Genomic DNA, 576,716 nt, shown 5'->3' on the forward strand with positions numbered 1-576,716 from the left:
TGTGAGTTGGATTCATACTACACAAAGCAGTTTCACAGAACTCTTCTGTTTAGTTTTTATGGGAAGATATTCCCGTTTCCAACGAAGGCCTGAAAGGGCTCCAAATATCCACTTGCAGATTCTGCAAAAATACAGTTTCAAAACTGCTCTATCAAAAGGAAGGCTTATCTCTCTGAGTTGAATGCACACATCATAAAGAGCTTTCTGAGAATGCTTCTGCCTTGTTTATATATGAAGATATTTCTTTTTCCACCATAGGCCTCAAATCGCTCCAAATGAACACTTGCAGATTCTACAAAAAGAGTGTTTCATAACTGCTCTAGCAAAGGAAAGGTTCACCTCTGTGAGTTGAACACACACATCTCAAAGCAGTTTGTGAGAATGCTTCTGTCCAGTTTTTATGGGAAGATATTCCCGCTTCTAGCAAAGGCCTGAAAGAGCTCCAAATATCCACTTGCAGATGCTGCAAAAAGACTCTTTCCAAACTGCTCCATGAAAAAGAAAGTTCAACTCTGTGAGTTGAATGCACACATCATAAAGAAGTTTCAAAGAATGCTTCTGTCTAGGTTTTATGTGCAGATATTTCTTTTTCCACCATAGGCCTCAAAGCGCTCCAAATGAACACTTGCAGATTCTACAAAAAGAGTGTTTCATAACTGCTCTAGCAAAGGAAAGGTTCACCTCTGTGAGTTGAACACACACATCACAAAGCAGTTTGTGAGAATGCTTCTGTCCAGTTTTAATGGGAAGATGTTCCCGCTTCTAACAAAGGCCTGAAAGAGCTCCAAATATCCACTTGCAGATGCTGCAAAAAGACTCTTTCCAAACTGCTCCATGAAAAGGAAAGTTCAACTCTGTGAGTTGAATGCACACATCATAAAGAAGTTTCAAAGAATGCTTCTGTCTAGGTATTATGTGACGATATTTCCTTTTCCACCATAGGCCTCAAAGCGCTCCAAATGAACACATGTAGATTCTACAAAAAGAGTGTTTCAAAGCTGCTCTTTCAAAGGAAGTCTTCAACTCTGTGAGTTGGATTCATACTTCACAAAGCAGTTTCACAGAACGTTTCTGTTTCGTTTTTATGGGAAGATATTCCCGTTTGCAACGAAGGCCTGAAAGGGCTCTAAGTATCCACTTGCAGATTCTGCCAAAACACACTTTCAAAACTGCTCTATCAAAAGGAAGGCTTATCTCTCCGAGTTGAATGCACACATCATAAAGAGGTTTCTGAGAATGCTTCTGCCTGGTTTATATGTGAAGATATTTCCTTTTCCACCATAGGCCTCAAAGCGCTCCAAACGAACACTTGCAGATTCTACAAAAAGAGTGTTTCAAAACTGCTCTTTCAAAGGAAGTGTTCAACTCTGTGAGTTGGATTCATACTACACAAAGCAGTTTCACAGAACTCTTCTGTTTAGTTTTTATGGGAAGATATTCCCGTTTCCAACGAAGGCCTGAAAGGGCTCCAAATATCCACTTGCAGATTCTGCAAAAACACAGGTTCAAAACTGCTCTATCAAAAGGAAGGCTTATCTCTCTGAGTTGAATGCACACATCATAAAGGGGTTTCTGAGAATGCTTCTGCCTTGTTTATATATGAAGATATTTCTTTTTCCACCATAGGCCTCAAAGCGCTCCAAATGAACACTTGCAGATTCTACAAAAAGAGTGTTTCATAACTGCTCTAGCAAAGGAAAGGTTCACCTCTGTGAGTTGAACACACACATCTCAAAGCAGTTTGTGAGAATGCTTCTGTCCAGTTTTTATGGGAAGATATTCCCGCTTCTAGCAAAGGCCTGAAAGAGCTCCAAATATCCACTTGCAGATGCTGCAAAAAGACTCTTTCCAAACTGCTCCATGAAAAAGAAGGTTCAACTCTGTGAGTTGAATGCACACATCATAAAGAAGTTTCAAAGAATGCTTCTGTCTAGGTTTTATGTGAAGATATTTCTTTTTCCACCATAGGCCTCAAAGCGCTCCAAATGAACACTTGCAGATTCTACAAAAAGAGTGTTTCATAACTGCTCTAGCAAAGGAAAGGTTCACCTCTGTGAGTTGAACACACACATCACAAAGCAGTTTGTGAGAATGCTTCTGTCCAGTTTTAATGGGAAGATATTCCCGTTTCCAACGAAGGCCGGAAAGGGCTCCAAATATCCACTTGCAGATTCTGCAAAAACACAGTTTCAAAACTGCTCTATCAAAAGGAAGGCTTATCTCTCTGAGTTGAATGCACACATCATAAAGAGCTTTCTGAGAATGCTTCTGCCTTGTTTATATATGAAGATATTTCTTTTTCCACCATAGGCCTCAAATCGCTCCAAATGAACACTTGCAGATTCTACAAAAAGAGTGTTTCATAACTGCTCTAGCAAAGGAAAGGTTCACCTCTGTGAGTTGAACACACACATCTCAAAGCAGTTTGTGAGAATGCTTCTGTCCAGTTTTTATGGGAAGATATTCCCGCTTCTAGCAAAGGCCTGAAAGAGCTCCAAATATCCACTTGCAGATGCTGCAAAAAGACTCTTTCCAAACTGCTCCATGAAAAAGAAGGTTCAACTCTGTGAGTTGAATGCACACATCATAAAGAAGTTTCAAAGAATGCTTCTGTCTAGGTTTTATGTGAAGATATTTCTTTTTCCACCATAGGCCTCAAAGCGCTCCAAATGAACACTTGCAGATTCTACAAAAAGAGTGTTTCATAACTGCTCTAGCAAAGGAAAGGTTCACCTCTGTGAGTTGAACACACACATCACAAAGCAGTTTGTGAGAATGCTTCTGTCCAGTTTTAATGGGAAGATATTCCCGTTTGCAACGAAGGCCTGAAAGGGCTCCAAATATCCACTTGCAGATTCTGCAAAAACACAGTTTCAAAACTGCTCTATCAAAAGGAAGGCTTATCTCTCTGAGTTGAATGCACACATCATAAAGAGCTTTCTGAGAATGCTTCTGCCTTGTTTATATATGAAGATATTTCTTTTTCCACCATAGGCCTCAAATCGCTCCAAATGAACACTTGCAGATTCTACAAAAAGAGTGTTTCATAACTGCTCTAGCAAAGGAAAGGTTCACCTCTGTGAGTTGAACACACACATCACAAAGCAGTTTGTGAGAATGCTTCTGTCCAGTTTTTATGGGAAGATATTCCCGCTTCTAACAAAGGCCTGAAAGAGCTCCAAATATCCACTTGCAGATGCTGCAAAAAGACTCTTTCCAAACTGCTCCATGAAAAGGAAGGTTCAACTCTGTGAGTTGAATGCACACATCATAAAGAAGTTTCAAAGAATGCTTCTGTCTAGGTATTATGTGACGATATTTCCTTTTCCACCATAGGCCTCAAAGCGCTCCAAATGAACACATGTAGATTCTACAAAAAGAGTGTTTCAAAGCTGCTCTTTCAAAAGAAGTGTTCAACTCTGTGAGTTGGATTCATACTTCACAAAGCAGTTTCACAGAACGTTTCTGTTTCGTTTTTATCAGAAGAAATTCCCGTTTGCAACGAAGGCCTGAAAGGGCTCCAAGTATCCACTTGCAGATTCTGCCAAAACACAGTTTCAAAACTGCTCTATCAAAAGGAAGGCTTATCTCTCCGAGTTGAATGCACACATCATAAAGAGGTTTCTGAGAATGCTTCTGCCTGGTTTATATGTGAAGATATTTCCTTTTCCACCATAGGCCTCAAAGCGCTCCAAACGAACACTTGCAGATTCTACAAAAAGAGTGTTTCAAAACTGCTCTTTCAAAAGAAGTGTTCAACTCTGTGAGTTGGATTCATACTACACAAAGCAGTTTCACAGAACTCTTCTGTTTAGTTTTTATGGGAAGATATTCCCATTTCCAACGAAGGCCTGAAAGGGCTCCAAATATCCACTTGCAGATTCTGCAAAAACACAGTTTCAAAACTGCTGTATTAAAAGGAAGGCTTATCTCTCTGAGTTGAATGCACACATCATAAAGAGCTTTCTGAGAATGCTTCTGCCTTGTTTATATATGAAGATATTTCTTTTTCCACCATAGGCCTCAAATCGCTCCAAATGAACACTTGCAGATTCTACAAAAAGAGTGTTTCATAACTGCTCTAGCAAAGGAAAGGTTCACCTCTGTGAGTTGAACACACACATCACAAAGCAGTTTGTGAGAATGCTTCTGTCCAGTTTTTATGGGAAGATATTCCCGCTTCTAACAAAGGCCAGAAAGAGCTCCAAATATCCACTTGCAGATGCTGCAAAAAGACTCTTTCCAAACTGCTCCATGAAAAGGAAGGTTCAACACTGTGAGTTGAATGCACACATCATAAAGAAGTTTCAAAGAATGCTTCTGTCTAGGTATTATGTGACGATATTTCCTTTTCCACCATAGGCCTCAAAGCGCTCCAAATGAACACATGTAGATTCTACAAAAAGAGTGTTTCAAAGCTGCTCTTTCAAAAGAAGTGTTCAACTCTGTGAGTTGGATTCATACTTCTCAAAGCAGTTTCACAGAACGTTTCTGTTTCGTTTTTATGGGAAGATATTCCCGTTTGCAACGAAGGCCTGAAAGGGCTCTAAGTATCCACTTGCAGATTCTGCCAAAACACAGTTTCAAAACTGCTCTATCAAAAGGAAGGCTTATCTCTCCGAGTTGAATGCACACATCATAAAGAGGTTTCTGAGAATGCTTCTGCCTGGTTTATATGTGAAGATATTTCCTTTTCCACCATAGGCCTCAAAGCGCTCCAAACGAACACTTGCAGATTCTACAAAAAGAGTGTTTCAAAACTGCTCTTTGAAAGGAAGTGTTCAACTCTGTGAGTTGGATTCATACTACACAAAGCAGTTTCACAGAACTCTTCTGTTTAGTTTTTATGGGAAGATATTCCCGTTTCCAACGAAGGCCTGAAAGGGCTCCAAATATCCACTTGCAGATTCTGCAAAAATACAGTTTCAAAACTGCTCTATCAAAAGGAAGGCTTATCTCTCTGAGTTGAATGCACACATCATAAAGAGCTTTCTGAGAATGCTTCTGCCTTGTTTATATATGAAGATATTTCTTTTTCCACCATAGGCCTCAAATCGCTCCAAATGAACACTTGCAGATTCTACAAAAAGAGTGTTTCATAACTGCTCTAGCAAAGGAAAGGTTCACCTCTGTGAGTTGAACACACACATCTCAAAGCAGTTTGTGAGAATGCTTCGGTTTAGTTTTTATGGGAAGATATTCCCGCTTCTAACAAAGGCCTGAAAGACCTCCAAATATCCACTTGCAGATGCTGCAAAAAGACTCTTTCCAAACTGCTCCATGAAAAAGAAGGTTCAACTCTGTGAGTTGAATGCACACATCATAAAGAAGTTTCAAAGAATGCTTTTGTCTAGGTTTTATGTGAAGATATTTCTTTTCCACCATAGGCCTCAAAGCGCTCCAAATGAACACTTGCAGATTCTACAAAAAGAGTGTTTCATAACTGCTCTAGCAAAGGAAAGGTTCACCTCTGTGAGTTGAACACACACATCACAAAGCAGTTTGTGAGAATGCTTCTGTCCAGTTTTAATGGGAAGATATTCCCGCTTCTAACAAAGGCCTGAAAGAGCTCCAAATATCCACTTGCAGATGCTGCAAAAAGACTCTTTCCAAACTGCTCCATGAAAAGCAATGTTCAACTCTGTGAGTTGAATGCACACATCATAAAGAAGTTTCAAAGAATGCTTCTGTCTAGGTTTTATGTGAAGATATTTCCTTTTCCACCATAGGCCTCAAAGCGCTCCAAATGAACACTTGCAGATTCTACAAAAAGAGTGTTTCAAAGCTGCTCTTTCAAAAGAAGTGTTCAACTCTGTGAGTTGGATTCATACTTCACAAAGGAGTTTCGCAGAACGCTTCTGTTTAGTTTTTATGGGAAGATATTCCCGTTTCCAACGAAGGCCTGAAAGGGCTCCAAATATACACTTGCAGATTCTGCAAAAACACAGTTGCAAAACTGCTCTATCAAAAGGAAGGCTTATCTCTCCGAGTTGAATGCACACATCATAAAGAGGTTTCTGAGAATGCTTCTGCCTGGATTATATGTGAAGATATTTCCTTTTCCACCGTAGGCCTCAAAGCGCTCCAAACGAACACTTGCAGATTCTACAAAAAGAGTGTTTCAAAACTGCTCTTTGAAAGGAAGTGTTCAACTCTGTGAGTTGGATTCATACTACACAAAGCAGTTTCACAGAACTCTTCTGTTTAGTTTTTAATGGAAGATATTCCCGTTTCCAACGAAGGCCTGAAAGGGCTCCAAATATCCACTTGCAGATTCTGCAAAAACACAGTTTCAAAACTGCTCTATCAAAAGGAAGGCTTATCTCTCTGAGTTGAATGCACACATCATAAAGAGCTTTCTGAGAATGCTTCTGCCTTGTTTATATATGAAGATATTTCTTTTTCCACCATAGGCCTCAAATCGCTCCAAATGAACACTTGCAGATTCTACAAAAAGAGTGTTTCATAACTGCTCTAGCAAAGGAAAGGTTCACCTCTGTGAGTTGAACACACACATCACAAAGCAGTTTGTGAGAATGCTTCTGTCCAGTTTTTATGGGAAGATATTCCCGCTTCTAACAAAGGCCTGAAAGAGCTCCAAATATCCACTTGCAGATGCTGCAAAAAGACTCTTTCCAAACTGCTCCATGAAAAGGAAGGTTCAACTCTGTGAGTTGAATGCACACATCATAAAGAAGTTTCAAAGAATGCTTCTGTCTAGGTATTATGTGACGATATTTCCTTTTCCACCATAGGCCTCAAATCGCTCCAAATGAACACATGTAGATTCTACAAAAAGAGTGTTTCAAAGCTGCTCTTTCAAAAGAAGTGTTCAACTCTGTGAGTTGGATTCATACTTCACAAAGCAGTTTCACAGAACGTTTCTGTTTCGTTTTTATCAGAAGATATTCCCGTTTGCAACGAAGGCCTGAAAGGGCTCCAAGTATCCACTTGCAGATTCTGCCAAAACACAGTTTCAAAATTGCTCTATCAAAAGGAAGGCTTATCTCTCCGAGTTGAATGCACACATCATAAAGAGGTTTCTGAGAATGCTTCTGCCTGGTTTATATGTGAAGATATTTCCTTTTCCACCATAGGCCTCAAAGCGCTCCAAACGAACACTTGCAGATTCTACAAAAAGAGTGTTTCAAAACTGCTCTTTCAAAAGAAGTGTTCAACTCTGTGAGTTGGATTCATACTACACAAAGCAGTTTCACAGAACTCTTCTGTTTAGTTTTTATGGGAAGATATTCCCGTTTCCAACGAAGGCCTGAAAGGGCTCCAAATATCCACTTGCAGATTCTGCAAAAACACAGGTTCAAAACTGCTCTATCAAAAGGAAGGCTTATCTCTCTGAGTTGAATGCACACATCATAAAGGGGATTCTGAGAATGCTTCTGCCTTGTTTATATATGAAGATATTTCTTTTTCCACCATAGGCCTCAAAGCGCTCCAAATGAACACTTGCAGATTCTACAAAAAGAGTGTTTCATAACTGCTCTAGCAAAGGAAAGGTTCACCTCTGTGAGTTGAACACACACATCACAAAGCAGTTTGTGAGAATGCTTCTGTCCAGTTTTTATGGGAAGATATTCCCGCTTCTAACAAAGGCCAGAAAGAGCTCCAAATATCCACTTGCAGATGCTGCAAAAAGACTCTTTCCAAACTGCTCCATGAAAAGGAAGGTTCAACACTGTGAGTTGAATGCACACATCATAAAGAAGTTTCAAAGAATGCTTCTGTCTAGGTATTATGTGACGATATTTCCTTTTCCACCATAGGCCTCAAAGCGCTCCAAATGAACACATGTAGATTCTACAAAAAGAGTGTTTCAAAGCTGCTCTTTCAAAAGAAGTGTTCAACTCTGTGAGTTGGATTCATACTTCACAAAGCAGTTTCACAGAACGTTTCTGTTTCGTTTTTATGGGAAGATATTCCCGTTTGCAACGAAGGCCTGAAAGGGCTCTAAGTATCCACTTGCAGATTCTGCCAAAACACAGTTTCAAAACTGCTCTATCAAAAGGAAGGCTTATCTCTCCGAGTTGAATGCACACATCATAAAGAGGTTTCTGAGAATGCTTCTGCCTGGTTTATATGTGAAGATATTTCCTTTTCCACCATAGGCCTCAAAGCGCTCCAAACGAACACTTGCAGATTCTACAAAAAGAGTGTTTCAAAACTGCTCTTTGAAAGGAAGTGTTCAACTCTGTGAGTTGGATTCATACTACACAAAGCAGGTTCACAGAACTCTTCTGTTTAGTTTTTATGGGAAGATATTCCCGTTTCCAACGAAGGCCTGAAAGGGCTCCAAATATCCACTTGCAGATTCTGCAAAAACACAGTTTCAAAACTGCTCTATCAAAAGGAAGGCTTATCTCTCTGAGTTGAATGCACACATCATAAAGAGCTTTCTGAGAATGCTTCTGCCTTGTTTATATATGAAGATATTTCTTTTTCCACCATAGGCCTCAAATCGCTCCAAATGAACACTTGCAGATTCTACAAAAAGAGTGTTTCATAACTGCTCTAGCAAAGGAAAGGTTCACCTCTGTGAGTTGAACACACACATCACAAAGCAGTTTGTGAGAATGCTTCTGTCCAGTTTTTATGGGAAGATATTCCCGCTTCTAACAAAGGCCTGAAAGAGCTCCAAATATCCACTTGCAGATGCTGCAAAAAGACTCTTTCCAAACTGCTCCATGAAAAGGAAGGTTCAACTCTGTGAGTTGAATGCACACATCATAAAGAAGTTTCAAAGAATGCTTCTGTCTAGGTATTATGTGACGATATTTCCTTTTCCACCATAGGCCTCAAATCGCTCCAAATGAACACATGTAGATTCTACAAAAAGAGTGTTTCAAAGCTGCTCTTTCAAAAGAAGTGTTCAACTCTGTGAGTTGGATTCATACTTCACAAAGCAGTTTCACAGAACGTTTCTGTTTCGTTTTTATCAGAAGATATTCCCGTTTGCAACGAAGGCCTGAAAGGGCTCCAAGTATCCACTTGCAGATTCTGCCAAAACACAGTTTCAAAACTGCTCTATCAAAAGGAAGGCTTATCTCTCCGAGTTGAATGCACACATCATAAAGAGGTTTCTGAGAATGCTTCTGCCTGGTTTATATGTGAAGATATTTCCTTTTCCACCATAGGCCTCAAAGCGCTCCAAACGAACACTTGCAGATTCTACAAAAACAGTGTTTCAAAACTGCTCTTTCAAAAGAAGTGTTCAACTCTGTGAGTTGGATTCATACTACACAAAGCAGTTTCACAGAACTCTTCTGTTTAGTTTTTATGGGAAGATATTCCCGTTTCCAACGAAGGCCTGAAAGGGCTCCAAATATCCACTTGCAGATTCTGCAAAAACACAGGTTCAAAACTGCTCTATCAAAAGGAAGGCTTATCTCTCTGAGTTGAATGCACACATCATAAAGGGGATTCTGAGAATGCTTCTGCCTTGTTTATATATGAAGATATTTCTTTTTCCACCATAGGCCTCAAAGCGCTCCAAATGAACACTTGCAGATTCTACAAAAAGAGTGTTTCATAACTGCTCTAGCAAAGGAAAGGTTCACCTCTGTGAGTTGAACACACACATCACAAAGCAGTTTGTGAGAATGCTTCTGTCCAGTTTTTATGGGAAGATATTCCCGCTTCTAACAAAGGCCAGAAAGAGCTCCAAATATCCACTTGCAGATGCTGCAAAAAGACTCTTTCCAAACTGCTCCATGAAAAGGAAGGTTCAACACTGTGAGTTGAATGCACACATCATAAAGAAGTTTCAAAGAATGCTTCTGTCTAGGTATTATGTGACGATATTTCCTTTTCCACCATAGGCCTCAAAGCGCTCCAAATGAACACATGTAGATTCTACAAAAAGAGTGTTTCAAAGCTGCTCTTTCAAAAGAAGTGTTCAACTCTGTGAGTTGGATTCATACTTCACAAAGCAGTTTCACAGAACGTTTCTGTTTCGTTTTTATGGGAAGATATTCCCGTTTGCAACGAAGGCCTGAAAGGGCTCTAAGTATCCACTTGCAGATTCTGCCAAAACACAGTTTCAAAACTGCTCTATCAAAAGGAAGGCTTATCTCTCCGAGTTGAATGCACACATCATAAAGAGGTTTCTGAGAATGCTTCTGCCTGGTTTATATGTGAAGATATTTCCTTTTCCACCATAGGCCTCAAAGCGCTCCAAACGAACACTTGCAGATTCTACAAAAAGAGTGTTTCAAAACTGCTCTTTGAAAGGAAGTGTTCAACTCTGTGAGTTGGATTCATACTACACAAAGCAGTTTCACAGAACTCTTCTGTTTAGTTTTTATGGGAAGATATTCCCGTTTCCAACGAAGGCCTGAAAGGGCTCCAAATATCCACTTGCAGATTCTGCAAAAATACAGTTTCAAAACTGCTCTATCAAAAGGAAGGCTTATCTCTCTGAGTTGAATGCACACATCATAAAGAGCTTTCTGAGAATGCTTCTGCCTTGTTTATATATGAAGATATTTCTTTTTCCACCATAGGCCTCAAATCGCTCCAAATGAACACTTGCAGATTCTACAAAAAGAGTGTTTCATAACTGCTCTAGCAAAGGAAAGGTTCACCTCTGTGAGTTGAACACACACATCTCAAAGCAGTTTGTGAGAATGCTTCTGTCCAGTTTTTATGGGAAGATATTCCCGCTTCTAGCAAAGTCCTGAAAGAGCTCCAAATATCCACTTGCAGATGCTGCAAAAAGACTCTTTCCAAACTGCTCCATGAAAAAGAAGGTTCAACTCTGTGAGTTGAATGCACACATCATAAAGAAGTTTCAAAGAATGCTTCTGTCTAGGTTTTATGTGAAGATATTTCTTTTTCCACCATAGGCCTCAAATCGCTCCAAATGAACACTTGCAGATTCTACAAAAAGAGTGTTTCATAACTGCTCTTGCAAAGGAAAGGTTCACCTCTGTGAGTTGAACACACACATCACAAAGCAGTTTGTGAGAATGCTTCTGTCCAGTTTTAATGGGAAGATATTCCCGCTTCTAACAAAGGCCTGAAAGAGCTCCAAATATCCACTTGCAGATGCTGCAAAAAGACTCTTTCCAAACTGCTCCATGAAAAGGAATGTTCAACTCTGTGAGTTGAATGCACACATCATAAAGAAGTTTCAAAGAATGCTTCTGTCTAGGTTTTATGTGAAGATATTTCCCTTTCCACCATAGGCCTCAAAGCGCTCCAAATGAACACTTGCAGATTCTACAAAAAGAGTGTTTCAAAGCTGCTCTTTCAAAAGAAGTGTTCAACTCTGTGAGTTGGATTCATACTTCACAAAGCAGTTTCACAGAACGTTTCTGTTTCGTTTTTATGGGAAGATATTCCCGTTTGCAACGAAAGCCTGAAAGGGCTCTAAGTATCCACTTGCAGATTCTGCCAAAACACACTTTCAAAACTGCTCTATCAAAAGGAAGGCTTATCTCTCCGAGTTGAATGCACACATCATAAAGAGGTTTCTGAGAATGCTTCTGCCTGGTTTATATGTGAAGATATTTCCTTTTCCACCGTAGGCCTCAAAGCGCTCCAAACGAACACTTGCAGATTCTACAAAAAGAGTGTTTCAAAACTGCTCTTTCAAAAGAAGTGTCCAACTCTGTGAGTTGGATTCATACTACACAAAGCAGTTTCACAGAACTCTTCTGTTTAGTTTTTATGGGAAGATATTCCCGTTTCCAACGAAGGCCTGAAAGGGCTCCAAATATCCACTTGCAGATTCTGCAAAAACACAGTTTCAAAACTGCTCTATCAAAAGGAAGGCTTATCTCTCTGAGTTGAATGCACACATCATAAAGAGCTTTCTGAGAATGCTTCTGCCTTGTTTATATATGAAGATATTTCTTTTTCCACCATAGGCCTCAAATCGCTCCAAATGAACACTTGCAGATTCTACAAAAAGAGTGTTTCATAACTGCTCTAGCAAAGGAAAGGTTCACCTCTGTGAGTTGAACACACACATCACAAAGCAGTTTGTGAGAATGCTTCTGTCCAGTTTTTATGGGAAGATATTCCCGCTTCTAACAAAGGCCTGAAAGAGCTCCAAATATCCACTTGCAGATGCTGCAAAAAGACTCTTTCCAAACTGCTCCATGAAAAGGAAGGTTCAACTCTGTGAGTTGAATGCACACATCATAAAGAAGTTTCAAAGAATGCTTCTGTCTAGGTATTATGTGACGATATTTCCTTTTCCACCATAGGCCTCAAAGCGCTCCAAATGAACACATGTAGATTCTACAAAAAGAGTGTTTCAAAGCTGCTCTTTCAAAGGAAGTGTTCAACTCTGTGAGTTGGATTCATACTTCACAAAGCAGTTTCACAGAACGTTTCTGTTTCGTTTTTATGGGAAGATATTCCCGTTTGCAACGAAGGCCTGAAAGGGCTCTAAGTATCCACTTGCAGATTCTGCCAAAACACAGTTTCAAAACTGCTCTATCAAAAGGAAGGCTTATCTCTCCGAGTTGAATGCACACATCATAAAGAGGTTTCTGAGAATGCTTCTGCCTTGTTTATATGTGAAGATATTTCCTTTTCCACCATAGGCCTCAAAGCGCTCCAAACGAACACTTGCAGATTCTACAAAAAGAGTGTTTCAAAACTGCTCTTTCAAAGGAAGTGTTCAACTCTGTGAGTTGGATTCATACTACACAAAGCAGTTTCACAGAACTCTTCTGTTTAGTTTTTATGGGAAGATATTCCCGTTTCCAACGAAGGCCTGAAAGGGCTCCAAATATCCACTTGCAGATTCTGCAAAAACACAGTTTCAAAACTGCTCTATCAAAAGGAAGGCTTATCTCTCTGAGTTGAATGCACACATCATAAAGAGCTTTCTGAGAATGCTTCTGCCTTGTTTATATATGAAGATATTTCTTTTTCCACCATAGGCCTCAAAGCGCTCCAAATGAACACTTGCAGATTCTACAAAAAGAGTGTTTCATAACTGCTCTAGCAAAGGAAAGGTTCACCTCTGTGAGTTGAACACACACATCACAAAGCAGTTTGTGAGAATGCTTCGGTTTAGTTTTTATGGGAAGATATTCCCGCTTCTAACAAAGGCCTGAAAGAGCTCCAAATATCCACTTGCAGATGCTGCAAAAAGACTCTTTCCAAACTGCTCCATGAAAAAGAAAGTTCAACTCTCTGAGTTGAATGCACACATCATAAAGAAGTTTCAAAGAATGCTTCTGTCTAGGTTTTATGTGAAGATATTTCTTTTTCCACCATAGGCCTCAAAGCGCTCCAAATGAACACTTGCAGATTCTACAAAAAGAGTGTTTCATAACTGCTCTTGCAAAGGAAAGGTTCACCTCTGTGAGTTGAACACACATCACAAAGCAGTTTGTGAGAATGCTTCTGTCCAGTTTTAATGGGAAGATATTCCCGCTTCTAACAAAGGCCTGAAAGAGCTCCAAATATCCACTTGCAGATGCTGCAAAAAGACTCTTTCCAAACTGCTCCATGAAAAGGAATGTTCAACTCTGTGAGTTGAATGCACACATCATAAAGAAGTTTCAAAGAATGCTTCTGTCTAGGTTTTATGTGAAGATATTTCCTTTTCCACCATAGGCCTCAAAGCGCTCCAAATGAACACTTGCAGATTCTACAAAAAGAGTGTTTCAAAGCTGCTCTTTCAAAAGAAGTGTTCAACTCTGTGAGTTGGATTCATACTTCACAAAGGAGTTTCACAGAACGCTTCTGTTTAGTTTTTATGGGAAGATATTCCCGTTTCCAACGAAGGCCTGAAAGGGCTCCAAATATACACTTGCAGATTCTGCAAAAACACAGTTGCAAAACTGCTCTATCAAAAGGAAGGCTTATCTCTCCGAGTTGAATGCACACATCATAAAGAGGTTTCTGGGAATGCTTCTGCCTGGATTATATGTGAAGATATTTCCTTTTCCACCATAGGCCTCAAAGCGCTCCAAACGAACACTTGCAGATTCTACAAAAAGAGTGTTTCAAAACTGCTCTTTGAAAGGAATGTTCAACTCTGTGAGTTGGATTCATACTACACAAAGCAGTTTCACAGAACTCTTCTGTTTAGTTTTTAATGGAAGATATTCCCGTTTCCAACGAAGGCCTGAAAGGGCTCCAAATATCCACTTGCAGATTCTGCAAAAACACAGTTTCAAAACTGCTCTATCAAAAGGAAGGCTTATCTCTCTGAGTTGAATGCACACATCATAAAGAGCTTTCTGAGAATGCTTCTGCCTTGTTTATATATGAAGATATTTCTTTTTCCACCATAGGCCTCAAATCGCTCCAAATGAACACTTGCAGATTCTACAAAAAGAGTGTTTCATAACTGCTCTAGCAAAGGAAAGGTTCACCTCTGTGAGTTGAACACACACATCACAAAGCAGTTTGTGAGAATGCTTCTGTCCAGTTTTTATGGGAAGATATTCCCGCTTCTAACAAAGGCCTGAAAGAGCTCCAAATATCCACTTGCAGATGCTGCAAAAAGACTCTTTCCAAACTGCTCCATGAAAAGGAAGGTTCAACTCTGTGAGTTGAATGCACACATCATAAAGAAGTTTCAAAGAATGCTTCTGTCTAGGTATTATGTGACGATATTTCCTTTTCCACCATAGGCCTCAAATCGCTCCAAATGAACACATGTAGATTCTACAAAAAGAGTGTTTCAAAGCTGCTCTTTCAAAAGAAGTGTTCAACTCTGTGAGTTGGATTCATACTTCACAAAGCAGTTTCACAGAACGTTTCTGTTTCGTTTTTATCAGAAGATATTCCCGTTTGCAACGAAGGCCTGAAAGGGCTCCAAGTATCCACTTGCAGATTCTGCCAAAACACAGTTTCAAAACTGCTCTATCAAAAGGAAGGCTTATCTCTCCGAGTTGAATGCACACATCATAAAGAGGTTTCTGAGAATGCTTCTGCCTGGTTTATATGTGAAGATATTTCCTTTTCCACCATAGGCCTCAAAGCGCTCCAAACGAACACTTGCAGATTCTACAAAAACAGTGTTTCAAAACTGCTCTTTCAAAAGAAGTGTTCAACTCTGTGAGTTGGATTCATACTACACAAAGCAGTTTCACAGAACTCTTCTGTTTAGTTTTTATGGGAAGATATTCCCGTTTCCAACGAAGGCCTGAAAGGGCTCCAAATATCCACTTGCAGATTCTGCAAAAACACAGGTTCAAAACTGCTCTATCAAAAGGAAGGCTTATCTCTCTGAGTTGAATGCACACATCATAAAGGGGATTCTGAGAATGCTTCTGCCTTGTTTATATATGAAGATATTTCTTTTTCCACCATAGGCCTCAAAGCGCTCCAAATGAACACTTGCAGATTCTACAAAAAGAGTGTTTCATAACTGCTCTAGCAAAGGAAAGGTTCACCTCTGTGAGTTGAACACACACATCACAAAGCAGTTTGTGAGAATGCTTCTGTCCAGTTTTTATGGGAAGATATTCCCGCTTCTAACAAAGGCCAGAAAGAGCTCCAAATATCCACTTGCAGATGCTGCAAAAAGACTCTTTCCAAACTGCTCCATGAAAAGGAAGGTTCAACACTGTGAGTTGAATGCACACATCATAAAGAAGTTTCAAAGAATGCTTCTGTCTAGGTATTATGTGACGATATTTCCTTTTCCACCATAGGCCTCAAAGCGCTCCAAATGAACACATGTAGATTCTACAAAAAGAGTGTTTCAAAGCTGCTCTTTCAAAAGAAGTGTTCAACTCTGTGAGTTGGATTCATACTTCACAAAGCAGTTTCACAGAACGTTTCTGTTTCGTTTTTATGGGAAGATATTCCCGTTTGCAACGAAGGCCTGAAAGGGCTCTAAGTATCCACTTGCAGATTCTGCCAAAACACAGTTTCAAAACTGCTCTATCAAAAGGAAGGCTTATCTCTCCGAGTTGAATGCACACATCATAAAGAGGTTTCTGAGAATGCTTCTGCCTGGTTTATATGTGAAGATATTTCCTTTTCCACCATAGGCCTCAAAGCGCTCCAAACGAACACTTGCAGATTCTACAAAAAGAGTGTTTCAAAACTGCTCTTTGAAAGGAAGTGTTCAACTCTGTGAGTTGGATTCATACTGCACAAAGCAGTTTCACAGAACTCTTCTGTTTAGTTTTTATGGGAAGATATTCCCGTTTCCAACGAAGGCCTGAAAGGGCTCCAAATATCCACTTGCAGATTCTGCAAAAATACAGTTTCAAAACTGCTCTATCAAAAGGAAGGCTTATCTCTCTGAGTTGAATGCACACATCATAAAGAGCTTTCTGAGAATGCTTCTGCCTTGTTTATATATGAAGATATTTCTTTTTCCACCATAGGCCTCAAATCGCTCCAAATGAACACTTGCAGATTCTACAAAAAGAGTGTTTCATAACTGCTCTAGCAAAGGAAAGGTTCACCTCTGTGAGTTGAACACACACATCTCAAAGCAGTTTGTGAGAATGCTTCTGTCCAGTTTTTATGGGAAGATATTCCCGCTTCTAGCAAAGTCCTGAAAGAGCTCCAAATATCCACTTGCAGATGCTGCAAAAAGACTCTTTCCAAACTGCTCCATGAAAAAGAAGGTTCAACTCTGTGAGTTGAATGCACACATCATAAAGAAGTTTCAAAGAATGCTTCTGTCTAGGTTTTATGTGAAGATATTTCTTTTTCCACCATAGGCCTCAAATCGCTCCAAATGAACACTTGCAGATTCTACAAAAAGAGTGTTTCATAACTGCTCTTGCAAAGGAAAGGTTCACCTCTGTGAGTTGAACACACACATCACAAAGCAGTTTGTGAGAATGCTTCTGTCCAGTTTTAATGGGAAGATATTCCCGCTTCTAACAAAGGCCTGAAAGAGCTCCAAATATCCACTTGCAGATGCTGCAAAAAGACTCTTTCCAAACTGCTCCATGAAAAGGAATGTTCAACTCTGTGAGTTGAATGCACACATCATAAAGAAGTTTCAAAGAATGCTTCTGTCTAGGTTTTATGTGAAGATATTTCCCTTTCCACCATAGGCCTCAAAGCGCTCCAAATGAACACTTGCAGATTCTACAAGAAGAGTGTTTCAAAGCTGCTCTTTCAAAAGAAGTGTTCAACTCTGTGAGTTGGATTCATACTTCACAAAGCAGTTTCACAGAACGTTTCTGTTTCGTTTTTATGGGAAGATATTCCCGTTTGCAACGAAAGCCTGAAAGGGCTCTAAGTATCCACTTGCAGATTCTGCCAAAACACACTTTCAAAACTGCTCTATCAAAAGGAAGGCTTATCTCTCCGAGTTGAATGCACACATCATAAAGAGGTTTCTGAGAATGCTTCTGCCTGGTTTATATGTGAAGATATTTCCTTTTCCACCATAGGCCTCAAAGCGCTCCAAACGAACACTTGCAGATTCTACAAAAAGAGTGTTTCAAAACTGCTCTTTGAAAGGAAGTGTTCAACTCTGTGAGTTGGATTCATACTACACAAAGCAGTTTCACAGAACTCTTCTGTTTAGTTTTTATGGGAAGATATTCCCGTTTCCAACGAAGGCCTGAAAGGGCTCCAAATATCCACTTGCAGATTCTGCAAAAACACAGTTTCAAAACTGCTCTATCAAAAGGAAGGCTTATCTCTCTGAGTTGAATGCACACATCATAAAGAGCTTTCTGAGAATGCTTCTGCCTTGTTTATATATGAAGATATTTCTTTTTCCACCATAGGCCTCAAATCGCTCCAAATGAACACTTGCAGATTCTACAAAAAGAGTGTTTCATAACTGCTCTAGCAAAGGAAAGGTTCACCTCTGTGAGTTGAACACACACATCACAAAGCAGTTTGTGAGAATGCTTCTGTCCAGTTTTTATGGGAAGATATTCCCGCTTCTAACAAAGGCCTGAAAGAGCTCCAAATATCCACTTGCAGATGCTGCAAAAAGACTCTTTCCAAACTGCTCCATGAAAAGGAAGGTTCAAATCTGTGAGTTGAATGCACACATCATAAAGAAGTTTCAAAGAATGCTTCTGTCTAGGTTTTATGTGAAGATATTTCCTTTTCCACCATAGGCCTCAAAGCGCTCCAAATGAACACTTCCAGATTCTACAAAAAGAGTGTTTCAAAGCTGCTCTTTCAAAAGAAGTGTTCAACTCTGTGAGTTGGATTCATACTTCACAAAGGAGTTTCACAGAACGCTTCTGTTTAGTTTTTATGGGAAGATATTCCCGTTTCCAACGAAGGCCTTAAAGGGCTCCAAATATACACTTGCAGATTCTGCAAAAACACAGTTGCACAACTGCTCTATCAAAAGGAAGGCTTATCTCTCCGAGTTGAATGCACACATCATAAAGAGGTTTCTGAGAATGCTTCTGCCTGGTTTATATGTGAAGATATTTCCTTTTCCACCGTAGGCCTCAAAGCGCTCCAAACGAACACTTGCAGATTCTACAAAAAGAGTGTTTCAAAACTGCTCTTTGAAAGGAAGTGTTCAACTCTGTGAGTTGGATTCATACTACACAAAGCAGTTTCACAGAACTCTTCTGTTTAGTTTCTAATGGAAGATATTCCCGTTTCCAACGAAGGCCTGAAAGGGCTCCAAATATCCACTTGCAGATTCTGAAAAAACACAGTTTCAAAACTGCTCTATCAAAAGGAAGGCTTATCTCTCCGAGTTGAATGCACACATCATAAAGAGGTTTCTGAGAATGCTTCTGCCTGGTTTATATGTGAAGATATTTCCTTTTCCACCGTAGGCCTCAAAGCGCTCCAAACGAACACTTGCAGATTCTACAAAAAGAGTGTTTCAAAACTGCTCTTTCAAAAGAAGTGTCCAACTCTGTGAGTTGGATTCATATTACACAAAGCAGTTTCACAGAACTCTTCTGTTTAGTTTTTATGGGAAGATATTCCCGTTTCCAACGAAGGCCTGAAAGGGCTCCAAATATCCACTTGCAGATTCTGCAAAAACACAGTTTCAAAACTGCTCTATCAAAAGGAAGGCTTATCTCTCTGAGTTGAATGCACACATCATAAAGAGCTTTCTGAGAATGCTTCTGCCTTGTTTATATATGAAGATATTTCTTTTTCCACCATAGGCCTCAAATCGCTCCAAATGAACACTTGCAGATTCTACAAAAAGAGTGTTTCATAACTGCTCTAGCAAAGGAAAGGTTCACCTCTGTGAGTTGAACACACACATCACAAAGCAGTTTGTGAGAATGCTTCTGTCCAGTTTTTATGGGAAGATATTCCCGCTTCTAACAAAGGCCTGAAAGAGCTCCAAATATCCACTTGCAGATGCTGCAAAAAGACTCTTTCCAAACTGCTCCATGAAAAGGAAGGCTCAACTCTGTGAGTTGAATGCACACATCATAAAGAAGTTTCAAAGAATGCTTCTGTCTAGGTATTATGTGACGATATTTCCTTTTCCACCATAGGCCTCAAAGCGCTCCAAATGAACACATGTAGATTCTACAAAAAGAGTGTTTCAAAGCTGCTCTTTCAAAAGAAGTGTTCAACTCTGTGAGTTGGATTCATACTTCACAAAGCAGTTTCACAGAACGTTTCTGTTTCGTTTTTATGGGAAGATATTCCCGTTTGCAACGAAGGCCTGAAAGGGCTCTAAGTATCCACTTGCAGATTCTGCCAAAACACAGTTTCAAAACTGCTCTATCAAAAGGAAGGCTTATCTCTCCGAGTTGAATGCACACATCATAAAGAGGTTTCTGAGAATGCTTCTGCCTGGTTTATATGTGAAGATATTTCCTTTTCCACCATAGGCCTCAAAGCGCTCCAAACGAACACTTGCAGATTCTACAAAAAGAGTGTTTCAAAACTGCTCTTTCAAAGGAAGTGTTCAACTCTGTGAGTTGGATTCATACTACACAAAGCAGTTTCACAGAACTCTTCTGTTTAGTTTTTATGGGAAGATATTCCCGTTTCCAACGAAGGCCTGAAAGGGCTCCAAATATCCACTTGCAGATTCTGCAAAAATACAGTTTCAAAACTGCTCTATCAAAAGGAAGGCTTATCTCTCTGAGTTGAATGCACACATCATAAAGAGCTTTCTGAGAATGCTTCTGCCTTGTTTATATATGAAGATATTTCTTTTTCCACCATAGGCCTCAAAGCGCTCCAAATGAACACTTGCAGATTCTACAAAAAGAGTGTTTCATAACTGCTCTAGCAAAGGAAAAGTTCACCTCTGTGAGTTGAACACACACATCTCAAAGCAGTTTGTGAGAATGCTTCTGTCCAGTTTTTATGGGAAGATATTCCCGCTTCTAGCAAAGGCCTGAAAGAGCTCCAAATATCCACTTGCAGATGCTGCAAAAAGACTCTTTCCAAACTGCTCCATGAAAAAGAAGGTTCAACTCTGTGAGTTGAATGCACACATCATAAAGAAGTTTCAAGGAATGCTTCTGTCTAGGTTTTATGTGAAGATATTTCTTTTTCCACCATAGGCCTCAAATCGCTCCAAATGAACACTTGCAGATTCTACAAAAAGAGTGTTTCATAACTGCTCTAGCAAAGGAAAGGTTCACCTCTGTGAGTTGAACACACACATCACAAAGCAGTTTGTGAGAATGCTTCTGTCCAGTTTTTATGGGAAGATATTCCCGCTTCTAACAAAGGCCTGAAAGAGCTCCAAATATCCACTTGCAGATGCTGCAAAAAGACTCTTTCCAAACTGCTCCATGAAAAGGAATGTTCAACTCTGTGAGTTGAATGCACACATCATAAAGAAGTTTCAAAGAATGCTTCTGTCTAGGTTTTATGTGAAGATATTTCCCTTTCCACCATAGGCCTCAAAGCGCTCCAAATGAACACTTGCAGATTCTACAAAAAGAGTGTTTCAAAGCTGCTCTTTCAAAAGAAGTGTTCAACTCTGTGAGTTGGATTCATACTTCACAAAGCAGTTTCACAGAACGTTTCTGTTTCGTTTTTATGGGAAGATATTCCCGTTTGCAACGAAAGCCTGAAAGGGCTCTAAGTATCCACTTGCAGATTCTGCCAAAACACACTTTCAAAACTGCTCTATCAAAAGGAAGGCTTATCTCTCCGAGTTGAATGCACACATCATAAAGAGGTTTCTGAGAATGCTTCTGCCTGGTTTATATGTGAAGATATTTCCTTTTCCACCATAGGCCTCAAAGCGCTCCAAACGAACACTTGCAGATTCTACAAAAAGAGTGTTTCAAAACTGCTCTTTCAAAGGAAGTGTTCAACTCTGTGAGTTGGATTCATACTACACAAAGCAGTTTCACAGAACTCTTCTGTTTAGTTTTTATGGGAAGATATTCCCGTTTCCAACGAAGGCCTGAAAGGGCTCCAAATATCCACTTGCAGATTCTGCAAAAACACCGGTTCAAAACTGCTCTATCAAAAGGAAGGCTTATCACTCTGAGTTGAATGCACACATCATAAAGGGGTTTCTGAGAATGCTTCTGCCTTGTTTATATATGAAGATATTTCTTTTTCCACCATAGGCCTCAAAGCGCTCCAAATGAACACTTGCAGATTCTACAAAAAGAGTGTTTCATAACTGCTCTAGCAAAGGAAAGGTTCACCTCTGTGAGTTGTACACACACATCACAAAGCAGTTTGTGAGAATGCTTCGGTTTAGTTTTTATGGGAAGATATTCCCGCTTCTAACAAAGGCCTGAAAGAGCTCCAAATATCCACTTGCAGATGCTGCAAAAAGACTCTTTCCAAACTGCTCCATGAAAAAGAAAGTTCAACTCTGTGAGTTGAATGCACACATCATAAAGAAGTTTCAAAGAATGCTTCTGTCTAGGTTTTATGTGAAGATATTTCTTTTTCCACCATAGGCCTCAAAGCGCTCCAAATGAACACTTGCAGATTCTACAAAAAGAGTGTTTCATAACTGCTCTAGCAAAGGAAAGGTTCACCTCTGTGAGTTGAACACACACATCACAAAGCAGTTTGTGAGAATGCTTCTGTCCAGTTTTAATGGGAAGATATTCCCGCTTCTAACAAAGGCCTGAAAGAGCTCCAAATATCCACTTGCAGATGCTGCAAAAAGACTCTTTCCAAACTGCTCCATGAAAAGGAATGTTCAACTCTGTGAGTTGAATGCACACATCATAAAGAAGTTTCAAAGAATGCTTCTGTCTAGGTTTTATGTGAAGATATTTCCTTTTCCACCATAGGCCTCAAAGCGCTCCAAATGAACACTTGCAGATTCTACAAAAAGAGTGTTTCAAAGCTGCTCTTTCAAAAGAAGTGTTCAACTCTGTGAGTTGGATTCATACTTCACAAAGGAGTTTCACAGAACGCTTCTGTTTAGTTTTTATGGGAAGATATTCCCGTTTCCAACGAAGGCCTGAAAGGGCTCCAAATATACACTTGCAGATTCTGCAAAAACACAGTTGCAAAACTGCTCTATCAAAAGGAAGGCTTATCTCTCCGAGTTGAATGCACACATCATAAAGAGGTTTCTGAGAATGCTTCTGCCTGGATTATATGTGAAGATATTTCCTTTTCCACCATAGGCCTCAAAGCGCTCCAAACGAACACTTGCAGATTCTACAAAAAGAGTGTTTCAAAACTGCTCTTTGAAAGGAAGTGTTCAACTCTGTGAGTTGGATTCATACTACACAAAGCAGTTTCACAGAACTCTTCTGTTTAGTTTTTAATGGAAGATATTCCCGTTTCCAACGAAGGCCTGAAAGGGCTCCAAATATCCACTTGCAGATTCTGCAAAAACACAGTTTCAAAACTGCTCTATCAAAAGGAAGGCTTATCTCTCTGAGTTGAATGCACACATCATAAAGAGCTTTCTGAGAATGCTTCTGCCTTGTTTATAAATGAAGATATTTCTTTTTCCACCATAGGCCTCAAATCGCTCCAAATGAACACTTGCAGATTCTACAAAAAGAGTGTTTCATAACTGCTCTAGCAAAGGAAAGGTTCACCTCGTTGAGTTGAACACACACATCACAAAGCAGTTTGTGAGAATGCTTCTGTCCAGTTTTTATGGGAAGATATTCCCGCTTCTAACAAAGGCCTGAAAGAGCTCCAAATATCCACTTGCAGATGCTGCAAAAAGACTCTTTCCAAACTGCTCCATGAAAAGGAAAGTTCAACTCTGTGAGTTGAATGCGCACATCATAAAGAAGTTTCAAAGAATGCTTCTGTCTAGGTATTATGTGACGATATTTCCTTTTCCACCATAGGCCTCAAAGCGCTCCAAATGAACACATGTAGATTCTACAAAAAGAGTGTTTAAAAGCTGCGCTTTCAAAAGAAGTGTTCAACTCTGTGAGTTGGATTCATACTTCACAAAGCAGTTTCACAGAACGTTTCTGTTTCGTTTTTATCGGAAGATATTCCCGTTTGCAACGAAGGCCTGAAAGGGCTCTAAGTATCCACTTTCAGATTCTGCCAAAACACAGTTTCAAAACTGCTCTATCAAAAGGAAGGCTTATCTCTCCGAGTTGAATGCACACATCATAAAGAGGTTTCTGAGAATGCTTCTGCCTGGTTTATATGTGAAGATATTTCCTTTTCCACCATAGGCCTCAAAGCGCTCCAAACGAACACTTGCAGATTCTACAAAAAGAGTGTTTCAAAACTGCTCTTTCAAAAGAAGTGTTCAACTCTGTGAGTTGGATTCATACTACACAAAGCAGTTTCACAGAACTCTTCTGTTTAGTTTTTATGGGAAAATATTCCCGTTTCCAACGAAGGCCTGAAAGGGCTCCAAATATCCACTTGCAGATTCTGCAAAAACACAGTTTCAAAACTGCTCTATCAAAAGGAAGGCTTATCTCTCTGAGTTGAATGCACACATCATAAAGAGCTTTCTGAGAATGCTTCTGCCTTGTTTATATATGAAGATATTTCTTTTTCCACCATAGGCCTCAAATCGCTCCAAATGAACACTTGCAGATTCTACAAAAAGAGTGTTTCATAACTGCTCTAGCAAAGGAAAGGTTCACCTCTGTGAGTTGAACACACACATCACAAAGCAGTTTGTGAGAATGCTTCTGTCCAGTTTTTATGGGAAGATATTCCCGCTTCTAACAAAGGCCTGAAAGAGCTCCAAATATCCACTTGCAGATGCTGCAAAAAGACTCTTTCCAAACTGCTCCATGAAAAGGAAGGTTCAACTCTGTGAGTTGAATGCACACATCATAAAGAAGTTTCAAAGAATGCTTCTGTCTAGGTATTATGTGACGATATTTCCTTTTCCACCATAGGCCTCAAAGCGCTCCAAATGAACACATGTAGATTCTACAAAAAGAGTGTTTCAAAGCTGCTCTTTCAAAAGAAGTGTTCAACTCTGTGAGTTGGATTCATACTTCACAAAGCAGTTTCACAGAACGTTTCTGTTTCGTTTTTATGGGAAGATATTCCCGTTTGCAACGAAGGCCTGAAAGGGCTCTAAGTATCCACTTGCAGATTCTGCCAAAACACAGTTTCAAAACTGCTCTATCAAAAGGAAGGATTATCTCTCCGAGTTGAATGCACACATCATAAAGTGGTTTCTGAGAATGCTTCTGCCTGGTTTATATGTGAAGATATTTCCTTTTCCACCATAGGCCTCAAAGCGCTCCAAACGAACACTTGCAGATTCTACAAAAAGAGTGTTTCAGAACTGCCCTTTCAAAGGAAGTGTTCAACTCTGTGAGTTGGATTCATACTACACAAAGCAGTTTCACAGAACTCTTCTGTTTAGTTTTTATGGGAAGATATTCCCGTTTCCAACGAAGGCCTGAAAGGGCTCCAAATATCCACTTGCAGATTCTGCAAAAACACAGTTTCAAAACTGCTCTATCAAAAGGAAGGCTTATCTCTCTGAGTTGAATGCACACATCATAAAGAGCTTTCTGAGAATGCTTCTGCCTTGTTTATATATGAAGATATTTCTTTTTCCACCATAGGCCTCAAATCGCTCCAAATGAACACTTGCAGATTCTACAAAAAGAGTGTTTCATAACTGCTCTAGCAAAGGAAAGGTTCACCTCTGTGAGTTGAACACACACATCTCAAAGCAGTTTGTGAGAAAGCTTCTGTCCAGTTTTTATGGGAAGATATTCCCGCTTGTAACAAAGGCCTGAAAGAGCTCCAAATATCCACTTGCAGATGCTGCAAAAAGACTCTTTCCAAACTGCTCCATGAAAAGGAATGTTCAACTCTGTGAGTTGAATGCACACATCATAAAGAATTTCAAAGAATGCTTCTGTCTAGGTTTTATGTGAAGATATTTCCCTTTCCACCATAGGCCTCAAAGCGCTCCAAATGAACACTTGCAGATTCTACAAAAAGAGTGTTTCAAAGCTGCTCTTTCAAAAGAAGTGTTCAACTCTGTGAGTTGGATTCATACTTCACAAAGCAGTTTCACAGAACGTTTCTGTTTCGTTTTTATGGGAAGATATTCCCGTTTGCAACGAAGGCCTGAAAGGGCTCTAAGTATCCACTTGCAGATTCTGCCAAAACACAGTTTCAAAACTGCTCTATCAAAAGGAAGGCTTATCTCTCCGAGTTGAATGCACACATCATAAAGAGGTTTCTGAGAATGCTTCTGCCTGGTTTATATGTGAAGATATTTCCTTTTCCACCATAGGCCTCAAAGCGCTCCAAACGAACACTTGCAGATTCTACAAAAAGAGTGTTTCAAAACTGCTCTTTCAAAGGAAGTGTTCAACTCTGTGAGTTGGATTCATACTACACAAAGCAGTTTCACAGAACTCTTCTGTTTAGTTTTTATGGGAAGATATTCCCGTTTCCAACGAAGGCCTGAAAGGCCTCCAAATATCCACTTGCAGATTCCGCAAAAATACAGTTTCAAAACTGCTCTATCAAAAGGAAGGCTTATCTCTCTGAGTTGAATGCACACATCATAAAGAGCTTTCTGAGAATGCTTCTGCCTTGTTTATATATGAAGATATTTCTTTTTCCACCATAGGCCTCAAATCGCTCCAAATGAACACTTGCAGATTCTACAAAAAGAGTGTTTCATAACTGCTCTAGCAAAGGAAAGGTTCACCTCTGTGAGTTGAACACAAACATCTCAAAGCAGTTTGTGAGAATGCTTCTGTCCAGTTTTTATGGGAAGATATTCCCGCTTCTAGCAAAGGCCTGAAAGAGCTCCAAATATCCACTTGCAGATGCTGCAAAAAGACTCTTTCCAAACTGCTCCATGAAAAAGAAGGTTCAACTCTGTGAGTTGAATGCACACATCATAAAGAAGTTTCAAAGAATGCTTCTGTCTAGGTTTTATGTGAACATAATTCTTTTTCCACCATAGGCCTCAAAGCGCTCCAAATGAACACTTGCAGATTCTACAAAAAGAGTGTTTCATAACTGCTCTAGCAAAGGAAAGGTTCACCTCTGTGAGTTGAACACACACATCACAAAGCAGTTTGTGAGAATGCTTCTGTCCAGTTTTAATGGTAAGATATTCCCGCTTCTAACAAAGGCCTGAAAGAGCTCCAAATATCCGCTTGCAGATGCTGCAAAAAGACTCTTTCCAAACTGCTCCATGAAAAGGAATGTTCAACTCTGTGAGTTGAATGCACACATCATAAAGAATTTCAAAGAATGCTTCTGTCTAGGTTTTATGTGAAGATATTTCCCTTTCCACCATAGGCCTCAAAGCGCTCCAAATGAACACTTGCAGATTCTACAAAAAGAGTGTTTCAAAGCTGCTCTTTCAAAAGAAGTGTTCAACTCTGTGAGTTGGATTCATACTTCACAAAGCAGTTTCACAGAACGTTTCTGTTTCGTTTTTATGGGAAGATATTCCCGTTTGCAACGAAAGCCTGAAAGGGCTCTAAGTATCCACTTGCAGATTCTGCCAAAACACACTTTCAAAACTGCTCTATCAAAAGGAAGGCTTATCTCTCCGAGTTGAATGCACACATCATAAAGAGGTTTCTGAGAATGCTTCTGCCTGGTTTATAAGTGAAGATATTTCCTTTTCCACCATAGGCCTCAAAGCGCTCCAAACGAACACTTGCAGATTCTACAAAAAGAGTGTTTCAAAACTGCTCTTTCAAAGGAAGTGTTCAACTCTGTGAGTTGGATTCATACTACACAAAGCAGTTTCACAGAACTCTTCTGTTTAATTTTTATGGGAACATATTCCCGTTTCCAACGAAGGCCTGAAAGGGCTCCAAATATCCACTTGCAGATTCTGCAAAAACACAGGTTCAAAACTGCTCTATCAAAAGGAAGGCTTATCTCTCTGAGTTGAATGCACACATCATAAAGGGGTTTCTGAGAATGCTTCTGCCTTGTTTATATATGAAGATATTTCTTTTTCCACCATAGGCCTCAAAGCGCTCCAAATGAACACTTACAGATTCTACAAAAAGAGTGTTTCATAACTGCTCTAGCAAAGGAAAGGTTCACCTCTGTGAGTTGAACACACACATCACAAAGCAGTTTGTGAGAATGCTTCGGTTTAGTTTTTATGGGAAGATATTCCCGCTTCTAACAAAGGCCTGAAAGAGCTCCAAATATCCACTTGCAGATGCTGCAAAAAGACTCTTTCCAAACTGCTCCATGAAAAAGAAGGTTCAACTCTGTGAGTTGAATGCACACATCATAAAGAAGTTTCAAAGAATGCTTCTGTCTAGGTTTTATGTGAAGATATTTCTTTTTCCACCATAGGCCTCAAAGCGCTCCAAATGAACACTTGCAGATTCTACAAAAAGAGTGTTTCATAACTGCTCTAGCAAAGGAAAGGTTCACCTCTGTGAGTTGAACACACACATCACAAAGCAGTTTGTGAGAATGCTTCTGTCCAGTTTTTATGGGAAGATATTCCCGCTTCTAACAAAGGCCTGAAAGAGCTCCAAATATCCACTTGCAGATGCTGCAAAAAGACTCTTTCCAAACTGCTCCATGAAAAGGAATGTTCAACTCTGTGAGTTGAATGCACACATCATAAAGAAGTTTCAAAGAATGCTTCTGTCTAGGTTTTATGTGAAGATATTTCCTTTTCCACCATAGGCCTCAAAGCGCTCCAAATGAACACTTGCAGATTCTACAAAAAGAGTGTTTCAAAGCTGCTCTTTCAAAAGAAGTGTTCAACTCTGTGAGTTGGATTCATACTTCACAAAGGAGTTTCACAGAACGCTTCTGTTTAGTTTTTATGGGAAGATATTCCCGTTTCCAACGAAGGCCTGAAAGGGCTCCAAATATACACTTGCAGATTCTGCAAAAACACAGTTGCAAAACTGCTCTATCAAAAGGAAGGCTTATCTCTCCGAGTTGAATGCACACATCATAAAGAGGTTTCTGAGAATGCTTCTGCCTGGATTATATGTGAAGATATTTCCTTTTCCACCATAGGCCTCAAAGCGCTCCAAACGAACACTTGCAGATTCTACAAGAAGAGTGTTTCAAAACTGCTCTTTGAAAGGAAGTGTTCAACTCTGTGAGTTGGATTCATACTACACAAAGCAGTTTCACAGAACTCTTCTGTTGAGTTTTTAAAGGAAGATATTCCCGTTTCCAACGAAGGCCTGAAAGGGCTCCAAATATCCACTTGCAGATTCTGCAAAAACACAGTTTCAAAACTGCTCTATCAAAAGGAAGGCTTATCTCTCTGAGTTGAATGCACACATCATAAAGAGCTTTCTGAGAATGCTTCTGCCTTGTTTATATATGAAGATATTTCTTTTTCCACCATAGGCCTCAAATCGCTCCAAATGAACACTTGCAGATTCTACAAAAAGAGTGTTTCATATCTGCTCTAGCAAAGGAAAGGTTCACCTCTGTGAGTTGAACACACACATCACAAAGCAGTTTGTGAGAATGCTTCTGTCCAGTTTTTATGGGAAGATATTCCCGCTTCTAACAAAGGCCTGAAAGAGCTCCAAATATCCACTTGCAGATGCTGCAAAAAGACTCTTTCCAAACTGCTCCATGAAAAGGAAGGTTCAACTCTGTGAGTTGAATGCACACATCATAAAGAAGTTTCAAAGAATGCTTCTGTCTAGGTATTATGTGACGATATTTCCTTTTCCACCATAGGCCTCAAAGCGCTCCAAATGAACACATGTAGATTCTACAAAAAGAGTGTTTAAAAGCTGCGCTTTCAAAAGAAGTGTTCAACTCTGTGAGTTGGATTCATACTTCACAAAGCAGTTTCACAGAACGTTTCTGTTTCGTTTTTATGGGAAGATATTCCCGTTTGCAACGAAGGCCTGAAAGGGCTCTAAGTATCCACTTGCAGATTCTGCCAAAACACAGTTTCAAAACTGCTCTATCAAAAGGAAGGCTTACCTCTCCGAGTTGAATGCACACATCATAAAGAGGTTTCTGAGAATGCTTCTGCCTGGTTTATATGTGAAGATATTTCCTTTTCCACCATAGGCCTCAAAGCGCTCCAAACGAACACTTGCAGATTCTACAAAAAGAGTGTTTCAAAACTGCTCTTTCAAAAGAAGTGTTTAACTCTGTGAGTTGGATTCATACTACACAAAGCAGTTTCACAGAACTCTTCTGTTTAGTTTTTATGGGAAGATATTCCCGTTTCCAACGAAGGCCTGAAAGGGCTCCAAATATCCACTTGCAGATTCTGCAAAAACACAGGTTCAAAACTGCTCTATCAAAAGGAAGGCTTATCTCTCTGAGTTGAATGCACACATCATAAAGGGGTTTCTGAGAATGCTTCTGCCTTGTTTATATATGAAGATATTTCTTTTTCCACCATAGGCCTCAAAGCGCTCCAAATGAACACTTACAGATTCTACAAAAAGAGTGTTTCATAACTGCTCTAGCAAAGGAAAGGTTCACCTCTGTGAGTTGAACACACACATCACAAAGCAGTTTGTGAGAATGCTTCGGTTTAGTTTTTATGGGAAGATATTCCCGCTTCTAACAAAGGCCTGAAAGAGCTCCAAATATCCACTTGCAGATGCTGCAAAAAGACTCTTTCCAAACTGCTCCATGAAAAAGAAGGTTCAACTCTGTGAGTTGAATGCACACATCATAAAGAAGTTTCAAAGAATGCTTCTGTCTAGGTTTTATGTGAAGATATTTCTTTTTCCACCATAGGCCTCAAAGCGCTCCAAATGAACACTTGCAGATTCTACAAAAAGAGTGTTTCATAACTGCTCTAGCAAAGGAAAGGTTCACCTCTGTGAGTTGAACACACACATCACAAAGCAGTTTGTGAGAATGCTTCTGTCCAGTTTTAATGGGAAGATATTCCCGCTTCTAACAAAGGCCTGAAAGAGCTCCAAATATCCACTTGCAGATGCTGCAAAAAGACTCTTTCCAAACTGCTCCATGAAAAGGAATGTTCAACTCTGTGAGTTGAATGCACACATCATAAAGAAGTTTCAAAGAATGCTTCTGTCTAGGTTTTATGTGAAGATATTTCCTTTTCCAACATAGGCCTGAAAGCGCTTCAAATGAACACTTGCAGATTCTACAAAAAGAGTGTTTCAAAGCTGCTCTTTCAAAAGAAGTGTTCAACTCTGTGAGTTGGATTCATACTTCACAAAGGAGTTTCACAGAACGCTTCTGTTTAGTTTTTATGGGAAGATATTCCCGTTTCCAACGAAGGCCTGAAAGGGCTCTAAGTATCCACTTGCAGATTCTGCCAAAACACAGTTTCAAAACTGCTCTATCAAAAGGAAGGCTTATCTCTCCGAGTTGAATGCACACATCATAAAGAGGTTTCTGAGAATGCTTCTGCCTGGTTTATATGTGAAGATATTTCCTTTTCCACCATAGGCCTCAAAGCGCTCCAAACGAACACTTGCAGATTCTACAAAAAGAGTGTTTCAAAACTGCTCTTTCAAAAGAAGTGTTCAACTCTGTGAGTTGGATTCATACTACACAAAGCAGTTTCACAGAACTCTTCTGTTTAGTTTTTATGGGAAGATATTCCCGTTTCCAACGAAGGCCTGAAAGGGCTCCAAATATCCACTTGCAGATTCTGCAAAAACACAGTTTCAAAACTGCTCTATCAAAAGGAAGGCTTATCTCTCTGAGTTGAATGCACACATCATAAAGAGCTTTCTGAGAATGCTTCTGCCTTGTTTATATATGAAGATATTTCTTTTTCCACCATAGGCCTCAAATCGCTCCAAATGAACACTTGCAGATTCTACAAAAAGAGTGTTTCATAACTGCTCTAGCAAAGGAAAGGTTCACCTCTGTGAGTTGAACACACACATCACAAAGCAGTTTGTGAGAATGCTTCTGTCCAGTTTTTATGGGAAGATATTCCCGCTTCTAACAAAGGCCTGAAAGAGCTCCAAATATCCACTTGCAGATGCTGCAAAAGACTCTTTCCAAACTGCTCCGTGAAAAGGAAGGTTCAACTCTGTGAGTTGAATGCACACATCATAAAGAAGTTTCAAAGAATGCTTCTGTCTAGGTATTATGTGACGATATTTCCTTTTCCACCATAGGCCTCAAAGCGCTCCAAATGAACACATGTAGATTCTACAAAAAGAGTGTTTCAAAGCTGCTCTTTCAAAAGAAGTGTTCAACTCTGTGAGTTGGATTCATACTTCACAAAGCAGTTTCACAGAACGTTTCTGTTTCGTTTTTATGGGAAGATATTCCCGTTTGCAACGAAGGCCTGAAAGGGCTCTAAGTATCCACTTGCAGATTCTGCCAAAACACAGTTTCAAAACTGCTCTATCAAAAGGAAGGCTTATCTCTCCGAGTTGAATGCACACATCATAAAGAGGTTTCTGAGAATGCTTCTGCCTGGTTTATATGTGAAGATATTTCCTTTTCCACCATAGGCCTCAAAGCGCTCCAAACGAACACTTGCAGATTCTACAAAAAGAGTGTTTCAAAACTGCTCTTTCAAAGGAAGTGTTCAACTCTGTGAGTTGGATTCATACTACACAAAGCAGTTTCTCAGAACTCTTCTGTTTAGTTTTTATGGGAAGATATTCCCGTTTCCAACGAAGGCCTGAAAGGCCTCCAAATATCCACTTGCAGATTCTGCAAAAATACAGTTTCAAAACTGCTCTATCAAAAGGAAGGCTTATCTCTCTGAGTTGAATGCACACATCATAAAGAGCTTTCTGAGAATGCTTCTGCCTTGTTTATATATGAAGATATTTCTTTTTCCACCATAGGCCTCAAATCGCTCCAAATGAACACTTGTAGATTCTACAAAAAGAGTGTTTCATAACTGCTCTAGCAAAGGAAAGGTTCACCTCTGTGAGTTGAACACAAACATCTCAAAGCAGTTTGTGAGAATGCTTCTGTCCAGTTTTTATGGGAAGATATTCCCGCTTCTAGCAAAGGCCTGAAAGAGCTCCAAATATCCACTTGCAGATGCTGCAAAAAGACTCTTTCCAAACTGCTCCATGAAAAAGAAGGTTCAACTCTGTGAGTTGAATGCACACATCATAAAGAAGTTTCAAAGAATGCTTCTGTCTAGGTTTTATGTGAACATAATTCTTTTTCCACCATAGGCCTCAAAGCGCTCCAAATGAACACTTGCAGATTCTACAAAAAGAGTGTTTCATAACTGCTCTAGCAAAGGAAAGGTTCACCTCTGTGAGTTGAACACACACATCACAAAGCAGTTTGTGAGAATGCTTCTGTCCAGTTTTAATGGTAAGATATTCCCGCTTCTAACAAAGGCCTGAAAGAGCTCCAAATATCCGCTTGCAGATGCTGCAAAAAGACTCTTTCCAAACTGCTCCATGAAAAGGAATGTTCAACTCTGTGAGTTGAATGCACACATCATAAAGAATTTCAAAGAATGCTTCTGTCTAGGTTTTATGTGAAGATATTTCCCTTTCCACCATATGCCTCAAAGCGCTCCAAATGAACACTTGCAGATTCTACAAAAAGAGTGTTTCAAAGCTGCTCTTTCAAAAGAAGTGTTCAACTCTGTGAGTTGGATTCATACTTCACAAAGCAGTTTCACAGAACGTTTCTGTTTCGTTTTTATGGGAAGATATTCCCGTTTGCAACGAAAGCCTGAAAGGGCTCTAAGTATCCACTTGCAGATTCTGCCAAAACACACTTTCAAAACTGCTCTATCAAAAGGAAGGCTTATCTCTCCGAGTTGAATGCACACATCATAAAGAGGTTTCTGAGAATGCTTCTGCCTGGTTTATATGTGAAGATATTTCCTTTTCCACCATAGGCCTCAAAGCGCTCCAAACGAACACTTGCAGATTCTACAAAAAGAGTGTTTCAAAACTGCTCTTTCAAAGGAAGTGTTCAACTCTGTGAGTTGGATTCATACTACACAAAGCAGTTTCACAGAACTCTTCTGTTTAGTTTTTATGGGAACATATTCCCGTTTCCAACGAAGGCCTGAAAGGGCTCCAAATATCCACTTGCAGATTCTGCAAAAACACAGGTTCAAAACTGCTCTATCAAAAGGAAGGCTTATCTCTCTGAGTTGAATGCACACATCATAAAGGGGTTTCTGAGAATGCTTCTGCCTTGTTTATATATGAAGATATTTCTTTTTCCACCATAGGCCTCAAAGCGCTCCAAATGAACACTTACAGATTCTACAAAAAGAGTGTTTCATAACTGCTCTAGCAAAGGAAAGGTTCACCTCTGTGAGTTGAACACACACATCACAAAGCAGTTTGTGAGAATGCTTCGGTTTAGTTTTTATGGGAAGATATTCCCGCTTCTAACAAAGGCCTGAAAGAGCTCCAAATATCCACTTGCAGATGCTGCAAAAAGACTCTTTCCAAACTGCTCCATGAAAAAGAAGGTTCAACTCTGTGAGTTGAATGCACACATCATAAAGAAGTTTCAAAGAATGCTTCTGTCTAGGTTTTATGTGAAGATATTTCTTTTTCCACCATAGGCCTCAAAGCGCTCCAAATGAACACTTGCAGATTCTACAAAAAGAGTGTTTCATAACTGCTCTAGCAAAGGAAAGGTTCACCTCTGTGAGTTGAACACACACATCACAAAGCAGTTTGTGAGAATGCTTCTGTCCAGTTTTTATGGGAAGATATTCCCGCTTCTAACAAAGGCCTGAAAGAGCTCCAAATATCCACTTGCAGATGCTGCAAAAAGACTCTTTCCAAACTGCTCCATGAAAAGGAATGTTCAACTCTGTGAGTTGAATGCACACATCATAAAGAAGTTTCAAAGAATGCTTCTGTCTAGGTTTTATGTGAAGATATTTCCTTTTCCACCATAGGCCTCAAAGCGCTCCAAATGAACACTTGCAGATTCTACAAAAAGAGTGTTTCAAAGCTGCTCTTTCAAAAGAAGTGTTCAACTCTGTGAGTTGGATTCATACTTCACAAAGGAGTTTCACAGAACGCTTCTGTTTAGTTTTTATGGGAAGATATTCCCGTTTCCAACGAAGGCCTGAAAGGGCTCCAAATATACACTTGCAGATTCTGCAAAAACACAGTTGCAAAACTGCTCTATCAAAAGGAAGGCTTATCTCTCCGAGTTGAATGCACACATCATAAAGAGGTTTCTGAGAATGCTTCTGCCTGGATTATATGTGAAGATATTTCCTTTTCCACCATAGGCCTCAAAGCGCTCCAAACGAACACTTGCAGATTCTACAAGAAGAGTGTTTCAAAACTGCTCTTTGAAAGGAAGTGTTCAACTCTGTGAGTTGGATTCATACTACACAAAGCAGTTTCACAGAACTCTTCTGTTGAGTTTTTAAAGGAAGATATTCCCGTTTCCAACGAAGGCCTGAAAGGGCTCCAAATATCCACTTGCAGATTCTGCAAAAACACAGTTTCAAAACTGCTCTATCAAAAGGAAGGCTTATCTCTCTGAGTTGAATGCACACATCATAAAGAGCTTTCTGAGAATGCTTCTGCCTTGTTTATATATGAAGATATTTCTTTTTCCACCATAGGCCTCAAATCGCTCCAAATGAACACTTGCAGATTCTACAAAAAGAGTGTTTCATAACTGCTCTAGCAAAGGAAAGGTTCACCTCTGTGAGTTGAACACACACATCACAAAGCAGTTTGTGAGAATGCTTCTGTCCAGTTTTTATGGGAAGATATTCCCGCTTCTAACAAAGGCCTGAAAGAGCTCCAAATATCCACTTGCAGATGCTGCAAAAAGACTCTTTCCAAACTGCTCCATGAAAAGGAAAGTTCAACTCTGTGAGTTGAATGCACACATCCTAAAGAAGTTTCAAAGAATGCTTCTGTCTAGGTATTATGTGACGATATTTCCTTTTCCACCATAGGCCTCAAAGCGCTCCAAATGAACACATGTAGATTCTACAAAAAGAGTGTTTAAAAGCTGCGCTTTCAAAAGAAGTGTTCAACTCTGTGAGTTGGATTCATACTTCACAAAGCAGTTTCACAGAACGTTTCTGTTTCGTTTTTATGGGAAGATATTCCCGTTTGCAACGAAGGCCTGAAAGGGCTCTAAGTATCCACTTGCAGATTCTGCCAAAACACAGTTTCAAAACTGCTCTATCAAAAGGAAGGCTTATCTCTCCGAGTTGAATGCACACATCATAAAGAGGTTTCTGAGAATGCTTCTGCCTGGTTTATATGTGAAGATATTTCCTTTTCCACCATAGGCCTCAAAGCGCTCCAAACGAACACTTGCAGATTCTACAAAAAGAGTGTTTCAAAACTGCTCTTTCAAAGGAAGTGTTCAACTCTGTGAGTTGGATTCACACTACACAAAGCAGTTTCACAGAACTCTTCTGTTTAGTTTTTATGGGAAGATATTCCCGTTTCCAACGAAGGCCTGAAAGGGCTCCAAATATCCACTTGCAGATTCTGCAAAAATACAGTTTCAAAACTGCTCTATCAAAAGGAAGGCTTATCTCTCTGAGTTGAATGCACACATCATAAAGAGCTTTCTGAGAATGCTTCTGCCTTGTTTATATATGAAGATATTTCTTTTTCCACCATAGGCCTCAAATCGCTCCAAATGAACACTTGCAGATTCTACAAAAAGAGTGTTTCATAACTGCTCTAGCAAAGGAAAGGTTCACCTCTGTGAGTTGAACACACACATCTCAAAGCAGTTTGTGAGAATGCTTCTGTCCAGTTTTTATGGGAAGATATTCCCGCTTCTAGCAAAGGCCTGAAAGAGCTCCAAATATCCACTTGCAGATGCTGCAAAAAGACTCTTTCCAAACTGCTCCATGAAAAAGAAGGTTCAACTCTGTGAGTTGAATGCACACATCATAAAGAAGTTTCAAAGAATGCTTCTGTCTAGGTTTTATGTGATGATATTTCTTTTTCCACCATAGGCCTCAAAGCGCTCCAAATGAACACTTGCAGATTCTACAAAAAGAGTGTTTCATAACTGCTCTAGCAAAGGAAAGGTTCACCTCTGTGAGTTGAACACACACATCACAAAGCAGTTTGTGAGAATGCTTCTGTCCAGTTTTAATGGGAAGATATTCCCGCTTCTAACAATGGCCTGAAAGAGCTCCAAATATCCACTTGCAGATGCTGCAAAAAGACTCTTTCCAAACTGCTCCATGAAAAGGAATGTTCAGCTCTGTGAGTTGAATGCACACATCATAAAGAAGTTTCAAAGAATGCTTCTGTCTAGGTTTTATGTGAAGATATTTCCTTTTCCACCATAGGCCTCAAAGCGCTCCAAATGAACACTTGCAGATTCTACAAAAAGAGTGTTTCAAAGCTGCTCTTTCAAAAGAAGTGTTCAACTCTGTGAGTTGGATTCATACTTCACAAAGGAGTTTCACAGAACGCTTCTGTTTAGTTTTTATGGGAAGATATTCCCGTTTCCAACGAAGGCCTGAAAGGGCTCCAAATATACACTTGCAGATTCTGCAAAAACACAGTTGCAAAACTGCTCTATCAAAAGGAAGGCTTATCTCTCCGAGTTGAATGCACACATCATAAAGAGGTTTCTGAGAATGCTTCTGCCTGGATTATATGTGAAGATATTTCCTTTTCCACCATAGGCCTCAAAGCGCTCCAAACGAACACTTGCAGATTCTACAAAAAGAGTGTTTCAAAACTGCTCTTTGAAAGGAAGTGTTCAACTCTGTGAGTTGGATTCATACTACACAAAGCAGTTTCACAGAACTCTTCTGTTTAGTTTTTAATGGAAGATATTCCCGTTTCCAACGAAGGCCTGAAAGGGCTCCAAATATCCACTTGCAGATTCTGCAAAAACACAGTTTCAAAACTGCTCTATCAAAAGGAAGGCTTATCTCTCTGAGTTGAATGCACACATCATAAAGAGCTTTCTGAGAATGCTTCTGCCTTGTTTATATATGAAGATATTTCTTTTTCCACCATAGGCCTCAAATCGCTCCAAATGAACACTTGCAGATTCTACAAAAAGAGTGTTTCATAACTGCTCTAGCAAAGGAAAGGTTCACCCCTGTGAGTTGAACACACACATCACAAAGCAGTTTGTGGGAATGCTTCTGTCCAGTTTTTATGGGAAGATATTCCCGCTTCTAACAAAGGCCTGAAAGAGCTCCAAATATCCACTTGCAGATGCTGCAAAAAGACTCTTTCCAAACTGCTCCATGAAAAGGAAGGTTCAACTCTGTGAGTTGAATGCACACATCATAAAGAAGTTTCAAAGAATGCTTCTGTCTAGGTATTATGTGACGATATTTCCTTTTCCACCGTAGGCCTCAAAGCGCTCCAAATGAACACATGTAGATTCTACAAAAAGAGTGTTTCAAAGCTGCTCTTTCAAAAGAAGTGTTCAACTCCGTGAGTTGGATTCATACTTCACAAAGCAGTTTCACAGAACGTTTCTGTTTCGTTTTTATCAGAAGATATTCCCGTTTGCAACGAAGGCCTGAAAGGGCTCCAAGTATGCACTTGCAGATTCTGCCAAAACACAGTTTCAAAACTGCTCTATCAAAAGGAAGGCTTATCTCTCCGAGTTGAATGCACACATCATAAAGAGGTTTCTGAGAATGCTTCTGCCTGGTTTTTATGTGAAGATATTTCCTTTTCCACCATAGGCCTCAAAGCGCTCCAAATGAACACTTGCAGATTCTACAAAAAGAGTGTTTCATAACTGCTCTAGCAAAGGAAAGGTTCACCTCTGTGAGTTGAACACACACATCACTAAGCAGTTTGTGAGAATGCTTCTGTCCAGTTTTAATGGGAAGATATTCCCGCTTCTAACAAAGGCCTGAAAGAGCTCCAAATATCCACTTGCAGATGCTGCAAAAAGACTCCTTCCAAACTGCTCCATGAAAAGGAATGTTCAACTCTGTGAGTTGAATGCACACATCATAAAAAGTTTCAAAGAATGCTTCTGTCTAGGTTTTATGTGAAGATATTTCCTTTTCCACCATAGGCCTCAAAGCGCTCCAAATGAACACTTGCAGATTCTACAAAAAGAGTGTTTCAAAGCTGCTCTTTCAAAAGAAGTGTTCAACTCTGTGAGTTGGATTCATACTTCACAAAGGAGTTTCACAGAACGCTTCTGTTTAGTTTTTATGGGAAGATATTCCCGTTTCCAACGAAGGCCTGAAAGGGCTCCAAATATACACTTGCAGATTCTGCAAAAACACAGTTGCACAACTGCTCTATCAAAACGAAGGCTTATCTCTCCCAGTTCAATGCACACATCATAAAGAGGTTTCTGAGATTGCTTCTGCCTGGTTTATATGTGAAGATATTTCCTTTTCCGCCGTAGGCCTCAAAGCGCTCCAAACGAACACTTGCAGATTCTACAAAAAGAGTGTTTCAAAACTGCTCTTTCAAAAGAAGTGTCCAACTCTGTGAGTTGGATTCATACTACACAAAGCAGTTTCACAGAACTCTTCTGTTTAGTTTTTATGGGAAGATATTCCCGTTTCCAACGAAGGCCTGAAAGGGCTCCAAATATCCACTTGCAGATTCTGCAAAAACACAGTTTCAAAACTGCTCTATCAAAAGGAAGGCTTATCTCTCTGAGTTGAATGCACACATCATAAAGAGCTTTCTGAGAATGCTTCAGCCTTGTTTATATATGAAGATATTTCTTTTTCCACAATAGGCCTCAAATCGCTCCAAATGAACACTTGCAGATTCTACAAAAAGAGTGTTTCATAACTGCTCTAGCAAAGGAAAGGTTCACCTCTGTGAGTTGAACACACACATCACAAAGCAGTTTGTGAGAATGCTTCTGTCCAGTTTTTATGGGAAGATATTCCCGCTTCTAACAAAGGCCTGAAAGAGCTCCAAATATCCACTTGCAGATGCTGCAAAAAGACTCTTTCCAAACTGCTCCATGAAAAGGAAGGTTCAACTCTGTGAGTTGAATGCACACATCATAAAGAAGTTTCAAAGAATGCTTCTGTCTAGGTATTATGTGACAATATTTCCTTTTCCACCATAGGCCTCAAAGCCCCCCAAATGAACACATGTAGATTCTACAAAAAGAGTGTTTCAAAGCTGCTCTTTCAAAAGAAGTGTTCAACTCTGTGAGTTGGATTCATACTTCACAAAGCAGTTTCACAGAACGTTTCTGTTTCGTTTTTATGGGAAGATATTCCCGTTTGCAACGAAGGCCTGAAAGGGCTCTAAGTATCCACTTGCAGATTCTGCCAAAACACAGTTTCAAAACTGCTCTATCAAAAGGAAGGCTTATCTCTCCGAGTTGAATGCACACATCATAAAGAGGTTTCTGAGAATGCTTCTGCCTGGTTTATATGTGAAGATATTTCCTTTTCCACCATAGGCCTCAAAGCGCTCCAAACGAACACTTGCAGATTCTACAAAAAGAGTGTTTCAAAACTGCTCTAGCAAAGGAAAGGTTCACCTCTGTGAGTTGAACACACACATCACAAAGCAGTTTGTGAGAATGCTTCGGTTTAGTTTTTATGGGAAGATATTCCCGCTTCTAACAAAGGCCTGAAAGAGCTCCAAATATCCACTTGCAGATGCTGCAAAAAGACTCTTTCCAAACTGCTCCATGAAAAAGAAGGTTCAACTCTGTGAGTTGAATGCACACATCATAAAGAAGTTTCAAAGAATGCTTCTGTCTAGGTTTTATGTGAAGATATTTCATTTTCCACCATAGGCCTCAAAGCGCTCCAAATGAACACTTGCAGATTCTACAAAAAGAGTGTTTCATAGCTGCTCTAGCAAAGGAAAGGTTCACCTCTGTGAGTTGAACACACACATCACTAAGCAGTTTGTGAGAATGCTTCTGTCCAGTTTTAATGGGAAGATATTCCCGCTTCTAACAAAGGCCTGAAAGAGCTCCTAATATCCACTTGCAGATGCTGCAAAAAGACTCTTTCCAAACTGCTCCATGAAAAGGAATGTTCAACTCTGTGAGTTGAATGCACACATCATAAAGAAGTTTCAAAGAATGCTTCTGTCTAGGTTTTATGTGAAGATATTTCCTTTTCCACCATAGGCCTCAAAGCGCTCCAAATGAACACTTGCAGATTCTACAAAAAGAGTGTTTCAAAGCTGCTCTTTCAAAAGAAGTGTTCAACTCTGTGAGTTGGATTCATACTTCACAAAGGAGTTTCACAGAACGCTTCTGTTTAGTTTTTATGGGAAGATATTCCCGTTTCAACGAAGGCCTGAAAGGGCTCCAAATATACACTTGCAGATTCTGCAAAAACACAGTTGCAAAACTGCTCTATCAAAAGGAAGGCTTATCTCTCCGAGTTGAATGCACACATCATAAAGAGGTTTCTGAGAATGCTTCTGCCTGGATTATATGTGAAGATATTTCCTTTTCCACCATAGGCCTCAAAGCGCTCCAAACGAACACTTGCAGATTCTACAAAAAGAGTGTTTCAAAACTGCTCTTTGAAAGGAAGTGTTCAACTCTGTGAGTTGGATTCATACTACACAAAGCAGTTTCACAGAACTCTTCTGTTTAGTTTTTAATGGAAGATATTCCCGTTTCCAACGAAGGCCTGAAAGGGCTCCAAATATCCACTTGCAGATTCTGCAAAAACACAGTTTCAAAACTGCTCTATCAAAAGGAAGGCTTATCTCTCTGAGTTGAATGCACACATCATAAAGAGCTTTCTGAGAATGCTTCTGCCTTGTTTATATATGAAGATATTTCTTTTTCCACCATAGGCCTCAAATCGCTCCAAATGAACACTTGCAGATTCTACAAAAAGAGTGTTTCATAACTGCTCTAGCAAAGGAAAGGTTCACCTCTGTGAGTTGAACACACACATCACAAAGCAGTTTGTGAGAATGCTTCTGTCCAGTTTTTATGGGAAGATATTCCCGCTTCTAACAAAGGCCTGAAAGAGCTCCAAATATCCACTTGCAGATGCTGCAAAAAGACTCTTTCCAAACTGCTCCATGAAAAGGAATGCTCAACTCTGTGAGTTGAATGCACACATCATAAAAATTTCAAAGAATGCTTCTGTCTAGGTTTTATGTGAAGATATTTCCTTTTCCACCATAGGCCTCAAAGCGCTCCAAATGAACACTTGCAGATTCTACAAAAAGAGTGTTTCAAAGCTGCTCTTTCAAAAGAAGTGTTCAACTCTGTGAGTTGGATTCATACTTCACAAAGGAGTTTCACAGAACGCTTCTGTTTAGTTTTTATGGGAAGATATTCCCGTTTCCAACGAAGGCCTGAAAGGGCTCCAAATATACACTTGCAGATTCTGCAAAAACACAGTTGCACAACTGCTCTATCAAAAGGAAGGCTTATCTCTCCGAGTTGAATGCACACATCATAAAGAGGTTTCTGAGAATGCTTCTGCCTGGTTTATATGTGAAGATATTTCCTTTTCCACCGTAGGCCTCAAAGCGCTCCAAACGAACACTTGCAGATTCTACAAAAAGAGTGTTTCAAAACTGCTCTTTCAAAAGAAGTGTCCAACTCTGTGAGTTGGATTCATACTACACAAAGCAGTTTCACAGAACTCTTCTGTTTAGTTTTTATGGGAAGATATTCCCGTTTCCAACGAAGGCCTGAAAGGGCTCCAAATATCCACTTGCAGATTCTGCAAAAACACAGTTTCAAAACTGCTCTATCAAAAGGAAGGCTTATCTCTCTGAGTTGAATGCACACATCATAAAGAGCTTTCTGAGAATGCTTCAGCCTTGTTTATATATGAAGATATTTCTTTTTCCACCATAGGCCTCAAATCGCTCCAAATGAACACTTGCAGATTCTACAAAAAGAGTGTTTCATAACTGCTCTAGCAAAGGAAAGGTTCACCTCTGTGAGTTGAACACACACATCACAAAGCAGTTTGTGAGAATGCTTCTGTCCAGTTTTTATGGGAAGATATTCCCGCTTCTAACAAAGGCCTGAAAGAGCTCCAAATATCCACTTGCAGATGCTGCAAAAAGACTCTTTCCAAACTGCTCCATGAAAAGGAAGGTTCAACTCTGTGAGTTGAATGCACACATCATAAAGAAGTTTCAAAGAATGCTTCTGTCTAGGTATTATGTGACGATATTTCCTTTTCCACCATAGGCCTCAAAGCGCTCCAAATGAACACATGTAGATTCTACAAAAAGAGTGTTTCAAAGCTGCTCTTTCAAAAGAAGTGTTCAACTCTGTGAGTTGGATTCATACTTCACAAAGCAGTTTCACAGAACGTTTCTGTTTCGTTTTTATGGGAAGATATTCCCGTTTGCAACGAAGGCCTGAAAGGGCTCTAAGTATCCACTTGCAGATTCTGCCAAAACACAGTTTCAAAACTGCTCTATCAAAAGGAAGGCTTATCTCTCCGAGTTGAATGCACACATCATAAAGAGGTTTCTGAGAATGCTTCTGCCTGGTTTATATGTGAAGATATTTCCTTTTCCACCATAGGCCTCAAAGCGCTCCAAACGAACACTTGCAGATTCTACAAAAAGAGTGTTTCAAAACTGCTCTAGCAAAGGAAAGGTTCACCTCTGTGAGTTGAACACACACATCACAAAGCAGTTTGTGAGAATGCTTCGGTTTAGTTTTTATGGGAAGATATTCCCGCTTCTAACAAAGGCCTGAAAGAGCTCCAAATATCCACTTGCAGATGCTGCAAAAAGACTCTTTCCAAACTGCTCCATGAAAAAGAAGGTTCAACTCTGTGAGTTGAATGCACACATCATAAAGAAGTTTCAAAGAATGCTTCTGTCTAGGTTTTATGTGAAGATATTTCTTTTTCCACCATAGGCCTCAAAGCGCTCCAAATGAACACTTGCAGATTCTACAAAAAGAGTGTTTCATAACTGCTCTAGCAAAGGAAAGGTTCACCTCTGTGAGTTGAACACACACATCACTAAGCAGTTTGTGAGAATGCTTCTGTCCAGTTTTAATGGGAAGATATTCCCGCTTCTAACAAAGGTCTGAAAGAGCTCCTAATATCCACTTGCAGATGCTGCAAAAAGACTCTTTCCAAACTGCTCCATGAAAAGGAATGTTCAACTCTGTGAGTTGAATGCACACATCATAAAGAAGTTTCAAAGAATGCTTCTGTCTAGGTTTTATGTGAAGATATTTCTTTTTCCACCATAGGCCTCAAAGCGCTCCAAATGAACACTTGCAGATTCTACAAAAAGAGTGTTTCAAAGCTGCTCTTTCAAAAGAAGTGTTCAACTCTGTGAGTTGGATTCATACTTCACAAAGGAGTTTCACAGAACGCTTCTGTTTAGTTTTTATGGGAAGATATTCCCGTTTCCAACGAAGGCCTGAAAGGGCTCCAAATATACACTTGCAGATTCTGCAAAAACACAGTTGCAAAACTGCTCTATCAAAAGGAAGGCTTATCTCTCCGAGTTGAATGCACACATCATAAAGAGGTTTCTGAGAATGCTTCTGCCTGGATTATATGTGAAGATATTTCCTTTTCCACCATAGGCCTCAAAGCGCTCCAAACGAACACTTGCAGATTCTACAAAAAGAGTGTTTCAAAACTGCTCTTTGAAAGGAAGTGTTCAACTCTGTGAGTTGGATTCATACTACACAAAGCAGTTTCACAGAACTCTTCTGTTTAGTTTTTAATGGAAGATATTCCCGTTTCCAACGAAGGCCTGAAAGGGCTCCAAATATCCACTTGCAGATTCTGCAAAAACACAGTTTCAAAACTGCTCTATCAAAAGGAAGGCTTATCTCTCTGAGTTGAATGCACACATCATAAAGAGCTTTCTGAGAATGCTTCTGCCTTGTTTATATATGAAGATATTTCTTTTTCCACCATAGGCCTCAAATCGCTCCAAATGAACACTTGCAGATTCTACAAAAAGAGTGTTTCATAACTGCTCTAGCAAAGGAAAGGTTCACCTCTGTGAGTTGAACACACACATCACAAAGCAGTTTGTGAGAATGCTTCTGTCCAGTTTTTATGGGAAGATATTCCCGCTTCTAACAAAGGCCTGAAAGAGCTCCAAATATCCACTTGCAGATGCTGCAAAAAGACTCTTTCCAAACTGCTCCATGAAAAGGAAAGTTCAACTCTGTGAGTTGAATGCACACATCATAAAGAAGTTTCAAAGAATGCTTCTGTCTAGGTATTATGTGACGATATTTCCTTTTCCACCATAGGCCTCAAAGCGCTCCAAATGAACACATGTAGATTCTACAAAAAGAGTGTTTAAAAGCTGCGCTTTCAAAAGAAGTGTTCAACTCTGTGAGTTGGATTCATACTTCACAAAGCAGTTTCACAGAACGTTTCTGTTTCCTTTTTATGGGAAGATATTCCCGTTTGCAACGAAGGCCTGAAAGGGCTCTAAGTATCCACTTGCAGATTCTGCCAAAACACAGTTTCAAAACTGCTCTATCAAAAGGAAGGCTTATCTCTCCGAGTTGAATGCACACATCATAAAGAGGTTTCTGAGAATGCTTCTGCCTGGTTTATATGTGAAGATATTTCCTTTTCCATCATAGGCCTCAAAGCGCTCCAAACGAACACTTGCAGATTCTACAAAAAGAGTGTTTCAAAACTGCTCTTTCAAAGGAAGTGTTCAACTCTGTGAGTTGGATTCACACTACACAAAGCAGTTTCACAGAACTCTTCTGTTTAGTTTTTATGGGAAGATATTCCCGTTTCCAACGAAGGCCTGAAAGGGCTCCAAATATCCACTTGCAGATTCTGCAAAAATACAGTTTCAAAACTGCTCTATCAAAAGGAAGGCTTATCTCTCTGAGTTGAATGCACACATCATAAAGAGCTTTCTGAGAATGCTTCTGCCTTGTTTATATATGAAGATATTTCTTTTTCCACCATAGGCCTCAAATCGCTCCAAATGAACACTTGCAGATTCTACAAAAAGAGTGTTTCATAACTGCTCTAGCAAAGGAAAGGTTCACCTCTGTGAGTTGAACACACACATCTCAAAGCAGTTTGTGAGAATGCTTCTGTCCAGTTTTTATGGGAAGATATTCCCGCTTCTAGCAAAGGCCTGAAAGAGCTCCAAATATCCACTTGCAGATGCTGCAAAAAGACTCTTTCGAAACTGCTCCATGAAAAAGAAGGTTCAACTCTGTGAGTTGAATGCACACATCATAAAGAAGTTTCAAAGAATGCTTCTGTCTAGGTTTTATGTGATGATATTTCTTTTTCCACCATAGGCCTCAAAGCGCTCCAAATGAACACTTGCAGATTCTACAAAAAGAGTGTTTCATAACTGCTCTAGCAAAGGAAAGGTTCACCTCTGTGAGTTGAACACACACATCACAAAGCAGTTTGTGAGAATGCTTCTGTCCAGTTTTAATGGGAAGATATTCCCGCTTCTAACAATGGCCTGAAAGAGCTCCAAATATCCACTTGCAGATGCTGCAAAAAGACTCTTTCCAAACTGCTCCATGAAAAGGAATGTTCAACTCTGTGAGTTGAATGCACACATCATAAAGAAGTTTCAAAGAATGCTTCTGTCTAGGTTTTATGTGAAGATATTTCCTTTTCCACCATAGGCCTCAAAGCGCTCCAAATGAACACTTGCAGATTCTACAAAAAGAGTGTTTCAAAGCTGCTCTTTCAAAAGAAGTGTTCAACTCTGTGAGTTGGATTCATACTTCACAAAGGAGTTTCACAGAACGCTTCTGTTTAGTTTTTATGGGAAGATATTCCCGTTTCCAACGAAGGCCTGAAAGGGCCCCAAATATACACTTGCAGATTCTGCAAAAACACAGTTGCAAAACTGCTCTATCAAAAGGAAGGCTTATCTCTCCGAGTTGAATGCACACATCATAAAGAGGTTTCTGAGAATGCTTCTGCCTGGATTATATGTGAAGATATTTCCTTTTCCACCATAGGCCTCAAAGCGCTCCAAACGAACACTTGCAGATTCTACAAAAAGAGTGTTTCAAAACTGCTCTTTGAAAGGAAGTGTTCAACTCTGTGAGTTGGATTCATACTACACAAAGCAGTTTCACAGAACTCTTCTGTTTAGTTTTTAATGGAAGATATTCCCGTTTCCAACGAAGGCCTGAAAGGGCTCCAAATATCCACTTGCAGATTCTGCAAAAACACAGTTTCAAAACTGCTCTATCAAAAGGAAGGCTTATCTCTCTGAGTTGAATGCACACATCATAAAGAGCATTCTGAGAATGCTTCTGCCTTGTTTATATATGAAGATATTTCTTTTTCCACCATAGGCCTCAAATCGCTCCAAATGAACACTTGCAGATTCTACAAAAAGAGTGTTTCATAACTGCTCTAGCAAAGGAAAGGTTCACCTCTGTGAGTTGAACACACACATCACAAAGCAGTTTGTGAGAATGCTTCTGTCCAGTTTTTATGGGAAGATATTCCCGCTTCTAACAAAGGCCTGAAAGAGCTCCAAATATCCACTTGCAGATGCTGCAAAAAGACTCTTTCCAAACTGCTCCATGAAAAGGAAGGTTCAACTCTGTGAGTTGAATGCACACATCATAAAGAAGTTTCAAAGAATGCTTCTGTCTAGGTATTATGTGACGATATTTCCTTTTCCACCGTAGGCCTCAAAGCGCTCCAAATGAACACATGTAGATTCTACAAAAAGAGTGTTTCAAAGCTGCTCTTTCAAAAGAAGTGTTCAACTCCGTGAGTTGGATTCATACTTCACAAAGCAGTTTCACAGAACGTTTCTGTTTCGTTTTTATCAGAAGATATTCCCGTTTGCAACGAAGGCCTGAAAGGGCTCCAAGTATCCACTTGCAGATTCTGCCAAAACACAGTTTCAAAACTGCTCTATCAAAAGGAAGGCTTATCTCTCCGAGTTGAATGCACACATCATAAAGAGGTTTCTGAGAATGCTTCTGCCTGGTTTTTATGTGAAGATATTTCCTTTTCCACCATAGGCCTCAAAGCGCTCCAAATGAACACTTGCAGATTCTACAAAAAGAGTGTTTCATAACTGCTCTAGCAAAGGAAAGGTTCACCTCTGTGAGTTGAACACACACATCACTAAGCAGTTTGTGAGAATGCTTCTGTCCAGTTTTAATGGGAAGATATTCCCGCTTCTAACAAAGGCCTGAAAGAGCTCCAAATATCCACTTGCAGATGCTGCAAAAAGACTCCTTCCAAACTGCTCCATGAAAAGGAATGTTCAACTCTGTGAGTTGAATGCACACATCATAAAAAGTTTCAAAGAATGCTTCTGTCTAGGTTTTATGTGAAGATATTTCCTTTTCCACCATAGGCCTCAAAGCGCTCCAAATGAACACTTGCAGATTCTACAAAAAGAGTGTTTCAAAGCTGCTCTTTCAAAAGAAGTGTTCAACTCTGTGAGTTGGATTCATACTTCACAAAGGAGTTTCACAGAACGCTTCTGTTTAGTTTTTATGGGAAGATATTCCCGTTTCCAACGAAGGCCTGAAAGGGCTCCAAATATACACTTGCAGATTCTGCAAAAACACAGTTGCACAACTGCTCTATCAAAACGAAGGCTTATCTCTCCCAGTTCAATGCACACATCATAAAGAGGTTTCTGAGATTGCTTCTGCCTGGTTTATATGTGAAGATATTTCCTTTTCCGCCGTAGGCCTCAAAGCGCTCCAAACGAACACTTGCAGATTCTACAAAAAGAGTGTTTCAAAACTGCTCTTTCAAAAGAAGTGTCCAACTCTGTGAGTTGGATTCATACTACACAAAGCAGTTTCACAGAACTCTTCTGTTTAGTTTTTATGGGAAGATATTCCCGTTTCCAACGAAGGCCTGAAAGGGCTCCAAATATCCACTTGCAGATTCTGCAAAAACACAGTTTCAAAACTGCTCTATCAAAAGGAAGGCTTATCTCTCTGAGTTGAATGCACACATCATAAAGAGCTTTCTGAGAATGCTTCAGCCTTGTTTATATATGAAGATATTTCTTTTTCCACAATAGGCCTCAAATCGCTCCAAATGAACACTTGCAGATTCTACAAAAAGAGTGTTTCATAACTGCTCTAGCAAAGGAAAGGTTCACCTCTGTGAGTTGAACACACACATCACAAAGCAGTTTGTGAGAATGCTTCTGTCCAGTTTTTATGGGAAGATATTCCCGCTTCTAACAAAGGCCTGAAAGAGCTCCAAATATCCACTTGCAGATGCTGCAAAAAGACTCTTTCCAAACTGCTCCATGAAAAGGAAGGTTCAACTCTGTGAGTTGAATGCACACATCATAAAGAAGTTTCAAAGAATGCTTCTGTCTAGGTATTATGTGACAATATTTCCTTTTCCACCATAGGCCTCAAAGCCCCCCAAATGAACACATGTAGATTCTACAAAAAGAGTGTTTCAAAGCTGCTCTTTCAAAAGAAGTGTTCAACTCTGTGAGTTGGATTCATACTTCACAAAGCAGTTTCACAGAACGTTTCTGTTTCGTTTTTATGGGAAGATATTCCCGTTTGCAACGAAGGCCTGAAAGGGCTCTAAGTATCCACTTGCAGATTCTGCCAAAACACAGTTTCAAAACTGCTCTATCAAAAGGAAGGCTTATCTCTCCGAGTTGAATGCACACATCATAAAGAGGTTTCTGAGAATGCTTCTGCCTGGTTTATATGTGAAGATATTTCCTTTTCCACCATAGGCCTCAAAGCGCTCCAAACGAACACTTGCAGATTCTACAAAAAGAGTGTTTCAAAACTGCTCTAGCAAAGGAAAGGTTCACCTCTGTGAGTTGAACACACACATCACAAAGCAGTTTGTGAGAATGCTTCGGTTTAGTTTTTATGGGAAGATATTCCCGCTTCTAACAAAGGCCTGAAAGAGCTCCAAATATCCACTTGCAGATGCTGCAAAAAGACTCTTTCCAAACTGCTCCATGAAAAAGAAGGTTCAACTCTGTGAGTTGAATGCACACATCATAAAGAAGTTTCAAAGAATGCTTCTGTCTAGGTTTTATGTGAAGATATTTCATTTTCCACCATAGGCCTCAAAGCGCTCCAAATGAACACTTGCAGATTCTACAAAAAGAGTGTTTCATAGCTGCTCTAGCAAAGGAAAGGTTCACCTCTGTGAGTTGAACACACACATCACTAAGCAGTTTGTGAGAATGCTTCTGTCCAGTTTTAATGGGAAGATATTCCCGCTTCTAACAAAGGCCTGAAAGAGCTCCTAATATCCACTTGCAGATGCTGCAAAAAGACTCTTTCCAAACTGCTCCATGAAAAGGAATGTTCAACTCTGTGAGTTGAATGCACACATCATAAAGAAGTTTCAAAGAATGCTTCTGTCTAGGTTTTATGTGAAGATATTTCCTTTTCCACCATAGGCCTCAAAGCGCTCCAAATGAACACTTGCAGATTCTACAAAAAGAGTGTTTCAAAGCTGCTCTTTCAAAAGAAGTGTTCAACTCTGTGAGTTGGATTCATACTTCACAAAGGAGTTTCACAGAACGCTTCTGTTTAGTTTTTATGGGAAGATATTCCCGTTTCAACGAAGGCCTGAAAGGGCTCCAAATATACACTTGCAGATTCTGCAAAAACACAGTTGCAAAACTGCTCCATCAAAAGGAAGGCTTATCTCTCCGAGTTGAATGCACACATCATAAAGAGGTTTCTGAGAATGCTTCTGCCTGGATTATATGTGAAGATATTTCCTTTTCCACCATAGGCCTCAAAGCGCTCCAAACGAACACTTGCAGATTCTACAAAAAGAGTGTTTCAAAACTGCTCTTTGAAAGGAAGTGTTCAACTCTGTGAGTTGGATTCATACTACACAAAGCAGTTTCACAGAACTCTTCTGTTTAGTTTTTAATGGAAGATATTCCCGTTTCCAACGAAGGCCTGAAAGGGCTCCAAATATCCACTTGCAGATTCTGCAAATACACAGTTTCAAAACTGCTCTATCAAAAGGAAGGCTTATCTCTCTGAGTTGAATGCACACATCATAAAGAGCTTTCTGAGAATGCTTCTGCCTTGTTTATATATGAAGATATTTCTTTTTCCACCATAGGCCTCAAATCGCTCCAAATGAACACTTGCAGATTCTACAAAAAGAGTGTTTCATAACTGCTCTAGCAAAGGAAAGGTTCACCTCTGTGAGTTGAACACACACATCACAAAGCAGTTTGTGAGAATGCTTCTGTCCAGTTTTTATGGGAAGATATTCCCGCTTCTAACAAAGGCCTGAAAGAGCTCCAAATATCCACTTGCAGATGCTGCAAAAAGACTCTTTCCAAACTGCTCCATGAAAAGGAATGCTCAACTCTGTGAGTTGAATGCACACATCATAAAAATTTCAAAGAATGCTTCTGTCTAGGTTTTATGTGAAGATATTTCCTTTTCCACCATAGGCCTCAAAGCGCTCCAAATGAACACTTGCAGATTCTACAAAAAGAGTGTTTCAAAGCTGCTCTTTCAAAAGAAGTGTTCAACTCTGTGAGTTGGATTCATACTTCACAAAGGAGTTTCACAGAACGCTTCTGTTTAGTTTTTATGGGAAGATATTCCCGTTTCCAACGAAGGCCTGAAAGGGCTCCAAATATACACTTGCAGATTCTGCAAAAACACAGTTGCACAACTGCTCTATCAAAAGGAAGGCTTATCTCTCCGAGTTGAATGCACACATCATAAAGAGGTTTCTGAGAATGCTTCTGCCTGGTTTATATGTGAAGATATTTCCTTTTCCACCGTAGGCCTCAAAGCGCTCCAAACGAACACTTGCAGATTCTACAAAAAGAGTGTTTCAAAACTGCTCTTTCAAAAGAAGTGTCCAACTCTGTGAGTTGGATTCATACTACACAAAGCAGTTTCACAGAACTCTTCTGTTTAGTTTTTATGGGAAGATATTCCCGTTTCCAACGAAGGCCTGAAAGGGCTCCAAATATCCACTTGCAGATTCTGCAAAAACACAGTTTCAAAACTGCTCTATCAAAAGGAAGGCTTATCTCTCTGAGTTGAATGCACACATCATAAAGAGCTTTCTGAGAATGCTTCAGCCTTGTTTATATATGAAGATATTTCTTTTTCCACCATAGGCCTCAAATCGCTCCAAATGAACACTTGCAGATTCTACAAAAAGAGTGTTTCATAACTGCTCTAGCAAAGGAAAGGTTCACCTCTGTGAGTTGAACACACACATCACAAAGCAGTTTGTGAGAATGCTTCTGTCCAGTTTTTATGGGAAGATATTCCCGCTTCTAACAAAGGCCTGAAAGAGCTCCAAATATCCACTTGCAGATGCTGCAAAAAGACTCTTTCCAAACTGCTCCATGAAAAGGAAGGTTCAACTCTGTGAGTTGAATGCACACATCATAAAGAAGTTTCAAAGAATGCTTCTGTCTAGGTATTATGTGACGATATTTCCTTTTCCACCATAGGCCTCAAAGCGCTCCAAATGAACACATGTAGATTCTACAAAAAGAGTGTTTCAAAGCTGCTCTTTCAAAAGAAGTGTTCAACTCTGTGAGTTGGATTCATACTTCACAAAGCAGTTTCACAGAACGTTTCTGTTTCGTTTTTATGGGAAGATATTCCCGTTTGCAACGAAGGCCTGAAAGGGCTCTAAGTATCCACTTGCAGATTCTGCCAAAACACAGTTTCAAAACTGCTCTATCAAAAGGAAGGCTTATCTCTCCGAGTTGAATGCACACATCATAAAGAGGTTTCTGAGAATGCTTCTGCCTGGTTTATATGTGAAGATATTTCCTTTTCCACCATAGGCCTCAAAGCGCTCCAAACGAACACTTGCAGATTCTACAAAAAGAGTGTTTCAAAACTGCTCTAGCAAAGGAAAGGTTCACCTCTGTGAGTTGAACACACACATCACAAAGCAGTTTGTGAGAATGCTTCGGTTTAGTTTTTATGGGAAGATATTCCCGCTTCTAACAAAGGCCTGAAAGAGCTCCAAATATCCACTTGCAGATGCTGCAAAAAGACTCTTTCCAAACTGCTCCATGAAAAAGAAGGTTCAACTCTGTGAGTTGAATGCACACATCATAAAGAAGTTTCAAAGAATGCTTCTGTCTAGGTTTTATGTGAAGATATTTCTTTTTCCACCATAGGCCTCAAAGCGCTCCAAATGAACACTTGCAGATTCTACAAAAAGAGTGTTTCATAACTGCTCTAGCAAAGGAAAGGTTCACCTCTGTGAGTTGAACACACACATCACTAAGCAGTTTGTGAGAATGCTTCTGTCCAGTTTTAATGGGAAGATATTCCCGCTTCTAACAAAGGTCTGAAAGAGCTCCTAATATCCACTTGCAGATGCTGCAAAAAGACTCTTTCCAAACTGCTCCATGAAAAGGAATGTTCAACTCTGTGAGTTGAATGCACACATCATAAAGAAGTTTCAAAGAATGCTTCTGTCTAGGTTTTATGTGAAGATATTTCTTTTTCCACCATAGGCCTCAAAGCGCTCCAAATGAACACTTGCAGATTCTACAAAAAGAGTGTTTCAAAGCTGCTCTTTCAAAAGAAGTGTTCAACTCTGTGAGTTGGATTCATACTTCACAAAGGAGTTTCACAGAACGCTTCTGTTTAGTTTTTATGGGAAGATATTCCCGTTTCCAACGAAGGCCTGAAAGGGCTCCAAATATACACTTGCAGATTCTGCAAAAACACAGTTGCAAAACTGCTCTATCAAAAGGAAGGCTTATCTCTCCGAGTTGAATGCACACATCATAAAGAGGTTTCTGAGAATGCTTCTGCCTGGATTATATGTGAAGATATTTCCTTTTCCACCATAGGCCTCAAAGCGCTCCAAACGAACACTTGCAGATTCTACAAAAAGAGTGTTTCAAAACTGCTCTTTGAAAGGAAGTGTTCAACTCTGTGAGTTGGATTCATACTACACAAAGCAGTTTCACAGAACTCTTCTGTTTAGTTTTTAATGGAAGATATTCCCGTTTCCAACGAAGGCCTGAAAGGGCTCCAAATATCCACTTGCAGATTCTGCAAAAACACAGTTTCAAAACTGCTCTATCAAAAGGAAGGCTTATCTCTCTGAGTTGAATGCACACATCATAAAGAGCTTTCTGAGAATGCTTCTGCCTTGTTTATATATGAAGATATTTCTTTTTCCACCATAGGCCTCAAATCGCTCCAAATGAACACTTGCAGATTCTACAAAAAGAGTGTTTCATAACTGCTCTAGCAAAGGAAAGGTTCACCTCTGTGAGTTGAACACACACATCACAAAGCAGTTTGTGAGAATGCTTCTGTCCAGTTTTTATGGGAAGATATTCCCGCTTCTAACAAAGGCCTGAAAGAGCTCCAAATATCCACTTGCAGATGCTGCAAAAAGACTCTTTCCAAACTGCTCCATGAAAAGGAAAGTTCAACTCTGTGAGTTGAATGCACACATCATAAAGAAGTTTCAAAGAATGCTTCTGTCTAGGTATTATGTGACGATATTTCCTTTTCCACCATAGGCCTCAAAGCGCTCCAAATGAACACATGTAGATTCTACAAAAAGAGTGTTTAAAAGCTGCGCTTTCAAAAGAAGTGTTCAACTCTGTGAGTTGGATTCATACTTCACAAAGCAGTTTCACAGAACGTTTCTGTTTCGTTTTTATGGGAAGATATTCCCGTTTGCAACGAAGGCCTGAAAGGGCTCTAAGTATCCACTTGCAGATTCTGCCAAAACACAGTTTCAAAACTGCTCTATCAAAAGGAAGGCTTATCTCTCCGAGTTGAATGCACACATCATAAAGAGGTTTCTGAGAATGCTTCTGCCTGGTTTATATGTGAAGATATTTCCTTTTCCATCATAGGCCTCAAAGCGCTCCAAACGAACACTTGCAGATTCTACAAAAAGAGTGTTTCAAAACTGCTCTTTCAAAGGAAGTGTTCAACTCTGTGAGTTGGATTCACACTACACAAAGCAGTTTCACAGAACTCTTCTGTTTAGTTTTTATGGGAAGATATTCCCGTTTCCAACGAAGGCCTGAAAGGGCTCCAAATATCCACTTGCAGATTCTGCAAAAATACAGTTTCAAAACTGCTCTATCAAAAGGAAGGCTTATCTCTCTGAGTTGAATGCACACATCATAAAGAGCTTTCTGAGAATGCTTCTGCCTTGTTTATATATGAAGATATTTCTTTTTCCACCATAGGCCTCAAATCGCTCCAAATGAACACTTGCAGATTCTACAAAAAGAGTGTTTCATAACTGCTCTAGCAAAGGAAAGGTTCACCTCTGTGAGTTGAACACACACATCTCAAAGCAGTTTGTGAGAATGCTTCTGTCCAGTTTTTATGGGAAGATATTCCCGCTTCTAGCAAAGGCCTGAAAGAGCTCCAAATATCCACTTGCAGATGCTGCAAAAAGACTCTTTCCAAACTGCTCCATGAAAAAGAAGGTTCAACTCTGTGAGTTGAATGCACACATCATAAAGAAGTTTCAAAGAATGCTTCTGTCTAGGTTTTATGTGATGATATTTCTTTTTCCACCATAGGCCTCAAAGCGCTCCAAATGAACACTTGCAGATTCTACAAAAAGAGTGTTTCATAACTGCTCTAGCAAAGGAAAGGTTCACCTCTGTGAGTTGAACACACACATCACAAAGCAGTTTGTGAGAATGCTTCTGTCCAGTTTTAATGGGAAGATATTCCCGCTTCTAACAATGGCCTGAAAGAGCTCCAAATATCCACTTGCAGATGCTGCAAAAAGACTCTTTCCAAACTGCTCCATGAAAAGGAATGTTCAACTCTGTGAGTTGAATGCACACATCATAAAGAAGTTTCAAAGAATGCTTCTGTCTAGGTTTTATGTGAAGATATTTCCTTTTCCACCATAGGCCTCAAAGCGCTCCAAATGAACACTTGCAGATTCTACAAAAAGAGTGTTTCAAAGCTGCTCTTTCAAAAGAAGTGTTCAACTCTGTGAGTTGGATTCATACTTCACAAAGGAGTTTCACAGAACGCTTCTGTTTAGTTTTTATGGGAAGATATTCCCGTTTCCAACGAAGGCCTGAAAGGGCCCCAAATATACACTTGCAGATTCTGCAAAAACACAGTTGCAAAACTGCTCTATCAAAAGGAAGGCTTATCTCTCCGAGTTGAATGCACACATCATAAAGAGGTTTCTGAGAATGCTTCTGCCTGGATTATATGTGAAGATATTTCCTTTTCCACCATAGGCCTCAAAGCGCTCCAAACGAACACTTGCAGATTCTACAAAAAGAGTGTTTCAAAACTGCTCTTTGAAAGGAAGTGTTCAACTCTGTGAGTTGGATTCATACTACACAAAGCAGTTTCACAGAACTCTTCTGTTTAGTTTTTAATGGAAGATATTCCCGTTTCCAACGAAGGCCTGAAAGGGCTCCAAATATCCACTTGCAGATTCTGCAAAAACACAGTTTCAAAACTGCTCTATCAAAAGGAAGGCTTATCTCTCTGAGTTGAATGCACACATCATAAAGAGCTTTCTGAGAATGCTTCTGCCTTGTTTATATATGAAGATATTTCTTTTTCCACCATAGGCCTCAAATCGCTCCAAATGAACACTTGCAGATTCTACAAAAAGAGTGTTTCATAACTGCTCTAGCAAAGGAAAGGTTCACCTCTGTGAGTTGAACACACACATCACAAAGCAGTTTGTGAGAATGCTTCTGTCCAGTTTTTATGGGAAGATATTCCCGCTTCTAACAAAGGCCTGAAAGAGCTCCAAATATCCACTTGCAGATGCTGCAAAAAGACTCTTTCCAAACTGCTCCATGAAAAGGAAAGTTCAACTCTGTGAGTTGAATGCACACATCATAAAGAAGTTTCAAAGAATGCTTCTGTCTAGGTATTATGTGACGATATTTCCTTTTCCACCATAGGCCTCAAAGCGCTCCAAATGAACACATGTAGATTCTACAAAAAGAGTGTTTAAAAGCTGCGCTTTCAAAAGAAGTGTTCAACTCTGTGAGTTGGATTCATACTTCACAAAGCAGTTTCACAGAACGTTTCTGTTTCGTTTTTATGGGAAGATATTCCCGTTTGCAACGAAGGCCTGAAAGGGCTCTAAGTATCCACTTGCAGATTCTGCCAAAACACAGTTTCAAAACTGCTCTATCAAAAGGAAGGCTTATCTCTCCGAGTTGAATGCACACATCATAAAGAGGTTTCTGAGAATGCTTCTGCCTGGTTTATATGTGAAGATATTTCCTTTTCCACCATAGGCCTCAAAGCGCTCCAAACGAACACTTGCAGATTCTACAAAAAGAGAGTTTCAAAACTGCTCTTTCAAAGGAAGTGTTCAACTCTGTGAGTTGGATTCACACTACACAAAGCAGTTTCACAGAACTCTTCTGTTTAGTTTTTATGGGAAGATATTCCCGTTTCCAACGAAGGCCTGAAAGGGCTCCAAATATCCACTTGCAGATTCTGCAAAAATACAGTTTCAAAACTGCTCTATCAAAAGGAAGGCTTATCTCTCTGAGTTGAATGCACACATCATAAAGAGCTTTCTGAGAATGCTTCTGCCTTGTTTATATATGAAGATATTTCTTTTTCCACCATAGGCCTCAAATCGCTCCAAATGAACACTTGCAGATTCTACAAAAAGAGTGTTTCATAACTGCTCTAGCAAAGGAAAGGTTCACCTCTGTGAGTTGAACACACACATCTCAAAGCAGTTTGTGAGAATGCTTCTGTCCAGTTTTTATGGGAAGATATTCCCGCTTCTAGCAAAGGCCTGAAAGAGCTCCAAATATCCACTTGCAGATGCTGCAAAAAGACTCTTTCGAAACTGCTCCATGAAAAAGAAGGTTCAACTCTGTGAGTTGAATGCACACATCATAAAGAAGTTTCAAAGAATGCTTCTGTCTAGGTTTTATGTGATGATATTTCTTTTTCCACCATAGGCCTCAAAGCGCTCCAAATGAACACTTGCAGATTCTACAAAAAGAGTGTTTCATAACTGCTCTAGCAAAGGAAAGGTTCACCTCTGTGAGTTGAACACACACATCACAAAGCAGTTTGTGAGAATGCTTCTGTCCAGTTTTAATGGGAAGATATTCCCGCTTCTAACAATGGCCTGAAAGAGCTCCAAATATCCACTTGCAGATGCTGCAAAAAGACTCTTTCCAAACTGCTCCATGAAAAGGAATGTTCAGCTCTGTGAGTTGAATGCACACATCATAAAGAAGTTTCAAAGAATGCTTCTGTCTAGGTTTTATGTGAAGATATTTCCTTTTCCACCATAGGCCTCAAAGCGCTCCAAATGAACACTTGCAGATTCTACAAAAAGAGTGTTTCAAAGCTGCTCTTTCAAAAGAAGTGTTCAACTCTGTGAGTTGGATTCATACTTCACAAAGGAGTTTCACAGAACGCTTCTGTTTAGTTTTTATGGGAAGATATTCCCGTTTCCAACGAAGGCCTGAAAGGGCTCCAAATATACACTTGCAGATTCTGCAAAAACACAGTTGCAAAACTGCTCTATCAAAAGGAAGGCTTATCTCTCCGAGTTGAATGCACACATCATAAAGAGGTTTCTGAGAATGCTTCTGCCTGGATTATATGTGAAGATATTTCCTTTTCCACCATAGGCCTCAAAGCGCTCCAAACGAACACTTGCAGATTCTACAAAAAGAGTGTTTCAAAACTGCTCTTTGAAAGGAAGTGTTCAACTCTGTGAGTTGGATTCATACTACACAAAGCAGTTTCACAGAACTCTTCTGTTTAGTTTTTAATGGAAGATATTCCCGTTTCCAACGAAGGCCTGAAAGGGCTCCAAATATCCACTTGCAGATTCTGCAAAAACACAGTTTCAAAACTGCTCTATCAAAAGGAAGGCTTATCTCTCTGAGTTGAATGCACACATCATAAAGAGCATTCTGAGAATGCTTCTGCCTTGTTTATATATGAAGATATTTCTTTTTCCACCATAGGCCTCAAATCGCTCCAAATGAACACTTGCAGATTCTACAAAAAGAGTGTTTCATAACTGCTCTAGCAAAGGAAAGGTTCACCTCTGTGAGTTGAACACACACATCACAAAGCAGTTTGTGAGAATGCTTCTGTCCAGTTTTTATGGGAAGATATTCCCGCTTCTAACAAAGGCCTGAAAGAGCTCCAAATATCCACTTGCAGATGCTGCAAAAAGACTCTTTCCAAACTGCTCCATGAAAAGGAAAGTTCAACTCTGTGAGTTGAATGCACACATCATAAAGAAGTTTCAAAGAATGCTTCTGTCTAGGTATTATGTGACGATATTTCCTTTTCCACCATAGGCCTCAAAGCGCTCCAAATGAACACATGTAGATTCTACAAAAAGAGTGTTTCAAAGCTGCTCTTTCAAAAGAAGTGTTCAACTCTGTGAGTTGGATTCATACTTCACAAAGCAGTTTCACAGAACGTTTCTGTTTCGTTTTTATGGGAAGATATTCCCGTTTGCAACGAAGGCCTGAAAGGGCTCTAAGTATCCACTTGCAGATTCTGCCAAAACACAGTTTCAAAACTGCTCTATCAAAAGGAAGGCTTATCTCTCCGAGTTGAATGCACACATCATAAAGAGGTTTCTGAGAATGCTTCTGCCTGGTTTATATGTGAAGATATTTCCTTTTCCACCATAGGCCTCAAAGGGCTCCAAACGAACACTTGCAGATTCTACAAAAAGAGTGTTTCAAAACTGCTCTTTCAAAGGAAGTGTTCAACTCTGTGAGTTGGATTCACACTACACAAAGCAGTTTCACAGAACTCTTCTGTTTAGTTTTTATGGGAAGATATTCCCGTTTCCAACGAAGGCCTGAAAGGGCTCCAAATATCCACTTGCAGATTCTGCAAAAATACAGTTTCAAAACTGCTCTATCAAAAGGAAGGCTTATCTCTCTGAGTTGAATGCACACATCATAAAGAGCTTTCTGAGAATGCTTCTGCCTTGTTTATATATGAAGATATTTCTTTTTCCACCATAGGCCTCAAATCGCTCCAAATGAACACTTGCAGATTCTACAAAAAGAGTGTTTCATAACTGCTCTAGCAAAGGAAAGGTTCACCTCTGTGAGTTGAACACACACATCTCAAAGCAGTTTGTGAGAATGCTTCTGTCCAGTTTTTATGGGAAGATATTCCCGCTTCTAGCAAAGGCCTGAAAGAGCTCCAAATATCCACTTGCAGATGCTGCAAAAAGACTCTTTCCAAACTGCTCCATGAAAAAGAAGGTTCAACTCTGTGAGTTGAATGCACACATCATAAAGAAGTTTCAAAGAATGCTTCTGTCTAGGTTTTATGTGATGATATTTCTTTTTCCACCATAGGCCTCAAAGCGCTCCAAATGAACACTTGCAGATTCTACAAAAAGAGTGTTTCATAACTGCTCTAGCAAAGTAAAGGTTCACCTCTGTGAGTTGAACACACACATCACAAAGCAGTTTGTGAGAATGCTTCTGTCCAGTTTTAATGGGAAGATATTCCCGCTTCTAACAATGGCCTGAAAGAGCTCCAAATATCCACTTGCAGATGCTGCAAAAAGACTCTTTCCAAACTGCTCCATGAAAAGGAATGTTCAGCTCTGTGAGTTGAATGCACACATCATAAAGAAGTTTCAAAGAATGCTTCTTTCTAGGTTTTATGTGAAGATATTTCCTTTTCCACCATAGGCCTCAAAGCGCTCCAAATGAACACTTGCAGATTCTACAAAAAGAGTGTTTCAAAGCTGCTCTTTCAAAAGAAGTGTTCAACTCTGTGAGTTGGATTCATACTTCACAAAGGAGTTTCACAGAACGCTTCTGTTTAGTTTTTATGGGAAGATATTCCCGTTTCCAACGAAGGCCTGAAAGGGCTCCAAATATACACTTGCAGATTCTGCAAAAACACAGTTGCAAAACTGCTCTATCAAAAGGAAGGCTTATCTCTCCGAGTTGAATGCACACATCATAAAGAGGTTTCTGAGAATGCTTCTGCCTGGATTATATGTGAAGATATTTCCTTTTCCACCATAGGCCTCAAAGCGCTCCAAACGAACACTTGCAGATTCTACAAAAAGAGTGTTTCAAAACTGCTCTTTGAAAGGAAGTGTTCAACTCTGTGAGTTGGATTCATACTACACAAAGCAGTTTCACAGAACTCTTCTGTTTAGTTTTTAATGGAAGATATTCCCGTTTCCAACGAAGGCCTGAAAGGGCTCCAAATATCCACTTGCAGATTCTGCAAAAACACAGTTTCAAAACTGCTCTATCAAAAGGAAGGCTTATCTCTCTGAGTTGAATGCACACATCATAAAGAGCTTTCTGAGAATGCTTCAGCCTTGTTTATATATGAAGATATTTCTTTTTCCACCATAGGCCTCAAATCGCTCCAAATGAACACTTGCAGATTCTACAAAAAGAGTGTTTCATAACTGCTCTAGCAAAGGAAAGGTTCACCTCTGTGAGTTGAACACACACATCACAAAGCAGTTTGTGAGAATGCTTCTGTCCAGTTTTTATGGGAAGATATTCCCGCTTCTAACAAAGGCCTGAAAGAGCTCCAAATATCCACTTGCAGATGCTGCAAAAAGACTCTTTCCAAACTGCTCCATGAAAAGGAAGGTTCAACTCTGTGAGTTGAATGCACACATCATAAAGAAGTTTCAAAGAATGCTTCTGTCTAGGTATTATGTGACGATATTTCCTTTTCCACCATAGGCCTCAAAGCGCTCCAAATGAACACATGTAGATTCTACAAAAAGAGTGTTTCAAAGCTGCTCTTTCAAAAGAAGTGTTCAACTCTGTGAGTTGGATTCATACTTCACAAAGCAGTTTCACAGAACGTTTCTGTTTCGTTTTTATGGGAAGATATTCCCGTTTGCAACGAAGGCCTGAAAGGGCTCTAAGTATCCACTTGCAGATTCTGCCAAAACACAGTTTCAAAACTGCTCTATCAAAAGGAAGGCTTATCTCTCCGAGTTGAATGCACACATCATAAAGAGGTTTCTGAGAATGCTTCTGCCTGGTTTATATGTGAAGATATTTCCTTTTCCACCATAGGCCTCAAAGCGCTCCAAACGAACACTTGCAGATTCTACAAAAAGAGTGTTTCAAAACTGCTCTAGCAAAGGAAAGGTTCACCTCTGTGAGTTGAACACACACATCACAAAGCAGTTTGTGAGAATGCTTCGGTTTAGTTTTTATGGGAAGATATTCCCGCTTCTAACAAAGGCCTGAAAGAGCTCCAAATATCCACTTGCAGATGCTGCAAAAAGACTCTTTCCAAACTGCTCCATGAAAAAGAAGGTTCAACTCTGTGAGTTGAATGCACACATCATAAAGAAGTTTCAAAGAATGCTTCTGTCTAGGTTTTATGTGAAGATATTTCTTTTTCCACCATAGGCCTCAAAGCGCTCCAAATGAACACTTTCAGATTCTACAAAAAGAGTGTTTCATAACTGCTCTAGCAAAGGAAAGGTTCACCTCTGTGAGTTGAACACACACATCACTAAGCAGTTTGTGAGAATGCTTCTGTCCAGTTTTAATGGGAAGATATTCCCGCTTCTAACAAAGGTCTGAAAGAGCTCCTAATATCCACTTGCAGATGCTGCAAAAAGACTCTTTCCAAACTGCTCCATGAAAAGGAATGTTCAACTCTGTGAGTTGAATGCACACATCATAAAGAAGTTTCAAAGAATGCTTCTGTCTAGGTTTTATGTGAAGATATTTCTTTTTCCACCATAGGCCTCAAAGCGCTCCAAATGAACACTTGCAGATTCTACAAAAAGAGTGTTTCAAAGCTGCTCTTTCAAAAGAAGTGTTCAACTCTGTGAGTTGGATTCATACTTCACAAAGGAGTTTCACAGAACGCTTCTGTTTAGTTTTTATGGGAAGATATTCCCGTTTCCAACGAAGGCCTGAAAGGGCTCCAAATATACACTTGCAGATTCTGCAAAAACACAGTTGCAAAACTGCTCTATCAAAAGGAAGGCTTATCTCTCCGAGTTGAATGCACACATCATAAAGAGGTTTCTGAGAATGCTTCTGCCTGGATTATATGTGAAGATATTTCCTTTTCCACCATAGGCCTCAAAGCGCTCCAAACGAACACTTGCAGATTCTACAAAAAGAGTGTTTCAAAACTGCTCTTTGAAAGGAAGTGTTCAACTCTGTGAGTTGGATTCATACTACACAAAGCAGTTTCACAGAACTCTTCTGTTTAGTTTTTAATGGAAGATATTCCCGTTTCCAACGAAGGCCTGAAAGGGCTCCAAATATCCACTTGCAGATTCTGCAAAAACACAGTTTCAAAACTGCTCTATCAAAAGGAAGGCTTATCTCTCTGAGTTGAATGCACACATCATAAAGAGCTTTCTGAGAATGCTTCTGCCTTGTTTATATATGAAGATATTTCTTTTTCCACCATAGGCCTCAAATCGCTCCAAATGAACACTTGCAGATTCTACAAAAAGAGTGTTTCATAACTGCTCTAGCAAAGGAAAGGTTCACCTCTGTGAGTTGAACACACACATCACAAAGCAGTTTGTGAGAATGCTTCTGTCCAGTTTTTATGGGAAGATATTCCCGCTTCTAACAAAGGCCTGAAAGAGCTCCAAATATCCACTTGCAGATGCTGCAAAAAGACTCTTTCCAAACTGCTCCATGAAAAGGAAAGTTCAACTCTGTGAGTTGAATGCACACATCATAAAGAAGTTTCAAAGAATGCTTCTGTCTAGGTATTATGTGACGATATTTCCTTTTCCACCATAGGCCTCAAAGCGCTCCAAATGAACACATGTAGATTCTACAAAAAGAGTGTTTAAAAGCTGCGCTTTCAAAAGAAGTGTTCAACTCTGTGAGTTGGATTCATACTTCACAAAGCAGTTTCACAGAACGTTTCTGTTTCGTTTTTATGGGAAGATATTCCCGTTTGCAACGAAGGCCTGAAAGGGCTCTAAGTATCCACTTGCAGATTCTGCCAAAACACAGTTTCAAAACTGCTCTATCAAAAGGAAGGCTTATCTCTCCGAGTTGAATGCACACATCATAAAGAGGTTTCTGAGAATGCTTCTGCCTGGTTTATATGTGAAGATATTTCCTTTTCCATCATAGGCCTCAAAGCGCTCCAAACGAACACTTGCAGATTCTACAAAAAGAGTGTTTCAAAACTGCTCTTTCAAAGGAAGTGTTCAACTCTGTGAGTTGGATTCACACTACACAAAGCAGTTTCACAGAACTCTTCTGTTTAGTTTTTATGGGAAGATATTCCCGTTTCCAACGAAGGCCTGAAAGGGCTCCAAATATCCACTTGCAGATTCTGCAAAAATACAGTTTCAAAACTGCTCTATCAAAAGGAAGGCTTATCTCTCTGAGTTGAATGCACACATCATAAAGAGCTTTCTGAGAATGCTTCTGCCTTGTTTATATATGAAGATATTTCTTTTTCCACCATAGGCCTCAAATCGCTCCAAATGAACACTTGCAGATTCTACAAAAAGAGTGTTTCATAACTGCTCTAGCAAAGGAAAGGTTCACCTCTGTGAGTTGAACACACACATCTCAAAGCAGTTTGTGAGAATGCTTCTGTCCAGTTTTTATGGGAAGATATTCCCGCTTCTAGCAAAGGCCTGAAAGAGCTCCAAATATCCACTTGCAGATGCTGCAAAAAGACTCTTTCCAAACTGCTCCATGAAAAAGAAGGTTCAACTCTGTGAGTTGAATGCACACATCATAAAGAAGTTTCAAAGAATGCTTCTGTCTAGGTTTTATGTGATGATATTTCTTTTTCCACCATAGGCCTCAAAGCGCTCCAAATGAACACTTGCAGATTCTACAAAAAGAGTGTTTCATAACTGCTCTAGCAAAGGAAAGGTTCACCTCTGTGAGTTGAACACACACATCACAAAGCAGTTTGTGAGAATGCTTCTGTCCAGTTTTAATGGGAAGATATTCCCGCTTCTAACAATGGCCTGAAAGAGCTCCAAATATCCACTTGCAGATGCTGCAAAAAGACTCTTTCCAAACTGCTCCATGAAAAGGAATGTTCAACTCTGTGAGTTGAATGCACACATCATAAAGAAGTTTCAAAGAATGCTTCTGTCTAGGTTTTATGTGAAGATATTTCCTTTTCCACCATAGGCCTCAAAGCGCTCCAAATGAACACTTGCAGATTCTACAAAAAGAGTGTTTCAAAGCTGCTCTTTCAAAAGAAGTGTTCAACTCTGTGAGTTGGATTCATACTTCACAAAGGAGTTTCACAGAACGCTTCTGTTTAGTTTTTATGGGAAGATATTCCCGTTTCCAACGAAGGCCTGAAAGGGCCCCAAATATACACTTGCAGATTCTGCAAAAACACAGTTGCAAAACTGCTCTATCAAAAGGAAGGCTTATCTCTCCGAGTTGAATGCACACATCATAAAGAGGTTTCTGAGAATGCTTCTGCCTGGATTATATGTGAAGATATTTCCTTTTCCACCATAGGCCTCAAAGCGCTCCAAACGAACACTTGCAGATTCTACAAAAAGAGTGTTTCAAAACTGCTCTTTGAAAGGAAGTGTTCAACTCTGTGAGTTGGATTCATACTACACAAAGCAGTTTCACAGAACTCTTCTGTTTAGTTTTTAATGGAAGATATTCCCGTTTCCAACGAAGGCCTGAAAGGGCTCCAAATATCCACTTGCAGATTCTGCAAAAACACAGTTTCAAAACTGCTCTATCAAAAGGAAGGCTTATCTCTCTGAGTTGAATGCACACATCATAAAGAGCTTTCTGAGAATGCTTCTGCCTTGTTTATATATGAAGATATTTCTTTTTCCACCATAGGCCTCAAATCGCTCCAAATGAACACTTGCAGATTCTACAAAAAGAGTGTTTCATAACTGCTCTAGCAAAGGAAAGGTTCACCTCTGTGAGTTGAACACACACATCACAAAGCAGTTTGTGAGAATGCTTCTGTCCAGTTTTTATGGGAAGATATTCCCGCTTCTAACAAAGGCCTGAAAGAGCTCCAAATATCCACTTGCAGATGCTGCAAAAAGACTCTTTCCAAACTGCTCCATGAAAAGGAAAGTTCAACTCTGTGAGTTGAATGCACACATCATAAAGAAGTTTCAAAGAATGCTTCTGTCTAGGTATTATGTGACGATATTTCCTTTTCCACCATAGGCCTCAAAGCGCTCCAAATGAACACATGTAGATTCTACAAAAAGAGTGTTTAAAAGCTGCGCTTTCAAAAGAAGTGTTCAACTCTGTGAGTTGGATTCATACTTCACAAAGCAGTTTCACAGAACGTTTCTGTTTCGTTTTTATGGGAAGATATTCCCGTTTGCAACGAAGGCCTGAAAGGGCTCTAAGTATCCACTTGCAGATTCTGCCAAAACACAGTTTCAAAACTGCTCTATCAAAAGGAAGGCTTATCTCTCCGAGTTGAATGCACACATCATAAAGAGGTTTCTGAGAATGCTTCTGCCTGGTTTATATGTGAAGATATTTCCTTTTCCACCATAGGCCTCAAAGCGCTCCAAACGAACACTTGCAGATTCTACAAAAAGAGAGTTTCAAAACTGCTCTTTCAAAGGAAGTGTTCAACTCTGTGAGTTGGATTCACACTACACAAAGCAGTTTCACAGAACTCTTCTGTTTAGTTTTTATGGGAAGATATTCCCGTTTCCAACGAAGGCCTGAAAGGGCTCCAAATATCCACTTGCAGATTCTGCAAAAATACAGTTTCAAAACTGCTCTATCAAAAGGAAGGCTTATCTCTCTGAGTTGAATGCACACATCATAAAGAGCTTTCTGAGAATGCTTCTGCCTTGTTTATATATGAAGATATTTCTTTTTCCACCATAGGCCTCAAATCGCTCCAAATGAACACTTGCAGATTCTACAAAAAGAGTGTTTCATAACTGCTCTAGCAAAGGAAAGGTTCACCTCTGTGAGTTGAACACACACATCTCAAAGCAGTTTGTGAGAATGCTTCTGTCCAGTTTTTATGGGAAGATATTCCCGCTTCTAGCAAAGGCCTGAAAGAGCTCCAAATATCCACTTGCAGATGCTGCAAAAAGACTCTTTCGAAACTGCTCCATGAAAAAGAAGGTTCAACTCTGTGAGTTGAATGCACACATCATAAAGAAGTTTCAAAGAATGCTTCTGTCTAGGTTTTATGTGATGATATTTCTTTTTCCACCATAGGCCTCAAAGCGCTCCAAATGAACACTTGCAGATTCTACAAAAAGAGTGTTTCATAACTGCTCTAGCAAAGGAAAGGTTCACCTCTGTGAGTTGAACACACACATCACAAAGCAGTTTGTGAGAATGCTTCTGTCCAGTTTTAATGGGAAGATATTCCCGCTTCTAACAATGGCCTGAAAGAGCTCCAAATATCCACTTGCAGATGCTGCAAAAAGACTCTTTCCAAACTGCTCCATGAAAAGGAATGTTCAGCTCTGTGAGTTGAATGCACACATCATAAAGAAGTTTCAAAGAATGCTTCTGTCTAGGTTTTATGTGAAGATATTTCCTTTTCCACCATAGGCCTCAAAGCGCTCCAAATGAACACTTGCAGATTCTACAAAAAGAGTGTTTCAAAGCTGCTCTTTCAAAAGAAGTGTTCAACTCTGTGAGTTGGATTCATACTTCACAAAGGAGTTTCACAGAACGCTTCTGTTTAGTTTTTATGGGAAGATATTCCCGTTTCCAACGAAGGCCTGAAAGGGCTCCAAATATACACTTGCAGATTCTGCAAAAACACAGTTGCAAAACTGCTCTATCAAAAGGAAGGCTTATCTCTCCGAGTTGAATGCACACATCATAAAGAGGTTTCTGAGAATGCTTCTGCCTGGATTATATGTGAAGATATTTCCTTTTCCACCATAGGCCTCAAAGCGCTCCAAACGAACACTTGCAGATTCTACAAAAAGAGTGTTTCAAAACTGCTCTTTGAAAGGAAGTGTTCAACTCTGTGAGTTGGATTCATACTACACAAAGCAGTTTCACAGAACTCTTCTGTTTAGTTTTTAATGGAAGATATTCCCGTTTCCAACGAAGGCCTGAAAGGGCTCCAAATATCCACTTGCAGATTCTGCAAAAACACAGTTTCAAAACTGCTCTATCAAAAGGAAGGCTTATCTCTCTGAGTTGAATGCACACATCATAAAGAGCATTCTGAGAATGCTTCTGCCTTGTTTATATATGAAGATATTTCTTTTTCCACCATAGGCCTCAAATCGCTCCAAATGAACACTTGCAGATTCTACAAAAAGAGTGTTTCATAACTGCTCTAGCAAAGGAAAGGTTCACCTCTGTGAGTTGAACACACACATCACAAAGCAGTTTGTGAGAATGCTTCTGTCCAGTTTTTATGGGAAGATATTCCCGCTTCTAACAAAGGCCTGAAAGAGCTCCAAATATCCACTTGCAGATGCTGCAAAAAGACTCTTTCCAAACTGCTCCATGAAAAGGAAAGTTCAACTCTGTGAGTTGAATGCACACATCATAAAGAAGTTTCAAAGAATGCTTCTGTCTAGGTATTATGTGACGATATTTCCTTTTCCACCATAGGCCTCAAAGCGCTCCAAATGAACACATGTAGATTCTACAAAAAGAGTGTTTCAAAGCTGCTCTTTCAAAAGAAGTGTTCAACTCTGTGAGTTGGATTCATACTTCACAAAGCAGTTTCACAGAACGTTTCTGTTTCGTTTTTATGGGAAGATATTCCCGTTTGCAACGAAGGCCTGAAAGGGCTCTAAGTATCCACTTGCAGATTCTGCCAAAACACAGTTTCAAAACTGCTCTATCAAAAGGAAGGCTTATCTCTCCGAGTTGAATGCACACATCATAAAGAGGTTTCTGAGAATGCTTCTGCCTGGTTTATATGTGAAGATATTTCCTTTTCCACCATAGGCCTCAAAGGGCTCCAAACGAACACTTGCAGATTCTACAAAAAGAGTGTTTCAAAACTGCTCTTTCAAAGGAAGTGTTCAACTCTGTGAGTTGGATTCACACTACACAAAGCAGTTTCACAGAACTCTTCTGTTTAGTTTTTATGGGAAGATATTCCCGTTTCCAACGAAGGCCTGAAAGGGCTCCAAATATCCACTTGCAGATTCTGCAAAAATACAGTTTCAAAACTGCTCTATCAAAAGGAAGGCTTATCTCTCTGAGTTGAATGCACACATCATAAAGAGCTTTCTGAGAATGCTTCTGCCTTGTTTATATATGAAGATATTTCTTTTTCCACCATAGGCCTCAAATCGCTCCAAATGAACACTTGCAGATTCTACAAAAAGAGTGTTTCATAACTGCTCTAGCAAAGGAAAGGTTCACCTCTGTGAGTTGAACACACACATCTCAAAGCAGTTTGTGAGAATGCTTCTGTCCAGTTTTTATGGGAAGATATTCCCGCTTCTAGCAAAGGCCTGAAAGAGCTCCAAATATCCACTTGCAGATGCTGCAAAAAGACTCTTTCCAAACTGCTCCATGAAAAAGAAGGTTCAACTCTGTGAGTTGAATGCACACATCATAAAGAAGTTTCAAAGAATGCTTCTGTCTAGGTTTTATGTGATGATATTTCTTTTTCCACCATAGGCCTCAAAGCGCTCCAAATGAACACTTGCAGATTCTACAAAAAGAGTGTTTCATAACTGCTCTAGCAAAGTAAAGGTTCACCTCTGTGAGTTGAACACACACATCACAAAGCAGTTTGTGAGAATGCTTCTGTCCAGTTTTAATGGGAAGATATTCCCGCTTCTAACAATGGCCTGAAAGAGCTCCAAATATCCACTTGCAGATGCTGCAAAAAGACTCTTTCCAAACTGCTCCATGAAAAGGAATGTTCAGCTCTGTGAGTTGAATGCACACATCATAAAGAAGTTTCAAAGAATGCTTCTTTCTAGGTTTTATGTGAAGATATTTCCTTTTCCACCATAGGCCTCAAAGCGCTCCAAATGAACACTTGCAGATTCTACAAAAAGAGTGTTTCAAAGCTGCTCTTTCAAAAGAAGTGTTCAACTCTGTGAGTTGGATTCATACTTCACAAAGGAGTTTCACAGAACGCTTCTGTTTAGTTTTTATGGGAAGATATTCCCGTTTCCAACGAAGGCCTGAAAGGGCTCCAAATATACACTTGCAGATTCTGCAAAAACACAGTTGCAAAACTGCTCTATCAAAAGGAAGGCTTATCTCTCCGAGTTGAATGCACACATCATAAAGAGGTTTCTGAGAATGCTTCTGCCTGGATTATATGTGAAGATATTTCCTTTTCCACCATAGGCCTCAAAGCGCTCCAAACGAACACTTGCAGATTCTACAAAAAGAGTGTTTCAAAACTGCTCTTTGAAAGGAAGTGTTCAACTCTGTGAGTTGGATTCATACTACACAAAGCAGTTTCACAGAACTCTTCTGTTTAGTTTTTAATGGAAGATATTCCCGTTTCCAACGAAGGCCTGAAAGGGCTCCAAATATCCACTTGCAGATTCTGCAAAAACACAGTTTCAAAACTGCTCTATCAAAAGGAAGGCTTATCTCTCTGAGTTGAATGCACACATCATAAAGAGCATTCTGAGAATGCTTCTGCCTTGTTTATATATGAAGATATTTCTTTTTCCACCATAGGCCTCAAATCGCTCCAAATGAACACTTGCAGATTCTACAAAAAGAGTGTTTCATAACTGCTCTAGCAAAGGAAAGGTTCACCTCTGTGAGTTGAACACACACATCACAAAGCAGTTTGTGAGAATGCTTCTGTCCAGTTTTTATGGGAAGATATTCCCGCTTCTAACAAAGGCCTGAAAGAGCTCCAAATATCCACTTGCAGATGCTGCAAAAAGACTCTTTCCAAACTGCTCCATGAAAAGGAAAGTTCAACTCTGTGAGTTGAATGCACACATCATAAAGAAGTTTCAAAGAATGCTTCTGTCTAGGTATTATGTGACGATATTTCCTTTTCCACCATAGGCCTCAAAGCGCTCCAAATGAACACATGTAGATTCTACAAAAAGAGTGTTTAAAAGCTGCGCTTTCAAAAGAAGTGTTCAACTCTGTGAGTTGGATTCATACTTCACAAAGCAGTTTCACAGAACGTTTCTGTTTCGTTTTTATGGGAAGATATTCCCGTTTGCAACGAAAGCCTGAAAGGGCTCTAAGTATCCACTTGCAGATTCTGCCAAAACACACTTTCAAAACTGCTCTATCAAAAGGAAGGCTTATCTCTCCGAGTTGAATGCACACATCATAAAGAGGTTTCTGAGAATGCTTCTGCCTGGTTTATATGTGAAGATATTTCCTTTTCCACCATAGGCCTCAAAGCGCTCCAAACGAACACTTGCAGATTCTACAAAAAGAGTGTTTCAAAACTGCTCTTTCAAAGGAAGTGTTCAACTCTGTGAGTTGGATTCATACTACACAAAGCAGTTTCACAGAACTCTTCTGTTTAGTTTTTATGGGAAGATATTCCCGTTTCCAACGAAGGCCTGAAAGGGCTCCAAATATCCACTTGCAGATTCTGCAAAAACACAGGTTCAAAACTGCTCTATCAAAAGGAAGGCTTATCTCTCTGAGTTGAATGCACACATCATAAAGGGGTTTCTGAGAATGCTTCTGCCTTGTTTATATATGAAGATATTTCTTTTTCCACCATAGGCCTCAAAGCGCTCCAAATGAACACTTGCAGATTCTACAAAAAGAGTGTTTCATAACTGCTCTAGCAAAGGAAAGGTTCACCTCTGTGAGTTGAACACACACATCACAAAGCAGTTTGTGAGAATGCTTCGGTTTAATTTTTATGGGAAGATATTCCCGCTTCTAACAAAGGCCTGAAAGAGCTCCAAATATCCACTTGCAGATGCTGCAAAAAGACTCTTTCCAAACTGCTCCATGAAAAAGAAGGTTCAACTCTGTGAGTTGAATGCACACATCATAAAGAAGTTTCAAAGAATGCTTCTGTCTAGGTTTTATGTGAAGATATTTCTTTTCCACCATAGGCCTCAAAGCGCTCCAAATGAACACTTGCAGATTCTACAAAAAGAGTGTTTCATAACTGCTCTAGCAAAGGAAAGGTTCACCTCTGTGAGTTGAACACACACATCACAAAGCAGTTTGTGAGAATGCTTCTGTCCAGTTTTAATGGGAAGATATTCCCGCTTCTAACAAAGGCCTGAAAGAGCTCCAAATATCCACTTGCAGATGCTGCAAAAAGACTCTTTCCAAACTGCTCCATGAAAAGCAATGTTCAACTCTGTGAGTTGAATGCACACATCATAAAGAAGTTTCAAAGAATGCTTCTGTCTAGGTTTTATGTGAAGATATTTCTTTTTCCACCATAGGCCTCAAAGCGCTCCAAATGAACACTTGCAGATTCTACAAAAAGAGTGTTTCAAAGCTGCTCTTTCAAAAGAAGTGTTCAACTCTGTGAGTTGGATTCATACTTCACAAAGGAGTTTCACAGAACGCTTCTGTTTAGTTTTTATGGGAAGATATTCCCGTTTCCAACGAAGGCCTGAAAGGGCTCCAAATATACACTTGCAGATTCTGCAAAAACACAGTTGCAAAACTGCTCTATCAAAAGGAAGGCTTATCTCTCCGAGTTGAATGCACACATCATAAAGAGGTTTCTGAGAATGCTTCTGCCTGGATTATATGTGAAGATATTTCCTTTTCCACCATAGGCCTCAAAGCGCTCCAAACGAACACTTGCAGATTCTACAAAAAGAGTGTTTCAAAACTGCTCTTTGAAAGGAAGTGTTCAACTCTGTGAGTTGGATTCATACTACACAAAGCAGTTTCACAGAACTCTTCTGTTTAGTTTTTAATGGAAGATATTCCCGTTTCCAACGAAGGCCTGAAAGGGCTCCAAATATCCACTTGCAGATTCTGCAAAAACACAGTTTCAAAACTGCTCTATCAAAAGGAAGGCTTATCTCTCTGAGTTGAATGCACACATCATAAAGAGCTTTCTGAGAATGCTTCTGCCTTGTTTATATATGAAGATATTTCTTTTTCCACCATAGGCCTCAAATCGCTCCAAATGAACACTTGCAGATTCTACAAAAAGAGTGTTTCATAACTGCTCTAGCAAAGGAAAGGTTCACCTCTGTGAGTTGAACACACACATCACAAAGCAGTTTGTGAGAATGCTTCTGTCCAGTTTTTATGGGAAGATATTCCCGCTTCTAACAAAGGCCTGAAAGAGCTCCAAATATCCACTTGCAGATGCTGCAAAAAGACTCTTTCCAAACTGCTCCATGAAAAGGAAAGTTCAACTCTGTGAGTTGAATGCACACATCATAAAGAAGTTTCAAAGAATGCTTCTGTCTAGGTATTATGTGACGATATTTCCTTTTCCACCATAGGCCTCAAAGCGCTCCAAATGAACACATGTAGATTCTACAAAAAGAGTGTTTAAAAGCTGCGCTTTCAAAAGAAGTGTTCAACTCTGTGAGTTGGATTCATACTTCACAAAGCAGTTTCACAGAACGTTTCTGTTTCGTTTTTATGGGAAGATATTCCCGTTTGCAACGAAGGCCTGAAAGGGCTCTAAGTATCCACTTGCAGATTCTGCCAAAACACAGTTTCAAAACTGCTCTATCAAAAGGAAGGCTTATCTCTCCGAGTTGAATGCACACATCATAAAGAGGTTTCTGAGAATGCTTCTGCCTGGTTTATATGTGAAGATATTTCCTTTTCCATCATAGGCCTCAAAGCGCTCCAAACGAACACTTGCAGATTCTACAAAAAGAGTGTTTCAAAACTGCTCTTTCAAAGGAAGTGTTCAACTCTGTGAGTTGGATTCACACTACACAAAGCAGTTTCACAGAACTCTTCTGTTTAGTTTTTATGGGAAGATATTCCCGTTTCCAACGAAGGCCTGAAAGGGCTCCAAATATCCACTTGCAGATTCTGCAAAAATACAGTTTCAAAACTGCTCTATCAAAAGGAAGGCTTATCTCTCTGAGTTGAATGCACACATCATAAAGAGCTTTCTGAGAATGCTTCTGCCTTGTTTATATATGAAGATATTTCTTTTTCCACCATAGGCCTCAAATCGCTCCAAATGAACACTTGCAGATTCTACAAAAAGAGTGTTTCATAACTGCTCTAGCAAAGGAAAGGTTCACCTCTGTGAGTTGAACACACACATCTCAAAGCAGTTTGTGAGAATGCTTCTGTCCAGTTTTTATGGGAAGATATTCCCGCTTCTAGCAAAGGCCTGAAAGAGCTCCAAATATCCACTTGCAGATGCTGCAAAAAGACTCTTTCCAAACTGCTCCATGAAAAAGAAGGTTCAACTCTGTGAGTTGAATGCACACATCATAAAGAAGTTTCAAAGAATGCTTCTGTCTAGGTTTTATGTGATGATATTTCTTTTTCCACCATAGGCCTCAAAGCGCTCCAAATGAACACTTGCAGATTCTACAAAAAGAGTGTTTCATAACTGCTCTAGCAAAGGAAAGGTTCACCTCTGTGAGTTGAACACACACATCACAAAGCAGTTTGTGAGAATGCTTCTGTCCAGTTTTAATGGGAAGATATTCCCGCTTCTAACAATGGCCTGAAAGAGCTCCAAATATCCACTTGCAGATGCTGCAAAAAGACTCTTTCCAAACTGCTCCATGAAAAGGAATGTTCAACTCTGTGAGTTGAATGCACACATCATAAAGAAGTTTCAAAGAATGCTTCTGTCTAGGTTTTATGTGAAGATATTTCCTTTTCCACCATAGGCCTCAAAGCGCTCCAAATGAACACTTGCAGATTCTACAAAAAGAGTGTTTCAAAGCTGCTCTTTCAAAAGAAGTGTTCAACTCTGTGAGTTGGATTCATACTTCACAAAGGAGTTTCACAGAACGCTTCTGTTTAGTTTTTATGGGAAGATATTCCCGTTTCCAACGAAGGCCTGAAAGGGCCCCAAATATACACTTGCAGATTCTGCAAAAACACAGTTGCAAAACTGCTCTATCAAAAGGAAGGCTTATCTCTCCGAGTTGAATGCACACATCATAAAGAGGTTTCTGAGAATGCTTCTGCCTGGATTATATGTGAAGATATTTCCTTTTCCACCATAGGCCTCAAAGCGCTCCAAACGAACACTTGCAGATTCTACAAAAAGAGTGTTTCAAAACTGCTCTTTGAAAGGAAGTGTTCAACTCTGTGAGTTGGATTCATACTACACAAAGCAGTTTCACAGAACTCTTCTGTTTAGTTTTTAATGGAAGATATTCCCGTTTCCAACGAAGGCCTGAAAGGGCTCCAAATATCCACTTGCAGATTCTGCAAAAACACAGTTTCAAAACTGCTCTATCAAAAGGAAGGCTTATCTCTCTGAGTTGAATGCACACATCATAAAGAGCTTTCTGAGAATGCTTCTGCCTTGTTTATATATGAAGATATTTCTTTTTCCACCATAGGCCTCAAATCGCTCCAAATGAACACTTGCAGATTCTACAAAAAGAGTGTTTCATAACTGCTCTAGCAAAGGAAAGGTTCACCTCTGTGAGTTGAACACACACATCACAAAGCAGTTTGTGAGAATGCTTCTGTCCAGTTTTTATGGGAAGATATTCCCGCTTCTAACAAAGGCCTGAAAGAGCTCCAAATATCCACTTGCAGATGCTGCAAAAAGACTCTTTCCAAACTGCTCCATGAAAAGGAAAGTTCAACTCTGTGAGTTGAATGCACACATCATAAAGAAGTTTCAAAGAATGCTTCTGTCTAGGTATTATGTGACGATATTTCCTTTTCCACCATAGGCCTCAAAGCGCTCCAAATGAACACATGTAGATTCTACAAAAAGAGTGTTTAAAAGCTGCGCTTTCAAAAGAAGTGTTCAACTCTGTGAGTTGGATTCATACTTCACAAAGCAGTTTCACAGAACGTTTCTGTTTCGTTTTTATGGGAAGATATTCCCGTTTGCAACGAAGGCCTGAAAGGGCTCTAAGTATCCACTTGCAGATTCTGCCAAAACACAGTTTCAAAACTGCTCTATCAAAAGGAAGGCTTATCTCTCCGAGTTGAATGCACACATCATAAAGAGGTTTCTGAGAATGCTTCTGCCTGGTTTATATGTGAAGATATTTCCTTTTCCACCATAGGCCTCAAAGCGCTCCAAACGAACACTTGCAGATTCTACAAAAAGAGAGTTTCAAAACTGCTCTTTCAAAGGAAGTGTTCAACTCTGTGAGTTGGATTCACACTACACAAAGCAGTTTCACAGAACTCTTCTGTTTAGTTTTTATGGGAAGATATTCCCGTTTCCAACGAAGGCCTGAAAGGGCTCCAAATATCCACTTGCAGATTCTGCAAAAATACAGTTTCAAAACTGCTCTATCAAAAGGAAGGCTTATCTCTCTGAGTTGAATGCACACATCATAAAGAGCTTTCTGAGAATGCTTCTGCCTTGTTTATATATGAAGATATTTCTTTTTCCACCATAGGCCTCAAATCGCTCCAAATGAACACTTGCAGATTCTACAAAAAGAGTGTTTCATAACTGCTCTAGCAAAGGAAAGGTTCACCTCTGTGAGTTGAACACACACATCTCAAAGCAGTTTGTGAGAATGCTTCTGTCCAGTTTTTATGGGAAGATATTCCCGCTTCTAGCAAAGGCCTGAAAGAGCTCCAAATATCCACTTGCAGATGCTGCAAAAAGACTCTTTCGAAACTGCTCCATGAAAAAGAAGGTTCAACTCTGTGAGTTGAATGCACACATCATAAAGAAGTTTCAAAGAATGCTTCTGTCTAGGTTTTATGTGATGATATTTCTTTTTCCACCATAGGCCTCAAAGCGCTCCAAATGAACACTTGCAGATTCTACAAAAAGAGTGTTTCATAACTGCTCTAGCAAAGGAAAGGTTCACCTCTGTGAGTTGAACACACACATCACAAAGCAGTTTGTGAGAATGCTTCTGTCCAGTTTTAATGGGAAGATATTCCCGCTTCTAACAATGGCCTGAAAGAGCTCCAAATATCCACTTGCAGATGCTGCAAAAAGACTCTTTCCAAACTGCTCCATGAAAAGGAATGTTCAGCTCTGTGAGTTGAATGCACACATCATAAAGAAGTTTCAAAGAATGCTTCTGTCTAGGTTTTATGTGAAGATATTTCCTTTTCCACCATAGGCCTCAAAGCGCTCCAAATGAACACTTGCAGATTCTACAAAAAGAGTGTTTCAAAGCTGCTCTTTCAAAAGAAGTGTTCAACTCTGTGAGTTGGATTCATACTTCACAAAGGAGTTTCACAGAACGCTTCTGTTTAGTTTTTATGGGAAGATATTCCCGTTTCCAACGAAGGCCTGAAAGGGCTCCAAATATACACTTGCAGATTCTGCAAAAACACAGTTGCAAAACTGCTCTATCAAAAGGAAGGCTTATCTCTCCGAGTTGAATGCACACATCATAAAGAGGTTTCTGAGAATGCTTCTGCCTGGATTATATGTGAAGATATTTCCTTTTCCACCATAGGCCTCAAAGCGCTCCAAACGAACACTTGCAGATTCTACAAAAAGAGTGTTTCAAAACTGCTCTTTGAAAGGAAGTGTTCAACTCTGTGAGTTGGATTCATACTACACAAAGCAGTTTCACAGAACTCTTCTGTTTAGTTTTTAATGGAAGATATTCCCGTTTCCAACGAAGGCCTGAAAGGGCTCCAAATATCCACTTGCAGATTCTGCAAAAACACAGTTTCAAAACTGCTCTATCAAAAGGAAGGCTTATCTCTCTGAGTTGAATGCACACATCATAAAGAGCATTCTGAGAATGCTTCTGCCTTGTTTATATATGAAGATATTTCTTTTTCCACCATAGGCCTCAAATCGCTCCAAATGAACACTTGCAGATTCTACAAAAAGAGTGTTTCATAACTGCTCTAGCAAAGGAAAGGTTCACCTCTGTGAGTTGAACACACACATCACAAAGCAGTTTGTGAGAATGCTTCTGTCCAGTTTTTATGGGAAGATATTCCCGCTTCTAACAAAGGCCTGAAAGAGCTCCAAATATCCACTTGCAGATGCTGCAAAAAGACTCTTTCCAAACTGCTCCATGAAAAGGAAAGTTCAACTCTGTGAGTTGAATGCACACATCATAAAGAAGTTTCAAAGAATGCTTCTGTCTAGGTATTATGTGACGATATTTCCTTTTCCACCATAGGCCTCAAAGCGCTCCAAATGAACACATGTAGATTCTACAAAAAGAGTGTTTAAAAGCTGCGCTTTCAAAAGAAGTGTTCAACTCTGTGAGTTGGATTCATACTTCACAAAGCAGTTTCACAGAACGTTTCTGTTTCGTTTTTATGGGAAGATATTCCCGTTTGCAACGAAAGCCTGAAAGGGCTCTAAGTATCCACTTGCAGATTCTGCCAAAACACACTTTCAAAACTGCTCTATCAAAAGGAAGGCTTATCTCTCCGAGTTGAATGCACACATCATAAAGAGGTTTCTGAGAATGCTTCTGCCTGGTTTATATGTGAAGATATTTCCTTTTCCACCATAGGCCTCAAAGCGCTCCAAACGAACACTTGCAGATTCTACAAAAAGAGTGTTTCAAAACTGCTCTTTCAAAGGAAGTGTTCAACTCTGTGAGTTGGATTCATACTACACAAAGCAGTTTCACAGAACTCTTCTGTTTAGTTTTTATGGGAAGATATTCCCGTTTCCAACGAAGGCCTGAAAGGGCTCCAAATATCCACTTGCAGATTCTGCAAAAACACAGGTTCAAAACTGCTCTATCAAAAGGAAGGCTTATCTCTCTGAGTTGAATGCACACATCATAAAGGGGTTTCTGAGAATGCTTCTGCCTTGTTTATATATGAAGATATTTCTTTTTCCACCATAGGCCTCAAAGCGCTCCAAATGAACACTTGCAGATTCTACAAAAAGAGTGTTTCATAACTGCTCTAGCAAAGGAAAGGTTCACCTCTGTGAGTTGAACACACACATCACAAAGCAGTTTGTGAGAATGCTTCGGTTTAATTTTTATGGGAAGATATTCCCGCTTCTAACAAAGGCCTGAAAGAGCTCCAAATATCCACTTGCAGATGCTGCAAAAAGACTCTTTCCAAACTGCTCCATGAAAAAGAAGGTTCAACTCTGTGAGTTGAATGCACACATCATAAAGAAGTTTCAAAGAATGCTTCTGTCTAGGTTTTATGTGAAGATATTTCTTTTCCACCATAGGCCTCAAAGCGCTCCAAATGAACACTTGCAGATTCTACAAAAAGAGTGTTTCATAACTGCTCTAGCAAAGGAAAGGTTCACCTCTGTGAGTTGAACACACACATCACAAAGCAGTTTGTGAGAATGCTTCTGTCCAGTTTTAATGGGAAGATATTCCCGCTTCTAACAAAGGCCTGAAAGAGCTCCAAATATCCACTTGCAGATGCTGCAAAAAGACTCTTTCCAAACTGCTCCATGAAAAGCAATGTTCAACTCTGTGAGTTGAATGCACACATCATAAAGAAGTTTCAAAGAATGCTTCTGTCTAGGTTTTATGTGAAGATATTTCCTTTTCCACCATAGGCCTCAAAGCGCTCAAAATGAACACTTGCAGATTCTACAAAAAGAGTGTTTCAAAGCTGCTCTTTCAAAAGAAGTGTTCAACTCTGTGAGTTGGATTCATACTTCACAAAGGAGTTTCGCAGAACGCTTCTGTTTAGTTTTTATGGGAAGATATTCCCGTTTCCAACGAAGGCATGAAAGGGCTCCAAATATACACTTGCAGATTCTGCAAAAACACAGTTGCAAAACTGCTCTATCAAAAGGAAGGCTTATCTCTCCGAGTTGAATGCACACATCATAAAGAGGTTTCTGAGAATGCTTCTGCCTGGATTATATGTGAAGATATTTCCTTTTCCACCGTAGGCCTCAAAGCGCCCCAAACGAACACTTGCAGATTCTACAAAAAGAGTGTTTCAAAACTGCTCTTTGAAAGGAAGTGTTCAACTCTGTGAGTTGGATTCATACTACACAAAGCAGTTTCACAGAACTCTTCTGTTTAGTTTTTAATGGAAGATATTCCCGTTTCCAACGAAGGCCTGAAAGGGCTCCAAATATCCACTTGCAGATTCTGCAAAAACACAGTTTCAAAACTGCTCTATCAAAAGGAAGGCTTATCTCTCTGAGTTGAATGCACACATCACAAAGAGCTTTCTGAGAATGCTTCTGCCTTGTTTATATATGAAGATATTTCTTTTTCCACCATAGGCCTCAAATCGCTCCAAATGAACACTTGCAGATTCTACAAAAAGAGTGTTTCATAACTGCTCTAGCAAAGGAAAGGTTCACCTCTGTGAGTTGAACACACACATCACAAAGCAGTTTGTGAGAATGCTTCTGTCCAGTTTTTATGGGAAGATATTCCCGCTTCTAACAAAGGCCTGAAAGAGCTCCAAATATCCACTTGCAGATGCTGCAAAAAGACTCTTTCCAAACTGCTCCATGAAAAGGAAGGTTCAACTCTGTGAGTTGAATGCACACATCATAAAGAAGTTTCAAAGAATGCTTCTGTCTAGGTATTGTGTGACGATATTTCCTTTTCCACCATAGGCCTCAAAGCGCTCCAAATGAACACATGTAGATTCTACAAAAAGAGTGTTTCAAAGCTGCTCTTTCAAAAGAAGTGTTCAACTCTGTGAGTTGGATTCATACTTCACAAAGCAGTTTCACAGAACGTTTCTGTTTCGTTTTTATCAGAAGATATTCCCGTTTGCAACGAAGGCCTGAAAGGGCTCCAAGTATCCACTTGCAGATTCTGCCAAAACACAGTTTCAAAACTGCTCTATCAAAAGGAAGGCTTATCTCTCCGAGTTGAATGCACACATCATAAAGAGGTTTCTGAGAATGCTTCTGCCTGGTTTATATGTGAAGATATTTCCTTTTCCACCATAGGCCTCAAAGCGCTCCAAACGAACACTTGCAGATTCTACAAAAAGAGTGTTTCAAAACTGCTCTAGCAAAGGAAAGGTTCACCTCTGTGAGTTGAACACACACATCACAAAGCAGTTTGTGAGAATGCTTCGGTTTAGTTTTTATGGGAAGATATTCCCGCTTCTAACAAAGGCCTGAAAGAGCTCCAAATATCCACTTGCAGATGCTGCAAAAAGACTCTTTCCAAACTGCTCCATGAAAAAGAAGGTTCAACTCTGTGAGTTGAATGCACACATCATAAAGAAGTTTCAAAGAATGCTTCTGTCTAGGTTTTATGTGAAGATATTTCTTTTTCCACCATAGGCCTCAAAGCGCTCCAAATGAACACTTGCAGATTCTACAAAAAGAGTGTTTCATAACTGCTCTAGCAAAGGAAAGGTTCACCTCTGTGAGTTGAACACACACATCACTAAGCAGTTTGTGAGAATGCTTCTGTCCAGTTTTAATGGGAAGATATTCCCGCTTCTAACAAAGGCCTGAAAGAGCTCCTAATATCCACTTGCAGATGCTGCAAAAAGACTCTTTCCAAACTGCTCCATGAAAAGGAATGTTCAACTCTGTGAGTTGAATGCACACATCATAAAGAAGTTTCAAAGAATGCTTCTGTCTAGGTTTTATGTGAAGATATTTCCTTTTCCACCATAGGCCTCAAAGCGCTCCAAATGAACACTTGCAGATTCTACAAAAAGAGTGTTTCAAAGCTGCTCTTTCAAAAGAAGTGTTCAACTCTGTGAGTTGGATTCATACTTCACAAAGGAGTTTCACAGAACGCTTCTGTTTAGTTTTTATGGGAAGATATTCCCGTTTCCAACGAAGGCCTGAAAGGGCTCCAAATATACACTTGCAGATTCTGCAAAAACACAGTTGCAAAACTGCTCTATCAAAAGGAAGGCTTATCTCTCCGAGTTGAATGCACACATCATAAAGAGGTTTCTGAGAATGCTTCTGCCTGGATTATATGTGAAGATATTTCCTTTTCCACCATAGGCCTCAAAGCGCTCCAAACGAACACTTGCAGATTCTACAAAAAGAGTGTTTCAAAACTGCTCTTTGAAAGGAAGTGTTCAACTCTGTGAGTTGGATTCATACTACACAAAGCAGTTTCACAGAACTCTTCTGTTTAGTTTTTAATGGAAGATATTCCCGTTTCCAACGAAGGCCTGAAAGGGCTCCAAATATCCACTTGCAGATTCTGCAAAAACACAGTTTCAAAACTGCTCTATCAAAAGGAAGGCTTATCTCTCTGAGTTGAATGCACACATCATAAAGAGCTTTCTGAGAATGCTTCTGCCTTGTTTATATATGAAGATATTTCTTTTTCCACCATAGGCCTCAAATCGCTCCAAATGAACACTTGCAGATTCTACAAAAAGAGTGTTTCATAACTGCTCTAGCAAAGGAAAGGTTCACCTCTGTGAGTTGAACACACACATCACAAAGCAGTTTGTGAGAATGCTTCTGTCCAGTTTTTATGGGAAGATATTCCCGCTTCTAACAAAGGCCTGAAAGAGCTCCAAATATCCACTTGCAGATGCTGCAAAAAGACTCTTTCCAAACTGCTCCATGAAAAGGAATGTTCAACTCTGTGAGTTGAATGCACACATCATAAAAAGTTTCAAAGAATGCTTCTGTCTAGGTTTTATGTGAAGATATTTCCTTTTCCACCATAGGCCTCAAAGCGCTCCAAATGAACACTTGCAGATTCTACAAAAAGAGTGTTTCAAAGCTGCTCTTTCAAAAGAAGTGTTCAACTCTGTGAGTTGGATTCATACTTCACAAAGGAGTTTCACAGAACGCTTCTGTTTAGTTTTTATGGGAAGATATTCCCGTTTCCAACGAAGGCCTGAAAGGGCTCCAAATATACACTTGCAGATTCTGCAAAAACACAGTGGCACAACTGCTCTATCAAAAGGAAGGCTTATCTCTCCGAGTTGAATGCACACATCATAAAGAGGTTTCTGAGAATGCTTCTGCCTGGTTTATATGTGAAGATATTTCCTTTTCCACCGTAGGCCTCAAAGCGCTCCAAACGAACACTTGCAGATTCTACAAAAAGAGTGTTTCAAAACTGCTCTTTCAAAAGAAGTGTCCAACTCTGTGAGTTGGATTCATACTACACAAAGCAGTTTCACAGAACTCTTCTGTTTAGTTTTTATGGGAAGATATTCCCGTTTCCAACGAAGGCCTGAAAGGGCTCCAAATATCCACTTGCAGATTCTGCAAAAACACAGTTTCAAAACTGCTCTATCAAAAGGAAGGCTTATCTCTCTGAGTTGAATGCACACATCATAAAGAGCTTTCTGAGAATGCTTCAGCCTTGTTTATATATGAAGATATTTCTTTTTCCACCATAGGCCTCAAATCGCTCCAAATGAACACTTGCAGATTCTACAAAAAGAGTGTTTCATAACTGCTCTAGCAAAGGAAAGGTTCACCTCTGTGAGTTGAACACACACATCACAAAGCAGTTTGTGAGAATGCTTCTGTCCAGTTTTTATGGGAAGATATTCCCGCTTCTAACAAAGGCCTGAAAGAGCTCCAAATATCCACTTGCAGATGCTGCAAAAAGACTCTTTCCAAACTGCTCCATGAAAAGGAAGGTTCAACTCTGTGAGTTGAATGCACACATCATAAAGAAGTTTCAAAGAATGCTTCTGTCTAGGTATTATGTGACGATATTTCCTTTTCCACCATAGGCCTCAAAGCGCTCCAAATGAACACATGTAGATTCTACAAAAAGAGTGTTTCAAAGCTGCTCTTTCAAAAGAAGTGTTCAACTCTGTGAGTTGGATTCATACTTCACAAAGCAGTTTCACAGAACGTTTCTGTTTCGTTTTTATGGGAAGATATTCCCGTTTGCAACGAAGGCCTGAAAGGGCTCTAAGTATCCACTTGCAGATTCTGCCAAAACACAGTTTCAAAACTGCTCTATCAAAAGGAAGGCTTATCTCTCCGAGTTGAATGCACACATCATAAAGAGGTTTCTGAGAATGCTTCTGCCTGGTTTATATGTGAAGATATTTCCTTTTCCACCATAGGCCTCAAAGCGCTCCAAACGAACACTTGCAGATTCTACAAAAAGAGTGTTTCAAAACTGCTCTAGCAAAGGAAAGGTTCACCTCTGTGAGTTGAACACACACATCACAAAGCAGTTTGTGAGAATGCTTCGGTTTAGTTTTTATGGGAAGATATTCCCGCTTCTAACAAAGGCCTGAAAGAGCTCCAAATATCCACTTGCAGATGCTGCAAAAAGACTCTTTCCAAACTGCTCCATGAAAAAGAAGGTTCAACTCTGTGAGTTGAATGCACACATCATAAAGAAGTTTCAAAGAATGCTTCTGTCTAGGTTTTATGTGAAGATATTTCTTTTTCCACCATAGGCCTCAAAGCGCTCCAAATGAACACTTGCAGATTCTACAAAAAGAGTGTTTCATAACTGCTCTAACAAAGGAAAGGTTCACCTCTGTGAGTTGAACACACACATCATTAAGCAGTTTGTGAGAATGCTTCTGTCCAGTTTTAATGGGAAGATATTCCCGCTTCTAACAAAGGTCTGAAAGAGCTCCTAATATCCACTTGCAGATGCTACAAAAAGACTCTTTCCAAACTGCTCCATGAAAAGGAATGTTCAACTCTGTGAGTTGAATGCACACATCATAAAGAAGTTTCAAAGAATGCTTCTGTCTAGGTTTTATGTGAAGATATTTCTTTTTCCACCATAGGCCTCAAAGCGCTCCAAATGAACACTTGCAGATTCTACAAAAAGAGTGTTTCAAAGCTGCTCTTTCAAAAGAAGTGCTCAACTCTGTGAGTTGGATTCATACTTCACAAAGGAGTTTCGCAGAACGCTTCTGTTTAGTTTTTATGGGAAGATATTCCCGTTTCCCATGAAGGCCTGAAAGGGCTCCAAATATACACTTGCAGATTCTGCAAAAACACAGTTGCAAAACTGCTCTATCAAAAGGAAGGCTTATCTCTCCGAGTTGAATGCACACATCATAAAGAGGTTTCTGAGAATCCTTCTGCCTGGATTATATGTGAAGATATTTCCTTTTCCACCGTAGGCCTCAAAGCGCTCCAAACGAACACTTGCAGATTCTACAAAAAGAGTGTTTCAAAACTGCTCTTTGAAAGGAAGTGTTCAACTCTGTGAGTTGGATTCATACTACAAAAAGCAGTTTCACAGAACTCTTCTGTTTAGTTTTTAATGGAAGATATTCCCGTTTCCAACGAAGGCCTGAAAGGGCTCCAAATATCCACTTGCAGATTCTGCAAAAACACAGTTTCAAAACTGCTCTATCAAAAGGAAGGCTTATCTCTCTGAGTTGAATGCACACATCATAAAGAGCTTTCTGAGAATGCTTCTGCCTTGTTTATATATGAAGATATTTCTTTTTCCACCATAGGCCTCAAATCGCTCCAAATGAACACTTGCAGATTCTACAAAAAGAGTGTTTCATAACTGCTCTAGCAAAGGAAAGGTTCACCTCTGTGAGTTGAACACACACATCACAAAGCAGTTTGTGAGAATGCTTCTGTCCAGTTTTTATGGGAAGATATTCCCGCTTCTAACAAAGGCCTGAAAGAGCTCCAAATATCCACTTGCAGATGCTGCAAAAAGACTCTTTCCAAACTGCTCCATGAAAAGGAAAGTTCAACTCTGTGAGTTGAATGCACACATCATAAAGAAGTTTCAAAGAATGCTTCTGTCTAGGTATTATGTGACGATATTTCCTTTTCCACCATAGGCCTCAAAGCGCTCCAAATGAACACATGTAGATTCTACAAAAAGAGTGTTTAAAAGCTGCGCTTTCAAAAGAAGTGTTCAACTCTGTGAGTTGGATTCATACTTCACAAAGCAGTTTCACAGAACTTTTCTGTTTCGTTTTTATCGGAAGATATTCCCGTTTGCAACGAAGGCCTGAAAGGGCTCTAAGTATCCACTTGCAGATTCTGCCAAAACACAGTTTCAAAACTGCTCTATCAAAAGGAAGGCTTATCTCTCCGAGTTGAATGCACACATCATAAAGAGGTTTCTGAGAATGCTTCTGCCTGGTTTATATGTGAAGATATTTCCTTTTCCACCATAGGCCTCAAAGCGCTCCAAACGAACACTTGCAGATTCTACAAAAAGAGTGTTTCAAAACTGCTCTTTCAAAAGAAGTGTTCAACTCTGTGAGTTGGATTCATACTACACAAAGCAGTTTCACAGAACTCTTCTGTTTAGTTTTTATGGGAAGATATTCCCGTTTCCAACGAAGGCCTGAAAGGGCTCCAAATATCCACTTGCAGATTCTGCAAAAACACAGTTTCAAAACTGCTCTATCAAAAGGAAGGCTTATCTCTCTGAGTTGAATGCACACATCATAAAGAGCTTTCTGAGAATGCTTCTGCCTTGTTTATATATGAAGATATTTCTTTTTCCACCATAGGCCTCAAATCGCTCCAAATGAACACTTGCAGATTCTACAAAAAGAGTGTTTCATAACTGCTCTAGCAAAGGAAAGGTTCACCTCTGTGAGTTGAACACACACATCACAAAGCAGTTTGTGAGAATGCTTCTGTCCAGTTTTTATGGGAAGATATTCCCGCTTCTAACAAAGGCCTGAAAGAGCTCCAAATATCCACTTGCAGATGCTGCAAAAAGACTCTTTCCAAACTGCTCCATGAAAAGGAAGGTTCAACTCTGTGAGTTGAATGCACACATCATAAAGAAGTTTCAAAGAATGCTTCTGTCTAGGTATTATATGACGATATTTCCTTTTCCACCATAGGCCTCAAAGCGCTCCAAATGAACACATGTAGATTCTACAAAAAGAGTGTTTCAAAGCTGCTCTTTCAAAAGAAGTGTTCAACTCTGTGAGTTGGATTCATACTTCACAAAGCAGTTTCACAGAACGTTTCTGTTTCGTTTTTATGGGAAGATATTCCCGTTTCCAACGAAGGCCTGAAAGGGCTCCAAATATCCACTTGCAGATTCTGCCAAAACACAGTTTCAAAACTGCTCTATCAAAAGGAAGGCTTATCTCTCTGAGTTGAATGCACACATCATAAAGAGCTTTCTGAGAATGCTTCTGCCTTGTTTATATATGAAGATATTTCTTTTTCCACCATAGGCCTCAAATCGCTCCAAATGAACACTTGCAGATTCTACAAAAAGAGTGTTTCATAACTGCTCTAGCAAAGGAAAAGTTCACCTCTGTGAGTTGAACACACACATCTCAAAGCAGTTTGTGAGAATGCTTCTGTCCAGTTTTTATGGGAAGATATTCCCGCTTCTAGCAAAGGCCTGAAAGAGCTCCAAATATCCACTTGCAGATGCTGCAAAAAGACTCTTTCCAAACTGCTCCATGAAAAGGAATGTTCAACTCTGTGAGTTGAATGCACACATCATAAAGAAGTTTCAAAGAATGCTTCTGTCTAGGTTTTATGTGAAGATATTTGCTTTTCCACCATAGGCCTCAAAGCGCTCCAAATGAACACTTGCAGATTCTACAAAAAGAGTGTTTCAAAGCTGCTCTTTCAAAAGAAGTGTTCAACTCTGTGAGTTGGATTCATACTTCACAAAGGAGTTTCACAGAACGCTTCTGTTTAGTTTTTATGGGAAGATATTCCCGTTTCCAACGAAGGCCTGAAAGGGCTCAAATATACACTTGCAGATTCTGCAAAAACACAGTTGCAAAACTGCTCTATCAAAAGGAAGGCTTATCTCTCCGAGTTGAATGCACACATCATAAAGAGGTTTCTGAGAATGCTTCTGCCTGGATTATATGTGAAGATATTTCCTTTTCCACCATAGGCCTCAAAGCGCTCCAAACGAACACTTGCAGATTCTACAAAAAGAGTGTTTCAAAACTGCTCTTTCAAAGGAAGTGTTCAACTCTGTGAGTTGGATTCATACTACACAAAGCAGTTTCACAGAACTCTTCTGTTTAGTTTTTAATGGAAGATATTCCCGTTTCCAACGAAGGCCTGAAAGGGCTCCAAATATCCACTTGCAGATTCTGCAAAAACACAGTTTCAAAACTGCTCTATCAAAAGGAAGGCTTATCTCTCTGAGTTGAATGCACACATCATAAAGAGCTTTCTGAGAATGCCTCTGCCTTGTTTATATATGAAGATATTTCTTTTTCCACCATAGGCCTCAAATCGCTCCAAATGAACACTTGCAGATTCTACAAAAAGAGTGTTTCATAACTGCTCTAGCAAAGGAAAGGTTCACCTCTGTGAGTTGAACACACACATCACAAAGCAGTTTGTGAGAATGCTTCTGTCCAGTTTTTATGGGAAGATATTCCCGCTTCTAACAAAGGCCTGAAAGAGCTCCAAATATCCACTTGCAGATGCTGCAAAAAGACTCTTTCCAAACTGCTCCATGAAAAGGAAAGTTCAACTCTGTGAGTTGAATGCACACATCATAAAGAAGTTTCAAAGAATGCTTCTGTCTAGGTATTATGTGACGATATTTCCTTTTCCACCATAGGCCTCAAAGCGCTCCAAATGAACACATGTAGATTCTACAAAAAGAGTGTTTAAAAGCTGCGCTTTCAAAAGAAGTGTTCAACTCTGTGAGTTGGATTCATACTTCACAAAGCAGTTTCACAGAACGTTTCTGTTTCGTTTTTATCGGAAGATATTCCCGTTTGCAACGAAGGCCTGAAAGGGCTCTAAGTATCCACTTGCAGATTCTGCCAAAACACAGTTTCAAAACTGCTCTATCAAAAGGAAGGCTTATCTCTCCGAGTTGAATGCACACATCATAAAGAGGTTTCTGAGAATGCTTCTGCCTGGTTTATATGTGAAGATATTTCCTTTTCCACCATAGGCCTCAAAGCGCTCCAAACGAACACTTGCAGATTCTACAAAAAGAGTGTTTCAAAACTGCTCTTTGAAAGGAAGTGTTCAACTCTGTGAGTTGGATTCATACTACACAAAGCAGTTTCGCAGAACTCTTCTGTTTAGTTTTTAATGGAAGATATTCCCGTTTCCAACGAAGGCCTGAAAGGGCTCCAAATATCCACTTGCAGATTCTGCAAAAACACAGTTTCAAAACTGCTCTATCAAAAGGAAGGCTTATCTCTCTGAGTTGAATGCACACATCATAAAGAGCTTTCTGAGAATGCTTCTGCCTTGTTTATATATGAAGATATTTCTTTTTCCACCATAGGCCTCAAATCGCTCCAAATGAACACTTGCAGATTCTACAAAAAGAGTGTTTCATAACTGCTCTAGCAAAGGAAAGGTTCACCTCTGTGAGTTGAACACACACATCACAAAGCAGTTTGTGAGAATGCTTCTGTCCAGTTTTTATGGGAAGATATTCCCGCTTCTAACAAAGGCCTGAAAGAGCTCCAAATATCCACTTGCAGATGCTGCAAAAAGACTCTTTCCAAACTGCTCCATGAAAAGGAATGTTCAACTCTGTGAGTTGAATGCACACATCATAAAGAAGTTTCAAAGAATGCTTCTGTCTAGGTTTTATGTGAAGATATTTCCCTTTCCACCATAGGCCTCAAAGCGCTCCAAATGAACACTTGCAGATTCTACAAAAAGAGTGTTTCAAAGCTGCTCTTTCAAAAGAAGTGTTCAACTCTGTGAGTTGGATTCATACTTCACAAAGCAGTTTCACAGAACGTTTCTGTTTCGTTTTTATGGGAAGATATTCCCGTTTGCAACGAAAGCCTGAAAGGGCTCTAAGTATCCACTTGCAGATTCTGCCAAAACACACTTTCAAAACTGCTCTATCAAAAGGAAGGCTTATCTCTCCGAGTTGAATGCACACATCATAAAGAGGTTTCTGAGAATGCTTCTGCCTGGTTTATATGTGAAGATATTTCCTTTTCCACCATAGGCCTCAAAGCGCTCCAAACGAACACTTGCAGATTCTACAAAAAGAGTGTTTCAAAACTGCTCTTTCAAAGGAAGTGTTCAACTCTGTGAGTTGGATTCATACTACACAAAGCAGTTTCACAGAACTCTTCTGTTTAGTTTTTATGGGAAGATATTCCCGTTTCCAACGAAGGCCTGAAAGGGCTCCAAATATCCACTTGCAGATTCTGCAAAAACACAGGATCAAAACTGCTCTATCAAAAGGAAGGCTTATCTCTCTGAGTTGAATGCACACATCATAAAGGGGTTTCTGAGAATGCTTCTGCCTTGTTTATATATGAAGATATTTCTTTTTCCACCATAGGCCTCAAAGCGCTCCAAATGAACACTTGCAGATTCTACAAAAAGAGTGTTTCATAACTGCTCTAGCAAAGGAAAGGTTCATCTCTGTGAGTTGAACACACACATCACAAAGCAGTTTGTGAGAATGCTTCGGTTTAGTTTTTATGGGAAGATATTCCCGCTTCTAACAAAGGCCTGAAAGAGCTCCAAATATCCACTTGCAGATGCTGCAAAAAGACTCTTTCCAAACTGCTCCATGAAAAAGAAGGTTCAACTCTGTGAGTTGAATGCACACATCATAAAGAAGTTTCAAAGAATGCTTCTGTCTAGGTTTTATGCGAAGATATTTCTTTTCCACCATAGGCCTCAAAGCGCTCCAAATGAACACTTGCAGATTCTACAAAAAGAGTGTTTCATAACTGCTCTAGCAAAGGAAAGGTTCACCTCTGTGAGTTGAACACACACATCACAAAGCAGTTTGTGAGAATGCTTCTGTCCAGTTTTAATGGGAAGATATTCCCGCTTCTAACAAAGGCCTGAAAGAGCTCCAAATATCCACTTGCAGATGCTGCAAAAAGACTCTTTCCAAACTGCTCCATGAAAAGCAATGTTCAACTCTGTGAGTTGAATGCACACATCATAAAGAAGTTTCAAAGAATGCTTCTGTCTAGGTTTTATGTGAAGATATTTCCTTTTCCACCATAGGCCTCAAAGCGGTCCAAATGAACACTTGCAGATTCTACAAAAAGAGTGTTTCAAAGCTGCTCTTTCAAAAGAAGTGCTCAACTCTGTGAGTTGGATTCATACTTCACAAAGGAGTTTCGCAGAACGCTTCTGTTTAGTTTTTATGGGAAGATATTCCCGTTTCCAACGAAGGCCTGAAAGGGCTCCAAATATACACTTGCAGATTCTGCAAAAACACAGTTGCAAAACTGCTCTATCAAAAGGAAGGCTTATCTCTCCGAGTTGAATGCACACATCATAAAGAGGTTTCTTAGAATCCTTCTGCCTGGATTATATGTGAAGATATTTCCTTTTCCACCGTAGGCCTCAAAGCGCTCCAAACGAACACTTGCAGATTCTACAAAAAGAGTGTTTCAAAACTGCTCTTTGAAAGGAAGTGTTCAACTCTGTGAGTTGGATTCATACTACACAAAGCAGTTTCACAGAACTCTTCTGTTTAGTTTTTAATGGAAGATATTCCCGTTTCCAACGAAGGCCTGAAAGGGCTCCAAATATCCACTTGCAGATTCTGCAAAAACACAGTTTCAAAACTGCTCTATCAAAAGGAAGGCATATCTCTCTGATTTGAATGCACACATCATAAAGAGCTTTCTGAGAATGCTTCTGCCTTGTTTATATATGAAGATATTTCTTTTTCCACCATAGGCCTCAAATCGCTCCAAATGAACACTTGCAGATTCTACAAAAAGAGTGTTTCATAACTGCTCTAGCAAAGGAAAGGTTCACCTCTGTGAGTTGAACACACACATCACAAAGCAGTTTGTGAGAATGCTTCTGTCCAGTTTTTATGGGAAGATATTCCCGCTTCTAACAAAGGCCTGAAAGAGCTCCAAATATCCACTTGCAGATGCTGCAAAAGACTCTTTCCAAACTGCTCCATGAAAAGGAAAGTTCAACTCTGTGAGTTGAATGCACACATCATAAAGAAGTTTCAAAGAATGCTTCTGTCTAGGTATTATGTGACGATATTTCCTTTTCCACCATAGGCCTCAAAGCGCTCCAAATGAACACATGTAGATTCTACAAAAAGAGTGTTTAAAAGCTGCGCTTTCAAAAGAAGTGTTCAACTCTGTGAGTTGGATTCATACTTCACAAAGCAGTTTCACAGAACGTTTCTGTTTCGTTTTTATCGGAAGATATTCCCGTTTGCAACGAAGGCCTGAAAGGGCTCTAAGTATCCACTTGCAGATTCTGCCAAAACACAGTTTCAAAACTGCTCTATCAAAAGGAAGGCTTATCTCTCCGAGTTGAATGCACACATCATAAAGAGGTTTCTGAGAATGCTTCTGCCTGGTTTATATGTGAAGATATTTCCTTTTCCACCATAGGCCTCAAAGCGCTCCAAACGAACACTTGCAGATTCTACAAAAAGAGTGTTTCAAAACTGCTCTTTCAAAAGAAGTGTTCAACTCTGTGAGTTGGATTCATACTACACAAAGCAGTTTCACAGAACTCTTCTGTTTAGTTTTTATGGGAAGATATTCCCGTTTCCAACGAAGGCCTGAAAGGGCTCCAAATATCCACTTGCAGATTCTGCCAAAACACAGTTTCAAAACTGCTCTATCAAAAGGAAGGCTTATCTCTCTGAGTTGAATGCACACATCATAAAGAGCTTTCTGAGAATGCTTCTGCCTTGTTTATATATGAAGATATTTCTTTTTCCACCATAGGCCTCAAATCGCTCCAAATGAACACTTGCAGATTCTACAAAAAGAGTGTTTCATAACTGCTCTAGCAAAGGAAAGGTTCACCTCTGTGAGTTGAACACACACATCTCAAAGCAGTTTGTGAGAATGCTTCTGTCCAGTTTTTATGGGAAGATATTCCCGCTTCTAGCAAAGGCCTGAAAGAGCTCCAAATATCCACTTGCAGATGCTGCAAAAAGACTCTTTCCAAACTGCTCCATGAAAAAGAAGGTTCAACTCTGTGAGTTGAATGCACACATCATAAAGAAGTTTCAAAGAATGCTTCTGTCTAGGTTTTATGTGAAGATATTTCTTTTTCCACCATAGGCCTCAAAGCGCTCCAAATCAACACTTGCAGATTCTACAAAAAGAGTGTTTCATAACTGCTCTAGCAAAGGAAAGGTTCACCTCTGTGAGTTGAACACACACATCACAAAGCAGTTTGTGAGAATGCTTCTGTCCAGTTTTAATGGGAAGATATTCCCGCTTCTAACAAAGGCCTGAAAGAGCTCCAAATATCCACTTGCAGATGCTGCAAAAAGACTCTTTCCAAACTGCTCCATGAAAAGGAATGTTCAACTCTGTGAGTTGAATGCACACATCATAAAGAAGTTTCAAAGAATGCTTCTGTCTAGGTTTTATGTGAAGATATTTCCCTTTCCACCATAGGCCTCAAAGCGCTCCAAATGAACACTTGCAGATTCTACAAAAAGAGTGTTTCAAAGCTGCTCTTTCAAAAGAAGTGTTCAACTCTGTGAGTTGGATTCATACTTCACAAAGCAGTTTCACAGAACGTTTCTGTTTCGTTTTTATCGGAAGATATTCCCGTTTGCAACGAAGGCCTGAAAGGGCTCTAAGTATCCACTTGCAGATTCTGCCAAAACACAGTTTCAAAACTGCTCTATCAAAAGGAAGGCTTATCTCTCCGAGTTGAATGCACACATCATAAAGAGGTTTCTGAGAATGCTTCAGCCTGGTTTATATGTGAAGATATTTCCTTTTCTACCATAGGCCTCAAAGCGCTCCAAACGAACACTTGCAGATTCTACAAAAAGAGTGTTTCAAAACTGCTCTTTCAAAAGAAGTGTTCAACTCTGTGAGTTGGATTCATACTACACAAAGCAGTTTCACAGAACTCTTCTGTTTAGTTTTTATGGGAAGATATTCCCGTTTCCAACGAAGGCCTGAAAGGGCTCCAAATATCCACTTGCAGATTCTGCAAAAACACAGGTTCAAAACTGCTCTATCAAAAGGAAGGCTTATCTCTCTGAGTTGAATGCACACATCATAAAGAGCTTTCTGAGAATGCTTCTGCCTTGTTTATATATGAAGATATTTCTTTTTCCACCATAGGCCTCAAATCGCTCCAAATGAACACTTGCAGATTCTACAAAAAGAGTGTTTCATAACTGCTCTAGCAAAGGAAAGGTTCACCTCTGTGAGTTGAACACACACATCACAAAGCAGTTTGTGAGAATGCTTCTGTCCAGTTTTTATGGGAAGATATTCCCGCTTCTAACAAAGGCCTGAAAGAGCTCCAAATATCCACTTGCAGATGCTGCAAAAAGACTCTTTCCAAACTGCTCCATGAAAAGGAAGGTTCAACTCTGTGAGTTGAATGCACACATCATAAAGAAGTTTCAAAGAATGCTTCTGTCTAGGTATTATGTGACGATATTTCCTTTTCCACCATAGGCCTCAAAGCGCTCCAAATGAACACATGTAGATTCTACAAAAAGAGTGTTTAAAAGCTGCTCTTTCAAAAGAAGTGTTCAACTCTGTGAGTTGGATTCATACTTCACAAAGCAGTTTCACAGAACGTTTCTGTTTCGTTTTTATGGGAAGATATTCCCGTTTGCAACGAAGGCCTGAAAGGGCTCTAAGTATCCACTTGCAGATTCTGCCAAAACACAGTTTCAAAACTGCTCTATCAAAAGGAAGGCTTATCTCTCCGAGTTGAATGCACACATCATAAAGAGGTTTCTGAGAATGCTTCTGCCTGGTTTATATGTGAAGATATTTCCTTTTCCACCATAGGCCTCAAAGCGCTCCAAACGAACACTTGCAGATTCTACAAAAAGAGTGTTTCAAAACTGCTCTTTCAAAGGAAGTGTTCAACTCTGTGAGTTGGATTCATACTACACAAAGCAGTTTCACAGAACTCTTCTGTTTAGTTTTTATGGGAAGATATTCCCGTTTCCAACGAAGGCCTGAAAGGGCTCCAAATATCCACTTGCAGATTCTGCAAAAATACAGTTTCAAAACTGCTCTATCAAAAGGAAGGCTTATCTCTCTGAGTTGAATGCACACATCATAAAGAGCTTTCTGAGAATGCTTCTGCCTTGTTTATATATGAAGATATTTCTTTTTCCACCATAGGCCTCAAATCGCTCCAAATGAACACTTGCAGATTCTACAAAAAGAGTGTTTCATAACTGCTCTAGCAAAGGAAAGGTTCACCTCCGTGAGTTGAACACACACATCTCAAAGCAGTTTGTGAAAATGCTTCTGTCCAGTTTTTATTGGAAGATATTCCCGCTTCTAGCAAAGGCCTGAAAGAGCTCCAAATATCCACTTGCAGATGCTGCAAAAAGACTCTTTCCAAACTGCTCCATGAAAAAGAAGGTTCAACTCTGTGAGTTGAATGCACACATCATAAAGAAGTTTCAAAGAATGCTTCTGTCTAGGTTTTATGTGAAGATATTTCTTTTTCCACCATAGGCCTCAAATCGCTCCAAATGAACACTTGCAGATTCTACAAAAAGAGTGTTTCATAACTGCTCTAGCAAAGGAAAGGTTCACCTCTGTGAGTTGAACACACACATCACAAAGCAGTTTGTGAGAATGCTTCTGTCCAGTTTTAATGGGAAGATATTCCCGCTTCTAACAAAGGCCTGAAAGAGCTCCAAATATCCACTTGCAGATGCTGCAAAAAGACTCTTTCCAAACTGCTCCATGAAAAGGAATGTTCAACTCTGTGAGTTGAATGCACACATCATAAAGAAGTTTCAAAGAATGCTTCTGTCTAGGTTTTATGTGAAGATATTTCCCTTTCCACCATAGGCCTCAAAGCGCTCCAAATGAACACTTGCAGATTCTACAAAAAGAGTGTTTCAAAGCTGCTCTTTCAAAAGAAGTGTTCAACTCTGTGAGTTGGATTCATACTTCACAAAGCAGTTTCACAGAACGTTTCTGTTTCGTTTTTATGGGAAGATATTCCCGTTTGCAACGAAAGCCTGAAAGGGCTCTAAGTATCCACTTGCAGATTCTGCCAAAACACACTTTCAAAACTGCTCTATCAAAAGGAAGGCTTATCTCTCCGAGTTGAATGCACACATCATAAAGAGGTTTCTGAGAATGCTTCTGCCTGGTTTATATGTGAAGATATTTCCTTTTCCACCATAGGCCTCAAAGCGCTCCAAACGAACACTTGCAGATTCTACAAAAAGAGTGTTTCAAAACTGCTCTTTCAAAAGAAGTGTTCAACTCTGTGAGTTGGATTCATACTACACAAAGCAGTTTCACAGAACTCTTCTGTTTAGTTTTTATGGGAAGATATTCCCGTTTCCAACGAAGGCCTGAAAGGGCTCCAAATATCCACTTGCAGATTCTGCCAAAACACAGTTTCAAAACTGCTCTATCAAAAGGAAGGCTTATCTCTCTGAGTTGAATGCACACATCATAAAGAGCTTTCTGAGAATGCTTCTGCCTTGTTTATATATGAAGATATTTCTTTTTCCACCATAGGCCTCAAATCGCTCCAAATGAACACTTGCAGATTCTACAAAAAGAGTGTTTCATAACTGCTCTAGCAAAGGAAAGGTTCACCTCTGTGAGTTGAACACACACATCTCAAAGCAGTTTGTGAGAATGCTTCTGTCCAGTTTTTATGGGAAGATATTCCCGCTTCTAGCAAAGGCCTGAAAGAGCTCCAAATATCCACTTGCAGATGCTGCAAAAAGACTCTTTCCAAACTGCTCCATGAAAAAGAAGGTTCAACTCTGTGAGTTGAATGCACACATCATAAAGAAGTTTCAAAGAATGCTTCTGTCTAGGTTTTATGTGAAGATATTTCTTTTTCCACCATAGGCCTCAAAGCGCTCCAAATCAACACTTGCAGATTCTACAAAAAGAGTGTTTCATAACTGCTCTAGCAAAGGAAAGGTTCACCTCTGTGAGTTGAACACACACATCACAAAGCAGTTTGTGAGAATGCTTCTGTCCAGTTTTAATGGGAAGATATTCCCGCTTCTAACAAAGGCCTGAAAGAGCTCCAAATATCCACTTGCAGATGCTGCAAAAAGACTCTTTCCAAACTGCTCCATGAAAAGGAATGTTCAACTCTGTGAGTTGAATGCACACATCATAAAGAAGTTTCAAAGAATGCTTCTGTCTAGGTTTTATGTGAAGATATTTCCCTTTCCACCATAGGCCTCAAAGCGCTCCAAATGAACACTTGCAGATTCTACAAAAAGAGTGTTTCAAAGCTGCTCTTTCAAAAGAAGTGTTCAACTCTGTGAGTTGGATTCATACTTCACAAAGCAGTTTCACAGAACGTTTCTGTTTCGTTTTTATCGGAAGATATTCCCGTTTGCAACGAAGGCCTGAAAGGGCTCTAAGTATCCACTTGCAGATTCTGCCAAAACACAGTTTCAAAACTGCTCTATCAAAAGGAAGGCTTATCTCTCCGAGTTGAATGCACACATCATAAAGAGGTTTCTGAGAATGCTTCAGCCTGGTTTATATGTGAAGATATTTCCTTTTCTACCATAGGCCTCAAAGCGCTCCAAACGAACACTTGCAGATTCTACAAAAAGAGTGTTTCAAAACTGCTCTTTCAAAAGAAGTGTTCAACTCTGTGAGTTGGATTCATACTACACAAAGCAGTTTCACAGAACTCTTCTGTTTAGTTTTTATGGGAAGATATTCCCGTTTCCAACGAAGGCCTGAAAGGGCTCCAAATATCCACTTGCAGATTCTGCAAAAACACAGGTTCAAAACTGCTCTATCAAAAGGAAGGCTTATCTCTCTGAGTTGAATGCACACATCATAAAGAGCTTTCTGAGAATGCTTCTGCCTTGTTTATATATGAAGATATTTCTTTTTCCACCATAGGCCTCAAATCGCTCCAAATGAACACTTGCAGATTCTACAAAAAGAGTGTTTCATAACTGCTCTAGCAAAGGAAAGGTTCACCTCTGTGAGTTGAACACACACATCACAAAGCAGTTTGTGAGAATGCTTCTGTCCAGTTTTTATGGGAAGATATTCCCGCTTCTAACAAAGGCCTGAAAGAGCTCCAAATATCCACTTGCAGATGCTGCAAAAAGACTCTTTCCAAACTGCTCCATGAAAAGGAAGGTTCAACTCTGTGAGTTGAATGCACACATCATAAAGAAGTTTCAAAGAATGCTTCTGTCTAGGTATTATGTGACGATATTTCCTTTTCCACCATAGGCCTCAAAGCGCTCCAAATGAACACATGTAGATTCTACAAAAAGAGTGTTTCAAAGCTGCTCTTTCAAAAGAAGTGTTCAACTCTGTGAGTTGGATTCATACTTCACAAAGCAGTTTCACAGAACGTTTCTGTTTCGTTTTTATGGGAAGATATTCCCGTTTGCAACGAAGGCCTGAAAGGGCTCTAAGTATCCACTTGCAGATTCTGCCAAAACACAGTTTCAAAACTGCTCTATCAAAAGGAAGGCTTATCTCTCCGAGTTGAATGCACACATCATAAAGAGGTTTCTGAGAATGCTTCTGCCTGGTTTATATGTGAAGATATTTCCTTTTCCACCATAGGCCTCAAAGCGCTCCAAACGAACACTTGCATATTCTACAAAAAGAGTGTTTCAAAACTGCTCTTTCAAAGGAAGTGTTCAACTCTGTGAGTTGGATTCATACTACACAAAGCAGTTTCACAGAACTCTTCTGTTTAGTTTTTATGGGAAGATATTCCCGTTTCCAACGAAGGCCTGAAAGGGCTCCAAATATCCACTTGCAGATTCTGCAAAAATACAGTTTCAAAACTGCTCTATCAAAAGGAAGGCTTATCTCTCTGAGTTGAATGCACACATCATAAAGAGCTTTCTGAGAATGCTTCTGCCTTGTTTATATATGAAGATATTTCTTTTTCCACCATAGGCCTCAAATCGCTCCAAATGAACACTTGCAGATTCTACAAAAAGAGTGTTTCATAACTGCTCTAGCAAAGGAAAGGTTCACCTCCGTGAGTTGAACACACACATCTCAAAGCAGTTTGTGAAAATGCTTCTGTCCAGTTTTTATGGGAAGATATTCCCGCTTCTAGCAAAGGCCTGAAAGAGCTCCAAATATCCACTTGCAGATGCTGCAAAAAGACTCTTTCCAAACTGCTCCATGAAAAAGAAGGTTCAACTCTGTGAGTTGAATGCACACATCATAAAGAAGTTTCAAAGAATGCTTCTGTCTAGGTTTTATGTGAAGATATTTCTTTTTCCACCATAGGCCTCAAATCGCTCCAAATGAACACTTGCAGATTCTACAAAAAGAGTGTTTCATAACTGCTCTAGCAAAGGAAAGGTTCACCTCTGTGAGTTGAACACACACATCACAAAGCAGTTTGTGAGAATGCTTCTGTCCAGTTTTAATGGGAAGATATTCCCGCTTCTAACAAAGGCCTGAAAGAGCTCCAAATATCCACTTGCAGATGCTGCAAAAAGACTCTTTCCAAACTGCTCCATGAAAAGGAATGTTCAACTCTGTGAGTTGAATGCACACATCATAAAGAAGTTTCAAAGAATGCTTCTGTCTAGGTTTTATGTGAAGATATTTCCCTTTCCACCATAGGCCTCAAAGCGCTCCAAATGAACACTTGCAGATTCTACAAAAAGAGTGTTTCAAAGCTGCTCTTTCAAAAGAAGTGTTCAACTCTGTGAGTTGGATTCATACTTCACAAAGCAGTTTCACAGAACGTTTCTGTTTCGTTTTTATGGGAAGATATTCCCGTTTGCAACGAAAGCCTGAAAGGGCTCTAAGTATCCACTTGCAGATTCTGCCAAAACACACTTTCAAAACTGCTCTATCAAAAGGAAGGCTTATCTCTCCGAGTTGAATGCACACATCATAAAGAGGTTTCTGAGAATGCTTCTGCCTGGTTTATATGTGAAGATATTTCCTTTTCCACCATAGGCCTCAAAGCGCTCCAAACGAACACTTGCAGATTCTACAAAAAGAGTGTTTCAAAACTGCTCTTTCAAAGGAAGTGTTCAACTCTGTGAGTTGGATTCATACTACACAAAGCAGTTTCACAGAACTCTTCTGTTTAGTTTTTATGGGAAGATATTCCCGTTTCCAACGAAGGCCTGAAAGGGCTCCAAATATCCACTTGCAGATTCTGCAAAAACACAGGTTCAAAACGGCTCTATCAAAAGGAAGGCTTATCTCTCTGAGTTGAATGCACACATCATAAAGGGGTTTCTGAGAATGCTTTTGCCTTGTTTATATATGAAGATATTTCTTTTTCCACCATAGGCCTCAAAGCGCTCCAAATGAACACTTGCAGATTCTACAAAAAGAGTGTTTCATAACTGCTCTAGCAAAGGAAAGGTTCACCTCTGCGAGTTGAACACACACATCACAAAGCAGTCTGTGAGAATGCTTCGGTTTAGTTTTTATGGGAAGATATTCCCGCTTCTAACAAAGGCCTGAAAGAGCTCCAAATATCCACTTGCAGATGCTGCAAAAAGACTCTTTCCAAACTGCTCCATGAAAAAGAAGGTTCAACTCTGTGAGTTGAATGCACACATCATAAAGAAGTTTCAAAGAATGCTTCTGTCTAGGTTTTATGTGAACATATTTCTTTTTCCACCATAGGCCTCAAAGCGCTCCAAATGAACACTTGCAGATTCTACAAAAAGAGTGTTTCATAACTGCTCTAGCAAAGGAAAGGTTCACCTCTGTGAGTTGAACACACACATCACAAAGCAGTTTGTGAGAATGCTTCTGTCCAGTTTTAATGGGAAGATATTCCCGCTTCTAACAAAGGCCTGAAAGAGCTCCAAATATCCACTTGCAGATGCTGCAAAAAGACTCTTTCCAAACTGCTCCATGAAAAGGAATGTTCAACTCTGTGAGTTGAATGCACACATCATAAAGAAGTTTCAAAGAATGCTTCTGTCTAGGTTTTATGTGAAGATATTTCCTTTTCCACCATAGGCCTCAAAGCGCTCCAAATGAACACTTGCAGATTCTACAAAAAGAGTGTTTCAAAGCTGCTCTTTCAAAAGAAGTGTTCAACTCTGTGAGTTGGATTCATACTTCACAAAGGAGTTTCACAGAACGCTTCTGTTTAGTTTTTATGGGAAGATATTCCCGTTTCCAACGAAGGCCTGAAAGGGCTCCAAATATACACTTGCAGATTCTGCAAAAACACAGTTGCACAACTGCTCTATCAAAACGAAGGCTTATCTCTCCCAGTTGAATGCACACATCATAAAGAGGTTTCTGAGAATGCTTCTGCCTGGTTTATATGTGAAGATATTTCCTTTTCCACCGTAGGCCTCAAAGCGCTCCAAACGAACACTTGCAGATTCTACAAAAAGAGTGTTTCAAAACTGCTCTTTGAAAGGAAGTGTTCAACTCTGTGAGTTGGATTCATACTACACAAAGCAGTTTCACAGAACTCTTCTGTTTAGTTTTTAATGGAAGATATTCCCGTTTCCAACGAAGGCCTGAAAGGGCTCCAAATATCCACTTGCAGATTCTGCAAAAACACGGTTTCAAAACTGCTCTATCAAAAGGAAGGCTTATCTCTCTGAGTTGAATGCACACATCATAAAGAGCTTTCTGAGAATGCTTCTGCCTTGTTTATATATGAAGATATTTCTTTTTCCACCATAGGCCTCAAATCGCTCCAAATGAACACTTGCAGATTCTACAAAAAGAGTGTTTCATAACTGCTCTAGCAAAGGAAAGGTTCACCTCTGTGAGTTGAACACACACATCACAAAGCAGTTTGTGGGAATGCTTCTGTCCAGTTTTTATGGGAAGATATTCCCGCTTCTAACAAAGGCCTGAAAGAGCTCCAAATATCCACTTGCAGATGCTGCAAAAAGACTCTTTCCAAACTGCTCCATGAAAAGGAAGGTTCAACTCTGTGAGTTGAATGCACACATCATAAAGAAGTTTCAAAGAATGCTTCTGTCTAGGTATTATGTGACGATATTTCCTTTTCCACCATAGGCCTCAAAGCGCTCCAAATGAACACATGTAGATTCTACAAAAAGAGTGTTTCAAAGCTGCTCTTTCAAAAGAAGTGTTCAACTCCGTGAGTTGGATTCATACTTCACAAAGCAGTTTCACAGAACGTTTCTGTTTCGTTTTTATCAGAAGATATTCCCGTTTGCAACGAAGGCCTGAAAGGGCTCCAAGTATCCCCTTGCAGATTCTGCCAAAACACAGTTTCAAAACTGCTCTATCAAAAGGAAGGCTTATCTCTCCGAGTTGAATGCACACATCATAAAGAGGTTTCTGAGAATGCTTCTGCCTGGTTTTTATGTGAAGATATTTCCTTTTCCACCATAGGCCTCAAAGCGCTCCAAATGAACACTTGCAGATTCTACAAAAAGAGTGTTTCATAACTGCTCTAGCAAAGGAAAGGTTCACCTCTGTGAGTTGAACACACACATCACAAAGCAGTTTGTGAGAATGCTTCTGTCCAGTTTTAATGGGAAGATATTCCCGCTTCTAACAAAGGCCTGAAAGAGCTCCAAATATCCACTTGCAGATGCTGCAAAAAGACTCCTTCCAAACTGCTCCATGAAAAGGAATGTTCAACTCTGTGAGTTGAATGCACACATCATAAAAAGTTTCAAAGAATGCTTCTGTCTAGGTTTTATGTGAAGATATTTCCTTTTCCACCATAGGCCTCAAAGCGCTCCAAATGAACACTTGCAGATTCTACAAAAAGAGTGTTTCAAAGCTGCTCTTTCAAAAGAAGTGTTCAACTCTGTGAGTTGGATTCATACTTCACAAAGGAGTTTCACAGAACGCTTCTGTTTAGTTTTTATGGGAAGATATTCCCGTTTCCAACGAAGGCCTGAAAGGGCTCCAAATATACACTTGCAGATTCTGCAAAAACACAGTTGCACAACTGCTCTATCAAAAGGAAGGCTTATCTCTCCGAGTTGAATGCACACATCATAAAGAGGTTTCTGAGATTGCTTCTGCCTGGTTTATATGTGAAGATATTTCCTTTTCCACCGTAGGCCTCAAAGCGCTCCAAACGAACACTTGCAGATTCTACAAAAAGAGTGTTTCAAAACTGCTCTTTCAAAAGAAGTGTCCAACTCTGTGAGTTGGATTCATACTACACAAAGCAGTTTCACAGAACTCTTCTGTTTAGTTTTTATGGGAAGATATTCCCGTTTCCAACGAAGGCCTGAAAGGGCTCCAAATATACACTTGCAGATTCTGCAAAAACACAGTTGCAAAACTGCTCTATCAAAAGGAAGGCTTATCTCTCCGAGTTGAATGCACACATCATAAAGAGGTTTCTGAGAATCCTTCTGCCTGGATTATATGTGAAGATATTTCCTTTTCCACCGTAGGCCTCAAAGCGCTCCAAACGAACACTTGCAGATTCTACAAAAAGAGTGTTTCAAAACTGCTCTTTGAAAGGAAGTGTTCAACTCTGTGAGTTGGATTCATACTACACAAAGCAGTTTCACAGAACTCTTCTGTTTAGTTTTTAATGGAAGATATTCCCGTTTCCAACGAAGGCCTGAAAGGGCTCCAAATATCCACTTGCAGATTCTGCAAAAACACAGTTTCAAAACTGCTCTCTCAAAAGGAAGGCATATCTCTCTGATTTGAATGCACACATCATAAAGAGCTTTCTGAGAATGCTTCTGCCTTGTTTATATATGAAGATATTTCTTTTTCCACCATAGGCCTCAAATCGCTCCAAATGAACACTTGCAGATTCTACAAAAAGAGTGTTTCATAACTGCTCTAGCAAAGGAAAGGTTCACCTCTGTGAGTTGAACACACACATCACAAAGCAGTTTGTGAGAATGCTTCTGTCCAGTTTTTATGGGAAGATATTCCCGCTTCTAACAAAGGCCTGAAAGAGCTCCAAATATCCACTTGCAGATGCTGCAAAAGACTCTTTCCAAACTGCTCCATGAAAAGGAAAGTTCAACTCTGTGAGTTGAATGCACACATCATAAAGAAGTTTCAAAGAATGCTTCTGTCTAGGTATTATGTGACGATATTTCCTTTTCCACCATAGGCCTCAAAGCGCTCCAAATGAACACATGTAGATTCTACAAAAAGAGTGTTTAAAAGCTGCGCTTTCAAAAGAAGTGTTCAACTCTGTGAGTTGGATTCATACTTCACAAAGCAGTTTCACAGAACGTTTCTGTTTCGTTTTTATCGGAAGATATTCCCGTTTGCAACGAAGGCCTGAAAGGGCTCTAAGTATCCACTTGCAGATTCTGCCAAAACACAGTTTCAAAACTGCTCTATCAAAAGGAAGGCTTATCTCTCCGAGTTGAATGCACACATCATAAAGAGGTTTCTGAGAATGCTTCTGCCTGGTTTATATGTGAAGATATTTCCTTTTCCACCATAGGCCTCAAAGCGCTCCAAACGAACACTTGCAGATTCTACAAAAAGAGTGTTTCAAAACTGCTCTTTCAAAAGAAGTGTTCAACTCTGTGAGTTGGATTCATACTACACAAAGCAGTTTCACAGAACTCTTCTGTTTAGTTTTTATGGGAAGATATTCCCGTTTCCAACGAAGGCCTGAAAGGGCTCCAAATATCCACTTGCAGATTCTGCCAAAACACAGTTTCAAAACTGCTCTATCAAAAGGAAGGCTTATCTCTCTGAGTTGAATGCACACATCATAAAGAGCTTTCTGAGAATGCTTCTGCCTTGTTTATATATGAAGATATTTCTTTTTCCACCATAGGCCTCAAATCGCTCCAAATGAACACTTGCAGATTCTACAAAAAGAGTGTTTCATAACTGCTCTAGCAAAGGAAAGGTTCACCTCTGTGAGTTGAACACACACATCTCAAAGCAGTTTGTGAGAATGCTTCTGTCCAGTTTTTATGGGAAGATATTCCCGCTTCTAGCAAAGGCCTGAAAGAGCTCCAAATATCCACTTGCAGATGCTGCAAAAAGACTCTTTCCAAACTGCTCCATGAAAAAGAAGGTTCAACTCTGTGAGTTGAATGCACACATCATAAAGAAGTTTCAAAGAATGCTTCTGTCTAGGTTTTATGTGAAGATATTTCTTTTTCCACCATAGGCCTCAAAGCGCTCCAAATCAACACTTGCAGATTCTACAAAAAGAGTGTTTCATAACTGCTCTAGCAAAGGAAAGGTTCACCTCTGTGAGTTGAACACACACATCACAAAGCAGTTTGTGAGAATGCTTCTGTCCAGTTTTAATGGGAAGATATTCCCGCTTCTAACAAAGGCCTGAAAGAGCTCCAAATATCCACTTGCAGATGCTGCAAAAAGACTCTTTCCAAACTGCTCCATGAAAAGGAATGTTCAACTCTGTGAGTTGAATGCACACATCATAAAGAAGTTTCAAAGAATGCTTCTGTCTAGGTTTTATGTGAAGATATTTCCCTTTCCACCATAGGCCTCAAAGCGCTCCAAATGAACACTTGCAGATTCTACAAAAAGAGTGTTTCAAAGCTGCTCTTTCAAAAGAAGTGTTCAACTCTGTGAGTTGGATTCATACTTCACAAAGCAGTTTCACAGAACGTTTCTGTTTCGTTTTTATCGGAAGATATTCCCGTTTGCAACGAAGGCCTGAAAGGGCTCTAAGTATCCACTTGCAGATTCTGCCAAAACACAGTTTCAAAACTGCTCTATCAAAAGGAAGGCTTATCTCTCCGAGTTGAATGCACACATCATAAAGAGGTTTCTGAGAATGCTTCAGCCTGGTTTATATGTGAAGATATTTCCTTTTCTACCATAGGCCTCAAAGCGCTCCAAACGAACACTTGCAGATTCTACAAAAAGAGTGTTTCAAAACTGCTCTTTCAAAAGAAGTGTTCAACTCTGTGAGTTGGATTCATACTACACAAAGCAGTTTCACAGAACTCTTCTGTTTAGTTTTTATGGGAAGATATTCCCGTTTCCAACGAAGGCCTGAAAGGGCTCCAAATATCCACTTGCAGATTCTGCAAAAACACAGGTTCAAAACTGCTCTATCAAAAGGAAGGCTTATCTCTCTGAGTTGAATGCACACATCATAAAGAGCTTTCTGAGAATGCTTCTGCCTTGTTTATATATGAAGATATTTCTTTTTCCACCATAGGCCTCAAATCGCTCCAAATGAACACTTGCAGATTCTACAAAAAGAGTGTTTCATAACTGCTCTAGCAAAGGAAAGGTTCACCTCTGTGAGTTGAACACACACATCACAAAGCAGTTTGTGAGAATGCTTCTGTCCAGTTTTTATGGGAAGATATTCCCGCTTCTAACAAAGGCCTGAAAGAGCTCCAAATATCCACTTGCAGATGCTGCAAAAAGACTCTTTCCAAACTGCTCCATGAAAAGGAAGGTTCAACTCTGTGAGTTGAATGCACACATCATAAAGAAGTTTCAAAGAATGCTTCTGTCTAGGTATTATGTGACGATATTTCCTTTTCCACCATAGGCCTCAAAGCGCTCCAAATGAACACATGTAGATTCTACAAAAAGAGTGTTTCAAAGCTGCTCTTTCAAAAGAAGTGTTCAACTCTGTGAGTTGGATTCATACTTCACAAAGCAGTTTCACAGAACGTTTCTGTTTCGTTTTTATGGGAAGATATTCCCGTTTGCAACGAAGGCCTGAAAGGGCTCTAAGTATCCACTTGCAGATTCTGCCAAAACACAGTTTCAAAACTGCTCTATCAAAAGGAAGGCTTATCTCTCCGAGTTGAATGCACACATCATAAAGAGGTTTCTGAGAATGCTTCTGCCTGGTTTATATGTGAAGATATTTCCTTTTCCACCATAGGCCTCAAAGCGCTCCAAACGAACACTTGCAGATTCTACAAAAAGAGTGTTTCAAAACTGCTCTTTCAAAGGAAGTGTTCAACTCTGTGAGTTGGATTCATACTACACAAAGCAGTTTCACAGAACTCTTCTGTTTAGTTTTTATGGGAAGATATTCCCGTTTCCAACGAAGGCCTGAAAGGGCTCCAAATATCCACTTGCAGATTCTGCAAAAATACAGTTTCAAAACTGCTCTATCAAAAGGAAGGCTTATCTCTCTGAGTTGAATGCACACATCATAAAGAGCTTTCTGAGAATGCTTCTGCCTTGTTTATATATGAAGATATTTCTTTTTCCACCATAGGCCTCAAATCGCTCCAAATGAACACTTGCAGATTCTACAAAAAGAGTGTTTCATAACTGCTCTAGCAAAGGAAAGGTTCACCTCCGTGAGTTGAACACACACATCTCAAAGCAGTTTGTGAAAATGCTTCTGTCCAGTTTTTATGGGAAGATATTCCCGCTTCTAGCAAAGGCCTGAAAGAGCTCCAAATATCCACTTGCAGATGCTGCAAAAAGACTCTTTCCAAACTGCTCCATGAAAAAGAAGGTTCAACTCTGTGAGTTGAATGCACACATCATAAAGAAGTTTCAAAGAATGCTTCTGTCTAGGTTTTATGTGAAGATATTTCTTTTTCCACCATAGGCCTCAAATCGCTCCAAATGAACACTTGCAGATTCTACAAAAAGAGTGTTTCATAACTGCTCTAGCAAAGGAAAGGTTCACCTCTGTGAGTTGAACACACACATCACAAAGCAGTTTGTGAGAATGCTTCTGTCCAGTTTTAATGGGAAGATATTCCCGCTTCTAACAAAGGCCTGAAAGAGCTCCAAATATCCACTTGCAGATGCTGCAAAAAGACTCTTTCCAAACTGCTCCATGAAAAGGAATGTTCAACTCTGTGAGTTGAATGCACACATCATAAAGAAGTTTCAAAGAATGCTTCTGTCTAGGTTTTATGTGAAGATATTTCCCTTTCCACCATAGGCCTCAAAGCGCTCCAAATGAACACTTGCAGATTCTACAAAAAGAGTGTTTCAAAGCTGCTCTTTCAAAAGAAGTGTTCAACTCTGTGAGTTGGATTCATACTTCACAAAGCAGTTTCACAGAACGTTTCTGTTTCGTTTTTATGGGAAGATATTCCCGTTTGCAACGAAAGCCTGAAAGGGCTCTAAGTATCCACTTGCAGATTCTGCCAAAACACACTTTCAAAACTGCTCTATCAAAAGGAAGGCTTATCTCTCCGAGTTGAATGCACACATCATAAAGAGGTTTCTGAGAATGCTTCTGCCTGGTTTATATGTGAAGATATTTCCTTTTCCACCATAGGCCTCAAAGCGCTCCAAACGAACACTTGCAGATTCTACAAAAAGAGTGTTTCAAAACTGCTCTTTCAAAGGAAGTGTTCAACTCTGTGAGTTGGATTCATACTACACAAAGCAGTTTCACAGAACTCTTCTGTTTAGTTTTTATGGGAAGATATTCCCGTTTCCAACGAAGGCCTGAAAGGGCTCCAAATATCCACTTGCAGATTCTGCAAAAACACAGGTTCAAAACGGCTCTATCAAAAGGAAGGCTTATCTCTCTGAGTTGAATGCACACATCATAAAGGGGTTTCTGAGAATGCTTTTGCCTTGTTTATATATGAAGATATTTCTTTTTCCACCATAGGCCTCAAAGCGCTCCAAATGAACACTTGCAGATTCTACAAAAAGAGTGTTTCATAACTGCTCTAGCAAAGGAAAGGTTCACCTCTGCGAGTTGAACACACACATCACAAAGCAGTCTGTGAGAATGCTTCGGTTTAGTTTTTATGGGAAGATATTCCCGCTTCTAACAAAGGCCTGAAAGAGCTCCAAATATCCACTTGCAGATGCTGCAAAAAGACTCTTTCCAAACTGCTCCATGAAAAAGAAGGTTCAACTCTGTGAGTTGAATGCACACATCATAAAGAAGTTTCAAAGAATGCTTCTGTCTAGGTATTATGTGACGATATTTCCTTTTCCACCATAGGCCTCAAAGCGCTCCAAATGAACACATGTAGATTCTACAAAAAGAGTGTTTCAAAGCTGCTCTTTCAAAAGAAGTGTTCAACTCCGTGAGTTGGATTCATACTTCACAAAGCAGTTTCACAGAACGTTTCTGTTTCGTTTTTATCAGAAGATATTCCCGTTTGCAACGAAGGCCTGAAAGGGCTCCAAGTATCCCCTTGCAGATTCTGCCAAAACACAGTTTCAAAACTGCTCTATCAAAAGGAAGGCTTATCTCTCCGAGTTGAATGCACACATCATAAAGAGGTTTCTGAGAATGCTTCTGCCTGGTTTTTATGTGAAGATATTTCCTTTTCCACCATAGGCCTCAAAGCGCTCCAAATGAACACTTGCAGATTCTACAAAAAGAGTGTTTCATAACTGCTCTAGCAAAGGAAAGGTTCACCTCTGTGAGTTGAACACACACATCACAAAGCAGTTTGTGAGAATGCTTCTGTCCAGTTTTAATGGGAAGATATTCCCGCTTCTAACAAAGGCCTGAAAGAGCTCCAAATATCCACTTGCAGATGCTGCAAAAAGACTCCTTCCAAACTGCTCCATGAAAAGGAATGTTCAACTCTGTGAGTTGAATGCACACATCATAAAAAGTTTCAAAGAATGCTTCTGTCTAGGTTTTATGTGAAGATATTTCCTTTTCCACCATAGGCCTCAAAGCGCTCCAAATGAACACTTGCAGATTCTACAAAAAGAGTGTTTCAAAGCTGCTCTTTCAAAAGAAGTGTTCAACTCTGTGAGTTGGATTCATACTTCACAAAGGAGTTTCACAGAACGCTTCTGTTTAGTTTTTATGGGAAGATATTCCCGTTTCCAACGAAGGCCTGAAAGGGCTCCAAATATACACTTGCAGATTCTGCAAAAACACAGTTGCACAACTGCTCTATCAAAAGGAAGGCTTATCTCTCCGAGTTGAATGCACACATCATAAAGAGGTTTCTGAGATTGCTTCTGCCTGGTTTATATGTGAAGATATTTCCTTTTCCACCGTAGGCCTCAAAGCGCTCCAAACGAACACTTGCAGATTCTACAAAAAGAGTGTTTCAAAACTGCTCTTTCAAAAGAAGTGTCCAACTCTGTGAGTTGGATTCATACTACACAAAGCAGTTTCACAGAACTCTTCTGTTTAGTTTTTATGGGAAGATATTCCCGTTTCCAACGAAGGCCTGAAAGGGCTCCAAATATCCACTTGCAGATTCTGCAAAAACACAGTTTCAAAACTGCTCTATCAAAAGGAAGGCTTATCTCTCTGAGTTGAATGCACACATCATAAAGAGCTTTCTGAGAATGCTTCAGCCTTGTTTATATATGAAGATATTTCTTTTTCCACCATAGGCCTCAAATCGCTCCAAATGAACACTTGCAGATTCTACAAAAAGAGTGTTTCATAACTGCTCTAGCAAAGGAAAGGTTCACCTCTGTGAGTTGAACACACACATCACAAAGCAGTTTGTGAGAATGCTTCTGTCCAGTTTTTATGGGAAGATATTCCGGCTTCTAACAAAGGCCTGAAAGAGCTCCAAATATCCACTTGCAGATGCTGCAAAAAGACTCTTTCCAAACTGCTCCATGAAAAGGAATGTTCAACTCTGTGAGTTGAATGCACACATCATAAAGAAGTTTCAAAGAATGCTTCTGTCTAGGTTTTATGTGAAGATATTTCCCTTTCCACCATAGGCCTCAAAGCGCTCCAAATGAACACTTGCAGATTCTACAAAAAGAGTGTTTCAAAGCTGCTCTTTCAAAAGAAGTGTTCAACTCTGTGAGTTGGATTCATACTTCACAAAGCAGTTTCACAGAACGTTTCTGTTTCGTTTTTATGGGAAGATATTCCCGTTTGCAACGAAAGCCTGAAAGGGCTCTAAGTATCCACTTGCAGATTCTGCCAAAACACACTTTCAAAACTGCTCTATCAAAAGGAAGGCTTATCTCTCCGAGTTGAATGCACACATCATAAAGAGGTTTCTGAGAATGCTTCTGCCTGGTTTATATGTGAAGATATTTCCTTTTCCACCATAGGCCTCAAAGCGCTCCAAACGAACACTTGCAGATTCTACAAAAAGAGTGTTTCAAAACTGCTCTTTCAAAGGAAGTGTTCAACTCTGTGAGTTGGATTCATACTACACAAAGCAGTTTCACAGAACTCTTCTGTTTAGTTTTTATGGGAAGATATTCCCGTTTCCAACGAAGGCCTGAAAGGGCTCCAAATATCCACTTGCAGATTCTGCAAAAACACAGGTTCAAAACTGCTCTATCAAAAGGAAGGCTTATCTCTCTGAGTTGAATGCACACATCATAAAGGGGTTTCTGAGAATGCTTCTGCCTTGTTTATATATGAAGATATTTCTTTTTCCACCATAGGCCTCAAAGCGCTAAAAATGAACACTTGCAGATTCTACAAAAAGAGTGTTTCATAACTGCTCTAGCAAAGGAAAGGTTCATCTCTGTGAGTTGAACACACACATCACAAAGCAGTTTGTGAGAATGCTTCGGTTTAGTTTTTATGGGAAGATATTCCCGCTTCTAACAAAGGCCTGAAAGAGCTCCAAATATCCACTTGCAGATGCTGCAAAAAGACTCTTTCCAAACTGCTCCATGAAAAAGAAGGTTCAACTCTGTGAGTTGAATGCACACATCATAAAGAAGTTTCAAAGAATGCTTCTGTCTAGGTTTTATGCGAAGATATTTCTTTTCCACCATAGGCCTCAAAGCGCTCCAAATGAACACTTGCAGATTCTACAAAAAGAGTGTTTCATAACTGCTCTAGCAAAGGAAAGGTTCACCTCTGTGAGTTGAACACACACATCACAAAGCAGTTTGTGAGAATGCTTCTGTCCAGTTTTAATGGGAAGATATTCCCGCTTCTAACAAAGGCCTGAAAGAGCTCCAAATATCCACTTGCAGATGCTGCAAAAAGACTCTTTCCAAACTGCTCCATGAAAAGCAATGTTCAACTCTGTGAGTTGAATGCACACATCATAAAGAAGTTTCAAAGAATGCTTCTGTCTAGGTTTTATGTGAAGATATTTCCTTTTCCACCATAGGCCTCAAAGCGCTCCAAATGAACACTTGCAGATTCTACAAAAAGAGTGTTTCAAAGCTGCTCTTTCAAAAGAAGTGCTCAACTCTGTGAGTTGGATTCATACTTCACAAAGGAGTTTCGCAGAACGCTTCTGTTTAGTTTTTATGGGAAGATATTCCCGTTTCCAACGAAGGCCTGAAAGGGCTCCAAATATACACTTGCAGATTCTGCAAAAACACAGTTGCAAAACTGCTCTATCAAAAGGAAGGCTTATCTCTCCGAGTTGAATGCACACATCATAAAGAGGTTTCTGAGAATCCTTCTGCCTGGATTATATGTGAAGATATTTCCTTTTCCACCGTAGGCCTCAAAGCGCTCCAAACGAACACTTGCAGATTCTACAAAAAGAGTGTTTCAAAACTGCTCTTTGAAAGGAAGTGTTCAACTCTGTGAGTTGGATTCATACTACACAAAGCAGTTTCACAGAACTCTTCTGTTTACTTTTTAATGGAAGATATTCCCGTTTCCAACGAAGGCCTGAAAGGGCTCCAAATATCCACTTGCAGATTCTGCAAAAACACAGTTTCAAAACTGCTCTATCAAAAGGAAGGCTTATCTCTCTGAGTTGAATGCACACATCATAAAGAGCTTTCTGAGAATGCTTCTGCCTTGTTTATATATGAAGATATTTCTTTTTCCACCATAGGCCTCAAATCGCTCCAAATGAACACTTGCAGATTCTACAAAAAGAGTGTTTCATAACTGCTCTAGCAAAGGAAAGGTTCACCTCTGTGAGTTGAACACACACATCACAAAGCAGTTTGTGAGAATGCTTCTGTCCAGTTTTTATGGGAAGATATTCCCGCTTCTAACAAAGGCCTGAAAGAGCTCCAAATATCCACTTGCAGATGCTGCAAAAAGACTCTTTCCAAACTGCTCCATGAAAAGGAAAGTTCAACTCTGTGAGTTGAATGCACACATCATAAAGAAGTTTCAAAGAATGCTTCTGTCTAGGTATTATGTGACGATATTTCCTTTTCCACCATAGGCCTCAAAGCGCTCCAAATGAACACATGTAGATTCTACAAAAAGAGTGTTTAAAAGCTGCGCTTTCAAAAGAAGTGTTCAACTCTGTGAGTTGGATTCATACTTCACAAAGCAGTTTCACAGAACGTTTCTGTTTCGTTTTTATCGGAAGATATTCCCGTTTGCAACGAAGGCCTGAAAGGGCTCTAAGTATCCACTTGCAGATTCTGCCAAAACACAGTTTCAAAACTGCTCTATCAAAAGGAAGGCTTATCTCTCCGAGTTGAATGCACACATCATAAAGAGGTTTCTGAGAATGCTTCTGCCTGGTTTATATGTGAAGATATTTCCTTTTCCACCATAGGCCTCAAAGCGCTCCAAACGAACACTTGCAGATTCTACAAAAAGAGTGTTTCAAAACTGCTCTTTCAAAAGAAGTGTTCAACTCTGTGAGTTGGATTCATACTACACAAAGCAGTTTCACAGAACTCTTCTGTTTAGTTTTTATGGGAAGATATTCCCGTTTCCAACGAAGGCCTGAAAGGGCTCCAAATATTCACTTGCAGATTCTGCAAAAACACAGTTTCAAAACTGCTCTATCAAAAGGAAGGCTTATCTCTCTGAGTTGAATGCACACATCATAAAGGGCTTTCTGAGAATGCTTCTGCCTTGTTTATATATGAAGATATTTCTTTTTCCACCATAGGCCTCAAATCGCTCCAAATGAACACTTGCAGATTCTACAAAAAGAGTGTTTCATAACTGCTCTAGCAAAGGAAAGGTTCACCTCTGTGAGTTGAACACACACATCACAAAGCAGTTTGTGAGAATGCTTCTGTCCAGTTTTTATGGGAAGATATTCCCGCTTCTAACAAAGGCCTGAAAGAGCTCCAAATATCCACTTACAGATGCTGCAAAAAGACTCTTTCCAAACTGCTCCATGAAAAGGAAGGTTCAACTCTGTGAGTTGAATGCACACATCATAAAGAAGTTTCAAAGAATGCTTCTGTCTAGGTATTATGTGACGATATTTCCTTTTCCACCATAGGCCTCAAAGCGCTCCAAATGAACACATGTAGATTCTACAAAAAGAGTGTTTCAAAGCTGCTCTTTCAAAAGAAGTGTTCAACTCTGTGAGTTGGATTCATACTTCACAAAGCAGTTTCACAGAACGTTTCTGTTTCGTTTTTATGGGAAGATATTCCCGTTTCCAACGAAGGCCTGAAAGGGCTCCAAATATCCACTTGCAGATTCTGCCAAAACACAGTTTCAAAACTGCTCTATCAAAAGGAAGGCTTATCTCTCTGAGTTGAATGCACACATCATAAAGAGCTTTCTGAGAATGCTTCTGCCTTGTTTATATATGAAGATATTTCTTTTTCCACCATAGGCCTCAAATCGCTCCAAATGAACACTTGCAGATTCTACAAAAAGAGTGTTTCATAACTGCTCTAGCAAAGGAAAGGTTCACCTCTGTGAGTTGAACACACACATCTCAAAGCAGTTTGTGAGAATGCTTCTGTCCAGTTTTTATGGGAAGATATTCCCGCTTCTAGCAAAGGCCTGAAAGAGCTCCAAATATCCACTTGCAGATGCTGCAAAAAGACTCTTTCCAAACTGCTCCATGAAAAAGAAGGTTCAACTCTGTGAGTTGAATGCACACATCATAAAGAAGTTTCAAAGAATGCTTCTGTCTAGGTTTTATGTGAAGATATTTCTTTTTCCACCATAGGCCTCAAAGCGCTCCAAATCAACACTTGCAGATTCTACAAAAAGAGTGTTTCATAACTGCTCTAGCAAAGGAAAGGTTCACCTCTGTGAGTTGAACACACACATCACAAAGCAGTTTGTGAGAATGCTTCTGTCCAGTTTTAATGGGAAGATATTCCCGCTTCTAACAAAGGCCTGAAAGAGCTCCAAATATCCACTTGCAGATGCTGCAAAAAGACTCTTTCCAAACTGCTCCATGAAAAGGAATGTTCAACTCTGTGAGTTGAATGCACACATCATAAAGAAGTTTCAAAGAATGCTTCTGTCTAGGTTTTATGTGAAGATATTTCCCTTTCCACCATAGGCCTCAAAGCGCTCCAAATGAACACTTGCAGATTCTACAAAAAGAGTGTTTCAAAGCTGCTCTTTCAAAAGAAGTGTTCAACTCTGTGAGTTGGATTCATACTTCACAAAGCAGTTTCACAGAACGTTTCTGTTTCGTTTTTATCGGAAGATATTCCCGTTTGCAACGAAGGCCTGAAAGGGCTCTAAGTATCCACTTGCAGATTCTGCCAAAACACAGTTTCAAAACTGCTCTATCAAAAGGAAGGCTTATCTCTCCGAGTTGAATGCACACATCATAAAGAGGTTTCTGAGAATGCTTCAGCCTGGTTTATATGTGAAGATATTTCCTTTTCTACCATAGGCCTCAAAGCGCTCCAAACGAACACTTGCAGATTCTACAAAAAGAGTGTTTCAAAACTGCTCTTTCAAAAGAAGTGTTCAACTCTGTGAGTTGGATTCATACTACACAAAGCAGTTTCACAGAACTCTTCTGTTTAGTTTTTATGGGAAGATATTCCCGTTTCCAACGAAGGCCTGAAAGGGCTCCAAATATCCACTTGCAGATTCTGCAAAAACACAGGTTCAAAACTGCTCTATCAAAAGGAAGGCTTATCTCTCTGAGTTGAATGCACACATCATAAAGAGCTTTCTGAGAATGCTTCTGCCTTGTTTATATATGAGGATATTTCTTTTTCCACCATAGGCCTCAAATCGCTCCAAATGAACACTTGCAGATTCTACAAAAAGAGTGTTTCATAACTGCTCTAGCAAAGGAAAGGTTCACCTCTGTGAGTTGAACACACACATCACAAAGCAGTTTGTGAGAATGCTTCTGTCCAGTTTTTATGGGAAGATATTCCCGCTTCTAACAAAGGCCTGAAAGAGCTCCAAATATCCACTTGCAGATGCTGCAAAAAGACTCTTTCCAAACTGCTCCATGAAAAGGAAGGTTCAACTCTGTGAGTTGAATGCACACATCATAAAGAAGTTTCAAAGAATGCTTCTGTCTAGGTATTATGTGACGATATTTCCTTTTCCACCATAGGCCTCAAAGCGCTCCAAATGAACACATGTAGATTCTACAAAAAGAGTGTTTCAAAGCTGCTCTTTCAAAAGAAGTGTTCAACTCTGTGAGTTGGATTCATACTTCACAAAGCAGTTTCACAGAACGTTTCTGTTTCGTTTTTATGGGAAGATATTCCCGTTTGCAACGAAGGCCTGAAAGGGCTCTAAGTATCCACTTGCAGATTCTGCCAAAACACAGTTTCAAAACTGCTCTATCAAAAGGAAGGCTTATCTCTCCGAGTTGAATGCACACATCATAAAGAGGTTTCTGAGAATGCTTCTGCCTGGTTTATATGTGAAGATATTTCCTTTTCCACCATAGGCCTCAAAGCGCTCCAAACGAACACTTGCAGATTCTACAAAAAGAGTGTTTCAAAACTGCTCTTTCAAAGGAAGTGTTCAACTCTGTGAGTTGGATTCATACTACACAAAGCAGTTTCACAGAACTCTTCTGTTTAGTTTTTATGGGAAGATATTCCCGTTTCCAACGAAGGCCTGAAAGGGCTCCAAATATCCACTTGCAGATTCTGCAAAAATACAGTTTCAAAACTGCTCTATCAAAAGGAAGGCTTATCTCTCTGAGTTGAATGCACACATCATAAAGAGCTTTCTGAGAATGCTTCTGCCTTGTTTATATATGAAGATATTTCTTTTTCCACCATAGGCCTCAAATCGCTCCAAATGAACACTTGCAGATTCTACAAAAAGAGTGTTTCATAACTGCTCTAGCAAAGGAAAGGTTCACCTCCGTGAGTTGAACACACACATCTCAAAGCAGTTTGTGAAAATGCTTCTGTCCAGTTTTTATGGGAAGATATTCCCGCTTCTAGCAAAGGCCTGAAAGAGCTCCAAATATCCACTTGCAGATGCTGCAAAAAGACTCTTTCCAAACTGCTCCATGAAAAAGAAGGTTCAACTCTGTGAGTTGAATGCACACATCATAAAGAAGTTTCAAAGAATGCTTCTGTCTAGGTTTTATGTGAAGATATTTCTTTTTCCACCATAGGCCTCAAATCGCTCCAAATGAACACTTGCAGATTCTACAAAAAGAGTGTTTCATAACTGCTCTAGCAAAGGAAAGGTTCACCTCTGTGAGTTGAACACACACATCACAAAGCAGTTTGTGAGAATGCTTCTGTCCAGTTTTAATGGGAAGATATTCCCGCTTCTAACAAAGGCCTGAAAGAGCTCCAAATATCCACTTGCAGATGCTGCAAAAAGACTCTTTCCAAACTGCTCCATGAAAAGGAATGTTCAACTCTGTGAGTTGAATGCACACATCATAAAGAAGTTTCAAAGAATGCTTCTGTCTAGGTTTTATGTGAAGATATTTCCCTTTCCACCATAGGCCTCAAAGCGCTCCAAATGAACACTTGCAGATTCTACAAAAAGAGTGTTTCAGAGCTGCTCTTTCAAAAGAAGTGTTCAACTCTGTGAGTTGGATTCATACTTCACAAAGCAGTTTCACAGAACGTTTCTGTTTCGTTTTTATGGGAAGATATTCCCGTTTGCAACGAAAGCCTGAAAGGGCTCTAAGTATCCACTTGCAGATTCTGCCAAAACACACTTTCAAAACTGCTCTATCAAAAGGAAGGCTTATCTCTCCGAGTTGAATGCACACATCATAAAGAGGTTTCTGAGAATGCTTCTGCCTGGTTTATATGTGAAGATATTTCCTTTTCCACCATAGGCCTCAAAGCGCTCCAAACGAACACTTGCAGATTCTACAAAAAGAGTGTTTCAAAACTGCTCTTTCAAAGGAAGTGTTCAACTCTGTGAGTTGGATTCATACTACACAAAGCAGTTTCACAGAACTCTTCTGTTTAGTTTTTATGGGAAGATATTCCCGTTTCCAACGAAGGCCTGAAAGGGCTCCAAATATCCACTTGCAGATTCTGCAAAAACACAGGTTCAAAACGGCTCTATCAAAAGGAAGGCTTATCTCTCTGAGTTGAATGCACACATCATAAAGGGGTTTCTGAGAATGCTTTTGCCTTGTTTATATATGAAGATATTTCTTTTTCCACCATAGGCCTCAAAGCGCTCCAAATGAACACTTGCAGATTCTACAAAAAGAGTGTTTCATAACTGCTCTAGCAAAGGAAAGGTTCACCTCTGCGAGTTGAACACACACATCACAAAGCAGTCTGTGAGAATGCTTCGGTTTAGTTTTTATGGGAAGATATTCCCGCTTCTAACAAAGGCCTGAAAGAGCTCCAAATATCCACTTGCAGATGCTGCAAAAAGACTCTTTCCAAACTGCTCCATGAAAAAGAAGGTTCAACTCTGTGAGTTGAATGCACACATCATAAAGAAGTTTCAAAGAATGCTTCTGTCTAGGTTTTATGTGAAGATATTTCTTTTTCCACCATAGGCCTCAAAGCGCTCCAAATGAACACTTGCAGATTCTACAAAAAGAGTGTTTCATAACTGCTCTAGCAAAGGAAAGGTTCACCTCTGTGAGTTGAACACACACATCACAAAGCAGTTTGTGAGAATGCTTCTGTCCAGTTTTAATGGGAAGATATTCCCGCTTCTAACAAAGGCCTGAAAGAGCTCCAAATATCCACTTGCAGATGCTGCAAAAAGACTCTTTCCAAACTGCTCCATGAAAAGGAATGTTCAACTCTGTGAGTTGAATGCACACATCATAAAGAAGTTTCAAAGAATGCTTCTGTCTAGGTTTTATGTGAAGATATTTCCTTTTCCACCATAGGCCTCAAAGCGCTCCAAATGAACACTTGCAGATTCTACAAAAAGAGTGTTTCAAAGCTGCTCTTTCAAAAGAAGTGTTCAACTCTGTGAGTTGGATTCATACTTCACAAAGGAGTTTCACAGAACGCTTCTGTTTAGTTTTTATGGGAAGATATTCCCGTTTCCAACGAAGGCCTGAAAGGGCTCCAAATATACACTTGCAGATTCTGCAAAAACACAGTTGCACAACTGCTCTATCAAAACGAAGGCTTATCTCTCCCAGTTGAATGCACACATCATAAAGAGGTTTCTGAGAATGCTTCTGCCTGGTTTATATGTGAAGATATTTCCTTTTCCACCGTAGGCCTCAAAGCGCTCCAAACGAACACTTGCAGATTCTACAAAAAGAGTGTTTCAAAACTGCTCTTTGAAAGGAAGTGTTCAACTCTGTGAGTTGGATTCATACTACACAAAGCAGTTTCACAGAACTCTTCTGTTTAGTTTTTAATGGAAGATATTCCCGTTTCCAACGAAGGCCTGAAAGGGCTCCAAATATCCACTTGCAGATTCTGCAAAAACACGGTTTCAAAACTGCTCTATCAAAAGGAAGGCTTATCTCTCTGAGTTGAATGCACACATCATAAAGAGCTTTCTGAGAAGGCTTCTGCCTTGTTTATATATGAAGATATTTCTTTTTCCACCATAGGCCTCAAATCGCTCCAAATGAACACTTGCAGATTCTACAAAAAGAGTGTTTCATAACTGCTCTAGCAAAGGAAAGGTTCACCTCTGTGAGTTGAACACACACATCACAAAGCAGTTTGTGGGAATGCTTCTGTCCAGTTTTTATGGGAAGATATTCCCGCTTCTAACAAAGGCCTGAAAGAGCTCCAAATATCCACTTGCAGATGCTGCAAAAAGACTCTTTCCAAACTGCTCCATGAAAAGGAAGGTTCAACTCTGTGAGTTGAATGCACACATCATAAAGAAGTTTCAAAGAATGCTTCTGTCTAGGTATTATGTGACGATATTTCCTTTTCCACCATAGGCCTCAAAGCGCTCCAAATGAACACATGTAGATTCTACAAAAAGAGTGTTTCAAAGCTGCTCTTTCAAAAGAAGTGTTCAACTCCGTGAGTTGGATTCATACTTCACAAAGCAGTTTCACAGAACGTTTCTGTTTCGTTTCTATCAGAAGATATTCCCGTTTGCAACGAAGGCCTGAAAGGGCTCCAAGTATCCACTTGCAGATTCTGCCAAAACACAGTTTCAAAACTGCTCTATCAAAAGGAAGGCTTATCTCTCCGAGTTGAATGCACACATCATAAAGAGGTTTCTGAGAATGCTTCTGCCTGGTTTTTATGTGAAGATATTTCCTTTTCCACCATAGGCCTCAAAGCGCTCCAAATGAACACTTGCAGATTCTACAAAAAGAGTGTTTCATAACTGCTCTAACAAAGGAAAGGTTCACCTCTGTGAGTTGAACACACACATCACAAAGCAGTTTGTGAGAATGCTTCTGTCCAGTTTTAATGGGAAGATATTCCCGCTTCTAACAAAGGCCTGAAAGAGCTCCAAATATCCACTTGCAGATGCTGCAAAAAGACTCCTTCCAAACTGCTCCATGAAAAAGAATGTTCAACTCTGTGAGTTGAATGCACACATCATAAAAAGTTTCAAAGAATGCTTCTGTCTAGGTTTTATGTGAAGATATTTCCTTTTCCACCATAGGCCTCAAAGCGCTCCAAATGAACACTTGCAGATTCTACAAAAAGAGTGTTTCAAAGCTGCTCTTTCAAAAGAAGTGTTCAACTCTGTGAGTTGGATTCATACTTCACAAAGGAGTTTCACAGAACGCTTCTGTTTAGTTTTTATGGGAAGATATTCCCGTTTCCAACGAAGGCCTGAAAGGGCTCCAAATATACACTTGCAGATTCTGCAAAAACACAGTTGCACAACTGCTCTATCAAAAGGAAGGCTTATCTCTCCGAGTTGAATGCACACATCATAAAGAGGTTTCTGAGATTGCTTCTGCCTGGTTTATATGTGAAGATATTTCCTTTTCCACCGTAGGCCTCAAAGCGCTCCAAACGAACACTTGCAGATTCTACAAAAAGAGTGTTTCAAAACTGCTCTTTCAAAAGAAGTGTCCAACTCTGTGAGTTGGATTCATACTACACAAAGCAGTTTCACAGAACTCTTCTGTTTAGTTTTTATGGGAAGATATTCCCGTTTCCAACGAAGGCCTGAAAGGGCTCCAAATATCCACTTGCAGATTCTGCAAAAAACACAGTTTCAAAACTGCTCTATCAAAAGGAAGGCTTATCTCTCTGAGTTGAATGCACACATCATAAAGAGCTTTCTGAGAATGCTTCAGCCTTGTTTATGTATGAAGATATTTCTTTTTCCACCATAGGCCTCAAATCGCTCCAAATGAACACTTGCAGATTCTACAAAAAGAGTGTTTCATAACTGCTCTAGCAAAGGAAAGGTTCACCTCTGTGAGTTGAACACACACATCACAAAGCAGTTTGTGAGAATGCTTCTGTCCAGTTTTTATGGGAAGATATTCCGGCTTCTAACAAAGGCCTGAAAGAGCTCCAAATATCCACTTGCAGATGCTGCAAAAAGACTCTTTCCAAACTGCTCCATGAAAAGGAATGTTCAACTCTGTGAGTTGAATGCACACATCATAAAGAAGTTTCAAAGAATGCTTCTGTCTAGGTTTTATGTGAAGATATTTCCCTTTCCACCATAGGCCTCAAAGCGCTCCAAATCAACACTTGCAGATTCTACAAAAAGAGTGTTTCAAAGCTGCTCTTTCAAAAGAAGTGTTCAACTCTGTGAGTTGGATTCATACTTCACAAAGCAGTTTCACAGAACGTTTCTGTTTCGTTTTTATCGGAAGATATTCCCGTTTGCAACGAAGGCCTGAAAGGGCTCTAAGTATCCACTTGCAGATTCTGCCAAAACACAGTTTCAAAACTGCTCTATCAAAAGGAAGGCTTATCTCTCCGAGTTGAATGCACACATCATAAAGAGGTTTCTGAGAATGCTTCAGCCTGGTTTATATGTGAAGATATTTCCTTTTCTACCATAGGCCTCAAAGCGCTCCAAACGAACACTTGCAGATTCTACAAAAAGAGTGTTTCAAAACTGCTCTTTCAAAAGAAGTGTTCAACTCTGTGAGTTGGATTCATACTACACAAAGCAGTTTCACAGAACTCTTCTGTTTAGTTTTTATGGGAAGATATTCCCGTTTCCAACGAAGGCCTGAAAGGGCTCCAAATATCCACTTGCAGATTCTGCAAAAACACAGTTTCAAAACTGCTCTATCAAAAGGAAGGCTTATCTCTCTGAGTTGAATGCACACATCATAAAGAGCTTTCTGAGAATGCTTCTGCCTTGTTTATATATGAAGATATTTCTTTTTCCACCATAGGCCTCAAATCGCTCCAAATGAACACTTGCAGATTCTACAAAAAGAGTGTTTCATAACTGCTCTAGCAAAGGAAAGGTTCACCTCTGTGAGTTGAACACACACATCACAAAGCAGTTTGTGAGAATGCTTCTGTCCAGTTTTTATGGGAAGATATTCCCGCTTCTAACAAAGGCCTGAAAGAGCTCCAAATATCCACTTGCAGATGCTGCAAAAAGACTCTTTCCAAACTGCTCCATGAAAAGGAAGGTTCAACTCTGTGAGTTGAATGCACACATCATAAAGAAGTTTCAAAGAATGCTTCTGTCTAGGTATTATGTGACGATATTTCCTTTTCCACCATAGGCCTCAAAGCGCTCCAAATGAACACATGTAGATTCTACAAAAAGAGTGTTTCAAAGCTGCTCTTTCAAAAGAAGTGTTCAACTCTGTGAGTTGGATTCATACTTCACAAAGCAGTTTCACAGAACGTTTCTGTTTCGTTTTTATGGGAAGATATTCCCGTTTGCAACGAAGGCCTGAAAGGGCTCTAAGTATCCACTTGCAGATTCTGCCAAAACACAGTTTCAAAACTGCTCTATCAAAAGGAAGGCTTATCTCTCCGAGTTGAATGCACACATCATAAAGAGGTTTCTGAGAATGCTTCTGCCTGGTTTATATGTGAAGATATTTCCTTTTCCACCATAGGCCTCAAAGCGCTCCAAACGAACACTTGCAGATTCTACAAAAAGAGTGTTTCAAAACTGCTCTTTCAAAGGAAGTGTTCAACTCTGTGAGTTGGATTCATACTACACAAAGCAGTTTCACAGAACTCTTCTGTTTAGTTTTTATGGGAAGATATTCCCGTTTCCAACGAAGGCCTGAAAGGGCTCCAAATATCCACTTGCAGATTCTGCAAAAATACAGTTTCAAAACTGCTCTATCAAAAGGAAGGCTTATCTCTCTGAGTTGAATGCACACATCATAAAGAGCTTTCTGAGAATGCTTCTGCCTTGTTTATATATGAAGATATTTCTTTTTCCACCATAGGCCTCAAATCGCTCCAAATGAACACTTGCAGATTCTACAAAAAGAGTGTTTCATAACTGCTCTAGCAAAGGAAAGGTTCACCTCCGTGAGTTGAACACACACATCTCAAAGCAGTTTGTGAAAATGCTTCTGTCCAGTTTTTATGGGAAGATATTCCCGCTTCTAGCAAAGGCCTGAAAGAGCTCCAAATATCCACTTGCAGATGCTGCAAAAAGACTCTTTCCAAACTGCTCCATGAAAAAGAAGGTTCAACTCTGTGAGTTGAATGCACACATCATAAAGAAGTTTCAAAGAATGCTTCTGTCTAGGTTTTATGTGAAGATATTTCTTTTTCCACCATAGGCCTCAAATCGCTCCAAATGAACACTTGCAGATTCTACAAAAAGAGTGTTTCATAACTGCTCTAGCAAAGGAAAGGTTCACCTCTGTGAGTTGAACACACACATCACAAAGCAGTTTGTGAGAATGCTTCTGTCCAGTTTTAATGGGAAGATATTCCCGCTTCTAACAAAGGCCTGAAAGAGCTCCAAATATCCACTTGCAGATGCTGCAAAAAGACTCTTTCCAAACTGCTCCATGAAAAGGAATGTTCAACTCTGTGAGTTGAATGCACACATCATAAAGAAGTTTCAAAGAATGCTTCTGTCTAGGTTTTATGTGAAGATATTTCCCTTTCCACCATAGGCCTCAAAGCGCTCCAAATGAACACTTGCAGATTCTACAAAAAGAGTGTTTCAAAGCTGCTCTTTCAAAAGAAGTGTTCAACTCTGTGAGTTGGATTCATACTTCACAAAGCAGTTTCACAGAACGTTTCTGTTTCGTTTTTATGGGAAGATATTCCCGTTTGCAACGAAAGCCTGAAAGGGCTCTAAGTATCCACTTGCAGATTCTGCCAAAACACACTTTCAAAACTGCTCTATCAAAAGGAAGGCTTATCTCTCCGAGTTGAATGCACACATCATAAAGAGGTTTCTGAGAATGCTTCTGCCTGGTTTATATGTGAAGATATTTCCTTTTCCACCATAGGCCTCAAAGCGCTCCAAACGAACACTTGCAGATTCTACAAAAAGAGTGTTTCAAAACTGCTCTTTCAAAGGAAGTGTTCAACTCTGTGAGTTGGATTCATACTACACAAAGCAGTTTCACAGAACTCTTCTGTTTAGTTTTTATGGGAAGATATTCCCGTTTCCAACGAAGGCCTGAAAGGGCTCCAAATATCCACTTGCAGATTCTGCAAAAACACAGGTTCAAAACGGCTCTATCAAAAGGAAGGCTTATCTCTCTGAGTTGAATGCACACATCATAAAGGGGTTTCTGAGAATGCTTTTGCCTTGTTTATATATGAAGATATTTCTTTTTCCACCATAGGCCTCAAAGCGCTCCAAATGAACACTTGCAGATTCTACAAAAAGAGTGTTTCATAACTGCTCTAGCAAAGGAAAGGTTCACCTCTGCGAGTTGAACACACACATCACAAAGCAGTTTGTGAGAATGCTTCGGTTTAGTTTTTATGGGAAGATATTCCCGCTTCTAACAAAGGCCTGAAAGAGCTCCAAATATCCACTTGCAGATGCTGCAAAAAGACTCTTTCCAAACTGCTCCATGAAAAAGAAGGTTCAACTCTGTGAGTTGAATGCACACATCATAAAGAAGTTTCAAAGAATGCTTCTGTCTAGGTTTTATGTGAAGATATTTCTTTTTCCACCATAGGCCTCAAAGCGCTCCAAATGAACACTTGCAGATTCTACAAAAAGAGTGTTTCATAACTGCTCTAGCAAAGGAAAGGTTCACCTCTGTGAGTTGAACACACACATCACAAAGCAGTTTGTGAGAATGCTTCTGTCCAGTTTTAATGGGAAGATATTCCCGCTTCTAACAAAGGCCTGAAAGAGCTCCAAATATCCACTTGCAGATGCTGCAAAAAGACTCCTTCCAAACTGCTCCATGGAAAGGAATGTTCAACTCTGTGAGTTGAATGCACACATCATAAAAAGTTTCAAAGAATGCTTCTGTCTAGGTTTTATGTGAAGATATTTCCTTTTCCACCATAGGCCTCAAAGCGCTCCAAATGAACACTTGCAGATTCTACAAAAAGAGTGTTTCAAAGCTGCTCTTTCAAAAGAAGTGTTCAACTCTGTGAGTTGGATTCATACTTCACAAAGGAGTTTCACAGAACGCTTCTGTTTAGTTTTTATGGGAAGATATTCCCGTTTCCAACGAAGGCCTGAAAGGGCTCCAAATATACACTTGCAGATTCTGCAAAAACACAGTTGCACAACTGCTCTATCAAAAGGAAGGCTTATCTCTCCGAGTTGAATGCACACATCATAAAGAGGTTTCTGAGATTGCTTCTGCCTGGTTTATATGTGAAGATATTTCCTTTTCCTCCGTAGGCCTCAAAGCGCTCCAAACGAACACTTGCAGATTCTACAAAAAGAGTGTTTCAAAACTGCTCTTTCAAAAGAAGTGTCCAACTCTGTGAGTTGGATTCATACTACACAAAGCAGTTTCACAGAACTCTTCTGTTTAGTTTTTATGGGAAGATATTCCCGTTTCCAATGAAGGCCTGAAAGGGCTCCAAATATCCACTTGCAGATTCTGCAAAAACACAGTTTCAAAACTGCTCTATCAAAAGGAAGGCTTATCTCTCTGAGTTGAATGCACACATCATAAAGAGCTTTCTGAGAATGCTTCAGCCTTGTTTATATATGAAGATATTTCTTTTTCCACCATAGGCCTCAAATCGCTCCAAATGAACACTTGCAGATTCTACAAAAAGAGTGTTTCATAACTGCTGTAGCAAAGGAAAGGTTCACCTCTGTGAGTTGAACACACACATCACAAAGCAGTTTGTGAGAATGCTTCTGTCCAGTTTTTATGGGAAGATATTCCCGCTTCTAACAAAGGCCTGAAAGAGCTCCAAATATCCACTTGCAGATGCTGCAAAAAGACTCTTTCCAAACTGCTCCATGAAAAGGAAGGTTCAACTCTGTGAGTTGAATGCACACATCATAAAGAAGTTTCAAAGAATGCTTCTGTCTAGGTATTATGTGACGATATTTCCTTTTCCACCATAGGCCTCAAAGCGCTCCAAATGAACACATGTAGATTCTACAAAAAGAGTGTTTCAAAGCTGCTCTTTCAAAAGAAGTGTTCAACTCTGTGAGTTGGATTCATACTTCACAAAGCAGTTTCACAGAACGTTTCTGTTTCGTTTTTATGGGAAGATATTCCCGTTTGCAACGAAGGCCTGAAAGGGCTCTAAGTATCCACTTGCAGATTCTGCCAAAACACAGTTTCAAAACTGCTCTATCAAAAGGAAGGCTTATCTCTCCGAGTTGAATGCACACATCATAAAGAGGTTTCTGAGAATGCTTCTGCCTGGTTTATATGTGAAGATATTTCCTTTTCCACCATAGGCCTCAAAGCGCTCCAAACGAACACTTGCAGATTCTACAAAAAGAGTGTTTCAAAACTGCTCTAGCAAAGGAAAGGTTCACCTCTGTGAGTTGAACACACACATCACAAAGCAGTTTGTGAGAATGCTTCGGTTTAGTTTTTATGGGAAGATATTCCCGCTTCTAACAAAGGCCTGAAAGAGCTCCAAATATCCACTTGCAGATGCTGCAAAAAGACTCTTTCCAAACTGCTCCATGAAAAAGAAGGTTCAACTCTGTGAGTTGAATGCACACATCATAAAGAAGTTTCAAAGAATGCTTCTGTCTAGGTTTTATGTGAAGATATTTCTTTTTCCACCATAGGCCTCAAAGCGCTCCAAATGAACACTTGCAGATTCTACAAAAAGAGTGTTTCATAACTGCTCTAGCAAAGGAAAGGTTCACCTCTGTGAGTTGAACACACACATCACTAAGCAGTTTGTGAGAATGCTTCTGTCCAGTTTTAATGGGAAGATATTCCCGCTTCTAACAAAGGTCTGAAAGAGCTCCTAATATCCACTTGCAGATGCTGCAAAAAGACTCTTTCCAAACTGCTCCATGAAAAGGAATGTTCAACTCTGTGAGTTGAATGCACACATCATAAAGAAGTTTCAAAGAATGCTTCTGTCTAGGTTTTATGTGAAGATATTTCCTTTTCCACCATAGGCCTCAAAGCGCTCCAAATGAACACTTGCAGATTCTACAAAAAGAGTGTTTCAAAGCTGCTCTTTAAAAAGAAGTGTTCAACTCTGTGAGTTGGATTCATACTTCACAAAGGAGTTTCACAGAACGCTTCTGTTTAGTTTTTATGGGAGGATATTCCCGTTTCCAACGAAGGCCTGAAAGGGCTCCAAATATACACTTGCAGATTCTGCAAAAACACAGTTGCAAAACTGCTCTATCAAAAGGAAGGCTTATCTCTCCGAGTTGAATGCACACATCATAAAGAGGTTTCTGAGAATGCTTCTGCCTGGATTATATGTGAAGATATTTCCTTTTCCACCATAGGCCTCAAAGCGCTCCAAACGAACACTTGCAGATTCTACAAAAAGAGTGTTTCAAAACTGCTCTTTGAAAGGAAGTGTTCAACTCTGTGAGTTGGATTCATACTACACAAAGCAGTTTCACAGAACTCTTCTGTTTAGTTTTTAATGGAAGATATTCCCGTTTCCAACGAAGGCCTGAAAGGGCTCCAAATATCCACTTGCAGATTCTGCAAAAACACAGTTTCAAAACTGCTCTATCAAAAGGAAGGCTTATCTCTCTGAGTTGAATGCACACATCATAAAGAGCTTTCTGAGAATGCTTCTGCCTTGTTTATATATGAAGATATTTCTTTTTCCACCATTGGCCTCAAATCGCTCCAAATGAACACTTGCAGATTCTACAAAAAGAGTGTTTCATAACTGCTCTAGCAAAGGAAAGGTTCACCTCTGTGAATTGAACACACACATCACAAAGCAGTTTGTGAGAATGCTTCTGTCCAGTTTTTATGGGAAGATATTCCCGCTTCTAACAAAGGCCTGAAAGAGCTCCAAATATCCACTTGCAGATGCTGCAAAAAGACTCTTTCCAAACTGCTCCATGAAAAGGAAAGTTCAACTCTGTGAGTTGAATGCACACATCATAAAGAAGTTTCAAAGAATGCTTCTGTCTAGGTATTATGTGACGATATTTCCTTTTCCACCATAGGCCTCAAAGCGCTCCAAATGAACACATGTAGATTCTACAAAAAGAGTGTTTAAAAGCTGCGCTTTCAAAAGAAGTGTTCAACTCTGTGAGTTGGATTCATACTTCACAAAGCAGTTTCACAGAACGTTTCTGTTTCGTTTTTATGGGAAGATATTCCCGTTTGCAACGAAGGCCTGAAAGGGCTCTAAGTATCCACTTGCAGATTCTGCCAAAACACAGTTTCAAAACTGCTCTATCAAAAGGAAGGCTTATCTCTCCGAGTTGAATGCACACATCATAAAGAGGTTTCTGAGAATGCTTCTGCCTGGTTTATATGTGAAGATATTTCCTTTTCCACCATAGGCCTCAAAGCGCTCCAAACGAACACTTGCAGATTCTACAAAAAGAGTGTTTCAAAACTGCTCTTTCAAAGGAAGTGTTCAACTCTGTGAGTTGGATTCACACTACACAAAGCAGTTTCACAGAACTCTTCTGTTTAGTTTTTATGGGAAGATATTCCCGTTTCCAACGAAGGCCTGAAAGGGCTCCAAATATCCACTTGCAGATTCTGCAAAAACACAGTTTCAAAACTGCTCTATCAAAAGGAAGGCTTATCTCTCTGAGTTGAATGCACACATCATAAAGAGCTTTCTGAGAATGCTTCTGCCTTGTTTATATATGAAGATATTTCTTTTTCCACCATAGGCCTCAAATCGCTCCAAATGAACACTTGCAGATTCTACAAAAAGAGTGTTTCATAACTGCTCTAGCAAAGGAAAGGTTCACCTCTGTGAGTTGAACACACACATCTCAAAGCAGTTTGTGAGAATGCTTCTGTCCAGTTTTTATGGGAAGATATTCCCGCTTCTAGCAAAGGCCTGAAAGAGCTCCAAATATCCACTTGCAGATGCTGCAAAAAGACTCTTTCCAAACTGCTCCATGAAAAAGAAGGTTCAACTCTGTGAGTTGAATGCACACATCATAAAGAAGTTTCAAAGAATGCTTCTGTCTAGGTTTTATGTGATGATATTTCTTTTTCCACCATAGGCCTCAAAGCGCTCCAAATGAACACTTGCAGATTCTACAAAAAGAGTGTTTCATAACTGCTCTAGCAAAGGAAAGGTTCACCTCTGTGAGTTGAACACACACATCACAAAGCAGTTTGTGAGAATCCTTCTGTCCAGTTTTAATGGGAAGATATTCCCGCTTCTAACAATGGCCTGAAAGAGCTCCAAATATCCACTTGCAGATGCTGCAAAAAGACTCTTTCCAAACTGCTCCATGAAAAGGAATGTTCAGCTCTGTGAGTTGAATGCACACATCATAAAGAAGTTTCAAAGAATGCTTCTGTCTAGGTTTTATGTGAAGATATTTCCTTTTCCACCATAGGCCTCAAAGCGCTCCAAATGAACACTTGCAGATTCTACAAAAAGAGTGTTTCAAAGCTGCTCTTTCAAAAGAAGTGTTCAACTCTGTGAGTTGGATTCATACTTCACAAAGGAGTTTCACAGAACGCTTCTGTTTAGTTTTTATGGGAAGATATTCCCGTTTCCAACGAAGGCCTGAAAGGGCTCCAAATATACACTTGCAGATTCTGCAAAAACACAGTTGCAAAACTGCTCTATCAAAAGGAAGGCTTATCTCTCCGAGTTGAATGCACACATCATAAAGAGGTTTCTGAGAATGCTTCTGCCTGGATTATATGTGAAGATATTTCCTTTTCCACCATAGGCCTCAAAGCGCTCCAAACGAACACTTGCAGATTCTACAAAAAGAGTGTTTCAAAACTGCACTTTGAAAGGAAGTGTTCAACTCTGTGAGTTGGATTCATACTACACAAAGCAGTTTCACAGAACTCTTCTGTTTAGTTTTTAATGGAAGATATTCCCGTTTCCAACGAAGGCCTGAAAGGGCTCCAAATATCCACTTGCAGATTCTGCAAAAACACAGTTTCAAAACTGCTCTATCAAAAGGAAGGCTTATCTCTCTGAGTTGAATGCACACATCATAAAGAGCTTTCTGAGAATGCTTCTGCCTTGTTTATATATGAAGATATTTCTTTTTCCACCATAGGCCTCAAATCGCTCCAAATGAACACTTGCAGATTCTACAAAAAGAGTGTTTCATAACTGCTCTAGCAAAGGAAAGGTTCACCTCTGTGAGTTGAAAACACACATCACAAAGCAGTTTGTGAGAATGCTTCTGTCCAGTTTTTATGGGAAGATATTCCCGCTTCTAACAAAGGCCTGAAAGAGCTCCAAATATCCACTTGCAGATGCTGCAAAAAGACTCTTTCCAAACTGCTCCATGAAAAGGAAAGTTCAACTCTGTGAGTTGAATGCACACATCATAAAGAAGTTTCAAAGAATGCTTCTGTCTAGGTATTATGTGACGATATTTCCTTTTCCACCATAGGCCTCAAAGCGCTCCAAATGAACACATGTAGATTCTACAAAAAGAGTGTTTAAAAGCTGCGCTTTCAAAAGAAGTGTTCAACTCTGTGAGTTGGATTCATACTTCACAAAGCAGTTTCACAGAACGTTTCTGTTTCGTTTTTATCGGAAGATATTTCCGTTTGCAACGAAGGCCTGAAAGGGCTCTAAGTATCCACTTGCAGATTCTGCCAAAACACAGTTTCAAAACTGCTCTATCAAAAGGAAGGCTTATCTCTCCGAGTTGAATGCACACATCATAAAGAGGTTTCTGAGAATGCTTCTGCCTGGTTTATATGTGAAGATATTTCCTTTTCCACCATAGGCCTCAAAGCGCTCCAAACGAACACTTGCAGATTCTACAAAAAGAGTGTTTCAAAACTGCTCTTTCAAAAGAAGTGTTCAACTCTGTGAGTTGGATTCATACTACACAAAGCAGTTTCACAGAACTCTTCTGTTTAGTTTTTATGGGAAGATATTCCCGTTTCCAACGAAGGCCTGAAAGGGCTCCAAATATCCACTTGCAGATTCTGCAAAAACACAGTTTCAAAACTGCTCTATCAAAAGGAAGGCTTATCTCTCTGAGTTGAATGCACACATCATAAAGAGCTTTCTGAGAATGCTTCTGCCTGGTTTATATATGAAGATATTTCTTTTTCCACCATAGGCCTCAAATCGCTCCAAATGAACACTTGCAGATTCTACAAAAAGAGTGTTTCATAACTGCTCTAGCAAAGGAAAGGTTCACCTCTGTGAGTTGAACACACACATCACAAAGCAGTTTGTGAGAATGCTTCTGTCCAGTTTTTATGGGAAGATATTCCCGCTTCTAACAAAGGCCTGAAAGAGCTCCAAATATCCACTTGCAGATGCTGCAAAAAGACTCTTTCCAAACTGCTCCATGAAAAGGAAGGTTCAACTCTGTGAGTTGAATGCACACATCATAAAGAAGTTTCAAAGAATGCTTCTGTCTAGGTATTATGTGACGATATTTCCTTTTCCACCATAGGCCTCAAAGCGCTCCAAATGAACACATGTAGATTCTACAAAAAGAGTGTTTCAAAGCTGCTCTTTCAAAAGAAGTGTTCAACTCTGTGAGTTGGATTCATACTTCACAAAGCAGTTTCACAGAACGTTTCTGTTTCGTTTTTATGGGAAGATATTCCCGTTTCCAACGAAGGCCTGAAAGGGCTCCAAATATCCACTTGCAGATTCTGCCAAAACGCAGTTTCAAAACTGCTCTATCAAAAGGAAGGCTTATCTCTCTGAGTTGAATGCACACATCATAAAGAGCTTTCTGAGAATGCTTCTGCCTTGTTTATATATGAAGATATTTCTTTTTCCACCATAGGCCTGAAATCGCTCCAAATGAACACTTGCAGATTCTACAAAAAGAGTGTTTCATAACTGCTCTAGCAAAGGAAAGGTTCACCTCTGTGAGTTGAACACACACATCTCAAAGCAGTTTGTGAGAATGCTTCTGTCCAGTTTTTATGGGAAGATATTCCCGCTTCTAGCAAAGGCCTGAAAGAGCTCCAAATATCCACTTGCAGATGCTGCAAAAAGACTCTTTCCAAACTGCTCCATGAAAAAGAAGGTTCAACTCTGTGAGTTGAATGCACACATCATAAAGAAGTTTCAAAGAATGCTTCTGTCTAGGTTTTATGTGAAGATATTTCTTTTTCCACCATAGGCCTCAAAGCGCTCCAAATCAACACTTGCAGATTCTACAAAAAGAGTGTTTCATAACTGCTCTAGCAAAGGAAAGGTTCACCTCTGTGAGTTGAACACACACATCACAAAGCAGTTTGTGAGAGTGCTTCTGTCCAGTTTTAATGGGAAGATATTCCCGCTTCTAACAAAGGCCTGAAAGAGCTCCAAATATCCACTTGCAGATGCTGCAAAAAGACTCTTTCCAAACTGCTCCATGAAAAGGAATGTTCAACTCTGTGAGTTGAATGCACACATCATAAAGAAGTTTCAAAGAATGCTTCTGTCTAGGTTTTATGTGAAGATATTTCCCTTTCCACCATAGGCCTCAAAGCGCTCCAAATGAACACTTGCAGATTCTACAAAAAGAGTGTTTCAAAGCTGCTCTTTCAAAAGAAGTGTTCAACTCTGTGAGTTGGATTCATACTTCACAAAGCAGTTTCACAGAACGTTTCTGTTTCGTTTTTATGGGAAGATATTCCCGTTTGCAACGAAAGCCTGAAAGGGCTCTAAGTATCCACTTGCAGATTCTGCCAAAACACACTTTCAAAACTGCTCTATCAAAAGGAAGGCTTATCTCTCCGAGTTGAATGCACACATCATAAAGAGGTTTCTGAGAATGCTTCTGCCTGGTTTATATGTGAAGATATTTCCTTTTCCACCATAGGCCTCAAAGCGCTCCAAACGAACACTTGCAGATTCTACAAAAAGAGTGTTTCAAAACTGCTCTTTCAAAGGAAGTGTTCAACTCTGTGAGTTGGATTCATACTACACAAAGCAGTTTCACAGAACTCTTCTGTTTAGTTTTTATGGGAAGATATTCCCGTTTCCAACGAAGGCCTGAAAGGGCTCCAAATATCCACTTGCAGATTCTGCAAAAACACAGGTTCAAAACTGCTCTATCAAAAGGAAGGCTTATCTCTCTGAGTTGAATGCACACATCGTAAAGAGCTTTCTGAGAATGCTTCTGCCTTGTTTATATATGAAGATATTTCTTTTTCCACCATAGGCCTCAAATCGCTCCAAATGAACACTTGCAGATTCTACAAAAAGAGTGTTTCATAACTGCTCTAGCAAAGGAAAGGTTCACCTCTGTGAGTTGAACACACACATCACAAAGCAGTTTGTGAGAATGCTTCTGTCCAGTTTTTATGGGAAGATATTCCCGCTTCTAACAAAGGCCTGAAAGAGCTCCAAATATCCACTTGCAGATGCTGCAAAAAGACTCTTTCCAAACTGCTCCATGAAAAGGAAAGTTCAACTCTGTGAGTTGAATGCACACATCATAAAGAAGTTTCAAAGAATGCTTCTGTCTAGGTATTATGTGACGATATTTCCTTTTCCACCATAGGCCTCAAAGCGCTCCAAATGAACACATGTAGATTCTACAAAAAGAGTGTTTAAAAGCTGCGCTTTCAAAAGAAGTGTTCAACTCTGTGAGTTGGATTCATACTTCACAAAGCAGTTTCACAGAACGTTTCTGTTTCGTTTTTATCGGAAGATATTCCCGTTTGCAACGAAGGCCTGAAAGGGCTCTAAGTATCCACTTGCAGATTCTGCCAAAACACAGTTTCAAAACTGCTCTATCAAAAGGAAGGCTTATCTCTCCGAGTTGAATGCACACATCATAAAGAGGTTTCTGAGAATGCTTCTGCCTGGTTTATATGTGAAGATATTTCCTTTTCCACCATAGGCCTCAAAGCGCTCCAAACGAACACATGCAGATTCTACAAAAAGAGTGTTTCAAAACTGCTCTTTCAAAAGAAGTGTTCAACTCTGTGAGTTGGATTCATACTACACAAAGCAGTTTCACAGAACTCTTCTGTTTAGTTTTTATGGGAAGATATTCCCGTTTCCAACGAAGGCCTGAAAGGGCTCCAAATATCCACTTGCAGATTCTGCAAAAACACAGTTTCAAAACTGCTCTATCAAAAGGAAGGCTTATCTCTCTGAGTTGAATGCACACATCATAAAGAGCTTTCTGAGAATGCTTCTGCCTGGTTTATATATGAAGATATTTCTTTTTCCACCATAGGCCTCAAATCGCTCCAAATGAACACTTGCAGATTCTACAAAAAGAGTGTTTCATAACTGCTCTAGCAAAGGAAAGGTTCACCTCTGTGAGTTGAACACACACATCACAAAGCAGTTTGTGAGAATGCTTCTGTCCAGTTTTTATGGGAAGATATTCCCGCTTCTAACAAAGGCCTGAAAGAGCTCCAAATATCCACTTGCAGATGCTGCAAAAAGACTCTTTCCAAACTGCTCCATGAAAAGGAAGGTTCAACTCTGTGAGTTGAATGCACACATCATAAAGAAGTTTCAAAGAATGCTTCTGTCTAGGTATTATGTGACGATATTTCCTTTTCCACCATAGGCCTCAAAGCGCTCCAAATGAACACATGTAGATTCTACAAAAAGAGTGTTTCAAAGCTGCTCTTTCAAAAGAAGTGTTCAACTCTGTGAGTTGGATTCATACTTCACAAAGCAGTTTCACAGAACGTTTCTGTTTCGTTTTTATGGGAAGATATTCCCGTTTCCAACGAAGGCCTGAAAGGGCTCCAAATATCCACTTGCAGATTCTGCCAAAACACAGTTTCAAAACTGCTCTATCAAAAGGAAGGCTTATCTCTCTGAGTTGAATGCACACATCATAAAGAGCTTTCTGAGAATGCTTCTGCCTTGTTTATATATGAAGATATTTCTTTTTCCACCATAGGCCTCAAATCGCTCCAAATGAACACTTGCAGATTCTACAAAAAGAGTGTTTCATAACTGCTCTAGCAAAGGAAAGGTTCACCTCTGTGAGTTGAACACACACATCTCAAAGCAGTTTGTGAGAATGCTTCTGTCCAGTTTTTATGGGAAGATATTCCCGCTTCTAGCAAAGGCCTGAAAGAGCTCCAAATATCCACTTGCAGATGCTGCAAAAAGACTCTTTCCAAACTGCTCCATGAAAAAGAAGGTTCAACTCTGTGAGTTGAATGCACACATCATAAAGAAGTTTCAAAGAATGCTTCTGTCTAGGTTTTATGTGAAGATATTTCTTTTTCCACCATAGGCCTCAAAGCGCTCCAAATCAACACTTGCAGATTCTACAAAAAGAGTGTTTCATAACTGCTCTAGCAAAGGAAAGGTTCACCTCTGTGAGTTGAACACACACATCACAAAGCAGTTTGTGAGAGTGCTTCTGTCCAGTTTTAATGGGAAGATATTCCCGCTTCTAACAAAGGCCTGAAAGAGCTCCAAATATCCACTTTCAGATGCTGCAAAAAGACTCTTTCCAAACTGCTCCATGAAAAGGAATGTTCAACTCTGTGAGTTGAATGCACACATCATAAAGAAGTTTCAAAGAATGCTTCTGTCTAGGTTTTATGTGAAGATATTTCCCTTTCCACCATAGGCCTCAAAGCGCTCCAAATGAACACTTGCAGATTCTACAAAAAGAGTGTTTCAAAGCTGCTCTTTCAAAAGAAGTGTTCAACTCTGTGAGTTGGATTCATACTTCACAAAGCAGTTTCACAGAACGTTTCTGTTTCGTTTTTATGGGAAGATATTCCCGTTTGCAACGAAAGCCTGAAAGGGCTCTAAGTATCCACTTGCAGATTCTGCCAAAACACACTTTCAAAACTGCTCTATCAAAAGGAAGGCTTATCTCTCCGAGTTGAATGCACACATCATAAAGAGGTTTCTGAGAATGCTTCTGCCTGGTTTATATGTGAAGATATTTCCTTTTCCACCATAGGCCTCAAAGCGCTCCAAACGAACACTTGCAGATTCTACAAAAAGAGTGTTTCAAAACTGCTCTTTCAAAGGAAGTGTTCAACTCTGTGAGTTGGATTCATACTACACAAAGCAGTTTCACAGAACTCTTCTGTTTAGTTTTTATGGGAAGATATTCCCGTTTCCAACGAAGGCCTGAAAGGGCTCCAAATATCCACTTGCAGATTCTGCAAAAACACAGGTTCAAAACTGCTCTATCAAAAGGAAGGCTTATCTCTCTGAGTTGAATGCACACATCATAAAGAGCTTTCTGAGAATGCTTCTGCCTTGTTTATATATGAAGATATTTCTTTTTCCACCATAGGCCTCAAATCGCTCCAAATGAACACTTGCAGATTCTACAAAAAGAGTGTTTCATAACTGCTCTAGCAAAGGAAAGGTTCACCTCTGTGAGTTGAACACACACATCACAAAGCAGTTTGTGAGAATGCTTCTGTCCAGTTTTTATGGGAAGATATTCCCGCTTCTAACAAAGGCCTGAAAGAGCTCCAAATATCCACTTGCAGATGCTGCAAAAAGACTCTTTCCAAACTGCTCCATGAAAAGGAAAGTTCAACTCTGTGAGTTGAATGCACACATCATAAAGAAGTTTCAAAGAATGCTTCTGTCTAGGTATTATGTGACGATATTTCCTTTTCCACCATAGGCCTCAAAGCGCTCCAAATGAACACATGTAGATTCTACAAAAAGAGTGTTTAAAAGCTGCGCTTTCAAAAGAAGTGTTCAACTCTGTGAGTTGGATTCATACTTCACAAAGCAGTTTCACAGAACGTTTCTGTTTCGTTTTTATCGGAAGATATTCCCGTTTGCAACGAAGGCCTGAAAGGGCTCTAAGTATCCACTTGCAGATTCTGCCAAAACACAGTTTCAAAACTGCTCTATCAAAAGGAAGGCTTATCTCTCCGAGTTGAATGCACACATCATAAAGAGGTTTCTGAGAATGCTTCTGCCTGGTTTATATGTGAAGATATTTCCTTTTCCACCATAGGCCTCAAAGCGCTCCAAACGAACACTTGCAGATTCTACAAAAAGAGTGTTTCAAAACTGCTCTTTCAAAAGAAGTGTTCAACTCTGTGAGTTGGATTCATACTACACAAAGCAGTTTCACAGAACTCTTCTGTTTAGTTTTTATGGGAAGATATTCCCGTTTCCAACGAAGGCCTGAAAGGGCTCCAAATATCCACTTGCAGATTCTGCAAAAACACAGTTTCAAAACTGCTCTATCAAAAGGAAGGCTTATCTCTCTGAGTTGAATGCACACATCATAAAGAGCTTTCTGAGAATGCTTCTGCATGGTTTATATATGAAGATATTTCTTTTTCCACCATAGGCCTCAAATCGCTCCAAATGAACACTTGCAGATTCTACAAAAAGAGTGTTTCATAACTGCTCTAGCAAAGGAAAGGTTCACCTCTGTGAGTTGAACACACACATCACAAAGCAGTTTGTGAGAATGCTTCTGTCCAGTTTTTATGGGAAGATATTCCCGCTTCTAACAAAGGCCTGAAAGAGCTCCAAATATCCACTTGCAGATGCTGCAAAAAGACTCTTTCCAAACTGCTCCATGAAAAGGAAGGTTCAACTCTGTGAGTTGAATGCACACATCATAAAGAAGTTTCAAAGAATGCTTCTGTCTAGGTATTATGTGACGATATTTCCTTTTCCACCATAGGCCTCAAAGCGCTCCAAATGAACACATGTAGATTCTACAAAAAGAGTGTTTCAAAGCTGCTCTTTCAAAAGAAGTGTTCAACTCTGTGAGTTGGATTCATACTTCACAAAGCAGTTTCACAGAACGTTTCTGTTTCGTTTTTATGGGAAGATATTCCCGTTTCCAACGAAGGCCTGAAAGGGCTCCAAATATCCACTTGCAGATTCTGCCAAAACACAGTTTCAAAACTGCTCTATCAAAAGGAAGGCTTATCTCTCTGAGTTGAATGCACACATCATAAAGAGCTTTCTGAGAATGCTTCTGCCTTGTTTATATATGAAGATATTTCTTTTTCCACCATAGGCCTCAAATCGCTCCAAATGAACACTTGCAGATTCTACAAAAAGAGTGTTTCATAACTGCTCTAGCAAAGGAAAGGTTCACCTCTGTGAGTTGAACACACACATCTCAAAGCAGTTTGTGAGAATGCTTCTGTCCAGTTTTTATGGGAAGATATTCCCGCTTCTAACAAAGGCCTGAAAGAGCTCCAAATATCCACTTGCAGATGCTGCAAAAAGACTCTTTCCAAACTGCTCCATGAAAAAGAAGGTTCAACTCTGTGAGTTGAATGCACACATCATAAAGAAGTTTCAAAGAATGCTTCTGTCTAGGTTTTATGTGAAGATATTTCTTTTTCCACCATAGGCCTCAAAGCGCTCCAAATCAACACTTGCAGATTCTACAAAAAGAGTGTTTCATAACTGCTCTAGCAAAGGAAAGGTTCACCTCTGTGAGTTGAACACACACATCACTAAGCAGTTTGTGAGAGTGCTTCTGTCCAGTTTTAATGGGAAGATATTCCCGCTTCTAACAAAGGCCTGAAAGAGCTCCAAATATCCACTTGCAGATGCTGCAAAAAGACTCTTTCCAAACTGCTCCATGAAAAGGAATGTTCAACTCTGTGAGTTGAATGCACACATCATAAAGAAGTTTCAAAGAATGCTTCTGTCTAGGTTTTATGTGAAGATATTTCCCTTTCCACCATAGGCCTCAAAGCGCTCCAAATGAACACTTGCAGATTCTACAAAAAGAGTGTTTCAAAGCTGCTCTTTCAAAAGAAGTGTTCAACTCTGTGAGTTGGATTCATACTTCACAAAGCAGTTTCACAGAACGTTTCTGTTTCGTTTTTACGGGAAGATATTCCCGTTTGCAACGAAAGCCTGAAAGGGCTCTAAGTATCCACTTGCAGATTCTGCCAAAACACACTTTCAAAACTGCTCTATCAAAAGGAAGGCTTATCTCTCCGAGTTGAATGCACACATCATAAAGAGGTTTCTGAGAATGCTTCTGCCTGGTTTATATGTGAAGATATTTCCTTTTCCACCATAGGCCTCAAAGCGCTCCAAACGAACACTTGCAGATTCTACAAAAAGAGTGTTTCAAAACTGCTCTTTCAAAGGAAGTGTTCAACTCTGTGAGTTGGATTCATACTACACAAAGCAGTTTCACAGAACTCTTCTGTTTAGTTTTTATGGGAAGATATTCCCGTTTCCAACGAAGGCCTGAAAGGGCTCCAAATATCCACTTGCAGATTCTGCAAAAACACAGGTTCAAAACTGCTCTATCAAAAGGAAGGCTTATCTCTCTGAGTTGAATGCACACATCATAAAGAGCTTTCTGAGAATGCTTCTGCCTTGTTTATATATGAAGATATTTCTTTTTCCACCATAGGCCTCAAATCGCTCCAAATGAACACTTGCAGATTCTACAAAAAGAGTGTTTCATAACTGCTCTAGCAAAGGAAAGGTTCACCTCTGTGAGTTGAACACACACATCACAAAGCAGTTTGTGAGAATGCTTCTGTCCAGTTTTTATGGGAAGATATTCCCGCTTCTAACAAAGGCCTGAAAGAGCTCCAAATATCCACTTGCAGATGCTGCAAAAAGACTCTTTCCAAACTGCTCCATGAAAAGGAAAGTTCAACTCTGTGAGTTGAATGCACACATCATAAAGAAGTTTCAAAGAATGCTTCTGTCTAGGTATTATGTGACGATATTTCCTTTTCCACCATAGGCCTCAAAGCGCTCCAAATGAACACATGTAGATTCTACAAAAAGAGTGTTTAAAAGCTGCGCTTTCAAAAGAAGTGTTCAACTCTGTGAGTTGGATTCATACTTCACAAAGCAGTTTCACAGAACGTTTCTGTTTCGTTTTTATCGGAAGATATTCCCGTTTGCAACGAAGGCCTGAAAGGGCTCTAAGTATCCACTTGCAGATTCTGCCAAAACACAGTTTCAAAACTGCTCTATCAAAAGGAAGGCTTATCTCTCCGAGTTGAATGCACACATCATAAAGAGGTTTCTGAGAATGCTTCTGCCTGGTTTATATGTGAAGATATTTCCTTTTCCACCATAGGCCTCAAAGCGCTCCAAACGAACACTTGCAGATTCTACAAAAAGAGTGTTTCAAAACTGCTCTTTCAAAAGAAGTGTTCAACTCTGTGAGTTGGATTCATACTACACAAAGCAGTTTCACAGAACTCTTCTGTTTAGTTTTTATGGGAAGATATTCCCGTTTCCAACGAAGGCCTGAAAGGGCTCCAAATATCCACTTGCAGATTCTGCAAAAACACAGTTTCAAAACTGCTCTATCAAAAGGAAGGCTTATCTCTCTGAGTTGAATGCACACATCATAAAGAGCTTTCTGAGAATGCTTCTGCCTGGTTTATATATGAAGATATTCCTTTTTCCACCATAGGCCTCAAATCGCTCCAAATGAACACTTGCAGATTCTACAAAAAGAGTGTTTCATAACTGCTCTAGCAAAGGAAAGGTTCACCTCTGTGAGTTGAACACACACATCACAAAGCAGTTTGTGAGAATGCTTCTGTCCAGTTTTTATGGGAAGATATTCCCGCTTCTAACAAAGGCCTGAAAGAGCTCCAAATATCCACTTGCAGATGCTGCAAAAAGACTCTTTCCAAACTGCTCCATGAAAAGGAAGGTTCAACTCTGTGAGTTGAATGCACACATCATAAAGAAGTTTCAAAGAATGCTTCTGTCTAGGTATTATGTGACGATATTTCCTTTTCCACCATAGGCCTCAAAGCGCTCCAAATGAACACATGTAGATTCTACAAAAAGAGTGTTTCAAAGCTGCTCTTTCAAAAGAAGTGTTCAACTCTGTGAGTTGGATTCATACTTCACAAAGCAGTTTCACAGAACGTTTCTGTTTCGTTTTTATGGGAAGATATTCCCGTTTCCAACGAAGGCCTGAAAGGGCTCCAAATATCCACTTGCAGATTCTGCCAAAACACAGTTTCAAAACTGCTCTATCAAAAGGAAGGCTTATCTCTCTGAGTTGAATGCACACATCATAAAGAGCTTTCTGAGAATGCTTCTGCCTTGTTTATATATGAAGATATTTCTTTTTCCACCATAGGCCTCAAATCGCTCCAAATGAACACTTGCAGATTCTACAAAAAGAGTGTTTCATAACTGCTCTAGCAAAGGAAAGGTTCACCTCTGTGAGTTGAACACACACATCACAAAGCAGTTTGTGAGAATGCTTCTGTCCAGTTTTTATGGGAAGATATTCCCGCTTCTAACAAAGGCCTGAAAGAGCTCCAAATATCCACTTGCAGATGCTGCAAAAAGACTCTTTCCAAACTGCTCCATGAAAAGGAAAGTTCAACTCTGTGAGTTGAATGCACACATCATAAAGAAGTTTCAAAGAATGCTTCTGTCTAGGTATTATGTGACGATATTTCCTTTTCCACCATAGGCCTCAAAGCGCTCCAAATGAACACATGTAGATTCTACAAAAAGAGTGTTTAAAAGCTGCGCTTTCAAAAGAAGTGTTCAACTCTGTGAGTTGGATTCATACTTCACAAAGCAGTTTCACAGAACGTTTCTGTTTCGTTTTTATCGGAAGATATTCCCGTTTGCAACGAAGGCCTGAAAGGGCTCTAAGTATCCACTTGCAGATTCTGCCAAAACACAGTTTCAAAACTGCTCTATCAAAAGGAAGGCTTATCTCTCCGAGTTGAATGCACACATCATAAAGAGGTTTCTGAGAATGCTTCTGCCTGGTTTATATGTGAAGATATTTCCTTTTCCACCATAGGCCTCAAAGCGCTCCAAACGAACACTTGCAGATTCTACAAAAAGAGTGTTTCAAAACTGCTCTTTCAAAAGAAGTGTTCAACTCTGTGAGTTGGATTCATACTACACAAAGCAGTTTCACAGAACTCTTCTGTTTAGTTTTTATGGGAAGATATTCCCGTTTCCAACGAAGGCCTGAAAGGGCTCCAAATATCCACTTGCAGATTCTGCAAAAACACAGTTTCAAAACTGCTCTATCAAAAGGAAGGCTTATCTCTCTGAGTTGAATGCACACATCATAAAGAGCTTTCTGAGAATGCTTCTGCATGGTTTATATATGAAGATATTTCTTTTTCCACCATAGGCCTCAAATCGCTCCAAATGAACACTTGCAGATTCTACAAAAAGAGTGTTTCATAACTGCTCTAGCAAAGGAAAGGTTCACCTCTGTGAGTTGAACACACACATCACAAAGCAGTTTGTGAGAATGCTTCTGTCCAGTTTTTATGGGAAGATATTCCCGCTTCTAACAAAGGCCTGAAAGAGCTCCAAATATCCACTTGCAGATGCTGCAAAAAGACTCTTTCCAAACTGCTCCATGAAAAGGAAGGTTCAACTCTGTGAGTTGAATGCACACATCATAAAGAAGTTTCAAAGAATGCTTCTGTCTAGGTATTATGTGACGATATTTCCTTTTCCACCATAGGCCTCAAAGCGCTCCAAATGAACACATGTAGATTCTACAAAAAGAGTGTTTCAAAGCTGCTCTTTCAAAAGAAGTGTTCAACTCTGTGAGTTGGATTCATACTTCACAAAGCAGTTTCACAGAACGTTTCTGTTTCGTTTTTATGGGAAGATATTCCCGTTTCCAACGAAGGCCTGAAAGGGCTCCAAATATCCACTTGCAGATTCTGCCAAAACACAGTTTCAAAACTGCTCTATCAAAAGGAAGGCTTATCTCTCTGAGTTGAATGCACACATCATAAAGAGCTTTCTGAGAATGCTTCTGCCTTGTTTATATATGAAGATATTTCTTTTTCCACCATAGGCCTCAAATCGCTCCAAATGAACACTTGCAGATTCTACAAAAAGAGTGTTTCATAACTGCTCTAGCAAAGGAAAGGTTCACCTCTGTGAGTTGAACACACACATCTCAAAGCAGTTTGTGAGAATGCTTCTGTCCAGTTTTTATGGGAAGATATTCCCGCTTCTAACAAAGGCCTGAAAGAGCTCCAAATATCCACTTGCAGATGCTGCAAAAAGACTCTTTCCAAACTGCTCCATGAAAAAGAAGGTTCAACTCTGTGAGTTGAATGCACACATCATAAAGAAGTTTCAAAGAATGCTTCTGTCTAGGTTTTATGTGAAGATATTTCTTTTTCCACCATAGGCCTCAAAGCGCTCCAAATCAACACTTGCAGATTCTACAAAAAGAGTGTTTCATAACTGCTCTAGCAAAGGAAAGGTTCACCTCTGTGAGTTGAACACACACATCACTAAGCAGTTTGTGAGAGTGCTTCTGTCCAGTTTTAATGGGAAGATATTCCCGCTTCTAACAAAGGCCTGAAAGAGCTCCAAATATCCACTTGCAGATGCTGCAAAAAGACTCTTTCCAAACTGCTCCATGAAAAGGAATGTTCAACTCTGTGAGTTGAATGCACACATCATAAAGAAGTTTCAAAGAATGCTTCTGTCTAGGTTTTATGTGAAGATATTTCCCTTTCCACCATAGGCCTCAAAGCGCTCCAAATGAACACTTGCAGATTCTACAAAAAGAGTGTTTCAAAGCTGCTCTTTCAAAAGAAGTGTTCAACTCTGTGAGTTGGATTCATACTTCACAAAGCAGTTTCACAGAACGTTTCTGTTTCGTTTTTACGGGAAGATATTCCCGTTTGCAACGAAAGCCTGAAAGGGCTCTAAGTATCCACTTGCAGATTCTGCCAAAACACACTTTCAAAACTGCTCTATCAAAAGGAAGGCTTATCTCTCCGAGTTGAATGCACACATCATAAAGAGGTTTCTGAGAATGCTTCTGCCTGGTTTATATGTGAAGATATTTCCTTTTCCACCATAGGCCTCAAAGCGCTCCAAACGAACACTTGCAGATTCTACAAAAAGAGTGTTTCAAAACTGCTCTTTCAAAGGAAGTGTTCAACTCTGTGAGTTGGATTCATACTACACAAAGCAGTTTCACAGAACTCTTCTGTTTAGTTTTTATGGGAAGATATTCCCGTTTCCAACGAAGGCCTGAAAGGGCTCCAAATATCCACTTGCAGATTCTGCAAAAACACAGGTTCAAAACTGCTCTATCAAAAGGAAGGCTTATCTCTCTGAGTTGAATGCACACATCATAAAGAGCTTTCTGAGAATGCTTCTGCCTTGTTTATATATGAAGATATTTCTTTTTCCACCATAGGCCTCAAATCGCTCCAAATGAACACTTGCAGATTCTACAAAAAGAGTGTTTCATAACTGCTCTAGCAAAGGAAAGGTTCACCTCTGTGAGTTGAACACACACATCACAAAGCAGTTTGTGAGAATGCTTCTGTCCAGTTTTTATGGGAAGATATTCCCGCTTCTAACAAAGGCCTGAAAGAGCTCCAAATATCCACTTGCAGATGCTGCAAAAAGACTCTTTCCAAACTGCTCCATGAAAAGGAAAGTTCAACTCTGTGAGTTGAATGCACACATCATAAAGAAGTTTCAAAGAATGCTTCTGTCTAGGTATTATGTGACGATATTTCCTTTTCCACCATAGGCCTCAAAGCGCTCCAAATGAACACATGTAGATTCTACAAAAAGAGTGTTTAAAAGCTGCGCTTTCAAAAGAAGTGTTCAACTCTGTGAGTTGGATTCATACTTCACAAAGCAGTTTCACAGAACGTTTCTGTTTCGTTTTTATCGGAAGATATTCCCGTTTGCAACGAAGGCCTGAAAGGGCTCTAAGTATCCACTTGCAGATTCTGCCAAAACACAGTTTCAAAACTGCTCTATCAAAAGGAAGGCTTATCTCTCCGAGTTGAATGCACACATCATAAAGAGGTTTCTGAGAATGCTTCTGCCTGGTTTATATGTGAAGATATTTCCTTTTCCACCATAGGCCTCAAAGCGCTCCAAACGAACACTTGCAGATTCTACAAAAAGAGTGTTTCAAAACTGCTCTTTCAAAAGAAGTGTTCAACTCTGTGAGTTGGATTCATACTACACAAAGCAGTTTCACAGAACTCTTCTGTTTAGTTTTTATGGGAAGATATTCCCGTTTCCAACGAAGGCCTGAAAGGGCTCCAAATATCCACTTGCAGATTCTGCAAAAACACAGTTTCAAAACTGCTCTATCAAAAGGAAGGCTTATCTCTCTGAGTTGAATGCACACATCATAAAGAGCTTTCTGAGAATGCTTCTGCCTGGTTTATATATGAAGATATTTCTTTTTCCACCATAGGCCTCAAATCGCTCCAAATGAACACTTGCAGATTCTACAAAAAGAGTGTTTCATAACTGCTCTAGCAAAGGAAAGGTTCACCTCTGTGAGTTGAACACACACATCACAAAGCAGTTTGTGAGAATGCTTCTGTCCAGTTTTTATGGGAAGATATTCCCGCTTCTAACAAAGGCCTGAAAGAGCTCCAAATATCCACTTGCAGATGCTGCAAAAAGACTCTTTCCAAACTGCTCCATGAAAAGGAAGGTTCAACTCTGTGAGTTGAATGCACACATCATAAAGAAGTTTCAAAGAATGCTTCTGTCTAGGTATTATGTGACGATATTTCCTTTTCCACCATAGGCCTCAAAGCGCTCCAAATGAACACATGTAGATTCTACAAAAAGAGTGTTTCAAAGCTGCTCTTTCAAAAGAAGTGTTCAACTCTGTGAGTTGGATTCATACTTCACAAAGCAGTTTCACAGAACGTTTCTGTTTCGTTTTTATGGGAAGATATTCCCGTTTCCAACGAAGGCCTGAAAGGGCTCCAAATATCCACTTGCAGATTCTGCCAAAACACAGTTTCAAAACTGCTCTATCAAAAGGAAGGCTTATCTCTCCGAGTTGAATGCACACATCATAAAGAGCTTTCTGAGAATGCTTCTGCCTTGTTTATATATGAAGATATTTCTTTTTCCACCATAGGCCTCAAATCGCTCCAAATGAACACTTGCAGATTCTACAAAAAGAGTGTTTCATAACTGCTCTAGCAAAGGAAAGGTTCACCTCTGTGAGTTGAACACACACATCTCAAAGCAGTTTGTGAGAATGCTTCTGTCCAGTTTTTATGGGAAGATATTCCCGCTTCTAGCAAAGGCCTGAAAGAGCTCCAAATATCCACTTGCAGATGCTGCAAAAAGACTCTTTCCAAACTGCTCCATGAAAAAGAAGGTTCAACTCTGTGAGTTGAATGCACACATCATAAAGAAGTTTCAAAGAATGCTTCTGTCTAGGTTTTATGTGAAGATATTTCTTTTTCCACCATAGGCCTCAAAGCGCTCCAAATCAACACTTGCAGATTCTACAAAAAGAGTGTTTCATAACTGCTCTAGCAAAGGAAAGGTTCACCTCTGTGAGTTGAACACACACATCACAAAGCAGTTTGTGAGAGTGCTTCTGTCCAGTTTTAATGGGAAGATATTCCCGCTTCTAACAAAGGCCTGAAAGAGCTCCAAATATCCACTTGCAGATGCTGCAAAAAGACTCTTTCCAAACTGCTCCATGAAAAGGAATGTTCAACTCTGTGAGTTGAATGCACACATCATAAAGAAGTTTCAAAGAATGCTTCTGTCTAGGTTTTATGTGAAGATATTTCCCTTTCCACCATAGGCCTCAAAGCGCTCCAAATGAACACTTGCAGATTCTACAAAAAGAGTGTTTCAAAGCTGCTCTTTCAAAAGAAGTGTTCAACTCTGTGAGTTGGATTCATACTTCACAAAGCAGTTTCACAGAACGTTTCTGTTTCGTTTTTACGGGAAGATATTCCCGTTTGCAACGAAAGCCTGAAAGGGCTCTAAGTATCCACTTGCAGATTCTGCCAAAACACACTTTCAAAACTGCTCTATCAAAAGGAAGGCTTATCTCTCCGAGTTGAATGCACACATCATAAAGAGGTTTCTGAGAATGCTTCTGCCTGGTTTATATGTGAAGATATTTCCTTTTCCACCATAGGCCTCAAAGCGCTCCAAACGAACACTTGCAGATTCTACAAAAAGAGTGTTTCAAAACTGCTCTTTCAAAGGAAGTGTTCAACTCTGTGAGTTGGATTCATACTACACAAAGCAGTTTCACAGAACTCTTCTGTTTAGTTTTTATGGGAAGATATTCCCGTTTCCAACGAAGGCCTGAAAGGGCTCCAAATATCCACTTGCAGATTCTGCAAAAACACAGGTTCAAAACTGCTCTATCAAAAGGAAGGCTTATCTCTCTGAGTTGAATGCACACATCATAAAGAGCTTTCTGAGAATGCTTCTGCCTTGTTTATATATGAAGATATTTCTTTTTCCACCATAGGCCTCAAATCGCTCCAAATGAACACTTGCAGATTCTACAAAAAGAGTGTTTCATAACTGCTCTAGCAAAGGAAAGGTTCACCTCTGTGAGTTGAACACACACATCACAAAGCAGTTTGTGAGAATGCTTCTGTCCAGTTTTTATGGGAAGATATTCCCGCTTCTAACAAAGGCCTGAAAGAGCTCCAAATATCCACTTGCAGATGCTGCAAAAAGACTCTTTCCAAACTGCTCCATGAAAAGGAAAGTTCAACTCTGTGAGTTGAATGCACACATCATAAAGAAGTTTCAAAGAATGCTTCTGTCTAGGTATTATGTGACGATATTTCCTTTTCCACCATAGGCCTCAAAGCGCTCCAAATGAACACATGTAGATTCTACAAAAAGAGTGTTTAAAAGCTGCGCTTTCAAAAGAAGTGTTCAACTCTGTGAGTTGGATTCATACTTCACAAAGCAGTTTCACAGAACGTTTCTGTTTCGTTTTTATCGGAAGATATTCCCGTTTGCAACGAAGGCCTGAAAGGGCTCTAAGTATCCACTTGCAGATTCTGCCAAAACACAGTTTCAAAACTGCTCTATCAAAAGGAAGGCTTATCTCTCCGAGTTGAATGCACACATCATAAAGAGGTTTCTGAGAATGCTTCTGCCTGGTTTATATGTGAAGATATTTCCTTTTCCACCATAGGCCTCAAAGCGCTCCAAACGAACACTTGCAGATTCTACAAAAAGAGTGTTTCAAAACTGCTCTTTCAAAAGAAGTGTTCAACTCTGTGAGTTGGATTCATACTACACAAAGCAGTTTCACAGAACTCTTCTGTTTAGTTTTTATGGGAAGATATTCCCGTTTCCAACGAAGGCCTGAAAGGGCTCCAAATATCCACTTGCAGATTCTGCAAAAACACAGTTTCAAAACTGCTCTATCAAAAGGAAGGCTTATCTCTCTGAGTTGAATGCACACATCATAAAGAGCTTTCTGAGAATGCTTCTGCATGGTTTATATATGAAGATATTTCTTTTTCCACCATAGGCCTCAAATCGCTCCAAATGAACACTTGCAGATTCTACAAAAAGAGTGTTTCATAACTGCTCTAGCAAAGGAAAGGTTCACCTCTGTGAGTTGAACACACACATCACAAAGCAGTTTGTGAGAATGCTTCTGTCCAGTTTTTATGGGAAGATATTCCCGCTTCTAACAAAGGCCTGAAAGAGCTCCAAATATCCACTTGCAGATGCTGCAAAAAGACTCTTTCCAAACTGCTCCATGAAAAGGAAGGTTCAACTCTGTGAGTTGAATGCACACATCATAAAGAAGTTTCAAAGAATGCTTCTGTCTAGGTATTATGTGACGATATTTCCTTTTCCACCATAGGCCTCAAAGCGCTCCAAATGAACACATGTAGATTCTACAAAAAGAGTGTTTCAAAGCTGCTCTTTCAAAAGAAGTGTTCAACTCTGTGAGTTGGATTCATACTTCACAAAGCAGTTTCACAGAAAGTTTCTGTTTCGTTTTTATGGGAAGATATTCCCGTTTCCAACGAAGGCCTGAAAGGGCTCCAAATATCCACTTGCAGATTCTGCCAAAACACAGTTTCAAAACTGCTCTATCAAAAGGAAGGCTTATCTCTCTGAGTTGAATGCACACATCATAAAGAGCTTTCTGAGAATGCTTCTGCCTTGTTTATATATGAAGATATTTCTTTTTCCACCATAGGCCTCAAATCGCTCCAAATGAACACTTGCAGATTCTACAAAAAGAGTGTTTCATAACTGCTCTAGCAAAGGAAAGGTTCACCTCTGTGAGTTGAACACACACATCTCAAAGCAGTTTGTGAGAATGCTTCTGTCCAGTTTTTATGGGAAGATATTCCCGCTTCTAGCAAAGGCCTGAAAGAGCTCCAAATATCCACTTGCAGATGCTGCAAAAAGACTCTTTCCAAACTGCTCCATGAAAAAGAAGGTTCAACTCTGTGAGTTGAATGCACACATCATAAAGAAGTTTCAAAGAATGCTTCTGTCTAGGTTTTATGTGAAGATATTTCTTTTTCCACCATAGGCCTCAAAGCGCTCCAAATCAACACTTGCAGATTCTACAAAAAGAGTGTTTCATAACTGCTCTAGCAAAGGAAAGGTTCACCTCTGTGAGTTGAACACACACATCACAAAGCAGTTTGTGAGAGTGCTTCTGTCCAGTTTTAATGGGAAGATATTCCCGCTTCTAACAAAGGCCTGAAAGAGCTCCAAATATCCACTTGCAGATGCTGCAAAAAGACTCTTTCCAAACTGCTCCATGAAAAGGAATGTTCAACTCTGTGAGTTGAATGCACACATCATAAAGAAGTTTCAAAGAATGCTTCTGTCTAGGTTTTATGTGAAGATATTTCCCTTTCCACCATAGGCCTCAAAGCGCTCCAAATGAACACTTGCAGATTCTACAAAAAGAGTGTTTCAAAGCTGCTCTTTCAAAAGAAGTGTTCAACTCTGTGAGTTGGATTCATACTTCACAAAGCAGTTTCACAGAACGTTTCTGTTTCGTTTTTATGGGAAGATATTCCCGTTTGCAACGAAAGCCTGAAAGGGCTCTAAGTATCCACTTGCAGATTCTGCCAAAACACACTTTCAAAACTGCTCTATCAAAAGGAAGGCTTATCTCTCCGAGTTGAATGCACACATCATAAAGAGGTTTCTGAGAATGCTTCTGCCTGGTTTATATGTGAAGATATTTCCTTTTCCACCATAGGCCTCAAAGCGCTCCAAACGAACACTTGCAGATTCTACAAAAAGAGTGTTTCAAAACTGCTCTTTCAAAGGAAGGGTTCAACTCTGTGAGTTGGATTCATACTACACAAAGCAGTTTCACAGAACTCTTCTGTTTAGTTTTTATGGGAAGATATTCCCGTTTCCAACGAAGGCCTGAAAGGGCTCCAAATATCCACTTGCAGATTCTGCAAAAACACAGGTTCAAAACTGCTCTATCAAAAGGAAGGCTTATCTCTCTGAGTTGAATGCACACATCATAAAGGGGTTTCTGAGAATGCTTCTGCCTTGTTTATATATGAAGATATTTCTTTTTCCACCATAGGCCTCAAACCGCTCCAAATGAACACTTGCAGATTCTACAAAAAGAGTGTTTCATAACTGCTCTAGCAAAGGAAAGGTTCACCTCTGTGAGTTGAACACACACATCACAAAGCAGTTTGTGAGAATGCTTCTGTCCAGTTTTTATGGGAAGATATTCCCGCTTCTAACAAAGGCCTGAAAGAGCTCCAAATATCCACTTGCAGATGCTGCAAAAAGACTCTTTCCAAACTGCTCCACGAAAAGGAAAGTTCAACTCTGTGAGTTGAATGCACACATCATAAAGAAGTTTCAAAGAATGCTTCTGTCTAGGTATTATGTGACGATATTTCCTTTTCCACCATAGGCCTCAAAGCGCTCCAAATGAACACATGTAGATTCTACAAAAAGAGTGTTTCAAAGCTGCTCTTTCAAAGGAAGTGTTCAACTCTGTGAGTTGGATTCATACTTCACAAAGCAGTTTCACAGAACTTTTCTGTTTCGTTTTTATGGGAAGATATTCCCGTTTCCAACGAAGGCCTGAAAGGGCTCTAAGTATCCACTTGCAGATTCTGCCAAAACACACTTTCAAAACTGCTCTATCAAAAGGAAGGCTTATCTCTCCGAGTTGAATGCACACATCATAAAGAGGTTTCTGAGAATGCTTCTGCCTGGTTTTTATGTGAAGATATTTCCTTTTCCACCATAGGCCTCAAAGCGCTCCAAACGAACACTTGCAGATTCTACAAAAAGAGTGTTTCAAAACTGCTCTTTCAAAGGAAGTGTTCAACTCTGTGAGTTGGATTCATACTACACAAAGCAGTTTCACAGAACTCTTCTGTTTAGTTTTTATGGGAAGATATTCCCGTTTCCAACGAAGGCCTGAAAGGGCTCCAAATATCCACTTGCAGATTCTGCAAAAACACAGGTTCAAAACTGCTCTATCAAAAGGAAGGCTTATCTCTCTGAGTTGAATGCACACATCATAAAGGGGTTTCTGAGAATGCTTCTGCCTTGTTTATATATGAAGATATTTCTTTTTCCACCATAGGCCTCAAAGCGCTCCAAATGAACACTTGCAGATTCTACAAAAAGAGTGTTTCATAACTGCTCTAGCAAAGGAAAGGTTCACCTCTGTGAGTTGAACACACACATCACAAAGCAGTTTGTGAGAATGCTTCGGTTTAGTTTTTATGGGAAGATATTCCCGCTTCTAACAAAGGCCTGCAAGAGCTCCAAATATCCACTTGCAGATGCTGCAAAAAGACTCTTTCCAAACTGCTCCATGAAAAAGAAGGTTCAACGCTGTGAGTTGAATGCACACATCATAAAGAAGTTTCAAAGAATGCTTCTGTCTAGGTTTTATGTGATGATATTTCTTTTTCCACCATAGGCCTCAAAGCGCTCCAAATGAACACTTGCAGATTCTACAAAAAGAGTGTTTCATAACTGCTCTAGCAAAGGAAAGGTTCACCTCTGTGAGTTGAACACACACATCACAAAGTAGTTTGTGAGAATGCTTCTGTCCAGTTTTAATGGGAAGATATTCCCGCTTCTAACAAAGGCCTGAAAGAGCTCCAAATATCCACTTGCAGATGCTGCAAAAAGACTCTTTCCAAACTGCTCCATGAAAAGGAATGTTCAACTCTGTGAGTTGAATGCACACATCATAAAGAAGTTTCAAAGAATGCTTCTGTCTAGGTTTTATGTGAAGATATTTCCTTTTCCACCATAGGCCTCAAAGCGCTCCAAATGAACACTTGCAGATTCTACAAAAAGAGTGTTTCAAAGCTGCTCTTTCAAAAGAAGTGTTCAACTCTGTGAGTTGGATTCATACTTCACAAAGGAGTTTCACAGAACGCTTCTGTTTAGTTTTTATGGGAAGATATTCCCGTTTCCAACGAAGGCCTGAAAGGGCTCCAAATATACACTTGCAGATTCTGCAAAAACACAGTTGCACAACTGCTCTATCAAAAGGAAGGCTTATCTCTCCGAGTTGAATGCACACATCATAAAGAGGTTTCTGAGAATGCTTCTGCCTGGTTTATATGTGAAGATATTTCCTTTTCCACCGTAGGCCTCAAAGCGCTCCAAACGAACACTTGCAGATTCTACAAAAAGAGTGTTTCAAAACTGCTCTTTCAAAAGAAGTGTCCAACTCTGTGAGTTGGATTCATACTACACAAAGCAGTTTCACAGAACTCTTCTGTTTAGTTTTTATGGGAAGATATTCCCGTTTCCAACGAAGGCCTGTAAGGGCTCCAAATATCCACTTGCAGATTCTGCAAAAACACAGTTTCAAAACTGCTCTATCAAAAGGAAGGCTTATCTCTCTGAGTTGAATGCACACATCATAAAGAGCTTTCTGAGAATGCTTCTGCCTTGTTTATATATGAAGATATTTCTTTTTCCACCATAGGCCTCAAATCGCTCCAAATGAACACTTGCAGATTCTACAAAAAGAGTGTTTCATAACTGCTCTAGCAAAGGAAAGGTTCACCTCTGTGAGTTGAACACACACATCACAAAGCAGTTTGTGGGAATGCTTCTGTCCAGTTTTTATGGGAAGATATTCCCGCTTCTAACAAAGGCCTGAAAGAGCTCCAAATATCCACTTGCAGATGCTGCAAAAAGACTCTTTCCAAACTGCTCCATGAAAAGGAAGGTTCAACTCTGTGAGTTGAATGCACACATCATAAAGAAGTTTCAAAGAATGCTTCTGTCTAGGTATTATGTGACGATATTTCCTTTTCCACCATAGGCCTCAAAGCGCTCCAAATGAACACATGTAGATTCTACAAAAAGAGTGTTTCAAAGCTGCTCTTTCAAAAGAAGTGTTCAACTCCGTGAGTTGGATTCATACTTCACAAAGCAGTTTCACAGAACGTTTCTGTTTCGTTTTTATCAGAAGATATTCCCGTTTGCAACGAAGGCCTGAAAGGGCTCCAAGTATCCACTTGCAGATTCTGCCAAAACACAGTTTCAAAACTGCTCTATCAAAAGGAAGGCTTATCTCTCCGAGTTGAATGCACACATCATAAAGAGGTTTCTGAGAATGCTTCTGCCTGGTTTTTAAGTGAAGATATTTCCTTTTCCACCATAGGCCTCAAAGCGCTCCAAATGAACACTTGCAGATTCTACAAAAAGAGTGTTTCATAACTGCTCTAGCAAAGGAAAGGTTCACCTCTGTGAGTTGAACACACACATCACAAAGCAGTTTGTGAGAATGCTTCTGTCCAGTTTTAATGGGAAGATATTCCCGCTTCTAACAAAGGCCTGAAAGAGCTCCAAATATCCACTTGCAGATGCTGCAAAAAGACTCCTTCCAAACTGCTCCATGAAAAGGAATGTTCAACTCTGTGAGTTGAATGCACACATCATAAAAAGTTTCAAAGAATGCTTCTGTCTAGGTTTTATGTGAAGATATTTCCTTTTCCACCATAGGCCTCAAAGCGCTCCAAATGAACACTTGCAGATTCTACAAAAAGAGTGTTTCAAAGCTGCTCTTTCAAAAGAAGTGTTCAACTCTGTGAGTTGGATTCATACTTCACAAAGGAGTTTCACAGAACGCTTCTGTTTAGTTTTTATGGGAAGATATTCCCGTTTCCAACGAAGGCCTGAAAGGTCTCCAAATATACACTTGCAGATTCTGCAAAAACACAGTTGCACAACTGCTCTATCAAAAGGAAGGCTTATCTCTCCGAGTTGAATGCACACATCATAAAGAGGTTTCTGAGATTGCTTCTGCCTGGTTTATATGTGAAGATATTTCCTTTTCCACCGTAGGCCTCAAAGCGCTCCAAACGAACACTTGCAGATTCTACAAAAAGAGTGTTTCAAAACTGCTCTTTCAAAAGAAGTGTCCAACTCTGTGAGTTGGATTCATACTACACAAAGCAGTTTCACAGAACTCTTCTGTTTAGTTTTTATGGGAAGATATTCCCGTTTCCAACGAAGGCCTGAAAGGGCTCCAAATATCCACTTGCAGATTCTGCAAAAACACAGTTTCAAAACTGCTCTATCAAAAGGAAGGCTTATCTCTCTGAGTTGAATGCACACATCATAAAGAGCTTTCTGAGAATGCTTCAGCCTTGTTTATATATGAAGATATTTCTTTTTCCACCATAGGCCTCAAATCGCTCCAAATGAACACTTGCAGATTCTACAAAAAGAGTGTTTCATAACTGCTCTAGCAAAGGAAAGGTTCACCTCTGTGAGTTGAACACACACATCACAAAGCAGTTTGTGAGAATGCTTCTGTCCAGTTTTTATGGGAAGATATTCCCGCTTCTAACAAAGGCCTGAAAGAGCTCCAAATATCCACTTGCAGATGCTGCAAAAAGACTCTTTCCAAACTGCTCCATGAAAAGGAAGGTTCAACTCTGTGAGTTGAATGCACACATCATAAAGAAGTTTCAAAGAATGCTTCTGTCTAGGTATTATGTGACGATATTTCCTTTTCCACCATAGGCCTCAAAGCGCTCCAAATGAACACATGTAGATTCTACAAAAAGAGTGTTTCAAACCTGCTCTTTCAAAAGAAGTGTTCAACTCTGTGAGTTGGATTCATACTTCACAAAGCAGTTTCACAGAACGTTTCTGTTTCGTTTTTATGGGAAGATATTCCCGTTTGCAACGAAGGCCTGAAAGGGCTCTAAGTATCCACTTGCAGATTCTGCCAAAACACAGTTTCAAAACTGCTCTATCAAAAGGAAGGCTTATCTCTCCGAGTTGAATGCACACATCATAAAGAGGTTTCTGAGAATGCTTCTGCCTGGTTTATATGTGAAGATATTTCCTTTTCCACCATAGGCCTCAAAGCGCTCCAAACGAACACTTGCAGATTCTACAAAAAGAGTGTTTCAAAACTGCTCTAGCAAAGGAAAGGTTCACCTCTGTGAGTTGAACACACACATCACAAAGCAGTTTGTGAGAATGCTTCGGTTTAGTTTTTATGGGAAGATATTCCCGCTTCTAACAAAGGCCTGAAAGAGCTCCAAATATCCACTTGCAGATGCTGCAAAAAGACTCTTTCCAAACTGCTCCATGAAAAAGAAGGTTCAACTCTGTGAGTTGAATGCACACATCATAAAGAAGTTTCAAAGAATGCTTCTGTCTAGGTTTTATGTGAAGATATTTCTTTTTCCACCATAGGCCTCAAAGCGCTCCAAATGAACACTTGCAGATTCTACAAAAAGAGTGTTTCATAACAGCTCTAGCAAAGGAAAGGTTCACCTCTGTGAGTTGAACACACACATCACTAAGCAGTTTGTGAGAATGCTTCTGTCCAGTTTTAATGGGAAGATATTCCCGCTTCTAACAAAGGCCTGAAAGAGCTCCTAATATCCACTTGCAGATGCTGCAAAAAGACTCTTTCCAAACTGCTCCATGAAAAGGAATGTTCAACTCTGTGAGTTGAATGCACACATCATAAAGTAGTTTCAAAGAATGCTTCTGTCTAGGTTTTATGTGAAGATATTTCCTTTTCCACCATAGGCCTCAAAGCGCTCCAAATGAACACTTGCAGATTCTACAAAAAGAGTGTTTCAAAGCTGCTCTTTCAAAAGAAGTGTTCAACTCTGTGAGTTGGATTCATACTTCACAAAGGAGTTTCACAGAACGCTTCTGTTTAGTTTTTATGGGAAGATATTCCCGTTTCCAACGAAGGCCTGAAAGGGCTCCAAATATCCACTTGCAGATTCTGCAAAAACACAGTTTCAAAACTGCTCTATCAAAAGGAAGGCTTATCTCTCTGAGTTGAATGCACACATCATAAAGAGCTTTCTGAGAATGCTTCTGCCTTGTTTATATATGAAGATATTTCTTTTTCCACCATAGGCCTCAAATCGCTCCAAATGAACACTTGCAGATTCTACAAAAAGAGTGTTTCATAACTGCTCTAGCAAAGGAAAGGTTCACGTCTGTGAGTTGAACACACACATCACAAAGCAGTTTGTGAGAATGCTTCTGTCCAGTTTTTATGGGAAGATATTCCCGCTTCTAGCAAAGGCCTGAAAGAGCTCCAAATATCCACTTGCAGATGCTGCAAAAAGACTCTTTCCAAACTGCTCCATGAAAAAGAAGGTTCAACTCTGTGAGTTGAATGCACACATCATAAAGAAGTTTCAAAGAATGCTTCTGTCTAGGTTTTATGTGAAGATATTTCTTTTTCCACCATAGGCCTCAAAGCGCTCCAAATCAACACTTGCAGATTCTACAAAAAGAGTGTTTCATAACTGCTCTAGCAAAGGAAAGGTTCACCTCTGTGAGTTGAACACACACATCACAAAGCAGTTTGTGAGAGTGCTTCTGTCCAGTTTTAATGGGAAGATATTCCCGCTTCTAACAAAGGCCTGAAAGAGCTCCAAATATCCACTTGCAGATGCTGCAAAAAGACTCTTTCCAAACTGCTCCATTAAAAGGAATGTTCAACTCTGTGAGTTGAATGCACACATCATAAAGAAGTTTCAAAGAATGCTTCTGTCTAGGTTTTATGTGAAGATATTTCCCTTTCCACCATAGGCCTCAAAGCGCTCCAAATGAACACTTGCAGATTCTACAAAAAGAGTGTTTCAAAGCTGCTCTTTCAAAAGAAGTGTTCAACTCTGTGAGTTGGATTCATACTTCACAAAGCAGTTTCACAGAACGTTTCTGTTTCGTTTTTATGGGAAGATATTCCCGTTTGCAACGAAAGCCTGAAAGGGCTCTAAGTATCCACTTGCAGATTCTGCCAAAACACACTTTCAAAACTGCTCTATCAAAAGGAAGGCTTATCTCTCCGAGTTGAATGCACACATCATAAAGAGGTTTCTGAGAATGCTTCTGCCTGGTTTATATGTGAAGATATTTCCTTTTCCACCATAGGCCTCAAAGCGCTCCAAACGAACACTTGCAGATTCTACAAAAAGAGTGTTTCAAAACTGCTCTTTCAAATGAAGTGTTCAACTCTGTGAGTTGGATTCATACTACACAAAGCAGTTTCACAGAACTCTTCTGTTTAGTTTTTATGGGAAGATATTCCCGTTTCCAACGAAGGCCTGAAAGGGCTCCAAATATCCACTTGCAGATTCTGCAAAAACACAGGTTCAAAACTGCTCTATCAAAAGGAAGGCTTATCTCTCTGAGTTGAATGCACACATCATAAAGGGGTTTCTGAGAATGCTTCTGCCTTGTTTATATATGAAGATATTTCTTTTTCCACCATAGGCCTCAAACCGCTCCAAATGAACACTTGCAGATTCTACAAAAAGAGTGTTTCATAACTGCTCTAGCAAAGGAAAGGTTCACCTCTGTGAGTTGAACACACACATCACAAAGCAGTTTGTGAGAATGCTTCGGTTTAGTTTTTATGGGAAGATATTGCCGCTTCTAACAAAGGCCTGAAAGAGCTCCAAATATCCACTTGCAGATGCTGCAAAAAGACTCTTTCCAAACTGCTCCATGAAAAAGAAGGTTCAACTCTGTGAGTTGAATGCACACATCATAAAGAAGTTTCAAAGAATGCTTCTGTCTAGGTTTTATGTGAAGATATTTCTTTTTCCACCATAGGCCTCAAAGCGCTCCAAATGAACACTTGCAGATTCTACAAAAAGAGTGTTTCAAAGCTGCTCTTTCAAAAGAAGTGTTCAACTCCGTGAGTTGGATTCATACTTCACAAAGCAGTTTCACAGAACGTTTCTGTTTCGTTTTTATCAGAAGATATTCCCGTTTGCAACGAAGGCCTGAAAGGGCTCCAAGTATCCACTTGAAGATTCTGCCAAAACACAGTTTCAAAACTGCTCTATCAAAAGGAAGGCTTATCTCTCCGAGTTGAATGCACACATCATAAAGAGGTTTCTGAGAATGCTTCTGCCTGGTTTTTATGTGAAGATATTTCCTTTTCCACCATAGGCCTCAAAGCGCTCCAAATGAACACTTGCAGATTCTACAAAAAGAGTGTTTCATAACTGCTCTAGCAAAGGAAAGGTTCACCTCTGTGAGTTGAACACACACATCACAAAGCAGTTTGTGAGAATGCTTCTGTCCAGTTTTAATGGGAAGATATTCCCGCTTCTAACAAAGGCCTGAAAGAGCTCCAAATATCCACTTGCAGATGCTGCAAAAAGACTCCTTCCAAACTGCTCCATGAAAAGGAATGTTCAACTCTGTGAGTTGAATGCACACATCATAAAAAGTTTCAAAGAATGCTTCTGTCTAGGTTTTATGTGAAGATATTTCCTTTTCCACCATAGGCCTCAAAGCGCTCCAAACGAACACTTGCAGATTCTACAAAAAGAGTGTTTCAAAACTGCTCTTTCAAAAGAAGTGTCCAACTCTGTGAGTTGGATTCATACTACACAAAGCAGTTTCACAGAACTCTTCTGTTTAGTTTTTATGGGAAGATATTCCCGTTTCCAACGAAGGCCTGAAAGGGCTCCAAATATCCACTTGCAGATTCTGCAAAAACACAGTTTCAAAACTGCTCTATCAAAAGGAAGGCTTATCTCTCTGAGTTGAATGCACACATCATAAAGAGCTTTCTGAGAATGCTTCAGCCTTGTTTATATATGAAGATATTTCTTTTTCCACCATAGGCCTCAAATCGCTCCAAATGAACACTTGCAGATTCTACAAAAAGAGTGTTTCATAACTGCTCTAGCAAAGGAAAGGTTCACCTCTGTGAGTTGAACACACACATCACAAAGCAGTTTGTGAGAATGCTTCTGTCCAGTTTTTATGGGAAGATATTCCCGCTTCTAACAAAGGCCTGAAAGAGCTCCAAATATCCACTTGCAGATGCTGCAAAAAGACTCTTTCCAAACTGCTCCATGAAAAGGAAGGTTCAACTCTGTGAGTTGAATGCACACATCATAAAGAAGTTTCAAAGAATGCTTCTGTCTAGGTATTATGTGACGATATTTCCTTTTCCACCATAGGCCTCAAAGCGCTCCAAATGAACACATGTAGATTCTACAAAAAGAGTGTTTCAAAGCTGCTCTTTCAAAAGAAGTGTTCAACTCTGTGAGTTGGATTCATACTTCACAAAGCAGTTTCACAGAACGTTTCTGTTTCGTTTTTATGGGAAGATATTCCCGTTTGCAACGAAGGCCTGAAAGGGCTCTAAGTATCCACTTGCAGATTCTGCCAAAACACAGTTTCAAAACTGCTCTATCAAAAGGAAGGCTTATCTCTCCGAGTTGAATGCACACATCATAAAGAGGTTTCTGAGAATGCTTCTGCCTGGTTTATATGTGAAGATATTTCCTTTTCCACCATAGGCCTCAAAGCGCTCCAAACGAACACTTGCAGATTCTACAAAAAGAGTGTTTCAAAACTGCTCTAGCAAAGGAAAGGTTCACCTCTGTGAGTTGAACACACACATCACAAAGCAGTTTGTGAGAATGCTTCGGTTTAGTTTTTATGGGAAGATATTCCCGCTTCTAACAAAGGCCTGAAAGAGCTCCAAATATCCACTTGCAGATGCTGCAAAAAGACTCTTTCCAAACTGCTCCATGAAAAAGAAGGTTCAACTCTGTGAGTTGAATGCACACATCATAAAGAAGTTTCAAAGAATGCTTCTGTCTAGGTTTTATGTGAAGATATTTCTTTTTCCACCATAGGCCTCAAAGCGCTCCAAATGAACACTTGCAGATTCTACAAAAAGAGTGTTTCATAACTGCTCTAGCAAAGGAAAGGTTCACCTCTGTGAGTTGAACACACACATCACTAAGCAGTTTGTGAGAATGCTTCTGTCCAGTTTTAATGGGAAGATATTCCCGCTTCTAACAAAGGCCTGAAAGAGCTCCTAATATCCACTTGCAGATGCTGCAAAAAGACTCTTTCCAAACTGCTCCATGAAAAGGAATGTTCAACTCTGTGAGTTGAATGCACACATCATAAAGAAGTTTCAAAGAATGCTTCTGTCTAGGTTTTATGTGAAGATATTTCCTTTTCCACCATAGGCCTCAAAGCGCTCCAAATGAACACTTGCAGATTCTACAAAAAGAGTGTTTCAAAGCTGCTCTTTCAAAAGAAGTGTTCAACTCTGTGAGTTGGATTCATACTTCACAAAGGAGTTTCACAGAACGCTTCTGTTTAGTTTTTATGGGAAGATATTCCCGTTTCCAACGAAGGCCTGAAAGGGCTCCAAATATACACTTGCAGATTCTGCAAAAACACAGTTGCAAAACTGCTCTATCAAAAGGAAGGCTTATCTCTCCGAGTTGAATGCACACATCATAAAGAGGTTTCTGAGAATGCTTCTGCCTGGATTATATGTGAAGATATTTCCTTTTCCACCATAGGCCTCAAAGCGCTCCAAACGAACACTTGCAGATTCTACAAAAAGAGTGTTTCAAAACTGCTCTTTGAAAGGAAGTGTTCAACTCTGTGAGTTGGATTCATACTACACAAAGCAGTTTCACAGAACTCTTCTGTTTAGTTTTTAATGGAAGATATTCCCGTTTCCAACGAAGGCCTGAAAGGGCTCCAAATATCCACTTGCAGATTCTGCAAAAACACAGTTTCAAAACTGCTCTATCAAAAGGAAGGCTTATCTCTCTGAGTTGAATGCACACATCATAAAGAGCTTTCTGAGAATGCTTCTGCCTTGTTTATATATGAAGATATTTCTTTTTCCACCATAGGCCTCAAATCGCTCCAAATGAACACTTGCAGATTCTACAAAAAGAGTGTTTCATAACTGCTCTAGCAAAGGAAAGGTTCACGTCTGTGAGTTGAACACACACATCACAAAGCAGTTTGTGAGAATGCTTCTGTCCAGTTTTTATGGGAAGATATTCCCGCTTCTAACAAAGGCCTGAAAGAGCTCCAAATATCCACTTGCAGATGCTGCAAAAAGACTCTTTCCAAACTGCTCCATGAAAAGGAATGTTCAACTCTGTGAGTTGAATGCACACATCATAAAAAGTTTCAAAGAATGCTTCTGTCTAGGTTTTATGTGAAGATATTTCCTTTTCCACCATAGGCCTCAAAGCGCTCCAAATGAACACTTGCAGATTCTACAAAAAGAGTGTTTCAAAGCTGCTCTTTCAAAAGAAGTGTTCAACTCTGTGAGTTGGATTCATACTTCACAAAGGAGTTTCACAGAACGCTTCTGTTTAGTTTTTATGGGAAGATATTCCCGTTTCCAACGAAGGCCTGAAAGGGCTCCAAATATACACTTGCAGATTCTGCAAAAACACAGTTGCACAACTGCTCTATCAAAAGGAAGGCTTATCTCTCCGAGTTGAATGCACACATCATAAAGAGGTTTCTGAGAATGCTTCTCCCTGGTTTATATGTGAAGATATTTCCTTTTCCACCGTAGGCCTCAAAGCGCTCCAAACGAACACTTGCAGATTCTACAAAAAGAGTGTTTCAAAACTGCTCTTTCAAAAGAAGTGTCCAACTCTGTGAGTTGGATTCATACTACACAAAGCAGTTTCACAGAACTCTTCTGTTTAGTTTTTATGGGAAGATATTCCCGTTTCCAACGAAGGCCTGAAAGGGCTCCAAATATCCACTTGCAGATTCTGCAAAAACACAGTTTCAAAACTGCTCTATCAAAAGGAAGGCTTATCTCTCTGAGTTGAATGCACACATCATAAAGAGCTTTCTGAGAATGCTTCAGCCTTGTTTATATATGAAGATATTTCTTTTTCCACCATAGGCCTCAAAGCGCTCCAAATGAACACATGTAGATTCTACAAAAAGAGTGTTTCAAAGCTGCTCTTTCAAAAGAAGTGTTCAACTCTGTGAGTTGGATTCATACTTCACAAAGCAGTTTCACAGAACGTTTCTGTTTCGTTTTTATGGGAAGATATTCCCGTTTGCAACGAAGGCCTGAAAGGGCTCTAAGTATCCACTTGCAGATTCTGCCAAAACACAGTTTCAAAACTGCTCTATCAAAAGGAAGGCTTATCTCTCCGAGTTGAATGCACACATCATAAAGAGGTTTCTGAGAATGCTTCTGTCTAGGTTTTATGTGAAGATATTTAATTTTCCACCATAGGCCTCAAAGCGCTCCAAATGAACACTTGCAGATTCTACAAAAAGAGTGTTTCAAAGCTGCTCTTTCAAAAGAAGTGTTCAACTCTGTGAGTTGGATTCATACTTCACAAAGGAGTTTCACAGAACGCTTCTGTTTAGTTTTTATGGGAAGATATTCCCGTTTCCAACGAAGGCCTGAAAGGGCTCCAAATATCCACTTGCAGATTCTGCAAAAACACAGTTGCACAACTGCTCTATCAAAAGGAAGGCTTATCTCTCCGAGTTGAATGCACACATCATAAAGAGGTTTCTGAGAATGCTTCTGCCTGGTTTATATGTGAAGATATTACCTTTTCCACCGTAGGCCTCAAAGCGCTCCAAACGAACACTTGCAGATTCTACAAAAAGAGTGTTTCAAAACTGCTCTTTGAAAGGAAGTGTTCAACTCTGTGAGTTGGATTCATACTACACAAAGCAGTTTCACAGAACTCTTCTGTTTAGTTTTTAATGGAAGATATTCCCGTTTCCATCGAAGGCCTGAAAGGGCTCCAAATATCCACTTGCAGATTCTGCAAAAACACAGTTTCAAAACTGCTCTATCAAAAGGAAGGCTTATCTCTCTGAGTTGAATGCACACATCATAAAGAGCTTTCTGAGAATGCTTCTGCCTTGTTTATATATGAAGATATTTCTTTTTCCACCATAGGCCTCAAATCGCTCCAAATGAACACTTGCAGATTCTACAAAAAGAGTGTTTCATAACTGCTCTAGCAAAGGAAAGGTTCACCTCTGTGAGTTGAACACACACATCACAAAGCAGTTTGTGGGAATGCTTCTGTCCAGTTTTTATGGGAAGATATTCCCGCTTCTAACAAAGGCCTGAAAGAGCTCCAAATATCCACTTGCAGATGCTGCAAAAAGACTCTTTCCAAACTGCTCCATGAAAAGGAAGGTTCAACTCTGTGAGTTGAATGCACACATCAGAAAGAAGTTTCAAAGAATGCTTCTGTCTAGGTATTATGTGACGATATTTCCTTTTCCACCATAGGCCTCAAAGCGCTCCAAATGAACACATGTAGATTCTACAAAAAGAGTGTTTCAAAGCTGCTCTTTCAAAAGAAGTGTTCAACTCCGTGAGTTGGATTCATACTTCACAAAGCAGTTTCACAGAACGTTTCTGTTTCGTTTTTATCAGAAGATATTCCCGTTTGCAACGAAGGCCTGAAAGGGCTCCAAGTATCCACTTGCAGATTCTGCCAAAACACAGTTTCAAAACTGCTCTATCAAAAGGAAGGCTTATCTCTCCGAGTTGAATGCACACATCATAAAGAGGTTTCTGAGAATGCTTCTGCCTGGTTTATATGTGAAGATATTTCCTTTTCCACCATAGGCCACAAAGCGCTCCAAATGAACACTTGCAGATTCTACAAAAAGAGTGTTTCATAACTGCTCTAGCAAAGGAAAGGTTCACCTCTGTGAGTTGAACACACACATCACAAAGCAGTTTGTGAGAATGCTTCTGTCCAGTTTTAATGGGAAGATATTCCCGCTTCTAACAAAGGCCTGAAAGAGCTCCAAATATCCACTTGCAGATGCTGCAAAAAGACTCTTTCCAAACTGCTCCATGAAAAGGAATGTTCAACTCTGTGAGTTGAATGCACACATCATAAAGAAGTTTCAAAGAATGCTTCTGTCTAGGTTTTATGTGAAGATATTTCCTTTTCCACCATAGGCCTCAAAGCGCTCCAAATGAACACTTGCAGATTCTACAAAAAGAGTGTTTCAAAGCTGCTCTTTCAAAAGAAGTGTTCAACTCTGTGAGTTGGATTCATACTTCACAAAGGAGTTTCACAGAACGCTTCTGTTTAGTTTTTATGGGAAGATATTCCCGTTTCCAACGAAGGCCTGAAAGGGCTCCAAATATACACTTGCAGATTCTGCAAAAACACAGTTGCACAACTGCTCTATCAAAAGGAAGGCTTATCTCTCCGAGTTGAATGCACACATCATAAAGAGGTTTCTGAGAATGCTTCTGCCTGGTTTATATGTGAAGATATTTCCTTTTCCACCGTAGGCCTCAAAGCGCTCCAAACGAACACTTGCAGATTCTACAAAAAGAGTGTTTCAAAACTGCTCTTTCAAAAGAAGTGTCCAACTCTGTGAGTTGGATTCATACTACACAAAGCAGTTTCACAGAACTCTTCTGTTTAGTTTTTATGGGAAGATATTCCCGTTTCCAACGAAGGCCTGAAAGGGCTCCAAATATCCACCTGCAGATTCTGCAAAAACACAGTTTCAAAACTGCTCTATCAAAAGGAAGGCTTATCTCTCTGAGTTGAATGCACACATCATAAAGAGCTTTCTGAGAATGCTTCTGCCTTGTTTATATATGAAGATATTTCTTTTTCCACCATAGGCCTCAAATCGCTCCAAATGAACACTTGCAGATTCTACAAAAAGAGTGTTTCATAACTGCTCTAGCAAAGGAAAGGTTCACCTCTGTGAGTTGAACACGCACATCACAAAGCAGTTTGTGAGAATGCTTCTGTCCAGTTTTAATGGGAAGATATTCCCGCTTCTAACAAAGGCCTGAAAGAGCTCCAAATATCCACTTGCAGATGCTGCAAAAAGACTCTTTCCAAACTGCTCCATGAAAAGGAATGTTCAGCTCTGTGAGTTGAATGCACACATCATAAAGAAGTTTCAAAGAATGCTTCTGTCTAGGTTTTATGTGAAGATATTTCCTTTTCCACCATAGGCCTCAAAGCGCTCCAAATGAACACTTGCAGATTCTACAAAAAGAGTGTTTCAAAGCTGCTCTTTCAAAAGAAGTGTTCAACTCTGTGAGTTGGATTCATACTTCACAAAGCAGTTTCACAGAACGTTTCTGTTTCGTTTTCATCGGAAGATATTCCCGTTTGCAACGAAGGCCTGAAAGGGCTCTAAGTATCCACTTGCAGATTCTGCCAAAACACAGTTTCAAAACTGCTCTATCAAAAGGAAGGATTATCTCTCCGAGTTGAATGCACACATCATAAAGAGTTTTCTGAGAATGCTTCTGCCTGGTTTATATGTGAAGATATTTCCTTTTCCACCATAGGCCTCAAAGCGCTCCAAACGAACACTTGCAGATTCTACAAAAAGAGTGTTTCAAAACTACTCTTTCAAAAGAAGTGTTCAACTCTGTGAGTTGGATTCATACTACACAAAGCAGTTTCACAGAACTCTTCTGTTTAGTTTTTATGGGAAGATATTCCCGTTTCCAACGAAGGCCTGAAAGGGCTCCAAATATCCACTTGCAGATTCTGCAAAAACACAGTTTCAAAACTGCTCTATCAAAAGGAAGGCTTATCTCTCTGAGTTGAATGCACACATCATAAAGAGCTTTCTGAGAATGCTTCTGCCTTGTTTATATATGAAGATATTTCTTTTTCCACCATAGGCCTCAAATCGCTCCAAATGAACACTTGCAGATTCTACAAAAAGAGTGTTTCATAACTGCTCTAGCAAAGGAAAGGTTCACCTCTGTGAGTTGAACACACACATCACAAAGCAGTTTGTGAGAATGCTTCTGTCCAGTTTTTATGGGAAGATATTCCCGCTTCTAACAAAGGCCTGAAAGAGCTCCAAATATCCACTTGCAGATGCTGCAAAAAGACTCTTTCCAAACTGCTCCATGAAAAGGAAGGTTCAACTCTGTGAGTTGAATGCACACATCATAAAGAAGTTTCAAAGAATGCTTCTGTCTAGGTATTATGTGACGATATTTCCTTTTCCACCATAGGCCTCAAAGCGCTCCAAATGAACACATATAGATTCTACAAAAAGAGCGTTTCAAAGCTGCTCTTTCAAAAGAAGTGTTCAACTCTGTGAGTTGGATTCATACTTCACAAAGCAGTTTCACAGAACGTTTCTGTTTCGTTTTTATGGGAAGATATTCCCGTTTGCAACGAAGGCCTGAAAGGGCTCTAAGTATCCACTTGCAGATTCTGCCAAAACACACTTTCAAAACTGCTCTATCAAAAGGAAGGCTTATCTCTCCGAGTTGAATGCACACATCATAAAGAGGTTTCTGAGAATGCTTCTGCCTGGTTTATATGTGAAGATATTTCCTTTTCCACCATAGGCCTCAAAGCGCTCCAAACGAACACTTGCAGATTCTACAAAAAGAGGGTTTCAAAACTGCTCTTTCAAAGGAAGTGTTCAACTCTGTGAGTTGGATTCATACTACACAAAGCAGTTTCACAGAACTCTTCTGTTTAGTTTTTATGGGAAGATATTCCCGTTTCCAAAGAAGGCCTGAAAGGGCTCCAAATATCCACTTGCAGATTCTGCAAAAACACAGGTTCAAAACTGCTCTATCAAAAGGAAGGCTTATCTCTCTGAGTTGAATGCACACATCATAAAGGGGTTTCTGAGAATGCTTCTGCCTTGTTTATATATGAAGATATTTCTTTTTCCACCATAGGCCTCAAAGCGCTCCAAATGAACACTTGCAGATTCTACAAAAAGAGTGTTTCATAACTACTCTAGCAAAGGAAAGGTTCACCTCTGTGAGTTGAACACACACATCACAAAGCAGTTTGTGAGAATGCTTCGGTTTAGTTTTTATGGGAAGATATTCCCGCTTCTAACAAAGGCCTGAAAGAGCTCCAAATATCCACTTGCAGATGCTGCAAAAAGACTCTTTCCAAACTGCTCCATGAAAAAGAAGGTTCAACTCTGTGAGTTGAATGCACACATCATAAAGAAGTTTCAAAGAATGCTTCTGTCTAGGTTTTATGTGAAGATATTTCTTTTTCCACCATAGGCCTCAAAGCGCTCCAAATGAACACTTGCAGATTCTACAAAAAGAGTGTTTCAAAGCTGCTCTTTCAAAAGAAGTGTTCAACTCTGTGAGTTGGATTCATACTTCACAAAGGAGTTTCACAGAACGCTTCTGTTTAGTTTTTATGGGAAGATATTCCCGTTTCCAACGAAGGCCTGAAAGGGCTCCAAATATACACTTGCAGATTCTGCAAAAACACAGTTGCACAACTGCTCTATCAAAAGGAAGGCTTATCTCTCCGAGTTGAATGCACACATCATAAAGAGGTTTCTGAGAATGCTTCTGCCTGGTTTATATGTGAAGATATTTCCTTTTCCACCGTAGGCCTCAAAGCGCTCCAAACGAACACTTGCAGATTCTACAAAAAGAGTGTTTCAAAACTGCTCTTTCAAAAGAAGTGTCCAACTCTGTGAGTTGGATTCATACTACACAAAGCAGTTTCACAGAACTCTTCTGTTTAGTTTTTATGGGAAGATATTCCCGTTTCCAACGAAGGCCTGAAAGGGCTCCAAATATCCACTTGCAGATTCTGCAAAAACACAGTTTCAAAACTGCTCTATCAAAAGGAAGGCTTATCTCTCTGAGTTGAATGCACACATCATAAAGAGCTTTCTGAGAATGCTTCTGCCTTGTTTATATATGAAGATATTTCTTTTTCCACCATAGGCCTCAAATCGCTCCAAATGAACACTTGCAGATTCTACAAAAAGAGTGTTTCATAACTGCTCTAGCAAAGGAAAGGTTCACCTCTGTGAGTTGAACACGCACATCACAAAGCAGTTTGTGAGAATGCTTCTGTCCAGTTTTAATGGGAAGATATTCCCGCTTCTAACAAAGGCCTGAAAGAGCTCCAAATATCCACTTGCAGATGCTGCAAAAAGACTCTTTCCAAACTGCTCCATGAAAAGGAATGTTCAGCTCTGTGAGTTGAATGCACACATCATAAAGAAGTTTCAAAGAATGCTTCTGTCTAGGTTTTATGTGAAGATATTTCCTTTTCCACCATAGGCCTCAAAGCGCTCCAAATGAACACTTGCAGATTCTACAAAAAGAGTGTTTCAAAGCTGCTCTTTCAAAAGAAGTGTTCAACTCTGTGAGTTGGATTCATACTTCACAAAGCAGTTTCACAGAACGTTTCTGTTTCGTTTTCATCGGAAGATATTCCCGTTTGCAACGAAGGCCTGAAAGGGCTCTAAGTATCCACTTGCAGATTCTGCCAAAACACAGTTTCAAAACTGCTCTATCAAAAGGAAGGCTTATCTCTCCGAGTTGAATGCACACATCATAAAGAGTTTTCTGAGAATGCTTCTGCCTGGTTTATATGTGAAGATATTTCCTTTTCCACCATAGGCCTCAAAGCGCTCCAAACGAACACTTGCAGATTCTACAAAAAGAGTGTTTCAAAACTACTCTTTCAAAAGAAGTGTTCAACTCTGTGAGTTGGATTCATACTACACAAAGCAGTTTCACAGAACTCTTCTGTTTAGTTTTTATGGGAAGATATTCCCGTTTCCAACGAAGGCCTGAAAGGGCTCCAAATATCCACTTGCAGATTCTGCAAAAACACAGTTTCAAAACTGCTCTATCAAAAGGAAGGCTTATCTCTCTGAGTTGAATGCACACATCATAAAGAGCTTTCTGAGAATGCTTCTGCCTTGTTTATATATGAAGATATTTCTTTTTCCACCATAGGCCTCAAATCGCTCCAAATGAACACTTGCAGATTCTACAAAAAGAGTGTTTCATAACTGCTCTAGCAAAGGAAAGGTTCACCTCTGTGAGTTGAACACACACATCACAAAGCAGTTTGTGAGAATGCTTCTGTCCAGTTTTTATGGGAAGATATTCCCGCTTCTAACAAAGGCCTGAAAGAGCTCCAAATATCCACTTGCAGATGCTGCAAAAAGACTCTTTCCAAACTGCTCCATGAAAAGGAAGGTTCAACTCTGTGAGTTGAATGCACACATCATAAAGAAGTTTCAAAGAATGCTTCTGTCTAGGTATTATGTGACGATATTTCCTTTTCCACCATAGGCCTCAAAGCGCTCCAAATGAACACATGTAGATTCTACAAAAAGAGTGTTTCAAAGCTGCTCTTTCAAAAGAAGTGTTCAACTCTGTGAGTTGGATTCATACTTCACAAAGCAGTTTCACAGAACGTTTCTGTTTCGTTTTTATGGGAAGATATTCCCGTTTGCAACGAAGGCCTGAAAGGGCTCTAAGTATCCACTTGCAGATTCTGCCAAAACACACTTTCAAAACTGCTCTATCAAAAGGAAGGCTTATCTCTCCGAGTTGAATGCACACATCATAAAGAGGTTTCTGAGAATGCTTCTGCCTGGTTTATATGTGAAGATATTTCCTTTTCCACCATAGGCCTCAAAGCGCTCCAAACGAACACTTGCAGATTCTACAAAAAGAGGGTTTCAAAACTGCTCTTTCAAAGGAAGTGTTCAACTCTGTGAGTTGGATTCATACTACACAGAGCAGTTTCACAGAACTCTTCTGTTTAGTTTTTATGGGAAGATATTCCCGTTTCCAAAGAAGGCCTGAAAGGGCTCCAAATATCCACTTGCAGATTCTGCAAAAACACAGGTTCAAAACTGCTCTATCAAAAGGAAGGCTTATCTCTCTGAGTTGAATGCACACATCATAAAGGGGTTTCTGAGAATGCTTCTGCCTTGTTTATATATGAAGATATATCTTTTTCCACCATAGGCCTAAAGCGCTCCAAATGAACACTTGCAGATTCTACAAAAAGAGTGTTTCATAACTACTCTAGCAAAGGAAAGGTTCACCTCTGTGAGTTGAACATACACATCACAAAGCAGTTTGTGAGAATGCTTCGGTTTAGTTTTTATGGGAAGATATTCCCGCTTCTAACAAAGGCCTGAAAGAGCTCCAAATATCCACTTGCAGATGCTGCAAAAAGACTCTTTCCAAACTGCTCCATGAAAAAGAAGGTTCAACTCTGTGAGTTGAATGCACACACCATAAAGAAGTTTCAAAGAATGCTTCTGTCTAGGTTTTATGTGAAGATATTTCTTTTTCCACCATAGGCCTCAAAGCGCTCCAAATGAACACTTGCAGATTCTACAAAAAGAGTGTTTCAAAGCTGCTCTTTCAAAAGAAGTGTTCAACTCTGTGAGTTGGATTCATACTTCACAAAGCAGTTTCACAGAACGCTTCTGTTTAGTTTTTATGGGAAGATATTCCCGTTTCCAACGAAGGCCTGAAAGGGCTCCAAATATACACTTGCAGATTCTGCAAAAACACAGTTGCACAACTGCTCTATCAAAAGGAAGGCTTATCTCTCCGAGTTGAATGCACACATCATAAAGAGGTTTCTGAGAATGCTTCTGCCTGGTTTATATGTGAAGATATTTCCTTTTCCACCGTAGGCCTCAAAGCGCTCCAAACGAACACTTGCAGATTCTACAAAAAGAGTGTTTCAAAACTGCTCTTTCAAAAGAAGTGTCCAACTCTGTGAGTTGGATTCATACTACACAAAGCAGTTTCACAGAACTCTTCTGTTTAGTTTTTATGGGAAGATATTCCCGTTTCCAACGAAGGCCTGAAAGGGCTCCAAATATCCACTTGCAGATTCTGCAAAAACACAGTTTCAAAACTGCTCTATCAAAAGGAAGGCTTATCTCTCTGAGTTGAATGCACACATCATAAAGAGCTTTCTGACAATGCTTCTGCCTTGTTTATATATGAAGATATTTCTTTTTCCACCATAGGCCTCAAATCGCTCGAAATGAACACTTGCAGATTCTACAAAAAGAGTGTTTCATAACTGCTCTAGCAAAGGAAAGGTTCACCTCTGTGAGTTGAACACACACATCACAAAGCAGTTTGTGAGAATGCTTCTGTCCAGTTTTTATGGGAAGATATTCCCGCTTCTAACAAAGGCCTGAAAGAGCTCCAAATATCCACTTGCAGATGCTGCAAAAAGACTCTTTCCAAACTGCTCCATGAAAAGGAAGGTTCAACTCTGTGAGTTGAATGCACACATCATAAAGAAGTTTCAAAGAATGCTTCTGTCTAGGTATTATGTGACGATATTTCCTTTTCCACCATAGGCCTCAAAGCGCTCCAAATTAACACATGTAGATTCTACAAAAAGAGTGTTTCAAAGCTGCTCTTTCAAAGGAAGTGTTCAACTCTGTGAGTTGGATTCATACTTCACAAAGCAGTTTCACAGAACTTTTCTGTTTCGTTTTTATGGGAAGATATTCCCGTTTCCAACGAAGGCCTGAAAGGGCTCTAAGTATCCACTTGCAGATTCTGCCAAAACACACTTTCAAAACTGCTCTATCAAAAGGAAGGCTTATCTCTCCGAGTTGAATGCACACATCATAAAGAGGTTTCTGAGAATGCTTCTGCCTGGTTTATATGTGAAGATATTTCCTTTTCCACCATAGGCCTCAAAGCGCTCCAAACGAACACTTGCAGATTCTACAAAAAGAGTGTTTCAAAACTGCTCTTTCAAAGGAAGTGTTCAACTCTGTGAGTTGGATTCATACTACACAAAGCAGTTTCACAGAACTCTTCTGTTTAGTTTTTATGGGAAGATATTCCCGTTTCCAACGAAGGCCTGAAAGGGCTCCAAATATCCACTTGCAGATTCTGCAAAAACACAGGTTCAAAACTGCTCTATCAAAAGGAAGGCTTATCTCTCTGAGTTGAATGCACACATCATAAAGGGGTTTCTGAGAATGCTTCTGCCTTGTTTATACATGAAGATATTTCTTTTTCCACCATAGGCCTCAAAGCGCTCCAAATGAACACTTGCAGATTCTACAAAAAGAGTGTTTCATAACTGCTCTAGCAAAGGAAAGGTTCACCTCTGTGAGTTGAACACACACATCACAAAGCAGTTTGTGAGAATGCTTCGGTTTAGTTTTTATGGGAAGATATTCCCGCTTCTAACAAAGGCCTGAAAGAGCTCCAAATATCCACTTGCAGATGCTGCAAAAAGACTCTTTCCAAACTGCTCCATGAAAAAGAAGGTTCAACTCTGTGAGTTGAATGCACACATCATAAAGAAGTTTCAAAGAATGCTTCTGTCTAGGTTTTATGTGATGATATTTCTTTTTCCACCATAGGCCTCAAAGCGCTCCAAATGAACACTTGCAGATTCTACAAAAAGAGTGTTTCATAACTGCTCTAGCAAAGGAAAGGTTCACCTCTGTGAGTTGAACACACACATCACAAAGCAGTTTGTGAGAATGCTTCTGTCCAGTTTTAATGGGAAGATATTCCCGCTTCTAACAAAGGCCTGAAAGAGCTCCAAATATCCACTTGCAGATGCTGCAAACAGACTCTTTCCAAACTGCTCCATGAAAAGGAATGTTCAGCTCTGTGAGTTGAATGCACACATCATAAAGAAGTTTCAAAGAATGCTTCTGTCTAGGTTTTATGTGAAGATATTTCCTTTTCCACCATAGGCCTCAAAGCGCTCCAAATGAACACTTGCAGATTCTACAAAAAGAGTGTTTCAAAGCTGCTCTTTCAAAAGAAGTGTTCAACTCTGTGAGTTGGATTCATACTTCACAAAGGAGTTTCACAGAACGCTTCTGTTTAGTTTTTATGGGAAGATATTCCCGTTTCCAACGAAGGCCTGAAAGGGCTCCTAATATACACTTGCAGATTCTGCAAAAACACAGTTGCAAAACTGCTCTATCAAAAGGAAGGCTTATCTCTCCGAGTTGAATGCACACATCATAAAGAGGTTTCTGAGAATGCTTCTGCCTGGATTATATGTGAAGATATTTCCTTTTCCACCATAGGCCTCAAAGCGCTCCAAACGAACACTTGCAGATTCTACAAAAAGAGTGTTTCAAAACTGCTCTTTGAAAGGAAGTGTTCAACTCTGTGAGTTGGATTCATACTACACAAAGCAGTTTCACAGAATTCTTCTGTTTAGTTTTTAATGGAAGATATTCCCGTTTCCAACGAAGGCCTGAAAGGGCTCCAAATATCCACTTGCAGATTCTGCAAAAACACAGTTTCAAAACTGCTCTATCAAAAGGAAGGCTTATCTCTCTGAGTTGAATGCACACATCATAAAGAGCTTTCTGAGAATGCTTCTGCCTTGTTTATATATGAAGATATTTCTTTTTCCACCATAGGCCTCAAATCGCTCCAAATGAACACTTGCAGATTCTACAAAAAGAGTGTTTCATAACTGCTCTAGCAAAGGAAAGGTTCACCTCTGTGAGTTGAACACACACATCACAAAGCAGTTTGTGAGAATGCTTCTGTCCAGTTTTTATGGGAAGATATTCCCGCTTCTAACAAAGGCCTGAAAGAGCTCCAAATATCCACTTGCAGATGCTGCAAAAAGACTCTTTCCAAACTGCTCCATGAAAAGGAAAGTTCAACTCTGTGAGTTGAATGCACACATCATAAAGAAGTTTCAAAGAATGCTTCTGTCTAGGTATTATGTGACGATATTTCCTTTTCCACCATAGGCCTCAAAGCGCTCCAAATGAACACATGTAGATTCTACAAAAAGAGTGTTTAAAAGCTGCTCTTTCAAAAGAAGTGTTCAACTCTGTGAGTTGGATTCATACTTCACAAAGCAGTTTCACAGAACGTTTCTGTTTCGTTTTTATGGGAAGATATTCCCGTTTGCAACGAAGGCCTGAAAGGGCTCTAAGTATCCACTTGCAGATTCTGCCAAAACACACTTTCAAAACTGCTCTATCAAAAGGAAGGCTTATCTCTCCGAGTTGAATGCACACATCATAAAGAGGTTTCTGAGAATGCTTCTGCCTGGTTTATATGTGAAGATATTTCCTTTTCCACCATAGGCCTCAAAGCGCTCCAAACGAACACTTGCAGATTCTACAAAAAGAGGGTTTCAAAACTGCTCTTTCAAAGGAAGTGTTCAACTCTGTGAGTTGGATTCATACTACACAAAGCAGTTTCACAGAACTCTTCTGTTTAGTTTTTATGGGAAGATATTCCCGTTTCCAAAGAAGGCCTGAAAGGGCTCCAAATATCCACTTGCAGATTCTGCAAAAACACAGGTTCAAAACTGCTCTATCAAAAGGAAGGCTTATCTCTCTGAGTTGAATGCACACATCATAAAGGGGTTTCTGAGAATGCTTCTGCCTTGTTTATATATGAAGATATTTCTTTTTCCACCATAGGCCTCAAAGCGCTCCAAATGAACACTTGCAGATTCTACAAAAAGAGTGTTTCATAACTACTCTAGCAAAGGAAATGTTCACCTCTGTGAGTTGAACACACACATCACAAAGCAGTTTGTGAGAATGCTTCGGTTTAGTTTTTATGGGAAGATATTCCCGCTTCTAACAAAGGCCTGAAAGAGCTCCAAATATCCACTTGCAGATGCTGCAAAAAGACTCTTTCCAAACTGCTCCATGAAAAAGAAGGTTCAACTCTGTGAGTTGAATGCACACATCATAAAGAAGTTTCAAAGAATGCTTCTGTCTAGGTTTTATGTGAAGATATTTCTTTTTCCACCATAGGCCTCAAAGCGCTCCAAATGAACACTTGCAGATTCTACAAAAAGAGTGTTTCATAACTGCTCTAGCAAAGGAAAGGTTCACCTCTGTGAGTTGAACACACACATCACAAAGCAGTTTGTGAGAATGCTTCTGTCCAGTTTTAATGGGAAGATATTCCCGCTTCTAACAAAGGCCTGAAAGAGCTCCAAATATCCACTTGCAGATGCTGCAAAAAGACTCTTTCCAAACTGCTCCATGAAAAGGAAAGTTCAACTCTGTGAGTTGAATGCACACATCATAAAGAAGTTTCAAAGAATGCTTCTGTCTAGGTTTTATGTGAAGATATTTCCTTTTCCACCATAGGCCTCAAAGCGCTCCAAATGAACACTTGCAGATTCTACAAAAAGAGTGTTTCAAAGCTGCTCTTTCAAAAGAAGTGTTCAACTCTGTGAGTTGGATTCATACTTCACAAAGGAGTTTCACAGAACCCTTCTGTTTAGTTTTTATGGGAAGATATTCCCGTTTCCAACGAAGGCCTGAAAGGGCTCCTAATATACACTTGCAGATTCTGCAAAAACACAGTTGCAAAACTGCTCTATCAAAGGAAGGCTTATCTCTCCGAGTTGAATGCACACATCATAAAGAGGTTTCTGAGAATGCTTCTGCCTGGATTATATGTGAAGATATTTCCTTTTCCACCATAGGCCTCAAAGCGCTCCAAACGAACACTTGCAGATTCTACAAAAAGAGTGTTTCAAAACTGCTCTTTGAAAGGAAGTGTTCAACTCTGTGAGTTGGATTCATACTACACAAAGCAGTTTCATAGAATTCTTCTGTTTAGTTTTTAATGGAAGATATTCCCGTTTCCAACGAAGGCCTGAAAGGGCTCCAAATATCCACTTGCAGATTCTGCAAAAACACAGTTTCAAAACTGCTCTATCAAAAGGAAGGCTTATCTCTCTGAGTTGAATGCACACATCATAAAGAGCTTTCTGAGAATGCTTCTGCCTTGTTTATATATGAAGATATTTCTTTTTCCACCATAGGCCTCAAATCGCTCCAAATGAACACTTGCAGATTCTACAAAAAGAGTGTTTCATAACTGCTCTAGCAAAGGAAAGGTTCACCTCTGTGAGTTGAACACACACATCACAAAGCAGTTTGTGAGAATGCTTCTGTCCAGTTTTTATGGGAAGATATTCCCGCTTCTAACAAAGGCCTGAAAGAGCTCCAAATATCCACTTGCAGATGCTGCAAAAAGACTCTTTCCAAACTGCTCCATGAAAAGGAAAGTTCAACTCTGTGAGTTGAATGCACACATCATAAAGAAGTTTCAAAGAATGCTTCTGTCTAGGTATTATGTGACGATATTTGCTTTTCCACCATAGGCCTCAAAGCGCTCCAAATGAACACATGTAGATTCTACAAAAAGAGTGTTTAAAAGCTGCGCTTTCAAAAGAAGTGTTCAACTCTGTGAGTTGGATTCATACTTCACAAAGCAGTTTCACAGAACGTTTCTGTTTCGTTTTTATCGGAAGATATTCCCGTTTGCAACGAAGGCCTGAAAGGGCTCTAAGTATCCACTTGCAGATTCTGCCAAAACACAGTTTCAAAACTGCTCTATCAAAAGGAAGGCTTATCTCTCCGAGTTGAATGCACACATCATAAAGAGGTTTCTGAGAATGCTTCTGCCTGGTTTATATGTGAAGATATTTCCTTTTCCACCATAGGCCTCAAAGCGCTCCAAACGAACAATTGCAGATTCTACAAAAAGAGTGTTTCAAAACTGCTCTTTCAAAAGAAGTGTTCAACTCTGTGAGTTGGATTCATACTACACAAAGCAGTTTCACAGAACTCTTCTCTTTAGTTTTTATGGGAAGATATTCCCGTTTCCAACGAAGGCCTGAAAGGGCTCCAAATATCCACTTGCAGATTCTGCAAAAACACAGTTTCAAAACTGCTCTATCAAAAGGAAGGCTTATCTCTCTGAGTTGAATGCACACATCATAAAGAGCTTTCTGAGAATGCTTCTGCCTTGTTTATATATGAAGATATTTCTTTTTCCACCATAGGCCTCAAATCGCTCCAAATGAACACTTGCAGATTCTACAAAAAGAGTGTTTCATAACTGCTCTAGCAAAGGAAAGGTTCACCTCTGTGAGTTGAACACACACATCACAAAGCAGTTTGTGAGAATGCTTCTGTCCAGTTTTTATGGGAAGATATTCCCGCTTCTAACAAAGGCCTGAAAGAGCTCCAAATATCCACTTGCAGATGCTGCAAAAAGACTCTTTCCAAACTGCTCCATGAAAAGGAAGGTTCAACTCTGTGAGTTGAATGCACATATCATAAAGAAGTTTCAAAGAATGCTTCTGTCTAGGTATTATGTGACGATATTTCCTTTTCCACCATAGGCCTCAAAGCGCTCCAAATGAACACATGTAGATTCTACAAAAAGAGTGTTTCAAAGCTGCTCTTTCAAAAGAAGTGTTCAACTCTGTGAGTTGGATTCATACTTCACAAAGCAGTTTCACAGAACGTTTCTGTTTCGTTTTTATGGGAAGATATTCCCGTTTCCAACGAAGGCCTGAAAGGGCTCCAAATATCCACTTGCAGATTCTGCAAAAACACAGTTGCACAACTGCTCTATCAAAAGGAAGGCTTATCTCTCCGAGTTGAATGCACACATCATAAAGAGGTTTCTGAGAATGCTTCTGCCTGGTTTATATGTGAAGATATTTCCTTTTCCACCGTAGGCCTCAAAGCGCTCCAAACGAACACTTGCAGATTCTACAAAAAGAGTGTTTCAAAACTGCTCTTTCAAAAGAAGTGTCCAACTCTGTGAGTTGGATTCATACTACACAAAGCAGTTTCACAGAACTCTTCTGTTTAGTTTTTATGGGAAGATATTCCCGTTTCCAACGAAGGCCTGAAAGGGCTCCAAATATCCACTTGCAGATTCTGCAAAAACACAGTTTCAAAACTGCTCTATCAAAAGGAAGGCTTATCTCTCTGAGTTGAATGCACACATCATAAAGAGCTTTCTGAGAATGCTTCTGCCTTGTTTATATATGAAGATATTTCTTTTTCCACCATAGGCCTCAAATCGCTCCAAATGAACACTTGCAGATTCTACAAAAAGAGTGTTTCATAACTGCTCTAGCAAAGGAAAGGTTCACCTCTGTGAGTTGAACACACACATCACAAAGCAGTTTGTGAGAATGCTTCTGTCCAGTTTTTATGGGAAGATATTCCCGCTTCTAACAAAGGCCTGAAAGAGCTCCAAATATCCACTTGCAGATGCTGCAAAAAGACTCTTTCCAAACTGCTCCATGAAAAGGAAGGTTCAACTCTGTGAGTTGAATGCACACATCATAAAGAAGTTTCAAAGAATGCTTCTGTCTAGGTATTATGTGACGATATTTCCTTTTCCACCATAGGCCTCAAAGCGCTCCAAATGAACACATGTAGATTCTACAAAAAGAGTGTTTCAAAGCTGCTCTTTCAAAGGAAGTGTTCAACTCTGTGAGTTGGATTCATACTTCACAAAGCAGTTTCACAGAACTTTTCTGTTTCGTTTTTATGGGAAGATATTCCCGTTTCCAACGAAGGCCTGAAAGGGCTCTAAGTATCCACTTGCAGATTCTGCCAAAACACACTTTCAAAACTGCTCTATCAAAAGGAAGGCTTATCTCTCCGAGTTGAATGCACACATCATAAAGAGGTTTCTGAGAATGCTTCTGCCTGGTTTATATGTGAAGATATTTCCTTTTCCACCATAGGCATCAAAGCGCTCCAAATGAACACTTGCAGATTCTACAAAAAGAGTGTTTCAAAACTGCTCTTTCAAAGGAAGTGTTCAACTCTGTGAGTTGGATTCATACTACACAAAGCAGTTTCACAGAACTCTTCTGTTTAGTTTTTATGGGAAGATATTCCCGTTTCCAACGAAGGCCTGAAAGGGCTCCAAATATCCACTTGCAGATTCTGCAAAAACACAGGTTCAAAACTGCTCTATCAAAAGGAAGGCTTATCTCTCTGAGTTGAATGCACACATCATAAAGGGGTTTCTGAAAATGCTTCTGCCTTGTTTATATATGAAGATATTTCTTTTTCCACCATAGGCCTCAAAGCGCTCCAAATGAACACTTGCAGATTCTACAAAAAGAGTGTTTCATAACTGCTCTAGCAAAGGAAAGGTTCACCTCTGTGAGTTGAACACACACATCACAAAGCAGTTTGTGAGAATGCTTCGGTTTAGTTTTTATGGGAAGATATTCCCGCTTCTAACAAAGGCCTGAAAGAGCTCCAAATATCCACTTGCAGATGCTGCAAAAAGACTCTTTCCAAACTGCTCCATGAAAAAGAAGGTTCAACTCTGTGAGTTGAATGCACACATCATAAAGAAGTTTCAAAGAATGCTTCTGTCTAGGTTTTATGTGATGATATTTCTTTTTCCACCATAGGCCTCAAAGCGCTCCAAATGAACACTTGCAGATTCTACAAAAAGAGTGTTTCATAACTGCTCTAGCAAAGGAAAGGTTCACCTCTGTGAGTTGAACACACACATCACAAAGCAGTTTGTGAGAATGCTTCTGTCCAGTTTTAATGGGAAGGTATTCCCGCTTCTAACAAAGGCCTGAAAGAGCTCCAAATATCCACTTGCAGATGCTGCAAAAAGACTCTTTCCAAACTGCTCCATGAAAAGGAATGTTCAGCTCTGTGAGTTGAATGCACACATCATAAAGAAGTTTCAAAGAATGCTTCTGTCTAGGTTTTATGTGAAGATATTTCCTTTTCCACCATAGGCCTCAAAGCGCTCCAAATGAACACTTGCAGATTCTACAAAAAGAGTGTTTCAAAGCTGCTCTTTCAAAAGAAGTGTTCAACTCTGTGAGTTGGATTCATACTTCACAAAGCAGTTTCACAGAACGTTTCTGTTTCGTTTTCATCGGAAGATATTCCCGTTTGCAACGAAGGCCTGAAAGGGCTCTAAGTATCCACTTGCAGATTCTGCCAAAACACAGTTTCAAAACTGCTCTATCAAAAGGAAGGATTATCTCTCCGAGTTGAATGCACACATCATAAAGAGTTTTCTGAGAATGCTTCTGCCTGGTTTATATGTGAAGATATTTCCTTTTCCACCATAGGCCTCAAAGCGCTCCAAACGAACACTTGCAGATTCTACAAAAAGAGTGTTTCAAAACTACTCTTTCAAAAGAAGTGTTCAACTCTGTGAGTTGGATTCATACTACACAAAGCAGTTTCACAGAACTCTTCTGTTTAGTTTTTATGGGAAGATATTCCCGTTTCCAACGAAGGCCTGAAAGGGCTCCAAATATCCACTTGCAGATTCTGCAAAAACACAGTTTCAAAACTGCTCTATCAAAAGGAAGGCTTATCTCTCTGAGTTGAATGCACACATCATAAAGAGCTTTCTGAGAATGCTTCTGCCTTGTTTATATATGAAGATATTTCTTTTTCCACCATAGGCCTCAAATCGCTCCAAATGAACACTTGCAGATTCTACAAAAAGAGTGTTTCATAACTGCTCTAGCAAAGGAAAGGTTCACCTCTGTGAGTTGAACACACACATCACAAAGCAGTTTGTGAGAATGCTTCTGTCCAGTTTTTATGGGAAGATATTCCCGCTTCTAACAAAGGCCTGAAAGAGCTCCAAATATCCACTTGCAGATGCTGCAAAAAGACTCTTTCCAAACTGCTCCATGAAAAGGAAGGTTCAACTCTGTGAGTTGAATGCACACATCATAAAGAAGTTTCAAAGAATGCTTCTGTCTAGGTATTATGTGACGATATTTCCTTTTCCACCATAGGCCTCAAAGCGCTCCAAATGAACACATGTAGATTCTACAAAAAGAGTGTTTCAAAGCTGCTCTTTCAAAAGAAGTGTTCAACTCTGTGAGTTGGATTCATACTTCACAAAGCAGTTTCACAGAACGTTTCTGTTTCGTTTTTATGGGAAGATATTCCCGTTTGCAACGAAGGCCTGAAAGGGCTCTAAGTATCCACTTGCAGATTCTGCCAAAACACACTTTCAAAACTGCTCTATCAAAAGGAAGGCTTATCTCTCCGAGTTGAATGCACACATCATAAAGAGGTTTCTGAGAATGCTTCTGCCTGGTTTATATGTGAAGATATTTCCTTTTCCACCATAGGCCTCAAAGCGCTCCAAACGAACACTTGCAGATTCTACAAAAAGAGGGTTTCAAAACTGCTCTTTCAAAGGAAGTGTTCAACTCTGTGAGTTGGATTCATACTACACAAAGCAGTTTCACAGAACTCTTCTGTTTAGTTTTTATGGGAAGATATTCCCGTTTCCAAAGAAGGCCTGAAAGGGCTCCAAATATCCACTTGCAGATTCTGCAAAAACACAGGTTCAAAACTGCTCTATCAAAAGGAAGGCTTATCTCTCTGAGTTGAATGCACACATCATAAAGGGGTTTCTGAGAATGCTTCTGCCTTGTTTATATATGAAGATATTTCTTTTTCCACCATAGGCCTCAAAGCGCTCCAAATGAACACTTGCAGATTCTACAAAAAGAGTGTTTCATAACTACTCTAGCAAAGGAAAGGTTCACCTCTGTGAGTTGAACACACACATCACAAAGCAGTTTGTGAGAATGCTTCGGTTTAGTTTTTATGGGAAGATATTCCCGCTTCTAACAAAGGCCTGAAAGAGCTCCAAATATCCACTTGCAGATGCTGCAAAAAGACTCTTTCCAAACTGCTCCATGAAAAAGAAGGTTCAACTCTGTGAGTTGAATGCACACATCATAAAGAAGTTTCAAAGAATGCTTCTGTCTAGGTTTTATGTGAAGATATTTCTTTTTCCACCATAGGCCTCAAAGCGCTCCAAATGAACACTTGCAGATTCTACAAAAAGAGTGTTTCAAAGCTGCTCTTTCAAAAGAAGTGTTCAACTCTGTGAGTTGGATTCATACTTCACAAAGGAGTTTCACAGAACGCTTCTGTTTAGTTTTTATGGGAAGATATTCCCGTTTCCAACGAAGGCCTGAAAGGGCTCCAAATATACACTTGCAGATTCTGCAAAAACACAGTTGCACAACTGCTCTATCAAAAGGAAGGCTTATCTCTCCGAGTTGAATGCACACATCATAAAGAGGTTTCTGAGAATGCTTCTGCCTGGTTTATATGTGAAGATATTTCCTTTTCCACCGTAGGCCTCAAAGCGCTCCAAACGAACACTTGCAGATTCTACAAAAAGAGTGTTTCAAAACTGCTCTTTCAAAAGAAGTGTCCAACTCTGTGAGTTGGATTCATACTACACAAAGCAGTTTCACAGAACTCTTCTGTTTAGTTTTTATGGGAAGATATTCCCGTTTCCAACGAAGGCCTGAAAGGGCTCCAAATATCCACTTGCAGATTCTGCAAAAACACAGTTTCAAAACTGCTCTATCAAAAGGAAGGCTTATCTCTCTGAGTTGAATGCACACATCATAAAGAGCTTTCTGAGAATGCTTCTGCCTTGTTTATATATGAAGATATTTCTTTTTCCACCATAGGCCTCAAATCGCTCCAAATGAACACTTGCAGATTCTACAAAAAGAGTGTTTCATAACTGCTCTAGCAAAGGAAAGGTTCACCTCTGTGAGTTGAACACGCACATCACAAAGCAGTTTGTGAGAATGCTTCTGTCCAGTTTTAATGGGAAGATATTCCCGCTTCTAACAAAGGCCTGAAAGAGCTCCAAATATCCACTTGCAGATGCTGCAAAAAGACTCTTTCCAAACTGCTCCATGAAAAGGAATGTTCAGCTCTGTGAGTTGAATGCACACATCATAAAGAAGTTTCAAAGAATGCTTCTGTCTAGGTTTTATGTGAAGATATTTCCTTTTCCACCATAGGCCTCAAAGCGCTCCAAATGAACACTTGCAGATTCTACAAAAAGAGTGTTTCAAAGCTGCTCTTTCAAAAGAAGTGTTCAACTCTGTGAGTTGGATTCATACTTCACAAAGCAGTTTCACAGAACGTTTCTGTTTCGTTTTCATCGGAAGTTATTCCCGTTTGCAACGAAGGCCTGAAAGGGCTCTAAGTATCCACTTGCAGATTCTGCCAAAACACAGTTTCAAAACTGCTCTATCAAAAGGAAGGCTTATCTCTCCGAGTTGAATGCACACATCATAAAGAGTTTTCTGAGAATGCTTCTGCCTGGTTTATATGTGAAGATATTTCCTTTTCCACCATAGGCCTCAAAGCGCTCCAAACGAACACTTGCAGATTCTACAAAAAGAGTGTTTCAAAACTACTCTTTCAAAAGAAGTGTTCAACTCTGTGAGTTGGATTCATACTACACAAAGCAGTTTCACAGAACTCTTCTGTTTAGTTTTTATGGGAAGATATTCCCGTTTCCAACGAAGGCCTGAAAGGGCTCCAAATATCCACTTGCAGATTCTGCAAAAACACAGTTTCAAAACTGCTCTATCAAAAGGAAGGCTTATCTCTCTGAGTTGAATGCACACATCATAAAGAGCTTTCTGAGAATGCTTCTGCCTTGTTTATATATGAAGATATTTCTTTTTCCACCATAGGCCTCAAATCGCTCCAAATGAACACTTGCAGATTCTACAAAAAGAGTGTTTCATAACTGCTCTAGCAAAGGAAAGGTTCACCTCTGTGAGTTGAACACACACATCACAAAGCAGTTTGTGAGAATGCTTCTGTCCAGTTTTTATGGGAAGATATTCCCGCTTCTAACAAAGGCCTGAAAGAGCTCCAAATATCCACTTGCAGATGCTGCAAAAAGACTCTTTCCAAACTGCTCCATGAAAAGGAAGGTTCAACTCTGTGAGTTGAATGCACACATCATAAAGAAGTTTCAAAGAATGCTTCTGTCTAGGTATTATGTGACGATATTTCCTTTTCCACCATAGGCCTCAAAGCGCTCCAAATGAACACATGTAGATTCTACAAAAAGAGTGTTTCAAAGCTGCTCTTTCAAAAGAAGTGTTCAACTCTGTGAGTTGGATTCATACTTCACAAAGCAGTTTCACAGAACGTTTCTGTTTCGTTTTTATGGGAAGATATTCCCGTTTGCAACGAAGGCCTGAAAGGGCTCTAAGTATCCACTTGCAGATTCTGCCAAAACACACTTTCAAAACTGCTCTATCAAAAGGAAGGCTTATCTCTCCGAGTTGAATGCACACATCATAAAGAGGTTTCTGAGAATGCTTCTGCCTGGTTTATATGTGAAGATATTTCCTTTTCCACCATAGGCCTCAAAGCGCTCCAAACGAACACTTGCAGATTCTACAAAAAGAGGGTTTCAAAACTGCTCTTTCAAAGGAAGTGTTCAACTCTGTGAGTTGGATTCATACTACACAAAGCAGTTTCACAGAACTCTTCTGTTTAGTTTTTATGGGAAGATATTCCCGTTTCCAAAGAAGGCCTGAAAGGGCTCCAAATATCCACTTGCAGATTCTGCAAAAACACAGGTTCAAAACTGCTCTATCAAAAGGAAGGCTTATCTCTCTGAGTTGAATGCACACATCATAAAGGGGTTTCTGAGAATGCTTCTGCCTTGTTTATATATGAAGATATTTCTTTTTCCACCATAGGCCTCAAAGCGCTCCAAATGAACACTTGCAGATTCTACAAAAAGAGTGTTTCATAACTACTCTAGCAAAGGAAAGGTTCACCTCTGTGAGTTGAACATACACATCACAAAGCAGTTTGTGAGAATGCTTCGGTTTAGTTTTTATGGGAAGATATTCCCGCTTCTAACAAAGGCCTGAAAGAGCTCCAAATATCCACTTGCAGATGCTGCAAAAAGACTCTTTCCAAACTGCTCCATGAAAAAGAAGGTTCAACTCTGTGAGTTGAATGCACACATCATAAAGAAGTTTCAAAGAATGCTTCTGTCTAGGTTTTATGTGAAGATATTTCTTTTTCCACCATAGGCCTCAAAGCGCTCCAAATGAACACTTGCAGATTCTACAAAAAGAGTGTTTCAAAGCTGCTCTTTCAAAAGAAGTGTTCAACTCTGTGAGTTGGATTCATACTTCACAAAGGAGTTTCACAGAACGCTTCTGTTTAGTTTTTATGGGAAGATATTCCCGTTTCCAACGAAGGCCTGAAAGGGCTCCAAATATACACTTGCAGATTCTGCAAAAACACAGTTGCACAACTGCTCTATCAAAAGGAAGGCTTATCTCTCCGAGTTGAATGCACACATCATAAAGAGGTTTCTGAGAATGCTTCTGCCTGGTTTATATGTGAAGATATTTCCTTTTCCACCGTAGGCCTCAAAGCGCTCCAAACGAACACTTGCAGATTCTACAAAAAGAGGGTTTCAAAACTGCTCTTTCAAAAGAAGTGTCCAACTCTGTGAGTTGGATTCATACTACACAAAGCAGTTTCACAGAACTCTTCTGTTTAGTTTTTATGGGAAGATATTCCCGTTTCCAACGAAGGCCTGAAAGGGCTCCAAATATCCACTTGCAGATTCTGCAAAAACACAGTTTCAAAACTGCTCTATCAAAAGGAAGGCTTATCTCTCTGAGTTGAATGCACACATCATAAAGAGCTTTCTGACAATGCTTCTGCCTTGTTTATATATGAAGATATTTCTTTTTCCACCATAGGCCTCAAATCGCTCGAAATGAACACTTGCAGATTCTACAAAAAGAGTGTTTCATAACTGCTCTAGCAAAGGAAAGGTTCACCTCTGTGAGTTGAACACACACATCACAAAGCAGTTTGTGAGAATGCTTCTGTCCAGTTTTTATGGGAAGATATTCCCGCTTCTAACAAAGGCCTGAAAGAGCTCCAAATATCCACTTGCAGATGCTGCAAAAAGACTCTTTCCAAACTGCTCCATGAAAAGGAAGGTTCAACTCTGTGAGTTGAATGCACACATCATAAAGAAGTTTCAAAGAATGCTTCTGTCTAGGTATTATGTGACGATATTTCCTTTTCCACCATAGGCCTCAAAGCGCTCCAAATTAACACATGTAGATTCTACAAAAAGAGTGTTTCAAAGCTGCTCTTTCAAAGGAAGTGTTCAACTCTGTGAGTTGGATTCATACTTCACAAAGCAGTTTCACAGAACTTTTCTGTTTCGTTTTTATGGGAAGATATTCCCGTTTCCAACGAAGGCCTGAAAGGGCTCTAAGTATCCACTTGCAGATTCTGCCAAAACACACTTTCAAAACTGCTCTATCAAAAGGAAGGCTTATCTCTCCGAGTTGAATGCACACATCATAAAGAGGTTTCTGAGAATGCTTCTGCCTGGTTTATATGTGAAGATATTTCCTTTTCCACCATAGGCCTCAAAGCGCTCCAAACGAACACTTGCAGATTCTACAAAAAGAGTGTTTCAAAACTGCTCTTTCAAAGGAAGTGTTCAACTCTGTGAGTTGGATTCATACTACACAAAGCAGTTTCACAGAACTCTTCTGTTTAGTTTTTATGGGAAGATATTCCCGTTTCCAACGAAGGCCTGAAAGGGCTCCAAATATCCACTTGCAGATTCTGCAAAAACACAGGTTCAAAACTGCTCTATCAAAAGGAAGGCTTATCTCTCTGAGTTGAATGCACACATCATAAAGGGGTTTCTGAGAATGCTTCTGCCTTGTTTATACATGAAGATATTTCTTTTTCCACCATAGGCCTCAAAGCGCTCCAAATGAACACTTGCAGATTCTACAAAAAGAGTGTTTCATAACTGCTCTAGCAAAGGAAAGGTTCACCTCTGTGAGTTGAACACACACATCACAAAGCAGTTTGTGAGAATGCTTCGGTTTAGTTTTTATGGGAAGATATTCCCGCTTCTAACAAAGGCCTGAAAGAGCTCCAAATATCCACTTGCAGATGCTGCAAAAAGACTCTTTCCAAACTGCTCCATGAAAAAGAAGGTTCAACTCTGTGAGTTGAATGCACACATCATAAAGAAGTTTCAAAGAATGCTTCTGTCTAGGTTTTATGTGATGATATTTCTTTTTCCACCATAGGCCTCAAAGCGCTCCAAATGAACACTTGCAGATTCTACAAAAAGAGTGTTTCATAACTGCTCTAGCAAAGGAAAGGTTCACCTCTGTGAGTTGAACACACACATCACAAAGCAGTTTGTGAGAATGCTTCTGTCCAGTTTTAATGGGAAGATATTCCCGCTTCTAACAAAGGCCTGAAAGAGCTCCAAATATCCACTTGCAGATGCTGCAAAAAGACTCTTTCCAAACTGCTCCATGAAAAGGAATGTTCAGCTCTGTGAGTTGAATGCACACATCATAAAGAAGTTTCAAAGAATGCTTCTGTCTAGGTTTTATGTGAAGATATTTCCTTTTCCACCATAGGCCTCAAAGCGCTCCAAATGAACACTTGCAGATTCTACAAAAAGAGTGTTTCAAAGCTGCTCTTTCAAAAGAAGTGTTCAACTCTGTGAGTTGGATTCATACTTCACAAAGGAGTTTCACAGAACGCTTCTGTTTAGTTTTTATGGGAAGATATTCCCGTTTCCAACGAAGGCCTGAAAGGGCTCCTAATATACACTTGCAGATTCTGCAAAAACACAGTTGCAAAACTGCTCTATCAAAAGGAAAGCTTATCTCTCCGAGTTGAATGCACACATCATAAAGAGGTTTCTGAGAATGCTTCTGCCTGGATTATATGTGAAGATATTTCCTTTTCCACCATAGGCCTCAAAGCGCTCCAAACGAACACTTGCAGATTCTACAAAAAGAGTGTTTCAAAACTGCTCTTTGAAAGGAAGTGTTCAACTCTGTGAGTTGGATTCATACTACACAAAGCAGTTTCACAGAATTCTTCTGTTTAGTTTTTAATGGAAGATATTCCCGTTTCCAACGAAGGCCTGAAAGGGCTCCAAATATCCACTTGCAGATTCTGCAAAAACACAGTTTCAAAACTGCTCTATCAAAAGGAAGGCTTATCTCTCTGAGTTGAATGCACACATCATAAAGAGCTTTCTGAGAATGCTTCTGCCTTGTTTATATATGAAGATATTTCTTTTTCCACCATAGGCCTCAAATCGCTCCAAATGAACACTTGCAGATTCTACAAAAAGAGTGTTTCATAACTGCTCTAGCAAAGGAAAGGTTCACCTCTGTGAGTTGAACACACACATCACAAAGCAGTTTGTGAGAATGCTTCTGTCCAGTTTTTATGGGAAGATATTCCCGCTTCTAACAAAGGCCTGAAAGAGCTCCAAATATCCACTTGCAGATGCTGCAAAAAGACTCTTTCCAAACTGCTCCATGAAAAGGAAGGTTCAACTCTGTGAGTTGAATGCACACATCATAAAGAAGTTTCAAAGAATGCTTCTGTCTAGGTATTATGTGACGATATTTCCTTTTCCACCATAGGCCTCAAAGCGCTCCAAATGAACACATGTAGATTCTACAAAAAGAGTGTTTAAAAGCTGCTCTTTCAAAAGAAGTGTTCAACTCTGTGAGTTGGATTCATACTTCACAAAGCACTTTCACAGAACGTTTCTGTTTCGTTTTTATGGGAAGATATTCCCGTTTGCAACGAAGGCCTGAAAGGGCTCTAAGTATCCACTTGCAGATTCTGCCAAAACACACTTTCAAAACTGCTCTATCAAAAGGAAGGCTTATCTCTCCGAGTTGAATGCACACATCATAAAGAGGTTTCTGAGAATGCTTCTGCCTGGTTTATATGTGAAGATATTTCCTTTTCCACCATAGGCCTCAAAGCGCTCCAAACGAACACTTGCAGATTCTACAAAAAGAGGGTTTCAAAACTGCTCTTTCAAAGGAAGTGTTCAACTCTGTGAGTTGGATTCATACTACACAAAGCAGTTTCACAGAACTCTTCTGTTTAGTTTTTATGGGAAGATATTCCCGTTTCCAAAGAAGGCCTGAAAGGGCTCCAAATATCCACTTGCAGATTCTGCAAAAACACAGGTTCAAAACTGCTCTATCAAAAGGAAGGCTTATCTCTCTGAGTTGAATGCACACATCATAAAGGGGTTTCTGAGAATGCTTCTGCCTTGTTTATATATGAAGATATTTCTTTTTCCACCATAGGCCTCAAAGCGCTCCAAATGAACACTTGCAGATTCTACAAAAAGAGTGTTTCATAACTACTCTAGCAAAGGAAATGTTCACCTCTGTGAGTTGAACACACACATCACAAAGCAGTTTGTGAGAATGCTTCGGTTTAGTTTTTATGGGAAGATATTCCCGCTTCTAACAAAGGCCTGAAAGAGCTCCAAATATCCACTTGCAGATGCTGCAAAAAGACTCTTTCCAAACTGCTCCATGAAAAAGAAGGTTCAACTCTGTGAGTTGAATGCACACATCATAAAGAAGTTTCAAAGAATGCTTCTGTCTAGGTTTTATGTGAAGATATTTCTTTTTCCACCATAGGCCTCAAAGCGCTCCAAATGAACACTTGCAGATTCTACAAAAAGAGTGTTTCATAACTGCTCTAGCAAAGGAAAGGTTCACCTCTGTGAGTTGAACACACACATCACAAAGCAGTTTGTGAGAATGCTTCTGTCCAGTTTTAATGGGAAGATATTCCCGCTTCTAACAAAGGCCTGAAAGAGCTCCAAATATCCACTTGCAGATGCTGCAAAAAGACTCTTTCCAAACTGCTCCATGAAAAGGAAAGTTCAACTCTGTGAGTTGAATGCACACATCATAAAGAAGTTTCAAAGAATGCTTCTGTCTAGGTTTTATGTGAAGATATTTCCTTTTCCACCATAGGCCTCAAAGCGCTCCAAATGAACACTTGCAGATTCTACAAAAAGAGTGTTTCAAAGCTGCTCTTTCAAAAGAAGTGTTCAACTCTGTGAGTTGGATTCATACTTCACAAAGGAGTTTCACAGAACCCTTCTGTTTAGTTTTTATGGGAAGATATTCCCGTTTCCAACGAAGGCCTGAAAGGGCTCCTAATATACACTTGCAGATTCTGCAAAAACACAGTTGCAAAACTGCTCTATCAAAAGGAAGGCTTATCTCTCCGAGTTGAATGCACACATCATAAAGAGGTTTCTGAGAATGCTTCTGCCTGGATTATATGTGAAGATATTTCCTTTTCCACCATAGGCCTCAAAGCGCTCCAAACGAACACTTGCAGATTCTACAAAAAGAGTGTTTCAAAACTGCTCTTTGAAAGGAAGTGTTCAACTCTGTGAGTTGGATTCATACTACACAAAGCAGTTTCATAGAATTCTTCTGTTTAGTTTTTAATGGAAGATATTCCCGTTTCCAACGAAGGCCTGAAAGGGCTCCAAATATCCACTTGCAGATTCTGCAAAAACACAGTTTCAAAACTGCTCTATCAAAAGGAAGGCTTATCTCTCTGAGTTGAATGCACACATCATAAAGAGCTTTCTGAGAATGCTTCTGCCTTGTTTATATATGAAGATATTTCTTTTTCCACCATAGGCCTCAAATCGCTCCAAATGAACACTTGCAGATTCTACAAAAAGAGTGTTTCATAACTGCTCTAGCAAAGGAAAGGTTCACCTCTGTGAGTTGAACACACACATCACAAAGCAGTTTGTGAGAATGCTTCTGTCCAGTTTTTATGGGAAGATATTCCCGCTTCTAACAAAGGCCTGAAAGAGCTCCAAATATCCACTTGCAGATGCTGCAAAAAGACTCTTTCCAAACTGCTCCATGAAAAGGAAAGTTCAACTCTGTGAGTTGAATGCACACATCATAAAGAAGTTTCAAAGAATGCTTCTGTCTAGGTATTATGTGACGATATTTGCTTTTCCACCATAGGCCTCAAAGCGCTCCAAATGAACACATGTAGATTCTACAAAAAGAGTGTTTAAAAGCTGCGCTTTCAAAAGAAGTGTTCAACTCTGTGAGTTGGATTCATACTTCACAAAGCAGTTTCACAGAACGTTTCTGTTTCGTTTTTATCGGAAGATATTCCCGTTTGCAACGAAGGCCTGAAAGGGCTCTAAGTATCCACTTGCAGATTCTGCCAAAACACAGTTTCAAAACTGCTCTATCAAAAGGAAGGCTTATCTCTCCGAGTTGAATGCACACATCATAAAGAGGTTTCTGAGAATGCTTCTGCCTGGTTTATATGTGAAGATATTTCCTTTTCCACCATAGGCCTCAAAGCGCTCCAAACGAACAATTGCAGATTCTACAAAAACAGTGTTTCAAAACTGCTCTTTCAAAAGAAGTGTTCAACTCTGTGAGTTGGATTCATACTACACAAAGCAGTTTCACAGAACTCTTCTCTTTAGTTTTTATGGGAAGATATTCCCGTTTCCAACGAAGGCCTGAAAGGGCTCCAAATATCCACTTGCAGATTCTGCAAAAACACAGTTTCAAAACTGCTCTATCAAAAGGAAGGCTTATCTCTCTGAGTTGAATGCACACATCATAAAGAGCTTTCTGAGAATGCTTCTGCCTTGTTTATATATGAAGATATTTCTTTTTCCACCATAGGCCTCAAATCGCTCCAAATGAACACTTGCAGATTCTACAAAAAGAGTGTTTCATAACTGCTCTAGCAAAGGAAAGGTTCACCTCTGTGAGTTGAACACACACATCACAAAGCAGTTTGTGAGAATGCTTCTGTCCAGTTTTTATGGGAAGATATTCCCGCTTCTAACAAAGGCCTGAAAGAGCTCCAAATATCCACTTGCAGATGCTGCAAAAAGACTCTTTCCAAACTGCTCCATGAAAAGGAAGGTTCAACTCTGTGAGTTGAATGCACATATCATAAAGAAGTTTCAAAGAATGCTTCTGTCTAGGTATTATGTGACGATATTTCCTTTTCCACCATAGGCCTCAAAGCGCTCCAAATGAACACATGTAGATTCTACAAAAAGAGTGTTTCAAAGCTGCTCTTTCAAAAGAAGTGTTCAACTCTGTGAGTTGGATTCATACTTCACAAAGCAGTTTCACAGAACGTTTCTGTTTCGTTTTTATGGGAAGATATTCCCGTTTCCAACGAAGGCCTGAAAGGGCTCCAAATATCCACTTGCAGATTCTGCAAAAACACAGTTGCACAACTGCTCTATCAAAAGGAAGGCTTATCTCTCCGAGTTGAATGCACACATCATAAAGAGGTTTCTGAGAATGCTTCTGCCTGGTTTATATGTGAAGATATTTCCTTTTCCACCGTAGGCCTCAAAGCGCTCCAAACGAACACTTGCAGATTCTACAAAAAGAGTGTTTCAAAACTGCTCTTTCAAAAGAAGTGTCCAACTCTGTGAGTTGGATTCATACTACACAAAGCAGTTTCACAGAACTCTTCTGTTTAGTTTTTATGGGAAGATATTCCCGTTTCCAACGAAGGCCTGAAAGGGCTCCAAATATCCACTTGCAGATTCTGCAAAAACACAGTTTCAAAACTGCTCTATCAAAAGGAAGGCTTATCTCTCTGAGTTGAATGCACACATCATAAAGAGCTTTCTGAGAATGCTTCTGCCTTGTTTATATATGAAGATATTTCTTTTTCCCCCATAGGCCTCAAATCGCTCCAAATGAACACTTGCAGATTCTACAAAAAGAGTGTTTCATAACTGCTCTAGCAAAGGAAAGGTTCACCTCTGTGAGTTGAACACACACATCACAAAGCAGTTTGTGAGAATGCTTCTGTCCAGTTTTTATGGGAAGATATTCCCGCTTCTAACAAAGGCCTGAAAGAGCTCCAAATATCCACTTGCAGATGCTGCAAAAAGACTCTTTCCAAACTGCTCCATGAAAAGGAAGGTTCAACTCTGTGAGTTGAATGCACACATCATAAAGAAGTTTCAAAGAATGCTTCTGTCTAGGTATTATGTGACGATATTTCCTTTTCCACCATAGGCCTCAAAGCGCTCCAAATGAACACATGTAGATTCTACAAAAAGAGTGTTTCAAAGCTGCTCTTTCAAAGGAAGTGTTCAACTCTGTGAGTTGGATTCATACTTCACAAAGCAGTTTCACAGAACTTTTCTGTTTCGTTTTTATGGGAAGATATTCCCGTTTCCAACGAAGGCCTGAAAGGGCTCTAAGTATCCACTTGCAGATTCTGCCAAAACACACTTTCAAAACTGCTCTATCAAAAGGAAGGCTTATCTCTCCGAGTTGAATGCACACATCATAAAGAGGTTTCTGAGAATGCTTCTGCCTGGTTTATATGTGAAGATATTTCCTTTTCCACCATAGGCATCAAAGCGCTCCAAATGAACACTTGCAGATTCTACAAAAAGAGTGTTTCAAAACTGCTCTTTCAAAGGAAGTGTTCAACTCTGTGAGTTGGATTCATACTACACAAAGCAGTTTCACAGAACTCTTCTGTTTAGTTTTTATGGGAAGATATTCCCGTTTCCAACGAAGGCCTGAAAGGGCTCCAAATATCCACTTGCAGATTCTGCAAAAACACAGGTTCAAAACTGCTCTATCAAAAGGAAGGCTTATCTCTCTGAGTTGAATGCACACATCATAAAGGGGTTTCTGAAAATGCTTCTGCCTTGTTTATATATGAAGATATTTCTTTTTCCACCATAGGCCTCAAAGCGCTCCAAATGAACACTTGCAGATTCTACAAAAAGAGTGTTTCATAACTGCTCTAGCAAAGGAAAGGTTCACCTCTGTGAGTTGAACACACACATCACAAAGCAGTTTGTGAGAATGCTTCGGTTTAGTTTTTATGGGAAGATATTCCCGCTTCTAACAAAGGCCTGAAAGAGCTCCAAATATCCACTTGCAGATGCTGCAAAAAGACTCTTTCCAAACTGCTCCATGAAAAAGAAGGTTCAACTCTGTGAGTTGAATGCACACATCATAAAGAAGTTTCAAAGAATGCTTCTGTCTAGGTTTTATGTGATGATATTTCTTTTTCCACCATAGGCCTCAAAGCGCTCCAAATGAACACTTGCAGATTCTACAAAAAGAGTGTTTCATAACTGCTCTAGCAAAGGAAAGGTTCACCTCTGTGAGTTGAACACACACATCACAAAGCAGTTTGTGAGAATGCTTCTGTCCAGTTTTAATGGGAAGATATTCCCGCTTCTAACAAAGGCCTGAAAGAGCTCCAAATATCCACTTGCAGATGCTGCAAAAAGACTCTTTCCAAACTGCTCCATGAAAAGGAATGTTCAGCTCTGTGAGTTGAATGCACACATCATAAAGAAGTTTCAAAGAATGCTTCTGTCTAGGTTTTATGTGAAGATATTTCCTTTTCCACCATAGGCCTCAAAGCGCTCCAAATGAACACTTGCAGATTCTACAAAAAGAGTGTTTCAAAGCTGCTCTTTCAAAAGAAGTGTTCAACTCTGTGAGTTGGATTCATACTTCACAAAGCAGTTTCACAGAACTTTTCTGTTTCGTTTTCATCGGAAGATATTCCCGTTTGCAACGAAGGCCTGAAAGGGCTCTAAGTATCCACTTGCAGATTCTGCCAAAACACAGTTTCAAAACTGCTCTATCAAAAGGAAGGCTTATCTCTCCGAGTTGAATGCACACATCATAAAGAGGTTTCTGAGAATGCTTCTGCCTGGTTTATATGTGAAGATATTTCCTTTTCCACCATAGGCCTCAAAGCGCTCCAAACGAACACTTGCAGATTCTACAAAAAGAGTGTTTCAAAACTGCTCTTTCAAAAGAAGTGTTCAACTCTGTGAGTTGGATTCATACTACACAAAGCAGTTTCACAGAACCCTTCTGTTTAGTTTTTATGGGAAGATATTCCCGTTTCCAACGAAGGCCTGAAAGGGCTCCAAATATCCACTTGCAGATTCTGCAAAAACACAGGTTCAAAACTGCTCTATCAAAAGGAAGGCTTATCTCTCTGAGTTGAATGCACACATCATAAAGAGCTTTCTGAGAATGCTTCTGCCTTGTTTATATATGAAGATATTTCTTTTTCCACCATAGGCCTCAAATCGCTCCAAATGAACACTTGCAGATTCTACAAAAAGAGTGTTTCATAACTGCTCTAGCAAAGGAAAGGTTCACCTCTGTGAGTTGAACACACACATCACAAAGCAGTTTGTGAGAATGCTTCTGTCCAGTTTTTATGGGAAGATATTCCCGCTTCTAACAAAGGCCTGAAAGAGCTCCAAATATCCACTTGCAGATGCTGCAAAAAGACTCTTTCCAAACTGCTCCATGAAAAGGAAGGTTCAACTCTGTGAGTTGAATGCACATATCATAAAGAAGTTTCAAAGAATGCTTCTGTCTAGGTATTATGTGACGATATTTCCTTTTCCACCATAGGCCTCAAAGCGCTCCAAATGAACACATGTAGATTCTACAAAAAGAGTGTTTCAAAGCTGCTCTTTCAAAAGAAGTGTTCAACTCTGTGAGTTGGATTCATACTTCACAAAGCAGTTTCACAGAACGTTTCTGTTTCGTTTTTATGGGAAGATATTCCCGTTTCCAACGAAGGCCTGAAAGGGCTCCAAATATCCACTTGCAGATTCTGCAAAAACACAGTTGCACAACTGCTCTATCAAAAGGAAGGCTTATCTCTCCGAGTTGAATGCACACATCATAAAGAGGTTTCTGAGAATGCTTCTGCCTGGTTTATATGTGAAGATATTTCCTTTTCCACCGTAGGCCTCAAAGCGCTCCAAACGAACACTTGCAGATTCTACAAAAAGAGTGTTTCAAAACTGCTCTTTCAAAAGAAGTGTCCAACTCTGTGAGTTGGATTCATACTACACAAAGCAGTTTCACAGAACTCTTCTGTTTAGTTTTTATGGGAAGATATTCCCGTTTCCAACGAAGGCCTGAAAGGGCTCCAAATATCCACTTGCAGATTCTGCAAAAACACAGTTTCAAAACTGCTCTATCAAAAGGAAGGCTTATCTCTCTGAGTTGAATGCACACATCATAAAGAGCTTTCTGAGAATGCTTCTGCCTTGTTTATATATGAAGATATTTCTTTTTCCACCATAGGCCTCAAATCGCTCCAAATGAACACTTGCAGATTCTACAAAAAGAGTGTTTCATAACTGCTCTAGCAAAGGAAAGGTTCACCTCTGTGAGTTGAACACACACATCACAAAGCAGTTTGTGAGAATGCTTCTGTCCAGTTTTTATGGGAAGATATTCCCGCTTCTAACAAAGGCCTGAAAGAGCTCCAAATATCCACTTGCAGATGCTGCAAAAAGACTCTTTCCAAACTGCTCCATGAAAAGGAAGGTTCAACTCTGTGAGTTGAATGCACACATCATAAAGAAGTTTCAAAGAATGCTTCTGTCTAGGTATTATGTGACGATATTTCCTTTTCCACCATAGGCCTCAAAGCGCTCCAAATGAACACATGTAGATTCTACAAAAAGAGTGTTTCAAAGCTGCTCTTTCAAAGGAAGTGTTCAACTCTGTGAGTTGGATTCATACTTCACAAAGCAGTTTCACAGAACTTTTCTGTTTCGTTTTTATGGGAAGATATTCCCGTTTCCAACGAAGGCCTGAAAGGGCTCTAAGTATCCACTTGCAGATTCTGCCAAAACACACTTTCAAAACTGCTCTATCAAAAGGAAGGCTTATCTCTCCGAGTTGAATGCACACATCATAAAGAGGTTTCTGAGAATGCTTCTGCCTGGTTTATATGTGAAGATATTTCCTTTTCCACCATAGGCATCAAAGCGCTCCAAATGAACACTTGCAGATTCTACAAAAAGAGTGTTTCAAAACTGCTCTTTCAAAGGAAGTGTTCAACTCTGTGAGTTGGATTCATACTACACAAAGCAGTTTCACAGAACTCTTCTGTTTAGTTTTTATGGGAAGATATTCCCGTTTCCAACGAAGGCCTGAAAGGGCTCCAAATATCCACTTGCAGATTCTGCAAAAACACAGGTTCAAAACTGCTCTATCAAAAGGAAGGCTTATCTCTCTGAGTTGAATGCACACATCATAAAGGGGTTTCTGAAAATGCTTCTGCCTTGTTTATATATGAAGATATTTCTTTTTCCACCATAGGCCTCAAAGCGCTCCAAATGAACACTTGCAGATTCTACAAAAAGAGTGTTTCATAACTGCTCTAGCAAAGGAAAGGTTCACCTCTGTGAGTTGAACACACACATCACAAAGCAGTTTGTGAGAATGCTTCGGTTTAGTTTTTATGGGAAGATATTCCCGCTTCTAACAAAGGCCTGAAAGAGCTCCAAATATCCACTTGCAGATGCTGCAAAAAGACTCTTTCCAAACTGCTCCATGAAAAAGAAGGTTCAACTCTGTGAGTTGAATGCACACATCATAAAGAAGTTTCAAAGAATGCTTCTGTCTAGGTTTTATGTGATGATATTTCTTTTTCCACCATAGGCCTCAAAGCGCTCCAAATGAACACTTGCAGATTCTACAAAAAGAGTGTTTCATAACTGCTCTAGCAAAGGAAAGGTTCACCTCTGTGAGTTGAACACACACATCACAAAGCAGTTTGTGAGAATGCTTCTGTCCAGTTTTAATGGGAAGATATTCCCGCTTCTAACAAAGGCCTGAAAGAGCTCCAAATATCCACTTGCAGATGCTGCAAAAAGACTCTTTCCAAACTGCTCCATGAAAAGGAATGTTCAGCTCTGTGAGTTGAATGCACACATCATAAAGAAGTTTCAAAGAATGCTTCTGTCTAGGTTTTATGTGAAGATATTTCCTTTTCCACCATAGGCCTCAAAGCGCTCCAAATGAACACTTGCAGATTCTACAAAAAGAGTGTTTCAAAGCTGCTCTTTCAAAAGAAGTGTTCAACTCTGTGAGTTGGATTCATACTTCACAAAGCAGTTTCACAGAACTTTTCTGTTTCGTTTTCATCGGAAGATATTCCCGTTTGCAACGAAGGCCTGAAAGGGCTCTAAGTATCCACTTGCAGATTCTGCCAAAACACAGTTTCAAAACTGCTCTATCAAAAGGAAGGCTTATCTCTCCGAGTTGAATGCACACATCATAAAGAGGTTTCTGAGAATGCTTCTGCCTGGTTTATATGTGAAGATATTTCCTTTTCCACCATAGGCCTCAAAGCGCTCCAAACGAACACTTGCAGATTCTACAAAAAGAGTGTTTCAAAACTGCTCTTTCAAAAGAAGTGTTCAACTCTGTGAGTTGGATTCATACTACACAAAGCAGTTTCACAGAACCCTTCTGTTTAGTTTTTATGGGAAGATATTCCCGTTTCCAACGAAGGCCTGAAAGGGCTCCAAATATCCACTTGCAGATTCTGCAAAAACACAGGTTCAAAACTGCTCTATCAAAAGGAAGGCTTATCTCTCTGAGTTGAATGCACACATCATAAAGAGCTTTCTGAGAATGCTTCTGCCTTGTTTATATATGAAGATATTTCTTTTTCCACCATAGGCCTCAAATCGCTCCAAATGAACACTTGCAGATTCTACAAAAAGAGTGTTTCATAACTGCTCTAGCAAAGGAAAGGTTCACCTCTGTGAGTTGAACACACACATCACAAAGCAGTTTGTGAGAATGCTTCTGTCCAGTTTTTATGGGAAGATATTCCCGCTTCTAACAAAGGCCTGAAAGAGCTCCAAATATCCACTTGCAGATGCTGCAAAAAGACTCTTTCCAAACTGCTCCATGAAAAGGAAGGTTCAACTCTGTGAGTTGAATGCACACATCATAAAGAAGTTTCAAAGAATGCTTCTGTCTAGGTATTATGTGACGATATTTCCTTTTCCACCATAGGCCTCAAAGCGCTCCAAATGAACACATGTAGATTCTACAAAAAGAGTGTTTCAAAGCTGCTCTTTCAAAAGAAGTGTTCAACTCTGTGAGTTGGATTCATACTTCACAAAGCAGTTTCACAGAACGTTTCTGTTTCGTTTTTATGGGAAGATATTCCCGTTTGCAACGAAGGCCTGAAAGGGCTCTAAGTATCCACTTGCAGATTCTGCCAAAACACACTTTCAAAACTGCTCTATCAAAAGGAAGGCTTATCTCTCCGAGTTGAATGCACACATCATAAAGAGGTTTCTGAGAATGCTTCTGTCTAGGTTTTATGTGAAGATATTTAATTTTCCACCATAGGCCTCAAAGCGCTCCAAATGAACACTTGCAGATTCTACAAAAAGAGTGTTTCAAAGCTGCTCTTTCAAAAGAAGTGTTCAACTCTGTGAGTTGGATTCATACTTCACAAAGGAGTTTCACAGAACGCTTCTGTTTAGTTTTTATGGGAAGATATTCCCGTTTCCAACGAAGGCCTGAAAGGGCTCCAAATATCCACTTGCAGATTCTGCAAAAACACAGTTGCACAACTGCTCTATCAAAAGGAAGGCTTATCTCTCCGAGTTGAATGCACACATCATAAAGAGGTTTCTGAGAATGCTTCTGCCTGGTTTATATGTGAAGATATTTCCTTTTCCACCGTAGGCCTCAAAGCGCTCCAAACGAACACTTGCAGATTCTACAAAAAGAGTGTTTCATAACTACTCTAGCAAAGGAAAGGTTCACCTCTGTGAGTTGAACACACACATCACAAAGCATTTTGTGAGAATGCTTCGGTTTAGTTTTTATGGGAAGATATTCCCGCTTCTAACAAAGGCCTGAAAGAGCTCCAAATATCCACTTGCAGATGCTGCAAAAAGACTCTTTCCAAACTGCTCCATGAAAAAGAAGGTTCAACTCTGTGAGTTGAATGCACACATCATAAAGAAGTTTCAAAGAATGCTTCTGTCTAGGTTTTATGTGAAGATATTTCTTTTTCCACCATAGGCCTCAAAGCGCTCCAAATGAACACTTGCAGATTCTACAAAAAGAGTGTTTCATAACTGCTCTAGCAAAGGAAAGGTTCACCTCTGTGAGTTGAACACACACATCACAAAGCAGTTTGTGAGAATGCTTCTGTCCAGTTTTAATGGGAAGATATTCCCGCTTCTAACAAAGGCCTGAAAGAGCTCCAAATATCCACTTGCAGATGCTGCAAAAAGACTCTTTCCAAACTGCTCCATGAAAAGGAATGTTCAACTCTGTGAGTTGAATGCACACATCATAAAGAAGTTTCAAAGAATGCTTCTGTCTAGGTTTTATGTGAAGATATTTCCTTTTCCACCATAGGCCTCAAAGCGCTCCAAATGAACAATTGCAGATTCTACAAAAAGAGTGTTTCAAAGCTGCTCTTTCAAAAGAAGTGTTCAACTCTGTGAGTTGGATTCATACTTCACAAAGGAGTTTCACAGAACGCTTCTGTTTAGTTTTTATGGGAAGATATTCCCGTTTCCAACGAAGGCCTGAAAGGGCTCCTAATATACACTTGCAGATTCTGCAAAAACACAGTTGCAAAACTGCTCTATCAAAAGGAAGGCTTATCTCTCCGAGTTGAATGCACACATCATAAAGAGGTTTCTGAGAATGCTTCTGCCTGGATTATATGTGAAGATATTTCCTTTTCCACCATAGGCCTCAAAGCGCTCCAAACGAACACTTGCAGATTCTACAAAAAGAGTGTTTCAAAACTGCTCTTTGAAAGGAAGTGTTCAACTCTGTGAGTTGGATTCATACTACACAAAGCAGTTTCACAGAATTCTTCTGTTTAGTTTTTAATGGAAGATATTCCCGTTTCCAACGAAGGCCTGAAAGGGCTCCAAATATCCACTTGCAGATTCTGCAAAAACACAGTTTCAAAACTGCTCTATCAAAAGGAAGGCTTATCTCTCTGAGTTGAATGCACACATCATAAAGAGATTTCTGAGAATGCTTCTGCCTTGTTTATATATGAAGATATTTCTTTTTCCACCATAGGCCTCAAATCGCTCCAAATGAACACTTGCAGATTCTACAAAAAGAGTGTTTCATAACTGCTCTAGCAAAGGAAAGGTTCACCTCTGTGAGTTGAACACACACATCACAAAGCAGTTTGTGAGAATGCTTCTGTCCAGTTTTTATGGGAAGATATTCCCGCTTCTAACAAAGGCCTGAAAGAGCTCCAAATATCCACTTGCAGATGCTGCAAAAAGACTCTTTCCAAACTGCTCCATGAAAAGGAAAGTTCAACTCTGTGAGTTGAATGCACACATCATAAAGAAGTTTCAAAGAATGCTTCTGTCTAGGTATTATGTGACGATATTTGCTTTTCCACCATAGGCCTCAAAGCGCTCCAAATGAACACATGTAGATTCTACAAAAAGAGTGTTTCAAAGCTGCGCTTTCAAAAGAAGTGTTCAACTCTGTGAGTTGGATTCATACTTCACAAAGCAGTTTCACAGAACGTTTCTGTTTCGTTTTTATCGGAAGATATTCCCGTTTGCAACGAAGGCCTGAAAGGGCTCTAAGTATCCACTTGCAGATTCTGCCAAAACACAGTTTCAAAACTGCTCTATCAAAAGGAAGGCTTATCTCTCCGAGTTGAATGCACACATCATAAAGAGGTTTCTGAGAATGCTTCTGCCTGGTTTATATGTGAAGATATTTCCTTTTCCACCATAGGCCTCAAAGCGCTCCAAACGAACACTTGCAGATTCTACAAAAAGAGTGTTTCAAAACTGCTCTTTCAAAAGAAGTGTTCAACTCTTTGAGTTGGATTCATACTACACAAAGCAGTTTCACAGAACTCTTCTGTTTAGTTTTTATGGGAAGATATTCCCGTTTCCAACGAAGGCCTGAAAGGGCTCCAAATATCCAATTGCAGATTCTGCAAAAACACAGTTTCAAAACTGCTCTATCAAAAGGAAGGCTTATCTCTCTGAGTTGAATGCACACATCATAAAGAGCTTGCTGAGAATGCTTCTGCCTTGTTTATATATGAAGATATTTCTTTTTCCACCATAGGCCTCAAATCGCTCCAAATGAACACTTGCAGATTCTACAAAAAGAGTGTTTCATAACTGCTCTAGCAAAGGAAAGGTTCACCTCTGTGAGTTGAACACACACATCACAAAGCAGTTTGTGAGAATGCTTCTGTCCAGTTTTTATGGGAAGATATTCCCGCTTCTAACAAAGGCCTGAAAGAGCTCCAAATATCCACTTGCAGATGCTGCAAAAAGACTCTTTCCAAACTGCTCCATGAAAAGGAAGGTTCAACTCTGTGAGTTGAATGCACACATCATAAAGAAGTTTCAAAGAATGCTTCTGTCTAGGTATTATGTGACGATATTTCCTTTTCCACCATAGGCCTCAAAGCGCTCCAAATGAACACATGTAGATTCTACAAAAAGAGTGTTTCAAAGCTGCTCTTTCAAAAGAAGGGTTCAACTCTGTGAGTTGGATTCATACTTCACAAAGCAGTTTCACAGAACGTTTCTGTTTCGTTTTTATGGGAAGATATTCCCGTTTCCAACGAAGGCCTGAAAGGGCTCCAAATATCCACTTGCAGATTCTGCCAAAACACAGTTTCAAAACTGCTCTATCAAAAGGAAGGCTTATCTCTCTGAGTTGAATGCACACATCATAAAGAGCTTTCTGAGAATGCTTCTGCCTTGTTTATATATGAAGATATTTCTTTTTCCACCATAGGCCTCAAATCGCTCCAAATGAACACTTGCAGATTCTACAAAAAGAGTGTTTCATAACTGCTCTAGCAAAGGAAAGGTTCACCTCTGTGAGTTGAACACACACATCTCAAAGCAGTTTGTGAGAATGCTTCTGTCCAGTTTTTATGGGAAGATATTCCCGCTTCTAGAAAAGGCCTGAAAGAGCTCCAAATATCCACTTGCAGATGCTGCAAAAAGACTCTTTCCAAACTGCTCCATGAAAAAGAAGGTTCAACTCTGTGAGTTGAATGCACACATCATAAAGAAGTTTCAAAGAATGCTTCTGTCTAGGTTTTATGTGAAGATATTTCTTTTTCCACCATAGGCCTCAAAGCGCTCCAAATCAACACTTGCAGATTCTACAAAAAGAGTGTTTCATAACTGCTCTAGCAAAGGAAAGGTTCACCTCTGTGAGTTGAACACACACATCACAAAGCAGTTTGTGAGAATGCTTCTGTCCAGTTTTAATGGGAAGATATTCCCGCTTCTAACAAAGGCCTGAAAGAGCTCCAAATATCCACTTGCAGATGCTGCAAAAAGACTCTTTCCAAACTGCTCCATGAAAAGGAATGTTCAACTCTGTGAGTTGAATGCACACATCATAAAGAAGTTTCAAAGAATGCTTCTGTCTAGGTTTTATGTGAAGATATTTCCCTTTCCACCATAGGCCTCAAAGCGCTCCAAATGAACACTTGCAGATTCTACAAAAAGAGTGTTTCAAAGCTGCTCTTTCAAAAGAAGTGTTCAACTCTGTGAGTTGGATTCATACTTCACAAAGCAGTTTCACAGAACGTTTCTGTTTCGTTTTTATGGGAAGATATTCCCGTTTGCAACGAAAGCCTGAAAGGGCTCTAAGTATCCACTTGCAGATTCTGCCAAAACACACTTTCAAAACTGCTCTATCAAAAGGAAGGCTTATCTCTCCGAGTTGAATGCACACATCATAAAGAGGTTTCTGAGAATGCTTCTGCCTGGTTTATATGTGAAGATATTTCCTTTTCCACCATAGGCCTCAAAGCGCTCCAAACGAACACTTGCAGATTCTACAAAAAGAGTGTTTCAAAACTGCTCTTTCAAAGGAAGTGTTCAACTCTGTGAGTTGGATTCATACTACACAAAGCAGTTTCACAGAACTCTTCTGTTTAGTTTTTATGGGAAGATATTCCCGTTTCCAACGAAGGCCTGAAAGGGCTCCAAATATCCTCTTGCAGATTCTGCAAAAACACAGGTTCAAAACTGCTCTATCAAAAGGAAGGCTTATCTCTCTGAGTTGAATGCACACATCATAAAGGGGTTTCTGAGAAAGCTTCTGCCTTGTTTATATATGAAGATATTTCTTTTTCCACCATAGGCCTCAAAGCGCTCCAAATGAACACTTGCAGATTCTACAAAAAGAGTGTTTCATAACTGCTCTAGCAAAGGAAAGGTTCACCTCTGTGAGTTGAACACACACATCACAAAGCAGTTTGTGAGAATGCTTCGGTTTAGTTTTTATGGGAAGATATTCCCGCTTCTAACAAAGGCCTGAAAGAGCTCCAAATATCCACTTGCAGATGCTGCAAAAAGACTCTTTCCAAACTGCTCCATGAAAAAGAAGGTTCAACTCTGTGAGTTGAATGCACACATCATAAAGAAGTTTCAAAGAATGCTTCTGTCTAGGTTTTATGTGAAGATATTTCTTTTTCCACCATAGGCCTCAAAGCGCTCCAAATGAACACTTGCGGATTCTACAAAAAGAGTGTTTCATAACTGCTCTAGCAAAGGAAAGGTTCACCTCTGTGAGTTGAACACACACATCACAAAGCAGTTTGTGAGAATGCTTCTGTCCAGTTTTAATGGGAAGATATTCCCGCTTCTAACAAAGGCCTGAAAGAGCTCCAAATATCCACTTGCAGATGCTGCAAAAAGACTCTTTCCAAACTGCTCCATGAAAAGGAATGTTCAACTCTGTGAGTTGAATGCACACATCATAAAGAAGTTTCAAAGAATGCTTCTGTCTAGGTTTTATGTGAAGATATTTCCTTTTCCACCATAGGCCTCAAAGCGCTCCAAATGAACACTTGCAGATTCTACAAAAAGAGTGTTTCAAAGCTGCTCTTTCAAAAGAAGTGTTCAACTCTGTGAGTTGGATTCATACTTCACAAAGGAGTTTCACAGAACGCTTCTGTTTAGTTTTTATGGGAAGATATTCCCGTTTCCAACGAAGGCCTGAAAGGGCTCCAAATATACACTTGCAGATTCTGCAAAAACACAGTTGCAAAACTGCTCTATCAAAAGGAAGGCTTATCTCTCCGAGTTGAATGCACACATCATAAAGAGGTTTCTGAGAATGCTTCTGCCTGGTTTATATGTGAAGATATTTCCTTTTCCACCATAGGCCTCAAAGCGCTCCAAACGAACACTTGCAGATTCTACAAAAAGAGTGTTTCAAAACTGCTCTTTCAAAAGAAGTGTTCAACTCTGTGAGTTGGATTCATACTACACAAAGCAGTTTCACAGAACTCTTCTGTTTAGTTTTTATGGGAAGATATTCCCGTTTCCAACGAAGGCCTGAAAGGGCTCCAAATATCCACTTGCAGATTCTGCAAAAACACAGTTTCAAAACTGCTCTATCAAACGGAAGGCTTATCTCTCTGAGTTGAATGCGCACATCATAAAGAGCTTTCTGAGAATGCTTCTGCCTTGTTTATATATGAAGATATTTCTTTTTCCACCATAGGCCTCAAATCGCTCCAAATGAACACTTGCAGATTCTACAAAAAGAGTGTTTCATAACTGCTCTAGCAAAGGAAAGGTTCACCTCTGTGAGTTGAACACACACATCACAAAGCAGTTTGTGAGAATGCTTCTGTCCAGTTTTTATGGGAAGATATTCCCGCTTCTAACAAAGGCCTGAAAGAGCTCCAAATATCCACTTGCAGATGCTGCAAAAAGACTCTTTCCAAACTGCTCCATGAAAAGGAAGGTTCAACTCTGTGAGTTGAATGCACACATCATAAAGAAGTTTCAAAGAATGCTTCTGTCTAGGTATTATGTGACGATATTTCCTTTTCCACCATAGGCCTCAAAGCGCTCCAAATGAACACATGTAGATTCTACAAAAAGAGTGTTTCAAAGCTGCTCTTTCAAAGGAAGTGTTCAACTCTGTGAGTTGGATTCATACTTCACAAAGCAGTTTCACAGAACTTTTCTGTTTCGTTTTTATGGGAAGATATTCCCGTTTCCAACGAAGGCCTGAAAGGGCTCTAAGTATCCACTTGCAGATTCTGCCAAAACACACTTTCAAAACTGCTCTATCAAAAGGAAGGCTTATCTCTCCGAGTTGAATGCACACATCATAAAGAGGTTTCTGAGAATGCTTCTGCCTGGTTTATATGTGAAGATATTTCCTTTTCCACCATAGGCCTCAAAGCGCTCCAAACGAACACTTGCAGATTCTACAAAAAGAGTGTTTCAAAACTGCTCTTTCAAAGGAAGTGTTCAACTCTGTGAGTTGGATTCATACTACACAAAGCAGTTTCACAGAACTCTTCTGTTTAGTTTTTATGGGAAGATATTCCCGTTTCCAACGAAGGCCTGAAAGGGCTCCAAATATCCACTTGCAGATTCTGCAAAAACACAGGTTCAAAACTGCTCTATCAAAAGGAAGGCTTATCTCTCTGAGTTGAATGCACACATCATAAAGGGGTTTCTGAGAATGCTTCTGCCTTGTTTATATATGAAGATATTTCTTTTTCCACCATAGGCCTCAAAGCGCTCCAAATGAACACTTGCAGATTCTACAAAAAGAGTGTTTCATAACTGCTCTAGCAAAGGAAAGGTTCACCTCTGTGAGTTGAACACACACATCACAAAGCAGTTTGTGAGAATGCTTCGGTTTAGTTTTTATGGGAAGATATTCCCGCTTCTAACAAAGGCCTGAAAGAGCTCCAAATATCCACTTGCAGATGCTGCAAAAAGACTCTTTCCAAACTGCTCCATGAAAAAGAAGGTTCAACTCTGTGAGTTGAATGCACACATCATAAAGAAGTTTCAAAGAATGCTTCTGTCTAGGTTTTATGTGATGATATTTCTTTTTCCACCATAGGCCTCAAAGCGCTCCAAATGAACACTTGCAGATTCTACAAAAAGAGTGTTTCATAACTGCTCTAGCAAAGGAAAGGTTCACCTCTGTGAGTTGAACACACACATCACAAAGCAGTTTGTGAGAATGCTTCTGTCCAGTTTTAATGGGAAGATATTCCCGCTTCTAACAAAGGCCTGAAAGAGCTCCAAATATCCACTTGCAGATGCTGCAAAAAGACTCTTTCCAAACTGCTCCATGAAAAGGAATGTTCAGCTCTGTGAGTTGAATGCACACATCATAAAGAAGTTTCAAAGAATGCTTCTGTCTAGGTTTTATGTGAAGATATTTCCTTTTCCACCATAGGCCTCAAAGCGCTCCAAATGAACACTTGCAGATTCTACAAAAAGAGTGTTTCAAAGCTGCTCTTTCAAAAGAAGTGTTCAACTCTGTGAGTTGGATTCATACTTCACAAAGCAGTTTCACAGAACGTTTCTGTTTCGTTTTCATCGGAAGATATTCCCGTTTGCAACGAAGGCCTGAAAGGGCTCTAAGTATCCACTTGCAGATTCTGCCAAAACACAGTTTCAAAACTGCTCTATCAAAAGGAAGGCTTATCTCTCCGAGTTGAATGCACACATCATAAAGAGGTTTCTGAGAATGCTTCTGCCTGGTTTATATGTGAAGATATTTCCTTTTCCACCATAGGCCTCAAAGCGCTCCAAACGAACACTTGCAGATTCTACAAAAAGAGTGTTTCAAAACCACTCTTTCAAAAGAAGTGTTCAACTCTGAGTTGGATTCATACTACACAAAGCAGTTTCACAGAACTCTTCTGTTTAGTTTTTATGGGAAGATATTCCCGTTTCCAACGAAGGCCTGAAAGGGCTCCAAATATCCACTTGCAGATTCTGCAAAAACACAGTTTCAAAACTGCTCTATCAAAAGGAAGGCTTATCTCTCTGAGTTGAATGCACACATCATAAAGAGCTTTCTGAGAATGCTTCTGCCTTGTTTATATATGAAGATATTTCTTTTTCCACAATAGGCCTCAAATCGCTCCAAATGAACACTTGCAGTTTCTACAAAAAGAGTGTTTCATAACTGCTCTAGCAAAGGAAAGGTTCACCTCTGTGAGTTGAACACACACATCACAAAGCAGTTTGTGAGAATGCTTCTGTCCAGTTTTTATGGGAAGATATTCCCGCTTCTAACAAAGGCCTGAAAGAGCTCCAAATATCCACTTGCAGATGCTGCAAAAAGACTCTTTCCAAACTGCTCCATGAAAAGGAAGGTTCAACTCTGTGAGTTGAATGCACACATCATAAAGAAGTTTCAAAGAATGCTTCTGTCTAGGTATTATGTGACGATATTTCCTTTTCCACCATAGGCCTCAAAGCGCTCCAAATGAACACATGTAGATTCTACAAAAAGAGTGTTTCAAAGCTGCTCTTTCAAAAGAAGTGTTCAACTCTGTGAGTTGGATTCATACTTCACAAAGCAGTTTCACAGAACGTTTCTGTTTCGTTTTTAAGGGAAGATATTCCCGTTTGCAACGAAGGCCTGAAAGGGCTCTAAGTATCCACTTGCAGATTCTGCCAAAACACACTTTCAAAACTGCTCTATCAAAAGGAAGGCTTATCTCTCCGAGTTGAATGCACACATCATAAAGAGGTTTCTGAGAATGCTTCTGCCTGGTTTATATGTGAAGATATTTCCTTTTCCACCATAGGCCTCAAAGCGCTCCAAACGAACACTTGCAGATTCTACAAAAAGAGGTTTTCAAAACTGCTCTTTCAAAGGAAGTGTTCAACTCTGTGAGTTGGATTCATACTACACAAAGCAGTTTCACAGAACTCTTCTGTTTAGTTTTTATGGGAAGATATTCCCGTTTCCAAAGAAGGCCTGAAAGGGCTCCAAATATCCACTTGCAGATTCTGCAAAAACACAGGTTCAAAACTGCTCTATCAAAAGGAAGGCTTATCTCTCTGAGTTGAATGCACACATCATAAAGGGGTTTCTGAGAATGCTTCTGCCTTGTTTATATATGAAGATATTTCTTTTTCCACCGTAGGCCTCAAAGCGCTCCAAATGAACACTTGCAGATTCTACAAAAAGAGTGTTTCATAACTACTCTAGCAAAGGAAAGGTTCACCTCTGTGAGTTGAACACACACATCACAAAGCAGTTTGTGAGAATGCTTCGGTTTAGTTTTTATGGGAAGATATTCCCGCTTCTAACAAAGGCCTGAAAGAGCTCCAAATATCCACTTGCAGATGCTGCAAAAAGACTCTTTCCAAACTGCTCCATGAAAAAGAAGGTTCAACTCTGTGAGTTGAATGCACACATCATAAAGAAGTTTCAAAGAATGCTTCTGTCTAGGTTTTATGTGAAGATATTTCTTTTTCCACCATAGGCCTCAAAGCGCTCCAAATGAACACTTGCAGATTCTACAAAAAGAGTGTTTCATAACTGCTCTAGCAAAGGAAAGGTTCACCTCTGTGAGTTGAACACACACATCACAAAGCAGTTTGTGAGAATGCTTCTGTCCAGTTTTAATGGGAAGATATTCCCGCTTCTAACAAAGGCCTGAAAGAGCTCCAAATATCCACTTGCAGATGCTGCAAAAAGACTCTCCAAACTGCTCCATGAAAAGGAATGTTCAACTCTGTGAGTTGAATGCACACATCATAAAGAAGTTTCAAAGAATGCTTCTGTCTAGGTTTTATGTGAAGATATTTCCTTTTCCACCATAGGCCTCAAAGCGCTACAAATGAACACTTGCAGATTCTACAAAAAGAGTGTTTCAAAGCTGCTCTTTCAAAAGAAGTGTTCAACTCTGTGAGTTGGATTCATACTTCACAAAGGAGTTTCACAGAACGCTTCTGTTTAGTTTTTATGGGAAGATATTCCCGTTTCCAACGAAGGCCTGAAAGGGCTCCTAATATACACTTGCAGATTCTGCAAAAACACAGTTGCAAAACTGCTCTATCAAAAGGAAGGCTTATCTCTCCGAGTTGAATGCACACATCATAAAGAGGTTTCTGAGAATGCTTCTGCCTGGATTATATGTGAAGATATTTCCTTTTCCACCATAGGCCTCAAAGCGCTCCAAACGAACACTTGCAGATTCTACAAAAAGAGTGTTTCAAAACTGCTCTTTGAAAGGAAGTGTTCAACTCTGTGAGTTTGATTCATACTACACAAAGCAGTTTCACAGAATTCTTCTGTTTAGTTTTTAATGGAAGATATTCCCGTTTCCAACGAAGGCCTGAAAGGGCTCCAAATATCCACTTGCAGATTCTGCAAAAACACAGTTTCAAAACTGCTCTATCAAAAGGAAGGCTTATCTCTCTGAGTTGAATGCACACATCATAAAGAGCTTTCTGAGAATGCTTCTGCCTTGTTTATATATGAAGATATTTCTTTTTCCACCATAGGCCTCAAATCGCTCCTAATGAACACTTGCAGATTCTACAAAAAGAGTGTTTCATAACTGCTCTAGCAAAGGAAAGGTTCACCTCTGTGAGTTGAACACACACATCACAAAGCAGTTTGTGAGAATGCTTCTGTCCAGTTTTTATGGGAAGATATTCCCGCTTCTAACAAAGGCCTGAAAGAGCTCCAAATATCCACTTGCAGATGCTGCAAAAAGACTCTTTCCAAACTGCTCCATGAAAAGGAAAGTTCAACTCTGTGAGTTGAATGCACACATCATAAAGAAGTTTCAAAGAATGCTTCTGTCTAGGTATTATGTGACGATATTTCCTTTTCCACCATAGGCCTCAAAGCGCTCCAAATGAACACATGTAGATTCTACAAAAAGAGTGTTTAAAAGCTGCGCTTTCAAAAGAAGTGTTCAACTCTGTGAGGTGGATTCATACTTCACAAAGCAGTTTCACAGAACGATTCTGTTTCGTTTTTATGGGAAGATATTCCCGTTTGCAACGAAGGCCTGAAAGGGCTCTAAGTATCCACTTTCAGATTCTGCCAAAACACAGTTTCAAAACTGCTCTATCAAAAGGAAGGCTTATCTCTCCGAGTTGAATGCACACATCATAAAGAGGTTTCTGAGAATGCTTCTGCCTGGTTTATATGTGAAGATATTTCCTTTTCCAACATAGGCCTCAAAGCGCTCCAAACGAACACTTGCAGATTCTACAAAAAGAGTGTTTCAAAACTGCTCTTTCAAAAGAAGTGTTCAACTCTGTGAGTTGGATTCATACTACACAAAGCAGTTTCACAGAACTCTTCTGTTTAGTTTTTATGGGAAGATATTCCCGTTTCCAACGAAGGCCTGAAAGGGCTCCAAATATCCACTTGCAGATTCTGCAAAAACACAGTTTCAAAACTGCTCTATCAAAAGGAAGGCTTATCTCTCTGAGTTGAATGCACACATCATAAAGAGCTTTCTGAGAATGCTTCTGCCTTGTTTATATATGAAGATATTTCTTTTTCCAACATAGGCCTCAAATCGCTCCAAATGAACACTTGCAGATTCTACAAAAAGAGTGTTTCATAACTGCTCTAGCAAAGGAAAGGTTCACCTCTGTGAGTTGAACACACACATCTCACAGCAGTTTGTGAGAATGCTTCTGTCCAGTTTTTATGGGAAGATATTCCCGCTTCTAGCAAAGGCCTGAAAGAGCTCCAAATATCCACTTGCAGATGCTGCAAAAAGACTCTTTCCAAACTGCTCCATGAAAAAGAAGGTTCAACTCTGTGAGTTGAATGCACACATCATAAAGAAGTTTCAAAGAATGCTTCTGTCTAGGTTTTATGTGAAGATATTTCTTTTTCCACCATAGGCCTCAAAGCGCTCCAAATGAACACTTGCAGATTCTACAAAAAGAGTGTTTCATAACTGCTCTAGCAAAGGAAAGGTTCACCTCTGTGAGTTGAACACACACATCACAAAGCAGTTTGTGAGAATGCTTCTGTCCAGTTTTAATGGGAAGATATTCCCGCTTCTAACAAAGGCCTGAAAGAGCTCCAAATATCCACTTGCAGATGCTGCAAAAAGACTCTTTCCAAACTGCTCCATGAAAAGCAATGTTCAACTCTGTGAGTTGAATGCACACATCATAAAGAAGTTTCAAAGAATGCTTCTGTCTAGGTTTTATGTGAAGATATTTCCTTTTCCACCATAGGCCTCAAAGCGCTCCAAATGAACACTTGCAGATTCTACAAAAAGAGTGTTTCAAAGCTGCTCTTTCAAAAGAAGTGTTCAACTCTGTGAGTTGGATTCATACTTCACAAAGGAGTTTCACAGAACGCTTATGTTTAGTTTTTATGGGAAGATATTCCCGTTTCCAACGAAGGCCTGAAATGGCTCCAAATATACACTTGCAGATTCTGCAAAAACACAGTTGCAAAACTGCTCTATCAAAAGGAAGGCTTATCTCTCCGAGTTGAATGCACACATCATAAAGAGGTTTCTGAGAATGCTTCTGCCTGGATTATATGTGAAGATATTTCCTTTTCCACCATAGGTCTCAAAGCGCTCCAAACGAACACTTGCAGATTCTACAAAAAGAGTGTTTCAAAACTGCTCTTTGAAAGGAAGTGTTCAACTCTGTGAGTTGGATTCATACTACACAAAGCAGTTTCACAGAACTCTTCTGTTTAGTTTTTAATGGAAGATATTCCCGTTTCCAACGAAGGCCTGAAAGGGCTCCAAATATCCACTTGCAGATTCTGCAAAAACACAGTTTCAAAACTGCTCTATCAAAAGGAAGGCTTATCTCTCTGAGTTGAATGCACACATCATAAAGAGCTTTCTGAGAATGCTTCTGCCTTGTTTATATATGAAGATATTTCTTTTTCCACCATGGGCCTCAAAGCGCTCCAAATGAACACTTGCAGATTCTACAAAAAGAGTGTTTCATAACTGCTCTAGCAAAGGAAAGGTTCACCTCTGTGATTTGAACACACACATCACAAAGCAGTTTGTGAGAATGCTTCTGTCCAGTTTTTATGGGAAGATATTCCCGCTTCTAACAAAGGCCTGAAAGAGCTCCAAATATCCACTTGCAGATGCTGCAAAAAGACTCTTTCCAAACTGCTCCATGAAAAGGAAAGTTCAACTCTGTGAGTTGAATGCACACATCATAAAGAAGTTTCAAAGAATGCTTCTGTCTAGGTATTATGTGACGATATTTCCTTTTCCACCATAGGCCTCAAAGCGCTCCAAATGAACACATGTAGATTCTACAAAAAGAGTGTTTAAAAGCTGCGCTTTCAAAAGAAGTGTTCAACTCTGTGAGTTGGATTCATACTTCACAAAGCAGTTTCACAGAACGTTTCTGTTTCGTTTTTATCGGAAGATATTCCCGTTTGCAACGAAGGCCTGAAAGGGCTCTAAGTATCCACTTGCAGATTCTGCCAAAACACACTTTCAAAACTGCTCTATCAAAAGGAAGGCTTATCTCTCCGAGTTGAATGCACACATCATAAAGAGGTTTCTGAGAATGCTTCTGCCTGGTTTATATGTGAAGATATTTCCTTTTCCACCATAGGCCTCAAAGCGCTCCAAACGAACACTTGCAGATTCTACAAAAAGAGTGTTTCAAAACTGCTCTTTCAAAAGAAGTGTTCAACTCTGTGAGTTGGATTCATACTACACAAAGCAGTTTCACAGAACTCTTCTGTTTAGTTTTTAATGGAAGATATTCCCGTTTCCAACGAAGGCCTGAAAGGGCTCCAAATATCCACTTGCAGATTCTGCAAAACACAGTTTCAAAACTGCTCTATCAAAAGGAAGGCTTATCTCTCTGAGTTGAATGCACACATCATAAAGAGCTTTCTGAGAATGCTTCTGCCTTGTTTATATATGAAGATATTTCTTTTTCCACCATAGGCCTCAAATCGCTCCAAATGAACACTTGCAGATTCTACAAAAAGAGTGTTTCATAACTGCTCTAGCAAAGGAAAGGTTCACCTCTGTGAGTTGAACACACACATCACAAAGCAGTTTGTGAGAATGCTTCTGTCCAGTTTTTATGGGAAGATATTCCCGCTTCTAACAAAGGCCTGAAAGAGCTCCAAATATCCACTTGCAGATGCTGCAAAAAGACTCTTTCCAAACTGCTCCATGAAAAGGAAGGTTCAACTCTGTGAGTTGAATGCACACATCATAAAGAAGTTTCAAAGAATGCTTCTGTCTAGGTATTATGTGACGATATTTCCTTTTCCACCATAGGCCTCAAAGCGCTCCAAATTAACACATGTAGATTCTACAAAAAGAGTGTTTCAAAGCTGCTCTTTCAAAAGAAGTGTTCAACTCTGTGAGTTGGATTCATACTTCACAAAGCAGTTTCACAGAACGTTTCTGTTTCGTTTTTATGGGAAGATATTCCCGTTTGCAACGAAGGCCTGAAAGGGCTCTAAGTATCCACTTGCAGATTCTGCCAAAACACAGTTTCAAAACTGCTCTATCAAAAGGAAGGCTTATCTCTCCGAGTTGAATGCACACATCATAAAGAGGTTTCTGAGAATGCTTCTGCCTGGTTTATATGTGAAGATATTTCCTTTTCCACCATAGGCCTCAAAGCGCTCCAAACGAACACTTGCAGATTCTACAAAAAGAGTGTTTCAAAACTGCTCTTTCAAAAGAAGTGTTCAACTCTGTGAGTTGGATTCATACTACACAAAGCAGTTTCACAGAACTCTTCTGTTTAGTTTTTAATGGAAGATATTCCCGTTTCCAACGAAGGCCTGAAAGGGCTCCAAATATCCACTTGCAGATTCTGCAAAAACACAGTTTCAAAACTGCTCTATCAAAAGGAAGGCTTATCTCTCTGAGTTGAATGCACACATCATAAAGAGCTTTCTGAGAATGCTTCTGCCTTGTTTATATATGAAGATATTTCTTTTTCCACCATAGGCCTCAAATCGCTCGAAATGAACACTTGCAGATTCTACAAAAAGAGTGTTTCATAACTGCTCTAGCAAAGGAAAGGTTCACCTCTGTGAGTTGAACACACACATCTCACAGCAGTTTGTGAGAATGCTTCTGTCCAGTTTTTATGGGAAGATATTCCCGCTTCTAACAAAGGCCTGAAAGAGCTCCAAATATCCACTTGCAGATGCTTCAAAAAGACTCTTTCCAAACTGCTTCATGAAAAAGAAGGTTCAACTCTGTGAGTTGAATGCACACATCATAAAGAAGTTTCAAAGAATGCTTCTGTCTAGGTTTTATGTGAAGATATTTCTTTTTCCACCATAGGCCTCAAAGCGCTCCAAATGAACACTTGCAGATTCTACAAAAAGAGTGTTTCATAACTGCTCTAGCAAAGGAAAGGTTCACCTCTGTGAGTTGAACACACACATCACAAAGCAGTTTGTGAGAATGCTTCTGTCCAGTTTTAATGGAAAATATTCCCGCTTCTAACAAAGGCCTGAAAGAGCTCCAAATATCCACTTGCAGATGCTGCAAAAAGACTCTTTCCAAACTGCTCCATGAAAAGGAATGTTCAACACTGTGAGTTGAATGCACACATCATAAAGAAGTTTCAAAGAATGCTTCTGTCTAGGTTTTATGTGAAGATATTTCCTTTTCCACCATAGGCCTCAAAGCGCTCCAAATGAACACTTGCAGATTCTACAAAAAGAGTGTTTCAAAGCTGCTCTTTCAAAAGAAGTGTTCAACTCTGTGAGTTGGATTCATACTTCACAAAGGAGTTTCACAGAACGCTTCTGTTTAGTTTTTATGGGAAGATATTCCCGTTTCCAACGAAGGCCTGAAAGGGCTCCAAATATACACTTGCAGATTCTGCAAAAACACAGTTGCAAAACTGCTCTATCAAAAGGAAGGCTTATCTCTCCGAGTTGAATGCACACATCATAAAGAGGTTTCTGAGAATGCTTCTGCCTGGATTATATGTGAAGATATTTCCTTTTCCACCATAGGCCTCAAAGCGCTCCAAACGAACACTTGCAGATTCTACAAAAAGAGTGTTTCAAAACTGCTCTTTGAAAGGAAGTGTTCAACTCTGTGAGTTGGATTCATACTACACAAAGCAGTTTCACAGAACTCTTCTGTTTAGTTTTTAATGGAAGATATTCCCGTTTCCAACGAAGGCCTGAAAGGGCTCCAAATATCCACTTGCAGATTCTGCAAAAACACAGTTTCAAAACTGCTCTATCAAAAGGAAGGCTTATCTCTCTGAGTTGAATGCACACATCATAAAGAGCTTTCTGAGAATGCTTCTGCCTTGTTTATATATGAAGATATTTCTTTTTCCACCATAGGCCTCAAATCGCTCCAAATGAACACTTGCAGATTCTACAAAAAGAGTGTTTCATAACTGCTCTAGCAAAGGAAAGGTTCACCTCTGTGAGTTGAACACACACATCACAAAGCAGTTTGTGAGAATGCTTCTGTCCAGTTTTTATGGGAAGATATTCCCGCTTCTAACAAAGGCCTGAAAGAGCTCCAAATATCCACTTGCAGATGCTGCAAAAAGACTCTTTCCAAACTGCTCCATGAAACGGAAAGTTCAACTCTGTGAGTTGAATGCACACATCATAAAGAAGTTTCAAAGAATGCTTCTGTCTAGGTATTATGTGACGATATTTCCTTTTCCACCATAGGCCTCAAAGCGCTCCAAATGAACACATGTAGATTCTACAAAAAGAGTGTTTCAAAGCTGCTCTTTCAAAAGAAGTGTTCAACTCTGTGGGTTGGATTCATACTTCACAAAGCAGTTTCACAGAACGTTTCTGTTTCGTTTTTATGGGAAGATATTCCCGTTTGCAACGAAGGCCTGAAAGGGCTCTAAGTATCCACTTGCAGATTCTGCCAAAACACACTTTCAAAACTGCTCTATCAAAAGGAAGGCTTATCTCTCCGAGTTGAATGCACACATCATAAAGAGGTTTCTGAGAATGCTTCTGCCTGGTTTATATGTGAAGATATTTCCTTTTCCACCATAGGCCTCAAAGCGCTCCAAACGAACACTTGCAGATTCTACAAAAAGAGTGTTTCAAAACTGCTCTTTCAAAGGAAGTGTTCAACTCTGTGAGTTGGATTCATACTACACAAAGCAGTTTCACAGAACTCTTCTGTTTAGTTTTTATGGGAAGATATTCCCGTTTCCAACGAAGGCCTGAAAGGGCTCCAAATATCCACTTGCAGATTCTGCAAAAATACAGTTTCAAAACTGCTCTATCAAAAGGAAGGCTTATCTCTCTGAGTTGAATGCACACATCATAAAGAGCTTTCTGAGAATGCTTCTGCCTTGTTTATATATGAAGATATTTCTTTTTCCACCATAGGCCTCAAATCGCTCCAAATGAACACTTGCAGATTCTACAAAAAGAGTGTTTCATAACTGCTCTAGCAAAGGAAAGGTTCACCTCTGTGATTTGAACACACACATCTCAAAGCAGTTTGTGAGAATGCTTCTGTCCAGTTTTTATGGGAAGATATTCCCGCTTCTAGCAAAGGCCTGAAAGAGCTCCAAATATCCACTTGCAGATGCTGCAAAAAGACTCTTTCCAAACTGCTCCATGAAAAAGAAGGTTCAACCCTGTGAGTTGAATGCACACATCATAAAGAAGTTTCAAAGAATGCTTCTGTCTAGGTTTTATGTGAAGATATTTCTTTTTCCACCATAGGCCTCAAAGCGCTCCAAATGAACACTTGCAGATTCTACAAAAGGAGTGTTTCATAACTGCTCTAGCAAAGGAAAGGTTCACCTCTGAGAGTTGAACACACACATCACAAAGCAGTTTGTGAGAATGCTTCTGTCCAGTTTTAATGGGAAGATATTCCCGCTTCTAACAAAGGCCTGAAAGAGCTCCAAATATCCACTTGCAGATGCTGCAAAAAGACTCTTTCCAAACTGCTCCATGAAAAGGAATGTTCAACTCTGTGAGTTGAATGCACACATCATAAAGAAGTTTCAAAGAATGCTTCTGTCTAGGTTTTATGTGAAGATATTTCCCTTTCCACCATAGGCCTCAAAGCGCTCCAAATGAACACTTGCAGATTCTACAAAAAGAGTGTTTCAAAGCTGCTCTTTCAAAAGAAGTGTTCAACTCTGTGAGTTGGATTCATACTTCACAAAGCAGTTTCACAGAACGTTTCTGTTTCGTTTTTATGGGAAGATATTCCCGTTTGCAACGAAAGCCTGAAAGGGCTCTAAGTATCCACTTGCAGATTCTGCCAAAACACACTTTCAAAACTGCTCTATCAAAAGGAAGGCTTATCTCTCCGAGTTGAATGCACACATCATAAAGAGCTTTCTGAGAATGCTTCTGCCTGGTTTATATGTGAAGATATTTCCTTTTCCACCATAGGCCTCAAAGCGCTCCAAACGAACACTTGCAGATTCTACAAAAAGAGTGTTTCAAAACTGCTCTTTCAAAGGAAGTGTTCAACTCTGTGAGTTGGATTAATACTACACAAAGCAGTTTCACAGAACTCTTCTGTTTAGTTTTTATGGGAAGATATTCCCGTTTCCAACGAAGGCCTGAAAGGGCTCCAAATATCCACTTGCAGATTCTGCAAAAACACAGGTTCAAAACTGCTCTATCAAAAGGAAGGCTTATCTCTCTGAGTTGAATGCACACATCATAAAGGGGTTTCTGAGAATGCTTCTGCCTTGTTTATATATGAAGATATTTCTTTTTCCACCATAGGCCTCAAAGCGCTCCAAATGAACACTTGCAGATTCTACAAATAGAGTGTTTCATAACTGCTCTAGCAAAGGAAAGGTTCACCTCTGTGAGTTGAACACACACATCACAAAGCAGTTTGTGAGAATGCTTCGGTTTAGTTTTTATGGGAAGATATTCCCGCTTCTAACAAAGGCCTGAAAGAGCTCCAAATATCCACTTGCAGATGCTGCAAAAAGACTCTTTCCAAACTGCTCCATGAAAAAGAAGGTTCAACTCTGTGAGTTGAATGCACACATCATAAAGAAGTTTCAAAGAATGCTTCTGTCTAGGTTTTATGTGAAGATATTTCTTTTTCCACCAGAGGCCTCAAAGCGCTCCAAATGAACACTTGCAGATTCTACAAAAAGAGTGTTTCATAACTGCTCTAGCAAAGGAAAGGTTCACCTCTGTGAGTTGAACACACACATCACAAAGCAGTTTGTGAGAATGCTTCTGTCCAGTTTTAATGGGAAGATATTCCCGCTTCTAACAAAGGCCTGAAAGAGCTCCAAATATCCACTTGCAGATGCTGCAAAAAGACTCTTTCCAAACTGCTCCATGAAAAGGAATGTTCAACTCTGTGAGTTGAATGCACACATCATAAAGAAGTTTCAAAGAATGCTTCTGTCTAGGTTTTATGTGAAGATATTTCCTTTTCCACCATAGGCCTCAAAGCGCTCCAAATGAACACTTGCAGATTCTACAAAAAGAGTGTTTCAAAGCTGCTCTTTCAAAAGAAGTGTACAACTCTGTGAGTTGGATTCATACTTCACAAAGGAGTTTCACAGAACGCTTCTGTTTAGTTTTTATGGGAAGATATTCCCGTTACCAACGAAGGCCTGAAAGGGCTCCAAATATACACTTGCAGATTCTGCAAAAACACAGTTGCAAAACTGCTCTATCAAAAGGAAGGCTTATCTCTCCGAGTTGAATGTACACATCATAAAGAGGTTTCTGAGAATGCTTCTGCCTGGATTATATGTGAAGATATTTCCTTTTCCACCATAGGCCTCAAAGCGCTCCAAACGAACACTTGCAGATTCTACAAAAAGAGTGTTTCAAAACTGCTCTTTGAAAGGAAGTGTTCAACTCTGTGAGTTGGATTCATACTACACAAAGCAGTTTCACAGAACTCTTCTGTTTAGTTTTTATGGGAAGATATTCCCGTTTCCAACGAAGGCCTGAAAGGGCTCCAAATATCCACTTGCAGATTCTGCAAAAACACAGTTTCAAAACTGCTCTATCAAAAGGAAGGCTTATCTCTCTGAGTTGAATGCACACATCATAAAGAGCTTTCTGAGAATGCTTCTGCCTTGTTTATATATGAAGATATTTCTTTTTCCACCATAGGCCTCAAATCGCTCCTAATGAACACTTGCAGATTCTACAAAAAGAGTGTTTCATAACTGCTCTAGCAAAGGAAAGGTTCACCTCTGTGAGTTGAACACACACATCACAAAGCAGTTTGTGAGAATGCTTCTGTCCAGTTTTTATGTGAAGATATTCCCGCTTCTAACAAAGGCCTGAAAGAGCTCCAAATATCCACTTGCAGATGCTGCAAAAAGACTCTTTCCAAACTGCTCCATGAAAAGGAAAGTTCAACTCTGTGAGTTGAATGCACACATCATAAAGAAGTTTCAAAGAATGCTTCTGTCTAGGTATTATGTGACGATATTTCCTTTTCCACCATAGGCCTCAAAGCGCTCCAAATGAACACATGTAGATTCTACAAAAAGAGTGTTTAAAAGCTGCGCTTTCAAAAGAAGTGTTCAACTCTGTGAGTTGGATTCATACTTCACAAAGCAGTTTCACAGAACGTTTCTGTTTCGTTTTTATCGGAAGATATTCCCGTTTGCAACGAAGGCCTGAAAGGGCTCTAAGTATCCACTTGCAGATTCTGCCAAAACACACTTTCAAAACTGCTCTATCAAAAGGAAGGCTTATCTCTCCGAGTTGAATGCACACATCATAAAGAGGTTTCTGAGAATGCTTCTGCCTGGTTTATATGTGAAGATATTTCCTTTTCCACCATAGGCCTCAAAGCGCTCCAAACGAACACTTGCAGATTCTACAAAAAGAGTGTTTCAAAACTGCTCTTTCAAAAGAAGTGTTCAACTCTGTGAGTTGGATTCATACTACACAAAGCAGTTTCACAGAACTCTTCTGTTTAGTTTTTATGGGAAGATATTCCCGTTTCCAACGAAGGCCTGAAAGGGCTCCAAATATCCACTTGCAGATTCTGCAAAAACACAGTTTCAAAACTGCTCTATCAAAAGGAAGGCTTATCTCTCTGAGTTGAATGCACACATCATAAAGAGCTTTCTGAGAATGCTTCTGCCTTGTTTATATATGAAGATATTTCTTTTTCCACCATAGGCCTCAAATCGCTCCAAATGAACACTTGCAGATTCTACAAAAAGAGTGTTTCATAACTGCTCTAGCAAAGGAAAGGTTCACCTCTGTGAGTTGAACACACACATCTCACAGCAGTTTGTGAGAATGCTTCTGTCCAGTTTTTATGGGAAGATATTCCCGCTTCTAGCAAAGGCCTGAAAGAGCTCCAAATATCCACTTGCAGATGCTGCAAAAAGACTCTTTCCAAACTGCTCCATGAAAAAGAAGTTTCAACTCTGTGAGTTGAATGCACACATCATAAAGAAGTTTCAAAGAATGCTTCTGTCTAGGTTTTATGTGAAGATATTTCTTTTTCCACCATAGGCCTCAAAGCGCTCCAAATGAACACTTGCAGATTCTACAAAAAGAGTGTTTCATAACTGCTCTAGCAAAGGAAAGGTTCACCTCTGTGAGTTGAACACACACATCACAAAGCAGTTTGTGAGAATGCTTCTGTCCAGTTTTAATGGGAAGATATTCCCGCTTCTAACAAAGGCCTGAAAGAGCTCCAAATATCCACTTGCAGATGCTGCAAAAAGACTCTTTCCAAACTGCTCCATGAAAAGCAATGTTCAACTCTGTGAGTTGAATGCACACATCATAAAGAAGTTTCAAAGAATGCTTCTGTCTAGGTTTTATGTGAAGATATTTCCTTTTCCACCATAGGCCTCAAAGCGCTCCAAATGAACACTTGCAGATTCTACAAAAAGAGTGTTTCAAAGCTGCTCTTTCAAAAGAAGTGTTCAACTCTGTGAGTTGGATTCATACTTCACAAAGGAGTTTCACAGAACGCTTATGTTTAGTTTTTATGGGAAGATATTCCCGTTTCCAACGAAGGCCTGAAAGGGCTCCAAATATACACTTGCAGATTCTGCAAAAACACAGTTGCAAAACTGCTCTATCAAAAGGAAGGCTTATCTCTCCGAGTTGAATGCACACATCATAAAGAGGTTTCTGAGAATGCTTCTGCCTGGATTATATGTGAAGATATTTCCTTTTCCACCATAGGCCTCAAAGCGCTCCAAACGAACACTTGCAGATTCTACAAAAAGAGTGTTTCAAAACTGCTCTTTGAAAGGAAGTGTTCAACTCTGTGAGTTGGATTCATACTACACAAAGCAGTTTCACAGAACTCTTCTGTTTAGTTTTTAATGGAAGATATTCCCGTTTCCAACGAAGGCCTGAAAGGGCTCCAAATATCCACTTGCAGATTCTGCAAAAACACAGTTTCAAAACTGCTCTATCAAAAGGAAGGCTTATCTCTCTGAGTTGAATGCACACATCATAAAGAGCTTTCTGAGAATGCTTCTGCCTTGTTTATATATGAAGATATTTCTTTTTCCACCATAGGCCTCAAAGCGCTCCAAATGAACACTTGCAGATTCTACAAAAAGAGTGTTTCATAACTGCTCTAGCAAAGGAAAGGTTCACCTCTGTGAGTTGAACACACACATCACAAAGCAGTTTGTGAGAATGCTTCTGTCCAGTTTTTATTGGAAGATATTCCCGCTTCTAACAAAGGCCTGAAAGAGCTCCAAATATCCACTTGCAGATGCTGCAAAAAGACTCTTTCCAAACTGCTCCATGAAAAGGAAAGTTCAACTCTGTGAGTTGAATGCACACATCATAAAGAAGTTTCAAAGAATGCTTCTGTCTAGGTATTATGTGACGATATTTCCTTTTCCACCATAGGCCTCAAAGCGCTCCAAATGAACACATGTAGATTCTACAAAAAGAGTGTTTAAAAGCTGCGCTTTCAAAAGAAGTGTTCAACTCTGTGAGTTGGATTCATACTTCACAAAGCAGTTTCACAGAACGTTTCTGTTTCGTTTTTATCGGAAGATATTCCCGTTTGCAACGAAGGCCTGAAAGGGCTCTAAGTATCCACTTGCAGATTCTGCCAAAACACAGTTTCAAAACTGCTCTATCAAAAGGAAGGCTTATCTCGCCGAGTTGAATGCACACATCATAAAGAGGTTTCTGAGAATGCTTCTGCCTGGTTTATATGTGAAGATATTTCCTTTTCCACCATAGGCCTCAAAGCGCTCCAAACGAACACTTGCAGATTCTACAAAAAGAGTGTTTCAAAACTGCTCTTTCAAAAGAAGTGTTCAACTCTGTGAGTTGGATTCATACTACACAAAGCAGTTTCACAGAACTCTTCTGTTTAGTTTTTAATGGAAGATATTCCCGTTTCCAACGAAGGCCTGAAAGGGCTCCAAATATCCACTTGCAGATTCTGCAAAAACACAGTTTCAAAACTGCTCTATCAAAAGGAAGGCTTATCTCTCTGAGTTGAATGCACACATCATAAAGAGCTTTCTGAGAATGCTTCTGCCTTGTTTATATATGAAGATATTTCTTTTTCCACCATAGGCCTCAAATCGCTCCAAATGAACACTTGCAGATTCTACAAAAAGAGTGTTTCATAACTGCTCTAGCAAAGGAAAGGTTCACCTCTGTGAGTTGAACACACACATCACAAAGCAGTTTGTGAGAATGCTTCTGTCCAGTTTTTATGGGAAGATATTCCCGCTTCTAACAAAGGCCTGAAAGAGCTCCAAATATCCACTTGCAGATGCTGCAAAAAGACTCTTTCCAAACTGCTCCATGAAAAGGAAGGTTCAACTCTGTGAGTTGAATGCACACATCATAAAGAAGTTTCAAAGAATGCTTCTGTCTAGGTATTATGTGACGATATTTCCTTTTCCACCATAGGCCTCAAAGCGCTCCAAATTAACACATGTAGATTCTACAAAAAGAGTGTTTCAAAGCTGCTCTTTCAAAAGAAGTGTTCAACTCTGTGAGTTGGATTCATACTTCACAAAGCAGTTTCACAGAACGTTTCTGTTTCGTTTTTATGGGAAGATATTCCCGTTTGCAACGAAGGCCTGAAAGGGCTCTAAGTATCCACTTGCAGATTCTGCCAAAACACAGTTTCAAAACTGCTCTATCAAAAGGAAGGCTTATCTCTCCGAGTTGAATGCACACATCATAAAGAGGTTTCTGAGAATGCTTCTGCCTGGTTTATATGTGAAGATATTTCCTTTTCCACCATAGGCCTCAAAGCGCTCCAAACGAACACTTGCAGATTCTACAAAAAGAGTGTTTCAAAACTGCTCTTTCAAAAGAAGTGTTCAACTCTGTGAGTTGGATTCATACTACACAAAGCAGTTTCACAGAACTCTTCTGTTTAGTTTTTAATGGAAGATATTCCCGTTTCCAACGAAGGCCTGAAAGGGCTCCAAATATCCACTTGCAGATTCTGCAAAAACACAGTTTCAAAACTGCTCTATCAAAAGGAAGGCTTATCTCTCTGAGTTGAATGCACACATCATAAAGAGCTTTCTGAGAATGCTTCTGCCTTGTTTATATATGAAGATATTTCTTTTTCCACCATAGGCCTCAAATCGCTCGAAATGAACACTTGCAGATTCTACAAAAAGAGTGTTTCATAACTGCTCTAGCAAAGGAAAGGTTCACCTCTGTGAGTTGAACACACACATCACAAAGCAGTTTGTGAGAATGCTTCTGTCCAGTTTTTATGGGAAGATATTCCCGCTTCTAACAAAGGCCTGAAAGAGCTCCAAATATCCACTTGCAGATGCTGCAAAAAGACTCTTTCCAAACTGCTCCATGAAAAGGAAGGTTCAACTCTGTGAGTTGAATGCACACATCATAAAGAAGTTTCAAAGAATGCTTCTGTCTAGGTATTATGTGACGATATTTCCTTTTCCACCATAGGCCTCAAAGCGCTCCAAATGAACACATGTAGATTCTACAAAAAGAGTGTTTCAAAGCTGCTCTTTCAAAAGAAGTGTTCAACTCTGTGAGTTGGATTCATACTTCACAAAGCAGTTTCACAGAACGTTTCTGTTTCGTTTTTATGGGAAGATATTCCCGTTTGCAACGAAGGCCTGAAAGGGCTCTAAGTATCCACTTGCAGATTCTGCCAAAACACACTTTCAAAACTGCTCTATCAAAAGGAAGGCTTATCTCTCCGAGTTGAATGCACACATCATAAAGAGGTTTCTGAGAATGCTTCTGCCTGGTTTATATGTGAAGATATTTCCTTTTCCACCATAGGCCTCAAAGCGCTCCAAACGAACACTTGCAGATTCTACAAAAAGAGTGTTTCAAAACTGCTCTTTCAAAGGAAGTGTTCAACTCTGTGAGTTGGATTCATACTACACAAAGCAGTTTCACAGAACTCTTCTGTTTAGTTTTTATGGGAAGATATTCCCGTTTCCAACGAAGGCCTGAAAGGGCTCCAAATATCCACTTGCAGCTTCTGCAAAAATACAGTTTCAAAACTGCTCTATCAAAAGGAAGGCTTATTTCTCTGAGTTGAATGCACACATCATAAAGAGCTTTCTGAGAATGCTTCTGCCTTGTTTATATATGAAGATATTTCTTTTTCCACCATAGGCCTCAAATCGCTCCAAATGAACACTTGCAGATTCTACAAAAAGAGTGTTTCATAACTGCTCTAGCAAAGGAAAGGTTCACCTCTGTGAGTTGAACACACACATCACAAAGCAGTTTGTGAGAATGCTTCGGTTTAGTTTTTATGGGAAGATATTCCCGCTTCTAACAAAGGCCTGAAAGAGCTCCAAATATCCACTTGCAGATGCTGCAAAAAGACTCTTTCCAAACTGCTCCATGAAAAAGAAGGTTCAACTCTGTGAGTTGAATGCACACATCATAAAGAAGTTTCAAAGAATGCTTCTGTCTAGGTTTTATGTGAAGATATTTCTTTTTCCACCATAGGCCTCAAAGCGCTCCAAATGAACACTTGCAGATTCTACAAAAAGAGTGTTTCATAACTGCTCTAGCAAAGGAAAGGTTCACCTCTGTGAGTTGAACACACACATCACAAAGCAGTTTGTGAGAATGCTTCTGTCCAGTTTTAATGGGAAGATATTCCCGCTTCTAACAAAGGCCTGAAAGAGCTCCAAATATCCACTTGCAGATGCTGCAAAAAGACTCTCCAAACTGCTCCATGAAAAGGAATGTTCAACTCTGTGAGTTGAATGCACACATCATAAAGAAGTTTCAAAGAATGCTTCTGTCTAGGTTTTATGTGAAGATATTTCCTTTTCCACCATAGGCCTCAAAGCGCTACAAATGAACACTTGCAGATTCTACAAAAAGAGTGTTTCAAAGCTGCTCTTTCAAAAGAAGTGTTCAACTCTGTGAGTTGGATTCATACTTCACAAAGGAGTTTCACAGAACGCTTCTGTTTAGTTTTTATGGGAAGATATTCCCGTTTCCAACGAAGGCCTGAAAGGGCTCCTAATATACACTTGCAGATTCTGCAAAAACACAGTTGCAAAACTGCTCTATCAAAAGGAAGGCTTATCTCTCCGAGTTGAATGCACACATCATAAAGAGGTTTCTGAGAATGCTTCTGCCTGGATTATATGTGAAGATATTTCCTTTTCCACCATAGGCCTCAAAGCGCTCCAAACGAACACTTGCAGATTCTACAAAAAGAGTGTTTCAAAACTGCTCTTTGAAAGGAAGTGTTCAACTCTGTGAGTTTGATTCATACTACACAAAGCAGTTTCACAGAATTCTTCTGTTTAGTTTTTAATGGAAGATATTCCCGTTTCCAACGAAGGCCTGAAAGGGCTCCAAATATCCACTTGCAGATTCTGCAAAAACACAGTTTCAAAACTGCTCTATCAAAAGGAAGGCTTATCTCTCTGAGTTGAATGCACACATCATAAAGAGCTTTCTGAGAATGCTTCTGCCTTGTTTATATATGAAGATATTTCTTTTTCCACCATAGGCCTCAAATCGCTCCTAATGAACACTTGCAGATTCTACAAAAAGAGTGTTTCATAACTGCTCTAGCAAAGGAAAGGTTCACCTCTGTGAGTTGAACACACACATCACAAAGCAGTTTGTGAGAATGCTTCTGTCCAGTTTTTATGGGAAGATATTCCCGCTTCTAACAAAGGCCTGAAAGAGCTCCAAATATCCACTTGCAGATGCTGCAAAAAGACTCTTTCCAAACTGCTCCATGAAAAGGAAAGTTCAACTCTGTGAGTTGAATGCACACATCATAAAGAAGTTTCAAAGAATGCTTCTGTCTAGGTATTATGTGACGATATTTCCTTTTCCACCATAGGCCTCAAAGCGCTCCAAATGAACACATGTAGATTCTACAAAAAGAGTGTTTAAAAGCTGCGCTTTCAAAAGAAGTGTTCAACTCTGTGAGGTGGATTCATACTTCACAAAGCAGTTTCACAGAACGATTCTGTTTCGTTTTTATGGGAAGATATTCCCGTTTGCAACGAAGGCCTGAAAGGGCTCTAAGTATCCACTTTCAGATTCTGCCAAAACACAGTTTCAAAACTGCTCTATCAAAAGGAAGGCTTATCTCTCCGAGTTGAATGCACACATCATAAAGAGGTTTCTGAGAATGCTTCTGCCTGGTTTATATGTGAAGATATTTCCTTTTCCAACATAGGCCTCAAAGCGCTCCAAACGAACACTTGCAGATTCTACAAAAAGAGTGTTTCAAAACTGCTCTTTCAAAAGAAGTGTTCAACTCTGTGAGTTGGATTCATACTACACAAAGCAGTTTCACAGAACTCTTCTGTTTAGTTTTTATGGGAAGATATTCCCGTTTCCAACGAAGGCCTGAAAGGGCTCCAAATATCCACTTGCAGATTCTGCAAAAACACAGTTTCAAAACTGCTCTATCAAAAGGAAGGCTTATCTCTCTGAGTTGAATGCACACATCATAAAGAGCTTTCTGAGAATGCTTCTGCCTTGTTTATATATGAAGATATTTCTTTTTCCAACATAGGCCTCAAATCGCTCCAAATGAACACTTGCAGATTCTACAAAAAGAGTGTTTCATAACTGCTCTAGCAAAGGAAAGGTTCACCTCTGTGAGTTGAACACACACATCTCACAGCAGTTTGTGAGAATGCTTCTGTCCAGTTTTTATGGGAAGATATTCCCGCTTCTAGCAAAGGCCTGAAAGAGCTCCAAATATCCACTTGCAGATGCTGCAAAAAGACTCTTTCCAAACTGCTCCATGAAAAAGAAGGTTCAACTCTGTGAGTTGAATGCACACATCATAAAGAAGTTTCAAAGAATGCTTCTGTCTAGGTTTTATGTGAAGATATTTCTTTTTCCACCATAGGCCTCAAAGCGCTCCAAATGAACACTTGCAGATTCTACAAAAAGAGTGTTTCATAACTGCTCTAGCAAAGGAAAGGTTCACCTCTGTGAGTTGAACACACACATCACAAAGCAGTTTGTGAGAATGCTTCTGTCCAGTTTTAATGGGAAGATATTCCCGCTTCTAACAAAGGCCTGAAAGAGCTCCAAATATCCACTTGCAGATGCTGCAAAAAGACTCTTTCCAAACTGCTCCATGAAAAGCAATGTTCAACTCTGTGAGTTGAATGCACACATCATAAAGAAGTTTCAAAGAATGCTTCTGTCTAGGTTTTATGTGAAGATATTTCCTTTTCCACCATAGGCCTCAAAGCGCTCCAAATGAACACTTGCAGATTCTACAAAAAGAGTGTTTCAAAGCTGCTCTTTCAAAAGAAGTGTTCAACTCTGTGAGTTGGATTCATACTTCACAAAGGAGTTTCACAGAACGCTTATGTTTAGTTTTTATGGGAAGATATTCCCGTTTCCAACGAAGGCCTGAAATGGCTCCAAATATACACTTGCAGATTCTGCAAAAACACAGTTGCAAAACTGCTCTATCAAAAGGAAGGCTTATCTCTCCGAGTTGAATGCACACATCATAAAGAGGTTTCTGAGAATGCTTCTGCCTGGATTATATGTGAAGATATTTCCTTTTCCACCATAGGTCTCAAAGCGCTCCAAACGAACACTTGCAGATTCTACAAAAAGAGTGTTTCAAAACTGCTCTTTGAAAGGAAGTGTTCAACTCTGTGAGTTGGATTCATACTACACAAAGCAGTTTCACAGAACTCTTCTGTTTAGTTTTTAATGGAAGATATTCCCGTTTCCAACGAAGGCCTGAAAGGGCTCCAAATATCCACTTGCAGATTCTGCAAAAACACAGTTTCAAAACTGCTCTATCAAAAGGAAGGCTTATCTCTCTGAGTTGAATGCACACATCATAAAGAGCTTTCTGAGAATGCTTCTGCCTTGTTTATATATGAAGATATTTCTTTTTCCACCATGGGCCTCAAAGCGCTCCAAATGAACACTTGCAGATTCTACAAAAAGAGTGTTTCATAACTGCTCTAGCAAAGGAAAGGTTCACCTCTGTGATTTGAACACACACATCACAAAGCAGTTTGTGAGAATGCTTCTGTCCAGTTTTTATGGGAAGATATTCCCGCTTCTAACAAAGGCCTGAAAGAGCTCCAAATATCCACTTGCAGATGCTGCAAAAAGACTCTTTCCAAACTGCTCCATGAAAAGGAAAGTTCAACTCTGTGAGTTGAATGCACACATCATAAAGAAGTTTCAAAGAATGCTTCTGTCTAGGTATTATGTGACGATATTTCCTTTTCCACCATAGGCCTCAAAGCGCTCCAAATGAACACATGTAGATTCTACAAAAAGAGTGTTTAAAAGCTGCGCTTTCAAAAGAAGTGTTCAACTCTGTGAGTTGGATTAATACTTCACAAAGCAGTTTCACAGAACGTTTCTGTTTCGTTTTTATCGGAAGATATTCCCGTTTGCAACGAAGGCCTGAAAGGGCTCTAAGTATCCACTTGCAGATTCTGCCAAAACACACTTTCAAAACTGCTCTATCAAAAGGAAGGCTTATCTCTCCGAGTTGAATGCACACATCATAAAGAGGTTTCTGAGAATGCTTCTGCCTGGTTTATATGTGAAGATATTTCCTTTTCCACCATAGGCCTCAAAGCGCTCCAAACGAACACTTGCAGATTCTACAAAAAGAGTGTTTCAAAACTGCTCTTTCAAAAGAAGTGTTCAACTCTGTGAGTTGGATTCATACTACACAAAGCAGTTTCACAGAACTCTTCTGTTTAGTTTTTAATGGAAGATATTCCCGTTTCCAACGAAGGCCTGAAAGGGCTCCAAATATCCACTTGCAGATTCTGCAAAACACAGTTTCAAAACTGCTCTATCAAAAGGAAGGCTTATCTCTCTGAGTTGAATGCACACATCATAAAGAGCTTTCTGAGAATGCTTCTGCCTTGTTTATATATGAAGATATTTCTTTTTCCACCATAGGCCTCAAATCGCTCCAAATGAACACTTGCAGATTCTACAAAAAGAGTGTTTCATAACTGCTCTAGCAAAGGAAAGGTTCACCTCTGTGAGTTGAACACACACATCACAAAGCAGTTTGTGAGAATGCTTCTGTCCAGTTTTTATGGGAAGATATTCCCGCTTCTAACAAAGGCCTGAAAGAGCTCCAAATATCCACTTGCAGATGCTGCAAAAAGACTCTTTCCAAACTGCTCCATGAAAAGGAAGGTTCAACTCTGTGAGTTGAATGCACACATCATAAAGAAGTTTCAAAGAATGCTTCTGTCTAGGTATTATGTGACGATATTTCCTTTTCCACCATAGGCCTCAAAGCGCTCCAAATTAACACATGTAGATTCTACAAAAAGAGTGTTTCAAAGCTGCTCTTTCAAAAGAAGTGTTCAACTCTGTGAGTTGGATTCATACTTCACAAAGCAGTTTCACAGAACGTTTCTGTTTCGTTTTTATGGGAAGATATTCCCGTTTGCAACGAAGGCCTGAAAGGGCTCTAAGTATCCACTTGCAGATTCTGCCAAAACACAGTTTCAAAACTGCTCTATCAAAAGGAAGGCTTATCTCTCCGAGTTGAATGCACACATCATAAAGAGGTTTCTGAGAATGCTTCTGCCTGGTTTATATGTGAAGATATTTCCTTTTCCACCATAGGCCTCAAAGCGCTCCAAACGAACACTTGCAGATTCTACAAAAAGAGTGTTTCAAAACTGCTCTTTCAAAAGAAGTGTTCAACTCTGTGAGTTGGATTCATACTACACAAAGCAGTTTCACAGAACTCTTCTGTTTAGTTTTTAATGGAAGATATTCCCGTTTCCAACGAAGGCCTGAAAGGGCTCCAAATATCCACTTGCAGATTCTGCAAAAACACAGTTTCAAAACTGCTCTATCAAAAGGAAGGCTTATCTCTCTGAGTTGAATGCACACATCATAAAGAGCTTTCTGAGAATGCTTCTGCCTTGTTTATATATGAAGATATTTCTTTTTCCACCATAGGCCTCAAATCGCTCGAAATGAACACTTGCAGATTCTACAAAAAGAGTGTTTCATAACTGCTCTAGCAAAGGAAAGGTTCACCTCTGTGAGTTGAACACACACATCACAAAGCAGTTTGTGAGAATGCTTCTGTCCAGTTTTTATGGGAAGATATTCCCGCTTCTAACAAAGGCCTGAAAGAGCTCCAAATATCCACTTGCAGATGCTGCAAAAAGACTCTTTCCAAACTGCTCCATGAAAAGGAAGGTTCAACTCTGTGAGTTGAATGCACACATCATAAAGAAGTTTCAAAGAATGCTTCTGTCTAGGTATTATGTGACGATATTTTCTTTTCCACCATAGGCCTCAAAGCGCTCCAAATGAACACATGTAGATTCTACAAAAAGAGTGTTTCAAAGCTGCTCTTTCAAAAGAAGTGTTCAACTCTGTGAGTTGGATTCATACTTCACAAAGCAGTTTCACAGAACGTTTCTGTTTCGTTTTTATGGGAAGATATTCCCGTTTGCAACGAAGGCCTGAAAGGGCTCTAAGTATCCACTTGCAGATTCTGCCAAAACACTCTTTCAAAACTGCTCTATCAAAAGGAAGGCTTATCTCTCCGAGTTGAATGCACACATCATAAAGAGGTTTCTGAGAATGCTTCTGCCTGGTTTATATGTGAAGATATTTCCTTTTCCACCATAGGCCTCAAAGCGCTCCAAACGAACACTTGCAGATTCTACAAAAAGAGTGTTTCAAAACTGCTCTTTCAAAGGAAGTGTTCAACTCTGTGAGTTGGATTCATACTACACAAAGCAGTTTCACAGAACTCTTCTGTTTAGTTTTTATGGGAAGATATTCCCGTTTCCAACGAAGGCCTGAAAGGGCTCCAAATATCCACTTGCAGCTTCTGCAAAAATACAGTTTCAAAACTGCTCTATCAAAAGGAAGGCTTATTTCTCTGAGTTGAATGCACACATCATAAAGAGCTTTCTGAGAATGCTTCTGCCTTGTTTATATATGAAGATATTTCTTTTTCCACCATAGGCCTCAAATCGCTCCAAATGAACACTTGCAGATTCTACAAAAAGAGTGTTTCATAACTGCTCTAGCAAAGGAAAGGTTCACCTCTGTGAGTTGAACACACACATCTCACAGCAGTTTGTGAGAATGCTTCTGTCCAGTTTTTATGGGAAGATATTCCCGCTTCTAGCAAAGGCCTGAAAGAGCTCCAAATATCCACTTGCAGATGCTTCAAAAAGACTCTTTCCAAACTGCTTCATGAAAAAGAAGGTTCAACTCTGTGAGTTGAATGCACACATCATAAAGAAGTTTCAAAGAATGCTTCTGTCTAGGTTTTATGTGAAGATATTTCTTTTTCCACCACAGGCCTCAAAGCGCTCCAAATGAACACTTGCAGATTCTACAAAAAGAGTGTTTCATAACTGCTCTAGCAAAGGAAAGGTTCACCTCTGTGAGTTGAACACACACATCACAAAGCAGTTTGTGAGAATGCTTCTGTCCAGTTTTAATGGAAAATATTCCCGCTTCTAACAAAGGCCTGAAAGAGCTCCAAATATCCACTTGCAGATGCTGCAAAAAGACTCTTTCCAAACTGCTCCATGAAAAGGAATGTTCAACACTGTGAGTTGAATGCACACATCATAAAGAAGTTTCAAAGAATGCTTCTGTCTAGGTTTTATGTGAAGATATTTCCTTTTCCACCATAGGCCTCAAAGCGCTCCAAATGAACACTTGCAGATTCTACAAAAAGAGTGTTTCAAAGCTGCTCTTTCAAAAGAAGTGTTCAACTCTGTGAGTTGGATTCATACTTCACAAAGGAGTTTCACAGAACGCTTCTGTTTAGTTTTTATGGGAAGATATTCCCGTTTCCAACGAAGGCCTGAAAGGGCTCCAAATATACACTTGCAGATTCTGCAAAAACACAGTTGCAAAACTGCTCTATCAAAAGGAAGGCTTATCTCTCCGAGTTGAATGCACACATCATAAAGAGGTTTCTGAGAATGCTTCTGCCTGGATTATATGTGAAGATATTTCCTTTTCCACCATAGGCCTCAAAGCGCTCCAAACGAACACTTGCAGATTCTACAAAAAGAGTGTTTCAAAACTGCTCTTTGAAAGGAAGTGTTCAACTCTGTGAGTTGGATTCATACTACACAAAGCAGTTTCACAGAACTCTTCTGTTTAGTTTTTAATGGAAGATATTCCCGTTTCCAACGAAGGCCTGAAAGGGCTCCAAATATCCACTTGCAGATTCTGCAAAAACACAGTTTCAAAACTGCTCTATCAAAAGGAAGGCTTATCTCTCTGAGTTGAATGCACACATCATAAAGAGCTTTCTGAGAATGCTTCTGCCTTGTTTATATATGAAGATATTTCTTTTTCCACCATAGGCCTCAAATCGCTCCAAATGAACACTTGCAGATTCTACAAAAAGAGTGTTTCATAACTGCTCTAGCAAAGGAAAGGTTCACCTCTGTGAGTTGAACACACACATCACAAAGCAGTTTGTGAGAATGCTTCTGTCCAGTTTTTATGGGAAGATATTCCCGCTTCTAACAAAGGCCTGAAAGAGCTCCAAATATCCACTTGCAGATGCTGCAAAAAGACTCTTTCCAAACTGCTCCATGAAACGGAAAGTTCAACTCTGTGAGTTGAATGCACACATCATAAAGAAGTTTCAAAGAATGCTTCTGTCTAGGTATTATGTGACGATATTTCCTTTTCCACCATAGGCCTCAAAGCGCTCCAAATGAACACATGTAGATTCTACAAAAAGAGTGTTTCAAAGCTGCTCTTTCAAAAGAAGTGTTCAACTCTGTGGGTTGGATTCATACTTCACAAAGCAGTTTCACAGAACGTTTCTGTTTCGTTTTTATGGGAAGATATTCCCGTTTGCAACGAAGGCCTGAAAGGGCTCTAAGTATCCACTTGCAGATTCTGCCAAAACACACTTTCAAAACTGCTCTATCAAAAGGAAGGCTTATCTCTCCGAGTTGAATGCACACATCATAAAGAGGTTTCTGAGAATGCTTCTGCCTGGTTTATATGTGAAGATATTTCCTTTTCCACCATAGGCCTCAAAGCGCTCCAAACGAACACTTGCAGATTCTACAAAAAGAGTGTTTCAAAACTGCTCTTTCAAAGGAAGTGTTCAACTCTGTGAGTTGGATTCATACTACACAAAGCAGTTTCACAGAACTCTTCTGTTTAGTTTTTATGGGAAGATATTCCCGTTTCCAACGAAGGCCTGAAAGGGCTCCAAATATCCACTTGCAGATTCTGCAAAAATACAGTTTCAAAACTGCTCTATCAAAAGGAAGGCTTATCTCTCTGAGTTGAATGCACACATCATAAAGAGCTTTCTGAGAATGCTTCTGCCTTGTTTATATATGAAGATATTTCTTTTTCCACCATAGGCCTCAAATCGCTCCAAATGAACACTTGCAGATTCTACAAAAAGAGTGTTTCATAACTGCTCTAGCAAAGGAAAGGTTCACCTCTGTGATTTGAACACACACATCTCAAAGCAGTTTGTGAGAATGCTTCTGTCCAGTTTTTATGGGAAGATATTCCCGCTTCTAGCAAAGGCCTGAAAGAGCTCCAAATATCCACTTGCAGATGCTGCAAAAAGACTCTTTCCAAACTGCTCCATGAAAAAGAAGGTTCAACCCTGTGAGTTGAATGCACACATCATAAAGAAGTTTCAAAGAATGCTTCTGTCTAGGTTTTATGTGAAGATATTTCTTTTTCCACCATAGGCCTCAAAGCGCTCCAAATGAACACTTGCAGATTCTACAAAAGGAGTGTTTCATAACTGCTCTAGCAAAGGAAAGGTTCACCTCTGAGAGTTGAACACACACATCACAAAGCAGTTTGTGAGAATGCTTCTGTCCAGTTTTAATGGGAAGATATTCCCGCTTCTAACAAAGGCCTGAAAGAGCTCCAAATATCCACTTGCAGATGCTGCAAAAAGACTCTTTCCAAACTGCTCCATGAAAAGGAATGTTCAACTCTGTGAGTTGAATGCACACATCATAAAGAAGTTTCAAAGAATGCTTCTGTCTAGGTTTTATGTGAAGATATTTCCCTTTCCACCATAGGCCTCAAAGCGCTCCAAATGAACACTTGCAGATTCTACAAAAAGAGTGTTTCAAAGCTGCTCTTTCAAAAGAAGTGTTCAACTCTGTGAGTTGGATTCATACTTCACAAAGCAGTTTCACAGAACGTTTCTGTTTCGTTTTTATGGGAAGATATTCCCGTTTGCAACGAAAGCCTGAAAGGGCTCTAAGTATCCACTTGCAGATTCTGCCAAAACACACTTTCAAAACTGCTCTATCAAAAGGAAGGCTTATCTCTCCGAGTTGAATGCACACATCATAAAGAGCTTTCTGAGAATGCTTCTGCCTGGTTTATATGTGAAGATATTTCCTTTTCCACCATAGGCCTCAAAGCGCTCCAAACGAACACTTGCAGATTCTACAAAAAGAGTGTTTCAAAACTGCTCTTTCAAAGGAAGTGTTCAACTCTGTGAGTTGGATTAATACTACACAAAGCAGTTTCACAGAACTCTTCTGTTTAGTTTTTATGGGAAGATATTCCCGTTTCCAACGAAGGCCTGAAAGGGCTCCAAATATCCACTTGCAGATTCTGCAAAAACACAGGTTCAAAACTGCTCTATCAAAAGGAAGGCTTATCTCTCTGAGTTGAATGCACACATCATAAAGGGGTTTCTGAGAATGCTTCTGCCTTGTTTATATATGAAGATATTTCTTTTTCCACCATAGGCCTCAAAGCGCTCCAAATGAACACTTGCAGATTCTACAAATAGAGTGTTTCATAACTGCTCTAGCAAAGGAAAGGTTCACCTCTGTGAGTTGAACACACACATCACAAAGCAGTTTGTGAGAATGCTTCGGTTTAGTTTTTATGGGAAGATATTCCCGCTTCTAACAAAGGCCTGAAAGAGCTCCAAATATCCACTTGCAGATGCTGCAAAAAGACTCTTTCCAAACTGCTCCATGAAAAAGAAGGTTCAACTCTGTGAGTTGAATGCACACATCATAAAGAAGTTTCAAAGAATGCTTCTGTCTAGGTTTTATGTGAAGATATTTCTTTTTCAACCAGAGGCCTCAAAGCGCTCCAAATGAACACTTGCAGATTCTACAAAAAGAGTGTTTCATAACTGCTCTAGCAAAGGAAAGGTTCACCTCTGTGAGTTGAACACACACATCACAAAGCAGTTTGTGAGAATGCTTCTGTCCAGTTTTAATGGGAAGATATTCCCGCTTCTAACAAAGGCCTGAAAGAGCTCCAAATATCCACTTGCAGATGCTGCAAAAAGACTCTTTCCAAACTGCTCCATGAAAAGGAATGTTCAACTCTGTGAGTTGAATGCACACATCATAAAGAAGTTTCAAAGAATGCTTCTGTCTAGGTTTTATGTGAAGATATTTCCTTTTCCACCATAGGCCTCAAAGCGCTCCAAATGAACACTTGCAGATTCTACAAAAAGAGTGTTTCAAAGCTGCTCTTTCAAAAGAAGTGTACAACTCTGTGAGTTGGATTCATACTTCACAAAGGAGTTTCACAGAACGCTTCTGTTTAGTTTTTATGGGAAGATATTCCCGTTACCAACGAAGGCCTGAAAGGGCTCCAAATATACACTTGCAGATTCTGCAAAAACACAGTTGCAAAACTGCTCTATCAAAAGGAAGGCTTATCTCTCCGAGTTGAATGTACACATCATAAAGAGGTTTCTGAGAATGCTTCTGCCTGGATTATATGTGAAGATATTTCCTTTTCCACCATAGGCCTCAAAGCGCTCCAAACGAACACTTGCAGATTCTACAAAAAGAGTGTTTCAAAACTGCTCTTTGAAAGGAAGTGTTCAACTCTGTGAGTTGGATTCATACTACACAAAGCAGTTTCACAGAACTCTTCTGTTTAGTTTTTAATGGAAGATATTCCCGTTTCCAACGAAGGCCTGAAAGGGCTCCAAATATCCACTTGCAGATTCTGCAAAAACACAGTTTCAAAACTGCTCTATCAAAAGGAAGGCTTATCTCTCTGAGTTGAATGCACACATCATAAAGAGCTTTCTGAGAATGCTTCTGCCTTGTTTATATATGAAGATATTTCTTTTTCCACCATAGGCCTCAAATCGCTCCTAATGAACACTTGCAGATTCTACAAAAAGAGTGTTTCATAACTGCTCTAGCAAAGGAAAGGTTCACCTCTGTGAGTTGAACACACACATCACAAAGCAGTTTGTGAGAATGCTTCTGTCCAGTTTTTATGGGAAGATATTCCCGCTTCTAACAAAGGCCTGAAAGAGCTCCAAATATCCACTTGCAGATGCTGCAAAAAGACTCTTTCCAAACTGCTCCATGAAAAGGAAAGTTCAACTCTGTGAGTTGAATGCACACATCATAAAGAAGTTTCAAAGAATGCTTCTGTCTAGGTATTATGTGACGATATTTCCTTTTCCACCATAGGCCTCAAAGCGCTCCAAATGAACACATGTAGATTCTACAAAAAGAGTGTTTAAAAGCTGCGCTTTCAAAAGAAGTGTTCAACTCTGTGAGTTGGATTCATACTTCACAAAGCAGTTTCACAGAACGTTTCTGTTTCGTTTTTATCGGAAGATATTCCCGTTTGCAACGAAGGCCTGAAAGGGCTCTAAGTATCCACTTGCAGATTCTGCCAAAACACACTTTCAAAACTGCTCTATCAAAAGGAAGGCTTATCTCTCCGAGTTGAATGCACACATCATAAAGAGGTTTCTGAGAATGCTTCTGCCTGGTTTATATGTGAAGATATTTCCTTTTCCACCATAGGCCTCAAAGCGCTCCAAACGAACACTTGCAGATTCTACAAAAAGAGTGTTTCAAAACTGCTCTTTCAAAAGAAGTGTTCAACTCTGTGAGTTGGATTCATACTACACAAAGCAGTTTCACAGAACTCTTCTGTTTAGTTTTTATGGGAAGATATTCCCGTTTCCAACGAAGGCCTGAAAGGGCTCCAAATATCCACTTGCAGATTCTGCAAAAACACAGTTTCAAAACTGCTCTATCAAAAGGAAGGCTTATCTCTCTGAGTTGAATGCACACATCATAAAGAGCTTTCTGAGAATGCTTCTGCCTTGTTTATATATGAAGATATTTCTTTTTCCACCATAGGCCTCAAATCGCTCCAAATGAACACTTGCAGATTCTACAAAAAGAGTGTTTCATAACTGCTCTAGCAAAGGAAAGGTTCACCTCTGTGAGTTGAACACACACATCTCACAGCAGTTTGTGAGAATGCTTCTGTCCAGTTTTTATGGGAAGATATTCCCGCTTCTAGCAAAGGCCTGAAAGAGCTCCAAATATCCACTTGCAGATGCTGCAAAAAGACTCTTTCCAAACTGCTCCATGAAAAAGAAGTTTCAACTCTGTGAGTTGAATGCACACATCATAAAGAAGTTTCAAAGAATGCTTCTGTCTAGGTTTTATGTGAAGATATTTCTTTTTCCACCATAGGCCTCAAAGCGCTCCAAATGAACACTTGCAGATTCTACAAAAAGAGTGTTTCATAACTGCTCTAGCAAAGGAAAGGTTCACCTCTGTGAGTTGAACACACACATCACAAAGCAGTTTGTGAGAATGCTTCTGTCCAGTTTTAATGGGAAGATATTCCCGCTTCTAACAAAGGCCTGAAAGAGCTCCAAATATCCACTTGCAGATGCTGCAAAAAGACTCTTTCCAAACTGCTCCATGAAAAGCAATGTTCAACTCTGTGAGTTGAATGCACACATCATAAAGAAGTTTCAAAGAATGCTTCTGTCTAGGTTTTATGTGAAGATATTTCCTTTTCCACCATAGGCCTCAAAGCGCTCCAAATGAACACTTGCAGATTCTACAAAAAGAGTGTTTCAAAGCTGCTCTTTCAAAAGAAGTGTTCAACTCTGTGAGTTGGATTCATACTTCACAAAGGAGTTTCACAGAACGCTTATGTTTAGTTTTTATGGGAAGATATTCCCGTTTCCAACGAAGGCCTGAAAGGGCTCCAAATATACACTTGCAGATTCTGCAAAAACACAGTTGCAAAACTGCTCTATCAAAAGGAAGGCTTATCTCTCCGAGTTGAATGCACACATCATAAAGAGGTTTCTGAGAATGCTTCTGCCTGGATTATATGTGAAGATATTTCCTTTTCCACCATAGGCCTCAAAGCGCTCCAAACGAACACTTGCAGATTCTACAAAAAGAGTGTTTCAAAACTGCTCTTTGAAAGGAAGTGTTCAACTCTGTGAGTTGGATTCATACTACACAAAGCAGTTTCACAGAACTCTTCTGTTTAGTTTTTAATGGAAGATATTCCCGTTTCCAACGAAGGCCTGAAAGGGCTCCAAATATCCACTTGCAGATTCTGCAAAAACACAGTTTCAAAACTGCTCTATCAAAAGGAAGGCTTATCTCTCTGAGTTGAATGCACACATCATAAAGAGCTTTCTGAGAATGCTTCTGCCTTGTTTATATATGAAGATATTTCTTTTTCCACCATAGGCCTCAAAGCGCTCCAAATGAACACTTGCAGATTCTACAAAAAGAGTGTTTCATAACTGCTCTAGCAAAGGAAAGGTTCACCTCTGTGAGTTGAACACACACATCACAAAGCAGTTTGTGAGAATGCTTCTGTCCAGTTTTTATTGGAAGATATTCCCGCTTCTAACAAAGGCCTGAAAGAGCTCCAAATATCCACTTGCAGATGCTGCAAAAAGACTCTTTCCAAACTGCTCCATGAAAAGGAAAGTTCAACTCTGTGAGTTGAATGCACACATCATAAAGAAGTTTCAAAGAATGCTTCTGTCTAGGTATTATGTGACGATATTTCCTTTTCCACCATAGGCCTCAAAGCGCTCCAAATGAACACATGTAGATTCTACAAAAAGAGTGTTTAAAAGCTGCGCTTTCAAAAGAAGTGTTCAACTCTGTGAGTTGGATTCATACTTCACAAAGCAGTTTCACAGAACGTTTCTGTTTCGTTTTTATCGGAAGATATTCCCGTTTGCAACGAAGGCCTGAAAGGGCTCTAAGTATCCACTTGCAGATTCTGCCAAAACACAGTTTCAAAACTGCTCTATCAAAAGGAAGGCTTATCTCGCCGAGTTGAATGCACACATCATAAAGAGGTTTCTGAGAATGCTTCTGCCTGGTTTATATGTGAAGATATTTCCTTTTCCACCATAGGCCTCAAAGCGCTCCAAACGAACACTTGCAGATTCTACAAAAAGAGTGTTTCAAAACTGCTCTTTCAAAAGAAGTGTTCAACTCTGTGAGTTGGATTCATACTACACAAAGCAGTTTCACAGAACTCTTCTGTTTAGTTTTTAATGGAAGATATTCCCGTTTCCAACGAAGGCCTGAAAGGGCTCCAAATATCCACTTGCAGATTCTGCAAAAACACAGTTTCAAAACTGCTCTATCAAAAGGAAGGCTTATCTCTCTGAGTTGAATGCACACATCATAAAGAGCTTTCTGAGAATGCTTCTGCCTTGTTTATATATGAAGATATTTCTTTTTCCACCATAGGCCTCAAATCGCTCCAAATGAACACTTGCAGATTCTACAAAAAGAGTGTTTCATAACTGCTCTAGCAAAGGAAAGGTTCACCTCTGTGAGTTGAACACACACATCACAAAGCAGTTTGTGAGAATGCTTCTGTCCAGTTTTTATGGGAAGATATTCCCGCTTCTAACAAAGGCCTGAAAGAGCTCCAAATATCCACTTGCAGATGCTGCAAAAAGACTCTTTCCAAACTGCTCCATGAAAAGGAAGGTTCAACTCTGTGAGTTGAATGCACACATCATAAAGAAGTTTCAAAGAATGCTTCTGTCTAGGTATTATGTGACGATATTTCCTTTTCCACCATAGGCCTCAAAGCGCTCCAAATTAACACATGTAGATTCTACAAAAAGAGTGTTTCAAAGCTGCTCTTTCAAAAGAAGTGTTCAACTCTGTGAGTTGGATTCATACTTCACAAAGCAGTTTCACAGAACGTTTCTGTTTCGTTTTTATGGGAAGATATTCCCGTTTGCAACGAAGGCCTGAAAGGGCTCTAAGTATCCACTTGCAGATTCTGCCAAAACACAGTTTCAAAACTGCTCTATCAAAAGGAAGGCTTATCTCTCCGAGTTGAATGCACACATCATAAAGAGGTTTCTGAGAATGCTTCTGCCTGGTTTATATGTGAAGATATTTCCTTTTCCACCATAGGCCTCAAAGCGCTCCAAACGAACACTTGCAGATTCTACAAAAAGAGTGTTTCAAAACTGCTCTTTCAAAAGAAGTGTTCAACTCTGTGAGTTGGATTCATACTACACAAAGCAGTTTCACAGAACTCTTCTGTTTAGTTTTTAATGGAAGATATTCCCGTTTCCAACGAAGGCCTGAAAGGGCTCCAAATATCCACTTGCAGATTCTGCAAAAACACAGTTTCAAAACTGCTCTATCAAAAGGAAGGCTTATCTCTCTGAGTTGAATGCACACATCATAAAGAGCTTTCTGAGAATGCTTCTGCCTTGTTTATATATGAAGATATTTCTTTTTCCACCATAGGCCTCAAATCGCTCGAAATGAACACTTGCAGATTCTACAAAAAGAGTGTTTCATAACTGCTCTAGCAAAGGAAAGGTTCACCTCTGTGAGTTGAACACACACATCACAAAGCAGTTTGTGAGAATGCTTCTGTCCAGTTTTTATGGGAAGATATTCCCGCTTCTAACAAAGGCCTGAAAGAGCTCCAAATATCCACTTGCAGATGCTGCAAAAAGACTCTTTCCAAACTGCTCCATGAAAAGGAAGGTTCAACTCTGTGAGTTGAATGCACACATCATAAAGAAGTTTCAAAGAATGCTTCTGTCTAGGTATTATGTGACGATATTTCCTTTTCCACCATAGGCCTCAAAGCGCTCCAAATGAACACATGTAGATTCTACAAAAAGAGTGTTTCAAAGCTGCTCTTTCAAAAGAAGTGTTCAACTCTGTGAGTTGGATTCATACTTCACAAAGCAGTTTCACAGAACGTTTCTGTTTCGTTTTTATGGGAAGATATTCCCGTTTGCAACGAAGGCCTGAAAGGGCTCTAAGTATCCACTTGCAGATTCTGCCAAAACACACTTTCAAAACTGCTCTATCAAAAGGAAGGCTTATCTCTCCGAGTTGAATGCACACATCATAAAGAGGTTTCTGAGAATGCTTCTGCCTGGTTTATATGTGAAGATATTTCCTTTTCCACCATAGGCCTCAAAGCGCTCCAAACGAACACTTGCAGATTCTACAAAAAGAGTGTTTCAAAACTGCTCTTTCAAAGGAAGTGTTCAACTCTGTGAGTTGGATTCATACTACACAAAGCAGTTTCACAGAACTCTTCTGTTTAGTTTTTATGGGAAGATATTCCCGTTTCCAACGAAGGCCTGAAAGGGCTCCAAATATCCACTTGCAGCTTCTGCAAAAATACAGTTTCAAAACTGCTCTATCAAAAGGAAGGCTTATTTCTCTGAGTTGAATGCACACATCATAAAGAGCTTTCTGAGAATGCTTCTGCCTTGTTTATATATGAAGATATTTCTTTTTCCACCATAGGCCTCAAATCGCTCCAAATGAACACTTGCAGATTCTACAAAAAGAGTGTTTCATAACTGCTCTAGCAAAGGAAAGGTTCACCTCTGTGAGTTGAACACACACATCACAAAGCAGTTTGTGAGAATGCTTCGGTTTAGTTTTTATGGGAAGATATTCCCGCTTCTAACAAAGGCCTGAAAGAGCTCCAAATATCCACTTGCAGATGCTGCAAAAAGACTCTTTCCAAACTGCTCCATGAAAAAGAAGGTTCAGCTCTGTGAGTTGAATGCACACATCATAAAGAAGTTTCAAAGAATGCTTCTGTCTAGGTTTTATGTGAAGATATTTCTTTTTCCACCAGAGGCCTCAAAGCGCTCCAAATGAACACTTGCAGATTCTACAAAAAGAGTGTTTCATAACTGCTCTAGCAAAGGAAAGGTTCACCTCTGTGAGTTGAACACACACATCACAAAGCAGTTTGTGAGAATGCTTCTGTCCAGTTTTAATGGGAAGATATTCCCGCTTCTAACAAAGGCCTGAAAGAGCTCCAAATATCCACTTGCAGATGCTGCAAAAAGACTCTTTCCAAACTGCTCCATGAAAAGGAATGTTCAACTCTGTGAGTTGAATGCACACATCATAAAGAAGTTTCAAAGAATGCTTCTGTCTAGGTTTTATGTGAAGATATTTCCTTTTCCACCATAGGCCTCAAAGCGCTCCAAATGAACACTTGCAGATTCTACAAAAAGAGTGTTTCAAAGCTGCTCTTTCAAAAGAAGTGTACAACTCTGTGAGTTGGATTCATACTTCACAAAGGAGTTTCACAGAACGCTTCTGTTTAGTTTTTATGGGAAGATATTCCCGTTACCAACGAAGGCCTGAAAGGGCTCCAAATATACACTTGCAGATTCTGCAAAAACACAGTTGCAAAACTGCTCTATCAAAAGGAAGGCTTATCTCTCCGAGTTGAATGTACACATCATAAAGAGGTTTCTGAGAATGCTTCTGCCTGGATTATATGTGAAGATATTTCCTTTTCCACCATAGGCCTCAAAGCGCTCCAAACGAACACTTGCAGATTCTACAAAAAGAGTGTTTCAAAACTGCTCTTTGAAAGGAAGTGTTCAACTCTGTGAGTTGGATTCATACTACACAAAGCAGTTTCACAGAACTCTTCTGTTTAGTTTTTAATGGAAGATATTCCCGTTTCCAACGAAGGCCTGAAAGGGCTCCAAATATCCACTTGCAGATTCTGCAAAAACACAGTTTCAAAACTGCTCTATCAAAAGGAAGGCTTATCTCTCTGAGTTGAATGCACACATCATAAAGAGCTTTCTGAGAATGCTTCTGCCTTGTTTATATATGAAGATATTTCTTTTTCCACCATAGGCCTCAAATCGCTCCAAATGAACACTTGCAGATTCTACAAAAAGAGTGTTTCATAACTGCTCTAGCAAAGGAAAGGTTCACCTCTGTGAGTTGAACACACACATCACAAAGCAGTTTGTGAGAATGCTTCTGTCCAGTTTTTATGGGAAGATATTCCCGCTTCTAACAAAGGCCTGAAAGAGCTCCAAATATCCACTTGCAGATGCTGCAAAAAGACTCTTTCCAAACTGCTCCATGAAAAGGAAAGTTCAACTCTGTGAGTTGAATGCACACATCATAAAGAAGTTTCAAAGAATGCTTCTGTCTAGGTATTATGTGACGATATTTCCTTTTCCACCATAGGCCTCAAAGCGCTCCAAATGAACACATGTAGATTCTACAAAAAGAGTGTTTCAAAGCTGCTCTTTCAAAAGAAGTGTTCAACTCTGTGGGTTGGATTCATACTTCACAAAGCAGTTTCACAGAACGTTTCTGTTTCGTTTTTATGGGAAGATATTCCCGTTTGCAACGAAGGCCTGAAAGGGCTCTAAGTATCCACTTGCAGATTCTGCCAAAACACACTTTCAAAACTGCTCTATCAAAAGGAAGGCTTATCTCTCCGAGTTGAATGCACACATCATAAAGAGGTTTCTGAGAATGCTTCTGCCTGGTTTATATGTGAAGATATTTCCTTTTCCACCATAGGCCTCAAAGCGCTCCAAACGAACACTTGCAGATTCTACAAAAAGAGTGTTTCAAAACTGCTCTTTCAAAGGAAGTGTTCAACTCTGTGAGTTGGATTCATACTACACAAAGCAGTTTCACAGAACTCTTCTGTTTAGTTTTTATGGGAAGATATTCCCGTTTCCAACGAAGGCCTGAAAGGGCTCCAAATATCCACTTGCAGATTCTGCAAAAATACAGTTTCAAAACTGCTCTATCAAAAGGAAGGCTTATCTCTCTGAGTTGAATGCACACATCATAAAGAGCTTTCTGAGAATGCTTCTGCCTTGTTTATATATGAAGATATTTCTTTTTCCACCATAGGCCTCAAATCGCTCCAAATGAACACTTGCAGATTCTACAAAAAGAGTGTTTCATAACTGCTCTAGCAAAGGAAAGGTTCACCTCTGTGATTTGAACACACACATCTCAAAGCAGTTTGTGAGAATGCTTCTGTCCAGTTTTTATGGGAAGATATTCCCGCTTCTAGCAAAGGCCTGAAAGAGCTCCAAATATCCACTTGCAGATGCTGCAAAAAGACTCTTTCCAAACTGCTCCATGAAAAAGAAGGTTCAACCCTGTGAGTTGAATGCACACATCATAAAGAAGTTTCAAAGAATGCTTCTGTCTAGGTTTTATGTGAAGATATTTCTTTTTCCACCATAGGCCTCAAAGCGCTCCAAATGAACACTTGCAGATTCTACAAAAGGAGTGTTTCATAACTGCTCTAGCAAAGGAAAGGTTCACCTCTGAGAGTTGAACACACACATCACAAAGCAGTTTGTGAGAATGCTTCTGTCCAGTTTTAATGGGAAGATATTCCCGCTTCTAACAAAGGCCTGAAAGAGCTCCAAATATCCACTTGCAGATGCTGCAAAAAGACTCTTTCCAAACTGCTCCATGAAAAGGAATGTTCAACTCTGTGAGTTGAATGCACACATCATAAAGAAGTTTCAAAGAATGCTTCTGTCTAGGTTTTATGTGAAGATATTTCCCTTTCCACCATAGGCCTCAAAGCGCTCCAAATGAACACTTGCAGATTCTACAAAAAGAGTGTTTCAAAGCTGCTCTTTCAAAAGAAGTGTTCAACTCTGTGAGTTGGATTCATACTTCACAAAGCAGTTTCACAGAACGTTTCTGTTTCGTTTTTATGGGAAGATATTCCCGTTTGCAACGAAAGCCTGAAAGGGCTCTAAGTATCCACTTGCAGATTCTGCCAAAACACACTTTCAAAACTGCTCTATCAAAAGGAAGGCTTATCTCTCCGAGTTGAATGCACACATCATAAAGAGCTTTCTGAGAATGCTTCTGCCTGGTTTATATGTGAAGATATTTCCTTTTCCACCATAGGCCTCAAAGCGCTCCAAACGAACACTTGCAGATTCTACAAAAAGAGTGTTTCAAAACTGCTCTTTCAAAGGAAGTGTTCAACTCTGTGAGTTGGATTCATACTACACAAAGCAGTTTCACAGAACTCTTCTGTTTAGTTTTTATGGGAAGATATTCCCGTTTCCAACGAAGGCCTGAAAGGGCTCCAAATATCCACTTGCAGATTCTGCAAAAACACAGGTTCAAAACTGCTCTATCAAAAGGAAGGCTTATCTCTCTGAGTTGAATGCACACATCATAAAGGGGTTTCTGAGAATGCTTCTGCCTTGTTTATATATGAAGATATTTCTTTTTCCACCATAGGCCTCAAAGCGCTCCAAATGAACACTTGCAGATTCTACAAAAAGAGTGTTTCATAACTGCTCTAGCAAAGGAAAGGTTCACCTCTGTGAGTTGAACACACACATCACAAAGCAGTTTGTGAGAATGCTTCGGTTTAGTTTTTATGGGAAGATATTCCCGCTTCTAACAAAGGCCTGAAAGAGCTCCAAATATCCACTTGCAGATGCTGCAAAAAGACTCTTTCCAAACTGCTCCATGAAAAAGAAGGTTCAACTCTGTGAGTTGAATGCACACATCATAAAGAAGTTTCAAAGAATGCTTCTGTCTAGGTTTTATGTGAAGATATTTCTTTTTCCACCAGAGGCCTCAAAGCGCTCCAAATGAACACTTGCAGATTCTACAAAAAGAGTGTTTCATAACTGCTCTAGCAAAGGAAAGGTTCACCTCTGTGAGTTGAACACACACATCACAAAGCAGTTTGTGAGAATGCTTCTGTCCAGTTTTAATGGGAAGATATTCCCGCTTCTAACAAAGGCCTGAAAGAGCTCCAAATATCCACTTGCAGATGCTGCAAAAAGACTCTTTCCAAACTGCTCCATGAAAAGGAATGTTCAACTCTGTGAGTTGAATGCACACATCATAAAGAAGTTTCAAAGAATGCTTCTGTCTAGGTTTTATGTGAAGATATTTCCTTTTCCACCATAGGCCTCAAAGCGCTCCAAATGAACACTTGCAGATTCTACAAAAAGAGTGTTTCAAAGCTGCTCTTTCAAAAGAAGTGTACAACTCTGTGAGTTGGATTCATACTTCACAAAGGAGTTTCACAGAACGCTTCTGTTTAGTTTTTATGGGAAGATATTCCCGTTACCAACGAAGGCCTGAAAGGGCTCCAAATATACACTTGCAGATTCTGCAAAAACACAGTTGCAAAACTGCTCTATCAAAAGGAAGGCTTATCTCTCCGAGTTGAATGTACACATCATAAAGAGGTTTCTGAGAATGCTTCTGCCTGGATTATATGTGAAGATATTTCCTTTTCCACCATAGGCCTCAAAGCGCTCCAAACGAACACTTGCAGATTCTACAAAAAGAGTGTTTCAAAACTGCTCTTTGAAAGGAAGTGTTCAACTCTGTGAGTTGGATTCATACTACACAAAGCAGTTTCACAGAACTCTTCTGTTTAGTTTTTAATGGAAGATATTCCCGTTTCCAACGAAGGCCTGAAAGGGCTCCAAATATCCACTTGCAGATTCTGCAAAAACACAGTTTCAAAACTGCTCTATCAAAAGGAAGGCTTATCTCTCTGAGTTGAATGCACACATCATAAAGAGCTTTCTGAGAATGCTTCTGCCTTGTTTATATATGAAGATATATCTTTTTCCACCATAGGCCTCAAATCGCTCCAAATGAACACTTGCAGATTCTACAAAAAGAGTGTTTCATAACTGCTCTAGCAAAGGAAAGGTTCACCTCTGTGAGTTGAACACACACATCACAAAGCAGTTTGTGAGAATGCTTCTGTCCAGTTTTTATGGGAAGATATTCCCGCTTCTAACAAAGGCCTGAAAGAGCTCCAAATATCCACTTGCAGATGCTGCAAAAAGACTCTTTCCAAACTGCTCCATGAAAAGGAAAGTTCAACTCTGTGAGTTGAATGCACACATCATAAAGAAGTTTCAAAGAATGCTTCTGTCTAGGTATTATGTGACGATATTTCCTTTTCCACCATAGGCCTCAAAGCGCTCCAAATGAACACATGTAGATTCTACAAAAAGAGTGTTTCAAAGCTGCTCTTTCAAAAGAAGTGTTCAACTCTGTGGGTTGGATTCATACTTCACAAAGCAGTTTCACAGAACGTTTCTGTTTCGTTTTTATGGGAAGATATTCCCGTTTGCAACGAAGGCCTGAAAGGGCTCTAAGTATCCACTTGCAGATTCTGCCAAAACACACTTTCAAAACTGCTCTATCAAAAGGAAGGCTTATCTCTCCGAGTTGAATGCACACATCATAAAGAGGTTTCTGAGAATGCTTCTGCCTGGTTTATATGTGAAGATATTTCCTTTTCCACCATAGGCCTCAAAGCGCTCCAAACGAACACTTGCAGATTCTACAAAAAGAGTGTTTCAAAACTGCTCTTTCAAAGGAAGTGTTCAACTCTGTGAGTTGGATTCATACTACACAAAGCAGTTTCACAGAACTCTTCTGTTTAGTTTTTATGGGAAGATATTCCCGTTTCCAACGAAGGCCTGAAAGGGCTCCAAATATCCACTTGCAGATTCTGCAAAAATACAGTTTCAAAACTGCTCTATCAAAAGGAAGGCTTATCTCTCTGAGTTGAATGCACACATCATAAAGAGCTTTCTGAGAATGCTTCTGCCTTGTTTATATATGAAGATATTTCTTTTTCCACCATAGGCCTCAAATCGCTCCAAATGAACACTTGCAGATTCTACAAAAAGAGTGTTTCATAACTGCTCTAGCAAAGGAAAGGTTCACCTCTGTGATTTGAACACACACATCTCAAAGCAGTTTGTGAGAATGCTTCTGTCCAGTTTTTATGGGAAGATATTCCCGCTTCTAGCAAAGGCCTGAAAGAGCTCCAAATATCCACTTGCAGATGCTGCAAAAAGACTCTTTCCAAACTGCTCCATGAAAAAGAAGGTTCAACCCTGTGAGTTGAATGCACACATCATAAAGAAGTTTCAAAGAATGCTTCTGTCTAGGTTTTATGTGAAGATATTTCTTTTTCCACCATAGGCCTCAAAGCGCTCCAAATGAACACTTGCAGATTCTACAAAAGGAGTGTTTCATAACTGCTCTAGCAAAGGAAAGGTTCACCTCTGAGAGTTGAACACACACATCACAAAGCAGTTTGTGAGAATGCTTCTGTCCAGTTTTAATGGGAAGATATTCCCGCTTCTAACAAAGGCCTGAAAGAGCTCCAAATATCCACTTGCAGATGCTGCAAAAAGACTCTTTCCAAACTGCTCCATGAAAAGGAATGTTCAACTCTGTGAGTTGAATGCACACATCATAAAGAAGTTTCAAAGAATGCTTCTGTCTAGGTTTTATGTGAAGATATTTCCCTTTCCACCATAGGCCTCAAAGCGCTCCAAATGAACACTTGCAGATTCTACAAAAAGAGTGTTTCAAAGCTGCTCTTTCAAAAGAAGTGTTCAACTCTGTGAGTTGGATTCATACTTCACAAAGCAGTTTCACAGAACGTTTCTGTTTCGTTTTTATGGGAAGATATTCCCGTTTGCAACGAAAGCCTGAAAGGGCTCTAAGTATCCACTTGCAGATTCTGCCAAAACACACTTTCAAAACTGCTCTATCAAAAGGAAGGCTTATCTCTCCGAGTTGAATGCACACATCATAAAGAGCTTTCTGAGAATGCTTCTGCCTGGTTTATATGTGAAGATATTTCCTTTTCCACCATAGGCCTCAAAGCGCTCCAAACGAACACTTGCAGATTCTACAAAAAGAGTGTTTCAAAACTGCTCTTTCAAAGGAAGTGTTCAACTCTGTGAGTTGGATTCATACTACACAAAGCAGTTTCACAGAACTCTTCTGTTTAGTTTTTATGGGAAGATATTCCCGTTTCCAACGAAGGCCTGAAAGGGCTCCAAATATCCACTTGCAGATTCTGCAAAAACACAGGTTCAAAACTGCTCTATCAAAAGGAAGGCTTATCTCTCTGAGTTGAATGCACACATCATAAAGGGGTTTCTGAGAATGCTTCTGCCTTGTTTATATATGAAGATATTTCTTTTTCCACCATAGGCCTCAAAGCGCTCCAAATGAACACTTGCAGATTCTACAAAAAGAGTGTTTCATAACTGCTCTAGCAAAGGAAAGGTTCACCTCTGTGAGTTGAACACACACATCACAAAGCAGTTTGTGAGAATGCTTCGGTTTAGTTTTTATGGGAAGATATTCCCGCTTCTAACAAAGGCCTGAAAGAGCTCCAAATATCCACTTGCAGATGCTGCAAAAAGACTCTTTCCAAACTGCTCCATGAAAAAGAAGGTTCAACTCTGTGAGTTGAATGCACACATCATAAAGAAGTTTCAAAGAATGCTTCTGTCTAGGTTTTATGTGAAGATATTTCTTTTTCCACCAGAGGCCTCAAAGCGCTCCAAATGAACACTTGCAGATTCTACAAAAAGAGTGTTTCATAACTGCTCTAGCAAAGGAAAGGTTCACCTCTGTGAGTTGAACACACACATCACAAAGCAGTTTGTGAGAATGCTTCTGTCCAGTTTTAATGGGAAGATATTCCCGCTTCTAACAAAGGCCTGAAAGAGCTCCAAATATCCACTTGCAGATGCTGCAAAAAGACTCTTTCCAAACTGCTCCATGAAAAGGAATGTTCAACTCTGTGAGTTGAATGCACACATCATAAAGAAGTTTCAAAGAATGCTTCTGTCTAGGTTTTATGTGAAGATATTTCCTTTTCCACCATAGGCCTCAAAGCGCTCCAAATGAACACTTGCAGATTCTACAAAAAGAGTGTTTCAAAGCTGCTCTTTCAAAAGAAGTGTACAACTCTGTGAGTTGGATTCATACTTCACAAAGGAGTTTCACAGAACGCTTCTGTTTAGTTTTTATGGGAAGATATTCCCGTTACCAACGAAGGCCTGAAAGGGCTCCAAATATACACTTGCAGATTCTGCAAAAACACAGTTGCAAAACTGCTCTATCAAAAGGAAGGCTTATCTCTCCGAGTTGAATGTACACATCATAAAGAGGTTTCTGAGAATGCTTCTGCCTGGATTATATGTGAAGATATTTCCTTTTCCACCATAGGCCTCAAAGCGCTCCAAACGAACACTTGCAGATTCTACAAAAAGAGTGTTTCAAAACTGCTCTTTGAAAGGAAGTGTTCAACTCTGTGAGTTGGATTCATACTACACAAAGCAGTTTCACAGAACTCTTCTGTTTAGTTTTTAATGGAAGATATTCCCGTTTCCAACGAAGGCCTGAAAGGGCTCCAAATATCCACTTGCAGATTCTGCAAAAACACAGTTTCAAAACTGCTCTATCAAAAGGAAGGCTTATCTCTCTGAGTTGAATGCACACATCATAAAGAGCTTTCTGAGAATGCTTCTGCCTTGTTTATATATGAAGATATTTCTTTTTCCACCATAGGCCTCAAATCGCTCCAAATGAACACTTGCAGATTCTACAAAAAGAGTGTTTCATAACTGCTCTAGCAAAGGAAAGGTTCACCTCTGTGAGTTGAACACACACATCACAAAGCAGTTTGTGAGAATGCTTCTGTCCAGTTTTTATGGGAAGATATTCCCGCTTCTAACAAAGGCCTGAAAGAGCTCCAAATATCCACTTGCAGATGCTGCAAAAAGACTCTTTCCAAACTGCTCCATGAAAAGGAAAGTTCAACTCTGTGAGTTGAATGCACACATCATAAAGAAGTTTCAAAGAATGCTTCTGTCTAGGTATTATGTGACGATATTTCCTTTTCCACCATAGGCCTCAAAGCGCTCCAAATGAACACATGTAGATTCTACAAAAAGAGTGTTTCAAAGCTGCTCTTTCAAAAGAAGTGTTCAACTCTGTGGGTTGGATTCATACTTCACAAAGCAGTTTCACAGAACGTTTCTGTTTCGTTTTTATGGGAAGATATTCCCGTTTGCAACGAAGGCCTGAAAGGGCTCTAAGTATCCACTTGCAGATTCTGCCAAAACACACTTTCAAAACTGCTCTATCAAAAGGAAGGCTTATCTCTCCGAGTTGAATGCACACATCATAAAGAGGTTTCTGAGAATGCTTCTGCCTGGTTTATATGTGAAGATATTTCCTTTTCCACCATAGGCCTCAAAGCGCTCCAAACGAACACTTGCAGATTCTACAAAAAGAGTGTTTCAAAACTGCTCTTTCAAAGGAAGTGTTCAACTCTGTGAGTTGGATTCATACTACACAAAGCAGTTTCACAGAACTCTTCTGTTTAGTTTTTATGGGAAGATATTCCCGTTTCCAACGAAGGCCTGAAAGGGCTCCAAATATCCACTTGCAGATTCTGCAAAAATACAGTTTCAAAACTGCTCTATCAAAAGGAAGGCTTATCTCTCTGAGTTGAATGCACACATCATAAAGAGCTTTCTGAGAATGCTTCTGCCTTGTTTATATATGAAGATATTTCTTTTTCCACCATAGGCCTCAAATCGCTCCAAATGAACACTTGCAGATTCTACAAAAAGAGTGTTTCATAACTGCTCTAGCAAAGGAAAGGTTCACCTCTGTGATTTGAACACACACATCTCAAAGCAGTTTGTGAGAATGCTTCTGTCCAGTTTTTATGGGAAGATATTCCCGCTTCTAGCAAAGGCCTGAAAGAGCTCCAAATATCCACTTGCAGATGCTGCAAAAAGACTCTTTCCAAACTGCTCCATGAAAAAGAAGGTTCAACCCTGTGAGTTGAATGCACACATCATAAAGAAGTTTCAAAGAATGCTTCTGTCTAGGTTTTATGTGAAGATATTTCTTTTTCCACCATAGGCCTCAAAGCGCTCCAAATGAACACTTGCAGATTCTACAAAAGGAGTGTTTCATAACTGCTCTAGCAAAGGAAAGGTTCACCTCTGAGAGTTGAACACACACATCACAAAGCAGTTTGTGAGAATGCTTCTGTCCAGTTTTAATGGGAAGATATTCCCGCTTCTAACAAAGGCCTGAAAGAGCTCCAAATATCCACTTGCAGATGCTGCAAAAAGACTCTTTCCAAACTGCTCCATGAAAAGGAATGTTCAACTCTGTGAGTTGAATGCACACATCATAAAGAAGTTTCAAAGAATGCTTCTGTCTAGGTTTTATGTGAAGATATTTCCCTTTCCACCATAGGCCTCAAAGCGCTCCAAATGAACACTTGCAGATTCTACAAAAAGAGTGTTTCAAAGCTGCTCTTTCAAAAGAAGTGTTCAACTCTGTGAGTTGGATTCATACTTCACAAAGCAGTTTCACAGAACGTTTCTGTTTCGTTTTTATGGGAAGATATTCCCGTTTGCAACGAAAGCCTGAAAGGGCTCTAAGTATCCACTTGCAGATTCTGCCAAAACACACTTTCAAAACTGCTCTATCAAAAGGAAGGCTTATCTCTCCGAGTTGAATGCACACATCATAAAGAGGTTTCTGAGAATGCTTCTGCCTGGTTTATATGTGAAGATATTTCCTTTTCCACCATAGGCCTCAAAGCGCTCCAAACGAACACTTGCAGATTCTACAAAAAGAGTGTTTCAAAACTGCTCTTTCAAAGGAAGTGTTCAACTCTGTGAGTTGGATTCATACTACACAAAGCAGTTTCACAGAACTGTTCTGTTTAGTTTTTATGGGAAGATATTCCCGTTTCCAACGAAGGCCTGAAAGGGCTCCAAATATCCACTTGCAGATTCTGCAAAAACACAGGTTCAAAACTGCTCTATCAAAAGGAAGGCTTATCTCTCTGAGTTGAATGCACACATCATAAAGGGGTTTCTGAGAATGCTTCTGCCTTGTTTATATATGAAGATATTTCTTTTTCCACCATAGGCCTCAAAGCGCTCCAAATGAACACTTGCAGATTCTACAAAAAGAGTGTTTCATAACTGCTCTAGCAAAGGAAAGGTTCACCTCTGTGAGTTGAACACACACATCACAAAGCAGTTTGTGAGAATGCTTCGGTTTAGTTTTTATGGGAAGATATTCCCGCTTCTAACAAAGGCCTGAAAGAGCTCCAAATATCCACTTGCAGATGCTGCAAAAAGACTCTTTCCAAACTGCTCCATGAAAAAGAAGGTTCAACTCTGTGAGTTGAATGCACACATCATAAAGAAGTTTCAAAGAATGCTTCTGTCTAGGTTTTATGTGAAGATATTTCTTTTTCCACCAGAGGCCTCAAAGCGCTCCAAATGAACACTTGCAGATTCTACAAAAAGAGTGTTTCATAACTGCTCTAGCAAAGGAAAGGTTCACCTCTGTGAGTTGAACACACACATCACAAAGCAGTTTGTGAGAATGCTTCTGTCCAGTTTTAATGGGAAGATATTCCCGCTTCTAACAAAGGCCTGAAAGAGCTCCAAATATCCACTTGCAGATGCTGCAAAAAGACTCTTTCCAAACTGCTCCATGAAAAGGAATGTTCAACTCTGTGAGTTGAATGCACACATCATAAAGAAGTTTCAAAGAATGCTTCTGTCTAGGTTTTATGTGAAGATATTTCCTTTTCCACCATAGGCCTCAAAGCGCTCCAAATGAACACTTGCAGATTCTACAAAAAGAGTGTTTCAAAGCTGCTCTTTCAAAAGAAGTGTACAACTCTGTGAGTTGGATTCATACTTCACAAAGGAGTTTCACAGAACGCTTCTGTTTAGTTTTTATGGGAAGATATTCCCGTTACCAACGAAGGCCTGAAAGGGCTCCAAATATACACTTGCAGATTCTGCAAAAACACAGTTGCAAAACTGCTCTATCAAAAGGAAGGCTTATCTCTCCGAGTTGAATGTACACATCATAAAGAGGTTTCTGAGAATGCTTCTGCCTGGATTATATGTGAAGATATTTCCTTTTCCACCATAGGCCTCAAAGCGCTCCAAACGAACACTTGCAGATTCTACAAAAAGAGTGTTTCAAAACTGCTCTTTGAAAGGAAGTGTTCAACTCTGTGAGTTGGATTCATACTACACAAAGCAGTTTCACAGAACTCTTCTGTTTAGTTTTTAATGGAAGATATTCCCGTTTCCAACGAAGGCCTGAAAGGGCTCCAAATATCCACTTGCAGATTCTGCAAAAACACAGTTTCAAAACTGCTCTATCAAAAGGAAGGCTTATCTCTCTGAGTTGAATGCACACATCATAAAGAGCTTTCTGAGAATGCTTCTGCCTTGTTTATATATGAAGATATTTCTTTTTCCACCATAGGCCTCAAATCGCTCCAAATGAACACTTGCAGATTCTACAAAAAGAGTGTTTCATAACTGCTCTAGCAAAGGAAAGGTTCACCTCTGTGAGTTGAACACACACATCACAAAGCAGTTTGTGAGAATGCTTCTGTCCAGTTTTTATGGGAAGATATTCCCGCTTCTAACAAAGGCCTGAAAGAGCTCCAAATATCCACTTGCAGATGCTGCAAAAAGACTCTTTCCAAACTGCTCCATGAAAAGGAAGGTTCAACTCTGTGAGTTGAATGCACACATCATAAAGAAGTTTCAAAGAATGCTTCTGTCTAGGTATTATGTGACGATATTTCCTTTTCCACCATAGGCCTCAAAGTGCTCCAAATGAACACATGTAGATTCTACAAAAAGAGTGTTTCAAAGCTGCTCTTTCAAAAGAAGTGTTCAACTCTGTGAGTTGGATTCATACTTCACAAAGCAGTTTCACAGAACGTTTCTGTTTCGTTTTTATGGGAAGATATTCCCGTTTGCAACGAAGGCCTGAAAGGGCTCTAAGTATCCACTTGCAGATTCTGCCAAAACACAGTTTCAAAACTGCTCTATCAAAAGGAAGGCTTATCTCTCCGAGTTGAATGCACACATCATAAAGAGGTTTCTGAGAATGCTTCTGCCTGGTTTATATGTGAAGATATTTCCTTTTCCACCATAGGCCTCAAAGCGCTCCAAACGAACACTTGCAGATTCTACAAAAAGAGTGTTTCAAAACTGCTCTTTCAAAAGAAGTGTTCAACTCTGTGAGTTGGATTCATACTACACAAAGCAGTTTCACAGAACTCTTCTGTTTAGTTTTTATGGGAAGATATTCCCGTTTCCAACGAAGGCCTGAAAGGGCTCCAAATATCCACTTGCAGATTCTGCAAAAACACAGTTTCAAAACTGCTCTATCAAAAGGAAGGCTTATCTCTCTGAGTTGAATGCACACATCATAAAGAGCTTTCTGAGAATGCTTCTGCCTTGTTTATATATGAAGATATTTCTTTTTCCACCATAGGCCTCAAATCGCTCCAAATGAACACTTGCAGATTCTACAAAAAGAGTGTTTCATAACTGCTCTAGCAAAGGAAAGGTTCACCTCTGTGAGTTGAACACACACATCACAAAGCAGTTTGTGAGAATGCTTCTGTCCAGTTTTTATGGGAAGATATTCCCGCTTCTAACAAAGGCCTGAAAGAGCTCCAAATATCCACTTGCAGATGCTGCAAAAAGACTCTTTCCAAACTGCTCCATGAAAAGGAAGGTTCAACTCTGTGAGTTGAATGCACACATCATAAAGAAGTTTCAAAGAATGCTTCTGTCTAGGTATTATGTGACGATATTTCCTTTTCCACCATAGGCCTCAAAGCGCTCCAAATGAACACATGTAGATTCTACAAAAAGAGTGTTTCAAAGCTGCTCTTTCAAAAGAAGTGTTCAACTCTGTGAGTTGGATTCATACTTCACAAAGCAGTTTCACAGAACGTTTCTGTTTCGTTTTTATGGGAAGATATTCCCGTTTGCAACGAAGGCCTGAAAGGGCTCTAAGTATCCACTTGCAGATTCTGCCAAAACACAGTTTCAAAACTGCTCTATCAAAAGGAAGGCTTATCTCTCCGAGTTGAATGCACACATCATAAAGAGGTTTCTGAGAATGCTTCTGCCTGGTTTATATGTGAAGATATTTCCTTTTCCACCATAGGCCTCAAAGCGCTCCAAACGAACACTTGCACATTCTACAAAAAGAGTGTTTCAAAACTGCTCTTTCAAAGGAAGTGTTCAACTCTGTGAGTTGGATTCATACTACACAAAGCAGTTTCACAGAACTCTTCTGTTTAGTTTTTATGGGAAGATATTCCCGTTTCCAACGAAGGCCTGAAAGGGCTCCAAATATCCACTTGCAGATTCTGCAAAAATACAGTTTCAAAACTGCTCTATCAAAAGGAAGGCTTATCTCTCTGAGTTGAATGCACACATCATAAAGAGCTTTCTGAGAATGCTTCTGCCTTGTTTATATATGAAGATATTTCTTTTTCCACCATAGGCCTCAAATCGCTCCAAATGAACACTTGCAGATTCTACAAAAAGAGTGTTTCATAACTGCTCTAGCAAAGGAAAGGTTCACCTCTGTGAGTTGAACACACACATCTCAAAGCAGTTTGTGAGAATGCTTCTGTCCAGTTTTTATGGGAAGATATTCCCGCTTCTAGCAAAGGCCTGAAAGAGCTCCAAATATCCACTTGCAGATGCTGCAAAAAGACTCTTTCCAAACTGCTCCATGAAAAAGAAGGTTCAACTCTGTGAGTTGAATGCACACATCATAAAGAAGTTTCAAAGAATGCTTCTGTCTAGGTTTTATGTGAAGATATTTCTTTTTTCACCATAGGCCTCAAAGCGCTCCAAATGAACACTTGCAGATTCTACAAAAGGAGTGTTTCATAACTGCTCTAGCAAAGGAAAGGTTCACCTCTGTGAGTTGAACACACACATCACAAAGCAGTTTGTGAGAATGCTTCTGTCCAGTTTTAATGGGAAGATATTCCCGCTTCTAACAAAGGCCTGAAAGAGCTCCAAATATCCACTTGCAGATGCTGCAAAAAGACTCTTTCCAAACTGCTCCATGAAAAGGAATGTTCAACTCTGTGAGTTGAATGCACACATCATAAAGAAGTTTCAAAGAATGCTTCTGTCTAGGTTTTATGTGAAGATATTTCCCTTTCCACCATAGGCCTCAAAGCGCTCCAAATGAACACTTGCAGATTCTACAAAAAGAGTGTTTCAAAGCTGCTCTTTCAAAGGAAGTGTTCAACTCTGTGAGTTGGATTCATACTACACAAAGCAGTTTCACAGAACTCTTCTGTTTAGTTTTTATGGGAAGATATTCCCGTTTCCAACGAAGGCCTGAAAGGGCTCCAAATATCCACTTGCAGATTCTGCAAAAACACAGGTTCAAAACTGCTCTATCAAAAGGAAGGCTTATCTCTCTGAGTTGAATGCACACATCATAAAGGGGTTTCTGAGAATGCTTCTGCCTTGTTTATATATGAAGATATTTCTTTTTCCACCATAGGCCTCAAAGCGCTCCAAATGAACACTTGCAGATTCTACAAAAAGAGTGTTTCATAACTGCTCTAGCAAAGGAAAGGTTCACCTCTGTGAGTTGAACACACACATCACAAAGCAGTTTGTGAGAATGCTTCGGTTTAGTTTTTATGGGAAGATATTCCCGCTTCTAACAAAGGCCTGAAAGAGCTCCAAATATCAACTTGCAGATGCTGCAAAAAGACTCTTTCCAAACTGCTCCATGAAAAAGAAGGTTCAACTCTGTGAGTTGAATGCACACATCATAAAGAAGTTTCAAAGAATGCTTCTGTCTAGGTTTTATGTGAAGATATTTCTTTTTCCACCATAGGCCTCAAAGCGCTCCAAATGAACACTTGCAGATTCTACAAAAAGAGTGTTTCATAACTGCTCTAGCAAAGGAAAGGTTCACCTCTGTGAGTTGAACACACACATCACAAAGCAGTTTGTGAGAATGCTTCTGTCCAGTTTTAATGGGAAGATATTCCCGCTTCTAACAAAGGCCTGAAAGAGCTCCAAATATCCACTTGCAGATGCTGCAAAAAGACTCTTTCCAAACTGCTCCATGAAAAGGAATGTTCAACTCTGTGAGTTGAATGCACACATCATAAAGAAGTTTCAAAAATGCTTCTGTCTAGGTTTTATGTGAAGATATTTCCTTTTCCACCATAGGCCTCAAAGCGCTCCAAATGAACACTTGCAGATTCTACAAAAAGAGTGTTTCAAAGCTGCTCTTTCAAAAGAAGTGTTCAACTCTGTGAGTTGGATTCATACTTCACAAAGGAGTTTCACAGAACGCTTCTGTTTAGTTTTTATGGGAAGATATTCCCGTTTCCAACGAAGGCCTGAAAGGGCTCCAAATATACACTTGCAGATTCTGCAAAAACACAGTTGCAAAACTGCTCTATCAAAAGGAAGGCTTATCTCTCCGAGTTGAATGCACACATCATAAAGAGGTTTCTGAGAATGCTTCTGCCTGGATTATATGTGAAGATATTTCCTTTTCCACCATAGGCCTCAAAGCGCTCCAAACGAACACTTGCAGATTCTACAAAAAGAGTGTTTCAAAACTGCTCTTTGAAAGGAAGTGTTCAACTCTGTGAGTTGGATTCATACTACACAAAGCAGTTTCGCAGAACTCTTCTGTTTAGTTTTTAATGGAAGATATTCCCGTTTCCAACGAAGGCCTGAAAGGGCTCCAAATATCCACTTGCAGATTCTGCAAAAACACAGTTTCAAAACTGCTCTATCAAAAGGAAGGCTTATCTCTCCGAGTTGAATGCACACATCATAAAGAGGTTTCTGAGAATGCTTCTGCCTGGTTTATATGTGAAGATATTTCCTTTTCCACCATAGGCCTCAAAGCGCTCCAAACGAACACTTGCAGATTCTACAAAAAGAGTGTTTCAAAACTGCTCTTTCAAAAGAAGTTTTCAACTCTGCGAGTTGGATTCATACTACACAAAGCAGTTTCACAGAACTCTTCTGTTTAGTTTTTATGGGAAGATATTCCCGTTTCCAACGAAGGCCTGAAAGGGCTCCAAATATCCACTTGCAGATTCTGCAAAAACACAGTTTCAAAACTGCTCTATCAAAAGGAAGGCTTATCTCTCTGAGTTGAATGCACACATCATAAAGAGCTTTCTGAGAATGCTTCTGCCTGGTTTATATATGAAGATATTTCTTTTTCCACCATAGGCCTCAACTCGCTCCAAATGAACACTTGCAGATTCTACAAAAAGAGTGTTTCATAACTGCTCTAGCAAAGGAAAGGTTCACCTCTGTGAGTTGAACACACACATCACAAAGCAGTTTGTGAGAATGCTTCTGTCCAGTTTTTATGGGAAGATATTCCCGCTTCTAACAAAGGCCTGAAAGAGCTCCAAATATCCACTTGCAGATGCTGCAAAAAGACTCTTTCCAAACTGCTCCATGAAAAGGAAGGTTCAACTCTGTGAGTTGAATGCACACATCATAAAGAAGTTTCAAAGAATGCTTCTGTCTAGGTATTATGTGACGATATTTCCTTTTCCACCATAGGCCTCAAAGCGCTCCAAATGAACACATGTAGATTCTACAAAAAGAGTGTTTCAAAGCCGCTCTTTCAAAAGAAGTGTTCAACTCTGTGAGTTGGATTCATACTTCACAAAGCAGTTTCACAGAACGTTTCTGTTTCGTTTTTATGGGAAGATATTCCCGTTTGCAACGAAGGCCTGAAAGGGCTCTAAGTATCCACTTGCAGATTCTGCCAAAACACAGTTTCAAAACTGCTCTATCAAAAGGAAGGCTTATCTCTCCGAGTTGAATGCACACATCATAAAGAGGTTTCTGAGAATGCTTCTGCCTGGTTTATATGTGAAGATATTTCCTTTACCACCATAGGCCTCAAAGCGCTCCAAACGAACACTTGCAGATTCTACAAAAAGAGTGTTTCAAAACTGCTCTTTCAAAGGAAGTGTTCAACTCTGTGAGTTGGATTCATACTACACAAAGCAGTTTCACAGAACTCTTCTGTTTAGTTTTTATGGGAAGATATTCCCGTTTCCAACGAAGGCCTGAAAGGGCTCCAAATATCCACTTGCAGATTCTGCAAAAATACAGTTTCAAAACTGCTCTATCAAAAGGAAGGCTTATCTCTCTGAGTTGAATGCACACATCATAAAGAGCTTTCTGAGAATGCTTCTGCCTTGTTTATATATGAAGATATTTCTTTTTCCACCATAGGCCTCAAATCGCTCCAAATGAACACTTGCAGATTCTACAAAAAGAGTGTTTCATAACTGCTCTAGCAAAGGAAAGGTTCACCTCTGTGAGTTGAACACACACATCTCAAAGCAGTTTGTGAGAATGCTTCTGTCCAGTTTTTATGGGAAGATATTCCCGCTTCTAGCAAAGGCCTGAAAGAGCTCCAAATATCCACTTGCAGATGCTGCAAAAAGACTCTTTCCAAACTGCTCCATGAAAAAGAAGGTTCAACTCTGTGAGTTGAATGCACACATCATAAAGAAGTTTCAAAGAATGCTTCTGTCTAGGTTTTATGTGAAGATATTTCTTTTTCCACCATAGGCCTCAAAGCGCTCCAAATGAACACTTGCAGATTCTACAAAAAGAGTGTTTCATAACTGCTCTAGCAAAGGAAAGGTTCACCTCTGTGAGTTGAACACACACATCACAAAGCAGTTTGTGAGAATGCTTCTGTCCAGTTTTAATGGGAAGATATTCCCGCTTCTAACAAAGGCCTGAAAGAGCTCCAAATATCCACTTGCAGATGCTGCAAAAAAACTCTTTCCAAACTGCTCCATGAAAAGGAATGTTCAACTCTGTGAGTTGAATGCACACATCATAAAGAAGTTTCAAAGAATGCTTCTGTCTAGGTTTTATGTGAAGATATTTCCTTTTCCACCATAGGCCTCAAAGCGCTCCAAATGAACACTTGCAGATTCTACAAAAAGAGTGTTTCAAAGCTGCTCTTTCAAAAGAAGTGTTCAACTCTGTGAGTTGGATTCATACTTCACAAAGGAGTTTCACAGAACGCTTCTGTTTAGTTTTTATGGGAAGATATTCCCGTTTCCAACGAAGGCCTGAAAGGGCTCCTAATATACACTTGCAGATTCTGCAAAAACACAGTTGCAAAACTGCTCTATCAAAAGGAAGGCTTATCTCTCCGAGTTGAATGCACACATCATAAAGAGGTTTCTGAGAATGCTTCTGCCTGGATTATATGTGAAGATATTTCCTTTTCCACCATAGGCCTCAAAGCGCTCCAAACGAACACTTGCAGATTCTACAAAAAGAGTGTTTCAAAACTGCTCTTTGAAAGGAAGTGTTCAACTCTGTGAGTTGGATTCATACTACACAAAGCAGTTTCACAGAATTCTTCCGTTTAGTTTTTAATGGAAGATATTCCCGTTTCCAACGAAGGCCTGAAAGGGCTCCAAATATCCACTTGCAGATTCTGCAAAAACACAGTTTCAAAACTGCTCTATCAAAAGGAAGGCTTATCTCTCTGAGTTGAATGCACACATCATAAAGAGCTTTCTGAGAATGCTTCTGCCTGGTTTATATATGAAGATATTTCTTTTTCCACCATAGGCCTCAAATCGCTCCAAATGAACACTTGCAGATTCTACAAAAAGAGTGTTTCATAACTGCTCTAGCAAAGGAAAGGTTCACCTCTGTGAGTTGAACACACACATCACAAAGCAGTTTGTGAGAATGCTTCTGTCCAGTTTTTATGGGAAGATATTCCCGCTTCTAACAAAGGCCTGAAAGAGCTCCAAATATCCACTTGCAGATGCTGCAAAAAGACTCTTTCCAAACTGCTCCATGAAAAGGAAGGTTCAACTCTGTGAGTTGAATGCACACATCATAAAGAAGTTTCAAAGAATGCTTCTGTCTAGGTATTATGTGACGATATTTCCTTTTCCACCATAGGCCTCAAAGCGCTCCAAATGAACACATGTAGATTCTACAAAAAGAGTGTTTCAAAGCCGCTCTTTCAAAAGAAGTGTTCAACTCTGTGAGTTGGATTCATACTTCACAAAGCAGTTTCACAGAACGTTTCTGTTTCGTTTTTATGGGAAGATATTCCCGTTTGCAACGAAGGCCTGAAAGGGCTCTAAGTATCCACTTGCAGATTCTGCCAAAACACAGTTTCAAAACTGCTCTATCAAAAGGAAGGCTTATCTCTCCGAGTTGAATGCACACATCATAAAGAGGTTTCTGAGAATGCTTCTGCCTGGTTTATATGTGAAGATATTTCCTTTTCCACCATAGGCCTCAAAGCGCTCCAAACGAACACTTGCAGATTCTACAAAAAGAGTGTTTCAAAACTGCTCTTTCAAAGGAAGTGTTCAACTCTGTGAGTTGGATTCATACTACACAAAGCAGTTTCACAGAACTCTTCTGTTTAGTTTTTATGGGAAGATATTCCCGTTTCCAACGAAGGCCTGAAAGGGCTCCAAATATCCACTTGCAGATTCTGCAAAAATACAGTTTCAAAACTGCTCTATCAAAAGGAAGGCTTATCTCTCTGAGTTGAATGCACACATCATAAAGAGCTTTCTGAGAATGCTTCTGCCTTGTTTATATATGAAGATATTTCTTTTTCCACCATAGGCCTCAAATCGCTCCAAATGAACACTTGCAGATTCTACAAAAAGAGTGTTTCATAACTGCTCTAGCAAAGGAAAGGTTCACCTCTGTGAGTTGAACACACACATCTCAAAGCACTTTGTGAGAATGCTTCTGTCCAGTTTTTATGGGAAGATATTCCCGCTTCTAGCAAAGGCCTGAAAGAGCTCCAAATATCCACTTGCAGATGCTGCAAAAAGACTCTTTCCAAACTGCTCCATGAAAAAGAAGGTTCAACTCTGTGAGTTGAATGCACACATCATAAAGAAGTTTCAAAGAATGCTTCTGTCTAGGTTTTATGTGAAGATATTTCTTTTTCCACCATAGGCCTCAAAGCGCTCCAAATGAACACTTGCAGATTCTACAAAAAGAGTGTTTCATAACTGCTCTAGCAAAGGAAAGGTTCACCTCTGTGAGTGGAACACACACATCACAAAGCAGTTTGTGAGAATGCTTCTGTCCAGTTTTAATGGGAAGATATTCCCGCTTCTAACAAAGGCCTGAAAGAGCTCCAAATATCCACTTGCAGATGCTGCAAAAAGACTCTTTCCAAACTGCTCCATGAAAAGGAATGTTCAACTCTGTGAGTTGAATGCACACATCATAAAGAAGTTTCAAAGAATGCTTCTGTCTAGGTTTTATGTGAAGATATTTCCTTTTCCACCATAGGCCTCAAAGCGCTCCAAATGAACACTTGCAGATTCTACAAAAAGAGTGTTTCAAAGCTGCTCTTTCAAAAGAAGTGTTCAACTCTGTGAGTTGGATTCATACTTCACAAAGGAGTTTCACAGAACGCTTCTGTTTAGTTTTTATGGGAAGATATTCCCGTTTCCAACGAAGGCCTGAAAGGGCTCCTAATATACACTTGCAGATTCTGCAAAAACACAGTTGCAAAACTGCTCTATCAAAAGGAAGGCTTATCTCTCCGAGTTGAATGCACACATCATAAAGAGGTTTCTGAGAATGCTTCTGCCTGGATTATATGTGAAGATATTTCCTTTTCCACCATAGGCCTCAAAGCGCTCCAAACGAACACTTGCAGATTCTACAAAAAGAGTGTTTCAAAACTGCTCTTTGAAAGGAAGTGTTCAACTCTGTGAGTTGGATTCATACTACACAAAGCAGTTTCACAGAATTCTTCCGTTTAGTTTTTAATGGAAGATATTCCCGTTTCCAACGAAGGCCTGAAAGGGCTCCAAATATCCACTTGCAGATTCTGCAAAAACACAGTTTCAAAACTGCTCTATCAAAAGGAAGGCTTATCTCTCTGAGTTGAATGCACACATCATAAAGAGCTTTCTGAGAATGCTTCTGCCTGGTTTATATATGAAGATATTTCTTTTTCCACCATAGGCCTCAAATCGCTCCAAATGAACACTTGCAGATTCTACAAAAAGAGTGTTTCATAACTGCTCTAGCAAAGGAAAGGTTCACCTCTGTGAGTTGAACACACACATCACAAAGCAGTTTGTGAGAATGCTTCTGTCCAGTTTTTATGGGAAGATATTCCCGCTTCTAACAAAGGCCTGAAAGAGCTCCAAATATCCACTTGCAGATGCTGCAAAAAGACTCTTTCCAAACTGCTCCATGAAAAGGAAGGTTCAACTCTGTGAGTTGAATGCACACATCATAAAGAAGTTTCAAAGAATGCTTCTGTCTAGGTATTATGTGACGATATTTCCTTTTCCACCATAGGCCTCAAAGCGCTCCAAATGAACACATGTAGATTCTACAAAAAGAGTGTTTCAAAGCCGCGCTTTCAAAAGAAGTGTTCAACTCTGTGAGTTGGATTCATACTTCACAAAGCAGTTTCACAGAACGTTTCTGTTTCGTTTTTATGGGAAGATATTCCCGTTTGCAACGAAGGCCTGAAAGGGCTCTAAGTATCCACTTGCAGATTCTGCCAAAACACAGTTTCAAAACTGCTCTATCAAAAGGAAGTCTTATCTCTCCGAGTTGAATGCACACATCATAAAGAGGTTTCTGAGAATGCGTCTGCCTGGTTTATATGTGAAGATATTTCCTTTTCCACCATAGGCCTCAAAGCGCTCCAAACGAACACTTGCAGATTCTACAAAAAGAGTGTTTCAAAACTGCTCTTTCAAAAGAAGTGTTCAACTCTTTGAGTTGGATTCATACTACACAAAGCAGTTTCACAGAACTCTTCTGTTTAGTTTTTATGGGAAGATATTCCCGTTTCCAACGAAGGCCTGAAAGGGCTCCAAATATCCACTTGCAGATTCTGCAAAAACACAGTTTCAAAACTGCTCTATCAAAAGGAAGGCTTATCTCTCTGAGTTGAATGCACACATCATAAAGAGCTTTCTGAGAATGCTTCTGCCTTGTTTGTATATGAAGATATTTCTTTTTCCACCATAGGCCTCAAATCGCTCCAAATGAACACTTGCAGATTCTACAAAAAGAGTGTTTCATAACTGCTCTAGCAAAGGAAAGGTTCACCTCTGTGAGTTGAACACGCACATCACAAAGCAGTTTGTGAGAATGCTTCTGTCCAGTTTTTATGGGAAGATATTCCCGCTTCTAACAAAGGCCTGAAAGAGCTCCAAATATCCACTTGCAGATGCTGCAAAAAGACTCTTTCCAAACTGCTCCATGAAAAGGAAGGTTCAACTCTGTGAGTTGAATGCACACATCATAAAGAAGTTTCAAAGAATGCTTCTGTCTAGGTATTATGTGACGATATTTCCTTTTCCACCATAGGCCTCAAAGCGCTCCAAATGAACACATGTAGATTCTACAAAAAGAGTGTTTCAAAGCTGCTCTTTCAAAAGAAGTGTTCAACTCTGTGAGTTGGATTCATACTTCACAAAGCAGTTTCACAGAACGTTTCTGTTTCGTTTTTATGGGAAGATATTCCCGTTTCCAACGAAGGCCTGAAAGGGCTCCAAATATCCACTTGCAGATTCTGCCAAAACACAGTTTCAAAACTGCTCTATCAAAAGGAAGGCTTATCTCTCTGAGTTGAATGCACACATCATAAAGAGCTTTCTGAGAATGCTTCTGCCTTGTTTATATATGAAGATATTTCTTTTTCCACCATAGGCCTCAAATCGCTCCAAATGAACACTTGCAGATTCTACAAAAAGAGTGTTTCATAACTGCTCTAGCAAAGGAAAGGTTCACCTCTGTGAGTTGAACACACACATCTCAAAGCAGTTTGTGAGAATGCTTCTGTCCAGTTTTTATGGGAAGATATTCCCGCTTCTAGAAAAGGCCTGAAAGAGCTCCAAATATCCACTTGCAGATGCTGCAAAAAGACTCTTTCCAAACTGCTCCATGAAAAAGAAGGTTCAACTCTGTGAGTTGAATGCACACATCATAAAGAAGTTTCAAAGAATGCTTCTGTCTAGGTTTTATGTGAAGATATTTCTTTTTCCACCATAGGCCTCAAAGCGCTCCAAATCAACACTTGCAGATTCTACAAAAAGAGTGTTTCATAACTGCTCTAGCAAAGGAAAGGTTCACCTCTGTGAGTTGAACACACACATCACAAAGCAGTTTGTGAGAATGCTTCTGTCCAGTTTTAATGGGAAGATATTCCCGCTTCTAACAAAGGCCTGAAAGAGCTCCAAATATCCACTTGCAGATGCTGCAAAAAGACTCTTTCCAAACTGCTCCATGAAAAGGAATGTTCAACTCTGTGAGTTGAATGCACACATCATAAAGAAGTTTCAAAGAATGCTTCTGTCTAGGTTTTATGTGAAGATATTTCCCTTTCCACCATAGGCCTCAAAGCGCTCCAAATGAACACTTGCAGATTCTACAAAAAGAGTGTTTCAAAGCTGCTCTTTCAAAAGAAGTGTTCAACTCTGTGAGTTGGATTCATACTTCACAAAGCAGTTTCACAGAACGTTTCTGTTTCGTTTTTATGGGAAGATATTCCCGTTTGCAACGAAAGCCTGAAAGGGCTCTAAGTATCCACTTGCAGATTCTGCCAAAACACACTTTCAAAACTGCTCTATCAAAAGGAAGGCTTATCTCTCCGAGTTGAATGCACACATCATAAAGAGGTTTCTGAGAATGCTTCTGCCTGGTTTATATGTGAAGATATTTCCTTTTCCACCATAGGCCTCAAAGCGCTCCAAACGAACACTTGCAGATTCTACAAAAAGAGTGTTTCAAAACTGCTCTTTCAAAGGAAGTGTTCAACTCTGTGAGTTGGATTCATACTACACAAAGCAGTTTCACAGAACTCTTCTGTTTAGTTTTTATGGGAAGATATTCCCGTTTCCAACGAAGGCCTGAAAGGGCTCCAAATATCCACTTGCAGATTCTGCAAAAACACAGGTTCAAAACTGCTCTATCAAAAGGAAGGCTTATCTCTCTGAGTTGAATGCACACATCATAAAGAGGTTTCTGAGAATGCTTCTGCCTTGTTTATATGTGAAGATATTTCTTTTCCACCATAGGCCTCAAAGCGCTCCAAATGAACACTTGCAGATTCTACAAAAAGAGTGTTTCATAACTGCTCTAGCAAAGGAAAGGTTCACCTCTGTGAGTTGAACACACACATCACAAAGCAGTTTGTGAGAATGCTTCCGTTTAGTTTTTATGGAAGATATTCCCGCTTCTAACGAAGGCCTGAAAGAGCTCCAAATATCCACTTGCAGATTCTGCAAAAAGACTCTTTCAAAACTGCTCCATGAAAAAGAAGGTTCAACTCTGTGAGTTGAATGCACACATCATAAAGAAGTTTCTGAGAATGCTTCTGTCTAGGTTTATATGTGAAGATATTTCTTTTTCCACCATAGGCCTCAAAGCGCTCCAAATGAACACTTGCAGATTCTACAAAAAGAGTGTTTCATAACTGCTCTAGCAAAGGAAAGGTTCACCTCTGTGAGTTGAACACACACATCACAAAGCAGTTTGTGAGAATGCTTCTGTCCAGTTTTTATGGGAAGATATTCCCGCTTCTAACAAAGGCCTGAAAGAGCTCCAAATATCCACTTGCAGATGCTGCAAAAAGACTCTTTCCAAACTGCTCCATGAAAAGGAAGGTTCAACTCTGTGAGTTGAATGCACACATCATAAAGAAGTTTCAAAGAATGCTTCTGTCTAGGTTTATGTGAGATATTTCCTTTTCCACCATAGGCCTCAAAGCGCTCCAAATGAACACTTGCAGATTCTACAAAAAGAGTGTTTCAAAGCTGCTCTTTCAAAAGAAGTGTTCAACTCTGTGAGTTGGATTCATACTTCACAAAGAGTTTCACAGAACGCTTCTGTTTAGTTTTTATGGGAAGATATTCCCGTTTCCAACGAAGGCCTGAAAGGGCTCCAAATATACACTTGCAGATTCTGCCAAAACACAGTTGCAAAACTGCTCTATCAAAAGGAAGTCTTATCTCTCCGAGTTGAATGCACACATCATAAAGAGGTTTCTGAGAATGCGTCTGCCTGGTTTATATGTGAAGATATTTCCTTTTCCACCATAGGCCTCAAAGCGCTCCAAACGAACACTTGCAGATTCTACAAAAAGAGTGTTTCAAAACTGCTCTTTCAAAAGAAGTGTTCAACTCTTTGAGTTGGATTCATACTACACAAAGCAGTTTCACAGAACTCTTCTGTTTAGTTTTTATGGGAAGATATTCCCGTTTCCAACGAAGGCCTGAAAGGGCTCCAAATATCCACTTGCAGATTCTGCAAAAACACAGTTTCAAAACTGCTCTATCAAAAGGAAGGCTTATCTCTCTGAGTTGAATGCACACATCATAAAGAGCTTTCTGAGAATGCTTCTGCCTTGTTTGTATATGAAGATATTTCTTTTTCCACCATAGGCCTCAAATCGCTCCAAATGAACACTTGCAGATTCTACAAAAAGAGTGTTTCATAACTGCTCTAGCAAAGGAAAGGTTCACCTCTGTGAGTTGAACACGCACATCACAAAGCAGTTTGTGAGAATGCTTCTGTCCAGTTTTTATGGGAAGATATTCCCGCTTCTAACAAAGGCCTGAAAGAGCTCCAAATATCCACTTGCAGATGCTGCAAAAAGACTCTTTCCAAACTGCTCCATGAAAAGGAAGGTTCAACTCTGTGAGTTGAATGCACACATCATAAAGAAGTTTCAAAGAATGCTTCTGTCTAGGTATTATGTGACGATATTTCCTTTTCCACCATAGGCCTCAAAGCGCTCCAAATGAACACATGTAGATTCTACAAAAAGAGTGTTTCAAAGCTGCTCTTTCAAAAGAAGTGTTCAACTCTGTGAGTTGGATTCATACTTCACAAAGCAGTTTCACAGAACGTTTCTGTTTCGTTTTTATGGGAAGATATTCCCGTTTCCAACGAAGGCCTGAAAGGGCTCCAAATATCCACTTGCAGATTCTGCCAAAACACAGTTTCAAAACTGCTCTATCAAAAGGAAGGCTTATCTCTCTGAGTTGAATGCACACATCATAAAGAGCTTTCTGAGAATGCTTCTGCCTTGTTTATATATGAAGATATTTCTTTTTCCACCATAGGCCTCAAATCGCTCCAAATGAACACTTGCAGATTCTACAAAAAGAGTGTTTCATAACTGCTCTAGCAAAGGAAAGGTTCACCTCTGTGAGTTGAACACACACATCTCAAAGCAGTTTGTGAGAATGCTTCTGTCCAGTTTTTATGGGAAGATATTCCCGCTTCTAGAAAAGGCCTGAAAGAGCTCCAAATATCCACTTGCAGATGCTGCAAAAAGACTCTTTCCAAACTGCTCCATGAAAAAGAAGGTTCAACTCTGTGAGTTGAATGCACACATCATAAAGAAGTTTCAAAGAATGCTTCTGTCTAGGTTTTATGTGAAGATATTTCTTTTTCCACCATAGGCCTCAAAGCGCTCCAAATCAACACTTGCAGATTCTACAAAAAGAGTGTTTCATAACTGCTCTAGCAAAGGAAAGGTTCACCTCTGTGAGTTGAACACACACATCACAAAGCAGTTTGTGAGAATGCTTCTGTCCAGTTTTAATGGGAAGATATTCCCGCTTCTAACAAAGGCCTGAAAGAGCTCCAAATATCCACTTGCAGATGCTGCAAAAAGACTCTTTCCAAACTGCTCCATGAAAAGGAATGTTCAACTCTGTGAGTTGAATGCACACATCATAAAGAAGTTTCAAAGAATGCTTCTGTCTAGGTTTTATGTGAAGATATTTCCCTTTCCACCATAGGCCTCAAAGCGCTCCAAATGAACACTTGCAGATTCTACAAAAAGAGTGTTTCAAAGCTGCTCTTTCAAAAGAAGTGTTCAACTCTGTGAGTTGGATTCATACTTCACAAAGCAGTTTCACAGAACGTTTCTGTTTCGTTTTTATGGGAAGATATTCCCGTTTGCAACGAAAGCCTGAAAGGGCTCTAAGTATCCACTTGCAGATTCTGCCAAAACACACTTTCAAAACTGCTCTATCAAAAGGAAGGCTTATCTCTCCGAGTTGAATGCACACATCATAAAGAGGTTTCTGAGAATGCTTCTGCCTGGTTTATATGTGAAGATATTTCCTTTTCCACCATAGGCCTCAAAGCGCTCCAAACGAACACTTGCAGATTCTACAAAAAGAGTGTTTCAAAACTGCTCTTTCAAAGGAAGTGTTCAACTCTGTGAGTTGGATTCATACTACACAAAGCAGTTTCACAGAACTCTTCTGTTTAGTTTTTATGGGAAGATATTCCCGTTTCCAACGAAGGCCTGAAAGGGCTCCAAATATCCACTTGCAGATTCTGCAAAAACACAGGTTCAAAACTGCTCTATCAAAAGGAAGGCTTATCTCTCTGAGTTGAATGCACACATCATAAAGGGGTTTCTGAGAATGCTTCTGCCTTGTTTATATATGAAGATATTTCTTTTTCCACCATAGGCCTCAAAGCGCTCCAAATGAACACTTGCAGATTCTACAAAAAGAGTGTTTCATAACTGCTCTAGCAAAGGAAAGGTTCACCTCTGTGAGTTGAACACACACATCACAAAGCAGTTTGTGAGAATGCTTCGGTTTAGTTTTTATGGGAAGATATTCCCGCTTCTAACAAAGGCCTGAAAGAGCTCCAAATATCCACTTGCAGATGCTGCAAAAAGACTCTTTCCAAACTGCTCCATGAAAAAGAAGGTTCAACTCTGTGAGTTGAATGCACACATCATAAAGAAGTTTCAAAGAATGCTTCTGTCTAGGTTTTATGTGAAGATATTTCTTTTTCCACCATAGGCCTCAAAGCGCTCCAAATGAACACTTGCAGATTCTACAAAAAGAGTGTTTCATAACTGCTCTAGCAAAGGAAAGGTTCACCTCTGTGAGTTGAACACACACATCACAAAGCAGTTTGTGAGAATGCTTCTGTCCAGTTTTAATGGGAAGATATTCCCGCTTCTAACAAAGGCCTGAAAGAGCTCCAAATATCCACTTGCAGATGCTGCAAAAAGACTCTTTCCAAACTGCTCCATGAAAAGGAATGTTCAACTCTGTGAGTTGAATGCACACATCATAAAGAAGTTTCAAAGAATGCTTCTGTCTAGGTTTTATGTGAAGATATTTCCTTTTCCACCATAGGCCTCAAAGCGCTCCAAATGAACACTTGCAGATTCTACAAAAAGAGTGTTTCAAAGCTGCTCTTTCAAAAGAAGTGTTCAACTCTGTGAGTTGGATTCATACTTCACAAAGGAGTTTCACAGAACGCTTCTGTTTAGTTTTTATGGGAAGATATTCCCGTTTCCAACGAAGGCCTGAAAGGGCTCCAAATATACACTTGCAGATTCTGCAAAAACACAGTTGCAAAACTGCTCTATCAAAAGGAAGGCTTATCTCTCCGAGTTGAATGCACACATCATAAAGAGGTTTCTGAGAATGCTTCTGCCTGGTTTATATGTGAAGATATTTCCTTTTCCACCATAGGCCTCAAAGCGCTCCAAACGAACACTTGCAGATTCTACAAAAAGAGTGTTTCAAAACTGCTCTTTCAAAAGAAGTGTTCAACTCTGTGAGTTGGATTCATACTACACAAAGCAGTTTCACAGAACTCTTCTGTTTAGTTTTTATGGGAAGATATTCCCGTTTCCAACGAAGGCCTGAAAGGGCTCCAAATATCCACTTGCAGATTCTGCAAAAACACAGTTTCAAAACTGCTCTATCAAAAGGAAGGCTTATCTCTCTGAGTTGAATGCACACATCATAAAGAGCTTTCTGAGAATGCTTCTGCCTTGTTTATATATGAAGATATTTCTTTTTCCACCATAGGCCTCAAATCGCTCCAAATGAACACTTGCAGATTCTACAAAAAGAGTGTTTCATAACTGCTCTAGCAAAGGAAAGGTTCACCTCTGTGAGTTGAACACACACATCACAAAGCAGTTTGTGAGAATGCTTCTGTCCAGTTTTTATGGGAAGATATTCCCGCTTCTAACAAAGGCCTGAAAGAGCTCCAAATATCCACTTGCAGATGCTGCAAAAAGACTCTTTCCAAACTGCTCCATGAAAAGGAAGGTTCAACTCTGTGAGTTGAATGCACACATCATAAAGAAGTTTCAAAGAATGCTTCTGTCTAGGTATTATGTGACGATATTTCCTTTTCCACCATAGGCCTCAAAGCGCTCCAAATGAACACATGTAGATTCTAGAAAAAGAGTGTTTCAAAGCTGCTCTTTCAAAGGAAGTGTTCAACTCTGTGAGTTGGATTCATACTTCACAAAGCAGTTTCACAGAACTTTTCTGTTTCGTTTTTATGGGAAGATATTCCCGTTTCCAACGAAGGCCTGAAAGGGCTCTAAGTATCCACTTGCAGATTCTGCCAAAACACACTTTCAAAACTGCTCTATCAAAAGGAAGGCTTATCTCTCCGAGTTGAATGCACACATCATAAAGAGGTTTCTGAGAATGCTTCTGCCTGGTTTATATGTGAAGATATTTCCTTTTCCACCATAGGCCTCAAAGCGCTCCAAACGAACACTTGCAGATTCTACAAAAAGAGTGTTTCAAAACTGCTCTTTCAAAGGAAGTGTTCAACTCTGTGAGTTGGATTCATACTACACAAAGCAGTTTCACAGAACTCTTCTGTTTAGTTTTTATGGGAAGATATTCCCGTTTCCAACGAAGGCCTGAAAGGGCTCCAAATATCCACTTGCAGATTCTGCAAAAACACAGGTTCAAAACTGCTCTATCAAAAGGAAGGCTTATCTCTCTGAGTTGAATGCACACATCATAAAGGGGTTTCTGAGAATGCTTCTGCCTTGTTTATATATGAAGATATTTCTTTTTCCACCATAGGCCTCAAAGCGCTCCAAATGAACACTTGCAGATTCTACAAAAAGAGTGTTTCATAACTGCTCTAGCAAAGGAAAGGTTCACCTCTGTGAGTTGAACACACACATCACAAAGCAGTTTGTGAGAATGCTTCGGTTTAGTTTTTATGGGAAGATATTCCCGCTTCTAACAAAGGCCTGAAAGAGCTCCAAATATCCACTTGCAGATGCTGCAAAAAGACTCTTTCCAAACTGCTCCATGAAAAAGAAGGTTCAACTCTGTGAGTTGAATGCACACATCATAAAGAAGTTTCAAAGAATGCTTCTGTCTAGGTTTTATGTGATGATATTTCTTTTTCCACCATAGGCCTCAAAGCGCTCCAAATGAACACTTGCAGATTCTACAAAAAGAGTGTTTCATAACTGCTCTAGCAAAGGAAAGGTTCACCTCTGTGAGTTGAACACACACATCACAAAGCAGTTTGTGAGAATGCTTCTGTCCAGTTTTAATGGGAAGATATTCCCGCTTCTAACAAAGGCCTGAAAGAGCTCCAAATATCCACTTGCAGATGCTGCAAAAAGACTCTTTCCAAACTGCTTCATGAAAAGGAATGTTCAGCTCTGTGAGTTGAATGCACACATCATAAAGAAGTTTCAAAGAATGCTTCTGTCTAGGTTTTATGTGAAGATATTTCCTGTTCCACCATAGGCCTCAAAGCGCTCCAAATGAACATTTGCAGATTCTACAAAAAGAGTGTTTCAAAGCTGCTCTTTCAAAAGAAGTGTTCAACTCTGTGAGTTGGATTCTTACTTCACAAAGCAGTTTCACAGAACGTTTCTGTTTCGTTTTCATCGGAAGATATTCCCGTTTGCAACGAAGGCCTGAAAGGGCTCTAAGTATCCACTTGCAGATTCTGCCAAAACACAGTTTCAAAACTGCTCTATCAAAAGGAAGGCTTATCTCTCCGAGTTGAATGCACACATCATAAAGAGTTTTCTGAGAATGCTTCTGCCTGGTTTATATGTGAAGATATTTCCTTTTCCACCATAGGCCTCAAAGCGCTCCAAACGAACACTTGCAGATTCTACAAAAAGAGTGTTTCAAAACTACTCTTTCAAAAGAAGTGTTCAACTCTGAGTTGGATTCATACTACACAAAGCAGTTTCACAGAACTCTTCTGTTTAGTTTTTATGGGAAGATATTCCCGTTTCCAACGAAGGCCTGAAAGGGCTCCAAATATCCACTTGCAGATTCTGCAAAAACACAGTTTCAAAACTGCTCTATCAAAAGGAAGGCTTATCTCTCTGAGTTGAATGCACACATCATAAAGAGCTTTCTGAGAATGCTTCTGCCTTGTTTATATATGAAGATATTTCTTTTTCCACCATAGGCCTCAAATCGCTCCAAATGAACACTTGCAGATTCTACAAAAAGAGTGTTTCATAACTGCTCTAGCAAAGGAAAGGTTCACCTCTGTGAGTTGAACACACACATCACAAAGCAGTTTGTGAGAATGCTTCTGTCCAGTTTTTATGGGAAGATATTCCCGCTTCTAACAAAGGCCTGAAAGAGCTCCAAATATCCACTTGCAGATGCTGCAAAAAGACTCTTTCCAAACTGCTCCATGAAAAGGAAGGTTCAACTCTGTGAGTTGAATGCACACATCATAAAGAAGTTTCAAAGAATGCTTCTGTCTAGGTATTATGTGACGATATTTCCTTTTCCACCATAGGCCTCAAAGCGCTCCAAATGAACACATGTAGATTCTACAAAAAGAGTGTTTCAAAGCTGCTCTTTCAAAAGAAGTGTTCAACTCTGTGAGTTGGATTCATACTTCACAAAGCAGTTTCACAGAACGTTTCTGTTTCGTTTTTATGGGAAGATATTCCCGTTTGCAACGAAGGCCTGAAAGGGCTCTAAGTATCCACTTGCAGATTCTGCCAAAACACACTTTCAAAACTGCTCTATCAAAAGGAAGGCTTATCTCTCCGAGTTGAATGCACACATCATAAAGAGGTTTCTGAGAATGCTTCTGCCTGGTTTATATGTGAAGATATTTCCTTTTCCACCATAGGCCTCAAAGCGCTCCAAACGAACACTTGCAGATTCTACAAAAAGAGGGTTTCAAAACTGCTCTTTCAAAGGAAGAGTTCAACTCTGTGAGTTGGATTCATACTACACAAAGCAGTTTCACAGAACTCTTCTGTTTAGTTTTTATGGGAAGATATTCCCGTTTCCAAAGAAGGCCTGAAAGGGCTCCAAATATCCACTTGCAGATTCTGCAAAAACACAGGTTCAAAACTGCTCTATCAAAAGGAAGGCTTATCTCTCTGAGTTGAATGCACACATCATAAAGGGGTTTCTGAGAATGCTTCTGCCTTGTTTATATATGAAGATATTTCTTTTTCCACCGTAGGCCTCAAAGCGCTCCAAATGAACACTTGCAGATTCTACAAAAAGAGTGTTTCATAACTACTCTAGCAAAGGAAAGGTTCACCTCTGTGAGTTGAACACACACATCACAAAGCAGTTTGTGAGAATGCTTCGGTTTAGTTTTTATGGGAAGATATTCCCGCTTCTAACAAAGGCCTGAAAGAGCTCCAAATATCCACTTGCAGATGCTGCAAAAAGACTCTTTCCAAACTGCTCCATGAAAAAGAAGGTTCAACTCTGTGAGTTGAATGCACACATCATAAAGAAGTTTCAAAGAATGCTTCTGTCTAGGTTTTATGTGAAGATATTTCTTTTTCCACCACAGGCCTCAAAGCGCTCCAAATGAACACTTGCAGATTCTACAAAAAGAGTGTTTCATAACTGCTCTAGCAAAGGAAAGGTTCACCTCTGTGAGTTGAACACACACATCACAAAGCAGTTTGTGAGAATGCTTCTGTCCAGTTTTAATGGGAAGATATTCCCGCTTCTAACAAAGGCCTGAAAGAGCTCCAAATATCCACTTGCAGATGCTGCAAAAAGACTCTTTCCAAACTGCTCCATGAAAAGCAATGTTCAACTCTGTGAGTTGAATGCACACATCATAAAGAAGTTTCAAAGAATGCTTCTGTCTAGGTTTTATGTGAAGATATTTCCTTTTCCACCATAGGCCTCAAAGCGCTCCAAATGAACACTTGCAGATTCTACAAAAAGAGTGTTTCAAAGCTGCTCTTTCAAAAGAAGTGTTCAACTCTGTGAGTTGGATTCATACTTCACAAAGTAGTTTCACAGAACGCTTCTGTTTAGTTTTTATGGGAAGATATTCCCGTTTCCAACGAAGGCCTGAAAGGGCTCCAAATATACACTTGCAGATTCTGCAAAAACACAGTTGCAAAACTGCTCTATCAAAAGGAAGGCTTATCTCTCCGAGTTGAATGCACACATCATAAAGAGGTTTCTGAGAATGCTTCTGCCTGGATTATATGTGAAGATATTTCCTTTTCCACCATAGGCCTCAAAGCGCTCCAAACGAACACTTGCAGATTCTACAAAAAGAGTGTTTCAAAACTGCTCTTTGAAAGGAAGTGTTCAACTCTGTGAGTTGGATTCATACTACACAAAGCAGTTTCACAGAACTCTTCTGTTTAGTTTTTAATGGAAGATATTCCCGTTTCCAACGAAGGCCTGAAAGGGCTCCAAATATCCACTTGCAGATTCTGCAAAAACACAGTTTCAAAACTGCTCTATCAAAAGGAAGGCTTATCTCTCTGAGTTGAATGCACACATCATAAAGAGCTTTCTGAGAATGCTTCTGCCTTGTTTATATATGAAGATATTTCTTTTTCCACCATAGGCCTCAAATCGCTCGAAATGAACACTTGCAGATTCTACAAAAAGAGTGTTTCATAACTGCTCTAGCAAAGGAAAGGTTCACCTCTGTGAGTTGAACACACACATCACAAAGCAGTTTGTGAGAATGCTTCTGTCCAGTTTTTATGGGAAGATATTCCCGCTTCTAACAAAGGCCTGAAAGAGCTCCAAATATCCACTTGCAGATGCTGCAAAAAGACTCTTTCCAAACTGCTCCATGAAAAGGAAGGTTCAACTCTGTGAGTTGAATGCACACATCATAAAGAAGTTTCAAAGAATGCTTCTGTCTAGGTATTATGTGACGATATTTCCTTTTCCACCATAGGCCTCAAAGCGCTCCAAATGAACACATGTAGATTCTACAAAAAGAGTGTTTCAAAGCTGCTCTTTCAAAAGAAGTGTTCAACTCTGTGAGTTGGATTCATACTTCACAAAGCAGTTTCACAGAACGTTTCTGTTTCGTTTTTATGGGAAGATATTCCCGTTTGCAACGAAGGCCTGAAAGGGCTCTAAGTATCCACTTGCAGATTCTGCCAAAACACACTTTCAAAACTGCTCTAAAAAAAGGAAGGCTTATCTCTCCGAGTTGAATGCACACATCATAAAGAGGTTTCTGAGAATGCTTCTGCCTGGTTTATATGTGAAGATATTTCCTTTTCCACCATAGGCCTCAAAGCGCTCCAAACGAACACTTGCACATTCTACAAAAAGAGTGTTTCAAAACTGCTCTTTCAAAGGAAGTGTTCAACTCTGTGAGTTGGATTCATACTACACAAAGCAGTTTCACAGAACTCTTCTGTTTAGTTTTTATGGGAAGATATTCCCGTTTCCAACGAAGGCCTGAAAGGGCTCCAAATATCCACTTGCAGCTTCTGCAAAAATACAGTTTCAAAACTGCTCTATCAAAAGGAAGGCTTATCTCTCTGAGTTGAATGCACACATCATAAAGAGCTTTCTGAGAATGCTTCTGCCTTGTTTATATATGAAGATATTCCTTTTTCCACCATAGGCCTCAAATCGCTCCAAATGAACACTTGCAGATTCTACAAAAAGAGTGTTTCATAACTGCTCTAGCAAAGGAAAGGTTCACCTCTGTGAGTTGAACACACACATCTCACAGCAGTTTGTGAGAATGCTTCTGTCCAGTTTTTATGGGAAGATATTCCCGCTTCTAGCAAAGGCCTGAAAGAGCTCCAAATATCCACTTGCAGATGCTGCAAAAAGACTCTTTCCAAACTGCTCCATGAAAAAGAAGGTTCAACTCTGTGAGTTGAATGCACACATCATAAAGAAGTTTCAAAGAATGCTTCTGTCTAGGTTTTATGTGAAGATATTTCTTTTTCCACCATAGGCCTCAAAGCGCTCCAAATGAACACTTGCAGATTCTACAAAAAGAGTGTTTCATAACTGCTCTAGCAAAGGAAAGGTTCACCTCTGTGAGTTGAACACACACATCACAAAGCAGTTTGTGAGAATGCTTCTGTCCAGTTTTAATGGGAAGATATTCCCGCTTCTAACAAAGGCCTGAAAGAGCTCCAAATATCCACTTGCAGATGCTGCAAAAAGACTCTTTCCAAACTGCTCCATGAAAAGGAATGTTCAACACTGTGAGTTGAATGCACACATCATAAAGAAGTTTCAAAGAATGCTTCTGTCTAGGTTTTATGTGAAGATATTTCCTTTTCCACCATAGGCCTCAAAGCGCTCCAAATGAACACTTGCAGATTCTACAAAAAGAGTGTTTCAAAACTGCTCTTTCAAAAGAAGTGTTCAACTCTGTGAGTTGGATTCATACTTCACAAAGGAGTTTCACAGAACGCTTCTGTTTAGTTTTTATGGGAAGATATTCCCGTTTCCAACGAAGGCCTGAAAGGGCTCCAAATATACACTTGCAGATTCTGCAAAAACACAGTTGCAAAACTGCTCTATCAAAAGGAAGGCTTATCTCTCCGAGTTGAATGCACACATCATAAAGAGGTTTCTGAGAATGCTTCTGCCTGGATTATATGTGAAGATATTTCCTTTTCCACCATAGGCCTCAAAGCGCTCCAAACGAACACTTGCAGATTCTACAAAAAGAGTGTTTCAAAACTGCTCTTTGAAAGGAAGTGTTCAACTCTGTGAGTTGGATTCATACTACACAAAGCAGTTTCACAGAACTCTTCTGTTTAGTTTTTAATGGAAGATATTCCCGTTTCCAACGAAGGCCTGAAAGGGCTCCAAATATCCACTTGCAGATTCTGCAAAAACACAGTTTCAAAACTGCTCTATCAAAAGGAAGGCTTATCTCTCTGAGTTGAATGCACACATCATAAAGAGCTTTCTGAGAATGCTTCTGCCTTGTTTATATATGAAGATATTTCTTTTTCCACCATAGGCCTCAAATCGCTCCAAATGAACACTTGCAGATTCTACGAAAAGAGTGTTTCATAACTGCTCTAGCAAAGGAAAGGTTCACCTCTGTGAGTTGAACACACACATCACAAAGCAGTTTGTGAGAATGCTTCTGTCCAGTTTTTATGGGAAGATATTCCCGCTTCTAACAAAGGCCTGAAAGAGCTCCAAATATCCACTTGCAGATGCTGCAAAAAGACTCTTTCCAAACTGCTCCATGAAAAGGAAAGTTCAACTCTGTGAGTTGAATGCACACATCATAAAGAAGTTTCAAAGAATGCTTCTGTCTAGGTATTATGTGACGATATTTCCTTTTCCACCATAGGCCTCAAAGCGCTCCAAATGAACACATGCAGATTCTACAAAAAGAGTGTTTCAAAGCTGCTCTTTCAAAAGAAGTGTTCAACTCTGTGAGTTGGATTCATACTTCACAAAGCAGTTTCACAGAACGTTTCTGTTTCGTTTTTATGGGAAGATATTCCCGTTTGCAACGAAGGCCTGAAAGGGCTCTAAGTATCCACTTGCAGATTCTGCCAAAACACACTTTCAAAACTGCTCTATCAAAAGGAAGGCTTATCTCTCCGAGTTGAATGCACACATCATAAAGAGGTTTCTGAGAATGCTTCTGCCTGGTTTATATGTGAAGATATTTCCTTTTCCACCATAGGCCTCAAAGCGCTCCAAACGAACACTTGCAGATTCTACAAAAAGAGTGTTTCAAAACTGCTCTTTCAAAGGAAGTGTTCAACTCTGTGAGTTGGATTCATACTACACAAAGCAGTTTCACAGAACTCTTCTGTTTAGTTTTTATGGGAAGATATTCCCGTTTCCAACGAAGGCCTGAAAGGGCTCCAAATATCCACTTGCAGATTCTGCAAAAATACAGTTTCAAAACTGCTCTATCAAAAGGAAGGCTTATCTCTCTGAGTTGAATGCACACATCATAAAGAGCTTTCTGAGAATGCTTCTGCCTTGTTTATATATGAAGATATTTCTTTTTCCACCATAGGCCTCAAATCGCTCCAAATGAACACTTGCAGATTCTACAAAAAGAGTGTTTCATAACTGCTCTAGCAAAGGAAAGGTTCACCTCTGTGAGTTGAACACACACATCTCAAAGCAGTTTGTGAGAATGCTTCTGTCCAGTTTTTATGGGAAGATATTCCCGCTTCTAGCAAAGGCCTGAAAGAGCTCCAAATATCCACTTGCAGATGCTGCAAAAAGACTCTTTCCAAACTGCTCCATGAAAAAGAAGGTTCAACTCTGTGAGTTGAATGCACACATCATAAAGAAGTTTCAAAGAATGCTTCTGTCTAGGTTTTATGTGAAGATATTTCTTTTTCCACCATAGGCCTCAAAGCGCTCCAAATGAACACTTGCAGATTCTACAAAAGGAGTGTTTCATAACTGCTCTAGCAAAGGAAAGGTTCACCTCTGAGAGTTGATCACACACATCACAAAGCAGTTTGTGAGAATGCTTCTGTCCAGTTTTAATGGGAAGATATTCCCGCTTCTAACAAAGGCCTGAAAGAGCTCCAAATATCCACTTGCAGATGCTGCAAAAAGACTCTTTCCAAACTGCTCCATGAAAAGGAATGTTCAACTCTGTGAGTTGAATGCACACATCATAAAGAAGTTTCAAAGAATGCTTCTGTCTAGGTTTTATGTGAAGATATTTCCCTTTCCACCATAGGCCTCAAAGCGCTCCAAATGAACACTTGCAGATTCTACAAAAAGAGTGTTTCAAAGCTGCTCTTTCAAAAGAAGTGTTCAACTCTGTGAGTTGGATTCATACTTCACAAAGCAGTTTCACAGAACGTTTCTGTTTCGTTTTTATGGGAAGATATTCCCGTTTGCAACGAAAGCCTGAAAGGGCTCTAAGTATCCACTTGCAGATTCTGCCAAAACACAGTTTCAAAACTGCTCTATCAAAAGGAAGGCTTATCTCTCCGAGTTGAATGCACACATCATAAAGAGGTTTCTGAGAATGCTTCTGCCTGGTTTATATGTGAAGATATTTCCTTTTCCACCATAGGCCTCAAAGCGCTCCAAACGAACACTTGCAGATTCTACAAAAAGAGTGTTTCAAAACTGCTCTTTCAAAGGAAGTGTTCAACTCTGTGAGTTGGATTCATACTACACAAAGCAGTTTCACAGAACTCTTCTGTTTAGTTTTTATGGGAAGATATTCCCGTTTCCAACGAAGGCCTGAAAGGGCTCCAAATATCCACTTGCAGATTCTGCAAAAACACAGGTTCAAAACTGCTCTATCAAAAGGAAGGCTTATCTCTCTGAGTTGAATGCACACATCATAAAGGGGTTTCTGAGAATGCTTCTGCCTTGTTTATATATGAAGATATTTCTTTTTCCACCATAGGCCTCAAAGCGCTCCAAATGAACACTTGGAGATTCTACAAAAAGAGTGTTTCATAACTGCTCTAGCAAAGGAAAGGTTCACCTCTGTGAGTTGAACACACACATCACAAAGCAGTTTGTGAGAATGCTTCGGTTTAGTTTTTATGGGAAGATATTCCCGCTTCTAACAAAGGCCTGAAAGAGCTCCAAATATCCACTTGCAGATGCTGCAAAAAGACTCTTTCCAAACTGCTCCATGAAAAAGAAGGTTCAACTCTGTGAGTTGAATGCACACATCATAAAGAAGTTTCAAAGAATGCTTCTGTCTAGGTTTTATGTGAAGATATTTCTTTTTCCACCAGAGGCCTCAAAGCGCTCCAAATGAACACTTGCAGATTCTACAAAAAGAGTGTTTCATAACTGCTCTAGCAAAGGAAAGGTTCACCTCTGTGAGTTGAACACACACATCACAAAGCAGTTTGTGAGAATGCTTCTGTCCAGTTTTAATGGGAAGATATTCCCGCTTCTAACAAAGGCCTGAAAGAGCTCCAAATATCCACTTGCAGATGCTGCAAAAAGACTCTTTCCAAACTGCTCCATGAAAAGGAATGTTCAACTCTGTGAGTTGAATGCACACATCATAAAGAAGTTTCAAAGAATGCTTCTGTCTAGGTTTTATGTGAAGATATTTCCTTTTCCACCATAGGCCTCAAAGCGCTCCAAATGAACACTTGCAGATTCTACAAAAAGAGTGTTTCAAAGCTGCTCTTTCAAAAGAAGTGTACAACTCTGTGAGTTGGATTCATACTTCACAAAGGAGTTTCACAGAACGCTTCTGTTTAGTTTTTATGGGAAGATATTCCCGTTTCCAACGAAGGCCTGAAAGGGCTCCAAATATACACTTGCAGATTCTGCAAAAACACAGTTGCAAAACTGCTCTATCAAAAGGAAGGCTTATCTCTCCGAGTTGAATGCACACATCATAAAGAGGTTTCTGAGAATGCTTCTGCCTGGATTATATGTGAAGATATTTCCTTTTCCACCATAGGCCTCAAAGCGCTCCAAACGAACACTTGCAGATTCTACAAAAAGAGTGTTTCAAAACTGCTCTTTGAAAGGAAGTGTTCAACTCTGTGAGTTGGATTCATACTACACAAAGCAGTTTCACAGAACTCTTCTGTTTAGTTTTTATGGGAAGATATTCCCGTTTCCAACGAAGGCCTGAAAGGGCTCCAAATATCCACTTGCAGATTCTGCAAAAACACAGTTTCAAAACTGCTCTATCAAAAGGAAGGCTTATCTCTCTGAGTTGAATGCACACATCATAAAGAGCTTTCTGAGAATGCTTCTGCCTTGTTTATATATGAAGATATTTCTTTTTCCACCATAGGCCTCAAATCGCTCCAAATGAACACTTGCAGATTCTACAAAAAGAGTGTTTCATAACTGCTCTAGCAAAGGAAAGGTTCACCTCTGTGAGTTGAACACACACATCACAAAGCAGTTTGTGAGAATGCTTCTGTCCAGTTTTTATGGGAAGATATTCCCGCTTCTAACAAAGGCCTGAAAGAGCTCCAAATATCCACTTGCAGATGCTGCAAAAAGACTCTTTCCAAACTGCTCCATGAAAAGGAAAGTTCAACTCTGTGAGTTGAATGCACACATCATAAAGAAGTTTCAAAGAATGCTTCTGTCTAGGTATTATGTGACGATATTTCCTTTTCCACCATAGGCCTCAAAGCGCTCCAAATGAACACATGTAGATTCTACAAAAAGAGTGTTTAAAAGCTGCGCTTTCAAAAGAAGTGTTCAACTCTGTGAGTTGGATTCATACTTCACAAAGCAGTTTCACAGAACGTTTCTGTTTCGTTTTTATCGGAAGATATTCCCGTTTGCAACGAAGGCCTGAAAGGGCTCTAAGTATCCACTTGCAGATTCTGCCAAAACACAGTTTCAAAACTGCTCTATCAAAAGGAAGGCTTATCTCTCCGAGTTGAATGCACACATCATAAAGAGGTTTCTGAGAATGCTTCTGCCTGGTTTATATGTGAAGATATTTCCTTTTCCACCATAGGCCTCAAAGCGCTCCAAACGAACACTTGCAGATTCTACAAAAAGAGTGTTTCAAAACTGCTCTTTCAAAAGAAGTGTTCAACTCTGTGAGTTGGATTCATACTACACAAAGCAGTTTCACAGAACTCTTCTGTTTAGTTTTTATGGGAAGATATTCCCGTTTCCAACGAATTCCTGAAAGGGCTCCAAATATCCACTTGCAGATTCTGCAAAAACACAGTTTCAAAACTGCTCTATCAAAAGGAAGGCTTATCTCTCTGAGTTGAATGCACACATCATAAAGAGCTTTCTGAGAATGCTTCTGCCTTGTTTATATATGAAGATATTTCTTTTTCCACCATAGGCCTCAAATCGCTCCAAATGAACACTTGCAGATTCTACAAAAAGAGTGTTTCATAACTGCTCTAGCAAAGGAAAGGTTCACCTCTGTGAGTTGAACACACACATCACAAAGCAGTTTGTGAGAATGCTTCTGTCCAGTTTTTATGGGAAGATATTCCCGCTTCTAACAAAGGCCTGAAAGAGCTCCAAATATCCACTTGCAGATGCTGCAAAAAGACTCTTTCCAAACTGCTCCATGAAAAGGAAGGTTCAACTCTGTGAGTTGAATGCACACATCATAAAGAAGTTTCGAAGAATGCTTCTGTCTAGGTATTATGTGACGATATTTCCTTTTCCACCATAGGCCTCAAAGCGCTCCAAATGAACACATGTAGATTCTACAAAAAGAGTGTTTCAAAGCTGCTCTTTCAAAAGAAGTGTTCAACTCTGTGAGTTGGATTCATACTTCACAAAGCAGTTTCACAGAACGTTTCTGTTTCGTTTTTATGGGAAGATATTCCCGTTTGCAACGAAGGCCTGAAAGGGCTCTAAGTATCCACTTGCAGATTCTGCCAAAACACAGTTTCAAAACTGCTCTATCAAAAGGAAGGCTTATCTCTCCGAGTTGAATGCACACATCATAAAGAGGTTTCTGAGAATGCTTCTGCCTGGTTTATATGTGAAGATATTTCCTTTTCCACCATAGGCCTCAAAGCGCTCCAAACGAACACTTGCAGATTCTACAAAAAGAGTGTTTCAAAACTGCTCTTTCAAAAGAAGTGTTCAACTCTGTGAGTTGGATTCATACTACACAAAGCAGTTTCACAGAACTCTTCTGTTTAGTTTTTATGGGAAGATATTCCCGTTTCCAACGAAGGCCTGAAAGGGCTCCAAATATCCACTTGCAGATTCTGCAAAAACACAGTTTCAAAACCGCTCTATCAAAAGGAAGGCTTATCTCTCTGAGTTGAATGCACACATCATAAAGAGCTTTCTGAGAATGCTTCTGCCTTGTTTATATATGAAGATATTTCTTTTTCCACCATAGGCCTCAAATCGCTCCAAATGAACACTTGCAGATTCTACAAAAAGAGTGTTTCATAACTGCTCTAGCAAAGGAAAGGTTCACCTCTGTGAGTTGAACACACACATCACAAAGCAGTTTGTGAGAATGCTTCTGTCCAGTTTTTATGGGAAGATATTCCCGCTTCTAACAAAGGCCTGAAAGAGCTCCAAATATCCACTTGCAGATGCTGCAAAAAGACTCTTTCCAAACTGCTCCATGAAAAGGAAGGTTCAACTCTGTGAGTTGAATGCACACATCATAAAGAAGTTTCAAAGAATGCTTCTGTCTAGGTATTATGTGACGATATTTCCTTTTCCACCATAGGCCTCAAAGCGCTCCAAATGAACACATGTAGATTCTACAAAAAGAGTGTTTCAAAGCTGCTCTTTCAAAAGAAGTGTTCAACTCTGTGAGTTGGATTCATACTTCACAAAGCAGTTTCACAGAACGTTTCTGTTTCGTTTTTATGGGAAGATATTCCCGTTTGCAACGAAGGCCTGAAAGGGCTCTAAGTATCCACTTGCAGATTCTGCCAAAACACAGTTTCAAAACTGCTCTATCAAAAGGAAGGCTTATCTCTCCGAGTTGAATGCACACATCATAAAGAGGTTTCTGAGAATGCTTCTGCCTGGTTTATATGTGAAGATATTTCCTTTTCCACCATAGGCCTCAAAGCGCTCAAAACGAACACTTGCACATTCTACAAAAAGAGTGTTTCAAAACTGCTCTTTCAAAGGAAGTGTTCAACTCTGTGAGTTGGATTCATACTACACAAAGCAGTTTCACAGAACTCTTCTGTTTAGTTTTTATGGGAAGATATTCCCGTTTCCAACGAAGGCCTGAAAGGGCTCCAAATATCCACTTGCAGATTCTGCAAAAACACAGGTTCAAAACTGCTCTATCAAAAGGAAGGCTTATCTCTCTGAGTTGAATGCACACATCATAAAGGGGTTTCTGAGAATGCTTCTGCCTTGTTTATATATGAAGATATTTCTTTTTCCACCATAGGCCTCAAAGCGTTCCAAATGAACACTTGCAGATTCTACAAAAAGAGTGTTTCATAACTGCTCTAGCAAAGGAAAGGTTCACCTCTGTGAGTTGAACACACACATCACAAAGCAGTTTGTGAGAATGCTTCGGTTTAGTTTTTATGGGAAGATATTCCCGCTTCTAACAAAGGCCTGAAAGAGCTCCAAATATCAACTTGCAGATGCTGCAAAAAGACTCTTTCCAAACTGCTCCATGAAAAAGAAGGTTCAACTCTGTGAGTTGAATGCACACATCATAAAGAAGTTTCAAAGAATGCTTCTGTCTAGGTTTTATGTGAAGATATTTCTTTTTCCACCATAGGCCACAAAGCGCTCCAAATGAACACTTGCAGATTCTACAAAAAGAGTGTTTCATAACTGCTCTAGCAAAGGAAAGGTTCACCTCTGTGAGTTGAACACACACATCACAAAGCAGTTTGTGAGAATGCTTCTGTCCAGTTTTAATGGGAAGATATTCCCGCTTCTAACAAAGGCCTGAAAGAGCTCCAAATATCCACTTGCAGATGCTGCAAAAAGACTCTTTCCAAACTGCTCCATGAAAAGGAATGTTCAACTCTGTGAGTTGAATGCACACATCATAAAGAAGTTTCAAAGAATGCTTCTGTCTAGGTTTTATGTGAAGATATTTCCTTTTCCACCATAGGCCTCAAAGCGCTCCAAATGAACACTTGCAGATTCTACAAAAAGAGTGTTTCAAAGCTGCTCTTTCAAAAGAAGTGTTCAACTCTGTGAGTTGGATTCATACTTCACAAAGGAGTTTCACAGAACGCTTCTGTTTAGTTTTTATGGGAAGATATTCCCGTTTCCAACGAAGGCCTGAAAGGGCTCCAAATATACACTTGCAGATTCTGCAAAAACACAGTTGCAAAACTGCTCTATCAAAAGGAAGGCTTATCTCTCCGAGTTGAATGCACACATCATAAAGAGGTTTCTGAGAATGCTTCTGCCTGGATTATATGTGAAGATATTTCCTTTTCCACCATAGGCCTCAAAGCGCTCCAAACGAACACTTGCAGATTCTACAAAAAGAGTGTTTCAAAACTGCTCTTTGAAAGGAAGTGTTCAACTCTGTGAGTTGGATTCATACTACACAAAGCAGTTTCGCAGAACTCTTCTGTTTAGTTTTTAATGGAAGATATTCCCGTTTCCAACGAAGGCCTGAAAGGGCTCCAAATATCCACTTGCAGATTCTGCAAAAACACAGTTTCAAAACTGCTCTATCAAAAGGAAGGCTTATCTCTCTGAGTTGAATGCACACATCATAAAGAGCTTTCTGAGAATGCTTCTGCCTTGTTTATATATGAAGATATTTCTTTTTCCACCATAGGCCTCAAATCGCTCCAAATGAACACTTGCAGATTCTACAAAAAGAGTGTTTCATAACTGCTCTAGCAAAGGAAAGGTTCACCTCTGTGAGTTGAACACACACATCACAAAGCAGTTTGTGAGAATGCTTCTGTCCAGTTTTTATGGGAAGATATTCCCGCTTCTAACAAAGGCCTGAAAGAGCTCCAAATATCCACTTGCAGATGCTGCAAAAAGACTCTTTCCAAACTGCTCCATGAAAAGGAAGGTTCAACTCTGTGAGTTGAATGCACACATCATAAAGAAGTTTCAAAGAATGCTTCTGTCTAGGTATTATGTGACGATATTTCCTTTTCCACCATAGGCCTCAAAGCGCTCCAAATGAACACATGTAGATTCTACAAAAAGAGTGTTTAAAAGCTGCGCTTTCAAAAGAAGTGTTCAACTCTGTGAGTTGAATTCATACTTCACAAAGCAGTTTCACAGAACGTTTCTGTTTCGTTTTTATCGGAAGATATTCCCGTTTGCAACGAAGGCCTGAAAGGGCTCTAAGTATCCACTTGCAGATTCTGCCAAAACACAGTTTCAAAACTGCTCTATCAAAAGGAAGGCTTATCTCTCCGAGTTGAATGCACACATCATAAAGAGGTTTCTGAGAATGCTTCTGCCTGGTTTATATGTGAAGATATTTCCTTTTCCACCATAGGCCTCAAAGCGCTCCAAACGAACACTTGCAGATTCTACAAAAAGAGTGTTTCAAAACTGCTCTTTCAAAAGAAGTGTTCAACTCTGTGAGTTGGATTCATACTACACAAAGCAGTTTCACAGAACTCTTCTGTTTAGTTTTTATGGGAAGATATTCCCGTTTCCAACGAAGGCCTGAAAGGGCTCCAAATATCCACTTGCAGATTCTGCAAAAACACAGTTTCAAAACTGCTCTATCAAAAGGAAGGCTTATCTCTCTGAGTTGAATGCACACATCATAAAGAGCTTTCTGAGAATGCTTCTGCCTTGTTTATATATGAAGATATTTCTTTTTCCACCATAGGCCTCAAATCGCTCCAAATGAACACTTGCAGATTCTACAAAAAGAGTGTTTCATAACTGCTCTAGCAAAGGAAAGGTTCACCTCTGTGAGTTGAACACACACATCACAAAGCAGTTTGTGAGAATGCTTCTGTCCAGTTTTTATGGGAAGATATTCCCGCTTCTAACAAAGGCCTGAAAGAGCTCCAAATATCCACTTGCAGATGCTGCAAAAAGACTCTTTCCAAACTGCTCCATGAAAAGGAAGGTTCAACTCTGTGAGTTGAATGCACACATCATAAAGAAGTTTCAAAGAATGCTTCTGTCTAGGTATTATGTGACGATATTTCCTTTTCCACCATAGGCCTCAAAGCGCTCCAAATGAACACATGTAGATTCTACAAAAAGAGTGTTTCAAAGCTGCTCTTTCAAAAGAAGTGTTCAACTCTGTGAGTTGGATTCATACTTCACAAAGCAGTTTCACAGAACGTTTCTGTTTCGTTTTTATGGGAAGATATTCCCGTTTGCAACGAAGGCCTGAAAGGGCTCTAAGTATCCACTTGCAGATTCTGCCAAAACACAGTTTCAAAACTGCTCTATCAAAAGGAAGGCTTATCTCTCCGAGTTGAATGCACACATCATAAAGAGGTTTCTGAGAATGCTTCTGCCTGGTTTATATGTGAAGATATTTCCTTTTCCACCATAGGCCTCAAAGCGCTCCAAACGAACACTTGCAGATTCTACAAAAAGAGTGTTTCAAAACTGCTCTTTCAAAAGAAGTGTTCAACTCTGTGAGTTGGATTCATACTACACAAAGCAGTTTCACAGAACTCTTCTGTTTAGTTTTTATGGGAAGATATTCCCGTTTCCAACGAAGGCCTGAAAGGGCTCCAAATATCCACTTGCAGATTCTGCAAAAACACAGTTTCAAAACTGCTCTATCAAAAGGAAGGCTTATCTCTCTGAGTTGAATGCACACATCATAAAGAGCTTTCTGAGAATGCTTCTGCCTTGTTTATATATGAAGATATTTCTTTTTCCACCATAGGCCTCAAATCGCTCCAAATGAACACTTGCAGATTCTACAAAAAGAGTGTTTCATAACTGCTCTCGCAAAGGAAAGGTTCACCTCTGTGAGTTGAACACACACATCACAAAGCAGTTTGTGAGAATGCTTCTGTCCAGTTTTTATGGGAAGATATTCCCGCTTCTAACAAAGGCCTGAAAGAGCTCCAAATATCCACTTGCAGATGCTGCAAAAAGACTCTTTCCAAACTGCTCCATGAAAAGGAAGGTTCAACTCTGTGAGTTGAATGCACACATCATAAAGAAGTTTCAAAGAATGCTTCTGTCTAGGTATTATGTGACGATATTTCCTTTTCCACCATAGGCCTCAAAGCGCTCCAAATGAACACATGTAGATTCTACAAAAAGAGTGTTTCAAAGCTGCTCTTTCAAAAGAAGTGTTCAACTCTGTGAGTTGGATTCATACTTCACAAAGCAGTTTCACAGAACGTTTCTGTTTCGTTTTTATGGGAAGATATTCCCGTTTGCAACGAAGGCCTGAAAGGGCTCTAAGTATCCACTTGCAGATTCTGCCAAAACACACTTTCAAAACTGCTCTATCAAAAGGAAGGCTTATCTCTCCGAGTTGAATGCACACATCATAAAGAGGTTTCTGAGAATGCTTCTGCCTGGTTTATATGTGAAGATATTTCCTTTTCCACCATAGGCCTCAAAGCGCTCCAAACGAACACTTGCACATTCTACAAAAAGAGTGTTTCAAAACTGCTCTTTCAAAGGAAGTGTTCAACTCTGTGAGTTGGATTCATACTACACAAAGCAGTTTCACAGAACTCTTCTGTTTAGTTTTTATGGGAAGATATTCCCGTTTCCAACGAAGGCCTGAAAGGGCTCCAAATATCCACTTGCAGATTCTGCAAAAATACAGTTTCAAAACTGCTCTATCAAAAGGAAGGCTTATCTCTCTGAGTTGAATGCACACATCATAAAGAGCTTTCTGAGAATGCTTCTGCCTTGTTTATATATGAAGATATTTCTTTTTCCACCATAGGCCTCAAATCGCTCCAAATGAACACTTGCAGATTCTACAAAAAGAGTGTTTCATAACTGCTCTAGCAAAGGAAAGGTTCACCTCTGTGAGTTGAACACACACATCTCACAGCAGTTTGTGAGAATGCTTCTGTCCAGTTTTTATGGGAAGATATTCCCGCTTCTAGCAAAGGCCTGAAAGAGCTCCAAATATCCACTTGCAGATGCTGCAAAAAGACTCTTTCCAAAGTGCTCCATGAAAAAGAAGGTTCAACTCTGTGAGTTGAATGCACACATCATAAAGAAGTTTCAAAGAATGCTTCTGTCTAGGTTTTATGTGAAGATATTTCTTTTTCCACCATAGGCCTCAAAGCGCTCCAAATGAACACTTGCAGATTCTACAAAAAGAGTGTTTCATAACTGCTCTAGCAAAGGAAAGGTTCACCTCTGTGAGTTGAACACACACATCACAAAGCAGTTTGTGAGAATGCTTCTGTCCAGTTTTTATGGGAAGATATTCCCGCTTCTAACAAAGGCCTGAAAGAGCTCCAAATATCCACTTGCAGATGCTGCAAAAAGACTCTTTCCAAACTGCTCCATGAAAAGGAATGTTCAACACTGTGAGTTGAATGCACACATCATAAAGAAGTTTCAAAGAATGCTTCTGTCTAGGTTTTATGTGAAGATATTTCCTTTTCCACCATAGGCCTCAAAGCGCTCCAAATGAACACTTGCAGATTCTACAAAAAGAGTGTTTCAAAACTGCTCTTTCAAAAGAAGTGTTCAACTCTGTGAGTTGGATTCATACTTCACAAAGGAGTTTCACAGAACGCTTCTGTTTAGTTTTTATGGGAAGATATTCCCGTTTCCAACGAAGGCCTGAAAGGGCTCCAAATATACACTTGCAGATTCTGCAAAAACACAGTTGCAAAACTGCTCTATCAAAAGGAAGGCTTATCTCTCCGAGTTGAATGCACACATCATAAAGAGGTTTCTGAGAATGCTTCTGCCTGGATTATATGTGAAGATATTTCCTTTTCCACCATAGGCCTCAAAGCGCTCCAAACGAACACTTGCAGATTCTACAAAAAGAGTGTTTCAAAACTGCTCTTTGAAAGGAAGTGTTCAACTCTGTGAGTTGGATTCATACTACACAAAGCAGTTTCACAGAACTCTTCTGTTTAGTTTTTAATGGAAGATATTCCCGTTTCCAACGAAGGCCTGAAAGGGCTCCAAATATCCACTTGCAGATTCTGCAAAAACACAGTTTCAAAACTGCTCTATCAAAAGGAAGGCTTATCTCTCTGAGTTGAATGCACACATCATAAAGAGCTTTCTGAGAATGCTTCTGCCTTGTTTATATATGAAGATATTTCTTTTTCCACCATAGGCCTCAAATCGCTCCAAATGAACACTTGCAGATTCTACAAAAAGAGTGTTTCATAACTGCTCTAGCAAAGGAAAGGTTCACCTCTGTGAGTTGAACACACACATCACAAAGCAGTTTGTGAGAATGCTTCTGTCCAGTTTTTATGGGAAGATATTCCCGCTTCTAACAAAGGCCTGAAAGAGCTCCAAATATCCACTTGCAGATGCTGCAAAAAGACTCTTTCCAAACTGCTCCATGAAAAGGAAAGTTCAACTCTGTGAGTTGAATGCACACATCATAAAGAAGTTTCAAAGAATGCTTCTGTCTAGGTATTATGTGACGATATTTCCTTTTCCACCATAGGCCTCAAAGCGCTCCAAATGAACACATGTAGATTCTACAAAAAGAGTGTTTCAAAGCTGCTCTTTCAAAAGAAGTGTTCAACTCTGTGAGTTGGATTCATACTTCACAAAGCAGTTTCACAGAACGTTTCTGTTTCGTTTTTATGGGAAGATATTCCCGTTTGCAACGAAGGCCTGAAAGGGCTCTAAGTATCCACTTGCAGATTCTGCCAAAACACACTTTCAAAACTGCTCTATCAAAAGGAAGGCTTATCTCTCCGAGTTGAATGCACACATCATAAAGAGGTTTCTGAGAATGCTTCTGCCTGGTTTATATGTGAAGATATTTCCTTTTCCACCATAGGCCTCAAAGCGCTCCAAACGAACACTTGCAGATTCTACAAAAAGAGTGTTTCAAAACTGCTCTTTCAAAGGAAGTGTTCAACTCTGTGAGTTGGATTCATACTACACAAAGCAGTTTCACAGAACTCTTCTGTTTAGTTTTTATGGGAAGATATTCCCGTTTCCAACGAAGGCCTGAAAGGGCTCCAAATATCCACTTGCAGATTCTGCAAAAATACAGTTTCAAAACTGCTCTATCAAAAGGAAGGCTTATCTCTCTGAGTTGAATGCACACATCATAAAGAGCTTTCTGAGAATGCTTCTGCCTTGTTTATATATGAAGATATTTCTTTTTCCACCATAGGCCTCAAATCGCTCCAAATGAACACTTGCAGATTCTACAAAAAGAGTGTTTCATAACTGCTCTAGCAAAGGAAAGGTTCACCTCTGTGAGTTGAACACACACATCTCAAAGCAGTTTGTGAGAATGCTTCTGTCCAGTTTTTATGGGAAGATATTCCCGCTTCTAGCAAAGGCCTGAAAGAGCTCCAAATATCCACTTGCAGATGCTGCAAAAAGACTCTTTCCAAACTGCTCCATGAAAAAGAAGGTTCAACTCTGTGAGTTGAATGCACACATCATAAAGAAGTTTCAAAGAATGCTTCTGTCTAGGTTTTATGTGAAGATATTTCTTTTTCCACCATAGGCCTCAAAGCGCTCCAAATGAACACTTGCAGATTCTACAAAAGGAGTGTTTCATAACTGCTCTAGCAAAGGAAAGGTTCACCTCTGAGAGTTGAACACACACATCACAAAGCAGTTTGTGAGAATGCTTCTGTCCAGTTTTAATGGGAAGATATTCCCGCTTCTAACAAAGGCCTGAAAGAGCTCAAAATATCCACTTGCAGATGCTGCAAAAAGACTCTTTCCAAACTGCTCCATGAAAAGGAATGTTCAACTCTGTGAGTTGAATGCACACATCATAAAGAAGTTTCAAAGAATGCTTCTGTCTAGGTTTTATGTGAATATATTTCCCTTTCCACCATAGGCCTCAAAGCGCTCCAAATGAACACTTGCAGATTCTACAAAAAGAGTGTTTCAAAGCTGCTCTTTCAAAAGAAGTGTTCAACTCTGTGAGTTGGATTCATACTTCACAAAGCAGTTTCACAGAACGTTTCTGTTTCGTTTTTATGGGAAGATATTCCCGTTTGCAACGAAAGCCTGAAAGGGCTCTAAGTATCCACTTGCAGATTCTGCCAAAACACAGTTTCAAAACTGCTCTATCAAAAGGAAGGCTTATCTCTCCGAGTTGAATGCACACATCATAAAGAGGTTTCTGAGAATGCTTCTGCCTGGTTTATATGTGAAGATATTTCCTTTTCCACCATAGGCCTCAAAGCGCTCCAAACGAACACTTGCAGATTCTACAAAAAGAGTGTTTCAAAACTGCTCTTTCAAAGGAAGTGTTCAACTCTGTGAGTTGGATTCATACTACACAAAGCAGTTTCACAGAACTCTTCTGTTTAGTTTTTATGGGAAGATATTCCCGTTTCCAACGAAGGCCTGAAAGGGCTCCAAATATCCACTTGCAGATTCTGCAAAAACACAGGTTCAAAACTGCTCTATCAAAAGGAAGGCTTATCTCTCTGAGTTGAATGCACACATCATAAAGGGGTTTCTGAGAATGCTTCTGCCTTGTTTATATATGAAGATATTTCTTTTTCCACCATAGGCCTCAAAGCGCTCCAAATGAACACTTGGAGATTCTACAAAAAGAGTGTTTCATAACTGCTCTAGCAAAGGAAAGGTTCACCTCTGTGAGTTGAACACACACATCACAAAGCAGTTTGTGAGAATGCTTCGGTTTAGTTTTTATGGGAAGATATTCCCGCTTCTAACAAAGGCCTGAAAGAGCTCCAAATATCCACTTGCAGATGCTGCAAAAAGACTCTTTCCAAACTGCTCCATGAAAAAGAAGGTTCAACTCTGTGAGTTGAATGCACACATCATAAAGAAGTTTCAAAGAATGCTTCTGTCTAGGTTTTATGTGAAGATATTTCTTTTTCCACCAGAGGCCTCAAAGCGCTCCAAATGAACACTTGCAGATTCTACAAAAAGAGTGTTTCATAACTGCTCTAGCAAAGGAAAGGTTCACCTCTGTGAGTTGAACACACACATCACAAAGCAGTTTGTGAGAATGCTTCTGTCCAGTTTTAATGGGAAGATATTCCCGCTTCTAACAAAGGCCTGAAAGAGCTCCAAATATCCACTTGCAGATGCTGCAAAAAGACTCTTTCCAAACTGCTCCATGAAAAGGAATGTTCAACTCTGTGAGTTGAATGCACACATCATAAAGAAGTTTCAAAGAATGCTTCTGTCTAGGTTTTATGTGAAGATATTTCCTTTTCCACCATAGGCCTCAAAGCGCTCCAAATGAACACTTGCAGATTCTACAAAAAGAGTGTTTCAAAGCTGCTCTTTCAAAAGAAGTGTACAACTCTGTGAGTTGGATTCATACTTCACAAAGGAGTTTCACAGAACGCTTCTGTTTAGTTTTTATGGGAAGATATTCCCGTTTCCAACGAAGGCCTGAAAGGGCTCCAAATATACACTTGCAGATTCTGCAAAAACACAGTTGCAAAACTGCTCTATCAAAAGGAAGGCTTATCTCTCCGAGTTGAATGCACACATCATAAAGAGGTTTCTGAGAATGCTTCTGCCTGGATTATATGTGAAGATATTTCCTTTTCCACCATAGGCCTCAAAGCGCTCCAAACGAACACTTGCAGATTCTACAAAAAGAGTGTTTCAAAACTGCTCTTTGAAAGGAAGTGTTCAACTCTGTGAGTTGGATTCATACTACACAAAGCAGTTTCACAGAACTCTTCTGTTTAGTTTTTAATGGAAGATATTCCCGTTTCCAACGAAGGCCTGAAAGGGCTCCAAATATCCACTTGCAGATTCTGCAAAAACACAGTTTCAAAACTGCTCTATCAAAAGGAAGGCTTATCTCTCTGAGTTGAATGCACACATCATAAAGAGCTTTCTGAGAATGCTTCTGCCTTGTTTATATATGAAGATATTTCTTTTTCCACCATAGGCCTCAAAGCGCTCCAAATGAACACTTGCAGATTCTACAAAAAGAGTGTTTCATAACTGCTCTAGCAAAGGAAAGGTTCACCTCTGTGAGTTGAACACACACATCACAAAGCAGTTTGTGAGAATGCTTCTGTCCAGTTTTTATGGGAAGATATTCCCGCTTCTAACAAAGGCCTGAAAGAGCTCCAAATATCCACTTGCAGATGCTGCAAAAAGACTCTTTCCAAACTGCTCCATGAAAAGGAAGGTTCAACTCTGTGAGTTGAATGCACACATCATAAAGAAGTTTCGAAGAATGCTTCTGTCTAGGTATTATGTGACGATATTTCCTTTTCCACCATAGGCCTCAAAGCGCTCCAAATGAACACATGTAGATTCTACAAAAAGAGTGTTTCAAAGCTGCTCTTTCAAAAGAAGTGTTCAACTCTGTGAGTTGGATTCATACTTCACAAAGCAGTTTCACAGAACGTTTCTGTTTCGTTTTTATGGGAAGATATTCCCGTTTGCAACGAAGGCCTGAAAGGGCTCTAAGTATCCACTTGCAGATTCTGCCAAAACACAGTTTCAAAACTGCTCTATCAAAAGGAAGGCTTATCTCTCCGAGTTGAATGCACACATCATAAAGAGGTTTCTGAGAATGCTTCTGCCTGGTTTATATGTGAAGATATTTCCTTTTCCACCATAGGCCTCAAAGCGCTCCAAACGAACACTTGCAGATTCTACAAAAAGAGTGTTTCAAAACTGCTCTTTCAAAAGAAGTGTTCAACTCTGTGAGTTGGATTCATACTACACAAAGCAGTTTCACAGAACTCTTCTGTTTAGTTTTTATGGGAAGATATTCCCGTTTCCAACGAAGGCCTGAAAGGGCTCCAAATATCCACTTGCAGATTCTGCAAAAACACAGTTTCAAAACCGCTCTATCAAAAGGAAGGCTTATCTCTCTGAGTTGAATGCACACATCATAAAGAGCTTTCTGAGAATGCTTCTGCCTTGTTTATATATGAAGATATTTCTTTTTCCACCATAGGCCTCAAATCGCTCCAAATGAACACTTGCAGATTCTACAAAAAGAGTGTTTCATAACTGCTCTAGCAAAGGAAAGGTTCACCTCTGTGAGTTGAACACACACATCACAAAGCAGTTTGTGAGAATGCTTCTGTCCAGTTTTTATGGGAAGATATTCCCGCTTCTAACAAAGGCCTGAAAGAGCTCCAAATATCCACTTGCAGATGCTGCAAAAAGACTCTTTCCAAACTGCTCCATGAAAAGGAAGGTTCAACTCTGTGAGTTGAATGCACACATCATAAAGAAGTTTCAAAGAATGCTTCTGTCTAGGTATTATGTGACGATATTTCCTTTTCCACCATAGGCCTCAAAGCGCTCCAAATGAACACATGTAGATTCTACAAAAAGAGTGTTTCAAAGCTGCTCTTTCAAAAGAAGTGTTCAACTCTGTGAGTTGGATTCATACTTCACAAAGCAGTTTCACAGAACGTTTCTGTTTCGTTTTTATGGGAAGATATTCCCGTTTGCAACGAAGGCCTGAAAGGGCTCTAAGTATCCACTTGCAGATTCTGCCAAAACACAGTTTCAAAACTGCTCTATCAAAAGGAAGGCTTATCTCTCCGAGTTGAATGCACACATCATAAAGAGGTTTCTGAGAATGCTTCTGCCTGGTTTATATGTGAAGATATTTCCTTTTCCACCATAGGCCTCAAAGCGCTCAAAACGAACACTTGCACATTCTACAAAAAGAGTGTTTCAAAACTGCTCTTTCAAAGGAAGTGTTCAACTCTGTGAGTTGGATTCATACTACACAAAGCAGTTTCACAGAACTCTTCTGTTTAGTTTTTATGGGAAGATATTCCCGTTTCCAACGAAGGCCTGAAAGGGCTCCAAATATCCACTTGCAGATTCTGCAAAAACACAGGTTCAAAACTGCTCTATCAAAAGGAAGGCTTATCTCTCTGAGTTGAATGCACACATCATAAAGGGGTTTCTGAGAATGCTTCTGCCTTGTTTATATATGAAGATATTTCTTTTTCCACCATAGGCCTCAAAGCGTTCCAAATGAACACTTGCAGATTCTACAAAAAGAGTGTTTCATAACTGCTCTAGCAAAGGAAAGGTTCACCTCTGTGAGTTGAACACACACATCACAAAGCAGTTTGTGAGAATGCTTCGGTTTAGTTTTTATGGGAAGATATTCCCGCTTCTAACAAAGGCCTGAAAGAGCTCCAAATATCAACTTGCAGATGCTGCAAAAAGACTCTTTCCAAACTGCTCCATGAAAAAGAAGGTTCAACTCTGTGAGTTGAATGCACACATCATAAAGAAGTTTCAAAGAATGCTTCTGTCTAGGTTTTATGTGAAGATATTTCTTTTTCCACCATAGGCCACAAAGCGCTCCAAATGAACACTTGCAGATTCTACAAAAAGAGTGTTTCATAACTGCTCTAGCAAAGGAAAGGTTCACCTCTGTGAGTTGAACACACACATCACAAAGCAGTTTGTGAGAATGCTTCTGTCCAGTTTTAATGGGAAGATATTCCCGCTTCTAACAAAGGCCTGAAAGAGCTCCAAATATCCACTTGCAGATGCTGCAAAAAGACTCTTTCCAAACTGCTCCATGAAAAGGAATGTTCAACTCTGTGAGTTGAATGCACACATCATAAAGAAGTTTCAAAGAATGCTTCTGTCTAGGTTTTATGTGAAGATATTTCCTTTTCCACCATAGGCCTCAAAGCGCTCCAAATGAACACTTGCAGATTCTACAAAAAGAGTGTTTCAAAGCTGCTCTTTCAAAAGAAGTGTTCAACTCTGTGAGTTGGATTCATACTTCACAAAGGAGTTTCACAGAACGCTTCTGTTTAGTTTTTATGGGAAGATATTCCCGTTTCCAACGAAGGCCTGAAAGGGCTCCAAATATACACTTGCAGATTCTGCAAAAACACAGTTGCAAAACTGCTCTATCAAAAGGAAGGCTTATCTCTCCGAGTTGAATGCACACATCATAAAGAGGTTTCTGAGAATGCTTCTGCCTGGATTATATGTGAAGATATTTCCTTTTCCACCATAGGCCTCAAAGCGCTCCAAACGAACACTTGCAGATTCTACAAAAAGAGTGTTTCAAAACTGCTCTTTGAAAGGAAGTGTTCAACTCTGTGAGTTGGATTCATACTACACAAAGCAGTTTCGCAGAACTCTTCTGTTTAGTTTTTAATGGAAGATATTCCCGTTTCCAACGAAGGCCTGAAAGGGCTCCAAATATCCACTTGCAGATTCTGCAAAAACACAGTTTCAAAACTGCTCTATCAAAAGGAAGGCTTATCTCTCTGAGTTGAATGCACACATCATAAAGAGCTTTCTGAGAATGCTTCTGCCTTGTTTATATATGAAGATATTTCTTTTTCCACCATAGGCCTCAAATCGCTCCAAATGAACACTTGCAGATTCTACAAAAAGAGTGTTTCATAACTGCTCTAGCAAAGGAAAGGTTCACCTCTGTGAGTTGAACACACACATCACAAAGCAGTTTGTGAGAATGCTTCTGTCCAGTTTTTATGGGAAGATATTCCCGCTTCTAACAAAGGCCTGAAAGAGCTCCAAATATCCACTTGCAGATGCTGCAAAAAGACTCTTTCCAAACTGCTCCATGAAAAGGAAGGTTCAACTCTGTGAGTTGAATGCACACATCATAAAGAAGTTTCAAAGAATGCTTCTGTCTAGGTATTATGTGACGATATTTCCTTTTCCACCATAGGCCTCAAAGCGCTCCAAATGAACACATGTAGATTCTACAAAAAGAGTGTTTAAAAGCTGCGCTTTCAAAAGAAGTGTTCAACTCTGTGAGTTGAATTCATACTTCACAAAGCAGTTTCACAGAACGTTTCTGTTTCGTTTTTATCGGAAGATATTCCCGTTTGCAACGAAGGCCTGAAAGGGCTCTAAGTATCCACTTGCAGATTCTGCCAAAACACAGTTTCAAAACTGCTCTATCAAAAGGAAGGCTTATCTCTCCGAGTTGAATGCACACATCATAAAGAGGTTTCTGAGAATGCTTCTGCCTGGTTTATATGTGAAGATATTTCCTTTTCCACCATAGGCCTCAAAGCGCTCCAAACGAACACTTGCAGATTCTACAAAAAGAGTGTTTCAAAACTGCTCTTTCAAAAGAAGTGTTCAACTCTGTGAGTTGGATTCATACTACACAAAGCAGTTTCACAGAACTCTTCTGTTTAGTTTTTATGGGAAGATATTCCCGTTTCCAACGAAGGCCTGAAAGGGCTCCAAATATCCACTTGCAGATTCTGCAAAAACACAGTTTCAAAACTGCTCTATCAAAAGGAAGGCTTATCTCTCTGAGTTGAATGCACACATCATAAAGAGCTTTCTGAGAATGCTTCTGCCTTGTTTATATATGAAGATATTTCTTTTTCCACCATAGGCCTCAAATCGCTCCAAATGAACACTTGCAGATTCTACAAAAAGAGTGTTTCATAACTGCTCTAGCAAAGGAAAGGTTCACCTCTGTGAGTTGAACACACACATCACAAAGCAGTTTGTGAGAATGCTTCTGTCCAGTTTTTATGGGAAGATATTCCCGCTTCTAACAAAGGCCTGAAAGAGCTCCAAATATCCACTTGCAGATGCTGCAAAAAGACTCTTTCCAAACTGCTCCATGAAAAGGAAGGTTCAACTCTGTGAGTTGAATGCACACATCATAAAGAAGTTTCAAAGAATGCTTCTGTCTAGGTATTATGTGACGATATTTCCTTTTCCACCATAGGCCTCAAAGCGCTCCAAATGAACACATGTAGATTCTACAAAAAGAGTGTTTCAAAGCTGCTCTTTCAAAAGAAGTGTTCAACTCTGTGAGTTGGATTCATACTTCACAAAGCAGTTTCACAGAACGTTTCTGTTTCGTTTTTATGGGAAGATATTCCCGTTTGCAACGAAGGCCTGAAAGGGCTCTAAGTATCCACTTGCAGATTCTGCCAAAACACAGTTTCAAAACTGCTCTATCAAAAGGAAGGCTTATCTCTCCGAGTTGAATGCACACATCATAAAGAGGTTTCTGAGAATGCTTCTGCCTGGTTTATATGTGAAGATATTTCCTTTTCCACCATAGGCCTCAAAGCGCTCCAAACGAACACTTGCAGATTCTACAAAAAGAGTGTTTCAAAACTGCTCTTTCAAAAGAAGTGTTCAACTCTGTGAGTTGGATTCATACTACACAAAGCAGTTTCACAGAACTCTTCTGTTTAGTTTTTATGGGAAGATATTCCCGTTTCCAACGAAGGCCTGAAAGGGCTCCAAATATCCACTTGCAGATTCTGCAAAAACACAGTTTCAAAACTGCTCTATCAAAAGGAAGGCTTATCTCTCTGAGTTGAATGCACACATCATAAAGAGCTTTCTGAGAATGCTTCTGCCTTGTTTATATATGAAGATATTTCTTTTTCCACCATAGGCCTCAAATCGCTCCAAATGAACACTTGCAGATTCTACAAAAAGAGTGTTTCATAACTGCTCTCGCAAAGGAAAGGTTCACCTCTGTGAGTTGAACACACACATCACAAAGCAGTTTGTGAGAATGCTTCTGTCCAGTTTTTATGGGAAGATATTCCCGCTTCTAACAAAGGCCTGAAAGAGCTCCAAATATCCACTTGCAGATGCTGCAAAAAGACTCTTTCCAAACTGCTCCATGAAAAGGAAGGTTCAACTCTGTGAGTTGAATGCACACATCATAAAGAAGTTTCAAAGAATGCTTCTGTCTAGGTATTATGTGACGATATTTCCTTTTCCACCATAGGCCTCAAAGCGCTCCAAATGAACACATGTAGATTCTACAAAAAGAGTGTTTCAAAGCTGCTCTTTCAAAAGAAGTGTTCAACTCTGTGAGTTGGATTCATACTTCACAAAGCAGTTTCACAGAACGTTTCTGTTTCGTTTTTATGGGAAGATATTCCCGTTTGCAACGAAGGCCTGAAAGGGCTCTAAGTATCCACTTGCAGATTCTGCCAAAACACACTTTCAAAACTGCTCTATCAAAAGGAAGGCTTATCTCTCCGAGTTGAATGCACACATCATAAAGAGGTTTCTGAGAATGCTTCTGCCTGGTTTATATGTGAAGATATTTCCTTTTCCACCATAGGCCTCAAAGCGCTCCAAACGAACACTTGCACATTCTACAAAAAGAGTGTTTCAAAACTGCTCTTTCAAAGGAAGTGTTCAACTCTGTGAGTTGGATTCATACTACACAAAGCAGTTTCACAGAACTCTTCTGTTTAGTTTTTATGGGAAGATATTCCCGTTTCCAACGAAGGCCTGAAAGGGCTCCAAATATCCACTTGCAGATTCTGCAAAAATACAGTTTCAAAACTGCTCTATCAAAAGGAAGGCTTATCTCTCTGAGTTGAATGCACACATCATAAAGAGCTTTCTGAGAATGCTTCTGCCTTGTTTATATATGAAGATATTTCTTTTTCCACCATAGGCCTCAAATCGCTCCAAATGAACACTTGCAGATTCTACAAAAAGAGTGTTTCATAACTGCTCTAGCAAAGGAAAGGTTCACCTCTGTGAGTTGAACACACACATCTCACAGCAGTTTGTGAGAATGCTTCTGTCCAGTTTTTATGGGAAGATATTCCCGCTTCTAGCAAAGGCCTGAAAGAGCTCCAAATATCCACTTGCAGATGCTGCAAAAAGACTCTTTCCAAAGTGCTCCATGAAAAAGAAGGTTCAACTCTGTGAGTTGAATGCACACATCATAAAGAAGTTTCAAAGAATGCTTCTGTCTAGGTTTTATGTGAAGATATTTCTTTTTCCACCATAGGCCTCAAAGCGCTCCAAATGAACACTTGCAGATTCTACAAAAAGAGTGTTTCATAACTGCTCTAGCAAAGGAAAGGTTCACCTCTGTGAGTTGAACACACACATCACAAAGCAGTTTGTGAGAATGCTTCTGTCCAGTTTTTATGGGAAGATATTCCCGCTTCTAACAAAGGCCTGAAAGAGCTCCAAATATCCACTTGCAGATGCTGCAAAAAGACTCTTTCCAAACTGCTCCATGAAAAGGAATGTTCAACACTGTGAGTTGAATGCACACATCATAAAGAAGTTTCAAAGAATGCTTCTGTCTAGGTTTTATGTGAAGATATTTCCTTTTCCACCATAGGCCTCAAAGCGCTCCAAATGAACACTTGCAGATTCTACAAAAAGAGTGTTTCAAAACTGCTCTTTCAAAAGAAGTGTTCAACTCTGTGAGTTGGATTCATACTTCACAAAGGAGTTTCACAGAACGCTTCTGTTTAGTTTTTATGGGAAGATATTCCCGTTTCCAACGAAGGCCTGAAAGGGCTCCAAATATACACTTGCAGATTCTGCAAAAACACAGTTGCAAAACTGCTCTATCAAAAGGAAGGCTTATCTCTCCGAGTTGAATGCACACATCATAAAGAGGTTTCTGAGAATGCTTCTGCCTGGATTATATGTGAAGATATTTCCTTTTCCACCATAGGCCTCAAAGCGCTCCAAACGAACACTTGCAGATTCTACAAAAAGAGTGTTTCAAAACTGCTCTTTGAAAGGAAGTGTTCAACTCTGTGAGTTGGATTCATACTACACAAAGCAGTTTCACAGAACTCTTCTGTTTAGTTTTTAATGGAAGATATTCCCGTTTCCAACGAAGGCCTGAAAGGGCTCCAAATATCCACTTGCAGATTCTGCAAAAACACAGTTTCAAAACTGCTCTATCAAAAGGAAGGCTTATCTCTCTGAGTTGAATGCACACATCATAAAGAGCTTTCTGAGAATGCTTCTGCCTTGTTTATATATGAAGATATTTCTTTTTCCACCATAGGCCTCAAATCGCTCCAAATGAACACTTGCAGATTCTACAAAAAGAGTGTTTCATAACTGCTCTAGCAAAGGAAAGGTTCACCTCTGTGAGTTGAACACACACATCACAAAGCAGTTTGTGAGAATGCTTCTGTCCAGTTTTTATGGGAAGATATTCCCGCTTCTAACAAAGGCCTGAAAGAGCTCCAAATATCCACTTGCAGATGCTGCAAAAAGACTCTTTCCAAACTGCTCCATGAAAAGGAAAGTTCAACTCTGTGAGTTGAATGCACACATCATAAAGAAGTTTCAAAGAATGCTTCTGTCTAGGTATTATGTGACGATATTTCCTTTTCCACCATAGGCCTCAAAGCGCTCCAAATGAACACATGTAGATTCTACAAAAAGAGTGTTTCAAAGCTGCTCTTTCAAAAGAAGTGTTCAACTCTGTGAGTTGGATTCATACTTCACAAAGCAGTTTCACAGAACGTTTCTGTTTCGTTTTTATGGGAAGATATTCCCGTTTGCAACGAAGGCCTGAAAGGGCTCTAAGTATCCACTTGCAGATTCTGCCAAAACACACTTTCAAAACTGCTCTATCAAAAGGAAGGCTTATCTCTCCGAGTTGAATGCACACATCATAAAGAGGTTTCTGAGAATGCTTCTGCCTGGTTTATATGTGAAGATATTTCCTTTTCCACCATAGGCCTCAAAGCGCTCCAAACGAACACTTGCAGATTCTACAAAAAGAGTGTTTCAAAACTGCTCTTTCAAAGGAAGTGTTCAACTCTGTGAGTTGGATTCATACTACACAAAGCAGTTTCACAGAACTCTTCTGTTTAGTTTTTATGGGAAGATATTCCCGTTTCCAACGAAGGCCTGAAAGGGCTCCAAATATCCACTTGCAGATTCTGCAAAAATACAGTTTCAAAACTGCTCTATCAAAAGGAAGGCTTATCTCTCTGAGTTGAATGCACACATCATAAAGAGCTTTCTGAGAATGCTTCTGCCTTGTTTATATATGAAGATATTTCTTTTTCCACCATAGGCCTCAAATCGCTCCAAATGAACACTTGCAGATTCTACAAAAAGAGTGTTTCATAACTGCTCTAGCAAAGGAAAGGTTCACCTCTGTGAGTTGAACACACACATCTCAAAGCAGTTTGTGAGAATGCTTCTGTCCAGTTTTTATGGGAAGATATTCCCGCTTCTAGCAAAGGCCTGAAAGAGCTCCAAATATCCACTTGCAGATGCTGCAAAAAGACTCTTTCCAAACTGCTCCATGAAAAAGAAGGTTCAACTCTGTGAGTTGAATGCACACATCATAAAGAAGTTTCAAAGAATGCTTCTGTCTAGGTTTTATGTGAAGATATTTCTTTTTCCACCATAGGCCTCAAAGCGCTCCAAATGAACACTTGCAGATTCTACAAAAGGAGTGTTTCATAACTGCTCTAGCAAAGGAAAGGTTCACCTCTGAGAGTTGAACACACACATCACAAAGCAGTTTGTGAGAATGCTTCTGTCCAGTTTTAATGGGAAGATATTCCCGCTTCTAACAAAGGCCTGAAAGAGCTCAAAATATCCACTTGCAGATGCTGCAAAAAGACTCTTTCCAAACTGCTCCATGAAAAGGAATGTTCAACTCTGTGAGTTGAATGCACACATCATAAAGAAGTTTCAAAGAATGCTTCTGTCTAGGTTTTATGTGAATATATTTCCCTTTCCACCATAGGCCTCAAAGCGCTCCAAATGAACACTTGCAGATTCTACAAAAAGAGTGTTTCAAAGCTGCTCTTTCAAAAGAAGTGTTCAACTCTGTGAGTTGGATTCATACTTCACAAAGCAGTTTCACAGAACGTTTCTGTTTCGTTTTTATGGGAAGATATTCCCGTTTGCAACGAAAGCCTGAAAGGGCTCTAAGTATCCACTTGCAGATTCTGCCAAAACACAGTTTCAAAACTGCTCTATCAAAAGGAAGGCTTATCTCTCCGAGTTGAATGCACACATCATAAAGAGGTTTCTGAGAATGCTTCTGCCTGGTTTATATGTGAAGATATTTCCTTTTCCACCATAGGCCTCAAAGCGCTCCAAACGAACACTTGCAGATTCTACAAAAAGAGTGTTTCAAAACTGCTCTTTCAAAGGAAGTGTTCAACTCTGTGAGTTGGATTCATACTACACAAAGCAGTTTCACAGAACTCTTCTGTTTAGTTTTTATGGGAAGATATTCCCGTTTCCAACGAAGGCCTGAAAGGGCTCCAAATATCCACTTGCAGATTCTGCAAAAACACAGGTTCAAAACTGCTCTATCAAAAGGAAGGCTTATCTCTCTGAGTTGAATGCACACATCATAAAGGGGTTTCTGAGAATGCTTCTGCCTTGTTTATATATGAAGATATTTCTTTTTCCACCATAGGCCTCAAAGCGCTCCAAATGAACACTTGGAGATTCTACAAAAAGAGTGTTTCATAACTGCTCTAGCAAAGGAAAGGTTCACCTCTGTGAGTTGAACACACACATCACAAAGCAGTTTGTGAGAATGCTTCGGTTTAGTTTTTATGGGAAGATATTCCCGCTTCTAACAAAGGCCTGAAAGAGCTCCAAATATCCACTTGCAGATGCTGCAAAAAGACTCTTTCCAAACTGCTCCATGAAAAAGAAGGTTCAACTCTGTGAGTTGAATGCACACATCATAAAGAAGTTTCAAAGAATGCTTCTGTCTAGGTTTTATGTGAAGATATTTCTTTTTCCACCAGAGGCCTCAAAGCGCTCCAAATGAACACTTGCAGATTCTACAAAAAGAGTGTTTCATAACTGCTCTAGCAAAGGAAAGGTTCACCTCTGTGAGTTGAACACACACATCACAAAGCAGTTTGTGAGAATGCTTCTGTCCAGTTTTAATGGGAAGATATTCCCGCTTCTAACAAAGGCCTGAAAGAGCTCCAAATATCCACTTGCAGATGCTGCAAAAAGACTCTTTCCAAACTGCTCCATGAAAAGGAATGTTCAACTCTGTGAGTTGAATGCACACATCATAAAGAAGTTTCAAAGAATGCTTCTGTCTAGGTTTTATGTGAAGATATTTCCTTTTCCACCATAGGCCTCAAAGCGCTCCAAATGAACACTTGCAGATTCTACAAAAAGAGTGTTTCAAAGCTGCTCTTTCAAAAGAAGTGTACAACTCTGTGAGTTGGATTCATACTTCACAAAGGAGTTTCACAGAACGCTTCTGTTTAGTTTTTATGGGAAGATATTCCCGTTTCCAACGAAGGCCTGAAAGGGCTCCAAATATACACTTGCAGATTCTGCAAAAACACAGTTGCAAAACTGCTCTATCAAAAGGAAGGCTTATCTCTCCGAGTTGAATGCACACATCATAAAGAGGTTTCTGAGAATGCTTCTGCCTGGATTATATGTGAAGATATTTCCTTTTCCACCATAGGCCTCAAAGCGCTCCAAACGAACACTTGCAGATTCTACAAAAAGAGTGTTTCAAAACTGCTCTTTGAAAGGAAGTGTTCAACTCTGTGAGTTGGATTCATACTACACAAAGCAGTTTCACAGAACTCTTCTGTTTAGTTTTTAATGGAAGATATTCCCGTTTCCAACGAAGGCCTGAAAGGGCTCCAAATATCCACTTGCAGATTCTGCAAAAACACAGTTTCAAAACTGCTCTATCAAAAGGAAGGCTTATCTCTCTGAGTTGAATGCACACATCATAAAGAGCTTTCTGAGAATGCTTCTGCCTTGTTTATATATGAAGATATTTCTTTTTCCACCATAGGCCTCAAATCGCTCCAAATGAACACTTGCAGATTCTACAAAAAGAGTGTTTCATAACTGCTCTAGCAAAGGAAAGGTTCACCTCTGTGAGATGAACACACACATCACAAAGCAGTTTGTGAGAATGCTTCTGTCCAGTTTTTATGGGAAGATATTCCCGCTTCTAACAAAGGCCTGAAAGAGCTCCAAATATCCACTTGCAGATGCTGCAAAAAGACTCTTTCCAAACTGCTCCATGAAAAGGAAGGTTCAACTCTGTGAGTTGAATGCACACATCATAAAGAAGTTTCGAAGAATGCTTCTGTCTAGGTATTATGTGACGATATTTCCTTTTCCACCATAGGCCTCAAAGCGCTCCAAATGAACACATGTAGATTCTACAAAAAGAGTGTTTCAAAGCTGCTCTTTCAAAAGAAGTGTTCAACTCTGTGAGTTGGATTCATACTTCACAAAGCAGTTTCACAGAACGTTTCTGTTTCGTTTTTATGGGAAGATATTCCCGTTTGCAACGAAGGCCTGAAAGGGCTCTAAGTATCCACTTGCAGATTCTGCCAAAACACAGTTTCAAAACTGCTCTATCAAAAGGAAGGCTTATCTCTCCGAGTTGAATGCACACATCATAAAGAGGTTTCTGAGAATGCTTCTGCCTGGTTTATATGTGAAGATATTTCCTTTTCCACCATAGGCCTCAAAGCGCTCCAAACGAACACTTGCAGATTCTACAAAAAGAGTGTTTCAAAACTGCTCTTTCAAAAGAAGTGTTCAACTCTGTGAGTTGGATTCATACTACACAAAGCAGTTTCACAGAACTCTTCTGTTTAGTTTTTATGGGAAGATATTCCCGTTTCCAACGAAGGCCTGAAAGGGCTCCAAATATCCACTTGCAGATTCTGCAAAAACACAGTTTCAAAACTGCTCTATCAAAAGGAAGGCTTATCTCTCTGAGTTGAATGCACACATCATAAAGAGCTTTCTGAGAATGCTTCTGCCTTGTTTATATATGAAGATATTTCTTTTTCCACCATAGGCCTCAAATCGCTCCAAATGAACACTTGCAGATTCTACAAAAAGAGTGTTTCATAACTGCTCTAGCAAAGGAAAGGTTCACCTCTGTGAGTTGAACACACACATCACAAAGCAGTTTGTGAGAATGCTTCTGTCCAGTTTTTATGGGAAGATATTCCCGCTTCTAACAAAGGCCTGAAAGAGCTCCAAATATCCACTTGCAGATGCTGCAAAAAGACTCTTTCCAAACTGCTCCATGAAAAGGAAGGTTCAACTCTGTGAGTTGAATGCACACATCATAAAGAAGTTTCAAAGAATGCTTCTGTCTAGGTATTATGTGACGATATTTCCTTTTCCACCATAGGCCTCAAAGCGCTCCAAATGAACACATGTAGATTCTACAAAAAGAGTGTTTCAAAGCTGCTCTTTCAAAAGAAGTGTTCAACTCTGTGAGTTGGATTCATACTTCACAAAGCAGTTTCACAGAACGTTTCTGTTTCGTTTTTATGGGAAGATATTCCCGTTTGCAACGAAGGCCTGAAAGGGCTCTAAGTATCCACTTGCAGATTCTGCCAAAACACAGTTTCAAAACTGCTCTATCAAAAGGAAGGCTTATCTCTCCGAGTTGAATGCACACATCATAAAGAGGTTTCTGAGAATGCTTCTGCCTGGTTTATATGTGAAGATATTTCCTTTTCCACCATAGGCCTCAAAGCGCTCCAAACGAACACTTGCACATTCTACAAAAAGAGTGTTTCAAAACTGCTCTTTCAAAGGAAGTGTTCAACTCTGTGAGTTGGATTCATACTACACAAAGCAGTTTCACAGAACTCTTCTGTTTAGTTTTTATGGGAAGATATTCCCGTTTCCAACGAAGGCCTGAAAGGGCTCCAAATATCCACTTGCAGATTCTGCAAAAATACAGTTTCAAAACTGCTCTATCAAAAGGAAGGCTTATCTCTCTGAGTTGAATGCACACATCATAAAGAGCTTTCTGAGAATGCTTCTGCCTTGTTTATATATGAAGATATTTCTTTTTCCACCATAGGCCTCAAATCGCTCCAAATGAACACTTGCAGATTCTACAAAAAGAGTGTTTCATAACTGCTCTAGCAAAGGAAAGGTTCACCTCTGTGAGTTGAACACACACATCTCAAAGCAGTTTGTGAGAATGCTTCTGTCCAGTTTTTATGGGAAGATATTCCCGCTTCTAGCAAAGGCCTGAAAGAGCTCCAAATATCCACTTGCAGATGCTGCAAAAAGACTCTTTCCAAACTGCTCCATGAAAAAGAAGGTTCAACTCTGTGAGTTGAATGCACACATCATAAAGAAGTTTCAAAGAATGCTTCTGTCTAGGTTTTATGTGAAGATATTTCTTTTTCCACCATAGGCCTCAAAGCGCTCCAAATGAACACTTGCAGATTCTACAAAAGGAGTGTTTCATAACTGCTCTAGCAAAGGAAAGGTTCACCTCTGTGAGTTGAACACACACATCACAAAGCAGTTTGTGAGAATGCTTCTGTCCAGTTTTAATGGGAAGATATTCCCGCTTCTAACAAAGGCCTGAAAGAGCTCCAAATATCCACTTGCAGATGCTGCAAAAAGACTCTTTCCAAACTGCTCCATGAAAAGGAATGTTCAAATCTGTGAGTTGAATGCACACATCATAAAGAAGTTTCAAAGAATGCTTCTGTCTAGGTTTTATGTGAAGATATTTCCCTTTCCACCATAGGCCTCAAAGCGCTCCAAATGAACACTTGCAGATTCTACAAAAAGAGTGTTTCAAAGCTGCTCTTTCAAAGGAAGTGTTCAACTCTGTGAGTTGGATTCATACTACACAAAGCAGTTTCACAGAACTCTTCTGTTTAGTTTTTATGGGAAGATATTCCCGTTTCCAACGAAGGCCTGAAAGGGCTCCAAATATCCACTTGCAGATTCTGCAAAAACACAGGTTCAAAACTGCTCTATCAAAAGGAAGGCTTATCTCTCTGAGTTGAATGCACACATCATAAAGGGGTTTCTGAGAATGCTTCTGCCTTGTTTATATATGAAGATATTTCTTTTTCCACCATAGGCCTCAAAGCGTTCCAAATGAACACTTGCAGATTCTACAAAAAGAGTGTTTCATAACTGCTCTAGCAAAGGAAAGGTTCACCTCTGTGAGTTGAACACACACATCACAAAGCAGTTTGTGAGAATGCTTCGGTTTAGTTTTTATGGGAAGATATTCCCGCTTCTAACAAAGGCCTGAAAGAGCTCCAAATATCAACTTGCAGATGCTGCAAAAAGACTCTTTCCAAACTGCTCCATGAAAAAGAAGGTTCAACTCTGTGAGTTGAATGCACACATCATAAAGAAGTTTCAAAGAATGCTTCTGTCTAGGTTTTATGTGAAGATATTTCTTTTTCCACCATAGGCCTCAAAGCGCTCCAAATGAACACTTGCAGATTCTACAAAAAGAGTGTTTCATAACTGCTCTAGCAAAGGAAAGGTTCACCTCTGTGAGTTGAACACACACATCACAAAGCAGTTTGTGAGAATGCTTCTGTCCAGTTTTAATGGGAAGATATTCCCGCTTCTAACAAAGGCCTGAAAGAGCTCCAAATATCCACTTGCAGATGCTGCAAAAAGACTCTTTCCAAACTGCTCCATGAAAAGGAATGTTCAACTCTGTGAGTTGAATGCACACATCATAAAGAAGTTTCAAAGAATGCTTCTGTCTAGGTTTTATGTGAAGATATTTCCTTTTCCACCATAGGCCTCAAAGCGCTCCAAATGAACACTTGCAGATTCTACAAAAAGAGTGTTTCAAAGCTGCTCTTTCAAAAGAAGTGTTCAACTCTGTGAGTTGGATTCATACTTCACAAAGGAGTTTCACAGAACGCTTCTGTTTAGTTTTTATGGGAAGATATTCCCGTTTCCAACGAAGGCCTGAAAGGGCTCCAAATATACACTTGCAGATTCTGCAAAAACACAGTTGCAAAACTGCTCTATCAAAAGGAAGGCTTATCTCTCCGAGTTGAATGCACACATCATAAAGAGGTTTCTGAGAATGCTTCTGCCTGGATTATATGTGAAGATATTTCCTTTTCCACCATAGGCCTCAAAGCGCTCCAAACGAACACTTGCAGATTCTACAAAAAGAGTGTTTCAAAACTGCTCTTTGAAAGGAAGTGTTCAACTCTGTGAGTTGGATTCATACTACACAAAGCAGTTTCGCAGAACTCTTCTGTTTAGTTTTTAATGGAAGATATTCCCGTTTCCAACGAAGGCCTGAAAGGGCTCCAAATATCCACTTGCAGATTCTGCAAAAACACAGTTTCAAAACTGCTCTATCAAAAGGAAGGCTTATCTCTCTGAGTTGAATGCACACATCATAAAGAGCTTTCTGAGAATGCTTCTGCCTTGTTTATATATGAAGATATTTCTTTTTCCACCATAGGCCTCAAATCGCTCCAAATGAACACTTGCAGATTCTACAAAAAGAGTGTTTCATAACTGCTCTAGCAAAGGAAAGGTTCACCTCTGTGAGTTGAACACACACATCACAAAGCAGTTTGTGAGAATGCTTCTGTCCAGTTTTTATGGGAAGATATTCCCGCTTCTAACAAAGGCCTGAAAGAGCTCCAAATATCCACTTGCAGATGCTGCAAAAAGACTCTTTCCAAACTGCTCCATGAAAAGGAAAGTTCAACTCTGTGAGTTGAATGCACACATCATAAAGAAGTTTCAAAGAATGCTTCTGTCTAGGTATTATGTGACGATATTTCCTTTTCCACCATAGGCCTCAAAGCGCTCCAAATGAACACATGTAGATTCTACAAAAAGAGTGTTTAAAAGCTGCGCTTTCAAAAGAAGTGTTCAACTCTGTGAGTTGGATTCATACTTCACAAAGCAGTTTCACAGAACGTTTCTGTTTCGTTTTTATCGGAAGATATTCCCGTTTGCAACGAAGGCCTGAAAGGGCTCTAAGTATCCACTTGCAGATTCTGCCAAAACACAGTTTCAAAACTGCTCTATCAAAAGGAAGGCTTATCTCTCCGAGTTGAATGCACACATCATAAAGAGGTTTCTGAGAATGCTTCTGCCTGGTTTATATGTGAAGATATTTCCTTTTCCACCATAGGCCTCAAAGCGCTCCAAACGAACACTTGCAGATTCTACAAAAAGAGTGTTTCAAAACTGCTCTTTCAAAAGAAGTGTTCAACTCTGTGAGTTGGATTCATACTACACAAAGCAGTTTCACAGAACTCTTCTGTTTAGTTTTTATGGGAAGATATTCCCGTTTCCAACGAAGGCCTGAAAGGGCTCCAAATATCCACTTGCAGATTCTGCAAAAACACAGTTTCAAAACTGCTCTATCAAAAGGAAGGCTTATCTCTCTGAGTTGAATGCACACATCATAAAGAGCTTTCTGAGAATGCTTCTGCCTTGTTTATATATGAAGATATTTCTTTTTCCACCATAGGCCTCAAATCGCTCCAAATGAACACTTGCAGATTCTACAAAAAGAGTGTTTCATAACTGCTCTAGCAAAGGAAAGGTTCACCTCTGTGAGTTGAACACACACATCACAAAGCAGTTTGTGAGAATGCTTCTGTCCAGTTTTTATGGGAAGATATTCCCGCTTCTAACAAAGGCCTGAAAGAGCTCCAAATATCCACTTGCAGATGCTGCAAAAAGACTCTTTCCAAACTGCTCCATGAAAAGGAAGGTTCAACTCTGTGAGTTGAATGCACACATCATAAAGAAGTTTCAAAGAATGCTTCTGTCTAGGTATTATGTGACGATATTTCCTTTTCCACCATAGGCCTCAAAGCGCTCCAAATGAACACATGTAGATTCTACAAAAAGAGTGTTTCAAAGCTGCTCTTTCAAAAGAAGTGTTCAACTCTGTGAGTTGGATTCATACTTCACAAAGCAGTTTCACAGAACGTTTCTGTTTCGTTTTTATGGGAAGATATTCCCGTTTGCAACGAAGGCCTGAAAGGGCTCTAAGTATCCACTTGCAGATTCTGCCAAAACACAGTTTCAAAACTGCTCTATCAAAAGGAAGGCTTATCTCTCCGAGTTGAATGCACACATCATAAAGAGGTTTCTGAGAATGCTTCTGCCTGGTTTATATGTGAAGATATTTCCTTTTCCACCATAGGCCTCAAAGCGCTCCAAACGAACAATTGCAGATTCTACAAAAAGAGTGTTTCAAAACTGCTCTTTCAAAAGAAGTGTTCAACTCTGTGAGTTGGATTCATACTACACAAAGCAGTTTCACAGAACTCTTCTCTTTAGTTTTTATGGGAAGATATTCCCGTTTCCAACGAAGGCCTGAAAGGGCTCCAAATATCCACTTGCAGATTCTGCAAAAACACAGTTTCAAAACTGCTCTATCAAAAGGAAGGCTTATCTCTCTGAGTTGAATGCACACATCATAAAGAGCTTTCTGAGAATGCTTCTGCCTTGTTTATATATGAAGATATTTCTTTTTCCACCATAGGCCTCAAATCGCTCCAAATGAACACTTGCAGATTCTACAAAAAGAGTGTTTCATAACTGCTCTAGCAAAGGAAAGGTTCACCTCTGTGAGTTGAACACACACATCACAAAGCAGTTTGTGAGAATGCTTCTGTCCAGTTTTTATGGGAAGATATTCCCGCTTCTAACAAAGGCCTGAAAGAGCTCCAAATATCCACTTGCAGATGCTGCAAAAAGACTCTTTCCAAACTGCTCCATGAAAAGGAAGGTTCAACTCTGTGAGTTGAATGCACACATCATAAAGAAGTTTCAAAGAATGCTTCTGTCTAGGTATTATGTGACGATATTTCCTTTTCCACCATAGGCCTCAAAGCGCTCCAAATGAACACATGTAGATTCTACAAAAAGAGTGTTTCAAAGCTGCTCTTTCAAAAGAAGTGTTCAACTCTGTGAGTTGGATTCATACTTCACAAAGCAGTTTCACAGAACGTTTCTGTTTCGTTTTTATGGGAAGATATTCCCGTTTGCAACGAAGGCCTGAAAGGGCTCTAAGTATCCACTTGCAGATTCTGCCAAAACACAGTTTCAAAACTGCTCTATCAAAAGGAAGGCTTATCTCTCCGAGTTGAATGCACACATCATAAAGAGGTTTCTGAGAATGCTTCTGCCTGGTTTATATGTGAAGATATTTCCTTTTCCACCATAGGCCTCAAAGCGCTCCAAACGAACACTTGCACATTCTACAAAAAGAGTGTTTCAAAACTGCTCTTTCAAAGGAAGTGTTCAACTCTGTGAGTTGGATTCATACTACACAAAGCAGTTTCACAGAACTCTTCTGTTTAGTTTTTATGGGAAGATATTCCCGTTTCCAACGAAGGCCTGAAAGGGCTCCAAATATCCACTTGCAGATTCTGCAAAAATACAGTTTCAAAACTGCTCTATCAAAAGGAAGGCTTATCTCTCTGAGTTGAATGCACACATCATAAAGAGCTTTCTGAGAATGCTTCTGCCTTGTTTATATATGAAGATATTTCTTTTTCCACCATAGGCCTCAAATCGCTCCAAATGAACACTTGCAGATTCTACAAAAAGAGTGTTTCATAACTGCTCTAGCAAAGGAAAGGTTCACCTCTGTGAGTTGAACACACACATCTCAAAGCAGTTTGTGAGAATGCTTCTGTCCAGTTTTTATGGGAAGACATTCCCGCTTCTAGCAAAGGCCTGAAAGAGCTCCAAATATCCACTTGCAGATGCTGCAAAAAGACTCTTTCCAAACTGCTCCATGAAAAAGAAGGTTCAACTCTGTGAGTTGAATGCACACATCATAAAGAAGTTTCAAAGAATGCTTCTGTCTAGGTTTTATGTGAAGATATTTCTTTTTCCACCATAGGCCTCAAAGCGCTCCAAATGAACACTTGCAGATTCTACAAAAGGAGTGTTTCATAACTGCTCTAGCAAAGGAAAGGTTCACCTCTGTGAGTTGAACACACACATCACAAAGCAGTTTGTGAGAATGCTTCTGTCCAGTTTTAATGGGAAGATATTCCCGCTTCTAACAAAGGCCTGAAAGAGCTCCAAATATCCACTTGCAGATGCTGCAAAAAGACTCTTTCCAAACTGCTCCATGAAAAGGAATGTTCAACTCTGTGAGTTGAATGCACACATCATAAAGAAGTTTCAAAGAATGCTTCTGTCTAGGTTTTATGTGAAGATATTTCCCTTTCCACCATAGGCCTCAAAGCGCTCCAAATGAACACTTGCAGATTCTACAAAAAGAGTGTTTCAAAGCTGCTCTTTCAAAGGAAGTGTTCAACTCTGTGAGTTGGATTCATACTACACAAAGCAGTTTCACAGAACTCTTCTGTTTAGTTTTTATGGGAAGATATTCCCGTTTCCAACGAAGGCCTGAAAGGGCTCCAAATATCCACTTGCAGATTCTGCAAAAACACAGGTTCAAAACTGCTCTATCAAAAGGAAGGCTTATCTCTCTGAGTTGAATGCACACATCATAAAGGGGTTTCTGAGAATGCTTCTACCTTGTTTATATATGAAGATATTTCTTTTTCCACCATAGGCCTCAAAGCGCTCCAAATGAACACTTGCAGATTCTACAAAAAGAGTGTTTCATAACTGCTCTAGCAAAGGAAAGGTTCACCTCTGTGAGTTGAACACACACATCACAAAGCAGTTTGTGAGAATGCTTCGGTTTAGTTTTTATGGGAAGATATTCCCGCTTCTAACAAAGGCCTGAAAGAGCTCCAAATATCAACTTGCAGATGCTGCAAAAAGACTCTTTCCAAACTGCTCCATGAAAAAGAAGGTTCAACTCTGTGAGTTGAATGCACACATCATAAAGAAGTTTCAAAGAATGCTTCTGTCTAGGTTTTATGTGAAGATATTTCTTTTTCCACCATAGGCCTCAAAGCGCTCCAAATGAACACTTGCAGATTCTACAAAAAGAGTGTTTCATAACTGCTCTAGCAAAGGAAAGGTTCACCTCTGTGAGTTGAACACACACATCACAAAGCAGTTTGTGAGAATGCTTCTGTCCAGTTTTAATGGGAAGATATTCCCGCTTCTAACAAAGGCCTGAAAGAGCTCCAAATATCCACTTGCAGATGCTGCAAAAAGACTCTTTCCAAACTGCTCCATGAAAAGGAATGTTCAACTCTGTGAGTTGAATGCACACATCATAAAGAAGTTTCAAAGAATGCTTCTGTCTAGGTTTTATGTGAAGATATTTCCTTTTCCACCATAGGCCTCAAAGCGCTCCAAATGAACACTTGCAGATTCTACAAAAAGAGTGTTTCAAAGCTGCTCTTTCAAAAGAAGTGTTCAACTCTGTGAGTTGGATTCATACTTCACAAAGGAGTTTCACAGAACGCTTCTGTTTAGTTTTTATGGGAAGATATTCCCGTTTCCAACGAAGGCCTGAAAGGGCTCCAAATATACACTTGCAGATTCTGCAAAAACACAGTTGCAAAACTGCTCTATCAAAAGGAAGGCTTATCTCTCCGAGTTGAATGCACACATCATAAAGAGGTTTCTGAGAATGCTTCTGCCTGGATTATATGTGAAGATATTTCCTTTTCCACCATAGGCCTCAAAGCGCTCCAAACGAACACTTGCAGATTCTACAAAAACAGTGTTTCAAAACTGCTCTTTGAAAGGAAGTGTTCAACTCTGTGAGTTGGATTCATACTACACAAAGCAGTTTCGCAGAACTCTTCTGTTTAGTTTTTAATGGAAGATATTCCCGTTTCCAACGAAGGCCTGAAAGGGCTCCAAATATCCACTTGCAGATTCTGCAAAAACACAGTTTCAAAACTGCTCTATCAAAAGGAAGGCTTATCTCTCTGAGTTGAATGCACACATCATAAAGAGCTTTCTGAGAATGCTTCTGCCTTGTTTATATATGAAGATATTTCTTTTTCCACCATAGGCCTCAAATCGCTCCAAATGAACACTTGCAGATTCTACAAAAAGAGTGTTTCATAACTGCTCTAGCAAAGGAAAGGTTCACCTCTGTGAGTTGAACACACACATCACAAAGCAGTTTGTGAGAATGCTTCTGTCCAGTTTTTATGGGAAGATATTCCCGCTTCTAACAAAGGCCTGAAAGAGCTCCAAATATCCACTTGCAGATGCTGCAAAAAGACTCTTTCCAAACTGCTCCATGAAAAGGAAAGTTCAACTCTGTGAGTTGAATGCACACATCATAAAGAAGTTTCAAAGAATGCTTCTGTCTAGGTATTATGTGACGATATTTCCTTTTCCACCATAGGCCTCAAAGCGCTCCAAATGAACACATGTAGATTCTACAAAAAGAGTGTTTAAAAGCTGCGCTTTCAAAAGAAGTGTTCAACTCTGTGAGTTGGATTCATACTTCACAAAGCAGTTTCACAGAACGTTTCTGTTTCGTTTTTATCGGAAGATATTCCCGTTTGCAACGAAGGCCTGAAAGGGCTCTAAGTATCCACTTGCAGATTCTGCCAAAACACAGTTTCAAAACTGCTCTATCAAAAGGAAGGCTTATCTCTCCGAGTTGAATGCACACATCATAAAGAGGTTTCTGAGAATGCTTCTGCCTGGTTTATATGTGAAGATATTTCCTTTTCCACCATAGGCCTCAAAGCGCTCCAAACGAACACTTGCAGATTCTACAAAAAGAGTGTTTCAAAACTGCTCTTTCAAAAGAAGTTTTCAACTCTGCGAGTTGGATTCATACTACACAAAGCAGTTTCACAGAACTCTTCTGTTTAGTTTTTATGGGAAGATATTCCCGTTTCCAACGAAGGCCTGAAAGGGCTCCAAATATCCACTTGCAGATTCTGCAAAAACACAGGTTCAAAACTGCTCTATCAAAAGGAAGCCTTATCTCTCTGAGTTGAATGCACACATCATAAAGGGGTTTCTGAGAATGCTTCTGCCTTGTTTATATATGAAGATATTTCTTTTTCCACCATAGGCCTCAAAGCGCTCCAAATGAACACTTGCAGATTCTACAAAAAGAGTGTTTCATAACTGCTCTAGCAAAGGAAAGGTTCACCTCTGTGAGTTGAACACACACATCACAAAGCAGTTTGTGAGAATGCTTCGGTTTAGTTTTTATGGGAAGATATTCCCGCTTCTAACAAAGGCCTGAAAGAGCTCCAAATATCCACTTGCAGATGCTGCAAAAAGACTCTTTCCAAACTGCTCCATGAAAAAGAAGGTTCAACTCTGTGAGTTGAATGCACACATCATAAAGAAGTTTCTAAGAATGCTTCTGTCTAGGTTTTATGTGAAGATATTTCTTTTTCCACCATAGGCCTCAAAGCGCTCCAAATGAACACTTGCAGATTCTACAAAAAGAGTGTTTCATAACTGCTCTAGCAAAGGAAAGGTTCACCTCTGTGAGTTGAACACACACATCACAAAGCAGTTTGTGAGAATGCTTCTGTCCAGTTTTAATGGGAAGATATTCCCGCTTCTAACAAAGGCCTGAAAGAGCTCCAAATATCCACTTGCAGATGCTGCAAAAAGACTCTTTCCAAACTGCTCCATGAAAAGGAATGTTCAACTCTGTGAGTTGAATGCACACATCATAAAGAAGTTTCAAAGAATGCTTCTGTCTAGGTTTTATGTGAAGATATTTCCTTTTCCACCATAGGCCTCAAAGCGCTCCAAATGAACACTTGCAGATTCTACAAAAAGAGTGTTTCAAAGCTGCTCTTTCAAAAGAAGTGTTCAACTCTGTGAGTTGGATTCATACTTCACAAAGGAGTTTCACAGAACGCTTCTGTTTAGTTTTTATGGGAAGATATTCCCGTTTCCAACGAAGGCCTGAAAGGGCTCCAAATATACACTTGCAGATTCTGCAAAAACACAGTTGCAAAACTGCTCTATCAAAAGGAAGGCTTATCTCTCCGAGTTGAATGCACACATCATAAAGAGGTTTCTGAGAATGCTTCTGCCTGGATTATATGTGAAGATATTTCCTTTTCCACCATAGGCCTCAAAGCGCTCCAAACGAACACTTGCAGATTCTACAAAAAGAGTGTTTCAAAACTGCTCTTTGAAAGGAAGTGTTCAACTCTGTGAGTTGGATTCATACTACACAAAGCAGTTTCACAGAACTCTTCTGTTTAGTTTTTAATGGACGATATTCCCGTTTCCAACGAAGGCCTGAAAGGGCTCCAAATATCCACTTGCAGATTCTGCAAAAACACAGTTTCAAAACTGCTCTATCAAAAGGAAGGCTTATCTCTCTGAGTTGAATGCACACATCATAAAGAGCTTTCTGAGAATGCTTCTGCCTTGTTTATATATGAAGATATTTCTTTTTCCACCATAGGCCTCAAATCGCTCCAAATGAACACTTGCAGATTCTACAAAAAGAGTGTTTCATAACTGCTCTAGCAAAGGAAAGGTTCACCTCTGTGAGTTGAACACACACATCACAAAGCAGTTTGTGAGAATGCTTCTGTCCAGTTTTTATGGGAAGATATTCCCGCTTCTAACAAAGGCCTGAAAGAGCTCCAAATATCCACTTGCAGATGCTGCAAAAAGACTCTTTCCAAACTGCTCCATGAAAAGGAAAGTTCAACTCTGTGAGTTGAATGCACACATCATAAAGAAGTTTCAAAGAATGCTTCTGTCTAGGTATTATGTGACGATATTTCCTTTTCCACCATAGGCCTCAAAGCGCTCCAAATGAACACATGTAGATTCTACAAAAAGAGTGTTTAAAAGCTGCGCTTTCAAAAGAAGTGTTCAACTCTGTGAGTTGGATTCATACTTCACAAAGCAGTTTCACAGAACGTTTCTGTTTCGTTTTTATGGGAAGATATTCCCGTTTGCAACGAAGGCCTGAAAGGGCTCTAAGTATCCACTTGCAGATTCTGCCAAAACACACTTTCAAAACTGCTCTATCAAAAGGAAGGCTTATCTCTCCGAGTTGAATGCACACATCATAAAGAGGTTTCTGACAATGCTTCTGCCTGGTTTATATGTGAAGATATTTCCTTTTCCACCATAGGCCTCAAAGCGCTCCAAACGAACACTTGCAGATTCTACAAAAAGAGTGTTTCAAAACTGCTATTTCAAAAGAAGTGTTCAACTCTGTGAGTTGGATTCATACTACACAAAGCAGTTTCACAGAACTCTTCTGTTTAGTTTTTATGGGAAGATATTCCCGTTTCCAACGAAGGCCTGAAAGGGCTCCAAATATCCACTTGCAGATTCTGCAAAAACACAGTTTCAAAACTGCTCTATCAAAAGGAAGGCTTATCTCTCTGAGTTGAATGCACACATCATAAAGAGCTTTCTGAGAATGCTTCTGCCTTGTTTATATATGAAGATATTTCTTTTTCCACCATAGGCCTCAAATCGCTCCAAATGAACACTTGCAGATTCTACAAAAAGTGTGTTTCATAACTGCTCTAGCAAAGGAAAGGTTCACCTCTGTGAGTTGAACACACACATCACAAAGCAGTTTGTGAGAATGCTTCTGTCCAGTTTTTATGGGAAGATATTCCCGCTTCTAACAAAGGCCTGAAAGAGCTCCAAATATCCACTTGCAGATGCTGCAAAAAGACTCTTTCCAAACTGCTCCATGAAAAGGAAGGTTCAACTCTGTGAGTTGAATGCACACATCATAAAGAAGTTTCAAAGAATGCTTCTGTCTAGGTATTATGTGACGATATTTCCTTTTCCACCATAGGCCTCAAAGCGCTCCAAATGAACACATGTAGATTCTACAAAAAGAGTGTTTCAAAGCTGCTCTTTCAAAAGAAGTGTTCAACTCTGTGAGTTGGATTCATACTTCACAAAGCAGTTTCACAGAACGTTTCTGTTTCGTTTTTATGGGAAGATATTCCCGTTTGCAACGAAGGCCTGAAAGGGCTCTAAGTATCCACTTGCAGATTCTGCCAAAACACACTTTCAAAACTGCTCTATCAAAAGGAAGGCTTATCTCTCCGAGTTGAATGCACACATCATAAAGAGGTTTCTGAGAATGCTTCTGCCTGGTTTATATGTGAAGATATTTCCTTTTCCACCATAGGCCTCAAAGCGCTCCAAACGAACACTTGCAGATTCTACAAAAAGAGTGTTTCAAAACTGCTCTTTCAAAAGAAGTGTTCAACTCTGTGAGTTGGATTCATACTACACAAAGCAGTTTCACAGAACTCTTCTGTTTAGTTTTTATGGGAAGATATTCCCGTTTCCAACGAAGGCCTGAAAGGGCTCCAAATATCAACTTGCAGATTCTGCAAAAACACAGTTTCAAAACTGCTCTATCAAAAGGAAGGCTTATCTCTCTGAGTTGAATGCACACATCATAAAGAGCTTTCTGAGAATGCTTCTGCCTGGTTTATATATGAAGATATTTCTTTTTCCACCATAGGCCTCAAATCGCTCCAAATGAACACTTGCAGATTCTACAAAAAGAGTGTTTCATAACTGCTCTAGCAAAGGAAAGGTTCACCTCTGTGAGTTGAACACACACATCACAAAGCAGTTTGTGAGAATGCTTCTGTCCAGTTTTTATGGGAAGATATTCCCGCTTCTAACAAAGGCCTGAAAGAGCTCCAAATATCCACTTGCAGATGCTGCAAAAAGACTCTTTCCAAACTGCTCCATGAAAAGGAAGGTTCAACTCTGTGAGTTGAATGCACACATCATAAAGAAGTTTCAAAGAATGCTTCTGTCTAGGTATTATGTGACGATATTTCCTTTTCCACCATAGGCCTCAAAGCGCTCCAAATGAACACATGTAGATTCTACAAAAAGAGTGTTTCAAAGCCGCTCTTTCAAAAGAAGTGTTCAACTCTGTGAGTTGGATTCATACTTCACAAAGCAGTTTCACAGAACGTTTCTGTTTCGTTTTTATGGGAAGATATTCCCGTTTGCAACGAAGGCCTGAAAGGGCTCTAAGTATCCACTTGCAGATTCTGCCAAAACACAGTTTCAAAACGGCTCTATCAAAAGGAAGGCTTATCTCTCCGAGTTGAATGCACACATCATAAAGAGGTTTCTGAGAATGCTTCTGCCTGGTTTATATGTGAAGATATTTCCTTTTCCACCATAGGCCTCAAAGCGCTCCAAACGAACACTTGCAGATTCTACAAAAAGAGTGTTTCAAAACTGCTCTTTCAAAGGAAGTGTTCAACTCTGTGAGTTGGATTCATACTACACAAAGCAGTTTCACAGAACTCTTCTGTTTAGTTTTTATGGGAAGATATTCCCGTTTCCAACGAAGGCCTGAAAGGGCTCCAAATATCCACTTGCAGATTCTGCAAAAATACAGTTTCAAAACTGCTCTATCAAAAGGAAGGCTTATCTCTCTGAGTTGAATGCACACATCATAAAGAGGTTTCTGAGAATGCTTCTGCCTGGATTATATGTGAAGATATTTCCTTTTCCACCATAGGCCTCAAAGCGCTCCAAACGAACACTTGCAGATTCTACAAAAAGAGTGTTTCAAAACTGCTCTTTGAAAGGAAGTGTTCAACTCTGTGAGTTGGATTCATACTACACAAAGCAGTTTCACAGAACTCTTCTGTTTAGTTTTTAATGGACGATATTCCCGTTTCCAACGAAGGCCTGAAAGGGCTCCAAATATCCACTTGCAGATTCTGCAAAAACACAGTTTCAAAACTGCTCTATCAAAAGGAAGGCTTATCTCTCTGAGTTGAATGCACACATCATAAAGAGCTTTCTGAGAATGCTTCTGCCTTGTTTATATATGAAGATATTTCTTTTTCCACCATAGGCCTCAAATCGCTCCAAATGAACACTTGCAGATTCTACAAAAAGAGTGTTTCATAACTGCTCTAGCAAAGGAAAGGTTCACCTCTGTGAGTTGAACACACACATCACAAAGCAGTTTGTGAGAATGCTTCTGTCCAGTTTTTATGGGAAGATATTCCCGCTTCTAACAAAGGCCTGAAAGAGCTCCAAATATCCACTTGCAGATGCTGCAAAAAGACTCTTTCCAAACTGCTCCATGAAAAGGAAAGTTCAACTCTGTGAGTTGAATGCACACATCATAAAGAAGTTTCAAAGAATGCTTCTGTCTAGGTATTATGTGACGATATTTCCTTTTCCACCATAGGCCTCAAAGCGCTCCAAATGAACACATGTAGATTCTACAAAAAGAGTGTTTAAAAGCTGCGCTTTCAAAAGAAGTGTTCAACTCTGTGAGTTGGATTCATACTTCACAAAGCAGTTTCACAGAACGTTTCTGTTTCGTTTTTATGGGAAGATATTCCCGTTTGCAACGAAGGCCTGAAAGGGCTCTAAGTATCCACTTGCAGATTCTGCCAAAACACACTTTCAAAACTGCTCTATCAAAAGGAAGGCTTATCTCTCCGAGTTGAATGCACACATCATAAAGAGGTTTCTGAGAATGCTTCTGCCTGGTTCATATGTGAAGATATTTCCTTTTCCACCATAGGCCTCAAAGCGCTCCAAACGAACACTTGCAGATTCTACAAAAAGAGTGTTTCAAAACTGCTATTTCAAAAGAAGTGTTCAACTCTGTGAGTTGGATTCATACTACACAAAGCAGTTTCACAGAACTCTTCTGTTTAGTTTTTATGGGAAGATATTCCCGTTTCCAACGAAGGCCTGAAAGGGCTCCAAATATCCACTTGCAGATTCTGCAAAAACACAGTTTCAAAACTGCTCTATCAAAAGGAAGGCTTATCTCTCTGAGTTGAATGCACACATCATAAAGAGCTTTCTGAGAATGCTTCTGCCTTGTTTATATATGAAGATATTTCTTTTTCCACCATAGGCCTCAAAGCGCTCCAAATGAACACTTGCAGATTCTACAAAAAGAGTGTTTCATAACTGCTCTAGCAAAGGAAAGGTTCACCTCTGTGAGTTGAACACACACATCACAAAGCAGTTTGTGAGAATGCTTCGGTTTAGTTTTTATGGGAAGATATTCCCGCTTCTAACAAAGGCCTGAAAGAGCTCCAAATATCCACTTGCAGATGCTGCAAAAAGACTCTTTCCAAACTGCTCCATGAAAAAGAAGGTTCAACTCTGTGAGTTGAATGCACACATCATAAAGAAGTTTCTAAGAATGCTTCTGTCTAGGTTTTATGTGAAGATATTTCTTTTTCCACCATAGGCCTCAAAGCGCTCCAAATGAACACTTGCAGATTCTACAAAAAGAGTGTTTCATAACTGCTCTAGCAAAGGAAAGGTTCACCTCTGTGAGTTGAACACACACATCACAAAGCAGTTTGTGAGAATGCTTCTGTCCAGTTTTAATGGGAAGATATTCCCGCTTCTAACAAAGGCCTGAAAGAGCTCCAAATATCCACTTGCAGATGCTGCAAAAAGACTCTTTCCAAACTGCTCCATGAAAAGGAATGTTCAACTCTGTGAGTTGAATGCACACATCATAAAGAAGTTTCAAAGAATGCTTCTGTCTAGGTTTTATGTGAAGATATTTCCTTTTCCACCATAGGCCTCAAAGCGCTCCAAATGAACACTTGCAGATTCTACAAAAAGAGTGTTTCAAAGCTGCTCTTTCAAAAGAAGTGTTCAACTCTGTGAGTTGGATTCATACTTCACAAAGGAGTTTCACAGAACGCTTCTGTTTAGTTTTTATGGGAAGATATTCCCGTTTCCAACGAAGGCCTGAAAGGGCTCCAAATATACACTTGCAGATTCTGCAAAAACACAGTTGCAAAACTGCTCTATCAAAAGGAAGGCTTATCTCTCCGAGTTGAATGCACACATCATAAAGAGGTTTCTGAGAATGCTTCTGCCTGGATTATATGTGAAGATATTTCCTTTTCCACCATAGGCCTCAAAGCGCTCCAAACGAACACTTGCAGATTCTACAAAAAGAGTGTTTCAAAACTGCTCTTTGAAAGGAAGTGTTCAACTCTGTGAGTTGGATTCATACTACACAAAGCAGTTTCACAGAACTCTTCTGTTTAGTTTTTAATGGACGATATTCCCGTTTCCAACGAAGGCCTGAAAGGGCTCCAAATATCCACTTGCAGATTCTGCAAAAACACAGTTTCAAAACTGCTCTATCAAAAGGAAGGCTTATCTCTCTGAGTTGAATGCACACATCATAAAGAGCTTTCTGAGAATGCTTCTGCCTTGTTTATATATGAAGATATTTCTTTTTCCACCATAGGCCTCAAATCGCTCCAAATGAACACTTGCAGATTCTACAAAAAGAGTGTTTCATAACTGCTCTAGCAAAGGAAAGGTTCACCTCTGTGAGTTGAACACACACATCACAAAGCAGTTTGTGAGAATGCTTCTGTCCAGTTTTTATGGGAAGATATTCCCGCTTCTAACAAAGGCCTGAAAGAGCTCCAAATATCCACTTGCAGATGCTGCAAAAAGACTCTTTCCAAACTGCTCCATGAAAAGGAAAGTTCAACTCTGTGAGTTGAATGCACACATCATAAAGAAGTTTCAAAGAATGCTTCTGTCTAGGTATTATGTGACGATATTTCCTTTTCCACCATAGGCCTCAAAGCGCTCCAAATGAACACATGTAGATTCTACAAAAAGAGTGTTTAAAAGCTGCGCTTTCAAAAGAAGTGTTCAACTCTGTGAGTTGGATTCATACTTCACAAAGCAGTTTCACAGAACGTTTCTGTTTCGTTTTTATGGGAAGATATTCCCGTTTGCAACGAAGGCCTGAAAGGGCTCTAAGTATCCACTTGCAGATTCTGCCAAAACACACTTTCAAAACTGCTCTATCAAAAGGAAGGCTTATCTCTCCGAGTTGAATGCACACATCATAAAGAGGTTTCTGACAATGCTTCTGCCTGGTTTATATGTGAAGATATTTCCTTTTCCACCATAGGCCTCAAAGCGCTCCAAACGAACACTTGCAGATTCTACAAAAAGAGTGTTTCAAAACTGCTATTTCAAAAGAAGTGTTCAACTCTGTGAGTTGGATTCATACTACACAAAGCAGTTTCACAGAACTCTTCTGTTTAGTTTTTATGGGAAGATATTCCCGTTTCCAACGAAGGCCTGAAAGGGCTCCAAATATCCACTTGCAGATTCTGCAAAAACACAGTTTCAAAACTGCTCTATCAAAAGGAAGGCTTATCTCTCTGAGTTGAATGCACACATCATAAAGAGCTTTCTGAGAATGCTTCTGCCTTGTTTATATATGAAGATATTTCTTTTTCCACCATAGGCCTCAAATCGCTCCAAATGAACACTTGCAGATTCTACAAAAAGTGTGTTTCATAACTGCTCTAGCAAAGGAAAGGTTCACCTCTGTGAGTTGAACACACACATCACAAAGCAGTTTGTGAGAATGCTTCTGTCCAGTTTTTATGGGAAGATATTCCCGCTTCTAACAAAGGCCTGAAAGAGCTCCAAATATCCACTTGCAGATGCTGCAAAAAGACTCTTTCCAAACTGCTCCATGAAAAGGAAGGTTCAACTCTGTGAGTTGAATGCACACATCATAAAGAAGTTTCAAAGAATGCTTCTGTCTAGGTATTATGTGACGATATTTCCTTTTCCACCATAGGCCTCAAAGCGCTCCAAATGAACACATGTAGATTCTACAAAAAGAGTGTTTCAAAGCTGCTCTTTCAAAAGAAGTGTTCAACTCTGTGAGTTGGATTCATACTTCACAAAGCAGTTTCACAGAACGTTTCTGTTTCGTTTTTATGGGAAGATATTCCCGTTTGCAACGAAGGCCTGAAAGGGCTCTAAGTATCCACTTGCAGATTCTGCCAAAACACACTTTCAAAACTGCTCTATCAAAAGGAAGGCTTATCTCTCCGAGTTGAATGCACACATCATAAAGAGGTTTCTGAGAATGCTTCTGCCTGGTTTATATGTGAAGATATTTCCTTTTCCACCATAGGCCTCAAAGCGCTCCAAACGAACACTTGCAGATTCTACAAAAAGAGTGTTTCAAAACTGCTCTTTCAAAAGAAGTGTTCAACTCTGTGAGTTGGATTCATACTACACAAAGCAGTTTCACAGAACTCTTCTGTTTAGTTTTTATGGGAAGATATTCCCGTTTCCAACGAAGGCCTGAAAGGGCTCCAAATATCAACTTGCAGATTCTGCAAAAACACAGTTTCAAAACTGCTCTATCAAAAGGAAGGCTTATCTCTCTGAGTTGAATGCACACATCATAAAGAGCTTTCTGAGAATGCTTCTGCCTGGTTTATATATGAAGATATTTCTTTTTCCACCATAGGCCTCAAATCGCTCCAAATGAACACTTGCAGATTCTACAAAAAGAGTGTTTCATAACTGCTCTAGCAAAGGAAAGGTTCACCTCTGTGAGTTGAACACACACATCACAAAGCAGTTTGTGAGAATGCTTCTGTCCAGTTTTTATGGGAAGATATTCCCGCTTCTAACAAAGGCCTGAAAGAGCTCCAAATATCCACTTGCAGATGCTGCAAAAAGACTCTTTCCAAACTGCTCCATGAAAAGGAAGGTTCAACTCTGTGAGTTGAATGCACACATCATAAAGAAGTTTCAAAGAATGCTTCTGTCTAGGTATTATGTGACGATATTTCCTTTTCCACCATAGGCCTCAAAGCGCTCCAAATGAACACATGTAGATTCTACAAAAAGAGTGTTTCAAAGCCGCTCTTTCAAAAGAAGTGTTCAACTCTGTGAGTTGGATTCATACTTCACAAAGCAGTTTCACAGAACGTTTCTGTTTCGTTTTTATGGGAAGATATTCCCGTTTGCAACGAAGGCCTGAAAGGGCTCTAAGTATCCACTTGCAGATTCTGCCAAAACACAGTTTCAAAACGGCTCTATCAAAAGGAAGGCTTATCTCTCCGAGTTGAATGCACACATCATAAAGAGGTTTCTGAGAATGCTTCTGCCTGGTTTATATGTGAAGATATTTCCTTTTCCACCATAGGCCTCAAAGCGCTCCAAACGAACACTTGCAGATTCTACAAAAAGAGTGTTTCAAAACTGCTCTTTCAAAGGAAGTGTTCAACTCTGTGAGTTGGATTCATACTACACAAAGCAGTTTCACAGAACTCTTCTGTTTAGTTTTTATGGGAAGATATTCCCGTTTCCAACGAAGGCCTGAAAGGGCTCCAAATATCCACTTGCAGATTCTGCAAAAATACAGTTTCAAAACTGCTCTATCAAAAGGAAGGCTTATCTCTCTGAGTTGAATGCACACATCATAAAGAGGTTTCTGAGAATGCTTCTGCCTGGATTATATGTGAAGATATTTCCTTTTCCACCATAGGCCTCAAAGCGCTCCAAACGAACACTTGCAGATTCTACAAAAAGAGTGTTTCAAAACTGCTCTTTGAAAGGAAGTGTTCAACTCTGTGAGTTGGATTCATACTACACAAAGCAGTTTCACAGAACTCTTCTGTTTAGTTTTTAATGGACGATATTCCCGTTTCCAACGAAGGCCTGAAAGGGCTCCAAATATCCACTTGCAGATTCTGCAAAAACACAGTTTCAAAACTGCTCTATCAAAAGGAAGGCTTATCTCTCTGAGTTGAATGCACACATCATAAAGAGCTTTCTGAGAATGCTTCTGCCTTGTTTATATATGAAGATATTTCTTTTTCCACCATAGGCCTCAAATCGCTCCAAATGAACACTTGCAGATTCTACAAAAAGAGTGTTTCATAACTGCTCTAGCAAAGGAAAGGTTCACCTCTGTGAGTTGAACACACACATCACAAAGCAGTTTGTGAGAATGCTTCTGTCCAGTTTTTATGGGAAGATATTCCCGCTTCTAACAAAGGCCTGAAAGAGCTCCAAATATCCACTTGCAGATGCTGCAAAAAGACTCTTTCCAAACTGCTCCATGAAAAGGAAAGTTCAACTCTGTGAGTTGAATGCACACATCATAAAGAAGTTTCAAAGAATGCTTCTGTCTAGGTATTATGTGACGATATTTCCTTTTCCACCATAGGCCTCAAAGCGCTCCAAATGAACACATGTAGATTCTACAAAAAGAGTGTTTAAAAGCTGCGCTTTCAAAAGAAGTGTTCAACTCTGTGAGTTGGATTCATACTTCACAAAGCAGTTTCACAGAACGTTTCTGTTTCGTTTTTATGGGAAGATATTCCCGTTTGCAACGAAGGCCTGAAAGGGCTCTAAGTATCCACTTGCAGATTCTGCCAAAACACACTTTCAAAACTGCTCTATCAAAAGGAAGGCTTATCTCTCCGAGTTGAATGCACACATCATAAAGAGGTTTCTGAGAATGCTTCTGCCTGGTTTATATGTGAAGATATTTCCTTTTCCACCATAGGCCTCAAAGCGCTCCAAACGAACACTTGCAGATTCTACAAAAAGAGTGTTTCAAAACTGCTATTTCAAAAGAAGTGTTCAACTCTGTGAGTTGGATTCATACTACACAAAGCAGTTTCACAGAACTCTTCTGTTTAGTTTTTATGGGAAGATATTCCCGTTTCCAACGAAGGCCTGAAAGGGCTCCAAATATCCACTTGCAGATTCTGCAAAAACACAGTTTCAAAACTGCTCTATCAAAAGGAAGGCTTATCTCTCTGAGTTGAATGCACACATCATAAAGAGCTTTCTGAGAATGCTTCTGCCTTGTTTATATATGAAGATATTTCTTTTTCCACCATAGGCCTCAAATCGCTCCAAATGAACACTTGCAGATTCTACAAAAAGTGTGTTTCATAACTGCTCTAGCAAAGGAAAGGTTCACCTCTGTGAGTTGAACACACACATCACAAAGCAGTTTGTGAGAATGCTTCTGTCCAGTTTTTATGGGAAGATATTCCCGCTTCTAACAAAGGCCTGAAAGAGCTCCAAATATCCACTTGCAGATGCTGCAAAAAGACTCTTTCCAAACTGCTCCATGAAAAGGAAGGTTCAACTCTGTGAGTTGAATGCACACATCATAAAGAAGTTTCAAAGAATGCTTCTGTCTAGGTATTATGTGACGATATTTCCTTTTCCACCATAGGCCTCAAAGCGCTCCAAATGAACACATGTAGATTCTACAAAAAGAGTGTTTCAAAGCTGCTCTTTCAAAAGAAGTGTTCAACTCTGTGAGTTGGATTCATACTTCACAAAGCAGTTTCACAGAACGTTTCTGTTTCGTTTTTATGGGAAGATATTCCCGTTTGCAACGAAGGCCTGAAAGGGCTCTAAGTATCCACTTGCAGATTCTGCCAAAACACAGTTTCAAAACGGCTCTATCAAAAGGAAGGCTTATCTCTCCGAGTTGAATGCACACATCATAAAGAGGTTTCTGAGAATGCTTCTGCCTGGTTTATATGTGAAGATATTTCCTTTTCCACCATAGGCCTCAAAGCGCTCCAAACGAACACTTGCAGATTCTACAAAAAGAGTGTTTCAAAACTGCTCTTTCAAAGGAAGTGTTCAACTCTGTGAGTTGGATTCATACTACACAAAGCAGTTTCACAGAACTCTTCTGTTTAGTTTTTATGGGAAGATATTCCCGTTTCCAACGAAGGCCTGAAAGGGCTCCAAATATCCACTTGCAGATTCTGCAAAAATACAGTTTCAAAACTGCTCTATCAAAAGGAAGGCTTATCTCTCTGAGTTGAATGCACACATCATAAAGAGCTTTCTGAGAATGCTTCTGCCTTGTTTATATATGAAGATATTTCTTTTTCCACCATAGGCCTCAAATCGCTCCAAATGAACACTTGCAGATTCTACAAAAAGAGTGTTTCATAACTGCTCTAGCAAAGGAAAGGTTCACCTCTGTGAGTTGAACACACACATCTCAAAGCAGTTTGTGAGAATGCTTCTGTCCAGTTTTTATGGGAAGATATTCCCGCTTCTAGCAAAGGCCTGAAAGAGCTCCAAATATCCACTTGCAGATGCTGCAAAAAGACTCTTTCCAAACTGCTCCATGAAAAAGAAGGTTCAACTCTGTGAGTTGAATGCACACATCATAAAGAAGTTTCAAAGAATGCTTCTGTCTAGGTTTTATGTGAAGATATTTCTTTTTCCACCATAGGCCTCAAAGCGCTCCAAATGAACACTTGCAGATTCTACAAAAAGAGTGTTTCATAACTGCTCTAGCAAAGGAAAGGTTCACCTCTGTGAGTTGAACACACACATCACAAAGCAGTTTGTGAGAATGCTTCTGTCCAGTTTTAATGGGAAGATATTCCCGCTTCTAACAAAGGCCTGAAAGAGCTCCAAATATCCACTTGCAGATGCTGCAAAAAGACTCTTTCCAAACTGCTCCATGAAAAGGAATGTTCAACTCTGTGAGTTGAATGCACACGTCATAAAGAAGTTTCAAAGAATGCTTCTGTCTAGGTTTTATGTGAAGATATTTCCCTTTCCACCATAGGCCTCAAAGCGCTCCAAATGAACACTTGCAGATTCTACAAAAAGAGTGTTTCAAAGCTGCTCTTTCAAAAGAAGTGTTCAACTCTGTGAGTTGGATTCATACTTCACAAAGCAGTTTCACAGAACGTTTCTGTTTCGTTTTTATGGGAAGATATTCCCGTTTGCAACGAAAGCCTGAAAGGGCTCTAAGTATCCACTTGCAGATTCTGCCAAAACACACTTTCAAAACTGCTCTATCAAAAGGAAGGCTTATCTCTCCGAGTTGAATGCACACATCATAAAGAGGTTTCTGAGAATGCTTCTGCCTGGTTTATATGTGAAGATATTTCCTTTTCCACCATAGGCCTCAAAGCGCTCCAAACGAACACATGCAGATTCTACAAAAAGAGTGTTTCAAAACTGCTCTTTCAAAGGAAGTGTTCAACTCTGTGAGTTGGATTCATACTACACAAAGCAGTTTCACAGAACTCTTCTGTTTAGTTTTTATGGGAAGATATTCCCGTTTCCAACGAAGGCCTGAAAGGGCTCCAAATATCCACTTGCAGATTCTGCAAAAACACAGGTTCAAAACTGCTCTATCAAAAGGAAGGCTTATCTCTCTGAGTTGAATGCACACATCATAAAGGGGTTTCTGAGAATGCTTCTGCCTTGTTTATATATGAAGATATTTCTTTTTCCACCATAGGCCTCAAAGCGCTCCAAATGAACACTTGCAGATTCTACAAAAAGAGTGTTTCATAACTGCTCTAGCAAAGGAAAGGTTCACCTCTGTGAGTTGAACACACACATCACAAAGCAGTTTGTGAGAATGCTTCGGTTTAGTTTTTATGGGAAGATATTCCCGCTTCTAACAAAGGCCTGAAAGAGCTCCAAATATCCACTTGCAGATGCTGCAAAAAGACTCTTTCCAAACTGCTCCATGAAAAAGAAGGTTCAACTCTGTGAGTTGAATGCACACATCATAAAGAAGTTTCAAAGAATGCTTCTGTCTAGGTTTTATGCGAAGATATTTCTTTTCCACCATAGGCCTCAAAGCGCTCCAAATGAACACTTGCAGATTCTACAAAAAGAGTGTTTCATAACTGCTCTAGCAAAGGAAAGGTTCACCTCTGTGAGTTGAACACACACATCACAAAGCAGTTTGTGAGAATGCTTCTGTCCAGTTTTAATGGGAAGATATTCCCGCTTCTAACAAAGGCCTGAAAGAGCTCCAAATATCCACTTGCAGATGCTGCAAAAAGACTCTTTCCAAACTGCTCCATGAAAAGCAATGTTCAACTCTGTGAGTTGAATGCACACATCATAAAGAAGTTTCAATGAATGCTTCTGTCTAGGTTTTATGTGAAGATATTTCCTTTTCCACCATAGGCCTCAAAGCGCTCCAAATGAACACTTGCAGATTCTACAAAAAGAGTGTTTCAAAGCTGCTCTTTCAAAAGAAGTGCTCAACTCTGTGAGTTGGATTCATACTTCACAAAGGAGTTTCGCAGAACGCTTCTGTTTAGTTTTTATGGGAAGATATTCCCGTTTCCAACGAAGGCCTGAAAGGGCTCCAAATATACACTTGCAGATTCTGCAAAAACACAGTTGCAAAACTGCTCTATCAAAAGGAAGGCTTATCTCTCCGAGTTGAATGCACACATCATAAAGAGGTTTCTGAGAATCCTTCTGCCTGGATTATATGTGAAGATATTTCCTTTTCCACCGTAGGCCTCAAAGCGCTCCAAACAAACACTTGCACATTCTACAAAAAGAGTGTTTCAAAACTGCTCTTTGAAAGGAAGTGTTCAACTCTGTGAGTTGGATTCATACTACACAAAGCAGTTTCACAGAACTCTTCTGTTTAGTTTTTAATGGAAGATATTCCCGTTTCCAACGAAGGCCTGAAAGGGCTCCAAATATCCACTTGCAGATTCTGCAAAAACACAGTTTCAAAACTGCTCTATCAAAAGGAAGGCTTATCTCTCTGAGTTGAATGCACACATCATAAAGAGCTTTCTGAGAATGCTTCTGCCTTGTTTATATATGAAGATATTTCTTTTTCCACCATAGGCCTCAAATCGCTCCAAATGAACACTTGCAGATTCTACAAAAAGAGTGTTTCATAACTGCTCTAGCAAAGGAAAGGTTCACCTCTGTGAGTTGAACACACACATCACAAAGCAGTTTGTGAGAATGCTTCTGTCCAGTTTTTATGGGAAGATATTCCCGCTTCTAACAAAGGCCTGAAAGAGCTCCAAATATCCACTTGCAGATGCTGCAAAAAGACTCTTTCCAAACTGCTCCATGAAAAGGAAGGTTCAACTCTGTGAGTTGAATGCACACATCATAAAGAAGTTTCAAAGAATGCTTCTGTCTAGGTATTATGTGACGATATTTCCTTTTCCACCATAGGCCTCAAAGCGCTCCAAATGAACACATGTAGATTCTACAAAAAGAGTGTTTCAAAGCTGCTCTTTCAAAAGAAGTGTTCAACTCTGTGAGTTGGATTCATACTTCACAAAGCAGTTTCACAGAACGTTTCTGTTTCGTTTTTATGGGAAGATATTCCCGTTTGCAACGAAGGCCTGAAAGGGCTCTAAGTATCCACTTGCAGATTCTGCCAAAACACAGTTTCAAAACTGCTCTATCAAAAGGAAGGCTTATCTCTCCGAGTTGAATGCACACATCATAAAGAGGTTTCTGAGAATGCTTCTGCCTGGTTTATATGTGAAGATATTTCCTTTTCCACCATAGGCCTCAAAGCGCTCCAAACGAACACTTGCAGATTCTACAAAAAGAGTGTTTCAAAACTGCTCTTTCAAAGGAAGTGTTCAACTCTGTGAGTTGGATTCATACTACACAAAGCAGTTTCACAGAACTCTTCTGTTTAGTTTTTATGGGAAGATTTTCCCGTTTCCAACGAAGGCCTGAAAGGGCTCCAAATATCCACTTGCAGATTCTGCAAAAATACAGTTTCAAAACTGCTCTATCAAAAGGAAGGCTTATCTCTCTGAGTTGAATGCACACATCATAAAGAGCTTTCTGAGAATGCTTCTGCCTTGTTTATATATGAAGATATTTCTTTTTCCACCATAGGCCTCAAATCGCTCCAAATGAACACTTGCAGATTCTACAAAAAGAGTGTTTCATAACTGCTCTAGCAAAGGAAAGGTTCACCTCTGTGAGTTGAACACACACATCTCAAAGCAGTTTGTGAGAATGCTTCTGTCCAGTTTTTATGGGAAGATATTCCCGCTTCTAGCAAAGGCCTGAAAGAGCTCCAAATATCCACTTGCAGATGCTGCAAAAAGACTCTTTCCAAACTGCTCCTTGAAAAAGAAAGTTCAACTCTGTGAGTTGAATGCACACATCATAAAGAAGTTTCAAAGAATGCTTCTGTCTAGGTTTAATGTGCAGATATTTCTTTTTCCACCATAGGCCTCAAAGCGCTCCAAATGAACACTTGCAGATTCTACAAAAAGAGTGTTTCATAACTGCTCTAGCAAAGGAAAGGTTCACCTCTGTGAGTTGAACACACACATCACAAAGCAGTTTGTGAGAATGCTTCTGTCCAGTTTTAATGGGAAGATGTTCCCGCTTCTAACAAAGGCCTGAAATAGCTCCAAATATCCACTTGCAGATGCTGCAAAAAGACTCTTTCCAAACTGCTCCATGAAAAGGAAAGTTCAACTCTGTGAGTTGAATGCACACATCATAAAGAAGTTTCAAAGAATGCTTCTGTCTAGGTATTATGTGACGATATTTCCTTTTCCACCATAGGCCTCAAAGCGCTCCAAATGAACACATGTAGATTCTACAAAAAGAGTGTTTCAAAGATGCTCTTTCAAAGGAAGTGTTCAACTCTGTGAGTTGGATTCATACTTCACAAAGCAGTTTCACAGAACTTTTCTGTTTCGTTTTTATGGGAAGATATTCCCGTTTGCAACGAAGGCCTGAAAGGGCTCTAAGTATCCACTTGCAGATTCTGCCAAAACACACTTTCAAAACTGCTCTATCAAAAGGAAGGCTTATCTCTCCGAGTTGAATGCACACATCATAAAGAGGTTTCTGAGAATGCTTCTGCCTGGTTTATATGTGAAGATATTTCCTTTTCCACCATAGGCCTCAAAGCGCTCCAAACGAACACTTGCAGATTCTACAAAAAGAGTGTTTCAAAACTGCTCTTTCAAAGGAAGTGTTCAACTCTGTGAGTTGGATTCATACTACACCAAGCAGTTTCACAGAACTCTTCTGTTTAGTTTTTATGGGAAGATATTCCCGTTTCCAACGAAGGCCTGAAAGGGCTCCAAATATCCACTTGCAGATTCTGCAAAAACACAGTTTCAAAACTGCTCTATCAAAAGGAAGGCTTATCTCTCTGAGTTGAATGCACGCATCATAAAGGGGTTTCTGAGAATGCTTCTGCCTTGTTTATATATGAAGATATTTCTTTTTCCACCATAGGCCTCAAAGCGCTCCAAATGAACACTTGCAGATTCTACAAAAAGAGTGTTTCATAACTGCTCTAGCAAAGGAAAGGTTCACCTCTGTGAGTTGAACACACACATCACAAAGCAGTTTGTGAGAATGCTTCGGTTTAGTTTTTATGGGAAGATATTCCCGCTTCTAACAAAGGCCTGAAAGAGCTCCAAATATCCACTTGCAGATGCTGCAAAAAGACTCTTTCCAAACTGCTCCATGAAAAAGAAGGTTCAACTCTGTGAGTTGAATGCACACATCATAAAGAAGTTTCAAAGAATGCTTCTGTCTAGGTTTTATGTGAAGATATTTCTTTTTCCACCATAGGCCTCAAAGCGCTCCAAATGAACACTTGCAGATTCTACAAAAAGAGTGTTTCATAACTGCTCTAGCAAAGGAAAGGTTCACCTCTGTGAGTTGAACACACACATCACAAAGCAGTTTGTGAGAATGCTTCTGTCCAGTTTTAATGGGAAGATATTCCCGCTTCTAACAAAGGCCTGAAAGAGCTCCAAATATCCACTTGCAGATGCTGCAAAAAGACTCTTTCCAAACTGCTCCATGAAAAGGAAAGTTCAACTCTGTGAGTTGAATGCACACATCATAAAGAAGTTTCAAAGAATGCTTCTGTCTAGGTATTATGTGACGATATTTCCTTTTCCACCATAGGCCTCAAAGCGCTCCAAATGAACACATGTAGATTCTACAAAAAGAGTGTTTCAAAGCTGCTCTTTCAAAGGAAGTGTTCAACTCTGTGAGTTGGATTCATACTTCACAAAGCAGTTTCACAGAACGTTTCTGTTTCGTTTTTATGGGAAGATATTAACGTTTGCAACGAAGGCCTGAAAGGGCTCTAAGTATCCACTTGCAGATTCTGCCAAAACACACTTTCAAAACTGCTCTATCAAAAGGAAGGCTTATCTCTCCGAGTTGAATGCACACATCATAAAGAGTTTTCTGAGAATGCTTCTGCCTGGTTTATATGTGAAGATATTTCCTTTTCCACCATAGGCCTCAAAGCGCTCCAAACGAACACTTGCAGATTCTACAAAAAGAGTGTTTCAAAACTACTCTTTCAAAAGAAGTGTTCAACTCTGTGAGTTGGATTCATACTACACAAAGCAGTTTCACAGAACTCTTCTGTTTAGTTTTTATGGGAAGATATTCCCGTTTCCAACGAAGGCCTGAAAGGGCTCCAAATATCCACTTGCAGATTCTGCAAAAACACAGTTTCAAAACTGCTCTATCAAAAGGAAGGCTTATCTCTCTGAGTTGAATGCCACATCATAAAGAACTTTCTGAGAATGCTTCTGCCTTGTTTATATATGAAGATATTTCTTTTTCCACCATAGGCCTCAAATCGCTCCAAATGAACACTTGCAGATTCTACAAAAAGAGTGTTTCATAACTGCTCTAGCAAAGGAAAGGTTCACCTCTGTGAGTTGAACACACACATCACAAAGCAGTTTGTGAGAATGCTTCTGTCCAGTTTTAATGGGAAGATATTCCCGCTTCTAAAAAAGGCCTGAAAGAGCTCCAAATATCCACTTGCAGATGCTGCAAAAAGACTCTTTCTAAACTGCTCCATGAAAAGGAAGGTTCAACTCTGTGAGTTGAATGCACACATCATAAAGAAGTTTCAAAGAATGCTTCTGTCTAGGTATTATGTGACGATATTTCCTTTTCCACCATAGGCCTCAAAGCGCTCCAAATGAACACATGTAGATTCTACAAAAAGAGTGTTTCAAAGCTGCTCTTTCAAAAGAAGTGTTCAACTCTGTGAGTTGGATTCATACTTCACAAAGCAGTTTCACAGAACGTTTCTGTTTCGTTTTTATGGGAAGATATTCCCGTTTGCAACGAAGGCCTGAAAGGGCTCTAAGTATCCACTTGCAGATTCTGCCAAAACACACTTTCAAAACTGCTCTATCAAAAGGAAGGCTTATCTCTCCGAGTTGAATGCACACATCATAAAGAGGTTTCTGAGAATGCTTCTGCCTGGTTTATATGTGAAGATATTTCCTTTTCCACCATAGGCCTCAAAGCGCTCCAAACGAACACTTGCAGATTCTACAAAAAGAGTGTTTCAAAACTGCTCTTTCAAAGGAAGTGTTCAACTCTGTGAGTTGGATTCATACTACACAAAGCAGTTTCACAGAACTCTTCTGTTTAGTTTTTATGGGAAGATATTCCCGTTTCCAAAGAAGGCCTGAAAGGGCTCCAAATATCCACTTGCAGATTCTGCAAAAACACAGGTTCAAAACTGCTCTATCAAAAGGAAGGCTTATCTCTCTGAGTTGAATGCACACATCATAAAGGGGTTTCTGAGAATGCTTCTGCCTTGTTTATATATGAAGATATTTCTTTTTCCACCATAGGCCTCAAAGCGCTCCAAATGAACACTTGCAGATTCTACAAAAAGAGTGTTTCGTAACTGCTCTAGCAAAGGAAAGGTTCACCTCTGTGAGTTGAACACACACATCACAAAGCAGTTTGTGAGAATGCTTCGGTTTAGTTTTTATGGGAAGATATTCCCGCTTCTAACAAAGGCCTGAAAGAGCTCCAAATATCCACTTGCAGATGCTGCAAAAAGACTCTTTCCAAACTGCTCCATGAAAAAGAAGGTTCAACACTGTGAGTTGAATGCACACATCATAAAGAAGTTTCAAAGAATGCTTCTGTCTAGGTTTTATGTGAAGATATTTCTTTTTCCACCATAGGCCTCAAAGCGCTCCAAATGAACACTTGCAGATTCTACAAAAAGAGTGTTTCATAACTGCTCTAGCAAAGGAAAGGTTCACCTCTGTGAGTTGAACACACACATCACAAAGCAGTTTGTGAGAATGCTTCTGTCCAGTTTTAATGGGAAGATATTCCCGCTTCTAACAAAGGCCTGAAAGAGCTCCAAATATCCACTTGCAGATGCTGCAAAAAGACTCTTTCCAAACTGCTCCATGAAAAGGAATGTTCAACTCTGTGAGTTGAATGCACACATCATAAAGAAGTTTCAAAGAATGCTTCTGTCTAGGTTTTATGTGAAGATATTTCCTTTTCCACCATAGGCCTCAAAGCGCTCCAAATGAACACTTGCAGATTCTACAAAAAGAGTGTTTCAAAGCTGCTCTTTCAAAAGAAGTGTTCAACTCTGTGAGTTGGATTCATACTTCACAAAGGAGTTTCACAGAACGCTTCTGTTTAGTTTTTATGGGAAGATATTCCCGTTTCCAACGAAGGCCTGAAAGGGCTCAAATATACACTTGCAGATTCTGCAAAAACACAGTTGCAAAACTGCTCTATCAAAAGGAAGGCTTATCTCTCCGAGTTGAATGCACACATCATAAAGAGGTTTCTGAGAATGCTTCTGCCTGGATTATATGTGAAGATATTTCCTTTTCCACCATAGGCCTCAAAGCGCTCCAAACGAACACTTGCAGATTCTACAAAAAGAGTGTTTCAAAACTGCTCTTTGAAAGGAAGTGTTCAACTCTGTGAGTTGGATTCATACTACACAAAGCAGTTTCACAGAACTCTTCTGTTTAGTTTTTAATGGAAGATATTCCCGTTTCCAACGAAGGCCTGAAAGGGCTCCAAATATCCACTTGCAGATTCTGCCAAAACACAGTTTCAAAACTGCTCTATCAAAAGGAAGGCTTATCTCTCTGAGTTGAATGCACACATCATAAAGAGCTTTCTGAGAATGCTTCTGCCTTGTTTATATATGAAGATATTTCTTTTTCCACCATAGGCCTCACATCGCTCCAAATGAACACTTGCAGATTCTACAAAAAGAGTGTTTCATAACTGCTCTAGCAAAGGAAAGGTTCACCTCTGTGAGTTGAACACACACATCTCAAAGCAGTTTGTGAGAATGCTTCTGTCCAGTTTTTATGGGAAGATATTCCCGCTTCTAGCAAAGGCCTGAAAGAGCTCCAAATATCCACTTGCAGATGCTGCAAAAAGACTCTTTCCAAACTGCTCCATGAAAAGGAATGTTCAACTCTGTGAGTTGAATGCACACATCATAAAGAAGTTTCAAAGAGTGCTTCTGTCTAGGTTTTATGTGAAGATATTTGCTTTTCCACCATAGGCCTCAAAGCGCTCCAAATGAACACTTGCAGATTCTACAAAAAGAGTGTTTCAAAGCTGCTCTTTCAAAAGAAGTGTTCAACTCTGTGAGTTGGATTCATACTTCACAAAGGAGTTTCACAGAACGCTTCTGTTTAGTTTTTATGGGAAGATATTCCCGTTTCCAACGAAGGCCTGAAAGGGCTCAAATATACACTTGCAGATTCTTCAAAAACACAGTTGCAAAACTGCTCTATCAAAAGGAAGGCTTATCTCTCCGAGTTGAATGCACACATCATAAAGAGGTTTCTGAGAATGCTTCTGCCTGGATTATATGTGAAGATATTTCCTTTTCCACCATAGGCCTCAAAGCGCTCCAAACGAACACTTGCAGATTCTACAAAAAGAGTGTTTCAAAACTGCTCTTTCAAAAGAAGTGTTCAACTCTGTGAGTTGGATTCATACTACACAAAGCAGTTTCACAGAACTCTTCTGTTTAGTTTTTATGGGAAGATATTCCCGTTTCCAACGAAGGCCTGAAAGGGCTCCAAATATCCACTTGCAGATTCTGCAAAAACACAGTTTCAAAACTGCTCTATCAAAAGGAAGGCTTATCTCTCTGAGTTGAATGCACACATCATAAAGAGCTTTCTGAGAATGCTTCTGCCTTGTTTATATATGAAGATATTTCTTTTTCCACCATAGGCCTCAAATCGCTCCAAATGAACACTTGCAGATTCTACAAAAAGAGTGTTTCATAACTGCTCTAGCAAAGGAAAGGTTCACCTCTGTGAGTTGAACACACACATCACAAAGCAGTTTGTGAGAATGCTTCTGTCCAGTTTTTATGGGAAGATATTCCCGCTTCTAACAAAGGCCTGAAAGAGCTCCAAATATCCACTTGCAGATGCTGCAAAAAGACTCTTTCCAAACTGCTCCATGAAAAGGAAAGTTCAACTCTGTGAGTTGAATGCACACATCATAAAGAAGTTTCAAAGAATGCTTCTGTCTAGGTATTATGTGACGATATTTCCTTTTCCACCATAGGCCTCAAAGCGCTCCAAATGAACACATGTAGATTCTACAAAAAGAGTGTTTCAAAGCTGCTCTTTCAAAAGAAGTGTTCAACTCTGTGAGTTGGATTCATACTTCACAAAGCAGTTTCACAGAACGTTTCTGTTTCGTTTTTATGGGAAGATATTCCCGTTTCCAACGAAGGCCTGAAAGGGCTCCAAATATCCACTTGCATATTCTGCCATAACACAGTTTCAAAACTGCTCTATCAAAAGGAAGGCTTATCTCTCTGAGTTGAATGCACACATCATAAAGAGCTTTCTGAGAATGCTTCTGCCTTGTTTATATATGAAGATATTTCTTTTTCCACCATAGGCCTCAAATCGCTCCAAATGAACACTTGCAGATTCTACAAAAAGAGTGTTTCATAACTGCTCTAGCAAAGGAAAGGTTCACCTCTGTGAGTTGAACACACACATCACAAAGCAGTTTGTGAGAATGCTTCTGTCCAGTTTTTATGGGAAGATATTCCCGCTTCTAACAAAGGCCTGAAAGAGCTCCAAATATCCACTTGCAGATGCTGCAAAAAGACTCTTTCCAAACTGCTCCATGAAAAGGAAGGTTCAACTCTGTGAGTTGAATGCACACATCATAAAGAAGTTTCAAAGAATGCTTCTGTCTAGGTATTATGTGACGATATTTCCTTTTCCACCATAGGCCTCAAAGCGCTCCAAATGAACACATGTAGATTCTACAAAAAGAGTGTTTCAAAGCTGCTCTTTCAAAAGAAGTGTTCAACTCTGTGAGTTGGATTCATACTTCACAAAGCAGTTTCACAGAACGTTTCTGTTTCGTTTTTATGGGAAGATATTCCCGTTTCCAACGAAGGCCTGAAAGGGCTCCAAATATCCACTTGCAGATTCTGCCATAACACAGTTTCAAAACTGCTCTATCAAAAGGAAGGCTTATCTCTCTGAGTTGAATGCACACATCATAAAGAGCTTTCTGAGAATGCTTCTGCCTTGTTTATATATGAAGATATTTCTTTTTCCACCATAGGCCTCAAATCGCTCCAAATGAACACTTGCAGATTCTACAAAAAGAGTGTCTCATAACTGCTCTAGCAAAGGAAAGGTTCACCTCTGTGAGTTGAACACACACATCTCAAAGCAGTTTGTGAGAATGCTTCTGTCCAGTTTTTATGGGAAGATATTCCCGCTTCTAGCAAAGGCCTGAAAGAGCTCCAAATATCCACTTGCAGATGCTGCAAAAAGACTCTTTCCAAACTGCTCCATGAAAAAGAAGGTTCAACTCTGTGAGTTGAATGCACACATCATAAAGAAGTTTCAAAGAATGCTTCTGTCTAGGTTTTATGTGAAGATATTTCTTTTTCCACCATAGGCCTCAAAGCGCTCCAAATGAACACTTGCAGATTCTACAAAAAGAGTGTTTCATAACTGCTCTAGCAAAGGAAAGGTTCACCTCTGTGAGTTGAACACACACATCACAAAGTAGTTTGTGAGAATGCTTCTGTCCAGTTTTAATGGGAAGATATTCCCGCTTCTAACAAAGGCCTGAAAGAGCTCCAAATATCCACTTGCAGATGCTGCAAAAAGACTCTTTCCAAACTGCTCCATGAAAAGGAATGTTCAACTCTGTGAGTTGAATGCACACATCATAAAGAAGTTTCAAAGAATGCTTCTGTCTAGGTTTTATGTGAAGATATTTCCCTTTCCACCATAGGCCTCAAAGCGCTCCAAATGAACACTTGCAGATTCTACAAAAAGAGTGTTTCAAAGCTGCTCTTTCAAAAGAAGTGTTCAACTCTGTGAGTTGGATTCATACTTCACAAAGCAGTTTCACAGAACGTTTCTGTTTCGTTTTTATGGGAAGATATTCCCGTTTGCAACGAAAGCCTGAAAGGGCTCTAAGTATCCACTTGCAGATTCTGCCAAAACACACTTTCAAAACTGCTCTATCAAAAGGAAGGCTTATCTCTCCGAGTTGAATGCACACATCATAAAGAGGTTTCTGAGAATGCTTCTGCCTGGTTTATATGTGAAGATATTTCCTTTTCCACCATAGGCCTCAAAGCGCTCCAAACGAACACTTGCAGATTCTACAAAAAGAGTGTTTCAAAACTGCTCTTTGAAAGGAAGTGTTCAACTCTGTGAGTTGGATTCATACTACACAAAGCAGTTTCACAGAACTCTTCTGTTTAGTTTTTATGGGAAGATATTCCCGTTTCCAACGAAGGCCTGAAAGGGCTCCAAATATCCACTTGCAGATTCTGCAAAAACACAGGTTCAAAACTGCTCTATCAAAAGGAAGGCTTATCTCTCTGAGTTGAATGCACACATCATAAAGGGGTTTCTGAGAATGCTTCTGCCTTGTTTATATATGAAGATATTTCTTTTTCCACCATAGGCCTCAAAGCGCTCCAAATGAACACTTGCAGATTCTACAAAAAGAGTGTTTCATAACTGCTCTAGCAAAGGAAAGGTTCACCTCTGTGAGTTGAACACACACATCACAAAGCAGTTTGTGAGAATGCTTCGGTTTAGTTTTTATGGGAAGATATTCCCTCTTCTAACAAAGGCCTGAAAGAGCTCCAAATATCCACTTGCAGATGCTGCAAAAAGACTCTTTCCAAACTGCTCCATGAAAAAGAAGGTTCAACTCTGTGAGTTGAATGCACACATCATAAAGAAGTTTCAAAGAATGCTTCTGTCTAGGTTTTATGTGAAGATATTTCTTTTTCCACCATAGGCCTCAAAGCGCTCCAAATGAACACTTGCAGATTCTACAAAAAGAGTGTTTCATAACTGCTCTAGCAAAGGAAAGGTTCACCTCTGTGAGTTGAACACACACATCACAAAGCAGTTTGTGAGAATGCTTCCGTCCAGTTTTAATGGGAAGATATTCCCGCTTCTAACAAAGGCCTGAAAGAGCTCCAAATATCCACTTGCAGATGCTGCAAAAAGACTCTTTCCAAACTGCTCCATGAAAAGGAATGTTCAACACTGTGAGTTGAATGCACACATCATAAAGAAGTTTCAAAGAATGCTTCTGTCTAGGTTTTATGTGAAGATATTTCCTTTTCCACCATAGGCCTCAAAGCGCTCCAAATGAACACTTGCAGATTCTACAAAAAGAGTGTTTCAAAGCTGCTCTTTCAAAAGAAGTGTTCAACTCTGTGAGTTGGATTCATACTTCACAAAGGAGTTTCACAGAACGCTTCTGTTTAGTTTTTATGGGAAGATATTCCCGTTTCCAACGAAGGCCTGAAAGGGCTCCAAATATACACTTGCAGATTCTGCAAAAACACAGTTGCAAAACTGCTCTATCAAAAGGAAGGCTTATCTCTCCGAGTTGAATGCACACATCATAAAGAGGTTTCTGAGAATGCTTCTGCCTGGATTATATGTGAAGATATTTCCTTTTCCACCATAGGCCTCAAAGCGCTCCAAACGAACACTTGCAGATTCTACAAAAAGAGTGTTTCAAAACTGCTCTTTGAAAGGAAGTGTTCAACTCTGTGAGTTGGATTCATACTACACAAAGCAGTTTCACAGAACTCTTCTGTTTAGTTTTTAATGGAAGATATTCCCGTTTCCAACGAAGGCCTGAAAGGGCTCCAAATATCCACTTGCAGATTCTGCAAAAACACAGTTTCAAAACTGCTCTATCAAAAGGAAGGCTTATCTCTCTGAGTTGAATGCACACATCATAAAGAGCTTTCTGAGAATGCTTCTGCCTTGTTTATATATGAAGATATTTCTTTTTCCACCATAGGCCTCAAATCGCTCCAAATGAACACTTGCAGATTCTACAAAAAGAGTGTTTCATAACTGCTCTAGCAAAGGAAAGGTTCACCTCTGTGAGTTGAACACACACATCACAAAGCAGTTTGTGAGAATGCTTCTGTCCAGTTTTTATGGGAAGATATTCCCGCTTCTAACAAAGGCCTGAAAGAGCTCCAAATATCCACTTGCAGATGCTGCAAAAAGACTCTTTCCAAACTGCTCCATGAAAAGGAAAGTTCAACTCTGTGAGTTGAATGCACACATCATAAAGAAGTTTCAAAGAATGCTTCTGTCTAGGTATTATGTGACGATATTTCCTTTTCCACCATAGGCCTCAAAGCGCTCCAAATGAACACATGTAGATTCTACAAAAAGAGTGTTTAAAAGCTGCGCTTTCAAAAGAAGTGTTCAACTCTGTGAGTTGGATTCATACTTCACAAAGCAGTTTCACAGAACGTTTCTGTTTCGTTTTTATCGGAAGATATTCCCGTTTGCAACGAAGGCCTGAAAGGGCTCTAAGTATCCACTTGCAGATTCTGCCAAAACACAGTTTCAAAACTGCTCTATCAAAAGGAAGGCTTATCTCTCCGAGTTGAATGCACACATCATAAAGAGGTTTCTGAGAATGCTTCTGCCTGGTTTATATGTGAAGATATTTCCTTTTCTACCATAGGCCTCAAAGCGCTCCAAACGAACACTTGCAGATTCTACAAAAAGAGTGTTTCAAAACTGCTCTTTCAAAAGAAGTGTTCAACTCTGTGAGTTGGATTCATACTACACAAAGCAGTTTCACAGAACTCTTCTGTTTAGTTTTTATGGGAAGATATTCCCGTTTCCAACGAAGGCCTGAAAGGGCTCCAAATATCCACTTGCAGATTCTGCAAAAACACAGGTTCAAAACTGCTCTATCAAAAGGAAGGCTTATCTCTCTGAGTTGAATGCACACATCATAAAGAGCTTTCTGAGAATGCTTCTGCCTTGTTTATATATGAAGATATTTCTTTTTCCACCATAGGCCTCAAATCGCTCCAAATGAACACTTGCAGATTCTACAAAAAGAGTGTTTCATAACTGCTCTAGCAAAGGAAAGGTTCACCTCTGTGAGTTGAACACACACATCACAAAGCAGTTTGTGAGAATGCTTCTGTCCAGTTTTTATGGGAAGATATTCCCGCTTCTAACAAAGGCCTGAAAGAGCTCCAAATATCCACTTGCAGATGCTGCAAAAAGACTCTTTCCAAACTGCTCCATGAAAAGGAAGGTTCAACTCTGTGAGTTGAATGCACACATCATAAAGAAGTTTCAAAGAATGCTTCTGTCTAGGTATTATGTGACGATATTTCCTTTTCCACCATAGGCCTCAAAGCGCTCCAAATGAACACATGTAGATTCTACAAAAAGAGTGTTTCAAAGCGGCTCTTTCAAAAGAAGTGTTCAACTCTGTGAGTTGGATTCATACTTCACAAAGCAGTTTCACAGAACGTTTCTGTTTCGTTTTTATGGGAAGATATTCCCGTTTGCAACGAAGGCCTGAAAGGGCTCTAAGTATCCACTTGCAGATTCTGCCAAAACACAGTTTCAAAACTGCTCTATCAAAAGGAAGGCTTATCTCTCCGAGTTGAATGCACACATCATAAAGAGGTTTCTGAGAATGCTTCTGCCTGGTTTATATGTGAAGATATTTCCTTTTCCACCATAGGCCTCAAAGCGCTCCAAACGAACACTTGCAGATTCTACAAAAAGAGTGTTTCAAAACTGCTCTTTCAAAGGAAGTGTTCAACTCTGTGAGTTGGATTCATACTACACAAAGCAGTTTCACAGAACTCTTCTGTTTAGTTTTTAATGGAAGATATTCCCGTTTCCAACGAAGGCCTGAAAGGGCTCCAAATATCCACTTGCAGATTCTGCAAAAACACAGTTTCAAAACTGCTCTATCAAAAGGAAGGCTTATCTCTCTGAGTTGAATGCACACATCATAAAGAGCTTTCTGAGAATGCTTCTGCCTTGTTTATATATGAAGATATTTCTTTTTCCACCATAGGCCTCAAATCGCTCCAAATGAACACTTGCAGATTCTACAAAAAGAGTGTTTCATAACTGCTCTAGCAAAGGAAAGGTTCACCTCTGTGAGTTGAACACACACATCACAAAGCAGTTTGTGAGAATGCTTCTGTCCAGTTTTTATGGGAAGATATTCCCGCTTCTAACAAAGGCCTGAAAGAGCTCCAAATATCCACTTGCAGATGCTGCAAAAAGACTCTTTCCAAACTGCTCCATGAAAAGGAAGGTTCAACTCTGTGAGTTGAATGCACACATCATAAAGAAGTTTCAAAGAATGCTTCTGTCTAGGTATTGTGTGACGATATTTCCTTTTCCACCATAGGCCTCAAAGCGCTCCAAATGAACACATGTAGATTCTACAAAAAGAGTGTTTCAAAGCTGCTCTTTCAAAAGAAGTGTTCAACTCTGTGAGTTGGATTCATACTTCACAAAGCAGTTTCACAGAACGTTTCTGTTTCGTTTTTATCAGAAGATATTCCCGTTTGCAACGAAGGCCTGAAAGGGCTCCAACTATCCACTTGCAGATTCTGCCAAAACACATGTTCAAAACTGCTCTATCAAAAGGAAGGCTTATCTCTCCGAGTTGAATGCACACATCATAAAGAGGTTTCTGAGAATGCTTCTGCCTGGTTTATATGTGAAGATATTTCCTTTTCCACCATAGGCCTCAAAGCGCTCCAAACGAACACTTGCAGATTCTACAAAAAGAGTGTTTCAAAACTGCTCTTTCAAAAGAAGTGTTCAACTCGGCGAGTTGGATTCATACTACACAAAGCAGTTTCACAGAACCCTTCTGTTTAGTTTTTATGGGAAGATATTCCCGTTTCCAACGAAGGCCTGAAAGGGCTCCAAATATCCACTTGCAGATTCTGCAAAAACACAGGTTCAAAACGGCTCTATCAAAAGGAAGGCTTATCTCTCTGAGTTGAATGCACACATCATAAAGGGGTTTCTGAGAATGCTTTTGCCTTGTTTATATATGAAGATATTTCTTTTTCCACCATAGGCCTCAAAGCGCTCCAAATGAACACTTGCAGATTCTACAAAAAGAGTGTTTCATAACTGCTCTAGCAAAGGAAAGGTTCACCTCTGCGAGTTGAACACACACATCACAAAGCAGTTTGTGAGAATGCTTCGGTTTAGTTTTTATGGGAAGATATTCCCGCTTCTAACAAAGGCCTGAAAGAGCTCCAAATATCCACTTGCAGATGCTGCAAAAAGACTCTTTCCAAACTGCTCCATGAAAAAGAAGGTTCAACTCTGTGAGTTGACTGCACACATCATAAAGAAGTTTCAAAGAATGCTTCTGTCTAGGTTTTATGTGAAGATATTTCTTTTTCCACCATAGGCCTCAAAGCGCTCCAAATGAACACTTGCAGATTCTACAAAAAGAGTGTTTCATAACTGCTCTAGCAAAGGAAAGGTTCACCTCTGTGAGTTGAACACACACATCACAAAGCAGTTTGTGAGAATGCTTCTGTCCAGTTTTAATGGGAAGATATTCCCGCTTCTAACAAAGGCCTGAAAGAGCTCCAAATATCCACTTGCAGATGCTGCAAAAAGACTCTTTCCAAACTGCTCCATGAAAAGGAATGTTCAACTCTGTGAGTTGAATGCACACATCATAAAGAAGTTTCAAAGAATGCTTCTGTCTAGGTTTTATGTGAAGATATTTCCTTTTCCACCATAGGCCTCAAAGCGCTCCAAATGAACACTTGCAGATTCTACAAAAAGAGTGTTTCAAAGCTGCTCTTTCAAAAGAAGTGTTCAACTCCGTGAGTTGGATTCATACTTCACAAAGGAGTTTCACAGAACGCTTCTGTTTAGTTTTTATGGGAAGATATTCCCGTTTCCAACGAAGGCCTGAAAGGGCTCCAAATATACACTTGCAGATTCTGCAAAAACACAGTTGCACAACTGCTCTATCAAAACGAAGGCTTATCTCTCCCAGTTGAATGCACACATCATAAAGAGGTTTCTGAGAATGCTTCTGCCTGGTTTATATGTGAAGATATTTCCTTTTCCACCGTAGGCCTCAAAGCGCTCCAAACGAACACTTGCAGATTCTACAAAAAGAGTGTTTCAAAACTGCTCTTTGAAAGGAAGTGTTCAACTCTGTGAGTTGGATTCATACTACACAAAGCAGTTTCACAGAACTCTTCTGTTTAGTTTTTAATGGAAGATATTCCCGTTTCCAACGAAGGCCTGAAAGGGCTCCAAATATCCACTTGCAGATTCTGCAAAAACACAGTCTCAAAACTGCTCCATCAAAAGGAAGGCTTATCTCTCTGAGTTGAATGCACACATCATAAAGAGCTTTCTGAGAATGCTTCTGCCTTGTTTATATATGAAGATATTTCTTTTTCCACCATAGGCCTCAAATCGCTCCAAATGAACACTTGCAGATTCTACAAAAAGAGTGTTTCATAACTGCTCTAGCAAAGGAAAGGTTCACCTCTGTGAGTTGAACACACACATCACAAAGCAGTTTGTGGGAATGCTTCTGTCCAGTTTTTATGGGAAGATATTCCCGCTTCTAACAAAGGCCTGAAAGAGCTCCAAATATCCACTTGCAGATGCTGCAAAAAGACTCTTTCCAAACTGCTCCATGAAAAGGAAGGTTCAACTCTGTGAGTTGAATGCACACATCATAAAGAAGTTTCAAAGAATGCTTCTGTCTAGGTATTATGTGACGATATTTCCTTTTCCACCATAGGCCTCAAAGCGCTCCAAATGAACACATGTAGATTCTACAAAAAGAGTGTTTCAAAGCTGCTCTTTCAAAAGAAGTGTTCAACTCCGTGAGTTGGATTCATACTTCACAAAGCAGTTTCACAGAACGTTTCTGTTTCGTTTTTATCAGAAGATATTCCCGTTTGCAACGAAGGCCTGAAAGGGCTCCAAGTATCCACTTGCAGATTCTGCCAAAACACAGTTTCAAAACTGCTCTATCAAAAGGAAGGCTTATCTCTCCGAGTTGAATGCACACATCATAAAGAGGTTTCTGAGAATGCTTCTGCCTGGTTTTTATGTGAAGATATTTCCTTTTCCACCATAGGCCTCAAAGCGCTCCAAATGAACACTTGCAGATTCTACAAAAAGAGTGTTTCATAACTGCTCTAGCAAAGGAAAGGTTCACCTCTGTGAGTTGAACACACACATCACAAAGCAGTTTGTGAGAATGCTTCTGTCCAGTTTTAATGGGAAGATATTCCCGCTTCTAACAATGGCCTGAAAGAGCTCCAAATATCCACTTGCAGATGCTGCAAAAAGACTCTTTCCAAACTGCTCCATGAAAAGGAATGTTCAGCTCTGTGAGTTGAATGCACACATCATAAAGAAGTTTCAAAGAATGCTTCTGTCTAGGTTTTATGTGAAGATATTTCCTTTTCCACCATAGGCCTCATAGCGCTCCAAATGAACACTTGCAGATTCTACAAAAAGAGTGTTTCAAAGCTGCTCTTTCAAAAGAAGTGTTCAACTCTGTGAGTTGGATTCATACTTCACAAAGGAGTTTCAGAGAACGCTTCTGTTTAGTTTTTATGGGAAGATATTCCCGTTTCCAACGAAGGCCTGAAAGGGCTCCAAATATACACTTGCAGATTCTGCAAAAACACAGTTGCAAAACTGCTCTATCAAAAGGAAGGCTTATCTCTCCGAGTTGAATGCACACATCATAAAGAGGTTTCTGAGAATGCTTCTGCCTGGATTATATGTGAAGATATTTCCTTTTCCACCGTAGGCCTCAAAGCGCTCCAAACGAACACTTGCAGATTCTACAAAAAGAGTGTTTCAAAACTGCTCTTTGAAAGGAAGTGTTCAACTCTCTGAGTTGGATTCATACTACACAAAGCAGTTTCACAGAACTCTTCTGTTTAGTTTTTAATGGAAGATATTCCCGTTTCCAACGAAGGCCTGAAAGGGCTCCAATATCCACTTGCAGATTCTGCAAAAACACAGTTTCAAAACTGCTCTATCAAAAGGAAGGCTTATCTCTCTGAGTTGAATGCACACATCATAAAGAGCTTTCTGAGAATGCTTCTGCCTTGTTTATATATGAAGATATTTCTTTTTCCACCATAGGCCTCAAATCGCTCCAAATGAACACTTGCAGATTCTACAAAAAGAGTGTTTCATAACTGCTCTAGCAAAGGAAAGGTTCACCTCTGTGAGTTGAACACACACATCACAAAGCAGTTTGTGAGAATGCTTCTGTCCAGTTTTTATGGGAAGATATTCCCGCTTCTAACAAAGGCCTGAAAGAGCTCCAAATATCCACTTGCAGATGCTGCAAAAAGACTCTTTCCAAACTGCTCCATGAAAAGGAAGGTTCAACTCTGTGAGTTGAATGCACACATCATAAAGAAGTTTCAAAGAATGCTTCTGTCTAGGTATTATGTGACGATATTTCCTTTTCCACCATAGGCCTCAAAGCGCTCCAAATGAACACATGTAGATTCTACAAAAAGAGTGTTTCAAAGCTGCTCTTTCAAAAGAAGTGTTCAACTCCGTGAGTTGGATTCATACTTCACAAAGCAGTTTCACAGAACGTTTCTGTTTCGTTTTTATCAGAAGATATTCCCGTTTGCAACGAAGGCCTGAAAGGGCTCCAAGTATCCACTTGCAGATTCTGCCAAAACACAGTTTCAAAACTGCTCTATCAAAAGGAAGGCTTATCTCTCCGAGTTGAATGCACACATCATAAAGAGGTTTCTGAGAATGCTTCTGCCTGGTTTTTATGTGAAGATATTTCCTTTTCCACCATAGGCCTCAAAGCGCTCCAAATGAACACCTGCAGATTCTACAAAAAGAGTGTTTCATAACTGCTCTAGCAAAGGAAAGGTTCACCTCTGTGAGTTGAACACACACATCACAAAGCAGTTTGTGAGAATGCTTCTGTCCAGTTTTAATGGGAAGATATTCCCGCTTCTAACAAATGCCTGAAAGAGCTCCAAATATCCACTTGCAGATGCTGCAAAAAGACTCTTTCCAAACTGCTCCATGAAAAAGAAGGTTCAACTCTGTGAGTTGAATGCACACATCATAAAGAAGTTTCAAAGAATGCTTCTGTCTAGGTTTTATGTGAAGATATTTCTTTTTCCACCATAGGCCTCAAAGCGCTCCAAATGAACACTTGCAGATTCTACAAAAAGAGTGTTTCATAACTGCTCTAGCAAAGGAAAGGTTCACCTCTGTGAGTTGAACACACACATCACTAAGCAGTTTGTGAGAATGCTTCTGTCCAGTTTTAATGGGAAGATATTCCCGCTTCTAACAAAGGTCTGAAAGAGCTCCTAATATCCACTTGCAGATGCTGCAAAAAGACTCTTTCCAAACTGCTCCATGAAAAGGAATGTTCAACTCTGTGAGTTGAATGCACACATCATAAAGAAGTTTCAAAGAATGCTTCTGTCTAGGTTTTATGTGAAGATATTTCCTTTTCCACCATAGGCCTCAAAGCGCTCCAAATGAACACTTGCAGATTCTACAAAAAGAGTGTTTCAAAGCTGCTCTTTCAAAAGAAGTGTTCAACTCTGTGAGTTGGATTCATACTTCACAAAGGAGTTTCACAGAACGCTTCTGTTTAGTTTTTATGGGAAGATATTCCCGTTTCCAACGAAGGCCTGAAAGGGCTCCAAATATACACTTGCAGATTCTGCAAAAACACAGTTGCAAAACTGCTCTATCAAAAGGAAGGCTTATCTCTCCGAGTTGAATGCACACATCATAAAGAGGTTTCTGAGAATGCTTCTGCCTGGATTATATGTGAAGATATTTCCTTTTCCACCATAGGCCTCAAAGCGCTCCAAACGAACACTTGCAGATTCTACAAAAAGAGTGTTTCAAAACTGCTCTTTGAAAGGAAGTGTTCAACTCTGTGAGTTGGATTCATACTACACAAAGCAGTTTCACAGAACTCTTCTGTTTAGTTTTTAATGGAAGATATTCCCGTTTCCAACGAAGGCCTGAAAGGGCTCCAAATATCCACTTGCAGATTCTGCAAAAACACAGTTTCAAAACTGCTCTATCAAAAGGAAGGCTTATCTCTCTGAGTTGAATGCACACATCATAAAGAGCTTTCTGAGAATGCTTCTGCCTTGTTTATATATGAAGATATTTCTTTTTCCACCATAGGCCTCAAATCGCTCCAAATGAACACTTGCAGATTCTACAAAAAGAGTGTTTCATAACTGCTCTAGCAAAGGAAAGGTTCACCTCTGTGAGTTGAACACACACATCACAAAGCAGTTTGTGAGAATGCTTCTGTCCAGTTTTTATGGGAAGATATTCCCGCTTCTAACAAAGGCCTGAAAGAGCTCCAAATATCCACTTGCAGATGCTGCAAAAAGACTCTTTCCAAACTGCTCCATGAAAAGGAAGGTTCAACTCTGTGAGTTGAATGCACACATCATAAACAAGTTTCAAAGAATGCTTCTGTCTAGGTATTATGTGACAATATTTCCTTTTCCACCATAGGCCTCAAAGCGCCCCAAATGAACACATGTAGATTCTACAAAAAGAGTGTTTCAAAGCTGCTCTTTCAAAAGAAGTGTTCAACTCTGTGAGTTGGATTCATACTTCACAAAGCAGTTTCACAGAACGTTTCTGTTTCGTTTTTATGGGAAGATATTCCCGTTTGCAACGAAGGCCTGAAAGGGCTCTAAGTATCCACTTGCAGATTCTGCCAAAACACAGTTTCAAAACTGCTCTATCAAAAGGAAGGCTTATCTCTCCGAGTTGAATGCACACATCATAAAGAGGTTTCTGAGAATGCTTCTGCCTGGTTTATATGTGAAGATATTTCCTTTTCCACCATAGGCCTCAAAGCGCTCCAAACGAACACTTGCAGATTCTACAAAAAGAGTGTTTCAAAACTGCTCTAGCAAAGGAAAGGTTCACCTCTGTGAGTTGAACACACACATCACAAAGCAGTTTGTGAGAATGCTTCGGTTTAGTTTTTATGGGAAGATATTCCCGCTTCTAACAAAGGCCTGAAAGAGCTCCAAATATCCACTTGCAGATGCTGCAAAAAGACTCTTTCCAAACTGCTCCATGAAAAAGAAGGTTCAACTCTGTGAGTTGAATGCACACATCATAAAGAAGTTTCAAAGAATGCTTCTGTCTAGGTTTTATGTGAAGATATTTCTTTTTCCACCATAGGCCTCAAAGCGCTCCAAATGAACACTTGCAGATTCTACAAAAAGAGTGTTTCATAACTGCTCTAGCAAAGGAAAGGTTCACCTCTGTGAGTTGAACACACACATCACTAAGCAGTTTGTGAGAATGCTTCTGTCCAGTTTTAATGGGAAGATATTCCCGCTTCTAACAAAGGTCTGAAAGAGCTCCTAATATCCACTTGCAGATGCTGCAAAAAGACTCTTTCCAAACTGCTCCATGAAAAGGAATGTTCAACTCTGTGAGTTGAATGCACACATCATAAAGAAGTTTCAAAGAATGCTTCTGTCTAGGTTTTATGTGAAGATATTTCCTTTTCCACCATAGGCCTCAAAGCGCTCCAAATGAACACTTGCAGATTCTACAAAAAGAGTGTTTCAAAGCTGCTCTTTCAAAAGAAGTGTTCAACTCTGTGAGTTGGATTCATACTTCACAAAGGAGTTTCACAGAACGCTTCTGTTTAGTTTTTATGGGAAGATATTCCCGTTTCCAACGAAGGCCTGAAAGGGCTCCAAATATACACTTGCAGATTCTGCAAAAACACAGTTGCAAAACTGCTCTATCAAAAGGAAGGCTTATCTCTCCGAGTTGAATGCACACATCATAAAGAGGTTTCTGAGAATGCTTCTGCCTGGATTATATGTGAAGATATTTCCTTTTCCACCGTAGGCCTCAAAGCGCTCCAAACGAACACTTGCAGATTCTACAAAAAGAGTGTTTCAAAACTGCTCTTTGAAAGGAAGTGTTCAACTCTGTGAGTTGGATTCATACTACACAAAGCAGTTTCACAGAACTCTTCTGTTTAGTTTTTATGGGAAGATATTCCCGTTTCCAACGAAGGCCTGAAAGGGCTCCAAATATCCACTTGCAGATTCTGCAAAAACACAGTTTCAAAACTGCTCTATCAAAAGGAAGGCTTATCTCTCTGAGTTGAATGCACACATCATAAAGAGCTTTCTGAGAATGCTTCTGCCTTGTTTATATATGAAGATATTTCTTTTTCCACCATAGGCCTCAAATCGCTCCAAATGAACACTTGCAGATTCTACAAAAAGAGTGTTTCATAACTGCTCTAGCAAAGGAAAGGTTCACCTCTGTGAGTTGAACACACACATCACAAAGCAGTTTGTGAGAATGCTTCTGTCCAGTTTTTATGGGAAGATATTCCCGCTTCTAACAAAGGCCTGAAAGAGCTCCAAATATCCACTTGCAGATGCTGCAAAAAGACTCTTTCCAAACTGCTCCATGAAAAGGAAGGTTCAACTCTGTGAGTTGAATGCACACATCATAAAGAAGTTTCAAAGAATGCTTCTGTCTAGGTATTGTGTGACGATATTTCCTTTTCCACCATAGGCCTCAAAGCGCTCCAAATGAACACATGTAGATTCTACAAAAAGAGTGTTTCAAAGCTGCTCTTTCAAAAGAAGTGTTCAACTCTGTGAGTTGGATTCATACTTCACAAAGCAGTTTCACAGAACGTTTCTGTTTCGTTTTTATCAGAAGATATTCCCGTTTGCAACGAAGGCCTGAAAGGGCTCCAAGTATCCACTTGCAGATTCTGCCAAAACACAGTTTCAAAACTGCTCTATCAAAAGGAAGGCTTATCTCTCCGAGTTGAATGCACACATCATAAAGAGGTTTCTGAGAATGCTTCTGCCTGGTTTATATGTGAAGATATTTCCTTTTCCACCATAGGCCTCAAAGCGCTCCAAACGAACACTTGCAGATTCTACAAAAAGAGTGTTTCAAAACTGCTCTTTCAAAAGAAGTGTTCAACTCGGCGAGTTGGATTCATACTTCACAAAGCAGTTTCACAGAACGTTTCTGTTTCGTTTTTATGGGAAGATATTCCCGTTTGCAACGAAGGCCTGAAAGGGCTCTAAGTATCCACTTGCAGATTCTGCCAAAACACAGTTTCAAAACTGCTCTATCAAAAGGAAGGCTTATCTCTCCGAGTTGAATGCACACATCATAAAGAGGTTTCTGAGAATGCTTCTGCCTGGTTTATATGTGAAGATATTTCCTTTTCCACCATAGGCCTCAAAGCGCTCCAAACGAACACTTGCAGATTCTACAAAAAGAGTGTTTCAAAACTGCTCTAGCAAAGGAAAGGTTCACCTCTGTGAGTTGAACACACACATCACAAAGCAGTTTGTGAGAATGCTTCGGTTTAGTTTTTATGGGAAGATATTCCCGCTTCTAACAAATGCCTGAAAGAGCTCCAAATATCCACTTGCAGATGCTGCAAAAAGACTCTTTCCAAACTGCTCCATGAAAAAGAAGGTTCAACTCTGTGAGTTGAATGCACACATCATAAAGAAGTTTCAAAGAATGCTTCTGTCTAGGTTTTATGTGAAGATATTTCTTTTTCCACCATAGGCCTCAAAGCGCTCCAAATGAACACTTGCAGATTCTACAAAAAGAGTGTTTCATAACTGCTCTAGCAAAGGAAAGGTTCACCTCTGTGAGTTGAACACACACATCACTAAGCAGTTTGTGAGAATGCTTCTGTCCAGTTTTAATGGGAAGATATTCCCGCTTCTAACAAAGGTCTGAAAGAGCTCCTAATATCCACTTGCAGATGCTGCAAAAAGACTCTTTCCAAACTGCTCCATGAAAAGGAATGTTCAACTCTGTGAGTTGAATGCACACATCATAAAGAAGTTTCAAAGAATGCTTCTGTCTAGGTTTTATGTGAAGATATTTCCTTTTCCACCATAGGCCTCAAAGCGCTCCAAATGAACACTTGCAGATTCTACAAAAAGAGTGTTTCAAAGCTGCTCTTTCAAAAGAAGTGTTCAACTCTGTGAGTTGGATTCATACTTCACAAAGGAGTTTCACAGAACGCTTCTGTTTAGTTTTTATGGGAAGATATTCCCGTTTCCAACGAAGGCCTGAAAGGGCTCCAAATATACACTTGCAGATTCTGCAAAAACACAGTTGCAAAACTGCTCTATCAAAAGGAAGGCTTATCTCTCCGAGTTGAATGCACACATCATAAAGAGGTTTCTGAGAATGCTTCTGCCTGGATTATATGTGAAGATATTTCCTTTTCCACCATAGGCCTCAAAGCGCTCCAAACGAACACTTGCAGATTCTACAAAAAGAGTGTTTCAAAACTGCTCTTTGAAAGGAAGTGTTCAACTCTGTGAGTTGGATTCATACTACACAAAGCAGTTTCACAGAACTCTTCTGTTTAGTTTTTAATGGAAGATATTCCCGTTTCCAACGAAGGCCTGAAAGGGCTCCAAATATCCACTTGCAGATTCTGCAAAAACACAGTTTCAAAACTGCTCTATCAAAAGGAAGGCTTATCTCTCTGAGTTGAATGCACACATCATAAAGAGCTTTCTGAGAATGCTTCTGCCTTGTTTATATATGAAGATATTTCTTTTTCCACCATAGGCCTCAAATCGCTCCAAATGAACACTTGCAGATTCTACAAAAAGAGTGTTTCATAACTGCTCTAGCAAAGGAAAGGTTCACCTCTGTGAGTTGAACACACACATCACAAAGCAGTTTGTGAGAATGCTTCTGTCCAGTTTTTATGGGAAGATATTCCCGCTTCTAACAAAGGCCTGAAATAGCTCCAAATATCCACTTGCAGATGCTGCAAAAAGACTCTTTCCAAACTGCTCCATGAAAAGGAAGGTTCAACTCTGTGAGTTGAATGCACACATCATAAACAAGTTTCAAAGAATGCTTCTGTCTAGGTATTATGTGACGATATTTCCTTTTCCACCATAGGCCTCAAAGCGCCCCAAATGAACACATGTAGATTCTACAAAAAGAGTGTTTCAAAGCTGCTCTTTCAAAAGAAGTGTTCAACTCTGTGAGTTGGATTCATACTTCACAAAGCAGTTTCACAGAACGTTTCTGTTTCGTTTTTATGGGAAGATATTCCCGTTTGCAACGAAGGCCTGAAAGGGCTCTAAGTATCCACTTGCAGATTCTGCCAAAACACAGTTTCAAAACTGCTCTATCAAAAGGAAGGCTTATCTCTCCGAGTTGAATGCACACATCATAAAGAGGTTTCTGAGAATGCTTCTGCCTGGTTTATATGTGAAGATATTTCCTTTTCCACCATAGGCCTCAAAGCGCTCCAAAGGAACACTTGCAGATTCTACAAAAAGAGTGTTTCAAAACTGCTCTAGCAAAGGAAAGGTTCACCTCTGTGAGTTGAACACACACATCACAAAGCAGTTTGTGAGAATGCTTCGGTTTAGTTTTTATGGGAAGATATTCCCGCTTCTAACAAAGGCCTGAAAGAGCTCCAAATATCCACTTGCAGATGCTGCAAAAAGACTCTTTCCAAACTGCTCCATGAAAAAGAAGGTTCAACTCTGTGAGTTGAATGCACACATCATAAAGAAGTTTCAAAGAATGCTTCTGTCTAGGTTTTATGTGAAGATATTTCTTTTTCCACCATAGGCCTCAAAGCGCTCCAAATAAACACTTGCAGATTCTACAAAAAGAGTGTTTCATAACTGCTCTAGCAAAGGAAAGGTTCACCTCTGTGAGTTGAACACACACATCACTAAGCAGTTTGTGAGAATGCTTCTGTCCAGTTTTAATGGGAAGATATTCCCGCTTCTAACAAAGGTCTGAAAGAGCTCCTAATATCCACTTGCAGATGCTGCAAAAAGACTCTTTCCAAACTGCTCCATGAAAAGGAATGTTCAACTCTGTGAGTTGAATGCACACATCATAAAGAAGTTTCAAAGAATGCTTCTGTCTAGGTTTTATGTGAAGATATTTCCTTTTCCACCATAGGCCTCAAAGCGCTCCAAATGAACACTTGCAGATTCTACAAAAAGAGTGTTTCAAAGCTGCTCTTTCAAAAGAAGTGTTCAACTCTGTGAGTTGGATTCATACTTCACAAAGGAGTTTCACAGAACGCTTCTGTTTAGTTTTTATGGGAAGATATTCCCGTTTCCAACGAAGGCCTGAAAGGGCTCCAAATATACACTTGCAGATTCTGCAAAAACACAGTTGCAAAACTGCTCTATCAAAAGGAAGGCTTATCTCTCCGAGTTGAATGCACACATCATAAAGAGGTTTCTGAGAATGCTTCTGCCTGGATTATATGTGAAGATATTTCCTTTTCCACCATAGGCCTCAAAGCGCTCCAAACGAACACTTGCAGATTCTACAAAAAGAGTGTTTCAAAACTGCTCTTTGAAAGGAAGTGTTCAACTCTGTGAGTTGGATTCATACTACACAAAGCAGTTTCACAGAACTCTTCTGTTTAGTTTTTAATGGAAGATATTCCCGTTTCCAACGAAGGCCTGAAAGGGCTCCAAATATCCACTTGCAGATTCTGCAAAAACACAGTTTCAAAACTGCTCTATCAAAAGGAAGGCTTATCTCTCTGAGTTGAATGCACACATCATAAAGAGCTTTCTGAGAATGCTTCTGCCTTGTTTATATATGAAGATATTTCTTTTTCCACCATAGGCCTCAAATCGCTCCAAATGAACACTTGCAGATTCTACAAAAAGAGTGTTTCATAACTGCTCTAGCAAAGGAAAGGTTCACCTCTGTGAGTTGAACACACACATCACAAAGCAGTTTGTGAGAATGCTTCTGTCCAGTTTTTATGGGAAGATATTCCCGCTTCTAACAAAGGCCTGAAAGAGCTCCAAATATCCACTTGCAGATGCTGCAAAAAGACTCTTTCCAAACTGCTCCATGAAAAGGAAAGTTCAACTCTGTGAGTTGAATGCACACATCATAAAGAAGTTTCAAAGAATGCTTCTGTCTAGGTATTATGTGACGATATTTCCTTTTCCACCATAGGCCTCAAAGCGCTCCAAATGAACACATGTAGATTCTACAAAAAGAGTGTTTAAAAGCTGCGCTTTCAAAAGAAGTGTTCAACTCTGTGAGTTGGATTCATACTTCACAAAGCAGTTTCACAGAACGTTTCTGTTTCGTTTTTATGGGAAGATATTCCCGTTTGCAACGAAGGCCTGAAAGGGCTCTAAGTATCCACTTGCAGATTCTGCCAAAACACAGTTTCAAAACTGCTCTATCAAAAGGAAGGCTTATCTCTCCGAGTTGAATGCACACATCATAAAGAGGTTTCTGAGAATGCTTCTGCCTGGTTTATATGTGAAGATATTTCCTTTTCCACCATAGGCCTCAAAGCGCTCCAAACGAACACTTGCAGATTCTACAAAAAGAGTGTTTCAAAACTGCTCTTTCAAAGGAAGTGTTCAACTCTGTGAGTTGGATTCACACTACACAAAGCAGTTTCACAGAACTCTTCTGTTTAGTTTTTATGGGAAGATATTCCCGTTTCCAACGAATTCCTGAAAGGGCTCCAAATATCCACTTGCAGATTCTGCAAAAATACAGTTTCAAAACTGCTCTATCAAAAGGAAGGCTTATCTCTCTGAGTTGAATGCACACATCATAAAGAGCTTTCTGAGAATGCTTCTGCCTTGTTTATATATGAAGATATTTCTTTTTCCACCATAGGCCTCAAATCGCTCCAAATGAACACTTGCAGATTCTACAAAAAGAGTGTTTCATAACTGCTCTAGCAAAGGAAAGGTTCACCTCTGTGAGTTGAACACACACATCACAAAGCAGTTTGTGAGAATGCTTCTGTCCAGTTTTAATGGGAAGATATTCCCGCTTCTAACAATGGCCTAAAAGAGCTCCAAATATCCACTTGCAGATGCTGCAAAAAGACTCTTTCCAAACTGCTCCATGAAAAGGAATGTTCAGCTCTGTGAGTTGAATGCACACATCATAAAGACGTTTCAAAGAATGCTTCTGTCTAGGTTTTATGTGAAGATATTTCCTTTTCCACCATAGGCCTCATAGCGCTCCAAATGAACACTTGCAGATTCTACAAAAAGAGTGTTTCAAAGCTGCTCTTTCAAAAGAAGTGTTCAACTCTGTGAGTTGGATTCATACTTCACAAAGGAGTTTCAGAGAACGCTTCTGTTTAGTTTTTATGGGAAGATATTCCCGTTTCCAACGAAGGCCTGAAAGGGCTCCAAATATACACTTGCAGATTCTGCAAAAACACAGTTGCAAAACTGCTCTATCAAAAGGAAGGCTTATCTCTCCGAGTTGAATGCACACATCATAAAGAGGTTTCTGAGAATGCTTCTGCCTGGATTATATGTGAAGATATTTCCTTTTCCACCATAGGCCTCAAAGCGCTCCAAACGAACACTTGCAGATTCTACAAAAAGAGTGTTTCAAAACTGCTCTTTGAAAGGAAGTGTTCAACTCTGTGAGTTGGATTCATACTACACAAAGCAGTTTCACAGAACTCTTCTGTTTAGTTTTTAATGGAAGATATTCCCGTTTCCAACGAAGGCCTGAAAGGGCTCCAATATCCACTTGCAGATTCTGCAAAAACACAGTTTCAAAACTGCTCTATCAAAAGGAAGGCTTATCTCTCTGAGTTGAATGCACACATCATAAAGAGCTTTCTGAGAATGCTTCTGCCTTGTTTATATATGAAGATATTTCTTTTTCCACCATAGGCCTCAAATCGCTCCAAATGAACACTTGCAGATTCTACAAAAAGAGTGTTTCATAACTGCTCTAGCAAAGGAAAGGTTCACCTCTGTGAGTTGAACACACACATCACAAAGCAGTTTGTGAGAATGCTTCTGTCCAGTTTTTATGGGAAGATATTCCCGCTTCTAACAAAGGCCTGAAAGAGCTCCAAATATCCACTTGCAGATGCTGCAAAAAGACTCTTTCCAAACTGCTCCATGAAAAGGAAAGTTCAACTCTGTGAGTTGAATGCACACATCATAAAGAAGTTTCAAAGAATGCTTCTGTCTAGGTATTATGTGACGATATTTCCTTTTCCACCATAGGCCTCAAAGCGCTCCAAATGAACACATGTAGATTCTACAAAAAGAGTGTTTAAAAGCTGCGCTTTCAAAAGAAGTGTTCAACTCTGTGAGTTGGATTCATACTTCACAAAGCAGTTTCACAGAACGTTTCTGTTTCGTTTTTATCGGAAGATATTCCCGTTTGCAACGAAGGCCTGAAAGGGCTCTAAGTATCCACTTGCAGATTCTGCCAAAACACAGTTTCAAAACTGCTCTATCAAAAGGAAGGCTTATCTCTCCGAGTTGAATGCACACATCATAAAGAGGTTTCTGAGAATGCTTCTGCCTGGTTTATATGTGAAGATATTTCCTTTTCCACCATAGGCCTCAAAGCGCTCCAAACGAACACTTGCAGATTCTACAAAAAGAGTGTTTCAAAACTGCTCTTTCAAAGGAAGTGTTCAACTCTGTGAGTTGGATTCATACTACACAAAGCAGTTTCACAGAACTCTTCTGTTTAGTTTTTATGGGAAGATATTCCCGTTTCCAACGAAGGCCTGAAAGGGCTCCAAATATCCACTTGCAGATTCTGCAAAAACACAGGTTCAAAACTGCTCTATCAAAAGGAAGGCTTATCTCTCTGAGTTGAATGCACACATCATAAAGGGGTTTCTGAGAATGCTTCTGCCTTGTTTATATATGAAGATATTTCTTTTTCCACCATAGGCCTCAAAGCGCTCCAAATGAACACTTGCAGATTCTACAAAAAGAGTGTTTCATAACTGCTCTAGCAAAGGAAAGGTTCACCTCTGTGAGTTGAACACACACATCACAAAGCAGTTTGTGAGAATGCTTCGGTTTAGTTTTTATGGGAAGATATTCCCGCTTCTAACAAAGGCCTGAAAGAGCTCCAAATATCCACTTGCAGATGCTGCAAAAAGACTCTTTCCAAACTGCTCCATGAAAAAGAAGGTTCAACTCTGTGAGTTGAATGCACACATCATAAAGAAGTTTCAAAGAATGCTTCTGTCTAGGTTTTATGTGATGATATTTCTTTTTCCACCATAGGCCTCAAAGCGCTCCAAATGAACACTTGCAGATTCTACAAAAAGAGTGTTTCATAACTGCTCTAGCAAAGGAAAGGTTCACCTCTGTGAGTTGAACACACACATCACAAAGCAGTTTGTGAGAATGCTTCTGTCCAGTTTTAATGGGAAGATATTCCCGCTTCTAACAAAGGCCTGAAAGAGCTCCAAATATCCACTTGCAGATGCTGCAAAAAGACTCTTTCCAAACTGCTCCATGAAAAGGAATGTTCAACTCTGTGAGTTTAATGCACACATCATAAAGAAGTTTCAAAGAATGCTTCTGTCTAGGTTTTATGTGAAGATATTTCCTTTTCCACCATAGGCCTCAAAGCGCTCCAAATGAACACTTGCAGATTCTACAAAAAGAGTGTTTCAAAGCTGCTCTTTCAAAAGAAGTGTTCAACTCTGTGAGTTGGATTCATACTTCACAAAGGAGTTTCACAGAACGCTTCTGTTTAGTTTTTATGGGAAGATATTCCCGTTTCCAACGAAGGCCTGAAAGGGCTCCAAATATACACTTGCAGATTCTGCAAAAACACAGTTGCACAACTGCTCTATCAAAAGGAAGGCTTATCTCTCCGAGTTGAATGCACACATCATAAAGAGGTTTCTGAGAATGCTTCTCCCTGGTTTATATGTGAAGATATTTCCTTTTCCACCGTAGGCCTCAAAGCGCTCCAAACGAACACTTGCAGATTCTACAAAAAGAGTGTTTCAAAACTGCTCTTTCAAAAGAAGTGTCCAACTCTGTGAGTTGGATTCATACTACACAAAGCAGTTTCACAGAACTCTTCTGTTTAGTTTTTATGGGAAGATATTCCCGTTTCCAACGAAGGCCTGAAAGGGCTCCAAATATCCACTTGCAGATTCTGCAAAAACACAGTTTTAAAACTGCTCTATCAAAAGGAAGGCTTATCTCTCTGAGTTGAATGCACACATCATAAAGAGCTTTCTGAGAATGCTTCTGCCTTGTTTATATATGAAGATATTTCTTTTTCCACCATAGGCCTCAAATCGCTCCAAATGAACACTTGCAGATTCTACAAAAAGAGTGTTTCATAACTGCTCTAGCAAAGGAAAGGTTCACCTCTGTGAGTTGAACACACACATCACAAAGCAGTTTGTGGGAATGCTTCTGTCCAGTTTTTATGGGAAGATATTCCCGCTTCTAACAAAGGCCTGAAAGAGCTCCAAATATCCACTTGCAGATGCTGCAAAAAGACTCTTTCCAAACTGCTCCATGAAAAGGAAGGTTCAACTCTGTGAGTTGAATGCACACATCATAAAGAAGTTTCAAAGAATGCTTCTGTCTAGGTATTATGTGACGATATTTCCTTTTCCACCATAGGCCTCAAAGCGCTCCAAATGAACACATGTAGATTCTACAAAAAGAGTGTTTCAAAGCTGCTCTTTCAAAAGAAGTGTTCAACTCCGTGAGTTGGATTCATACTTCACAAAGCAGTTTCACAGAACGTTTCTGTTTCGTTTTTATCAGAAGATATTCCCGTTTGCAACGAAGGCCTGAAAGGGCTCCAAGTATCCACTTGCAGATTCTGCCAAAACACAGTTTCAAAACTGCTCTATCAAAAGGAAGGCTTATCTCTCCGAGTTGAATGCACACATCATAAAGAGGTTTCTGAGAATGCTTCTGCCTGGTTTTTATGTGAAGATATTTCCTTTTCCACCATAGGCCTCAAAGCGCTCCAAATGAACACTTGCAGATTCTACAAAAAGAGTGTTTCATAACTGCTCTAGCAAAGGAAAGGTTCACCTCTGTGAGTTGAACACACACATCACAAAGCAGTTTGTGAGAATGCTTCTGTCCAGTTTTAATGGGAAGATATTCCCGCTTCTAACAAAGGCCTGAAAGAGCTCCAAATATCCACTTGCAGATGCTGCAAAAAGACTCTTTCCAAACTGCTCCATGAAAAGGAATGTTCAACTCTGTGAGTTGAATGCACACATCATAAAGAAGTTTCAAAGAATGCTTCTGTCTAGGTTTTATGTGAAGATATTTCCCTTTCCACCATAGGCCTCAAAGCGCTCCAAATGAACACTTGCAGATTCTACAAAAAGAGTGTTTCAAAGCTGCTCTTTCAAAAGAAGTGTTCAACTCTGTGAGTTGGATTCATACTTCACAAAGCAGTTTCACAGAACGTTTCTGTTTCGTTTTTATGGGAAGATATTCCCGTTTGCAACGAAAGCCTGAAAGGGCTCTAAGTATCCACTTGCAGATTCTGCCAAAACACACTTTCAAAACTGCTCTATCAAAAGGAAGGCTTATCTCTCCGAGTTGAATGCACACATCATAAAGAGGTTTCTGAGAATGCTTCTGCCTGGTTTATATGTGAAGATATTTCCTTTTCCACCATAGGCCTCAAAGCGCTCCAAACGAACACTTGCAGATTCTACAAAAAGAGTGTTTCAAAACTGCTCTTTCAAAGGAAGTGTTCAACTCTGTGAGTTGGATTCATACTACACAAAGCAGTTTCACAGAACTCTTCTGTTTAGTTTTTATGGGAAGATATTCCCGTTTCCAACGAAGGCCTGAAAGGGCTCCAAATATCCACTTGCAGATTCTGCAAAAACACAGGTTCAAAACTGCTCTATCAAAAGGAAGGCTTATCTCTCTGAGTTGAATGCACACATCATAAAGGGGTTTCTGAGAATGCTTCTGCCTTGTTTATATATGAAGATATTTCTTTTTCCACCATAGGCCTCAAAGCGCTCCAAATGAACACTTGCAGATTCTACAAAAAGAGTGTTTCATAACTGCTCTAGCAAAGGAAAGGTTCACCTCTGTGAGTTGAACACACACATCACAAAGCAGTTTGTGAGAATGCTTCGGTTTAGTTTTTATGGGAAGATATTCCCGCTTCTAACAAAGGCCTGAAAGAGCTCCAAATATCCACTTGCAGATGCTGCAAAAAGACTCTTTCCAAACTGCTCCATGAAAAAGAAGGTTCAACTCTGTGAGTTGAATGCACACATCATAAAGAAGTTTCAAAGAATGCTTCTGTCTAGGTTTTATGTGAAGATATTTCTTTTCCACCATAGGCCTCAAAGCGCTCCAAATGAACACTTGCAGATTCTACAAAAAGAGTGTTTCATAACTGCTCTAGCAAAGGAAAGGTTCACCTCTGTGAGTTGAACACACACATCACAAAGCAGTTTGTGAGAATGCTTCTGTCCAGTTTTAATGGGAAGATATTCCCGCTTCTAACAAAGGCCTGAAAGAGCTCCAAATATCCACTTGCAGATGTTGCAAAAAGACTCTTTCCAAACTGCTCCATGAAAAGCAATGTTCAACTCTGTGAGTTGAATGCACACATCATAAAGAAGTTTCAAAGAATGCTTCTGTCTAGGTTTTATGTGAAGATATTTCCTTTTCCACCATAGCCCTCAAAGCGCTCCAAATGAACACTTGCAGATTCTACAAAAAGAGTGTTTCAAAGCTGCTCTTTCAAAAGAAGTGTTCAACTCTGTGAGTTGGATTCATACTTCACAAAGGAGTTTCGCAGAACGCTTCTGTTTAGTTTTTATGGGAAGATATTCCCGTTTCCAACGAAGGCCTGAAAGGGCTCCAAATATACACTTGCAGATTCTGCAAAAACACAGTTGCAAAACTGCTCTATCAAAAGGAAGGCTTATCTCTCCGAGTTGAATGCACACATCATAAAGAGGTTTCTGAGAATGCTTCTGCCTGGATTATATGTGAAGATATTTCCTTTTCCACCGTAGGCCTCAAAGCGCTCCAAACGAACACTTGCAGATTCTACAAAAAGAGTGTTTCAAAACTGCTCTTTGAAAGGAAGTGTTCAACTCTGTGAGTTGGATTCATACTACACAAAGCAGTTTCACAGAACTCTTCTGTTTAGTTTTTATGGGAAGATATTCCCGTTTCCAACGAAGGCCTGAAAGGGCTCCAAATATCCACTTGCAGATTCTGCAAAAACACAGTTTCAAAACTGCTCTATCAAAAGGAAGGCTTATCTCTCTGAGTTGAATGCACACATCATAAAGAGCTTTCTGAGAATGCTTCTGCCTTGTTTATATATGAAGATATTTCTTTTTCCACCATAGGCCTCAAATCGCTCCAAATGAACACTTGCAGATTCTACAAAAAGAGTGTTTCATAACTGCTCTAGCAAAGGAAAGGTTCACCTCTGTGAGTTGAACACACACATCACAAAGCAGTTTGTGAGAATGCTTCTGTCCAGTTTTTATGGGAAGATATTCCCGCTTCTAACAAAGGCCTGAAAGAGCTCCAAATATCCACTTGCAGATGCTGCAAAAAGACTCTTTCCAAACTGCTCCATGAAAAGGAAGGTTCAACTCTGTGAGTTGAATGCACACATCATAAAGAAGTTTCAAAGAATGCTTCTGTCTAGGTATTGTGTGACGATATTTCCTTTTCCACCATAGGCCTCAAAGCGCTCCAAATGAACACATGTAGATTCTACAAAAAGAGTGTTTCAAAGCTGCTCTTTCAAAAGAAGTGTTCAACTCTGTGAGTTGGATTCATACTTCACAAAGCAGTTTCACAGAACGTTTCTGTTTCGTTTTTATCAGAAGATATTCCCGTTTGCAACGAAGGCCTGAAAGGGCTCCAAGTATCCACTTGCAGATTCTGCCAAAACACAGTTTCAAAACTGCTCTATCAAAAGGAAGGCTTATCTCTCCGAGTTGAATGCACACATCATAAAGAGGTTTCTGAGAATGCTTCTGCCTGGTTTATATGTGAAGATATTTCCTTTTCCACCATAGGCCTCAAAGCGCTCCAAACGAACACTTGCAGATTCTACAAAAAGAGTGTTTCAAAACTGCTCTTTCAAAAGAAGTGTTCAACTCGGCGAGTTGGATTCATACTTCACAAAGCAGTTTCACAGAACGTTTCTGTTTCGTTTTTATGGGAAGATATTCCCGTTTGCAACGAAGGCCTGAAAGGGCTCTAAGTATCCACTTGCAGATTCTGCCAAAACACAGTTTCAAAACTGCTCTATCAAAAGGAAGGCTTATCTCTCCGAGTTGAATGCACACATCATAAAGAGGTTTCTGAGAATGCTTCTGCCTGGTTTATATGTGAAGATATTTCCTTTTCCACCATAGGCCTCAAAGCGCTCCAAACGAACACTTGCAGATTCTACAAAAAGAGTGTTTCAAAACTGCTCTAGCAAAGGAAAGGTTCACCTCTGTGAGTTGAACACACACATCACAAAGCAGTTTGTGAGAATGCTTCGGTTTAGTTTTTATGGGAAGATATTCCCGCTTCTAACAAATGCCTGAAAGAGCTCCAAATATCCACTTGCAGATGCTGCAAAAAGACTCTTTCCAAACTGCTCCATGAAAAAGAAGGTTCAACTCTGTGAGTTGAATGCACACATCATAAAGAAGTTTCAAAGAATGCTTCTGTCTAGGTTTTATGTGAAGATATTTCTTTTTCCACCATAGGCCTCAAAGCGCTCCAAATGAACACTTGCAGATTCTACAAAAAGAGTGTTTCATAACTGCTCTAGCAAAGGAAAGGTTCACCTCTGTGAGTTGAACACACACATCACTAAGCAGTTTGTGAGAATGCTTCTGTCCAGTTTTAATGGGAAGATATTCCCGCTTCTAACAAAGGTCTGAAAGAGCTCCTAATATCCACTTGCAGATGCTGCAAAAAGACTCTTTCCAAACTGCTCCATGAAAAGGAAGGTTCAACTCTGTGAGTTGAATGCACACATCATAAAGAAGTTTCAAAGAATGCTTCTGTCTAGGTATTATGTGACGATATTTCCTTTTCCACCATAGGCCTCAAAGCGCTCCAAATGAACACATGTAGATTCTACAAAAAGAGTGTTTCAAAGCTGCTCTTTCAAAAGAAGTGTTCAACTCCGTGAGTTGGATTCATACTTCACAAAGCAGTTTCACAGAACGTTTCTGTTTCGTTTTTATCAGAAGATATTCCCGTTTGCAACGAAGGCCTGAAAGGGCTCCAAGTATCCACTTGCAGATTCTGCCAAAACACAGTTTCAAAACTGCTCTATCAAAAGGAAGGCTTATCTCTCCGAGTTGAATGCACACATCATAAAGAGGTTTCTGAGAATGCTTCTGCCTGGTTTTTATGTGAAGATATTTCCTTTTCCACCATAGGCCTCAAAGCGCTCCAAATCAACACTTGCAGATTCTACAAAAAGAGTGTTTCATAACTGCTCTAGCAAAGGAAAGGTTCACCTCTGTGAGTTGAACACACACATCACAAAGCAGTTTGTGAGAATGCTTCTGTCCAGTTTTAATGGGAAGATATTCCCGCTTCTAACAAAGGCCTGAAAGAGCTCCAAATATCCACTTGCAGATGCTGCAAAAAGACTCTTTCCAAACTGCTCCATGAAAAGGAATGTTCAACTCTGTGAGTTGAATGCACACATCATAAAGAAGTTTCAAAGAATGCTTCTGTCTAGGTTTTATGTGAAGATATTTCCCTTTCCACCATAGGCCTCAAAGCGCTCCAAATGAACACTTGCAGATTCTACAAAAAGAGTGTTTCAAAGCTGCTCTTTCAAAAGAAGTGTTCAACTCTGTGAGTTGGATTCATACTTCACAAAGCAGTTTCACAGAACGTTTCTGTTTCGTTTTTATGGGAAGATATTCCCGTTTGCAACGAAAGCCTGAAAGGGCTCTAAGTATCCACTTGCAGATTCTGCCAAAACACACTTTCAAAACTGCTCTATCAAAAGGAAGGCTTATCTCTCCGAGTTGAATGCACACATCATAAAGAGGTTTCTGAGAATGCTTCTGCCTGGTTTATATGTGAAGATATTTCCTTTTCCACCATAGGCCTCAAAGCGCTCCAAACGAACACTTGCAGATTCTACAAAAAGAGTGTTTCAAAACTGCTCTTTCAAAGGAAGTGTTCAACTCTGTGAGTTGGATTCATACTACACAAAGCAGTTTCACAGAACTCTTCTGTTTAGTTTTTATGGGAAGATATTCCCGTTTCCAACGAAGGCCTGAAAGGGCTCCAAATATCCACTTGCAGATTCTGCAAAAACACAGGTTCAAAACTGCTCTATCAAAAGGAAGGCTTATCTCTCTGAGTTGAATGCACACATCATAAAGGGGTTTCTGAGAATGCTTCTGCCTTGTTTATATATGAAGATATTTCTTTTTCCACCATAGGCCTCAAAGCGCTCCAAATGAACACTTGCAGATTCTACAAAAAGAGTGTTTCATAACTGCTCTAGCAAAGGAAAGGTTCACCTCTGTGAGTTGAACACACACATCACAAAGCAGTTTGTGAGAATGCTTCGGTTTAGTTTTTATGGGAAGATATTCCCGCTTCTAACAAAGGCCTGAAAGAGCTCCAAATATCCACTTGCAGATGCTGCAAAAAGACTCTTTCCAAACTGCTCCATGAAAAAGAAGGTTCAACTCTGTGAGTTGAATGCACACATCATAAAGAAGTTTCAAAGAATGCTTCTGTCTAGGTTTTATGTGAAGATATTTCTTTTCCACCATAGGCCTCAAAGCGCTCCAAATGAACACTTGCAGATTCTACAAAAAGAGTGTTTCATAACTGCTCTAGCAAAGGAAAGGTTCACCTCTGTGAGTTGAACACACACATCACAAAGCAGTTTGTGAGAATGCTTCTGTCCAGTTTTAATGGGAAGATATTCCCGCTTCTAACAAAGGCCTGAAAGAGCTCCAAATATCCACTTGCAGATGTTGCAAAAAGACTCTTTCCAAACTGCTCCATGAAAAGCAATGTTCAACTCTGTGAGTTGAATGCACACATCATAAAGAAGTTTCAAAGAATGCTTCTGTCTAGGTTTTATGTGAAGATATTTCCTTTTCCACCATAGCCCTCAAAGCGCTCCAAATGAACACTTGCAGATTCTACAAAAAGAGTGTTTCAAAGCTGCTCTTTCAAAAGAAGTGTTCAACTCTGTGAGTTGGATTCATACTTCACAAAGGAGTTTCGCAGAACGCTTCTGTTTAGTTTTTATGGGAAGATATTCCCGTTTCCAACGAAGGCCTGAAAGGGCTCCAAATATACACTTGCAGATTCTGCAAAAACACAGTTGCAAAACTGCTCTATCAAAAGGAAGGCTTATCTCTCCGAGTTGAATGCACACATCATAAAGAGGTTTCTGAGAATGCTTCTGCCTGGATTATATGTGAAGATATTTCCTTTTCCACCGTAGGCCTCAAAGCGCTCCAAACGAACACTTGCAGATTCTACAAAAAGAGTGTTTCAAAACTGCTCTTTGAAAGGAAGTGTTCAACTCTGTGAGTTGGATTCATACTACACAAAGCAGTTTCACAGAACTCTTCTGTTTAGTTTTTATGGGAAGATATTCCCGTTTCCAACGAAGGCCTGAAAGGGCTCCAAATATCCACTTGCAGATTCTGCAAAAACACAGTTTCAAAACTGCTCTATCAAAAGGAAGGCTTATCTCTCTGAGTTGAATGCACACATCATAAAGAGCTTTCTGAGAATGCTTCTGCCTTGTTTATATATGAAGATATTTCTTTTTCCACCATAGGCCTCAAATCGCTCCAAATGAACACTTGCAGATTCTACAAAAAGAGTGTTTCATAACTGCTCTAGCAAAGGAAAGGTTCACCTCTGTGAGTTGAACACACACATCACAAAGCAGTTTGTGAGAATGCTTCTGTCCAGTTTTTATGGGAAGATATTCCCGCTTCTAACAAAGGCCTGAAAGAGCTCCAAATATCCACTTGCAGATGCTGCAAAAAGACTCTTTCCAAACTGCTCCATGAAAAGGAAGGTTCAACTCTGTGAGTTGAATGCACACATCATAAAGAAGTTTCAAAGAATGCTTCTGTCTAGGTATTGTGTGACGATATTTCCTTTTCCACCATAGGCCTCAAAGCGCTCCAAATGAACACATGTAGATTCTACAAAAAGAGTGTTTCAAAGCTGCTCTTTCAAAAGAAGTGTTCAACTCTGTGAGTTGGATTCATACTTCACAAAGCAGTTTCACAGAACGTTTCTGTTTCGTTTTTATCAGAAGATATTCCCGTTTGCAACGAAGGCCTGAAAGGGCTCCAAGTATCCACTTGCAGATTCTGCCAAAACACAGTTTCAAAACTGCTCTATCAAAAGGAAGGCTTATCTCTCCGAGTTGAATGCACACATCATAAAGAGGTTTCTGAGAATGCTTCTGCCTGGTTTATATGTGAAGATATTTCCTTTTCCACCATAGGCCTCAAAGCGCTCCAAACGAACACTTGCAGATTCTACAAAAAGAGTGTTTCAAAACTGCTCTTTCAAAAGAAGTGTTCAACTCGGCGAGTTGGATTCATACTTCACAAAGCAGTTTCACAGAACGTTTCTGTTTCGTTTTTATGGGAAGATATTCCCGTTTGCAACGAAGGCCTGAAAGGGCTCTAAGTATCCACTTGCAGATTCTGCCAAAACACAGTTTCAAAACTGCTCTATCAAAAGGAAGGCTTATCTCTCCGAGTTGAATGCACACATCATAAAGAGGTTTCTGAGAATGCTTCTGCCTGGTTTATATGTGAAGATATTTCCTTTTCCACCATAGGCCTCAAAGCGCTCCAAACGAACACTTGCAGATTCTACAAAAAGAGTGTTTCAAAACTGCTCTAGCAAAGGAAAGGTTCACCTCTGTGAGTTGAACACACACATCACAAAGCAGTTTGTGAGAATGCTTCGGTTTAGTTTTTATGGGAAGATATTCCCGCTTCTAACAAATGCCTGAAAGAGCTCCAAATATCCACTTGCAGATGCTGCAAAAAGACTCTTTCCAAACTGCTCCATGAAAAAGAAGGTTCAACTCTGTGAGTTGAATGCACACATCATAAAGAAGTTTCAAAGAATGCTTCTGTCTAGGTTTTATGTGAAGATATTTCTTTTTCCACCATAGGCCTCAAAGCGCTCCAAATGAACACTTGCAGATTCTACAAAAAGAGTGTTTCATAACTGCTCTAGCAAAGGAAAGGTTCACCTCTGTGAGTTGAACACACACATCACTAAGCAGTTTGTGAGAATGCTTCTGTCCAGTTTTAATGGGAAGATATTCCCGCTTCTAACAAAGGTCTGAAAGAGCTCCTAATATCCACTTGCAGATGCTGCAAAAAGACTCTTTCCAAACTGCTCCATGAAAAGGAATGTTCAACTCTGTGAGTTGAATGCACACATCATAAAGAAGTTTCAAAGAATGCTTCTGTCTAGGTTTTATGTGAAGATATTTCCTTTTCCACCATAGGCCTCAAAGCGCTCCAAATGAACACATGTAGATTCTACAAAAAGAGTGTTTCAAAGCTGCTCTTTCAAAAGAAGTGTTCAACTCTGTGAGTTGGATTCATACTTCACAAAGGAGTTTCACAGAACGCTTCTGTTTAGTTTTTATGGGAAGATATTCCCGTTTCCAACGAAGGCCTGAAAGGGCTCCAAATATACACTTGCAGATTCTGCAAAAACACAGTTGCAAAACTGCTCTATCAAAAGGAAGGCTTATCTCTCCGAGTTGAATGCACACATCATAAAGAGGTTTCTGAGAATGCTTCTGCCTGGATTATATGTGAAGATATTTCCTTTTCCACCATAGGCCTCAAAGCGCTCCAAACGAACACTTGCAGATTCTACAAAAAGAGTGTTTCAAAACTGCTCTTTGAAAGGAAGTGTTCAACTCTGTGAGTTGGATTCATACTACACAAAGCAGTTTCACAGAACTCTTCTGTTTAGTTTTTAATGGAAGATATTCCCGTTTCCAACGAAGGCCTGAAAGGGCTCCAAATATCCACTTGCAGATTCTGCAAAAACACAGTTTCAAAACTGCTCTATCAAAAGGAAGGCTTATCTCTCTGAGTTGAATGCACACATCATAAAGAGCTTTCTGAGAATGCTTCTGCCTTGTTTATATATGAAGATATTTCTTTTTCCACCATAGGCCTCAAATCGCTCCAAATGAACACTTGCAGATTCTACAAAAAGAGTGTTTCATAACTGCTCTAGCAAAGGAAAGGTTCACCTCTGTGAGTTGAACACACACATCACAAAGCAGTTTGTGAGAATGCTTCTGTCCAGTTTTTATGGGAAGATATTCCCGCTTCTAACAAAGGCCTGAAAGAGCTCCAAATATCCACTTGCAGATGCTGCAAAAAGACTCTTTCCAAACTGCTCCATGAAAAGGAAGGTTCAACTCTGTGAGTTGAATGCACACATCATAAACAAGTTTCAAAGAATGCTTCTGTCTAGGTATTATGTGACGATATTTCCTTTTCCACCATAGGCCTCAAAGCGCCCCAAATGAACACATGTAGATTCTACAAAAAGAGTGTTTCAAAGCTGCTCTTTCAAAAGAAGTGTTCAACTCTGTGAGTTGGATTCATACTTCACAAAGCAGTTTCACAGAACGTTTCTGTTTCGTTTTTATGGGAAGATATTCCCGTTTGCAACGAAGGCCTGAAAGGGCTCTAAGTATCCACTTGCAGATTCTGCCAAAACACAGTTTCAAAACTGCTCTATCAAAAGGAAGGCTTATCTCTCCGAGTTGAATGCACACATCATAAAGAGGTTTCTGAGAATGCTTCTGCCTGGTTTATATGTGAAGATATTTCCTTTTCCACCATAGGCCTCAAAGCGCTCCAAACGAACACTTGCAGATTCTACAAAAAGAGTGTTTCAAAACTGCTCTAGCAAAGGAAAGGTTCACCTCTGTGAGTTGAACACACACATCACAAAGCAGTTTGTGAGAATGCTTCGGTTTAGTTTTTATGGGAAGATATTCCCGCTTCTAACAAAGGCCTGAAAGAGCTCCAAATATCCACTTGCAGATGCTGCAAAAAGACTCTTTCCAAACTGCTCCATGAAAAAGAAGGTTCAACTCTGTGAGTTGAATGCACACATCATAAAGAAGTTTCAAAGAATGCTTCTGTCTAGGTTTTATGTGAAGATATTTCTTTTTCCACCATAGGCCTCAAAGCGCTCCAAATGAACACTTGCAGATTCTACAAAAAGAGTGTTTCATAACTGCTCTAGCAAAGGAAAGGTTCACCTCTGTGAGTTGAACACACACATCACTAAGCAGTTTGTGAGAATGCTTCTGTCCAGTTTTAATGGGAAGATATTCCCGCTTCTAACAAAGGTCTGAAAGAGCTCCTAATATCCACTTGCAGATGCTGCAAAAAGACTCTTTCCAAACTGCTCCATGAAAAGGAATGTTCAACTCTGTGAGTTGAATGCACACATCATAAAGAAGTTTCAAACAATGCTTCTGTCTAGGTTTTATGTGAAGATATTTCCTTTTCCACCATAGGCCTCAAAGCGCTCCAAATGAACACTTGCAGATTCTACAAAAAGAGTGTTTCAAAGCTGCTCTTTCAAAAGAAGTGTTCAACTCTGTGAGTTGGATTCATACTTCACAAAGGAGTTTCACAGAACGCTTCTGTTTAGTTTTTATGGGAAGATATTCCCGTTTCCAACGAAGGCCTGAAAGGGCTCCAAATATACACTTGCAGATTCTGCAAAAACACAGTTGCAAAACTGCTCTATCAAAAGGAAGGCTTATCTCTCCGAGTTGAATGCACACATCATAAAGAGGTTTCTGAGAATGCTTCTGCCTGGATTATATGTGAAGATATTTCCTTTTCCACCGTAGGCCTCAAAGCGCTCCAAACGAACACTTGCAGATTCTACAAAAAGAGTGTTTCAAAACTGCTCTTTGAAAGGAAGTGTTCAACTCTGTGAGTTGGATTCATACTACACAAAGCAGTTTCACAGAACTCTTCTGTTTAGTTTTTATGGGAAGATATTCCCGTTTCCAACGAAGGCCTGAAAGGGCTCCAAATATCCACTTGCAGATTCTGCAAAAACACAGTTTCAAAACTGCTCTATCAAAAGGAAGGCTTATCTCTCTGAGTTGAATGCACACATCATAAAGAGCTTTCTGAGAATGCTTCTGCCTTGTTTATATATGAAGATATTTCTTTTTCCACCATAGGCCTCAAATCGCTCCAAATGAACACTTGCAGATTCTACAAAAAGAGTGTTTCATAACTGCTCTAGCAAAGGAAAGGTTCACCTCTGTGAGTTGAACACACACATCACAAAGCAGTTTGTGAGAATGCTTCTGTCCAGTTTTTATGGGAAGATATTCCCGCTTCTAACAAAGGCCTGAAAGAGCTCCAAATATCCACTTGCAGATGCTGCAAAAAGACTCTTTCCAAACTGCTCCATGAAAAGGAAGGTTCAACTCTGTGAGTTGAATGCACACATCATAAAGAAGTTTCAAAGAATGCTTCTGTCTAGGTATTGTGTGACGATATTTCCTTTTCCACCATAGGCCTCAAAGCGCTCCAAATGAACACATGTAGATTCTACAAAAAGAGTGTTTCAAAGCTGCTCTTTCAAAAGAAGTGTTCAACTCTGTGAGTTGGATTCATACTTCACAAAGCAGTTTCACAGAACGTTTCTGTTTCGTTTTTATCAGAAGATATTCCCGTTTGCAACGAAGGCCTGAAAGGGCTCCAAGTATCCACTTGCAGATTCTGCCAAAACACAGTTTCAAAACTGCTCTATCAAAAGGAAGGCTTATCTCTCCGAGTTGAATGCACACATCATAAAGAGGTTTCTGAGAATGCTTCTGCCTGGTTTATATGTGAAGATATTTCCTTTTCCACCATAGGCCTCAAAGCGCTCCAAACGAACACTTGCAGATTCTACAAAAAGAGTGTTTCAAAACTGCTCTTTCAAAAGAAGTGTTCAACTCGGCGAGTTGGATTCATACTTCACAAAGCAGTTTCACAGAACGTTTCTGTTTCGTTTTTATGGGAAGATATTCCCGTTTGCAACGAAGGCCTGAAAGGGCTCTAAGTATCCACTTGCAGATTCTGCCAAAACACAGTTTCAAAACTGCTCTATCAAAAGGAAGGCTTATCTCTCCGAGTTGAATGCACACATCATAAAGAGGTTTCTGAGAATGCTTCTGCCTGGTTTATATGTGAAGATATTTCCTTTTCCACCATAGGCCTCAAAGCGCTCCAAACGAACACTTGCAGATTCTACAAAAAGAGTGTTTCAAAACTGCTCTAGCAAAGGAAAGGTTCACCTCTGTGAGTTGAACACACACATCACAAAGCAGTTTGTGAGAATGCTTCGGTTTAGTTTTTATGGGAAGATATTCCCGCTTCTAACAAATGCCTGAAAGAGCTCCAAATATCCACTTGCAGATGCTGCAAAAAGACTCTTTCCAAACTGCTCCATGAAAAAGAAGGTTCAACTCTGTGAGTTGAATGCACACATCATAAAGAAGTTTCAAAGAATGCTTCTGTCTAGGTTTTATGTGAAGATATTTCTTTTTCCACCATAGGCCTCAAAGCGCTCCAAATGAACACTTGCAGATTCTACAAAAAGAGTGTTTCATAACTGCTCTAGCAAAGGAAAGGTTCACCTCTGTGAGTTGAACACACACATCACTAAGCAGTTTGTGAGAATGCTTCTGTCCAGTTTTAATGGGAAGATATTCCCGCTTCTAACAAAGGTCTGAAAGAGCTCCTAATATCCACTTGCAGATGCTGCAAAAAGACTCTTTCCAAACTGCTCCATGAAAAGGAATGTTCAACTCTGTGAGTTGAATGCACACATCATAAAGAAGTTTCAAAGAATGCTTCTGTCTAGGTTTTATGTGAAGATATTTCCTTTTCCACCATAGGCCTCAAAGCGCTCCAAATGAACACATGTAGATTCTACAAAAAGAGTGTTTCAAAGCTGCTCTTTCAAAAGAAGTGTTCAACTCTGTGAGTTGGATTCATACTTCACAAAGGAGTTTCACAGAACGCTTCTGTTTAGTTTTTATGGGAAGATATTCCCGTTTCCAACGAAGGCCTGAAAGGGCTCCAAATATACACTTGCAGATTCTGCAAAAACACAGTTGCAAAACTGCTCTATCAAAAGGAAGGCTTATCTCTCCGAGTTGAATGCACACATCATAAAGAGGTTTCTGAGAATGCTTCTGCCTGGATTATATGTGAAGATATTTCCTTTTCCACCATAGGCCTCAAAGCGCTCCAAACGAACACTTGCAGATTCTACAAAAAGAGTGTTTCAAAACTGCTCTTTGAAAGGAAGTGTTCAACTCTGTGAGTTGGATTCATACTACACAAAGCAGTTTCACAGAACTCTTCTGTTTAGTTTTTAATGGAAGATATTCCCGTTTCCAACGAAGGCCTGAAAGGGCTCCAAATATCCACTTGCAGATTCTGCAAAAACACAGTTTCAAAACTGCTCTATCAAAAGGAAGGCTTATCTCTCTGAGTTGAATGCACACATCATAAAGAGCTTTCTGAGAATGCTTCTGCCTTGTTTATATATGAAGATATTTCTTTTTCCACCATAGGCCTCAAATCGCTCCAAATGAACACTTGCAGATTCTACAAAAAGAGTGTTTCATAACTGCTCTAGCAAAGGAAAGGTTCACCTCTGTGAGTTGAACACACACATCACAAAGCAGTTTGTGAGAATGCTTCTGTCCAGTTTTTATGGGAAGATATTCCCGCTTCTAACAAAGGCCTGAAAGAGCTCCAAATATCCACTTGCAGATGCTGCAAAAAGACTCTTTCCAAACTGCTCCATGAAAAGGAAGGTTCAACTCTGTGAGTTGAATGCACACATCATAAACAAGTTTCAAAGAATGCTTCTGTCTAGGTATTATGTGACGATATTTCCTTTTCCACCATAGGCCTCAAAGCGCCCCAAATGAACACATGTAGATTCTACAAAAAGAGTGTTTCAAAGCTGCTCTTTCAAAAGAAGTGTTCAACTCTGTGAGTTGGATTCATACTTCACAAAGCAGTTTCACAGAACGTTTCTGTTTCGTTTTTATGGGAAGATATTCCCGTTTGCAACGAAGGCCTGAAAGGGCTCTAAGTATCCACTTGCAGATTCTGCCAAAACACAGTTTCAAAACTGCTCTATCAAAAGGAAGGCTTATCTCTCCGAGTTGAATGCACACATCATAAAGAGGTTTCTGAGAATGCTTCTGCCTGGTTTATATGTGAAGATATTTCCTTTTCCACCATAGGCCTCAAAGCGCTCCAAACGAACACTTGCAGATTCTACAAAAAGAGTGTTTCAAAACTGCTCTAGCAAAGGAAAGGTTCACCTCTGTGAGTTGAACACACACATCACAAAGCAGTTTGTGAGAATGCTTCGGTTTAGTTTTTATGGGAAGATATTCCCGCTTCTAACAAAGGCCTGAAAGAGCTCCAAATATCCACTTGCAGATGCTGCAAAAAGACTCTTTCCAAACTGCTCCATGAAAAAGAAGGTTCAACTCTGTGAGTTGAATGCACACATCATAAAGAAGTTTCAAAGAATGCTTCTGTCTAGGTTTTATGTGAAGATATTTCTTTTTCCACCATAGGCCTCAAAGCGCTCCAAATGAACACTTGCAGATTCTACAAAAAGAGTGTTTCATAACTGCTCTAGCAAAGGAAAGGTTCACCTCTGTGAGTTGAACACACACATCACTAAGCAGTTTGTGAGAATGCTTCTGTCCAGTTTTAATGGGAAGATATTCCCGCTTCTAACAAAGGTCTGAAAGAGCTCCTAATATCCACTTGCAGATGCTGCAAAAAGACTCTTTCCAAACTGCTCCATGAAAAGGAATGTTCAACTCTGTGAGTTGAATGCACACATCATAAAGAAGTTTCAAACAATGCTTCTGTCTAGGTTTTATGTGAAGATATTTCCTTTTCCACCATAGGCCTCAAAGCGCTCCAAATGAACACTTGCAGATTCTACAAAAAGAGTGTTTCAAAGCTGCTCTTTCAAAAGAAGTGTTCAACTCTGTGAGTTGGATTCATACTTCACAAAGGAGTTTCACAGAACGCTTCTGTTTAGTTTTTATGGGAAGATATTCCCGTTTCCAACGAAGGCCTGAAAGGGCTCCAAATATACACTTGCAGATTCTGCAAAAACACAGTTGCAAAACTGCTCTATCAAAAGGAAGGCTTATCTCTCCGAGTTGAATGCACACATCATAAAGAGGTTTCTGAGAATGCTTCTGCCTGGATTATATGTGAAGATATTTCCTTTTCCACCGTAGGCCTCAAAGCGCTCCAAACGAACACTTGCAGATTCTACAAAAAGAGTGTTTCAAAACTGCTCTTTGAAAGGAAGTGTTCAACTCTGTGAGTTGGATTCATACTACACAAAGCAGTTTCACAGAACTCTTCTGTTTAGTTTTTATGGGAAGATATTCCCGTTTCCAACGAAGGCCTGAAAGGGCTCCAAATATCCACTTGCAGATTCTGCAAAAACACAGTTTCAAAACTGCTCTATCAAAAGGAAGGCTTATCTCTCTGAGTTGAATGCACACATCATAAAGAGCTTTCTGAGAATGCTTCTGCCTTGTTTATATATGAAGATATTTCTTTTTCCACCATAGGCCTCAAATCGCTCCAAATGAACACTTGCAGATTCTACAAAAAGAGTGTTTCATAACTGCTCTAGCAAAGGAAAGGTTCACCTCTGTGAGTTGAACACACACATCACAAAGCAGTTTGTGAGAATGCTTCTGTCCAGTTTTTATGGGAAGATATTCCCGCTTCTAACAAAGGCCTGAAAGAGCTCCAAATATCCACTTGCAGATGCTGCAAAAAGACTCTTTCCAAACTGCTCCATGAAAAGGAAGGTTCAACTCTGTGAGTTGAATGCACACATCATAAAGAAGTTTCAAAGAATGCTTCTGTCTAGGTATTGTGTGACGATATTTCCTTTTCCACCATAGGCCTCAAAGCGCTCCAAATGAACACATGTAGATTCTACAAAAAGAGTGTTTCAAAGCTGCTCTTTCAAAAGAAGTGTTCAACTCTGTGAGTTGGATTCATACTTCACAAAGCAGTTTCACAGAACGTTTCTGTTTCGTTTTTATCAGAAGATATTCCCGTTTGCAACGAAGGCCTGAAAGGGCTCCAAGTATCCACTTGCAGATTCTGCCAAAACACAGTTTCAAAACTGCTCTATCAAAAGGAAGGCTTATCTCTCCGAGTTGAATGCACACATCATAAAGAGGTTTCTGAGAATGCTTCTGCCTGGTTTATATGTGAAGATATTTCCTTTTCCACCATAGGCCTCAAAGCGCTCCAAACGAACACTTGCAGATTCTACAAAAAGAGTGTTTCAAAACTGCTCTTTCAAAAGAAGTGTTCAACTCGGCGAGTTGGATTCATACTTCACAAAGCAGTTTCACAGAACGTTTCTGTTTCGTTTTTATGGGAAGATATTCCCGTTTGCAACGAAGGCCTGAAAGGGCTCTAAGTATCCACTTGCAGATTCTGCCAAAACACAGTTTCAAAACTGCTCTATCAAAAGGAAGGCTTATCTCTCCGAGTTGAATGCACACATCATAAAGAGGTTTCTGAGAATGCTTCTGCCTGGTTTATATGTGAAGATATTTCCTTTTCCACCATAGGCCTCAAAGCGCTCCAAACGAACACTTGCAGATTCTACAAAAAGAGTGTTTCAAAACTGCTCTAGCAAAGGAAAGGTTCACCTCTGTGAGTTGAACACACACATCACAAAGCAGTTTGTGAGAATGCTTCGGTTTAGTTTTTATGGGAAGATATTCCCGCTTCTAACAAATGCCTGAAAGAGCTCCAAATATCCACTTGCAGATGCTGCAAAAAGACTCTTTCCAAACTGCTCCATGAAAAAGAAGGTTCAACTCTGTGAGTTGAATGCACACATCATAAAGAAGTTTCAAAGAATGCTTCTGTCTAGGTTTTATGTGAAGATATTTCTTTTTCCACCATAGGCCTCAAAGCGCTCCAAATGAACACTTGCAGATTCTACAAAAAGAGTGTTTCATAACTGCTCTAGCAAAGGAAAGGTTCACCTCTGTGAGTTGAACACACACATCACTAAGCAGTTTGTGAGAATGCTTCTGTCCAGTTTTAATGGGAAGATATTCCCGCTTCTAACAAAGGTCTGAAAGAGCTCCTAATATCCACTTGCAGATGCTGCAAAAAGACTCTTTCCAAACTGCTCCATGAAAAGGAATGTTCAACTCTGTGAGTTGAATGCACACATCATAAAGAAGTTTCAAAGAATGCTTCTGTCTAGGTTTTATGTGAAGATATTTCCTTTTCCACCATAGGCCTCAAAGCGCTCCAAATGAACACTTGCAGATTCTACAAAAAGAGTGTTTCAAAGCTGCTCTTTCAAAAGAAGTGTTCAACTCTGTGAGTTGGATTCATACTTCACAAAGGAGTTTCACAGAACGCTTCTGTTTAGTTTTTATGGGAAGATATTCCCGTTTCCAACGAAGGCCTGAAAGGGCTCCAAATATACACTTGCAGATTCTGCAAAAACACAGTTGCAAAACTGCTCTATCAAAAGGAAGGCTTATCTCTCCGAGTTGAATGCACACATCATAAAGAGGTTTCTGAGAATGCTTCTGCCTGGATTATATGTGAAGATATTTCCTTTTCCACCATAGGCCTCAAAGCGCTCCAAACGAACACTTGCAGATTCTACAAAAAGAGTGTTTCAAAACTGCTCTTTGAAAGGAAGTGTTCAACTCTGTGAGTTGGATTCATACTACACAAAGCAGTTTCACAGAACTCTTCTGTTTAGTTTTTAATGGAAGATATTCCCGTTTCCAACGAAGGCCTGAAAGGGCTCCAAATATCCACTTGCAGATTCTGCAAAAACACAGTTTCAAAACTGCTCTATCAAAAGGAAGGCTTATCTCTCTGAGTTGAATGCACACATCATAAAGAGCTTTCTGAGAATGCTTCTGCCTTGTTTATATATGAAGATATTTCTTTTTCCACCATAGGCCTCAAATCGCTCCAAATGAACACTTGCAGATTCTACAAAAAGAGTGTTTCATAACTGCTCTAGCAAAGGAAAGGTTCACCTCTGTGAGTTGAACACACACATCACAAAGCAGTTTGTGAGAATGCTTCTGTCCAGTTTTTATGGGAAGATATTCCCGCTTCTAACAAAGGCCTGAAATAGCTCCAAATATCCACTTGCAGATGCTGCAAAAAGACTCTTTCCAAACTGCTCCATGAAAAGGAAGGTTCAACTCTGTGAGTTGAATGCACACATCATAAACAAGTTTCAAAGAATGCTTCTGTCTAGGTATTATGTGACGATATTTCCTTTTCCACCATAGGCCTCAAAGCGCCCCAAATGAACACATGTAGATTCTACAAAAAGAGTGTTTCAAAGCTGCTCTTTCAAAAGAAGTGTTCAACTCTGTGAGTTGGATTCATACTTCACAAAGCAGTTTCACAGAACGTTTCTGTTTCGTTTTTATGGGAAGATATTCCCGTTTGCAACGAAGGCCTGAAAGGGCTCTAAGTATCCACTTGCAGATTCTGCCAAAACACACTTTCAAAACTGCTCTATCAAAAGGAAGGCTTATCTCTCCGAGTTGAATGCACACATCATAAAGAGGTTTCTGAGAATGCTTCTGCCTGGTTTATATGTGAAGATATTTCCTTTTCCACCATAGGCCTCAAAGCGCTCCAAAGGAACACTTGCAGATTCTACAAAAAGAGTGTTTCAAAACTGCTCTAGCAAAGGAAAGGTTCACCTCTGTGAGTTGAACACACACATCACAAAGCAGTTTGTGAGAATGCTTCGGTTTAGTTTTTATGGGAAGATATTCCCGCTTCTAACAAAGGCCTGAAAGAGCTCCAAATATCCACTTGCAGATGCTGCAAAAAGACTCTTTCCAAACTGCTCCATGAAAAAGAAGGTTCAACTCTGTGAGTTGAATGCACACATCATAAAGAAGTTTCAAAGAATGCTTCTGTCTAGGTTTTATGTGAAGATATTTCTTTTTCCACCATAGGCCTCAAAGCGCTCCAAATAAACACTTGCAGATTCTACAAAAAGAGTGTTTCATAACTGCTCTAGCAAAGGAAAGGTTCACCTCTGTGAGTTGAACACACACATCACTAAGCAGTTTGTGAGAATGCTTCTGTCCAGTTTTAATGGGAAGATATTCCCGCTTCTAACAAAGGTCTGAAAGAGCTCCTAATATCCACTTGCAGATGCTGCAAAAAGACTCTTTCCAAACTGCTCCATGAAAAGGAATGTTCAACTCTGTGAGTTGAATGCACACATCATAAAGAAGTTTCAAAGAATGCTTCTGTCTAGGTTTTATGTGAAGATATTTCCTTTTCCACCATAGGCCTCAAAGCGCTCCAAATGAACACTTGCAGATTCTACAAAAAGAGTGTTTCAAAGCTGCTCTTTCAAAAGAAGTGTTCAACTCTGTGAGTTGGATTCATACTTCACAAAGGAGTTTCACAGAACGCTTCTGTTTAGTTTTTATGGGAAGATATTCCCGTTTCCAACGAAGGCCTGAAAGGGCTCCAAATATACACTTGCAGATTCTGCAAAAACACAGTTGCAAAACTGCTCTATCAAAAGGAAGGCTTATCTCTCCGAGTTGAATGCACACATCATAAAGAGGTTTCTGAGAATGCTTCTGCCTGGATTATATGTGAAGATATTTCCTTTTCCACCATAGGCCTCAAAGCGCTCCAAACGAACACTTGCAGATTCTACAAAAAGAGTGTTTCAAAACTGCTCTTTGAAAGGAAGTGTTCAACTCTGTGAGTTGGATTCATACTACACAAAGCAGTTTCACAGAACTCTTCTGTTTAGTTTTTAATGGAAGATATTCCCGTTTCCAACGAAGGCCTGAAAGGGCTCCAAATATCCACTTGCAGATTCTGCAAAAACACAGTTTCAAAACTGCTCTATCAAAAGGAAGGCTTATCTCTCTGAGTTGAATGCACACATCATAAAGAGCTTTCTGAGAATGCTTCTGCCTTGTTTATATATGAAGATATTTCTTTTTCCACCATAGGCCTCAAATCGCTCCAAATGAACACTTGCAGATTCTACAAAAAGAGTGTTTCATAACTGCTCTAGCAAAGGAAAGGTTCACCTCTGTGAGTTGAACACACACATCACAAAGCAGTTTGTGAGAATGCTTCTGTCCAGTTTTTATGGGAAGATATTCCCGCTTCTAACAAAGGCCTGAAAGAGCTCCAAATATCCACTTGCAGATGCTGCAAAAAGACTCTTTCCAAACTGCTCCATGAAAAGGAAAGTTCAACTCTGTGAGTTGAATGCACACATCATAAAGAAGTTTCAAAGAATGCTTCTGTCTAGGTATTATGTGACGATATTTCCTTTTCCACCATAGGCCTCAAAGCGCTCCAAATGAACACATGTAGATTCTACAAAAAGAGTGTTTAAAAGCTGCGCTTTCAAAAGAAGTGTTCAACTCTGTGAGTTGGATTCATACTTCACAAAGCAGTTTCACAGAACGTTTCTGTTTCGTTTTTATGGGAAGATATTCCCGTTTGCAACGAAGGCCTGAAAGGGCTCTAAGTATCCACTTGCAGATTCTGCCAAAACACAGTTTCAAAACTGCTCTATCAAAAGGAAGGCTTATCTCTCCGAGTTGAATGCACACATCATAAAGAGGTTTCTGAGAATGCTTCTGCCTGGTTTATATGTGAAGATATTTCCTTTTCCACCATAGGCCTCAAAGCGCTCCAAACGAACACTTGCAGATTCTACAAAAAGAGTGTTTCAAAACTGCTCTTTCAAAGGAAGTGTTCAACTCTGTGAGTTGGATTCACACTACACAAAGCAGTTTCACAGAACTCTTCTGTTTAGTTTTTATGGGAAGATATTCCCGTTTCCAACGAATTCCTGAAAGGGCTCCAAATATCCACTTGCAGATTCTGCAAAAATACAGTTTCAAAACTGCTCTATCAAAAGGAAGGCTTATCTCTCTGAGTTGAATGCACACATCATAAAGAGCTTTCTGAGAATGCTTCTGCCTTGTTTATATATGAAGATATTTCTTTTTCCACCATAGGCCTCAAATCGCTCCAAATGAACACTTGCAGATTCTACAAAAAGAGTGTTTCATAACTGCTCTAGCAAAGGAAAGGTTCACCTCTGTGAGTTGAACACACACATCACAAAGCAGTTTGTGAGAATGCTTCTGTCCAGTTTTAATGGGAAGATATTCCCGCTTCTAACAATGGCCTGAAAGAGCTCCAAATATCCACTTGCAGATGCTGCAAAAAGACTCTTTCCAAACTGCTCCATGAAAAGGAATGTTCAGCTCTGTGAGTTGAATGCACACATCATAAAGACGTTTCAAAGAATGCTTCTGTCTAGGTTTTATGTGAAGATATTTCCTTTTCCACCATAGGCCTCATAGCGCTCCAAATGAACACTTGCAGATTCTACAAAAAGAGTGTTTCAAAGCTGCTCTTTCAAAAGAAGTGTTCAACTCTGTGAGTTGGATTCATACTTCACAAAGGAGTTTCAGAGAACGCTTCTGTTTAGTTTTTATGGGAAGATATTCCCGTTTCCAACGAAGGCCTGAAAGGGCTCCAAATATACACTTGCAGATTCTGCAAAAACACAGTTGCAAAACTGCTCTATCAAAAGGAAGGCTTATCTCTCCGAGTTGAATGCACACATCATAAAGAGGTTTCTGAGAATGCTTCTGCCTGGATTATATGTGAAGATATTTCCTTTTCCACCATAGGCCTCAAAGCGCTCCAAACGAACACTTGCAGATTCTACAAAAAGAGTGTTTCAAAACTGCTCTTTGAAAGGAAGTGTTCAACTCTGTGAGTTGGATTCATACTACACAAAGCAGTTTCACAGAACTCTTCTGTTTAGTTTTTAATGGAAGATATTCCCGTTTCCAACGAAGGCCTGAAAGGGCTCCAATATCCACTTGCAGATTCTGCAAAAACACAGTTTCAAAACTGCTCTATCAAAAGGAAGGCTTATCTCTCTGAGTTGAATGCACACATCATAAAGAGCTTTCTGAGAATGCTTCTGCCTTGTTTATATATGAAGATATTTCTTTTTCCACCATAGGCCTCAAATCGCTCCAAATGAACACTTGCAGATTCTACAAAAAGAGTGTTTCATAACTGCTCTAGCAAAGGAAAGGTTCACCTCTGTGAGTTGAACACACACATCACAAAGCAGTTTGTGAGAATGCTTCTGTCCAGTTTTTATGGGAAGATATTCCCGCTTCTAACAAAGGCCTGAAAGAGCTCCAAATATCCACTTGCAGATGCTGCAAAAAGACTCTTTCCAAACTGCTCCATGAAAAGGAAAGTTCAACTCTGTGAGTTGAATGCACACATCATAAAGAAGTTTCAAAGAATGCTTCTGTCTAGGTATTATGTGACGATATTTCCTTTTCCACCATAGGCCTCAAAGCGCTCCAAATGAACACATGTAGATTCTACAAAAAGAGTGTTTAAAAGCTGCGCTTTCAAAAGAAGTGTTCAACTCTGTGAGTTGGATTCATACTTCACAAAGCAGTTTCACAGAACGTTTCTGTTTCGTTTTTATCAGAAGATATTCCCGTTTGCAACGAAGGCCTGAAAGGGCTCTAAGTATCCACTTGCAGATTCTGCCAAAACACAGTTTCAAAACTGCTCTATCAAAAGGAAGGCTTATCTCTCCGAGTTGAATGCACACATCATAAAGAGGTTTCTGAGAATGCTTCTGCCTGGTTTATATGTGAAGATATTTCCTTTTCCACCATAGGCCTCAAAGCGCTCCAAACGAACACTTGCAGATTCTACAAAAAGAGTGTTTCAAAACTGCTCTTTCAAAGGAAGTGTTCAACTCTGTGAGTTGGATTCATACTACACAAAGCAGTTTCACAGAACTCTTCTGTTTAGTTTTTATGGGAAGATATTCCCGTTTCCAACGAAGGCCTGAAAGGGCTCCAAATATCCACTTGCAGATTCTGCAAAAACACAGGTTCAAAACTGCTCTATCAAAAGGAAGGCTTATCTCTCTGAGTTGAATGCACACATCATAAAGGGGTTTCTGAGAATGCTTCTGCCTTGTTTATATATGAAGATATTTCTTTTTCCACCATAGGCCTCAAAGCGCTCCAAATGAACACTTGCAGATTCTACAAAAAGAGTGTTTCATAACTGCTCTAGCAAAGGAAAGGTTCACCTCTGTGAGTTGAACACACACATCACAAAGCAGTTTGTGAGAATGCTTCGGTTTAGTTTTTATGGGAAGATATTCCCGCTTCTAACAAAGGCCTGAAAGAGCTCCAAATATCCACTTGCAGATGCTGCAAAAAGACTCTTTCCAAACTGCTCCATGAAAAAGAAGGTTCAACTCTGTGAGTTGAATGCACACATCATAAAGAAGTTTCAAAGAATGCTTCTGTCTAGGTTTTATGTGATGATATTTCTTTTTCCACCATAGGCCTCAAAGCGCTCCAAATGAACACTTGCAGATTCTACAAAAAGAGTGTTTCATAACTGCTCTAGCAAAGGAAAGGTTCACCTCTGTGAGTTGAACACACACATCACAAAGCAGTTTGTGAGAATGCTTCTGTCCAGTTTTAATGGGAAGATATTCCCGCTTCTAACAAAGGCCTGAAAGAGCTCCAAATATCCACTTGCAGATGCTGCAAAAAGACTCTTTCCAAACTGCTCCATGAAAAGGAATGTTCAACTCTGTGAGTTTAATGCACACATCATAAAGAAGTTTCAAAGAATGCTTCTGTCTAGGTTTTATGTGAAGATATTTCCTTTTCCACCATAGGCCTCAAAGCGCTCCAAATGAACACTTGCAGATTCTACAAAAAGAGTGTTTCAAAGCTGCTCTTTCAAAAGAAGTGTTCAACTCTGTGAGTTGGATTCATACTTCACAAAGGAGTTTCACAGAACGCTTCTGTTTAGTTTTTATGGGAAGATATTCCCGTTTCCAACGAAGGCCTGAAAGGGCTCCAAATATACACTTGCAGATTCTGCAAAAACACAGTTGCACAACTGCTCTATCAAAAGGAAGGCTTATCTCTCCGAGTTGAATGCACACATCATAAAGAGGTTTCTGAGAATGCTTCTGCCTGGTTTATATGTGAAGATATTTCCTTTTCCACCGTAGGCCTCAAAGCGCTCCAAACGAACACTTGCAGATTCTACAAAAAGAGTGTTTCAAAACTGCTCTTTCAAAAGAAGTGTCCAACTCTGTGAGTTGGATTCATACTACACAAAGCAGTTTCACAGAACTCTTCTGTTTAGTTTTTATGGGAAGATATTCCCGTTTCCAACGAAGGCCTGAAAGGGCTCCAAATATCCACTTGCAGATTCTGCAAAAACACAGTTTTAAAACTGCTCTATCAAAAGGAAGGCTTATCTCTCTGAGTTGAATGCACACATCATAAAGAGCTTTCTGAGAATGCTTCTGCCTTGTTTATATATGAAGATATTTCTTTTTCCACCATAGGCCTCAAATCGCTCCAAATGAACACTTGCAGATTCTACAAAAAGAGTGTTTCATAACTGCTCTAGCAAAGGAAAGGTTCACCTCTGTGAGTTGAACACACACATCACAAAGCAGTTTGTGGGAATGCTTCTGTCCAGTTTTTATGGGAAGATATTCCCGCTTCTAACAAAGGCCTGAAAGAGCTCCAAATATCCACTTGCAGATGCTGCAAAAAGACTCTTTCCAAACTGCTCCATGAAAAGGAAGGTTCAACTCTGTGAGTTGAATGCACACATCATAAAGAAGTTTCAAAGAATGCTTCTGTCTAGGTATTATGTGACGATATTTCCTTTTCCACCATAGGCCTCAAAGCGCTCCAAATGAACACATGTAGATTCTACAAAAAGAGTGTTTCAAAGCTGCTCTTTCAAAAGAAGTGTTCAACTCCGTGAGTTGGATTCATACTTCACAAAGCAGTTTCACAGAACGTTTCTGTTTCGTTTTTATCAGAAGATATTCCCGTTTGCAACGAAGGCCTGAAAGGGCTCCAAGTATCCACTTGCAGATTCTGCCAAAACACAGTTTCAAAACTGCTCTATCAAAAGGAAGGCTTATCTCTCCGAGTTGAATGCACACATCATAAAGAGGTTTCTGAGAATGCTTCTGCCTGGTTTTTATGTGAAGATATTTCCTTTTCCACCATAGGCCTCAAAGCGCTCCAAATCAACACTTGCAGATTCTACAAAAAGAGTGTTTCATAACTGCTCTAGCAAAGGAAAGGTTCACCTCTGTGAGTTGAACACACACATCACAAAGCAGTTTGTGAGAATGCTTCTGTCCAGTTTTAATGGGAAGATATTCCCGCTTCTAACAAAGGCCTGAAAGAGCTCCAAATATCCACTTGCAGATGCTGCAAAAAGACTCTTTCCAAACTGCTCCATGAAAAGGAATGTTCAACTCTGTGAGTTGAATGCACACATCATAAAGAAGTTTCAAAGAATGCTTCTGTCTAGGTTTTATGTGAAGATATTTCCCTTTCCACCATAGGCCTCAAAGCGCTCCAAATGAACACTTGCAGATTCTACAAAAAGAGTGTTTCAAAGCTGCTCTTTCAAAAGAAGTGTTCAACTCTGTGAGTTGGATTCATACTTCACAAAGCAGTTTCACAGAACGTTTCTGTTTCGTTTTTATGGGAAGATATTCCCGTTTGCAACGAAAGCCTGAAAGGGCTCTAAGTATCCACTTGCAGATTCTGCCAAAACACACTTTCAAAACTGCTCTATCAAAAGGAAGGCTTATCTCTCCGAGTTGAATGCACACATCATAAAGAGGTTTCTGAGAATGCTTCTGCCTGGTTTATATGTGAAGATATTTCCTTTTCCACCATAGGCCTCAAAGCGCTCCAAACGAACACTTGCAGATTCTACAAAAAGAGTGTTTCAAAACTGCTCTTTCAAAGGAAGTGTTCAACTCTGTGAGTTGGATTCATACTACACAAAGCAGTTTCACAGAACTCTTCTGTTTAGTTTTTATGGGAAGATATTCCCGTTTCCAACGAAGGCCTGAAAGGGCTCCAAATATCCACTTGCAGATTCTGCAAAAACACAGGTTCAAAACTGCTCTATCAAAAGGAAGGCTTATCTCTCTGAGTTGAATGCACACATCATAAAGGGGTTTCTGAGAATGCTTCTGCCTTGTTTATATATGAAGATATTTCTTTTTCCACCATAGGCCTCAAAGCGCTCCAAATGAACACTTGCAGATTCTACAAAAAGAGTGTTTCATAACTGCTCTAGCAAAGGAAAGGTTCACCTCTGTGAGTTGAACACACACATCACAAAGCAGTTTGTGAGAATGCTTCGGTTTAGTTTTTATGGGAAGATATTCCCGCTTCTAACAAAGGCCTGAAAGAGCTCCAAATATCCACTTGCAGATGCTGCAAAAAGACTCTTTCCAAACTGCTCCATGAAAAAGAAGGTTCAACTCTGTGAGTTGAATGCACACATCATAAAGAAGTTTCAAAGAATGCTTCTGTCTAGGTTTTATGTGAAGATATTTCTTTTCCACCATAGGCCTCAAAGCGCTCCAAATGAACACTTGCAGATTCTACAAAAAGAGTGTTTCATAACTGCTCTAGCAAAGGAAAGGTTCACCTCTGTGAGTTGAACACACACATCACAAAGCAGTTTGTGAGAATGCTTCTGTCCAGTTTTAATGGGAAGATATTCCCGCTTCTAACAAAGGCCTGAAAGAGCTCCAAATATCCACTTGCAGATGTTGCAAAAAGACTCTTTCCAAACTGCTCCATGAAAAGCAATGTTCAACTCTGTGAGTTGAATGCACACATCATAAAGAAGTTTCAAAGAATGCTTCTGTCTAGGTTTTATGTGAAGATATTTCCTTTTCCACCATAGCCCTCAAAGCGCTCCAAATGAACACTTGCAGATTCTACAAAAAGAGTGTTTCAAAGCTGCTTTTTCAAAAGAAGTGTTCAACTCTGTGAGTTGGATTCATACTTCACAAAGGAGTTTCGCAGAACGCTTCTGTTTAGTTTTTATGGGAAGATATTCCCGTTTCCAACGAAGGCCTGAAAGGGCTCCAAATATACACTTGCAGATTCTGCAAAAACACAGTTGCAAAACTGCTCTATCAAAAGGAAGGCTTATCTCTCCGAGTTGAATGCACACATCATAAAGAGGTTTCTGAGAATGCTTCTGCCTGGATTATATGTGAAGATATTTCCTTTTCCACCGTAGGCCTCAAAGCGCTCCAAACGAACACTTGCAGATTCTACAAAAAGAGTGTTTCAAAACTGCTCTTTGAAAGGAAGTGTTCAACTCTGTGAGTTGGATTCATACTACACAAAGCAGTTTCACAGAACTCTTCTGTTTAGTTTTTATGGGAAGATATTCCCGTTTCCAACGAAGGCCTGAAAGGGCTCCAAATATCCACTTGCAGATTCTGCAAAAACACAGTTTCAAAACTGCTCTATCAAAAGGAAGGCTTATCTCTCTGAGTTGAATGCACACATCATAAAGAGCTTTCTGAGAATGCTTCTGCCTTGTTTATATATGAAGATATTTCTTTTTCCACCATAGGCCTCAAATCGCTCCAAATGAACACTTGCAGATTCTACAAAAAGAGTGTTTCATAACTGCTCTAGCAAAGGAAAGGTTCACCTCTGTGAGTTGAACACACACATCACAAAGCAGTTTGTGAGAATGCTTCTGTCCAGTTTTTATGGGAAGATATTCCCGCTTCTAACAAAGGCCTGAAAGAGCTCCAAATATCCACTTGCAGATGCTGCAAAAAGACTCTTTCCAAACTGCTCCATGAAAAGGAAGGTTCAACTCTGTGAGTTGAATGCACACATCATAAAGAAGTTTCAAAGAATGCTTCTGTCTAGGTATTGTGTGACGATATTTCCTTTTCCACCATAGGCCTCAAAGCGCTCCAAATGAACACATGTAGATTCTACAAAAAGAGTGTTTCAAAGCTGCTCTTTCAAAAGAAGTGTTCAACTCTGTGAGTTGGATTCATACTTCACAAAGCAGTTTCACAGAACGTTTCTGTTTCGTTTTTATCAGAAGATATTCCCGTTTGCAACGAAGGCCTGAAAGGGCTCCAAGTATCCACTTGCAGATTCTGCCAAAACACAGTTTCAAAACTGCTCTATCAAAAGGAAGGCTTATCTCTCCGAGTTGAATGCACACATCATAAAGAGGTTTCTGAGAATGCTTCTGCCTGGTTTATATGTGAAGATATTTCCTTTTCCACCATAGGCCTCAAAGCGCTCCAAACGAACACTTGCAGATTCTACAAAAAGAGTGTTTCAAAACTGCTCTTTCAAAAGAAGTGTTCAACTCGGCGAGTTGGATTCATACTTCACAAAGCAGTTTCACAGAACGTTTCTGTTTCGTTTTTATGGGAAGATATTCCCGTTTGCAACGAAGGCCTGAAAGGGCTCTAAGTATCCACTTGCAGATTCTGCCAAAACACAGTTTCAAAACTGCTCTATCAAAAGGAAGGCTTATCTCTCCGAGTTGAATGCACACATCATAAAGAGGTTTCTGAGAATGCTTCTGCCTGGTTTATATGTGAAGATATTTCCTTTTCCACCATAGGCCTCAAAGCGCTCCAAACGAACACTTGCAGATTCTACAAAAAGAGTGTTTCAAAACTGCTCTAGCAAAGGAAAGGTTCACCTCTGTGAGTTGAACACACACATCACAAAGCAGTTTGTGAGAATGCTTCGGTTTAGTTTTTATGGGAAGATATTCCCGCTTCTAACAAATGCCTGAAAGAGCTCCAAATATCCACTTGCAGATGCTGCAAAAAGACTCTTTCCAAACTGCTCCATGAAAAAGAAGGTTCAACTCTGTGAGTTGAATGCACACATCATAAAGAAGTTTCAAAGAATGCTTCTGTCTAGGTTTTATGTGAAGATATTTCTTTTTCCACCATAGGCCTCAAAGCGCTCCAAATGAACACTTGCAGATTCTACAAAAAGAGTGTTTCATAACTGCTCTAGCAAAGGAAAGGTTCACCTCTGTGAGTTGAACACACACATCACTAAGCAGTTTGTGAGAATGCTTCTGTCCAGTTTTAATGGGAAGATATTCCCGCTTCTAACAAAGGTCTGAAAGAGCTCCTAATATCCACTTGCAGATGCTGCAAAAAGACTCTTTCCAAACTGCTCCATGAAAAGGAATGTTCAACTCTGTGAGTTGAATGCACACATCATAAAGAAGTTTCAAAGAATGCTTCTGTCTAGGTTTTATGTGAAGATATTTCCTTTTCCACCATAGGCCTCAAAGCGCTCCAAATGAACACTTGCAGATTCTACAAAAAGAGTGTTTCAAAGCTGCTCTTTCAAAAGAAGTGTTCAACTCTGTGAGTTGGATTCATACTTCACAAAGGAGTTTCACAGAACGCTTCTGTTTAGTTTTTATGGGAATATATTCCCGTTTCCAACGAAGGCCTGAAAGGGCTCCAAATATACACTTGCAGATTCTGCAAAAACACAGTTGCAAAACTGCTCTATCAAAAGGAAGGCTTATCTCTCCGAGTTGAATGCACACATCATAAAGAGGTTTCTGAGAATGCTTCTGCCTGGATTATATGTGAAGATATTTCCTTTTCCACCATAGGCCTCAAAGCGCTCCAAACGAACACTTGCAGATTCTACAAAAAGAGTGTTTCAAAACTGCTCTTTGAAAGGAAGTGTTCAACTCTGTGAGTTGGATTCATACTACACAAAGCAGTTTCACAGAACTCTTCTGTTTAGTTTTTAATGGAAGATATTCCCGTTTCCAACGAAGGCCTGAAAGGGCTCCAAATATCCACTTGCAGATTCTGCAAAAACACAGTTTCAAAACTGCTCTATCAAAAGGAAGGCTTATCTCTCTGAGTTGAATGCACACATCATAAAGAGCTTTCTGAGAATGCTTCTGCCTTGTTTATATATGAAGATATTTCTTTTTCCACCATAGGCCTCAAATCGCTCCAAATGAACACTTGCAGATTCTACAAAAAGAGTGTTTCATAACTGCTCTAGCAAAGGAAAGGTTCACCTCTGTGAGTTGAACACACACATCACAAAGCAGTTTGTGAGAATGCTTCTGTCCAGTTTTTATGGGAAGATATTCCCGCTTCTAACAAAGGCCTGAAATAGCTCCAAATATCCACTTGCAGATGCTGCAAAAAGACTCTTTCCAAACTGCTCCATGAAAAGGAAGGTTCAACTCTGTGAGTTGAATGCACACATCATAAACAAGTTTCAAAGAATGCTTCTGTCTAGGTATTATGTGACGATATTTCCTTTTCCACCATAGGCCTCAAAGCGCCCCAAATGAACACATGTAGATTCTACAAAAAGAGTGTTTCAAAGCTGCTCTTTCAAAAGAAGTGTTCAACTCTGTGAGTTGGATTCATACTTCACAAAGCAGTTTCACAGAACGTTTCTGTTTCGTTTTTATGGGAAGATATTCCCGTTTGCAACGAAGGCCTGAAAGGGCTCTAAGTATCCACTTGCAGATTCTGCCAAAACACAGTTTCAAAACTGCTCTATCAAAAGGAAGGCTTATCTCTCCGAGTTGAATGCACACATCATAAAGAGGTTTCTGAGAATGCTTCTGCCTGGTTTATATGTGAAGATATTTCCTTTTCCACCATAGGCCTCAAAGCGCTCCAAACGAACACTTGCAGATTCTACAAAAAGAGTGTTTCAAAACTGCTCTAGCAAAGGAAAGGTTCACCTCTGTGAGTTGAACACACACATCACAAAGCAGTTTGTGAGAATGCTTCGGTTTAGTTTTTATGGGAAGATATTCCCGCTTCTAACAAAGGCCTGAAAGAGCTCCAAATATCCACTTGCAGATGCTGCAAAAAGACTCTTTCCAAACTGCTCCATGAAAAAGAAGGTTCAACTCTGTGAGTTGAATGCACACATCATAAAGAAGTTTCAAAGAATGCTTCTGTCTAGGTTTTATGTGAAGATATTTCTTTTTCCACCATAGGCCTCAAAGCGCTCCAAATGAACACTTGCAGATTCTACAAAAAGAGTGTTTCATAACTGCTCTAGCAAAGGAAAGGTTCACCTCTGTGAGTTGAACACACACATCACTAAGCAGTTTGTGAGAATGCTTCTGTCCAGTTTTAATGGGAAGATATTCCCGCTTCTAACAAAGGTCTGAAAGAGCTCCTAATATCCACTTGCAGATGCTGCAAAAAGACTCTTTCCAAACTGCTCCATGAAAAGGAATGTTCAACTCTGTGAGTTGAATGCACACATCATAAAGAAGTTTCAAAGAATGCTTCTGTCTAGGTTTTATGTGAAGATATTTCCTTTTCCACCATAGGCCTCAAAGCGCTCCAAATGAACACTTGCAGATTCTACAAAAAGAGTGTTTCAAAGCTGCTCTTTCAAAAGAAGTGTTCAACTCTGTGAGTTGGATTCATACTTCACAAAGGAGTTTCACAGAACGCTTCTGTTTAGTTTTTATGGGAAGATATTCCCGTTTCCAACGAAGGCCTGAAAGGGCTCCAAATATACACTTGCAGATTCTGCAAAAACACAGTTGCAAAACTGCTCTATCAAAAGGAAGGCTTATCTCTCCGAGTTGAATGCACACATCATAAAGAGGTTTCTGAGAATGCTTCTGCCTGGATTATATGTGAAGATATTTCCTTTTCCACCGTAGGCCTCAAAGCGCTCCAAACGAACACTTGCAGATTCTACAAAAAGAGTGTTTCAAAACTGCTCTTTGAAAGGAAGTGTTCAACTCTGTGAGTTGGATTCATACTACACAAAGCAGTTTCACAGAACTCTTCTGTTTAGTTTTTATGGGAAGATATTCCCGTTTCCAACGAAGGCCTGAAAGGGCTCCAAATATCCACTTGCAGATTCTGCAAAAACACAGTTTCAAAACTGCTCTATCAAAAGGAAGGCTTATCTCTCTGAGTTGAATGCACACATCATAAAGAGCTTTCTGAGAATGCTTCTGCCTTGTTTATATATGAAGATATTTCTTTTTCCACCATAGGCCTCAAATCGCTCCAAATGAACACTTGCAGATTCTACAAAAAGAGTGTTTCATAACTGCTCTAGCAAAGGAAAGGTTCACCTCTGTGAGTTGAACACACACATCACAAAGCAGTTTGTGAGAATGCTTCTGTCCAGTTTTTATGGGAAGATATTCCCGCTTCTAACAAAGGCCTGAAAGAGCTCCAAATATCCACTTGCAGATGCTGCAAAAAGACTCTTTCCAAACTGCTCCATGAAAAGGAAGGTTCAACTCTGTGAGTTGAATGCACACATCATAAAGAAGTTTCAAAGAATGCTTCTGTCTAGGTATTGTGTGACGATATTTCCTTTTCCACCATAGGCCTCAAAGCGCTCCAAATGAACACATGTAGATTCTACAAAAAGAGTGTTTCAAAGCTGCTCTTTCAAAAGAAGTGTTCAACTCTGTGAGTTGGATTCATACTTCACAAAGCAGTTTCACAGAACGTTTCTGTTTCGTTTTTATCAGAAGATATTCCCGTTTGCAACGAAGGCCTGAAAGGGCTCCAAGTATCCACTTGCAGATTCTGCCAAAACACAGTTTCAAAACTGCTCTATCAAAAGGAAGGCTTATCTCTCCGAGTTGAATGCACACATCATAAAGAGGTTTCTGAGAATGCTTCTGCCTGGTTTATATGTGAAGATATTTCCTTTTCCACCATAGGCCTCAAAGCGCTCCAAACGAACACTTGCAGATTCTACAAAAAGAGTGTTTCAAAACTGCTCTAGCAAAGGAAAGGTTCACCTCTGTGAGTTGAACACACACATCACAAAGCAGTTTGTGAGAATGCTTCGGTTTAGTTTTTATGGGAAGATATTCCCGCTTCTAACAAATGCCTGAAAGAGCTCCAAATATCCACTTGCAGATGCTGCAAAAAGACTCTTTCCAAACTGCTCCATGAAAAAGAAGGTTCAACTCTGTGAGTTGAATGCACACATCATAAAGAAGTTTCAAAGAATGCTTCTGTCTAGGTTTTATGTGAAGATATTTCTTTTTCCACCATAGGCCTCAAAGCGCTCCAAATGAACACTTGCAGATTCTACAAAAAGAGTGTTTCATAACTGCTCTAGCAAAGGAAAGGTTCACCTCTGTGAGTTGAACACACACATCACTAAGCAGTTTGTGAGAATGCTTCTGTCCAGTTTTAATGGGAAGATATTCCCGCTTCTAACAAAGGTCTGAAAGAGCTCCTAATATCCACTTGCAGATGCTGCAAAAAGACTCTTTCCAAACTGCTCCATGAAAAGGAATGTTCAACTCTGTGAGTTGAATGCACACATCATAAAGAAGTTTCAAAGAATGCTTCTGTCTAGGTTTTATGTGAAGATATTTCCTTTTCCACCATAGGCCTCAAAGCGCTCCAAATGAACACTTGCAGATTCTACAAAAAGAGTGTTTCAAAGCTGCTCTTTCAAAAGAAGTGTTCAACTCTGTGAGTTGGATTCATACTTCACAAAGGAGTTTCACAGAACGCTTCTGTTTAGTTTTTATGGGAAGATATTCCCGTTTCCAACGAAGGCCTGAAAGGGCTCCAAATATACACTTGCAGATTCTGCAAAAACACAGTTGCAAAACTGCTCTATCAAAAGGAAGGCTTATCTCTCCGAGTTGAATGCACACATCATAAAGAGGTTTCTGAGAATGCTTCTGCCTGGATTATATGTGAAGATATTTCCTTTTCCACCATAGGCCTCAAAGCGCTCCAAACGAACACTTGCAGATTCTACAAAAAGAGTGTTTCAAAACTGCTCTTTGAAAGGAAGTGTTCAACTCTGTGAGTTGGATTCATACTACACAAAGCAGTTTCACAGAACTCTTCTGTTTAGTTTTTAATGGAAGATATTCCCGTTTCCAACGAAGGCCTGAAAGGGCTCCAAATATCCACTTGCAGATTCTGCAAAAACACAGTTTCAAAACTGCTCTATCAAAAGGAAGGCTTATCTCTCTGAGTTGAATGCACACATCATAAAGAGCTTTCTGAGAATGCTTCTGCCTTGTTTATATATGAAGATATTTCTTTTTCCACCATAGGCCTCAAATCGCTCCAAATGAACACTTGCAGATTCTACAAAAAGAGTGTTTCATAACTGCTCTAGCAAAGGAAAGGTTCACCTCTGTGAGTTGAACACACACATCACAAAGCAGTTTGTGAGAATGCTTCTGTCCAGTTTTTATGGGAAGATATTCCCGCTTCTAACAAAGGCCTGAAATAGCTCCAAATATCCACTTGCAGATGCTGCAAAAAGACTCTTTCCAAACTGCTCCATGAAAAGGAAGGTTCAACTCTGTGAGTTGAATGCACACATCATAAACAAGTTTCAAAGAATGCTTCTGTCTAGGTATTATGTGACGATATTTCCTTTTCCACCATAGGCCTCAAAGCGCCCCAAATGAACACATGTAGATTCTACAAAAAGAGTGTTTCAAAGCTGCTCTTTCAAAAGAAGTGTTCAACTCTGTGAGTTGGATTCATACTTCACAAAGCAGTTTCACAGAACGTTTCTGTTTCGTTTTTATGGGAAGATATTCCCGTTTGCAACGAAGGCCTGAAAGGGCTCTAAGTATCCACTTGCAGATTCTGCCAAAACACAGTTTCAAAACTGCTCTATCAAAAGGAAGGCTTATCTCTCCGAGTTGAATGCACACATCATAAAGAGGTTTCTGAGAATGCTTCTGCCTGGTTTATATGTGAAGATATTTCCTTTTCCACCATAGGCCTCAAAGCGCTCCAAACGAACACTTGCAGATTCTACAAAAAGAGTGTTTCAAAACTGCTCTAGCAAAGGAAAGGTTCACCTCTGTGAGTTGAACACACACATCACAAAGCAGTTTGTGAGAATGCTTCGGTTTAGTTTTTATGGGAAGATATTCCCGCTTCTAACAAAGGCCTGAAAGAGCTCCAAATATCCACTTGCAGATGCTGCAAAAAGACTCTTTCCAAACTGCTCCATGAAAAAGAAGGTTCAACTCTGTGAGTTGAATGCACACATCATAAAGAAGTTTCAAAGAATGCTTCTGTCTAGGTTTTATGTGAAGATATTTCTTTTTCCACCATAGGCCTCAAAGCGCTCCAAATGAACACTTGCAGATTCTACAAAAAGAGTGTTTCATAACTGCTCTAGCAAAGGAAAGGTTCACCTCTGTGAGTTGAACACACACATCACTAAGCAGTTTGTGAGAATGCTTCTGTCCAGTTTTAATGGGAAGATATTCCCGCTTCTAACAAAGGTCTGAAAGAGCTCCTAATATCCACTTGCAGATGCTGCAAAAAGACTCTTTCCAAACTGCTCCATGAAAAGGAATGTTCAACTCTGTGAGTTGAATGCACACATCATAAAGAAGTTTCAAAGAATGCTTCTGTCTAGGTTTTATGTGAAGATATTTCCTTTTCCACCATAGGCCTCAAAGCGCTCCAAATGAACACTTGCAGATTCTACAAAAAGAGTGTTTCAAAGCTGCTCTTTCAAAAGAAGTGTTCAACTCTGTGAGTTGGATTCATACTTCACAAAGGAGTTTCACAGAACGCTTCTGTTTAGTTTTTATGGGAAGATATTCCCGTTTCCAACGAAGGCCTGAAAGGGCTCCAAATATACACTTGCAGATTCTGCAAAAACACAGTTGCAAAACTGCTCTATCAAAAGGAAGGCTTATCTCTCCGAGTTGAATGCACACATCATAAAGAGGTTTCTGAGAATGCTTCTGCCTGGATTATATGTGAAGATATTTCCTTTTCCACCGTAGGCCTCAAAGCGCTCCAAACGAACACTTGCAGATTCTACAAAAAGAGTGTTTCAAAACTGCTCTTTGAAAGGAAGTGTTCAACTCTGTGAGTTGGATTCATACTACACAAAGCAGTTTCACAGAACTCTTCTGTTTAGTTTTTATGGGAAGATATTCCCGTTTCCAACGAAGGCCTGAAAGGGCTCCAAATATCCACTTGCAGATTCTGCAAAAACACAGTTTCAAAACTGCTCTATCAAAAGGAAGGCTTATCTCTCTGAGTTGAATGCACACATCATAAAGAGCTTTCTGAGAATGCTTCTGCCTTGTTTATATATGAAGATATTTCTTTTTCCACCATAGGCCTCAAATCGCTCCAAATGAACACTTGCAGATTCTACAAAAAGAGTGTTTCATAACTGCTCTAGCAAAGGAAAGGTTCACCTCTGTGAGTTGAACACACACATCACAAAGCAGTTTGTGAGAATGCTTCTGTCCAGTTTTTATGGGAAGATATTCCCGCTTCTAACAAAGGCCTGAAAGAGCTCCAAATATCCACTTGCAGATGCTGCAAAAAGACTCTTTCCAAACTGCTCCATGAAAAGGAAGGTTCAACTCTGTGAGTTGAATGCACACATCATAAAGAAGTTTCAAAGAATGCTTCTGTCTAGGTATTGTGTGACGATATTTCCTTTTCCACCATAGGCCTCAAAGCGCTCCAAATGAACACATGTAGATTCTACAAAAAGAGTGTTTCAAAGCTGCTCTTTCAAAAGAAGTGTTCAACTCTGTGAGTTGGATTCATACTTCACAAAGCAGTTTCACAGAACGTTTCTGTTTCGTTTTTATCAGAAGATATTCCCGTTTGCAACGAAGGCCTGAAAGGGCTCCAAGTATCCACTTGCAGATTCTGCCAAAACACAGTTTCAAAACTGCTCTATCAAAAGGAAGGCTTATCTCTCCGAGTTGAATGCACACATCATAAAGAGGTTTCTGAGAATGCTTCTGCCTGGTTTATATGTGAAGATATTTCCTTTTCCACCATAGGCCTCAAAGCGCTCCAAACGAACACTTGCAGATTCTACAAAAAGAGTGTTTCAAAACTGCTCTTTCAAAAGAAGTGTTCAACTCGGCGAGTTGGATTCATACTTCACAAAGCAGTTTCACAGAACGTTTCTGTTTCGTTTTTATGGGAAGATATTCCCGTTTGCAACGAAGGCCTGAAAGGGCTCTAAGTATCCACTTGCAGATTCTGCCAAAACACAGTTTCAAAACTGCTCTATCAAAAGGAAGGCTTATCTCTCCGAGTTGAATGCACACATCATAAAGAGGTTTCTGAGAATGCTTCTGCCTGGTTTATATGTGAAGATATTTCCTTTTCCACCATAGGCCTCAAAGCGCTCCAAACGAACACTTGCAGATTCTACAAAAAGAGTGTTTCAAAACTGCTCTAGCAAAGGAAAGGTTCACCTCTGTGAGTTGAACACACACATCACAAAGCAGTTTGTGAGAATGCTTCGGTTTAGTTTTTATGGGAAGATATTCCCGCTTCTAACAAATGCCTGAAAGAGCTCCAAATATCCACTTGCAGATGCTGCAAAAAGACTCTTTCCAAACTGCTCCATGAAAAAGAAGGTTCAACTCTGTGAGTTGAATGCACACATCATAAAGAAGTTTCAAAGAATGCTTCTGTCTAGGTTTTATGTGAAGATATTTCTTTTTCCACCATAGGCCTCAAAGCGCTCCAAATGAACACTTGCAGATTCTACAAAAAGAGTGTTTCATAACTGCTCTAGCAAAGGAAAGGTTCACCTCTGTGAGTTGAACACACACATCACTAAGCAGTTTGTGAGAATGCTTCTGTCCAGTTTTAATGGGAAGATATTCCCGCTTCTAACAAAGGTCTGAAAGAGCTCCTAATATCCACTTGCAGATGCTGCAAAAAGACTCTTTCCAAACTGCTCCATGAAAAGGAATGTTCAACTCTGTGAGTTGAATGCACACATCATAAAGAAGTTTCAAAGAATGCTTCTGTCTAGGTTTTATGTGAAGATATTTCCTTTTCCACCATAGGCCTCAAAGCGCTCCAAATGAACACTTGCAGATTCTACAAAAAGAGTGTTTCAAAGCTGCTCTTTCAAAAGAAGTGTTCAACTCTGTGAGTTGGATTCATACTTCACAAAGGAGTTTCACAGAACGCTTCTGTTTAGTTTTTATGGGAATATATTCCCGTTTCCAACGAAGGCCTGAAAGGGCTCCAAATATACACTTGCAGATTCTGCAAAAACACAGTTGCAAAACTGCTCTATCAAAAGGAAGGCTTATCTCTCCGAGTTGAATGCACACATCATAAAGAGGTTTCTGAGAATGCTTCTGCCTGGATTATATGTGAAGATATTTCCTTTTCCACCATAGGCCTCAAAGCGCTCCAAACGAACACTTGCAGATTCTACAAAAAGAGTGTTTCAAAACTGCTCTTTGAAAGGAAGTGTTCAACTCTGTGAGTTGGATTCATACTACACAAAGCAGTTTCACAGAACTCTTCTGTTTAGTTTTTAATGGAAGATATTCCCGTTTCCAACGAAGGCCTGAAAGGGCTCCAAATATCCACTTGCAGATTCTGCAAAAACACAGTTTCAAAACTGCTCTATCAAAAGGAAGGCTTATCTCTCTGAGTTGAATGCACACATCATAAAGAGCTTTCTGAGAATGCTTCTGCCTTGTTTATATATGAAGATATTTCTTTTTCCACCATAGGCCTCAAATCGCTCCAAATGAACACTTGCAGATTCTACAAAAAGAGTGTTTCATAACTGCTCTAGCAAAGGAAAGGTTCACCTCTGTGAGTTGAACACACACATCACAAAGCAGTTTGTGAGAATGCTTCTGTCCAGTTTTTATGGGAAGATATTCCCGCTTCTAACAAAGGCCTGAAATAGCTCCAAATATCCACTTGCAGATGCTGCAAAAAGACTCTTTCCAAACTGCTCCATGAAAAGGAAGGTTCAACTCTGTGAGTTGAATGCACACATCATAAACAAGTTTCAAAGAATGCTTCTGTCTAGGTATTATGTGACGATATTTCCTTTTCCACCATAGGCCTCAAAGCGCCCCAAATGAACACATGTAGATTCTACAAAAAGAGTGTTTCAAAGCTGCTCTTTCAAAAGAAGTGTTCAACTCTGTGAGTTGGATTCATACTTCACAAAGCAGTTTCACAGAACGTTTCTGTTTCGTTTTTATGGGAAGATATTCCCGTTTGCAACGAAGGCCTGAAAGGGCTCTAAGTATCCACTTGCAGATTCTGCCAAAACACAGTTTCAAAACTGCTCTATCAAAAGGAAGGCTTATCTCTCCGAGTTGAATGCACACATCATAAAGAGGTTTCTGAGAATGCTTCTGCCTGGTTTATATGTGAAGATATTTCCTTTTCCACCATAGGCCTCAAAGCGCTCCAAACGAACACTTGCAGATTCTACAAAAAGAGTGTTTCAAAACTGCTCTAGCAAAGGAAAGGTTCACCTCTGTGAGTTGAACACACACATCACAAAGCAGTTTGTGAGAATGCTTCGGTTTAGTTTTTATGGGAAGATATTCCCGCTTCTAACAAAGGCCTGAAAGAGCTCCAAATATCCACTTGCAGATGCTGCAAAAAGACTCTTTCCAAACTGCTCCATGAAAAAGAAGGTTCAACTCTGTGAGTTGAATGCACACATCATAAAGAAGTTTCAAAGAATGCTTCTGTCTAGGTTTTATGTGAAGATATTTCTTTTTCCACCATAGGCCTCAAAGCGCTCCAAATGAACACTTGCAGATTCTACAAAAAGAGTGTTTCATAACTGCTCTAGCAAAGGAAAGGTTCACCTCTGTGAGTTGAACACACACATCACTAAGCAGTTTGTGAGAATGCTTCTGTCCAGTTTTAATGGGAAGATATTCCCGCTTCTAACAAAGGTCTGAAAGAGCTCCTAATATCCACTTGCAGATGCTGCAAAAAGACTCTTTCCAAACTGCTCCATGAAAAGGAATGTTCAACTCTGTGAGTTGAATGCACACATCATAAAGAAGTTTCAAAGAATGCTTCTGTCTAGGTTTTATGTGAAGATATTTCCTTTTCCACCATAGGCCTCAAAGCGCTCCAAATGAACACTTGCAGATTCTACAAAAAGAGTGTTTCAAAGCTGCTCTTTCAAAAGAAGTGTTCAACTCTGTGAGTTGGATTCATACTTCACAAAGGAGTTTCACAGAACGCTTCTGTTTAGTTTTTATGGGAAGATATTCCCGTTTCCAACGAAGGCCTGAAAGGGCTCCAAATATACACTTGCAGATTCTGCAAAAACACAGTTGCAAAACTGCTCTATCAAAAGGAAGGCTTATCTCTCCGAGTTGAATGCACACATCATAAAGAGGTTTCTGAGAATGCTTCTGCCTGGATTATATGTGAAGATATTTCCTTTTCCACCGTAGGCCTCAAAGCGCTCCAAACGAACACTTGCAGATTCTACAAAAAGAGTGTTTCAAAACTGCTCTTTGAAAGGAAGTGTTCAACTCTGTGAGTTGGATTCATACTACACAAAGCAGTTTCACAGAACTCTTCTGTTTAGTTTTTATGGGAAGATATTCCCGTTTCCAACGAAGGCCTGAAAGGGCTCCAAATATCCACTTGCAGATTCTGCAAAAACACAGTTTCAAAACTGCTCTATCAAAAGGAAGGCTTATCTCTCTGAGTTGAATGCACACATCATAAAGAGCTTTCTGAGAATGCTTCTGCCTTGTTTATATATGAAGATATTTCTTTTTCCACCATAGGCCTCAAATCGCTCCAAATGAACACTTGCAGATTCTACAAAAAGAGTGTTTCATAACTGCTCTAGCAAAGGAAAGGTTCACCTCTGTGAGTTGAACACACACATCACAAAGCAGTTTGTGAGAATGCTTCTGTCCAGTTTTTATGGGAAGATATTCCCGCTTCTAACAAAGGCCTGAAAGAGCTCCAAATATCCACTTGCAGATGCTGCAAAAAGACTCTTTCCAAACTGCTCCATGAAAAGGAAGGTTCAACTCTGTGAGTTGAATGCACACATCATAAAGAAGTTTCAAAGAATGCTTCTGTCTAGGTATTGTGTGACGATATTTCCTTTTCCACCATAGGCCTCAAAGCGCTCCAAATGAACACATGTAGATTCTACAAAAAGAGTGTTTCAAAGCTGCTCTTTCAAAAGAAGTGTTCAACTCTGTGAGTTGGATTCATACTTCACAAAGCAGTTTCACAGAACGTTTCTGTTTCGTTTTTATCAGAAGATATTCCCGTTTGCAACGAAGGCCTGAAAGGGCTCCAAGTATCCACTTGCAGATTCTGCCAAAACACAGTTTCAAAACTGCTCTATCAAAAGGAAGGCTTATCTCTCCGAGTTGAATGCACACATCATAAAGAGGTTTCTGAGAATGCTTCTGCCTGGTTTATATGTGAAGATATTTCCTTTTCCACCATAGGCCTCAAAGCGCTCCAAACGAACACTTGCAGATTCTACAAAAAGAGTGTTTCAAAACTGCTCTAGCAAAGGAAAGGTTCACCTCTGTGAGTTGAACACACACATCACAAAGCAGTTTGTGAGAATGCTTCGGTTTAGTTTTTATGGGAAGATATTCCCGCTTCTAACAAATGCCTGAAAGAGCTCCAAATATCCACTTGCAGATGCTGCAAAAAGACTCTTTCCAAACTGCTCCATGAAAAAGAAGGTTCAACTCTGTGAGTTGAATGCACACATCATAAAGAAGTTTCAAAGAATGCTTCTGTCTAGGTTTTATGTGAAGATATTTCTTTTTCCACCATAGGCCTCAAAGCGCTCCAAATGAACACTTGCAGATTCTACAAAAAGAGTGTTTCATAACTGCTCTAGCAAAGGAAAGGTTCACCTCTGTGAGTTGAACACACACATCACTAAGCAGTTTGTGAGAATGCTTCTGTCCAGTTTTAATGGGAAGATATTCCCGCTTCTAACAAAGGTCTGAAAGAGCTCCTAATATCCACTTGCAGATGCTGCAAAAAGACTCTTTCCAAACTGCTCCATGAAAAGGAATGTTCAACTCTGTGAGTTGAATGCACACATCATAAAGAAGTTTCAAAGAATGCTTCTGTCTAGGTTTTATGTGAAGATATTTCCTTTTCCACCATAGGCCTCAAAGCGCTCCAAATGAACACTTGCAGATTCTACAAAAAGAGTGTTTCAAAGCTGCTCTTTCAAAAGAAGTGTTCAACTCTGTGAGTTGGATTCATACTTCACAAAGGAGTTTCACAGAACGCTTCTGTTTAGTTTTTATGGGAAGATATTCCCGTTTCCAACGAAGGCCTGAAAGGGCTCCAAATATACACTTGCAGATTCTGCAAAAACACAGTTGCAAAACTGCTCTATCAAAAGGAAGGCTTATCTCTCCGAGTTGAATGCACACATCATAAAGAGGTTTCTGAGAATGCTTCTGCCTGGATTATATGTGAAGATATTTCCTTTTCCACCATAGGCCTCAAAGCGCTCCAAACGAACACTTGCAGATTCTACAAAAAGAGTGTTTCAAAACTGCTCTTTGAAAGGAAGTGTTCAACTCTGTGAGTTGGATTCATACTACACAAAGCAGTTTCACAGAACTCTTCTGTTTAGTTTTTAATGGAAGATATTCCCGTTTCCAACGAAGGCCTGAAAGGGCTCCAAATATCCACTTGCAGATTCTGCAAAAACACAGTTTCAAAACTGCTCTATCAAAAGGAAGGCTTATCTCTCTGAGTTGAATGCACACATCATAAAGAGCTTTCTGAGAATGCTTCTGCCTTGTTTATATATGAAGATATTTCTTTTTCCACCATAGGCCTCAAATCGCTCCAAATGAACACTTGCAGATTCTACAAAAAGAGTGTTTCATAACTGCTCTAGCAAAGGAAAGGTTCACCTCTGTGAGTTGAACACACACATCACAAAGCAGTTTGTGAGAATGCTTCTGTCCAGTTTTTATGGGAAGATATTCCCGCTTCTAACAAAGGCCTGAAATAGCTCCAAATATCCACTTGCAGATGCTGCAAAAAGACTCTTTCCAAACTGCTCCATGAAAAGGAAGGTTCAACTCTGTGAGTTGAATGCACACATCATAAACAAGTTTCAAAGAATGCTTCTGTCTAGGTATTATGTGACGATATTTCCTTTTCCACCATAGGCCTCAAAGCGCCCCAAATGAACACATGTAGATTCTACAAAAAGAGTGTTTCAAAGCTGCTCTTTCAAAAGAAGTGTTCAACTCTGTGAGTTGGATTCATACTTCACAAAGCAGTTTCACAGAACGTTTCTGTTTCGTTTTTATGGGAAGATATTCCCGTTTGCAACGAAGGCCTGAAAGGGCTCTAAGTATCCACTTGCAGATTCTGCCAAAACACAGTTTCAAAACTGCTCTATCAAAAGGAAGGCTTATCTCTCCGAGTTGAATGCACACATCATAAAGAGGTTTCTGAGAATGCTTCTGCCTGGTTTATATGTGAAGATATTTCCTTTTCCACCATAGGCCTCAAAGCGCTCCAAACGAACACTTGCAGATTCTACAAAAAGAGTGTTTCAAAACTGCTCTAGCAAAGGAAAGGTTCACCTCTGTGAGTTGAACACACACATCACAAAGCAGTTTGTGAGAATGCTTCGGTTTAGTTTTTATGGGAAGATATTCCCGCTTCTAACAAAGGCCTGAAAGAGCTCCAAATATCCACTTGCAGATGCTGCAAAAAGACTCTTTCCAAACTGCTCCATGAAAAAGAAGGTTCAACTCTGTGAGTTGAATGCACACATCATAAAGAAGTTTCAAAGAATGCTTCTGTCTAGGTTTTATGTGAAGATATTTCTTTTTCCACCATAGGCCTCAAAGCGCTCCAAATGAACACTTGCAGATTCTACAAAAAGAGTGTTTCATAACTGCTCTAGCAAAGGAAAGGTTCACCTCTGTGAGTTGAACACACACATCACTAAGCAGTTTGTGAGAATGCTTCTGTCCAGTTTTAATGGGAAGATATTCCCGCTTCTAACAAAGGTCTGAAAGAGCTCCTAATATCCACTTGCAGATGCTGCAAAAAGACTCTTTCCAAACTGCTCCATGAAAAGGAATGTTCAACTCTGTGAGTTGAATGCACACATCATAAAGAAGTTTCAAAGAATGCTTCTGTCTAGGTTTTATGTGAAGATATTTCCTTTTCCACCATAGGCCTCAAAGCGCTCCAAATGAACACTTGCAGATTCTACAAAAAGAGTGTTTCAAAGCTGCTCTTTCAAAAGAAGTGTTCAACTCTGTGAGTTGGATTCATACTTCACAAAGGAGTTTCACAGAACGCTTCTGTTTAGTTTTTATGGGAAGATATTCCCGTTTCCAACGAAGGCCTGAAAGGGCTCCAAATATACACTTGCAGATTCTGCAAAAACACAGTTGCAAAACTGCTCTATCAAAAGGAAGGCTTATCTCTCCGAGTTGAATGCACACATCATAAAGAGGTTTCTGAGAATGCTTCTGCCTGGATTATATGTGAAGATATTTCCTTTTCCACCGTAGGCCTCAAAGCGCTCCAAACGAACACTTGCAGATTCTACAAAAAGAGTGTTTCAAAACTGCTCTTTGAAAGGAAGTGTTCAACTCTGTGAGTTGGATTCATACTACACAAAGCAGTTTCACAGAACTCTTCTGTTTAGTTTTTATGGGAAGATATTCCCGTTTCCAACGAAGGCCTGAAAGGGCTCCAAATATCCACTTGCAGATTCTGCAAAAACACAGTTTCAAAACTGCTCTATCAAAAGGAAGGCTTATCTCTCTGAGTTGAATGCACACATCATAAAGAGCTTTCTGAGAATGCTTCTGCCTTGTTTATATATGAAGATATTTCTTTTTCCACCATAGGCCTCAAATCGCTCCAAATGAACACTTGCAGATTCTACAAAAAGAGTGTTTCATAACTGCTCTAGCAAAGGAAAGGTTCACCTCTGTGAGTTGAACACACACATCACAAAGCAGTTTGTGAGAATGCTTCTGTCCAGTTTTTATGGGAAGATATTCCCGCTTCTAACAAAGGCCTGAAAGAGCTCCAAATATCCACTTGCAGATGCTGCAAAAAGACTCTTTCCAAACTGCTCCATGAAAAGGAAGGTTCAACTCTGTGAGTTGAATGCACACATCATAAAGAAGTTTCAAAGAATGCTTCTGTCTAGGTATTGTGTGACGATATTTCCTTTTCCACCATAGGCCTCAAAGCGCTCCAAATGAACACATGTAGATTCTACAAAAAGAGTGTTTCAAAGCTGCTCTTTCAAAAGAAGTGTTCAACTCTGTGAGTTGGATTCATACTTCACAAAGCAGTTTCACAGAACGTTTCTGTTTCGTTTTTATCAGAAGATATTCCCGTTTGCAACGAAGGCCTGAAAGGGCTCCAAGTATCCACTTGCAGATTCTGCCAAAACACAGTTTCAAAACTGCTCTATCAAAAGGAAGGCTTATCTCTCCGAGTTGAATGCACACATCATAAAGAGGTTTCTGAGAATGCTTCTGCCTGGTTTATATGTGAAGATATTTCCTTTTCCACCATAGGCCTCAAAGCGCTCCAAACGAACACTTGCAGATTCTACAAAAAGAGTGTTTCAAAACTGCTCTTTCAAAAGAAGTGTTCAACTCGGCGAGTTGGATTCATACTTCACAAAGCAGTTTCACAGAACGTTTCTGTTTCGTTTTTATGGGAAGATATTCCCGTTTGCAACGAAGGCCTGAAAGGGCTCTAAGTATCCACTTGCAGATTCTGCCAAAACACAGTTTCAAAACTGCTCTATCAAAAGGAAGGCTTATCTCTCCGAGTTGAATGCACACATCATAAAGAGGTTTCTGAGAATGCTTCTGCCTGGTTTATATGTGAAGATATTTCCTTTTCCACCATAGGCCTCAAAGCGCTCCAAACGAACACTTGCAGATTCTACAAAAAGAGTGTTTCAAAACTGCTCTAGCAAAGGAAAGGTTCACCTCTGTGAGTTGAACACACACATCACAAAGCAGTTTGTGAGAATGCTTCGGTTTAGTTTTTATGGGAAGATATTCCCGCTTCTAACAAATGCCTGAAAGAGCTCCAAATATCCACTTGCAGATGCTGCAAAAAGACTCTTTCCAAACTGCTCCATGAAAAAGAAGGTTCAACTCTGTGAGTTGAATGCACACATCATAAAGAAGTTTCAAAGAATGCTTCTGTCTAGGTTTTATGTGAAGATATTTCTTTTTCCACCATAGGCCTCAAAGCGCTCCAAATGAACACTTGCAGATTCTACAAAAAGAGTGTTTCATAACTGCTCTAGCAAAGGAAAGGTTCACCTCTGTGAGTTGAACACACACATCACTAAGCAGTTTGTGAGAATGCTTCTGTCCAGTTTTAATGGGAAGATATTCCCGCTTCTAACAAAGGTCTGAAAGAGCTCCTAATATCCACTTGCAGATGCTGCAAAAAGACTCTTTCCAAACTGCTCCATGAAAAGGAATGTTCAACTCTGTGAGTTGAATGCACACATCATAAAGAAGTTTCAAAGAATGCTTCTGTCTAGGTTTTATGTGAAGATATTTCCTTTTCCACCATAGGCCTCAAAGCGCTCCAAATGAACACTTGCAGATTCTACAAAAAGAGTGTTTCAAAGCTGCTCTTTCAAAAGAAGTGTTCAACTCTGTGAGTTGGATTCATACTTCACAAAGGAGTTTCACAGAACGCTTCTGTTTAGTTTTTATGGGAATATATTCCCGTTTCCAACGAAGGCCTGAAAGGGCTCCAAATATACACTTGCAGATTCTGCAAAAACACAGTTGCAAAACTGCTCTATCAAAAGGAAGGCTTATCTCTCCGAGTTGAATGCACACATCATAAAGAGGTTTCTGAGAATGCTTCTGCCTGGATTATATGTGAAGATATTTCCTTTTCCACCATAGGCCTCAAAGCGCTCCAAACGAACACTTGCAGATTCTACAAAAAGAGTGTTTCAAAACTGCTCTTTGAAAGGAAGTGTTCAACTCTGTGAGTTGGATTCATACTACACAAAGCAGTTTCACAGAACTCTTCTGTTTAGTTTTTAATGGAAGATATTCCCGTTTCCAACGAAGGCCTGAAAGGGCTCCAAATATCCACTTGCAGATTCTGCAAAAACACAGTTTCAAAACTGCTCTATCAAAAGGAAGGCTTATCTCTCTGAGTTGAATGCACACATCATAAAGAGCTTTCTGAGAATGCTTCTGCCTTGTTTATATATGAAGATATTTCTTTTTCCACCATAGGCCTCAAATCGCTCCAAATGAACACTTGCAGATTCTACAAAAAGAGTGTTTCATAACTGCTCTAGCAAAGGAAAGGTTCACCTCTGTGAGTTGAACACACACATCACAAAGCAGTTTGTGAGAATGCTTCTGTCCAGTTTTAATGGGAAGATATTCCCGCTTCTAACAATGGCCTGAAAGAGCTCCAAATATCCACTTGCAGATGCTGCAAAAAGACTCTTTCCAAACTGCTCCATGAAAAGGAATGTTCAGCTCTGTGAGTTGAATGCACACATCATAAAGAAGTTTCAAAGAATGCTTCTGTCTAGGTTTTATGTGAAGATATTTCCTTTTCCACCATAGGCCTCATAGCGCTCCAAATGAACACTTGCAGATTCTACAAAAAGAGTGTTTCAAAGCTGCTCTTTCAAAAGAAGTGTTCAACTCTGTGAGTTGGATTCATACTTCACAAAGGAGTTTCAGAGAACGCTTCTGTTTAGTTTTTATGGGAAGATATTCCCGTTTCCAACGAAGGCCTGAAAGGGCTCCAAATATACACTTGCAGATTCTGCAAAAACACAGTTGCAAAACTGCTCTATCAAAAGGAAGGCTTATCTCTCCGAGTTGAATGCACACATCATAAAGAGGTTTCTGAGAATGCTTCTGCCTGGATTATATGTGAAGATATTTCCTTTTCCACCATAGGCCTCAAAGCGCTCCAAACGAACACTTGCAGATTCTACAAAAAGAGTGTTTCAAAACTGCTCTTTGAAAGGAAGTGTTCAACTCTGTGAGTTGGATTCATACTACACAAAGCAGTTTCACAGAACTCTTCTGTTTAGTTTTTAATGGAAGATATTCCCGTTTCCAACGAAGGCCTGAAAGGGCTCCAATATCCACTTGCAGATTCTGCAAAAACACAGTTTCAAAACTGCTCTATCAAAAGGAAGGCTTATCTCTCTGAGTTGAATGCACACATCATAAAGAGCTTTCTGAGAATGCTTCTGCCTTGTTTATATATGAAGATATTTCTTTTTCCACCATAGGCCTCAAATCGCTCCAAATGAACACTTGCAGATTCTACAAAAAGAGTGTTTCATAACTGCTCTAGCAAAGGAAAGGTTCACCTCTGTGAGTTGAACACACACATCACAAAGCAGTTTGTGAGAATGCTTCTGTCCAGTTTTTATGGGAAGATATTCCCGCTTCTAACAAAGGCCTGAAAGAGCTCCAAATATCCACTTGCAGATGCTGCAAAAAGACTCTTTCCAAACTGCTCCATGAAAAGGAAAGTTCAACTCTGTGAGTTGAATGCACACATCATAAAGAAGTTTCAAAGAATGCTTCTGTCTAGGTATTATGTGACGATATTTCTATTTCCACCATAGGCCTCAAAGCGCTCCAAATGAACACAAGTAGATTCTACAAAAAGAGTGTTTAAAAGCTGCGCTTTCAAAAGAAGTGTTCAACTCTGTGAGTTGGATTCATACTTCACAAAGCAGTTTCACAGAACGTTTCTGTTTCGTTTTTATCGGAAGATATTCCCGTTTGCAACGAAGGCCTGAAAGGGCTCTAAGTATCCACTTGCAGATTCTGCCAAAACACAGTTTCAAAACTGCTCTATCAAAAGGAAGGCTTATCTCTCCGAGTTGAATGCACACATCATAAAGAGGTTTCTGAGAATGCTTCTGCCTGGTTTATATGTGAAGATATTTCCTTTTCCACCATAGGCCTCAAAGCGCTCCAAACGAACACTTGCAGATTCTACAAAAAGAGTGTTTCAAAACTGCTCTTTCAAAAGAAGTGTTCAACTCTGTGAGTTGGATTCATACTACACAAAGCAGTTTCACAGAACTCTTCTGTTTAGTTTTTATGGGAAGATATTCCCGTTTCCAACGAAGGCCTGAAAGGGCTCCAAATATCCACTTGCAGATTCTGCAAAAACACAGTTTCAAAACTGCTCTATCAAAAGGAAGGCTTATCTCTCTGAGTTGAATGCACACATCATAAAGAGCTTTCTGAGAATGCTTCTGCCTTGTTTATATATGAAGATATTTCTTTTTCCACCATAGGCCTCAAATCGCTCCAAATGAACACTTGCAGATTCTACAAAAAGAGTGTTTCATAACTGCTCTAGCAAAGGAAAGGTTCACCTCTGTGAGTTGAACACACACATCACAAAGCAGTTTGTGAGAATGCTTCTGTCCAGTTTTTATGGGAAGATATTCCCGCTTCTAACAAAGGCCTGAAAGAGCTCCAAATATCCACTTGCAGATGCTGCAAAAAGACTCTTTCCAAACTGCTCCATGAAAAGGAAGGTTCAACTCTGTGAGTTGAATGCACACATCATAAAGAAGTTTCAAAGAATGCTTCTGTCTAGGTATTATGTGACGATATTTCCTTTTCCACCATAGGCCTCAAAGCGCTCCAAATGAACACATGTAGATTTTACAAAAAGAGTGTTTCAAAGCTGCTCTTTCAAAAGAAGTGTTCAACTCTGTGAGTTGGATTCATACTTCACAAAGGAGTTTCACAGAACGTTTCTGTTTCGTTTTTATGGGAAGATATTCCCGTTTCCAACGAAGGCCTGAAAGGGCTCCAAATATCCACTTGCAGATTCTGCCAAAACACAGTTTCAAAACTGCTCTATCAAAAGGAAGGCTTATCTCTCTGAGTTGAATGCACACATCATAAAGAGCTTTCTGATAATGCTTCTGCCTTGTTTATATATGAAGATATTTCTTTTTCCACCATAGGCCTCAAATCGCTCCAAATGAACACTTGCAGATTCTACAAAAAGAGTGTTTCATAACTGCTCTAGCAAAGGAAAGGTTCACCTCTGTGAGTTGAACACACACATCTCAAAGCAGTTTGTGAGAATGCTTCTGTCCAGTTTTTATGGGAAGATATTCCCGCTTCTAGCAAAGGCCTGAAAGAGCTCCAAATATCCACTTGCAGATGCTGCAAAAAGACTCTTTCCAAACTGCTCCATGAAAAAGAAGGTTCAACTCTGTGAGTTGAATGCACACATCATAAAGAAGTTTCAAAGAATGCTTCTGTCTAGGTTTTATGTGAAGATATTTCCTTTTCCACCATAGGCCTCAAAGCGCTCCAAATGAACACATGTAGATTCTACAAAAAGAGTGTTTCAAAGCTGCTCTTTCAAAGGAAGTGTTCAACTCTGTGAGTTGGATTCATACTTCACAAAGCAGTTTCACAGAACTTTTCTGTTTCGTTTTTATGGGAAGATATTCCCGTTTCCAACGAAGGCCTGAAAGGGCTCTAAGTATCCACTTGCAGATTCTGCCAAAACACACTTTCAAAACTGCTCTATCAAAAGGAAGGCTTATCTCTCCGAGTTGAATGCACACATCATAAAGAGGTTTCTGAGAATGCTTCTGCCTGGTTTATATGTGAAGATATTTCCTTTTCCACCATAGGCCTCAAAGCGCTCCAAACGAACACTTGCAGATTCTACAAAAAGAGTGTTTCAAAACTGCTCTTTCAAAGGAAGTGTTCAACTCTGTGAGTTGGATTCATACTACACAAAGCAGTTTCACAGAACTCTTCTGTTTAGTTTTTATGGGAAGATATTCCCGTTTCCAACGAAGGCCTGAAAGGGCTCCAAATATCCACTTGCAGATTCTGCAAAAACACAGGTTCAAAACTGCTCTATCAAAAGGAAGGCTTATCTCTCTGAGTTGAATGCACACATCATAAAGGGGTTTCTGAGAATGCTTCTGCCTTGTTTATATATGAAGATATTTCTTTTTCCACCATAGGCCTCAAAGCGCTCCAAATGAACACTTGCAGATTCTACAAAAAGAGTGTTTCATAACTGCTCTAGCAAAGGAAAGGTTCACCTCTGTGAGTTGAACACACACATCACAAAGCAGTTTGTGAGAATGCTTCGGTTTAGTTTTTATGGGAAGATATTCCCGCTTCTAACAAAGGCCTGAAAGAGCTCCAAATATCCACTTGCAGATGCTGCAAAAAGACTCTTTCCAAACTGCTCCATGAAAAAGAAGGTTCAACTCTGTGAGTTGAATGCACACATCATAAAGAAGTTTCAAAGAATGCTTCTGTCTAGGTTTTATGTGATGATATTTCTTTTTCCACCATAGGCCTCAAAGCGCTCCAAATGAACACTTGCAGATTCTACAAAAAGAGTGTTTCATAACTGCTCTAGCAAAGGAAAGGTTCACCTCTGTGAGTTGAACACACACATCACAAAGCAGTTTGTGAGAATGCTTCTGTCCAGTTTTAATGGGAAGATATTCCCGCTTCTAACAAAGGCCTGAAAGAGCTCCAAATATCCACTTGCAGATGCTGCAAAAAGACTCTTTCCAAACTGCTCCATGAAAAGGAATGTTCAACTCTGTGAGTTGAATGCACACATCATAAAGAAGTTTCAAAGAATGCTTCTGTCTAGGTTTTATGTGAAGATATTTCCTTTTCCACCATAGGCCTCAAAGCGCTCCAAATGAACACTTGCAGATTCTACAAAAAGAGTGTTTCAAAGCTGCTCTTTCAAAAGAAGTGTTCAACTCTGTGAGTTGGATTCATACTTCACAAAGGAGTTTCACAGAACGCTTCTGTTTAGTTTTTATGGGAAGATATTCCCGTTTCCAACGAAGGCCTGAAAGGGCTCCAAATATACACTTGCAGATTCTGCAAAAACACAGTTGCACAACTGCTCTATCAAAAGGAAGGCTTATCTCTCCGAGTTGAATGCACACATCATAAAGAGGTTTCTGAGAATGCTTCTGCCTGGTTTATATGTGAAGATATTTCCTTTTCCACCGTAGGCCTCAAAGCGCTCCAAACGAACACTTGCAGATTCTACAAAAAGAGTGTTTCAAAACTGCTCTTTCAAAAGAAGTGTCCAACTCTGTGAGTTGGATTCATACTACACAAAGCAGTTTCACAGAACTCTTCTGTTTAGTTTTTATGGGAAGATATTCCCGTTTCCAACGAAGGCCTGAAAGGGCTCCAAATATCCACTTGCAGATTCTGCAAAAACACAGTTTTAAAACTGCTCTATCAAAAGGAAGGCTTATCTCTCTGAGTTGAATGCACACATCATAAAGAGCTTTCTGAGAATGCTTCTGCCTTGTTTATATATGAAGATATTTCTTTTTCCACCATAGGCCTCAAATCGCTCCAAATGAACACTTGCAGATTCTACAAAAAGAGTGTTTCATAACTGCTCTAGCAAAGGAAAGGTTCACCTCTGTGAGTTGAACACACACATCACAAAGCAGTTTGTGGGAATGCTTCTGTCCAGTTTTTATGGGAAGATATTCCCGCTTCTAACAAAGGCCTGAAAGAGCTCCAAATATCCACTTGCAGATGCTGCAAAAAGACTCTTTCCAAACTGCTCCATGAAAAAGAAGGTTCAACTCTGTGAGTTGAATGCACACATCATAAAGAAGTTTCAAAGAATGCTTCTGTCTAGGTATTATGTGACGATATTTCCTTTTCCACCATAGGCCTCAAAGCGCTCCAAATGAACACATGTAGATTCTACAAAAAGAGTGTTTCAAAGCTGCTCTTTCAAAAGAAGTGTTCAACTCCGTGAGTTGGATTCATACTTCACAAAGCAGTTTCACAGAACGTTTCTGTTTCGTTTTTATCAGAAGATATTCCCGTTTGCAACGAAGGCCTGAAAGGGCTCCAAGGATCCACTTGCAGATTCTGCCAAAACACAGTTTCAAAACTGCTCTATCAAAAGGAAGGCTTATCTCTCCGAGTTGAATGCACACATCATAAAGAGGTTTCTGAGAATGCTTCTGCCTGGTTTATATGTGAAGATATTTCCTTTTCCACCATAGGCCTCAAAGCGCTCCAAACGAACACTTGCAGATTCTACAAAAAGAGTGTTTCAAAACTGCTCTTTCAAAAGAAGTGTTCAACTCGGCGAGTTGGATTCATACTTCACAAAGCAGTTTCACAGAACGTTTCTGTTTCGTTTTTATGGGAAGATATTCCCGTTTGCAACGAAGGCCTGAAAGGGCTCTAAGTATCCACTTGCAGATTCTGCCAAAACACAGTTTCAAAACTGCTCTATCAAAAGGAAGGCTTATCTCTCCGAGTTGAATGCACACATCATAAAGAGGTTTCTGAGAATGCTTCTGCCTGGTTTATATGTGAAGATATTTCCTTTTCCACCATAGGCCTCAAAGCGCTCCAAACGAACACTTGCAGATTCTACAAAAAGAGTGTTTCAAAACTGCTCTAGCAAAGGAAAGGTTCACCTCTGTGAGTTGAACACACACATCACAAAGCAGTTTGTGAGAATGCTTCGGTTTAGTTTTTATGGGAAGATATTCCCGCTTCTAACAAATGCCTGAAAGAGCTCCAAATATCCACTTGCAGATGCTGCAAAAAGACTCTTTCCAAACTGCTCCATGAAAAAGAAGGTTCAACTCTGTGAGTTGAATGCACACATCATAAAGAAGTTTCAAAGAATGCTTCTGTCTAGGTTTTATGTGAAGATATTTCTTTTTCCACCATAGGCCTCAAAGCGCTCCAAATGAACACTTGCAGATTCTACAAAAAGAGTGTTTCATAACTGCTCTAGCAAAGGAAAGGTTCACCTCTGTGAGTTGAACACACACATCACTAAGCAGTTTGTGAGAATGCTTCTGTCCAGTTTTAATGGGAAGATATTCCCGCTTCTAACAAAGGTCTGAAAGAGCTCCTAATATCCACTTGCAGATGCTGCAAAAAGACTCTTTCCAAACTGCTCCATGAAAAGGAATGTTCAACTCTGTGAGTTGAATGCACACATCATAAAGAAGTTTCAAAGAATGCTTCTGTCTAGGTTTTATGTGAAGATATTTCCTTTTCCACCATAGGCCTCAAAGCGCTCCAAATGAACACTTGCAGATTCTACAAAAAGAGTGTTTCAAAGCTGCTCTTTCAAAAGAAGTGTTCAACTCTGTGAGTTGGATTCATACTTCACAAAGGAGTTTCACAGAACGCTTCTGTTTAGTTTTTATGGGAAGATATTCCCGTTTCCAACGAAGGCCTGAAAGGGCTCCAAATATACACTTGCAGATTCTGCAAAAACACAGTTGCAAAACTGCTCTATCAAAAGGAAGGCTTATCTCTCCGAGTTGAATGCACACATCATAAAGAGGTTTCTGAGAATGCTTCTGCCTGGATTATATGTGAAGATATTTCCTTTTCCACCATAGGCCTCAAAGCGCTCCAAACGAACACTTGCAGATTCTACAAAAAGAGTGTTTCAAAACTGCTCTTTGAAAGGAAGTGTTCAACTCTGTGAGTTGGATTCATACTACACAAAGCAGTTTCACAGAACTCTTCTGTTTAGTTTTTAATGGAAGATATTCCCGTTTCCAACGAAGGCCTGAAAGGGCTCCAAATATCCACTTGCAGATTCTGCAAAAACACAGTTTCAAAACTGCTCTATCAAAAGGAAGGCTTATCTCTCTGAGTTGAATGCACACATCATAAAGAGCTTTCTGAGAATGCTTCTGCCTTGTTTATATATGAAGATATTTCTTTTTCCACCATAGGCCTCAAATCGCTCCAAATGAACACTTGCAGATTCTACAAAAAGAGTGTTTCATAACTGCTCTAGCAAAGGAAAGGTTCACCTCTGTGAGTTGAACACACACATCACAAAGCAGTTTGTGAGAATGCTTCTGTCCAGTTTTTATGGGAAGATATTCCCGCTTCTAACAAAGGCCTGAAATAGCTCCAAATATCCACTTGCAGATGCTGCAAAAAGACTCTTTCCAAACTGCTCCATGAAAAGGAAGGTTCAACTCTGTGAGTTGAATGCACACATCATAAACAAGTTTCAAAGAATGCTTCTGTCTAGGTATTATGTGACGATATTTCCTTTTCCACCATAGGCCTCAAAGCGCCCCAAATGAACACATGTAGATTCTACAAAAAGAGTGTTTCAAAGCTGCTCTTTCAAAAGAAGTGTTCAACACTGTGAGTTGGATTCATACTTCACAAAGCAGTTTCACAGAACGTTTCTGTTTCGTTTTTATGGGAAGATATTCCCGTTTGCAACGAAGGCCTGAAAGGGCTCTAAGTATCCACTTGCAGATTCTGCCAAAACACAGTTTCAAAACTGCTCTATCAAAAGGAAGGCTTATCTCTCCGAGTTGAATGCACACATCATAAAGAGGTTTCTGAGAATGCTTCTGCCTGGTTTATATGTGAAGATATTTCCTTTTCCACCATAGGCCTCAAAGCGCTCCAAACGAACACTTGCAGATTCTACAAAAAGAGTGTTTCAAAACTGCTCTAGCAAAGGAAAGGTTCACCTCTGTGAGTTGAACACACACATCACAAAGCAGTTTGTGAGAATGCTTCGGTTTAGTTTTTATGGGAAGATATTCCCGCTTCTAACAAAGGCCTGAAAGAGCTCCAAATATCCACTTGCAGATGCTGCAAAAAGACTCTTTCCAAACTGCTCCATGAAAAAGAAGGTTCAACTCTGTGAGTTGAATGCACACATCATAAAGAAGTTTCAAAGAATGCTTCTGTCTAGGTTTTATGTGAAGATATTTCTTTTTCCACCATAGGCCTCAAAGCGCTCCAAATGAACACTTGCAGATTCTACAAAAAGAGTGTTTCATAACTGCTCTAGCAAAGGAAAGGTTCACCTCTGTGAGTTGAACACACACATCACAAAGCAGTTTGTGAGAATGCTTCTGTCCAGTTTTAATGGGAAGATATTCCCGCTTCTAACAATGGCCTGAAAGAGCTCCAAATATCCACTTGCAGATGCTGCAAAAAGACTCTTTCCAAACTGCTCCATGAAAAGGAATGTTCAGCTCTGTGAGTTGAATGCACACATCATAAAGAAGTTTCAAAGAATGCTTCTGTCTAGGTTTTATGTGAAGATATTTCCTTTTCCACCATAGGCCTCATAGCGCTCCAAATGAACACTTGCAGATTCTACAAAAAGAGTGTTTCAAAGCTGCTCTTTCAAAAGAAGTGTTCAACTCTGTGAGTTGGATTCATACTTCACAAAGGAGTTTCAGAGAACGCTTCTGTTTAGTTTTTATGGGAAGATATTCCCGTTTCCAACGAAGGCCTGAAAGGGCTCCAAATATACACTTGCAGATTCTGCAAAAACACAGTTGCAAAACTGCTCTATCAAAAGGAAGGCTTATCTCTCCGAGTTGAATGCACACATCATAAAGAGGTTTCTGAGAATGCTTCTGCCTGGATTATATGTGAAGATATTTCCTTTTCCACCATAGGCCTCAAAGCGCTCCAAACGAACACTTGCAGATTCTACAAAAAGAGTGTTTCAAAACTGCTCTTTGAAAGGAAGTGTTCAACTCTGTGAGTTGGATTCATACTACACAAAGCAGTTTCACAGAACTCTTCTGTTTAGTTTTTAATGGAAGATATTCCCGTTTCCAACGAAGGCCTGAAAGGGCTCCAATATCCACTTGCAGATTCTGCAAAAACACAGTTTCAAAACTGCTCTATCAAAAGGAAGGCTTATCTCTCTGAGTTGAATGCACACATCATAAAGAGCTTTCTGAGAATGCTTCTGCCTTGTTTATATATGAAGATATTTCTTTTTCCACCATAGGCCTCAAATCGCTCCAAATGAACACTTGCAGATTCTACAAAAAGAGTGTTTCATAACTGCTCTAGCAAAGGAAAGGTTCACCTCTGTGAGTTGAACACACACATCACAAAGCAGTTTGTGAGAATGCTTCTGTCCAGTTTTTATGGGAAGATATTCCCGCTTCTAACAAAGGCCTGAAAGAGCTCCAAATATCCACTTGCAGATGCTGCAAAAAGACTCTTTCCAAACTGCTCCATGAAAAGGAAAGTTCAACTCTGTGAGTTGAATGCACACATCATAAAGAAGTTTCAAAGAATGCTTCTGTCTAGGTATTATGTGACGATATTTCCTTTTCCACCATAGGCCTCAAAGCGCTCCAAATGAACACATGTAGATTCTACAAAAAGAGTGTTTAAAAGCTGCGCTTTCAAAAGAAGTGTTCAACTCTGTGAGTTGGATTCATACTTCACAAAGCAGTTTCACAGAACGTTTCTGTTTCGTTTTTATCGGAAGATATTCCCGTTTGCAACGAAGGCCTGAAAGGGCTCTAAGTATCCACTTGCAGATTCTGCCAAAACACAGTTTCAAAACTGCTCTATCAAAAGGAAGGCTTATCTCTCCGAGTTGAATACACACATCATAAAGAGGTTTCTGAGAATGCTTCTGCCTGGTTTATATGTGAAGATATTTCCTTTTCCACCATAGGCCTCAAAGCGCTCCAAACGAACACTTGCAGATTCTACAAAAAGAGTGTTTCAAAACTGCTCTTTCAAAAGAAGTGTTCAACTCTGTGAGTTGGATTCATACTACACAAAGCAGTTTCACAGAACTCTTCTGTTTAGTTTTTATGGGAAGATATTCCCGTTTCCAACGAAGGCCTGAAAGGGCTCCAAATATCCACTTGCAGATTCTGCAAAAACACAGTTTCAAAACTGCTCTATCAAAAGGAAGGCTTATCTCTCTGAGTTGAATGCACACATCATAAAGAGCTTTCTGAGAATGCTTCTGCCTTGTTTATATATGAAGATATTTCTTTTTCCACCATAGGCCTCAAATCGCTCCAAATGAACACTTGCAGATTCTACAAAAAGAGTGTTTCATAACTGCTCTAGCAAAGGAAAGGTTCACCTCTGTGAGTTGAACACACACATCACAAAGCAGTTTGTGAGAATGCTTCTGTCCAGTTTTTATGGGAAGATATTCCCGCTTCTAACAAAGGCCTGAAAGAGCTCCAAATATCCACTTGCAGATGCTGCAAAAAGACTCTTTCCAAACTGCTCCATGAAAAGGAAGGTTCAACTCTGTGAGTTGAATGCACACATCATAAAGAAGTTTCAAAGAATGCTTCTGTCTAGGTATTATGTGACGATATTTCCTTTTCCACCATAGGCCTCAAAGCGCTCCAAATGAACACATGTAGATTTTACAAAAAGAGTGTTTCAAAGCTGCTCTTTCAAAAGAAGTGTTCAACTCTGTGAGTTGGATTCATACTTCACAAAGCAGTTTCACAGAACGTTTCTGTTTCGTTTTTATGGGAAGATATTCCCGTTTCCAACGAAGGCCTGAAAGGGCTCCAAATATCCACTTGCAGATTCTGCCAAAACACAGTTTCAAAACTGCTCTATCAAAAGGAAGGCTTATCTCTCTGAGTTGAATGCACACATCATAAAGAGCTTTCTGATAATGCTTCTGCCTTGTTTATATATGAAGATATTTCTTTTTCCACCATAGGCCTCAAATCGCTCCAAATGAACACTTGCAGATTCTACAAAAAGAGTGTTTCATAACTGCTCTAGCAAAGGAAAGGTTCACCTCTGTGAGTTGAACACACACATCTCAAAGCAGTTTGTGAGAATGCTTCTGTCCAGTTTTTATGGGAAGATATTCCCGCTTCTAGCAAAGGCCTGAAAGAGCTCCAAATATCCACTTGCAGATGCTGCAAAAAGACTCTTTCCAAACTGCTCCATGAAAAAGAAGGTTCAACTCTGTGAGTTGAATGCACACATCATAAAGAAGTTTCAAAGAATGCTTCTGTCTAGGTTTTATGTGAAGATATTTCCTTTTCCACCATAGGCCTCAAAGCGCTCCAAATGAACACATGTAGATTCTACAAAAAGAGTGTTTCAAAGCTGCTCTTTCAAAGGAAGTGTTCAACTCTGTGAGTTGGATTCATACTTCACAAAGCAGTTTCACAGAACTTTTCTGTTTCGTTTTTATGGGAAGATATTCCCGTTTCCAACGAAGGCCTGAAAGGGCTCTAAGTATCCACTTGCAGATTCTGCCAAAACACACTTTCAAAACTGCTCTATCAAAAGGAAGGCTTATCTCTCCGAGTTGAATGCACACATCATAAAGAGGTTTCTGAGAATGCTTCTGCCTGGTTTATATGTGAAGATATTTCCTTTTCCACCATAGGCCTCAAAGCGCTCCAAACGAACACTTGCAGATTCTACAAAAAGAGTGTTTCAAAACTGCTCTTTCAAAGGAAGTGTTCAACTCTGTGAGTTGGATTCATACTACACAAAGCAGTTTCACAGAACTCTTCTGTTTAGTTTTTATGGGAAGATATTCCCGTTTCCAACGAAGGCCTGAAAGGGCTCCAAATATCCACTTGCAGATTCTGCAAAAACACAGGTTCAAAACTGCTCTATCAAAAGGAAGGCTTATCTCTCTGAGTTGAATGCACACATCATAAAGGGGTTTCTGAGAATGCTTCTGCCTTGTTTATATATGAAGATATTTCTTTTTCCACCATAGGCCTCAAATCGCTCCAAATGAACACTTGCAGATTCTACAAAAAGAGTGTTTCATAACTGCTCTAGCAAAGGAAAGGTTCACCTCTGTGAGTTGAACACACACATCACAAAGCAGTTTGTGAGAATGCTTCGGTTTAGTTTTTATGGGAAGATATTCCCGCTTCTAACAAAGGCCTGAAAGAGCTCCAAATATCCACTTGCAGATGCTGCAAAAAGACTCTTTCCAAACTGCTCCATGAAAAAGAAGGTTCAACTCTGTGAGTTGAATGCACACATCATAAAGAAGTTTCAAAGAATGCTTCTGTCTAGGTTTTATGTGATGATATTTCTTTTTCCACCATAGGCCTCAAAGCGCTCCAAATGAACACTTGCAGATTCTACAAAAAGAGTGTTTCATAACTGCTCTAGCAAAGGAAAGGTTCACCTCTGTGAGTTGAACACACACATCACAAAGCAGTTTGTGAGAATGCTTCTGTCCAGTTTTAATGGGAAGATATTCCCGCTTCTAACAAAGGCCTGAAAGAGCTCCAAATATCCACTTGCAGATGCTGCAAAAAGACTCTTTCCAAACTGCTCCATGAAAAGGAATGTTCAACTCTGTGAGTTGAATGCACACATCATAAAGAAGTTTCAAAGAATGCTTCTGTCTAGGTTTTATGTGAAGATATTTCCTTTTCCACCATAGGCCTCAAAGCGCTCCAAATGAACACTTGCAGATTCTACAAAAAGAGTGTTTCAAAGCTGCTCTTTCAAAAGAAGTGTTCAACTCTGTGAGTTGGATTCATACTTCACAAAGGAGTTTCACAGAACGCTTCTGTTTAGTTTTTATGGGAAGATATTCCCGTTTCCAACGAAGGCCTGAAAGGGCTCCAAATATACACTTGCAGATTCTGCAAAAACACAGTTGCACAACTGCTCTATCAAAAGGAAGGCTTATCTCTCCGAGTTGAATGCACACATCATAAAGAGGTTTCTGAGAATGCTTCTGCCTGGTTTATATGTGAAGATATTTCCTTTTCCACCGTAGGCCTCAAAGCGCTCCAAACGAACACTTGCAGATTCTACAAAAAGAGTGTTTCAAAACTGCTCTTTCAAAAGAAGTGTCCAACTCTGTGAGTTGGATTCATACTACACAAAGCAGTTTCACAGAACTCTTCTGTTTAGTTTTTATGGGAAGATATTCCCGTTTCCAACGAAGGCCTGAAAGGGCTCCAAATATCCACTTGCAGATTCTGCAAAAACACAGTTTTAAAACTGCTCTATCAAAAGGAAGGCTTATCTCTCTGAGTTGAATGCACACATCATAAAGAGCTTTCTGAGAATGCTTCTGCCTTGTTTATATATGAAGATATTTCTTTTTCCACCATAGGCCTCAAATCGCTCCAAATGAACACTTGCAGATTCTACAAAAAGAGTGTTTCATAACTGCTCTAGCAAAGGAAAGGTTCACCTCTGTGAGTTGAACACACACATCACAAAGCAGTTTGTGGGAATGCTTCTGTCCAGTTTTTATGGGAAGATATTCCCGCTTCTAACAAAGGCCTGAAAGAGCTCCAAATATCCACTTGCAGATGCTGCAAAAAGACTCTTTCCAAACTGCTCCATGAAAAGGAAGGTTCAACTCTGTGAGTTGAATGCACACATCATAAAGAAGTTTCAAAGAATGCTTCTGTCTAGGTATTATGTGACGATATTTCCTTTTCCACCATAGGCCTCAAAGCGCTCCAAATGAACACATGTAGATTCTACAAAAAGAGTGTTTCAAAGCTGCTCTTTCAAAAGAAGTGTTCAACTCCGTGAGTTGGATTCATACTTCACAAAGCAGTTTCACAGAACGTTTCTGTTTCGTTTTTATCAGAAGATATTCCCGTTTGCAACGAAGGCCTGAAAGGGCTCCAAGTATCCACTTGCAGATTCTGCCAAAACACAGTTTCAAAACTGCTCTATCAAAAGGAAGGCTTATCTCTCCGAGTTGAATGCACACATCATAAAGAGGTTTCTGAGAATGCTTCTGCCTGGTTTTTATGTGAAGATATTTCCTTTTCCACCATAGGCCTCAAAGCGCTCCAAATGAACACTTGCAGATTCTACAAAAAGAGTGTTTCATAACTGCTCTAGCAAAGGAAAGGTTCACCTCTGTGAGTTGAACACACACATCACAAAGCAGTTTGTGAGAATGCTTCTGTCCAGTTTTAATGGGAAGATATTCCCGCTTCTAACAAAGGCCTGAAAGAGCTCCAAATATCCACTTGCAGATGCTGCAAAAAGACTCCTTCCAAACTGCTCCATGAAAAGGAATGTTCAACTCTGTGAGTTGAATGCACACATCATAAAAAGTTTCAAAGAATGCTTCTGTCTAGGTTTTATGTGAAGATATTTCCTTTTCCACCATAGGCCTCAAAGCGCTCCAAATGAACACTTGCAGATTCTACAAAAAGAGTGTTTCAAAGCTGCTCTTTCAAAAGAAGTGTTCAACTCTGTGAGTTGGATTCATACTTCACAAAGGAGTTTCACAGAACGCTTCTGTTTAGTTTTTATGGGAAGATATTCCCGTTTCCAACGAAGGCCTGAAAGGGCTCCAAATATACACTTGCAGATTCTGCAAAAACACAGTTGCACAACTGCTCTATCAAAAGGAAGGCTTATCTCTCCGAGTTGAATGCACACATCATAAAGAGGTTTCTGAGAATGCTTCTGCCTGGTTTATATGTGAAGATATTTCCTTTTCCAACGTAGGCCTCAAAGCGCTCCAAACGAACACTTGCAGATTCTACAAAAAGAGTGTTTCAAAACTGCTCTTTCAAAAGAAGTGTCCAACTCTGTGAGTTGGATTCATACTACACAAAGCAGTTTCACAGAACTCTTCTGTTTAGTTTTTATGGGAAGATATTCCCGTTTCCAACGAAGGCCTGAAAGGGCTCCAAATATCCACTTGCAGATTCTGCAAAAACACAGTTTCAAAACTGCTCTATCAAAAGGAAGGCTTATCTCTCTGAGTTGAATGCACACATCATAAAGAGCTTTCTGAGAATGCTTCAGCCTTGTTTATATATGAAGATATTTCTTTTTCCACCATAGGCCTCAAATCGCTCCAAATGAACACTTGCAGATTCTACAAAAAGAGTGTTTCATAACTGCTCTAGCAAAGGAAAGGTTCACCTCTGTGAGTTGAACACACACATCACAAAGCAGTTTGTGAGAATGCTTCTGTCCAGTTTTTATGGGAAGATATTCCCGCTTCTAACAAAGGCCTGAAAGAGCTCCAAATATCCACTTGCAGATGCTGCAAAAAGACTCTTTCCAAACTGCTCCATGAAAAGGAAGGTTCAACTCTGTGAGTTGAATGCACACATCATAAAGAAGTTTCAAAGAATGCTTCTGTCTAGGTATTATGTGACGATATTTCCTTTTCCACCATAGGCCTCAAAGCGCTCCAAATGAACACATGTAGATTCTACAAAAAGAGTGTTTCAAAGCTGCTCTTTCAAAAGAAGTGTTCAACTCTGTGAGTTGGATTCATACTTCACAAAGCAGTTTCACAGAACGTTTCTGTTTCGTTTTTATGGGAAGATATTCCCGTTTCCAACGAAGGCCTGAAAGGGCTCTAAGTATCCACTTGCAGATTCTGCCAAAACACAGTTTCAAAACTGCTCTATCAAAAGGAAGGCTTATCTCTCCGAGTTGAATGCACACATCATAAAGAGGTTTCTGAGAATGCTTCTGCCTGGTTTATATGTGAAGATATTTCCTTTTCCACCATAGGCCTCAAAGCGCTCCAAACGAACACTTGCAGATTCTACAAAAAGAGTGTTTCAAAACTGCTCTAGCAAAGGAAAGGTTCACCTCTGTGAGTTGAACACACACATCACAAAGCAGTTTGTGAGAATGCTTCGGTTTAGTTTTTATGGGAAGATATTCCCGCTTCTAACAAAGGCCTGAAAGAGCTCCAAATATCCACTTGCAGATGCTGCAAAAAGACTCTTTCCAAACTGCTACATGAAAAAGAAGGTTCAACACTGTGAGTTGAATGCACACATCATAAAGAAGTTTCAAAGAATGCTTCTGTCAAGGTTTTATGTGAAGATATTTCTTTTTCCACCATAGGCCTCAAAGCGCTCCAAATGAACACTTGCAGATTCTACAAAAAGAGTGTTTCATAACTGCTCTAGCAAAGGAAAGGTTCACCTCTGTGAGTTGAACACACACATCACTAAGCAGTTTGTGAGAATGCTTCTGTCCAGTTTTAATGGGAAGATATTCCCGCTTCTAACAAAGGCCTGAAAGAGCTCCTAATATCCACTTGCAGATGCTGCAAAAAGACTCTTTCCAAACTGCTCCATGAAAAGGAATGTTCAACTCTGTGAGTTGAATGCACACATCATAAAGAAGTTTCAAAGAATGCTTCTGTCTAGGTTTTATGTGAAGATATTTCCTTTTCCACCATAGGCCTCAAAGCGCTCCAAATGAACACTTGCAGATTCTACAAAAAGAGTGTTTCAAAGCTGCTCTTTCAAAAGAAGTGTTCAACTCTGTGAGTTGGATTCATACTTCACAAAGGAGTTTCACAGAACTCTTCTGTTTAGTTTTTATGGGAAGATATTCCCGTTTCCAACGAAGGCCTGAAAGGGCTCCAAATATACACTTGCAGATTCTGCAAAAACACAGTTGCAAAACTGCTCTATCAAAAGGAAGGCTTATCTCTCCGAGTTGAATGCACACATCATAAAGAGGTTTCTGAGAATGCTTCTGCCTGGATTATATGTGAAGATATTTCCTTTTCCACCATAGGCCTCAAAGCGCTCCAAACGAACACTTGCAGATTCTACAAAAAGAGTGTTTCAAAACTGCTCTTTGAAAGGAAGTGTTCAACTCTGTGAGTTGGATTCATACTACACAAAGCAGTTTCACAGAACTCTTCTGTTTAGTTTTTAATGGAAGATATTCCCGTTTCCAACGAAGGCCTGAAAGGGCTCCAAATATCCACTTGCAGATTCTGCAAAAACACAGTTTCAAAACTGCTCTATCAAAAGGAACGCTTATCTCTCTGAGTTGAATGCACACATCATAAAGAGCTTTCTGAGAATGCTTCTGCCTTGTTTATATATGAAGATATTTCTTTTTCCACCATAGGCCTCAAAGCGCTCCAAATGAACACTTGCAGATTCTACAAAAAGAGTGTTTCATAACTGCTCTAGCAAAGGAAAGGTTCACGTCTGTGAGTTGAACACACACATCACAAAGCAGTTTGTGAGAATGTTTCTGTCCAGTTTTTATGGGAAGATATTCCCGCTTCTAACAAAGGCCTGAAAGAGCTCCAAATATCCACTTGCAGATGCTGCAAAAAGACTCTTTCCAAACTGCTCCATGAAAAGGAATGTTCAACTCTGTGAGTTGAATGCACACATCATAAAAAGTTTCAAAGAATGCTTCTGTCTAGGTTTTATGTGAAGATATTTCCTTTTCCACCATAGGCCTCAAAGCGCTCCAAATGAACACTTGCAGATTCTACAAAAAGAGTGTTTCAAAGCTGCTCTTTCAAAAGAAGTGTTCAACTCTGTGAGTTGGATTCATACTTCACAAAGGAGTTTCACAGAACGCTTCTGTTTAGTTTTTATGGGAAGAAATTCCCGTTTCCAACGAAGGCCTGAAAGGGCTCCAAATATACACTTGCAGATTCTGCAAAAACACAGTTGCACAACTGCTCTATCAAAAGGAAGGCTTATCTCTCCGAGTTGAATGCACACATCATAAAGAGGTTTCTGAGAATGCTTCTGCCTGGTTTATATGTGAAGATATTTCCTTTTCCACCGTAGGCCTCAAAGCGCTCCAAACGAGCACTTGCAGATTCTACAAAAAGAGTGTTTCAAAACTGCTCTTTCAAAAGAAGTGTCCAACTCTGTGAGTTGGATTCATACTACACAAAGCAGTTTCACAGAACTCTTCTGTTTAGTTTTTATGGGAAGATATTCCCGTTTCCAACGAAGGCCTGAAAGAGCTCCAAATATCCACTTGCAGATTCTGCAAAAACACAGTTTCAAAACTGCTCTATCAAAAGGAAGGCTTATCTCTCTGAGTTGAATGCACACATCATAAAGAGCTTTCTGAGAATGCTTCAGCCTTGTTTATATATGAAGATATTTCTTTTTCCACCATAGGCCTCAAATCGCTCCAAATGAACACTTGCAGATTCTACAAAAAGAGTGTTTCATAACTGCTCTAGCAAAGGAAAGGTTCACCTCTGTGAGTTGAACACACACATCACAAAGCAGTTTGTGAGAATGCTTCTGTCCAGTTTTTATGGGAAGATATTCCCGCTTCTAACAAAGGCCTGAAAGAGCTCCAAATATCCACTTGCAGATGCTGCAAAAAGACTCTTTCCAAACTGCTCCATGAAAAGGAAGGTTCAACTCTGTGAGTTGAATGCACACATCATAAAGAAGTTTCAAAGAATGCTTCTGTCTAGGTATTATGTGACGATATTTCCTTTTCCACCATAGGCCTCAAAGCGCTCCAAATGAACACATGTAGATTCTACAAAAAGAGTGTTTCAAAGCTGCTCTTTCAAAAGAAGTGTTCAACTCTGTGAGTTGGATTCATACTTCACAAAGCAGTTTCACAGAACGTTTCTGTTTCGTTTTTATGGGAAGATATTCCCGTTTGCAACGAAGGCCTGAAAGGGCTCTAAGTATCCACTTGCAGATTCTGCCAAAACACAGTTTCAAAACTGCTCTATCAAAAGGAAGGCTTATCTCTCCGAGTTGAATGCACACATCATAAAGAGGTTTCTGAGAATGCTTCTGCCTGGTTTATATGTGAAGATATTTCCTTTTCCACCATAGGCCTCAAAGCGCTCCAAACGAACACTTGCAGATTCTACAAAAAGAGTGTTTCAAAACTGCTCTAGCAAAGGAAAGGTTCACCTCTGTGAGTTGAACACACACATCACAAAGCAGTTTGTGAGAATGCTTCGGTTTAGTTTTTATGGGAAGATATTCCCGCTTCTAACAAAGGCCTGAAAGAGCTCCAAATATCCACTTGCAGATGCTGCAAAAAGACTCTTTCCAAACTGCTCCATGAAAAAGAAGGTTCAACTCTGTGAGTTGAATGCACACATCATAAAGAAGTTTCAAAGAATGCTTCTGTCTAGGTTTTATGTGAAGATATTTCTTTTTCCACCATAGGCCTCAAAGCGCTCCAAATGAACACTTGCAGATTCTACAAAAAGAGTGTTTCATAACTGCTCTAGCAAAGGAAAGGTTCACCTCTGTGAGTTGAACACACACATCACTAAGCAGTTTGTGAGAATGCTTCTGTCCAGTTTTAATGGGAAGATATTCCCGCTTCTAACAAAGGTCTGAAAGAGCTCCTAATATCCACTTGCAGATGCTGCAAAAAGACTCTTTCCAAACTGCTCCATGAAAAGGAATGTTCAACTCTGTGAGTTGAATGCACACATCATAAAGAAGTTTCAAAGAATGCTTCTGTCTAGGTTTTATGTGAAGATATTTCCTTTTCCACCATAGGCCTCAAAGCGCTCCAAATGAACACATGTAGATTCTACAAAAAGAGTGTTTCAAAGCTGCTCTTTCAAAAGAAGTGTTCAACTCTGTGAGTTGGATTCATACTTCACAAAGGAGTTTCACAGAACGCTTCTGTTTAGTTTTTATGGGAAGATATTCCCGTTTCCAACGAAGGCCTGAAAGGGCTCCAAATATACACTTGCAGATTCTGCAAAAACACAGTTGCAAAACTGCTCTATCAAAAGGAAGGCTTATCTCTCCGAGTTGAATGCACACATCATAAAGAGGTTTCTGAGAATGCTTCTGCCTGGATTATATGTGAAGATATTTCCTTTTCCACCATAGGCCTCAAAGCGCTCCAAACGAACACTTGCAGATTCTACAAAAAGAGTGTTTCAAAACTGCTCTTTGAAAGGAAGTGTTCAACTCTGTGAGTTGGATTCATACTACACAAAGCAGTTTCACAGAACTCTTCTGTTTAGTTTTTAATGGAAGATATTCCCGTTTCCAACGAAGGCCTGAAAGGGCTCCAAATATCCACTTGCAGATTCTGCAAAAACACAGTTTCAAAACTGCTCTATCAAAAGGAAGGCTTATCTCTCTGAGTTGAATGCACACATCATAAAGAGCTTTCTGAGAATGCTTCTGCCTTGTTTATATATGAAGATATTTCTTTTTCCACCATAGGCCTCAAATCGCTCCAAATGAACACTTGCAGATTCTACAAAAAGAGTGTTTCATAACTGCTCTAGCAAAGGAAAGGTTCACCTCTGTGAGTTGAACACACACATCTCAAAGCAGTTTGTGAGAATGCTTCTGTCCAGTTTTTATGGGAAGATATTCCCGCTTCTAGCAAAGGCCTGAAAGAGCTCCAAATATCCACTTGCAGATGCTGCAAAAAGACTCTTTCCAAACTGCTCCATGAAAAAGAAAGTTCAACTCTGTGAGTTGAATGCACACATCATAAAGAAGTTTCAAAGAATGCTTCTGTCTAGGTTTAATGTGCAGATATTTCTTTTTCCACCATAGGCCCCAAAGCGCTCCAAATGAACACTTGCAGATTCTACAAAAAGAGTGTTTCATAACTGCTCTAGCAAAGGAAAGGTTCACCTCTGTGAGTTGAACACACACATCACAAAGCAGTTTGTGAGAATGCTTCTGTCCAGTTTTTATGGGAAGATATTCCCGCTTCTAACAAAGGCCTGAAAGAGCTCCAAATATCCACTTGCAGATGCTGCAAAAAGACTCTTTCCAAACTGCTCCATGAAAAGGAAAGTTCAACTCTGTGAGTTGAATGCACACATCATAAAGAAGTTTCAAAGAATGCTTCTGTCTAGGTATTATGTGACGATATTTCCTTTTCCACCATAGGCCTCAAAGCGCTCCAAATGAACACATGTAGATTCTACAAAAAGAGTGTTTCAAAGCTGCTCTTTCAAAGGAAGTGTTCAACTCTGTGAGTTGGATTCATACTTCACAAAGCAGTTTCACAGAACTTTTCTGTTTCGTTTTTATGGGAAGATATTCCCGTTTGCAACGAAGGCCTGAAAGGGCTCTAAGTATCCACTTGCAGATTCTGCCAAAACACAGTTTCAAAACTGCTCTATCAAAAGGAAGGCTTATCTCTCCGAGTTGAATGCACACATCATAAAGAGGTTTCTGAGAATGCTTCTGCCTGGTTTATATGTGAAGATATTTCCTTTTCCACCATAGGCCTCAAAGCGCTCCAAATGAACACTTGCAGATTCTACAAAAAGAGTGTTTCAAAACTGCTCTTTCAAAAGAAGTGTTCAACTCTGTGAGTTGGATTCATACTACACAAAGCAGTTTCACAGAACTCTTCTGTTTAGTTTTTATGGGAAGATATTCCCGTTTCCAACGAAGGCCTGAAAGGGCTCCAAATATCCACTTGCAGATTCTGCAAAAACACAGTTTCAAAACTGCTCTATCAAAAGGAAGGCTTATCTCTCTGAGTTGAATGCACACATCATAAAGAGCTTTCTGAGAATGCTTCTGCCTTGTTTATATATGAAGATATTTCTTTTTCCACCATAGGCCTCAAATCGCTCCAAATGAACACTTGCAGATTCTACAAAAAGAGTGTTTCATAACTGCTCTAGCAAAGGAAAGGTTCACCTCTGTGAGTTGAACACACACATAACAAAGCAGTTTGTGAGAATGCTTCTGTCCAGTTTTTATGGGAAGATATTCCCGCTTCTAACAAAGGCCTGAAAGAGCTCCAAATATCCACTTGCAGATGCTGCAAAAAGACTCTTTCCAAACTGCTCCATGAAAAGGAAGGTTCAACTCTGTGAGTTGAATGCACACATCATAAAGAAGTTTCAAAGAATGCTTCTGTCTAGGTATTATGTGACGATATTTCCTTTTCCACCATAGGCCTCAAAGCGCTCCAAATGAACACATGTAGATTCTACAAAAAGAGTGTTTCAAAGCTGCTCTTTCAAAAGAAGTGTTCAACTCCGTGAGTTGGATTCATACTTCACAAAGCAGTTTCACAGAACGTTTCTGTTTCGTTTTTATCAGAAGATATTCCCGTTTGCAACGAAGGCCTGAAAGGGCTCCAAGTATCCACTTGCAGATTCTGCCAAAACACAGTTTCAAAACTGCTCTATCAAAAGGAAGGCTTATCTCTCCGAGTTGAATGCACACATCATAAAGAGGTTTCTGAGAATGCTTCTGCCTGGTTTTTATGTGAAGATATTTCCTTTTCCACCATACGCCTCAAAGCGCTCCAAATGAACAGTTGCAGATTCTACAAAAAGAGTGTTTCATAACTGCTCTAGCAAAGGAAAGGTTCACCTCTGTGAGTTGAACACACACATCACAAAGCAGTTTGTGAGAATGCTTCTGTCCAGTTTTAATGGGAAGATATTCCCGCTTCTAACAAAGGCCTGAAAGAGCTCCAAATATCCACTTGCAGATGCTGCAAAAAGACTCCTTCCAAACTGCTCCATGAAAAGGAATGTTCAACTCTGTGAGTTGAATGCACACATCATAAAAAGTTTCAAAGAATGCTTCTGTCTAGGTTTTATGTGAAGATATTTCCTTTTCCACCATAGGCCTCAAAGCGCTCCAAATGAACACTTGCAGATTCTACAAAAAGAGTGTTTCAAAGCTGCTCTTTCAAAAGAAGTGTTCAACTCTGTGAGTTGGATTCATACTTCACAAAGGAGTTTCACAGAACGCTTCTGTTTAGTTTTTATGGGAAGATATTCCCGTTTCCAACGAAGGCCTGAAAGGGCTCCAAATATACACTTGCAGATTCTGCAAAAACACAGTTGCACAACTGCTCTATCAAAAGGAAGGCTTATCTCTCCGAGTTGAATGCACACATCATAAAGAGGTTTCTGAGATTGCTTCTGCCTGGTTTATATGTGAAGATATTTCCTTTTCCACCGTAGGCCTCAAAGCGCTCCAAACGAACACTTGCAGATTCTACAAAAAGAGTGTTTCAAAACTGCTCTTTCAAAAGAAGTGTCCACCTCTGTGAGTTGGATTCATACTACACAAAGCAGTTTCACAGAACTCTTCTGTTTAGTTTTTATGGGAAGATATTCCCGTTTCCAACGAAGGCCTGAAAGGGCTCCAAATATCCACTTGCAGATTCTGCAAAAACACAGTTTCAAAACTGCTCTATCAAAAGGAAGGCTTATCTCTCTGAGTTGAATGCACACATCATAAAGAGCTTTCTGAGAATGCTTCAGCCTTGTTTATATATGAAGATATTTCTTTTTCCACCATAGGCCTCAAATCGCTCCAAATGAACACTTGCAGATTCTACAAAAAGAGTGTTTCATAACTGCTCTAGCAAAGGAAAGGTTCACCTCTGTGAGTTGAACACACACATCACAAAGCAGTTTGTGAGAATGCTTCTGTCCAGTTTTTATGGGAAGATATTCCCGCTTCTAACAAAGGCCTGAAAGAGCTCCAAATATCCACTTGCAGATGCTGCAAAAAGACTCTTTCCAAACTGCTCCATGAAAAGGAAGGTTCAACTCTGTGAGTTGAATGCACACATCATAAAGAAGTTTCAAAGAATGCTTCTGTCTAGGTATTATGTGACGATATTTCCTTTTCCACCATAGACCTCAAAGCGCCCCAAATGAACACATGTAGATTCTACAAAAAGAGTGTTTCAAAGCTGCTCTTTCAAAAGAAGTGTTCAACTCTGTGAGTTGGATTCATACTTCACAAAGCAGTTTCACAGAACGTTTCTGTTTCGTTTTTATGGGAAGATATTCCCGTTTGCAACGAAGGCCTGAAAGGGCTCTAAGTATCCACTTGCAGATTCTGCCAAAACACAGTTTCAAAACTGCTCTATCAAAAGGAAGGCTTATCTCTCTGAGTTGAATGCACACATCATAAAGAGCTTTCTGAGAATGCTTCTGCCTTGTTTATATATGAAGATATTTCTTTTTCCACCATAGGCCTCAAATCGCTCCAAATGAACACTTGCAGATTCTACAAAAAGAGTGTTTCATAACTGCTCTAGCAAAGGAAAGGTTCACCTCTGTGAGTTGAACACACACATCACAAAGCAGTTTGTGAGAATGCTTCTGTCCAGTTTTTATGGGAAGATATTCCCGCTTCTAACAAAGGCCTGAAAGAGCTCCAAATATCCACTTGCAGATGCTGCAAAAAGACTCTTTCCAAACTGCTCCATGAAAAGGAAAGTTCAACTCTGTGAGTTGAATGCACACATCATAAAGAAGTTTCAAAGAATGCTTCTGTCTAGGTATTATGTGACGATATTTCCTTTTCCACCATAGGCCTCAAAGCGCTCCAAATGAACACATGTAGATTCTACAAAAAGAGTGTTTAAAAGCTGCGCTTTCAAAAGAAGTGTTCAACTCTGTGAGTTGGATTCATACTTCACAAAGCAGTTTCACAGAACGTTTCTGTTTCGTTTTTATCGGAAGATATTCCCGTTTGCAACGAAGGCCTGAAAGGGCTCTAAGTATCCACTTGCAGATTCTGCCAAAACACAGTTTCAAAACTGCTCTATCAAAAGGAAGGCTTATCTCTCCGAGTTGAATGCACACATCATAAAGAGGTTTCTGAGAATGCTTCTGCCTGGTTTATATGTGAAGATATTTCCTTTTCCACCATAGGCCTCAAAGCGCTCCAAACGAACACTTGCAGATTCTACAAAAAGAGTGTTTCAAAACTGCTCTTTCAAAAGAAGTGTTCAACTCTGTGAGTTGGATTCATACTACACAAAGCAGTTTCACAGAACTCTTCTGTTTAGTTTTTATGGGAAGATATTCCCGTTTCCAACGAAGGCCTGAAAGGGCTCCAAATATCCACTTGCAGATTCTGCAAAAACACAGTTTCAAAACTGCTCTATCAAAAGGAAGGCTTATCTCTCTGAGTTGAATGCACACATCATAAAGAGCTTTCTGAGAATGCTTCTGCCTTGTTTATATATGAAGATATTTCTTTTTCCACCATAGGCCTCAAATCGCTCCAAATGAACACTTGCAGATTCTACAAAAAGAGTGTTTCATAACTGCTCTAGCAAAGGAAAGGTTCACCTCTGTGAGTTGAACACACACATCACAAAGCAGTTTGTGAGAATGCTTCTGTCCAGTTTTTATGGGAAGATATTCCCGCTTCTAACAAAGGCCTGAAAGAGCTCCAAATATCCACTTGCAGATGCTGCAAAAAGACTCTTTCCAAACTGCTCCATGAAAAGGAAGGTTCAACTCTGTGAGTTGAATGCACACATCATAAAGAAGTTTCAAAGAATGCTTCTGTCTAGGTATTATGTGACGATATTTCCTTTTCCACCATAGGCCTCAAAGCGCTCCAAATGAACACATGTAGATTTTACAAAAAGAGTGTTTCAAAGCTGCTCTTTCAAAAGAAGTGTTCAACTCTGTGAGTTGGATTCATACTTCACAAAGCAGTTTCACAGAACGTTTCTGTTTCGTTTTTATGGGAAGATATTCCCGTTTCCAACGAAGGCCTGAAAGGGCTCCAAATATCCACTTGCAGATTCTGCCAAAACACAGTTTCAAAACTGCTCTATCAAAAGGAAGGCTTATCTCTCTGAGTTGAATGCACACATCATAAAGAGCTTTCTGATAATGCTTCTGCCTTGTTTATATATGAAGATATTTCTTTTTCCACCATAGGCCTCAAATCGCTCCAAATGAACACTTGCAGATTCTACAAAAAGAGTGTTTCATAACTGCTCTAGCAAAGGAAAGGTTCACCTCTGTGAGTTGAACACACACATCTCAAAGCAGTTTGTGAGAATGCTTCTGTCCAGTTTTTATGGGAAGATATTCCCGCTTCTAGCAAAGGCCTGAAAGAGCTCCAAATATCCACTTGCAGATGCTGCAAAAAGACTCTTTCCAAACTGCTCCATGAAAAAGAAGGTTCAACTCTGTGAGTTGAATGCACACATCATAAAGAAGTTTCAAAGAATGCTTCTGTCTAGGTTTTATGTGAAGATATTTCCTTTTCCACCATAGGCCTCAAAGCGCTCCAAATGAACACATGTAGATTCTACAAAAAGAGTGTTTCAAAGCTGCTCTTTCAAAGGAAGTGTTCAACTCTGTGAGTTGGATTCATACTTCACAAAGCAGTTTCACAGAACTTTTCTGTTTCGTTTTTATGGGAAGATATTCCCGTTTCCAACGAAGGCCTGAAAGGGCTCTAAGTATCCACTTGCAGATTCTGCCAAAACACACTTTCAAAACTGCTCTATCAAAAGGAAGGCTTATCTCTCCGAGTTGAATGCACACATCATAAAGAGGTTTCTGAGAATGCTTCTGCCTGGTTTATATGTGAAGATATTTCCTTTTCCACCATAGGCCTCAAAGCGCTCCAAACGAACACTTGCAGATTCTACAAAAAGAGTGTTTCAAAACTGCTCTTTCAAAGGAAGTGTTCAACTCCGTGAGTTGGATTCATACTACACAAAGCAGTTTCACAGAACTCTTCTGTTTAGTTTTTATGGGAAGATATTCCCGTTTCCAACGAAGGCCTGAAAGGGCTCCAAATATCCACTTGCAGATTCTGCAAAAACACAGGTTCAAAACTGCTCTATCAAAAGGAAGGCTTATCTCTCTGAGTTGAATGCACACATCATAAAGGGGTTTCTGAGAATGCTTCTGCCTTGTTTATATATGAAGATATTTCTTTTTCCACCATAGGCCTCAAAGCGCTCCAAATGAACACTTGCAGATTCTACAAAAAGAGTGTTTCATAACTGCTCTAGCAAAGGAAAGGTTCACCTCTGTGAGTTGAACACACACATCACAAAGCAGTTTGTGAGAATGCTTCGGTTTAGTTTTTATGGGAAGATATTCCCGCTTCTAACAAAGGCCTGAAAGAGCTCCAAATATCCACTTGCAGATGCTGCAAAAAGACTCTTTCCAAACTGCTCCATGAAAAAGAAGGTTCAACTCTGTGAGTTGAATGCACACATCATAAAGAAGTTTCAAAGAATGCTTCTGTCTAGGTTTTATGTGATGATATTTCTTTTTCCACCATAGGCCTCAAAGCGCTCCAAATGAACACTTGCAGATTCTACAAAAAGAGTGTTTCATAACTGCTCTAGCAAAGGAAAGGTTCACCTCTGTGAGTTGAACACACACATCACAAAGCAGTTTGTGAGAATGCTTCTGTCCAGTTTTAATGGGAAGATATTCCCGCTTCTAACAAAGGCCTGAAAGAGCTCCAAATATCCACTTGCAGATGCTGCAAAAAGACTCTTTCCAAACTGCTCCATGAAAAGGAATGTTCAACTCTGTGAGTTGAATGCACACATCATAAAGAAGTTTCAAAGAATGCTTCTGTCTAGGTTTTATGTGAAGATATTTCCTTTTCCACCATAGGCCTCAAAGCGCTCCAAATGAACACTTGCAGATTCTACAAAAAGAGTGTTTCAAAGCTGCTCTTTCAAAAGAAGTGTTCAACTCTGTGAGTTGGATTCATACTTCACAAAGGAGTTTCACAGAACGCTTCTGTTTAGTTTTTATGGGAAGATATTCCCGTTTCCAACGAAGGCCTGAAAGGGCTCCAAATATACACTTGCAGATTCTGCAAAAACACAGTTGCACAACTGCTCTATCAAAAGGAAGGCTTATCTCTCCGAGTTGAATGCACACATCATAAAGAGGTTTCTGAGAATGCTTCTGCCTGGTTTATATGTGAAGATATTTCCTTTTCCACCGTAGGCCTCAAAGCGCTCCAAACGAACACTTGCAGATTCTACAAAAAGAGTGTTTCAAAACTGCTCTTTCAAAAGAAGTGTCCAACTCTGTGAGTTGGATTCATACTACACAAAGCAGTTTCACAGAACTCTTCTGTTTAGTTTTTATGGGAAGATATTCCCGTTTCCAACGAAGGCCTGAAAGGGCTCCAAATATCCACTTGCAGATTCTGCAAAAACACAGTTTTAAAACTGCTCTATCAAAAGGAAGGCTTATCTCTCTGAGTTGAATGCACACATCATAAAGAGCTTTCTGAGAATGCTTCTGCCTTGTTTATATATGAAGATATTTCTTTTTCCACCATAGGCCTCAAATCGCTCCAAATGAACACTTGCAGATTCTACAAAAAGAGTGTTTCATAACTGCTCTAGCAAAGGAAAGGTTCACCTCTGTGAGTTGAACACACACATCACAAAGCAGTTTGTGGGAATGCTTCTGTCCAGTTTTTATGGGAAGATATTCCCGCTTCTAACAAAGGCCTGAAAGAGCTCCAAATATCCACTTGCAGATGCTGCAAAAAGACTCTTTCCAAACTGCTCCATGAAAAGGAAGGTTCAACTCTGTGAGTTGAATGCACACATCATAAAGAAGTTTCAAAGAATGCTTCTGTCTAGGTATTATGTGACGATATTTCTTTTTCCACCATAGGCCTCAAAGCGCTCCAAATGAACACTTGCAGATTCTACAAAAAGAGTGTTTCATAACTGCTCTAGCAAAGGAAAGGTTCACCTCTGTGAGTTGAACACACACATCACTAAGCAGTTTGTGAGAATGCTTCTGTCCAGTTTTAATGGGAAGATATTCCCGCTTCTAACAAAGGTCTGAAAGAGCTCCTAATATCCACTTGCAGATGCTGCAAAAAGACTCTTTCCAAACTGCTCCATGAAAAGGAATGTTCAACTCTGTGAGTTGAATGCACACATCATAAAGAAGTTTCAAAGAATGCTTCTGTCTAGGTTTTATGTGAAGATATTTCCTTTTCCACCATAGGCCTCAAAGCGCTCCAAATGAACACTTGCAGATTCTACAAAAAGAGTGTTTCAAAGCTGCTCTTTCAAAAGAAGTGTTCAACTCTGTGAGTTGGATTCATACTTCACAAAGGAGTTTCACAGAACGCTTCTGTTTAGTTTTTATGGGAAGATATTCCCGTTTCCAACGAAGGCCTGAAAGGGCTCCAAATATACACTTGCAGATTCTGCAAAAACACAGTTGCAAAACTGCTCTATCAAAAGGAAGGCTTATCTCTCCGAGTTGAATGCACACATCATAAAGAGGTTTCTGAGAATGCTTCTGCCTGGATTATATGTGAAGATATTTCCTTTTCCACCATAGGCCTCAAAGCGCTCCAAACGAACACTTGCAGATTCTACAAAAAGAGTGTTTCAAAACTGCTCTTTGAAAGGAAGTGTTCAACTCTGTGAGTTGGATTCATACTACACAAAGCAGTTTCACAGAACTCTTCTGTTTAGTTTTTAATGGAAGATATTCCCGTTTCCAACGAAGGCCTGAAAGGGCTCCAAATATCCACTTGCAGATTCTGCAAAAACACAGTTTCAAAACTGCTCTATCAAAAGGAAGGCTTATCTCTCTGAGTTGAATGCACACATCATAAAGAGCTTTCTGAGAATGCTTCTGCCTTGTTTATATATGAAGATATTTCTTTTTCCACCATAGGCCTCAAATCGCTCCAAATGAACACTTGCAGATTCTACAAAAAGAGTGTTTCATAACTGCTCTAGCAAAGGAAAGATTCACCTCTGTGAGTTGAACACACACATCACAAAGCAGTTTGTGAGAATGCTTCTGTCCAGTTTTTATGGGAAGATATTCCCGCTTCTAACAAAGGCCTGAAATAGCTCCAAATATCCACTTGCAGATGCTGCAAAAAGACTCTTTCCAAACTGCTCCATGAAAAGGAAGGTTCAACTCTGTGAGTTGAATGCACACATCATAAACAAGTTTCAAAGAATGCTTCTGTCTAGGTATTATGTGACGATATTTCCTTTTCCACCATAGGCCTCAAAGCGCCCCAAATGAACACATGTAGATTCTACAAAAAGAGTGTTTCAAAGCTGCTCTTTCAAAAGAAGTGTTCAACTCTGTGAGTTGGATTCATACTTCACAAAGCAGTTTCACAGAACGTTTCTGTTTCGTTTTTATGGGAAGATATTCCCGTTTGCAACGAAGGCCTGAAAGGGCTCTAAGTATCCACTTGCAGATTCTGCCAAAACACAGTTTCAAAACTGCTCTATCAAAAGGAAGGCTTATCTCTCCGAGTTGAATGCACACATCATAAAGAGGTTTCTGAGAATGCTTCTGCCTGGTTTATATGTGAAGATATTTCCTTTTCCACCATAGGCCTCAAAGCGCTCCAAACGAACACTTGCAGATTCTACAAAAAGAGTGTTTCAAAACTGCTCTAGCAAAGGAAAGGTTCACCTCTGTGAGTTGAACACACACATCACAAAGCAGTTTGTGAGAATGCTTCGGTTTAGTTTTTATGGGAAGATATTCCCGCTTCTAACAAAGGCCTGAAAGAGCTCCAAATATCCACTTGCAGATGCTGCAAAAAGACTCTTTCCAAACTGCTCCATGAAAAAGAAGGTTCAACTCTGTGAGTTGAATGCACACATCATAAAGAAGTTTCAAAGAATGCTTCTGTCTAGGTTTTATGTGAAGATATTTCTTTTTCCACCATAGGCCTCAAAGCGCTCCAAATGAACACTTGCAGATTCTACAAAAAGAGTGTTTCATAACTGCTCTAGCAAAGGAAAGGTTCACCTCTGTGAGTTGAACACACACATCACTAAGCAGTTTGTGAGAATGCTTCTGTCCAGTTTTAATGGGAAGATATTCCCGCTTCTAACAAAGGTCTGAAAGAGCTCCTAATATCCACTTGCAGATGCTGCAAAAAGACTCTTTCCAAACTGCTCCATGAAAAGGAATGTTCAACTCTGTGAGTTGAATGCACACATCATAAAGAAGTTTCAAAGAATGCTTCTGTCTAGGTTTTATGTGAAGATATTTCCTTTTCCACCATAGGCCTCAAAGCGCTCCAAATGAACACTTGCAGATTCTACAAAAAGAGTGTTTCAAAGCTGCTCTTTCAAAAGAAGTGTTCAACTCTGTGAGTTGGATTCATACTTCACAAAGGAGTTTCACAGAACGCTTCTGTTTAGTTTTTATGGGAAGATATTCCCGTTTCCAACGAAGGCCTGAAAGGGCTCCAAATATACACTTGCAGATTCTGCAAAAACACAGTTGCAAAACTGCTCTATCAAAAGGAAGGCTTATCTCTCCGAGTTGAATGCACACATCATAAAGAGGTTTCTGAGAATGCTTCTGCCTGGATTATATGTGAAGATATTTCCTTTTCCACCATAGGCCTCAAAGCGCTCCAAACGAACACTTGCAGATTCTACAAAAAGAGTGTTTCAAAACTGCTCTTTGAAAGGAAGTGTTCAACTCTGTGAGTTGGATTCATACTACACAAAGCAGTTTCACAGAACTCTTCTGTTTAGTTTTTAATGGAAGATATTCCCGTTTCCAACGAAGGCCTGAAAGGGCTCCAATATCCACTTGCAGATTCTGCAAAAACACAGTTTCAAAACTGCTCTATCAAAAGGAAGGCTTATCTCTCTGAGTTGAATGCACACATCATAAAGAGCTTTCTGAGAATGCTTCTGCCTTGTTTATATATGAAGATATTTCTTTTTCCACCATAGGCCTCAAATCGCTCCAAATGAACACTTGCAGATTCTACAAAAAGAGTGTTTCATAACTGCTCTAGCAAAGGAAAGGTTCACCTCTGTGAGTTGAACACACACATCACAAAGCAGTTTGTGAGAATGCTTCTGTCCAGTTTTTATGGGAAGATATTCCCGCTTCTAACAAAGGCCTGAAAGAGCTCCAAATATCCACTTGCAGATGCTGCAAAAAGACTCTTTCCAAACTGCTCCATGAAAAGGAAAGTTCAACTCTGTGAGTTGAATGCACACATCATAAAGAAGTTTCAAAGAATGCTTCTGTCTAGGTATTATGTGACGATATTTCCTTTTCCACCATAGGCCTCAAAGCGCTCCAAATGAACACATGTAGATTCTACAAAAAGTGTGTTTAAAAGCTGCGCTTTCAAAAGAAGTGTTCAACTCTGTGAGTTGGATTCATACTTCACAAAGCAGTTTCACAGAACGTTTCTGTTTCGTTTTTATGGGAAGATATTCCCGTTTGCAACGAAGGCCTGAAAGGGCTCTAAGTATCCACTTGCAGATTCTGCCAAAACACAGTTTCAAAACTGCTCTATCAAAAGGAAGGCTTATCTCTCCGAGTTGAATGCACACATCATAAAGAGGTTTCTGAGAATGCTTCTGCCTGGTTTATATGTGAAGATATTTCCTTTTCCACCATAGGCCTCAAAGCGCTCCAAACGAACACTTGCAGATTCTACAAAAAGAGTGTTTCAAAACTGCTCTTTCAAAAGAAGTGTTCAACTCTGTGAGTTGGATTCATACTACACAAAGCAGTTTCACAGAACTCTTCTGTTTAGTTTTTATGGGAAGATATTCCCGTTTCCAACGAAGGCCTGAAAGGGCTCCAAATATCCACTTGCAGATTCTGCAAAAACACAGTTTCAAAACTGCTCTATCAAAAGGAAGGCTTATCTCTCAGAGTTGAATGCACACATCATAAAGAGCTTTCTGAGAATGCTTCTGCCTTGTTTATATATGAAGATATTTCTTTTTCCACCATAGGCCTCAAATCGCTCCAAATGAACACTTGCAGATTCTACAAAAAGAGTGTTTCATAACTGCTCTAGCAAAGGAAAGGTTCACCTCTGTGAGTTGAACACACACATCACAAAGCAGTTTGTGAGAATGCTTCTGTCCAGTTTTTATGGGAAGATATTCCCGCTTCTAACAAAGGCCTGAAAGAGCTCCAAATATCCACTTGCAGATGCTGCAAAAAGACTCTTTCCAAACTGCTCCATGAAAAGGAAGGTTCAACTCTGTGAGTTGAATGCACACATCATAAAGAAGTTTCAAAGAATGCTTCTGTCTAGGTATTATGTGACGATATTTCCTTTTCCACCATAGGCCTCAAAGCGCTCCAAATGAACACATGTAGATTTTACAAAAAGAGTGTTTCAAAGCTGCTCTTTCAAAAGAAGTGTTCAACTCTGTGAGTTGGATTCATACTTCACAAAGCAGTTTCACAGAACGTTTCTGTTTCGTTTTTATGGGAAGATATTCCCGTTTCCAACGAAGGCCTGAAAGGGCTCCAAATATCCACTTGCAGATTCTGCCAAAACACAGTTTCAAAACTGCTCTATCAAAAGGAAGGCTTATCTCTCTGAGTTGAATGCACACATCATAAAGAGCTTTCTGATAATGCTTCTGCCTTGTTTATATATGAAGATATTTCTTTTTCCACCATAGGCCTCAAATCGCTCCAAATGAACACTTGCAGATTCTACAAAAAGAGTGTTTCATAACTGCTCTAGCAAAGGAAAGGTTCACCTCTGTGAGTTGAACACACACATCTCAAAGCAGTTTGTGAGAATGCTTCTGTCCAGTTTTTATGGGAAGATATTCCCGCTTCTAGCAAAGGCCTGAAAGAGCTCCAAATATCCACTTGCAGATGCTGCAAAAAGACTCTTTCCAAACTGCTCCATGAAAAAGAAGGTTCAACTCTGTGAGTTGAATGCACACATCATAAAGAAGTTTCAAAGAATGCTTCTGTCTAGGTTTTATGTGAAGATATTTCCTTTTCCACCATAGGCCTCAAAGCGCTCCAAATGAACACATGTAGATTCTACAAAAAGAGTGTTTCAAAGCTGCTCTTTCAAAGGAAGTGTTCAACTCTGTGAGTTGGATTCATACTTCACAAAGCAGTTTCACAGAACTTTTCTGTTTCGTTTTTATGGGAAGATATTCCCGTTTCCAACGAAGGCCTGAAAGGGCTCTAAGTATCCACTTGCAGATTCTGCCAAAACACACTTTCAAAACTGCTCTATCAAAAGGAAGGCTTATCTCTCCGAGTTGAATGCACACATCATAAAGAGGTTTCTGAGAATGCTTCTGCCTGGTTTATATGTGAAGATATTTCCTTTTCCACCGTAGGCCTCAAAGCGCTCCAAACGAACACTTGCAGATTCTACAAAAAGAGTGTTTCAAAACTGCTCTTTCAAAAGAAGTGTCCAACTCTGTGAGTTGGATTCATACTACACAAAGCAGTTTCACAGAACTCTTCTGTTTAGTTTTTATGGGAAGATATTCCCGTTTCCAACGAAGGCCTGAAAGGGCTCCAAATATCCACTTGCAGATTCTGCAAAAACACAGTTTTAAAACTGCTCTATCAAAAGGAAGGCTTATCTCTCTGAGTTGAATGCACACATCATAAAGAGCTTTCTGAGAATGCTTCTGCCTTGTTTATATATGAAGATATTTCTTTTTCCACCATAGGCCTCAAATCGCTCCAAATGAACACTTGCAGATTCTACAAAAAGAGTGTTTCATAACTGCTCTAGCAAAGGAAAGGTTCACCTCTGTGAGTTGAACACACACATCACAAAGCAGTTTGTGGGAATGCTTCTGTCCAGTTTTTATGGGAAGATATTCCCGCTTCTAACAAAGGCCTGAAAGAGCTCCAAATATCCACTTGCAGATGCTGCAAAAAGACTCTTTCCAAACTGCTCCATGAAAAGGAAGGTTCAACTCTGTGAGTTGAATGCACACATCATAAAGAAGTTTCAAAGAATGCTTCTGTCTAGGTATTATGTGACGATATTTCCTTTTCCACCATAGGCCTCAAAGCGCTCCAAATGAACACATGTAGATTCTACAAAAAGAGTGTTTCAAAGCTGCTCTTTCAAAAGAAGTGTTCAACTCCGTGAGTTGGATTCATACTTCACAAAGCAGTTTCACAGAACGTTTCTGTTTCGTTTTTATCAGAAGATATTCCCGTTTGCAACGAAGGCCTGAAAGGGCTCCAAGTATCCACTTGCAGATTCTGCCAAAACACAGTTTCAAAACTGCTCTATCAAAAGGAAGGCTTATCTCTCCGAGTTGAATGCACACATCATAAAGAGCTTTCTGAGAATGCTTCTGCCTGGTTTTTATGTGAAGATATTTCCTTTTCCACCATAGGCCTCAAAGCGCTCCAAATGAACACTTGCAGATTCTACAAAAAGAGTGTTTCATAACTGCTCTAGCAAAGGAAAGGTTCACCTCTGTGAGTTGAACACACACATCACAAAGCAGTTTGTGAGAATGCTTCTGTCCAGTTTTAATGGGAAGATATTCCCGCTTCTAACAAAGGCCTGAAAGAGCTCCAAATATCCACTTGCAGATGCTGCAAAAAGACTCCTTCCAAACTGCTCCATGAAAAGGAATGTTCAACTCTGTGAGTTGAATGCACACATCATAAAAAGTTTCAAAGAATGCTTCTGTCTAGGTTTTATGTGAAGATATTTCCTTTTCCACCATAGGCCTCAAAGCGCTCCAAATGAACACTTGCAGATTCTACAAAAAGAGTGTTTCAAAGCTGCTCTTTCAAAAGAAGTGTTCAACTCTGTGAGTTGGATTCATACTTCACAAAGGAGTTTCACAGAACGCTTCTGTTTAGTTTTTATGGGAAGATATTCCCGTTTCCAACGAAGGCCTGAAAGGGCTCCAAATATACACTTGCAGATTCTGCAAAAACACAGTTGCACAACTGCTCTATCAAAAGGAAGGCTTATCTCTCCGAGTTGAATGCACACATCATAAAGAGGTTTCTGAGAATGCTTCTGCCTGGTTTATATGTGAAGATATTTCCTTTTCCAACGTAGGCCTCAAAGCGCTCCAAACGAACACTTGCAGATTCTACAAAAAGAGTGTTTCAAAACTGCTCTTTCAAAAGAAGTGTCCAACTCTGTGAGTTGGATTCATACTACACAAAGCAGTTTCACAGAACTCTTCTGTTTAGTTTTTATGGGAAGATATTCCCGTTTCCAACGAAGGCCTGAAAGGGCTCCAAATATCCACTTGCAGATTCTGCAAAAACACAGTTTCAAAACTGCTCTATCAAAAGGAAGGCTTATCTCTCTGAGTTGAATGCACACATCATAAAGAGCTTTCTGAGAATGCTTCAGCCTTGTTTATATATGAAGATATTTCTTTTTCCACCATAGGCCTCAAATCGCTCCAAATGAACACTTGCAGATTCTACAAAAAGAGTGTTTCATAACTGCTCTAGCAAAGGAAAGGTTCACCTCTGTGAGTTGAACACACACATCACAAAGCAGTTTGTGGGAATGCTTCTGTCCAGTTTTTATGGGAAGATATTCCCGCTTCTAACAAAGGCCTGAAAGAGCTCCAAATATCCACTTGCAGATGCTGCAAAAAGACTCTTTCCAAACTGCTCCATGAAAAGGAAGGTTCAACTCTGTGAGTTGAATGCACACATCATAAAGAAGTTTCAAAGAATGCTTCTGTCTAGGTATTATGTGACGATATTTCTTTTTCCACCATAGGCCTCAAAGCGCTCCAAATGAACACTTGCAGATTCTACAAAAAGAGTGTTTCATAACTGCTCTAGCAAAGGAAAGGTTCACCTCTGTGAGTTGAACACACACATCACTAAGCAGTTTGTGAGAATGCTTCTGTCCAGTTTTAATGGGAAGATATTCCCGCTTCTAACAAAGGTCTGAAAGAGCTCCTAATATCCACTTGCAGATGCTGCAAAAAGACTCTTTCCAAACTGCTCCATGAAAAGGAATGTTCAACTCTGTGAGTTGAATGCACACATCATAAAGAAGTTTCAAAGAATGCTTCTGTCTAGGTTTTATGTGAAGATATTTCCTTTTCCACCATTGGCCTCAAAGCGCTCCAAATGAACACTTGCAGATTCTACAAAAAGAGTGTTTCAAAGCTGCTCTTTCAAAAGAAGTGTTCAACTCTGTGAGTTGGATTCATACTTCACAAAGGAGTTTCACAGAACGCTTCTGTTTAGTTTTTATGGGAAGATATTCCCGTTTCCAACGAAGGCCTGAAAGGGCTCCAAATATACACTTGCAGATTCTGCAAAAACACAGTTGCAAAACTGCTCTATCAAAAGGAAGGCTTATCTCTCCGAGTTGAATGCACACATCATAAAGAGGTTTCTGAGAATGCTTCTGCCTGGATTATATGTGAAGATATTTCCTTTTCCACCATAGGCCTCAAAGCGCTCCAAACGAACACTTGCAGATTCTACAAAAAGAGTGTTTCAAAACTGCTCTTTGAAAGGAAGTGTTCAACTCTGTGAGTTGGATTCATACTACACAAAGCAGTTTCACAGAACTCTTCTGTTTAGTTTTTAATGGAAGATATTCCCGTTTCCAACGAAGGCCTGAAAGGGCTCCAAATATCCACTTGCAGATTCTGCAAAAACACAGTTTCAAAACTGCTCTATCAAAAGGAAGGCTTATCTCTCTGAGTTGAATGCACACATCATAAAGAGCTTTCTGAGAATGCTTCTGCCTTGTTTATATATGAAGATATTTCTTTTTCCACCATAGGCCTCAAATCGCTCCAAATGAACACTTGCAGATTCTACAAAAAGAGTGTTTCATAACTGCTCTAGCAAAGGAAAGATTCACCTCTGTGAGTTGAACACACACATCACAAAGCAGTTTGTGAGAATGCTTCTGTCCAGTTTTTATGGGAAGATATTCCCGCTTCTAACAAAGGCCTGAAATAGCTCCAAATATCCACTTGCAGATGCTGCAAAAAGACTCTTTCCAAACTGCTCCATGAAAAGGAAGGTTCAACTCTGTGAGTTGAATGCACACATCATAAACAAGTTTCAAAGAATGCTTCTGTCTAGGTATTATGTGACGATATTTCCTTTTCCACCATAGGCCTCAAAGCGCCCCAAATGAACACATGTAGATTTTACAAAAAGAGTGTTTCAAAGCTGCTCTTTCAAAAGAAGTGTTCAACTCTGTGAGTTGGATTCATACTTCACAAAGCAGTTTCACAGAACGTTTCTGTTTCGTTTTTATGGGAAGATATTCCCGTTTGCAACGAAGGCCTGAAAGGGCTCTAAGTATCCACTTGCAGATTCTGCCAAAACACAGTTTCAAAACTGCTCTATCAAAAGGAAGGCTTATCTCTCCGAGTTGAATGCACACATCATAAAGAGGTTTCTGAGAATGCTTCTGCCTGGTTTATATGTGAAGATATTTCCTTTTCCACCATAGGCCTCAAAGCGCTCCAAACGAACACTTGCAGATTCTACAAAAAGAGTGTTTCAAAACTGCTCTAGCAAAGGAAAGGTTCACCTCTGTGAGTTGAACACACACATCACAAAGCAGTTTGTGAGAATGCTTCGGTTTAGTTTTTATGGGAAGATGTTCCCGCTTCTAACAAAGGCCTGAAAGAGCTCCAAATATCCACTTGCAGATGCTGCAAAAAGACTCTTTCCAAACTGCTCCATGAAAAAGAAGGTTCAACTCTGTGAGTTGAATGCACACATCATAAAGAAGTTTCAAAGAATGCTTCTGTCTAGGTTTTATGTGAAGATATTTCTTTTTCCACCATAGGCCTCAAAGCGCTCCAAATGAACACTTGCAGATTCTACAAAAAGAGTGTTTCATAACTGCTCTAGCAAAGGAAAGGTTCACCTCTGTGAGTTGAACACACACATCACTAAGCAGTTTGTGAGAATGCTTCTGTCCAGTTTTAATGGGAAGATATTCCCGCTTCTAACAAAGGTCTGAAAGAGCTCCTAATATCCACTTGCAGATGCTGCAAAAAGACTCTTTCCAAACTGCTCCATGAAAAGGAATGTTCAACTCTGTGAGTTGAATGCACACATCATAAAGAAGTTTCAAAGAATGCTTCTGTCTAGGTTTTATGTGAAGATATTTCCTTTTCCACCATAGGCCTCAAAGCGCTCCAAATGAACACTTGCAGATTCTACAAAAAGAGTGTTTCAAAGCTGCTCTTTCAAAAGAAGTGTTCAACTCTGTGAGTTGGATTCATACTTCACAAAGGAGTTTCACAGAACGCTTCTGTTTAGTTTTTATGGGAAGATATTCCCGTTTCCAACGAAGGCCTGAAAGGGCTCCAAATATACACTTGCAGATTCTGCAAAAACACAGTTGCAAAACTGCTCTATCAAAAGGAAGGCTTATCTCTCCGAGTTGAATGCACACATCATAAAGAGGTTTCTGAGAATGCTTCTGCCTGGATTATATGTGAAGATATTTCCTTTTCCACCATAGGCCTCAAAGCGCTCCAAACGAACACTTGCAGATTCTACAAAAAGAGTGTTTCAAAACTGCTCTTTGAAAGGAAGTGTTCAACTCTGTGAGTTGGATTCATACTACACAAAGCAGTTTCACAGAACTCTTCTGTTTAGTTTTTAATGGAAGATATTCCCGTTTCCAACGAAGGCCTGAAAGGGCTCCAATATCCACTTGCAGATTCTGCAAAAACACAGTTTCAAAACTGCTCTATCAAAAGGAAGGCTTATCTCTCTGAGTTGAATGCACACATCATAAAGAGCTTTCTGAGAATGCTTCTGCCTTGTTTATATATGAAGATATTTCTTTTTCCACCATAGGCCTCAAATCGCTCCAAATGAACACTTGCAGATTCTACAAAAAGAGTGTTTCATAACTGCTCTAGCAAAGGAAAGGTTCACCTCTGTGAGTTGAACACACACATCACAAAGCAGTTTGTGAGAATGCTTCTGTCCAGTTTTTATGGGAAGATATTCCCGCTTCTAACAAAGGCCTGAAAGAGCTCCAAATATCCACTTGCAGATGCTGCAAAAAGACTCTTTCCAAACTGCTCCATGAAAAGGAAAGTTCAACTCTGTGAGTTGAATGCACACATCATAAAGAAGTTTCAAAGAATGCTTCTGTCTAGGTATTATGTGACGATATTTCCTTTTCCACCATAGGCCTCAAAGCGCTCCAAATGAACACATGTAGATTCTACAAAAAGTGTGTTTAAAAGCTGCGCTTTCAAAAGAAGTGTTCAACTCTGTGAGTTGGATTCATACTTCACAAAGCAGTTTCACAGAACGTTTCTGTTTCGTTTTTATCGGAAGATATTCCCGTTTGCAACGAAGGCCTGAAAGGGCTCTAAGTATCCACTTGCAGATTCTGCCAAAACACAGTTTCAAAACTGCTCTATCAAAAGGAAGGCTTATCTCTCCGAGTTGAATGCACACATCATAAAGAGGTTTCTGAGAATGCTTCTGCCTGGTTTATATGTGAAGATATTTCCTTTTCCACCATAGGCCTCAAAGCGCTCCAAACGAACACTTGCAGATTCTACAAAAAGAGTGTTTCAAAACTGCCCTTTCAAAAGAAGTGTTCAACTCTGTGAGTTGGATTCATACTACACAAAGCAGTTTCACAGAACTCTTCTGTTTAGTTTTTATGGGAAGATATTCCCGTTTCCAACGAAGGCCTGAAAGGGCTCCAAATATCCACTTGCAGATTCTGCAAAAACACAGTTTCAAAACTGCTCTATCAAAAGGAAGGCTTATCTCTCTGAGTTGAATGCACACATCATAAAGAGCTTTCTGAGAATGCTTCTGCCTTGTTTATATATGAAGATATTTCTTTTTCCACCATAGGCCTCAAATCGCTCCAAATGAACACTTGCAGATTCTACAAAAAGAGTGTTTCATAACTGCTCTAGCAAAGGAAAGGTTCACCTCTGTGAGTTGAACACACACATCACAAAGCAGTTTGTGAGAATGCTTCTGTCCAGTTTTTATGGGAAGATATTCCCGCTTCTAACAAAGGCCTGAAAGAGCTCCAAATATCCACTTGCAGATGCTGCAAAAAGACTCTTTCCAAACTGCTCCATGAAAAGGAAGGTTCAACTCTGTGAGTTGAATGCACACATCATAAAGAAGTTTCAAAGAATGCTTCTGTCTAGGTATTATGTGACGATATTTCCTTTTCCACCATAGGCCTCAAAGCGCTCCAAATGAACACATGTAGATTTTACAAAAAGAGTGTTTCAAAGCTGCTCTTTCAAAAGAAGTGTTCAACTCTGTGAGTTGGATTCATACTTCACAAAGCAGTTTCACAGAACGTTTCTGTTTCGTTTTTATGGGAAGATATTCCCGTTTCCAACGAAGGCCTGAAAGGGCTCCAAATATCCACTTGCAGATTCTGCCAAAACACAGTTTCAAAACTGCTCTATCAAAAGGAAGGCTTATCTCTCTGAGTTGAATGCACACATCATAAAGAGCTTTCTGATAATGCTTCTGCCTTGTTTATATATGAAGATATTTCTTTTTCCACCATAGGCCTCAAATCGCTCCAAATGAACACTTGCAGATTCTACAAAAAGAGTGTTTCATAACTGCTCTAGCAAAGGAAAGGTTCACCTCTGTGAGTTGAACACACACATCTCAAAGCAGTTTGTGAGAATGCTTCTGTCCAGTTTTTATGGGAAGATATTCCCGCTTCTAGCAAAGGCCTGAAAGAGCTCCAAATATCCACTTGCAGATGCTGCAAAAAGACTCTTTCCAAACTGCTCCATGAAAAAGAAGGTTCAACTCTGTGAGTTGAATGCACACATCATAAAGAAGTTTCAAAGAATGCTTCTGTCTAGGTTTTATGTGAAGATATTTCCTTTTCCACCATAGGCCTCAAAGCGCTCCAAATGAACACATGTAGATTCTACAAAAAGAGTGTTTCAAAGCTGCTCTTTCAAAGGAAGTGTTCAACTCTGTGAGTTGGATTCATACTTCACAAAGCAGTTTCACAGAACTTTTCTGTTTCGTTTTTATGGGAAGATATTCCCGTTTCCAACGAAGGCCTGAAAGGGCTCTAAGTATCCACTTGCAGATTCTGCCAAAACACACTTTCAAAACTGCTCTATCAAAAGGAAGGCTTATCTCTCCGAGTTGAATGCACACATCATAAAGAGGTTTCTGAGAATGCTTCTGCCTGGTTTATATGTGAAGATATTTCCTTTTCCACCATAGGCCTCAAAGCGCTCCAAACGAACACTTGCAGATTCTACAAAAAGAGTGTTTCAAAACTGCTCTTTCAAAGGAAGTGTTCAACTCTGTGAGTTGGATTCATACTACACAAAGCAGTTTCACAGAACTCTTCTGTTTAGTTTTTATGGGAAGATATTCCCGTTTCCAACGAAGGCCTGAAAGGGCTCCAAATATCCACTTGCAGATTCTGCAAAAACACAGGTTCAAAACTGCTCTATCAAAAGGAAGGCTTATCTCTCTGAGTTGAATGCACACATCATAAAGGGGTTTCTGAGAATGCTTCTGCCTTGTTTATATATGAAGATATTTCTTTTTCCACCATAGGCCTCAAATCGCTCCAAATGAACACTTGCAGATTCTACAAAAAGAGTGTTTCATAACTGCTCTAGCAAAGGAAAGGTTCACCTCTGTGAGTTGAACACACACATCACAAAGCAGTTTGTGAGAATGCTTCGGTTTAGTTTTTATGGGAAGATATTCCCGCTTCTAACAAAGGCCTGAAAGAGCTCCAAATATCCACTTGCAGATGCTGCAAAAAGACTCTTTCCAAACTGCTCCATGAAAAAGAAGGTTCAACTCTGTGAGTTGAATGCACACATCATAAAGAAGTTTCAAAGAATGCTTCTGTCTAGGTTTTATGTGATGATATTTCTTTTTCCACCATAGGCCTCAAAGCGCTCCAAATGAACACTTGCAGATTCTACAAAAAGAGTGTTTCATAACTGCTCTAGCAAAGGAAAGGTTCACCTCTGTGAGTTGAACACACACATCACAAAGCAGTTTGTGAGAATGCTTCTGTCCAGTTTTAATGGGAAGATATTCCCGCTTCTAACAAAGGCCTGAAAGAGCTCCAAATATCCACTTGCAGATGCTGCAAAAAGACTCTTTCCAAACTGCTCCATGAAAAGGAATGTTCAACTCTGTGAGTTGAATGCACACATCATAAAGAAGTTTCAAAGAATGCTTCTGTCTAGGTTTTATGTGAAGATATTTCCTTTTCCACCATAGGCCTCAAAGCGCTCCAAATGAACACTTGCAGATTCTACAAAAAGAGTGTTTCAAAGCTGCTCTTTCAAAAGAAGTGTTCAACTCTGTGAGTTGGATTCATACTTCACAAAGGAGTTTCACAGAACGCTTCTGTTTAGTTTTTATGGGAAGATATTCCCGTTTCCAACGAAGGCCTGAAAGGGCTCCAAATATACACTTGCAGATTCTGCAAAAACACAGTTGCACAACTGCTCTATCAAAAGGAAGGCTTATCTCTCCGAGTTGAATGCACACATCATAAAGAGGTTTCTGAGAATGCTTCTGCCTGGTTTATATGTGAAGATATTTCCTTTTCCACCGTAGGCCTCAAAGCGCTCCAAACGAACACTTGCAGATTCTACAAAAAGAGTGTTTCAAAACTGCTCTTTCAAAAGAAGTGTCCAACTCTGTGAGTTGGATTCATACTACACAAAGCAGTTTCACAGAACTCTTCTGTTTAGTTTTTATGGGAAGATATTCCCGTTTCCAACGAAGGCCTGAAAGGGCTCCAAATATCCACTTGCAGATTCTGCAAAAACACAGTTTTAAAACTGCTCTATCAAAAGGAAGGCTTATCTCTCTGAGTTGAATGCACACATCATAAAGAGCTTTCTGAGAATGCTTCTGCCTTGTTTATATATGAAGATATTTCTTTTTCCACCATAGGCCTCAAATCGCTCCAAATGAACACTTGCAGATTCTACAAAAAGAGTGTTTCATAACTGCTCTAGCAAAGGAAAGGTTCACCTCTGTGAGTTGAACACACACATCACAAAGCAGTTTGTGGGAATGCTTCTGTCCAGTTTTTATGGGAAGATATTCCCGCTTCTAACAAAGGCCTGAAAGAGCTCCAAATATCCACTTGCAGATGCTGCAAAAAGACTCTTTCCAAACTGCTCCATGAAAAGGAAGGTTCAACTCTGTGAGTTGAATGCACACATCATAAAGAAGTTTCAAAGAATGCTTCTGTCTAGGTATTATGTGACGATATTTCCTTTTCCACCATAGGCCTCAAAGCGCTCCAAATGAACACATGTAGATTCTACAAAAAGAGTGTTTCAAAGCTGCTCTTTCAAAAGAAGTGTTCAACTCCGTGAGTTGGATTCATACTTCACAAAGCAGTTTCACAGAACGTTTCTGTTTCGTTTTTATCAGAAGATATTCCCGTTTGCAACGAAGGCCTGAAAGGGCTCCAAGTATCCACTTGCAGATTCTGCCAAAACACAGTTTCAAAACTGCTCTATCAAAAGGAAGGCTTATCTCTCCGAGTTGAATGCACACATCATAAAGAGGTTTCTGAGAATGCTTCTGCCTGGTTTTTATGTGAAGATATTTCCTTTTCCACCATAGGCCTCAAAGCGCTCCAAATGAACACTTGCAGATTCTACAAAAAGAGTGTTTCATAACTGCTCTAGCAAAGGAAAGGTTCACCTCTGTGAGTTGAACACACACATCACAAAGCAGTTTGTGAGAATGCTTCTGTCCAGTTTTAATGGGAAGATATTCCCGCTTCTAACAAAGGCCTGAAAGAGCTCCAAATATCCACTTGCAGATGCTGCAAAAAGACTCCTTCCAAACTGCTCCATGAAAAGGAATGTTCAACTCTGTGAGTTGAATGCACACATCATAAAAAGTTTCAAAGAATGCTTCTGTCTAGGTTTTATGTGAAGATATTTCCTTTTCCACCATAGGCCTCAAAGCGCTCCAAATGAACACTTGCAGATTCTACAAAAAGAGTGTTTCAAAGCTGCTCTTTCAAAAGAAGTGTTCAACTCTGTGAGTTGGATTCATACTTCACAAAGGAGTTTCACAGAACGCTTCTGTTTAGTTTTTATGGGAAGATATTCCCGTTTCCAACGAAGGCCTGAAAGGGCTCCAAATATACACTTGCAGATTCTGCAAAAACACAGTTGCACAACTGCTCTATCAAAAGGAAGGCTTATCTCTCCGAGTTGAATGCACACATCATAAAGAGGTTTCTGAGAATGCTTCTGCCTGGTTTATATGTGAAGATATTTCCTTTTCCAACGTAGGCCTCAAAGCGCTCCAAACGAACACTTGCAGATTCTACAAAAAGAGTGTTTCAAAACTGCTCTTTCAAAAGAAGTGTCCAACTCTGTGAGTTGGATTCATACTACACAAAGCAGTTTCACAGAACTCTTCTGTTTAGTTTTTATGGGAAGATATTCCCGTTTCCAACGAAGGCCTGAAAGGGCTCCAAATATCCACTTGCAGATTCTGCAAAAACACAGTTTCAAAACTGCTCTATCAAAAGGAAGGCTTATCTCTCTGAGTTGAATGCACACATCATAAAGAGCTTTCTGAGAATGCTTCAGCCTTGTTTATATATGAAGATATTTCTTTTTCCACCATAGGCCTCAAATCGCTCCAAATGAACACTTGCAGATTCTACAAAAAGAGTGTTTCATAACTGCTCTAGCAAAGGAAAGGTTCACCTCTGTGAGTTGAACACACACATCACAAAGCAGTTTGTGAGAATGCTTCTGTCCAGTTTTTATGGGAAGATATTCCCGCTTCTAACAAAGGCCTGAAAGAGCTCCAAATATCCACTTGCAGATGCTGCAAAAAGACTCTTTCCAAACTGCTCCATGAAAAGGAAGGTTCAACTCTGTGAGTTGAATGCACACATCATAAAGAAGTTTCAAAGAATGCTTCTGTCTAGGTATTATGTGACGATATTTCCTTTTCCACCATAGGCCTCAAAGCGCTCCAAATGAACACATGTAGATTCTACAAAAAGAGTGTTTCAAAGCTGCTCTTTCAAAAGAAGTGTTCAACTCTGTGAGTTGGATTCATACTTCACAAAGCAGTTTCACAGAACGTTTCTGTTTCGTTTTTATGGGAAGATATTCCCGTTTCCAACGAAGGCCTGAAAGGGCTCTAAGTATCCACTTGCAGATTCTGCCAAAACACAGTTTCAAAACTGCTCTATCAAAAGGAAGGCTTATCTCTCCGAGTTGAATGCACACATCATAAAGAGGTTTCTGAGAATGCTTCTGCCTGGTTTATATGTGAAGATATTTCCTTTTCCACCATAGGCCTCAAAGCGCTCCAAACGAACACTTGCAGATTCTACAAAAAGAGTGTTTCAAAACTGCTCTAGCAAAGGAAAGGTTCACCTCTGTGAGTTGAACACACACATCACAAAGCAGTTTGTGAGAATGCTTCGGTTTAGTTTTTATGGGAAGATATTCCCGCTTCTAACAAAGGCCTGAAAGAGCTCCAAATATCCACTTGCAGATGCTGCAAAAAGACTCTTTCCAAACTGCTACATGAAAAAGAAGGTTCAACACTGTGAGTTGAATGCACACATCATAAAGAAGTTTCAAAGAATGCTTCTGTCAAGGTTTTATGTGAAGATATTTCTTTTTCCACCATAGGCCTCAAAGCGCTCCAAATGAACACTTGCAGATTCTACAAAAAGAGTGTTTCATAACTGCTCTAGCAAAGGAAAGGTTCACCTCTGTGAGTTGAACACACACATCACTAAGCAGTTTGTGAGAATGCTTCTGTCCAGTTTTAATGGGAAGATATTCCCGCTTCTAACAAAGGCCTGAAAGAGCTCCTAATATCCACTTGCAGATGCTGCAAAAAGACTCTTTCCAAACTGCTCCATGAAAAGGAATGTTCAACTCTGTGAGTTGAATGCACACATCATAAAGAAGTTTCAAAGAATGCTTCTGTCTAGGTTTTATGTGAAGATATTTCCTTTTCCACCATAGGCCTCAAAGCGCTCCAAATGAACACTTGCAGATTCTACAAAAAGAGTGTTTCAAAGCTGCTCTTTCAAAAGAAGTGTTCAACTCTGTGAGTTGGATTCATACTTCACAAAGGAGTTTCACAGAACTCTTCTGTTTAGTTTTTATGGGAAGATATTCCCGTTTCCAACGAAGGCCTGAAAGGGCTCCAAATATACACTTGCAGATTCTGCAAAAACACAGTTGCAAAACTGCTCTATCAAAAGGAAGGCTTATCTCTCCGAGTTGAATGCACACATCATAAAGAGGTTTCTGAGAATGCTTCTGCCTGGATTATATGTGAAGATATTTCCTTTTCCACCATAGGCCTCAAAGCGCTCCAAACGAACACTTGCAGATTCTACAAAAAGAGTGTTTCAAAACTGCTCTTTGAAAGGAAGTGTTCAACTCTGTGAGTTGGATTCATACTACACAAAGCAGTTTCACAGAACTCTTCTGTTTAGTTTTTAATGGAAGATATTCCCGTTTCCAACGAAGACCTGAAAGGGCTCCAAATATCCACTTGCAGATTCTGCAAAAACACAGTTTCAAAACTGCTCTATCAAAAGGAACGCTTATCTCTCTGAGTTGAATGCACACATCATAAAGAGCTTTCTGAGAATGCTTCTGCCTTGTTTATATATGAAGATATTTCTTTTTCCACCATAGGCCTCAAAGCGCTCCAAATGAACACTTGCAGATTCTACAAAAAGAGTGTTTCATAACTGCTCTAGCAAAGGAAAGGTTCACGTCTGTGAGTTGAACACACACATCACAAAGCAGTTTGTGAGAATGTTTCTGTCCAGTTTTTATGGGAAGATATTCCCGCTTCTAACAAAGGCCTGAAAGAGCTCCAAATATCCACTTGCAGATGCTGCAAAAAGACTCTTTCCAAACTGCTCCATGAAAAGGAATGTTCAACTCTGTGAGTTGAATGCACACATCATAAAAAGTTTCAAAGAATGCTTCTGTCTAGGTTTTATGTGAAGATATTTCCTTTTCCACCATAGGCCTCAAAGCGCTCCAAATGAACACTTGCAGATTCTACAAAAAGAGTGTTTCAAAGCTGCTCTTTCAAAAGAAGTGTTCAACTCTGTGAGTTGGATTCATACTTCACAAAGGAGTTTCACAGAACGCTTCTGTTTAGTTTTTATGGGAAGATATTCCCGTTTCCAACGAAGGCCTGAAAGGGCTCCAAATATACACTTGCAGATTCTGCAAAAACACAGTTGCACAACTGCTCTATCAAAAGGAAGGCTTATCTCTCCGAGTTGAATGCACACATCATAAAGAGGTTTCTGAGAATGCTTCTGCCTGGTTTATATGTGAAGATATTTCCTTTTCCACCGTAGGCCTCAAAGCGCTCCAAACGAGCACTTGCAGATTCTACAAAAAGAGTGTTTCAAAACTGCTCTTTCAAAAGAAGTGTCCAACTCTGTGAGTTGGATTCATACTACACAAAGCAGTTTCACAGAACTCTTCTGTTTAGTTTTTATGGGAAGATATTCCCGTTTCCAACGAAGGCCTGAAAGAGCTCCAAATATCCACTTGCAGATTCTGCAAAAACACAGTTTCAAAACTGCTCTATCAAAAGGAAGGCTTATCTCTCTGAGTTGAATGCACACATCATAAAGAGCTTTCTGAGAATGCTTCAGCCTTGTTTATATATGAAGATATTTCTTTTTCCACCATAGGCCTCAAATCGCTCCAAATGAACACTTGCAGATTCTACAAAAAGAGTGTTTCATAACTGCTCTAGCAAAGGAAAGGTTCACCTCTGTGAGTTGAACACACACATCACAAAGCAGTTTGTGAGAATGCTTCTGTCCAGTTTTTATGGGAAGATATTCCCGCTTCTAACAAAGGCCTGAAAGAGCTCCAAATATCCACTTGCAGATGCTGCAAAAAGACTCTTTCCAAACTGCTCCATGAAAAGGAAGGTTCAACTCTGTGAGTTGAATGCACACATCATAAAGAAGTTTCAAAGAATGCTTCTGTCTAGGTATTATGTGACGATATTTCCTTTTCCACCATAGGCCTCAAAGCGCTCCAAATGAACACATGTAGATTCTACAAAAAGAGTGTTTCAAAGCTGCTCTTTCAAAAGAAGTGTTCAACTCTGTGAGTTGGATTCATACTTCACAAAGCAGTTTCACAGAACGTTTCTGTTTCGTTTTTATGGGAAGATATTCCCGTTTGCAACGAAGGCCTGAAAGGGCTCTAAGTATCCACTTGCAGATTCTGCCAAAACACAGTTTCAAAACTGCTCTATCAAAAGGAAGGCTTATCTCTCCGAGTTGAATGCACACATCATAAAGAGGTTTCTGAGAATGCTTCTGCCTGGTTTATATGTGAAGATATTTCCTTTTCCACCATAGGCCTCAAAGCGCTCCAAACGAACACTTGCAGATTCTACAAAAAGAGTGTTTCAAAACTGCTCTAGCAAAGGAAAGGTTCACCTCTGTGAGTTGAACACACACATCACAAAGCAGTTTGTGAGAATGCTTCGGTTTAGTTTTTATGGGAAGATATTCCCGCTTCTAACAAAGGCCTGAAAGAGCTCCAAATATCCACTTGCAGATGCTGCAAAAAGACTCTTTCCAAACTGCTCCATGAAAAAGAAGGTTCAACTCTGTGAGTTGAATGCACACATCATAAAGAAGTTTCAAAGAATGCTTCTGTCTAGGTTTTATGTGAAGATATTTCTTTTTCCACCATAGGCCTCAAAGCGCTCCAAATGAACACTTGCAGATTCTACAAAAAGAGTGTTTCATAACTGCTCTAGCAAAGGAAAGGTTCACCTCTGTGAGTTGAACACACACATCACTAAGCAGTTTGTGAGAATGCTTCTGTCCAGTTTTAATGGGAAGATATTCCCGCTTCTAACAAAGGTCTGAAAGAGCTCCTAATATCCACTTGCAGATGCTGCAAAAAGACTCTTTCCAAACTGCTCCATGAAAAGGAATGTTCAACTCTGTGAGTTGAATGCACACATCATAAAGAAGTTTCAAAGAATGCTTCTGTCTAGGTTTTATGTGAAGATATTTCCTTTTCCACCATAGGCCTCAAAGCGCTCCAAATGAACACATGTAGATTCTACAAAAAGAGTGTTTCAAAGCTGCTCTTTCAAAAGAAGTGTTCAACTCTGTGAGTTGGATTCATACTTCACAAAGGAGTTTCACAGAACGCTTCTGTTTAGTTTTTATGGGAAGATATTCCCGTTTCCAACGAAGGCCTGAAAGGGCTCCAAATATACACTTGCAGATTCTGCAAAAACACAGTTGCAAAACTGCTCTATCAAAAGGAAGGCTTATCTCTCCGAGTTGAATGCACACATCATAAAGAGGTTTCTGAGAATGCTTCTGCCTGGATTATATGTGAAGATATTTCCTTTTCCACCATAGGCCTCAAAGCGCTCCAAACGAACACTTGCAGATTCTACAAAAAGAGTGTTTCAAAACTGCTCTTTGAAAGGAAGTGTTCAACTCTGTGAGTTGGATTCATACTACACAAAGCAGTTTCACAGAACTCTTCTGTTTAGTTTTTAATGGAAGATATTCCCGTTTCCAACGAAGGCCTGAAAGGGCTCCAAATATCCACTTGCAGATTCTGCAAAAACACAGTTTCAAAACTGCTCTATCAAAAGGAAGGCTTATCTCTCTGAGTTGAATGCACACATCATAAAGAGCTTTCTGAGAATGCTTCTGCCTTGTTTATATATGAAGATATTTCTTTTTCCACCATAGGCCTCAAATCGCTCCAAATGAACACTTGCAGATTCTACAAAAAGAGTGTTTCATAACTGCTCTAGCAAAGGAAAGGTTCACCTCTGTGAGTTGAACACACACATCTCAAAGCAGTTTGTGAGAATGCTTCTGTCCAGTTTTTATGGGAAGATATTCCCGCTTCTAGCAAAGGCCTGAAAGAGCTCCAAATATCCACTTGCAGATGCTGCAAAAAGACTCTTTCCAAACTGCTCCATGAAAAAGAAAGTTCAACTCTGTGAGTTGAATGCACACATCATAAAGAAGTTTCAAAGAATGCTTCTGTCTAGGTTTAATGTGCAGATATTTCTTTTTCCACCATAGGCCCCAAAGCGCTCCAAATGAACACTTGCAGATTCTACAAAAAGAGTGTTTCATAACTGCTCTAGCAAAGGAAAGGTTCACCTCTGTGAGTTGAACACACACATCACAAAGCAGTTTGTGAGAATGCTTCTGTCCAGTTTTTATGGGAAGATATTCCCGCTTCTAACAAAGGCCTGAAAGAGCTCCAAATATCCACTTGCAGATGCTGCAAAAAGACTCTTTCCAAACTGCTCCATGAAAAGGAAAGTTCAACTCTGTGAGTTGAATGCACACATCATAAAGAAGTTTCAAAGAATGCTTCTGTCTAGGTATTATGTGACGATATTTCCTTTTCCACCATAGGCCTCAAAGCGCTCCAAATGAACACATGTAGATTCTACAAAAAGAGTGTTTCAAAGCTGCTCTTTCAAAGGAAGTGTTCAACTCTGTGAGTTGGATTCATACTTCACAAAGCAGTTTCACAGAACTTTTCTGTTTCGTTTTTATGGGAAGATATTCCCGTTTGCAACGAAGGCCTGAAAGGGCTCTAAGTATCCACTTGCAGATTCTGCCAAAACACAGTTTCAAAACTGCTCTATCAAAAGGAAGGCTTATCTCTCCGAGTTGAATGCACACATCATAAAGAGGTTTCTGAGAATGCTTCTGCCTGGTTTATATGTGAAGATATTTCCTTTTCCACCATAGGCCTCAAAGCGCTCCAAATGAACACTTGCAGATTCTACAAAAAGAGTGTTTCAAAACTGCTCTTTCAAAAGAAGTGTTCAACTCTGTGAGTTGGATTCATACTACACAAAGCAGTTTCACAGAACTCTTCTGTTTAGTTTTTATGGGAAGATATTCCCGTTTCCAACGAAGGCCTGAAAGGGCTCCAAATATCCACTTGCAGATTCTGCAAAAACACAGTTTCAAAACTGCTCTATCAAAAGGAAGGCTTATCTCTCTGAGTTGAATGCACACATCATAAAGAGCTTTCTGAGAATGCTTCTGCCTTGTTTATATATGAAGATATTTCTTTTTCCACCATAGGCCTCAAATCGCTCCAAATGAACACTTGCAGATTCTACAAAAAGAGTGTTTCATAACTGCTCTAGCAAAGGAAAGGTTCACCTCTGTGAGTTGAACACACACATAACAAAGCAGTTTGTGAGAATGCTTCTGTCCAGTTTTTATGGGAAGATATTCCCGCTTCTAACAAAGGCCTGAAAGAGCTCCAAATATCCACTTGCAGATGCTGCAAAAAGACTCTTTCCAAACTGCTCCATGAAAAGGAAGGTTCAACTCTGTGAGTTGAATGCACACATCATAAAGAAGTTTCAAAGAATGCTTCTGTCTAGGTATTATGTGACGATATTTCCTTTTCCACCATAGGCCTCAAAGCGCTCCAAATGAACACATGTAGATTCTACAAAAAGAGTGTTTCAAAGCTGCTCTTTCAAAAGAAGTGTTCAACTCCGTGAGTTGGATTCATACTTCACAAAGCAGTTTCACAGAACGTTTCTGTTTCGTTTTTATCAGAAGATATTCCCGTTTGCAACGAAGGCCTGAAAGGGCTCCAAGTATCCACTTGCAGATTCTGCCAAAACACAGTTTCAAAACTGCTCTATCAAAAGGAAGGCTTATCTCTCCGAGTTGAATGCACACATCATAAAGAGGTTTCTGAGAATGCTTCTGCCTGGTTTTTATGTGAAGATATTTCCTTTTCCACCATACGCCTCAAAGCGCTCCAAATGAACAGTTGCAGATTCTACAAAAAGAGTGTTTCATAACTGCTCTAGCAAAGGAAAGGTTCACCTCTGTGAGTTGAACACACACATCACAAAGCAGTTTGTGAGAATGCTTCTGTCCAGTTTTAATGGGAAGATATTCCCGCTTCTAACAAAGGCCTGAAAGAGCTCCAAATATCCACTTGCAGATGCTGCAAAAAGACTCCTTCCAAACTGCTCCATGAAAAGGAATGTTCAACTCTGTGAGTTGAATGCACACATCATAAAAAGTTTCAAAGAATGCTTCTGTCTAGGTTTTATGTGAAGATATTTCCTTTTCCACCATAGGCCTCAAAGCGCTCCAAATGAACACTTGCAGATTCTACAAAAAGAGTGTTTCAAAGCTGCTCTTTCAAAAGAAGTGTTCAACTCTGTGAGTTGGATTCATACTTCACAAAGGAGTTTCACAGAACGCTTCTGTTTAGTTTTTATGGGAAGATATTCCCGTTTCCAACGAAGGCCTGAAAGGGCTCCAAATATACACTTGCAGATTCTGCAAAAACACAGTTGCACAACTGCTCTATCAAAAGGAAGGCTTATCTCTCCGAGTTGAATGCACACATCATAAAGAGGTTTCTGAGATTGCTTCTGCCTGGTTTATATGTGAAGATATTTCCTTTTCCACCGTAGGCCTCAAAGCGCTCCAAACGAACACTTGCAGATTCTACAAAAAGAGTGTTTCAAAACTGCTCTTTCAAAAGAAGTGTCCACCTCTGTGAGTTGGATTCATACTACACAAAGCAGTTTCACAGAACTCTTCTGTTTAGTTTTTATGGGAAGATATTCCCGTTTCCAACGAAGGCCTGAAAGGGCTCCAAATATCCACTTGCAGATTCTGCAAAAACACAGTTTCAAAACTGCTCTATCAAAAGGAAGGCTTATCTCTCTGAGTTGAATGCACACATCATAAAGAGCTTTCTGAGAATGCTTCAGCCTTGTTTATATATGAAGATATTTCTTTTTCCACCATAGGCCTCAAATCGCTCCAAATGAACACTTGCAGATTCTACAAAAAGAGTGTTTCATAACTGCTCTAGCAAAGGAAAGGTTCACCTCTGTGAGTTGAACACACACATCACAAAGCAGTTTGTGAGAATGCTTCTGTCCAGTTTTTATGGGAAGATATTCCCGCTTCTAACAAAGGCCTGAAAGAGCTCCAAATATCCACTTGCAGATGCTGCAAAAAGACTCTTTCCAAACTGCTCCATGAAAAGGAAGGTTCAACTCTGTGAGTTGAATGCACACATCATAAAGAAGTTTCAAAGAATGCTTCTGTCTAGGTATTATGTGACGATATTTCCTTTTCCACCATAGACCTCAAAGCGCCCCAAATGAACACATGTAGATTCTACAAAAAGAGTGTTTCAAAGCTGCTCTTTCAAAAGAAGTGTTCAACTCTGTGAGTTGGATTCATACTTCACAAAGCAGTTTCACAGAACGTTTCTGTTTCGTTTTTATGGGAAGATATTCCCGTTTGCAACGAAGGCCTGAAAGGGCTCTAAGTATCCACTTGCAGATTCTGCCAAAACACAGTTTCAAAACTGCTCTATCAAAAGGAAGGCTTATCTCTCCGAGTTGAATGCACACATCATAAAGAGGTTTCTGAGAATGCTTCTGCCTGGTTTATATGTGAAGATATTTCCTTTTCCACCATAGGCCTCAAAGCGCTCCAAACGAACACTTGCAGATTCTACAAAAAGAGTGTTTCATAACTGCTCTAGCAAAGGAAAGGTTCACCTCTGTGAGTTGAACACACACATCACTAAGCAGTTTGTGAGAATGCTTCTGTCCAGTTTTAATGGGAAGATATTCCCGCTTCTAACAAAGGTCTGAAAGAGCTCCTAATATCCACTTGCAGATGCTGCAAAAAGACTCTTTCCAAACTGCTCCATGAAAAGGAATGTTCAACTCTGTGAGTTGAATGCACACATCATAAAGAAGTTTCAAAGAATGCTTCTGTCTAGGTTTTATGTGAAGATATTTCCTTTTCCACCATAGGCCTCAAAGCGCTCCAAATGAACACTTGCAGATTCTACAAAAAGAGTGTTTCAAAGCTGCTCTTTCAAAAGAAGTGTTCAACTCTGTGAGTTGGATTCATACTTCACAAAGGAGTTTCACAGAACGCTTCTGTTTAGTTTTTATGGGAAGATATTCCCGTTTCCAACGAAGGCCTGAAAGGGCTCCAAATATACCCTTGCAGATTCTGCAAAAACACAGTTGCAAAACTGCTCTATCAAAAGGAAGGCTTATCTCTCCGAGTTGAATGCACACATCATAAAGAGGTTTCTGAGAATGCTTCTGCCTGGATTATATGTGAAGATATTTCCTTTTCCACCATAGGCCTCAAAGCGCTCCAAACGAACACTTGCAGATTCTACAAAAAGAGTGTTTCAAAACTGCTCTTTGAAAGGAAGTGTTCAACTCTGTGAGTTGGATTCATACTACACAAAGCAGTTTCACAGAACTCTTCTGTTTAGTTTTTAATGGAAGATATTCCCGTTTCCAACGAAGGCCTGAAAGGGCTCCAAATATCCACTTGCAGATTCTGCAAAAACACAGTTTCAAAACTGCTCTATCAAAAGGAAGGCTTATCTCTCTGAGTTGAATGCACACATCATAAAGAGCTTTCTGAGAATGCTTCTGTCTTGTTTATATATGAAGATATTTCTTTTTCCACCATAGGCCTCAAATCGCTCCAAATGAACACTTGCAGATTCTACAAAAAGAGTGTTTCATAACTGCTCTAGCAAAGGAAAGGTTCACCTCTGTGAGTTGAACACACACATCACAAAGCAGTTTGTGAGAATGCTTCTGTCCAGTTTTTATGGGAAGATATTCCCGCTTCTAACAAAGGCCTGAAAGAGCTCCAAATATCCACTTGCAGATGCTGCAAAAAGACTCTTTCCAAACTGCTCCATGAAAAGGAAAGTTCAACTCTGTGAGTTGAATGCACACATCATAAAGAAGTTTCAAAGAATGCTTCTGTCTAGGTATTATGTGACGATATTTCCTTTTCCACCATAGGCCTCAAAGCGCTCCAAATGAACACATGTAGATTCTACAAAAAGAGTGTTTAAAAGCTGCGCTTTCAAAAGAAGTGTTCAACTCTGTGAGTTGGATTCATACTTCACAAAGCAGTTTCACAGAACGTTTCTGTTTCGTTTTTATGGGAAGATATTCCCGTTTGCAACGAAGGCCTGAAAGGGCTCTAAGTATCCACTTGCAGATTCTGCCAAAACACAGTTTCAAAACTGCTCTATCAAAAGGAAGGCTTATCTCTCCGAGTTGAATGCACACATCATAAAGAGGTTTCTGAGAATGCTTCTGCCTGGTTTATATGTGAAGATATTTCCTTTTCCACCATAGGCCTCAAAGCGCTCCAAACGAACACTTGCAGATTCTACAAAAAGAGTGTTCCAAAACTGCTCTTTCAAAGGAAGTGTTCAACTCTGTGAGTTGGATTCACACTACACAAAGCAGTTTCACAGAACTCTTCTGTTTAGTTTTTATGGGAAGATATTCCCGTTTCCAACGAATTCCTGAAAGGGCTCCAAATATCCACTTGCAGATTCTGCAAAAATACAGTTTCAAAACTGCTCTATCAAAAGGAAGGCTTATCTCTCTGAGTTGAATGCACACATCATAAAGAGCTTTCTGAGAATGCTTCTGCCTTGTTTATATATGAAGATATTTCTTTTTCCACCATAGGCCTCAAATCGCTCCAAATGAACACTTGCAGATTCTACAAAAAGAGTGTCTCATAACTGCTCTAGCAAAGGAAAGGTTCACCTCTGTGAGTTGAACACACACATCTCAAAGCAGTTTGTGAGAATGCTTCTGTCCAGTTTTTATGGGAAGATATTCCCGCTTCTAGCAAAGGCCTGAAAGAGCTCCAAATATCCACTTGCAGATGCTGCAAAAAGACTCTTTCCAAACTGCTCCATGAAAAAGAAGGTTCAACTCTGTGAGTTGAATGCACACATCATAAAGAAGTTTCAAAGAATGCTTCTGTCTAGGTTTTATGTGATGATATTTCTTTTTCCACCATAGGCCTCAAAGCGCTCCAAATGAACACTTGCAGATTCTACAAAAAGAGTGTTTCATAACTGCTCTAGCAAAGGAAAGGTTCACCTCTGTGAGTTGAACACACACATCACAAAGCAGTTTGTGAGAATGCTTCTGTCCAGTTTTAATGGGAAGATATTCCCGCTTCTAACAATGGCCTGAAAGAGCTCCAAATATCCACTTGCAGATGCTGCAAAAAGACTCTTTCCAAACTGCTCCATGAAAAGGAATGTTCAGCTCTGTGAGTTGAATGCACACATCATAAAGAAGTTTCAAAGAATGCTTCTGTCTAGGTTTTATGTGAAGATATTTCCTTTTCCACCATAGGCCTCATAGCGCTCCAAATGAACACTTGCAGATTCTACAAAAAGAGTGTTTCAAAGCTGCTCTTTCAAAAGAAGTGTTCAACTCTGTGAGTTGGATTCATACTTCACAAAGGAGTTTCAGAGAACGCTTCTGTTTAGTTTTTATGGGAAGATATTCCCGTTTCCAACGAAGGCCTGAAAGGGCTCCAAATATACACTTGCAGATTCTGCAAAAACACAGTTGCAAAACTGCTCTATCAAAAGGAAGGCTTATCTCTCCGAGTTGAATGCACACATCATAAAGAGGTTTCTGAGAATGCTTCTGCCTGGATTATATGTGAAGATATTTCCTTTTCCACCATAGGCCTCAAAGCGCTCCAAACGAACACTTGCAGATTCTACAAAAAGAGTGTTTCAAAACTGCTCTTTGAAAGGAAGTGTTCAACTCTGTGAGTTGGATTCATACTACACAAAGCAGTTTCACAGAACTCTTCTGTTTAGTTTTTAATGGAAGATATTCCCGTTTCCAACGAAGGCCTGAAAGGGCTCCAATATCCACTTGCAGATTCTGCAAAAACACAGTTTCAAAACTGCTCTATCAAAAGGAAGGCTTATCTCTCTGAGTTGAATGCACACATCATAAAGAGCTTTCTGAGAATGCTTCTGCCTTGTTTATATATGAAGATATTTCTTTTTCCACCATAGGCCTCAAATCGCTCCAAATGAACACTTGCAGATTCTACAAAAAGAGTGTTTCATAACTGCTCTAGCAAAGGAAAGGTTCACCTCTGTGAGTTGAACACACACATCACAAAGCAGTTTGTGAGAATGCTTCTGTCCAGTTTTTATGGGAAGATATTCCCGCTTCTAACAAAGGCCTGAAAGAGCTCCAAATATCCACTTGCAGATGCTGCAAAAAGACTCTTTCCAAACTGCTCCATGAAAAGGAAAGTTCAACTCTGTGAGTTGAATGCACACATCATAAAGAAGTTTCAAAGAATGCTTCTGTCTAGGTATTATGTGACGATATTTCCTTTTCCACCATAGGCCTCAAAGCGCTCCAAATGAACACATGTAGATTCTACAAAAAGAGTGTTTAAAAGCTGCGCTTTCAAAAGAAGTGTTCAACTCTGTGAGTTGGATTCATACTTCACAAAGCAGTTTCACAGAACGTTTCTGTTTCGTTTTTATCGGAAGATATTCCCGTTTGCAACGAAGGCCTGAAAGGGCTCTAAGTATCCACTTGCAGATTCTGCCAAAACACAGTTTCAAAACTGCTCTATCAAAAGGAAGGCTTATCTCTCCGAGTTGAATGCACACATCATAAAGAGGTTTCTGAGAATGCTTCTGCCTGGTTTATATGTGAAGATATTTCCTTTTCCACCATAGGCCTCAAAGCGCTCCAAACGAACACTTGCAGATTCTACAAAAAGAGTGTTTCAAAACTGCTCTTTCAAAAGAAGTGTTCAACTCTGTGAGTTGGATTCATACTACACAAAGCAGTTTCACAGAACTCTTCTGTTTAGTTTTTATGGGAAGATATTCCCGTTTCCAACGAAGGCCTGAAAGAGCTCCAAATATCCACTTGCAGATTCTGCAAAAACACAGTTTCAAAACTGCTCTATCAAAAGGAAGGCTTATCTCTCTGAGTTGAATGCACACATCATAAAGAGCTTTCTGAGAATGCTTCTGCCTTGTTTATATATGAAGATATTTCTTTTTCCACCATAGGCCTCAAATCGCTCCAAATGAACACTTGCAGATTCTACAAAAAGAGTGTTTCATAACTGCTCTAGCAAAGGAAAGGTTCACCTCTGTGAGTTGAACACACACATCACAAAGCAGTTTGTGAGAATGCTTCTGTCCAGTTTTTATGGGAAGATATTCCCGCTTCTAACAAAGGCCTGAAAGAGCTCCAAATATCCACTTGCAGATGCTGCAAAAAGACTCTTTCCAAACTGCTCCATGAAAAGGAAGGTTCAACTCTGTGAGTTGAATGCACACATCATAAAGAAGTTTCAAAGAATGCTTCTGTCTAGGTATTATGTGACGATATTTCCTTTTCCACCATAGGCCTCAAAGCGCCCCAAATGAACACATGTAGATTCTACAAAAAGAGTGTTTCAAAGCTGCTCTTTCAAAAGAAGTGTTCAACTCTGTGAGTTGGATTCATACTTCACAAAGCAGTTTCACAGAACGTTTCTGTTTCGTTTTTATGGGAAGATATTCCCGTTTCCAACGAAGGCCTGAAAGGGCTCCAAATATCCACTTGCAGATTCTGCCAAAACACAGTTTCAAAACTGCTCTATCAAAAGGAAGGCTTATCTCTCTGAGTTGAATGCACACATCATAAAGAGCTTTCTGATAATGCTTCTGCCTTGTTTATATATGAAGATATTTCTTTTTCCACCATAGGCCTCAAATCGCTCCAAATGAACACTTGCAGATTCTACAAAAAGAGTGTTTCATAACTGCTCTAGCAAAGGAAAGGTTCACCTCTGTGAGTTGAACACACACATCTCAAAGCAGTTTGTGAGAATGCTTCTGTCCAGTTTTTATGGGAAGATATTCCCGCTTCTAGCAAAGGCCTGAAAGAGCTCCAAATATCCACTTGCAGATGCTGCAAAAAGACTCTTTCCAAACTGCTCCATGAAAAAGAAGGTTCAACTCTGTGAGTTGAATGCACACATCATAAAGAAGTTTCAAAGAATGCTTCTGTCTAGGTTTTATGTGAAGATATTTCTTTTTCCACCATAGGCCTCAAAGCGCTCCAAATCAACACTTGCAGATTCTACAAAAAGAGTGTTTCATAACTGCTCTAGCAAAGGAAAGGTTCACCTCTGTGAGTTGAACACACACATCACAAAGCAGTTTGTGAGAGTGCTTCTGTCCAGTTTTAATGGGAAGATATTCCCGCTTCTAACAAAGGCCTGAAAGAGCTCCAAATATCCACTTGCAGATGCTGCAAAAAGACTCTTTCCAAACTGCTCCATGAAAAGGAATGTTCAACTCTGTGAGTTGAATGCACACATCATAAAGAAGTTTCAAAGAATGCTTCTGTCTAGGTTTTATGTGAAGATATTTCCCTTTCCACCATAGGCCTCAAAGCGCTCCAAATGAACACTTGCAGATTCTACAAAAAGAGTGTTTCAAAGCTGCTCTTTCAAAAGAAGTGTTCAACTCTGTGAGTTGGATTCATACTTCACAAAGCAGTTTCACAGAACGTTTCTGTTTCGTTTTTATGGGAAGATATTCCCGTTTGCAACGAAAGCCTGAAAGGGCTCTAAGTATCCACTTGCAGATTCTGCCAAAACACACTTTCAAAACTGCTCTATCAAAAGGAAGGCTTATCTCTCCGAGTTGAATGCACACATCATAAAGAGGTTTCTGAGAATGCTTCTGCCTGGTTTATATGTGAAGATATTTCCTTTTCCACCATAGGCCTCAAAGCGCTCCAAACGAACACTTGCAGATTCTACAAAAAGAGTGTTTCAAAACTGCTCTTTCAAAGGAAGTGTTCAACTCTGTGAGTTGGATTCATACTACACAAAGCAGTTTCACAGAACTCTTCTGTTTAGTTTTTAATGGAAGATATTCCCGTTTCCAACGAAGGCCTGAAAGGGCTCCAAATATCCACTTGCAGATTCTGCAAAAACACAGGTTCAAAACTGCTCTATCAAAAGGAAGGCTTATCTCTCTGAGTTGAATGCACACATCATAAAGGGGTTTCTGAGAATGCTTCTGCCTTGTTTATATATGAAGATATTTCTTTTTCCACCATAGGCCTCAAACCGCTCCAAATGAACACTTGCAGATTCTACAAAAAGAGTGTTTCATAACTGCTCTAGCAAAGGAAAGGTTCACCTCTGTGAGTTGAACACACACATCACAAAGCAGTTTGTGAGAATGCTTCGGTTTAGTTTTTATGGGAAGATATTCCCGCTTCTAACAAAGGCCTGAAAGAGCTCCAAATATCCACTTGCAGATGCTGCAAAAAGACTCTTTCCAAACTGCTCCATGAAAAAGAAGGTTCAACTCTGTGAGTTGAATGCACACATCATAAAGAAGTTTCAAAGAATGCTTCTGTCTAGGTTTTATGTGAAGATATTTCTTTTTCCACCATAGGCCTCAAAGCGCTCCAAATGAACACTTGCAGATTCTACAAAAAGAGTGTTTCATAACTGCTCTAGCAAAGGAAAGGTTCACCTCTGTGAGTTGAACACACACATCACAAAGCAGTTTGTGAGAATGCTTCTGTCCAGTTTTAATGGGAAGATATTCCCGCTTCTAACAAAGGCCTGAAAGAGCTCCAAATATCCACTTGCAGATGCTGCAAAAAGACTCTTTCCAAACTGCTCCATGAAAAGGAATGTTCAACTCTGTGACTTGAATGCACACATCATAAAGAAGTTTCAAAGAATGCTTCTGTCTAGGTTTTATGTGAAGATATTTCCTTTTCCACCATAGGCCTCAAAGCGCTCCAAATGAACACTTGCAGATTCTACAAAAAGAGTGTTTCAAAGCTGCTCTTTCAAAAGAAGTGTTCAACTCTGTGAGTTGGATTCATACTTCACAAAGGAGTTTCACAGAACGCTTCTGTTTAGTTTTTATGGGAAGATATTCCCGTTTCCAACGAAGGCCTGAAATGGCTCCAAATATACACTTGCAGATTCTGCAAAAACACAGTTGCACAACTGCTCTATCAAAAGGAAGGCTTATCTCTCCGAGTTGAATGCACACATCATAAAGAGGTTTCTGAGAATGCTTCTGCCTGGTTTATATGTGAAGATATTTCCTTTTCCACCGTAGGCCTCAAAGCGCTCCAAACGAACACTTGCAGATTCTACAAAAAGAGTGTTTCAAAACTGCTCTTTCAAAAGAAGTGTCCAACTCTGTGAGTTGGATTCATACTACACAAAGCAGTTTCACAGAACTCTTCTGTTTAGTTTTTATGGGAAGATATTCCCGTTTCCAACGAAGGCCTGAAAGGGCTCCAAATATCCACTTGCAGATTCTGCAAAAACACAGTTTCAAAACTGCTCTATCAAAAGGAAGGCTTATCTCTCTGAGTTGAATGCACACATCATAAAGAGCTTTCTGAGAATGCTTCTGCCTTGTTTATATATGAAGATATTTCTTTTTCCACCATAGGCCTCAAATCGCTCCAAATGAACACTTGCAGATTCTACAAAAAGAGTGTTTCATAACTGCTCTAGCAAAGGAAAGGTTCACCTCTGTGAGTTGAACACACACATCACAAAGCAGTTTGTGAGAATGCTTCTGTCCAGTTTTTATGGGAAGATATTCCCGCTTCTAACAAAGGCCTGAAAGAGCTCCAAATATCCACTTGCAGATGCTGCAAAAAGACTCTTTCCAAACTGCTCCATGAAAAGGAAAGTTCAACTCTGTGAGTTGAATGCACACATCATAAAGAAGTTTCAAAGAATGCTTCTGTCTAGGTATTATGTGACGATATTTCCTTTTCCACCATAGGCCTCAAAGCGCTCCAAATGAACACATGTAGATTCTACAAAAAGAGTGTTTCAAAGCTGCTCTTTCAAAGGAAGTGTTCAACTCTGTGAGTTGGATTCATACTTCACAAAGCAGTTTCACAGAACTTTTCTGTTTCGTTTTTATGGGAAGATATTCCCGTTTCCAACGAAGGCCTGAAAGGGCTCTAAGTATCCACTTGCAGATTCTGCCAAAACACACTTTCAAAACTGCTCTATCAAAAGGAAGGCTTATCTCTCCGAGTTGAATGCACACATCATAAAGAGGTTTCTGAGAATGCTTCTGCCTGGTTTATATGTGAAGATATTTCCTTTTCCACCATAGGCCTCAAAGCGCTCCAAACGAACACTTGCAGATTCTACAAAAAGAGTGTTTCAAAACTGCTCTTTCAAAGGAAGTGTTCAACTCTGTGAGTTGGATTCATACTACACAAAGCAGTTTCACAGAACTCTTCTGTTTAGTTTTTATGGGAAGATATTCCCGTTTCCAACGAAGGCCTGAAAGGGCTCCAAATATCCACTTGCAGATTCTGCAAAAACACAGGTTCAAAACTGCTCTATCAAAAGGAAGGCTTATCTCTCTGTGTTGAATGCACACATCATAAAGGGGTTTCTGAGAATGCTTCTGCCTTGTTTATATATGAAGATATTTCTTTTTCCACCATAGGCCTCAAAGCGCACCAAATGAACACTTGCAGATTCTACAAAAAGAGTGTTTCATAACTGCTCTAGCAAAGGAAAGGTTCACCTCTGTGAGTTGAACACACACATCACAAAGCAGTTTGTGAGAATGCTTCGGTTTAGTTTTTATGGGAAGATATTCCCGCTTCTAACAAAGGCCTGAAAGAGCTCCAAATATCCACTTGCAGATGCTGCAAAAAGACTCTTTCCAAACTGCTCCATGAAAAGGAATGTTCAACTCTGTGAGTTGAATGCACACATCATAAAGAAGTTTCAAAGAATGCTTCTGTCTAGGTTTTATGTGAAGATATTTCCTTTTCCACCATAGGCCTCAAAGCGCTCCAAATGAACACTTGCAGATTCTACAAAAAGAGTGTTTCAAAGCTGCTCTTTCAAAAGAAGTGTTCAACTCTGTGAGTTGGATTCATACTTCACAAAGGAGTTTCACAGAACGCTTCTGTTTAGTTTTTATGGGAAGATATTCCCGTTTCCAACGAAGGCCTGAAAGGGCTCCAAATATACACTTGCAGATTCTGCAAAAACACAGTTGCAAAACTGCTCTATCAAAAGGAAGGCTTATCTCTCCGAGTTGAATGCACACATCATAAAGAGGTTTCTGAGAATGCTTCTGCCTGGATTATATGTGAAGATATTTCCTTTTCCACCATAGGCCTCAAAGCGCTCCAAACGAACACTTGCAGATTCTACAAAAAGAGTGTTTCAAAACTGCTCTTTGAAAGGAAGTGTTCAACTCTGTGAGTTGGATTCATACTACACAAAGCAGTTTCACAGAACTCTTCTGTTTAGTTTTTAATGGAAGTTATTCCCGTTTCCAACGAAGGCCTGAAAGGGCTCCAAATATCCACTTGCAGATTCTGCAAAAACACAGTTTCAAAACTGCTCTATCAAAAGGAAGGCTTATCTCTCTGAGTTGAATGCACACATCATAAAGAGCTTTCTGAGAATGCTTCTGCCTTGTTTATATATGAAGATATTTCTTTTTCCACCATAGGCCTCAAAGCGCTCCAAATGAACACTTGCAGATTCTACAAAAAGAGTGTTTCATAACTGCTCTAGCAAAGGAAAGGTTCACGTCTGTGAGTTGAACACACACATCACAAAGCAGTTTGTGAGAATGCTTCTGTCCAGTTTTTATGGGAAGATATTCCCGCTTCTAACAAAGGCCTGAAAGAGCTCCAAATATCCACTTGCAGATGCTGCAAAAAGACTCTTTCCAAACTGCTCCATGAAAAGGAATGTTCAACTCTGTGAGTTGAATGCACACATCATAAAAAGTTTCAAAGAATGCTTCTGTCTAGGTTTTATGTGAAGATATTTCCTTTTCCACCATAGGCCTCAAAGCGCTCCAAATGAACACTTGCAGATTCTACAAAAAGAGTGTTTCAAAGCTGCTCTTTCAAAAGAAGTGTTCAACTCTGTGAGTTGGATTCATACTTCACAAAGGAGTTTCACAGAACGCTTCTGTTTAGTTTTTATGGGAAGATATTCCCGTTTCCAACGAAGGCCTGAAAGGGCTCCAAATATACACTTGCAGATTCTGCAAAAACACAGTTGCACAACTGCTCTATCAAAAGGAAGGCTTATCTCTCCGAGTTGAATGCACACATCATAAAGAGGTTTCTGAGAATGCTTCTGCCTGGTTTATATGTGAAGATATTTCCTTTTCCACCGTAGGCCTCAAAGCGCTCCAAACGAACACTTGCAGATTCTACAAAAAGAGTGTTTCAAAACTGCTCTTTCAAAAGAAGTGTCCAACTCTGTGAGTTGGATTCATACTACACAAAGCAGTTTCACAGAACTCTTCTGTTTAGTTTTTATGGGAAGATATTCCCGTTTCCAACGAAGGCCTGAAAGAGCTCCAAATATCCACTTGCAGATTCTGCAAAAACACAGTTTCAAAACTGCTCTATCAAAAGGAAGGCTTATCTCTCTGAGTTGAATGCACACATCATAAAGAGCTTTCTGAGAATGCTTCAGCCTTGTTTATATATGAAGATATTTCTTTTTCCACCATAGGCCTCAAATCGCTCCAAATGAACACTTGCAGATTCTACAAAAAGAGTGTTTCATAACTGCTCTAGCAAAGGAAAGGTTCACCTCTGTGAGTTGAACACACACATCACAAAGCAGTTTGTGAGAATGCTTCTGTCCAGTTTTTATGGGAAGATATTCCCGCTTCTAACAAAGGCCTGAAAGAGCTCCAAATATCCACTTGCAGATGCTGCAAAAAGACTCTTTCCAAACTGCTCCATGAAAAGGAAGGTTCAACTCTGTGAGTTGAATGCACACATCATAAAGAAGTTTCAAAGAATGCTTCTGTCTAGGTATTATGTGACGATATTTCCTTTTCCACCATAGGCCTCAAAGCGCTCCAAATGAACACATGTAGATTCTACAAAAAGAGTGTTTCAAAGCTGCTCTTTCAAAAGAAGTGTTCAACTCTGTGAGTTGGATTCATACTTCACAAAGCAGTTTCACAGAACGTTTCTGTTTCGTTTTTATGGGAAGATATTCCCGTTTGCAACGAAGGCCTGAAAGGGCTCTAAGTATCCACTTGCAGATTCTGCCAAAACACAGTTTCAAAACTGCTCTATCAAAAGGAAGGCTTATCTCTCCTAGCTGAATGCACACATCATAAAGAGGTTTCTGAGAATGCTTCTGCCTGGTTTATATGTGAAGATATTTCCTTTTCCACCATAGGCCTCAAAGCGCTCCAAACGAACACTTGCAGATTCTACAAAAAGAGTGTTTCAAAACTGCTCTAGCAAAGGAAAGGTTCACCTCTGTGAGTTGAACACACACATCACAAAGCAGTTTGTGAGAATGCTTCGGTTTAGTTTTTATGGGAAGATATTCCCGCTTCTAACAAAGGCCTGAAAGAGCTCCAAATATCCACTTGCAGATGCTGCAAAAAGACTCTTTCCAAACTGCTCCATGAAAAAGAAGGTTCAACTCTGTGAGTTGAATGCACACATCATAAAGAAGTTTCAAAGAATGCTTCTGTCTAGGTTTTATGTGAAGATATTTCTTTTTCCACCATAGGCCTCAAAGCGCTCCAAATGAACACTTGCAGATTCTACAAAAAGAGTGTTTCATAACTGCTCTAGCAAAGGAAAGGTTCACCTCTGTGAGTTGAACACACACATCACTAAGCAGTTTGTGAGAATGCTTCTGTCCAGTTTTAATGGGAAGATATTCCCGCTTCTAACAAAGGTCTGAAAGAGCTCCTAATATCCACTTGCAGATGCTGCAAAAAGACTCTTTCCAAACTGCTCCATGAAAAGGAATGTTCAACTCTGTGAGTTGAATGCACACATCATAAAGAAGTTTCAAAGAATGCTTCTGTCTAGGTTTTATGTGAAGATATTTCCTTTTCCACCATAGGCCTCAAAGCGCTCCAAATGAACACATGTAGATTCTACAAAAAGAGTGTTTCAAAGCTGCTCTTTCAAAAGAAGTGTTCAACTCTGTGAGTTGGATTCATACTTCACAAAGGAGTTTCACAGAACGCTTCTGTTTAGTTTTTATGGGAAGATATTCCCGTTTCCAACGAAGGCCTGAAAGGGCTCCAAATATACACTTGCAGATTCTGCAAAAACACAGTTGCAAAACTGCTCTATCAAAAGGAAGGCTTATCTCTCCGAGTTGAATGCACACATCATAAAGAGGTTTCTGAGAATGCTTCTGCCTGGATTATATGTGAAGATATTTCCTTTTCCACCATAGGCCTCAAAGCGCTCCAAACGAACACTTGCAGATTCTACAAAAAGAGTGTTTCAAAACTGCTCTTTGAAAGGAAGTGTTCAACTCTGTGAGTTGGATTCATACTACACAAAGCAGTTTCACAGAACTCTTCTGTTTAGTTTTTAATGGAAGATATTCCCGTTTCCAACGAAGGCCTGAAAGGGCTCCAAATATCCACTTGCAGATTCTGCAAAAACACAGTTTCAAAACTGCTCTATCAAAAGGAAGGCTTATCTCTCTGAGTTGAATGCACACATCATAAAGAGCTTTCTGAGAATGCTTCTGCCTTGTTTATATATGAAGATATTTCTTTTTCCACCATAGGCCTCAAATCGCTCCAAATGAACACTTGCAGATTCTACAAAAAGAGTGTTTCATAACTGCTCTAGCAAAGGAAAGGTTCACCTCTGTGAGTTGAACACACACATCACAAAGCAGTTTGTGAGAATGCTTCTGTCCAGTTTTTATGGGAAGATATTCCCGCTTCTAACAAAGGCCTGAAAGAGCTCCAAATATCCACTTGCAGATGCTGCAAAAAGACTCTTTCCAAACTGCTCCATGAAAAGGAAAGTTCAACTCTGTGAGTTGAATGCACACATCATAAAGAAGTTTCAAAGAATGCTTCTGTCTAGGTATTATGTGACGATATTTCCTTTTCCACCATAGGCCTCAAAGCGCTACAAATGAACACATGTAGATTCTACAAAAAGAGTGTTTAAAAGCTGCGCTTTCAAAAGAAGTGTTCAACTCTGTGAGTTGGATTCATACTTCACAAAGCAGTTTCACAGAACGTTTCTGTTTCGTTTTTATGGGAAGATATTCCCGTTTGCAACGAAGGCCTGAAAGGGCTCTAAGTATCCACTTGCAGATTCTGCCAAAACACACTTTCAAAACTGCTCTATCAAAAGGAAGGCTTATCTCTCCGAGTTGAATGCACACATCATAAAGAGGTTTCTGAGAATGCTTCTGCCTGGTTTATATGTGAAGATATTTCCTTTTCCACCATAGGCCTCAAAGCGCTCCAAACGAACACTTGCAGATTCTACAAAAAGAGTGTTTCAAAACTGCTCTTTCAAAGGAAGTGTTCAACTCTGTGAGTTGGATTCATACTACACAAAGCAGTTTCACAGAACTCTTCTGTTTAGTTTTTATGGGAAGATATTCCCGTTTCCAACGAAGGCCTGAAAGGGCTCCAAATATCCACTTGCAGATTCTGCAAAAATACAGTTTCAAAACTGCTCTATCAAAAGGAAGGCTTATCTCTCTGAGTTGAATGCACACATCATAAAGAGCTTTCTGAGAATGCTTCTGCCTTGTTTATATATGAAGATATTTCTTTTTCCACCATAGGCCTCAAATCGCTCCAAATGAACACTTGCAGATTCTACAAAAAGAGTGTTTCATAACTGCTCTAGCAAAGGAAAGGTTCACCTCTGTGAGTTGAACACACACATCTCAAAGCAGTTTGTGAGAATGCTTCTGTCCAGTTTTTATGGGAAGATATTCCCGCTTCTAGCAAAGGCCTGAAAGAGCTCCAAATATCCACTTGCAGATGCTGCAAAAAGACTCTTTCCAAACTGCTCCATGAAAAAGAAAGTTCAACTCTGTGAGTTGAATGCACACATCATAAAGAAGTTTCAAAGAATGCTTCTGTCTAGGTTTAATGTGCAGATATTTCTTTTTCCACCATAGGCCCCAAAGCGCTCCAAATGAACACTTGCAGATTCTACAAAAAGAGTGTTTCATAACTGCTCTAGCAAAGGAAAGGTTCACCTCTGTGAGTTGAACACACACATCACAAAGCAGTTTGTGAGAATGCTTCTGTCCAGTTTTAATGGGAAGATATTCCCGCTTCTAACAAAGGCCTGAAAGAGCTCCAAATATCCACTTGCAGATGCTGCAAAAAGACTCTTTCCAAACTGCTCCATGAAAAGGAAAGTTCAACTCTGTGAGTTGAATGCACACATCATAAAGAAGTTTCAAAGAATGCTTCTGTCTAGGTATTATGTGACGATATTTCCTTTTCCACCATAGGCCTCAAAGCGCTCCAAATGAACACATGTAGATTCTACAAAAAGAGTGTTTCAAAGCTGCTCTTTCAAAGGAAGTGTTCAACTCTGTGAGTTGGATTCATACTTCACAAAGCAGTTTCACAGAACTTTTCTGTTTCGTTTTTATGGGAAGATATTCCCGTTTGCAACGAAGGCCTGAAAGGGCTCTAAGTATCCACTTGCAGATTCTGCCAAAACACAGTTTCAAAACTGCTCTATCAAAAGGAAGGCTTATCTCTCCAAGTTGAATGCACACATCATAAAGAGGTTTCTGAGAATGCTTCTGCCTGGTTTATATGTGAAGATATTTCCTTTTCCACCATAGGCCTCAAAGCGCTCCAAACGAACACTTGCAGATTCTACAAAAAGAGTGTTTCAAAACTGCTCTTTCAAAAGAAGTGTTCAACTCTGTGAGTTGGATTCATACTACACAAAGCAGTTTCACAGAACTCTTCTGTTTAGTTTTTATGGGAAGATATTCCCGTTTCCAACGAAGGCCTGAAAGGGCTCCAAATATCCACTTGCAGATTCTGCAAAAACACAGTTTCAAAACTGCTCTATCAAAAGGAAGGCTTATCTCTCTGAGTTGAATGCACACATCATAAAGAGCTTTCTGAGAATGCTTCTGCCTTGTTTATATATGAAGATATTTCTTTTTCCACCATAGGCCTCAAATCGCTCCAAATGAACACTTGCAGATTCTACAAAAAGAGTGTTTCATAACTGCTCTAGCAAAGGAAAGGTTCACCTCTGTGAGTTGAACACACACATCACAAAGCAGTTTGTGAGAATGCTTCTGTCCAGTTTTTATGGGAAGATATTCCCGCTTCTAACAAAGGCCTGAAAGAGCTCCAAATATCCACTTGCAGATGCTGCAAAAAGACTCTTTCCAAACTGCTCCATGAAAAGGAAGGTTCAACTCTGTGAGTTGAATGCACACATCATAAAGAAGTTTCAAAGAATGCTTCTGTCTAGGTATTATGTGACGATATTTCCTTTTCCACCATAGGCCTCAAAGCGCTCCAAATGAACACATGTAGATTCTACAAAAAGAGTGTTTCAAAGCTGCTCTTTCAAAAGAAGTGTTCAACTCTGTGAGTTGGATTCATACTTCACAAAGCAGTTTCACAGAACGTTTCTGTTTCGTTTTTATGGGAAGATATTCCCGTTTCCAACGAAGGCCTGAAAGGGCTCCAAATATCCACTTGCAGATTCTGCCAAAACACAGTTTCAAAACTGCTCTATCAAAAGGAAGGCTTATCTCTCTGAGTTGAATGCACACATCATAAAGAGCTTTCTGAGAATGCTTCTGCCTTGTTTATATATGAAGATATTTCTTTTTCCACCATAGGCCTCAAATCGCTCCAAATGAACACTTGCAGATTCTACAAAAAGAGTGTTTCATAACTGCTCTAGCAAAGGAAAGGTTCACCTCTGTGAGTTGAACACACACATCTCAAAGCAGTTTGTGAGAATGCTTCTGTCCAGTTTTTATGGGAAGATATTCCCGCTTCTAGCAAAGGCCTGAAAGAGCTCCAAATATCCACTTGCAGATGCTGCAAAAAGACTCTTTCCAAACTGCTCCATGAAAAAGAAGGTTCAACTCTGTGAGTTGAATGCACACATCATAAAGAAGTTTCAAAGAATGCTTCTGTCTAGGTTTTATGTGAAGATATTTCTTTTTCCACCATAGGCCTCAAAGCGCTCCAAATCAACACTTGCAGATTCTACAAAAAGAGTGTTTCATAACTGCTCTAGCAAAGGAAAGGTTCACCTCTGTGAGTTGAACACACACATCACAAAGCAGTTTGTGAGAGTGCTTCTGTCCAGTTTTAATGGGAAGATATTCCCGCTTCTAAAAAAGGCCTGAAAGAGCTCCAAATATCCACTTGCAGATGCTGCAAAAAGACTCTTTCCAAACTGCTCCATGAAAAGGAACGTTCAACTCTGTGAGTTGAATGCACACATCATAAAGAAGTTTCAAAGAATGCTTCTGTCTAGGTTTTATGTGAAGATATTTCCCTTTCCACCATAGGCCTCAAAGCGCTCCAAATGAACACTTGCAGATTCTACAAAAAGAGTGTTTCAAAGCTGCTCTTTCAAAAGAAGTGTTCAACTCTGTGAGTTGGATTCATACTTCACAAAGCAGTTTCACAGAACGTTTCTGTTTCGTTTTTATGGGAAGATATTCCCGTTTGCAACGAAAGCCTGAAAGGGCTCTAAGTATCCACTTGCAGATTCTGCCAAAACACACTTTCAAAACTGCTCTATCAAAAGGAAGGCTTATCTCTCCGAGTTGAATGCACACATCATAAAGAGGTTTCTGAGAATGCTTCTGCCTGGTTTATATGTGAAGATATTTCCTTTTCCACCATAGGCCTCAAAGCGCTCCAAACGAACACTTGCAGATTCTACAAAAAGAGTGTTTCAAAACTGCTCTTTCAAAGGAAGTGTTCAACTCTGTGAGTTGGATTCATACTACACAAAGCAGTTTCACAGAACTCTTCTGTTTAGTTTTTATGGGAAGATATTCCCGTTTCCAACGAAGGCCTGAAAGGGCTCCAAATATCCACTTGCAGATTCTGCAAAACCACAGGTTCAAAACTGCTCTATCAAAAGGAAGGCTTATCTCTCTGAGTTGAATGCACACATCATAAAGGGGTTTCTGAGAATGCTTCTGCCTTGTTTATATATGAAGATATTTCTTTTTCCAACATAGGCCTCAAACCGCTCCAAATGAACACTTGCAGATTCTACAAAAAGAGTGTTTCATAACTGCTCTAGCAAAGGAAAGGTTCACCTCTGTGAGTTGAACACACACATCACAAAGCAGTTTGTGAGAATGCTTCGGTTTAGTTTTTATGGGAAGATATTCCCGCTTCTAACAAAGGCCTGAAAGAGCTCCAAATATCCACTTGCAGATGCTGCAAAAAGACTCTTTCCAAACTGCTCCATGAAAAAGAAGTTTCAACTCTGTGAGTTGAATGCACACATCATAAAGAAGTTTCAAAGAATGCTTCTGTCTAGGTTTTATGTGAAGATATTTCTTTTTCCACCATAGGCCTCAAAGCGCACCAAATGAACACTTGCAGATTCTACAAAAAGAGTGTTTCATAACTGCTCTAGCAAAGGAAAGGTTCACCTCTGTGAGTTGAACACACACATCACAAAGCAGTTTGTGAGAATGCTTCTGTCCAGTTTTAATGGGAAGATATTCCCGCTTCTAACAAAGGCCTGAAAGAGCTCCAAATATCCACTTGCAGATGCTGCAAAAAGACTCTTTCCAAACTGCTCCATGAAAAGGAATGTTCAACTCTGTGAGTTGAATGCACACATCATAAAGAAGTTTCAAAGAATGCTTCTGTCTAGGTTTTATGTGAAGATATTTCCTTTTCCACCATAGGCCTCAAAGCGCTCCAAATGAACACTTGCAGATTCTACAAAAAGAGTGTTTCAAAGCTGCTCTTTCAAAAGAAGTGTTCAACTCTGTGAGTTGGATTCATACTTCACAAAGGAGTTTCACAGAACGCTTCTGTTTAGTTTTTATGGGAAGATATTCCCGTTTCCAACGAAGGCCTGAAAGGGCTCCAAATATACACTTGCAGATTCTGCAAAAACACAGTTGCAAAACTGCTCTATCAAAAGGAAGGCTTATCTCTCCGAGTTGAATGCACACATCATAAAGAGGTTTCTGAGAATGCTTCTGCCTGGATTATATGTGAAGATATTTCCTTTTCCACCATAGGCCTCAAAGCGCTCCAAACGAACACTTGCAGATTCTACAAAAAGAGTGTTTCAAAACTGCTCTTTGAAAGGAAGTGTTCAACTCTGTGAGTTGGATTCATACTACACAAAGCAGTTTCACAGAACTCTTCTGTTTAGTTTTTAATGGAAGATATTCCCGTTTCCAACGAAGGCCTGAAAGGGCTCCAAATATCCACTTGCAGATTCTGCAAAAACACAGTTTCAAAACTGCTCTATCAAAAGGAAGGCTCATCTCTCTGAGTTGAATGCACACATCATAAAGAGCTTTCTGAGAATGCTTCTGCCTTGTTTATATATGAAGATATTTCTTTTTCCACCATAGGCCTCAAATCGCTCCAAATGAACACTTGCAGATTCTACAAAAAGAGTGTTTCATAACTGCTCTAGCAAAGGAAAGGTTCACCTCTGTGAGTTGAACACACACATCACAAAGCAGTTTGTGAGAATGCTTCTGTCCAGTTTTTATGGGAAGATATTCCCGCTTCTAACAAAGGCCTGAAAGAACTCCAAATATCCACTTGCAGATGCTGCAAAAAGACTCTTTCCAAACTGCTCCATGAAAAGGAAAGTTCAACTCTGTGAGTTGAATGCACACATCATAAAGAAGTTTCAAAGAATGCTTCTGTCTAGGTATTATGTGACGATATTTCCTTTTCCACCATAGGCCTCAAAGCGCTCCAAATGAACACATGTAGATTCTACAAAAAGAGTGTTTAAAAGCTGCGCTTTCAAAAGAAGTGTTCAACTCTGTGAGTTGGATTCATACTTCACAAAGCAGTTTCACAGAACGTTTCTGTTTCGTTTTTATCGGAAGATATTCCCGTTTGCAACGAAGGCCTGAAAGGGCTCTAAGTATCCACTTGCAGATTCTGCCAAAACACAGTTTCAAAACTGCTCTATCAAAAGGAAGGCTTATCTCTCCGAGTTGAATGCACACATCATAAAGAGGTTTCTGAGAATGCTTCTGCCTGGTTTATATGTGAAGATATTTCCTTTTCCACCATAGGCCTCAAAGCGCTCCAAACGAACACTTGCAGATTCTACAAAAAGAGTGTTTCAAAACTGCTCTTTCAAAAGAAGTGTTCAACTCTGTGAGTTGGATTCATACTACACAAAGCAGTTTCACAGAACCCTTCTGTTTAGTTTTTATGGGAAGATATTCCCGTTTCCAACGAAGGCCTGAAAGGGCTCCAAATATCCACTTGCAGATTCTGCAAAAACACAGGTTCAAATCTGCTCTATCAAAAGGAAGGCTTATCTCTCTGAGTTGAATGCACACATCATAAAGAGCTTTCTGAGAATGCTTCTGCCTTGTTTATATATGAAGATATTTCTTTTTCCACCATAGGCCTCAAATCGCTCCAAATGAACACTTGCAGATTCTACAAACAGAGTGTTTCATAACTGCTCTAGCAAAGGAAAGGTTCACCTCTGTGAGTTGAACACACACATCACAAAGCAGTTTGTGAGAATGCTTCTGTCCAGTTTTTATGGGAAGATATTCCCGCTTCTAACAAAGGCCTGAAAGAGCTCCAAATATCCACTTGCAGATGCTGCAAAAAGACTCTTTCCAAACTGCTCCATGAAAAGGAAGGTTCAACTCTGTGAGTTGAATGCACACATCATAAAGAAGTTTCAAAGAATGCTTCTGTCTAGGTATTATGTGACGATATTTCCTTTTCCACCATAGGCCTCAAAGCGCTCCAAATGAACACATGTAGATTCTACAAAAAGAGTGTTTAAAAGCTGCTCTTTCAAAAGAAGTGTTCAACTCTGTGAGTTGGATTCATACTTCACAAAGCAGTTTCACAGAACGTTTCTGTTTCGTTTTTATGGGAAGATATTCCCATTTGCAACGAAGGCCTGAAAGGGCTCTAAGTATCCACTTGCAGATTCTGCCAAAACACAGTTTCAAAACTGCTCTATCAAAAGGAAGGCTTATCTCTCCGAGTTGAATGCACACATCATAAAGAGGTTTCTGAGAATGCTTCTGTCTAGGTTTTATGTGAAGATATTTAATTTTCCACCATAGGCCTCAAAGCGCTCCAAATGAACACTTGCAGATTCTACAAAAAGAGTGTTTCAAAGCTGCTCTTTCAAAAGAAGTGTTCAACTCTGTGAGTTGGATTCATACTTCACAAAGGAGTTTCACAGAACGCTTCTGTTTAGTTTTTATGGGAAGATATTCCCGTTTCCAACGAAGGCCTGAAAGGGCTCCAAATATCCACTTGCAGATTCTGCAAAAACACAGTTGCACAACTGCTCTATCAAAAGGAAGGCTTATCTCTCCGAGTTGAATGCACACATCATAAAGAGGTTTCTGAGAATGCTTCTGCCTGGTTTATATGTGAAGATATTTCCTTTTCCACCGTAGGCCTCAAAGCGCTCCAAACGAACACTTGCAGATTCTACAAAAAGAGTGTTTCAAAACTGCTCTTTGAAAGGAAGTGTTCAACTCTGTGAGTTGGATTCATACTACACAAAGCAGTTTCACAGAACTCTTCTGTTTAGTTTTTAATGGAAGATATTCCCGTTTCCAACGAAGGCCTGAAAGGGCTCCAAATATCCACTTGCAGATTCTGCAAAAACACAGTTTCAAAACTGCTCTATCAAAAGGAAGGCTTATCTCTCTGAGTTGAATGCACACATCATAAAGAGCTTTCTGAGAATGCTTCTGCCTTGTTTATATATGAAGATATTTCTTTTTCCACCATAGGCCTCAAATCGCTCCAAATGAACACTTGCAGATTCTACAAAAAGAGTGTTTCATAACTGCTCTAGCAAAGGAAAGGTTCACCTCTGTGAGTTGAACACACACATCACAAAGCAGTTTGTGGGAATGCTTCTGTCCAGTTTTTATGGGAAGATATTCCCGCTTCTAACAAAGGCCTGAAAGAGCTCCAAATATCCACTTGCAGATGCTGCAAAAAGACTCTTTCCAAACTGCTCCATGAAAAGGAAGGTTCAACTCTGTGAGTTGAATGCACACATCATAAAGAAGTTTCAAAGAATGCTTCTGTCTAGGTATTATGTGACGATATTTCCTTTTCCACCATAGGCCTCAAAGCGCTCCAAATGAACACATGTTGATTCTACAAAAAGAGTGTTTCAAAGCTGCTCTTTCAAAAGAAGTGTTCAACTCCGTGAGTTGGATTCATACTTCACAAAGCAGTTTCACAGAACGTTTCTGTTTCGTTTTTATCAGAAGATATTCCCGTTTGCAACGAAGGCCTGAAAGGGCTCCAAGTATCCACTTGCAGATTCTGCCAAAACACAGTTTCAAAACTGCTCTATCAAAAGGAAGGCTTATCTCTCCGAGTTGAATGCACACATCATAAAGAGGTTTCTGAGAATGCTTCTGCCTGGTTTATATGTGAAGATATTTCCTTTTCCACCATAGGCCTCAAAGCGCTCCAAATGAACACTTGCAGATTCTACAAAAAGAGTGTTTCAAAACTGCTCTTTCAAAGGAAGTGTTCAACTCTGTGAGTTGGATTCATACTACACAAAGCAGTTTCACAGAACTCTTCTGTTTAGTTTTTATGGGAAGATATTCCCGTTTCCAACGAAGGCCTGAAAGGGCTCCAAATATCCACTTGCAGATTCTGCAAAAACACAGGTTCAAAACTGCTCTATCAAAAGGAAGGCTTATCTCTCTGAGTTGAATGCACACATCATAAAGGGGTTTCTGAGAATGCTTCTGCCTTGTTTATATATGAAGATATTTCTTTTTCCACCATAGGCCACAAAGCGCTCCAAATGAACACTTGCAGATTCTACAAAAAGAGTGTTTCATAACTGCTCTAGCAAAGGAAAGGTTCACCTCTGTGAGTTGAACACACACATCACAAAGCAGTTTGTGAGAATGCTTCGGTTTATTTTTTATGGGAAGATATTCCCGCTTCTAACAAAGGCCTGAAAGAGCTCCAAATATCCACTTGCAGATGCTGCAAAAAGACTCTTTCCAAACTGCTCCATGAAAAAGAAGGTTCAACTCTGTGAGTTGAATGCACACATCATAAAGAAGTTTCAAAGAATGCTTCTGTCTAGGTTTTATGTGATGATATTTCTTTTTCCACCATAGGCCTCAAAGCGCTCCAAATGAACACTTGCAGATTCTACAAAAAGAGTGTTTCATAACTGCTCTAGCAAAGGAAAGGTTCACCTCTGTGAGTTGAACACACACATCACAAAGCAGTTTGTGAGAATGCTTCTGTCCAGTTTTAATGGGAAGATATTCCCGCTTCTAACAAAGGCCTGAAAGAGCTCCAAATATCCACTTGCAGATGCTGCAAAAAGACTCTTTCCAAACTGCTCCATGAAAAGGAATGTTCAGCTCTGTGAGTTGAATGCACACATCATAAAGAAGTTTCAAAGAATGCTTCTGTCTAGGTTTTATGTGAAGATATTTCCTTTTCCACCATAGGCCTCAAAGCGCTCCAAATGAACACTTGCAGATTGTACAAAAAGAGTGTTTCAAAGCTGCTCTTTCAAAAGAAGTGTTCAACTCTGTGAGTTGGATTCATACTTCACAAAGCAGTTTCACAGAACGTTTCTGTTTCGTTTTCATCGGAAGATATTCCCGTTTGCAACGAAGGCCTGAAAGGGCTCTAAGTATCCACTTGCAGATTCTGCCAAAACACAGTTTCAAAACTGCTCTATCAAAAGGAAGGCTTATCTCTCCGAGTTGAATGCACACATCATAAAGTGGTTTCTGAGAATGCTTCTGCCTGGTTTATATGTGAAGATATTTCCTTTTCCACCATAGGCCTCAAAGCGCTCCAAACGAACACTTGCAGATTCTACAAAAAGAGTGTTTCAAAACTGCTCTTTCAAAAGAAGTGTTCAACTCTGTGAGTTGGATTCATACTTCACAAAGGAGTTTCACAGAACGCTTCTGTTTAGTTTTTATGGGAAGATATTCCCGTTTCCAACGAAGGCCTGAAAGGGCTCCAAATATCCACTTGCAGATTCTGCAAAAACACAGTTGCACAACTGCTCTATCAAAAGGAAGGCTTATCTCTCCGAGTTGAATGCACACATCATAAAGAGGTTTCTGAGAATGCTTCTGCCTGGTTTATATGTGAAGATATTTCCTTTTCCACCGTAGGCCTCAAAGCGCTCCAAACGAACACTTGCAGATTCTACAAAAAGAGTGTTTCAAAACTGCTCTTTGAAAGGAAGTGTTCAACTCTGTGAGTTGGATTCATACTACACAAAGCAGTTTCACAGAACTCTTCTGTTTAGTTTTTAATGGAAGATATTCCCGTTTCCAACGAAGGCCTGAAAGGGCTCCAAATATCCACTTGCAGATTCTGCAAAAACACAGTTTCAAAACTGCTCTATCAAAAGGAAGGCTTATCTCTCTGAGTTGAATGCACACATCATAAAGAGCTTTCTGAGAATGCTTCTGCCTTGTTTATATATGAAGATATTTCTTTTTCCACCATAGGCCTCAAATCGCTCCAAATGAACACTTGCAGATTCTACAAAAAGAGTGTTTCATAACTGCTCTAGCAAAGGAAAGGTTCACCTCTGTGAGTTGAACACACACATCACAAAGCAGTTTGTGGGAATGCTTCTGTCCAGTTTTTATGGGAAGATATTCCCGCTTCTAACAAAGGCCTGAAAGAGCTCCAAATATCCAATTGCAGATGCTGCAAAAAGACTCTTTCCAAACTGCTCCATGAAAAGGAAGGTTCAACTCTGTGAGTTGAATGCACACATCATAAAGAAGTTTCAAAGAATGCTTCTGTCTAGGTATTATGTGACGATATTTCCTTTTCCACCATAGGCCTCAAAGCGCTCCAAATGAACACATGTAGATTCTACAAAAAGAGTGTTTCAAAGCTGCTCTTTCAAAAGAAGTGTTCAACTCCGTGAGTTGGATTCATACTTCACAAAGCAGTTTCACAGAACGTTTCTGTTTCGTTTTTATCAGAAGATATTCCCGTTTGCAACGAAGGCCTGAAAGGGCTCCAAGTATCCACTTGCAGATTCTGCCAAAACACAGTTTCAAAACTGCTCTATCAAAAGGAAGGCTTTTCTCTCCGAGTTGAATGCACACATCATAAAGAGGTTTCTGAGAATGCTTCTGCCTGGTTTATATGTGAAGATATTTCCTTTTCCACCATAGGCCACAAAGCGCTCCAAATGAACACTTGCAGATTCTACAAAAAGAGTGTTTCATAACTGCTCTAGCAAAGGAAAGGTTCACCTCTGTGAGTTGAACACACACATCACAAAGCAGTTTGTGAGAATGCTTCTGTCCAGTTTTAATGGGAAGATATTCACGCTTCTAACAAAGGCCTGAAAGAGCTCCAAATATCCACTTGCAGATGCTGCAAAAAGACTCTTTCCAAACTGCTCCATGAAAAGGAATGTTCAACTCTGTGAGTTGAATGCACACATCATAAAGAAGTTTCAAAGAATGCTTCTGTCTAGGTTTTATGTGAAGATATTTCCTTTTCCACCATAGGCCTCAAAGCGCTCCAAATGAACACTTGCAGATTCTACAAAAAGAGTGTTTCAAAGCTGCTCTTTCAAAAGAAGTGTTCAACTCTGTGAGTTGGATTCATACTTCACAAAGGAGTTTCACAGAACGCTTCTGTTTAGTTTTTATGGGAAGATATTCCCGTTTCCAACGAAGGCCTGAAAGGGCTCCTAATATACACTTGCAGATTCTGCAAAAACACAGTTGCACAACTGCTCTATCAAAAGGAAGGCTTATCTCTCCGAGTTGATTGCACACATCATAAAGAGGTTTCTGAGAATGCTTCTGCCTCGTTTATATGTGAAGATATTTCCTTTTCCACCGTAGGCCTCAAAGCGCTCCAAACGAACACTTGCAGATTCTACAAAAAGAGTGTTTCAAAACTGCTCTTTCAAAAGAAGTGTCCAACTCTGTGAGTTGGATTCATACTACACAAAGCAGTTTCACAGAACTCTTCTGTTTAGTTTTTATGGGAAGATATTCCCGTTTCCAACGAAGGCCTGAAAGGGCTCCAAATATCCACTTGCAGATTCTGCAAAAACACAGTTTCAAAACTGCTCTATCAAAAGGAAGGCTTATCTCTCTGAGTTGAATGCACACATCATAAAGAGCTTTCTGAGAATGCTTCTGCCTTGTTTATATATGAAGATATTCCTTTTTCCACCATAGGCCTCAAATCGCTCCAAATGAACACTTGCAGATTCTACAAAAAGAGTGTTTCATAACTGCTCTAGCAAAGGAAAGGTTCACCTCTGTGAGTTGAACACACACATCACAAAGCAGTTTGTGAGAATGCTTCTGTCCAGTTTTTATGGGAAGATATTCCCGCTTCTAACAAAGGCCTGAAAGAGCTCCAAATATCCACTTGCAGATGCTGCAAAAAGACTCTTTCCAAACTGCTCCATGAAAAGGAAGGTTCAACTCTGTGAGTTGAATGCACACATCATAAAGAAGTTTCAAAGAATGCTTCTGTCTAGGTATTATGTGACGATATTTCCTTTTCCACCATAGGCCTCAAAGCGCTCCAAATGAACACATGTAGATTCTACAAAAAGAGTGTTTCAAAGCTGCTCTTTCAAAGGAAGTGTTCAACTCTGTGAGTTGGATTCATACTTCACAAAGCAGTTTCACAGAACTTTTCTGTTTCGTTTTTATGGGAAGATATTCCCGTTTCCAACGAAGGCCTGAAAGGGCTCTAAGTATCCACTTGCAGATTCTGCCAAAACACACTTTCAAAACTGCTCTATCAAAAGGAAGGCTTATCTCTCCGAGTTGAATGCACACATCATAAAGAGGTTTCTGAGAATGCTTCTGCCTGGTTTATATGTGAAGATATTTCCTTTTCCACCATAGGCCTCAAAGCGCTCCAAATGAACACTTGCAGATTCTACAAAAAGAGTGTTTCAAAACTGCTCTTTCAAAGGAAGTGTTCAACTCTGTGAGTTGGATTCATACTACACAAAGCAGTTTCACAGAACTCTTCTGTTTAGTTTTTATGGGAAGATATTCCCGTTTCCAACGAAGGCCTGAAAGGGCTCCAAATATCCACTTGCAGATTCTGCAAAAACACAGGTTCAAAACTGCTCTATCAAAAGGAAGGCTTATCTCTCTGAGTTGAATGCACACATCATAAAGGGGTTTCTGAGAATGCTTCTGCCTTGTTTATATATGAAGATATTTCTTTTTCCACCATAGGCCTCAAAGCGCTCCAAATGAACACTTGCAGATTCTACAAAAAGAGTGTTTCATAACTGCTCTAGCAAAGGAAAGGTTCACCTCTGTGAGTTGAACACACACATCACAAAGCAGTTTGTGAGAATGCTTCGGTTTAGTTTTTATGGGAAGATATTCCCGCTTCTAACAAAGGCCTGAAAGAGCTCCAAATATCCACTTGCAGATGCTGCAAAAAGACTCTTTCCAAACTGCTCCATGAAAAAGAAGGTTCAACTCTGTGAGTTGAATGCACACATCATAAAGAAGTTTCAAAGAATGCTTCTGTCTAGGTTTTATGTGATGATATTTCTTTTTCCACCATAGGCCTCAAAGCGCTCCAAATGAACACTTGCAGATTCTACAAAAAGAGTGTTTCATAACTGCTCTAGCAAAGGAAAGGTTCACCTCTGTGATTTGAACACACACATCACAAAGCAGTTTGTGAGAATGCTTCTGTCCAGTTTTAATGGGAAGATATTCCCGCTTCTAACAAAGGCCTGAAAGAGCTCCAAATATCCACTTGCAGATGCTGCAAAAAGACTCTTTCCAAACTGCTCCATGAAAAGGAATGTTCAGCTCTGTGAGTTGAATGCACACATCATAAAGAAGTTTCAAAGAATGCTTCTGTCTAGGTTTTATGTGAAGATATTTCCTTTTCCACCATAGGCCTCAAAGCGCTCCAAATGAACACTTGCAGATTCTACAAAAAGAGTGTTTCAAAGCTGCTCTTTCAAAAGAAGTGTTCAACTCTGTGAGTTGGATTCATACTTCACAAAGCAGTTTCACAGAACGTTTCTGTTTCGTTTTCATCGGAAGATATTCCCGTTTGCAACGAAGGCCTGAAAGGGCTCTAAGTATCCACTTGCAGATTCTGCCAAAACACAGTTTCAAAACTGCTCTATCAAAAGGAAGGCTTATCTCTCCGAGTTGAATGCACACATCATAAAGAGTTTTCTGAGAATGCTTCTGCCTGGTTTATATGTGAAGATATTTCCTTTTCCACCATAGGCCTCAAAGCGCTCCAAACGAACACTTGCAGATTCTACAAAAAGAGTGTTTCAAAACTACTCTTTCAAAAGAAGTGTTCAACTCTGTGAGTTGGATTCATACTACACAAAGCAGTTTCACAGAACTCTTCTGTTTAGTTTTTATGGGAAGATATTCCCGTTTCCAACGAAGGCCTGAAAGGGCTCCAAATATCCACTTGCAGATTCTGCAAAAACACAGTTTCAAAACTGCTCTATCAAAAGGAAGGCTTATCTCTCTGAGTTGAATGCACACATCATAAAGAGCTTTCTGAGAATGCTTCTGCCTTGTTTATATATGAAGATATTTCTTTTTCCACCATAGGCCTCAAATCGCTCCAAATGAACACTTGCAGATTCTACAAAAAGAGTGTTTCATAACTGCTCTAGCAAAGGAAAGGTTCACCTCTGTGAGTTGAACACACACATCACAAAGCAGTTTGTGAGAATGCTTCTGTCCAGTTTTTATGGGAAGATATTCCCGCTTCTAACAAAGGCCTGAAAGAGCTCCAAATATCCACTTGCAGATGCTGCAAAAAGACTCTTTCCAAACTGCTCCATGAAAAGGAAGGTTCAACTCTGTGAGTTGAATGCACACATCATAAAGAAGTTTCAAAGAATGCTTCTGTCTAGGTATTATGTGACGATATTTCCTTTTCCACCATAGGCCTCAAAGCGCTCCAAATGAACACATGTAGATTCTACAAAAAGAGTGTTTCAAAGCTGCTCTTTCAAAAGAAGTGTTCAACTCTGTGAGTTGGATTCATACTTCACAAAGCAGTTTCACAGAACGTTTCTGTTTCGTTTTTATGGGAAGATATTCCCGTTTGCAACGAAGGCCTGAAAGGGCTCTAAGTATCCACTTGCAGATTCTGCCAAAACACACTTTCAAAACTGCTCTATCAAAAGGAAGGCTTATCTCTCCGAGTTGAATGCACACATCATAAAGAGGTTTCTGAGAATGCTTCTGCCTGGTTTATATGTGAAGATATTTCCTTTTCCACCATAGGCCTCAAAGCGCTCCAAACGAACACTTGCAGATTCTACAAAAAGAGTGTTTCAAAACTGCTCTTTCAAAGGAAGTGTTCAACTCTGTGAGTTGGATTCATACTACACAAAGCAGTTTCACAGAACTCTTCTGTTTAGTTTTTATGGGAAGATATTCCCGTTTCCAAAGAAGGCCTGAAAGGGCTCCAAATATCCACTTGCAGATTCTGCAAACCACAGGTTCAAAACTGCTCTATCAAAAGGAAGGCTTATCTCTCTGAGTTGAATGCACACATCATAAAGGGGTTTCTGAGAATGCTTCTGCCTTGTTTATATATGAAGATATTTCTTTTTCCACCATAGGCCTCAAAGCGCTCCAAATGAACACTTGCAGATTCTACAAAAAGAGTGTTTCATAACTACTCTAGCAAAGGAAAGGTTCACCTCTGTGAGTTGAACACACACATCACAAAGCAGTTTGTGAGAATGCTTCGGTTTAGTTTTTATGGGAAGATATTCCCGCTTCTAACAAAGGCCTGAAAGAGCTCCAAATATCCACTTGCAGATGCTGCAAAAAGACTCTTTCCAAACTGCTCCATGAAAAAGAAGGTTCAACTCTGTGAGTTGAATGCACACATCATAAAGAAGTTTCAAAGAATGCTTCTGTCTAGGTTTTATGTGAAGATATTTCTTTTTCCACCATAGGCCTCAAAGCGCTCCAAATGAACACTTGCAGATTCTACAAAAAGAGTGTTTCATAACTGCTCTAGCAAAGGAAAGGTTCACCTCTGTGAGTTGAACACACACATCACAAAGCAGTTTGTGAGAATGCTTCTGTCCCGTTTTAATGGGAAGATATTCCCGCTTCTAACAAAGGCCTGAAAGAGCTCCAAATATCCACTTGCAGATGCTGCAAAAAGACTCTTTCCAAACTGCTCCATGAAAAGGAATGTTCAACTCTGTGAGTTGAATGCACACATCATAAAGAAGTTTCAAAGAATGCTTCTGTCTAGGTTTTATGTGAAGATATTTCCTTTTCCACCATAGGCCTCAAAGCGCTCCAAATGAACACTTGCAGATTCTACAAAAAGAGTGTTTCAAAGCTGCTCTTTCAAAAGAAGTGTTCAACTCTGTGAGTTGGATTCATACTTCACAAAGGAGTTTCACAGAACGCTTCTGTTTAGTTTTTATGGGAAGATATTCCCGTTTCCAACGAAGGCCTGAAAGGGCTCCAAATATACACTTGCAGATTCTGCAAAAACACAGTTGCACAACTGCTCTATCAAAAGGAAGGCTTATCTCTCCGAGTTGAATGCACACATCATAAAGAGGTTTCTGAGAATGCTTCTGCCTGGTTTATATGTGAAGATATTTCCTTTTCCACCGTAGGCCTCAAAGCGCTCCAAACGAACACTTGCAGATTCTACAAAAAGAGTGTTTCAAAACTGCTCTTTCAAAAGAAGTGTCCAACTCTGTGAGTTGGATTCATACTACACAAAGCAGTTTCACAGAACTCTTCTGTTTAGTTTTTATGGGAAGATATTCCCGTTTCCAACGAAGGCCTGAAAGGGCTCCAAATATCCACTTGCAGATTCTGCAAAAACACAGTTTCAAAACTGCTCTATCAAAAGGAAGGCTTATCTCTCTGAGTTGAATGCACACATCATAAAGAGCTTTCTGACAATGCTTCTGCCTTGTTTATATATGAAGATATTTCTTTTTCCACCATAGGCCTCAAATCGCTCCAAATGAACACTTGCAGATTCTACAAAAAGAGTGTTTCATAACTGCTCTAGCAAAGGAAAGGTTCACCTCTGTGAGTTGAACACACACATCACAAAGCAGTTTGTGAGAATGCTTCTGTCCAGTTTTTATGGGAAGATATTCCCGCTTCTAACAAAGGCCTGAAAGAGCTCCAAATATCCACTTGCAGATGCTGCAAAAAGACTCCTTCCAAACTGCTCCATGAAAAGGAAGGTTCAACTCTGTGAGTTGAATGCACACATCATAAAGAAGTTTCAAAGAATGCTTCTGTCTAGGTATTATGTGACGATATTTCCTTTTCCACCATAGGCCTCAAAGCGCTCCAAATTAACACATGTAGATTCTACAAAAAGAGTGTTTCAAAGCTGCTCTTTCAAAGGAAGTGTTCAACTCTGTGAGTTGGATTCATACTTCACAAAGCAGTTTCACAGAACTTTTCTGTTTCGTTTTTATGGGAAGATATTCCCGTTTCCAACGAAGGCCTGAAAGGGCTCTAAGTATCCACTTGCAGATTCTGCCAAAACACACTTTCAAAACTGCTCTATCAAAAGGAAGGCTTATCTCTCTGAGTTGAATGCACACATCATAAAGAGGTTTCTGAGAATGCTTCTGCCTGGTTTATATGTGAAGATATTTCCTTTTCCACCATAGGCCTCAAAGCGCTCCAAACGAACACTTGCAGATTCTACAAAAAGAGTGTTTCAAAACTGCTCTTTCAAAGGAAGTGTTCAACTCTGTGAGTTGGATTCATACTACACAAAGCAGTTTCACAGAACTCTTCTGTTTAGTTTTTATGGGAAGATATTCCCGTTTCCAACGAAGGCCTGAAAGGGCTCCAAATATCCACTTGCAGATTCTGCAAAAACACAGGTTCAAAACTGCTCTATCAAAAGGAAGGCTTATCTCTCTGAGTTGAATGCACACATCATAAAGGGGTTTCTGAGAATGCTTCTGCCTTGTTTATATATGAAGATATTTCTTTTTCCACCATAGGCCTCAAAGCGCTCCAAATGAACACTTGCAGATTCTACAAAAAGAGTGTTTCATAACTGCTCTAGCAAAGGAAAGGTTCACCTCTGTGAGTTGAACACACACATCACAAAGCAGTTTGTGAGAATGCTTCGGTTTAGTTTTTATGGGAAGATATTCCCGCTTCTAACAAAGGCCTGAAAGAGCTCCAAATATCCACTTGCAGATGCTGCAAAAAGACTCTTTCCAAACTGCTCCATGAAAAAGAAGGTTCAACTCTGTGAGTTGAATGCACACATCATAAAGAAGTTTCAAAGAATGCTTCTGTCTAGGTTTTATGTGATGATATTTCTTTTTCCACCATAGGCCTCAAAGCGCTCCAAATGAACACTTGCAGATTCTACAAAAAGAGTGTTTCATAACTGCTCTAGCAAAGGAAAGGTTCACCTCTGTGAGTTGAACACACACATCACAAAGCAGTTTGTGAGAATGCTTCTGTCCAGTTTTAATGGGAAGATATTCCCGCTTCTAACAAAGGCCTGAAAGAGCTCCAAATATCCACTTGCAGATGCTGCAAAAAGACTCTTTCCAAACTGCTCCATGAAAAGGAATGTTCAACTCTGTGAGTTGAATGCACACATCATAAAGAAGTTTCAAAGAATGCTTCTGTCTAGGTTTTATGTGAAGATATTTCCTTTTCCACCATAGGCCTCAAAGCGCTCCAAATGAACACTTGCAGATTCTACAAAAAGAGTGTTTCAAAGCTGCTCTTTCAAAAGAAGTGTTCAACTCTGTGAGTTGGATTCATACTCCACAAAGCAGTTTCACAGAACGTTTCTGTTTCGTTTTCATCGGAAGATATTCCCGTTTGCAACGAAGGCCTGAAAGGGCTCTAAGTATCCACTTGCAGATTCTGCCAAAACATAGTTTCAAAACTGCTCTATCAAAAGGAAGGCTTATCTCTCCGAGTTGAATGCACACATCATAAAGAGTTTTCTGAGAATGCTTCTGCCTGGTTTATATGTGAAGATATTTCCTTTTCCACCATAGGCCTCAAAGCGCTCCAAACGAACACTTGCAGATTCTACAAAAAGAGTGTTTCAAAACTACTCTTTCAAAAGAAGTGTTCAACTCTGAGTTGGATTCATACTACACAAAGCAGTTTCACAGAACTCTTCTGTTTAGTTTTTATGGGAAGATATTCCCGTTTCCAACGAAGGCCTGAAAGGGCTCCAAATATCCACTTGCAGATTCTGCAAAAACACAGTTTCAAAACTGCTCTATCAAAAGGAAGGCTTATCTCTCTGAGTTGAATGCACACATCATAAAGAGCTTTCTGAGAATGCTTCTGCCTTGTTTATATATGAAGATATTTCTTTTTCCACCATAGGCCTCAAATCGCTCCAAATGAACACTTGCAGATTCTACAAAAAGAGTGTTTCATAACTGCTCTAGCAAAGGAAAGGTTCACCTCTGTGAGTTGAACACACACATCACAAAGCAGTTTGTGAGAATGCTTCTGTCCAGTTTTTATGGGAAGATATTCCCGCTTCTAACAAAGGCCTGAAAGAGCTCCAAATATCCACTTGCAGATGCTGCAAAAAGACTCTTTCCAAACTGCTCCATGAAAAGGAAGGTTCAACTCTGTGAGTTGAATGCACACATCATAAAGAAGTTTCAAAGAATGCTTCTGTCTAGGTATTATGTGACGATATTTCCTTTTCCACCATAGGCCTCAAAGCGCTCCAAATGAACACATGTAGATTCTACAAAAAGAGTGTTTCAAAGCTGCTCTTTCAAAAGAAGTGTTCAACTCTGTGAGTTGGATTCATACTTCACAAAGCAGTTTCACAGAACGTTTCTGTTTCGTTTTTATGGGAAGATATTCCCGTTTGCAACGAAGGCCTGAAAGGGCTCTAAGTATCCACTTGCAGATTCTGCCAAAACACACTTTCAAAACTGCTCTATCAAAAGGAAGGCTTATCTCTCCGAGTTGAATGCACACATCATAAAGAGGTTTCTGAGAATGCTTCTGCCTGGTTTAAATGTGAAGATATTTCCTTTTCCACCATAGGCCTCAAAGCGCTCCAAACGAACACTTGCAGATTCTACAAAAAGAGGGTTTCAAAACTGCTCTTTCAAAGGAAGTGTTCAACTCTGTGAGTTGGATTCATACTACACAAAGCAGTTTCACAGAACTCTTCTGTTTAGTTTTTATGGGAAGATATTCCCGTTTCCAAAGAAGGCCTGAAAGGGCTCCAAATATCCACTTGCAGATTCTGCAAAAACACAGGTTCAAAACTGCTCTATCAGTAGGAAGGCTTATCTCTCTGAGTTGAATGCACACATCATAAAGGGGTTTCTGAGAATGCTTCTGCCTTGTTTATATATGAAGATATTTCTTTTTCCACCATAGGCCTCAAAGCGCTCCAAATGAACACTTGCAGATTCTACAAAAAGAGTGTTTCATAACTACTCTAGCAAAGGAAAGGTTCACCTCTGTGAGTTGAACACACACATCACAAAGCAGTTTGTGAGAATGCTTCGGTTTAGTTTTTATGGGAAGATATTCCCGCTTCTAACAAAGGCCTGAAAGAGCTCCAAATATCCACTTGCAGATGCTGCAAAAAGACTCTTTCCAAACTGCTCCATGAAAAAGAAGGTTCAACTCTGTGAGTTGAATGCACACATCATAAAGAAGTTTCAAAGAATGCTTCTGTCTAGGTTTTATGTGAAGATATTTCTTTTTCCACCATAGGCCTCAAAGCGCTCCAAATGAACACTTGCAGATTCTACAAAAAGAGTGTTTCATAACTGCTCTAGCAAAGGAAAGGTTCACCTCTGTGAGTTGAACACACACATCACAAAGCAGTTTGTGAGAATGCTTCTGTCCAGTTTTAATGGGAAGATATTCCCGCTTCTAACAAAGGCCTGAAAGAGCTCCAAATATCCACTTGCAGATGCTGCAAAAAGACTCTTTCCAAACTGCTCCATGAAAAGGAATGTTCAACTCTGTGAGTTGAATGCACACATCATAAAGAAGTTTCAAAGAATGCTTCTGTCTAGGTTTTATGTGAAGATATTTCCTTTTCCACCATAGGCCTCAAAGCGCTCCAAACGAACAATTGCAGATTCTACAAAAAGGGTGTTTCAAAACTGCTCTTTCAAAAGAAGTGTTCAACTCTTTGAGTTGGATTCATACTACACAAAGCAGTTTCACAGAACTCTTCTGTTTAGTTTTTATGGGAAGATATTCCCGTTTCCAACGAAGGCCTGAAAGGGCTCCAAATATCCACTTGCAGATTCTGCAAAAACACAGTTTCAAAACTGCTCTATCAAAAGGAAGGCTTATCTCTCTGAGTTGAATGCACACATCATAAAGAGCTTTCTGAGAATGCTTCTGCCTTGTTTATATATGAAGATATTTCTTTTTCCACCATAGGCCTCAAATCGCTCCAAATGAACACTTGCAGATTCTACAAAAAGAGTGTTTCATAACTGCTCTAGCAAAGGAAAGGTTCACCTCTGTGAGTTGAACACACACATCACAAAGCAGTTTGTGAGAATGCTTCTGTCCAGTTTTTATGGGAAGATATTCCCGCTTCTAACAAAGGCCTGAAAGAGCTCCAAATATCCACTTGCAGATGCTGCAAAAAGACTCTTTCCAAACTGCTCCATGAAAAGGAAGGTTCAACTCTGTGAGTTGAATGCACACATCATAAAGAAGTTTCAAAGAATGCTTCTGTCTAGGTATTATGTGACGATATTTCCTTTTCCACCATAGGCCTCAAAGCGCTCCAAACGAACACATGTAGATTCTACAAAAAGAGTGTTTCAAAGCTGCTCTTTCAAAAGAAGTGTTCAACTCTGTGAGTTGGATTCATACTTCACAAAGCAGTTTCACAGAACGTTTCTGTTTCGTTTTTATGGGAAGATATTCCCGTTTCCAACGAAGGCCTGAAAGGGCTCCAAATATCCACTTGCAGATTCTGCCAAAACACAGTTTCAAAACTGCTCTATCAAAAGGAAGGCTTATCTCTCTGAGTTGAATGCACACATCATAAAGAGCTTTCTGAGAATGCTTCTGCCTTGTTTATATATGAAGATATTTCTTTTTCCACCATAGGCCTCAAATCGCTCCAAATGAACACTTGCAGATTCTACAAAAAGAGTGTTTCATAACTGCTCTAGCAAAGGAAAGGTTCACCTCTGTGAGTTGAACACACACATCTCAAAGCAGTTTGTGAGAATGCTTCTGTCCAGTTTTTATGGGAAGATATTCCCGATTCTAGAAAAGGCCTGAAAGAGCTCCAAATATCCACTTGCAGATGCTGCAAAAAGACTCTTTCCAAACTGCTCCATGAAAAAGAAGGTTCAACTCTGTGAGTTGAATGCACACATCATAAAGAAGTTTCAAAGAATGCTTCTGTCTAGGTTTTATGTGAAGATATTTCTTTTTCCACCATAGGCCTCAAAGCGCTCCAAATCAACACTTGCAGATTCTACAAAAAGAGTGTTTCATAACTGCTCTAGCAAAGGAAAGGTTCACCTCTGTGAGTTGAACACACACATCACAAAGCAGTTTGTGAGAATGCTTCTGTCCAGTTTTAATGGGAAGATATTCCCGCTTCTAACAAAGGCCTGAAAGAGCTCCAAATATCCACTTGCAGATGCTGCAAAAAGACTCTTTCCAAACTGCTCCATGAAAAGGAATGTTCAACTCTGTGAGTTGAATGCACACATCATAAAGAAGTTTCAAAGAATGCTTCTGTCTAGGTTTTATGTGAAGATATTTCCCTTTCCACCATAGGCCTCAAAGCGCTCCAAATGAACACTTGCAGATTCTACAAAAAGAGTGTTTCAAAGCTGCTCTTTCAAAAGAAGTGTTCAACTCTGTGAGTTGGATTCATACTTCACAAAGTAGTTTCACAGAACGTTTCTGTTTCGTTTTTGTGGGAAGATATTCCCGTTTGCAACGAAAGCCTGAAAGGGCTCTAAGTATCCACTTGCAGATTCTGCCAAAACACACTTTCAAAACTGCTCTATCAAAAGGAAGGCTTATCTCTCCGAGTTGAATGCACACATCATAAAGAGGTTTCTGAGAATGCTTCTGCCTGGTTTATATGTGAAGATATTTCCTTTTCCACCATAGGCCTCAAAGCCCTCCAAACGAACACTTGCAGATTCTACAAAAAGAGTGTTTCAAAACTGCTCTTTCAAAGGAAGTGTTCAACTCTGTGAGTTGGATTCATACTACACAAAGCAGTTTCACAGAACTCTTCTGTTTAGTTTTTATGGGAAGATATTCCCGTTTCCAACGAAGGCCTGAAAGGGCTCCAAATATCCACTTGCAGATTCTGCAAAAACACAGGTTCAAAACTGCTCTATCAAAAGGAAGGCTTATCTCTCTGAGTTGAATGCACACATCATAAAGGGGTTTCTGAGAATGCTTCTGCCTTGTTTATATATGAAGATATTTCTTTTTCCACCATAGGCCTCAAAGCGCTCCAAATGAACACTTGCAGATTCTACAAAAAGAGTGTTTCATAACTGCTCTAGCAAAGGAAAGGTTCACCTCTGTGAGTTGAACACACACATCACAAAGCAGTTTGTGAGAATGCTTCGGTTTAGTTTTTATGGGAAGATATTCCCGCTTCTAACAAAGGCCTGAAAGAGCTCCAAATATCCACTTGCAGATGCTGCAAAAAGACTCTTTCCAAACTGCTCCATGAAAAAGAAGGTTCAACTCTGTGAGTTGAATGCACACATCATAAAGAAGTTTCAAAGAATGCTTCTGTCTAGGTTTTATGTGAAGATATTTCTTTTTCCACCATAGGCCTCAAAGCGCTCCAAATGAACACTTGCAGATTCTACAAAAAGAGTGTTTCATAACTGCTCTAGCAAAGGAAAGGTTCACCTCTGTGAGTTGAACACACACATCACAAAGCAGTTTGTGAGAATGCTTCTGTCCAGTTTTAATGGGAAGATATTCCCGCTTCTAACAAAGGCCTGAAAGAGCTCCAAATATCCACTTGCAGATGCTGCAAAAAGACTCTTTCCAAACTGCTCCATGAAAAGGAAAGTTCAACTCTGTGAGTTGAATGCACACATCATAAAGAAGTTTCAAAGAATGCTTCTGTCTAGGTTTTATGTGAAGATATTTCCTTTTCCACCATAGGCCTCAAAGCGCTCCAAATGAACACTTGCAGATTCTACAAAAAGAGTGTTTCATAACTGCTCTAGCAAAGGAAAGGTTTACCTCTGCGAGTTGAACACACACATCACAAAGCAGTTTGTGAGAATGCTTCGGTTTAGTTTTTATGGGAAGATATTCCCGCTTCTAACAAAGGCCTGAAAGAGCTCCAAATATCCACTTGCAGATGCTGCAAAAAGACTCTTTCCAAACTGCTCCATGAAAAAGAAGGTTCAACTCTGTGAGTTGAATGCACACATCATAAAGAAGTTTCAAAGAATGCTTCTGTCTAGGTTTTATGTGATGATATTTCTTTTTCCACCATAGGCCTCAAAGCGCTCCAAATGAACACTTGCAGATTCTACAAAAAGAGTGTTTCATAACTGCTCTAGCAAAGGAAAGGTTCACCTCTGTGAGTTGAACACACACATCACAAAGCAGTTTGTGAGAATGCTTCTGTCCAGTTTTAATGGGAATATATTCCCGCTTCTAACAAAGGCCTGAAAGAGCTCCAAATATCCACTTGCAGATGCTGCAAAAAGACTCTTTCCAAACTGCTCCATGAAAAGGAATGTTCAGCTCTGTGAGTTGAATGCACACATCATAAAGAAGTTTCAAAGAATGCTTCTGTCTAGGTTTTATGTGAAGATATTTCCTTTTCCACCATAGGCCTCAAAGCGCTCCAAATGAACACTTGCAGATTCTACAAAAAGACTGTTTCAAAGCTGCTCTTTCAAAAGAAGTGTTCAACTCTGTGAGTTGGATTCATACTTCACAAAGCAGTTTCACAGAACTCTTCTGTTTAGTTTTTATGGGAAGATATTCCCGTTTCCAACGAAGGCCTGAAAGGGCTCCAAATATCCACTTGCAGATTCTGCAAAAACACAGTTTCAAAACTGCTCTATCAAAAGGAAGGCTTATCTCTCTGAGTTGAATGCACACATCATAAAGAGCTTTCTGAGAATGCTTCTGCCTTGTTTATATATGAAGATATTTCTTTTTCCACCATAGGCCTCAAATCGCTCCAAATGAACACTTGCAGATTCTACAAAAAGAGTGTTTCATAACTGCTCTAGCAAAGGAAAGGTTCACCTCTGTGAGTTGAACACACACATCACAAAGCAGTTTGTGAGAATGCTTCTGTCCAGTTTTTATGGGAAGATATTCCCGCTTCTAACAAAGGCCTGAAAGAGCTCCAAATATCCACTTGCAGATGCTGCAAAAAGACTCTTTCCAAACTGCTCCATGAAAAGGAAGGTTCAACTCTGTGAGTTGAATGCACACATCATAAAGAAGTTTCAAAGAATGCTTCTGTCTAGGTATTATGTGACGATATTTCCTTTTCCACCATAGGCCTCAAAGCGCTCCAAATGAACACATGTAGATTCTACAAAAAGAGTGTTTCAAAGCTGCTCTTTCAAAAGAAGTGTTCAACTCTGTGAGTTGGATTCATACTTCACAAAGCAGTTTCACAGAACTTTTCTGTTTCGTTTTTATGGGAAGATATTCCCGTTTGCAACGAAGGCCTGAAAGGGCTCTAAGTATCCACTTGCAGATTCTGCCAAAACACACTTTCAAAACTGCTCTATCAAAAGGAAGGCTTATCTCTCCGAGTTGAATGCACACATCATAAAGAGGTTTCTGAGAATGCTTCTGCCTGGTTTATATGTGAAGATATTTCCTTTTCCACCATAGGCCTCAAAGCGCTCCAAACGAACACTTGCAGATTCTACAAAAAGAGTGTTTCAAAACTGCTCTTTCAAAGGAAGTGTTCAACTCTGTGAGTTGGATTCATACTACACAAAGCAGTTTCACAGAACTCTTCTGTTTAGTTTTTATGGGAAGATATTCCCGTTTCCAACGAAGGCCTGAAAGGGCTCCAAATATCCACTTGCAGATTCTGCAAAAACACAGGTTCAAAACTGCTCTATCAAAAGGAAGGCTTATCTCTCTGAGTTGAATGCACACATCATAAAGGGGTTTCTGAGAATGCTTCTGCCTTGTTTATATATGAAGATATTTCTTTTTCCACCATAGGCCTCCAAGCGCTCCAAATGAACACTTGCAGATTCTACAAAAAGAGTGTTTCATAACTGCTCTAGCAAAGGAAAGGTTCACCTCTGCGAGTTGAACACACACATCACAAAGCAGTTTGTGAGAATGCTTCGGTTTAGTTTTTATGGGAAGATATTCCCGCTTCTAACAAAGGCCTGAAAGAGCTCCAAATATCCACTTGCAGATGCTGCAAAAAGACTCTTTCCAAACTGCTCCATGAAAAAGAAGGTTCAACTCTGTGAGTTGAATGCACACATCATAAAGAAGTTTCAAAGAATGCTTCTGTCTAGGTTTTATGTGATGATATTTCTTTTTCCACCATAGGCCTCAAAGCGCTCCAAATGAACACTTGCAGATTCTACAAAAAGAGTGTTTCATAACTGCTCTAGCAAAGGAAAGGTTCACCTCTGTGAGTTGAACACACACATCACAAAGCAGTTTGTGAGAATGCTTCTGTCCAGTTTTAATGGGAAGATATTCCCGCTTCTAACAAAGGCCTGAAAGAGCTCCAAATATCCACTTGCAGATGCTGCAAAAAGACTCTTTCCAAACTGCTCCATGAAAAGGAATGTTCAGCTCTGTGAGTTGAATGCACACATCATAAAGAAGTTTCAAAGAATGCTTCTGTCTAGGTTTTATGTGAAGATATTTCCTTTTCCACCATAGGCCTCAAAGCGCTCCAAATGAACACTTGCAGATTCTACAAAAAGACTGTTTCAAAGCTGCTCTTTCAAAAGAAGTGTTCAACTCTGTGAGTTGGATTCATACTTCACAAAGCAGTTTCACAGAACTCTTCTGTTTAGTTTTTATGGGAAGATATTCCCGTTTCCAACGAAGGCCTGAAAGGGCTCCAAATATCCACTTGCAGATTCTGCAAAAACACAGTTTCAAAACTGCTCTATCAAAAGGAAGGCTTATCTCTCTGAGTTGAATGCACACATCATAAAGAGCTTTCTGAGAATGCTTCTGCCTTGTTTATATATGAAGATATTTCTTTTTCCACCATAGGCCTCAAATCGCTCCAAATGAACACTTGCAGATTCTACAAAAAGAGTGTTTCATAACTGCTCTAGCAAAGGAAAGGTTCACCTCTGTGAGTTGAACACACACATCACAAAGCAGTTTGTGAGAATGCTTCTGTCCAGTTTTTATGGGAAGATATTCCCGCTTCTAACAAAGGCCTGAAAGAGCTCCAAATATCCACTTGCAGATGCTGCAAAAAGACTCTTTCCAAACTGCTCCATGAAAAGGAAGGTTCAACTCTGTGAGTTGAATGCACACATCATAAAGAAGTTTCAAAGAATGCTTCTGTCTAGGTATTATGTGACGATATTTCCTTTTCCACCATAGGCCTCAAAGCGCTCCAAATGAACACATGTAGATTCTACAAAAAGAGTGTTTCAAAGCTGCTCTTTCAAAAGAAGTGTTCAACTCTGTGAGTTGGATTCATACTTCACAAAGCAGTTTCACAGAACTTTTCTGTTTCGTTTTTATGGGAAGATATTCCCGTTTGCAACGAAGGCCTGAAAGGGCTCTAAGTATCCACTTGCAGATTCTGCCAAAACACACTTTCAAAACTGCTCTATCAAAAGGAAGGCTTATCTCTCCGAGTTGAATGCACACATCATAAAGAGGTTTCTGAGAATGCTTCTGCCTGGTTTATATGTGAAGATATTTCCTTTTCCACCATAGGCCTCAAAGCGCTCCAAACGAACACTTGCAGATTCTACAAAAAGAGTGTTTCAAAACTGCTCTTTCAAAGGAAGTGTTCAACTCTGTGAGTTGGATTCATACTACACAAAGCAGTTTCACAGAACTCTTCTGTTTAGTTTTTATGGGAAGATATTCCCGTTTCCAACGAAGGCCTGAAAGGGCTCCAAATATCCACTTGCAGATTCTGCAAAAACACAGGTTCAAAACTGCTCTATCAAAAGGAAGGCTTATCTCTCTGAGTTGAATGCACACATCATAAAGGGGTTTCTGAGAATGCTTCTGCCTTGTTTATATATGAAGATATTTCTTTTTCCACCATAGGCCTCCAAGCGCTCCAAATGAACACTTGCAGATTCTACAAAAAGAGTGTTTCATAACTGCTCTAGCAAAGGAAAGGTTCACCTCTGCGAGTTGAACACACACATCACAAAGCAGTTTGTGAGAATGCTTCGGTTTAGTTTTTATGGGAAGATATTCCCGCTTCTAACAAAGGCCTGAAAGAGCTCCAAATATCCACTTGCAGATGCTGCAAAAAGACTCTTTCCAAACTGCTCCATGAAAAAGAAGGTTCAACTCTGTGAGTTGAATGCACACATCATAAAGAAGTTTCAAAGAATGCTTCTGTCTAGGTTTTATGTGATGATATTTCTTTTTCCACCATAGGCCTCAAAGCGCTCCAAATGAACACTTGCAGATTCTACAAAAAGAGTGTTTCATAACTGCTCTAGCAAAGGAAAGGTTCACCTCTGTGAGTTGAACACACACATCACAAAGCAGTTTGTGAGAATGCTTCTGTCCAGTTTTAATGGGAAGATATTCCCGCTTCTAACAAAGGCCTGAAAGAGCTCCAAATATCCACTTGCAGATGCTGCAAAAAGACTCTTTCCAAACTGCTCCATGAAAAAGAAGGTTCATCTCTGTGAGTTGAATGCACACATCATAAAGAAGTTTCAAAGAATGCTTCTGTCTAGGTTTTATGTGAAGATATTTCTTTTTCCACCATAGGCCTCAAAGCGCTCCAAATGAACACTTGCAGATTCTACAAAAAGAGTGTTTCATAACTGCTCTAGCAAAGGAAAGGTTCACCTCTGTGAGTTGAACACACACATCACAAAGCAGTTTGTGAGAATGCTTCTGTCCAGTTTTAATGGGAAGATATTCCCGCTTCTAACAAAGGCCTGAAAGAGCTCCAAATATCCACTTGCAGATGCTGCAAAAAGACTCTTTCCAAACTGCTCCATGAAAAGGAATGTTCAACTCTGTGAGTTGAATGCACACATCATAAAGAAGTTTCAAAGAATGCTTCTGTCTAGGTTTTATGTGAAGATATTTCCTTTTGCACCATAGGCCTCAAAGCGCTCCAAATGAACACTTGCAGATTCTACAAAAAGAGTGTTTCAAAGCTGCTCTTTCAAAAGAAGTGTTCAACTCTGTGAGTTGGATTCATACTTCACAAAGGAGTTTCACAGAACGCTTCTGTTTAGTTTTTATGGGAAGATATTCCCGTTTCCAACGAAGGCCTGAAAGGGCTCCTAATATACACTTGCAGATTCTGCAAAAACACAGTTGCAAAACTGCTCTATCAAAAGGAAGGCTTATCTCTCCGAGTTGAATGCACACATCATAAAGAGGTTTCTGAGAATGCTTCTGCCTGGATTATATGTGAAGATATTTCCTTTTCCACCATAGGCCTCAAAGCGCTCCAAACGAACACTTGCAGATTCTACAAAAAGAGTGTTTCAAAACTGCTCTTTGAAAGGAAGTGTTCAACTCTGTGAGTTGGATTCATACTACACAAAGCAGTTTCACAGAATTCTTCTGTTTAGTTTTTAATGGAAGATATTCCCGTTTCCAACGAAGGCCTGAAAGGGCTCCAAATATCCACTTGCAGATTCTGCAAAAACACAGTTTCAAAACTGCTCTATCAAAAGGAAGGCTTATCTCTCTGAGTTGAATGCACACATCATAAAGAGCTTTCTGAGAATGCTTCTGCCTTGTTTATATATGAAGATATTTCTTTTTCCACCATAGGCCTCAAATCGCTCCAAATGAACACTTGCAGATTCTACAAAAAGAGTGTTTCATAACTGCTCTAGCAAAGGAAAGGTTCACCTCTGTGAGTTGAACACACACATCACAAAGCAGTTTGTGAGAATGCTTCTGTCCAGTTTTTATGGGAAGATAGTCCCGCTTCTAACAAAGGCCTGAAAGAACTCCAAATATCCACTTGCAGATGCTGCAAAAAGACTCCTTCCAAACTGCTCCATGAAAAGGAAAGTTCAACTCTGTGAGTTGAATGCACACATCATAAAGAAGTTTCAAAGAATGCTTCTGTCTAGGTATTATGTGACGATATTTCCTTTTCCACCATAGGCCTCAAAGCGCTCCAAATGAACACATGTAGATTCTACAAAAAGAGTGTTTAAAAGCTGCGCTTTCAAAAGAAGTGTTCAACTCTGTGAGTTGGATTCATACTTCACAAAGCAGTTTCACAGAACGTTTCTGTTTCGTTTTTATCGGAAGATATTCCCGTTTGCAACGAAGGCCTGAAAGGGCTCTAAGTATCCACTTGCAGATTCTGCCAAAACACACTTTCAAAACTGCTCTATCAAAAGGAAGGCTTATCTCTCCGAGTTGAATGCACACATCATAAAGAGGTTTCTGAGAATGCTTCTGCCTGGTTTATATGTGAAGATATTTCCTTTTCCACCATAGGCCTCAAAGCGCTCCAAACGAACACTTGCAGATTCTACAAAAAGAGTGTTTCAAAACTGCTCTTTCAAAAGAAGTGTTCAACTCTTTTAGTTGGATTCATACTACACAAAGCAGTTTCACAGAACTCTTCTGTTTAGTTTTTATGGGAAGATATTCCCGTTTCCAATGAAGGCCTGAAAGGGCTCCAAATATCCACTTGCAGATTCTGCAAAAACACAGTTTCAAAACTGCTCTATCAAAAGGAAGGCTTATCTCTCTGAGTTGAATGCACACATCATAAAGAGCTTTCTGAGAATGCTTCAGCCTTGTTTATATATGAAGATATTTCTTTTTCCACCATAGGCCTCAAATCGCTCCAAATGAACACTTGCAGATTCTACAAAAAGAGTGTTTCATAACTGCTCTAGCAAAGGAAAGGTTCACCTCTGTGAGTTGAACACACACATCACAAAGCAGTTTGTGAGAATGCTTCTGTCCAGTTTTTATGGGAAGATATTCCCGCTTCTAACAAAGGCCTGAAAGAGCTCCAAATATCCACTTGCAGATGCTGCAAAAAGACTCTTTCCAAACTGCTCCATGAAAAGGAAGGTTCAACTCTGTGAGTTGAATGCACACATCATAAAGAAGTTTCAAAGAATGCTTCTGTCTAGGTATTATGTGACGATATTTCCTTTTCCACCATAGGCCTCAAAGCGCTCCAAATGAACACATGTAGATTCTACAAAAAGAGTGTTTCAAAGCCGCTCTTTCAAAAGAAGTGTTCAACTCTGTGAGTTGGATTCATACTTCACAAAGCAGTTTCACAGAACGTTTCTGTTTCGTTTTTATGGGAAGATATTCCCGTTTGAAACGAAGGCCTGAAAGGGCTCTAAGTATCCACTTGCAGATTCTGCCAAAACACACTTTCAAAACTGCTCTATCAAAAGGAAGGCTTATCTCTCCGAGTTGAATGCACACATCATAAACAGGTTTCTGAGAATGCTTCTGCCTGGTTTATATGTGAAGATATTTCCTTTTCCACCATAGGCCTCAAAGCGCTCCAAACGAACACTTGCAGATTCTACAAAAAGAGGGTTTCAAAACTGCTCTTTCAAAGGAAGTGTTCAACTCTGTGAGTTGGATTCATACTACACAAAGCAGTTTCACAGAACTCTTCTGTTTAGTTTTTATGGGAAGATATTCCCGTTTCCAAAGAAGGCCTGAAAGGGCTCCAAATATCCACTTGCAGATTCTGCAAAAACACAGGTTCAAAACTGCTCTATCAAAAGGAAGGCTTATCTCTCTGAGTTGAATGCACACATCATAAAGGGGTTTCTGAGAATGCTTCTGCCTTGTTTATATATGAAGATATTTCTTTTTCCACCATAGGCCTCAAAGCGCTCCAAATGAACACTTGCAGATTCTACAAAAAGAGTGTTTCATAACTGCTCTAGCAAAGGAAAGGTTCACCTCTGTGAGTTGAACAAACACATCACAAAGCAGTTTGTGAGAATGCTTCTGTCCAGTTTTAATGGGAAGATATTCCCGCTTCTAACAAAGGCCTGAAAGAGCTCCAAATATCCACTTGCAGATGCTGCAAAAAGACTCTTTCCAAACTGCTCCATGAAAAGGAATGTTCAACTCTGTGAGTTGAATGCACACATCATAAAGAAGTTTCAAAGAATGCTTCTGTCTAGGTTTTATGTGAAGATATTTCCTTTTCCACCATAGGCCTCAAAGCGCTCCAAATGAACACTTGCAGATTCTACAAAAAGAGTGTTTCAAAGCTGCTCTTTCAAAAGAAGTGTTCAACTCTGTGAGTTGGATTCATACTTCACAAAGGAGTTTCACAGAACGCTTCTGTTTAGTTTTTATGGGAAGATATTCCCGTTTCCAACGAAGGCCTGAAAGGGCTCCTAATATACACTTGCAGATTCTGCAAAAACACAGTTGCAAAACTGCTCTATCAAAAGGAAGGCTTATCTCTCCGAGTTGAATGCACACATCATAAAGAGGTTTCTGAGAATGCTTCTGCCTGGATTATATGTGAAGATATTTCCTTTTCCACCATAGGCCTCAAAGCGCTCCAAACGAACACTTGCAGATTCTACAAAAAGAGTGTTTCAAAACTGCTCTTTGAAGGGAAGTGTTCAACTCTGTGAGTTGGATTCATACTACACAAAGCAGTTTCACAGAATTCTTCTGTTTAGTTTTTATGGGAAGATATTCCCGTTTCCAACGAAGGCCTGAAAGGGCTCCAAATATCCACTTGCAGATTCTGCAAAAACACAGGTTCAAAACTGCTCTATCAAAAGGAAGGCTTATCTCTCTGAGTTGAATGCACACATCATAAAGGGGTTTCTGAGAATGCTTCTGCCTTGTTTATATATGAAGATATTTCTTTTTCCACCATAGGCCTCAAAGCGCTCCAAATGAACACTTGCAGATTCTACAAAAAGAGTGTTTCATAACTGCTCTAGCAAAGGAAAGGTTCACCTCTGTGAGTTGAACACACACATCACAAAGCAGTTTGTGAGAATGCTTCGGTTTAGTTTTTATGGGAAGATATTCCCGCTTCTAACAAAGGCCTGAAAGAGCTCCAAATATCCACTTGCAGATGCTGCAAAAAGACTCTTTCCAAACTGCTCCATGAAAAGGAAAGTTCAACTCTGTGAGTTGAATGCACACATCATAAAGAAGTTTCAAAGAATGCTTCTGTCTAGGTATTATGTGACGATATTTGCTTTTCCACCATAGGCCTCAAAGCGCTCCAAATGAACACATGTAGATTCTACAAAAAGAGTGTTTAAAAGCTGCGCTTTCAAAAGAAGTGTTCAACTCTGTGAGTTGGATTCATACTTCACAAAGCAGTTTCACAGAACGTTTCTGTTTCGTTTTTATCGGAAGATATTCCCGTTTGCAACGAAGGCCTGAAAGGGCTCTAAGTATCCACTTGCAGATTCTGCCAAAACACACTTTCAAAACTGCTCTATCAAAAGGAAGGCTTATCTCTCCGAGTTGAATGCACACATCATAAAGAGGTTTCTGAGAATGTTTCTGCCTGGTTTATATGTGAAGATATTTCCTTTTCCACCATAGGCCTCAAAGCGCTCCAAACGAACACTTGCAGATTCTACAAAAAGAGTGTTTCAAAACTGCTCTTTCAAAAGAAGTGTTCAACTCTTTGAGTTGGATTCATACTACACAAAGCAGTTTCACAGAACTCTTCTGTTTAGTTTTTATGGGAAGATATTCCCGTTTCCAACGAAGGCCTGAAAGGGCTCCAACTATCCACTTGCAGATTCTGCAAAAACACAGTTTCAAAACTGCTCTATCAAAAGGAAGGCTTATCTCTCTGAGTTGAATGCACACATCATAAAGAGCTTTCTGAGAATGCTTCTGCCTTGTTTATATATGAAGATATTTCTTTTTCCACCATAGGCCTCAAATCGCTCCAAATGAACACTTGCAGATTCTACAAAAAGAGTGTTTCATAACTGCTCTAGCAAAGGAAAGGTTCACCTCTGTGAGTTGAACACACACATCACAAAGCAGTTTGTGAGAATGCTTCTGTCCAGTTTTTATGGGAAGATATTCCCGCTTCTAACAAAGGCCTGAAAGAGCTCCAAATATCCACTTGCAGATGCTGCAAAAAGACTCTTTCCAAACTGCTCCATGAAAAGGAAGGTTCAACTCTGTGAGTTGAATGCACACATCATAAAGAAGTTTCAAAGAATGCTTCTGTCTAGGTATTATGTGACGATATTTCCTTTTCCACCATAGGCCTCAAAGCGCTCCAAATGAACACATGTAGATTCTACAAAAAGAGTGTTTCAAAGCTGCTCTTTCAAAAGAAGTGTTCAACTCTGTGAGTTGGATTCATACTTCACAAAGCAGTTTCACAGAACGTTTCTGTTTCGTTTTTATGGGAAGATATTCCCGTTTCCAACGAAGGCCTGAAAGGGCTCCAAATATCCACTTGCAGATTCTGCCAAAACACAGTTTCAAAACTGCTCTATCGAAAGGAAGGCTTATCTCTCTGAGTTGAATGCACACATCATAAAGAGCTTTCTGAGAATGCTTCTGCCTTGTTTATATATGAAGATATTTCTTTTTCCACCATAGGCCTCAAATCGCTCCAAATGAACACTTGCAGATTCTACAAAAAGAGTGTTTCATACCTGCTCTAGCAAAAGAAAGGTTCACCTCTGTGAGTTGAACACACACATCTCAAAGCAGTTTGTGAGAATGCTTCTGTCCAGTTTTTATGGGAAGATATTCCCGCTTCTAGCAAAGGCCTGAAAGAGCTCCAAATATCCACTTGCAGATGCTGCAAAAAGACTCTTTCCAAACTGCTCCATGAAAAAGAAGGTTCAACTCTGTGAGTTGAATGCACACATCATAAAGAAGTTTCAAAGAATGCTTCTGTCTAGGTTTTATGTGAAGATATTTCTTTTTCCACCATAGGCCTCAAAGCGCTCCAAATCAACACTTGCAGATTCTACAAAAAGAGTGTTTCATAACTGCTCTAGCAAAGGAAAGGTTCACCTCTGTGAGTTGAACACACACATCACAAAGCAGTTTGTGAGAATGCTTCTGTCCAGTTTTAATGGGAAGATATTCCCGCTTCTAACAAAGGCCTGAAAGAGCTCCAAATATCCACTTGCAGATGCTGCAAAAAGACTCTTTCCAAACTGCTCCATGAAAAGGAATGTTCAACTCTGTGAGTTGAATGCACACATCATAAAGAAGTTTCAAAGAATGCTTCTGTCTAGGTTTTATGTGAAGATATTTCCCTTTCCACCATAGGCCTCAAAGCGCTCCAAATGAACACTTGCAGATTCTACAAAAAGAGTGTTTCAAAGCTGCTCTTTCAAAAGAAGTGTTCAACTCTGTGAGTTGGATTCATACTTCACAAAGCAGTTTCACAGAACGTTTCTGTTTCGTTTTTATGGGAAGATATTCCCGTTTGCAACGAAGGCCTGAAAGGGCTCTAAGTATCCACTTGCAGATTCTGCCAAAACACAGTTTCAAAACTGCTCTATCAAAAGGAAGGCTTATCTCTCCGAGTTGAATGCACACATCATAAAGAGGTTTCTGAGAATGCTTCTGCCTGGTTTATATGTGAAGATATTTCCTTTTCCACCATAGGCCTCAAAGCGCTCCAAACGAACACTTGCAGATTCTACAAAAAGAGTGTTTCAAAACTGCTCTTTCAAAGGAAGTGTTCAACTCTGTGAGTTGGATTCATACTACACAAAGCAGTTTCACAGAACTCTTCTGTTTAGTTTTTATGGGAAGATATTCCCGTTTCCAACGAAGGCCTGAAAGGGCTCCAAATATCCACTTGCAGATTCTGCAAAAATACAGTTTCAAAACTGCTCTATCAAAAGGAAGGCTTATCTCTCTGAGTTGAATGCACACATCATAAAGAGCTTTCTGAGAATGCTTCTGCCTTGTTTATATATGAAGATATTTCTTTTTCCACCATAGGCCTCAAATCGCTCCAAATGAACACTTGCAGATTCTACAAAAAGAGTGTTTCATAACTGCTCTGGCAAAGGAAAGGTTCACCTCTGTGAGTTGAACACACACATCACAAAGCAGTTCGTGAGAATGCTTCGGTTTAGTTTTTATGGGAAGATATTCCCGCTTCTAACAAAGGCCTGAAAGAGCTCCAAATATCCACTTGCAGATGCTGCAAAAAGACTCTTTCCAAACTGCTCCATGAAAAAGAAGGTTCAACTCTGTGAGTTGAATGCACACATCATAAAGAAATTTCAAAGAATGCTTCTGTCTAGGTTTTATGTGAAGATATTTCTTTTTCCACCATAGGCCTCAAAGCGCTCCAAATGAACACTTGCAGATTCTACAAAAAGAGTGTTTCATAACTGCTCTAGCAAAGGAAAGGTTCACCTCTGTGAGTTGAACACACACATCACAAAGCAGTTTGTGAGAATGCTTCTGTCCAGTTTTAATGGGAAGATATTCCCGCTTCTAACAAAGGCCTGAAAGAGCTCCAAATATCCACTTGCAGATGCTGCAAAAAGACTCTTTCCAAACTGCTCCATGAAAAGGAAAGTTCAACTCTGTGAGTTGAATGCACACATCATAAAGAAGTTTCAAACAATGCTTCTGTCTAGGTATTATGTGACGATATTTCCTTTTCCACCATAGGCCTCAAAGCGCTCCAAATGAACACATGTAGATTCTACAAAAAGAGTGTTTCAAAGCTGCTCTTTCAAAGGAAGTGTTGAACTCTGTGCGTTGGATTCATACTTCACTAAGCAGTTTCACAGAACTTTTCTGTTTCGTTTTTATGGGAAGATATTCCCGTTTGCAACGAAGGCCTGAAAGGGCTCTAAGTATCCACTTGCAGATTCTGCCAAAACACACTTTCAAAACTGCTCTATCAAAAGGAAGGCTTATCTCTCCGAGTTGAATGCACACATCATAAAGAGGTTTCTGAGAATGCTTCTGTCTGGTTTATATGTGAAGATATTTCCTTTTCCACCATAGGCCTCAAAGCGCTCCAAACGAACACTTGCAGATTCTACAAAAAGAGTGTTTCAAAACTGCTCTTTCAAAGGAAGTGTTCAACTCTGTGAGTTGGATTCATACTACACAAAGCAGTTTCACAGAACTCTTCTGTTTAGTTTTTATGGGAAGATATTCCCGTTTCCAACGAAGGCCTGAAAGGGCTCCAAATATCCACTTGCAGATTCTGCAAAAACACAGGTTCAAAACTGCTCTATCAAAAGGAAGGCTTATCTCTCTGAGTTGAATGCACACATCATAAAGGGGTTTCTCAGAATGCTTCTGCCTTGTTTATATATGAAGATATTTCTTTTTCCACCATAGGCCTCAAAGCGCTCCAAATGAACACTTGCAGATTCTACAAAAAGAGTGTTTCATAACTGCTCTAGCAAAGGAAAGGTTCACCTCTGTGAGTTGAACACACACATCACAAAGCAGTTTGTGAGAATGCTTCGGTTTAGTTTTTATGGGAAGATATTCCCGCTTCTAACAAAGGCCTGAAAGAGCTCCAAATATCCACTTGCAGATGCTGCAAAAAGACTCTTTCCCTGCTCCATGAAAAAGAAGGTTCAACTCTGTGAGTTGAATGCACACATCATAAAGAAGTTTCAAAGAATGCTTCTGTCTAGGTATTATGTGACGATATTTCCTTTTCCACCATAGGCCTCAAAGCGCTCCAAATGAACACATGTAGATTCTACAAAAAGAGTGTTTCAAAGCTGCTCTTTCAAAAGAAGTGTTCAACTCTGTGAGTTGGATTCATACTTCACAAAGCAGTTTCACAGAACGTTTCTGTTTCGTTTTTAAGGGAAGATATTCCCGTTTCCAACGAAGGCCTGAAAGGGCTCCAAATATCCACTTGCAGATTCTGCCAAAACACAGTTTCAAAACTGCTCTATCAAAAGGAAGGCTTATCTCTCTGAGTTGAATGCACACATCATAAAGAGCTTTCTAAGAATGCTTCTGCCTTGTTTATATATGAAGATATTTCTTTTTCCACCATAGGCCTCAAATCGCTCCAAATGAACACTTGCAGATTCTACAAAAAGAGTGTTTCATAACTGCTCTAGCAAAGGAAAGGTTCACCTCTGTGAGTTGAACACACACATCTCAAAGCAGTTTGTGAGAATGCTTCTGTCCAGTTTTTATGGGAAGATATTCCCGCTTCTAGCAAAGGCCTGAAAGAGCTCCAAATATCCACTTGCAGATGCTGCAAAAAGACTCTTTCCAAACTGCTCCATGAAAAAGAAGGTTCAACTCTGTGAGTTGAATGCACACATCATAAAGAAGTTTCAAAGAATGCTTCTGTCTAGGTTTTATGTGAAGATATTTCTTTTTCCACCATAGGCCTCAAAGCGCTCCAAATCAACACTTGCAGATTCTACAAAAAGAGTGTTTCATAACTGCTCTAGCAAAGGAAAGGTTCACCTCTGTGAGTTGAACACACACATCACAAAGCAGTTTGTGAGAATGCTTCTGTCCAGTTTTAATGGGAAGATATTCCCGCTTCTAACAAAGGCCTGAAAGAGCTCCAAATATCCACTTGCAGATGCTGCAAAAAGACTCTTTCCAAACTGCTCCATGAAAAGGAATGTTCAACTCTGTGAGTTGAATGCACACATCATAAAGAAGTTTCAAAGAATGCTTCTGTCTAGGTTTTATGTGAAGATATTTCCCTTTCCACCATAGGCCTCAAAGCGCTCCAAATGAACACTTGCAGATGCTACAAAAAGAGTGTTTCAAAGCTGCTCTTTCAAAAGAAGTGTTCAACTCTGTGAGTTGGATTCATACTTCACAAAGCAGTTTCACAGAACGTTTCTGTTTCGTTTTTATGGGAAGATATTCCCGTTTGCAACGAAAGCCTGAAAGGGCTCTAAGTATCCACTTGCAGATTCTGCCAAAACACACTTTCAAAACTGCTCTATCAAAAGGAAGGCTTATCTCTCCGAGTTGAATGCACACATCATAAAGAGGTTTCTGAGAATGCTTCTGCCTGGTTTATATGTGAAGATATTTCCTTTTCCACCATAGGACTCAAAGCGCTCCAAACGAACACTTGCAGATTCTACAAAAAGAGTGTTTCAAAACTGCTCTTTCAAAGGAAGTGTTCAACTCTGTGAGTTGGATTCATACTACACAAAGCAGTTTCACAGAACTCTTCTGTTTAGTTTTTATGGGAAGATATTCCCGTTTCCAACGAAGGCCTGAAAGGGCTCCAAATATCCACTTGCAGATTCTGCAAAAACACAGGTTCAAAACTGCTCTATCAAAAGGAAGGCTTATCTCTCTGAGTTGAATGCACACATCATAAAGGGGTTTCTGAGAATGCTTCTGCCTTGTTTATATATGAAGATATTTCTTTTTCCACCATAGGCCTCAAAGCGCTCCAAATGAACACTTGCAGATTCTACAAAAAGAGTGTTTCATAACTGCTCTAGCAAAGGAAAGGTTCACCTCTGTGAGTTGAACACACACATCACAAAGCAGTTTGTGAGAATGCTTCGGTTCAGTTTTTATGGGAAGATATTCCCGCTTCTAACAAAGGCCTGAAAGAGCTCCAAATATCCACTTGCAGATGCTGCAAAAAGACTCTTTCCAAACTGCTCCATGAAAAAGAAGGTTCAACTCTGTGAGTTGAATGCACACATCATAAAGAAGTTTCAAAGAATGCTTCTGTCTAGGTTTTATGTGAAGATATTTCTTTTTCCACCATAGGCCACAAAGCGCTCCAAATGAACACTTGCAGATTCTACAAAAAGAGTGTTTCATAACTGCTCTAGCAAAGGAAAGGTTCACCTCTGTGAGTTGAACACACACATCACAAAGCAGTTTGTGAGAATGCTTCTGTCCAGTTTTAATGGGAAGATATTCCCGCTTCTAACAAAGGCCTGAAAGAGCTCCAAATATCCACTTGCAGATGCTGCAAAAAGACTCTTTCCAAACTGCTCCATGAAAAGGAATGTTCAACTCTGTGAGTTGAATGCACACATCATAAAGAAGTTTCAAAGAATGCTTCTGTCTAGGTTTTATGTGAAGATATTTCCTTTTCCACCATAGGCCTCAAAGCGCTCCAAATGAACACTTGCAGATTCTACAAAAAGAGTGTTTCAAAGCTGCTCTTTCAAAAGAAGTGTTCAACTCTGTGAGTTGGATTCATACTTCACAAAGGAGTTTCACAGAACGCTTCTGTTTAGTTTTTATGGGAAGATATTCCCGTTTCCAACGAAGGCCTGAAAGGGCTCCAAATATACACTTGCAGATTCTGCAAAAACACAGTTGCAAAACTGCTCTATCAAAAGGAAGGCTTATCTCTCCGAGTTGAATGCACACATCATAAAGAGGTTTCTGAGAATGCTTCTGCCTGGTTTATATGTGAAGATATTTCCTTTTCCACCGTAGGCCTCAAAGCGCTCCAAACGAACACTTGCAGATCCTACAAAAAGAGTGTTTCAAAACTGCTCTTTCAAAAGAAGTGTCCAACTCTGTGAGTTGGATTCATACTACACAAAGCAGTTTCACAGAACTCTTCTGTTTAGTTTTTATGGGAAGATATTCCCGTTTCCAACGAAGGCCTGAAAGGGCTCCAAATATCCACTTGCAGATTCTGCAAAAACACAGTTTCAAAACTGCTCTATCAAAAGGAAGGCTTATCTCTCTGAGTTGAATGCACACATCATAAAGAGCTTTCTGAGAATGCTTCTGCCTTGCTTATATATGAAGATATTTCTTTTTCCACCATAGGCCTCAAATCGCTCCAAATGAACACTTGCAGATTCTACAAAAAGAGTGTTTCATAACTGCTCTAGCAAAGGAAAGGTTCACCTCTGTGAGTTGAACACACACATCACAAAGCAGTTCGTGAGAATGCTTCGGTTTAGTTTTTATGGGAAGATATTCCCGCTTCTAACAAAGGCCTGAAAGAGCTCCAAATATCCACTTGCAGATGCTGCAAAAAGACTCTTTCCAAACTGCTCCATGAAAAAGAAGGTTCAACTCTGTGAGTTGAATGCACACATCATAAAGAAATTTCAAAGAATGCTTCTGTCTAGGTTTTATGTGAAGATATTTCTTTTTCCACCATAGGCCTCAAAGCGCTCCAAATGAACACTTGCAGATTCTACAAAAAGAGTGTTTCATAACTGCTCTAGCAAAGGAAAGGTTCACCTCTGTGAGTTGAACACACACATCACAAAGCAGTTTGTGAGAATGCTTCTGTCCAGTTTTAATGGGAAGATATTCCCGCTTCTAACAAAGGCCTGAAAGAGCTCCAAATATCCACTTGCAGATGCTGCAAAAAGACTCTTTCCAAACTGCTCCATGAAAAGGAAAGTTCAACTCTGTGAGTTGAATGCACACATCATAAAGAAGTTTCAAAGAATGCTTCTGTCTAGGTATTATGTGACGATATTTCCTTTTCCACCATAGGCCTCAAAGCGCTCCAAATGAACACATGTAGATTCTACAAAAAGAGTGTTTCAAAGCTGCTCTTTCAAAGGAAGTGTTGAAGTCTGTGCGTTGGATTCATACTTCACTAAGCAGTTTCACAGAACTTTTCTGTTTCGTTTTTATGGGAAGATATTCCCGTTTGCAACGAAGGCCTGAAAGGGCTCTAAGTATCCACTTGCAGATTCTGCCAAAACACACTTTCAAAACTGCTCTATCAAAAGGAAGGCTTATCTCTCCGAGTTGAATGCACACATCATAAAGAGGTTTCTGAGAATGCTTCTGTCTGGTTTATATGTGAAGATATTTCCTTTTCCACCATAGGCCTCAAAGCGCTCCAAACGAACACTTGCAGATTCTACAAAAAGAGTGTTTCAAAACTGCTCTTTCAAAGGAAGTGTTCAACTCTGTGAGTTGGATTCATACTACACAAAGCAGTTTCACAGAACTCTTCTGTTTAGTTTTTATGGGAAGATATTCCCGTTTCCAACGAAGGCCTGAAAGGGCTCCAAATATCCACTTGCAGATTCTGCAAAAACACAGGTTCAAAACTGCTCTATCAAAAGGAAGGCTTATCTCTCTGAGTTGAATGCACACATCATAAAGGGGTTTCTGAGAATGCTTCTGCCTTGTTTATATATGAAGATATTTCTTTTTCCACCATAGGCCTCAAAGCGCTCCAAATGAACACTTGCAGATTCTACAAAAAGAGTGTTTCATAACTGCTCTAGCAAAGGAAAGGTTCACCTCTGTGAGTTGAACACACACATCACAAAGCAGTTTGTGAGAATGCTTCGGTTTAGTTTTTATGGGAAGATATTCCCGCTTCTAACAAAGGCCTGAAAGAGCTCCAAATATCCACTTGCAGATGCTGCAAAAAGACTCTTTCCCTGCTCCATGAAAAAGAAGGTTCAATTCTGTGAGTTGAATGCACACATCATAAAGAAGTTTCAAAGAATGCTTCTGTCTAGGTATTATGTGACGATATTTCCTTTTCCACCATAGGCCTCAAAGCGCTCCAAATGAACACATGTAGATTCTACAAAAAGAGTGTTTCAAAGCTGCTCTTTCAAAAGAAGTGTTCAACTCTGTGAGTTGGATTCATACTTCACAAAGCAGTTTCACAGAACGTTTCTGTTTCGTTTTTAAGGGAAGATATTCCCGTTTCCAACGAAGGCCTGAAAGGGCTCCAAATATCCACTTGCAGATTCTGCCAAAACACAGTTTCAAAACTGCTCTATCAAAAGGAAGGCTTATCTCTCTGAGTTGAATGCACACATCATAAAGAGCTTTCTAAGAATGCTTCTGCCTTGTTTATATATGAAGATATTTCTTTTTCCACCATAGGCCTCAAATCGCTCCAAATGAACACTTGCAGATTCTACAAAAAGAGTGTTTCATAACTGCTCTAGCAAAGGAAAGGTTCACCTCTGTGAGTTGAACACACACATCTCAAAGCAGTTTGTGAGAATGCTTCTGTCCAGTTTTTATGGGAAGATATTCCCGCTTCTAGCAAAGGCCTGAAAGAGCTCCAAATATCCACTTGCAGATGCTGCAAAAAGACTCTTTCCAAACTGCTCCATGAAAAAGAAGGTTCAACTCTGTGAGTTGAATGCACACATCATAAAGAAGTTTCAAAGAATGCTTCTGTCTAGGTTTTATGTGAAGATATTTCTTTTTCCACCATAGGCCTCAAAGCGCTCCAAATCAACACTTGCAGATTCTACAAAAAGAGTGTTTCATAACTGCTCTAGCAAAGGAAAGGTTCACCTCTGTGAGTTGAACACACACATCACAAAGCAGTTTGTGAGAATGCTTCTGTCCAGTTTTAATGGGAAGATATTCCCGCTTCTAACAAAGGCCTGAAAGAGCTCCAAATATCCACTTGCAGATGCTGCAAAAAGACTCTTTCCAAACTGCTCCATGAAAAGGAATGTTCAACTCTGTGAGTTGAATGCACACATCATAAAGAAGTTTCAAAGAATGCTTCTGTCTAGGTTTTATGTGAAGATATTTCCCTTTCCACCATAGGCCTCAAAGCGCTCCAAATGAACACTTGCAGATGCTACAAAAAGAGTGTTTCAAAGCTGCTCTCTCAAAAGAAGTGTTCAACTCTGTGAGTTGGATTCATACTTCACAAAGCAGTTTCACAGAACGTTTCTGTTTCGTTTTTATGGGAAGATATTCCCGTTTGCAACGAAAGCCTGAAAGGGCTCTAAGTATCCACTTGCAGATTCTGCCAAAACACACTTTCAAAACTGCTCTATCAAAAGGAAGGCTTATCTCTCCGAGTTGAATGCACACATCATAAAGAGGTTTCTGAGAATGCTTCTGCCTGGTTTATATGTGAAGATATTTCCTTTTCCACCATAGGACTCAAAGCGCTCCAAACGAACACTTGCAGATTCTACAAAAAGAGTGTTTCAAAACTGCTCTTTCAAAGGAAGTGTTCAACTCTGTGAGTTGGATTCATACTACACAAAGCAGTTTCACAGAACTCTTCTGTTTAGTTTTTATGGGAAGATATTCCCGTGTCCAACGAAGGCCTGAAAGGGCTCCAAATATCCACTTGCAGATTCTGCAAAAACACAGGTTCAAAACTGCTCTATCAAAGGGAAGGCTTATCTCTCTGAGTTGAATGCACACATCATAAAGGGGTTTCTGAGAATGCTTCTGCCTTGTTTATATATGAAGATATTTCTTTTTCCACCATAGGCCTCAAAGCGCTCCAAATGAACACTTGCAGATTCTACAAAAAGAGTGTTTCATAACTGCTCTAGCAAAGGAAAGGTTCACCTCTGTGAGTTGAACACACACATCACAAAGCAGTTTGTGAGAATGCTTCGGTTCAGTTTTTATGGGAAGATATTCCCGCTTCTAACAAAGGCCTGAAAGAGCTCCAAATATCCACTTGCAGATGCTGCAAAAAGACTCTTTCCAAACTGCTCCATGAAAAAGAAGGTTCAACTCTGTGAGTTGAATGCACACATCATAAAGAAGTTTCAAAGAATGCTTCTGTCTAGGTTTTATGTGAAGATATTTCTTTTTCCACCATAGGCCACAAAGCGCTCCAAATGAACACTTGCAGATTCTACAAAAAGAGTGTTTCATAACTGCTCTAGCAAAGGAAAGGTTCACCTCTGTGAGTTGAACACACACATCACAAAGCAGTTTGTGAGAATGCTTCTGTCCAGTTTTAATGGGAAGATATTCCCGCTTCTAACAAAGGCCTGAAAGAGCTCCAAATATCCACTTGCAGATGCTGCAAAAAGACTCTTTCCAAACTGCTCCATGAAAAGGAATGTTCAACTCTGTGAGTTGAATGCACACATCATAAAGAAGTTTCAAAGAATGCTTCTGTCTAGGTTTTATGTGAAGATATTTCCTTTTCCACCATAGGCCTCAAAGCGCTCCAAATGAACACTTGCAGATTCTACAAAAAGAGTGTTTCAAAGCTGCTCTTTCAAAAGAAGTGTTCAACTCTGTGAGTTGGATTCATACTTCACAAAGGAGTTTCACAGAACGCTTCTGTTTAGTTTTTATGGGAAGATATTCCCGTTTCCAACGAAGGCCTGAAAGGGCTCCAAATATACACTTGCAGATTCTGCAAAAACACAGTTGCACAACTGCTCTATCAAAAGGAAGGCTTATCTCTCCGAGTTGAATGCACACATCATAAAGAGGTTTCTGAGAATGCTTCTGCCTGGTTTATATGTGAAGATATTTCCTTTTCCACCGTAGGCCTCAAAGCGCTCCAAACGAACACTTGCAGATTCTACAAAAAGAGTGTTTCAAAACTGCTCTTTCAAAAGAAGTGTCCAACTCTGTGAGTTGGATTCATACTACACAAAGCAGTTTCACAGAACTCTTCTGTTTAGTTTTTATGGGAAGATATTCCCGTTTCCAACGAAGGCCTGAAAGGGCTCCAAATATCCACTTGCAGATTCTGCAAAAACACAGTTTCAAAACTGCTCTATCAAAAGGAAGGCTTATCTCTCTGAGTTGAATGCACACATCATAAAGAGCTTTCTGAGAATGCTTCTGCCTTGCTTATATATGAAGATATTTCTTTTTCCACCATAGGCCTCAAATCGCTCCAAATGAACACTTGCAGATTCTACAAAAAGAGTGTTTCATAACTGCTCTAGCAAAGGAAAGGTTCACCTCTGTGAGTTGAACACACACATCACAAAGCAGTTCGTGAGAATGCTTCGGTTTAGTTTTTATGGGAAGATATTCCCGCTTCTAACAAAGGCCTGAAAGAGCTCCAAATATCCACTTGCAGATGCTGCAAAAAGACTCTTTCCAAACTGCTCCATGAAAAAGAAGGTTCAACTCTGTGAGTTGAATGCACACATCATAAAGAAATTTCAAAGAATGCTTCTGTCTAGGTTTTATGTGAAGATATTTCTTTTTCCACCATAGGCCTCAAAGCGCTCCAAATGAACACTTGCAGATTCTACAAAAAGAGTGTTTCATAACTGCTCTAGCAAAGGAAAGGTTCACCTCTGTGAGTTGAACACACACATCACAAAGCAGTTTGTGAGAATGCTTCTGTCCAGTTTTAATGGGAAGATATTCCCGCTTCTAACAAAGGCCTGAAAGAGCTCCAAATATCCACTTGCAGATGCTGCAAAAAGACTCTTTCCAAACTGCTCCATGAAAAGGAAAGTTCAACTCTGTGAGTTGAATGCACACATCATAAAGAAGTTTCAAAGAATGCTTCTGTCTAGGTATTATGTGACGATATTTCCTTTTCCACCATAGGCCTCAAAGCGCTCCAAATGAACACATGTAGATTCTACAAAAAGAGTGTTTCAAAGCTGCTCTTTCAAAGGAAGTGTTGAACTCTGTGCGTTGGATTCATACTTCACTAAGCAGTTTCACAGAACTTTTCTGTTTCGTTTTTATGGGAAGATATTCCCGTTTGCAACGAAGGCCTGAAAGGGCTCTAAGTATCCACTTGCAGATTCTGCCAAAACACACTTTCAAAACTGCTCTATCAAAAGGAAGGCTTATCTCTCCGAGTTGAATGCACACATCATAAAGAGGTTTCTGAGAATGCTTCTGTCTGGTTTATATGTGAAGATATTTCCTTTTCCACCATAGGCCTCAAAGCGCTCCAAACGAACACTTGCAGATTCTACAAAAAGAGTGTTTCAAAACTGCTCTTTCAAAGGAAGTGTTCAACTCTGTGAGTTGGATTCATACTACACAAAGCAGTTTCACAGAACTCTTCTGTTTAGTTTTTATGGGAAGATATTCCCGTTTCCAACGAAGGCCTGAAAGGGCTCCAAATATCCACTTGCAGATTCTGCAAAAACACAGGTTCAAAACTGCTCTATCAAAAGGAAGGCTTATCTCTCTGAGTTGAATGCACACATCATAAAGGGGTTTCTGAGAATGCTTCTGCCTTGTTTATATATGAAGATATTTCTTTTTCCACCATAGGCCTCAAAGCGCTCCAAATGAACACTTGCAGATTCTACAAAAAGAGTGTTTCATAACTGCTCTAGCAAAGGAAAGGTTCACCTCTGTGAGTTGAACACACACATCACAAAGCAGTTTGTGAGAATGCTTCGGTTTAGTTTTTATGGGAAGATATTCCCGCTTCTAACAAAGGCCTGAAAGAGCTCCAAATATCCACTTGCAGATGCTGCAAAAAGACTCTTTCCCTGCTCCATGAAAAAGAAGGTTCAACTCTGTGAGTTGAATGCACACATCATAAAGAAGTTTCAAAGAATGCTTCTGTCTAGGTTTTATGTGAAGATATTTCTTTTTCCACCATAGGCCTCAAAGCGCTCCAAATGAACACTTGCAGATTCTACAAAAAGAGTGTTTCATAACTGCTCTAGCAAAGGAAAGGTTCACCTCTGTGAGTTGAACACACACATCACAAAGCAGTTTGTGAGAATGCTTCTGTCCAGTTTTAATGGGAAGATATTCCCGCTTCTAACAAAGGCATGTAAGAGCTCCAAATATCCACTTGCAGATGCTGCAAAAAGACTCTTTCCAAACTGCTCCATGAAAAGGAATGTTCAGCTCTGTGAGTTGAATGCACACATCATAAAGAAGTTTCAAAGAATGCTTCTGTCTAGGTTTTATGTGAAGATATTTCCTTTTCCACCATAGGCCTCAAAGCGCTCCAAATGAACACTTGCAGATTCTACAAAAAGAGTGTTTCAAAGCTCCTCTTTCAAAAGAAGTGTTCAACTCTGTGAGTTGGATTCATACTTCACAAAGCAGTTTCACAGAACGTTTCTGTTTCGTTTTTATGGGAAGATATTCCCGTTTGCAACGAAGGCCTGAAAGGGCTCTAAGTATCCACTTGCAGATTCTGCCAAAACACAGTTTCAAAACTGCTCTATCAAAAGGAAGGCTTATCTCTCCGAGTTGAATGCACACATCATAAAGAGTTTTCTGAGAATGCTTCTGCCTGGTTTATATGTGAAGATATTTCCTTTTCCACCATAGGCCTCAAAGCGCTCCAAACGAACACTTGCAGATTCTACAAAAAGAGTGTTTCAAAACTACTCTTTCAAAAGAAGTGTTCAACTCTGTGAGTTGGATTCATACTACACAAAGCAGTTTCACAGAACTCTTCTGTTTAGTTTTTATGGGAAGATATTCCCGTTTCCAACGAAGGCCTGAAAGGGCTCCAAATATCCACTTGCAGATTCTGCAAAAACACAGTTTCAAAACTGCTCTATCAAAAGGAAGGCTTATCTCTCTGAGTTGAATGCACACATCATAAAGAGCTTTCTGAGAATGCTTCTGCCTTGTTTATATATGAAGATATTTCTTTTTCCACCATAGGCCTCAAATCGCTCCAAATGAACACTTGCAGATTCTACAAAAAGAGTGTTTCATAACTGCTCTAGCAAAGGAAAGGTTCACCTCTGTGAGTTGAACACACACATCACAAAGCAGTTTGTGAGAATGCTTCTGTCCAGTTTTTATGGGAAGATATTCCCGCTTCTAACAAAGGCCTGAAAGAGCTCCAAATATCCACTTGCAGATGCTGCAAAAAGACTCTTTCCAAACTGCTCCATGAAAAGGAAGGTTCAACTCTGTGAGTTGAATGCACACATCATAAAGAAGTTTCAAAGAATGCTTCTGTCTAGGTATTATGTGACGATATTTCCTTTTCCACCATAGGCCTCAAAGCGCTCCAAATGTACACATGTAGATTCTACAAAAAGAGTGTTTCAAAGCTGCTCTTTCAAAAGAAGTGTTCAACTCTGTGAGTTGGATTCATACTTCACAAAGCAGTTTCACAGAACGTTTCTGTTTCGTTTTTATGGGAAGATATTCCCGTTTGCAACGAAGGCCTGAAAGGGCTCTAAGTATCCACTTGCAGATTCTGCCAAAACACAGTTTCAAAACTGCTCTATCAAAAGGAAGGCTTATCTCTCCGAGTTGAATGCACACATCATAAAGAGGTTTCTGAGAATGCTTCTGCCTGGTTTATATGTGAAGATATTTCCTTTTCCACCATAGGCCTCAAAGCGCTCCAAACGAACACTTGCAGATTCTACAAAAAGAGTGTTTCAAAACTGCTCTTTCAAAGGAAGTGTTCAACTCTGTGAGTTGGATTCATACTACACAAAGCAGTTTCACAGAACTCTTCTGTTTACTTTTTATGGGAAGATATTCCCGTTTCCAACGAAGGCCTGAAAGGGCTCCAAATATCCACTTGCAGATTCTGCAAAAACACAGGTTCAAAACTGCTCTATCAAAAGGAAGGCTTATCTCTCTGAGTTGAATGCACACATCATAAAGGGGTTTCTGAGAATGCTTCTGCCTTGTTTATATATGAAGATATTTCTTTTTCCACCATAGGCCTCAAAGCGCTCCAAATGAACACTTGCAGATTCTACAAAAAGTGTGTTTCATAACTGCTCTAGCAAAGGAAAGGTTCACCTCTGTGAGTTGAACACACACATCACAAAGCAGTTTGTGAGAATGCTTCGGTTTAGTTTTTATGGGAAGATATTCCCGCTTCTAACAAAGGCCTGAAAGAGCTCCAAATAGCCACTTGCAGATGCTGCAAAAAGACTCTTTCCAAACTGCTCCATGAAAAAGAAGGTTCAACTCTGTGAGTTGAATGCACACATCATAAAGAAGTTTCAAAGAATGCTTCTGTCTAGGTTTTATGTGAAGATATTTCTTTTTCCACCATAGGCCTCAAAGCGCTCCAAATGAACACTTGCAGATTCTACAAAAAGAGTGTTTCATAACTGCTCTAGCAAAGGAAAGGTTCACCTCTGTGAGTTGAACACACACATCACAAAGCAGTTTGTGAGAATGCTTCTGTCCAGTTTTAATGGGAAGATATTCCCGCTTCTAACAAAGGCCTGAAAGAGCTCCAAATATCCACTTGCAGATCCTGCAAAAAGACTCTTTCCAAACTGCTCCATGAAAAGGAATGTTCAGCTCTGTGAGTTGAATGCACACATCATAAAGAACTTTCAAAGAATGCTTCTGTCTAGGTTTTATGTGAAGATATTTCCTTTTCCACCATAGGCCTCAAAGCGCTCCAAATGAACACTTGCAGATTGTACAAAAAGAGTGTTTCAAAGCTGCTCTTTCAAAAGAAGTGTTCAACTCTGTGAGTTGGATTCATACTACACAAAGCAGTTTCACAGAACTCTTCTGTTTAGTTTTTATGGGAAGATATTCCCGTTTCCAACGAAGGCCTGAAAGGGCTCCAAATATCCACTTGCAGATTCTGCAAAAACACAGTTTCAAAACTGCTCTATCAAAAGGAAGGCTTATCTCTCTGAGTTGAATGCACACATCATAAAGAGCTTTCTGAGAATGCTTCTGCCTGGTTTATATATGAAGATATTTCTTTTTCCACCATAGGCCTCAAAGCGCTCCAAATGAACACTTGCAGATTCCACAGAAAGAGTGTTTCATAACTGCTCTAGCAAAGGAAAGGTTCACCTCTGTGAGTTGAACACACACATCACAAAGCAGTTTGTGAGAATGCTTCGGTTTAGTTTTTATGGGAAGATATTCCCGCTTCTAACAAAGGCCTGAAAGAGCTCCAAATATCCACTTGCAGATGCTGCAAAAAGACTCTTTCCAAACTGCTCCATGAAAAAGAAGGTTCAACTCTGTGAGCTGAATGCACACATCATAAAGAAGTTTCAAAGAATGCTTCTGTCTAGGTTTTATGTGAAGATATTTCTTTTTCCACCATAGGCCTCAAAGCGCTCCAAATGAACACTTGCAGATTCTACAAAAAGAGTGTTTCATAACTGCTCTAGCAAAGGAAAGGTTCACCTCTGTGAGTTGAACACACACATCACAAAGCAGTTTGTGAGAATGCTTCTGTCCAGTTTTAATGGGAAGATATTCCCGCTTCTAACAAAGGCCTGAAAGAGCTCCAAATATCCACTTGCAGATGCTGCAAAAAGACTCTTTCCAAACTGCTCCATGAAAAGGAAAGTTCAACTCTGTGAGTTGAATGCACACATCATAAAGAAGTTTCAAAGAATGCTTCTGTCTAGGTATTATGTGACGATATTTCCTTTTCCACCATAGGCCTCAAAGCGCTCCAAATGAACACATGTAGATTCTACAAAAAGAGTGTTTCAAAGCTGCTCTTTCAAAGGAAGTGTTCAACTCTGTGAGTTGGATTCATACTTCACAAAGCAGTTTCACAGAACGTTTCTGTTTCGTTTTTATGGGAAGATATTCCCGTTTGCAACGAAGGCCTGAAAGGGCTCTAAGTATCCACTTGCAGATTCTGCCAAAACACACTTTCAAAACTGCTCTATCAAAAGGAAGGCTTATCTCTCCGAGTTGAATGCACACATCATAAAGAGGTTTCTGAGAATGCTTCTGCCTGGTTTATATGTGAAGATATTTCCTTTTCCACCATAGGCCTCAAAGCGCTCCAAACGAACACTTGCAGATTCTACAAAAAGAGTGTTTCAAAACTGCTCTTTCAAAGGAAGTGTTCAACTCTGTGAGTTGGATTCATACTACACAAAGCAGTTTCACAGAACTCTTCTGTTTAGTTTTTGTGGGAAGGTATTCCCGTTTCCAACGAAGGCCTGAAAGGGCTCCAAATATCCACTTGCAGATTCTGCAAAAACACAGGTTCAAAACTGCTCTATCAAAAGGAAGGCTTATCTCTCTGAGTTGAATGCACACATCATAAAGGGGTTTCTGAGAATGCTTCTGCCTGGTTTATATATGAAGATATTTCTTTTTCCACCATAGGCCTCAAAGCGCTCCAAATGAACACTTGCAGATTCTACAAAAAGAGTGTTTCATAACTGCTCTAGCAAAGGAAAGGTTCACCTCTGTGAGTTGAACACACACATCACAAAGCAGTTTGTGAGAATGCTTCGGTTTAGTTTTTATGGGAAGATATTCCCGCTTCTAACAAAGGCCTGAAAGAGCTCCAAATATCCACTTGCAGATGCTGCAAAAAGACTCTTTCCAAACTGCTCCATGAAAAAGAAGGTTCAACTCTGTGAGTTGAATGCACACATCATAAAGAAGTTTCAAAGAATGCTTCTGTCTAGGTATTATGTGACGATATTTCCTTTTCCACCATAGGCCTCAAAGCGCTCCAAATGAACACATGTAGATTCTACAAAAAGAGTGTTTCAAAGCTGCTCTTTCAAAAGAAGTGTTCAACTCTGTGAGTTGGATTCATACTTCACAAAGCAGTTTCACAGAACGTTTCTGTTTCGTTTTTATGGGAAGATATTCCCGTTTGCAACGAAGGCCTGAAAGGGCTCTAAGTATCCACTTGCAGATTCTGCCAAAACACACTTTCAAAACTGCTCTATCAAAAGGAAGGCTTATCTCTCCGAGTTGAATGCACACATCATAAAGAGGTTTCTGAGAATGCTTCTGCCTGGTTTATATGTGAAGATATTTCCTTTTCCACCATAGGCCTCAAAGCGCTCCAAACGAACACTTGCAGATTCTACAAAAAGAGTGTTTCAAAACTGCTCTTTCAAAGGAAGTGTTCAACTCTGTGAGTTGGATTCATACTACACAAAGCAGTTTCATAGAACTCTTCTGTTTAGTTTTTATGGGAAGATATTCCCGTTTCCAACGAAGGCCTGAAAGGGCTCCAAATATCCACTTGCAGATTCTGCAAAAATACAGTTTCAAAACTGCTCTATCAAAAGGAAGGCTTATCTCTCTGAGTTGAATGCACACATCATAAAGAGCTTTCTGAGAATGCTTCTGCGTTGTTTATATATGAAGATATTTCTTTTTCCACCATAGGCCTCAAATCGCTCCAAATGAACACTTGCAGATTCTACAAAAAGAGTGTTTCACAACTGCTCTAGCAAAGGAAAGGTTCACCTCTGTGAGTTGAACACACACATCACAAAGCAGTTTGTGAGAATGCTTCTGTCCAGTTTTAATGGGAAGATATTCCCGCTTCTAGCAAAGGCCTGAAAGAGCTCCAAATATCCACTTGCAGATGCTGCAAAAAGACTCTTTCCAAACTGCTCCATGAAAAGGAATGTTCAACTCTGTGAGTTGAATGCACACATCATAAAGAAGTTTCAAAGAATGCTTCTGTCTAGGTTTTATGTGAAGATATTTCCTTTTCCACCATAGGCCTCAAAGCGCTCCAAATGAACACTTGCAGATTCTACAAAAAGAGTGTTTCAAAGCTGCTCTTTCAAAAGAAGTGTTCAACTCTGTGAGTTGGATTCATACTTCACAAAGGAGTTTCACAGAACGCTTCTGTTTAGTTTTTATGGGAAGATATTCCCGTTTCCAACGAAGGCCTGAAAGGGCTCCAAATATACACTTGCAGATTCTGCAAAAACACAGTTGCACAACTGCTCTATCAAAAGGAAGGCTTATCTCTCCGAGTTGAATGCACACATCATAAAGAGGTTTCTGAGAATGCTTCTGCCTGGTTTATATGTGAAGATATTTCCTTTTCCACCGTAGGCCTCAAAGCGCTCCAAACGAACACTTGCAGATTCTACAAAAAGAGTGTTTCAAAACTGCTCTTTGAAAGGAAGTGTTCAACTCTGTGAGTTGGATTCATACTACACAAAGCAGTTTCACAGAACTCTTCTGTTTAGTTTTTAATGGAAGATATTCCCGTTTCCAACGAAGGCCTGAAAGGGCTCCAAATATCCACTTGCAGATTCTGCAAAAACACAGTTTCAAAACTGCTCTATCAAAAGGAAGGCTTATCTCTCTGAGTTGAATGCACGCATCATAAAGAGCTTTCTGAGAATGCTTCTGCCTTGTTTATATATGAAGATATTTCTTTTTCCACCATAGGCATCAAATCGCTCCAAATGAACACTTGCAGATTCTACAAAAAGAGTGTTTCATAACTGCTCTAGCAAAGGAAAGGTTCACCTCTGTGAGTTGAACACACACATCACAAAGCAGTTTGTGAGAATGCTTCTGTCCAGTTTTTATGGGAAGATATTCCCGCTTCTAACAAAGGCCTGAAAGAGCTCCAAATATCCACTTGCAGATGCTGCAAAAAGACTCTTTCCAAACTGCTCCATGAAAAGGAAGGTTCAACTCTGTGAGTTGAATGCACACATCATAAAGAAGTTTCAAAGAATGCTTCTGTCTAGGTTTTATGTGAAGATATTTCCCTTTCCACCATAGGCCTCAAAGCGCTCCAAATGAACACTTGCAGATTCTACAAAAAGAGTGTTTCAAAGCTGCTCTTTCAAAAGAAGTGTTCAACTCTGTGAGTTGGATTCATACTTCACAAAGCAGTTTCACAGAACGTTTCTGTTTCGTTTTTATGGGAAGATATTCCCGTTTGCAACGAAAGCCTGAAAGGGCTCTAAGTATCCACTTGCAGATTCTGCCAAAACACACTTTCAAAACTGCTCTATCAAAAGGAAGGCTTATCTCTCCGAGTTGAATGCACACATCATAAAGAGGTTTCTGAGAATGCTTCTGCCTGGTTTATATGTGAAGATATTTCCTTTTCCACCATAGGCCTCAAAGCGCTCCAAACGAACACTTGCAGATTCTACAAAAAGAGTGTTTCAAAACTGCTCTTTCAAAGGAAGTGTTCAACTCTGTGAGTTGGATTCATACTACACAAAGCAGTTTCACAGAACTCTTCTGTTTAGTTTTTATGGGAAGATATTCCCGTTTCCAACGAAGGCCTGAAAGGGCTCCAAATATCCACTTGCAGATTCTGCAAAAACACAGGTTCAAAACTTCTCTATCAAAAGGAAGGCTTATCTCTCTGAGTTGAATGCACACATCATAGAGGGGTTTCTGAGAATGCTTCTGCCTTGTTTATATATGAAGATATTTCTTTTTCCACCTTAGGCCTCAAAGCGCTCCAAATGAACACTTGCAGATTCTACAAAAAGAGTGTTTCATAACTGCTCTAGCAAAGGAAAGGTTCACCTCTGTGAGTTGAACACACACATCACAAAGCAGTTTGTGAGAATGCTTCGGTTCAGTTTTTATGGGAAGATATTCCCGCTTCTAACAAAGGCCTGAAAGAGCTCCAAATATCCACTTGCAGATGCTGCAAAAAGACTCTTTCCAAACTGCTCCATGAAAAAGAAGGTTCAACTCTGTGAGTTGAATGCACACATCATAAAGAAGTTTCAAAGAATGCTTCTGTCTAGGTTTTATGTGAAGATATTTCTTTTTCCACCATAGGCCTCAAAATGCTCCAAATGAACACTTGCAGATTCTACAAAAAGAGTGTTTCATAACTGCTGTAGCAAAGGAAAGGTTCACCTCTGTGAGTTGAACACACACATCACAAAGCAGTTTGTGAGAATGCTTCTGTCCAGTTTTAATGGGAAGATATTCCCGCTTCTAACAAAGGCCTGAAAGAGCTCCAAATATCCACTTGCAGATGCTGCAAAAAGACTCTTTCCAAACTGCTCCATGAAAAGGAATGTTCAGCTCTGTGAGTTGAATGCACACATCATAAAGAAGTTTCAAAGAATGCTTCTGTCTAGGTTTTATGTGAAGATATTTCCTTTTCCACCATAGGCCTCAAAGCGCTCCAAATGAACAGTTGCAGATTCTACAAAAAGAGTGTTTCAAAGCTGCTCTTTCAAAAGAAGTGTTCAACTCTGTGAGTTGGATTCATACTTCACAAAGCAGTTTCACAGAACGTTTCTGTTTCGTTTTTATGGGAAGATATTCCCGTTTGCAACGAAGGCCTGAAAGGGCTCTAAGTATCCACTTGCAGATTCTGCCAAAACACAGTTTCAAAACTGCTCTATCAAAAGGAAGGCTTATCTCTCCGAGTTGAATGCACACATCATAAAGAGGTTTCTGAGAATGCTTCTGCCTGGTTTATATGTGAAGATATTTCCTTTTCCACCATAGGCCTCAAAGCGCTCCAAACGAACACTTGCAGATTCTACAAAAAGAGTGTTTCAAAACTACTCTTTCAAAAGAAGTGTTCAACTCTGTGAGTTGGATTCATACTACACAAACCAGTTTCACAGAACTCTTCTGTTTAGTTTTTATGGGAAGATATTCCCGTTTCCAACGAAGGCCTGAAAGGGCTCCAAATATCCACTTGCAGATTCTGCAAAAACACAGTTTCAAAACTGCTCTATCAAAAGGAAGGCTTATCTCTCTGAGTTGAATGCACACATCATAAAGAGCTTTCTGAGAATGCTTCTGCCTTGTTTATATATGAAGATATTTCTTTTTCCACCATAGGCCTCAAATCGCTCCAAATGAACACTTGCAGATTCTACAAAAAGAGTGTTTCATAACTGCTCTAGCAAAGGAAAGGTTCACCTCTGTGAGTTGAACACACACATCACAAAGCAGTTTGTGAGAATGCTTCTGTCCACTTTTTATGGGAAGATATTCCCGCTTCTAGCAAAGGCCTGAAAGAGCTCCAAATATCCACTTGCAGATGCTGCAAAAAGACTCTTTCCAAACTGCTCCATTAAAAGGAAAGTTCAACTCTGTGAGTTGAATGCACACATCATAAAGAAGTTTCAAAGAATGCTTCTGTCTAGGTATTATGTGACGATATTTCCTTTTCCACCATAGGCCTCAAAGCGCTCCAAATGAACACATGTAGATTCTACAAAAAGAGTGTTTCAAAGCTGCTATTTCAAAGGAAGTGTTCAACTCTGTGAGTTGGATTCATACTTCACAAAGCAGTTTCACAGAACGTTTCTGTTTCGTTTTTATGGGAAGATATTCCCGTTTGCAACGAAGGCCTGAAAGGGCTCTAAGTATCCACTTGCAGATTCTGCCAAAACACACTTTCAAAACTGCTCTATCAAAAGGAAGGCTTATCTCTCCGAGTTGAATGCACACATCATAAAGAGGTTTCTGAGAATGCTTCTGCCTGGTTTATATGTGAAGATATTTCCTTTTCCACCATAGGCCTCAAAGCGCTCCAAACGAACACTTGCAGATTCTACAAAAAGAGTGTTTCAAAACTGCTCTTTCAAAGGAAGTGTTCAACTCTGTGAGTTGGATTCATACTACACAAAGCAGTTTCACAGAACTCTTCTGTTTAGTTTTTATGGGAAGATATTCCCGTTTCCAACGAAGGCCTGAAAGGGCTCCAAATATCCACTTGCAGATTCTGCAAAAACACAGGTTCAAAACTGCTCTATCAAAAGGAAGGCTTATCTCTCTGAGTTGAATGCACACATCATAAAGGGGTTTCTGAGAATGCTTCTGCCTTGTTTATATATGAAGATATTTCTTTTTCCACCATAGGCCTCAAAGCGCTCCAAATGAACACTTGCAGATTCTACAAAAAGAGTGTTTCATAACTGCTCTAGCAAAGGAAAGGTTCACCTCTGTGAGTTGAACACACACATCACAAAGCAGTTTGTGAGAATGCTTCGGTTTAGTTTTTATGGGAAGATATTCCCGCTTCTAACAAAGGCCTGAAAGAGCTCCAAATATCCACTTGCAGATGCTGCAAAAAGACTCTTTCCAAACTGCTCCATGAAAAAGAAGGTTCAACTCTGTGAGTTGAATGCACACATCATAAAGAAGTTTCAAAGAATGCTTCTGTCTAGGTTTTATGTGAAGATATTTCTTTTTCCACCATAGGCCTCAAAGCGCTCCAAATGAACACTTGCAGATTCTACAAAAAGAGTGTTTCATAACTGCTCTAGCAAAGGAAAGGTTCACCTCTGTGAGTTGAACACACACATCACAAAGCAGTTTGTGAGAATGCTTCTGTCCAGTTTTAATGGGAAGATATTCCCGCTTCTAACAAAGGCCTGAAAGAGCTCCAAATATCCACTTGCAGATGCTGCAAAAAGACTCTTTCCAAACTGCTCCATGAAAAGGAATGTTCAGCTCTGTGAGTTGAATGCACACATCATAAAGAAGTTTCAAAGAATGCTTCTGTCTAGGTTTTATGTGAAGATATTTCCTTTTCCACCATAGGCCTCAAAGCGCTCCAAATGAACACTTGCAGATTCTACAAAAAGAGTGTTTCAAAGCTGCTCTTTCAAAGGAAGTGTTCAACTCTGTGAGTTGGATTCATACTTCACAAAGCAGTTTCACAGAACGTTTCTGTTTCGTTTTTATTGGAAGATATTCCCGTTTGCAACGAAGGCCTGAAAGGGCTCTAAGTATCCACTTGCAGATTCTGCCAAAACACACTTTCAAAACTGCTCTATCAAAAGGAAGGCTTATCTCTCCGAGTTGAATGCACACATCATAAAGAGTTTTCTGAGAATGCTTCTGCCTGGTTTATATGTGAAGATATTTCCTTTTCCACCATAGGCCTCAAAGCGCTCCAAACGAACACTTGCAGATTCTACAAAAAGAGTGTTTCAAAACTGCTCTTTCAAAGGAAGTGTTCAACTCTGTGAGTTGGATTCATACTACACAAAGCAGTTTCACAGAACTCTTCTGTTTAGTTTTTATGGGAAGATATTCCCGTTTCCAACGAAGGCCTGAAAGGGCTCCAAATATCCACTTGCAGATTCTGCAAAAACACAGGTTCAAAACTGCTCTATCAAAAGGAAGGCTTATCTCCCTGAGTTGAATGCACACATCATAAAGGGGTTTCTGAGAATGCTTCTGCCTTGTTTATATATGAAGATATTTCTTTTTCCACCATAGGCCTCAAAGCGCTCCAAATGAACACTTGCAGATTCTACAAAAAGAGTGTTTCATAACTGCTCTAGCAAAGGAAAGGTTCACCTCTGTGAGTTGAACACACACATCACAAAGCAGTTTGTGAGAATGCTTCGGTTTAGTTTTTATGGGAAGATATTCCCGCTTCTAACAAAGGCCTGAAAGAGCTCCAAATATCCACTTGCAGATGCTGCAAAAAGACTCTTTCCAAACTGCTCCATGAAAAAGAAGGTTCAACTCTGTGAGTTGAATGCACACATCATAAAGAAGTTTCAAAGAATGCTTCTGTCTAGGTTTTATGTGAAGATATTTCTTTTTCCACCATAGGCCTCAAAACGCTCCAAATGAACACTTGCAGATTCTACAAAAAGAGTGTTTCATAACTGCTCTAGCAAAGGAAAGGTTCACCTCTGTGAGTTGAACACACACATCACAAAGCAGTTTGTGAGAATGCTTCTGTCCAGTTTTAATGGGAAGATATTCCCGCTTCTAACAAAGGCCTGAAAGAGCTCCAAATATCCACTTGCAGATGCTGCAAAAAGACTCTTTCCAAACTGCTCCATGAAAAGGAATGTTCAGCTCTGTGAGTTGAATGCACACATCATAAAGAAGTTTCAAAGAATGCTTCTGTCTAGGTTTTATGTGAAGATATTTCCTTTTCCACCATAGGCCTCAAAGCGCTCCAAATGAACACTTGCAGATTCTACAAAAAGAGTGTTTCAAAGCTCCTCTTTCAAAAGAAGTGTTCAACTCTGTGAGTTGGATTCATACTTCACAAAGCAGTTTCACAGAACGTTTCTGTTTCGTTTTTATGGGAAGATATTCCCGTTTGCAACGAAGGCCTGAAAGGGCTCTAAGTATCCACTTGCACATTCTGCCAAAACACAGTTTCAAAACTGCTCTATCAAAAGGAAGGCTTATCTCTCCGAGTTGAATGCACACATCATAAAGAGTTTTCTGAGAATGCTTCTGCCTGGTTTATATGTGAAGATATTTCCTTTTCCACCATAGGCCTCAAAGCGCTCCAAACGAACACTTGCAGATTCTACAAAAAGAGTGTTTCAAAACTACCCTTTCAAAAGAAGTGTTCAACTCTGTGAGTTGGATTCATACTACACAAAGCAGTTTCACAGAACTCTTCTGTTTAGTTTTTATGGGAAGATATTCCCGTTTCCAACGAAGGCCTGAAAGGGCTCCAAATATCCACTTGCAGATTCTGCAAAAACACAGTTTCAAAACTGCTCTATCAAAAGGAAGGCTTATCTCTCTGATTTGAATGCACACATCATAAAGAGCTTTCTGAGAATGCTTCTGCCTTGTTTATATATGAAGATATTTCTTTTTCCACCATAGGCCTCAAATCGCTCCAAATGAACACTTGCAGATTCTACAAAAAGAGTGTTTCATAACTGCTCTAGCAAAGGAAAGGTTCACCTCTGTGAGTTGAACACACACATCACAAAGCAGTTTGTGAGAATGCTTCTGTCCAGTTTTTATGGGAAGATATTCCCGCTTCTATCAAAGGCCTGAAAGAGCTCCAAATATCCACTTGCAGATGCTGCAAAAAGACTCTTTCCAAACTGCTCCATGAAAAGGAATGTTCAACTCTGTGAGTTGAATGCACACATCATAAAGAAGTTTCAAAGAATGCTTCTGTCTAGGTATTATGTGACGATATTTCCTTTTCCACCATAGGCCTCAAAGCGCTCCAAATGAACACATGTAGATTCTACAAAAAGAGTGTTTCAAAGCTGCTCTTTCAAAGGAAGTGTTGAACTCTGTGCGTTGGATTCATACTTCACTAAGCAGTTTCACAGAACTTTTCTGTTTCGTTTTTATGGGAAGATATTCCCGTTTGCAACGAAGGCCTGAAAGGGCTCTAAGTATCCACTTGCAGATTCTGCCAAAACACAGTTTCAAAACTGCTCTATCAAAAGGAAGGCTTATCTCTCCGAGTTGAATGCACACATCATAAAGAGGTTTCTGAGAATGCTTCTGCCTGGTTTATATGTGAAGATATTTCCTTTTCCACCATAGGCCTCAAAGCGCTCCAAACGAACACTTGCAGATTCTACAAAAAGAGTGTTTCAAAACTGCTCTTTCAAAGGAAGTGTTCAACTCTGTGAGTTGGATTCATACTACACAAAGCAGTTTCACAGAACTCTTCTGTTTACTTTTTATGGGAAGATATTCCCGTTTCCAACGAAGGCCTGAAAGGGCTCCAAATATCCACTTGCAGATTCTGCAAAAACACAGGTTCAAAACTGCTCTATCAAAAGGAAGGCTTATCTCTCTGAGTTGAATGCACACATCATAAAGGGGTTTCTGAGAATGCTTCTGCCTTGTTTATATATGAAGATATTTCTTTTTCCACCATAGGCCTCAAAGCGCTCCAAATGAACACTTGCAGATTCTACTAAAAGAGTGTTTCATAACTGCTCTAGCAAAGGAAAGGTTCACCTCTGTGAGTTGAACACACACATCACAAAGCAGTTTGTGAGAATGCTTCGGTTTAGTTTTTATGGGAAGATATTCCCGCTTCTAACAAAGGCCTGAAAGAGCTCCAAATATCCACTTGCAGATGCTGCAAAAAGACTCTTTCCAAACTGCTCCATGAAAAAGAAGGTTCAACTCTGTGAGTTGAATGCACACATCATAAAGAAGTTTCAAAGAATGCTTCTGTCTAGGTTTTATGTGAAGATATTTCCTTTTCCACCATAGGCCTCAAAGCGCTCCAAATGAACACTTGCAGATTCTACAAAAAGAGTGTTTCAAAGCTGCTCTTTCAAAAGAAGTGTTCAACTCTGTGAGTTGGATTCATACTTCACAAAGCAGTTTCACAGAACGTTTCTGTTTCGTTTTTATGGGAAGATATTCCCGTTTGCAACGAAGGCCTGAAAGGGCTCTAAGTATCCACTTGCAGATTCTGCCAAAACACACTTTCAAAACTGCTCTATCAAAAGGAAGGCTTATCTCTCCGAGTTGAATGCACACATCATAAAGAGGTTTCTGAGAATGCTTCTGCCTGGTTTATATGTGAAGATATTTCCTTTTCCACCATAGGCCTCAAAGCGCTCCAAACGAACACTTGCAGATTCTACAAAAAGAGTGTTTCAAAACTGCTCTTTCAAAGGAAGTGTTCAACTCTGTGAGTTGGATTCATACTACACAAAGCAGTTTCACAGAACTCTTCTGTTTAGTTTTTATGGGAAGATATTCCCGTTTCCAACGAAGGCCTGAAAGGGCTCCAAATATCCACTTGCAGATTCTGCAAAAACACAGGTTCAAAACTGCTCTATCAAAAGGAAGGCTTATCTCTCTGAGTTGAATGCACACATCATAAAGGGGTTTCTGAGAATGCTTCTGCCTTGTTTATATATGAAGATATTTCTTTTTCCACCATAGGCCTCAAAGCGCTCCAAATGAACACTTGCAGATTCTACAAAAAGAGTGTTTCATAACTGCTCTAGCAAAGGAAAGGTTCACCTCTGTGAGTTGAACACACACATCACAAAGCAGTTTGTGAGAATGCTTCGGTTTAGTTTTTATGGGAAGATATTCCCGCTTCTAACAAAGGCCTGAAAGAGCTCCAAATATCCACTTGCAGATGCTGCAAAAAGACTCTTTCCAAACTGCTCCATGAAAAAGAAGGTTCAACTCTGTGAGTTGAATGCACACATCATAAAGAAGTTTCAAAGAATGCTTCTGTCTAGGTTTTATGTGAAGATATTTCTTTTTCCACCATAGGCCTCAAAGCGCTCCAAATGAACACTTGCAGATTCTACAAAAAGAGTGTTTCATAACTGCTCTAGCAAAGGAAAGGTTCACCTCTGTGAGTTGAACACACACATCACAAAGCAGTTTGTGAGAATGCTTCTGTCCAGTTTTAATGGGAAGATATTCCCGCTTCTAACAAAGGCCTGAAAGAGCTCCAAATATCCACTTGCAGATGCTGCAAAAAGACTCTTTCCAAACTGCTCCATGAAAAGGAATGTTCAACTCTGTGAGTTGAATGCACACATCATAAAGAAGTTTCAAAGAATGCTTCTGTCTAGGTTTTATGTGAAGATATTTCTTTTTCCACCATAGGCCTCTAAGCGCTCCAAATGAACACTTGCAGATTCTACAAAAAGAGATTTTCATAACTGCTCTAGCAAAGGAAAGGTTCACCTCTGTGAGTTGAACACACACATCACAAAGCACTTTGTGAGAATGCTTCTGTCCAGTTTTAATGGGAAGATATTCCCGCTTCTAACAAAGGCCTGAAAGAGCTCCAAATATCCACTTGCAGATGCTGCAAAAAGACTCTTTCCAAACTGCTCCATGAAAAGGAATGTTCAACTCTGTGAGTTGAATGCACACATCATAAAGAAGTTTCAAAGAATGCTTCTGTCTAGGTTTTATGTGAAGATATTTCCTTTCCTACCATAGGCCTCAAAGCGCTCCAAATGAACACTTGCAGATTCTACAAAAAGAGTGTTTCAAAGCTGCTCTTTCAAAAGAAGTGTTCAACTCTGTGAGTTGGATTCATACTTCACAAAGGAGTTTCACAGAACGCTTCTGTTTAGTTTTTATGGGAAGATATTCCCGTTTCCAACGAAGGCCTGAAAGGGCTCCAAATATACACTTGCAGATTCTGCAAAAACACAGTTGCAAAACTGCTCTATCAAAAGGAAGGCTTATCTCTCCCAGTTGAATGCACACATCATAAAGAGGTTTCTGAGAATGCTTCTGCCTGGATTATATGTGAAGATATTTAATTTTCCACCATAGGCCTCAAAGCGCTCCAAACGAACACTTGCAGATTCTACAAAAAGAGTGTTTCAAAACTGCTCTTTGAAAGGAAGTGTTCAACTCTGTGAGTTGGATTCATACTACACAAAGCAGTTTCACAGAACTCTTCTGTTTAGTTTTTAATGGAAGATATTCCCGTTTCCAACGAAGGCCTGAAAGAGCTCCAAATATCCACTTGCAGATGCTGCAAAAAGACTCTTTCCAAACTGCTCCATGAAAAGGAATGTTCAGCTCTGTGAGTTGAATGCACACATCATAAAGAACTTTCAAAGAATGCTTCTGTCTAGGTTTTATGTGAAGATATTTCCTTTTCCACCATAGGCCTCAAAGCGCTCCAAATGAACACTTGCAGATTCTACAAAAAGAGTGTTTCAAAGCTGCTCTTTCAAAAGAAGTGTTCAACTCTGTGAGTTGGATTCATACTTCACAAAGCAGTTTTACAGAACGTTTCTGTTTCGTTTTTATGGGAAGATATTCCCGTTTGCAACGAAGGCCTGAAAGGGCTCTAAGTATCCACTTGCAGATTCTGCCAAAACACACTTTCAAAACTGCTCTATCAAAAGGAAGGCTTATCTCTCCGAGTTGAATGCACACATCATAAAGAGGTTTCTGAGAATGCTTCTGCCTGGTTTATATGTGAAGATATTTCCTTTTCCACCATAGGCCTCAAAGCGCTCCAAACGAACACTTGCAGATTCTACAAAAAGAGTGTTTCAAAACTGCTCTTTCAAAGGAAGTGTTCAACTCTGTGAGTTGGATTCATACTACACAAAGCAGTTTCACAGAACTCTTCTGTTTAGTTTTTATGGGAAGATATTCCCGTTTCCAACGAAGGCCTGAAAGGGCTCCAAATATCCACTTGCAGATTCTGCAAAAACACAGGTTCAAAACTGCTCTATCAAAAGGAAGGCTTATCTCTCTGAGTTGAATGCACACATCATAAAGGGGTTTCTGAGAATGCTTCTGCCTTGTTTATATATGAAGATATTTCTTTTTCCACCATAGGCCTCAAAGCGCTCCAAATGAACACTTGCAGATTCTACAAAAAGAGTGTTTCATAACTGCTCTAGCAAAGGAAAGGTTCACCTCTGTGAGTTGAACACACACATCACAAAGCAGTTTGTGAGAATGCTTCTGTCCAGTTTTAATGGGAAGATATTCCCGCTTCTAACAAAGGCCTGAAAGAGCTCCAAATATCCACTTGCAGATGCTGCAAAAAGACTCTTTCCAAACTGCTCCATGAAAAGGAATGTTCAACTCTGTGAGTTGAATGCACACATCATAAAGAAGTTTCAAAGAATGCTTCTGTCTAGGTTTTATGTGAAGATATTTCTTTTTCCACCATAGGCCTCTAAGCGCTCCAAATGAACACTTGCAGATTCTACAAAAAGAGATTTTCATAACTGCTCTAGCAAAGGAAAGGTTCACCTCTGTGAGTTGAACACACACATCACAAAGCACTTTGTGAGAATGCTTCTGTCCAGTTTTAATGGGAAGATATTCCCGCTTCTAACAAAGGCCTGAAAGAGCTCCAAATATCCACTTGCAGATGCTGCAAAAAGACTCTTTCCAAACTGCTCCATGAAAAGGAATGTTCAACTCTGTGAGTTGAATGCACACATCATAAAGAAGTTTCAAAGAATGCTTCTGTCTAGGTTTTATGTGAAGATATTTCCTTTCCTACCATAGGCCTCAAAGCGCTCCAAATGAACACTTGCAGATTCTACAAAAAGAGTGTTTCAAAGCTGCTCTTTCAAAAGAAGTGTTCAACTCTGTGAGTTGGATTCATACTTCACAAAGGAGTTTCACAGAACGCTTCTGTTTAGTTTTTATGGGAAGATATTCCCGTTTCCAACGAAGGCCTGAAAGGGCTCCAAATATACACTTGCAGATTCGGCAAAAACACAGTTGCAAAACTGCTCTATCAAAAGGAAGGCTTATCTCTCCCAGTTGAATGCACACATCATAAAGAGGTTTCTGAGAATGCTTCTGCCTGGATTATATGTGAAGATATTTAATTTTCCACCATAGGCCTCAAAGCGCTCCAAACGAACACTTGCAGATTCTACAAAAAGAGTGTTTCAAAACTGCTCTTTGAAAGGAAGTGTTCAACTCTGTGAGTTGGATTCATACTACACAAAGCAGTTTCACAGAACTCTTCTGTTTAGTTTTTAATGGAAGATATTCCCGTTTCCAACGAAGGCCTGAAAGGGCTCCAAATATCCACTTGCAGATTCTGCAAAAACACAGTTTCAAAACTGCTCTATCAAAAGGAAGACTTATCTCTCTGAGTTGAATGCACACATCATAAAGAGCTTTCTGAGAATGCTTCTGCCTTGTTTATATATGAAGATATTTCTTTTTCCACCATAGGCCTCAAAGCGCTCCAAATGAACACTTGCAGATTCTACAGAAAGAGTGTTTCATAACTGCTCTAGCAAAGGAAAGGTTCAAATCTGTGAGTTGAACACACACATCACAAAGCAGTTTGTGAGAATGCTTCGGTTTAGTTTTTATGGGAAGATATTCCCGCTTCTAACAAAGGCCTGAAAGAGCTCCAAATATCCACTTGCAGATGCTGCAAAAAGACTCTTTCCAAACTGCTCCATGAAAAAGAAGGTTCAACTCTGTGAGTTGAATGCACACATCATAAAGAAGTTTCAAAGAATGCTTCTGTCTAGGTTTTATGTGAAGATATTTCTTTTTCCACCATAGGCCTCAAAGCGCTCCAAATGAACACTTGCAGATTCTACAAAAAGAGTGTTTCATAACTGCTCTAGCAAAGGAAAGGTTCACCTCTGTGAGTTGAACACACACATCACAAAGCAGTTTGTGAGAATGCTTCTGTCCAGTTTTTATGGGAAGATATTCCCGCTTCTAACAAAGGCCTGAAAGAGCTCCAAATATCCACTTGCAGATGCTGCAAAAAGACTCTTTCCAAACTGCTCCATGAAAAGGAAGGTTCAACTCTGTGAGTTGAATGCACACATCATAAAGAAGTTTCAAAGAATGCTTCTGTCTAGGTATTATGTGACGATATTTCCTTTTCCACCATAGGCCTCAAAGCGCTCCAAATGAACACATGTAGATTCTACAAAAAGAGTGTTTCAAAGCTGCTCTTTCAAAAGAAGTGTTCAACTCTGTGAGTTGGATTCATACTTCACAAAGCAGTTTCACAGAACGTTTCTGTTTCGTTTTTATGGGAAGATATTCCCGTTTGCAACGAAGGCCTGAAAGGGCTCTAAGTATCCACTTGCAGATTCTGCCAAAACACAGTTTCAAAACTGCTCTATCAAAAGGAAGGCTTATCTCTCCGAGTTGAATGCACACATCATAAAGAGGTTTCTGAGAATGCTTCTGCCTGGTTTATATGTGAAGATATTTCCTTTTCCACCATAGGCCTCAAAGCGCTCCAAACGAACACTTGCAGATTCTACAAAAAGAGTGTTTCAAAACTGCTCTTTCAAAGGAAGTGTTCAACTCTGTGAGTTGGATTCATACTACACAAAGCAGTTTCACAGAACTCTTCTGTTTAGTTTTTATGGGAAGATATTCCCGTTTCCAACGAAGGCCTGAAAGGGCTCCAAATATCCACTTGCAGATTCTGCAAAAATACAGTTTCAAAACTGCTCTATCAAAAGGAAAGCTTATCTCTCTGAGTTGAATGCACACATCATAAAGAACTTTCTGAGAATGCTTCTGCCTTGTTTATATATGAAGATATTTCTTTTTCCACCATAGGCCTCAAATCGCTCCAAATGAACACTTGCAGATTCTACAAAAAGAGTGTTTCATAACTGCTCTAGCAAAGGAAAGGTTCACCTCTGTGAGTTGAACACACACATCTCAAAGCAGTTTGTGAGAATGCTTCTGTCCAGTTTTTATGGGAAGATATTCCCGCTTCTAGCAAAGGCCTGAAAGAGCTCCAAATATCCACTTGCAGATGCTGCAAAAAGACTCTTTCCAAACTGCTCCATGAAAAAGAAGGTTCAACTCTGTGAGTTGAATGCACACATCATAAAGAAGTTTCAAAGAATGCTTCTGTCTAGGTTTTATGTGAAGATATTTCTTTTTCCACCGTAGGCCTCAAAGCGCTCCAAATGAACACTTGCAGATTCTACAAAAAGAGTGTTTCATAACTGCTCTAGCAAAGGAAAGGTTCACCTCTGTGAGTTGAACACACACATCACAAAGCAGTTTGTGAGAATGCTTCTGTCCAGTTTTAATGGGAAGATATTCCCGCTTCTAACAAAGGCCTGAAAGAGCACCAAATATCCACTTGCAGATGCTGCAAAAAGACTCTTTCCAAACTGCTCCATGAAAAAGAAGGTTCAACTCTGTGAGTTGAATGCACACATCATAAAGAAGTTTCAAAGAATGCTTCTGTCTAGGTTTTATGTGAAGATATTTCTTTTTCCACCATAGGCCTCAAAGCGCTCCAAATGAACACTTGCAGATTCTTCAAAAAGAGTGTTTCATAACTGCTCTAGCAAAGGAAAGGTTCACCTCTGTGAGTTGAACACACACATCACAAAGCAGTTTGTGAGAATGCTTCTGTCCAGTTTTAATGGGAAGATATTCCCGCTTCTAACAAAGGCCTGAAAGAGCTCCAAATATCCACTTGCAGATGCTGCAAAAAGACTCTTTCCAAACTGCTCCATGAAAAGGAATGTTCAGCTCTGTGAGTTGAATGCACACATCATAAAGAAGTTTCAAAGAATGCTTCTGTCTAGGTTTTATGTGAAGATATTTCCTTTTCCACCATAGGCCTCAAAGCGCTCCAAATGAACACTTGCAGATTCTACAAAAAGAGTGTTTCAAAGCTGTTCTTTCAAAAGAAGTGTTCAACTCTGTGAGTTGGATTCATACTTCACAAAGCAGTTTCACAGAACGTTTCTGTTTCGTTTTTATCGGAAGATATTCCCGTTTGCAACGAAGGCCTGAAAGGGCTCTAAGTATCCACTTGCAGATTCTGCCAAAACACAGTTTCAAAACTGCTCTATCAAAAGGAAGGCTTATCTCTCCGAGTTGAATGCGCACATCATAAAGAGGTTTCTGAGAATGCTTCTGCCTGGTTTATATGTGAAGATATTTCCTTTTCCACCATAGGCCTCAAAGCGCTCCAAACGAACACTTGCAGATTCTACAAAAAGAGTGTTTCAAAACTACTCTTTCAAAAGAAGTGTTCAACTCTGTGAGTTGGATTCATACTACACAAAGCAGTTTCACAGAACTCTTCTGTTTAGTTTTTATGGGAAGATATTCCCGTTTCCAACGAAGGCCTGAAAGGGCTCCAAATATCCACTTACAGATTCTGCAAAAACACAGTTTCAAAACTGCTCTATCAAAAGGAAGGCTTATCTCTCTGAGTTGAATGCACACATCATAAAGAGCTTTCTGAGAATGCTTCTGCCTTGTTTATATATGAAGATATTTCTTTTTCCACCATAGGCCTCAAATCGCTCCAAATGAACACTTGCAGATTCTACAAAAAGAGTGTTTCATAACTGCTCTAGCAAAGGAAAGGTTCACCTCTGTGAGTTGAACACACACATCACAAAGCAGTTTGTGAGAATGCTTCTGTCCAGTTTTTATGGGAAGATATTCCCGCTTCTAACAAAGGCCTGAAAGAGCTCCAAATATCCACTTGCAGATGCTGCAAAAAGACTCTTTCCAAACTGCTCCATGAAAAGGAAGGTTCAACTCTGTGAGTTGAATGCACACATCATAAAGAAGTTTCAAAGAATGCTTCTGTCTAGGTATTATGTGACGATATTTCCTTTTCCACCATAGGCCTCAATGCGCTCCAAATGTACACATGTAGATTCTACAAAAAGAGTGTTTCAAAGCTGCTCTTTCAAAAGAAGTGTTCAACTCTGTGAGTTGGATTCATACTTCACAAAGCAGTTTCACAGAACGTTTCTGTTTCGTTTTTATGGGAAGATATTCCCGTTTGCAACGAAGGCCTGAAAGGGCTCTAAGTATCCACTTGCAGATTCTGCCAAAACACAGTTTCAAAACTGCTCTATCAAAAGGAAGGCTTATCTCTCCGAGTTGAATGCACACATCATAAAGAGGTTTCTGAGAATGCTTCTGCCTGGTTTATATGTGAAGATATTTCCTTTTCCACCATAGGCCTCAAAGCGCTCCAAACGAATACTTGCAGATTCTACAAAAAGAGTGTTTCAAAACTGCTCTTTCAAAGGAAGTGTTCAACTCTGTGAGTTGGATTCATACTACACAAAGCAGTTTCACAGAACTCTTCTGTTTACTTTTTATGGGAAGATATTCCCGTTTCCAACGAAGGCCTGAAAGGGCTCCAAATATCCACTTGCAGATTCTGCAAAAACACAGGTTCAAAACTGCTCTATCAAAAGGAAGGCTTATCTCTCTGAGTTGAATGCACACATCATAAAGGGGTTTCTGAGAATGCTTCTGCCTTGTTTATATATGAAGATATTTCTTTTTCCACCATAGGCCTCAAAGCGCTCCAAATGAACACTTGCAGATTCTACAAAAAGAGTGTTTCATAACTGCTCTAGCAAAGGAAAGGTTCACCTCTGTGAGTTGAACACACACATCACAAAGCAGTTTGTGAGAATGCTTCAGTTTAGTTTTTATGGGAAGATATTCCCGCTTCTAACAAAGGCCTGAAAGAGCTCCAAATATCCACTTGCAGATGCTGCAAAAAGACTCTTTCCAAACTGCTCCATGAAAAAGAAGGTTCAACTCTGTGAGTTGAATGCACACATCATAAAGAAGTTTCAAAGAATGCTTCTGTCTAGGTTTTATGTGAAGATATTTCTTTTTCCACCATAGGCCTCAAAGCGCTCCAAATGAACACTTGCAGATTCTACAAAAAGAGTGTTTCATAACTGCTCTAGCAAAGGAAAGGTTCACCTCTGTGAGTTGAACACACACATCACAAAGCAGTTTGTGAGAATGCTTCTGTCCAGTTTTAATGGGAAGATATTCCCGCTTCTAACAAAGGCCTGAAAGAGCTCCAAATATCCACTTGCAGATGCTGCAAAAAGACTCTTTCCAAACTGCTCCATGAAAAGGAATGTTCAGCTCTGTGAGTTGAATGCACACATCATAAAGAACTTTCAAAGAATGCTTCTGTCTAGGTTTTATGTGAAGATATTTCCTTTTCCACCATAGGCCTCAAAGCGCTCCAAATGAACACTTGCAGATTCTACAAAAAGAGTGTTTCAAAGCTGCTCTTTCAAAAGAAGTGTTCAACTCTGTGAGTTGGATTCATACTTCACAAAGCAGTTTCACAGAACGTTTCTGTTTCGTTTTTATAAGAAGATATTCCCGTTTGCAACGAAGGCCTGAAAGGGCTCTAAGTATCCACTTGCAGATTCTGCCAAAACACAGTTTCAAAACTGCTCTATCAAAAGGAAGGCTTATCTCTCCGAGTTGAATGCACACATCATAAAGAGGTTTCTGAGAATGCTTCTGCCTGGTTTATATGTGAAGATATTTCCTTTTCCACCATAGGCCTCAAAGCGCTCCAAACGAACACTTGCAGATTCTACAAAAAGAGTGTTTCAAAACTACTCTTTCAAAAGAAGTGTTCAACTCTGTGAGTTGGATTCATACTACACAAAGCAGTTTCACAGAACTCTTCTGTTTAGTTTTTATGGGAAGATATTCCCGTTTCCAACGAAGGCCTGAAAGGGCTCCAAATATCCACTTGCAGATTCTGCAAAAACACAGTTTCAAAACTGCTCTATCAAAAGGAAGGCTTATCTCTCTGAGTTGAATGCACACATCATAAAGAGCTTTCTGAGAATGCTTCTGCCTTGTTTATATATGAAGATATTTCTTTTTCCACCATAGGCCTCAAAGCGCTCCAAATGAACACTTGCAGATTCTACAAAAAGAGTGTTTCATAACTGCTCTAGCAAAGGAAAGGTTCACCTCTGTGAGTTGAACACACACATCACAAAGCAGTTTGTGAGAATGCTTCTGTCCAGTTTTTATGGGAAGATATTCCCGCTTCTAACAAAGGCCTGAAAGAGCTCCAAATATCCACTTGCAGATGCTGCAAAAAGACTCTTTCCAAACTGCTCCATGAAAAGGAAGGTTCAACTCTGTGAGTTGAATGCACACATCATAAAGAAGTTTCAAAGAATGCTTCTGTCTAGGTATTATGTGACGATATTTCCTTTTCCACCATAGGCCTCAAAGCGCTCCAAATGAACACATGTAGATTCTACAAAAAGAGTGTTTCAAAGCTGCTCTTTCAAAAGAAGTGTTCAACTCTGTGAGTTGGATTCATACTTCACAAAGCAGTTTCACAGAACGTTTCTGTTTCGTTTTTATGGGAAGATATTCCGGTTTGCAACGAAGGCCTGAAAGGGCTCTAAGTATCCACTTGCAGATTCTGCCAAAACACAGTTTCAAAACTGCTCTATCAAAAGGAAGGCTTATCTCTCCGAGTTGAATGCACACATCATAAAGAGGTTTCTGACAATGCTTCTGCCTGGTTTATATGTGAAGATATTTCCTTTTCCACCATAGGCCTCAAAGCGCTCCAAACGAACACTTGCAGATTCTACAAAAAGAGTGTTTCAAAACTGCTCTTTCAAAGGAAGTGTTCAACTCTGTGAGTTGGATTCATACTACACAAAGCAGTTTCACAGAACTCTTCTGTTTAGTTTTTAATGGAAGATATTCCCGTTTCCAACGAAGGCCTGAAAGGGCTCCAAATATCCACTTGCAGATTCTGCAAAAATACAGTTTCAAAACTGCTCTATCAAAAGGAAAGCTTATCTCTCTGAGTTGAATGCACACATCATAAAGAACTTTCTGAGAATGCTTCTGCCTTGTTTATATATGAAGATATTTCTTTTTCCACCATAGGCCACAAATCGCTCCAAATGAACACTTGCAGATTCTACAAAAAGAGTGTTTCATAACTGCTCTAGCAAAGGAAAGGTTCACCTCTGTGAGTTGAACACACACATCTCAAAGCAGTTTGTGAGAATGCTTCTGTCCAGTTTTTATGGGAAGATATTCCCGCTTCTAGCAAAGGCCTGAAAGAGCTCCAAATATCCACTTGCAGATGCTGCAAAAAGACTCTTTCCCAACTGCTCCATGAAAAAGAAGGTTCAACTCTGTGAGTTGAATGCACACATCATAAAGAAGTTTCAAAGAATGCTTCTGTCTAGGTTTTATGTGAAGATATTTCTTTTTCCACCGTAGGCCTCAAAGCGCTCCAAATGAACACTTGCAGATTCTACAAAAAGAGTGTTTCATAACTGCTCTAGCAAAGGAAAGGTTCACCTCTGTGAGTTGAACACACACATCACAAAGCAGTTTGTGAGAATGCTTCTGTCCAGTTTTAATGGGAAGATATTCCCGCTTCTAACAAAGGCCTGAAAGAGCTCCAAATATCCACTTGCAGATGCTGCAAAAAGACTCTTTCCAAACTGCTCCATGAAAAGGAAAGTTCAACTCTGTGAGTTGAATGCACACATCATAAAGAAGTTTCAAGAATGCTTCTGTCTAGGTTTTATGTGACGATATTTCCTTTTCCACCATACGCCCCAAATCGCTCCAAATGAACACATGTAGATTCTACAAAAAGAGTTTTTCAAAGCTGCTCTTTCAAAGGAAGTGTTCAACTCTGTGAGTTGGATTCATACTTCACAAAGCAGTTTCACAGAACGTTTCTGTTTCGTTTTTATGGGAAGATATTCCCGTTTGCAACGAAGGCCTGAAAGGGCTCTAAGTATCCACCTGCAGATTCTGCCAAAACACACTTTCAAAACTGCTCTATCAAAAGGAAGGCTTATCTCTCCGAGTTGAATGCACACATCATAAAGAGGTTTCTGAGAATGCTTCTGCCTGGTTTATATGTGAAGATATTTCCTTTTCCACCATAGGCCTCAAAGCGCTCCAAACGAACACTTGCAGATTCTACAAAAAGAGTGTTTCAAAACTGCTCTTTCAAAGGAAGTGTTCAACTCTGTGAGTTGGATTCATACTACACAAAGCAGTTTCACAGAACTCTTCTGTTTACTTTTTATGGGAAGATATTCCCGTTTCCAACGAAGGCCTGAAAGGGCTCCAAATATCCACTTGCAGATTCTGCAAAAACACAGGTTCAAAACTGCTCTATCAAAAGGAAGGCTTATCTCTCTGAGTTGAATGCACACATCATAAAGGGGTTTCTGAGAATGCTTCTGCCTTGTTTATATATGAAGATATTTCTTTTTCCACCATAGGCCTCAAAGCGCTCCAAATGAACACTTGCAGATTCTACAAAAAGAGTGTTTCATAACTGCTCTAGCAAAGGAAAGGTTCACCTCTGTGAGTTGAACACACACATCACAAAGCAGTTTGTGAGAATGCTTCGGTTTAGTTTTTATGGGAAGATATTCCCGCTTCTAACAAAGGCCTGAAAGAGCTCCAAATATCCACTTGCAGATGCTGCAAAAAGACTCTTTCCAAACTGCTCCATGAAAAAGAAGGTTCAACTCTGTGAGTTGAATGCACACATCATAAAGAAGTTTCAAAGAATGCTTCTGTCTAGGTTTTATGTGAAGATATTTCTTTTTCCACCATTGGCCTCAAAGCGCTCCAAATGAACACTTGCAGATTCTACAAAAAGAGTGTTTCATAACTGCTCTAGCGAAGGAAAAGTTCACCTCTGTGAGTTGAACACACATATCACAAAGCAGTTTGTGAGAATGCTTCTGTCCAGTTTTAATGGGAAGATATTCCCGCTTCTAACAAAGGCCTGAAAGAGCTCCAAATATCCACTTGCAGATGCTGCAAAAAGACTCTTTCCAAACTGCTCCATGAAAAGGAATGTTCAGCTCTGTGAGTTGAATGCACACATCATAAAGAAGTTTCAAAGAATGCTTCTGTCTAGGTTTTATGTGAAGATATTTCCTTTTCCACCATAGGCCTCAAAGCGCTCCAAATGAACACTTGCAGATTCTACAAAAAGAGTGTTTCAAAGCTGCTCTTTCAAAAGAAGTGTTCAACTCTGTGAGTTGGATTCATACTTCACAAAGCAGTTTCACAGAACGTTTCTGTTTCGTTTTTATCGGAAGATATTCCCGTTTGCAACGAAGGCCTGAAAGGGCTCTAAGTATCCACTTGCAGATTCTGCCAAAACACAGTTTCAAAACTGCTCTATCAAAAGGAAGGCTTATCTCTCCGAGTTGAATGCACACATCATAAAGAGGTTTCTGAGAATGCTTCTGCCTGGTTTATATGTGAAGATATTTCCTTTTCCACCATAGGCCTCAAAGCGCTCCAAACGAACACTTGCAGATTCTACAAAAAGAGTGTTTCAAAACTACTCTTTCAAAAGAAGTGTTCAACTCTGTGAGTTGGATTCATACTACACAAACCAGTTTCACAGAACTCTTCTGTTTAGTTTTTATGGGAAGATATTCCCGTTTCCAACGAAGGCCTGAAAGGGCTCGAAATATCCACTTGCAGATTCTGCAAAAACACAGTTTCAAAACTGCTCTATCAAAAGGAAGGCTTATCTCTCTGAGTGGAATGCACACATCATAAAGAGCTTTCTGAGAATGCTTCTGCCTTGTTTATATATGAAGATATTTCTTTTTCCACCATAGGCCTCAAATCGCTCCAAATGAACACTTGCAGATTCTACAAAAAGAGTGTTTCATAACTGCTCTAGCAAAGGAAAGGTTCACCTCTGTGAGTTGAACACACACATCACAAAGCAGTTTGTGAGAATGCTTCTGTCCAGTTTTTATGGGAAGATATTCCCGCTTCTAACAAAGGCCTGAAAGAGCTCCAAATATCCACTTGCAGATGCTGCAAAAAGACTCTTTCCAAACTGCTCCATGAAAAGGAAGGTTCAACTCTGTGAGTTGAATGCACACATCATAAAGAAGTTTCAAAGAATGCTTCTGTCTAGGTATTATGTGACGATATTTCCTTTTCCACCATAGGCCTCAAAGCGCTCCAAATGAACACATGTAGATTCTACAAAAAGAGTGTTTCAAAGCTGCTCTTTCAAAAGAAGTGTTCAACTCTGTGAGTTGGATTCATACTTCACAAAGCAGTTTCACAGAACTTTTCTGTTTCGTTTTTATGGGAAGATATTCCCGTTTGCAACGAAGGCCTGAAAGGGCTCTAAGTATCCACTTGCAGATTCTGCCAAAACACAGTTTCAAAACTGCTCTATCAAAAGGAAGGCTTATCTCTCCGAGTTGAATGCACACATCATAAAGAGGTTTCTGAGAATGCTTCTGCCTGGTTTATATGTGAAGATATTTCCTTTTCCACCATAGGCCTCAAAGCGCTCCAAACGAACACTTGCAGATTCTACAAAAAGAGTGTTTCAAAACTGCTCTTTCAAAGGAAGTGTTCAACTCTGTGAGTTGGATTCATACTACACAAAGCAGTTTCACAGAACTCTTCTGTTTACTTTTTATGGGAAGATATTCCCGTTTCCAACGAAGGCCTGAAAGGGCTCCAAATATCCACTTGCAGATTCTGCAAAAACACAGGTTCAAAACTGCTCTATCAAAAGGAAGGCTTATCTCTCTGAGTTGAATGCACACATCATAAAGGGGTTTCTGAGAATGCTTCTGCCTTGTTTATATATGAAGATATTTCTTTTTCCACCATAGGCCTCAAAGCGCTCCAAATGAACACTTGCAGATTCTACAAAAAGAGTGTTTCATAACTGCTCTAGCAAAGGAAAGGTTCACCTCTGTGAGTTGAACACACACATCACAAAGCAGTTTGTGAGAATGCTTCAGTTTAGTTTTTATGGGAAGATATTCCCGCTTCTAACAAAGGCCTGAAAGAGCTCCAAATATCCACTTGCAGATGCTGCAAAAAGACTCTTTCCAAACTGCTCCATGAAAAAGAAGGTTCAACTCTGTGAGTTGAATGCACACATCATAAAGAAGTTTCAAAGAATGCTTCTGTCTAGGTTTTATGTGAAGATATTTCTTTTTCCACCATAGGCCTCAAAGCGCTCCAAATGAACACTTGCAGATTCTACAAAAAGAGTGTTTCATAACTGCTCTAGCAAAGGAAAGGTTCACCTCTGTGAGTTGAACACACACATCACAAAGCAGTTTGTGAGAATGCTTCTGTCCAGTTTTAATGGGAAGATATTCCCGCTTCTAACAAAGGCCTGAAAGAGCTCCAAATATCCACTTGCAGATGCTGCAAAAAGACTCTTTCCAAACTGCTCCATGAAAAGGAATGTTCAGCTCTGTGAGTTGAATGCACACATCATAAAGAACTTTCAAAGAATGCTTCTGTCTAGGTTTTATGTGAAGATATTTCCTTTTCCACCATAGGCCTCAAAGCGCTCCAAATGAACACTTGCAGATTCTACAAAAAGAGTGTTTCAAAGCTGCTCTTTCAAAAGAAGTGTTCAACTCTGTGAGTTGGATTCATACTTCACAAAGCAGTTTCACAGAACGTTTCTGTTTCGTTTTTATAAGAAGATATTCCCGTTTGCAACGAAGGCCTGAAAGGGCTCTAAGTATCCACTTGCAGATTCTGCCAAAACACAGTTTCAAAACTGCTCTATCAAAAGGAAGGCTTATCTCTCCGAGTTGAATGCACACATCATAAAGAGGTTTCTGAGAATGCTTCTGCCTGGTTTATATGTGAAGATATTTCCTTTTCCACCATAGGCCTCAAAGCGCTCCAAACGAACACTTGCAGATTCTACAAAAAGAGTGTTTCAAAACTACTCTTTCAAAAGAAGTGTTCAACTCTGTGAGTTGGATTCATACTACACAAAGCAGTTTCACAGAACTCTTCTGTTTAGTTTTTATGGGAAGATATTCCCGTTTCCAACGAAGGCCTGAAAGGGCTCCAAATATCCACTTGCAGATTCTGCAAAAACACAGTTTCAAAACTGCTCTATCAAAAGGAAGGCTTATCTCTCTGAGTTGAATGCACACATCATAAAGAGCTTTCTGAGAATGCTTCTGCCTTGTTTATATATGAAGATATTTCTTTTTCCACCATAGGCCTCAAAGCGCTCCAAATGAACACTTGCAGATTCTACAAAAAGAGTGTTTCATAACTGCTCTAGCAAAGGAAAGGTTCACCTCTGTGAGTTGAACACACACATCACAAAGCAGTTTGTGAGAATGCTTCTGTCCAGTTTTTATGGGAAGATATTCCCGCTTCTAACAAAGGCCTGAAAGAGCTCCAAATATCCACTTGCAGATGCTGCAAAAAGACTCTTTCCAAACTGCTCAATGAAAAGGAAGGTTCAACTCTGTGAGTTGAATGCACACATCATAAAGAAGTTTCAAAGAATGCTTCTGTCTAGGTATTATGTGACGATATTTCCTTTTCCACCATAGGCCTCAAAGCGCTCCAAATGAACACATGTAGATTCTACAAAAAGAGTGTTTCAAAGCTGCTCTTTCAAAAGAAGTGTTCAACTCTGTGAGTTGGATTCATACTTCACAAAGCAGTTTCACAGAACGTTTCTGTTTCGTTTTTATGGGAAGATATTCCGGTTTGCAACGAAGGCCTGAAAGGGCTCTAAGTATCCACTTGCAGATTCTGCCAAAACACAGTTTCAAAACTGCTCTATCAAAAGGAAGGCTTATCTCTCCGAGTTGAATGCACACATCATAAAGAGGTTTCTGACAATGCTTCTGCCTGGTTTATATGTGAAGATATTTCCTTTTCCACCATAGGCCTCAAAGCGCTCCAAACGAACACTTGCAGATTCTACAAAAAGAGTGTTTCAAAACTGCTCTTTCAAAGGAAGTGTTCAACTCTGTGAGTTGGATTCATACTACACAAAGCAGTTTCACAGAACTCTTCTGTTTAGTTTTTAATGGAAGATATTCCCGTTTCCAACGAAGGCCTGAAAGGGCTCCAAATATCCACTTGCAGATTCTGCAAAAATACAGTTTCAAAACTGCTCTATCAAAAGGAAAGCTTATCTCTCTGAGTTGAATGCACACATCATAAAGAACTTTCTGAGAATGCTTCTGCCTTGTTTATATATGAAGATATTTCTTTTTCCACCATAGGCCTCAAATCGCTCCAAATGAACACTTGCAGATTCTACAAAAAGAGTGTTTCATAACTGCTCTAGCAAAGGAAAGGTTCACCTCTGTGAGTTGAACACACACATCTCAAAGCAGTTTGTGAGAATGCTTCTGTCCAGTTTTTATGGGAAGATATTCCCGCTTCTAGCAAAGGCCTGAAAGAGCTCCAAATATCCACTTGCAGATGCTGCAAAAAGACTCTTTCCCAACTGCTCCATGAAAAAGAAGGTTCAACTCTGTGAGTTGAATGCACACATCATAAAGAAGTTTCAAAGAATGCTTCTGTCTAGGTTTTATGTGAAGATATTTCTTTTTCCACCGTAGGCCTCAAAGCGCTCCAAATGAACACTTGCAGATTCTACAAAAAGAGTGTTTCATAACTGCTCTAGCAAAGGAAAGGTTCACCTCTGTGAGTTGAACACACACATCACAAAGCAGTTTGTGAGAATGCTTCTGTCCAGTTTTAATGGGAAGATATTCCCGCTTCTAACAAAGGCCTGAAAGAGCTCCAAATATCCACTTGCAGATGCTGCAAAAAGACTCTTTCCAAACTGCTCCATGAAAAGGAAAGTTCAACTCTGTGAGTTGAATGCACACATCATAAAGAAGTTTCAAGAATGCTTCTGTCTAGGTATTATGTGACGATATTTCCTTTTCCACCATACGCCCCAAATCGCTCCAAATGAACACATGTAGATTCTACAAAAAGAGTTTTTCAAAGCTGCTCTTTCAAAGGAAGTGTTCAACTCTGTGAGTTGGATTCATACTTCACAAAGCAGTTTCACAGAACGTTTCTGTTTCGTTTTTATCGGAAGATATTCCCGTTTGCAACGAAGGCCTGAAAGGGCTCTAAGTATCCACCTGCAGATTCTGCCAAAACACACTTTCAAAACTGCTCTATCAAAAGGAAGGCTTATCTCTCCGAGTTGAATGCACACATCATAAAGAGGTTTCTGAGAATGCTTCTGCCTGGTTTATATGTGAAGATATTTCCTTTTCCACCATAGGCCTCAAAGCGCTCCAAACGAACACTTGCAGATTCTACAAAAAGAGTGTTTCAAAACTGCTCTAGCGAAGGAAAAGTTCACCTCTGTGAGTTGAACACACATATCACAAAGCAGTTTGTGAGAATGCTTCTGTCCAGTTTTAATGGGAAGATATTCCCGCTTCTAACAAAGGCCTGAAAGAGCTCCAAATATCCACTTGCAGATGCTGCAAAAAGACTCTTTCCAAACTGCTCCATGAAAAGGAATGTTCAGCTCTGTGAGTTGAATGCACACATCATAAAGAAGTTTCAAAGAATGCTTCTGTCTAGGTTTTATGTGAAGATATTTCCTTTTCCACCATAGGCCTCAAAGCGCTCCAAATGAACACTTGCAGATTCTACAAAAAGAGTGTTTCAAAGCTGCTCTTTCAAAAGAAGTGTTCAACTCTGTGAGTTGGATTCATACTTCACAAAGCAGTTTCACAGAACGTTTCTGTTTCGTTTTTATCGGAAGATATTCCCGTTTGCAACGAAGGCCTGAAAGGGCTCTAAGTATCCACTTGCAGATTCTGCCAAAACACAGTTTCAAAACTGCTCTATCAAAAGGAAGGCTTATCTCTCCGAGTTGAATGCACACATCATAAAGAGGTTTCTGAGAATGCTTCTGCCTGGTTTATATGTGAAGATATTTCCTTTTCCACCATAGGCCTCAAAGCGCTCCAAACGAACACTTGCAGATTCTACAAAAAGAGTGTTTCAAAACTACTCTTTCAAAAGAAGTGTTCAACTCTGTGAGTTGGATTCATACTACACAAACCAGTTTCACAGAACTCTTCTGTTTAGTTTTTATGGGAAGATATTCCCGTTTCCAACGAAGGCCTGAAAGGGCTCCAAATATCCACTTGCAGATTCTGCAAAAACACAGTTTCAAAACTGCTCTATCAAAAGGAAGGCTTATCTCTCTGAGTGGAATGCACACATCATAAAGAGCTTTCTGAGAATGCTTCTGCCTTGTTTATATATGAAGATATTTCTTTTTCCACCATAGGCCTCAAATCGCTCCAAATGAACACTTGCAGATTCTACAAAAAGAGTGTTTCATAACTGCTCTAGCAAAGGAAAGGTTCACCTCTGTGAGTTGAACACACACATCACAAAGCAGTTTGTGAGAATGCTTCTGTCCAGTTTTTATGGGAAGATATTCCCGCTTCTAACAAAGGCCTGAAAGAGCTCCAAATATCCACTTGCAGATGCTGCAAAAAGACTCTTTCCAAACTGCTCCATGAAAAGGAAGGTTCAACTCTGTGAGTTGAATGCACACATCATAAAGAAGTTTCAAAGAATGCTTCTGTCTAGGTATTATGTGACGATATTTCCTTTTCCACCATAGGCCTCAAAGCGCTCCAAATGAACACATGTAGATTCTACAAAAAGAGTGTTTCAAAGCTGCTCTTTCAAAAGAAGTGTTCAACTCTGTGAGTTGGATTCATACTTCACAAAGCAGTTTCACAGAACTTTTCTGTTTCGTTTTTATGGGAAGATATTCCCGTTTGCAACGAAGGCCTGAAAGGGCTCTAAGTATCCACTTGCAGATTCTGCCAAAACACAGTTTCAAAACTGCTCTATCAAAAGGAAGGCTTATCTCTCCGAGTTGAATGCACACATCATAAAGAGGTTTCTGAGAATGCTTCTGCCTGGTTTATATGTGAAGATATTTCCTTTTCCACCATAGGCCTCAAAGCGCTCCAAACGAACACTTGCAGATTCTACAAAAAGAGTGTTTCAAAACTGCTCTTTCAAAGGAAGTGTTCAACTCTGTGAGTTGGATTCATACTACACAAAGCAGTTTCACAGAACTCTTCTGTTTAGTTTTTATGGGAAGATATTCCCGTTTCCAACGAAGGCCTGAAAGGGCTCCAAATATCCACTTGCAGATTCTGCAAAAATACAGTTTCAAAACTGCTCTATCAAAAGGAAGGCTTATCTCTCTGAGTTGAATGCACACATCATAAAGAACTTTCTGAGAATGCTTCTGCCTTGTTTATATATGAAGATATTTCTTTTTCCACCATAGGCCTCAAATCGCTCCAAATGAACACTTGCAGATTCTACAAAAAGAGTGTTTCATAACTGCTCTAGCAAAGGAAAGGTTCACCTCTGTGAGTTGAACACACACATCTCAAAGCAGTTTGTGAGAATGCTTCTGTCCAGTTTTTATGGGAAGATATTCCCTCTTCTAGCAAAGTCCTGAAAGAGCTCCAAATATCCACTTGCAGATGCTGCAAAAAGACTCTTTCCAAACTGCTCCATGAAAAAGAAGGTTCAACTCTGTGAGTTGAATGCACACATCATAAAGAAGTTTCAAAGAATGCTTCTGTCTAGGTTTTATGTGAAGATATTTCTTTTTCCACCATAGGCCTCAAAGCGCTCCAAATGAACACTTGCAGATTCTACAAAAAGAGTGTTTCATAACTGCTCTAGCAAAGGAAAGGTTCACCTCTGTGAGTTGAACACACACATCACAAAGCAGTTTGTGAGAATGCTTCTGTCCAGTTTTAATGGGAAGATATTCCCGCTTCTAACAAAGGCCTGAAAGAGCTCCAAATATCCACTTGCAGATGCTGCAAAAAGACTCTTTCCAAACTGCTCCATGAAAAGGAAAGTTCAACTCTGTGAGTTGAATGCACACATCATAAAGAAGTTTCAAAGAATGCTTCTGTCTAGGTATTATGTGACGATATTTCCTTTTCCACCATAGGCCTCAAAGCGCTCCAAATGAACACATGTAGATTCTACAAAAAGAGGGTTTCAAAGCTGCTCTTTCAAAAGAAGTGTTCAACTCTGTGAGTTGGATTCATACTTCACAAAGCAGTTTCACAGAACGTTTCTGTTTCGTTTTTATGGGAAGATATTCCCGTTTGCAACGAAAGCCTGAAAGGGCTCTAAGTATCCACTTGCAGATTCTGCCAAAACACACTTTCAAAACTGCTCTATCAAAAGGAAGGCTTATCTCTCCGAGTTGGATGCACACATCATAAAGAGGTTTCTGAGAATGCTTCTGCCTGGTTTATATGTGAAGATATTTCCTTTTCCACCATAGGCCTCAAAGCGCTCCAAACGAACACTTGCAGATTCTACAAAAAGAGTGTTTCAAAACTGCTCTTTCAAAGGAAGTGTTCAACTCTGTGAGTTGGATTCATACTACACAAAGCAGTTTCACAGAACTCTTCTGTTTAGTTTTTATGGGAAGATATTCCCGTTTCCAACGAAGGCCTGAAAGGGCTCCAAATATCCACTTGCCGATTCTGCAAAAACACAGGTTCAAAACTGCTCTATCAAAAGGAAGGCTTATCTCTCTGAGTTGAATGCACACATCATAAAGGGGTTTCTGAGAATGCTTCTGCCTTGTTTATATATGAAGGTATTTCTTTTTCCACCATAGGCCTCAAAGCGCTCCAAATGAACACTTGCAGATTCTACAAAAAGAGTGTTTCATAACTGCTCTAGCAAAGGAAAGGTTCAACTCTGTGAGTTGAACACACACATCACAAAGCAGTTTGTGAGAATGCTTCGGTTTAATTTTTATGGGAAGATATTCCCGCTTCTAACAAGGCCTGAAAGAGCTCCAAATATCCACTTGCAGATGCTGCAAAAAGACTCTTTCCAAACTGCTCCATGAAAAAGAAGGTTCAACTCTGTGAGTTGAACGCACACATCACAAAGAAGTTTCAAAGAATGCTTCTGTCTAGGTTTTATGTGAAGATATTTCTTTTTCCACCATAGGCCTCAAAGCGCTCCAAATGAACACTTGCAGATTCTACAAAAAGAGTGTTTCATAACTGCTCTAGCAAAGGAAAGGTTCACCTCTGTGAGTTGAACACACACATCACAAAGCAGTTTGTGAGAATGCTTCTGTCCAGTTTTAATGGGAAGATATTCCCGCTTCTAACAAAGGCCTGAAAGAGCTCCAAATATCCACTTGCAGATGCTGCAAAAAGACTCTTTCCAAACTGCTCCATGAAAAGGAATGTTCAACTCTGTGAGTTGAATGCACACATCATAAAGAAGTTTCAAAGAATGCTTCTGTCTAGGTTTTATGTGAAGATATTTCCTTTTCCACCATAGGCCTCAAAGCGCTCCAAATGAACACTTGCAGATTCTACAAAAAGAGTGTTTCAAAGCTGCTCTTTCAAAAGAAGTGTTCAACTCTGTGAGTTGGATTCATACTTCACAAAGCAGTTTCACAGAACGTTTCTGTTTCGTTTTTATCGGAAGATATTCCCGTTTGCAACGAAGGCCTGAAAGGGCTCTAAGTATCCACTTGCAGATTCTGCCAAAACACACTTTCAATACTGCTCTATCAAAAGGAAGGCTTATCTCTCCGAGTTGAATGCACACATCATAAAGAGGTTTCTGAGAATGCTTCTGCCTGGTTTATATGTGAAGATATTTCCTTTTCCACCATAGGCCTCAAAGCGCTCCAAACGAACACTTGCAGATTCTACAAAAAGAGTGTTTCAAAACTACTCTTTCAAAAGAAGTGTTCAACTCTGTGAGTTGGATTCATACTACACAAAGCAGTTTCACAGAACTCTTCTGTTTAGTTTTTATGGGAAGATATTCCCGTTTCCAACGAAGGCCTGAAAGGGCTCCAAATATCCACTTGCAGATTCTGCAAAAACACAGGTTCAAAACTGCTCTATCAAAAGGAAGGCTTATCTCTCTGAGTTGAATGCACACATCATAAAGAGCTTTCTGAGAATGCTTCTGCCTTGTTTATATATGAAGATATTTCTTTTTCCACCATAGGCCTCAAATCGCTCCAAATGAACACTTGCAGATTCTACAAAAAGAGTGTTTCATAACTGCTCTAGCAAAGGAAAGGTTCACCTCTGTGAGTTGAACACACACATCACAAAGCAGTTTGTGAGAATGCTTCGGTTTAGTTTTTATGGGAAGATATTCCCGCTTCTAACAAAGGCCTGAAAGAGCTCCAAATATCCACTTGCAGATGCTGCAAAAAGACTCTTTCCAAACTGCTCCATGAAAAAGAAGGTTCAACTCTGTGAGTTGAATGCACACATGACAAAGAAGTTTCAAAGAATGCTTCTGTCTAGGTTTTATGTGAAGATATTTCTTTTTCCACCATAGGCCTCAAAGCGCTCCAAATGAACACTTGCAGATTCTACAAAAAGAGTGTTTCATAACTGCTCTAGCAAAGGAAAGGTTCACCTCTGTGAGTTGAACACACACATCACAAAGCAGTTTGTGAGAATGCTTCTGTCCAGTTTTAATGGGAAGATATTCCCGCTTCTAACAAAGGCCTGAAAGAGCTCCAAATATCCACTTGCAGATGCTGCAAAAAGACTCTTTCCAAACTGCTCCATGAAAAGGAATGTTCAACTCTGTGAGTTGAATGCACACATCATAAAGAAGTTTCAAAGAATGCTTCTGTCTAGGTTTTATGTGAAGATATTTCCTTTTCCACCATAGGCCTCAAAGCGCTCCAAATGAACACTTGCAGATTCTACAAAAAGAGTGTTTCAAAGCTGCTCTTTCAAAAGAAGTGTTCAACTCTGTGAGTTGGATTCATACTTCACAAAGCAGTTTCACAGAACGTTTCTGTTTCGTTTTTATCGGAAGATATTCCCGTTTGCAACGAAGGCCTGAAAGGGCTCTAAGTATCCACTTGCAGATTCTGCCAAAACACACTTTCAAAACTGCTCTATCAAAAGGAAGGCTTATCTCTCCGAGTTGAATGCACACATCATAAAGAGGTTTCTGAGAATGCTTCTGCCTGGTTTATATGTGAAGATATTTCCTTTTCCACCATAGGCCTCAAATCGCTCCAAATGAACACTTGCAGATTCTACAAAAAGAGTGTTTCATAACTGCTCTAGCAAAGGAAAGGTTCACCTCTGTGAGTTGAACACACACATCTCAAAGCAGTTTGTGAGAATGCTTCTGTCCAGTTTTTATGGGCAGATATTCCCGCTTCTAGCAAAGGCCTGAAAGAGCTCCAAATATCCACTTGCAGATGCTGCAAAAAGACTCTTTCCAAACTGCTCCATGAAAAAGAAGGTTCAACTCTGTGAGTTGAATGCACACATCATAAAGAAGTTTCAAAGAATGCTTCTGTCTAGGTTTTATGTGAAGATATTTCTTTTTCCACCGTAGGCCTCAAAGCGCTCCAAATGAACACTTGCAGATTCTACAAAAAGAGTGTTTCATAACTGCTCTAGCAAAGGAAAGGTTCACCTCTGTGAGTTGAACACACACATCACAAAGCAGTTTGTGAGAATGCTTCTGTCCAGTTTTAATGGGAAGATATTCCCGCTTCTAACAAAGGCCTGAAAGAGCTCCAAATATCCACTTGCAGATGCTGCAAAAAGACTCTTTCCAAACTGCTCCATGAAAAGGAAAGTTCAACTCTGTGAGTTGAATGCACACATCATAAAGAAGTTTCAAAGAATGCTTCTGTCTAGGTATTATGTGACGATATTTCCTTTTCCACCATAGGCCTCAAAGCGCTCCAAATGAACACATGTAGATTCTACAAAAAGAGTGTTTCAAAGCTGCTCTTTCAAAGGAAGTGTTCAACTCTGTGAGTTGGATTCATACTTCACAAAGCAGTTTCACAGAACGTTTCTGTTTCGTTTTTATGGGAAGATATTCCCGTTTGCAACGAAGGCCTGAAAGGGCTCTAAGTATCCACTTGCAGATTCTGCCAAAACACACTTTCAAAACTGCTCTATCAAAAGGAAGGCTTATCTCTCCGAGTTGAATGCACACATCATAAAGAGGTTTCTGAGAATGCTTCTGCCTGGTTTATATGTGAAGATATTTCCTTTTCCACCATAGGCCTCAAAGCGCTCCAAACGAACACTTGCAGATTCTACAAAAAGAGTGTTTCAAAACTGCTCTTTCAAAGGAAGTGTTCAACTCTGTGAGTTGGATTCATACTACACAAAGCAGTTTCACAGAACTCTTCTGTTTAGTTTTTATGGGAAGATATTCCCGTTTCCAACGAAGGCCTGAAAGGGCTCCAAATATCCACTTGCAGATTCTGCAAAAACACAGGTTCAAAACTGCTCTATCAAAAGGAAGGCTTATCTCTCTGTGTTGAATGCACACATCATAAAGGGGTTTCTGAGAATGCTTCTGCCTTGTTTATATATGAAGATATTTCTTTTTCCACCATAGGCCTCAAAGCGCTCCAAATGAACACTTGCAGATTCTAGAAAAAGAGTGTTTCATAACTGCTCTAGCAAAGGAAAGGTTCACCTCTGTGAGTTGAACACACGCATCACAAAGCAGTTTGTGAGAATGCTTCTGTCCAGTTTTAATGGGAAGATATTCCCGCTTCTAACAAAGGCCTGAAAGAGATCCAAATATCCACTTGCAGATGCTGCAAAAAGACTCTTTCCAAACTGCTCCATGAAAAGGAAAGTTCAACTCTGTGAGTTGAATGCACACATCATAAAGAAGTTTCAAAGAATGCTTCTGTCTAAGTATTATGTGACGATATTTCCTTTTCCACCATAGGCCTCATAGCGCTCCAAATGAACACATGTAGATTCTACAAAAAGAGTGTTTCAAAGCTGCTCTTTCAAAGGAAGTGTTCAACTCTGTGAGTTGGATTCATACTTCACAAAGCAGTTTCACAGAACGTTTCTGTTTCGTTTTTATGGGAAGATATTCCCGTTTGCAACGAAGGCCTGAAAGGGCTCTAAGTATCCACTTGCAGATTCTGCCAAAACACACTTTCAAAACTGCTCTATCAAAAGGAAGGCTTATCTCTCCGAGTTGAATGCACACATCATAAAGAGGTTTCTGAGAATGCTTCTGTCTGGTTTATATGTGAAGATATTTCCTTTTCCACCATAGGCCTCAAAGCGCTCCAAACGAACACTTGCAGATTCTACAAAAAGAGTGTTTCAAAACTGCTCTTTCAAAGGAAGTGTTCAACTCTGTGAGTTGGATTCATACTACACAAAGCAGTTTCACAGAACTCTTCTGTTTACTTTTTATGGGAAGATATTCCCGTTTCCAACGAAGGCCTGAAAGGGCTCCAAATATCCACTTGCAGATTCTGCAAAAACACAGGTTCAAAACTGCTCTATCAAAAGGATGGCTTATCTCTCTGAGTTGAATGCACACATCATAAAGGGGTTTCTGAGAATGCTTCTGCCTTGTTTATATATGAAGATATTTCTTTTTCCACCATAGGCCTCAAAGCGCTCCAAATGAACACTTGCAGATTCTACAAAAAGAGTGTTTCATAACTGCTCTAGCAAAGGAAAGGTTCACCTCTGTGAGTTGAACACACACATCACAAAGCAGTTTGTGAGAATGCTTCGGTTTAGTTTTTATGGGAAGATATTCCCGCTTCTAACAAAGGCCTGAAAGAGCTCCAAATATCCACTTGCAGATGCTGCAAAAAGACTCTTTCCAAACTGCTCCATGAAAAAGAAGGTTCAACTCTGTGAGTTGAATGCACACATCATAAAGAAGTTTCAAAGAATGCTTCTGTCTAGGTTTTATGTGAAGATATTTCTTTTTCCACCATAGGCCTCAAAGCGCTCCAAATGAACACTTGCAGATTCTACAAAAAGAGTGTTTCATAACTGCTCTAGCAAAGGAAAGGTTCACCTCTGTGAGTTGAACACACACATCACAAAGCAGTTTGTGAGAATGCTTCTGTCCAGTTTTAATGGGAAGATATTCCCGCTTCTAACAAAGGCCTGAAAGAGCTCCAAATATCCACTTGCAGATGCTGCAAAAAGACTCTTTCCAAACTGCTCCATGAAAAGGAATGTTCAGCTCTGTGAGTTGAATGCACACATCATAAAGAAGTTTCAAAGAATGCTTCTGTCTAGGTTTTATGTGAAGATATTTCCTTTTCCACCATAGGCCTCAAAGCGCTCCAAATGAACACTTGCAGATTCTACAAAAAGAGTGTTTCAAAGCTGCTCTTTCAAAAGAAGTGTTCAACTCTGTGAGTTGGATTCATACTTCACAAAGCAGTTTCACAGAACGTTTCTGTTTCGTTTTTATCGGAAGATATACCCGTTTGCAACGAAGGCCTGAAAGGGCTCTAAGTATCCACTTGCAGATTCTGCCAAAACACAGTTTCAAAACTGCTCTATCAAAAGGAAGGCTTATCTCTCCGAGTTGAATGCACACATCATAAAGAGGTTTCTGAGAATGCTTCTGCCTGGTTTATATGTGAAGATATTTCCTTTTCCACCATAGGCCTCAAAGCGCTCCAAACGAACACTTGCAGATTCTACAAAAAGAGTGTTTCAAAACTACTCTTTCAAAAGAAGTGTTCAACTCTGTGAGTTGGATTCATACTACACAAACCAGTTTCACAGAACTCTTCTGTTTAGTTTTTATGGGAAGATATTCCCGTTTCCAACGAAGGCCTGAAAGGGCTCCAAATATCCACTTGCAGATTCTGCAAAAACACAGTTTCAAAACTGCTCTATCAAAAGGAAGGCTTATCTCTCTGAGTTGAATGCACACATCATAAAGAGCTTTCTGAGAATGCTTCTGCCTTGTTTATATATGAAGATATTTCTTTTTCCACCATAGGCCTCAAATCGCTCCAAATGAACACTTGCAGATTCTACAAAAAGAGTGTTTCATAACTGCTCTAGCAAAGGAAAGGTTCACCTCTGTGAGTTGAACACACACGTCACAAAGCAGTTTGTGAGAATGCTTCTGTCCAGTTTTTATGGGAAGATATTCCCGCTTCTAGCAAAGGCCTGAAAGAGCTCCAAATATCCACTTGCAGATGCTGCAAAAAGACTCTTTCCAAACTGCTCCATGAAAAGGAAAGTTCAACTCTGTGAGTTGAATGCACACATCATAAAGAAGTTTCAAAGAATGCTTCTGTCTAGGTATTATGTGACGATATTTCCTTTTCCACCATAGGCCTCAAAGCGCTCCAAATGAACACATGTAGATTCTACAAAAAGAGTGTTTCAAAGCTGCTCTTTCAAAGGAAGTGTTCAACTCTGTGAGTTGGATTCATACTTCACAAAGCAGTTTCACAGAACTCTTCTGTTTAGTTTTTATGGGAAGATATTCCCGTTTCCAACGAAGGCCTGAAAGGGCTCCAAATATCCACTTGCAGATTCTGCAAAAACACAGGTTCAAAACTGCTCTATCAAAAGGAAGGCTTATCTCTCTGTGTTGAATGCACACATCATAAAGGGGTTTCTGAGAATGCTTCTGCCTTGTTTATATATGAAGATATTTCTTTTTCCACCATAGGCCTCAAAGCGCTCCAAATGAACACTTGCAGATTCTAGAAAAAGAGTGTTTCATAACTGCTCTAGCAAAGGAAAGGTTCACCTCTGTGAGTTGAACACACGCATCACAAAGCAGTTTGTGAGAATGCTTCTGTCCAGTTTTAATGGGAAGATATTCCCGCTTCTAACAAAGGCCTGAAAGAGATCCAAATATCCACTTGCAGATGCTGCAAAAAGACTCTTTCCAAACTGCTCCATGAAAAGGAAAGTTCAACTCTGTGAGTTGAATGCACACATCATAAAGAAGTTTCAAAGAATGCTTCTGTCTAAGTATTATGTGACGATATTTCCTTTTCCACCATAGGCCTCATAGCGCTCCAAATGAACACATGTAGATTCTACAAAAAGAGTGTTTCAAAGCTGCTCTTTCAAAGGAAGTGTTCAACTCTGTGAGTTGGATTCATACTTCACAAAGCAGTTTCACAGAACGTTTCTGTTTCGTTTTTATGGGAAGATATTCCCGTTTGCAACGAAGGCCTGAAAGGGCTCTAAGTATCCACTTGCAGATTCTGCCAAAACACACTTTCAAAACTGCTCTATCAAAAGGAAGGCTTATCTCTCCGAGTTGAATGCACACATCATAAAGAGGTTTCTGAGAATGCTTCTGTCTGGTTTATATGTGAAGATATTTCCTTTTCCACCATAGGCCTCAAAGCGCTCCAAACGAACACTTGCAGATTCTACAAAAAGAGTGTTTCAAAACTGCTCTTTCAAAGGAAGTGTTCAACTCTGTGAGTTGGATTCATACTACACAAAGCAGTTTCACAGAACTCTTCTGTTTACTTTTTATGGGAAGATATTCCCGTTTCCAACGAAGGCCTGAAAGGGCTCCAAATATCCACTTGCAGATTCTGCAAAAACACAGGTTCAAAACTGCTCTATCAAAAGGATGGCTTATCTCTCTGAGTTGAATGCACACATCATAAAGGGGTTTCTGAGAATGCTTCTGCCTTGTTTATATATGAAGATATTTCTTTTTCCACCATAGGCCTCAAAGCGCTCCAAATGAACACTTGCAGATTCTACAAAAAGAGTGTTTCATAACTGCTCTAGCAAAGGAAAGGTTCACCTCTGTGAGTTGAACACACACATCACAAAGCAGTTTGTGAGAATGCTTCGGTTTAGTTTTTATGGGAAGATATTCCCGCTTCTAACAAAGGCCTGAAAGAGCTCCAAATATCCACTTGCAGATGCTGCAAAAAGACTCTTTCCAAACTGCTCCATGAAAAAGAAGGTTCAACTCTGTGAGTTGAATGCACACATCATAAAGAAGTTTCAAAGAATGCTTCTGTCTAGGTTTTATGTGAAGATATTTCTTTTTCCACCATAGGCCTCAAAGCGCTCCAAATGAACACTTGCAGATTCTACAAAAAGAGTGTTTCATAACTGCTCTAGCAAAGGAAAGGTTCACCTCTGTGAGTTGAACACACACATCACAAAGCAGTTTGTGAGAATGCTTCTGTCCAGTTTTAATGGGAAGATATTCCCGCTTCTAACAAAGGCCTGAAAGAGCTCCAAATATCCACTTGCAGATGCTGCAAAAAGACTCTTTCCAAACTGCTCCATGAAAAGGAATGTTCAGCTCTGTGAGTTGAATGCACACATCATAAAGAAGTTTCAAAGAATGCTTCTGTCTAGGTTTTATGTGAAGATATTTCCTTTTCCACCATTGGCCTCAAAGCGCTCCAAATGAACACTTGCAGATTCTACAAAAAGAGTGTTTCAAAGCTGCTCTTTCAAAAGAAGTGTTCAACTCTGTGAGTTGGATTCATACTTCACAAAGCAGTTTCACAGAACGTTTCTGTTTCGTTTTTATCCGAAGATATTCCCGTTTGCAACGAAGGCCTGAAAGGGCTCTAAGTATCCACTTGCAGATTCTGCCAAAACACAGTTTCAAAACTGCTCTATCAAAAGGAAGGCTTATCTCTCCGAGTTGAATGCACACATCATAAAGAGGTTTCTGAGAATGCTTCTGCCTGGTTTATATGTGAAGATATTTCCTTTTCCACCATAGGCCTCAAAGCGCTCCAAACGAACACTTGCAGATTCTACAAAAAGAGTGTTTCAAAACTACTCTTTCAAAAGAAGTGTTCAACTCTGTGAGTTGGATTCATACTACACAAACCAGTTTCACAGAACTCTTCTGTTTAGTTTTTATGGGAAGATATTCCCGTTTCCAACGAAGGCCTGAAAGGGCTCCAAATATCCACTTGCAGATTCTGCAAAAACACAGTTTCAAAACTGCTCTATCAAAAGGAAGGCTTATCTCTCTGAGTTGAATGCACACATCATAAAGAGCTTTCTGAGAATGCTTCTGCCTTGTTTATATATGAAGATATTTCTTTTTCCACCATAGGCCTCAAATCGCTCCAAATGAACACTTGCAGATTCTACAAAAAGAGTGTTTCATAACTGCTCTAGCAAAGGAAAGGTTCACCTCTGTGAGTTGAACACACACGTCACAAAGCAGTTTGTGAGAATGCTTCTGTCCAGTTTTTATGGGAAGATATTCCCGCTTCTAGCAAAGGCCTGAAAGAGCTCCAAATATCCACTTGCAGATGCTGCAAAAAGACTCTTTCCAAACTGCTCCATGAAAAGGAAAGTTCAACTCTGTGAGTTGAATGCACACATCATAAAGAAGTTTCAAAGAATGCTTCTGTCTAGGTATTATGTGACGATATTTCCTTTTCCACCATAGGCCTCAAAGCGCTCCAAATGAACACATGTAGATTCTACAAAAAGAGTGTTTCAAAGCTGCTCTTTCAAAGGAAGTGTTCAACTCTGTGAGTTGGATTCATACTTCACAAAGCAGTTTCACAGAACGTTTCTGTTTCGTTTTTATGGGAAGATATTCCCGTTTGCAACGAAGGCCTGAAAGGGCTCTAAGTATCCACTTGCAGATTCTGCCAAAACACACTTTCAAAACTGCTCTATCAAAAGGAAGGCTTATCTCTCCGAGTTGAATGCACACATCATAAAGAGGTTTCTGAGAATGCTTCTGCCTGGTTTATATGTGAAGATATTTCCTTTTCCACCATAGGCCTCAAAGCGCTCCAAACGAACACTTGCAGATTCTACAAAAAGAGTGTTTCAAAACTGCTCTTTCAAAGGAAGTGTTCAACTCTGTGAGTTGGATTCATACTACACAAAGCAGTTTCACAGAACTCTTCTGTTTACTTTTTATGGGAAGATATTCCCGTTTCCAACGAAGGCCTGAAAGGGCTCCAAATATCCACTTGCAGATTCTGCAAAAACACAGGTTCAAAACTGCTCTATCAAAAGGAAGGCTTATCTCTCTGAGTTGAATGCACACATCATAAAGGGGTTTCTGAGAATGCTTCTGCCTTGTTTATATATGAAGATATTTCTTTTTCCACCATAGGCCTCAAAGCGCTCCAAATGAACACTTGCAGATTCTACAAAAAGAGTGTTTCATAACTGCTCTAGCAAAGGAAAGGTTCACCTCTGTGAGTTGAACACACACATCACAAAGCAGTTTGTGAGAATGCTTCGGTTTAGTTTTTATGGGAAGATATTCCCGCTTCTAACAAAGGCCTGAAAGAGCTCCAAATATCCACTTGCAGATGCTGCAAAAAGACTCTTTCCAAACTGCTCCATGAAAAAGAAGGTTCAACTCTGTGAGTTGAATGCACACATGACAAAGAAGTTTCAAAGAATGCTTCTGTCTAGGTTTTATGTGAAGATATTTCTTTTTCCACCATAGGCCTCAAAGCGCTCCAAATGAACACTTGCAGATTCTACAAAAAGAGTGTTTCATAACTGCTCTAGCAAAGGAAAGGTTCACCTCTGTGAGTTGAACACACACATCACAAAGCAGTTTGTGAGAATGCTTCTGTCCAGTTTTAATGGGAAGATATTCCCGCTTCTAACAAAGGCCTGAAAGAGCTCCAAATATCCACTTGCAGATGCTGCAAAAAGACTCTTTCCAAACTGCTCCATGAAAAGGAATGTTCAACTCTGTGAGTTGAATGCACACATCATAAAGAAGTTTCAAAGAATGCTTCTGTCTAGGTTTTATGTGAAGATATTTCCTTTTCCACCATAGGCCTCAAAGCGCTCCAAATGAACACTTGCAGATTCTACAAAAAGAGTGTTTCAAAGCTGCTCTTTCAAAAGAAGTGTTCAACTCTGTGAGTTGGATTCATACTTCACAAAGCAGTTTCACAGAACGTTTCTGTTTCGTTTTTATCGGAAGATATTCCCGTTTGCAACGAAGGCCTGAAAGGGCTCTAAGTATCCACTTGCAGATTCTGCCAAAACACAGTTTCAAAACTGCTCTATCAAAAGGAAGGCTTATCTCTCCGAGTTGAATGCACACATCATAAAGAGGTTTCTGAGAATGCTTCTGCCTGGTTTATATGTGAAGATATTTCCTTTTCCACCATAGGCCTCAAATCGCTCCAAATGAACACTTGCAGATTCTACAAAAAGAGTGTTTCATAACTGCTCTAGCAAAGGAAAGGTTCACCTCTGTGAGTTGAACACACACATCTCAAAGCAGTTTGTGAGAATGCTTCTGTCCAGTTTTTATGGGAAGATATTCCCGCTTCTAGCAAAGGCCTGAAAGAGCTCCAAATATCCACTTGCAGATGCTGCAAAAAGACTCTTTCCAAACTGCTCCATGAAAAAGAAGGTTCAACTCTGTGAGTTGAATGCACACATCATAAAGAAGTTTCAAAGAATGCTTCTGTCTAGGTTTTATGTGAAGATATTTCTTTTTCCACCGTAGGCCTCAAAGCGCTCCAAATGAACACTTGCAGATTCTACAAAAAGAGTGTTTCATAACTGCTCTAGCAAAGGAAAGGTTCACCTCTGTGAGTTGAACACACACATCACAAAGCAGTTTGTGAGAATGCTTCTGTCCAGTTTTAATGGGAAGATATTCCCGCTTCTAACAAAGGCCTGAAAGAGCTCCAAATATCCACTTGCAGATGCTGCAAAAAGACTCTTTCCAAACTGCTCCATGAAAAGGAAAGTTCAACTCTGTGAGTTGAATGCACACATCATAAAGAAGTTTCAAAGAATGCTTCTGTCTAGGTATTATGTGACGATATTTCCTTTTCCACCATAGGCCTCAAAGCGCTCCAAATGAACACATGTAGATTCTACAAAAAGAGTGTTTCAAAGCTGCTCTTTCAAAGGAAGTGTTCAACTCTGTGAGTTGGATTCATACTTCACAAAGCAGTTTCACAGAACATTTCTGTTTCGTTTTTATGGGAAGATATTCCCGTTTGCAACGAAGGCCTGAAAGGGCTCTAAGTATCCACTTGCAGATTCTGCCAAAACACACTTTCAAAACTGCTCTATCAAAAGGAAGGCTTATCTCTCCGAGATGAATGCACACATCATAAAGAGGTTTCTGAGAATGCTTCTGCCTGGTTTATATGTGAAGATATTTCCTTTTCCACCATAGGCCTCAAAGCGCTCCAAACGAACACTTGCAGATTCTACAAAAAGAGTGTTTCAAAACTGCTCTTTCAAAGGAAGTGTTCACCTCTGTGAGTTGGATTCATACTACACAAAGCAGTTTCACAGAACTCTTCTGTTTAGTTTTTATGGGAAGATATTCCCGTTTCCAACGAAGGCCTGAAAGGGCTCCAAATATCCACTTGCAGATTCTGCAAAAACACAGGTTCAAAACTGCTCTATCAAAAGGAAGGCTTATCTCTCTGAGTTGAATGCACACATCATAAAGGGGTTTCTGAGAATGCTTCTGCCTTGTTTATATATGAAGATATTTCTTTTTCCACCATAGGCCTCAAAGCGCTCCAAATGAACACTTGCAGATTCTACAAAAAGAGTGTTTCATAACTGCTCTAGCAAAGGAAAGGTTCACCTCTGTGAGTTGAACACACGCATCACAAAGCAGTTTGTGAGAATGCTTCTGTCCAGTTTTAATGGGAAGATATTCCCGCTTCTAAAAAAGGCCTGAAAGAGATCCAAATATCCACTTGCAGATGCTGCAAAAAGACTCTTTCCAAACTGCTCCATGAAAAGGAAAGTTCAACTCTGTGAGTTGAATGCACACATCATAAAGAAGTTTCAAAGAATGCTTCTGTCTAAGTATTATGTGACGATATTTCCTTTTCCACCACAGGCCTCATAGCGCTCCAAATGAACACATGTAGATTCTACAAAAAGAGTGTTTCAAAGCTGCTCTTTCAAAGGAAGTGTTCAACTCTGTGAGTTGGATTCATACTTCACAAAGCAGTTTCACAGAACGTTTCTGTTTCGTTTTTATGGGAAGATATTCCCGTTTGCAACGAAGGCCTGAAAGGGCTCTAAGTATCCACTTGCAGATTCTGCCAAAACACACTTTCAAAACTGCTCTATCAAAAGGAAGGCTTATCTCTCCGAGTTGAATGCACACATCATAAAGAGGTTTCTGAGAATGCTTCTGTCTGGTTTATATGTGAAGATATTTCCTTTTCCACCATAGGCCTCAAAGCGCTCCAAACGAACACTTGCAGATTCTCCAAAAAGAGTGTTTCAAAACTGCTCTTTCAAAGGAAGTGTTCAACTCTGTGAGTTGGATTCATACTACACAAAGCAGTTTCACAGAACTCTTCTGTTTACTTTTTATGGGAAGATATTCCCGTTTCCAACGAAGGCCTGAAAGGGCTCCAAATATCCACTTGCAGATTCTGCAAAAACACAGGTTCAAAACTGCTCTATCAAAAGGAAGGCTTATCTCTCTGAGTTGAATGCACACATCATAAAGGGGTTTCTGAGAATGCTTCTGCCTTGTTTATATATGAAGATATTTCTTTTTCCACCATAGGCCTCAAAGCGCTCCAAATGAACACTTGCAGATTCTACAAAAAGAGTGTTTCATAACTGCTCTAGCAAAGGAAAGGTTCACCTCTGTGAGTTGAACACACACATCACAAAGCAGTTTGTGAGAATGCTTCGGTTTAGTTTTTATGGGAAGATATTCCCGCTTCTAACAAAGGCCTGAAAGAGCTCCAAATATCCACTTGCAGATGCTGCAAAAAGACTCTTTCCAAACTGCTCCATGAAAAAGAAGGTTCAACTCTGTGAGTTGAATGCACACATCATAAAGAAGTTTCAAAGAATGCTTCTGTCTAGGTTTTATGTGAAGATATTTCTTTTTCCACCATAGGCCTCAAAGCGCTCCAAATGAACACTTGCAGATTCTACAAAAAGAGTGTTTCATAACTGCTCTAGCAAAGGAAAGGTTCACCTCTGTGAGTTGAACACACACATCACAAAGCAGTTTGTGAGAATGCTTCTGTCCAGTTTTAATGGGAAGATATTCCCGCTTCTAACAAAGGCCTGAAAGAGCTCCAAATATCCACTTGCAGATGCTGCAAAAAGACTCTTTCCAAACTGCTCCATGAAAAGGAATGTTCAGCTCTGTGAGTTGAATGCACACATCATAAAGAAGTTTCAAAGAATGCTTCTGTCTAGGTTTTATGTGAAGATATTTCCTTTTCCACCATTGGCCTCAAAGCGCTCCAAATGAACACTTGCAGATTCTACAAAAAGAGTGTTTCAAAGCTGCTCTTTCAAAAGAAGTGTTCAACTCTGTGAGTTGGATTCATACTTCACAAAGGAGTTTCACAGAACGTTTCTGTTTCGTTTTTATCCGGAGATATTCCCGTTTGCAACGAAGGCCTGAAAGGGCTCTAAGTATCCACTTGCAGATTCTGCCAAAACACAGTTTCAAAACTGCTCTATCAAAAGGAAGGCTTATCTCTCCGAGTTGAATGCACACATCATAAAGGGGTTTCTGAGAATGCTTCTGCCTGGTTTATATGTGAAGATATTTCCTTTTCCACCATAGGCCTCAAAGCGCTCCAAACGAACACTTGCAGATTCTACAAAAAGAGTGTTTCAAAACTACTCTTTCAAAAGAAGTGTTCAACTCTGTGAGTTGGATTCATACTACACAAACCAGTTTCACAGAACTCTTCTGTTTAGTTTTTATGGGAAGATATTCCCGTTTCCAACGAAGGCCTGAAAGGGCTCCAAATATCCACTTGCAGATTCTGCAAAAACACAGTTTCAAAACTGCTCTATCAAAAGGAAGGCTTATCTCTCTGAGTTGAATGCACACAT

Source organism: Pongo abelii, chromosome 3, assembly GCF_028885655.2.
Source record: "Pongo abelii isolate AG06213 chromosome 3, NHGRI_mPonAbe1-v2.0_pri, whole genome shotgun sequence".
NCBI classification, from domain to species: domain Eukaryota; kingdom Metazoa; phylum Chordata; class Mammalia; order Primates; family Hominidae; genus Pongo; species Pongo abelii.